This window comes from Prionailurus bengalensis, chromosome D3, assembly GCF_016509475.1.
Source record: "Prionailurus bengalensis isolate Pbe53 chromosome D3, Fcat_Pben_1.1_paternal_pri, whole genome shotgun sequence".
NCBI lineage: Eukaryota > Metazoa > Chordata > Mammalia > Carnivora > Felidae > Prionailurus > Prionailurus bengalensis.
Window position 1 is genome coordinate 46,469,110 of NC_057356.1, and position 576,716 is coordinate 47,045,825.

General features: G+C 40.2%; 6 protein-coding genes, 1 long non-coding RNA gene and 2 other non-coding genes across 30 annotated transcripts; 6 read left to right on the forward strand and 3 right to left on the reverse strand.

Moving 5' to 3' along the window:
* Window positions 1-49,765: 49,765 nt before the first annotated feature.
* On the forward strand, window positions 49,766-159,336 carry TTC39C (tetratricopeptide repeat domain 39C). Its single transcript, XM_043558472.1, has 14 exons — window positions 49,766-50,545; window positions 97,945-97,993; window positions 99,823-99,951; window positions 102,416-102,530; window positions 112,409-112,763; window positions 114,479-114,647; window positions 143,309-143,402; window positions 146,527-146,634; window positions 150,268-150,377; window positions 151,403-151,526; window positions 155,301-155,398; window positions 156,495-156,599; window positions 157,853-157,891; window positions 158,558-159,336. The coding sequence occupies exons 1-14, from the start codon at window positions 50,382-50,384 to the stop codon at window positions 158,645-158,647; spliced, it is 1,749 nt and encodes a 582-aa protein (XP_043414407.1). The 5' UTR covers window positions 49,766-50,381; the 3' UTR covers window positions 158,648-159,336.
* On the reverse strand, window positions 143,409-163,745 carry LOC122470651. The gene is made up of 3 exons (XR_006293966.1): window positions 163,670-163,745; window positions 157,933-157,999; window positions 143,409-143,774 (listed from the first exon to the last, which is right to left on the reverse strand). It is a non-coding gene; the product is annotated as an uncharacterized LOC122470651 (long non-coding RNA).
* On the forward strand, window positions 163,185-182,845 carry CABYR (calcium binding tyrosine phosphorylation regulated). 10 transcript variants are annotated; one of them, XM_043558477.1, is made up of 7 exons: window positions 163,185-163,208; window positions 166,566-166,738; window positions 166,838-166,891; window positions 177,327-177,677; window positions 178,530-178,598; window positions 180,775-181,378; window positions 182,489-182,692. In XM_043558477.1, the coding sequence occupies exons 2-7, from the start codon at window positions 166,591-166,593 to the stop codon at window positions 182,514-182,516; spliced, it is 1,254 nt and encodes a 417-aa protein (XP_043414412.1). In that variant the 5' UTR covers window positions 163,185-163,208; window positions 166,566-166,590; the 3' UTR covers window positions 182,517-182,692. The 10 variants fall into 10 exon arrangements, with proteins under 10 accessions (XP_043414412.1, XP_043414414.1, XP_043414415.1 ...); XM_043558479.1 differs by lacking the exons at window positions 163,185-163,208; window positions 182,489-182,692 and adding exons at window positions 163,799-163,908; window positions 182,759-182,845 and having other exon boundaries at window positions 180,775-181,382; XM_043558480.1 differs by lacking the exons at window positions 163,185-163,208; window positions 182,489-182,692 and adding exons at window positions 163,799-163,908; window positions 182,759-182,845.
* A 404-nt stretch (window positions 182,846-183,249) lies between these two features.
* Window positions 183,250-428,661, reverse strand: OSBPL1A (oxysterol binding protein like 1A). 6 transcript variants are annotated; one of them, XM_043558465.1, is made up of 28 exons: window positions 428,412-428,661; window positions 409,351-409,473; window positions 402,028-402,113; window positions 400,671-400,745; window positions 374,155-374,266; window positions 368,383-368,468; window positions 367,081-367,225; window positions 348,853-348,914; window positions 348,706-348,750; window positions 347,390-347,463; window positions 347,205-347,268; window positions 337,417-337,515; window positions 336,079-336,201; window positions 330,216-330,297; window positions 321,465-321,571; window positions 288,151-288,313; window positions 265,778-265,934; window positions 222,369-222,444; window positions 204,302-204,436; window positions 203,228-203,325; window positions 202,092-202,274; window positions 194,340-194,447; window positions 193,357-193,446; window positions 192,994-193,120; window positions 190,285-190,401; window positions 189,566-189,689; window positions 187,949-188,039; window positions 183,250-184,436 (listed from the first exon to the last, which is right to left on the reverse strand). In XM_043558465.1, exons 2-28 carry the CDS (start codon window positions 409,469-409,471, stop codon window positions 184,334-184,336), a joined length of 2,853 nt encoding a protein of 950 aa, XP_043414400.1. In that variant the 5' UTR covers window positions 409,472-409,473; window positions 428,412-428,661; the 3' UTR covers window positions 183,250-184,333. The 6 variants fall into 6 exon arrangements, with proteins under 6 accessions (XP_043414400.1, XP_043414401.1, XP_043414404.1 ...); XM_043558466.1 differs by lacking the exons at window positions 321,465-321,571; window positions 330,216-330,297 and having other exon boundaries at window positions 428,412-428,640; XM_043558469.1 differs by lacking the exons at window positions 321,465-321,571; window positions 330,216-330,297; window positions 336,079-336,201; ... (10 more) ...; window positions 409,351-409,473; window positions 428,412-428,661 and adding an exon at window positions 314,595-314,695.
* On the forward strand, window positions 314,523-352,321 carry LOC122470650 (E3 ubiquitin-protein ligase MARCHF11-like). 3 transcript variants are annotated; one of them, XR_006293965.1, is made up of 3 exons: window positions 314,523-315,133; window positions 316,627-316,857; window positions 352,020-352,321. XR_006293965.1 is itself a non-coding variant. In XM_043558485.1 (2 exons), the coding sequence occupies exons 1-2, from the start codon at window positions 314,523-314,525 to the stop codon at window positions 352,048-352,050; spliced, it is 642 nt and encodes a 213-aa protein (XP_043414420.1). In that variant the 3' UTR covers window positions 352,051-352,321. The 3 variants fall into 3 exon arrangements, 2 of the variants coding, with proteins under 2 accessions (XP_043414420.1, XP_043414421.1); XM_043558485.1 differs by lacking the exon at window positions 316,627-316,857; XM_043558486.1 differs by lacking the exon at window positions 352,020-352,321 and having other exon boundaries at window positions 316,627-320,340.
* TRNAN-AUU lies at window positions 372,876-372,948 on the forward strand. The gene has a single exon. It is a non-coding gene; the product is annotated as a tRNA-Asn (tRNA).
* A 24,527-nt stretch (window positions 428,662-453,188) lies between the features above and the next one.
* On the forward strand, window positions 453,189-482,667 carry IMPACT (impact RWD domain protein). Of its 6 annotated transcripts, none has more exons than XM_043558489.1 (12): window positions 453,193-453,336; window positions 454,412-454,540; window positions 455,513-455,565; window positions 457,387-457,449; window positions 466,637-466,722; window positions 469,824-469,946; window positions 471,828-471,880; window positions 473,991-474,064; window positions 477,392-477,482; window positions 478,256-478,273; window positions 479,038-479,172; window positions 480,127-482,667. In XM_043558489.1, exons 1-12 carry the CDS (start codon window positions 453,301-453,303, stop codon window positions 480,193-480,195), a joined length of 930 nt encoding a protein of 309 aa, XP_043414424.1. In that variant the 5' UTR covers window positions 453,193-453,300; the 3' UTR covers window positions 480,196-482,667. The 6 variants fall into 6 exon arrangements, with proteins under 6 accessions (XP_043414423.1, XP_043414424.1, XP_043414422.1 ...); XM_043558487.1 differs by having other exon boundaries at window positions 453,195-453,336; window positions 471,783-471,880; XM_043558490.1 differs by lacking the exon at window positions 453,193-453,336 and adding an exon at window positions 453,373-453,857 and having other exon boundaries at window positions 471,783-471,880.
* A 14,076-nt stretch (window positions 482,668-496,743) lies between these two features.
* HRH4 (histamine receptor H4) lies at window positions 496,744-510,532 on the forward strand. The gene is made up of 3 exons (XM_043558494.1): window positions 496,744-497,007; window positions 503,216-503,379; window positions 508,835-510,532. The coding sequence occupies exons 1-3, from the start codon at window positions 496,782-496,784 to the stop codon at window positions 509,666-509,668; spliced, it is 1,224 nt and encodes a 407-aa protein (XP_043414429.1). The 5' UTR covers window positions 496,744-496,781; the 3' UTR covers window positions 509,669-510,532.
* A 53,756-nt stretch (window positions 510,533-564,288) lies between these two features.
* Window positions 564,289-564,392, reverse strand: LOC122471115. The gene has a single exon (XR_006294123.1). It is a non-coding gene; the product is annotated as a U6 spliceosomal RNA (small nuclear RNA).
* Between the last annotated feature and the right edge of the window lie 12,324 nt (window positions 564,393-576,716).

Sequence of the window (576,716 nt, forward strand, 5' to 3'; positions counted from 1 at the left end):
CAGAAAAGCATAAAAATCACCCATAGCTCATCACTCAGAAACCTGTAGGTCTTTAGTTACATGTCTATATTCTTTTTATTTTTTAAAAATTTTTTTCAGTTTGTTTAGCTCTGAGAGAGAGGAAGACAGAGAGAGAGAGAGAGAGAGAGAGAGAGAGAGAGAGAAGAGCAATGACTCCATGCTGTCAGTACAGAGCCCAGCTAGGGACCCCATCTCACGAACTGGGACATCATGACCTGAGCTGAAATTAAGAGTTGGATGCTCAACCCTCTGAGCCAGCCAGGCACCCTGTATTCATTTTAAATGCACATGTATTTCTTTACAAAATTACAATTATGCTGTATGTATTTTTATGTGGTCTTAAAAACTATATGGTGAATTTTCCCAGGTCTTTGTAGACCATTCCATCAAATAAATTTATCATAATGTATTTAACCAACCTCCAACCACTTACACAGCTGGGTTGTTTCAACTGTTTGTAATCATAAGCAACACTAAAATGAATCTGGCAGGGAATATATACTTATTTATTTTCTTATACTTAGAAGTAAAACTACCCGGTCAAAGGATATGAACATTTTCATGTTTATGGTGAGCTATTGCCACATTTTTCCCCCCTAAGAGGTTAAATATCCACTTGCATTCACATCTTTTTTAACTGGGCTTGGGTCTGATGCCGCTAAATATAAAGTCACCAGCATCTGCCCCTGGTCTTCAAGACAGGGAGCAGCTGCTGGAGCAAGCCAGCCCATAGACAGCCACCATGCTCTGAGCTCATCTGAGCCCAAATCACATGCCTGGAATCACAGCATGGCCAGCTGATAGGGCTCTGGGTGACTGTGCACAACACCTTAAGACTTAAAACATGGGCAGCTTTATCACTTGTCCCTAAGAACCCATGCTAAGCCCCAGACAGCCAGATTTACAGAGCATGCCGCTCTCAGAACTCTCCAAACCAGTGCCAAGCCTTGGACATGCTTCCAGAAGGGAACAAGGCACTCCTCCGAGCGCCTGAAGAATGCACTGTGCTCTCTGGGCAGCCAGGGGCTTCCTCCTCCATTTTATAGGTTTGATTTCTTTGTGATTGAAACTTAAACAAGGATTCACTGAGGCAAAATTTCCAGGGCTTACACAGATAGAAACTTGAGCCGCTATCCCCCTCATCGCCCTGCCCAACCCTCCCCCCATGGGAAAAATCCAAAACGGACACTTTTTTTTCTTTTCATGAGTGATAATGGTCATGATAGCACTGGTGGCAGGTGACAGATACGTCATGTTTCCACTTTCTTGATTTGCCAAACAATATAACTTAATTCCTCGCCATTGAAATTCTAGCAGAATGTCTGTAGCCTGAGTGTAGAAAGTAGAGACAAAATTGGAATATCTCCTTTAATCGTCCTCAGGGTGAGGAGTAATTAGTTTCCCAGAGGGCAGAGTCCTGAGATGATGGATACTATTTACTGAAAATGTTTCTTTTCTCCTTTGTTCATAAAGACTTCTGTGACCTCAGAATGTGAAGTGTACCTTTCCACTGCCAGAAGGTTTTATTCCCCATAAATTTTGAATGTGTGGTTTATTTTACTCTACATTGAGTCCTTGATAAGATGAGAACTGAGAGTTTCAGAGAGGGAAGGACCGGAACTTTCTGCAGCACTTCAGTCTTTGTGAATGCACACAGATAGCACAGCACACACTGATTAAACCATCCCTTGCTCAAAAGGCTTTTGCTAATTAATCGCTAACCTTTCCATCATTTGATACTCAGGGAGCATGCATTCCTGGACAGTTAGAATGGAGCTGGGTATCTGGTGATGTAGCCTGGCGTGTTGTCTGTTCAGAAGGCAACTATCAGGGTTCACCTGGGTGGCTCAGTCAGTTGGGCATCCGACTTCGGCTCAGGTCATGACCTCACTGCTCGTGGGTTCAAGCCCCGTGTCAGGCTCTGTGCTGACAGCTCGGAGCCTGGAGCCCGCTTTGGATTCTGTGCCTCCCTCTCTCTCTGCCCCACCCCACTGCTCAGGCTCTGTCTGTCTCTGTCTCTCTGTTGCAAACATAAATATTTTTAAAAAATTCTTTTTTTAAGGCAAATATCAGTACTTAACTATTCCTGCAGGAAATACACTTCCTCAGAAATAGCCTGTGCTCTGGAAAATAAGTGAGCATATCGAGCATTCAACTACAGTACTGTCAACAGAGAATAAGATCCTTAATGTCATGTTTCTGCAGTGTCTTTGGTGAGGGGAGGCCCCTCATGGGCTGAAGTGCCGTGGGACTTCTGACTTGCTTCCTGCACCAAAACTACCCAGCTGCTGCTGTGACAGCTCCTGACAAGCCCAGATCCCAGTGGGGTTTGTCTCCTGCTCTACTGTTCCCCGTAATCTGTCTCTTCCCACTTCCTCACAATTAGAGGGAAGTCCCTTGGGAAAGCCACCATCCCCCTCCCCCCACCTTCAGGAAACACTTCAGCTCTTGGAAATCCTTTGAATCTGAGCCACTCCTTGCTGTCCTGGGCCTATAGTTTGAGTTGAGTTTCAAGCATGCAAGGTTTCCGTCGTATGGCTTAGAATCTTCTAGAAGTTTGAGGGACAAAAACATTCCATCCCATACTTCACAAGTCTTCTCTGAGAGTTCAGTGAGATGATGATGTAGATGGTGTTACTACTATTAACACTCTCAAACACCAGATTCTTCCTTATGGGTTTAGTTTTTTCCAGGAAAGGAATTCAAATGTCCAGAAGTATGAAAGCCAGAAACCTAATGGGGAAGTTTTCTGTTCTACTTGGAACTTCTGTTTATCACTCTCCCTGATTTGCCTTTCTAGGGAAACCCGTGGAGGAAGTCAGCTTTCCCCCTGTGTTTATAGCACTGCTGCGTGCACAAGCAGGATCTGTTTCAGGTGAAGAAAAAACCTTTGTGGTAACCGCTGCCTGTTGCCAGTTCCTCTCCCCTTCGTTCTCACCCCCTCAGGGTTGGCCGCCCTTGCTTCCAAATGCCAGCACCCACGTGTCTTTGAGGCCTTTCTTTGGTTGCCGAAGTCAGCTGTGCACTCGTGCCATAGGTCAGCCAGCTGTTCGGGGATTGATGCCCCAGGCGTGTCCCTTACCAGTGTCTCTTGGGAATTAGTGTCTTTTTTTTCCACCCTTGTTGGAAGTGTGTATTCTATGCTGGTTCCCCGGGTCTGTCCTGCAGGCCTCCTCTGCAGTCACCCACAGTGGGAACTGGCTCAGAGAGCTCACGTCATTGGCTGCCTTTCCTTCCATGTCTTCTCTTTCCCTTTCCCCCCTCATTATTGGTGTTTCTGTCACCTCCCAAATAAACTACTTGCACTCAAATCTTTGCTCAGGCTCTGCTTCAGGGGACCCCAAATTTTAGACACCCTCTGAAGAGTAGATCTTGTCCTGGGTTTTGACCATGCTATATATGTTTTCTGGCTGTGCTCTCTGTGACTGTAAAGACCCCAGGAAACCAGATGCCCTGAAACTCAAACCATAGTTGTTACAATACCATGACAGCACTGAGATGGGAAAAGGTTGTTGGGGGGCATCTGGGTGGCTCAGTCGGTTAAGTGCCTGACTTTGGCTCAGGTCACGATCTCATGGCTTGTGGGTTTGAGCCCCACATCGGGCTCTCTGCTGTTACCACAGAGCCCACTTTGGATCCTCTGTCCTCTCTCTCTTTCTGCCCCTCCTCTGCTCTCTCTCGCTCTCTCTCTCTCAAAAAAAAAAAAAAAAAAAAAAGACAGAGGCATCTAGGCTAAGTTGTGTGTAATTCAGAGACAAACACTGTAGGAACAAACATTACAGGCAGAGGGAAAAGCGTGCAAAGGCACAGAGAAGAGAGTAAGCGTGACTTAGGGGAATCTAAGAGAATCCTGGGTATTGTGACCACTGGAGGCAGATTCACGTAAATGGGGCGGGGGGGGGGGTGGGGGGGGCTGAGTGGCGGCTATTGGCCAGGAGCCAGATCCTGGGGGCATGGCGATACCTTGCTAGCTGCTGTGAGGCATTGGAGAAGCAAGTTAGAGGCAGTGGGTATCTCTGGTGAGGGGAATTTCAGTGGAGGGACAGGGCTGGAAGCTGGAGTCCGGTAGACCCTAGAAGGGCGAATGGGAGGTGAGGAAGTATTGGCAGTTCGTGGGAATTCCTCTTTTCAGGTAGTTCGATTATGATCGAACGGAGAAAGAACCTGGGGGACAGATGATTGAGGTGGATTGCTTTGTTAGTTTTGATTTCAGAAGGCAGAATAGAGTGTTTTGTATGTTGGCAAAGAGTTTATAGGGAGAGATTCAAGGTGAAGGACAGAGGGGGGGTGTTTGATGGTCAGGGGCATGGAATGAACTTGAAGGGAGTAGACTTGATAAAAGAGAAGGGAGTGCTTTTCTCTTGCGCCTGAAGAAGAGGAGGTGAATGTGGGGAACTTAGAGAGTTTCTCTTTTCCCAGAGAATTAGGAGATCAGGTGGTCTCAGAAGGAGGCTTGAGAACAGGATAGAAAACGTGAATGAACATTGTGGACAATGATCAACTGCCAGGTGCATGCACAATGGTTACTGGGGAGAATTTGGGGCTTCTCGTAGGACACGTGTTTAGGTAGATTTTTGGTGGCACTGACTCACCTAACATTTCAATGGGTAGAGAAATGAAGAATAAGTCTTTTGGATTCTTTTTTTGACTTTTTCAGCCTTTGGCTTATCTCATCCAGTGGTTCCCAATCTGCAGTGCAACAGAAGCATCTGGGCAGTTCTTTCCAATGCAGATATCCCCCAGACATCCCCAGAGATCTGATCTTGCACGAGGCAAGACATTAAGTCATTTTCAAAGCAGCCCAAGTGATTCTAACGTACAGCTGGGATCCGGATCCCCTGACGTTAGTCATGCTTCAGGGGAGAGTCCTTTCCAATGGCTTGGCGTGCAACAACTGGAATTTTATGAGGTGGCCACTGAAACTCTTTTGAACTTTGTTTTATACATGCTTCCTTAACTGTGGCTTTCATTTCATTACAGCTTAATATAGCTTTCATTTTACAGTGTCCTTTTCAACAAAAGCTTTGAATCTCTACAAAGTCTTGAGGTTGAATGACTCCCTTAAATAGTGTTTTAGGTTGAAGGGAAGGGGTGGATGGGCACATAGAGCACAGCAATACATCGATACCTGGACGACCACATCTGACTATTACAGTTATGAGTCTCTCTCAGCAAGAGAGCATCCCATGAGGGATGGGAGGTACTTGACTGAAATGTGGGTGCTGCTCATTATACTCGCAGGGCCCCTCCTGGAAAGAGAGTAGGAAAAGGCACCAGGAACAAGGCAGATTTTCCTGGCTCCCATGTAGTTGGTAGTGGGTCCTAAGGGTTACTTTCTCTCTCTCTGTCTCTCTCAACTGGCAACAAAGAATGGGTGTTCCAGATAAGGTGGCAGGGAAATGGAAACAGGCAGTGTGTGACAGGTCTCACCAGTGTAGAGTGTGCCGAACGCGCCCTCGGCAGTGACGTTTCGGTCGTGGGAAGAGGAGGACCGCTAAACTGTCCCGTTGCCTCAGGCCAGGGATGCAGCCCAGGAACTCCACAGCTCTCTGAATAAAATCAGCTGCTTTGGACCATGTATCTGTCCCGTCCACTGGGGGCTGCCTAGCACAGGATGTGGTTGAAAACTCTCAGATAACAACTCCTAGGGGCTCCCTAACGTGGTCCCGTTTACCACCCCCTTTCACGTCTCTTCTCCCCTCTGAGGCTCTTCACAGGCTGACCCTGACTCTGGGTCAGGGAAGGGGAAGCGGACTCCTTGCCTTCCTCTGAACTTGACCATGCTTTGCTGCCTGCTGCAGGCATTCTTTGAAAAGTATTTGCCCAGTTGCTACAAGCTATCGCACAGCCAAGGCTCAGCGTTTGCCTCCGGGACACAGAGCTTGTACGAGCTGCCATCCTGGGAACTGGCACAATTGATGCTGGGTGTGGGATGAGGACAGCGGGGGGCAGGGGGCTGAGCCAGCCAACTTGCCAGGTTTCTCATGGCTGAGCCTGCCGCCCAGCATGTGGTAATAGGAGGCGCTCTGCTGGCATCTTTAAGCCATGTCTCCACCAGTTCCGTCCTTTTTTTTTTATTATTATTTACAAAAAAAATGTTTACATTTTATTTATTTTTGAGGGAGAGAGAGACAGAGCACAAGTGTGGGAAAGGCAGAGACAGAGAGGGAGATGCAGAATCCAAAACAGTTCCAAGCACTGAGCTGTCAGCACAGAGCCCTACACGGGGCTCGAACCCACGAACCGTGAGATCAGGAGCTGAGCTGAAGTCGAACACTCAACCGACTGAGCCACCCAGGAGCCCCTCCACTGGCTCCATCCTGATTTCACCCAGGAGTCACACAGCAAGCAAGCTGCACACTGGATGCTGCCTGTCGGTCCCCACCTGTCACTCTTTGCCACAAGAGTGGCAAAATCTTTTGTGAGGAGCCACAGAGCAGAGTTATGTGGGTATCATAATAACTGAGGATCCAACAAGTTCAGGCAGCAGATGGGGGAGGCAGGGGAACCACCTGCTATGATGACCTACACTGAAGGGCACAGAAGCCCGAGAGCCCGAGAGCACTTTCTCCAGTGTGAGCTGGAGCATGTTTGTTTTGTTGTCGCTACTGTTTGTTTTGTTGTTGAGCTCTCACTAATCTCTCAGCCACTAAAGTGGGTCCCTTTCGTGCCCTCGGTATAAAACGGAGATGTAGAGGGAAGAGTGTGGGTTTTGGGCTTGGCAGATGGGCTGGAGACCTGGCCCTGATACAGGTTGGTGCTGTAGTCTTGGGCAGGTTTTCTAAGCCGGCAAAAAGAAGAAGAAGAAGAGGAAGAAGAAGAAGAAGAAGAAGAAGAAGAAGAAGAAGAAGAAGAGGAGGAGGAAGAGGAGGAAGAGGAGGAAGAGGAAGAAGAGGAAGAAGAAGAAGAAGAAGAAGAAGAAGAAGAAGAAGAAGAAGAAAAAGCTGGCTCCCCCAACCCTAAGATAAAAAGGATAAAAGATTCCTTGAGACGCATGTGGGGGCACGTCTGGGTGGTTCAGTTGGTTGAGTGTCCAACTTCTGCTCAGGTCATGATCTCGCAGTTCATGAGTTCCAGCTCCACTGGGGCCTGTGCTGACAGCTCAGAGCCTGGAGCCTGTTCAGATTCTGTGTCTCCCTCTCTCTGCCCCTCCCCCGCACATGTTCTGTCTCTGTCTTTCTGTCTCTCTCAAAATAAATAAACGTTAAACAAGTAAAAAAAAAAAAAAAAGGTTTCACACGGTACCCAGCCTACGTTAGCAGCTTTGAGTCAAAGCTCTGCCTGGTACAGAAGAGGGTGCATTTGCCCGGTAAATCCTTTGTGCTCTATACACCAAGGGAAGCCACCGCAGCCCCAGAAGATGTTCTGCAAAAGTCAGGGGCAGCAGTGTGATCTCTTTCAGAAACACATCTGACTGTGGGTGCCATTGGCCCCATCTTACAGACCAGCAAGCTCAGGCTCAGCAAGCTTCAGCAATTTGCCCAAGTTCAAAGCCAGGTGCTCGGATTCAGAGCACAGGCATTTCCCCCTACTCCGTGCTGGCACTGGGTCCCAGCCCAGGACAAAAACTGCAAAGACCAAGCTGCGGGATATATGAAGAGAAGCAGCAGGGACTAGGTTTGGAAAGATCGTGGCCTTTTCTAGAGAACGTGTGGTCCTAACCTGCTTCTGATCTTTGACCAGGACGAGCTGGGGCTGCAGGGAAAGATGAAAGCCGAGGGGGTTGGCTGATGAGTGGCTATTTCAAGTCCTATTATCCACGTTATTTTGTGTTGCCAGTTGTTGCGCAAATCCAAGAGCTAACATCATTTGGTCTGAAGACACAGCAGAGTAATTACAAGCTGAGTAAAGCCCTCACGTCAAAGGAAAGGGAAATTTAAAGCAGAGGCAGCCATTCCCTGCCCTCAGACTTCATTTGCCTCATTTACTAATTTCATTTACACACTCACAAAAATGGAGAGAAATCTAAAATAAAAGCAAACACTGGTGACACAGCAAGAAAATGTGATGCACTCGAGCTTCCTTTGTCCTGCTTCCTCCCATTAAATTCTTTTATGTAAATTGCTTCCTCCCTGTGCCTCGGGCATAATAAATATTCATTGAAGGAAGGAAAGAAAGAAGTGGCACGTGTGGGAGATGAAATAAAATGTAAAGGATCCCAAACCTCGCTCTCAATAGCATCATGTATTTTATTACTAAAGGTTAATGAGAAATTGATCCATTAACCAATCAATAGAAGACTTTCAGAAAAGGCTTGGTTATTCAACTATTTGGCAAACACTAAGGGAATCACTCTCCTGGGTCCAAAGTTTCCCCCAGGTGAGTGGATTCGGGTCAACCTATGAATTTATCGAAGAGACCCCATCACCTGTATGCAAAGCAACTCTTGAGCATTTAAAATAATTGAAAACAGAAAAGAAAGCCCTGGGTCCTGATGAGAACTGCTTTCTAGCTAAGAAAATGAGATGTTTCTAGAGCATAGCTGCCCTGCCACGCTCAGTACCTATGAAACAATCCAAAATCTCCTCTAACTAAAACAATTCAGACTGCTGTAACCAGGGCTTATGATTTGGCCACTAATTAAAAACAAAACAAAACAAAAACAAAAACGCGTGTACCATTTATTGGGCACCAGGCAGGTGCCAGGCACTGTGCTAACCTCTTGACTAAACAATCTCATTTAATCTCAACAATTATCCTTAAGAGTCAGGTATTAGTACTCTGTTTAGCAGAGGAGGAAACTGAGTGAGTAAGTACCAAGGTTACATGTGCAGTCCTCGAGGAACTGTGACTCACACTGTGTTAACCGTGTGCTTGGGATGCTCTGACCTGGGGGCGAGAAGACTTGCTGTTCCTGCGGGGACTGGATCTCCCAGGGTCAGCTCGAGACAGGGAAGGAATCACCTGCGAGCATGTGCCCTTCAGATGCTAACTCCCCAATCTAGACCCCACATCCCACCACCTTTTCTGTGGCTCTCACCCTCAGGGCCATTATCCCCCTGTCCCAATCACCCAGGGCCGGTTCTGGAGAGCTCGGGAGAGGCTCTAGCCACTGAGTCCATTGAAATTATTCAACCCAGACACTCCCAACTCTGCTTACCCTGCCACACCTGTTTCTTCCACAGAAAGCACAGTGAAGGCTCTTGCCCCCATCTGTCCCCTCTCCTGCTGCCTCCCAACTGACCCTGATGTCTCCACCTCCCATGGTGTGGTGTGTCCCCTTCTATTGGGATCCATGAGAATAACAAGCTATGTTTTCAATGACAATTGTCTCCTCATCTGCTGATCTCACCATACCTAAAAAATAATAGGACCTACATTTTATTTTTTTAAGTTTATTTATTTTGAGAGAAAGAGAAAGCACAGGGGAAGGGAAGAGAGAGAGAGAGAGAGGGAGAGAGGGAGAGAGTGAGAATCCCAAGCAGGCTCTGCACCGTCAGCATGGAGCCCTACGCAGGGCTCCAACTCACGAACCATGAGATCGTGACCTGAGCCGAAATCAAGAGTTGGGCACTCAACCTACTGAGCCAGGTGCCCCAAGGCCTATATGTTAATACACACACCCAGGGTCACCCCTGAGTCATGAAAGCAGACACACGAGAGGGAAACATCACGTCTTATTTATGGTAGCATTGGTGTGTTCAAAAACAAAAGAAGGTCTTTAAGAGAATATTCCAAAAGCATGAGTAACCACTAGTCTAACCTACTAATCTTCAACCCCCTAGGGATTTTCCATTTCCCACTGTGTTTCAATGGCATTGCGGTGATGGGGAAGGGAAGTGTCACTATCTGCGCGGACTTGATTTACGCATCCATCCAAAGTGAGTTAGAAAAGGCTGTGAACTGAGGACTAAAACAAAGTCCTACTTCCCCTCTGGTGAGTGAGCATTCTTACTTCCTCCAGAACATGTTCTTCCATTCTAGATGGAAGCTTAACTTAGCTCTTAATGTTTAACTTAGGGGTAAACTTAGCTACCTAAGGACAGCTGGTCAAATTAGCATACTTGTAACAGATCATTAAGCCAAAGACTTGGGTTGAAAATGCTAATTAATCACCAAAATAACTTTCTTCAGCGTGTCCCCTCCCCCCTCAATGTTCTGGGCTGACAGACACAGGACTGTCCACTTCCTGGAGCTGATTTCAGCCCAGTCCCAGGTTTATGAAAAGCAGCTAGCACCCTAGTGAGCTGACCGCTTCAACACAGCCTCCCTCCTGTAGGCTCCTCCTCTCTTGAAGTGACTTCTGCACACGAATAGAAAAATCCGCATAGCACTCCAACATCCGAGCACTAAAACATCACCCAAACGCCACATCTGCTTTCAAAGGCATGCTTTTCAAAGGACTTTGAGTCACCCAAGATAGAGCAAGCTTTCAACAATCTGAGTCACACAGTTAATAGGGCTTTGCTGTCCGCAGTTGACCCTGGGTAGTCACTGCCAGCATGAGCTTCCATTATGTGTACCTGAGTAATTAATGGAGGGTCTTTTGGAAACGATAGAGCACCAGAGTCTACAGTAGGATACACCTGAACCAGATTTCGCATTTGCAAGGCTTCCAAGAAAGGAGAGAGTATATTTCTGCCCAGGAAAATTGGTTGACGTTATTCTTTCTGGTTATAAATTACTCCCTTAATGGGGGTGGTGTTACTTTCGTAAATATTGGACTGCCCCTGGAGCCCCACCTGAGATCCCTTCCCTGTGCACACACTTTCTTCTTCTCCTTCTTCTTCTTCTAAGTCTTCTTCTCCTTCCTCTTCTTCTTCTCCTTCTCCTTCTCCTGAGAGAACAAGAGGGGAAGGACAGAGAGAGAGAGAGAGAGAGAGAGAGAGAGAAAGAGAGAGAGAGAGGGAGAATCTTAAGCAGGCTCCATGCACCAATGTGGAGCCCAACACGGGACTCACGACTGTGAGATCATGACCTGAGCCAAAATCAAGGATCGGACACTTAACCAACTGAGCCACCCAGGCGCCCCACACGTATTTTCTTCAGTGTGAAACTCCAGACGTATGTACATCCTACTGGCTTCTTTGTAGCTCCGCTTGGACACCAACTGGCACCTTGAGCTGAAATACACCTGAATCTAAACTCCTTATTCACCCAGAACTTTTCATCTCCCCAGTGTCCCAATTTCAGTAAATAGCATCACTGTCTATCTCGGTGCTCAAGCCAAAATCCCATGACTCGTCTTTGGTGTTTTCAGCATGCCATTTCAATTTCACTTCCTACTACCTCAAATCTATCCTCATGTTTGGGTCCTCACTGTGCCCCCAAATCAGGCTGTCAGTCCTTCTCCTACGCTGCTGACGGAGCCTCCTCCCTGGGCATCCTATATCAGTTGTGCCTCCTTATAAATTATTCTGCTCATTGTGGCCAGAGTGATTTTTGGTAACACGTCAGACAGATACATTTGTCAAGAGAGTTCTCTATTAAGAAATGAACGTTAGAGATACTTACCTATTACAACGAATGTGTTGAAGTCATTTATTTCAATCAGTCCTGAAGGGAGAAAGCTGAAGCATTGATACTTTCTTACAAAAAAAAAAAAAAAAAAAAAAAAAAAGATAAAAGGAAGAATTCATTTCCCTTCGGAATTATAAACAGTGGGCTGAGTGCAATTTTCTATGCCAATCAATTAAATATGTTGCTTTAGGATTGATGGTTTCATGCTAAAGGAGATAGTATTACACTTTTAAAGTGCTGCTGTCTCCAAAATAATTCTTAGGGACTGGCCAGGACATTTTCATGATGCCAAGTACAAAACAAGTCCATCTGACACCATGGGTCCTTTACCCCAACATGGGTTAGGACTCTATTCTAAAGATTTCAAGTCAAATATCCTATTAATACTGCTAGCCTTTCTCCTTAACAATTAATTAGTTGTAAAAGGCTTTCTAGCTCAGGGCTTTGTCTTCCCAAGACAACTAGTCCTCAGTCTCTTGCCTTCACAGGGTTCTTTGCTAACAAGTTCTTATTAGAAGCCTGCAGTTTCTGGCTTCAGTATAATCTTTAATAACTCTATTTTTATAGCCCTATCAAAATTATAAGTCTCATATTTTTTTCTGTTTCTGCGTTAAAGGATGTGGAATTTACAAGTCCCTGTGACCAGTTGTCATTCCCGTGCTTAGAAACATCATATACCTTTATGTTGTCCCTGAAACTCCTCCTCTTTGTGAAGTCAAGGCCCTGGAGGGTGCCCTCTGGCCACCTCACTAGACTCCTATCCCCCCATCTCGGTGCCCCTCCGGCCACCCACCTCTCCATCACACACTTCACTTCTTCCCTGGCTCCCCCCATGTTTCTCTATTATTGAGAGACAGAGAGAGACAAAGCATGAGCATGGGAAGGGCAGAGAGAGGAGGAGACACAGAATCTGAAGCAGGCTCCGGGCTCTGAGCTGTTAGCACAGACCCTGACGTGGGACTCGAACTCACAAACCGTGAGATCATGACCTGAGCTGAAGTTGAACGCTTAACTGACTGAGCCACCCAGGCACCCCATTCCCTGGCTCTTTCCATCGCTGACCCTTCAGGCCTCCAATTAAAACCACCTCTGGAATACCTGCGTTGGCTAAGAGCGTGCCCGGCTGCAAGCAATAGAAAACCAGAGAAGCTGGAGCATTAAAAAAAAAGAAAGAGAGAGAGAGAAAGAGATTTCCTTTTCCTGCGTGAGCCATCTTGAGAAGTAGTTACTGGCTTTGCTCCAGCAGCTTCACAACATCATCAAGGACTCAGCCCGCAGAGCTGCTCTGTCAGATTTTTATCTCCATGCTTTTGCTGTTTCTATGATCTGAAGAAGCTGTTGCCGGTCCAGATGGCTCACTCACTTTGTTTGAAGCAGGAAGAACGGCGAGAAGGCAAAAGGCTTTCACCTCACCAGGCAGGGGCAGGGGCTTCACTTACCCCTACCCCCTGCAGCCCCTTGAATCTCACTGGGTCTAGTGTCTGCTTTTATGCCAGTCTCTCGCCAAGGGGAATGGGATGACCATACCTGATCCAGAACAGCCATGATTCACCCCCGAGACTGGTGTAGGGGCTCTGCTCTCACAGTCAAGGAACCCCCACGTGCTGCCTGAATGTGCTAGGTTCTGTGAGAACAGAAAGGTGGAGGGGGGAGGGGCGGGAGGGGGAGCGACCCTGGGCAGTTTCTGCCACATCCCAGCCCCTTTCTGTGGCGTCACCCTATTCGTGTCCTTTACTGCAGCAACTGTGATCCGCAAGGCCTTGACATTTATATACTTGTTTATTGCCTATCTCTCCCACTGGAAGAGAAGCTCCATGAGGGCAGGGACCTTGCCCGTCTCGTTCAAAGATACAGACCCAGTGCCTGGAAACCAATATATGCTTCTTTGGGCAGATCAGTAAAAATTCCTGCTGCCATTTGTATGACCGGTCACTACACATTAGTGGCCCTGCATGTGTTAGGGCAGTTAATACCTGTTACTGCTCCGTGTGGTCCTTAGTGGTCTCCCTCTAACGATGGGAAAAATTGAGGCTTAGGGAGGGGTTAACACCTGTGAAGCCTTCGCAGTGCGTGATGGGGCTTGGTTTGAGATCCATCCACGTTCTAGACCTAAGTGATGCATAGGCCACCAAGTGCCATCATTCCCTGGATGTAGCAGTTGCCCACCACCCAAATGACACCCTCTTGGCCACCTCTGTTTTCAGAGCAGCTGTGGGAGATCCTGCCCGGTCAGCTCTTGTCAGTTTGTGTTGACAGGGTCTGGGATCTCTGTGCCCCGACACACCAGAGCCCACCGGCCCCATCCAGGAGCAACTGGAGGTGTGGTGAGTTATCTTCAGGAGGAGGCCTCGGCTAGTGGGGCCTGGGAGCTGGTGGGTAAATTCTCCAACCTCTTTCCTTCAGGTGGACGGTTCTGGCATTCTGTATGCTCCTCAGAGTACCAGTGGAAGAGAGCCCTCCCCCCACTGTCTAGTGCCCGTTGCCCCCTCTTGGAGGCAGCACAACGTCCCCGAAGATGTCCATGCTCTAACTCCAGAACCTGTGAATGTTGCCTTTCCTGGCAAAAGAGACTTTGCAGATGGGATTAAGCGAAGGACCTTGAGTTGAGGCGAATATCCTGATGGACCCAGTCTCATCACATGGGTCCCTAAAAGCAGAGAATTTTTCCCAGCTATGCTCAGAAAAGCCTTGATGACAGAAAAAGGGTCAGGGAGATGTGATGCTGCCAGCTTTGAAGATGGGGGAAAGGGACACAAACCAAGGAATGTCAGCAGCCTCTAGAAATGAAAAGGAAGGGAAAAGAGTCGTCCGCTGTAGCCACCAGGAAGGAACGCAGCCTCGCCAAGACCTTGATTTTAGCCCACTGAGACCTGAGTTGGACGTAAGCTCTCTACAGAACGGTAAGATAATGCATTTAAACTGTGCAGCTAAGCCATGGTGTGGTATGCCACTTCGTTTGCCCTAACTTATAACCACAAACTACAATTGATAACAAATATACTCCATCCCCTTAGTAATATGCACTTATACTGGGTTTTCCTTCTTCCCTTTCTCTGCTCCCTAAGTCCTACTTCCCAGGGTAGTAATTCCAAGTAGCCCAGCCCTTGTCTCAGGCATTACTTATGGGACACCCAAACTCAGACAAGCGGTATACTTTTTACTGACCTGCGTATTTCTCCTATTCCCCACCCCACTGTACCCATATACCTAGTCTTCAATGATTCTGGAATTGATTCAAAGGGCAACTAAGATTCTTGAAACCCCAGACTTCTAGGCAAATTTGTAGGTTGTAATAAGCCTATACTTTTATCAAATGAATAATTAACATGCTCTTGGCTTCTGGTAATTTAGGATTGTGTGATCATTTCTTAATTATGTATTTTATTGATTATTTTGAAATGTTGCCACTATGATTTATGTTATTTGGAAGGAATTTAATGCCTTAAACCTTATTACAATAAGATGGTGCCCAGCTATTTTAATGAGCTAAGATCTTTAGAAAATGTATTAGCCTGATGATGGAATTGATACCTCTAAGGAAATAATATTACCTGTATTATCATTATTACCTACTATTACTACATTTATTAGAATTACTAATAGTAATTAGTGTTAGTATCACTATCTTTACTAAACTGACACTGGTAAAGAAATAACATTACCTATGTCACCACCGGTATTGTCATCTGCATTATAAAAAATGCTATCGTAGGGACGCCTGGGTGGCTCAGTCGGTTAAGCGTCCGACTTCAGCTCAGGTCACGATCTTGCGGTCCGTGAGTTCGAGCCCCGCGTCAGGCTCTGGGCTGATGGCCCAGAGCCTGGAGCCTGCTTCCGATTCTGTGTCTCCCTCTCTCTCTGCCCCTCCCCCGTTCATGCTCTGTCTCTCTCTGTCTCAAAAATAAATAAATGTTAAAAAAAATAATAAAAAAAAATGCTATCGTAGGGGCGCCTGGGTGGCTCAGTCGGTTAAGCATCCGACTTCAGCTCAGGTCACGATCTCGCGGTCCCTGAGTTCAAGCCCCACGTCGGGCTCTGGGCTGATGGCTCAGAGCCTGGAGCCTGCTTCCGATTCTGTGTCTCCCTCTCTCTCTGTCCCTCCCCCATTCATGCTCTGTCTCTCTCTGTCTGAAAAATAAATGAACGTTAGAAAAAATTCTTTTTAATAAAAATAAAAAATACTATCACCAAAATTTCCCCACAGGGAGCTTTGCTGCTACTACTAAGTAAAGTCTATGCCATACAAAATTGTCCAATTATTCACCTTCCTTCCACTTTCAAATCCTCAAGGCTGTGTAAGTGCATCTTTAAAGGTCTTCTAACCCCTATGAGGGAGTTGTCCAACAATTCGCAAGGCAGCATGAATTCTGAGAGATTGTGGTGGACCTGGTGGTGGAGAGCTCGCAAGAGCTTGGCTGGAGGACTGAGCCTCTGGCCCCTTTCTGTGTCTTTTCTAATAACTACTCGTTGCCCTGCTCAGGTCTGAAAACGTGCAGGTTACAGTCTTCAGAAGGATTCATAACAAGGGCTATCAGAAGCCGTAAGTGACAGGAAACCTACTTCCAGCTCAGAAATCCTCTTGGGTGCATATATCTGCTGTACCAGAGGGATTTCTATAAATAGCAGCCCAGGCAGCAGCTAGCAGGGCTCAGCTCTAATGCTTCTGTGACCTGGGACTTTTGCAGTTGATTCCCCGGGCAGGCAGTGGGTGGGCAGCTGTCTGCAGGGCTCGCTCTGGCAGACAGCTGCACGGCAGGCATTAGTGATGGAAAAAGACTCCGCGGGGGAGCCCTCAACATGGCCAAGGCCGCCTCACGGCAGCACCCAACACTTCCCCTCACGACTCCATACAGTGAATCTGTGGAAAGCATGGGCTCTAAAACAAAGATGCCCAAGGGAGACTTAGGCCCTGCATGGAATTGGATAATAAGGAAGTACGCATAGAAATAGCCCCCTCCTGGCACCACCCATCCATGGTCACCAGGCGCGCTCCAGGCAGCTAGCTTGCACACCTGCCTATCAGCTTCAGGTAACTGAAGGCCTCAAGCTGAATCAATTATTCAAGGGCGAGGCAAGAAGCAGGGAAATCCTGAGCCTTTATAATGCTCTGCACCAAGACCCTGCACAGACGAGTGATGAGACAGCGCCATGAGTAGGGTTAGGACTTACATAATTTTGTGTCCCTAAGGGAAAGACAGGGAGGGAGAAGTGGAGGGGGGAGACTCTGCTCCTGAATCTGGAAAAACTTTGAAATACTTGCAGGTTCTCTTCATTGCTTTTCCGTCTCTCCACTGTGTGTTGGAGCCCTCCCCGGGTTCATAACCGTGACAACCTTATTGCAGTCACGTTGGGTCCCACTTGCAACCTTTTCTCCTGATCCAAATCAGCCTGTCTTACATCCCAGGATCTGGTCTCCGGGCCCTGATGTCTGCCTGCCAACCCCAGAGCAGTGATGGACGGATGAAGAATTAGTTGCAACCAGCTGAGACGGTACCTGTCTTAGCGAAGGCAGTTTCTCTCTCCGGGCAAAGCTGCGCAAGCCGGCCTTACTCTGATCCTGTTCCCCGCGGTTGGTGCAGCCACACCAAGTGTGGGTCCACTTCCAGGGTGGCCTGACCCAGCCCTCTCCTCTCACATCTTGGCAATGGCTTTGCTCTCTTACCTCATGCAGGGCTCTGCTTTAGTGGTCTACCTCAGAAAGTACTCTCCTGTCTACACCACCTAAAACTGCACCCTGTCTATCTGTCCCTTACCCTTTATTTATAAGGGCATTATTTATTATAATATATATTAAGATGCTTTTTTTCCTTCTACTTAGTAACTACCTAACTTTATGTCAAATACTCCTATGCTATAAAGGTCCGTTTGTAGCCCCTCTAGAATATATACAAAATATAAGCTCCGTAAAATAGCCCATAGAGCCCATAGACTCTCTTTGTACCGGAGAGAAAATCATCTTTCCCATGCTTTCTTCTAAGAGAGAGATCACACGCATTATGTAGGCAGATGACTCCCTATGCCGGTGTCCCTCTCATCAGAGGCTAACAATATTCCTGGCAGCCTAAGTCCCCAACCCATGGGCAGCTTGGAATTAAAGACAAATGGTTTCTTGAGTAACTTCTGTCTTTTTGCGGTCAGAACTCTGGGGGGAAAAAAAAGACCTCTGATTTCTTTTTTTTTTTTTAATGTTTATTTATTTTTGAGAAGAGGGAGACAGAGCATGAGTGGGGGAGGAGAGAGAAAGAGGGAGACACAGAATCCGAAACAGGCTCCAGGTTCTGAGCTGTCAGCACAGAGCGTGACGTGGGGCTCAAACTCACGGAGCGTGAGATCATGGCCTGAGCTGAAGTCAGACACTCAACCGACTGAGCCACGCAGGCGCCCCTAAAAGATCTGTGGATATGATCATCTCTTTGAAATCAGAGAACAAACTACTTTTAAACAAACACATACAGATTTAAAAGAGTGGGTTTCTCCATCAGGAACTGGGATTTTGACTAAGAATAAAGAGCAAGGAGGGGCACCTGGGTGGCTCAGTTGGTTGAGCATCTGAATTCAGCTCAGGTCGTGGTCTCACGGTTCCTGAGTTCGAGCCCCTATCGGGCTCTCTGCTGTTAGCAGCAGAGCCTGCTTTGGAGCCTATGTCCGCCTCTGTCTGCCCCTCCCCGGCTTGTGCACACTCTCTCTCTAAAAAAGAAATGAACATTACAAAAATAAAAAGAATAAAGAGCAAGGAATGTAGTGACTCTGGAGCTCCAGCCATTCTCAGGGCAGGTGAGCCTGTGTCCAGCATCGGGCCCGTGGAGGACAGGCTGGAGAAGGGGTTAGAAATGAGAAATTGAGAAGCAGAAGTCTCAGAAGTTTCTCCCTCTCCTCCTCCATCCAGTGGGACCCTTCTCCCTGCCCCCAGGTGCCAAAGCCATTAATATTCCTTTCTCATCCAGTGCTCACTTGCTCTCTCTACCCTCTGCTCACCAGCAAAGAATTCATCCAAACAGTTGTAAAATGACAGATCCAGCTTAAAACATTAAGTCTCCCAGGAGTTATATTTTTATTTTTTCTCTATTTTTTTAATGTTTATTTTATTTTTGGGGGGGGGGGGACAGAGCACAAGGGGAGGGGAGGGGCAGAGAGAGAGGGAGATACAGAATTCGAAGCAGGCTCCAGGCTCTAAGCTGTCAGCACAGAGCCCAACATGGGGCTCGAACCCACGAACCATGAGATCATGACCTGAGCCGAAGTCGGAGGCTCAACCGACTGAGCCACCCGGGGGCCCCATGGAGTTACATTTTTAAATGGGAGATGTAAAATCTATCCTTAGAAATGGAGCTCAAATATCACCTTCTTTAGCAAAGCTCTCCCTACTCCAAGTGACTGTCAATGGCTTCCCAGTCGGGTCTCCCATAACACTCCATAATTTCTCCATCTTGCATGTGCTGCATTTTATAATAGATGGTGTGCTTGTGAGTTCCACAGGGACAAGGGATACACCAAGCCCCAAGATAATATAGTTGTCAATGTAGAGCAGGTACTTAATAAACATCGAATAAAGGAAGGAACAAATGAATGATTGCATATGTTATGCCTACTGTACCAGTACCCCTCAAGGGCAGAGTTGGTGTCTTACTACCTTTCAAACTGAAAGGTTAATATAGCCTAGTCCAGGCAGGACTTTGCAGCCAGACTGCCTGAGTAATCCACTTAGCAGCTAACTGTGCCTCAGTTTCCACTTCTATAAAATGGAGACAATAACAGTACCTACCTCGGGGCACCTGTGTGGCTCAGTCAGTTAAGCATCTGACTCTGGGCCCGCATCGGGCCCTGTGCTGGCAGCACAGAGGCTGGTTGGGATTCTGTCTCCCTCTCTCTCTGCCCCTCCCCCCGCTTGCTCTCTATCTTTCTCTCAAAATAAAAATAAAAATAAAAATAATTTTTTAAAATAAATTATAGTACTTCATAGGTGTAATGATAATTAAAAGGGTCAACATTTGTAAATTACTTAAACTGGTACCTATCGTGTACCATGTGAGTATTAGCTCTTAGTATTCTTGTTATGACTTGAATTCTTAGTACCTATGTAGCAGAGACTCAGTAAATGGGCATGTTGGGCATCAGTCACAGATGGGCAAGGGACAAAGTTACACATCCTCCTCCGCCCCCCCCCCCCGCAGTCACACCACAGATGCCCACTCATGCCATGGGTGCAGACAGCAGGTCTGGGGCATGGAGGGAGAGAGAGGGGGGGTGAGTACCAAAGACCAATTCCATCAACCACCAACTTCACTTCAGTGTTTCCTCTGTGCAGTAGTGAAGACTTTGTTTTTTATGTCATTTTCTGAAATAGTACAGGTATCAGTGGAATTTGTACCACATTTGTTTAGATGGCTACCTCAATTGCTGATTCCTTTAACCAAGAAGTCTTAGTCTTCAAGTAGATGAAGCAGGTGGTTAAACACATTCATGTTGATAACCCTTTCATTAGTCTTGACCTTAATCTTCAAGAAGGAAACATCCTCACAGTAAATATCTGGCCACCCTCCACTGAATTGCTACTTGAAAATTACTATTCAGGTGACCCGTCGGATCCAGGCAAGAGTATCCTGGAGATAAAGTGATCTGTGGGCAATTTTTCTTCAATTACATATTTGTAAAGCAAATACTGAGTTTCAGGCTGATTGTGGAAACTTAGCAAAAACAGTCTATAAAATGTTTACACCAAAACATGTCAAGGTAAATAGGGATATAGAGATAAATGTTAAGGAAAACCAACATTACCAAAACATTACCAAAAGCAAGTTTCTCCATTTTCTTGTTTGGATGACCTAAGCTAGATCTGGGATCAAAAGTCCTAATTCATTTATGCCTGTTTGTTGCCATGAAAGAACTATGGGCTTTTATGCAGATGCTATACATACTGAATTATGTTTTGTTCTTTGTTTTTCATACTTTTCATCTTGCCTACTATACTTTAATTACTTATAGTCTACATGCCCTCCTCTCTCTCTCTCTCTCTCCCTCTCTCTCTCTCTCTCTCTCACACACACACACACACACACACACAAACACAAGAATGTAAGCCCGATATGGAAATCATTTATTTTTATTTTGTGCACTTCCCTATTGGCACCTGGCACATAGTAGGCACTTATTGAAAAATTGTCGCATGAATAATGAAATTACAAGTCTTTTGAAACAAATTGCACTCTCCAAGTGAAATTCAAACACTTAATAAAATCCCGGAGGTTTGCAAAGTCCCCATTCTCTAAAACTTGTCATTTTCTAGAGCAGAGCCAAGGTACTGAAGGGAAAATTCTGAGGGGGAGCAGAAGCCGGTGATTATTCTAATAAGATAGCTAGAGAAAAATCGGAGGACTAACCACTCAGTGAAAGTAAAGGGTGACCTTTGCTTTAACACAGAGAAAAGGAAACTGGAATAAAAACAGAAACATCTATGAGAATTTATCCTTTGCCAGAAAATGTTCTAGGAAGAAAAAGATTGTGGACTAACTTTTCAGGTATAGATTATTTGGTTTGCGCCCTACATAGTATGCGGCCAAGTCTTCAAAAGGAATGGTCTAGTGCTGGTGAATATGCTACTAGCTACCATAAAAAGAGATATGGTCACTGAATGTGGGGTCAAAGTATGGGTTTAAATGAGTTCTCCCTTCAACAAGAGCAATGAGTATGGCCTTGGGCTTGTTAACTGCTCTGTCTCAGTTTCCTTATCTATAAAAAGGGGATAATAACAATGCTTACCCCTCATGGAGTTGTTTTTCTTTTTCTTTTTTTAAATTTTTTTAATGTTTATTATTTTTAAAAGACAGAGAGGCAGATCATGAGCAGGGGAGGGTCAGAGAGAGACACACAGAATCCAAAGCAGGCTCCAGGCTCTAAGCTGTCAGCACAGAGCCCGACATGGGGCTCGAACCCACAAACCTTGAAATCATGACCAGGGCCGAAGTCGACGCTTAACCGACTAAGCTACCCAGGCGCCCCTGTTTTTCCGATTTGATAAGAAAACAGGTAAAGCAGTGACTGACATTGTATAATGGTACAAGACGTATTAGCTGTTGTTATCATCACCATCAAATCCTATCTCCATGGGGCTCACACTATTTGGGGATGTTGTTTCGCAAGAGTATCGTTCTCTCCTAAACTGTGAACTATGAAGGACCAGTCGCTCTTTTCCAAGGGTGCTGTGCTCTCTCAGCACGGGGCCCTTGCACTTGCTGATAGCTCTGCTGGTGTATCCAGCTGCTGCCTAATTAAAACATCGGCTCCTTGTAGGCAGGGGTGATGTTCATTCATTACTGTAACTTCAGGTTGGCAGAATGCCTAGCTTATAGTAGAGGCTCAAGAAATACTAAAAGGATGACTGTTTAATAACAGTGTTGACATTTTGCTAGTATCTGAAATAATTATTTTACTGATTAACATGACTGTTGCCTAACTCTGTTTTGAACGACAACATCCATAATAAATGCCCTAACAGTAACCTGAACTGTACTACGAAATAGAAACAAAAAGTTCAAATATCATGTCACATGGTGAGGTTAGGACAATAGCACTTGAAAGGCCAAGACCAATGTAAGCCCCCATTTAGGCTTAAAATTCAGAGATTCGAAAAATTTCAAGACTGACCAAAATGGAGCCACAAGGACTGGATTCACAGTCACCGAGACACACAAAACATGTGGATCAAGGTGGGAAGCAACTAGACCTCGGGCAACAAAGACTTACGATCTCTGAGAGACAGGAAACAAAGGTGAGCCTAGCATTGCCTCGAGAGTGTTTGCAGACCACAGTGCAGTGAGGGGGTAGACACCAGCAGATTCTGTGAGTTGAGGAGGTGAAGCCGAGGTGACAGCAAGGTGGCCAGAGTTCACAGGACAGAGTCCAGGAGAGGAGAGCTCGGAGAGAAAACCTCCGATGATCTGAAGAGGAGCCCCCTCAAGTAGTCAGCTAAGTACTTACTGCTTAGGGCGTGCAAGCGAGATAATTAGTTGAAGCTGGGGAAAAACTACTCTTTTAGGGAATGAGAAGTAACAGTGCTCCATTCTCAAACAGGTCCAGGAATAGCCTCCGTTCCCATAGCCAGACAGAAAACCTCATGATTCTCAGGCCATTGGTAAAGTGCAAATGACTTTGGCTGAGTACTGAGGAACAATTATTAACCCTAGACTGAGCATTCCTCCAGACCCACCTAACACATCTTAAAAGCAAGACCTGAAAGGATCAATTTATTTTTAAGTAACTTCTTTGCATTCCAGAACAATATTTATAGAAATACAAAAATATCTTGCACCCAAGAAGATAAAATCCACAATGTCTGGAATCCAAAAAATAAAAATAAAAAATAAATTATCAGGGATGAAAAGCAGAAAAATGGGACTCATGATAAGGAGAAAACCAATCCATTAGACGAACTCAGAAGTGGCATCAATGTCAGAATTAGAAGACAAGGACATTAAAATAGCTATAACACTATTCCATATGTTCAAAAAATTGAAGTAGATGCATGGAAGTTATTTAAAAAAAAGATCCAAATCAAACATCTAGAGATGAAAACTACAATATGTGAGATGTTAAGTATAATTAATTGTACCCATGGGTGTAGGAGAGCTGACAATACTCACTATTCTTAGCCCTTCATCTTGTTCATGTCTGTGCCCTAATTTCCCTCAGGGACTCCATGTTCTAGGCCCCTCAGAGGTTAATGTATGCCCTGACCAGAATGCCAGAAGCTTCGTTCCGATCCTCCCTCTGGGGTACAGATGGCACTACTTTAGATAACTACCCTTTGCTCCATGAAATCTGTGGGTCAAGGTCTGGACTTTGTGGAGAAGAACTTCCATGACACCAGAATTATTGTCCGCCAGATCCCCCCTGTCAGTAAGTTAACCTGAGTATAGCTCTGTATAAATGATATCCAGCGGCTTGCATCATTTTTTGGTCTCAAAGTGCTTTCTCAGTCTGGAGGATACTTTACTGTCCCTCCTCCACTTTCTAATGGCAAAGTAGAGAATCCAGATGGAAAGATTAGTGACTCAAAGACATACAAATAGAAGCTATCCAAATTGAAATAAAAAAAGGGAACATTTTGATAACAAACAGAGTATCTGTGAAGTGTGAGACCATTTCAACTGGGCTAATACTTGTGTAATTGGAGTCCTTGAAAGAGGACAAAGATAGAAGTGTAGAAAAATGTTTGAAGAAATAATGGCTGAAAAGTTTCCAAATTTGGTAGAATTATAAATCCACAAATCCAATAAGCTCAGTGAACTCCAAATGCAAGAAACCTAAATAAGACAATGTCAGGGCACATCATAATTAAATTGCTTCAAAACGGTGTTAAAAAGAAAAATGTTAGGTGGAGGATTAAGAGGTACAACCTTCCAGTCACAAAATAAATAAGACATGAGGCTGTAATGTACAGCATCGGGAATATAGCCAACAATATTATAACAACTTTTTATGGGGACAGGTGGTGACCGTTTCATAATGTATATAAATATCAAATCACTGTTGTTTAGCTGAAACTAATATAATGTCGTATGTCAATTATTCTTCAATTTAAAATGTTTGATAGGGGCGCCTGGGTGGCTCAGTGGGTTAAGCATCTGACTCTTGATTTGAGCCCAAGTCATGATCTTCTGGTTCTTGAGATCAAGCCCTGCATTGAGCTGTGTGCTGGGCATGGAGCCTGCTTAAGACTCTCTCTTTCCTTCTCCCTCTGCCCCTCCCCTGCTCACTCACATGCTCTCTCTCTCTCTCTCTCTCTCAAAGTTTGATAGTAACAAAAAATATTTTAAGTTGGATAATAAAAAAGAGAGAAAGGGAAATCTTAAAAGTAGTCAGATGGGAAATACACACATACAGAGAAACAAACATAAGAATGACAGCAGATTTTTTTGATAGATTTTTTTTTCTGGAAACAATGCAATTGAGAAGACAATGCAACAGTATCTCTAAATGTACTGAAAGATCATTTGATGAGGCAACTATTACCCTGATACCAAAACCTAACATAGAGATTACAAGAAAATTACATCAATATTGCTCATAAAGTTGGCTCTGTTTATTCAGACAATATGATTATGTGGTCAATGTGAGGAATCTACAAAGATACTAGAACTAATAAATGAGTTTAGCAAGGTCATGGATATAAGATAAATACACAGAATCAACTGTATTTCTACATATTAGCAATGAACAATTGGAAATTAAAATTTTTAAAACAATACCATGTACAGCATATCAAACATATGAAATACTTAGAGATATATCTGACACAAGATGTAAAAATTTATTCACACTGAAAAATACAAAACATTGTTGACAAGAATTATATAAGACCTAAATAAATGAAGAGATATAGCATGTTTCTGAGTCAGAAGAATCAGTATCATTAAGATTTTCATTTTTTTTAAGTTGATCTATAGATTCAACTCACTGTCAATCAAAATACCAGAAGGCTATGTTTTTTTGTAGAAATTGACAAGCTGATTCTAAAATGCAAGGGATTTAGAATAGTCTAAAAATTCTGCAAAAAAGAGGAAGGTTGAAGGAATAATGTGACCTGATTGCAAGACTTTTTATAAAGCTACACAAGGGGTGCCTGGGTGGTGCAGTTGGTTAAGCGTCCGACTTCAGCCAGGTCACGATCTTGCGGTCCGTGAGTTCGAGCCCCGCATCAGGCTCTGGGCTGATGGCTCAGAGCCTGGAGCCTGTTTCCGATTCTGTGTCTCCCTCTCTCTCTGCCCCTCCCCCGTTCATGCTCTGTCTCTCTCTGTCCCAAAAATAAATAAACGTTGAAAAAAAAAATTCTATAAAGCTACACTAGTCAGTGTAGGTGGTATTGGTGTAAAGATAGACAAATAGTGAAATGGAAGAAAAGAGAGAGTTCAGAAGTAGACCTACAAAAATCTGGGCAACAGACTTTTGCAAAAGTGCAAAGGCAGTGCAGTGGAGAAAGGTTAGTCTCTACAACAAATGGTGCCCGAACAATTGGATATCCATATGAAAAAAAAAAAGGACTTTGATTCATATCTGTACAAAATATACACAAATTATAAACAATTTTTTTTCAACGTTTATTTATTTTTGGGACAGAGAGAGACCACGAACAGGGGAGGGGCAGAGAGAGAGGGAGACACAGAATCGGAAACTGGCTCCAGGCTCTGAGCCATCAGCCCAGAGCCTGACGCAGGGCTCGAACTCCCGGACTGCGAGATCGTGACCTGGCTGAAGTCGGACGCTTAACCGACTGCGCCACCCAGGCGCCCCAAAATATACACAAATTAATACAAAACGGGTCATAGATCTAAATGTGAAAGTTAAAATAATACAACTTCTGTGAGAAAAACTTCTGACATTGGGGCAGACAAAAATTTCATAGATACAGCACTAAAATACAGCCCCCAAATAACAAATTGATGAGCTGGATTTCATCAAAATTAAAAACTGCTGCTCTTCCAAAAAAACAAAAAGGCAGGCCACAGCCTGGGTAAAAATATTTGTAAATCATATATCTGATGAATAAATTGTACGCGGAATATATGAAGAACTCTTGAAACTATATTATAAGAAAATGAACAACTCAATAGAAACTTTGGGCAAAAGATTGGAACGGACACTTCACCAAAGAAGATAGACCAATAACAAGTATGTGAAAAGAGGCTCAACATCATTATCCATTAGGGAAATACAAATTAAAACCATAGTGAGAAACCACTACACCCCCATTAGAATGGCTAAAATTAAAAAATTAACCCTACTGACTGTAGGTGAGGATGTGGAAGAACTGGACCTCTCCTACATTGCCGTTGGGAATGGAAAATGATACGTAAATACATAAACACTTAAAATAAGAAAACCCCTGTGCATGCACATGAATGCATTCCCTCTCAAAATAAATAATACTTTAAAAAAAATAAGAATACAGACACTTTAGAAGACAACTGACAGACTCTTTAAAACTTAAACATACACCTACCATATCATCCAGCCATTTGTTTCTAGACATTTAACCAAGAGGAAAGGAAATATACGTTGATAAACAAATCAAAGCAGCTTTTATTTGTATGAGAGAGACTGGAAAGAATCCAAATTTCTATCCATAGATAAATTAACCATACTACATCTGTGCTATGGAATACTAGTCAGCAACAAAAAGGAATGAGCTATTAATATGTGCTCCAACTTGGATGAATCTCAATGTGATTACACTGAGTGAAAGAAGACAGACAAAAAATACATACTGTAAGTTTCCATCTATATGAAATTCTAGAAATGGCAAACTAATTTATAATGACAGAAAACAGATAGATGGTTGCATAACGATAGGTTGGGGCATGGAGGGGTTGAGGGCAGGGATGACAAAGAGGCAAGAGGAAACTTTTTGGGGTGATGGATGTGTTCACTACCTGCATTTGTGCTGATGGTTTCACTGGTTTGTGTGTATGTCAAAACTCATCAAATAGTATATTTTTAACGTGCAGTATTTTTTATGTCAGTTATGTCTAAGTCAACATAAAAAAAAAAAGCTAAAAATTATCTACAAATAATGCTCCTACCTTTTAGCTCTTGACCTCGGCCAAGATGACTTCTCATAATTCTCTGCAGAGGAAGCGACATCACTTTCACTTCTGGTGGTTAGCCAAGTGGTGAGCAAAAGCTTTAATGGTAATAATAGCTGTAGTTCTAGTCCTTGACTCAATAATACTTCATGCCTAGTAACAATAATACTTCATGCCTAGTAGTTGTATGGGTCTAAAAATTTTGTAACCAGAGAACTGTAAAAATGTGATTTTCCAATAAGTTAATATTTAAGAGATGATATCTATGAGGCACTGCACATAGCAAGAGCATGTATTTCTTTCAAATACATAGAAGAATACTGAGGAACAATTTAGTTAGCCCTACCGTGTAAGGGGTCCTGGGAACAATGATCCAGCCAGTGACTCAGAATCTGACTTATATCTTGGACCATCTACCTTGAAGTGCTGAGCAAGACAAAATCCAAGTGGCTAGGAAAACGCTTGCCTCTGGTAGAAAAGCCAAATGTAAACTGGTAGTTGAAAAAGCAATTTAACTAATGCAGATATAACTGAACTAAAACCATAGATTAAAGAGAATGGCTATAGGGGCACCTGGGTGGCTCAGTCGGTTATCAGTCGGTTAAGTGCCCAATTTTGGCTCAGGTCATGATCTCATGGTTTGTGAGTTTTGAGCCCTGCCTTGGGTTCTGTGCTGACAGCTAGGAGCCTGGAGCCTGCTTCAGATTCTGTGTCTCCCTCTCTCTGCCTTCCCTCCCTTGCTCATGCTCTCTCTCTCTCTCTCTCTCTCTCTCTCTGTGTGTGTCTCAAAAAATAATTAAACATTAAAAACAAATTTACAGAGAATGGCTAGAACTCACACCAAGTATTTAATAGTTACATTTTCATTTTTACTGCTGAGTTCAATTCACAAAACAACAATAAACAACAATAATATTTATTTAACATCTGTTACGTGTCAACACTGTGGTGTTATCTTTAAGACTATTAAGGATTAGAAGAAATTACAAGAGGCAATGAAATTTTTCTAAGAAGCTTTTATCATTTGGATACAGAATGTGGATATATAAAATGATATAAATGCAGATCTTTCAAGAGGCAAAGGAATGGAAAAGATTATCAACTAATGAACCTCCTTGTCTATGACTTTTTATGTGCAAGCTTTCATGGCCATCACACTTTACATAAAACATTAATAGGCCACCGTGGCAACCCTCCATGTGTGGTCCAATAATTCAACATGAACAATTTAGAGGTTATATTGAGTGCCTCCAAACATAAGGTCACAATGAATGTGGAGAGATGTATCTGGAAATTCTTTCTCACAAATGAAATACTATGGTCATTTTTCATGAAACAGTTACTGAGTTCCCACATTGTCCTGGGTGTGTACAATGGCAGACAAAACGGACACGTGGTCTCTGCCTTCATGAAGCTATGGGGAGAACATGGATCAAAAAATAAATATGTAGTTATACACTGTAATTACACATCAAAAAGATGTGTGTATACCAGGTGACAAAGAAAGCTTACGATATTGCCCGGCTGTGATTTTGGTTCTCTCCAGAAACAGGAGAGGCAGTGCTCCGCTGCCCCCTGAATGGTAGCAGCTTTTTTGTGTTTTCAAATTAGCGGTAATTATGTGCACTTGACATTTCTGCACTCCGAGTGCGGCAACCTGTTTGACACGCAGGACCTGCTTCTTCCTCAGCGTAACCATTGAGTAATTGACAGGCCGGCCAGACCAGCGTGCGCGCGGCCAACAGAAACCAACCAGCAACCAACCACTTCCCACAGAAAGGCTGTGCTCCTGGGTGTTCAGGACAGAAAAGGCTGGCTGCGTCAGTCTTCTGAATGCCACCTACGCGTTACAGGTGAGCCACAATCACGGAAGCAGGTTCTGAGCAAAGCTGAGGGAGAAAAAAGAGTTTTGTTACAACAGTGGCAGGATTTGGAATTTATTTTCAAATTCCTTTCTTGTCCCTCCTGAACACCTAGTGCCTCCTGCGGCTACATTCAGTGTCACTGGGGAGAACAACCGTGCCATTAGCTCAGGAAAGCTTCCCTGTCTTGCTCCTAAGATATCCCAAGTTTCTTTTGTGGTAAGTGGCTTAATGAGACTGCACGAGTGGTAAGGGGACTCACGTGTATCATTTTACATTTTTATCATGCATCTCATTGCATTGGTTAAGTTCAGCTTTGATGTTACAATACTGCACTTGAGGACGCGATAAAAGGACTTTCGCTATGAAATAGACGAGTAGATGGAAAAAAATGAGTCCGGAATGGATTTCATAAAGTGTGACAAGACTTTCCCAAGTGCCATTCTTAAAAATCTCTGCTAATGTTTGAACAGATTCCAGATGTTAAAGTATTTCCATGGTCTCCCACGGAGGGTTAGGTGAAAAGACATGTGTTAATGTCGGGTTAGCGGAAAATGTCTACTGTAATGTCTACACAGTTGTGTAATAGATCAATAAATGCCCACTGAATACGTAATGACCATTATAAAGTTAGCAGCTCCTTTTTTTTTTAAGTGTTTTTTATTTCTTTTTGAGAGTGAGAGAATGCGAGCAGGGGGAGGGGCAGACAGAGGGAGACAAAGGATCCCTGGTGAGCTCAGTGCTGAGAATAGAGAACACGACATGGGGCTCAAACTCACAAACTGTAAGATCATGACATGAACCAGAGTCGGATGCTTAGCCATTTGAGCCACCCAGGCACCCTCCTTTTTGACATCAAGTAATTTAGTAGATCCCCACTTACAGTTCTTACACTTTTACTTGGTTAAGAATATGTAAAAGTGACCCAAAAAGTCACTGTGAATATCAGTTAAAGCTTGTATAAAGAGCAAAATGCAGCCCTCTGGCTGTGAGTTTGAACTCTTGTCTTATACTGTCTTTGAGCTACTGTGAGTGAAATAGCAGATCAAAGTTCTCTTTTCATAAATATTTCAATAATGTCACAATTAGCAATACCATTCTGGGTAATTATTCAAAGACCCTGCCCATATTATAAACCAAATATCCATTTAAAATAAATGATACAGCAGTTTAATTGTATTGAGAAATACAGTGGGAAAGCATATGGGTTTGGCATTAGAGGGCTTGGGAGTTCATAAGACACCACCAACAATCAACCAGAAAGCTTCATATTAGTCTTAAGTGAACTGTTACAGTTAACAAAGCTTCCATATCTGAGATGTGGCTGGAGAAACTCATTTTGGAAAGCATTGGAACCATCAGACACAGGAGGCTCTGAAACAATATGAAACTATAGCAATAAAATAGCAAGATATAAGTGAAGGCTAAAAACAGGGATGAACAGTCAGTGCCAAAGGTATTCTATTATTTTTATGATCAGCCCTTAGATATTTCGACCAAAGATACAAAATATATATATATATATATATATATATGCCTTCCCTCAAGAACTACTGCTTTATTTTGTGCAATGTCTTTTGCTTGTTTATTTATTTTTATTTTTTTTTAACGTTTATTTATTTTTGAGACAGAGAGAGACAGAGCATGAGTGGGGAGGGTCAGAGAGAGGAAGACACAGAATCTGAAACAGGCTCCAGGCTCTGAGCTGTCAGCACAGAGCCCGACGCAGGGCTTGAACTCACGGACCACGAGATCATGACCTGAGCCGAAGTCGGACGCTTAACCGACTGAGCCACCCAGGCGCCCCGTCTTTTACTTGTTTAAATAAGATGATAGAGAAGACAATTATGGAGATGTCATTGATTGTAGTCAGCAGAGGAAACCATTCTGTATCTCTAACATCTTTGTGCAAGAGCCTGTCAGTTTGGACGGCAGATGTTTTACAAACCCTTAGGGAATCTGTTATGAACTTCAAAGGGAAATGCAAGAGAGCATTTTGTATTTGTCCAGAAATCTGGAGGAACAAAGAGAAATGAAGCTCAGGGCCTTCCTTAGCCTAGGTTTACACCATGGGCCCCATCCCTGTACTCTTCATTGCTGGGGCTCCTCCCCACACACTGATTCCTCAGAAAATATGATCAGCCAGATCAGTTTCAAGGCTGTAAAAAAGCCTCATCACTATGCAACCAATGTTGGCATTCACTGCCCTGATGTGTGTTGCATGGCCGTTTCCCCATCGAGTCTGAGGTACAGCAGAAGGAAAGCTAGTGGGAGCAGTAGCTGTGGCATGCCAATTACAGTAGACCTCTACTTTTGCTACACTTAGCCGTCACCTGAAACATGCTGATCCCTGGACTGTTCCCCACCCCAAGATTCTTATTTCATTGGTCTGGGGAGCAGCCTGGGCACCAGGACTATTTTTTTCTTTTTCTTTGTACACTATTATAGATTCACAGGAGGTTGCAAAGTTTGCCCTAATGATTACATGGTACATAAATGTAGTTTACAATATTAAAAGCAGGATATGGGCATTGTTAGGATTCAGAATTTAGTTTAAAAAATGTCCCATCACCACAAAGATCACCCCTTTATAGTATTGCCTACCCCCTTCTCCCTACCATGCCAACAGACACTAAACTGTTCTCCATCTCTATAATTGCATCATTTCAGGAAGGTTCTATTAATGGAATTATAGAGATTATTACATAAACCTTTTGAGATCGGCTTTTTCACTCAGCATAATGTACTTGAGATCCATCCAAGTCACGTGTGTCTCAATGGTTCATTCCTTTTTATTGCTAAGTAGTATTCCATGATGTGGATGTACCACAGTTTGTTTAATAATCACCTACTGTAGGACATTTTGATTGTTTACAGTTTGAGGCTATTATAAATAAAGCTGTCAGACAAGGGAAACAAAAGCAAAAATAAACTATTGGCACTAGCTCAAAATAAAAAGCTTCTGCACAGCTCAGGAAACCATCAAGAAAACAAAAAGGCAACCTACTGAATGGAAGAAAATATTTACAAATGATATATCCAATAGGGGCTAATATACAAAATATGTAAGGAACTTATACAACTCAACACCAAAAAACCAAACTGATTAAAAAATGGGCAGGGGACCCAAATAGATATTTTCCCAGAGAAGAATACAGATGGTCAACAAACACACTAATGGTAGTCAACATCACTCATCATCAGGGGAATACAAATCAAAACCACAATGAGATACTACCTCACACCTGAGGGAATGACTAAAATTTTTAAAAAGATAAGAAATAACAGGTGCTGAGAATGATGTAGAGAAAATGGAACCTTCGTGCACTGCTGGTGGGAGTGCTAACTGGTGCTGCCACTGTGGAAAGCAGTATGGAGTTTCTGCAAAAACTTAGAACTAGAACTACCACATGACCCACCTATTCTCCTACTGGGAATTTATGCAAAGAAAATGAAAACATTAATTGGAAAAGATATATGCACCCCTGTGTTTATTGAAGCATTGTTTACAATAGCTAAAATATGGAAGCAACCTAAATGTCCATCAATAGATGAATGGATAAGGAAGATGTGAAGTGTGTGTGTGTGTGTGTGTGTGTGTGTGTGTGTGTATTATTACTTAGCCACAAAAAAGGATGAGATTATGCCACTTGTGAAAACATGGATGGACCTAGAGGATATTATGCTAAGTGAAACAATTCAGAGTGAGAAAGACAAATACCATATGATTTTACTCACATGTGGAATCTTAAAAAAAATTAATACATAAACAGAAAGCAGAATCAGACCTATAAATGCGAAGAACAAACTGGTGGTTGTCAGAGGAGACAGGGATAGGAGGACAATGGGCAAAATGAGTGAAGGGGAGAGGGAGATACAGACTTCCAGTCATGGAACGAATAAGTCATGGAAATAAAAGGCACAACATAGGGAATATAGTCAATGTTATTGTAACAGCGCTGTATGGTGACAGATGATAGCTGCACTTGTGGTGAGCACAGCATAATATGTAGAGTTGTCCCATCAGGATGTTCATCTGAAACTAACGTAACATTGCGTGTCAACTATACTCAAATAAAAGTAAAGCTACCACGAACATTTGTATAAAATGTTTTTGTGTGAAAGTAAGTTTTCGTTTCGGTAATTGCTAGGTCATATGTTAAGTGGATGTTAAGTGGGTTTTTTTTTTTAATTTATTTTGAGACAGAGAGAGAGAGAGTCTGTGCACACACACGTGTGTGCATGAGTTAGGGAGGGACAGAGAGAGAGGGAGAGAGAATCCCAATCAGTTTCCACTCTCAGCACATCGCGGGGCTCGATCTTACAAACCGTGAGATCATGACCTGAGCTGAAACCAAGAGTTGGATGCTTAACTGACCGAGCCACTCAGGCGCCCTGTATGTTTAGTTTTTTTTAAGAAATTACCAAACTGTTTTCCAAAGTAGCCATACCATTTCACATTCCCACCAGTAACGTATAAGAGATCCAGTTTCTCTACATTCTTCCCAGCATTTGGTATTATCACTATGCTTTATTTTAGCCATTCTGCTGGGTGTATGGCGATATCTCATCATGGTTTAATTTTCCTTCCCTTCATGGCTAGTGATGCTGAATATCTTTTCACATGCTTTTTTACCATCTGTATATCCTCCTCAGTGAAATGTCTCTTTATGTCTTTTGCTCATTTTCTAATTAGATTTGGACATGAGGGGGGTGGCATTTAAAAGTTTCCCCAGTTGTTACTCAGATGCAGCTAAGTTTGGGAAGAAGCACTGCCTGGTAATAACGTATCTATGTAGGTATACTTTAAAGTTAAACTGTTGTGCCAGTGCTAACATTGAAATAGGTCTGTGTGGGCAGGACTGGCTAATTAAACATGCCCATAACCCAAGAGAAGTGAATTGGAAGTGTTTTCTGGGAGCTCAGGTTGTTTGTATATACTCACCACAGGGCTAGAAGAGTGTCTGAGAACTCCAGAGGATAATTCTGGAAACGTGGACCACATTCTTTCTACCTCACTATCATGTGTGCATACACACACACACACACACACACACACATTTGTGCAAATGGTAATTCCCAGGTCCCTAACCTCAGGACTACTGAATCAGAAGTTTTGAGAATGGGGCCTAGAAATATGTATCCACATATCAAGTGGTTCCTATGCTCTCAAAAATGTGAGACCTATCAACTCAAGGGAGATCAGCGATCCCACTCTCTACTGCTGGAGTTTATCTTCAAGGCATGGGTGGGTGCCCTCCTACTATGAAATTCATTTCAAGAGGAATGTCCATGAGTCCCTTTGGGGCATAGAGATGTGTGTTCGTGTTCGGAAAGTAGAGAACAGAGAGAGCAAGGGTAGTGTGCTTGCCTCCTTCCAAACTGGTCTTCCAGAAGTAGATCTCACATATTATCACACCCTTATGTTGAGAAGTAATTATGCGTGGTAACCAATAATGGTAATAATAACTAATATTTATGGAGCACTAATTATGTGCTAGGCTTCTCCCACACCCTAGCTCCCTCAATTCTTATAAAAACACAAAATGGGGTTATTGTAGTCTCTGTTTTGTGGAAGAGGAAACTGAAATTCAGAGAGGTCTTGTTATTTGCCCAAGGTCATAAAGCTAGTAGATGGTAGAACTATTTTTTCCTTCTGGAATTTCCCTTTATTTTTGTCCTTGGTTGACCCAAACTCCAGTTTTTTTGTTCATTTGTTTTGGAAGACCTATTTGAAACTTCATTTAATAAAAAGAAACTAAAATAATATATAAATATATTTATATGGCCCTGAATCGCCTAACAGTCACCATTGGGGCAAATGGAACCAAAGCCACACTGAAGCTGTATTTCTTTTCTTTTCTTTTTTTTTTTTTTTAGTGTTTTTATTTATTTTTGAGAGAGACAGAGCATGAGTGGGGGAGGGGCAGAGAGGGAGAGAGACACGGAATCCGAAGCAGGCTCCAGGCTCTGAGCTGTCAGCACAGAGTCCAATGCGGGGCTCGAACCCATGAACCTTGAGATCATGACCTGAGCTGAAGTCAGACGCATAACCAACTGAGCCATCCAGGTGTCCCCTGAAGCTATATTTCTAATTGTCTGGAATGGTACTGTGACAGGAATTGAAAACATCAAGCTGGTTCTAAATAGAGAGTGAAGCTCTTTGGGGCACCGAAGTGATTATCTACTGTACAGTGTTAAAATGATTTCCATCCTGCTCTTCAAGAGCCTGTTATCATCAAGGGCAAAGAAACCACACCCTTTAAATACACACTGGGGGTCCTGGCCTCCATTTACACAGCCACCTTTACATGGCTGGTCCAAGTGAAAGCTCTTTTGTCCTCCAGCTGATGTTCTGAATCATCTTCAATGATTGCCTCAGTTCTCTGAGCAGCTTTGACATAAATGATGTTTTCATAATACGCCTGGTCTCATGGTTCGTAATCCCTGGTTACCTGCCACTTCATGTCTTCGAGCCTCAGGTAAGCTGACATATGGACACATGGGCGTGATGAACTGGTTTCCTCTTTTCCCTTCCCAGCTCTAAACCAAAGGCTTCCTTCAAGGCTCCTGGCCTTTGGAGATCAAAAGAGGTTCCATAGAAAACAGAGCCTGAGGCAAAGCTTAGGGTGTGAGGCTTTATGGGGGAGCAGAGGAGTGAGGGAAAAGGGAAGGCTGTCTAGGAGAGAGTCAGGGAGCAAATGCGGGGTGATGAGTGACAATGCTGGCCACATGCCACAAAAACCACACGCAGCGCTGAGCCAGCAGTACTCTGTGAGTAGGCCAAACGGAACAACCACATATTGGAATCGTCAGTCACCAGGGAGGCAGGGAGAAGAGCTCATCTGCCCATTCCCTCCATCTCCTGACTCTCATTGTTTTTTCAGAGCTGGGCTCAAAGGGATTCAGCCATCCCCCAGTTCTGGGCTGTCACCTGGCCCCGCCAAGCAGCGGTGGGGCAGCCATCTTGCATGGCCCCCAGCAAAGTGGCAAGGTGCTTCATGCGAGCAGTGGGAAGAGCCAGTGCCTCCGCAGGTCTCCTCAGGGAAGGCCTGCACTGCCAAGCTGCTGTGGCTTCTGTGCGGTGGCCCAGCCCTCACAGTGGGAAGGCTGCGTCTGCAGATGGTGGCAGAGATAAGGCCACAGCGGGAAGCTTCCAGGGCCCAGGAGGCAGACAGTGCCAAGCAGCTCTGGAGAGGCACAAAACTCCAGTCAAATTCAAGTATCCTTTCCAATTCCAGTGTAATATTGGAGTATCACTTTGTGTTTTTGGCTGCAAGCCACGGGAACATAGTCTGGCTTTCTTAAGCCAGAAAGGAATATATTGGGTGTATGCGTAAGAGCTTTCAGGGACTGAAGAGCAGGTCTTATGGAACAAGCAGCGAGAGCTACAATAAGCACTAGGTAGCGGAAACTGTGGCCCTACATCCCTGTCATGGTGAAATAACCCTCCTTCTACCACAGCCTAACATCACTGCCTCCCCATGAGGCCACACACCAACAGGCATGCCCTCAAATAGGAAAAGGGGGTTGATGCTTGTTGTGACTTGAATGGTGTCCTCCCTCCTGAATTCATATGTTGAAGTTTTAACCTCCAGTGCCTCAAAAGGTGATCTTATTTGGAGGTAGGGTCTTTGCAGAGGTAATGAAGTTAAAACAAGATCATTAAGGTGGGCCCTAGTCGAATATGACTCATGTCCTTGTAAAAAGGGAAAGTTTGGACATTGAGACATGCATAGAGGGAAGACAATGTGAAGAGACATAGAAGATGGCCATCTACAAGCCAGGGAGAAAGGCCTGGAATAGGTCCTTCCCTCACTACCCTCGGGAGGAGCCAGCCCTACAGACACTTGATTTTGGATTCTGGCTTCCAGAACTGTGAGACAATACATTTCAGTTGTGTAAGCCACCAGTTTGTGGTTCTTTTTTTAATGGCAACCCTAGAAAACTAATATAATGCTGGAGAGCCAAGGGAAGACAAAACCCCTCAGGAGTTTGTTGAACTCTTTTTAGATTGCTAAACGCTTTGATGTGCATCATCCTACCGGGCAGGGCTGACTTCATGCCAGGAGACCTGTACAGTCATGCAGCGCTCTGTTCTCAGAAGCACCTGGCACTCAGTTTAATGGCCAGCTGTTGCCATCTTAAAATTCTTAATAGTTTTCTTTTTTTTTAAACAAGGAGCCGCACGTTTGCATTTTGCACAGGCAAATGAAATGACAATCCTGTCAGGTAAACAGGGGATTTCTCATTATCCTCATTGAAGAAGACACTGCAGCGGAAAGAGGGTTAACAGCTTGATCAAGGTCAACAGAACTACCCAGAGTTTGATCAGGAACTGAGGTTTCTAATGCAAAGACCTTTTTGTTCCATCCAATTCTGAGATTCTGCAACTCTAGACCTTATCTAAAAACAGAAAATTTGGAGCTAAAACATTTACACAATTGCTTTGTCTTCACTCCATTACCTTGAGTAATGTTGAACACGTGAAACCAGGCTCACTATCTTCTCTATGGCCCTTGATGTCCCTGGCCTCCTACTTAAGAAGTGCCTCTACCAGCCTCAACTGATGGTATCATAGTTTTTGCTGGTCCTTTCTAGTCTACTTTTACTTATTTGTCTATTAGACACCATATCTCTGAAGAAGCAGAGTTCTTGCTGGCCTCCTGGCTGGGGTTAGACAGAAACTGCTGACCTCAGGCCACTGAATCTGTGCCCTTAGTCAAGGACCTAGAGAAAAACCTTCAAGAATCAACTGATGACCATCTTCCGTGGTTCTAGATATCAGCTCTTGGCTTTCCTGAGATAACCAATCCCTCTAATCTGTGTAGATGGGAGTTTCATCATCTCTCCTGGTCTATCTTCTCTCTTTCCTCTCTCTGTCCTTACTTGACTCGTGGTTTTCCATCAGGCCAATGAACTTTGTCCCTTGATGCTCCTTTGATTTTCCTACCCTTTCTCCCAGCCCTGTTCTACTACAGTTTTCTAATACATACCCTGGAGATTTTCAAGTCAGTTGTATAATGAATGTCCTAAAGAAACATTTAATAAAGTTGCACTTCATTTACTCTTAGATTCCATGCAAATCGATCATTTTCCAAATCCACCAACATTTTTGGAAGAGGTACAAGGAGGTTTGGATTTTTTTTTTAGTTTTCTTTACCACAGAATGAAACATTATTAGGGTGAGGTGCCCTGTAATTATATTTCGTTATTGTTTACTAATTCTCTGTGGTAGACATGAGTTTTAAAAAAATTTTTTAATGTGTATTTATTTTTGAGAGAGAGAGACAGAGCAAGCAGGGGAGGGGTAGAGAGAGAGGGAGACACAGAATCTGAAGCAGGCTGCAGGCTCTGAGCTGTCAGCACACAGCCCTATGCAGGACTCGAACCCAAGAACTGCAAGATCATGACCTGAGCCGAAGTCGGATGCTCAACTGACTGAGCCACCCGGGGGCCCCTATGGTAGACGTAAGTTTTGTGCTGACATTCCTTTCTTTGGAAAGAAATTCTCCATTCTGTGTGGGTCCAGTGGGGCTGTTAGCCAGGGTGCTCTACCCTCCTTGCTTTCTCCCCATATGGCCTACACTGGCCAATCAGAGTAGTCTATCTTCTAGTGATTGTGTCAGGAATTGCCATGTGACTCAAGCAGTGCCCGTCAGAATCATCCTTGACAATGGGTATATAGAACGTGAAGAGAGAAGGTCTCTTTTCCTGTAGGAGTGAGCAAACCTAGAGACCAATGTTCACAGAAAAAAAACTGCAAGTGGGGAGTAGGATCTAGATTCAGAGACTTATCACTTGAGAAGATCTTTCATGTTGGTTACTAGCTCATAGAGTCACAGAAATCGAGTTTACCAGCAGTCATTTAGAGTTATAAGGGCTGATAATGTTAGAGAAAACGAAATCTGGCAGACGAGAGCCTTCATTGCTCATACCCTAGAGTGATGGCTCAAGATAAAGAATAGTACCAATCTCAGGAATTTTTCCTTCCTTCCTTTTTTAATATATGAGGATTTGTGGGTCATTACAATGTCTGGGAAATGCTTTAGGCATTGGGAAGCAGGAATTCTAGACTCTCGCATTGTATAGATGGTCCTGTTACCTGCTCTCTCACTGAAAGTCAGAAAAAGGCCAACCTGTCAAGAGAAGAAGAGTCCTGGTGTCAATGAGTGAACGCATCTATCAAGCCCCACAAATGCCAGAGATCCAACTTCAGGCTGCACCTTTTCCATTTAAACCCAATTGATAGAAAGAGAATTTGCAATTTCACCCACTAGAGAGTAACACATGATCTGGTTCTCTGCAATTGGCTCTCAGAAGTCTCTAGTCTTCTTCACATTAAATTAGCCCTTCATATTAAATCAGGTGAGCCTTCCATCTACCCACAAGTATGACCATGTCATTCCCATGCCTAAATTCCCTACCAGCTCCTCATTGCCTGTGCACTCCCTAGCAAGGCATAGAAAGTCCTTGTCCCCTGACTCTAGCACAACTGTGGTGTTTGCAGATTTCATCTGTTTTGTATGTCCATGCCATTGCTCATACTGGTCCCTTTACTAGGGGTACATTTCCTGCCTCTTTTCCAGACTCAGCTCATTATCGTAATCCTCACAGGAAGCTATCCAGGAATCCCCAGGTGGACCACTTCCCCCCCCGCCGCCCCCACCTGCCATGGTCCCATAGCACACAGCATACACCTCTATCTTATGGCCATTTAATATTAGAGTTTCTGTTGGTATGTCTCTCTTCAGCAATTAGACCAGAAGATTCTCAGATTCGGGGGTTGTACCTTCTACAACTTCATCTTCCATAGCACTCAGCATACAATGGCTGGCACATAGTAGGTCCTTGAAAAACATGCCATTGAACTGAAGTAGACCTTGTTATAAATAAAATATGACAGTCTTTCTGACTAGCCAGTAATTAACTCCTCCTAAATAACTGGGATAACCTGTAATTTGTATGATATGTCATTCCTGCAGTGAACCACTAGCTATGACTATTTGTATTGTTACTGGACCCCCAAGACCAGGTTCTTCAGTCTCAGTGTTATAGAAATGAACACTGAACTTGAGATAAAAGAAGCAGGTGGAGTTTATTAGAGATAGCTTGTGTACAAAGGAGCCATCAAGAAAAAGGAATGTCGGGGGCGCCTGGGTGGCGCAGTCGGTTAAGCGTCCAACTTCAGCCAGGTCACGATCTCGCGGTCCGTGAGTTCGAGCCCCGCGTCGGGCTCTGGGCTGATGGCTCAGAGCCTGGAGCCTGTTTCCGATTCTGTGTCTCCCTCTCTCTCTGCCCCTCCCCCGTTCATGCTCTGTCTCTCTCTGTCCCAAAAATAAATAAACGTTGAAAAAAAGAAAAAGGAATGTCGATCTCTGAAGGGGTAGTGTGCGAGGCTTATAAAGGCACTTTTCAAAGGGTCGGGGCTGGGAGTGGGACAGCATCCTTCAGTCCCGTGGTCCTTATCTTGTGGTTCTTACTTTTCAGTGGACACAATACAATTACAGGATGTCTTTCTCCACGGTCGACATACTTTTAAGGCTTCTGGAAAATAAAAACACTGGTGCAAGCCGGCTTTAAATTGTTACTTCTAATTTTGCCCAGACAACCATTACTCCCTAACGGCTCTTATCTCTCATTTGATCGCTTTCTCAGAAGAAGGGATTTGTCTCTAAGTGTATGGAAACTTTTAACCCCTGCCTCAGACCAGTGGCTTTACAGGAGTTAAGTCTCTCTTGTTTACCCTATATTGTCTCAGTATGACATTTGTATGAAAAAGAGTTCTATTCAGGCAAATCGTTCTCAATTTGCTTGCATTACTTAATTGAACAAAGGAAAACAATAGAACCGCTATCTTAAGTCTGGAGGAATGAAAGCATTTTTTTTTTAAATTTATACAAGGCAGTTTTAGCTTCCCAGGCAAGTATGGTGGGGTGCAGAGATAGTAACATTGCTTGGAGGCAGAAGTGAGGGTCTGTCTATCAGCGCTCGTTACCTTTTCAGAAAAGTAAGGGAACCAAGGGCGTTCCTGGACCCAGAAAGCTGATGTTCTTTGGTCTGGTTTTGGAAATGAAGGAACCCGTCCCTATGGTATCTGGGCATCCAGTTCCCCATCTGCGGATATAGTCTGTGTTCTCCTTTTCCCTTTTCCGTCTCCCAGATCTCCTTGTTTTCTCTGTTTTTGTCTCTGAGAAGATGGCAGGGTGAAGAGGGTGAAGAGAAGTGAAAAAAATGTGTATTTTTAGCCATGACACAGCTGAATGTTCTGAGTCTTCTTTTACAACCACATTTAAAAATAAATGTCAAGAGTTAGGCTTTCAGTGATTTCTCAGTGTCCACATCCTCTTCCCTCCTTAATGGGGGCCTGTCTTCTTCTGACTGGTTACCCTCTGGATAATGTTGCTTTCAACTCCGGATATATAAATCACTAGCTGATGGGATGCATACAGTTTAAGATGTTCTATAAAATGCCTTTCATTTAAAGGTCCAGGTACACACACCCCTATCCTCAGTTTAATAATACAACTGTTCAGGGGTGCCTGGGTGGCTCAGTTGGTGAAGCATCTGACTACGGCTCAGGTCATGATCTCACGGTTCATGAGTTCGAGCCCCGCATCAGGCTCTGTGCTCGCAGCTTAGAGCCTGAAGCCTGCTTTGGATTCTGTCTCTCTCTCTCTCTCTCTCTCTGCTCCTCCCCTGCTTGCACTCTGTCTCTCTCTCAAAAATAAATAAACATTAAAAAAAACTTAAAAAAATAATACACTGTTCATATACAACGATATCAAAATGATTTACCATCAAAATTACATGTTAGATTATGCTTTCAACTCATTTACTGATGAAATATTTCTGCAACATACACAGAGAGTAGGAAATCAGGCCCACATACACAAACATGAGCAATGGGAGATATGCTTTCCAGGAATTTCCACCTGGGCAACTCCTCTTCATAGGGGTGTGTGAGGTTTGCTGACATTAGACCTGCCTGGGGTTCCAGTAAAATGCAGATGCCTGGGCCCCACCTGGGGTTTGGTAAATCAGATCATATAGCTGCCTGTCTTCAAAATACCTTTTAAATGTAAGTGATATTCTTTCTTGCTTTTGGGAAGAGATGACGATGATCAAAATTTATTAGGGTGTGTGTGCACCTTCTCAGCCAGGGCTCCAGAAAATACTAGGTTTTACTGTAACAACTAGGACTTATCCACTATGTGCAACGAGACATATGGTTAAACCTTACTTCAACCCTCACTGGCTGCATGGCATTGGGAAAATTATCCAACCTCTTCATATTTATTTTCACATCTGTAAACTTGGGATAAAGCTCACCTTACGGGGTTACTTTAAGAATTAAGTAGAACAACGTATGTAAAGTCTTAATGTAGCACCAGACATGTAGTGATGGCAGCCAGCAGCCATTTCTGATTTTTAGGGACGCTTCAAGATGAGGATTTGTGTTTTCATAACAAACTATGTTTTATTCTGCCCCAGATATGTGAAATCAAAGAAGCACACCATGAACTCCCTTCCCCCACTATCTTGAACCCTGCAGTTTAGAATGTCTTTTTAAATTCTTTTTAATGTTGATTTATTTTTGACAGGGGGGGGGAGAGAGAGAGAGAGAGAGAGAGAGAGAGAGAGAGGGAGGGGCAGAGAGAGAGGGAGACACAGAATCCGAAGCAGGCTCCGGGCTCCCAGCTGTCAGCACAGAGCCCAACTTGGGGCTCGAATTCATGGACCGCGAGACAATGACCTGAGCCAAAGTCAGACACTCAAACGACTGAGCCACCCAGGTGCCCCTAGAGTGATTTTAAAAATTTTAAACAGCTTTATTATGATTTACATAGTGAAAAATTCACTACTTACAGCATATGATCCAATGGTTTTTACAAAGTTGTGCAATCATCACCACTATATAATTTTAGAACATTTCAAGATGAGTTTTTCGTGTATGTGTGTGTGTGTGTGTGTGTGTGTGTGTGTTAGGGAAGCAGCTTGTTTAATAGAATCTTTTAAAAGAAGTATACAGTATTATATACTAGAATAGATATATCTTCTTTTACCTACCTTGGGAGACTACAAAAACTTTTTTTCTTAAGATACTATTTTTTTTTTATCTTTCAAATTCGTTTCTTTTGGAATTTTCTTCAAATTTTTATTCCCATTGTTTTAACTATCTCCAGTTGTGATGGATCTTCTTTTGAATATAGATGTGAAAATGATCAACAATAGTGATTGGCTGGGGCACATGCATGTCTCAGTCAGTTGGGTGACCCACTTTGGTTCATGTCATGATGTCACGGTTCGTGAGTTCGAGCCCTGCTCTGTTGGGCTCTGTGCTGACAGCTCGGAGCCTGGAGCTTGCTTCGGGTTCTGTGTCTCCCTTTCTCTCTGTTCCTCCCCTGCTCGGGCTCTGTCTCTGTCTCTGTCTCTCTCTCTCTCTCTGTCTTTCAAAAATAAAGATTAAAAATGTTTTAAATAGTGATTGGCTCCCCTTGATGCCTAATGGGGGAACTGAAACTGGTTAATATTATTTGGGACTCAAAAATCAAGAACTGGCTATTAATTAGTGAGACAACTGTTCTGGTGTGGCCTGCAGACTAATTCTAAAGACGTAAAGAATCGACAAATTAGTAGAAAATCAGCATCTATCAGTGTATAAAATATGTTTTTTTGTACTCATTTAAGGAGGAAATCCAGGAATTAAATGGATCCTGACAAACTCTGTACCAAGGTCTACTATGGTACTTAAAATATTATATTATCGATGTGTATCTGGCTACATGTCTCATCTGCAGGGATGAGGGGGCTTGCAATATTTGTCTAAATATTGCTGGCACTTATCCCTCTTCTGACATGGTGGGAATACTCAATAAGTGCCCAATGAAAAAAACAGAGATTCAGGACACTCAGCTCCAGGATGTCCGTACATTTGCACAGGTAATACTTGTGTGGATTACCTACATTGATAGAAAATTTTTTCTTCAGCTAGTTTCTTAAGTTACTGTGGGGAAGCCAGTGGCATTATGGGTTGGAACACCTGGATTGCTAATTTAGCCCCAGAGCAAAACACAAGTGACTTATAAGTAAGGCATTATTTTATATTAGCAACTCATCTTTCCTTGCAAAGATAAGAGCTGACTGCAAAACGTGTTATACACGTAGGACATAAAAGATGCATTTTTACAATCTTCATGCCAAGTGCTTGTTGATTTCCTTGTCTAGCCCTTCAGGTAGTGTCAAAACATACCAATGATAATTAAAGCAGAGATAATTCAGATCCAGATGAAGAACTCTGAAGCCTGGATATTATTCCTTTATGTTTTTTGTACATTCAGAAGAAAATCTGCACTGCTTCCTTGGGCTGCATAAATAATGGCAAAAATATACTGTTTATAGTAGAGACAGTTTAAATTAATCATCTCCATCTGATGCATCTGGTTATTCAACTGTACAGACTTTTTTGTAGCTGGATGTTTCAAGATACTACCGTTGACAAGTAAATATATGGACAGAAGGATCAACTGACTCTAATTTATATTAGAAAACTAATTGCATGCATTAGATAATATCTTGCCATTATAGTTTACAAAACACATGCCCATTCTTTCATTTACTTGCCTTGAAGGCACTGATTGTCTTCATGTTATAAATGGGAAAACGAAGGCTAAAAGAGGTGAAGTAAAATTGCCCTTGGTCGCATAGTTAATGCCCTGCAGCACCAGAATCATAATCTATGATTTAGACTCCTGGCACAATCCCCTTTCCCCCGTATTTCCAACTCACCCCCTTGGTAGCTCAACCTTACCATACAACTTACGTACAGGGGTTGAGTGCCTATTACATGCTCTAGACAGTCTAGGGAATCTGACTACACTTTAAGATTTGGAAACAAATCCACTCTGAGAAGCAAATGTCAGTGCTGCTGCTTCCACCCAAAATAGATTCACATATGTGGTTAGGTGAACAGAAAGGTATCTCTTCCTTTCTCCTTCAGTCAGGGAAAACTGGGATATGCTATTTGTTATCAGTTAATGTAGGAAAGGGTTCATAACATCTTAGCCTAATAAGGCCAGGATGGTCAGTAAGAAGTAAGGTAAAGTTCCATGGGCAGAAGGAAAATCACTTTCTTTTTGAGACAAAGATGGAAATTCCAGATTGAAATTAATCATAGTGGCAAGATAAGTTTGGTTTGAGATGCTCCAGGAGAAAACCCACCAGTGCACCGAATGGAGCCTCCTGTACCTTTTGACACCTTTCCCTGCCCTCATCAATAGATGCTCATTTGCCTCATATCCCAGGGACTCAGCTGACCCAGACCTTGAAATCAGAGACAGCCTCTTTACAGAGCGACAATTAGTGGACAAAGAAGTCATAGACATTCACCATGGGCTGCAAAATGCACAAATCCTGAGAAGGTACCAAGGGAGAGGGAGGCTTGATTATTTCTGTAAGGACCAGGGAGGGTGGCAGATCTGGGGAACAGCCAATATCAGCAAAAAGCAAGGAGGCAGGTTAAATGCAAGGGATGCAGAAGGAAATGCAAAGGAATGGGAAGGAAGAAAGAGAGGGAAAGAGAGAAAACCCCTGTGAGGACCAAGAGAGGAGTGGCACTCCCCACTCAAACACATCCCAATCCAGGATTCGAGTGGGAGGCCTTGCTGTTTGTGCTGCCCAGGGGAGGTAAGCAACTGGGGGAAGGACATGATGCCTCCTTCCCCAGTTGTGTCCCTGAATCTATACAGCAGCAGAGCAATGATCTCACCTCCTGCAAACACCTGCTTAAACCCATAGTATGTCCATCAGGTATATAGTTTGGATAAAAGCAGATGAAGAGGTGCCCAGTCTGAAGGGGATGGCTTCTTGCTGTGTGGTCACCACTGTGGTCTCCAGGGTGGCCTGAGTATCTTGTCAGAGGCATCCACCCACCCTGCTGGAAAAACGGCCAGGTGGATCCCCTTGGGTCTACCACGTGCTCCTCTCCTTAGAAGCCAGCCAGTGACTCCCCCTGTGGGCAGAAAAGGAAGGAATCGGCTGTATAGTTTTACATGCTGACCCTTGACCTAGTTTGCTTTCTAATGAAAAGCAGTTAACTAAATCTTGCCCCACCTTCTGTAGAGTAAAAGGGGTGAGTTTGATAGCAAAGCTAGCATAACAAGAAAACGCAGTGACATTAATTTCCCAGCTCTCCTCCATTTTAGAATTCCACACATTCTGGGAACCTGTATTTATTTCAACTGATAGTGTAGGTTTACAAAAAGATACATTAAGGTATGGTTATTAGCACTACTAAAAAATGTTAATATAATCGAAGCGAACACAACAAAATTTTCTTAAAATATATAGCCTCTTTAAAATTAAAAAAAAAAAAGCGGGGGCGGCTGGGTGGCGCTGTCGGTTAAGCGTCCGACTTCAGCCAGGTCACGATCTCGCGGTCTGTGAGTTCGAGCCCCGCGTCAGGCTCTGGGCTGATGGCTCAGAGCCTGGAGCCTGTTTCCTATTCTGTGTCTCCCTCTCTCTCTGCCCCTCGCCCGTTCATGCTCTGTCTCTCTCTGTCCCAAAAATGAATAAAAACGTTGAAAAAAAATTTTTAAATATATAGCCTCTAGATGTATTTAAAATGTAATTCCAAAAACTCAAAACATGTTTAGAAAGACAAGAGTAAGGAGTGTTATTAGTTGTCCCTCTGACACCCGTTTCCTACCTTCCTTTTCCTCATAGACCTAGAATTTCCCAACCATGGAGTTTGGGTGGAATGGGTCTACCTCCAAATCCCTGGAGGGGGCTCTCATTGATTTATGATCTTGTCTCAATGAACCACTTCCTCCTAACCACATTGATTGGTTCAAGAATGAGCATGTGAAAAAGCACCTGGCCAATGAAATTCAATTAAGGGATTTGGAGTTAAGCATTGAAAAAGGAAGCAGGTAGACCTAGAAAGCTTCCAGCTGTTTGGGGACCAGGAGAGAAGGGCCTAAGTAAGAGCAGGCCCACCAAGTACCAATGTGGCAAAGTGGAGGGGTGGAAAGGTGAAGAAACTGGGTCCAAGTGACAGTTTTGCAGCCCTGGTACAACCTCATTTTGGGGAATCCTTTTCATGAACCAATACATTTACTTTTCTGGGCCATTTGGATCAGATTTTTCTGTTACTTGCAACCAAGGTAATTTACAAAACATCTACCATGTGAAAAGTAAGACATCTAAAACTGCTCACTAATCCTTTGGACTTGGGAGTTTTCATTTTCCCAATGAAATCTCATGAACCACAAACTCATAGGACAATACCCACAGGAGGTGTGTAGAAAGGAAATCAGCTTTCCTCCATCTGAGAGCTTTTCATTTCCTCTCCCTTTCCCTTAGTCTCCTTTTCTCCTCTCTCCTTCGAAAAGGAACACTGGGTAAATCCTATTAGGCTGAAGCCAAATGCACTGCAGACTGCCTTAGTCCTACAAAAGGGTGCAGTGAATCTTAGAATTTCAAGTATAGGGTGCCCTAACATCTTGGTGATCTAGATTTTTCCTTCCTTTTGTAGGTAATACACACCATGACCTCTTAAGTATCCATCATTATCTGCCGTTGCTATATAGTGAAGAAAACACAATCAACCTTAATTACCTGCCTGCCAGCTAAACCTTGGGCAGGTGTCAGTACCAACTACAGCTACCACAGGTATAATTACTGGTTCACGTATTGCCTCTCTTCAGGGTGGTGAGGCCCATTTTGAATCCTCTTTGTATCCCTCATTGTCAAGCAAATATTTGAAAATGTCCGTTTATGATGCAGCTGCTAATCTAATTATGGTATTTGGTTGGATCCAATTTGGCACACATCTGGTGTATATTACAAGGTACAGTTATCCTCTATCCATATCACCTTTTATGGGGTACGGAGCAGTTGCACTGGATCTTGCCCCAATCATTCAACAGCTAAATTTCCTAAGTCTGTGTAACCATTGGTGCTAGGTTTCTGAGACAGATTGCTTTAAATTTGCTCATCCCTTCCCCCACCACATTCTCAGCTGCAGGGCCCCAGATACAACTTGTTAATGCCCACAGGATCATCAATTCCTTGATTTCCCCCTTCAGAAATAGGGACACAGAGAACCTTGCTTGGTTGAACTTGGCTGCCTTTTCCAGTTGGGGGAGGTGGGTACCGGCTATCTGCTAGGTTTGGTATTGCCCTCTTGGCTGCTCTCCCTTGTTGACTAGATTGTTTCAGGGTTAGAGAGGGTAGATGGTTCCACAGATCCAAAGTACAGGAAGCTTATAAGCACTGGGCACGTTGTCAGCTCTGGTTACCACTGGCAATGTGTGACCAGGGAACAGTCTCTGGCAAGAGCCCCATGGCCATTACAGTACCTAGGACTTGCGTTAGATGTCCCTGCCCAGTAAAACACACACACACACACACACACACACACACACACACACACATTAAAGAACACATGGGCAGCTCTGTCAGGATCTGGCACCCAGTGCTGGTTCCATGGAACATAACTCTTAGCATCCATTCTCATGATTAATATTGTTCAAACCTCAAAGAAATGTTACTTGTCTCTTGCTCAATGTCCTAAAAACAAAGGTTACAGGCTATGAATGCCATGTAGAATTGTGGCACTGCTGATATTTGAGACTAACACTATTTTAAATCCAAGAGTACTTGGATTTTTTTTTTTGGATTAAAAAAGCCTGGCAGATTTGTCAAGTCCTTCTCAGATCACATGAATGCAGTGATTCCTGTATTACAAAGTATTGTTCCCCAGAGGTGAGAATCAGCCATTTTCTTCCTTCTTTTGATATTCCAATTTGTGACTCCAGATGTACTCAAGAATTAGCATGGTGTTCTAAGAATTACACATGACAGCTAAGGAATGACAGCAATTCACATTACTCTTAAATGTGTATATATAAATGTGGGAAATACTATATTGGTTTAGATACATACTCTTGTAAGGGATGGCATGCATCACAGAATAAGCGATAGCAACTTGTATGATGAAATAAAATTGTTTTGGTAATATCTTCTGTGGTAATTTATCATATCATGTGACCTCATTATAATGCTGGATGTGATATGTTCCTGAGTTATCTCTAAACCTGAATATCGCTTTACTTTTTAAAAACAATTTCAGTTTTATGCTTCAGCAGAGCAGTTTCTCCAAATTGAAATTAATAAACCACACTCTAAGAACTAGTGATTTAAGAAAGGTGGTCTGACTTGACATTAAGAACATAAATTGATTGCCATAACATATATAGTGACTTTGCTAAAATAAAAGTGAAGAAGACAAATCTATGGAAAAACAAAAATTACTTGTGAATTGTTTGTCTTTATAATATTACCCACGCACACATTATTACCAGCCCACCGTCAGAACAGTCAGACATATGCAATAATGACTAAGTTCTGTCATCTTTGACATTTTACTGATACTCGGTCATATAGTAAACCCTAGCATTATACTTATTTTTCTGTTTCATTGGTTTGAAAGTATAATTGCCAGGGTTATAATAAAAAACACCTGAAGAGCTTAATTGATAAGCTTTAAATATTTAGGTGTACGCCACTTTGGCCTCCATTCGTCCTCTTGCCCCATCTCGCAGATATTGGTGGCAGCCGGAGAAGGTGCGAACCAGGATCCGGGATCCTCTCCGCTCCCGCTCAGCGCTGGGCTCCCGGCTGAAGTCCGGCAGGTGCCCTGGGGCCCCGCCCCCGCCGCCCACCTCCTCGGGGATTGGCTACCTTGGGCTAGGGGGCGGGCCCAAGATCCGTTTAAAGTTGGGGGTCGTGGGCGCCAGCAGTGCTGGGTTTCCTGCGCTGGGGTCAGAGGTGTGAGTGCCGGGTGTGTCCAGGTAGTCTCCAGCCGCGCGCTCTCGCTGCGTCCAAGGCGGAGTTCTTAGTTCCCTTTGCAACCCGTCTGCTTCCGCGCGACCCCCGGCTCGGCTCTTTTGCAAGAAAGAGTCAAAGTCCGGGCCTCGGTGCCTCGCGAGTGTCCGAGCAGGCTGGGCGCGCTGGACCAGGGCGGCTGGGCACGCGTGCGGGCGGGGTGGGGACCCGGGTCGAGAGGGACCCCGGCGGCGTGCGGGGGCTGCAGGAAGCAGGGGCGGCGGCCGCGCGGGCCCCGGCTCGGCGGGGTGAGAGACACCCGGAAACGGATTCCTCTTGGGTGCCCGCGCGAGGCGGGCGTCTCGCAGGGAGCGGGAGGAGCAGGCGGGCGGGCGGCTGCTGAGTAATCCCCGCGGCGGCGGCGGCGGCCTGGGCGCTCACGTCCCCCGCCGCGCTGCAGCCGGCCCGGCTCCTCCCTCCTCCCCCGGCCCGCCCCGCCCCACGCCGCCCCTCCCCCGCCCCGCTCGGCTGCGCGGCGCTCCCGGCAGGTAGAGCCGGGCTCCGGGCGCGCGGGGGCCGCAGCAGCTGCCGCCCCACCTCTCCTCGGCCCTGCGCACAGCCTCGCGCGCCCATGGCCGGCTCGGAGCAGCAGCGGCCGCGGCGGCAGGACGACAGAGACTCGGCCGCGGCGGCGGCGGCGGCGCCCCTGCAGGACGCGGAGCTGGCCCTGGCCGGCATAAACATGCTGCTCAACAACGGCTTCAGGGAGTCGGACCAGCTTTTCAAACAATACAGGTGACCGACGCGCCCAGCTCCCCCGCCCCGGCCACGCGCCCCTCGGGGCCGGCTCGCGCGCTGCAATCCGCCGCGGGCCCCAGAAGCCTCCTCCCCCTCCCGTCGGTCACTAATCCTCCCCGGCCCCGGTGCCCGGGTCGCCTCCCTCGGCCTGCGCTGCAGCCGGCGCTTCTGCGCCTTTGTCACATCGCCCCTTTCCACCCCCGCCCCGTTGTCCTTTCCTTGCGCGGGACCCGCCACCCGTCCCCCCTCGCTCCTGCGGTCTCTCCTCACTTTCTCGCTCCCCGCCCCCCCAGAGGGGCACCCAGTGCTTGTCCGCTTCTCTCTCGCGGGTCGCCTTCCCGCCGCCGGGTCCGGAGCCCGTTGGCTTGGGACCTGGGACCGGATGCGATTGGAGGCAGCTGGGAGCCTCAAACTCGAAGTGTTGTGCCCGAGCAGCCTTTGTGACACGGAGCACACCAGCTGCCTCGTGCCGGGTTCTGGTGCCTCGCGTTACTTTGCATCATCGTGCATCTTAGACGCTTCTCTTGTTTGAAAACAGATACGCGTAACTGCCTGGCAGTGCAGGAATTAAAAAGAAAACTCGGCCGAACTCGGCTTGCGCCCCTCTCTCTGCCTGTCTTCTAGAACTCATTCCTCAAAATGAGTTGCTAATGCCTTTCAAGCGAGCGTGTTTATGATGGACTTGTCTAACTTGAAAAATGGAGGGATTGCAAATATACGTAAGCGTGGAAGGAAGAACACGTGTGCTCAGTTAATTGCTTTCTTAAAATCCGCCTTCTAAAAAATGAAAGAACTGAAACCTGGTTGTCTCCTGCGAGTGGGAGGAGCCTTCAGTTTCATTGGGGACCCAAAGCATCTGCTTTCTGGTTCAGGAAACAAGTTTGTGATTTGCCCAGTCTCAAGGATGTTGATTAGCAGCTTCCCTGTAGGTGTTTAGGAGCCATATGCTTCACACTTCTTAAGACCTGAGTGGCTTGGTAGGAATAAGGGACCGATGTGTGTCCGTGGTTAAGAGCCACAGTCTGTGAGAGGAAGGATACAGTCAGGTATCTGACGTCAGGCACCTGATGTTTTCACACTTCACGGACTGGTTGTTCTATGGTTGGGCTTTCACTTCTTAATGGCAAAGCAGATATCTCACAACAATAAACTTTATGCTAAAGATAGTTTACCGTTAGATCACTTTTTAAATAAAAAATCTGAAAGTGGAAACATCTTCTTGGCTTTACTCAGGACCCTTTGTTTTTAAAACGTACCAGTCTGATTTCAGTCTGAGAATGTACATTTTTTAAAAAAATGTATGATTGACATAGTGCTCTGATTTTTTTTTTTTTTTTTTTTTTTTTTTTTTTTTTAAGGACTACCAGTTTGTGGTGTAGGAGAGGGCTGGGGAAAGCCTGAGTCAAGTTTACTCCTTAGCTGCTGCTGATCAAGATACAGTGCTTGCATATTTCAATACTTATTGCTTTGAAATGTTCTGTTACTGGTTTTAGTCATCTTTTTTTCCCCCAAACGTTTTTAGTGTACTTAAATAGTACTTGTAGGTTCTGGTATATTGAAAGCATTAAATAAGGCAAAAATACTGTTACCCAGACAATTTTATGTGTTCCTAGCAGAGGGCAGATTCTGAGTGATAGGAAATTTATTTTTTTCACAGAAACAGATATGCACCTAGAAAACAGTTCCTCTGTGGGTGAGTGTGTTGGGGGTGGAGGAGGGGGAAGGTGTCCAGGGAAGATTTACAGTATATAGACAGGAGCTGTCTACTCGGGTTTTGAAATAGGAATTGAAAATGAAAACAGAAACTATTGTAGTCTTTTTCTTGCCAGGCATGGTGCTGGGCTCATTCCTTTATATTCTTACTATTCTAGAGACAACAAAAAGGTGAGCTGGATTTTTATCATGCTAATTTTATTACGAGGGGCTTGAGTCTCTGTTTAGCAAGGACCAGGACACAAGCACAGTGGTTCTAAATCAGGGCTCTTTTCCTTATCTCATTTGGCCTGTCTCACTAAAATTATTATACAGTTGACTGTTGAATAACAGGGGTTTGAACTGCATGGGTCTACTTCTATGTGGATTTTTTTAATACTGTAAGTATATTTTCACTTCTTGTGATTTTTCTTAACATTTTTCCCCCTCTAGCTTACTTTGCTACAAGAATACAGTACGTAACACATAGAATATGCAAAATATTGGCTATCAGTAAGGCTTCTGGTCAGTGGTTTTGCTACTAGCAGTTAAGCTTTCAGGGAGTCAGAAGTTACATATGGATTTTTGACTGCACAGGGGTTTGATGCCCCTGACCCCCAACATCGTTCAAGGGTCAACTGTATTTTGATTTGCCCTCTGACCTTATTTTCCAGAAATTTAAGCTTTTGAAGGGCTGGACAGTGGTAGCATTCTCCCATCAGCTTTCCCTTGAATCATCCATTTTGTGATGTGGGAAAGCCTTGCACGCTTGCCACTTCCCACATGTGCTGCTGATCCAGATTTTAGAGAACACAATTGTGTACAGGTGTGGTTGTGGACCAGCGTCCTGCAACCAAGGTGGTAACTGTAGTTTTGCCACTTTTCTAGGTGCTGACTCAAAATTTGCTTCCTATAAAATGGGAGTAGCGCACATCATAATGTGGTCGTTAGTATTAAAAATAATCCATGGTAGCTGGCATGGTGTAAGCTCTCAGTAAACACGAGCTAGCTTTATACTTGATGCCTTCTCCACAACTGTGTCTTCTTTTCTTTTTTCTTTTTTTATGCTTTTTTATTTTTGAGAGAGAGAAAGAGAGTGTGAGCAGGAGAGGGGCAGAGACAGAGGGAGACACAGAATCTGAAGCAGGCTCCAGGCTCTGAACTGTCAGCACAGAGCCTGGTGCGGGGCTCGAACCCATAAACCTTGAGATCGTGACCTGAACCAAAGTATGACGCTTAACCGACCAAGCCACCCAGCCACCCTGTGCTTCCTTCTTGATGACATAGTTTGAGTAGAGGGAAAAATGTCCTGTATGCAGATAACTTTTATATTTAAGGTTAGCCTCACATAGTGCATATGAGAGATTTAGATCCTACTATGTTAGTGGAAAACTGCTGTTCCAAAGTTGAATGGCCTGCTGGAAAACTCAGCAGTGACTTTATTGTAAGTATTCCAGGAGTACCTCCAGCTGCTCTTTCCAGAGCAATTTGGTTTTCTCCTTTGTTAGGATTATGTTGTCACAGAAGACCATCCTTTCCCTACAAGTAAACCTTCCAAGATCCTACCATGGTTTAACAAGACCATTTTGTATCTGGTGTAACAATGTTCTTAAGGTCGTTTTCTCATGCTACGTTACTGGGATGATAAAAGTTTCAGCAACAGCTATGGAATGAGAAATGGTTACTTCATAGAAAACGATTATCATGAAGGCCATTCTGAATTAGTCGAAAGTCTGGATTGTGTCATTTAGATATCACAGATCCAGGAATTAGAAATAAATGCACAGTAGAGCCTGTCTTTTGAGCTGTAAGAGGCTCCTAGTTGGTTTTCAAAGTGTAACTGTTACTTCCATTGTAACGCTAGTAATAATGTAACAAGGTGCCCTGTTGTTGGTGCTGAGACCCCATCTGTGCACGCAGGAGATGTGTTCCCAGAGGTGGAGGCAGATGGATGCTGCCGTGGGCCCTTTCTGCTTTGAGCCTAAAGACATAACTTTGTACCTTCGTGATACTGACCACCTGAAATCAAATTCCTGTTGTTCATCTTTGGGCTTGGTGATCTCGTGCAGCAGTGCTCACTAGCCACCCTCCCCACACACCACTCTTTTTTTTTTTTTTTTTTTTAACGTTTATTTATTTTTGAGACAGACAGAGCATGGACGGGAGAGGGGCAGAGAGAGAGGGAGACACAGAATCGGAAACAGGCTCCAGGCTCTGAGCCATCAGCCCAGAGCCTGATGCGGGGCTCGAACTCACGGACCGCGAGATCGTGACCTGGCTGAAGTCGGATGCTTAACCGACTGCGCCACCCAGGCGCCCCCACACCACTCTTAACTGATGTTCACATGTGTGACACACACTGAAACCTGTAGGTATTGAGACACGATAGGTTAGGTGATCCTTACATGAACAAGAACAGGCACTAGATATCAGGTGTTGCGGGGTAGGTACAATGGTGTGGAGGCTAGGGGGCGTAGCCATGGCCTGCTTCTCTGACCTGTAGGTGTGAAGGACAGCAACTTGTAATCCAGCTGGAAGGACACTTTTGTAAGGGAACTGCTGTCTGAGCATGATGATGGGGGAGGAGGAGTTCAGGGGGGAGGGAAATGTGACAGGAGGTGGGGTGGAAAGGGAAGCCTAGGAAATAGTGAAAAGCCCACATGGGAATGTGAAATGGGTGAGCCCTGCGAGCTAGCTGATCAATATTAGGTCATCCTGTTTGATGGCTTATTCTGTATTTGTTATTTTTTCAGATCACTGGTTAGTCCGTGTTTCCTGTGAGTCGGCGCTCACAGGTTACTTTGCTGCTAGTGGTCTGGGCAACTCCCATTTTATAATGACCGTGTTCCTCATTGCGGCCCTCACGTCCATGATAAACTCTTGACATCCTTTTCTGCTTTTGGCTTGCAGTGTTACTTTTTTACTGTCAGGAGAGGTGAAGCATATTGAGATAGGAGGAAGACAGGAGACATCTGGGGCTCCTGGCCAAAATGAAATTTGTAGCTTTCATTTCACAGGTGGGACATTTCCCCCCCCTCCTCCCCTTGGTACCATCATCTCCTGCTTTAACTTCTGGTGTTATTTCTGACTTTAAAACACCTGTGTTCTTAGCCTGCCAACACTACCACTAATTCCTGGCTGTAGGTGTTATTAGAAAGTATTATTAAAAAATCATTGTCCGTTAAAACAAGCATATAGTGTTTATAAGGAATGTTCATTGAGCATAAATATGCATACATTTGGATTTGTTATAGAATTTGTAAATGGTTGTATTATGGAGTACATTTTTGTTTTTTAAATTATAAAAATGGCAAAAATTTACTAAAAAGGCAAGAAAAATTCGTGGTAAGGTAATATGTTTACGTTTAAAATGAAAGTATGGATCCTAAATTGTCTAACATCTTTTACGGCACCCATGACAAAGCCATATGACCTGTGTCTTATTTGTGAGCATGTTGATTAAAGTCGGTCTTGCTATAGAGATGTATCCATATAATACAGAGGTTGCCAAGTATGGCCCGTGGGCCAGATCTGGCCAGCTGTTTTTGTAAATAAAGTTTGATTGGGACACAACCACTCTCACTTGATTATGTATTTTCTGTGGCTGCTTGTGCAGTACAGCAGCAGTAATGAATAGCTGTGACCATATGGCCTAGAAAGCCTAAAATATTTATGGTCTGGTCCTTTATAGAAAAAACAAAACAAAAACAAAACCATGACTGACCCCTGGTACAAACCAGAGTTCTGTCTGGAAAAACTCAAAAGCCTCTGTAAGAAACCTGGGCCGGCAGGGACCTGAGCCTGAGCCCAAAACTGGGGTAGGTACATTAGAGGACAGGAAGAGCTTGTAGGCCACCTGTGTTTTCTGCATGATCTGGCTGTTCTCAGACAACAGCATGTTCGTACCTTGCTGCTAGAGTTTATGGAGAATCCATAGTTGTAGAAATTAAGAAAAGGAGAAGCAATGAAAAGCAGAAATGGGGTAAGGGAACTGGCAGGAAAGACAGGAAACTCCTCTGTTGCGTTTTTTCCATCCTCAACTTAGGGCTGTGTTTTGTTTTGTTTTTCAAACACTCATTCACCCCCGCCCCCCCCCCCCCCCCAATTATTGTACTTTCTAGAAAGGTTCCAATTAAATATTCATTTTAATTGGGATTCTTTTAAAAATGTAACTGTAGACTAATGGGAGAACCTATATGTAGGAAATCACCAGAAAAAGTGAATATTCTGTGAGTATAATATAGGTATATATATATGTGTATATATACACACACACACATTTATATCCACAAAGTTAAAGATATAAACCTTAAAAGAATCTGTGTTCGGAGTCCTGCATACTGCATTAATAAGTAGTTTGGGGAGATTGCCTGCTCCTAGTTGGGGGACTTACACTCACTGAAATTAAGTTTTGTGTTTTTCTTTATTTGAGAGAGAAAGCGAGGAGGAGAGGGAGAGAGAGAATACCAAGTAGGCTCCACATTGTCAACGCAGAGCCTGATGCAGGGCTTGAACCCAAGAACTGTGAGCTTGTGGCTTGAGCCCAAATCAAGAATTGGACATTGAACCAGCTGAGCCACCCAGGTCCTCTGAGAGAGAAAGAATATTGAAGCATAGAACACTTTCTGTTCTAGTTACATGAAACCACTTGTAGATCCCCAAACATACCATATTTAAGACGTCCAGATCTTTTTGCTCAGGTTGTTGTAGCTCCATTTTTCATACCCTAGTCTCCTTTGCCAGGATCCCTCTCCTTACCCAGCAACAGCAGTGGAACTTTGAAGAGGCTAATACTGAGAAGAGCTTTAGAGGAGAATATAAAGGATGTACAGAAAGTAGATGGCTGGGCAGCAGAGAATTCCCCTCTTATGTCAAAACTTTGCCTAGTGCCACATCTACCCTGGGAGAGGGGCTGGGGTTGGGTGGGGGGCTCTGCCCTTGGTCTCATACCTTTTCCACCACTTACTCTGTTCCCTGAATTCTTAATATACTGTTCATCCAGGACATAGGTCCAATTTGGAATTGAATTGCCTTTGTGGGCAAACATGGGAATACAGTCACCACTTGAAGCCTTTTTATGTTGGGAGGGGGGATGCATTCCAGTTTTTGAATAAGGGACTTTGTTGCATTTTTTAAAATTGAGGTATAATTGACATGTTAATTTCAGGTATACAACATAAATGACATTTGTACCTATTATGAAATGATCACTACAATAAGTATGCTTGACATGCCTCACCATACATAATTACAAAAAAATACCTTTGTGTAGAACTAGCCACAAATTTGGTGTGTCAGAGGAGAAAGTCAAAACTGCCCAGCAGCTGATTTGGAGATTGAAATAAGGGCTTTTCTTTGTGTGTAAAGGTGGTTGATGGTTTGCCATTTCAGTGCTTTTCCCTAGCTAAGATTGCTTTCTGCATCTCTTCCTCCTTGCTCAAGAATTTCAGAACACAAGAAATACACATATACAACAGGTAGTTACTCCTGTCTTACAGGAAGATGATCCGTTATTACAGAGTAAACCCCTACTCTGTCTACTGTTTGTGGGACAGCGAAGGTGAGAAGCTGGTCCTTTGAGGAGGTATTGCTTTACTTAATATCTTTCAGTCTGCCTCAGAAATGGTCCCTTTAATACTTTGTCTTGTCCACAGCTGTGATGTCTGTGAAATCACTGGTTTAGGTGGCTTACTTTCACCTAGTGGTTAATAGTAGATGGTGCGGACTGTATGCCAGGCCACACATCAGTCCTGGAATGTTCTTCTTTATTTGATCCTCCTGCAGCGCTGTGAGGGTGCTCTTGTTATCTCCTTCTCACAGGGGCTGCAGGGGGGGAAGCACAGTTACTCTGGATGACCTGCCCAAGCTTCCACAGTTGAGTGGGAGAGCTGGGTGCAAACCCAGGCCAGCAGGTGCCAGAGTCTGTGTATTTGACTGCTACACTATACTACCACTCTTCTTAACCTTTACAGTATGAAATGCTCACCTGTGTGCTCTAAGGTCATTTTGGGGCGACATCCCAGCAATATGCGAACCACCCTAACATGACAGGCTGCCAGGGGGCAAGGAGTCTCCCGAAGCTATCGACACTTTGTGGCTCCCAGTCTTCTATAGGATAAAGGTCCCAGCTGGGCATAGATGTCCTCTCATCTGGCCTGTCCGCTTCACTGACTCTTCCCTCATTCCCCTCCCCACTTGTGCTGGGGTATTTTGTATCCTCTAACTTGTTCTGACTTCCCCAAGATACAGCTCGGATGTCTGTGAAGAGATGGTTTGAGGCCTCAGCGCCCCCATAGGCTCCTTCCATCCCTTTCTTCACTGGTGATGGCTGGACACTGTTTGCACAGCTACCTCTCTGGTATGAGCGAACTAAGTAGAGAGAGGTGGACTCCCTGGTCAGGGATTCCTGGCCTTCCTAAAGTCGCTGGAGTAACGTGAAGTCCAAGAGGTCTTCTGGGCATATCCGCATCCCTTTATTTGCCAGTCAGCAAGTGTAGCCCAGGGGTCATGCTCTTTAGGAGCTCTGGAAGCTCGATTACTCAGCCCCCTCCCCATGCTGATGTATGCCGGGCACGTATCCTGACTCAGTGCAGGTGCTCTAGAGCAATACCGGTGCCCCCGGAATTGACACACTGCTTCTCAGAACCAGAGAACAGAACTCCTGTCTGGCCTGTCAGCCTCTTTCCTTTGGTGCATTCAGGCTGCCCGGTGCTTCGTGTAGGGCAATAGGGAGCAAAGCTGCCACTGAGCACACGCTGGCCTTGACAGGTGCAGTCAGAAGGAAGGAGGAGTGCTCTGATGAAGTGGCCCTGGGGGGCGGGGGGCGTGGCAGCTCTGGGGATTGCCGTCCTCTGACTGAGCTGTCCTCTGCTCAGTGTTGTGTGTGGCTAAGAGGCAGCCTATGCTAAGCGGCCAGTCCTTTGTTGTCTTTTATCAGTCACCTCCAAGGCTCTGGGATACCCTTGGTGGGGGGGAGGGGTGGCATGACATGTTCCAGTGATACTTGCCTCTTAGGCAGGAGAAGGCAGGAATCTAGCTTCCCTAATCCCAAATCCCTGTCCTGAATTTCAGGAAGAACTGGTCTTGGGAAGAACTTGGTGGCTGGGAGCAGAGGCTCTCAACTGTATCAGATCTGATGCCCTCTTTTTGTAATATATTGTAATTCCCCTCCTGTGATCCTAAAATAAAATTGGCAGATGACATGACCTGTTCACAGTGTCTAAAGGTCCATAGAATGCCCAAATGCTATTCTAAAGGAGAAGAAAAAATTCATAATATAAAAATTGCATGTATTTTAAAATATAAATGGTCACTACTCTTTCATCAGATGAAGTTAGGTGCTCGCGCCTGTGTGTGAGGACTACCTTTGGATTTAAGAAAAGATCAGAAGTCATTCCATAGAAAAATGAGAGAGAGCTGGTGCACTTTGAAATAAAAGAGGTGGGGAAATACCTTCACTGAAGTAGGGATAATATGTCCACTCCAAAAACACTGTTGAAGTTGAGCAAGCAAGGAAGTGCGACATTTTCGCAATGAGCTAGGCTGCCTGTGTCAGGGTAGCATCAAAATCATTGGTTTCCTGCGCTGGGACATGGGATGTGTGCTGACAGCGTGTCTCAGAAAATAGGTCTCCTGTCTTTAAATCCGTCGCCAAGCCAAGTGCTTTGGAAACCAAACCTGTAACAGCGGTCTAGGATGAGAGGATGAATTAAAAAGGCTTATAGGGAAGTTGAGGCGAGAATAAGGGGGTGAGGACAGTATGAGAGTAAGAATAAAACCCCAAATAATTTCTCTATTCACTTTTTGTGATGAAACTCCATATGGTACAAATTTCGAATATAGGATGGCAAAAATGAAATCTATTAGTGAAAATAATTGGTATCCAGTATTTCGTGGCTCTTTAAAAATTTGTTTGGCTTTAAACGTATTTAAAGGAGCTTTCAAAATCCCTGCTCCATTTGGCATGAGGTGGCCACACATGCTGGCTGGTGTCGCTGGTGTGTCCCGTGCCACAAGCCGTGTTGCTGTTGGTGACATACTTCTCTAAAATTGTGAGTAAATCTTGATCAACGGTATATTTAAACAGTGCCCGCATGACTTTGTACTTCATTGCCAATGGAAGTAGGGTTCAAAAGTTGTTGAGAAGTTGTGCAGGACATGGGACAAGGTCCAGGACTCTCCCACGTTGCAGGGTGTCTTACATCCATGGCCCATTCCACTGTTGTCACTGTGTTGCCCCCAAATGTCCCTGTGGATTTCCGAAACCCCTCTATTGAGAGGCACTGAGCTTGGGGGCATGAGGCTCAAGACAAGGTTTGGTCTCTGCAGCTGGAATCTTGAGGCTGCAGGGAGCAGCACAAGGGTGAGGTCTTTCTGGTGACAGGAGGAGAAGGGCTGCCCAGGCTGCTGTTGCTGCTGCTGAAGGAGTGTGGTGAATAAGGCGGGTCCTCCATTGCATCTGTGACAGAGCTCCGGGTGGGGTGCGTCCAGTGCTGGGCCCCACGCATTACTACTCCTATACACCGGCTTTTCCAGATCTCTCTCTTCCTCTCCCTCCTGCCCCACGCCTGCTTCTAGGGCCCAGAGAGCTCCAGGAAGGGCTCTTAGAACTGGTTCTTCTGTCTCCCGCCATGTGGGTGGAGAACCCCTTCTCTTCTTGTCACTGTGGGGCTAGCTTGCAGGACCCGTGTCTTTGCATCCTTAGGTGACTTTTTTTCAGAGCCCTAGTCTGTCTTCCCTGTCCCCACTCAAGTCTTCTTAATTTTTAATCTCCGGGTATAAACTGGCGCATGGGTCCACATCCTTCTCATGGAGTGAGCAAGCTTTTTGCTAAGTAGGTTACACACACACACACACACAGGCCAAATCCCCAGGAATCAGGACACAGTTACCCCAAAGTTACACAGCCAAGGAGATGACAAAGTGATTCTTCTCAATTGGGAGGAAATAGGGCAGAATGCTTCATGATGATTTTCTGTTCCATTGTGCTTAGAAGCAGCAAGCAGAAAACACCCACATATAGCATTTCATCTCTGATAGGGTGCCTCCATACACAGATGTAGAACTTCTCCCGTCCCACCCTCAACTGTGATGTCAGCTGCATCCCGTAATACATGTTTACATGTTAGTTCAACCTGTTCTTCAGTTCTTGATGGCACCATCCTGTTCCTTGCTGGGTGGGGCTCCAGGAAACTTGAGTCTGGGCATGATGTGTCTGTCTCTGAGTTCCTACAGTTCACGACCATGATTTGCTGCCTTTCCCACGTCAGCCTTCTTGCCATCTAGATAGAGGCCTTTTGCTTTGTAATAGTGCTTTCTTGCCTCCTGTAGCAGCCCTCCAAGTTTTACTTCAAGTAGATCACTCCTCCAAAAGTAACCATCACCAGATAAAGAGATTTTTAAATGTTTGTATCATTTTATCTTTATCACAAGTAAAAGTTTTGGTGCTATTCTAACAGGACAGAGAATGAGGGAAAATGATGTTTTGTATCTGAATCCAAGTTGAATTTGCTAAATGACAGAGATTCAGGTTTTGAGAAACAGTTGGATTAAACTAAAATCCATGCTGCTTGACCTCTTTAGGATTTCTCCTGGTATAATGAGTCACTCTCAAGGCTTCAAGTGTTTCTTCCCCCTCCCCATTCTGAACAGTGAATTGCAGAACCTCAGGTTGTGTATTGTCAGCTGATCTCTGGAGCAAGAAAGGACTTTATCTTTGCTTCTGGTAAATCATGCTCACCTTCTTTATTTATGTCTCAAAGAAGCAGGTTGAATTCAGCTGCATGCTTGTGACTCTGGAACTATCCAAGGTGAGGATGAGGCTGCTTTTTTGTAGGCCTGCAGTTGTTGGAGTAATTGGGTTTCTCCCTTTCCTTTGCGTTATAGCAAAGTGTGCACCAGTTTTATTGCCCAGGAAAGAGTTTTGTTGATATCTAGAATGTCATTTGCTTCAGCTGTTGACCACAAAGATCCAAATGTTTTTTGGTTATTTATTGACTGATTGATGAGACACTCATTACTCTGAATTATCAAAATCACACATTGAGCAAGAAATGATTTCTTTTCACGTAGTGCAGAAAAAGGGAGAAGGGCCATGAGAGAGGGGCCATGGCTGTCTAAAGTCTTAGCCAAGGGACCTGTCATGTTGGAATTCTTAAGAAGTTCTTGTTCTGGTGAAATTGCTAATGTAAAAATGGCAAGAAATGAAAGAATGGTTTGGGTGTTTTTCTGTAGCCCCTGTGTGGCATCTCAGATCTGGGCTTAAGCTGATAAGAGAGTTGTCTCTAACTTGAAATTGTGAGTTTTTCTCTCGATAGAAGAATGTTGGATTTTATTTTAGAGTGAAATAAAACCAGGCCTCATCAGAGCTTTCTGTGTAAGCCTACATTTATAGTTAAGGAAGCTTATGAATAATGAAGGAAACACAAATGAAATTTTCTTGGCCTGTGTTCTTCTAAAAACTAAAGGAAAAATATAGGTTCCCTGGTGAGAGACCCACAATTCCATATGAAGTTCAGTGTTGTTTACTAAGACCTATTTTACTAAAAGTTTATTATGAAGAATATGCCTCTAGTTTCACTTTGAAGTCTTTGAGTAATAGAGAAATCTGAAATTTCGAATTGATCATATAAAATAGTATTTGAATTGCTTGTATAAACAGCTGTGTTTAATCTTCAATTAAAGTATTCATGCAGTGTGTGGATTATTGACACACATAATAACAGGGACCCTATTATAATTCAAAGATGAGAAAATAAAACATGTTGAGCAATTATGTTATTTTAAAGATAACCCCTGTTGGAGGATTGGTTGGAAAGGCTTCTTAGGTAATCGATAAAAATTTTTTGGGTGATCTCTTTGGAAGTTGCTAATGATGCTGGTCAGCCTGATACTGGTATAGAATGGAGATGATTGAGTTATCTATTTGTGTGATTTATGATGGAGAAGGAGCTAATGCTAATGAGTTAGGAAGATATTTGATACACATTAATGACAAAATTAGGAAAACTAAAAAAAGTTGACTTTATTTAGCCCGAAGAGTTATTTTCAGAATAGATCAGTAACTCTAAATGAGCATCAGGCCTTAGCAATAAATGAATACGAATTAGCAAAGCTAGAGAGGAATCGGAATAAAGTTAAAAGTATTACAGTCTTGTAATCATACAACAGTCTTGGTTTTTGCTTGCGTTACTGTGCAGGCAAATGGTAATCAAGTGGTAATCAAGTGGGTAATCAATGCTTACTGTTAATGCGCACTGTGTCACGTGCATTTCACCCTTAATCCTAATTCTCTGCACAGCCTTGAGGATAAATAGTAGTGTTATCACTTTGCATGCGACAACGGGAAGGCTAACAGAACACAAGTTAAAAAGATGGTGAGTGGAAGATCTGAGCCCATCCCCAGAGTGTATGCTATTCCCCTGCTTTCTCCGAAAGAGTCCTCTTGTTATTGTTTAGCATTACCCAGCAGTATTGCAGTCCCCTTGTTTAGCTTGGTGGTCTCCTGCACGTTTGGTCTTCTCGTGCTCCACTTGAAACAAGGTTATACATACCAGAAGTCTAGAAGGCTCTCTTGGCACCTCCTCTGTCTTATCCTCTGTGTTTCTCTTGCCATTCACTTCTCTTCTTTTCCACCACCAGCACCTAGTTAGTGCAAGCCTCCTCTGACTTAGATCATTGCAGTAACCCAGCTGTCTTCCTCATAACCCCTGTTCCTTCTGCACCTCTCACCATAGTGATCTTTTCAGTGTGTGAGTCTAATTATGTTGCCTCTGTGCTAGGCTGAAATTGGTTCTCCAAAACAGTATCTGTGTCTTAATCCCTGGAATGTCAGAGTATTACCTTATATAGCACCCCCCCCCAAAGGAAAAGTCTTTGAAAAGATATGATGAAGTTAAAGATTTAAGATGGCAGGATCACCCAGCTGTATCTCTAATCCATCCAGATTAGATCGATGCGCTCATATCCTTATAAGAGAGCAGCAGGGGGAGATTTTACACACAGGAGAAGCTGATAGGAAAACAGAGCAGAGAGAAAATTTGAAGATGCTTATGGCTACCATAAGCCCAGGAATGCAGTGGTCACCAGTACCACACCACACTACTGCTGCAGTAGCTGGGGAATGGATTCTCCCCTAATGCTTCCAGAGGGAGTGCAGACCTGCCACCAGCTTACCTCAGCCCGAGGAAACTGATTTCAGGCTTCTGGCCTCCAGAATTGGGAGAGAGAAATTTCTGTTGTTGTAAGCCACCAGGTTGGTGGTAAGTTGTTACAGCAGCCCCAGGAAACGAATACAGCCTACCACAGGAACTCTGTGGCGTGGCTTGGCCCTGCTCGGTTGGTCCCTTGACCATCTACTGCCTAATCTTTTTTTTTTCTTCTATTTTCAATATTGTCCTTGTGTTCCTTGTAGGTTGTAGCTGTACAAAGCCCAGTGAGCTCATCCTGTGAAATAGACTCATAGCTCTGTTTTTCATCTGACGCTTTATCTAAAAATGAAAAGTAAAATTGCTTTAAATTGACAGTGATTTCGGTCTTAACAAGCTGTAGAATCTATATTAACCTTTATTTAAAATATCAATACTTTGCCAAGTTTTATCCTTCTATAGCCTCTTCTTGCATTGCTGTGCTGTTGCTCTACTCTTTGACCTCTAACCACCATGGTCTTCAGATTCGTGAAGCTTCTCTACAAATCCTGTTCCTTTCCTCTGGTCGTCTTATCTCAGTTTGTAATTATACAGAGATAGCACTTGCTTTGCTTGGTTCTGATCTGTATGGGTTTCAGTTACCAGAGTTTAGTTAAGTAAGACCAGATAACAGGGCTCAGATTTCAGTTACCCCATGTTTGAACTGTGAGTAACGGTATACACAAGCTGCTGGCTCTTCAGCCTGCAAGTCCTCGCATGTATAACAGATACACGTCATGGTCAGTGACCATGCCACTTCTGTCAGAGTCTGCCTGTGTTGTTGGTCACTGTGCATCTACCTGTTCATTTCCCACACAGACCGCAAAGTGTGTCCTTGTGTGCCTCCTTGCCTCTTAGGGATAAACCCATATGACATTTCACAAAAATGGATAACTGAAAGAGGGAATTGGCCAACAAAAATGAAAGTTCAGCAAGAAGTGATAGTATTGGAGTTGAGATATGAATCAAACATAAATGGAGTTATGGAAGGAAAAGCTAATGTGAGAATGTCCCTGCCACCTTTTGAGAGATGACACATGTGGCCATGGGTGCCTGGTGAAGGCATTCTTATTGACACAGAGGGGGAAAGTGATGTAAGGAAAAATTTGTAGATGTCCCAGAGTTGGTGATGCAGGCAAAAAATTTCATGTTATAGACTCTGGATGGGGCATCTGGGTGGCTCAGTTGGTTGAGCTTCTGACTTTGGCTCAGGTCATGATCTCACAGTTTGTGAGTTCAAGCCCCACATGGGGCTCTCCACTGTCAGTGCAGAACCCACTTCAGATCCTCTGTCCCCCTCTCTCTTCCCATCCCCTGCTTGCTCTCTCTGTCTCTCTCTCTCTCAAAAATAAACATTTAGAAAAAAAAAAATAAAGTCTCCGGTATTTCACAACAAAGACTAAAATTCATACTTAGTAAGAAGTACAACAATTCACGCAGACTTAGCAAAAATGCTCACTGTGCATCGTTAAATTACGTGACAAGAAGGCAAGTGGGCTGTTCAGATATTCTTAATAGGTTTCTACAAAGAAGCAAAGTACATTAATGGCAATGCCTAAAAAATTAATTTATAGCTCACTAAATTCCTGTATATTTTTCATGTCCCTGTATATTTATAAGTTTTTAATGTTTTAAAATTCTTTAATTATAAAACATTCATAGGAAAAAGTTTACCATTTTAGCCATCTCAGTGTGCAGCTCAGTGGTATGAAGTACAGTTGTACAACTGCATTACCGTCCGTCTCCAGAACTTTTCTCATCTTCAAATGGAAACTCTATCTGTGAAATACTAAATCCCTATTCCTTTCTTCCCTCATCCCTGGCAACCACCATTCTACTTATCTCCCTGAATTTGACTGCTCTAGGTACCTCGTGCAAGTGGAATTATACAGTATTAGTCCTTTTGAGACTGGTTTATTTCATTTAGCATAATGTCCTCAAGGGTCATCCATGTTGTAGTGTGCATCAAAATTTCCTTTTTAAGGCTGAATGATATTCCATTGTATGTATATACTACGTTCTGTATATATGTATGTTGTATGTATACACCACATTTTATCTGTTCATCCATTGATGGACACTTGGGTTGCTTCTACCTTTTGATTATTGTGAGTGATGCTGCTAAAATATGGACATTCAAACATCTGTTTGAAGTCCTGATTTGTTCGTTTGGATATATACCCAGAAATAGAATTTCTGGATCATGTGATAATTCTGTTTCTAGGAACTGCCATGGTGTTTTTCATAGTGGCTGCACCATTTTACATCCCCGCTAACAGTGCACGAGGTTTCTAATTCCTCTTCATCTTTTCTAAAACTTGTTCTTTGTTTTTTTGATAGTCATGTTCATGGGTATAAGGTGATATCTCACTGTAGCTTTGATTTGCATTTCCCTAATGATTACTGGTGTTGAGTTGTATTTTGTGTGCTTGTTGGTCACTTGTATATCTTTTTTTGGAGAAATACCTATTCAAGTGCTTTGCCCATTTTTTAATCAAGCTGTTTTTTGTTTGTTTTGTTGAGTTGTAGGATTTCTTTATATATTCTGGATATTAACCCTTATCAGATATGATATGCAAATATTTTCTATTCAGGGATTGCAGTTGCCTTTTCACTCTGTTGATAGTGGCCTTTGAGGGATGGTTTTAATTTTGACATAGTCCAATTTATTTTTTCTTTAGTCACCTGTGACTTTGCTGTCACACCCAAGAAATGCTTGCCAAACCTAATGGCATGAAGCTTTCCCCCAATGTTTTCTTCTAAGAGTTTTTTAGTTTTAGCTCTTAAGCTTATGTCCATTTTGAGTTAATTTTTGTATATGGTATAAGGTAAGCATTCGACATGCTTTTTTTTCTTTTTTTCACATATGGGTATCCAGTTTTTCCCAGTACTGATTTTTGAAAACACTCTTCTGATTGAATGGTCTTGTCACCTGTGTTGAAAATCATTTGACCATATATGGGAGGATTTATTTCTTGGCTGTTTTATTCTGTTGGTCTATATGTGTGTCATTGTGCCAGTAGCACACTGTTCTGATTACTGTAGTTTTGTAGTACAGTCAGTATGAGACCTCCAACTTTGTTCTTTTTCAAGATCATTTTAGCTAGTCAGGATCCACTGATTTTCCTTATGAGTTTTGGGATGAATTTTTCTATTTCTTCAAAAAACATCATTGGCATTTTAATAGAGATTGCATTGAGTCCGTAGATAGCTTTGGGTAGTATTGACATTTTAGCAATATAATCCATGACACAGGATGCCTTTCCATTAATTAGTGTCTTTGATTTCTTTCAGAAATGTTTTGTAGGTTTTAGTATGCAAGTATTTATCTCCTTGGTTAAGTTTATTCCTAAATATTTTATCTTTTTTGATGCCATTAAAAGTGGAATTATTTTTTTTAATTTCCTTTTCAGATTGTTCATTACTAGTGTATAGAAATGCAACTGACTTTTGGGTGTTGATTTGATATCCTGATATTTTGCAGAATTTATTTTAACATTTTTGTGGTATTTTTTAGGATTTTCTACATAAATGATCATGTCACGTGCGAATAGAGATAATTTTACATACTCCTTTCTATTTTTGGATGCCTTCTGGTACTACATTGAATGGATTGTTCAGTCTTTAACCATTAAGTATAATATTTATGGTGGGTTTAATGTTTTGATAAAAAAATTTTTAAAGGTCACACACAGCACGATTGTAGTTTTTCCCCTTCATTATTAAGATAATTTTGCATGGTTTCAGTTTGCATGGTCCTTTTTGGGATCCTGCATGACTCTGTAAAGCAAGCATTTGGAATGCCTGCATTTCCTAGCCTAATACTCCCCTCCATTAGACTGTGTTCCTTGAGATGAAACACTTTGTGATTTCCTCACTATTTTATCCCCAGCGCATAGCCTAATGTCTGGCAAGTAGTACGTGCTTAGTCCCTAAATGATGTGTGAGTGGTCCTTGTTTTCAAACATGGGTTTTACTGGGGTCCCACTATATGTGCCATGCATCCCCCACCCTTCAAATGTGTGGCTTCTTTGTGGTAGGGGATTGGTCTGGGGGATTAGAAGGTAGCATTGCAGGGTCTCAAATGAACTCTCTCAGTAGGAGAATTAGATAACACTCTGAATGGATTTCTCTCACTTTTTGTAAGGCTTGCCTACATCAGACATTCTGTGTAGGGTTCACTTGGTATTCTGCATTTAGCGCTCTGACACTGTATATGATCCCTTTTGAAATACAAAATTTGGTACAAATGTATGATGGTAGTAGTAAAGTGTGGATGGTGGCAAGATTGCTTTGTGTACTCCTAGTGGTCATAAAGGGATAACAGCATTTTGTGCTGCTGTGCAGCTGTGGAAGGCAGGTACCATGGGTCAGGTTAAGAGAGAGACCTTCAACTTCTTTCATTCTTCAGGCTACATACAGAGACTTCCCTGCAGGTGGGGCCTCACTTGGGGTCAGTAAAATACAACAAAGTGACATTTGCCATACAGCACATCCACATACTCTGAATAGTCCAAAGCAAGTCTAGTGAGGACATTTAGCTCTTATAATTCAACATCAGGTTCTGTATAAAGGTAATGTTTGCATAAAACCAAATCCTCATTATGTTCATTAATAGATTATACATTTTGGGGGGCATCTGGGTGACTCCGTCAGTGAAGCGTCTGACTTTGGCTCAGGTCATGATCTCACAGCCTGTGAGTTTGAGCCCCATGTCAGGCTCTGTGCTGACAGCCTGCTTCAGATTCTCTCTCTCTCTCTCTCTCTCTCTCTCTCTCTCTCTGCCCCTCCCCCACTCATGCTCTGTGTCTCTGTCTCTCAAAAATAATTAAGCATTAAAAGAAAATTTTTAAAAATTTATACATTTATTGAACATCTACTGTTTTCAAATCACCACGGCAGCTGCTAGGAGGAGACAGAGGTGTATAGTATCCATCCTCTGTCCTGAAAGAGGTACCAGTGTGGTGAGGAAACTCCTCACAGCAGTTCATTTAAATGAAATCCCATCATGACACTAGAAACCAGAAGCAGCGTGTTAGTGTGTGCGGGCTGCCGTACCATGGAGTGGTGGCATTAATAACAGAAATGTAATTTCTGACTATTGTGGAGGCTGGATGTCTAGCATCAGGGTGCATGGTCAGGTAGTGGCTAGAATTCTCTGGTTGGCCTGCAGATGGACCACCTTCTCACTCTGTCCTGGCCTGTTCTCAGAGTACGTGTGGAGAGCGAGAGGTCTCATTTTCTCTAATAAAGTCACCAGTTTTACAAGATTAGGGCCCTACACTCATGACCTCATTTAGCCTTAATTACCTCCTAAAAGCCCTGTCTCTGAATACAGTCACATTTGGGTTAGGACTTTAACAAACAGATTTGGGGGGTGGGTGCGGGTATGTAATGGAGTCCATAGTAACAGGGATGCCAGACCTTATTGAGGACTTAGAGTGAGCCAGGCACTATGCTGTGTGTCCTTATTCAGTCATCCCTGCAGCCCTGTAAGATCGACATTGCCATTTCCCCCTATTTTACAAATAAGGAAATGGAGGCTCAGAAGATTGTTTTTTCAGGCCTGCTCAGCAGAGTCAGAATTTGAACCCAGGACCCTGGAATTAGGGGAGTGCCAGAGGTGGTGGCCTGAGGATAAGTAGGGAAGTAGCCTGGGGGTCTCCGGTGAGGAGCGGCCTCTGACTCTGCACACTTTGCATTAGGGGCATGCTGCTCCCTAGCTGCACGTAGAGAAGTGTATTAAAAGCAGTGATGGCGGTCCATGCCAGTAAAGTAGGTCTTGGGGGTGGGGGTCCATGTTGTATACAGAACCACGGAATTTTAGCCTTGTCTCTTGGGCAGTAGGGAGTCATTGATGGCATTTGAGCAAAAGAGTGATGGGATTTTGTTTTAGAAAGTTAATTCGGGGGGTAGCATACACAGTAAATCTGGAGCTCAGAAAACACGGTAGCAGTTGTTTTAGACCATGTGGGCCCTGCTAGGGTAGGGAACAATATACGTGAAAGCTTTTAGGAAGTATAATCAATGGGACTGTCTGGCTTTGATTTAACTTTTGTTTGTTGGAGGAGGAGTGGAGAATGTTGGGGGTCATTAGCTAGATTGTGCTGCTACTGAGAGAAGGAATACAGAACGAGGAACACATTGGAAGGATTAAGTAATATAACAGTTTCTTTACCAATTTGGCATAAATTGAGAAATGTTGCACCAAGTGTTTTAACTCTCTTGGGAAAGAAACATGTGGTATTGAATATTGAAAAAGGACTTAAAGTAGCTAGTTGAGTATATTGGAGGCCTCTTATCCACTGTGATTGGACCACTATTGATTATTTAATTTGAGATTGTAAAAATGGAAGAACATTGAGTAAACATTTGTTCTGACTTGCGCTGTATGACCAGGACTATTCCTTTGGGAATTTGCTGTGGATTTTCAAGTTGGCTTTCTTGCCTAAACCACACCTCTGATGCATTCCTGTGATTTTCAAGATCCTGGGCTTTATTTATTTTTAATTTTTATTTTAGTGAAAGAACGTGCGAGTAGGGGAGAGGAGCAGAGGGGGGGTGGAGAGAGAGAATCCCAAGCAGGCTCCACACTCAGTGTAGAGTCCGATGCAGGGTTCAATCCCACGACCCTGGGATCATGACCTGAGCTGAAACCAAGTTTCAGCTCAGTTCAACCTACCGAGCCACCCAGGCATCCCTCAATATCGGGGGCTGTAAAGTGGAGCCAGATGTTGAAGCCAAAGCAATCGGGTGGAAGCTCCTTGGCTTTAAAAGTATGTTGTCCCCTCACCCTCACTAAGCCAAGAGAGACTTTTAAAGTCCTGTGCCTTCATTAGATTTTTCAAAGCATTTAATTATTTTTCACCTATGTAGTACTTTTTTCATACCCTAATTTCATCTATCTACATAATAAAAAATGAATCCTATCATTTCAGTCATAAAATCAGTAGGCACAAACACATTTGGGAATAATCACCAGTGAGTCTCCGTTGGCACAGGAGCAGAGCCCACTGGCTTGAGTGTTCAGTAGGTGAAGGGCATCTATTTTTCTCCCTCTAATGTTGGTTCATCTGGAGATTTAGGTGAGCGAAAATTGGTGGTTGAGTTTCTACTATGGTGTGTATTTTGTGTGCGTGTATGCATATAAAATAAGGACAATTGTAGACCTCCATTTGAAATGGTAGTACCATAGTTTTCTGAGCTACATTCTAAATTTCTGATTATGTTTAGAGCAGTTACCAACAGGAAATGTAGGTTGTAGGAAGCATTATGTGATGCTAGTTTAAAATGAAACTGGTGTTCATGGAGTTCTCATGAGATAGAGTAGTGAAATGAAATGAATCGAGTTCGAGAAAAAATGTGTGGGAAATGAGGGACTGTTGAGTTTACCAGAGAGAGGCGCAGAAGTAGTTGTTTTAGAAAAGGAGATTTTGATTTATATGTCATTTCATAATTTATGACTTCTTAGATTCCTAATGCCATCAGTTAAAATGATCACTGCTGCAAAATCAGCCCACCTACTTTCTAGCAAGGCTAAAAGCACAGCTAATTGTAGCCTCTAAAACAGCCTGCACATGTGGTCCATTATAGCAGAAACTCGGTTATTTCCCTTGATGACAGGATTAGCATTGATTAGCTAGCACAGGAAGAGAACCACTGTTGGCTTTTGAGAACACTAGTCTCTACTTTGCAGAGAGCCCATGTTTGACGGGGCTCTGATAAATGGCTGGGCAGTGCAGAAAGCACCCAGCCAGGGCCTCAGCAGTGTGGTAACTGTGCAGGAGAGGGCGCAGGAGTGCTTCTGCCCCCTCAGAGGAGGTAGGTGCAACACGTTCTGACTCTGGTCCAGCAGGAGGATTGGCCTTTGTAACTAGGTTAGGAATCGCTAGTTAATTGTGAACTTTCTTAGTGACCTCTTCCCTCTCCTTTTTCCCTGGTTTGCTTGCCTGCTTGCTTTGTTTGTTGGTTTGTTTGTTTGTTTATGAGAGATAGGGCACATAGGGAGAGGGGCAGAGAGGGTGAGAGACTCTCACCTATACACTCAGTGCAGAGCCTGATGCAGGGCTAGATGTCACCACCTAGGGTTCACGACCTGAGCCAAAATTAAGAGTAGGCGGCTCAACCAACTGAGCCACCCAGGTGCCCCTGTTTTAGTTATTTTAACAAGGAGAGAAATTGAAGCTTTTAATAATTTTTAAATTTCTTAATGTTTATTTTTGAGAGATAGAAAGAGAGTGTGGTGGGGGATAGGCAGAGAGGGAGATACAGAATTCAAAGCAGGTTCCAGGCTCCAAACTGACAGCACAGAGCCCAACTTGGGGCTCGAACCATGAATTGTGAGATCATGACCTGAGCCAAAGTTGGGTGCTTAACCAACTGAGCCAACCAGGTGCCCCGAAGCTTCTAATAATTAAAAAAAAATTTTTTTTAACGTTTATTCAGTTTTGAGAGTGAGTGTGAACCGGGGGAAGGGCAGAGAGAGAGAGGGAGACACAGAATCCGAAGCAGAATCCAGGCTCTGGGCTGTCAACACAGAGCCCAACGCGGGGCTTGAACTCACAAACCGTGAGATCATGACCTGAGCAGAAGCTGGACCCTTAACCAACTGAGCCACCCAGGCGCCCCAGCTTTTAGTAATTTTAAATAGTAGTGTGATACTGCTTTTTCTCTTTAAATCACTCCGGGTTTTAAACCTACTTAAAAAAGTGTAGCATATTATAAAAATATGGATGCCCTTCATAGAGGTAACACATACTAATATTTGCCATATTTAGATTTTTTTAGAGAAATACATTGCAGATATACTTAGGATCTGCTCTGTGTTCCAGCACAATTGCAGTTTCCTTCTCTTCCTCCCCAGAGGCAGCCCTGCTATCCTCGTGTTGGTGTGGGTCTTTGCTGTCCACATTTATACCTTTATTGCAGGTCTTGCTCCATAAACAATATATAGGTTTGTGTTTTTAAGTGTCCATAATGAGTATCTTTTGCACTTTGCATTTTTCACCCATTTAAAAATTTTTTGAAGTCTCCCTGGGTTTGTTTATATATATGTGTGTGTGTGTGTGTGTATACACATATACATACACACGCATACATATACTCATGTGTATATATATGTATACATATGTGTGTATGTATCTATGTATATGTATATGAGTATATGTATATATATAAATAAAGTATATAAATTAAGTATAATCATTTTAACTGTTCAACGTAGCATTTTGTTGTATATACAGATGATGTAGTTGTTACCAATAACTATTTGGGTGAGTTCCATTTCTAAGGTCCCTAACAGTGTTTTAGCGAACATCTTGGTGCATGTCTTATACATGCAAAACATGTATCTGGATATATATCTAGATGTGGAATTGTTTGGTAGAAGGATCAGTGTTGTATATTGCCAGATTTCTCCTGGGAACTTTACAGGGGCTTATAGATTTGTCTTCAACTGTCTCTCCTTTCTTAAATAGAATATAATTTTGATTTTAAGACCTAAAAAGACTTTAAAAAAGAGCAAAAGTACCTTGTTTGTACTGATGCAGCGTAAATGAGTAGTGTCCCTAATGCTATTTAGGGTCTCAGGGATTTTTCATTTAGCCAGTCAGGTATTGAAAATCCCCTGTGTGCTGAAGCATGGTGGGAGCCTCCGTGAGTAATCTGTGAGCAGGTACCGTGCCTCTCAAAGATTCCTGTGTGCGGAGCCTGAAGTGATAAGCTAGTCTCTGGCCTCAAGAAACTTAATCTAGCTGGGGTTATACAACATACACATGTGAAAGATACACATTTATGAAACAAACTAAGAGTAGCAGGAAATACAACTTACAGAGCTAGCTGGAAAATTGAAGCAGTGTGTGTTGAAAAAGTGAAATCAAAAACTACTGGGTGACGTCATTCCTTACTTCCTACCCACTCCTCCCTACCTTAGACCTGAATACTTAGAGAAACAAGTGATTATTAGAGCACTTAGCACACTGAAAAATAAGAGGATGGAGAAACATCAGAGCCTCTGAGCACGTACTGAGCCTGCGATACTGGGACCAAGTGCCGGGTGGGAGGCCAGGGACTCTGGAGGCCTCCTGGACAGCTGCCAGTCCGCCGCTTGGGACTGTGGCTGCTCAACCATCTCATAGTCCGAGCTTATGGAGCTGCGGTCCAGTGCTGTCACTCACTCTCAGACCCATAGAAGTCCCTGAGTGGGGGTGCACGGAGGGATGCGGGGGGAGGGGGGGAGGCCCCGGGGCGGCTCTCAGATTGGGAGAGACATTGGAAATGTTGAGCTTTAATGTGAGCACAGCAGGCTCAGCGTCAGAGGGACAGTTTTGCATCTGCACGGCGTTTGCCGGAATTCCTGCCACGCGTGTTACCGCAGCCTCTACCATTAGCGCATCTTAGGTCAGGACAGCATGCATTCTTGCCAAGTCTTTTACCGCCAGCTGGTGGCTTTTTTTTTTTTTTTTTTTAACCTATGGGAATGAAACTTCTGTAACGGAAGTTGACAGGATAGTTTAGTGTGTGGGGGAGTCTAATAACCCATCTTGCCAATTGCATGGTATGAACTCAAGAATTTGGTTTCCGTCTTGGGCACAGCATGGGTACACCTCACAGAGCGGCTTCCTGGAAAAAGTTGGATTTTTTTCAGGAATTGAATGGGGTGTGAAGAGGAGTGGGGAGAACGTGCAGAGTCTTGAGAGGGTATCAGCAGTGTCGGGTGGTTAAGGGCTTGAAGATTTGCAGAGCTGGAGCAGAGAAGAAGTGAGAAGTAAAGCCAGGGAGGGTCAGGTTGGCGGGGCTTGGGGGGCGGGGGATGTGAACGTCCAGCAGTGGTGGTAGTTTGTTCTCCTGTGCGGTGGAAAGAGGCAGGCACTGGTCAAGGGCAGATGGCATGTGGAGAAGTATCCACAGGGAACACTGCTTTTCTGGCGGTTTGGTGTGGACTGAAGTCTGGGGGAGTTCAGTCATGAGAGGTGAGGCCCGAGGTGGAGACTGGTGTGAGGGAAATATGGAAGAAAAGGAAAAGGTGGGACCCTCTGCTCCCAAAAGCCTCTGAGAGGACACGGAGGTAGTGATCGTAACAGGAAGACTGAGAGATACTTCGGGGAATGGGATCTTAAATTGGTGCAACAAAGCAGACCTTAGTCAATAGAAGAATTTTTTATTTCAGGTAGAGAAGTATTAGCAGTGCCTTCAGATTTTCTTTTCCAAAAGGTTTACATGAGAATATAGGGTACATCAGTTAGCAAAACTGTCTGCCAGCATTACCAACTTAGCGCTTTTTAGAAACAAAAATCCTAACCATGCCTCTAAAACTTTGTTCCTCTAAGTGTGGTTATGGGCCCAGCAGCATCGGTATCATTCAGGGGTCTGTTACCAGTAGAAAGCAGCTCAGGCCTCACCCCAGACCACCCGAATGAGATTCTGCATTTTAACAAGGGGAGATTTGAATGCATAGTGAAAACACTGCTCCCACACACTGTCTTCTTGTGACTTTTAAGAAAAAAAAAATTGTAACTTAAATTTTTATGATGTATTGTTTTTTTCTGCAAGTATGTAATAAATGCCAAGAACACCATTTTAAAAGTGCTTGTAGGGTCAGTTCTAGAACTGATGATTTAGTGATAAATATGTATTTGCTCTCTGTCTTCCCACTGTGGAACATCAGCTCCATGCATAGCGGTCTTCTTTCAGTGCCTGAACAGTGCTTGGCACATATGGGCGCTCAAAAGATATTTGTAATGTTTTGAAAATGTAAATGGATGAAGATTTAAAATACCAATACTTAGTAGTTAATTACTTTTACATGCATATTTTAAAACCATGACTTACGTTGATTAAATTAAAAGGCTTTTTACATCGCAGAGGAGATTCATGCTTCTTTGTTGATAATGTAGACAAAGACAAGTAGAAAGAAGAAAAGTCACTCTTTAGTCCCATTACTCATAGAGAACATTGTAGGATATTTCCATTGTGAAGGTTTCTCCATAGTTTGTCATACTTCACATGCTACTTGGAATTCTGCTCTTTCACCTATCATGGCGGGGTATCTGGTTTATTGCATGATTGCTATGTGCCAAGTTTCAGACTAGGCTTTTAAAATACTTATTTACTTATTATACCCATTTAAGTCATTATAATTGTATCAGAATTTTAAATGAAGAAACTCCAGCTAAGGGTTTGCAGTATATCCTGCTCCAGGTCACACACACCTGCTCCGGGTCATACATTGCAGTATATCCTGCTCCAGGAGCAGTATATCCTGCTCCAGTCCATGGTCAAGTGGAGGTATTTTAACTCTGGGCCATTTTCTGAAGCCCGTGCTTTCCCATACACACTGGAACAAACATTCTTTGGTTACTACTTTTGGCGGGGGGTGTAAAGTAATATTTTGCTTAAGTGAATATATGGTTTAACCGTCTCTATTCACCAACATTTTAGTCGTCTTCTCTCTGATACTATTACCAGACCAAGGTGGGTCCACTCCTTGGCGAGTTACAAAGACTATACCAGGTGGGGTTCCCTTGGAAAGTCATCTTTATTGGTAGAAATAAGGAGATCATGTGGAATAATTCCAAAACGGTAACTCCCGAACCTGAACCCCCGAGGTAAGCAGGCTTATTTTATTGGGGCTTGGAACGAATAGTCAGAGGGTGATTTTTTAACATTATATTGAAGCTAAAGTAACATGTCCGGAGCTTCCTGTCCTCAAATATTTATTTTCCTACCCAGCAATTTGTTAGTTTCTAAAAGATGAAATGGACAGTTTGGTTGAAGCTTCTCAGTTTCCCAAGTTGAGGAGAGCAGTCCTGAATTCAGGGGGTCATTCGTGAGTTCAGGGTTCAGTGGGTCTTGCTGGGGATAATACTATATATAGTACTACAAACATCTTTGTGTAAAAATACTTTTCTGCATTTCATTTTTCATAGGGTAGATTCTCAGATACATTTTTAATTTTCTTGAAAGATAGAACTTTCCAAAAGGTTTATACCAGTTTTTATTCCCATCAGTCACTATAAATGTGTATTTTCAACGCATATGAACAAAGTAATAAGTCCACCATGCTTCTTCACAAAAAATCCACTTGAATGTATTTTCTTTTAGTTTTAAATAATTTGGCTTTTTTTTTTTTAAAGATTATTTTTGTGAGAGTGAGTGAGCATGAGCGGGGGAGAGGCAGAGAACAAGGGGGACGGATCCCAAGCTGGCTCTGCACTGTCAGCAAAGAGCCTGGTGTGGGGCTCCACCCCACAAACCATGAGATCATGACCTGAGCTGAAACCAAGAGTCAGACACTTAAGGGCGCCCCTAAATAATTTGACTTTTGTGTCACAATATTTAATGGATAATTGGTACTGAAATATTTGGCTGTCTCAATATTGGCTTCTATATTATATAGAATTTTAGCATAACACTCATACTGCCCTGCTCAAAACCCTAGCTTAATAAAGTCTGCAGTTTAAAAAGACGTGTTAAGCTCATAATTCCTTTTGTAAATTGTGAATTTTTTAGTTATACAACTTCCTCAACTTTAATATGTATTTAACACCATTTTTTTCCTCAAAAATCATGGCATCTATATATCATTCTTAGACTTAGGGTATTTTTCCCCCTTATCTCCCTCCCTCTCTTCCTCCCACCTTCCCTCTCTTCCTTCTTTATTTCTTTTTGCAGCAGCAAGACAGATGGTGCACAGAGAGGAAAGCCTGTGTTATCACAACAACAGCAAAACCAAACAAACTTATCTGTAGCTTTATTTGATACTTTTTTTTGGTAGTAAGACACATTTTAATGGAGAAGCAAATGACCAATATTTTATACACTGCATTTCTTCAGAAAGTCCCCAGCAAGAGATCACTTCCTATTTCTATAATAGTTCAACACTGGACGTACAGGAGATATTTGATACTTTCTAGTAAAACTGTTGAAGAAAATCTCTCCTGGTGTTAATATTTGGAACCATGACAGATCATTGTAAAATATAATAGCTCTATATTGGAGACAGGACCACTAAAGGAAGTTAAGGAGACGATATGAAGGTGGAACACTGGCTTATTCATTTAGCCATGTTTAGTTGAAACAGTGCCTGTTTGTTTTTATCTGCACCATAGAGCTTTCCCAGATATCAACACAGCGACTTTAACCTGGTCAAAAAAGAAAAAAAAAAAAATTCCATTGAACAGAATCTCTTGTAGGGAGGCTTTATCTGTCACTCCTGTGTATAATTTTGTGGTCTGATAATGCCTCTACTAGAATAGAAATAAAAAATATAGCATTGTAGTTTAATAATTTTTTTGAGACTAATAAGCCAGTGAGTTTGATATGTGTACTTTCCCAAATATGTTATATAGTGTTGTGATTTTGAAATACTTGATAAACTGGAAGACACTGATAATTGCCTAAGCATTTAAGGACTTGAGTGTGAATTGATTTGTTAAATTCAGTTGAGTACCCTATTTCTAACTACTTTAAACAAATGTGTTTTTACTTGCTGCCCTTTTTCATTTATGCAAGGCTGCACATAGCCTGAAGGCAGTCATACTTCATACTGCTATGAGTGGGAAATTTAAGGCTTTTACCATTCTGATTTGAATTACTTGTTACTTTAAAAAGAGTGATGTGATAAACATTTGAATTAAATGTAAAGTTTTCATTAAAACAGGTAACTTTTTTCCTACCTCTCTTCTTCCCGGATAGCAGTTAATTTTTGTGTAACTTTGAGTAGATACTGCTTTCTTTTGGTTTATTGTAATCCAGTTTATTAAAAAATCATAACAGTATCTCTTCAGATACCAATTTCATGGGAAGTATCGAGGATTGCCATTTGAATTTGTTTTTATTTTCATAAGTGGACTTTCAAATCACCTGTCCTAAAGGTGAACAATTCAAGAAATATACTTGTAGAATGATTTTTTTTAAGGAGAATTAATAATAAAAGCAAATCACTTTAAACATTTTGTGTACTTGAAAGACTCTGCAAGTATTAATCCTGTTTTTAGGAGTAGCTTCTTAGGCATGGAAAAGATCTTTTCTGTATTTAGATGAATTCACTATTTGTTAACTTTGTGTGGTAAATACTTGTATTTTACCTGCTGCATACCAGGCACTATTTAATTTCTTCACTCAGTAAAATAGCTTTACAACATAAAAAAATAATTTCAGGGGTGCCTGGGTGGCACAGTCGGTTAAGCGTCCGACTTCAGCCAGGTCACGATCTCGGGGTCCGTGAGTTCGAGCCCCGCGTCGCTCTGGGCTGATGGCTCAGAGCCTGGAGCCTGTTTCCGATTCTGTGTCTCCCTCCCTCTCTCTGCCCCTCCCCCGTTCATGCTCTGTCTCTCTCTGTCCCAAAAATAAACGTTGGAAAAAAAAATTGTTTAAGTAATTTCACCTATCACATGGCCCCCTTTAATAACCTAGATATCACTTTCCCTACTACCTTCTTCTAGTTACTCGTTTGTCCTGCCACTCATTCATTCATTCATTCATTCATTCACTCTTGAATTCTTTCGAGTACCCCTCAAGGGCCTTCCAGATGCCACACCCAGGGCTAGGCACCGTTCAGGTGGGAAAAGCAATAATAGGTGAGTAGGACTCTGAAGGCCAAGGAGCAGTGTGAGCCCAGAGGAAGGCTCCAGACTGATGTGAGAGACCAGGAAGGGCAATCTGGAACCAGCACTCTTTGGACTGAGGCCTGGAGGACGAGCGTAGGAACTGGTGAGGAAAGAGGTGTGGAAGGAGGTCAGCGGCTCACGCAGTGGAACCCTGGATGCCAAAGCCCATGGCAAGAAAACATGATACTCCCTTCTCATTGTTTTTATTTTGACCTGGAAATTTGACAGGATAAAGTAATAATGGAAAAGGATGTTAAATGGAGACCTTTTATGTTTTCCCTGCCTTGTCTCAAGACAAACTTAATATTTTTATAGAAATATATTGACATACGATATTATATTCTTTGCAGGTATGCAAACAGTGATTCAGCAATTCTGTACATTATGAGGTACTCATCACGATAAATGTAGTTACCGCCTATCACTAAAGTTATTAAAATCATTGGCTATATTTATAATATTACAATATCACTGACTGTATTTCATACACTGTACTTTTTATTCCTGTGGCTTGTTTTATAACTGTTAGATTGTTCCTCTTAATCCCCTTTACTTATCCCCCCACTCGCCTTCCCTCTGGCAACCACCAGTCCTCTGTATTTGAGTCTATTTCTATTTTGTTTATTCATTTGTATTTTAGATTCCATATTTAAGTGAAAACATACGGTATTTTTTCAGTCTGATGTCAGCGTAATGCTCTCTGGGTTCATTGTTGTTCTTATGGCTGACTAATACTCCACCGTGTATATATACCACATCTTCTTTATCTGCTTATCTGTCGATGGATGCTTAGGTTGCTTCCATATCTTGGCTATTGTAAATAATGCTGCACTAAACATACAAGTGCATATACCTTTTTGAATTAGTGTTTTTGTTTCCTTTGAGTAAATACCAAGAAGTAGTAATACTGGGTTGTATGGTATTTCTATTTTTAATTTTTTGAGGAACCTCCATACTGTTTTCCACATTGGCTGCACCAGTTTGCATTCTCACCAACAGTGCACGAGGGTTCCCACTTCTCTACATTCTCACCAACGCTTGTTTTTTTGTTGTTGTTATTTTGTTTTGTTTTTGATACTAGCCATTCTGACTGATGTGCCGTGATATCTCATTATGGTTTTGATTTACATTTCCCTGATGATTAGTGGTGTTGAACATCTTTTCTTGGGTCTCTGTTGGCCATCTGTTTGTGTTCTTGGGAAAAATGTCTGTTCAGGTCCCCTCCCCATTTTTTATTTGTATTATTATTTTTCTGGTATCAAGTTGTAGGAGTTCTTTATATATTTTGGTTATTAACCTCTTATTGGATATAGCCTTTGCAAGTATCTTCTCCCATTCAGTAGGTTGCCTTTTCATTTGGTTGATGGTTTTCTTTGCTGTGCAAAAGCTTTTTATTTTGGTGTAGTCTCAGTTGTTTGTTTTTGCTTTTGTTTCCTTTCCCTGAGGAGACAAAGCCAGAAAAATATTGCTGTAGCCAAGAGATTACTGCCTATATTTTCTTCTAGGAGTTTTATGGCCTCAGGTCTTACATTTAGCTTCTTAGTCTATTTTGAGTTTCTTTTTGTGTATGGTGTAAGAAAGTGGTCCAGTTTCATTCTTTTGCATGTAGCAAGACAAACTTTATTTGTAAATATCAGCTTATTAAATAGTCTGTCACATTAATTCTAATTCAAGAAATCATTTGGAAGTTAAAAGATGGGGACTGAGGGCCAAACTAGTTTCTCTGGCTTTTATTTGACTTTTGTTTCCCTTTCGCAGGCTTTCCTCCTCTCCGTCCTCACAGGCCTTTCTGGCTAGGTGCCGGGCCACCATTTGGGGCTCTGTGAGAGGTGGCACTCAGCAATCCAGTTTTTGGCTTTCTGGCCTCCGACCCAGCCAGACCCTCCATGTCCTCTGCCCTGCTCACCATTTCTCTTTTGTAGTTGTTCCCCAAAGCTCCCTCCATCCCAAGTTCTGAGGTGTACCCCTGAATCTGTGGGATACCAGAGACAAGCCTAAGAAGTGAAATTTGTTTTTGCCATATACTTATAGAAGCTGTTTGCATTTTAAAAGACCACAGTGGTAGGGGTGCCTGGGTGGCGCAGTCGGTTAAGCGGCCGACTTCAGCCAGGTCACGATCTCGCGGTCCGGGAGTTCGAGCCCCGCATCGGGCTCTGGGCTGATGGCTCAGAGCCTGGAGCCTGTTTCCAATTCTGTGTCTCCCTCTCTCTCTGCCCCTCCCCTGTTCATGCTCTGTCTCTCTCTGTCCCAAAAATAAATAAAAAACGTTTGAAAAAAAAAATTTTAAAAAAAAATAAAAGACCACAGTGGCTCTGAGGAGCATCTCGCCATATGCAAAAGGTGCATTCTTAATGTCCATATGTCTAAGAATGGGAGAAGATGCTTGCAAATGATGCATCGGATAAAGGGTTAGTGTCCAAAATCTATAAAGAACTTACCAAACTCAACACCAAAAAACAAATCATCCAGTGAAGAAATGGGCAGAAGACATGAGTAGACACTTCTCCAAAGAAGACATCCAGATGGCTAACAGACACATGAAAAGATGCTCAACAACACTCATCATCAGGGAAATACAAATCAAAACCACAATGAGATACCACCTCACGCTGGTCAGAATGGCTAACATTAACAACTCAGGCTGGTAAGGATGCAGAGAAAGGGGAACCCTTTTGCACTGCTGGTGGGAATTCAAGCTCGTGCAGCCACCTTGGAAAATAGTATGGAGGTTGTCAAAAAATTAAAAATAGAATACCTTACAGCCCAGCAATTGCATTACTAGGAATTTATCCAAAGGATACAAAAAAGCTAATTTGAAGGGGCATGTGGAACCTGGTGTTAATAGCGCCATTGACAACAGCCAAATTATGGAAAGAGCCTAAATGTCCATCAACTGATGAGTGAATTAAGAAGATATGGTGTGTGTGTGTGTGTGTGTGTGTATGTGTATGTGTGTATATAGAATGGAATACAACTCAGTGATCAAGTTTGAAATCTTGCCATTTGCAACAGTGTGGATGGAATTGGATGGTATTATGCTAAGCAAAATAAGTCAGTCAAAGAAAGACAGATATCATATGATTTCACGCATGGGACTTGAGAAACTCAACAGATGAACATAGGGGAAAGGAAGAAAAAATAAGATACAGAGAAGGAGGCAAATCATAAGACTTTTTTTTAATGTTTATTTTTGAGAGAGAGAGAGAGTGTGAACAGGGGGAGGGGCAGGGAGAGGGGGACACACAGAATCTGAAGCAGGCTCCAGGCTCTGAGCTGTCAGCACAGAGCCTGACGCGGGGCTCGAACTCATGAACTGTGAGATCATGACCTGAGTTGAAGTCAGACACTCAGCCAACTGAGCCACCCAGGCGCCCCATCCGTAAGAGACTCTTAAATGCAGAGAACAAACTGAGGGTTGCTGGAGGGGCGTGTGTGGGGAGGGGAGTGGGTTAAATGGGCCATGGGCATTAAAGAGGGCGCTTTTGGGGATGAGTGCTGGGTTTCATATGTAAGACATGAATCACTGGGTTCTACTCCTGAAGCCAAGACTACACTGTATGTTAACTAACTTGAAAATTTTTTTTAAAAATGTACATATGTCTAGAAATGCACCCATCAGAACAGTTGTCCATAGGACCTAAGGATCTGGGGTCTAGTTACTTTTTTCAGAGTGCCAGGTAGAGTGGCTTGTTAATTATCTGCTAGTAGATAATTACTATGCTAAGGTGTAGGAATAGACCAAGGCCCCTGCTTGTTTTGCCCCTAAGTGGAGTTGGTGACCCAGAGTCTCAGCCTACCATCAGCAAGTCCTCTCGTGCCTGCCACAAACTGATGGCTGCACTGCTTACAGCAGAGTCTTTCATGGCTCCTTAGTGCCAGCTGGCGAGTTACAAAGGTTTCCCAGTAAGAGGAAGGCTGCTTCACAGGCAGTTAATGTAACAAAAGTAAATGGTAAGACAACTGCAGCGGCTGTGAGTGCAGAACATTGCAGCACACGCAGGAGTGGTCGCTCCCTGGGGACTGGCATCCCCTGGCCTGCAGATGTCTGTGATCGGAAGTGGAGTGTCCCTGGGGCCAGCTGGTGGTGTGCTTAAGGCTCCCATATCCCCAAGAAGGGTAGGTATATCATAAACACAAGTCTGAACAGAAGGCTGCACCTGTTCCCAACACTCGTCTGTCACAAGCCATGTGACTGTGATCAGCATTGTGACAGACATGCTGTCATGTCCTTTAGATGAAAAGTTTCCCAAGGACCATGCTTTGAACTGTGTCTGAAAAGTAAGAATACAGCCTTCCCGTGAAATTCCCCCACTGCTCCTTTCTGATAAAAGAAGCAAGCACTTTTATTGTTAGTGAAAGCAGTTTTTATGGGCTCAGGTTGAGGACAGTCTTCTATCTGGTAATTTTTTGGAACCTGTGGAGGAAGGTCCATTAGATGAAATGTCGTAAAGAGTGGATTTGGTAGGAGCTGGTTGGTTTGTGAAACAGCTCTATGCTGGGATCCTGTTTATATGCCACATTCTGTGCTGCGTGGTCAGGACAGCAGCACGTGGCCGAGATGGTATTCCCACTCTCATGGTTTACGTTTATGCAAACAAATAACGGGGCAGATGTCAAATATCAAATATTTATCTGCAGAGAATTAAAATACAGAGCTGTGGAAGAGAGTGGAGGTTTATTAATATGTCCTTTTTCAAAAGAACACTGGAGAAGAAGAAATCAAAGGTGTCAAGTAAGGGTACGTGGGTGGCTTAGTTGCTTAAGCGTCCCACTTTGGCTCAGGACATGATCTTGCGGTTTGTGAGTTCGAGCCCCACACTGCGCTGTTGGCTGTCAGCATCAGCCCTTCCCCTGCTTGTGTGTGTGCGTGCACTCTCTTGCTCGCTCTCTTTCTCTCTCTCTCTCTCTCTCAAAAATAAACAAACTTAAAAAGATGGCAAGTAGCTTTTTTTAGACTTCATAAAATATGGTGTTGGAGAGAGCCTCATTCATCCACGAAAAATAGGATGACAGAGAATGACTGTGTAAAGGTAGCAACCAGCTGCCCACTTTCCAGCACATTTATTGTTACTGGAATGTCTCCAGCAGCCAAAGTGGACTTATTAGTTTCCTTGAAGAGCACGCATGTTCTTGTTCATCTTTGTTTCTTCACCGTATAGCACAGTGCCTGTTGTATACTTGGTATGCAGTGAATATATTTTCAGTGGGTGAATGAAACAAAAGTAGGTTTATTAGAATTTTTCTTCCAGCACCATGTATAGAAGACCTCACTTTTCATTTATTTTCTTTTAAACTGCAGAACATTATTGGTTAAGAGTTGGGTACGTGATTTTAAAATTAAATACCCTGCTTTTTAAAAACCTACCTTTGTTTTTTTAAGTAAAATTTGTAGTTTTCTCATAAATCTATTATGAAGAATGGAAGGAGCAATGTAGAAAAGCCATCTATTTCTTTGACTTTGATGGTGAATTGTATTGTTTGTGATTGGGCCCACTTTCCTAATTACTCTCATAAGTGTGTGGCTTGAATAGGGTTGACAGTTTAACCAGTGAACAGGCTCTAAATCAACTCTATGCTACGGGAAGCTGCTTTGAAAATGGAAATTGGGCAGCTGGGTGGCTCAGCCAGTTGAGCGTCCAAGTCTTGATTTTGGCTTGGTCATGGTCTTGTGGTTTGTGGGATCAAGCCCCAGGTTGGGCTTCATGCTGTCAGTGCTTGGGATTCTCTCTCCCTCTTTCTTTGTCCCCACTTTCTTTTTTTTTTTTTTTCTTTAAATTTTTTTTTTCAATGTTTATTTTTATTTTTGGGACAGAGAGAGACAGAGCATGAACGGGGGAGGGGCAGAGAGAGAGGGAGACACAGAATCGGAAACAGGCTCCAGGCTCTGAGCCATCAGCCCAGAGCCCGATGCGGGGCTCGAACTCACGGACCGCGAGATCGTGACCTGGCTGAAGTCGGACGCTTAACCGACTGCGCCACCCAGGCGCCCCTGTCCCCACTTTCTAAATAAGCATTAAAAAAAATAAAATTGGAAATTTATTCCGGAGACTTAGAAGCTGTGGGGCAGCAGGGTGCATGGACCTGGAGGATGAAACTTAGTGAATGGGATAGATCCATTGCTATTCCTGTGGAAGTGACTTAATTTTCAAAAAAATGACAGATAATGAATTTTATATTATAACCTGATTTGTAACAAGCTTCGAAGTTTTTTTTCCCCAATGTTTATTTTTGAGATAGAGTATGAGCAGGGGAGGGGCAGAGAGAGAGGGAAACACAGAATCTGAAGCAGGCTCTAGGCTCTGAGCTGTCAGCAGAGAGCCCGACATGGGGCTCAAACCCACGAACCATGAGATCATGACCGGAGCCAAAGTCGGACACTCAACTGACTGAGCCACCCAGATGCCCTTGTAACAAGCTTCAGAAGGGAACTTTGTACCAATGATCTCCATTCGTATATGAGACCTCTATGGATGCTTTGTGTTATACATGAAGGAAACCTTTGTAGGACTTTCTTAACTAAGATGCTTTGAGAATAAATTAGATTTTTTCCTTTTTGAAGAATGTTAACTATTACAAATCATGTCAAGAGAAACATTTTAAGTGAACTTTTTCACGTTTCATTTTCCTCGACTGCCATCTGAGAGAAGAGGGTACTTTTCTTCTTAGACTTGTGGGTCTGAGCTTTTTCCTCATCACTATGGAGGCCCCTTTTCTTTTTCTGCACAGGAAGGCGACTCTCATTCACGCATGTTTATTGAACAAATGCAAGAGCAAGAAGGGGCTGGAAATGTTGCTGTTCTTTGTCGTTGTCACAGTAGGAGTAGAGATGAATCTTTCAGTCTCTTTCGTTGGCGAGTGATAAAAACTGGCATGTTCTCTGGCCCTGGCAGTCTAGATGTTCCGCTCTGTGTTGTTGCTGCAGCATCTTCAGATCAAGATTGAGCTTTTCAGCTAGCTCACCATAAAGGTGTTGCCCATTTCTGAGTGGTGTAGAAAAGTAAGGCCAGTCTATTTGGAAAATTCTTCATTGCAGAAGAGTCAGACTAATCTCATCTATTGATTGTTAACACGGTGTACTCAAAGAGGGCTTGGAATATAGGACAGTGAAATTGACATAATAGCCCAGGAAGTACAAGTGCAAGTTATGAGGTCTACAGTCAGGTGGCCTGTGTCCTGTGAAATTTAGACTGTTCAAGGCTTTGTCTATTTAGTACTGGCTTCAGCATATTTTAGTTTTTACCACAGCTTTCCTCAAAAGGCCTTGGAATAAAGAGTTTAGTTTTTTTCTTGTCAGGGTGGGAATAGTCATCTTGATAGAGGGAAGATTTCATTTTAAAAATAAAAAAAAAATAAGATAATTAGTTCAAAAAGCAAGAAATCCTGTGATTTTATTTGATGGCCTACTGCCTTTAATATAGAAGGAAATCTCCAAATCCTATGCATTCATTTTTGGAAAACAGAGACTGTTTGAGGGAGCAACCTCCTGTATGTATCTCTCCCTTCATTTGCGACTGTTTGTCTGCTAGCCCTGTGCTAACAGTACCCTGGGCCACAGTGAGGCACCTCCAGACCTCAGCTTGCCGCTCAGTGAATACCTCACTCCCACGGAAGCAGGCTTTGTCTATTGCTCTTGAATTGCTCCATTATTCTGTTTGGTTAGCTGGATGGTATATTCTGTTGACAAATTGTATCAAAGCAACAACTGAATCACGGAGTACTTAGAGCAAGTAAATTGACTTAAATGATGCATTTTTCTCTGTAAAAGGTGTCTGAATGTAGGGAGAGTGTCCACAATGACGTTATTGAAACAGATGATTAGTGCAGTTGTTGTCGTGAGTGTTTATCCTCCCACACACATACACTTAATCATTGGATAAAATCACCGTGAATCCTATTGCCCACCCACCCCCCCACCCCCCCCCCCCCGGCAAGTATTTTCATTGTTTTATTGTCTATACATATTGGAACACTGTGTACATGGAACCTTTGTACATTACATTCTGTCACAGGCATTTTTCTAGGTTGTAAGATTCTATGTGGTTATTTCATGAGGCATTGATTGTATTACAGACATGCTGTACATTTTCAAACAATTTTTTTGATTGTCATAAAATATACATGACATTTACCATCTGAACCGCTTTTAAGTGTGCCCTTTAGTTAAACACATTAGCATTATGGTTTGACCCATCTCCAGAAGTCTTTATCTCGCAAAACTGAAACTTTGCACCCATGAAACAACTCAACATTCTTCCCTGCCCCCAGCCCCTGGCAACCACCACTCTGCTTCCTATCTCTCTGAATCTGATGATTGCAGGTACCTTCTGTAAGTGGAATCACACAGTACTCTTTTTGTGACTGCCTTATTTCACGTAGCATAACATGGTCAAGACTCGTCTATGTTCCAGCACGAGTCAGAGTTTCTTTCCTTTTTAAGGCTGAATAATATTCCATTGTATGTATATACAACATTTTTATACATTCGTCTGCCTTTGTGATTTCCACATTTTGGTTAACTGTGAATAATGCTGCTAGAACAGGGCATACAGATATCTATTTGAGTTCCTGATTTCAGTTCTTTTGGGGATATACGCAGAGTTGGAATTGCTGGGCTATACAATAATTTCATTTCTAATGTTTTAAGGAACTGCCTATTTTCCATCATGGCTGCATGATTTTACACCCCCACCAACCGTGTACAAGGGTTACTGTTTTTCCACATCCTTATTAACACTTGCATTTTCTTTCTTTCATTATAGCCATCATAATGGGTGTAAGGTGGTATTTCATTATGGTTTTGATTTGCATGTCCTTAATGATCAGTGACGAGCATCTTTTGTGCACTTACTGGCTGTTGATATATATTCTTTGGAGAAATGTCTTTTCAAGTCTTTGCCCACTTTTTTTTTTAAGTTTATCTTGAAGGAGAAAGAATCTCAAGCAGGCTCTACACTGTGAGCGCAAACTCACAAACCGTGAGATCATGATTTGAGCCGAAGTCAAGAGTCAGATGCTTAAACAACTGAGCCACCCAGACACCCGTTTTGCCCATTTCTTGATTGGTTTGGTGGTGGTGGTGGTTGTTGAGTTGTAGGAGTTACTTGTATAGTCTGGATGTTAACCCCTTACCAGATAATTTGAAAATATTTTCTCCTGGTCTGTGGGCTGCTGTTGCCTTTTCACTGTTGATTATGTCCTTTGTACAATTTTTATTTAGATATAGTCCAATTTATTTTTCACTTTTGTTACCTGTGCTTTTCAAGAAATCATTTCCAAATCCATGTCATGAAGCTTTTCCCTTATGCAGACAGCTTTTTAAACTTAGGTTTTTCCTATCGTGGATGATGTTGCAATGAATGGCTTCATGCACTTAGCTTTTTCTTTTGTTGGCACTATTTACTTTCAGAAAGAAAGATGAAGTACTGAACCAGTTTTGTCCCACTCTAGTGCCCATGGAAACACCACCACACAGAGCAGAGGATATCACCTGTTACCAAAGGTTTTGTTTTTGTTTCTGAAGGCAAGGAGGCATCTACAAAAGCGGTCAATACCTTGATTGCTCCTATTGTCCTCTGGAACTGTGATTTTTAAAACATGAGCAACCTGGGTCACAGAAAAGGCACAGCACCCTTAAGAGCAGTGGGGAGTGAATTTATGTGATTCTTTCTTTGACCCTCAAATCTGGGATCTCAGGGCTGCAGTGAAAGGTGAGGATGGTTGCCATGGCTGATTAGCTTCCGGTGGCCCTGGGTAGTTTCCAATCTCCCTGCACATTTGAATGGAGAAAAGTCATTTTGGAGAATTCTTCTAAGAACTCAACATTGTGTAAATATAGAACATTTTCAAAAATCAAAAGTTTAAAAACTTCAAGCCATTTGCCATTGTGTTAGGAGGTAAAATCTTTGAGAAAAGCATGTTCAGTTAGGGACTGACATATAGTAATTATGCCCATTTATTTAATGGAAAAAATATTCCTTTGAGAATCAGATGCATACATTTTCTTCCTCTGTATTTTAGGAGATAAAATTTTCATCAGTCTAGGTTTTAATATCCTAGAGAAACATTTCTTCAAACTTTGGCAGTGTTGATGAATTGAGGAAAAGATGATCAATTGCTCCTTTGTATTTGTAATAGGTTTTCTGCCTTTTTATACAGAGAAAAATCTGGAGCCATTTTATTACTCCTGATGATTCATTTTCAAAAGGCAAACGGTGGTAATGACCGTAAGAAGCCTTCTCATTGAAGAGGATTCCAAAAGGCCTCTTTGCAGAGGATTTTTATTTGTGTTTGCTTTTTAATTTTTTATTTTGAAAATAACCTACATCTTCTTAAGTACATAAAATAGTTTAATCAATCCCCATGTTGTGGTCAGCCAACCTCAGTAATTAAGTGATGGCCAATCTTGTTTTATCTATACTTATCACTTTTAATCCTCTTACCTCAATTATATATATATATGTATATGTATATATATGTGTGTGTATATATATATATATATATTTAATGTTTATTTTTGACAGAGAAACTATGCAAGCGGGGGAGGGGCAGTAGGAGAGGGAGACACAGAATCCAAAGCAGGCTCCAGGCTCTGAGCTGTCAGCACAGAGCCCAATGCAGGGCTTGAACTCACAACCGTGAGTTCATGACTTAAGCCAAAGTCGGACACTCAACTGACTGAGCCACCCAGGTGCCCCTCAATATATTTTTGAAACAAATCCCAGTCATCATTTATCTGTAAATACTTTTCTTTTTCTTTTTTTAAATGTTTTATTTATTTTTGAGACAGAGCATGAGCAGGGGAGAGGCAGAGAGAGAGAGGGAGACACAAAATCCAAAGCAGGCTCCATGCTCTGAGCTGTCAGTACAGAGCCCGACGTGGGGCTCAAACTCACAAACTGCAAGATCATGACCTGAGCCGAAGTCGGACGCCCAACCGACTGAGCCACCCAGGTGCCCCTGTAAATACTTTTCTAATACGCCTCTAAAAAATAGTTTTTAAAATGTAGCCATACCGGGGCGCCTGGGTGGCTCAGTCGGTTAAGCATCCGACTTCAGCCAGGTCACGATCTCGCGGTCCGTGAGTTCGAGCCCTGTGTCAGGCTCTGGGCTGATGGCTCGGAGCCTGGAGCCTGTTTCCGATTCTGTGTCTCCCTCTCTCTCTGCCCCTACCCCGTTCATGCTCTGTCTCTCTCTGTCCCAAAAATAAATAAAAACGTTGAAAAAAAAATAATTAAAAAATAAAATGTAGCCGTACCTAAAAAAAAAAAAAAAAAAAAATGAGGATTCACTGATATCATCAAATGCCTGCAGTAATCATTTATCAGATTTTTCTTTTTAATTTTTTCTTTTTCATAAGGAAAAGTTTACATATAGTGAGGAATGTATACATGTGTAAACATCACAGTGTTACTACTTAAACCCAGATAATGTTATAGGATATTTCCAGCATTCCAGCATCTTCCCTTGAGCTCCTTCTTAGTCGATAATCTCCCCAAAGATACCACTGTTCTGACCTCTGTTGTCAGAGGTCAGAAGGTATTTTGTTTTTTTCCTCTTGTAAAGTAGGCTACATGCCTCAGGTGGAGCTCAGTGCAGAGCCCAATGCAGGCCTGAGATCAAGACCGGAGCTGAGATCAAGAGTCAGACACTTAACCGACTGAGCCACCTAGGTACCCCAAACAGTGGTTTTCAACTTCCTATCAGTGGACTCATATACTCTTGTGCCTGGATTTTTTTACTCAAGATTATGTGTGAAATTTATTCATGTTATTATACTTAGCAGTAGTTTGTTTTCATAGCTGTGAACTATTCCATTTCATTGAATGCATCAAATAATTTCAGTATATTCATTCTGTTTCTAGTTTGAGGCTATTATGAATAGTACTATTAACATGACATACATATCTTTTGAGGGCATAATAATTCTGTGTATACATATGCATACTGAGGAATGAAGTTACAGGATCATGGGACAGGCATATGTTTACTTTTAGTAGGTATTACTAAGCAATGTATGAGAATTCCCCTTGCTCCACATTCTCATTAACACTTGGTGATGTTAGTCCTCGTGAGTATGGCCAATCTGATGAGAGTGTGGTGGTATTTCATTGCAATTTTGATTGATATTTTCCATTGTTTTTCAGCACTGCTTAATATGCTTATTGACTTTCAGATATCCACAAAAGTGAAGTGCCTATTCAAGACTTTTGCCCGTTTTTTACTGGGTTGTCATTTTTTACTGATTCTGGGAAATTCATATATTCTGAGGATCAGCTTTTTTGAATAAGTGGATTGCAACTATCTGTGATTGTCTTTTCCAATCTCTTATGAGTGAATAGAAATTCTTGATTAAGTTTTGATGTCAGGTGTCCAGCTTTGTTGTTGTTCTTCAAATTTGATTTGGCCATTGTAAGTATTTGTCCTTTCCATGTAGATTTTTTTTTTAAAGATTTTATTTTTAAGTAATCTCTATATCCAATGTGGGGCTCAAACCTACAACCCAGAGATCAAGAGTTGCAGGCTCCACCAATTGAGCCAGCCAGGTCCCCCTCCATGTAGATTTTAGAATCAACTTTTCAATACCACCTCCCTCCATACACACCCCAGGGATTTTGCTCTGGATTGCATTGAAGCTGTAAATCAGTTTAGAGAAATTAACATTGTAACAATATTGAATTCTAATTCATAAAAATTATATATCTCTATATTAGTGGTTCACAACCAAGGTCAATTTGCTCCCAGAGGACATTTGGTGATATTAGGAGACATTTTTGTTGTCACATCTGTGGTTGGGAGGGTGGCTGTGTGCTACTGGCATCTTGTAGATAGGGGATAAGGATGCCGCTCAACATGCTACAGCTCATAGGACAGCCCCCAAAACGAAAAGTTATCTGACTCAAATGTTAAGAAATCCTGATTTAGGTCTTTAGTGTTTTTTTTTTTTTTTAATTTTTTTTTCAACGTTTATTTATTTTTGGGACAGAGAGAGACAGAGCATGAACGGGGGAGGGGCAGAGAGAGAGGGAGACACAGAATCGGAAACAGGCTCCAGGCTCTGAGCCATCAGCTCAGAGCCTGACGCGGGGCTCGAACTCACGGACCGCGAGATCGTGACCTGGCTGAAATCGGACGCTTAACCGACTGCGCCACCCAGGCGCCCCTTTAGTGTTTTTTTTTAGTAATGTTTTGAGTTTTCAGTGTGGCAGTATTGCATGTCTTTGTTAGAGTTATCCTTACAGATAATTAGTAATTTTGTGCTATTGTGATTTTTGTTTCATATTCTCATTGTTATGGGTATGTATGAGTGTGTGTGTGTGTGTGTGTATATACACATATACATACATATATGTGTATATATATACATACACACATACATACATACACACATATGTCTCTCATATGTGTTTTATGTGTCTGTTGTATTTTAAACCTTTTATTTTAGAGATTCCCTTCCAGTTTCTTTCCCTCTACTTACATATTTTTTTCTTGTCATTGAGGAAACTAGGATCTTTGTCCTATAGAGTTTCCTGCAGCTTGGATATTGCTGATTGTATCAGCATGGTGGTGTTTAATATGTTCCCCTGTCTCTCATACCCATTATTTCATGAGGAGATCCATAATGAGATACTGATTCTATCATTTGCTTTTCATTTATTATCCCAGGAAATTTTTGTGAAGGAACTGCCCTCCTACCCAACTAATTCGTTACTCTGAGTCCATAGAGAAAAGACGGGATAAATGCTTACTCTCTTCTTAATGAGTTTTCAAAATAATGCGTTGGTTCCTTAAGATCCTCCATAGGCAACGAGAGCAGTGTTGGTGGTGGTGGTAGTCTTGTTGTTAATTAAAATATCATTTTGGATTTATGGTTTAACTTTATATGATGTTTCAAACTATTGCTGTTTTTACTCTCATTAGGGATTATTGTTCCATGTTTGCATAGTGGGAACCTCTTCAAAACCCTAATATAGCTTTTAAACTTCCTAGCTTTCTGCTCTAATAAGATAACTCCAGGCTGTTCTTGAACATTTTTTACCCCTGACCCAGAATCAACCATTTCTTCAAAGACCCACAATCTGTTTTACTTAATGTATTTAGAGAGGGTGCTAGACCTGCTCAGGGCTGCTGGTGGTGCTACTTCTAGGCTTTTTCAGTAGACAAAATTTTTATTTTTTAAAAGATAAAACCAAGACTTTATATCCTAAGCTATAGGATTTTTAATTAACTACATTCTTCTTCCTATGCACAAAGTCCTGAGTCCCAACAAACAGCAACATACCTACCCATCGCTTTGTCACAAACTACATCCCCAGCAGCCTTAGAATGGCAATACCAACTTGACTGGAGAGAATGTGATTACTGAAAAAAAATATTTTTGCCATCTTTTGGGGTCTATTTTTAAGAATATTTCATAATGAAAATGCACTGTCAGGTTATTGTGTTCTAAAGTCCCTTGGAATAGTTCTGTGTGGTTATTTTACCAACTGGATTCGCCTTTAGGTACATTAATTTTGCTGTTTAGCGATATTTACATGATCCCAAAGTCTAATCTACAAAACAAAGCGTCTACAAAGAAGCTTTGATTCTATCCTTGTTTCTTCTTCCCTATTTCCTTCTCTTACCTTGTATGTATCTATTTTTTTTAATTGTAAGTTATTCCATCTGTTTTTTTTTCAATATTAGCAAATGTATATATATCCTTACATAATCCCTTCTTTAAATAAGGGAGGTTTTCACCATATGGTCGGCTTCACTTGTCCCCACCTCTGTTGTTTTATCTACTTTCTGGTATTTAAGAAGGTTTGTATTTTGGTTCTAATGCTTACCTTTATACTTGGTCTTTACATGATATCCTTACTCCCCTTGTGTTTGGATCATTGTTTATTGGTTCCTAATATGAGCATATTGAGGTGAGCCATGAGCCTCTTTCTTCTTCCTTAGATTCAGTTTTAAAGTAATGATACTTCTACCCTTTGGGAACATTTCCAAATCCCCCAAATGAGTAAGTTTTATGTAGAAACACATCTGTTGGCCAAAATTGATCAAGATAAGGTAAATTAACATAGGGTTAAAAAGTCAAGTGACCCTTGTTAAATTCATTTTTTTTAAGTTTTCTTTTAATGTTTATTTATTTTTTTATTTATTTTTTTAAAATTTTTTTTTTCAACGTTTATTTATTTTTGGGACAGAGAGAGACAGAGCATGAACGGGGGAGGGGCAGAGAGAGAGGGAGACACAGAATCGAAACAGGCTCCAGGCTCTGAGCCATCGGCCCAGAGCCCGACGCGGGGCTCGAACTCACGGAGCGCGAGATCATGACCTGGCTGAAGTTGGACGCTTAACCGACTGCGCCACCCAGGCGCCCCTTTTAATGTTTATTTTTGAGCGAGAGTGGGGCAGGGGCAGAGAGACAGAGAAGGAGAGAAACAGACCATCTGAAGCAAGCTCCCCTCTGACAGCAGAGAGCCTAATGTGGGGCTCGAACTCACGAACCGTGAAATCATGACCTGAGCCAAAGTTGACGCTTAAGCGACTGAGTCACCCAGGCACCCCAAACCTTGTTAAATTCTTAAAACAACAGGTCTTGTGTAGCATATGAGAGGTTGCACGTTTCTCGATCAGTTCATTGTACTGGGTACACCGTCTAACATGCCAGATGCTGTGGGGTTGGCAGAGACTGTACTTCAAAGAGAGAAGAGCATTTCCATTGGGCTGGTTTTTCACCTAAGCCAGTATGGGAAGTACTGAGGGCCAGTCTAGAGTACCATGAATAATTAATAGCTTTGGCTCTCAGAAACCTAATTTTGGTCAAGAACAAGAAGCATATCCCTAGCTTCAGCTTCTTTCGTTTTTCACATGGCAAAGTGGTTAACATGTAAGCAAGGAAAGGGGAAAGCCACGCTAATCCGCACTTGATTGAAATGAGTTTGTTCCTGAAAAGCAGGGTTCTACATCTTTCATTCCTTCACTGGTTCATATTTGTTGAATGCCTGTTGTGTGTAAGACAGGATGATAAGGGGTACGGGCAGAAAATAACATTCTAGAGGGGATACTCACATGCAAACCACATTTGGGTAGGAGCCTATATGTCCGTGTGTCCGTGCAGAGCTGTGGATGGGAAAATCTCCATCTGTGTTGCCACATCGCGCAGGAACGGAGGGACAGCAGACTTCATCGTGTGCTGTACACGTGCCGCTAGACCTTGGTTTATGGGTATGAATGCTAGTGGGGGTTCTTCACTAGTGCACTGATCTTCCTACTTCTCTTCTTGTTGGCTTAGTATCCTATTAGATGGGGGTAAACAAGTTATTTATTGTAGAATTTGAGTAAGTACTAAGTAGATGGGAAAAAATGTAGCAGAAGGTTGATATTCCAAATAAATCCGGTTCATTATCGCCCCACCTCTTTCCCCTCCCTTCAGGACTTCCCCGCCCTCCCCCCTTACTTTCTCTCTCTTCCCCTGACCCTAGAGGAAAATGGATGTGCATACTGTTTGACTCGGTAATGCTATCTCTAGCAGTTTATCCCAAGAATATATTGGACTTGCCTGAAAAGATACAGGTACAAAGATGTCCATCGGATATATTCATTGGATATATCTGTGTGTGTGTGTGTGTGTGTGTGTATACATACATACATATATACATACACACACACACACACACACATATACAAATGTGCATGTCCACCCCTCCCCAGACACACTTTGCACACAAAGTAAACTTCCTATAGGGGATTGACTAAATGTATTATTTCCTTTTTTTAGAATGACCATATGCTATCTACATAATTTAAAAAATCAATAAAATTATTAAAAAAAATTTTTTTTAACGTTTATTTTTGAGACAGAGAGAGACAGAGCATGAACAGGGGAGGGGCAGAGAGAGAGGGAGACACAGAATCCGAAACAGGCTCCAGGCTCTGAGCTGTCAGCACAGAGCCCGACGCAGGGCTCGAACTCACGGACTGCGAGATCATGACCTGAGCCGAAGTCGGCGGCTCAACCGACCGAGCCACCCAGGCGCCCCAATAAAATTATTTTTAAGAAGGCAGTTACTACTTGTTTTCTCTTTTAGTTCAACTTAAGGAAATTTAGATTTTGTAACAGTTATGAATTTTGAAAGTTTATATTCCTATATTTTTTGAATTGGTATTCGTTTGATTTGGTTTCTGTTTGGTTTATGTACGTAATTGGATAATGACTATATTACAGTGGGGGAGTGTCTGACTCTTGGGAGGCATTCTTCAAGTTTTGTGGGTTTTTTTGTGTTTTTTTTTGCTGGAATGAGGGAGTTTTCAAGGTTGGCTCAGTGGTAAAACCCTTTGATCTACTTTAAAAATTATGGTTACTTTATGTGTGTAAAGTTTTGAACATGTTTTGCATTTTTAAGATGAATATTGATCATCTTCCTTTGGCCATGTGTTTGTAGATGTCATGTTTGTTACTAAAGCAGCCTCTTATAATTTGACTTATGTGTCTTGCTTTGAAAAATCAAGGGCAGATTCTATTCTGTCAGGTAGACTGAACTTTCTTGCCTCGAACTTTTTTCTTAGGGTAATTTAATCAGCTTTGAGACCTTACAGTGTCCCCAATTCTTAGAAATATCTATGGGGCGCCTGGGTGGCGCAGTCGGTTAAGCGTCTGACTTCAGCTAGGTCACGATCTCGCAGTCCGTGAGTTCGAGCCCCGCGTCAGGCTCTGGGCTGATGGCTCAGAGCCTGGAGCCTGTTTCCGATTCTGTGTCTCCCTCTCTCTCTGCCCCTCCCCCGTTCATGCTCTGTCTCTCTCTGTCCCCAAAAAAATAAATAAACGTTGAAAAAAAAATTAAAAAAAAAAAGAAATATATAGTGATCCTAATATATTAAATGTTTATGAAAGTATACATTAAACGTAATTTTGTTTCCTTAACAGAAATCATAGCCCATTGATGAGTTTTGGAGCCAGCTTCGTCAGTTTTTTGGTAAGTTGGTATGGGGAGAGGTGTTGGTGTGAAGGAAACAAGTATATAAAGTATGTCTTAGAGTGACTAGCTGTGTAGATGGAGATCTTTTAGCATTTAAAAGTGGAATCAAGTTTTGCCTATTAACCAAAACCTGTAAGATATACTCTTCCTTAATTTTAAAAATAAAATGCTTATACCTTCCAGAGTATTCTGTTTTTCTCAATCAAAAAAAAAATTTTTTTATATATAATTGGAAAGACCTTTCCAAAAAAACCAAATTGCAGTAGAGATTTAAAAAAAAATCAGGCTTTGGATACTAAAGGTGTGCTTGAAAATCATTGACTAAATGTGGACTGGAAGGCAAGTTAAATTAGCATAGCTGAAATTTGTTAGTTATTATTACATTTTTAAATATTAGTATTTAGGAATTGAAGGGAATAGGTTGCAGTTGGGTTTTTAAAGAAAATTCAGCCATGTAGAAAATTGGATGCTTTTTTCCAGAAATACGTATAACATCCCACAAACCACTTTGCAACACAAAATTAAAAATAGCTATCTTAGAATGGTATAATAGCAAGCGTGTGTGTGTGTGTGTGTGTGTGTGTGTAATCAATATCATGTGTAGAGATCAAGTAAAGTAAAATAGAGAAAGCATTTAGATTTCAAATCTAGAAAGATATCTGCAAATTTATGTGTCCTACACAGGCTGTCAGTGCCCAACTGCAGATGCCAGACCAGCTTCTGGTGACCTAGGTTTTCATTCAAGCTATTTATTTCCTCTTACTGCTGGGGAATATGACAAAAGTTTTTAAGGCTTGCTGTTTTTAGGAAAACATAGCCTCCAATTTTAAGGAAAATGGTACTCTGTGGGAAGCACTACATGAATACCCACTTAACTGCAGAGGCAGTGAGGGAGACCCAGCCAAAGGGTGGGGCAGGGAGGTGGGAAGGGAGGCTATGGCAGAGCTGGGTCTGCTTGGAAAGAAAGTGTGGTTGGGGGACTTGACCAAAGATGGCTGTTGTCTGGTTTGGCTACAAGGGGAGAGTATATTAGAGTCCTACCAAGGAGGCCTAGAATGGATAGGGCTCCATTCCAAGGGGAGGGCTTGATGAATGGATAGAGAATGGAGAGCCAACTGTGAGTTCATTAGGTCCTTCCAAGAATCAGGTGTCATGTCTGCCCCTAGAGCCCATCCATACCCTCAGAAACCTTACTCTCACTGGTGAAAGTTGCAGGTTTTCAGCAGAAAAGGGGATTGCCCCTACCCAGTCAAATGTGGTCTGGAAAAATCTACCAGATCAGGTGTCTGGAAACAGGCTGTCAGTGGAATTTTTCACTGTGGACAATGTAAAATGATTTCCAAATAAGGGAACCCCTTGGAATTGCCATCCCTGAAAAGACTGATGTTTTTCAAGGAGCACCTGCTACCTGATGTTTCAGTAGGCTTTTGTGCAGTATGTGATGGAGCCCAGGAGTCCATGTGTGGGTAGAATGGACTTTTCAGTGAGACATTGGTATAAAAACTGAGCGAAGTGGACTAATCAGAAATTATACAGGGCTTTTGTTACTGTGTTCAATAACAACATAAAAGGTTGTAGAACAGTAGTTGCAAGAATATTTATTACCATATACTTTTTCATGTAGGTGTAGTAGAGGTATATTCTTATTTCATATTGAGATTATAGTTCTTGGAAATGATTAGGGTATGCTGTAACATTCTGATTCCTTTACTTGCAACAAATAATTTGGTTTTTTTTCCCTCGTTTGGGATTTTGTTGTAATAAATTGCCTAAATTTTCAGACATTTCCTGGTTCATTCACTTCTTCCTTATTTTTTTCTTGGAAGAATGCCATGATGACATTTGAAGAAGAAAAAATGCAGTTGGCATGTGATGACTTAAAAACTACAGAAAAGCTGTGTGAAAGTGAAGAGGCTGGAGTAATTGAAACCATCAAGAATAAAATTAAGAAGAATGTAAGTACTATGTCTTTAGGTTATGAACTGGGTGCTGCTTACTTAGGACAGTGCTCATTTACTTGGTTTTTGATATTTAGGATTTCACTGAATGCACTACATGTTTCTTACGGCTTTTGAGTATGTAAAATGTATTTTTTAAAACCAGAGAATCCCGCATAACCCCATCAGTCATTAGAACCATTAAGTACATTAATTCTTTTGCTATTTTAGGATTCTCTTCTTCCATAATGGGCTTTGTGGTAAGAGCTTATGTAATGAGGCTTTCATATCTGTAATTCAAATATGTTGCATTTGGGCATAATTGAGGAATTCAACTATTTACCTAATTTTCTCAGGCCTTACCAGCCTTTGGTTACAAATAAAGTCACAATAGCACTGCAATTCACTTCTCCTGATTTTGTTTTCACCTTTCAGTGCCAAAGTCTAGTATTTGGAGAGGCATCCTCCTACCCTGATATTTTTGGAGTGCCCAGGGGTCTGCTATGTGTTACATGTTGAGTTGACAAACCAGTCTTTTGGTTATGGTCCCCAAAAGCCACCCGTCTTTTCTTTGGCTCCTTCGTATCCAGGTTGCTTTACCTCTGCCCTTGATGATGGTGTCCACTATGATGAAGCCACTGATGGGCCAAGAATATAGTCTCCTGATGCTGCGGAAGGGCCAGAGGTTTCCTTGATTGCTCTTTCTCCAAATCCTGCATGTAATAAATGACTGAGTCCTGTTGCCTCTTTCTAAAATACCTCCTGAGTTCATCCACTTCTCTCCCCACTCCTGCCATTTCTTTAGGTCAGTCACCATCCCCATTTGCCTACGGTAACTCTCACTGTTCTTGAATTGGTTCTCCCGAATATAGTCTCTGAAATGCAAATAATATGTTGCTGGCTTCATCTTCAGTGTCCCTGCCCCCTGCTTCCCCCCCCCCCCCATTGCCATTCATAAGGTCCAAACTCCTTACAGTGGCTGATGGAGCACTTTTCCTCTGCCTAAAACATCCTCCTCCCTTTTGACCTGGTTCCTATTCTGTCTTGAGTTCTTCCTAGATCGTGTTCTCCAAGGACTCTTGCCTGAGCCCTGAAGCCCTGTTGAGTAGGTTTCCTACTTGTGCCCATGGTACCCTGTACTTTATCCTTCAGAGCACTTGCTACATTACATGGTAACGAAGGCAGTGTTCCCTCATTAGACTATAAGCTTACTTACATGTCTGTCCTCTGTATCTAATGCCATGCCTAACACCTATGTTAGTAATTAACATTTGTAAAGGATTTTTGCAATTTAAAAAACATTTTCACGTGTAGTGCCTCATTAGCCCTTCTAACAACCCTACACAGTCGAAGTTATTACAAAGAAACAGAAGCGTCAATAGACTGACATTTGCCTAGGCAAAGTAATGAGTTCTGGGACTACATTTGCAACTATAGTGACCATAATAGATTATGCTAACCTAGAAAAAAGGGAAACAGTTCACTCTTTTTTGTCTACTAGTTATGCTATTGTCGTATTTGCGAAGATCCCATCATTTCTTTTATCACTGATACAGCCTACGAAAGCTAATTTAGCTTATCTCGTTCAAGTTCACTTTGTATTAAGAATGCATTATTCTATTTCAGGGTGATTTTTCTTCACTTAAAAACATTCTTCACAATAAGGACCAACATTTTATAACAAGTGGGGTTTTTGGTTTTACTTTTTGCTTCTTTTATTGGGGTAGTCACCTTAGAGGTATGGCTTGCATTTTGAGTTCAGTTTGTGGTTCATTCAAAGCCATTTTCTCCTTAACTAAAATGTAATCCATAAGGAATGAATCCTAATGTTCCTCCTACATAATGACGGTAGATGGCTGCATAGTGGCTTTTGGGGTTAGCTATTTGGGGGAACGTGTTCTACCTTTGGTGGTTTTTATTTTGGATATGTAAGAACTTCAGTTTTAAAAAAAAAAAGTCAAACTCAACTTCTGTGTTTTCTTCATGGTTTCCCAGGAGCTTCATTGTTAATCCCTTAGGATGTTTGTCTTTGAGTTATAATGTTCTTTTAAATGGTTTTTTTCTTAATTTTTAATGTTTATTTATTTTTGAGAGACAGAAAGGCAGAGTGCAAGCACGGGAGGGACAGATAGAGATGGAGACACAGAATCCAAAGCAGGCTCCAGGTTCCCAGCTGTCAGCACAGAGCCTGACGCGGGGCTCGAACTCACAGACTATGAGATCATGACCTGAGCTGAAGTGGGATGTTTAACTGACTGAGCCACCCAGGTGCCCCTTTGAGTTATGAGTTATAGTGTTCTTTATCATCGTATTGTTAACAGAGCTAGATTTCATGGGAATATAGTATAAATCTGGTCTTGGCTTTCAGCTCCGTGTTTCATCGTTCCTGTGTGAAATTATTTTGCACAGTCAAGTAATAGCTGTTTGGAGTCTTTTTGTGTGTGTGTGATTTATCAGTGTGTCCTTTCTTTCCACCAAACAGGTCGATGTCCGAAAATCCGCCCCCTCCATGGTTGATCGGCTTCAGAGGCAGATAATCATAGCTGACTGTCAGGTTTACCTGGCTGTGCTCTCATTTGTAAAACAAGAATTGTCAGGTATGCTGAAGCATTATTTTTAATGGCTTTCAAAATTCAATGGACACAATCAGTAATGCCTCGCCCTTTATTTATTATTATTTTTTACAGTGCCTCATATTTCAGGCCTTGAAAATCCGTGGCGCTTCTTTGGGGCTTGATACTGATTTTTACTTAGGAAATTGAAACCACAAGTACTTAATGTGTGTTTAGAGGTGTAGTTTTAGACTTGAAGTCAATGTTTCATCCTCTTGTCTCAAGATCATTCTGTCATAGAGAAATTACCAGTGCCAGTTTGATTGATAGATCATACTTTGTGAGAATCAAATTGTAATAACCTTTAAAGTGAAATATACCTGGTTTAAATTACATTTTTTAGGAAATTGTTATTGAAGGCCTGAATATGTACCAAATATGTCCAAGGAATATAAACTAATTTCTTAGTTTGTCCAAAACAGTTTTCCAGGATTCTGTAGCTCTGATATCTTGAGTGCTATAGACTCAAAATGAGTCTTTAACAGCTTCTGTAAGACTATGTCTAATACAGATACCAATTCTTTTGTTTATGTGGTTATTGGTGTAATACTTCCAGGAGAAATTTGCTTCTTTGGTAGATAGGATTTACTTGGAAAAAAATGAAAATTCAAAAAGGAAATTAACTAAAACTCACAATCAGAAAAGTATTTCCTTCCAAACCTTAAATGAAGAAGGGTCTGTTGCTGATAAGTTATAACATACACTGTTCTTTCTAGACTGCCAGAATCAGTCTTTCTCTCCCTTCTCTCCCCCACTCCTTCCCTCCCTCCCTCCCTCCCCCCCCTCTCCCCCCCCTCCCCCTCTCCCTCTCCCTCCCTCCCTCCCTCCCTCCTTCCATCTCATCCTTGAGGATGCTTTGTTTCCATTTGGCTCAAGTCAGAAGTGGAATTTAACTTTTATTTCGATCTCCAAAATTTGGACTTACTAGACTTTATCCTTCTTTTAAAATATGTTCTATGCTTGTACTTTGGCCTTTTGCTTTGGCTCAACTATCCTCTGTTTTTCTCTCTAATCTTCCTCTCAGGACTTGCATAATACTTGTATGTTTGAGGGCTCAAAGCTCATGTGAAATACCTCTGAGACATCAATGTACACTCCCCTCTCTGAAGCTCTACATTAATATATATATTAAGAGCAGCAGAATGGTCCAACTTCTTGGGTCAAGATAGGCGCTCTGGCATTTTCTGTGATCTTGTACTCTTTTTTTCTGACACTCAAGGACTTCTTAAGGGAGCTTATTTTAGCCATTAGCCACTGAGAAAATATCTTTTGAGAGAGAAGGAGAAATCAAATGTAGTACAGTGTTTGAGGAGTCAGGGTAGGGGGCATCTGGGAATTCTTTGTTCTTACAACTCTTTGTCTGAAAGTATATATAAATATATATATAATATATATAAGTAACATATGTAATATATATAAATAATAAATATAAATATATATATAATTTTAAAAGTAAGTGTATCTATCCTCATTTGCTCATTCATTGGTCTAGTCAGTAAGTAATTACTGAACATGTATGATGTGCTGAGCACTGTTACGTGAGTAGCACAAGCTATGCTTCCTGCCCTCTTGAAACTTAGAATCACCAAGTAGTGCTGTTTGCTTCTACAATTATCATTCTGGTTAAAAATTACTAGGGGTGCCTGGGTGGCTCAGTCGGTTAAGTGTCCCAACTCTTGATCTCAGCTCAGGTCTTGATCTCACAGTTTGTGGGTTTGAGCCCCGTGTCAGGCTCTGTGCTGGCAGTTCAGAGCCTGTTTGGGATTCTCCCTCTCCCTCTCTCTGCCCCTCCCCATTCATGCGTGCATGCTGTCTCTTTCTCTCTCCCAAAAATAAATAAACAAAATAATTACTAAACATGTTATAGAAAATTCAGAGAGTACAGAAGGGGAAAGAAGAAAGCAAGTCACTACATACCTTACCACTGGGAGAAATCACACTTTACTGCTAATGTTCTATGTTTTATATCTCTTTTACAAAATGAAAGCTATAGTGCTTTATATCCTACTTTTCCTTATTAGATTGTATTTTACGTATTTTCCCTGTAACTCAGTTTCAAAATATTATATTAAATAATAACAGTTTTTCATATGAATGTGCCATGATTTATTTAACCCATTCCTTTTGGACATTCAGGTGTTCTCTGCTTTGCCTTTTTTATTAGGTCAAACCTATTCTTATATTTTATTTTTTTATTAAAATTTCTTTTTACATTTATTTTTGAGAGAGTGAGATAGAGTGTGAGTGGGGGAGAGGCAGAGATAGAAGGAGACACAGCATCTGAAGCAGCCTCCAGGCTCTGAGCAAGCGGTCAGCACAGAGCCTGATGTGGGGCTTGAACCCATGAACCGTGAACTCATGACCTGAGCTGGAGTCAGACGCGCAACTGACTGAACCACCCAGGCGCCCCTATATTTTATTAATAAACTATTTCTTTCACAAATTACCTTGTTAGCCTTTACCCATTCTCCTGATAAGTTGGTTTTAATCAATTAATATTTAATCCTATTTATCATAGATTTTTAACAGTGCTCTTGGTTTTTCCATATAATTTATTGAACAGATGCTGATATTGAAATAAAATTGATAGACATAAATGTGTATAGTGGTCTTTTGCTTTATGAATATCTTAGTATTTGTCAAGCAAACAACCAAAAATGCTCTTCCTTAGCCTTTCCTGAAACACACTGGGTTATTAAACTACAAAAAACCTACTTTGTTGGAATACATTTCTTAGAAAACATTTTTAATTTTTTTTTAATGTTTATTTAAAAAATTTTTTTTTCAACGTTTATTTTTGGGACAGAGAGAGACAGAGCATGAAAGGGGCAGAGAGAGAGGGAGACACAGAATCGGAAACAGGCTCCAGGCTCTGAGCCATCAGCCCAGAGCCTGACGCGGGGCTCAAACTCACGGACCGCGAGATTGTGACCTGGCTGAAGTCGGACGCTTAACCAACTGCACCACCCAGGCGCCCCGTAATGTTTATTTATTTTTGAGACAGCATGAACAGGGGAGGGTCAGAGAGAGGGAGACACAGAATCTGAAGCAGGCTCCAGGCTCTGAGCTGTCAGCAGAGAGCCAGATGCGGGGCTCGAACCCACGGACTGTGAAATCATGACCTGAGCTGAAGTTGGATGCTTAACCGACTGAGCCACCCAGGTGCCCCTTAGAAAACATTTTTGATGGATGATTTTCTTGGGGAAAAGCCGTCTTTTTGGAGATGATAAGTGCTCCTCCCCCACCCCAAGTGGGTGGCGCAGAACTGGGTGGGGGGGCTGCACTCACTCACCTGAGCTCCAGGTAGGGATGAGTCTGTGAATGTTTTGAGTTTGTGAATTTTTTTTTTTAATTTTTTTTTAACGTTTATTTATTTTTGAGACAGAGACAGAGCATGAACGGGGGAGGGGCAGAGAGAGAGGGAGACACAGAATCGGAAGCAGGCCCCAGGCTCTGGGCCATCAGCCCAGAGCCCGACGCGGGGCTCGAACTCATGGACCGCGAGATCATGACCTGAGCCGAAGTCAGACGCTTAACCGACTGAGCTACCCAGGTGCCCCTATTCTTTTTCTTTTTTTAATTTTTTTTGAGTTTGTGAATTTTTCAATGCTTCATACTTTTAAAAGAACTCTTGGAGTGCCTGGGTGGCTTAGTTAAGCGTCTGACTCTTGTTTTCCCCTCAGGTCAAGATCTTGTGGGTTCTTTCTTCTCTCTCTGCCCCTCCCCTCCTCGCACCATCTCTCTCTCTCAAAATCAATTAAAAAAAACTTTAAAAAAATTTTTAAAAAAGAGCTCTTGTGCCTTCTCTCATTTGAACTTCTTTATAATGAACTGCCCCCATCATCTCTCTTCATTTTATATACTATTTTTTAAATATCTTTTTCATTAACTCTTATCCAGGGCTGCTTGTTTGCTAGCTTCCCCTCACCCCATATGCTTATGTTAACTACTTTCATAACAAAAAGAAGCTATATTTAAAATATGGTATTTGCCATCTTGTTTCGTTTACTTCCTTTTGGACTTGAGGGTAGGTCCTATGTCATACTCATTGTTGTATTCTTGGCATATCGTATGCCCAATAAATTTTCCTCAAATGAGGGTTCTGCCTTTACTTCACAGGTGAGGTGGTAGAGGCTGATGATTTGGAGAAGGTTGAACAGTTGACACAGCTTTTTAGTGACAACAGGGCCAGGGCCTGAGCCAGTTGTTGCTTGTTTCATACCTGAATTCCTAGTCTTCTCACCATTTTGCCATCACCTTAGTTTGGTGACTTGTGCCTCGAGAGGCACAGAAATTTGGGTTTCTCATGGCCTTCTCCTCTATGCCCATGCTCCCTCACTCTTACACCCTGAGGTGCTAGCTCCTGGAGTCATGTGACAGTCTGCTGTTAACTGACATGCTTCTCCAGGCCACGTTCTCTGTGCTGCCATTGTAGCCATCCGTCTAAAATTTGTTACACCTGTGCTTTAAACACTCAGCCATTCTGCATCACCTGTGAAGTAAAATCCAAATTGCTTCTTAAGGAGGTACTTATAAACCTACGTCCTTCCCAGCCTCCTTGCCTTCCCAGCCTCCTTGCCTTCCCAGCCTCCTTGCCTTCCCAGCCTCCTTGCCTTCCCAGCCTCCTTGCCTTCCCAGCCTCCTTGCCTTCCCAGCCTCCTTGCCTTCCCAGCCTCCTTGCCTTCCCAGCCTCCTTGCCTTCCCAGCCTCCTTGCCTTCCCAGCCTCCTTGCCTTCCCAGCCTCCTTGCCTTCCCAGCACCGCGTGCCGCTAAGCAGGGCTTTGTGTGCTTCCCTCAATGCCTTTTGCTGCCTCTTGCCTTCCTGTATACCACCCTCAGTTCAGATGCTCGCAGCCCCTTTTTTTCTCTTGCCTATCCAGGTACGTTCCAGGTCAGCCTCCTTCATGTTCTCCTTCCTCAGGGACTCCATCTGCCCTTTGTTGTTCCACATGTATCCCGTGCATAGTCAGAGTGTTCATCATATGGCAGTACAAATTTTTATTTACATGCCTGCCCACGTATTTGACTGTAATCTCCTTGAGGGCAGCAACTATGTCTACCTGCTCTTCCCCCTCCCCCTTACCAACTATGAGTACCTACTATGCATTCCACACTGTGGGGTGGTAAGTGCTAGGGCTCTAGAGATGAGTAGGAAGTAGCTCTTGCCCTGAGGGAGCTGGATGGTTTAGTAGGGGAGAAAGAGGAGGTTATAATTCATTCAGGATGATACTTTACTTGCTAGACATGTAAGTTAGTCACAGATTGGGTGAACAGGGTGTGAACAGCTCAGAAACTCTTCCTTGGAAGATCAATGGAAGTTTGTTTTCTTCTCTCTGTCCTTGGCACCTGACGTGGCACTGTTGCCTAGCAAATGGTGGGTGTATAATAATGTGAATTAAAGGAAGGGATGGAGGAGGGGTGATGCCATTCAGGAAAGAGGTGCAGGATATGGAGTCCCAAGAAGAGTTGAGATTGGAAAAGTGTGTCCTTTAGAAGTGAAAACAAAACCGTTGTTCTTCCAAAGTGTGTTATGTGGGTCACAAAAAAGGGTCAGCCTGAAGTGACCTTTCATTATAGGGTTGACCAGCCTCATCTGGGGCAAGTGAACAAACAGAATGCTATGGTAGGAGATCCCATCGGATACAGTTCCTGCTGAAAAATCTGTAAAACTTATCCCAACATCAATTAGTATAACTTCATATTTTCACTCTCCAGAAGACGCTAGCCCTTTCCTGGGAAGGCGTCCCATTTCTCGCACCGCCCCCCCCCCCCCCCACACCTGGATAGAGTTAAGGCTTTCCATTAACGGGAACAGAGTTTCCTCTCTCCCCTGCATCTCCCAGCTGATTGAGGCTGGCCTTCAAGGGGGAGGGCAAATGGTCTGTGGTTTTCTTGCTCTCTTTGCCTTCCGTCAAAAGCATAGATAGCGATGGCTGAATGATTTATATTTGACCTTTCAAGGAGCCATATGGAAGGCTGTGTAGGGTATGGGGCTCATGAATACTGTTTCTCTGCCTGCTGGGAAAACGTGTGCTCATGAGCTGCCTTGCTACACCATCAAGGCAACTGAGGGTGCTTCCTGCAGGAGCTGCATGGAACACAGGGCCGGCTCTGCCTGATCCTCACTCAGCCTTTGTTCTGTGGTTGACGGCATCAGGCTGTGCTCAGACGTTTTGGTCACAGCACTTGGGACAGGGAAGTAGGGTGAGAGTCCTGGGGAACCTGTTTCCCTGCCACATTGAGCTTAGAAAGTAGCAAAAACCGTATCTTTCTGTGTGCATATGAACTTTGTTTTGCACAAATTATAGCCTTTGACTTAGTAAAAACTTTGGGTTCTATTTACTTGGCTCAAATTAGAAGCTTTAAAGCTTGTTACTACAGATTTTAACATGTGCTTTTAAACATTGGCACCTAAACTCCTCTCTTAGGTAAGAGATTAAAGACCTGTGGAATTACATTATTATTTTATAAAAATAGGGTTTTTACCCTTGTCAGTTTTTAACTGAGTCTGTGCAGTTGGCATTGATGGGTTTTGCCATTTGTTTCCATTGCTACCCCTCCTTTGCTATGATTCTTCACCTGAGATCTGGATTGCTACAATGTGTTTCCTAACACTGGTAGTCCCCTCAACCCCAATCTTAGAAATTGCCTGCTTCTCCTGGTGCAGGTGACTATTCCTCAGCTGGACGTCAGGGGACCCCGCCCCGCCAAGCTGAGCACACCCTCCCTGCTTCCCCCGTTTCACTCTGCCTCTGAACAGCCTGTCCACCTGCTCTGTCATATTCACACTCCTGTAGCTGTTTCCTGGAATGCTGGTGTTCCCTGGATGGAAGCTGTGCTTCCTGAATGAAGCTCCAGCAGCCTGGAAATACAGGATAAAATGGGATGAAACTTGGTCCATAAAATTTCCAGTTAGGCCCAGAGGTAGGAGGCAGTAAAGTTTTCTACTGGAATCCCGCAATACTTATTCCGCACTAACTCGTTTATATATTTGCTGCATAGAAAACTTTGGTGACAAAAAGGAAATAAAAAAGAATAATTCACCCATCAACTCAACATTATTTTCATTTTTCTATGTATAGCCCAGTGGAGTGTATATACAAACATATATGTAGAGAGATAGTCTTAATGTTATACACTTATTTTTTTTTCATTTATTTTTCAGTTTTATAATGGACAGTTGGAGAGCTGAGATTATGGCTTATGGTTCTTTTGTATCCTTCCGTTGCCAAGCACAGTCTTAGGCATGTAATGGGAACTTAATAGCTAGTTAATATTTTTAGGGTTTTGCAAGTTTTCTTTTTTTCATTTTTTAAAATGTTTATATTTTGAGAGAGCACAAGCAGAGAAGGGGCAGAGAGAGGGAACTAGAGGATCCCAAGCGGGCTCTGTGCTGACAGCAGCGAGCCTGATACAGGGCTCAGTCTCACAAACCATGAGATCATGAACTGAGAGCCAAAGCCGTATGCTCAACTGACTGAGTCCCTCAGGTGCCCCTCTTTTTTCATTCTTTAAATCTGTAGCCAATATTTATTCTATTCCAATTGGCTTTTGTGTTCTTAAGAATATATGTTTCCTTCTTTTTCATTTTTCTGTTCAACCTTTGGCATTTTGGATCATAACTGAGTGTCATATTGTTTGTGGGTGTGTTACCCTAGAAGTTTAAGGGTTTTCTCAGACCTTTTGTTTTCCTGCAGTACTTCCATTCACAGAAAAGTCAGTGTGCCTCCTCTTAAAGGTGCCATCTGTATCTTCTTTCTCTTTGGTTGTCCTAGAACTGTGCCTGAAATGTAATATTTGCTCAGTAAATGTTTTTGTTCATTCGAACTAAATGAAAGTTGTTTCAAACATGTATTACTTTTATAAAGTTATAAAAATCGTTCTCTTTAAAAAAAAAAAAACCTTTTGTTTTGCTTGTTCATCCTATCTTAACGATATTCTTTTCAGTGGACTTAGTCTACAAGACATTAACAAATCCAGAACTTGGAACTTGTCCTATGGTTGTGTTTTCAATTGTGATCCCTTAGGAGATATGGTCATCATTTATCAGAAACTTGATACATTTAAGTAAAATACTAGTTTGATTAAATATCAGCTTGATTACATGAATTGGGGGTCCGTAAGACCATCAGGTGCAGTGATTTGCCAGGACTCAGTATGTGATCATGCTCATGGCTATGATTTGTTACAGCAAAGGATACAAAGCAAAAGAGCAAAGGGGAAAGATGGATGGGATGGAATCCAGGAAAAATTGGGCTAAAGTGACCAAAATTTTCTCCCAGTGGAGTTGCATGCTTAAATCTCTGGGCAATGAGGTTAGAGACACAGCACCCAGAGTTTTTGTTGGGGGCTCACCATGTATAGATACAATCTGCCTTGCACATAGCCAAATTCCAGACTCCCAGGGGAAAGCAGGTGTTCAGCATGAAACATACTCTTTGTATAAGCAGGGTAGGCACAGTGAGCCACTCTTACCAGTTCTAGGAATGCTGGGAACTCTCCCAAGTCAATATCATAGACCCTAGCCAAAGGCCAGTCTTGTAAACAGGCCTCTCAAAGGATAGCAGTAGGCCTGCTCCCATAACTCTTTTCTGTATGTACCATATGTTCTTCGATCACTTTCAATGCAGGGATTAGACTTTGTAAATCAGCTTTTATGTTCTGTATTTTTTGTAATTTAAAAATGTTGACAAACTTCTTTTTCTGCTATTCTAAAGGGCCTGAAAGCCTGGGGCAGTTCATGTTGTCTTCCATTTGTGCATTGGGGTCAGATTATCAGTGCCATATTGGTAACAGTGCTGAGTGATTAAACTCTTTTCTGGAGAAAATTCCTTACAGAAGACCTTTCCCCCCAAATATGGTGATGATACACTCAGATAAGCACTGAGAAGTTGACTGCTCCTTCCTTTCCCCATCAGAAGGAGAGGGTGAGGCAGGACCTGTGGGCTTGTCTGAGAGGGGTCAGCTGGGCATGGAACTGGGTAGCGACTGTGAGAACTATGTTAAAAATTGGCCCAACAAGAAATAATGAAAATGCCTTTAAAAATAACATCTTTTCACCTCCTCTATGAAGTAGCTTCTTTTTTGCCACCTTCCTTCACTGGATTGGTCTAGATCTAGGCTGGGCAGTGGGTGGAGGGTCTTAGTCCTAGACCAAATAATGCCCTCCTAGTGAGGAGTGAGTGGTTAAGGCCCACACAGCAGGCATTAGGTAGAGATGAATGGGGGATTCTTTGCATTTCTGCATTGAACACTGATGACTTACACATTAATGAACTGGCCGTTTGTTCACCCAGTAAGTATAAATTAATCCTTTTTGTTTGCTTGTTTTAGTTTTGGCGAGTTGCCATGCTTGGTGTACTTTTAGCAGTGAATTCAACTTAAAACTTGCTCTTTAGGAGGAAAGAAGCACAGGGTAGACAAACGTAGGCGTTTTAAGAGAGGTTTATCAGCAAAGTGCATGGTAGTTCAGAAACATGTGGAGATTCATGTTTCACAGAACATACAGAACAAAAGTCAGATTCAAGTGACGCTTGCATGCTGGCGTTAATGCATTTATTCTTTGATTCAGTGTGCATAATATACCATGTCCCAGCTCGTGCGAGAGAGGGGCCTGATAGGACGGTGAACAAAAAAAATACATGGTTCTTGCTAGTGGTCATCCAGTGTAGTAAGGGAAATCAGACAAATAAGGAATTGAAGCCCTGTGAAGAGAACAAGGTGCAATGAGAGATGATCATTTTTATTGTTTTTTAAATTTTTGCTTGAATTTCAGGTCCTTCTTCAATCTCCTTTATTAATAAAGGAAAATTATTTTGAATGCTTATTTACTTCTTTTAATGCTTTTCTCCCCTTCTCTATAGCCTATATAAAAGGTGGGTGGATCCTTAGGAAAGCCTGGAAGATTTACAATAAATGCTATCTGGACATCAATGCCCTCCAGGAGCTGTATCAGAAGAAGCTAACTGAAGAGCCCTTGACTTCTGATGCTGCAAATGATAATCACATTGTGGCTGAAGGGGTGTCTGAGGAGTCTCTAAACAGACTGAAAGGTGCTGTTAGCTTTGGATATGGCCTTTTTCACCTTTGCATATCCATGGTGCCCCCCAACCTGCTCAAAATCATCAACCTGCTGGGTTTTCCTGGAGACCGCCTGCAAGGGCTTTCTTCACTGATGTATGCAAGCGAAAGTAAGGACATGAAGGCCCCTTTAGCTACGTGAGTAGCTGTATTGCAATGCTTTGGTAGATAATATAGTGTTGAAAGTAAGTAAACGACAATCAAAGCCTTTAAAGGAAACTTCAGGTAAATTGGTTGGTTGACACGATGCCACGCCTTATGCCTTTTAACACAATGCCGAGAACTGTGTCTTTGGTGGTGTTTATAAGCTGACTTTCTAGAGAGAGGACACTGTTCTTGACTCTCATGAATCCTGTATTTTAAACAGGTAAAGCAACCACATTTTTCAACCGCAGATGATTTTATAAGCAGTTTCTGTGACCTTGACCAGAGTTACTGAGATTCATGACCCTGATTTTTGAATTTTTAAGGAATACGAATTTGATAACTTTCCTGTGATTCTGAAATTTTTATTATTACCTAGAGAATCCTGATATTGGGTCATTTTCTTTGATGATTCTGGTTGGTCCAGTGGTCTCTCTCATGTGGCTTGGATATTTTGTGCTAGTCAACTAAATCGAGTCCTGTTAATCTGAGTCCTGTTAGTCGAAACTGAAATGACAGTTACTGAAACAGGAGAGTGTGGAGAGAAGCTGATAAAACTATCCAGAGCGAGGATTCACCCATTCCTCCATCAGTTAAAAAACAATGTGGTTTTTTTTCTCAGTCTGGTAAATATTCACCATTTGCAATTTGAGTAATTTTACCAGACACTAGATGCCCTTTGACATTTTTCAAAAAATGTTAATATCACAGAGACCGAGCTCTGTTTCTACTATCGATATTGAGGAATTTGGATATTCAGTCTTAATCAATTGGTAGCTGTTAAAAATATCATTAAATTTTCATTTCAAAAATATATTTGTTCCTCCCCAAAGTCATTAAATTACATAAACTGTGGTATTTTATTAATTTGATGTAATAGTTTTGTAACTTGTGATAATTTGTCTATATCTTAATATTTTCTGGAAAGAAATGAATTAGTAATGTAAATTCATCTGATCTCCAGAAGAGAACTGATTTTATAAACATGCTAGAAGCACACATTTACATAAAAATATTTGATGTGTTAGTGAAACATTTTTGTCTGTTCACTAAAGATCCTAACGAATCTATTTTATTTACCTAGTTTATTTAATGTGTTATTTTTCTTGAAAGGAGGAGTATGAAATAAGGGAATTTTAAATGATTATTTATTCTTCAAATTGAGCCTTCTCAAAGGCCAGAGAAAGAGCTCTTTTTCTGGTTCTCTCACTTATTTTAATACATTTTAGTAAAATTTGTGTCTGTGGTTCCCATATTTAAATTTGGATTCTGAGGCTTACACTCTAACTTTGTGAACACAGGAGAAAACTACATTTTTCTTTTGCAAAAAAGTAATGCCTTTATTATGAGGGGACAGTAAATTCATGGTAACCAGTTCGTCTTTCTAATTTGTGTGCTGATGAGTGAAGTGTAGAAATCAGAGCTTTATCTCAGTCCATACCTTCAGAGAGCCATCTGGAAGCCTCAACAGAGCTAAATGCTTTTATCCTATTATTCTCCTCTCACCTGATGGGCATATGCTGATGTATAAGCTGCGCCAAAGTTAGTTTTCCAAATATTGGTAAGATTAAATGGGGGAAAATACTCTGATTTACTTATTCAAAGACTTTTGGAAGGAGTGTGTATTAGAAGAGCACATACTGAGTTTTGACAAAGTAGAAACGCTGTAAGAAAAGCCTTGCTCAATCTTTCTCTCCCTCTTCCTTTAGATTAGCTCTGCTCTGGTATCATACTGTGGTCCGCCCATTTTTTGCCTTGGATGGCAGTGATAACAAAGCAGGCCTGGATGAAGCGAAGGAAATTCTTCTCAAAAAAGAAGCTGCTTATCCAAATTCTTCCCTCTTCATGTTTTTCAAGGGACGTATACAACGATTAGAGGTACTGTGCCTTCCTCATATTTTTAAATAAAGCCTTCTGTGGATCAAATCTGTAATTCTCACTCCGTGCTAGTATCAAAGGGAGGCAAATGCCATTGGGCGAAGGAACGTTTTGTTCTTGTGCTTTTCAGTTGCATCGTTGCTACAAAAGCCTCTTCCAGGAACCCAGGATGTTAGTAACCTTCTGTTTCAGGAGGTGGGAGAGGCAGGGGTGACGAGATTGGTGTACTCTAAGCCAGAGGCATAGGAACATTAGCAAATGTCTCAGTTGAAGAACATAATATACGATTATTTTTTTTCCTTTTCTGGAGTTACTAATAATCTGTTTCTAAATTTTCATCTTGGTTAACAATTGATTTATACACGTTATTGCCTGAAATGTCAAGGACACCATCAGCTTTGAAACAGTAGTAGCTTTTATTACTTTTTCATGGGCTTCATTTGGCCAAGCCCTGTGCCAGGCGCTTTATACAGGATACCCGTTTAATCCTGAGTAACCCCATGACATAGACACAAAGTCACCTCTTTTTTTTTTTAAGTTTATTTATTTATTTTTGAGAGAGAGAGAGCAAGCGAGCGCATGAGTGGGGAGTGGGGCAGAGAGAGAATCCCTAGCTGTCAGCACGGAGCCTGCTGTGGGGCTTAAACTCACTAACCATGAGATCATAACCTGAGCCAAAACCAAGAGTCAGATGCTTAACCAACTGAGCCACCCAGGTGCCTCTGCACCTCTCTCCCCTCCCCCCTCCCCAATCTGCTTGCTTGCGGACATGAAGATTTGAAGAAAAAGAAAAGTATAAGAAAAAAATCATATGAAAGAAGGTGGCTGTTATGCCAGGTGCACCAACAGCTAATAGAGAATATTGCGAGATTCTAACAACCTCCATCTTCCAGTTAACCGGGTGCCCGGCAGCAACACAGTTAATTCTAGTCGTCAGCCTCCTGCAAACCCGCTGTGAGTGCTTTTGAAGATTTTTGCTCACGAAGAAGGCTTTTGTGAGGCTCTTGTGAGCGCAGGGATGATTTGTTTACTGATATTTTTTGTTGGCAACTGAGTGTATATTGTTTCGTTTCCCTCGTGAGGTGCCTCCTTAAATCTGAGGACTCCTCATCTTTACATATGGAAGTTGTATTTTAGAGATAGTACTGATAATTTATAATTGGAAACTAGTACATACAGAAAGCACAGCAGGATCTGAATTATTTAAACCTGTGTCTGAATTGTTTTTTTCTCATTATCTTACAACTGTTTTTCTTTGCATTCAGGCTCATAAGCGTTCAGTTATGTTTCTCCTTTTTCTTGCTGTCTTAGCAACATAGTTGTGATCAGTTTCTTATGCAGTCTGCTCTTTTGGTTAGCGTTCTTTTAAGCTCAGCGTTATGGTCTTACGTGTAGGGAAGGATGTTCAGTTTATTAAAGTTTCTGTGCTCCCTTGGGTTTGTGCAAGAGGAAATAACCTATATAAGGGAATTTTAAATCGACGAAGCCTTCTCACCGCAGTGACCATTTCTGAAATGAGAGTTGCGTTACAAGGTCAGTGCTTCCTTAAATGTCCAATTCTTAAAGGGCAGGCATTACTCATTTTGAATAACTGAACATGTTGATACTAGGTTCAATGTTGAACAGATTTGCTGCCTGGGACGAGAGCCTGAATTTATAATTATGTGCAACACAGCATAAGGCACCTTAGCATTGGGCATTTATTAGAATTCTCTCTTTACTCCCCACGTTAAATGAATGCTCTAAATTGGGTCTTAAAGGTGTCAAATAGAAATGTAAAACAAGGGTTTGTATCTTAAGCTTGCCATTTTAGTCAATTTTTTATTTCAAACAAAAATGCCTAACTTTTAGCTAAACTGGTAACTTCCCCCCCCCCCCCCAATACTTAATTTGGCATGGTTTTAGTTTGTGCCATAATTCATTCCTATTAGGGACTGAGTGGATGCTAAAAGCAAGTGGTTATTCACTACTGTTGGGATGATTCTAGCAATGAGGAGGCCATAGGGTCGTCAGAGGACCCTTCTGAATACAGTATGGGGAGGTACACAGTTGGCATTATGGTTCTTAGCAGGCATTCAGGCACTTTCGGGGGCGGGGGGGGTGGAGAATTGTCATCTGGTGTGGGTGGTGGATATTAGGACTACTTCACCGTGAGGCAGCTTGCTTACCGGACTGATCCTTGGTTTTCAGAAAAAAGACTAAAAGATGTATTTCTGCCTCTGATTAGTGAGCTGTAGCATCAGGGCCAAGGGGATGTGCCGGTTTTTCTGTTCGGCCCTTCCCAAGGGCCCAGAAGGAAGGATTTGGGGGATTCTGAGGTAACTTGGACTATTAATGGTATTCTCCCAGTGCCCAGACACAAGCATTTCATTCACCTTCCCAAGTGACCGTGAGGAAGCTGGTTGGGGTAGGGTTGGGGGCACGGACTCCTTTGTTTGCAGATGTGGGACTGCCCAGAGGGGCTGTTACAGCTCCTGTCAGAGGCTTTTGTAAGGCCTCTAAGGCCTCAAACCGGTTTATGGAAACATGGGGCCCTGCTGACAAATGTGCTTGCAAAGAACATGTTGGGGTTTTGTTTTTTGTTTTTTGTTTTTTTTTTTAATTTTTAGTAAGCATTTAGGTTAGAGATAGGACCCCTGAGATCTTTTTGTCAACAAACAGAGAACATGGTGTGCGAGCTTTAACCTCGCAGATGCAGCATATGACACTCAGTTTCTTCAGTGAGTCAGTCTACATAATTGGAACAGCTGCTTTTGTGTCAGCTTGCTGTCCTACAGGGTGACTAGCTCAGTATGTGCTGGTTAGTTTATTTTCTGTACACATTCTTTTCAAATCCTGTGCCCTTGCCCACTTTCTGTTTAATTTCATGAACAACTTTTTACATCCTCTGGGACAATTTGGAATCCGTCTGGGAGGATGTTTTTTGACAAAGCCACCCCATCCTGTCACTTGATAACCCTTGCCATGGTGGTTTTGTTATTTCCTGTTGTTAGGGCCCAACTTGACCTAGCAGGTGGTCAAGTGAGGTGGTTATGTGAGGTGCATTTGCACCCCAGGATGGAGCATACCCTGTGCTAAAGGTACTGCTGTTAAAGCACAAATCTCTGCAGAGAGAATTTTGTCTCTTTACTGCCTTGGCTTCTCCCCACTGTGTGTCTGTATACTCCCACCTCCTACCTTTCCACCCTCTTGTGTTCTCATTACCTGTCCAGTTCCTGTTGACCTCTCCCGTGTGACTTGTCATGTTGCTGGGAGGCATAACTGGGTTCCTGTGGTACTTAGCATGGGATAAACAATATATAACTCGTGTGTGATGGGTTTTATTCTTACTGAGGCTTAAGCCTGGGAAGTAGGGTTATCAAACTTCTTACTTTTTTTTTCTTTTTAGGAGAAAAAAAAATGTTTTGGTGTCGGTAAAAGCCAACCCATGATTGGCAAAGTGGGTGGCATGTAGCTAGAGGGGCGACAGGTCCTACACAATACCTATATATTTACCTATATTTCCCCGATTCTCCATACTGCAAGCAGCTGTTAGGGAAATGGTCCCAGATGTTGTATAGGAATCTCAATTTTAAAATGTGAATTTATATAGTTTTGAATTTTTGTACTTCCATGAGTTTTTACCCAGGTAAACCAGGTATGGTACTGATAAGTCCATTAAGCATACAAGTGATTAATGAGTTTTTTTTTTTTTTTTTGGTTGTTTAAAAAGTTATCAGGGACAAGCCTACATTTTAATCACTTATTTTTATTTCTCTCTGGTCCTCTTTTTTTCCCCGTAAATAATACAGATTTCCTCCCCTTCAGTTTTAACTATCTACTTAGTATGTAATATATACATGTATTTGGTTTTACATGCATACTCTTTCATTACACACTTTATATCATGTGACTGTTTAGTGATCAAACTCAGTTGTAATACCTAAACTAATGAAAGTTGATAAACATTCTAATGAGGTTGTTACTGTGCACGCATTTTGAGAACTCTTATTTTGAAACTGTTTTCTAAGCTGAGACTCCTACTTTTTGAATAGATGAGTCCATTGATCAATGAGACTGATGTCTTGTCTTTGTTAAGAAAAAGCTGGTTATCAAAGACTGCCTGCTTCTCTTGTGTGGCACGTAAGCCTATTTCTGAAACCATTTCTGAAAAAGGAGATGCAAAATGTCTTCACGATTAGAGTAAGAGGTTATCCTCCTAAGGAGGGTGCAGAATCAGATATTTAAATTCTGATGTGCTGGTTGGAGAAGTACAGCTCTAAAGAAATGAATTGAATAAATGAGGTAAAATGCAGCTGGATTGAAATGATGTCTCTGTGGGGCACCTGGGTGGCTCAGTTGGTTAAGCGTCCGACTTCAGCTCGGTCATGATGTTGCGGTTTGTGGGTCTGGGCCCCGCGTCAGGCTCTGTGCTGACAGTTAGAGCTTGGAGCCTGCTTCATAATCTGTCTCCCTCTCTCTCTGCCCCTCCTGGCTCATTCTCTTCCTCTCTCTCTCAAAAATAAATAAGAACATTAAATTTTTTAAAAAAGAAATGAAGTCCCTGCAAACCACAAAAGACTCTTAAATAAAGAGAACAAACTGAGGGTTGACGCAAGGGTGTTGGGTGGGTGAGATGGGCTATATAGGTGATGGGCATTAAGGAGGGCACTTGTTGGGATGAGCACTGGGTGTTCTGTGTAAGTGATGAATCACTAAATTCTATTCCTGAAATCATTATTCTATATGTTAACCAACTTGGATTTAAATTAAAAAAAATATATTGTAGCCCTGGAGAAAAAAAAAAGAAATTAAGTCTCTGCTTATGGCAGGGGGTACCCAGATCAACAGGCATGAGCCCCTGTGCTCTTCAGGCTCAACCTGGGCCCCACTTGACTGTAGGTGCCACTCAGACAATTAGCCATTACAGTACTGCTTCACGAGGACAAAGGGAAGGAAGTTTGTGCAAGGTCTGGAGACCACACTGAAAAAGTTACAATGAACTTTACCTTTCATATGTGTGCGAATGTCCCCTGATCATCTCCTCTTTCTCTGACTTGAAGCTGCCTTGTTTGTTCTGGCAAACGCCGCCCCCTCACTACGGTCTGCTCCCCTGTTTAGTACTTCCCCTCCCGCCCCTCCTCTCCCTTCTGAGAATAATAGGATGTGGTTTCTTTACCCTGAACGGTGTCTGTAGGGACTTGCTTTGACGGTTGACCTTCGCTTCACCATGTTCATGTCACCCCCCCGTCCCATCTCCTTCTCAGGCAGTCAGGGTTTTCTTATCCTTATTTTCTACTAGCTGTGAAGTTCTGGGTGAAAGGCTTGGACACATCTACACCAGCGTGTGTTCTGTCTGGGGACTTGCTTTCTGCTCATTATTTTAGGTGACTTCAGTTGTCTGAGGTACCTTTTAAAAATTGTAGTGCTTCTGTCTGTATTTTTATTAAGATGAAAGGACATTTTTCACTGGTGCTCCCCGGAATAAGTGGAAGGGCTGTGTTGCTTTTTAGCCTACCAGTTCATGATTGGGACAGGGACAGAAAAGTGGAGGTCGGTCCCTTTGGTGGTGAATTTATCAGCTAGAGAAAAGAGACGGGAGGCCTGCAGGGGTCACGGAGAGCAGAGGCCAGGTGGAAGTGGCAAACACCACAGAGGGTCTTTGCCTGAGCTCTCTTCTCTCGGGCATGTTGACATTAGTGGAGCTGTTTGGTAGCAGTGTTCTTTGCATCTGTCAAAGAGCAAGCCTGCCTCTTGTATTTGAACAGCATGCCTTGCCGGCATGATGTAATGTTGTTATTTATAGCATCAGGAAAAAGGCAATGCAGGAAGGGAAATAATTCCCTGAAGTTCTGTTCATTGTAGTCTTCTCTTCATCCTACAAGGTTCTATCACTTCAGGCGCCAAAAAAATAGGGTTGCCATTTATTCTTAGAAGAACACAAAATGAGAGGTTGGTTCCAGCTGGTGTGGGAGAGAGGGGGGATATATTTGTCTCCACTTTCCAGTGAGATAAACATGTATCATGTGGTTTAATAACTCTGTGCACTTTAAAATAAGAGGGTAGTAACCCAAATTGCTAATAGGTTAAATACATTTGCTCTTCTTTCAGCTCCATCATTACAGGCTGTTGGACTGACAAGCAAGTAGAAGGTTAATGATTTTTATCCCTAAGCTCACTAAGTGTGCATAAGAGGATGAGCTTTCCCTTGCCTGCATTAGCCCTGGTCCTAGGGGTAGGAGTTCAGTGCACAGTCTGTTGTTAGGTGTCCTTGATAACAGAATTGCTAAACCGATTCGGCTACTCAGCAGTATTAATGCTGAATCACAGATAATAAGTGGGTTGTCACTCATGTCCTCTTGTGTGCTAAAGGTGACAAGATCTCTCCTTTAAAAACATATACATAATAGTTTAAGATGTTAGGGCACTTGGGTGTCTCAGTCGGGTAAGGCTCAAGTCATGATCTCCTGGTCCATGGGTTGGAGCCCTGCATCAGGCTCTGTGCTGACAGCTTGGAGCCTGGAGCCTGCTTTGGATTCTCTGCTCCTACCCCGCTCCTGTTCTGTCTCTAAAAATAAATAAAGGTTAAAAAAAAAAAGATGTTAGGCAACTCCGTAAAAATAACCCAGTGATACTTACATTTTAAGCTGTTTTGCTTCCAGTTATTTTGTGATCTTTAGTACACACGTGAGACTTGATGCAGTTTTGTTTACAAATCTTCCATATTTTAACATGTTTTTATAAGTAATTGGCATGCAGAATATTTAGATTTCCATTTTGTTAATAATTTGACATTTCCTTTCGTTGGGAAACTGCTGGGATATTTGATTATTGTTGTTTCTCTATTTACCAGTATCTCACTCTGATAGTGCTGCAGTAAATAGCATATTCTTCCTTTTTTTTTTTTTTTTTTTGAGTTATTTCTTTGGATTATAGCTCCAGTGGTGTCATTATTAGAATCAGAGTATGAATAGTTCCGTAGCTCCTGCTAGATGAGAGATTATACTCAAATAGTGGGCCAGAGTATGATCATTCATTATTTTGTGCATGGTATCAGCAGCATGTTCCATTGCATAGTTTTCTTTTTATTTCCATAATGATGCAGTTTAAAGATCGTAAAATATTACTGACAAGACTTCTCATGTTCATGTGTCAGAAGACAATAGTGTTAAGGTGGCAGTACTGCCTTAATTGAGCTACCAGATTTCAGTATAATCCCTCAAAAAAATCACAGCCTGCTTTTTTGTAGAAATCGACAAAGTGATACTAAACTTAAGGAACCCAGAGGCAGTCTTGAAAAGGAAAACAAAATTGGAAGATAACATACTTCCTAATCTCAAAATCTACAAAGTAATCAAGTGAGTGGTACTGGCATAAGAATAGACCTGTAGAGATCAATGAAAGTCAAGAAATCTGTACATTTATGGATCAATTGACTTTTGACAAGGGTAAATCAGTAGGCAAAGAATAGTCTTTTCAGCAAATGGAGTGACGACAACTGAATATCCACATGCAAGTAAATGAAGTTGGACTCCTACTGTATACTGTATGGAAGAATGAATGCAAATGGATCGTAGACCTAAATGTAAGAGCTAAAACCATAAAACTCTTGGGTTAGACAGGACATCAAAAGCACAACAACAAAAGGAAAACAGCTAAATTGAACTACATCAAAATTAAAGCCTTTTGTGCTGCAAAGAGTATTGTCAAAGTAAACAGGGGTGCCTGAGTGGCTAAATCAGTTGAGTGTCCCCACTCTTGATTTCAGCTCAGGTCATAATCCCGGGGTCGTGGGACTGAGCCCCATATTGGGCTTTGTGCTGAACACGGAGCCTACTTAAGATTTTTTCTCTCTCCCTCTCCCTCTCTCTCCTGCTTGTACTCTCTCTCTCTCAAAACAAAAAATAAATTTAAAAAAAGGTGGGGGGGCCCTTAACTGACTAAGCCAACCAGGGTTAGGGTTAGGGTGCATCCAACTTTGGATCTCAAATCTCATTCTCAGGGTTGTGAGTTCAAGCCCCCTGTGTTGGACTCCATGCTGGACATGGAGCCTACTTAAGAAAAAAAGCTGCAGAATGGGAGAAAATATTCGCAACTTGTAGATAGGACAAGGGACTTATATCCAGGATATGTAAAGAACTCTAACAACTCAATTAAGAGACAAATAAGCCACATTTTAAAATAGGCATAGGATCTGAAGAGACCTTTCTCCCAAGAAAATCTGCAAATGACCAATAAGCACATGAAAAGATGCACAACATCATAAGTAATTATGAAGAAATGCAAATTAAAACCAAGTGAGATGCTATTTCACACCTACCAGGCTACCTGTAATGAAGACAGCCAATCACAAGTGCTGGCCAACATATGGAGAAACCAGAAACCTAATTCATTGTTGATGGGGATGTAAAATAGTGCGGCCGCTTTGGAAAAGTTTGGCACTTCCTCAAAATGTTAAACACAGATTTACGATATGACCCAGAAGTCCCTTTCCTGGCAGTATACCCAAGAGAAATGAAAACATATGTCCATATTGTTATTTATAGAGCAAAGAGTGGAAGCCACTCAGATGTCCATCAGTTGATGAACAAAATGTGCATCCATACAATGGAATAATTATATTCAACAACAAAAAGGAATGAAGTACTGATACGTGCTACAGTGTGGGTGAACCTAGAAAGTATGTTAAGTGAAGAGAGTCAATCACCAAAGAGCATATATTGTAGGATTCCATTTCTGTGCAATCTCCAGAAGGCAAATCTATCAGAATTAATTTAGTTATCAGAATTAAACGATATCTATATCTCACACATGCAAATAGGTATGAGAATGCAATAGTTCTTTGAACATCAGTGTACAATCTAGAAGAAAACAGGATTATCTATGTGTCCCAGTTGGGGCAGAAGATAAATATGTGAAGAAATGAAGTCTGTCATAACAAAAATGTATACATGTTCAAATTTTCACAATAAAATGTAATAATTTTCAAATGAAAGTATTAGAAGATATATGTGATAAGGATTCCTTATGATTACATTATACATTATAATATGGGCAGATACATAAGGAGAATATTTATTTTGAGAGAGATTATTGCTTACTTGGGGGTGGGGATGAACGAGGGAGAGAGGAATAACTCTTAGCGGGTACAGGGTTTCTTGTTGGGGTGATGAAAATATTCTAAACTTAGATTCTGCTAATGTTTGTGCAGCTCAGTGAATGTACTAAAAATCATAGAATTGTATACTTCAAGTGGGCAAACCTTTTGATATTTGAGTTATATCTCAAAGATGTTTCAAGAAAGTTATGGAGGATATTTTCCGTATGAATATATACAGTCTCTTTTTCTTTGGATGTAAATTATTGGTGCAACAGAATGACTCCTGAGTAAAAAGTAATTTCCTGGGGCATCTGGGGTTCAATCAGTTAAGTGATTAGGTCATGATCCCACAATTCCTGAGATTCAGCCCTGTGTCAGGCTCTGTGCTAACAGTGCAGAGCCTGCTTGGAATTCTCCCTTTCCTCTCTACCTCTCTCTGTTTCTGTCTCTAAATAAATAAATAACCCTCTCCTACTCTCTGTGGGTCGGTGTCTCTCTCTCTCTCTCTCTCTCTCTTACTCTCAAATAAACTTAAAATATTTTTCTTACATATTTTCCAAAATTCTAATGTATAATGTAATCATAAGGAATCTTCATCATGTATACCTTCTAATACTTTCATTTGAAAGCTATTAAGTTTTGTTGTGAAAATTTGAACATTCAAACATGTACACATTTTTGTTATAACAGACTTCATTTCTTCACATATTTATCTTCTGCCCCAACTGGGACACATAGATAATCCTGTTTTCTTCTAGATTGTACACTGATGTTCTAAAAAGTATTACATTCTCATACCTATTTGCACGTGTGAGATACGGATATCGTTTCTTTTTTTTTTTTTTCAATGAAAACCATTTTATTTTATTTTTTTAATTTAATTTTTTTAATTTACATCCAAATTAGTGTATAGTGCAACAATGATTTCAGGAGTAGATTCCTTGTGCCCCTTACCCATTTAGCCCATCCCCCCCCCAAAACCCCTCCAGTAACCCTCTGTTTGTTCTCCATATTAATGAGTCTCTTATGTTTTGTCCCCCTCCCTGTTTTTATATTTTTTGTTTCTCTTCCCTTATGTTCATCTGTTTTGTCTCTTAAAGTCCTCATATGAGTGAAGTCATGATATTTGTCTTTCTCTAATTTCACTAAGTGTAATACCCTCCAGTTCTGTCCACGTAGTTGCAAATGGCAAGATTTCATTCTTTTTGATTGCCGAGTAATACTCCATTGTATATATATACCACATCTTCTTTATCCATTCATCCATCGATGGACATTTGGGCTCTTTCCATACTTTGGCTATTGTTGATAGTGCTGCTATAAACATTGGGGTGCATGTACCCCTTCGAAACAGCATCCCTTGGATAAATACCTAGTAGTGCAATTGCTGGGTCGTAGGGTAGTTCTATTTTTAGTTTTTTGAGGAAGCTGCATACTGTTTTCCAGAGTGGCTGCACCAGCTTGCATTCCCAAGATATCGTTTAATTCTGATACCCCCTGTATCAGGAATATTGACACTTTTGTTTTTCCTCCTGTTATTGAGTTAAACCCTTTTAAGATAGATGGAATCTGTTTTTTTTCTTGTTAAATTGTTTGTTGTTAAACTTTGCTATCTCCAGGGGCGCCTGGGTGGCTCAGTTGGTTAAGCGTGTGACTTCGGCTCAGGTCATGATCTCGTGGTTTGTGGGTTCGAGCCCCATGTCGGACTCTGTGCTGACAGCTCAGAGCCTGGAGCCTGCTTCTGATTCTGTCTCCTTCTCTCTCTGCCCCTCCCCCACTTGTGCTCTGTCTCTCAAAAATAAATAAATGTAAAAATTTTTTTTTAATTTTGCTTTCTCCATCAATTTCTTTTCATCATGATAAGTGCACTCTTTAATCCCCATCCCCTATTTCACCCATCCCCCCCCCACATCCCCACTGGGTTCTCTATAGTTAAGAGTTCACTTTGTTCTCTATAGTTAAGAGTCTGTTTCTTGGTTTGTCTCTTTCTTTGGTGTTCATTTGTTTCTTTAATCCCACATATGAGTGAAATCATATGGGTTTGTCTTTGACTTCAGTTAGCATAATACTTTCTAGCTCTATCATGTCATTGCAAATAGCAAAATTTCATTCTTTTTTATAATGGGATATTCCATTGCATATATATACCACATCTTCTTTATCCATTCCTCAGTTGATGAACATTTGGGCTGCTTCTGTAATTTGGCTATTGTAAATAATGCTGCATGTATCCCTTTAAATTAGTGTTTTGTATTTGGGGGGGGGGGGAGGTAAGTACTGAGTAGTGCTTTTCCTGGATGGTAGAGTAGTTCTGTTTTACTTTTTTTGAGGGACCTCCATACTGTTCCACAGTGGTTGCATCCATTTTCATTTCCACCAACAGTGCACATGCATTCTCTCCACATTCTCGCCAACACTTGGCTCATGTCTTGATTTTAGCCATTCTGATAGGTGTGAGGTGATATCTCCTTGTACTTCTGATTTGCATTTCCCTGATGATGAGTGATGTTGAGCATTCTTTCATATGTCTGTTGACCACCTGGATGTCGTCTTTGGAGAAATGTCTGTTCGTGTCTTCTGCCCATTTTAATTGGAGTGTGTGTGTGTGTGTGTGTGTGTGTGTGTGTGTGTGTGTGTGAGTTGTATCACTTTTTTATATATTTTGGATACGAACCCTTTATCTGATAGGTCATTTGCAAATATCTTCTCTTATTCCATAGGTTGTCTTTTAGTTTTGTTAATTATTCCCTTTGCTGTGCAGAAACTACTAATGTTTCAGTAGTTTTATTTCCCTGGTCTCAGGAGACATATCTAGAAAAATGGTGCTTATGCTAGTGTCCAAGAAATTACTGACTGTGCTTTCTTCAAGGATTTTTGTGGTTTCAGGTCTCAAATTCAGGTCTCTAATTCATTTTGAGTTTATTTTTGTGTATGGTGAAGGAAAATGGTCTGGTTCTATTCTTTTGGATATGGCTGTCCAGTTTTCCTGACATCATTCATTGAATAACCTTTTTCCATCATATATTCATTTCTCCTTTGTCAAAGATTGGCCATGTAATTGTGGGTCTATTTCTGGATTTTCTGTTTTATGCCATTGATCTGTATATCTGTTTCTATGATGGTACTATACTGTTTTAGTTAGTACTGCTTTATAATATGACCTGAGATCTGGAATTGTGATATCTCCAGTTTTCTTTTTCAAGATTGCTTTGGCTGTTTGAGGACTTTTGTGGTTCCATACAAATTTTAGGATTGTTGGTTCTGGTGCTGTGAAAAATGCTGTTGGTATTTTGATAGGGATTGCATTAAATGTGCAGAATGCTTTGGGTATTTTAACAATATTTATTCTTACAACCTGCAAGCATGGAATGTCTTTCCACTTCTTTGTGTTGTCTTGAATTTCTTTCATCAGTGTTTTAAACTTTCAGAGTACAGGTCTTTCACCTCTTTGGCTGAGTTTATTCCTATTTTATTGTTTTTGGTGTAATTGTAAATGGGATTGTTTTCTTAAATTCACCTTGTGCTGCTCCATTATTATATAGGAATGGAACAGATTTCTGTACATTGATTTTTGTATCCTGTGGCTTTACCAGATTCATTTATTAGTTCTAGTAGTTTTTTGCTAGAGTCTTTAGGGTTTTCTATGTATAGTATCATGACATCTGCAAATAGTGAAAGTTTTACTTCTTCCTGACCAATTTGGATGTCTTTTGTTTATTTTTGTTGTCTGATTGCTGTGGCCACGACTTCAGTACTGTGTTGAATGAAAGTGGTAAGAGTGGACATCCTTGTCTTGTTCCTGACCGTAGGAAAAGTGCTCCCAGTTTTCCACCATGGAGTCTGAAGTTGGCTGTGGGTTTTTCATATATGGACTTTATTATGTTGAGATATGTTCCCTCTAGACCTACTTTGCAGCAGGTTTTTATCACGAATGGATATTGTACTTTGTCCAATGCCTTTCCTGCATTTGTAGAAATGGTCCTATGGTTGTTCTCCTTTCTGTTATTGATGTGATGTGTCATGTTGATTGTTTTTGCAAATAGTGAACCACACTTGCATCCTGTGAATAAATCCCACTTGGTCATGGTGTATTTTTTAATGTATTGCTGGATTCGGTTTGCTAATATTTTGTTGAGGGTTTTGGCATCTATATTCATGAGAGATATTGGCCTGTAGTTCTTTTTTTGTAGTGTCTTCATCTGGTTTTGGTATTAGGGTAATATTGGCCCCATAGAATGAATTGAAAAGTTTTCCTTCCTCTTGTATTTTTTGGAATAGTTGGAGAAAAATCGGTTAACTCTTCTTTTGGGGCATCTGGGTGGCTCAGTCCGTTAAGCGTCTGACTCTTGATTTCGGCTCAGGTCATGATCTCATGGTTTGTGGGATCAAGCCCCATGTCAGGCTCCATGCTGTCAGCATGGGATTCTCTCTCTCCCTCTCTGCCTGTCCCCTCACTCACTCTTGTGCACATGTGCCCTCTCTCTGTTTCTTGCTCTCAAAATAAATAACACTCCCTCCCCCCACCCTCCCCCCAAAAACGTCTTCTTTAAATGTTTGGTAGAATTCACTTGTGAAGCCATCTGGTCCTGGACTTTAGGGTTTGGGGTGTTTCTTGATTATTAATTCAGTTCCATTGCTGGTAATTGGTCTGTTCGATTTTCTGTTTCTTCCTGCTTTCATTTTGGTAGGTTATATGTTTCTAGGAACTTACCCATTTTTTTTCCAAGTTGTCCAGTTTGTTGGCATATAATTTTTCATAATAATCTCTTGCTGTTGTTTGTATTTCTGTGGTGTAGGTTGTTATTTCTCTTCTTTCATTAGTGATTTTGTTTATTTGGGTCCTCTCTCTACTTTGGTAGTCTGACTAGAAGTTTATCCATATTATTGATCTTAAAAAAAAAAAATCAGCTCCTGGTTTCATTGATCTGTTGTGTTTTTTGAAGTTTCTATCCTTTATTTCTGCTCTAATCTTTATTTCCTTTTGTTGGGCTTGGGTTCTTTTTTTCTAGTTCCTTTTGGTGCAAGGTTGGGTTGTTGGAGGTTTTTCTTGCTTCTTGAGTTGGGCCTGTATTACTATAAACTACCCTCTTAAGAACCGCTTTTGTGCATCTAAGACTTTGGATCGTTGTGTTTTCATTTGCATTTGTTTCCATGTAACTTTTTATTCTTTGATTTCTTGGTTGACATATTCATTGTTTAGTAGCATGTTATTTAACCTCCATGTATTTGTGCACTTTCCAAACTTTTTCTTGTGGTTGATTTCTCATTTCATAGTGCTATGGTCAGAAAAGATGCAGATGGAGTCTATTTTTGAGACGTTTTTATATTTTTAAATGACTGTTATTTAGCCTTGATAATTGTGATTTTATAATGTTTTGAATATAACATAGATCAACTATTGCCATGAAAAGTACCTATTTAGTGGGGCGCCTGGGTGGCTTAGTCAGTTAAGTGTCTGACTTCAGCTCAGGTCATAATCTCACGGTTTGTGGGTTCAAGCCCTGTGTCGGTCTCTGTACTGACAGCTCGGAGTCTGGAGCCTGCTTCATACTCTGTTTCTCAATCCTTCTCTCTTTCTCTCTTTCTCCCTTCTCTCTCTCTCTCTCTCTCTCTCTCTCTCAAAACTAAATAAACATGAAAAAAGTATTTAGTATTTTATCTACTTGTTTTCTCATATATATCCTTAACTATTAGTTTGTCAGTTTCTGTATATTACAGGGAGATTTTAATTGAGATTTAGAATATTTCATTAATTTCTGAGGATGTCTGTTAATTTAGGGATCCCCCTTTATTTCTTTCATTACACTTTATAATGTTTGTGTGTGTACATTTGTCCTGTTCTGAGTAAACAGGGGTCCAAATAACATAAGTATGTGTAAGTGTACCTAGTTATTTTGGGATTAAGGAGGCACTAGAAGTCAGGCCTTCTTTCTCAATCCAGTGTTACTTTGCTTTTATTTGTTAATAAATGATACACACACATATTATGTATATAATATTTTATATGTTGGCAAATGTTTTATATGTAACTTCTAAGTAAATCACATATATTTCAATGTGAAAATATTCAAGGAGGTTTATTCTTAGCTTTAAATTTGATATTTTATAAAAATGAGTTGGTTAGTAGACTATCTTTTTTACAGTTTGAAGAAGCAGGTCACTTAAAGTAATGAAACCATTATTAAACATTTGAATGTTTTTCTGTTATTCGGGTACCCATTTGAAATCAATTCCTTAGTAACATTTCTTCAGTAATGTTTTAAAACATCTTACTGTTCTATGCATTTTAGTTTTATATTGTAGTTTTTCTATTTCCACTTACTATTTAAAAATATGCCAGTATTATTAATAGATATGTAAAAATGTGGTGTCACTTTCTATTTGTGGTATTTTTGTGCTGTTTGCGGTATTTTATAAATTTGTGTCTATGATTGGGCTTTTGGATACATTGGCTTTAAATGTGATTTTTTACCAATTCATTTTTTATTTCCATTTTCTGTCTAGTTTTCCTTAATTTAGCTTGTCTTCTAATCCATTTTTTTAAAACTTTGTATTTCTCTTAATAGGTATCTGTGCTCTCATTTAGGGATTGTACTGTGTGCTTTGAAGTTCTGCTTGCATTTTGTTTTCTTGAGAGGGCTTGGGAGCTGTAATATTGCTACAGTGAGAGATGTATTTGGTCTTTGTCCCAAGTTCCTGGCACAGAACTCTAAAACCCGGCAATTTCCTCGTTGAGAGGTGATAGAAGAGTATGTTGCTACTCATACCAAGCCCCTTTCAGCCTTACCCTGAGTTACGGTAATGGGTTGACTGTGACTCCTAGGTAGCTGCAGGAGGAGGGCTGGTTGGTAGGATGGGAGGGTTGGAACTTTGAGTAGCACTTCCTACTGCCAACCTCCTGGAATGAATTGGGGCTGGAGATTGAGTTAGTCATCCAGACCAATGATTTATTCAATCAAGCCTAACTAATGGATCCTCCATTAAAATCCTAAATGATGGGGTTCAGAGAGCTTCCGGGTAGGTGAATGCATCCATGTGCTGGGAGTGTGGCACACCCCGAACTCCAAGGGACAGAAGTTTCTGTGCTCAGGACCCTGTTGGACCTTGTGCTATGGGCCTCTTCCTCTGGCTGTTCGTTTTTATTCTTTATGATGTCAGAAGTGTTGTGAGTAGAAGAGACTGGTTTCCTTCAAGCTTCCTAAAGGTTTAGTGCTATTAAATGTTCTTGCCAAGTGTTTTGTGTTGTTATGATTTATTACACTTATTATATAAATTGTGTGATGAGGCCTGCTCTGTCTGGTAGGTTTGTTTGGGTCTCTGTGTGGCCCTCATCCTCTGCCTGGCAGTAGCCTGGGGCTGAGGGAACCTAGGGCATAGTTTTGCTGTTCAGATTCAGCGAGGTGGTGATCTGGGAGGCCTGTGCTGCTCTTGGAGCTGTGAGTGAGTGCTAGTCCTCGTTGGCTGTAATGATGACAGAGCTGGTGTCAAGGCTGCAGCAGCATGGGGACAGCGAGGGAGCACATGCCCTGGAGAGAGCAGGACTGTATGGCAGGCAGGCAGTAAGCAGCTGGAGGTGTGGCCAGGCTTCAAGCAGCATAAACACAGGCCTACTGGAAGGTAAAGCTTGGTGTGGCTCACCATTGTGCTGCCCTCACAGCTGGGGAAGGCAACACAGAAGTGGGGGGATTGGGGCAGGCTGTTTCGAGTGTGGGAGTTTAAAGGTAGAGGTAAGAGTGTGGGGGATTAGCCTGCATTCAAGCCCAGAGCCAAGAAGCCACCAGATAGTGGGAGATCCAATCTCAGTGGGGCTGGAACATTTGGTGGGAGAGAGGCAGGTGGAATGGGGGTGACTAGGGAAACAACATATCATTTGATTTTTGTCTCTCAGTCCAAATCTCCTTTCTCATAGAAGAGTTCCTTGTTCATATTTAATTGTATGTTACATGCACATTGTTTTCCTTTGCCCTTCAGGATTGTGTTTGTTTATTCACTTTTCTTTTAATGCTTACCTGTTTTTGAGTAGATTTTTCTTTAGTATTAGATTAAAAAAAATGATTTTGATGTTTGACTTGTCTGTCTTCTATTTGAAACATGGGTTCACATATCCATACAGTGTTCCAGTCCTTTGTTCCTCACTCTTCTGATGCGAATGAGCATACTGTAAACTCCTTGAGAGGTGACAGAGTCAGGTTTCAGGAAATAGCATTTCTCACTTTTACCCTACCCCTTGTCTAAAGCTCTTGGAGGAAATTTTATATTTTCTCACAGCGTCGTGTTCAGCTTTCCTGATTTTCTTTATGACTGTGGACTCTTAACATTTGGGCAGCTGAGTTCTTGAAGCTGTGTGTTGCTTTGTTTGGGGTAATAGTATTCTTTTCTCCGGGCTGTCTGACAGAGGGCTTGTTAGTTCTGGCAATCTTGTCCCGTTGCTTCAGGTTTTGATCTATGTAGCTTTGGAGAAAGAGCTCTGGGCTAAGTCTAAGGATCTGGTTTGGCTCTGTCATAAACCATACAGGCACTGTCTCCTTCCCACTGGTTGCTCACAGACCAGACAACTTGAAAGAGCTGTAAGACCTCAGTCAATCCAGTCAGCCTTCTCTGGCGCTCTTTCTTCACCTGGAAAATTAGGGTTTTTCTGAAGCGTCTGCCCTGGAGCCCTGATTTAATTGACTAGTTGGGATATGTTCCATGAAAAGAGGTTCTGTGTCAGGCAAATCAGGATATGCTGGGACTGCTCAGAGACTTTAGTTTTGCACTGTGAGGGAGCTAGAGTATACAGGTACGCCGTCTGTGTTTACCCAACTTATTTGACCAGGAAAATTCTTTTTTATACAATAGCCTGTGAGAACCGAAAGGTTCAGTAGAATACACTTTAAGAAAAACACTAGGCTACATCATTTTTAAGGGTTTTTTTTGCCCCCAGCTTTAAATTTTATAGTTCTGTGGATATACTGAAGCCACTTAATTGCATATTTTAAAAGGGTAAGTTTTCTGGTGTGTGAAATATATCTCAACAAAGCTGTCATAAAAATTTTTTGTGGTTCTTTAATCTTCAGAATTAACTACATGGGATTGCTTCTGATTTTTTCAACTTGCCTTTAATTCTCTTTGAGGAAAAAAAAACATAGGAACTTGCCCATTTGACATCCTTTGTAGAGAATGCCATTCAGTTGTAGGAAAACTTCTTAAAGTTGCTTTACTGATTATGGCTTCTATTTCTCTCGTGTAAATCTCCATGCATATTGGATCTTCTCCATCTGTTTTCTTCTAGGTGTGTTTGTTTATCTTGAATTGCTGCCTTTTGTGTAGTGTGATTTTCTGTAGATTATTGTATCTGTTTTTCAGAGTTAATTCTTTGCATTATCTTCTTCACTGTTAATTTTAGTTTTTTGGTAGTGTCTTAAAAAAAATTTTTTTAACATTTACTCATTTTTGAGAGACAGAGTGTGAGTGGGGAAGGGGCGGAGAGAGAGGGAGAATCTGAAGCAGGCTCCAGGCTCTGAGCTGTCAGCACAGAGCCCAGCGTGGGACTTGAACTCACAGACTGCAAGATCATGACTTGAGCTGAAGTCGGACGCTTAACCGACTGAGCCACCCAGGTGCCTCAATAGTATCTTTAATATATGCACATTTCTTTTAAATTCATTGCTGTTTTTCATATAAATTCCATGTCATTTTAAAAGGCAGCGTGGTACGGCTGAAAAAGCATCTGACTCAGCTCAAAACAGGCTCTTTTACTTCCTGACTGGCTGAGCATTCTGAGTCTGTGTCCTTATGCATAGAAAGAGGACAGTGCCTCTCCCATGCTAGCCCTAAATAATGTAATGTGGATATGGTAAAGCACTCAGCACACGGTACTTGGACAGGGCTTTTCCTATTTAGACAGAATTGCATCTGGATTGTAAATCCAATATAAAGCACTTTCTGTGACACTCTTTGTCAACATCCTATGTGTAACCGTTGAGAGACCAAGGAAATGTAACTGGTGCGTTAATCACTTTGACCACTCCTTAGTGCTGGATTTGGTCACACAACGCTTTTTCAAGGGGGTTGCTATCCATGTGAAGGTGCTGAAAATAAAACTACCGTATTCCATTATTTGTACGTAATCAAATTTGTTGCCTGTGATATAAAAGGCCTTTGGGGGGGATGCCAAGAGAAATAGAGAAAAAGTCCCTGCCCCAGAAGTCATTCATAATCTAACTATGAATAGCAATGTTGAATGCATGAAAAGGTAATGGCTCAAGGCAATGAAAGTGCCAAATGAATGGGTGGTCACTGTTGGTGGGGATGACTGGGGAAGAGGGGGTGGAGGAGGTGGAACTTGAGGGATGGGAGAGCCACTTTCGGTCACCTTCTCAGGGAAACCTTCCATGACTGTGGTATTGGATGTGTTGGCCTCACTCCTGCCACTGGTCTGTCTCCTTTACCAACCCTCCTCATTTCTGCCCAGAGACTCCTGTTCACTGCACACTCAAGGTGAAGTCTCTTTCTTCTTTGCTCATGGTCTGGCTCTCCCCCTTAGAATGAGAAAGCAATCTCCACGAAGCAGGGACTCTTTCTGTCACTGGGTATCTCAAATGCCTTGACCAGTGCCCAGCTCCAGACACCAGGGCTTCAAGAGTGAGTGAGTGAGTGTGAGAGGGCACACGTGTTTGTGCACCTTGAATGAATACTCCGGCCCCTTGCCTTTTGCCTTTATTCATTGTGCTGTGATGATAGTTCTATTTTTATAGCTCCTGGGTTTTTCTCAGAATGGGAGCAGCCATATTTATGGCATTTTGGAAAGTCCCCTCAATTACACATAATTTGTAGATGCCATGTGTGTAGTGGTATTAAAGGCTCCATCCTCCCCAATCAAGGACTGTGTAAAACCAAAACATTAGGTGTGCCTGGATGGCTCAGTTGGTTGAGCTTCTGGCTCTTAGTTGAGGCTCAGGTCATGATCTCACAGTTCATGGGATCAAGCCCCACGTCGGTGTCTGAGTTCACAGTGCAAAGCCTGCTTGGGATTCTCTCTCTGTCCCTCTCTCTCTGCCTCTCCCCCTTTCATTTTCCCTCTTTCTCAAAAATAAATCATTCTTTGGTTAAAAAAAATTTTTTTTACACTTATTTACTTTTGAGAGACAGAGACAGAGCACAAGTCAGGGAGGAGCAGAGAGAGAGGGAGACACAGAATCCGAAGCAGGCTCCAGGCTCTGAGCTGTCAGCACAGAGCCCGACGTGAGGGTCGAACCCACGAACCGTGAGATCGTGACCTCAGCTGAAGTCGGACGCTCAACCAGTTGAGCCACCCAGGCTCCCCAATAATGCTTTGGTTTTAAAGTTTGTTTAAGAAAAAGAGTGATAGAATTGGTAGTACATGGATCAAAATACTGGTAGAACTGACCTATAAATGAACTCCTATATTATAATGTAAACAGTTTTTTTAAAAAATGAGGAATAAAGCTAAAATTAGTGTCCTTAACATAGAAAGAACTCTTAGAAACATAGAACATAGTAGAAGGATAAACAGACAAAAAGAAAAATAGACAAAATACCTGAACAGACAATCCATAAAATAAGATGCACAAATGGTAACCTTTTACCTTTTACCCCCATGATAGAATCAATGAGCCGCAAATTAAAACAAGGGAAAAAATGATTGGCAAATGCTGAAAAACATTCTCTGTTGGGAAAGGTTTAGGGAAATGGTCTCTTATAAACTGTTGGTACATATGTAAATTCATAAAACCTTTGGGACATGTAGTCTTGTATTTTTACAAATTAATCCACAATCTGTATAGGGAATAACTTAGATGTACCATATATGCACTCTCACACATGAGAGACCTACACATACACATACATGCACACAGAGACCGAACCTGCCCCCGTTCATCACCTGTAAGAAAAATTCCAGGAGTGGATTCTGAGGGGGAGGGAGGAGCAGGTGGTCTGATCTGCTATCTTAGGTCAGGTACTCACACCCTTCCTAAGACCAGAAAGCTTTTCCAGACAAGCAGGACCCTTCTGATTCCCATCATGTACGGGAATGGCTCCCCAGAGAAAGGAGACCTCTGACAGTTGATGTATTCGTTTCCTCAGGTTGCCATGACAAGGAACCACAGAAAGGGGACAGAAATTAGTTGTCTTGTAGTCCTGAGGTTGGAAGTCTGCAGGGTTGATTTTCTTCGGAGCCTCCTCTCCTTGGCTTGTAGAGAGCAGTCTCCTCCCTGTGTCTTCATGTGTTCTTTCCTGTGTGTATGCACACGTGCCTGGGTCCTCATCTCCTTCCTTCTTATGAGGCTTCCGGTTATATTGGATTAGGGCCTGCCCTAAAGACCTCATTCTAATGTAGTTACCTCTTTAGAGACCTTATCTCCAAATACAGTCACATTCTGAGATGGTAAGGATTAGGATTTCAACATATGAATTTTGGGGGGATGCAGTTCCACACATCACAGCTATCAGTGCCAATTAGTGTCTCCTCACAGGCGCTTAGGGTTTTCCTTTCTTTTCACAGGCACCTCAGATACCCTGGTAGCCTCTGAGTACAGTGCCCTGCACATTCTCTCAATGTGCCAAAATTCTCTCAGGGGTCAAAATGGAAAGAGTCACACGCCAATTTAAAGTAGACATGAACCACATGGTTTATCAAATCAGTGTCAAAACAGCAAGAAGCAACTGAAAAGGATAGCCTCGGTTAATGCTCTGAGGATGGAGTGCAGGCGTGGGGGGAAAGGCCATGCTACCTGAGGCCCAGCATACACGCATATAACGTCTTGCATCGCTCTGTACATCACTGGCCACAGTAAAGCAGTGGACCCTCGGGTTTTATTAGTGTTTCTTGGGTAGAGGACACACGGTGCCAGCATGGGTGTCACCAATGGATGGTCAGATTAAGGCCACCTGAATATTAATGTCTTAGGAATATTTAGTATTCTGAATATTTGGTGCTTTTTATATATTTATTTATATATATTTCATGTATATTTAGTACCCAGAATTTAGATACTTTGTGACCCTTTTTGTTCTCTTTTTTCAAATATATTTTTTAAAGTTTATTTATTTTGAGGGGGTGGGGAGAGGCAGAGAGAGAATCCCAAACAGGCTCCAGGCTGTCAGTGCAGAGCCCGACATGGGACTTGAACTCACCAACTGTGAAATCATGACCCAAGGTGAAATCAGGAGTCAGACACTTAATCGCCACCCAGGCGCCCTAAACCCTTTCGTCGTCTAACACACACACAGGCTCTTACTTGCGGAGTACGTACTGTGTTCTTGACATTCTGGACACATCTCAGGAATTCTGCCTGTGCCTGACAAACTCTGCTTCCTGGTTACTTAAAACCTCTTGAAAGAATGTGCCTGTATCTTACAAACTTCCATATCTAACAGCTGAAAATGCTCAACTGCGTGCTAGAGTGGTCCACATGGGAACACCCTCTCCTAGCGGCTGGGTCCACAGGAACTAGCATGTTCTTGGCTTTGCCACCACAAACAGCGATCTCCTCTCGTGTTTAACACCACAGAATTAAGTGGTACTAACATTATTTGAATGCCAGTGGACTGGCTCTGAGCTGAGACCTTTTTGTCGGCAATTGAATGCTATCATTTGATGTTAAACACAATTTGGTGGTGGCACAAAAGGAAAATGTTCGCTGGGGAAGTGGAATCTTGCCTTACGGATTCAGGGAAGTCTGGAACTTGATGTCCTTTTGGCACCAGAGTCTGGGTCAGGTCTCCAAAAGGACTTGGCCTTGTTTCCATTAACACCTTCCCCCCCCCCCCCCCCCCCCCACGACTCTACAAAGGAAACCTTTTGCTTGCTATCTGAATTTAATGTATCTTCTCAGCTTGGTATTGCTAGTGGGAATCTTTGAGTAGAATAGAATGTAACATTAGTAACTGCAAGTTTACTGTGCTGACTCTGAAAATTATTCGGACTCTTTTTGTGTTTTCATATTTGTACTTTGAGATCTTTTTTTAAAAAGTTGATTTATTTTGAAAGAGAGCAAGAGTGCATACGAGCCGGCGGGGGTGGGGGGGGGGGGCGGTGTGCAAAGAGAGAGAGGGAAGGAGAGAGCATCCCAAGCAGGCTCCATGCTGTCAGCGTGGAGCCTGATGAGGGGTCCAGTCTTAGGAACCATGAGATAACCTGAACCAAAATCAAGAGTTGGCTGCTTAACTGACTGAGCCACCCAGGTGCCCTGAAATCTTTACTTTCTAAAGGGCTTTAAATACATATTGATGTGGAAATAGCTGACATTTTTAAACTTGGAAAATGGGATTTGTGGCCACTTACATGTTTCCTTTTTCCTTCGTCCCTTGTCTCTCCAGGTATGTCTGTGTTTGGGTTAGGCAAGGATACAGATTTATATGTTTGTGGTAGAATCTTAAATGGCTCTTAATTATGTCTACAGGAAAGAATCTAGAATTTCTCCCAGTAGTCTAAAACAAATTGTGAGAAGCTTAATTACCATTTATTGCAAATCCTCTTTCTAAATGTTGGAAAACAATATTGTGATTTCCCAGCACTACTAACAGGTAACATACACCTATTTTTATTTTTTTTAATTTTAATTTTTTAAAGTTTATTTATTATTTTTGAGAGAGAGTGCATGAGCAGGGGAAGGGCAGAGAGCGAGGGAGACACAGAATCCAAAGCAGGCTCCAGGCTCTGAGCTGTTAGCACAGAGCCCGATGTGGGGCTCAAACTCACAAACCGTGAGATCATGACCTGAGCTGAAGTCGGCTGCTAAACCGACTGAGCCATCCAAGTGCCCCATTACATACACCTGTTTTTAAAGGCAATGTACCCTTCCCCAAGAGCATTGTGTGTGCGTTAATTCATTTATTTCAAGATCTCCTGAAAATTATAATTTTTTTCGCAAGGCCCAAAACTGTGTTGTTTGTGAAGTTGGCGCTGAAATCTGGTACTATTGACTAAATTTTAATATTCTCTGTTATGTCGTGTCTCCATTAAAGGAAAAAAAATCAAGTTATGGTATTTTAAACATTTTAAATGAATTATTCAATTGAAAGGCGTGGTTTGTAGTGAACTAGTTATTTATAGTTCCAGAGCATAGAAAATAATGAAAATATTTTCTACAAGTCTGCTAGTTCTGGTATGATCCTGATACCAAAACTCCTAGAGGAGAGCACTGAACAAAAACCTATAGGTCAACTTCATTCTGAACATAGAAGCTCTGAATAAATATTAGTAAGTTAGATCCAACAATGTATTTTTGATATGCTGAATTATGACCTTAGTAGGGCTTATTTCAGAAAGGCCAGCGTCGTTCAGCCTCAGGAAATGTGTTCCTGTTATGACCTGCATTAAGAAGGTAATTGTCCCATCAGTAGAGGCCCATCAGTAGAGGCCCAAATAGCATTTAATGAAATCCACTTAAAAAAAACAAACAAAAACAAAAACCAAGAAACTATTAGAAAATTAGTAATAGGCCTTTTCTTTATTTGGTAAAGATGGCATCTACTAAAAACGTGCCTCAAGCTATATTTAATGTTGCAACGTTAGAACATCCTCATTAAAGACGGGAATAAAGCGATGCGTGCTGTGCTTGCTAATAGCATCTTAACTGGTGGTTCTCTCCAATTAAGTCTCTTGTAGAGGAAGAGACAACACTGTCATTATTTGCAAATGATTTGAATATCTCCCCAGATCCAAGAGAAAAAGCTAAAACAATCATGAGGATCCATGAGTATAATAATGTGACATATGCAAAATCATCCTGCAAACATCCAGAGTTTTCCTCCATACCGGCAGCATTCACTCGCAGAATATGATGGAGGAACAAAGCCCTTTGACAGTCGCCGCAAGTATCATAAACTGCCTAGGAGTACAGCCATCCAGAAAGAAGTCCTGAATGGCTGGAAGAACGCGCTGTGTCTCTGTAGTAACAAAGCAGTACTTACACATTGTGCTGAATTTAGTTTGGCAGCAAGTATGCTCCATTTAATTTGGCAAAGACTCATGCTTTTGCAGATAATGCTTGCCAACATTATTTCCTCATTTTACCAGTGAAGAAATGGAGACTTTCAGGCAGTTTTTGTGATACAGTGTCCGTGTGTAATTCACCAGACAAAAGCCTAGGTGGTACTTGACCTCCGATTCTGGGCTTCACGGCTATTTCACGCTAGCCCGTTTTCTGTATTCTCTTGAGCCCAGCGTATGTGTATTTCCTCAAAAAATTAGGCTGTGAATGAAGTATCAAATTGAGGATAATTCTCCTTTCTCTGCTCCGTTGTGAATATTAGAATTTATAATCCTGAAAACCCCTATTGGATTATTTTTATTTTAAATTGGTGAAAAAGGGGAAATCTGTTTTCACCATTTTAATGTCTGTTCATTGCAATTCCTTAATGAGTACTCAGGCCGGAACTAGAATTAATTTTGTAGTTATGCTTATTCTTGGAATAGTATCGCTAAGCTCCATAGTGGTCTCGTGTTCTGTCAGAGCGCTTCTAACAAACGGAAGGATCAGTGGTACTTTCTTCACAGTTTAATTTTGAAAGCAAGACCCTGTACTCACTTTCTAAGGCCATGTAACAAGCTTGGTGGCTTAAAACAGACATTTTATTCTCACGCAGCTCTGGAGGTCCAAAGTCCAGACTCTGTTTCACTGGCTGAAATCAAAGTGATCGGGGCTGCCCTCCCTCTGGAGGCCCAGGAGACCGTCCATTTCTTGCCTTTTGTGGGCTCTGATGGTTCTTGGGCTTGTGGCTGTGCCTCCAGTCTGTGCCTTTGTGATGATGTGATTACATCGCCTCCTCCCCTCTGCTTCCCTCACTTGTGATTGCATTTAGGCCCCCCCTGATAATCCAGGATAATCTCCCCATCTCAAGGCCTTTAATGTAACGGGGCCTGGATGTGCCCTGCCTGAGGAAAGCTCGCTCTGGAGGCAGGCACAGCAGAGCGAATACTAGTCTGCTGCTAGCTTGTTGACCTTGATCGAACTACTCCACCTCTTGGAACCTTCATTTCTCCATCTGAAAATGGAACCGAATACATGGCGATCTCAGATTTTTGAAAGGGTTAAGAGAAACAATGTTCATTCAGATGGGTTTTTTTTTTCTTTTTGTCTCCCCTACACTTGCATTTAAAGCTTTGCTGTGATTTGTACCTCAAGCCAGTACCATCCTAGGCACTTAGTAGTTGCCCGGTAATTAGTGTTCACAAGTAGTTTTTGGTCTTCTGAAGGGCAGTGTGGCATTGCATTGTCATGCAGCTGGAGACAGCTTGGTGGCAGTGGCTCATCCAGAAGTATTTTGTGTGGGACCATTGAGGGTCAGGAATTTAGCAAACTGAGGAGATGCCTGCAAAGCAGAATTGCTAGCACTGCGGTTTTGTGCAAACGGGCTAAATTGAGTGTGTGTGTGATGCGTGGAAAGAAGTGTTGATCCAGAAAGGGGAAAGGGGCGGTGTGATGAGTGTCCTGTGCACGCACACACATGCACACTGCATACAAGATTTAAAAAATTTTTGGAAATAATAATTATTATTATTATTTTGCCTCTTTGGGACCTTGGTGGCTATGTGCTTACATCCAGTGTGAATGTCTGACAGGGTTGGGCCTGTCTCACATTCCTAAGAGGTTACCTCCAACTAGATGTTAACCTCCTCGAGAACAGGAGTCACTGGCACGGGGATGTGTGTCCTCTCTTCGCCTCCGTAGATGGTGCTAAGGGATTTGAACACCGCAGTCTGAACCGTCCTGGCCCAGTGAAGTGTTACTGTGGGACGCGAATAGTTATTGATTCAGCCAAGGCCTTGGTTCATGAGTCATTTGGCTTACGATGTTCCTGAGTCACTGGCTGTCCTGAGGATCTCCCTGACTCATCTGTGTGGCATGCGGGTGTCCAAGAGGCCTCCCGCAGTGACCGTGCATCACTAAAGGAGCCGAGATATGCGAAATGCCGCAGCCTCTCATTTGTGATCCTCCCTGCCCCTGCCTGGCTGTCTGTGGGGAGAAGAGGCAGTAGGGACCCCGAAAAGTTGGTGGCCAGGGATCAGCAGAACGGGCACAAAGGGGACCCCAGGGAGGGCTGAGTGTGGGGCAGCGGGCATGGAATGACACCTGCAGGGGCAGGGAAGGCCCCTGAGAGCAGGGCTGTGCCAAATTTGTAGGGCATTTAGGATTTGTATTTGTTAACACCTGTCTTTGCTGTATTTAGGATTGACTTGAACTCTTTTATGCTGTTGATGCTTTTTAGGTGCTTTTATCAGGTGCTCTGGTATGAGGTTGGCAGACTTTGAAAGGGCTCTTTATGGAAAGAAACACTAAATGTATTTAATCAGGAGTGAGAACAGTCCTGGGAGAGTCTGCTGGACTCTGGACAGTACTAGATGAATGCAAAAGTCAGAAGTGAGTGTTGGTAGAGGAGAGATGATGACCGGGAGCAATCAGACAGCATTTTAGGTACAGAATTGACCTAGGACTGTATGGCAGGCGGAGTGGGTCACAGAAGGGAGAGCGAGCTGAGGGCAGGATTAAAGGAGGCTTCACGCAGTCACTCAATACCGATGGGGGTCTTTCTGGCCTGGGGCGGGGCCAGACACACTCCCTTTTGGTGTCCTTTATTGCGCTTTGCAGATCTGGGGTTTTTTGCGAATTGAAGGTTTGTGGCAACCCTCCGTGAAGTCTGTTGGCGCCATTTTTCCAGCAACATCTGCTCACTTCATGTCTCTGTCACATTTGGGTAATCCTGGCAATATTTTGGAGTTTTTTGTTATTGTTAATGGTGATCTGTGATTACAGCTTGCCGAAAGCTCAGGTGATAGCCAGCGTTTTTTAGCAATAAAGTATTTTTTAATTAAGATATGTGCACTGTTTTTTGGGCATCATGCTATTGCACACTTAAACAACAGTATAGTAGGAGCGTGACTTTTGTATGCACTGGGAAACCGGAAAATTCCTCTGACCCGCATTGTTGCAGTATTTGCAGTACTGGGGGCGTGAAACCAAACCTGTAGTTATCTCTAACATATGCCTGTTGTATACACAGGAGGGTGAAATCTAGACCCTGTCCTTGCAGAACCCCTCTGGTAACCAGGGGTTGGATTAGCAGTTACAGTAGAGCAAGTCCTTTGTATGGTCTGAAAAGTATGCTGTAGGAGAAGGCGTGAGCAAGCCCTCAGTGGGGGCATCTCCCGCCAGAGCAAAAGAAGGGTTTTGTGCCTAGCCAGGTTCATCTCACAACTGAGACAAATTGGAATGTTCCAGAAATCTTAAATTTTTTTTTTTAATGTTTGTTTTTGAGGGGGGGTGGGGGGAGGAAGGAGAGAATGAGTAGGGAGAGGCAGAGAGAGAGGGAGACAGAATCTGAAGCAGGCTCCAGGCTCCAAGCTGTCAGCACAGAGAGGCCGATGCGGGACTCGAACCCTCCAACTGTGAGATCAGGACCAGAGCCGAAGTTGGATGCTTAACCGACGGAGTCACCCAGGCGCCCCCAGAAATCTCTAAATTGTTGTTTAATCTGTTTAAAATGACTGTTAAGGAAGAAGACGTATTGAAATGAAAAGGATTGTAATGTTCATAGCAGATCTTAGCCAGTAACTCTGTTTTCATTCTTTCCTCAGTGTCAAATCAACAGTGCCTTGACTTCTTTCCATACTGCTTTGGAACTTGCGATAGATCAGAGAGAGATCCAGCATGTCTGTCTGTATGAAATCGGTAAATATGAAATGTCTGTCCAGCTTCTTGTCACGACCTGGCATTCATGCATTCCGCTTGTGTCCGGCTGGATGTCTAGCTTCCTGTCACAAGTCTTCATTCTTGTGCATGTTTGCATTATTAATGCTGTTCAGTTTGTATCTTCTGTAAAATGCTTGCTGCCATTTATGGTAAGACTTTGTCATCAGAGCACAAGGGGTGATAACTTATCTCCGTGATTGTCATTACTGTGTTAGTTTACTCTTTAGAACATTTGATTTTAGGATAATAGGTCCTGTGAAAAGAATTGACCAGAACTCATTTGTAAATAACCTTACCGGACTGTACATTGGAATCCAAAACTAAGTTTTCCTCCCTCACAGCGGTGTTTACCTGAAAAGAAGAATACAGCGTGGGAGAGAGTTGGGCACATTGACCCAATCCCAGCCCTTCTGCCGACTAGCTCAAAGACCTGGGACAAACGGTTTAAGCCTCATGATTGTCATGAGTGTTCAGGTGCCTGCCCTCAGCGGTTGTGAGATTTAGATGCAGTAGGAAGGAGTGTCAGGTGGGGCCCCTGGTCCTCAGAACACCCTCCACATGTGTTAGCTTCCTTCCTTCTGCTCGCCTCCCTCCTGCAGACACATTTATAAACAGACATGGAAATACTTACTTGCTTACAGCTTTCTCCCTCTTCCCCAAAGCTGTTACTCAGTTTTTTGCTGACTGCACTAAATTCTGCCCTGTTTACCCTAGTAATTCCACAGTCCTTTTTTGTAGCAGGTGCTCTGTCATGTGGAGGAGAATCCATACAAGTTTGGGTTTGAAACAATGACACGCTGTAATAAGGGCTTCATATTTGTTAGGGTTTCAGCCCAGTAGGGCAAGGTCACATCATACAGCACCTAGAAAGGGAATGAGGGGGCCAGGGTGAGGAGAAATGATGAGGTAGTGATGGAATCAACAGGAAGACTGGAACTCTAAGGCCCCCTGCAGAGAGGAAAGGACAAATGGGGGGTGCACAGGAGGCATTTGACACCTGTCAGGTTGGGACCCTGGGATGCTTGCCACTTGCTGATACGCTGTGGACATAGTTGTCTTCCTGAATAACTTTAAATCTTTAAAAAAAATTTTTTTAATGTTTATTTTTGAGAGAGAGAGAGACAGAGACAGAACACAAGTGGGGGAGGGGCAGAGAGAGGGGGAGACACAGAATCTGAAGCAGGCTCCAGGCTCTGGGCTATCAGCACAGAGCCTGACGTGGGGCTCGAACCCATGAGCTGTGAGATCATGACATGAGCTGAAGTCAGACGCTCAACTGTCTGAGCCACCCAGGTGCCTCTAAATCTTTTTATTTTTTTTTTTTAAAAAAATTTTTTTTTCAATATTTATTTATTTTTGGGAAAGAGAGAGAGCATGAACGGGTGAGGGGCAGAGAGAGAGGGAGACACAGAATCGGAAACAGGCTCCAGGTTCCGAGCCATCAGCCCAGAGCCCAACGCGGGGCACAAACCCACGGACCGCGAGATTGTGACCTGGCCGAAGTCGGACGCTCAACTGACTGCACCACCCAGGCGCCCCTCTAAATCTTTTTAAAGAGAAGTACAAACTAAAAGACTGGGCACTTCCTAGTAAAACAATATTGTGTTTTAAATACCTGTTATGGGTTAGGGAAAAGAGATGAGGTATAATCCAGTGGGAAAAAATATTTGTATATGATATAAACCCTGCTGGAGCTCTGGATAGTAGCCATAATGTAGGATGGAATGTATTTCAAAGAACTTGAATTAAGGCCTAAATTTGGTGGCCTTTTTTTTCGTTCTTAAGATACTGCTGTCTTTTTTTTTCTTCCACTTTTACTGAGATATAATCGACATATACTGTATTAGTTCAAGTTGGATGGCCTAACGATTTGATATGTGCATGTATTGCACAATGATTATGATGGCCTCTTTTTTTGGTGCGGCATTTTCAGGTCTGTGGCAGTGTGGAGGGTTAGAGCTGAAGGAAGCTTGGAAATCATCACAGCCTAACCCTGAGGCCTATTAGCAAGGTTAACCCAAGAAAAAGAAGCCCAGTTGTAACTCAGCTTCTGATTCAGATTCATTGGCACCTCTACATATTTTGCACTTAATTCCCATCTTACAGGATGGACATTGTCAGCCCCGGTTTTTACTGTCCTGTGTCTATTTCTCCTATCCCATAGAATTGACACTGGATTTTCTGGAAGTGTGGGTCTCTCTCATCCCTGTACTAAAAAGACAGGTCCAAGATGGCACAAGTACTTCACGAGGAAGCAGATACAGCAGGAGGTAGATAGCAGAGAGCAGTGGCCTTGAGTCCTCGGCAGTTCCCTCTAATAAGCTCTGTGGCCTTGAGCAAGTCCCACCCACCTCTCTGTGCCTTAGATTTTTCTCCTTGGTAAAATGAGAACACCGTCTGCCACCTTAGCAAGCCCCTAGTAGAATCAGAAGTACGCCAGGTGCCCAGGCATACAGGGGGACGTGGCAATGGCAGGTACTGTTGTAAAAAATGAGGGTAGAATTCCCTGCATTTTTGTGGCTGCCACTTCTTCCCAGAATGCCTGTCTCCTGGTGCTTTGATCTCGGAGAGAGGGGGTTCTTTCTCAGCTCTGCTGCCAACCTGCAGAGGGAGGGGGGGTAAGTACTTAATCTCTAACTGGCTTGTTGTCTCTACTTCTCACAAGGGTTCGAGAATTAATAATCATTAAGGAGCACCCGGGTGCTTGAAGACTTTTTGAGATCCTCACTATGTGTATAATCTAACAGTATTCCTTCTTTTTCTGTGTCTGTGCCTACTCTTGGAGAAGTACTCCTGTGCTTAGATTAATCTCACCACCCAAATTGGAGGGTAGGATACAAGTTAGAGTGTTTTCATGGAAATCTTTATGTCATTCTGTGTACTGCTTCCATACTGCTTAATGGGTTGTGAAACCAGAAATGCTGTCTTGCCTTATGCAAAATGTCACATTGAAAATACTTAAGAGAAAAAAAAGTCTTCAGGTTTTCAGGTAGTGTGCATGTGGCACTGAGACAAAGATGGTCAGCTGTATCAGATTCCTAGCTTAAAGACAGGATATGAATCATGACTTTAGGGTCCCATACTAAAAATATTTCTTTCATAGGTTGGTGCAGCATGATAGAGCTGAATTTCAAGGATGCATTTGATTCCTTTGAGAGGCTGAAAAATGAGTCCAGGTGGTCCCAGTGCTATTACGCCTATTTAACTGCAGGTGAGTAGCTTATTTCTGGTGAGTTCACCACACACATTGGCGGATGGGAGGGAGACGTCAAGAAGATGTGGGGTTCTCCTTCCTCTCCTTCCTTTTCCGTAGCATGTTAATGTTCTGTGCTACCTAGTCACCCAGCGGTAACTGACTCAGTCCTGCACACCAGCTCCCCCTCTCGGCTGGTTTGGTCATAGGCTCTGTTTTGAAAACGCTTATTGTGAGGGTTTCTGTGTATTTTGCCCTAAGCAGCCTCAGCCTACCCTTAACTCTTATCCTTTACTTTCTACAATATGGTTTTTAGTTTTTAAGAATTTAAATATTTTTTAAGGAATTTAACATGTCTTTTAAATTGTGTTAATATTTTTGTTTGGATCATTAGTGCCCTGGTTACAAAGTTGCATTTGAGTAGTCTGCTCCAACCTTGTTTTACTTATTAAAACCTTCTTAAATTTACAGTGTGATTTTGTAGAACATGAGGTATTTGAACACTGCATATCATTTAGCAGAGACCCCTTGTCATTGCTGATATGAGTAAGAGTGCATGTTTTGGCCTCCTCTCAGGAGATAAAGATATGCTGCCACCTGGTGGAGAAAGGGATGTCTGTGCCCTGAGATGCATAAAGTGCCGTCATGCCATCATGATGTACACTTGCAGAGGTGGAAATTAAAGAAAAGTACCAAGTGGCTGTACATTTTCTGCTTGTGATAAACTCTCCTTACACGGCCATATAAGTGATTCTTTAAAATTCAAACATAATTTTAAATCTCTCCTTATTTCCCTGAATATTTGCGTTTAATGAAGCATTTCCTGTCATTTCAGTCCCCTAACTGATCTATTTAAGAGAATTAACAGTGGCAAGTGTGCATATCCCGGATGTTCTAAAACTGCGGTTCATTGGGGCACCTGGGTGGCGCAGTCGGTTAAGCGTCCGACTTCAGCCAGGTCACGATCTCGCGGTCCGTGAGTTCGAGCCCCACATCAGGCTCTGGGCTGATGGCTCAGAGCCTGGAGCCTGTTTCCGATTCTGTGTCTCCCTCTCTCTCTGCCCCTCCCCCGTTCATGCGCTGTCTCTCTCTGTCCCAAAAATAAATAAACGTTGGAAAAAAAAAATTAAAAAAAAAATAAAATAAAACTGCGGTTCATTATGAGTCAACATGAAAGCTCTTTATACCTACACTCTTGACTACAGTCCCCCTAGGGCATCCATTTTTGTATGGCTCTGTAGCTTATGTTTGAATAGGATTATTTTCAGTATAGTGGTGAATATATTTTGTCTCATGCCTTAAGAGTTGTTTTACAGGGGCGCCTCGGTGGCTCAGTCAGTTGAGCATCCGACTTCAGCTCAGGTCATGATCTCGCGGTCTGTGGGTTCAAGCCCCGCGTCAGGCTCTGTGCTGACAGTTCAGAGCCTGGAGCCTGCTTCAGATTCTGTGTCTCCCTCTCTCTCTCTCTCTCTCTCTCTCTCTCTCTCTCTCTCTGCCCATCCCCCGCTCATGCTCTGTCTTTCTCTCTGTCAAAACTAAAATAAACATTAAAAAAAAAAGTTGTTTTATAGAACCCACAGGCATCTCCGATGAAAGTGCCAGCTATTTCCTGAGTAGCCTCTGTGTGTCCAGCGTGTTGAATGCATGAACTGAAAAGCAGAGGTCTTCACGACAGCACAGCCATCAGTCGTTAACATGTTATTGAGTCACATAGTCACTCGTGGGCAGCTGTTTCTTTTTTAATCTTTGTTGATCATGGAACACAAATAAATGTGCAACGCGACTATATAGAGGAGTATTTTTTCTCCAAATACTGGAAATCCCAGGACTATACCAGTTTGTGGGAGCTGATAAAGCATGAAAGACTAGTCTCTGCCTTTGCAAGGGGATTTTGTGCAGATGGTAAGAGGTGTCAGGAGCTCCACTACAAAGCATACACAGGAAGGGGACGATCACTTCTGTCAAGCTATCTGCCATCTCGCAGGAGCTGCCATTCGAATTGGCCCTGAAGGACAGGTACATGTCGACAGGCAGAGCTAGAGAGGATGCGTGTTCAGGGACCAGAAACACTGCCACCAGGGACTGAGTTTTCTGTACTGTTCAATTGTCATAAAATCCACATGATGTAAAATCTACCATTTTCACCATTTTTGAGTTCAGTGGCATAGCGTACATGTACACTGTTATGCAGCCATCACCACCATCTGTCCCTTTTTTAAACTATGTGATTAAGAAAGTTACAGATTGTCGGAAAAGGATGTCAGACTAGATGCAGCAGACATTACTCTTTTTCTTTTGCTTACTGGGTGACCTTAGGCAAGTCTTTTAACTTTCTTGGACCTTTACATTCTCTGATCTATAGCCTGATGGGGTTGGTATACAAAACAATCACTGCATTTCCTTCTGTTTTTGAGATGCCAAAGCTGCAGGAGATGAGGTCATTTTGGATGAATTCAGACCCTGTCCTTTTGACCAGGGCCGCTTTCCTAACGGAATGTGGTTGTCCCTCCCTTGAACATTCAGCTTAATCTCTCATACTCCCAGCAGAAAATCTTCTGCTTCTCCCATCACCTTGACATCCACAGCCTTCTCTGAGTCTTGGTGCCTTTGCTTCTTCGGCCCTGCTGACAGGTGTCATCCTGTGACATGCCATGGCCCGGTGCTCTGCTTGACCACACCCCAAAATGTGAATAGAGGACCACCTAGTTTTAGGAGCGCTTGAATAAAGGAGGAATTAGGAAATCAATGGACATTCCAGCTGGGGATTGAAAAATATGTGCCAAAGACAACATCTAAGAAAAAAAATTGATATAAACGAATTCAGTGCCGTTGTAGTTGAGAAGAGTGGTTGCTAAAGTTGGTAAAGTTTCACCTTCAGAGATACAAAGCGAAGCAAGTATGATTAAGTCTTTGCCTGGGGTTTGGGGTAGGATGGAGATTGTGTGCAGGCTACCAAAATCTTACCACCCTCCAAGGCTCTCAGACTGACTCCTTTCTGATCACTCCAGAAAGAAATGTTTCCTTTCTCTTCGTAAGGCTTTCCAAAAGCACTTTGGTTTTCCTACCCTCAAGGCTCTTATCAACATATACATTATAGCTGTGGGACTATGTGTGTATCTTCTTTCTCCAGCTGAAATTTACATTTCTTTAGGGTTAAAGCATGTGTTTTCTTCCATGTTCTTGCTGGTGGCTTGTAGGTGGTAGGTGGCCCACGAACATGTGTAAGATTAATTTCATGACTTTCTTTCCAGGCACAGAGAGGTACCCTCCATCCACCATGAAGCTTCATGATCTTCTTGGCTCCTTATCATTCTTTCCTAGATTCCTTTTTATTCCACTTTCTGAGCATGTGGGCCTCAGCTAGACCACACTGTGTCAATAGCTGGGAATTTTGTCACGTCCAAGACTAGCGCCCAACGAGAGGACCAGGACCACGGTTTTCCTGTACGTCCCCACAAACCTCTGGGAACCCAAGGAAGTAGTTGTTGAGTCAGTGGTGTGACAATCAACAGGATGTTGTAGGCCTCTATGTAACACTTGCTCCCTCCCGTGTTTTTCTTTGGTAACGTTTTCCAAGTACCATCAGCCTGAGTGTCTTTCCGTGGCATTTTCCCCCTGATACTTAGGGAGTACAACAATGGTTTCTTGCAGTTTGTCAGGGAGCCACCGGTGACGTGGATGGGGCGCAGATAGTGTTTAAAGAAGTTCAGAAGCTCTTCAAAAGGAAAAACAATCAGATTGAACAATTCTCAGTGAAAAAGGTATGTTGGAGCCTATTGATCTGGTGTGTGTTTGTGACGGGCATTTGTAACCGACACCATCTTGGACAAGTTTTAGGAAATCCTAATCCAAGCCAGTGACTTACTTGCCAGTGCACTTTACCACCATGGAGAAAATTTACCCCCATGGGCATACTTCTCTTTTGAATGGAAAGTGCTGGTTTTGCTGCACATGATTAAAACAGCTGTTATTTCTTTGAGTGGGTAGACACATTACAGACCCTGTAGAGCTAATGAGCACATCTGGAAAGGGAAAGCACCTGTCTAAGGAGTTGGGTGGTTTCAGAAGCATCGAAATTGGCAGAATCTAGGCAAGAGATACAGACTATTGAGTCTCAATAATTTAGTGAACACATCACATTTGGACCTTCTAAAAAATAAAAACATGAATCAAATGTACCAGTAGAAAGGCCCAGTACTGCAGGGACAAAGACCCTAATTTATTCTACACTTTTTAGGAAAAAAAGTTAGTGGAATCACTGTGGGTTACATGACAACTTGTCATATCCTGCATTTTCCATGATTTTAGTTTGTTACTAATGAATGAACACTGAGTGACTTAGCTTGAGTATAAACTGGATTATAATGTGGAATACCACTGAGGCCACTAGGACTAAGTAAAAAATTAAAAAGTCAATAAAGCCGTAACTAAAATGCATCTAGTATTAATTACATCTTCCACGTAAACCCATTCATTATTACTGGTCACCCAGCTTTTATAAATTCCTTGGATTTAAACCGAAATGAATCCACTTTCATTCTGTTTTCTGAATGCACCCTGGATCTTAACAGTAGATGGAGTTGAATAATGAATGAAAGGCATATCTATCATACGTTAAAGGTTAGAAAGCCATAAATTTTTATATAGAGAGAAGTTCTCATTGTTAGCTTTGTTGGAGGGTGTTGTTGATGTCAGAGATGAACTGTGCATTTTTTAATGTCTCGAGTATATGTTTTTATTTGATTTCGTTTTCCCAAACCCAGCGTGATCATTCTCACACTTGCAGGCAGAGAGGTTTCGGAAAGTAGCTCCCACCAGAGCGTTGTGTGTACTGGCCTCCATCGAAGTGTTATACCTGTGGAAAGCCCTCCCCAACTGCTCCTTCCCCAACCTGCAGAGGATGAGTCAAGGTAATAAAAAAACTCTACTCATCACCCGGTTTCTTTGGTTTCCCGTTAGCGTTATCTGATTCAGAGAGTACAGATCTGCCATTCTTGGATTAGATGGTGGAGTGGTGAAGAACGCTCTGTTGCATATAGGTGACAGGTGTAGGCAGCACGAGAATGTGTGGACATGCTCGCATCGTTAGCGGTGTGTGCTGAGGCGCACTGACTGCAAAGTGTTGCCGACTCTTATTGCCCTGGGGATTGCTGGATGCATACATTTTTTCCCTCAGCAAAAGCCCTTTGTTTTATATAAGTTTGATTCACGTCTATTAAAATGAACAGGTAGTATCTGCTTCATTGAGTTTTGACAAATATATGCATGCTGGCATCCACCACCACAATGAAGATCTAGAACATTTCTAACCACCCCTATAATTTCCCTTGGGCACCTTCTCGGTCAGTCCCCACCCCAAGGCAACCGCTGTTCTGATTTCTCTCTCCACAGATTACTTTCGCCTGTCCTTGAACTTCATAGAAGTTCAGACCATGTGTACTTTTCATTGCTTGGCTTGGCTTCCTTTGTTCAGCATAGCACCTGTGGGAGTGATCCATGTTGTAGCCCGTATCAGTAGTTCGTTCCTTACACCTGCTGAGCGACACTCCACTGTGGGGCTAAATCTGTACCATGGTGTGTTTATCCTTTCTCCTGTTAACGGACGTGGGACGTTTGATTTGTTCCTGGTTTTTTTTTAGCCATCATGAGTAAAGCTGCTACAAACATAAGTATACATCATAAGTATACTTGTCTTTTGTGTGGACATCATATACTCATTTCTCTTGAGTAAATACCTAGGAGTGTAATTAGAAGCCTAGATTTTTGATTCATGTATTTAAAAAAAAAAACATAGGGGGGTGCGTGTGTGGCTCAGTTGGTCGAGTGTCCCACTACGGTTCAGGTCATGATCTCACAGTCCATGAGTTCGAGCCCTGCACCGGGCTCTGTATTCACAGCTCAGAACCTGGAACCTGCTTCAGATTCTGTGTCTCCCTCTCTCTCTGCCCCTCCCCTGCTTGCTCGCTCTCACTCTCTCTCTCTCAAAAATAAATAAATACTAAAAAAAAAAACAAAAACAAAAAACAAAAAAAACCCAGGACCATAGGTTATGGTAATATAGCCTTCATAAAGTCATTTTTATTATAGCTATGGGAAAAGTTCACGGAGAATAAACAATCCCTGGTTGTTGATGCAAGTCTAGAATGTCTAGCAATGTCTAACTCTAAGGAACAATACAGAATTTTATTCTTTGTAATACACAAATGCGAGACTGTAGAGAGAATTCAGACACAAATGCACATATAAAATAGGCTGTAATTGACAGGCATAGAAATGATTATCACTTAATGTGACTAAATATTCTCTGAATCCCTTTCCAGGTATCAAAATAAATAGCAATGATGTGGTCATGGAGAAAGGGAGGCTCTTGAGTAAACATGATATAATTCTTTAATATCTTTGTTAAATATTAGTGCAGTTTTGAGATCGATTAATTAGTTTCTATCATTCCCCAGTGTTAAGCAGTAATGATCCAAATCTATTCAGCCATGTAGAGTATAGAGAAGATCTCTGTAGAGTAATAGTTCCAGAAAAAAAACTGGTAATGGATGAAAGCAATCAAATGCATTAATTAAATGCTGACCCAGCTTTGTGTATTCAGCTTCTCAGACCCCCCATCTGTAACTTCCTTCATCAGCAGATGTACTTGGATTCTTACAATGCTCATCTTGTGGTTTCATTTATAGCCCTTCCCCCACCCTGTGCACTGCATTCTTCCTCAGCATTTTATTTATTTATCCATTTATTTTTAAACATTTAAATATTTATTTTTGAGGGGGAGCTAGGGGGAGCGAGAGAGAGGGAATGAGCACACAAGCAGGGGAGGAGCAGAGAGACAAAGAGAGCACAGGCAGGAGAGGGAGACAGAGTCCGAGGCAGGCTTCTAGGCTGTGAGCTGTAAACACAGAGCCCAGTGCAGGGCTCGAACACGAGCTGTGAGATCATGACCTGAGCCAAAGTTGGGCACTTAACCAACTAGCCGCCCAGGTGCCCCTCTTCCTCTGCATTTTAAAAATATTTCTGTAGGGGCGCCTGGGTGGCGCAGTCGGTTAAGTGTCCGACTTCAGCCAGGTCACGATCTTGCGGTCTGTGAGTTCGAGCCCCGCGTCAGGCTCTGGGCTGATGGCTCAGAGCCTGGAGCCTGTTTCCGATTCTGTGTCTCCCTCTCTCTCTGCCCCTCCCCTGTTCATGCTCTGTCTCTCTCTGTCCCAAAAATAAATAAAAATTGAAAAAAAAAAAATTTAAAAAAAAAATATTTCTGTATATCCTCAACATAGTGCCCAGAGTGATCCTGTTAAATGAAGTCATGTTATTTTGGGACTCAGAACCCTCTGTGGTTTCATATCATTTAAAGTAAATGCCCAAGTCCATTCAGTGGCCTACAGGGCTCTGTGATCTGTCCACGACTCTCCCCCCTCGTCCACCCCATTGCCTCTCACTGCTCCTCCTGCTTGCTCACCAGGCTCCAGCCACACTCACTTCACTGTTCTTGAACACACCAGACACACGCCGGCTTCAGTGCCTTTGCACTTTCTCTTCTTTCTGTCTGCAAATGTGCTTCTGAACATCCATGTGGCTCTTTCACTCATTTCCTTCAGGTCTTTACTCAAATATCACCTTTTTATTGAGGCTTAAACCAGCCACAAACAAAGGTGTATATGTGTGTACATATGTATGTGTGTCTATTTATAAAATCTTACCAAATCTCAGTATCTATGTTGGTCCATAGAAACCGTTAATTTCCTTTCCTCCTCTGTTAGCTCCACTGTGTTTCCAATTTTCCACCCTTTTCATTTCCTTGGAAAAACTCCTGTAACATCCTCCAACATGTGGGCCCATCCTGCGTGGTAGATGGCAAGCTTCTTGAAGTGGAGGGGTCACGGCGGATGCCCCCTCAGTGATGAGTGCAGTGCATCAGTACAAACGTGGAAAGGTGCCCGCCATATGGCTTATGAAGTTAATATGATAGAATTTTTTAGAAGTATTTTTATAGAGTAGTTTTAGGTTCTTAGCAAAATTAAACAAAGTACTGGTTTCCACATACCACACCCCTCACTTCCCCATACACATAGCCTCCCCATCAACATTGCCACCCCTCCCACCCCCCTACTCACACCCCCTCCTCACCCAGATGGATACATTTGTTACAGCCAGTAAACCAATGCTGACACATCATTAGGGTTTAGTCATACATTAGAGTTCATTCTTTGTTTCATACATTCTGTGTGATTTGACAAATATGTACTGACATGTAGCCACACTTAGAGGTAGTATCCTGCAGAATATTTCACTGCCCTAAAAATCCCCTGTCTTCCAGCTGTTCCTCCCTTCCTCTCCCTCCCCCAGACTTCTGGGAACTACCGCCTCCAGAGTTTTGCCTTTTCCAGAATGTCATATAGTTAGAATCCTGCACGCAGTATGTAGCCTGTGCAGATTGGTTTCTTGTTCCTACTAACAATATGATATAATTCCGAGTCCTCTGGATGCCCAGATGTTTGATATCTTTGCCTTTCTTTGAATAAGGGTATTCACTAATGGATGAGGAAAAGGAGCCTTCTGAGTTTCAGGGGGCAGGATTGTGAACTGAATATTCAGGTCAATGAACTCATGATACTTAACTCATGATGATGTTTAAGAAATTAAGTGAATTACTATCCTTGCTGCTGTTTTCACTTCTCCTTAAGCTTGCCATGAAGTGGATGATTCATCTGTTGTTGGATTAAAGTATTTGCTTCTTGGTGCCATACACAAATGTCTGGGAAACTCAGAAGATGCTGTTCAGGTAAACTGTTAATGCTGTGGCCAAGGAACATAGACTGTGAAAGCCTGTATGTGTGCTTAGGAATAAGGACAATGGAAAAAGCACTCAACAAAACCAGACCTTTCGCCGCAGGGTGAGCTTAACCCTCTTACCGATCCGTGTCCTCTCCTCTCAGATGCTGGAAGGTGCTGGTGGAGAATACTAGTTAGTAACGTGTAACTTCAGATTCTTACATTGCTTCTTTATACACAGGCTTTTCTTCTGGCAGGAGTTACTTATCAGAGATGACAGTCTCAGTTGGAGAAGGAGGAAATAAGGGTGCAGACAGTTTTAAAGGAGCAAAATGAAGCCTCATAGTTAGATAAATCCCCAAGATGATCAGATATGTTAGTGTGCGTTCACTTTTCCTGTCTGTAACCGCAGATTACCAAAGCAACCCTGGAGGTAAAGTCTAGAAAAGTGTTAGCTTAAGATATTCTGTGTACCTACTATATGGAAGAGAACCATTCGTTATTTTCAAATATAGTTGGGGGAATTTTTCTAAAGTTTTTGTGTCGTTGGATGTTTTGAAGTATAGCCCAGTGTAATTTTGATTACTCTTTAAAAGAGTTCATGTACAGTAGTAGGGGACTTTGACTTTTAAATCCTAGAGTGTTGACATACTTTTATTTTATAATTTTTAATTACTTTTTCAGCACAGGGTCATGATAGTTATTACACAGCTCTGAGTAGCCTGCTTTAGATCACATACTTAAGTATCCACAAGATACAGTCAAGATACGTGTCAGGAGCTGATTCTTGGCTTGTGTGCTTCCTGTTTTAAATATTGGTATGTTACTTTGAGATGCAGATCATGATGTTTTCCGCATTAAGATCAGTAGAAGCTAGGTTGTCAACTGGAAATAGAAGAAGCACAAATTGAGCTGACCGATGGGTAGCATAGCCTGGAGGCAAGCATGCAGCGGGCTTGTAGATATGGATGAGGATGGGAAGAAATAAGGGTGCCAAAACAAACATCTAGAATACAGAGATAAGTCCCCCCTTCTGCCTCCTGAAGATGCGATGAACCTTAGGTGGGAAAATGAGTTAATTGTACTAACTTTTGTATTACTTTCAGTTCTTTCAGCGCGCTGTTAAAGATGAGTTGTGTCGTCAGAATAACTTATACGTCCAGCCATATGCTTGCTATGAACTTGGCTGTCTTCTGTTAGACAAACCGGAGGTAAGGCCTCATATAGTTTAACGTTCATCAGCAAAAATGCACAGGTGAGCAGGCACAAAGCATCTTCGTTTAAAGTCAGTGAATTGAACATGGTGGGTTTTTGGTTTTGTTTTCCTTGATTTCATGCAGGAAAAATGCAAGAAGTGAGTCATCCTCTTTTACTATGTTTACTGAGGCAGTTTCTTCTCTGGAATGAGCAGTATAAATGTACCTTTTTGGACAAAAACTCGAGGGGAAAATCATTGCCTTTTTTAGAATGGTAGGATATGAAGTAGTACGGCTTATTCAGAAGAACACGGATTTGCATTCGGATTCTAACTCTGCCTTCACCTTAGTGTAGGAGGCTGGTTATGTTCCTGAACCATGTATCTTCCTCCTAATATGTAAAACAGGATAAAAAATACCTGCCTTGCCAAGTGAATGGAGATTATGGTGAGAATAAATGAGGATGATGTGGTGATTGCTTTAAAAATTTCAGAATGCCATATAAATTTGACAGTTACGTATTTAAGTATACTGGGGAAGTTTTGTTTTTAAACGAGTGGATTTGCTTGCTACCTTCTTTTAGAAACTCACTTACATAATACTAGCTTTATGAGATTCTAATTTTTAGTAAGTTCATTATACTTTCAAATAAATAGGCTTTCTAAAATTAGAGCCAAATCAACAGAAATATGATTCAAGACTGACCCTTAAATATGTAGCCCATCTCGCCAAATATAGGCTTGTAATTGGTAAGTCATTCGAAATTCTAAATTTACCAAAGTAGAAAAGGCAAGTTTTGTCATTTTTTGTAGAAAACCCTAACACCATATTCTTTAGGAAAAGTTTTACTCTTAATATGGCCTTAAAATGTGTACTTAAAATATAACAAGCCTGGTCCATTTCTGGAAACGTGAAGCTGATGTTCTCAACCAGTAATGCATTCCAAAGGTCTAACTTATGTCAAGTAAACTTTGTAATGATCATCAGTTTTAGGTTGCTCCCTAAGATCTTAAGCCATAATAACTCTTCCAAGTTGTTAATCTCTTGTTGTATAATGAGGGTTATGCACAATTATTTAGTAATGCCTTAGTGTGAACTTAACAAGCATCATTAAAGAAAAATTGAGTGACTAAACTAGAATGAGCAGTTGACTCACCTCTGTGTCTACTGTGAATTGTTTTAATTAATCTATCCTGTTATAACATTTTCTGCTAGAGTGTCTCCAAATATAGATATTAAAAGATATTATGTTTTTCTTACATTCATAGACTGTAGCAAGAGGCAGAACTCTACTTCTTCAAGCAAAGGTAAAAATACTGTATCTACCTTTTTCCGGGGCCCTTCTTACCCTCTGTTGTGTCCACTCGAGTCTGAATTCACGAAGTTTTGTGAGATGATTGTTCTGATTGATATTTCTGGAAAGGAAAAGTAATAACTAATTGATTTGGTGAGCCCTTGATGCTTAAGTGAAACTACTAATATAAGAAACTCAATGAAATCGCCCATCCTGCTTTAAAAACACACTTCAGGGGAGGGGCACAGGGAGAGGGAGACATAGAATCTGAAGCAGGCTCCAGGCTCTGAGCTGTCAGCACAGAGCCTGACGCAGGGCTCAAACTCACGAACTGTGAGATCATGACCTGAGCCAAAGTCAACTTAACCGACTGAGCCACCCAGGCGCCCCCATAACTATAGTCTTGAATGAAGAATTTCTAATAGCAGGTTAGATTGAGCACAGTTCAAGACTACTATTTCAGGAATAACATGAAGACAATTTTCCAAAGACAGCATTGACATCCTTCTGGACATTTTAGAAATGAACCCGAAGTTTGAGGTTTGGGAAATAAAATTGAGTGGATGGGAAGCAGTGTGAGAGATTTTACTTCAGGAAGCACAAAATCATGTGGCTTATGTTGCAGTGTTTCAGAAGGCTCAGTTCATAGAGTTCATAAATCTCCTCTTTGGTCTTACAGGAGGATTTCTCTGGCTACGACTTTGAAAACAGATTGCATGTCCGCATCCATGCTGCTCTGGCCTCCCTGAGGGAACTGGTTCCTCAGTGATAGACTCGGACTTCCTGTTCTGTCCCTCCCTACCAGGTTCTGCACTTTAAAATGAAAGCAGAGGACACAGCTCTTCTGGAAGCCCGAAGACCGGCTTTTCTTCTGAAAACCACCTGTGCCAGGGACACATTTTCCCAGTTAGGCTGACATATTAAAGATCTCCTCTTTTAAACATATAGCTAAAAAGTAATAATAATGAGGATACTAGTAATTATAACTAACCACCTGGGGAGAGGGTTAAGTGACCTTGTTCAAACATTTTAGTTTTGTGATTTATTATTTTTAAAATAAAAGCAAACTAAATATTCCACCTGTGATCTTCTAGGAACGCCTACCTTAAGCACACATCCGACTGCATATAACACTAGGAGGCACCTGTAAAATTATCAACAGTATTATGACATAGCATTTATATTGTGTTTTGAAAAAAAATAAAAGTGCTTTCTAGTGTTTTATTTTATCCTCTAACTTGTGAATAACATAGCACAGATATTCTTATTCCCATTGTCTAGACAAACTCAGGCACAAAAAGGCTAATTGATCCCAATCAATTATTCCTGTTATCAGTGGAGCAGTGAATAGAACACAGATCTCTTGGCCACAGACAGAATATTCTTGTAAAACAAAATGTGTTAATAACCCAGAATTTCATGTTTTCCTTATTAAAACACAAATGCGCTTCAGCTGAAGTTGTGTCATCAAAAATACTTATCTCCAGATCGTCTACAGAATGTTTCAAAGTAATGAACACTTTTTTCCTTTGAAAGCCAACCAAGTAGAAGCAAATAGATAGTTTTACAATCAAAAGTAGAACTGTTTTGCTAATTTATTAGAAACCTGGTCTATTGGCTAGATAAATAATACCTATATTTTAGGAGTTTCCTTACCTTTGTGATAAATTATCTCGTTACCAACTTTTGGAGGTCTTTTAACAAATTACTTGACAAAGTTATTCTTAAATGAACATAGGTGATTTTTTTTTCTTCAGAATATTTGCTGGTGAAGGATTTGCTGGGCTGTCTGTTGCCAGGATTTAATCATTGTCTCCTTAGCTCAGGTTATTCTATAAAAGGAGTTCAAAGTTAATTTTTAATCCTTCATTGCTAATTTTTGTTGTCATCTAATTCACCTCTTAGCCCAGTGCTGTATACCTTTGTTTTTGAAGAGTCTAAATACCTCAGTCACTTGAGAATGTCTGCCATAATTGTGTGCCTAACTTGGCTCAGGCTTAAGGTTAGATTTTTTAAAATTTATACTGTGCTAAAGAGAGTATCCCCTTGGGGTGTCATTTATTTACATATCCTTGTAGCTGAAGCATGATCTCATATGATATTAATACTTTAATATTTCTTTCAAAATAAAACCTAGGAGGAGCAGCTAGGATGTTGACAGCTTTAACCTACTTCATCTGATTCTGAGGGAATAATTTCTCTGAAAGAAATAATTATTCCTCACTGACTTTGACTAAATTATATTCATGATTCCTCACTTCCAAAGTGTTTTATTCACATGGACTCTTTCTGGTGTGAATCCTGCCTGGATTTTGGACACTAGCCAGAGAGAAAAGATTGCTATCTTACATTCAGTGAATGAGCAGATGCAGAAGCCAAGTAGATGCTTTCTGAAGAAAACATTTGGTGTTTAAAAATATTGGAAGCCTTATTGAGGCTTAAGGGAAGAATATTATGAATTTGTGAAATCTGGCCCTAGCCATTTTGTCCTTGGCTATAGCATATAAGCCAGACTTCCCAGTTAGGGTTGTGGAGCATTCTGAACCCAAAGTTCTTGGTTCAGGTCATACTCACTTGAATTTTCAGTTCAAATATTGTTTGAACTATTATTCAGTATTCAAAGGTTACAGGAAGCCCTGTACTTTAGGATTAAACAAAAACTATTCCTGCACTCACTGCTTTAAAAATTTATTTGTATCTCTCCAGAGAGATTTCAGGATTCAAATAAGTTTGTATTCAGTTCACTGACCACTTTAATAGTCAAAGAGTAGGTCTGTTTATAACTCTTCCTATGTTTGGTGCCGGATAGCCCCTGTGGTTTGTGTGTGTTAACAGGGCCAAAGAGTATGGAGAGTACCTACCTACCTACCTAATGGGGTAGGTAATGATTCTAAAGTCTCTAACAAAAACCACAGTGCAGGTATAGTACTATTAGACTGAAATCTGAGAACATTTTTGAGTTGAGTAATTCATAGCATTTTCTGGTCTGCGTGCCATGACTTAACCAGCCTGTGAACTGTGATCTGCCTAGAAACTTAGCTTGGTGTGACTTGCTCTTTACCCCCTCGTGGATGAAGAAAATAATCCTATAACCAGAACAATTTGGATCTACGTGTGCTTTTTTATGTTGGCATCACTCCTTCCTCATTCCTATTTTGGAGGCTCTTAAATGGATCTTCTAATTTATGAGCGTCAAATGTATTTTTGTATTAGATTTGGCCTATGATGAGAGAAATCTCTATATGTACTCTGAACACATTTATAATTTGTCACAGCTTGGAGGTATGGTCTAATAATGTGACATGTACCTTTCTGGTGTTAAAATATTTAAGATTTTTTTATTAGGTTAGGGTCTGATTTTAGCACATGATAGCTAAGTATTTGAGCAAGTGAAGTATTTCAGATGTCACAGATAACAAGGAATTGTTGAATATTGTGCAAGTCAATGATTATAGAGTTTGTACTCTTATGCTTCTGCCAACTAAAAGGACAGTGCATATTTGATTTTTAAAAGACACACATGTGCGTGTGTGTGGCTATTCCTTTGCTGTATAACTTTCCTAGTTGATTGCTTCCTTAAGCAAATTGTGGTGGCAAGTATACACCTACAGATCTGAATCGATGCAGATACACATTGACAGTCATGTACTGTTTGGTGTTTCTTACATATTTTTGAATTCTGTTGGTGGTATATCTTGTAGAAAAAAAATGGTTAAGCTTGTATCCTCCCCAAGAGATACATAGTAGAGGGAGGAGACTTGGAAGCTAGGAAAGAGAAAAGGACAGCAAGGGTTTGGGAACAGGAGACGGGAAAGTTGATCGATAAAAGATGTGTCTCTTCTTCACTAGAGTATAATTTGCCCAGTGCACATTATAATTGGCTTTCTTGTGAAAACCAGAAAGACTGAGCTCTAGCTCCCAGTTGACCTGGGTGAACTCTGGGTTACGCTTTGTCCAGCCACAGGCCAGTGGCTTGCAAATTTTAGTTGTACAAATTAGCCCTCCTTTGAGAATCTGACTCAGTAGCTATGAGGTAGGGTTTAGGAAGGCATTTTTAACAAGCTCCTAAAAATGATTCCAGTGCAGGTGGTCTAAATTAGAGCAACACTACCCTAGGTTATCATCTTTTGGTAAGTATTTAGTAAATCTGAGAGAAGAGCCAAACACAAACCAAACATATAGCAAGGTTATGCTCAGAGAGTGTATTATCATGGGGCCACTGAGGAAATGCTTCTAACCCATTGGCTTCCTAAAGTAGGAGATCCCTGAGTTTTAAAGGATGTAGTCAGGTGAAAATGATGACTAGAAGAACATCTCAGGCCTTGGTCTTGATGAGCAAAGGCACAGAGGTGACAAACAGTATGTGTGTTCAGGCCAGTTTCGAGTCAGGTGGGAACGAAATAACATTTGAATTTTGCAGAGGTCACGCCAAGAACCTTGAACTTCCATGAAGTAAGGATGGGGAGCATTGAAATGCAAAGCAGAGTATCATTTTGCATTTAGATCCCTAGTGACTGAAAGGACAAGAAGAATATAAAACCACCTGAAATCATTAAGAGTTCTAGAAATCAAAGCAGTGAATAGTGGTTTGAAAATTTTTGGTTAAATGTTTTCACTGTAACAATTTGCCTCTCAGGGACTTGGACAAAAGAGTCATTGATGAAATGTGGAAAGAGGACATGCATTGCAGATACTCTGCACAGTACCTAAGACCTGTGTGTCCAAGGTGGCCTGCCAAGATTAGGCTACAGAAGCATAAATCCCAAAGATGCCATAAATGGGGTTTGTACTTGGGGGTTTTAGAAGGTTTCATTCTATCTTTGATAGTTAAATATATTATGAACGAAACCACCAAAAATCATGACAGCTTCATTTAACTTTTATCCACCAAAATGGGGCCTGGGGCAGTGGCCAAGGACAAGTACCATCTGCAGACCTATCATCACAATCTAAAATTAGCATTTCTGCTTTCAAAGTGCAATCTTCAGGAGAAGAGGGAGCCTGTGACATAATGAGCACTCAGTAACTATTATTTGGAAGATTTAGTATGTGTAGAAAGTGCTCTGTACAGCATAGATGGAGACTGGTGCCCTAAGCATTGCCTCTTAAGAGCTCTGGAAGCCTTAACTGTTTTCTGAATTTTTTTAAAGTGTTTTTTTTTTTAAATCATATCTATGCCTTGAAGATACTGTTTGGTTGATTTACAATGATTCTTGTTTAAATATTTGAAAACGAATTACGTTGAAGCCCGTTTGGAGTTTGGTCATCATGATTATGGCGGCAGTTAATGCCCAGCTCAAGAATGTGAGTTTGAATGGGTGAAGGAGCAGGTATTTGAAACGAGTCTATGTGCCTTTCTTTACTTTGGTCTGAATTGCAACCGGTTTCTGGTAGTAGGATTTGGGGAGGGTGGGTTGTGTCTGTATTGCCAGATCCGAGTTACAGAAAGTGGAAGCCTCAAGATTATTGCCAAATTCTCTTCCCACCGGTGATTTTCTCAAAAGGGAAAGTACTGTGTTGCATAAAATTATTCGTTCTCTTCAACATTTTAGCATTATGTATACCGTGACAGACTATTCTTCTAAAAGCTGGCTGAAAAGAGAAACATTGTGGAGGAAGGGGTAGTGCGAAGAGGCGAGGCGGCGACTGCAAGAAATGCCATAAATCTATTTGTTTCCTTCTACACCAGCTCTTATTTTATGATGAGCGATGAAGTGGAAAGGCCGTAGCCTTGAGCGACTTCTGGCGGTTTGGAAACGGCAGTTTGTATTCTAGAAAAGGCAAAGCCCACCTGCGTGTCTGGCCCGCGGAGTTGGAGCCTTTGTCCTTTGCGGCTCCCCATTGGCTGAGGATGCTGAGGCTCCGCCTCCTTTCCTGACCGCGAGCTCCCAGCAGGAGGGAGGAGCTTTGTGACGCACTCCCTGACGTCCACAGGGCTATAAATACCCAGCTCAGCGCCCCTACTCCTTCAGGAGCCGCCGGCAAGGGGGCAACGAGGAAGCTTTTTATAGCGTAGGCGGAAAGGAAAAGGTGGGGGAGTCTGGAGAAAAGACCCCCCCCGCCTTGCGGCCCAGGAGGCGGTCACGCCCTCAGGGCGCCTCTCGCGGTGGGCTCGGTGGATGGTTGTTCCAGTGCTGGGGAAGACGGAGGGCCCCCGGAGTGGGAGGCCCGTGGGGAAGGGCAGGCTCACAACCGTGGGTGTGGCGGAGCTCCGGGAGTCCCGGCGGTGGGTCTGCCACCTGCGCCTCCTGAACTAGACGCGGAACCGGGACGCCCGCTCTCCGTTTCGCTGCCCTTCCCACCAAACCCAACGGCAAACCAAGCACAGACCCCAACGTAGGTCTTGAGGGAGCGGTGTGTATTGTTGACGTTTCCTAAGGCTCTGAAGCCCGCACTCCCGCATTCTCAGCCTACAGCACCGTTGTCCCGCTCAGGTGTTAGCCCTGGGGGAGTGGGTAAAAACGCAAGCTCACAGTTCAGCACCAGGGGTCGGGGTAGTAAAAGAAGTTTTGGACAAGTAACCTCTAAAGGAGAGATTTGGGTAGAATTAAGAGGTCGGTTTTAAGCTCTGTGTGTGTGTGTGTGTGTGTGTGTGTGTGTGTGTGTGTGTGTGTGTGTGTCTGACTACCCGTCGATGTAGTCCTGCTTGGTGTCGCAGTATTTCTCAACTTGCTCAGGACAATTTTTCTCATGGGACTGTGTTGTAGGACGTACAGCATCCCAGGTCTTGGGGCACTGAAAGGCCTCGCACACTTCCAGAGTGTGGAGTGGTTGGGGGCGCGGCATACCGCCTGCGCGGAGAACCAATAGGATCACTGTACGGCCGTTCTGTCCACGGTTGGTGGCAGCAACTGCCAACTGCCTACAGAAAGGGTGTTTGGGTAGCTCCATCATGGCTGCCGGTAAGCCGCTTTTCCAAACGTGACTTATCGACTCACACTGGGGTGCAAAATGTGTACTTGAAAAAAAATTATATACACATGCACACAAAAATAGCCTATCTGTGGATCATGCATACAATTAATGCCTACATCCCTTAACGTTTAGCTTGTAGCCTGCCAAAGCTGCACTAGTGGTGTGGGGTTGTTTTGGTTGTTTTTTTGTTTTTGTTTGTTTTTTGCGCACTAGTGGTTTTTTAAAGATAGTTTAATTCAGTAAAGGTCAAGTTGACTTAAACTTTGAGAGTAGATTTTCATTAAAGGATTCAATACACTTAATTATATCCTCAAAAGATTTGCTTTGACCAACAGAGATTCATTTTTTTTCCCTGACCTTTGGGAAGATGAAACGTGCTTTTAAATATTCAGCATTTTGTTATGACACACAACTTTTTATTAGAGGTTGGCTCCTTATATAATTGCTGTAACTAAACCCTGCAACTTAGCTCTATGAAACTCGTTACTCGACTGTAGGGATGTTGTTGACATGATTCATTATATCCCACTATTCCCCTCTTTATGAGGACCTGGGGGAGAAATTTCTCCTGGGACTCGGTGTTCAGAATGCCTCTTGAGTCTCCCGGGCAACTGATTTTTTATCTCAGAAACATGAATCATTTAACCAACTTTTTCCTATTTTGTGATGGCTGCCTGGTAGCTCAGGGGCTGATTTGACACGCCATCTCCATCAAAGTGTAGGATGTATGGTTTGCATGGGGATACTAACCTTACCTGTGGCTTCATCATATTTTTCCTACCATGATTTTTCCCTTACCATTGAACTCCTTTCCTTAAATAGTTACTTCTGTTCTTTACATGTATTTATAAACCTCCTGAAATCATTTGTACAGTGAAACAGAACACACACACACACACACACACAGTTTAGGATGGCAATCTTTGCAACTCTTGAGCATTACAGGTTGGACTATGCAATACCCTTGTTACCACTTAAAATCAGAAAGGCGGCAGAAAGGGGAGAGAGGGGAAGACTAGGGCAGAGGTTAAGGGAGGATAGGAGAAAAGAGAGACATGCATAGGGTAGTGGGTGGTGTGATACCACAAGTAAATTATACCTATTCTGATTGTTAAAGCAAAGGCTAAAAATTGTATACTGAAAGACGGTCAACGTGTCCAGGGATACATTTAGAAAAATGAGGAAAAAGATGTTTTCTTATACCTATTCTGATTGTTAAAGCAAAGGCTAAAAATTGTATACTGAAAGACGATCAACGTGTCCAGGGATACATTTAGAAAAATGAGGAAAAAGATGTTTTCTTGTAGAAACTCTATTCTACAATTCTATCTGATGAAGGTACAGAGAAAAAGCCAGTGCCCATGTAATTTCAAAGGATGTTTAGACACCGATACATGAGTTTAATTTATCTTTCTTGAAATTCTGCACAAAATATTTACTAAATTTTACAGAAACAAGTTTTGTTTGGTTGGTTCTTTGTTTTTACTATTATCCTAGAGTTCTCACCAGGGCTTTCCCCAGGGGGTTTAATAGTACTACTATATTGCTCATCTGCACATAATGAGCTATTGTGTGTGTGTGTGTGTGTGTGCGTGCGCGCGCGCGCGCGCGCGCACTCACACCTGTGTGTTAACTACCATTAAGAATTAGCCCACTTTGCTAGAACAAATGCCTAGAAATTAGAACTAAAGGTAATAATTTCTATAGGAGACAGATTTGTTGTCAGAAGCTATCATATACTATTTATAAGACCTTGTTTTTCTTCATTATAGTTGATATTACAGACATCCTGCCCAAATGATTTCTTCAAAGCCCAGACTTGTCGTACCTTATGGCCTCAAGACTCTGCTCGAGGGACTTAGCAGAGCCGTTCTCAAAACCAACCCACCAAACATCACCCAGTTTGCAGCAGTTTATTTTAAAGAACTCATTGTGTTTAGAGAAGGTTTGTTATTCCTTGAGATTATATATTTGTTGCTTTGAAAAGGAAGGCATTTTAAGTTGGGAATTTGATGTATCTAATTTCCTGCATTTATTCCTTCAGGGAATACTTCTCTGGATATAAAAGATCTCGTTAAACAATTTCATCTGATTGAAGGTAAGTATCACAAGTAGTAACAGTTTAATAATACTAGTTATAAATCATTGCATCATTACTAGCATACATTCAAGCTTCAGAATCATGCCCATAAATATTTTGTTTAATTATACTGATGTTTGTTTAATCACAGTTTAATTTTTATTATTGGATCTTTTTTTTGAAGATTGGAAACTGACATTTTGGAGGATTTTAAATCTTTAAAATACAAACATAGGAAACACTCATCTTCAAACCATTTGGTAAAATGAGACCTAGAACAGTATGTATAAACTATGACTCAGACCCTTCCTAATGTCCTCTATCTTTAAGGAAGTACAGTGAACTTTGAAGAAAACTGGATGTTGTAGTAATAGATGCACTACTTAGGAAAGTTGTATAAACACTCTTCTTGGAAGATATTTTTATTAAGAAAAAAAACATCTTTTTTTCTTTTTTCCTCCTGCAGTTCTGTTGGAGGGCAAGAGATCAATTGTCACTGACCATCTTTTCTATCCCAAGTTTTTCATAGAAAGTGGTCTTCTCCAGCCCATCTCTCTGACATAGGGCTGTACAGGGCTTTGAAAAATTGTGTTTTATGTATATGTGTAAATGTCTAGGTGGACGTGACCGCATGAAACTGCATTGACAGAGGAGCACCGAGAAAAGTCAGATGGGGAGTAAGAGAAAAGCATAGTTACATGGTGACAATTTGGGTGGCTCACCAAAAGCAAAAGGGTGATCCCAAGGACAGGCATGCATATCTAAAAGAATGGTAAGAAGAAGCTTTTGGCAAAATTTTGTGGAGAAAATGGGAGACTCCCGGGCAGGGAGAGAAATAACGAAGTATTTTTGCTGCTTTAGCTGGCCAACATTTTGGAATGACTGTGGAGAAAGAAAAGGTAGGATCAGTGAGTTTAAGCCACTTTTACACTCTACCAGTTTGGTGATGCCAATAGATAACATAGTCAAGATAGGGAGAAGTCAGGAGTAGGATCTAGGAAAATGTAAAAATCATGAGGGATTTGGGTCTATGGCGAAAGACCCAAAACAGAAAATGAGATTAAGGCTAGCAAGAGCCAGCATTTGAAGGGGCAGGAGAGTCCATTGCTGTGGTTCAGGAATATTTTACTATCTAGCCTGGCTTCTTCCCTGCAGGGTCCTGAGGACATTCCCAGCTTACCATGAGACACAGGTCTGGGATTTGCTTACTACCAGCAGGACATACAGACAAGTGCAAGAACCCCGACAACTCTCCCCTTCCCTGTGAAGCTTTCTCTTTGTACTCGTGCTGTCTATACCAGGAGCTATGTTTGAGAGGATTGGGATTGTGCAGGCTTACTATGTTTGAGAGTGGTGATAAAGTCGGTGAATCTTTATGGTGGGAGGTAACTAACTGGTAGCTCTAAAAAAAAATTTTTTTTTTTTAATGTTTCTTATTTTTGAGAGAGAGAGTGCAAGCAGAAAGGGGCAGAGGGGGGGTGGGGGGACACAGAATCCGAAGTGGGCTCTAGGCTCTGAGTTGTCTGCACAGATCCCGACGTGGGGCTCGAACTCCTGAACCATGAGATCATAACCTGAGCTGAAGTCAGATGCCCAATTGTCTGAGCCACCCAGGCTCTTCTAACTGGTAGCTTTTGAGACTAATTTGTTTACTGAAGAACTTACCCACCATTCAGCTTAACAAGTGGACTAAATTAATGTGCATTACTTTAATTAACAGACTGAATGGCTATAGACCTAGACTGCTCTTTGGCAGTAGGGTAGAAATGAACATTGCTTATTCTAGTTTACTGGGGAGATGGGAAGGTAACATGAAGATATGACCAGAAAATATATTGATTTCATTGTTAACTAATAGCAGTTTGGCTCATTTGTCTGCCTTTTATTGTTGTATCAACTGGTTTATTAATGGAAAACAGTGTCCATTAACTTGGGTCCTATCGTAGAGACTGCATGAGTCTGTGTGTATCCAGGAAAGCATCACTCTGGGCTAAAGAGGGACTATCTAGGGATATAGAGGCAGTTTCCATTTGGTAGGGCATTTCCTCCCCTGAATGACATCCTCCTATCTTCTAACTGGCTTAATTCCCCAAACGCAATTCCTGTGGGAGTGCCAAGTACATTTGGCTGCATGGTTGTTGGGTTCTCTACAATAAAAATGTAGGTAGAACAAGTGGCACCTTCTCCTTTAGACAGACTTCCCTTCTGTGGATCCCGCTGTTGTATATGGTGGCACCTATAGTACCCTACATGCTCTCTTGGTCCCAAGGATTGTGGCTCTCCCAAGATTTCAGCGATGTGCAATATGGAAAAGTGGACCATTCTTTGAGGACCATGTGAACTGACCCTTACTTTGGTCTTTCAGTCTCTTCAGCATGAGGCTAGGTCAACCTAAAGGCAGTAGAAGGTATTAGCGCTTGCTGATGTGGGGCAAAGGCTAACTCCCATCCCTAATGCATTGGTCCCACTCACCTCCCAACTATCAGATGTGACTGTGAAAGACATTGGTTTTTGTCTACAGTACATCCTTGCGCATACCCTTTTATTTGAACACTTCATCCTGGATTTTTCTTGGAAGGAGGCCCATTTTTGGTAGCTTCTTTATAGGACAAACAGGGTTCACCCATCTCCCAGTGCCTTTAAAAATTCATACAAACTCAGGTGATGGAAGAGGTGGGGAGGAAAAGTACCAGATACGAAGCAAACTTTTCTCACTTCTCTGTTGTGTCTCATCATTTCCTCATTTTCCAGAGCCTAGGACCTATGGGATAGTCCCTGACTGTCCAGGCCTCCACTGTGGCATTTCACCCATATATGCCTATTTCCAAAGCAGTTCATGCTGTGAAACTTTCTTGGACTCCCTTCCTGTTTTTTTTTTGTTTTTTTGGTTTTTTTTTTGCAATTTGATTAAATAGATCTCACTACCACATGAATCCATGAAAAGTGCCGCAATTTTTCAGTCTTCTCAGGAGTTTCTTTGTTAATAGAGATGAATCATTAATTGGGGGGATTTTAGAAACTCAGCTGTATTTTAAAGCAAAAGAGTTGTCTTTTAAGTTCTACCACTTAGTATATGGTAGGAAAAGAAAGGAAAAAGGAATGGAATCATTGAGTACAGGCTTGCCTTGGAGATATTGTGGGTTTAGTTCCAGACCACCACAATAAAGCAAATACTGCAAAAAAAGCCAGTCAAATGAACTTTTTTCATTTCCCAGTGCATATAAAAATTACGTTTTATACTATACTGTAGTCTATTAAGTGTGCAATAGTATTATGTCTAAAAAAAGTGTACATACCTTAATTTAAAAAACTTTACTGCTAAAAAAATAAAATAAAATGAATTAAAAGGTAACTACCATCTGAGCTTCCAGAGAGCTTGATGGTTGCTCTTGATGTTGATGGCTGCTGACTGATCAGGGTGGTGGTCCCTGAAAGTTGGGGTATCTGTAGCAATTTCTTAAAATAAGACAACAATAAAGTTTGCCACATCGATTGACTCTTCACAAATGATTTCTCTATGGCATGTGATGCTATTTGATAGCATTTTACCCACAGTAGAACTTCTTTCGAACCCCAGTCAGTCTTCTCAAACCCTGCTGCTACTTGAGCAACTAAGTTTATGGAATATTCTAAATTCTTTCAACAGTCTTCACCAGGATTGTAGACCATCTCAAGAAACCACTTTCTTTGCTCATCCATAAGGAGCAACTCTTCCTCTGTTCAAGTTTTATCCTAGACTGCAGCAATTCAGTCACTTCTTCTGGCTCCACTCCTAATTCTGGCTATCTTGCTGTTTTCACCCCATCTGCAGTGACTTCCCCCAGTGAAGTCATGAACCCCTCAAAATCATCCATGACTTTGGAATTAACTTCTTCTAGATGCCTATTAATGTTGATATTTTGACCTCTTCCCATGAGTCACAAATATTCTTAATGGCATCTAGAATGGTGACTCCTTTCCAAAGGTTTTCAACTGACTTTGTCCAGATCCATCAGAGGAATCATTATCTTTTGCAACTAGAGCCTTAAAAAATGTATTTCTTAAATAATGAGATTTGAAAGTTGAAATTATTTCTTGATTCATGGACTGCAGTATCGGTGTATTAGCAGGTATGAAAACCACATTCACCTCATTGTACGTCTCCATCAGAGCTCTTGGATGACCAGGTACATTGTCCCTGAGCAGTAATATTTTGAAAGGAATTTTTTTCTCTAAGTGGCAGGTCTCAACCCAGAGTTTAGGGGGTTTAAACTCTAAACCCTCAGTTTATTCAGTTAACCGGGGCGCCCGGGTGGCTCAGTCAGTTAAGCATCTGACTTTGGCTCAGATCATGATTTCGCAGTCCATGAGTTCGGGCTTCATGTTGGGCTCTGTGCTGACAGCTCAGAATCTGGAGCCTGCTTCAGCTTCTGTGTCTCCCTCTCTCTCTCTCTGCCCCTCCCCTGCTCATGTTCTGTCTGTCTCTCTCAAAAATAAACATTAAAAAAAATTAATAAAAGTAAGTAAATAAAATATTCAGTAAGCCATCGTGTAAATGGACATGCTGTTACCAGGCTTTGTTGTCCCATTTATAGAGCCCATGCAGAGTAGATTTAGCATAATTCTTAAGACCCCCAGGATTTTCAGAATGGGAAAAGAGCATTGGCTTCAACTCAAAGTCACCAGCTGCAGTAGCCCCTAACAAGACAGTCAGATTGTCCTTCGGAGCTTTGAAGGCAGGCATTGACTTCTCTCTAGCTATGAAAGTCCTAGACAGCATCTTCTAATGTAAGAATGTCTCACCTACATTGAAAATCTGTTGTTTAGTGTAGCCACCCTCAGTAATGATCTAGCTAGATCTCCTGGATAATTGCGGCGGCTTCTACATCAGCACTTGCTGCTTCCCCTTGCACGTTGATGTTATGGAGACGGTGTTTTTCCTTAAACCTCATGAACCACCTCTGCTCGCTTCAGACGTTTCTTCTGCAGCTTCCTCCTCTCTCAGACTTGACAGAATTGACGAGAGTTAGGACCTTGCTCTGGATTAGGCTTTTGGTCTAAGGGAATGTTGTGGCTGGTTGGAGCTTCTATCCAAAACACTAAAACATTCTCCCTATCAGCAATAAGGCTGTTTCGCTTTCTTATCATTCATGTGTTCACTGGTTTAGCACTTTCAATTTCATTTAAGAACTTTTCTTTGCATTCACAACTTGGCTAACTGGTTGGCATAAGAGTTCAGCCTATCTCAGCTTTCACCATGCCTTCCTCACTAAGCTTAATCATTTTCTAGCTTTTGATTTAAAGTAAGAGACATGAGACTCTTTCTTTCACTTGAGCACTTAGAGGCCATTGTAGGGTTATCGGTCGGCCTAATTTCAATATTGTTGTGTCTCAGGGAATGGGGAGGTCCCAGCAGAGGGAGAAAGATGGGGGGAACAGCCAGTCAGTGGCCTTGCTTAACAGGGTTGCCACAAACCTTCAGTTTGTAAAAAAATGCAATACTTGCAAAGTAAAATAAAGTGCGATAAAATGAGGTACCTGTACCTGTTTTGTCCTAGGTACTTACAATATATTTTGTCAATTAAGACACCTTTATAAGTAGGTAACATCATTGCAATTTTACGTGAGAAATCTGATGCTTGGGTGTGATTACATAACTTGTAAGCTTCTAAATATTAAGTAATTGGTAGAGTTGGGATCTAAACTGAGATCTTCCTAGAAGCATAACTCATGCTCTTTCTACAGTAAATAGCATTCTAGGATCCCTCTGGAAAAACTTGAAATTCTTCACCTAAAAGAGTGAAGGGAGAGGAATTTCAGCTCCCTTTCCCCACAGTATCTCCTCCTCTTTCACTTCTTCCTCCATCATGTTGTGCAGACCCTGAAGCCAGATTGTGCTAGTTGTCATTTTTTCAGCACTCAGTGAGGAGGGTGGGAAGCACTTTCCCGTTCAGAGCGGTAAATGTAATCTCAACACCACTATCACCTTACATCCCCCTAAGCTTCATTCAGTCCGGTTTCTAGTATCAGCCTTGTCCTGCTTCCGACAAAGGCAGGAAATAACAAACTCTTCTGAAGAACCAAGGAGGCCTAGCCCACCCTGAGTTAACCTGTTAGCTTTTCGTAGTCATCTTGGACATTCTTGGCTTGGCCATAGAACAGTAATTACCGTCATGCACTGTTGTTGATCTTTGGGTTCAATTTCTATGCAGCACCACAGCAGTTATGTGTATCATTACATGTTGTCTTGAGCTACTTAATCATAGCAAACATTTATGAAGTTTTTAGTTTAATTCTTAGTTTTAAAACCTTTTTTAAGTTTGTTTTTGACAGAGACAGAGCTTGAGCAGGGGAGGGGCAGAGAGAGAGAGGGAGAGAGAATCCCAAAGAGGCTCCACGCTGTCAGCACAGAGCCCGATGTGGGGCTCGAACTCACGAAACGGTGAGATCATGACCTGAGCTGAAGTCAAGCATTGGAAGCTTAACCAAGTGTGCCACCTGGGTGCCCCAATTTTTAGTTTAATTCTTGTACCAAATCCTATTCTCATGCATTATTTTCATGGTTGGTTACATATACTTGTAGCTATTCTCTCTCATTAAGTAAATGAGAAATGTATCAATTTCAGGACAGCCTATACTAAATTTTGTGAAGCCCTGGTGCTTACTCTGCACTTTCTGGGCATTTTTTTTTTTTTCAAGTAAGGAAATCAAGCTACACTGATGCCCTAAGCAGGGATGGGTGATGTGCCAAAATGATCTTTTTATCTCTCCAAGTCTTGTATTTGTCTAGACAGGGTGGTAAAATTTGTACCAAGGTAAGAATTACATTAAGTTGAAAAGGGTTCAAATGATTCTGTGGTGGTGATGTAGGGAAGGGGGCTTGGGTCTTTTATGCTTTTACACTGTGTTAACATGAATCAGTTGGGGAAATAGTCCATACTAAAGACGGCAAACAAATCATTGAGCCAATGATATAGTCAAGAGTTGGGGTCAGACTAGGGGCAGAAACAGAGCTAATTAGGATTGAGAGAGGAAGCAGATATGGCAAACCAGAAAATTAGGACAAGGAGGTCAGGGACAGCAGGACCCAAGAGTCAGTACATGAAGGGAGAACATCTTTGAGAAATGTATCGCTCTGCTAGTCAGGAGCCTTGATAGCTCCCTATTGTTCACAAAATCCAAACTCTTTGGTGTTGTAGGGATACTTTTGCAAAAATATTAAACTCTACTATACATGATTTCAGATAGCCTCTGATTGTTCCTGTTCACTCCGTTCATGTCTACGCATTGACGTATTCACTTACTTTAGGAGAAAAGGCGAAAATAGCTAGAGCAAGGAAGTCGTTACTCCGTACTGAGTCTCCCAAGTTCATAGCAAGAAAGCTAACACTTAGGAGTTTTGCAGGAACCTGTTTTTGTTGAGAGAAGATCTTGGACTTTCCAGAGTGGAATTTTAATTTACAAGCCAAAGATTCTGGTAGAGTCAAGTTTATATTTAAAATTTTTTAAAAAATTTTGTTTTTGAGAGAGAGAGAAAGAGAGAGAGAGGGCGGGAGAGGCAGAGGGAGAAGGAGACACAGAAATGGAAGGGGGCTCCAGGCTCTGAGCTGTCAGCACAGAGAGGATGCAGGGCTTGAACCCATGGACGGTGAGAGCTTGACCTGAGTCGAAATTGGTTGCTTAACCGACTGAGCCACCCAGGCACCTTACAAGGTTTTATTTTATATATGCCAGGGAGGAGGGGGGTGGGTGGGTAAAGTTAGGATATAAGCTCATCTCCTGCTGCAAAGGGAGGGGAAATGAGAAGTCCTTCCTGGCAATGGGGCTGTGGTACTAGGGCGTGCATAACAATTGCCAGCTGAGATCCAGAGCAGTTATAAGGAAGGTAAAATCTCTGATTGGAATTCCCTAAAACGTGAACAAAACGCTTGCTCTTTGTTTTCCTGGGTGCCTCTCAGAGAAGCAGTGTCATTAGCACCGTTTAACATAACCTATGCTACATTCAGCACCTCCACCATAATTGTAATTGTGATCAGACATTCAGTAAGTATTTGTTGAATAAAAAATTCTATTTGAAGCAGTAGATTAGAAATAATGGAGAATCTTTCTCAGATGGGCCTGAGATAAGATTTCTGATGCCCCAGGATCTGCATGTGGCTTTTAGTTGGTGCAGATGTGTTTCGATTGTCCCAGAGTGCTGAAATCGCAGGGCGTCGGGCTGAGAAAAGTGCAGTTACTCAACCTGCCAGCTGGGACTGAATCAAAATTGGCAGCTAGGCCTCAGAGGCTAAAGAGGAACAAATCAGGAAGGGCTCTCCCAGTCCTTGAGTGAAGTAACAGGCCACATTTTTCACAGGGTGGAAATACTTCAGGAAATACAGCAAAGTCAGAGACAACGCCCAGAGCACAGGCAATAGGTGCTGTGCCTCCACCAGAGGTCACAGACAGGTGGCAGGAAAGGGCTACATGGGTCAGAACCAGAGCTAACTCTCACATTCACATTCCCTCTTTAGAAGCGGGAGAACCTTCGATAAAAGAGTGATACCCCAAAAGGGTGAATAATTAACCAATTAACCAAAGGAGACTTTTAAACTAGAAGGGATAAATACTTTAAACCTAGATCAACTAAATTTTGCCATGTAGAAATGAGCATTTTAATGCAGAGAAAGTAATGCTTTGTGACAAGTCTGTCATAGTGTGTGAATTTTCATCCCTTTACAGGCCCCTGAATGCAAACGCAGCTTCCTGCAATCTGCATCTATCCTGCCTTTGCAATCCTCGCTCCCATTAAGTACAAGACAGTTTGTTGTCTTCTGAGTTTTGCTTTATGCTGCTCCCCTCTCCAGGAGTTCCTTTCCACCTTTCAAGTGCTACATATCCTTAAAGCCCAATTCATTATTTCATTTAACAAATATGTACATTCCTACCCACTGCCAGATGTTGTGCTAGGTGAGATTCAGTGGGGGAAGGAGAGAGTTCACTTTCAGCTCTGATGGAGGGGCTGGTATCACACCTAGCCTATCAACAGCCATAATGCTGAAGAAATTGTACAAAACAAAGTCCAGTGCCTGGATACTTGGGAGAAGAGATTCACAGAAAGTGAGCCCCTCATTCACCCTCGCAGCATTTTTCAAACTCTTGCACAGGGAAAGCGAGGCCAAGCAGAGAGAGCGGAAGTGTCCCTGGGAAGAGGAAATGCAGAAGCAGAGTTAGGGGCTACTAATATGGCTAGGATTCAAGCAACAAAGTATCTGAGGGAGTGTTTGCAGAGAAGAATCCCACCCCCCCACCCCCATAAAAAAACGCAAAGCCCTTTTCATTGGGGTTGCTGGCCAACCCCGAGCCGCTTGCCTGTGGAGTACGGCTTGGGGCTTAGCCGGGAAGAGCTGGGGGGAGACAGGCAGCTGAGTGGGGGGGTTTGAGAAGTAGTGTGCTGTTGGTGTGGGGGAGGTTGGGCCCAGCCGAGGTGAAGAGACTTGTGAAACTCTGGCCATGCAGTTGAGACTCCAGGAAGGTCAAAGCCAAGGAATAATAAATCTTGTGGGAGGAGTAACAACAAAACTGAAACACACTTTGTGCTTTTCCTGCAGATAGCATTCTGGTATTAGGGAAACATTTCCCCAAGAGAGAATCCTCAGTGCGGCAAGCAGATGTGACCGCGTGCGACAAGGAAGGGCCGGGGGGGCAGGCAGATGCGGAGATGAGGAAAGGGGCTCACAGCAGTTTTCCAGTCCTAGGAGTTTCTGCACGTCGCCAGCCCTCTCGCCATCCCCAGCCATGGGAACTTCTTCCTGCCCGAGGACTCACCGAGTCCACACGTACACATGGGTCCAGAGTTCTCTCTCGGCCCCTCTTGTCTGGGTCAGTACGGCTTGGCCTGCATTATCACATCTTGCCAGCAAGATCACTACCATTTTTAGGCTAGACTAGACGGGGCTTCCTAACATAGAAGTGTCCTGTAGTCAAGTTTTCCGATTCATCGTTAAATTTTATATATGCATTTTCTTAAATTGAGGAATGCCTTTATTAACATGACAGCATTTGTTTCATTAATAAGCTATTCCATCAGCTGAAGATGAGGTCACTTACTGCTCGGGTTGAAGTCTTGCCCTCTGCCCTCTGGTTTTGTGTAGTAGTTTAGATCAGAAGCTTTTTCCATGGAGGTTTTCAACTCAATTCTAGGCAGTTATGGTCTTTTCCCTGACGCTGACCAGCTGAAGTGGTATCTGATTATGCGTTTTGTCACCGTGCTACTCAGGGTCACTTAGTTCTGAGGAGATGAACTGAGGGATCTTTTGAGTGGATCAGGACAGGGAAGTTTCATTACCCACACGAAATCACTGATGTTGGGAAATAAAGCAAACTCTTTTGTACTCGTGTATGTACTGCCATCTGTTCTACATGTTACTGCTTTAAAATTTGGTGGCAGGTGGAGGGGGACACACGCTTATTAACCCATCTGGCTGTTTGTTAGTAGAGAGATGGTCAGAAGGAACGACACGAGAGAAGAAACCAGAATGTGTAAAAGAACCGGTAGGAACATCCATAGTTTCCCACGAACGTACACGGATGGAAAAATCTACAGACACAGAGGAGGACAATATAGCTGGACCACTATTCATCAGCAAAACCACTCAGTTCCCATCAGTTCATGCTGAGCTGCTCCCAGAGCCCGAGGAGACGTCCGAAGGCGCTCGAGGCTCCAGTTCAAAGCCAACTACCTCTAAGGCTATGAGCCCACCGTCGTCACCGTCTCCGGCAGCTGGCTCCCCAGAGTTTGCTTATGTCCCAGCCGACCCAGCTCAGTTTGCTGCTCAGACGTTAGGTAACGTTGCATCTATTCATTCTGATCAGTCTGACGTGTTAATGGTGGATGTGGCAACAAGTTTGCCTGTGTTTTCCAAGGAGGTGCTCAGCTCAGAGGCTGCCGAAGATGCCGCGGCGGCCACTCCTGCTGTGTATTCTGCAGAGGTGGTGGCCCTGCAGGTTCTGAGCCAAACATCTGTCCGTGTAGATTTGGGTTCTGAATCTAAAGACGATGACGCTGAGCCATCAACGGCTTCCTCATTCCCCTTGCAGGATGAACAAGACCCTCCTGCTTACCATCAAGCTCCTGAGGTCCCTTTGCAGGCTGATATTGAGGTCACATCATTCGTTCATATATCCTCTATCTATAACCATGAGCCTGTGACTGAAGGAGTCACTTATGTCGAGCAAATACCAGAGCACATAGTTATCCCTTTCAATGATGACGTTGCTACTCTTAAAGAAAATCATCAGTCATCACCCTCTGGTCCCATTCCTGTAGCACTCATGAGGGGCTCAGGCAAAGCCGTAGGTTCTGGAAAACGTGCACAGTCGGAGGAAGACGCAGAATATTCCTCGGTGCAAATGGAGGCAGAAGCAGTTCTGTACTCCAACACCTCCCTGCAAGGTCCGCCTGCACAACTCCAGGATGCAGAGGGCTCTACCAATGCAGTAGGCTCTGAAAAATCTTTGCACCTTGAAATGCAGTTTACTGCTCTAGTCCCTGGCAATCCTGGGCAGGAGGAATCCGGGGAAAACTCTGCCACCCAGGAGATGGAGGCCACACTTGCGCTCTCTGGGGAAGCTGCCAAAGCAGGGAGCTTGGGTGCATCTGTAAGGTCATCTGGTGGTCCCCCCATTCCTGTTCCAGAAGGTCTTACTGAGCCAGAAATCGAACCAGAGTGGGAAGCAGCACCCGAACAAGGTTTGATGGAGCCAGGTAAGAAAATTAGATGCTGACAAAATTAAAGATTACATTTCAGGTGCCATCTAGATTTCAGGTAACCCCTAGGTAGGCTCCCTACAGATGGGTTGAAAGACTTTTAAATAGTTCTTAAAACGGCAAACCTACGTAAAGGCTTTGTTGAACTTGAGATTTTACTCTTACAAGATGAGTGATTTTAAAGTGACATCACCAAAGCTTGGCCTCAGAGTTTGCTCCACCTGGCACTTTTGGACACGGCACAGGTAGTGAAGAACCCTAAGAGCCAACTGTCAGGCCCAAGATACGTGAGGTGGCCGCGGTGGTGTTGGTTTGCAATTCCTCGCTTGTGAACGTAAACTCCAACCGCACAACGCCTTCCGGAGGCTGCGGCCTGTGGCGCGTCAGGGAAATGGTGGTGTGTTGCCCTTGCTTTCGCGCTGCGGCAGGAGAGCTCTGCAAACGGGTGTGGGGAGCTGGCCTGGCCCCGGCCTACTGGCCCAACGGGGGGGCTTCACGCCTGGATGGCGAGGACAGGTCAGGCCCAAGTTCTGTCACACGGGAGAGCACGGAGGACCACCGGGCACTGGCACTGCCGAAACGACTGGTCTCCTGCCAGCTCCCTTGACGGGTGCTAACACCCTGCTGCTTTCGGGGCTGCTGGATCTTTCGGGGGCTTTCCCGTGACACAGACACGATTTGACCTCTCTCTCCATCTAACTGTGGCGTTTGGTCCGCCCCGCCCCCGGCCTCCTGTCTTTTCCCTTTTAGGGACGGATGGGTCATACAGGAGCCAACCTCCCCCATTCCTTTTGCAGAAACACTCTCAGCTGCGGCTCTTCCCAGAGACAGAATGGTCAAGTGTTACCAAAGCAGGTGTTCGGGGATCAAATTCTGTCTGGCAGTGTGACAGGGTCCTGCACAGCTGAGAAGGCAGAGGGCAGTGTTGGGAGCTGGCATGCAGGACGGGCACTACACTTGTGGCTTATGCAGCACTGGCATCCCGAGTGACTGTTTTCAGGGCCTCGCCCTTTCTAAAGCACTACGAGGATATTTCAAATGGAAGACTGGGCTTGTCCATGTTTTTAATTGGCTTTGCAGAAGGATCAATTGACAGTATCTGAAGCTACTGAAAACTTACCAGTTTAATCATGTGCATAGTGTTATTTTCTGGGGAAGAAGAAAAGCTACACTGGGGATACAAGGCCCAGGGCTCACAAGGTAAACTTAGCACACTCTGGGCAAACTCCATCAGGAAGGAGTTTCGCCCCCGTTCAATCTTCTGCGACTCAGCTCTCCACGACAGTACGGTCTTCACTAGGCAAGTCAAACTTGACATCATAGATTCCTGGGGGTTAGATGGATGGCACTCCCTAGACCTTTTTTTTTTTTTAATGTTTATTTATGTTTGAGACAGAGACAGAGTGTGAGTGAGGGAGGGGCAGAGAGAGGGGGAGACAGAGAATCTGAAATAGTCTCTAGGCTCCAGAACCCTACGTGGGGCTCGAACTCACCAACCGTGAGATCATGACCTGAGCCCAAGTTGGATGCTTAACCGACTGAGCCACCCAGGCGCCCCTAGACCTCTTTTTTCTTAACCCCTCTGAGACCAACAGGCCTCATACTGTCACCTAGGACCTTTGACCTCAAGCCTCGCCTAAAAGGGGTGCTCTCTGGGGTTCTGAGTCCTAGATCATGAGATGATTGTACGTGGGGACAAATTAATGGGAGATGATGGTGCCTGTGAAGGGCCAGAGATAACTGATAATGTAATCAAAAGATGCCCCATGCAGACTTTAGTAAAGAAAAAGTCACTCTGCAGCTGCCTTAACACTTTTTCAGTGGCTTCACACGCCCTTCAGTTGATTGTTTTGGTAAAGTCCTCTCTGAGGATGCTGTGACAGCCACATCTAATGGGGCTGTCCCTGGAAGCGGCACTTAGCATGAGATTGCTTCTTTAGCCACGACTCTAGTGCCCCTGCCGCTTGCTGTCCCAACACTGTTCTCGTTTTCCAACTGGACAGAACCGCTCTTTCACATTACCAAACACTATTTAGCCCTCTCTCTAGCATGCTTTATGGCACATATTTACTGCTCCAGCTGTTTATATGTAAACTTATAAAGACATTTCTGTGCATAGCGCCTGGTACAGAGACCAAACCTTTAATGCCTGCAAATTTTTTTTTTTTTATAGCCATAGCAGCAAGCGAAGCAGGACAACCACCACCATATTCTAACATGTGGACCCTTTATTGTCTAACTGATATGAATCAACAAAGTCGCCCATCACCGCCACCTGCACCTGTGCCTTTCCCCCAAGCAACCCTCTATTTATCTAATCCTAAGGATCCACAGTTTCTGCAGCAGCCACCGAAAGTTACTTCTCCAACTTACGTGATGCTGGACGACAGCAAGAAGACCAGTGCCCCACCTTTTATTTTAGTAGGCTCGAATGTTCAGGAAGCTCAGGATTGGAAACCTCTTCCTGGACATGCTGTTGTTTCTCAGTCAGATGCCTTGAAGAGATACACTGCAGTCCAAGTACCCATCGCTGTTCCTGCAGATCAGAAATTCCAGAAACATACCCCAAACCCCCAGAATGGTAGTCCTCCGCCAAGTGGACAAGATGTCCCCAGGCCACAAAGCCCAGTTTTTCTCTCTGTCGCATTCCCAGTAGAAGATGTAGCCAAAAAAGGTTCAGGATCTGGTGACAAACGTACCCCCTGTGGAAGTTATGGTATTGCTGGAGAGATAACCGTGACCACCGCCCATGTCCGCAGAGCAGAAACTGGGAACTGGTAGGTGCGTTTTCCTACCATAATGTGTGGGCCTTGGCTTGCTCCTAGTGTTTGATTTGCTGATCTGGAGGTTGAGGTGTTTATGAAAATTGCATTGAGATATGCAAGGAGTTGGTGTATACTCAAATTTGATGAGGTTACTATCTCCAAGTTCATTGCCCCCAATTGCTAATAAATGCACAGTGTGTGTACTGCACCGTGAGGACTCGGTGCCTAATACATGAACCAATCCACTCGATCACCTTGGGAATATGGGTTCTTCATCTAGCCCCTGGAAGATACTAGAAAAGGGGTAGATTTATAAGAAGACATTCCGTAGGAACTGTATAATCCAACTGGTGTGTTAAGGGGTGGGTCAGAGCAGAGACAAGACATGAGCACTGGGGACAACTGGAGGGAGATAAGAGATTGTGTGTAGAGCAGTATGTTTGTTCCCTCTTAGAGTGAAGATTTATAGATTTACACAGTAGGAGTCTGGAAATGCCCTGAAGAGCCCAAACTGGAATGAACTGTGGATAAGACAGTTTTATCACTCACAGATCATCTTTAAATTCTTTACCCAGTACTTAATGCCACGTCCTGTGCTCGTCCCTCCTTCCTGAGGTGGGTAGGCAGGGCAAACCAGGGACCTTCCCACTTAGTGGGGGAAAGCACCAGAGTTAATTACACCATGTGAAGTAGGGTGAACCAAACAAGATGCTGACAGGGGTTCAGGCCCAGATGCAAACTGGCCACTGAGTGAGTGCAAGGAGCCAGCCTTGTAGAGACCCCACAGACCAGGCCTAGGGCTTGAAAGAGCAGGAGTCTGAGACACCCCAAGGAGGCCAAAATGAGAGCGGCTGGGAAGAGCCGGGACAGCACCTAAGAGGACGCTGGAGCTGTGAAGAGAGGACCCTGTGAGTCAGGGCCCCTGTGTCCCTAGGAGAGAGACTGGGGTTAAAAGCTCAGTAGGAAGCCAGAGCTGGAGGTCACTAGAGGGAGCAGAGACACGAGTTAAGGAGGTATAATGCAACTGTTAAACCCACACCCCCACGAGTTCTGCTCCTTAAAACAATTTGTGGGAATTTCAAGCTGAACATCTGATGGGCAAAAGCTACATTTCCTTCACAGGCAGGTTCGAATACTACATCGCATTTAAGGAGACAACTCGGTTATCAAATCTTAGGCCTATGTGCCCTTATTCATCACCCCCTTTGTAGACTTTTAGCAGAATTGTCAAAATGGCTTTCTCAGCATGAAATGCTGGGATATTTCGCTGCAAATACAGGTAAATGAGTAGATAAGAATTTAATGACAGGAATGCAGACCTCGTATTTCTGATCTGCCGTTCTTTTTGTTCATTTTCATGATTAAACAATTCACTGTTTGCATTCCTAACAGATGCCAGTAGTGACGCCATTTGAGTCAACGTTCAAGGTGGAGTCTGCCACCCCGTGTAATTTGTCAATAAACTTCATGCAAGCATAAGGCCTTGTGTTCTCATTTTGTAATTCAGGACAACCGATTACAGAAGGCCATAAATCTTTGCAGACTTGCAGAGCCTTTTCCAACTCTGTATATACACCGTAGAAGAAAAAACTCCCACTCTATTAACACATCTCCTCACACATTTCCTAGGTGGCATTCCCACTTGGGAAGTCCATGTTTGGTGTGCACACCAGGGGAATACAGGGGGCACCTCAGTGTAATACTGTATTGACCCAGATAACACTCCCCAGTGCTGACTGCCTCCTGAGTCTGTGCTGGTTAGCTCTGTGGCCCCGCGGACGGCAGGACCACGAGGGCTCTGTGCACGGGCACTCGATAATTTAGGATCCTACCAATTGCCAACATCAGTATATTTGAAAGTTTAAGAAACCACACTTTTGGGGAACATTCTAAAGCCTTTATTTAGCATCAGGTAGATTATTTCATTGTAACACTTGTTGTTAACTTCAAGACAGCAATTAAAATAATTTACTGGCAGCTACCTAAAGCCCCTTGGAGCAAGATCTCAGTCCGGGGTTGGGTGGATAAATACCATTAGATTAATGTACCCCAATGAAAGGGGCAAAGCTACTGTATAGTAGGTCTCCATACAGATTTTAAGTACACGGGGGCCTTACGTACTCGCAATGCACAAGACCCCCTATTGTATAGTTTGGTACTTATAATACATGAGTGCAACTTCACGTCTCAGGTGGCCTTTGCCACAAAAGTTGAAGCATTTATAAAGGTTTGTCATTATGTAATGATGGTGATTAGAATCTATTTCTAGGGCATTTTTGTGAACTAGATTTTATATGAATTTTCAATTCAAACACCTTTTAATTCTAAGGACCATGATTACAGAAAATTGTAAAAGTAAATTCAGAGCACTAAAATACCTTTTCCAGTTTAATTTTTTAGAATTTTCAAATCAGGAACAAGTTTTTCTTTTTGGAAGTGGGAAGAGGTAAAATTGAGAGGATTAGTACGAAGAAAAGCCATCTTTTTAACGTAGTCTTTACACAATGACATAACCTTCTCTACATTTGAGCACATTAACATTGTATAGAAGAGTTCTAAACATTTCAAAGTCACATCTAAAACATTCAAGCATGACAGCATAAAAATATTGAAAATAACTTGATTTGGGACTACTATATAATTCCATAAAGCTAAAGTTACAGTTGGGTATAAACTTTCAGTAGATATGGCAACAGCAACCATAAAAAGCATTTTCTCCACACAGTTTCTCTTACCTCTCTAAAACAGTGTTCCAAAGAAGTAAGTTTGGATAGCAAAATTACCCATTTTTCCTGACTTTCCTCACCAATATCACCTCATGCCCTACTTTTGTTGAGTGAAATGCAAGTTATCTCAGAGCAGGTTTTTTCTTTTTTTAAAAGATGAGTAGAAACCAAGGAAAAAATTTAAAAACATAGGTTTAAGACTTATTTATAGATTAGCCAAACACCCTGACTTGTGTGCATTTTAATAAATGTCAGGCAAATTGAAGTAGTTTCTGTCCCAGTAGCTGCCCGAGTAAAGCCAGTCCTGTGCTCCATTGTAGGGATTAGGACCTTGATGGAACCACCTGTTTAAAAAGAAAGCACAAGATTGATGGGGGAAGCTGAAATCACAAGGTACCTGCCACTTCGCCCTGAGTTACGGATTTCCAAAGAGACTTTTAAAGAAGTCCTATTGTTTTTAGAGACCGCCTATATACTATAGAGAGTAGGAGTCCAAAAGATATGATACCACACAAAAAGTTCGTGAGTCTTTTCACAGCATTCAGCAAGAGTACTCAACAGAAGGAGGATCTTCTGTCTGGTAGGATAAGAACAATACTATTTGTCTAATTGTTCACTCTCTAGCCACATTATCTTCCACCAGGAGACTTTTTTTTTAAGGTTTAAGGAATTAGGACAAGGAAACGAACTTTTATGAACTTTGGCAACATACCAGAATAACAGGTAAGCTACTGGCTTCAGAGTTGATGCCCCGTAAACTCAAAGCAGAAGTGGAATGTCAGAGAAGTCTGATTTTAAAGACCATGATCTTTCCAATCTACTGTGCCACACCTAATCTGCTGAGACTAGCATCACCTTCCTAGGTCTCCATTTTCTCCAGGCTAATACGAATTCTTAGGTTGCATCTAGCGGTTAACATCCGTATCTGTCTTTTCTAGTTCTGCACAGAGATGCCCTAATCATTTTCTTACCCTTTAAAAAACATCACATCACTGTTTCCGATAGCCCCAGCGTTCTTCAGGTACTTGCTATGCTCAAAAGGTTCACAAATTTGTGTCACATTAAAAAAATTTTTTTTAACAAAATGAAGTTACATGTGTTGGGTAAGTCTCAAACGTCCCTATTATCCCTACAGTAGCACAAAATACTCTAAGAGAAAAGACTGCTTCAGATTAGGCAGATTCCTTGGAGGACCACAAAGTAAATGTGCATTAGACCACATTTTCTAGAATATTAATATCTAAATTCTCTATTCAGTTTTTGGGACTTTTTCCTACTTAGAAAATTTGAGTCTACTTTAAATGATCAAGATAGATCTGATTTGGTTAAGTTAAGCAGACTGGAAATATAATTTAAAAACCTGTTATTTGATCAAAGTCACAAAATTCTAACAGTATGAAGTATATAGTTACACACCTTTTGGTCTCAAAAGTCCAAGCAGTAAAAGCACTTTTGCAGTTAGGCTTAGCAAAGTCAAGCACTTCAGAAAAGCAGGAAAATCCAAATCAAGTAAAAAATAATTTAAAAACTAATCCAAGCCTCAGGCCACAGTGCCATGGGGTAAGCCCAGTTCTCTGAAGACCAGGACTGCAAGCTCCCCTTAGAGCCTGCCTGCTCTTGGACGGGGTCCGAACGCCACACTGGAGATGAGCACACCTCAGAGTCGACGGTCTAATGCATGGGATTAGAGTCTCCCCCTCAACCGCTAGCTCTAATTTTGAGCACTTGTGTCTGGAAACCTCTGCTCACACACAGAGACCACAAAGTCCAGTTAATTTGTCCTAAACTCACACATTTTAGGCACAGGTCACATGGGAAGAGGAAGGTAAGATTTCTATGCTTTTAGTATTTTGGAGTCTGCAGGTCTGAATCAGGAACATAGCATTCTATAAAATGTGAATTCTGCATGATGCTCAGATGATCAGGGAGACAGCCTCATCAATTTTTTTGGCCTCATCACCCGCCTCCCTCCTCTTAAAAATCCTCTCTCACGGGTCCCTCTACCTCCTCCCTGTACCACACTGATTTCCTCTAGGAAAATAGGTCACGATTATAAGCAGGCCTTTTCAAAAGCAGGGGCCATAGCTGACAGCCAAAAATTTGGGAGCCTATCCTCTCTTCGAGTGAAACCAGTATTAGCAGGAATGCCAGCTTTTAGTGCGGAGGGATTTGAGACGGATTTTAATAAGTTTCCGGGTTTGATAAGTCTGAAGGCTAGTTAGCTCTAACCCAGCAGAGAATGTTCCTTTATAAACTGTTCTGCCCCATCCTACCCTAGTCAAACTGAACCACGCCTTTCCAAGACACATCGTCAATCCTGAGAAGAGTCAAGTCCGTGAGTGTGCACTCTTCCCACCTCCACTAAAAAAGAGCTCAAAGCACATATTCTTTGGACAAAGGGTCGGTAGGATCATTTTAAAGAGGTACATTCATATAAGTACTACTGATGCTAAGAGACAGTGTGGTAGAAAGGCGTCAAATTGTAGCCCACAAACGCGGCCCCTCGTTTTATTTTCAGGCGACTACAGAGCTATTTAAAGCTCATTACTTTCTGAATGCTACGACTTTGACAGTAAAAATTCTTAGTGGACTTTTCGCTTACATTGTACACCTGAAAACACGACCAGAAAAATAAAGGAGTTAATAATGAGAAATATAGTACAAAAGTGGGGTTTTCTGCAAAAAGAGACTAGAACTTATGATAAAATGAGTCAAGTCTTTTCAAAAGGGATCACAGGAAAGCAATGTAACTTTTCCTTAAGGATTAATGAAGGTGGAGGGTTCTAATCACAGGCCTGCGGCTCACTAGCGGTGTGCCGTGAGCAAGTCCCCTAAATGAAATACACCAGCATTTGTTTTCCTCTGAACAACAAAGGGATTTCTGGGCCACTTTCCAAACTGTATTCCACAGAGTTTTAGGGAGCTGGGGAACGTACAGGGTGGGAGAAGGTGAGGGGTGGCCAAGGTCCTGCCCCTACTCCTCACCTGACCACCGCAGTTCTGGTTCCACACATTCTGTATTTGGAGATTCTTTATGCATTCATTGGCAAAAAAGCTTTTTATGCTAACCACGTCCAAAAACACTTAGACTGGATGAAATCTAAGGTCATTTCTAGTTCTAATAATTATCTATTTCTCAGATGCAAAAGGGCTACCAATGTCTACTGAAATGCTTGCAAAAGTACTCCCATATTTGCTCTGCAACTCATTTAATAACTTTGAGTTATGGGACAATGGTTTCTATCATGTGATACATACGTAGAAAATGTTTTTATTCTATTCCTGTTTCCAAGTGATTCCATTACTCAACACAGGGACTCTGAAAACTCCTCTTTAAAAAAAAAAAGTTCAAAACTTAGAAATTTTATGGCCACTTTCTATTTCTGAATGGAATCCAAGGTTACTTTATACATATTGTATTTCTGGTACATGTCTAATCCCTTGTGTCTGGAAGAATAAAGGCACTGTCTAAATATCTTGGACACATGATAAACATATAAGCAAACGGCCCTGTACGTTTACTCACGTGTACTATAAGAAAATAGCTCCAAACCTACTTTCATGCCAAAATCTGTTAATTCCAGATTTTACCTTCCCTCTTACAATAATGAAAAGGGCAGGACGTGGCCAGACAAGGAAGGCAGACGGTTGGCTTAAACGACTCACCTCCAGTTAACTGTGTGGCAATATTGTAACCTTAATTTCCAGATAGTCCCTTTCCTGTGTCACACATGCAAGTCTTGCCGCTTTTCTCTCACACCTGGGAACACTGGCAGGGCTTGTGTCAGGCCTCGCTTAGCAGATCTGCATCTGAGTGCCCCGCCCCCCACAACAGCCTGGGGTGCCCCACACGCACCTCGTCTTCCAGTCCTCCTCCGACTTGGACCTGTTTTTGCGGGCTGCTCTTTGTTTTTCCTCAAGTCGTTTTTTTTCTTCACTAGCTTGATCTAAGGTATGAACATTAATGGAAAACCGTTATTCTCCAGGTAGAGCCTGCCGGGCACAGTACTAAGCACAGTGACGTTTTGGACAAGCACCATCTACATGTATTCGCACGATCTCTGTCTTATTAGAAAACAAACATTGCGTTAAAATTTTCACACACACCCAAGGTAGTGAGAGGCAGAGGGGTCACTCAAGGCCCAGTCATCTCTTTCTATAGTCTAGTCCTGAACAGCTTCTTCATTTACCAAAAGAACCTGCTAATCTTGGGGCATCCAGGTGGCTCAGTCGGTTGAGTGTCCGACTTCGGCTCAGGCCATGATCTCACCATCTGTGAGTTCAAGCCCCACGTCAGGCTCTGTGCTGACAGGTCAGAGCCTGGAGCCTGCTTTGGATTCTGTGTCTCCCTCTCTCTCTGTCCTTCCCCCGCTCGCACTCTGTCTCTCTCTCAAATATAAATAAACATAAAAAAAAAAAAAGAACCTGCTTATTCTTTTTAAAAACATTTTTTTTAACATTTATTTATTTTTGAGACAGAGAGAGAGAGAGAGAAAGAGCATGAACAGGGGAGGGTCAGAGAAAGAGGGAGGCACAGAATCTGAAACAGGCTCCAGGCTCTGAGCTGTCAGCACAGAGCCCGATGCGGGGCTCGAACCCACGGACCGTGAGATCATGACCTGAGCCGAAGTCGGATGCCCAACCGAGCCACCCAGGCGCCCCAAGAACCTGCTTATTCTTAAGGCCAAAATAATTATGTTCAAAAGCTTCAATGGAAAATTGGGTGGAAAAACTAATCAATGTGAAATTTTCTTAATCCTTGGTGAGACCTCACAGAGCTTCAGATTCTATCATAAGAAATTCAAACAATTTTCAAAAATCCTGTCTCACTGATCATTCAAGGACAGCATTAGGGCATGTGGTTAGAACAGGGCTTCTGAACCCTAGTGTCCCCGACACATCATCACACTGCCAGGGTGCTTGTGGGGCGTCCTGTGAGCTGCAGGACCTCTGGCAGCATCCCCAGCTTCTAGCCACTAGATGCCAGCAGCAGTTCCCCAGATGTGACAAACTCTCCGGACACTGCCGCACGACCTCCAGGTGGGGGGGGGGGGGGGATGCTGAGAGAACCACTGATTTAGAACAGATTTAACATCAGGTAAAAATGTTGTAATTAACTGAGGCCACGCTCTTCTTTGAGGCTCACGAGGTATTATTTGGGTTTTTAAACATACAGTGAAATAATTAGAATATAGTTTAAAGTTGATAATGATGCTATTATTTTCTCAAATTCCCCTCTGACATTTAAGACATGCCTCTGGCCATATGTAGAATATTAAACCATTAGGGAGGATCAGAAATAATGAATCTAAGCTACTAAAGTCTACCTCAGATTTCCAAATTTTAAATGAAAGCTACTGAATTTATATTGAATTCAGACTAAAAATGCTCATACCATCACAATGATGCTACTGATCACACGACCCCCTCCCCCACATCCATCTACACCATTTCACCACCAGACACTCGTTACCTATTTCTCCATTCTCCATGGCTCTGATGTCAGGCCGTAACCTGCAGTCTGTCTTAGGAATCACGCTCTCCATTTCCTTGTCTACTTCATTCAAAACCATTGCAAAGCTAGTAAAGTTATACATCTGAAAAGCAGCAAAAATGTTCAAATTAACATGCAGCAACGAAAGCCCCTGAAGACAGAATGACTTGAGAGTGACTCCCTGAGTCTGCGGTAATGATGGCCCGCCTTCTTGACCACTTGTCTTCAGCATTTTCACTCAAGTCTGCCCCACCTGGGGTGTCTGTCCCAGAGAGATCCCCACGTCCCCACGCAGGCTGCACACGATGAATATCCTCCATCACTGTCAACTTGAACTATAAGCCACATTGATGTTCTTTTTACTTCATTAAAATCATAACTCGCTGGATCTGGGGGCTTACTACTGAAGTATTTGTACCACCCTGTATTTGACGAGAGCCAGTCTTACTCCTGAGTTATCGTTAAAGAAGCTCCCAAGAGTTCCACCCCGACATCTTCCCAGCCAGACCCCAGAAGGGACGGACGGCATGAACGCAGAGTCTCAGCTGACAAGGGAAACTGGCAGACAGAAGCCAGCAGAGGGACGGCTGAGGAGCACTGGGGCGACAGGCCGCACCCTTCTGTGGTCTGGCTGGGCTGGCCCTGCACGTGCCTGGAAGGTGCGCTCTCGGCACCGAACAGAAGCAGCCCCGTCTCACCTGGGCAGAGTTTGGAGGCCGTGGGGCTATTCGCCACAGGAGAACACTTCCAGGGATCACAAACACACTTTCAGAATCTGGCATTGGCATCTCGTCCGACTCCTCAGAAGTGCTCATCTAGAAGAGCCAACCGATGGACAAAATTAAAACGTTTTACAACAGTACACTTACAAATTGTAAAATAACCACGGTTTCCCGCATAGAGTGAGCGGTGCGGGGGGTGGGGGGACAGGGGAGCCGGGACTCTCTCCAGCGGTGCAGGGAGTCCACAAACACTTGCTGACCAGGGGCTAGGAGGCCCTGAGCTTTGTGTGTGCTGTGCCAGTTAGTGTCATGTGCGCTAAGGTAGCACTACTCTCATCAGCACTCTTTACTATAGTGTCTTATTCTTCCTAAAGCTTTTTTAATTTTTTTTTTTTTTTTTAAAGAAAAGTAACTTGCTGGAATATTTACTGGAGCATTATGAGAATAAGAAAAGGTTAAATTCTTGGGGCAGTTAACTAAAATGGATCAAAGACACAAAACCAGTAGGGATCCTAAAAGCATTCAATAAAAAGAGAATTTAAACAGATGTTAGGCTAATGAGGAAACGAACGATTCCTCTGGCTATCCCGCACGGGCAGACCATGCCAGAAGCTCTCGAGGTGCTGATCCTTCCATAATAAACCTATAAGGACACAGGAGCTCCGCAGCTCTGTAGGTACACGGACTTCACGCCTTTGGAAGGTTAGGTAATACCCTGAGTGTCACACAGTCACCGAGATACTTCAGCGAACATACGGCTTACAAAACAGCAGCAGGGAGGCGACAGCACCGATGACGACAAACTTGCCCTGGCACCTGAATGTGCTCAGGTACATGGGCCTGCAGCAGCTCCGTGCACACAGGAAGGGGAAGTGGACAAGGCACGAGTGGGTGAGAGTAATCTCTCTCTCCAAGGGCACTGATCTACAAAGACTGGCAGGATTCACGGGACATGAGGGACATCTTCTGGGATGCTGCCAATGTCCGTGGTCCTCTGCCCCAACTCCGTAAAGGAGGGTGGATGCCACGTACGTTGGCAAGTGCGTGTCTTTGCCAAGTGGCTTCGTACTGGCCCGAGTGGCCGCCAGGGCTCCCGGTGTCCTGGAGCATTTCCTTCTCTGGCCCCCTCGGTCCTGTAACAGCTGCGGAGAAGCGTCAGCACATCTCCCAGAAGGAAGGAAAGGCAGGCGGGACGGACGTGGGGTGTGAGGAGGAGAGCAGAACAGTGCCCGGAGATGCAGGGAGGTAGAAAGAGAAGAGTCAAAGCCACAGCAGAGCGGCATGCCGGGACATTTTAATAAAACTCCTTCTGCCTCAGGACCATGGTTAACTCAATTACAAAGAAACTCACTAAAAACTACACTTATTTTTGAGGAGGATTGGGGCTTCTTAACTTTCACAAGCACGAGGTTCCCGCGAGGGGAGCCAGGGAGCCTGCCTGCTTGCTGGTGCTCGGCCCCTGGCACGCCCATGTGCTCTGAGCAGAGGGACCTTGGTATTTAGTGGTCTTGACTATGGGCGGGTATTACTCCGAGCCCTTTCCAGCAGTCGTCAACTCACCTGACAAAGCAGGTACCAGTAGTATCCCCGTTTCACAAATGAAGGCCAGGGAGAAGGCACAAAACCTGACTCTACCCACTCCTCGGTGCTGGGGAGGGTTTCTACCCAGAGCTTGTGCTCTTAACTACCCTGCCGGCTCCCGGAAAGCAACCAGTCCTCAAATATCTCCTGTCGGAACACGTGCACTCTTTCTTTAGCCCTCTGCTCCTCTGCCTGAAGGAAAGGAACAGGAGCGCGCCGAACACAAGAGCCTCCTTGGGCCCTCCATGTGGGAAATGAACAGTCTCATGAGGAAGAAAGGTGAGTGGGGAATGACTCCCTTAACTGCACTGGTCTTAACTTCAGTGGTTTAGACGAGAGACAGAGAGAGAGAGAGAGAGAGAGAGAGAGAGACAGAGAGAGAGACAGAGAGAGAGACAGAGAGAGAGAGAGAGAGAGCGCGCGCGCACATGCAAGAGCGAGAGCAACAAAACTGCTAACAGGCAGGAAAACGTAGGAAATAATTTTGGAGGAAATTTTAAACATTCAAGTGACCTCAACTTCCTTCTTAGAAAAAATTTTTATGTTTATTTTTTGACAGAGTGAGAGAGCAAGTGCACTCAAGCAACGGAGGGGCAAGGAGCCGTGCAACCAGCACAGAGCCCAACGCAGGGCTCAAACACACAGACTGTGAGCTCATGACCTGAGCCGAAACCAAGAGTCGACGCTTGACCGACTGAGCCACCCAGGCGCCCCTGATCTCAACTTCTAACGCACATAAACAGAAAGAAGGAAAGGAACATCCGTCCCAAGATGAACTCCCACTTTCCAAAGCTATGTGAATTCGAGTAATCAACGCCTCACGCATAACCTCACACAGCCACAAGAGTAGCACACGGCCGTACTCCATGAAGCTTATGCCGCACAGTTGCTACTGGGGCAGGTTATCTGTTCATTCAAAAGATGCAAGGATGTCTGTCAACTCTACCTCAATTAAACAAAGAAGATCCGAGGAGAAAAATTACACGTGTTAGCAACCAGAAAAAAAAGAGCACACTGTGACCCAATAACGGGCCGCCTCCAGAACGATTAGTACAAATTCAAAAGCCCAGGGATTCCTCCGGTACCACCTTACAGCATGTTCACCTGTTTGCTGTTTTTCTTCTCTTCAGTATTTTTCTTGTCGTTTTTTTTGTAAGCATCAAAAGTGGCGGGGTCCACACTGTACAAACACTCGGTCCACTTCCCATAGAGGGCACAGAGCCTCTTCTTGCTGTCGAGAGACATTCATATTCAGCCAACAATTAAAGCCGTGTTTTGCTGTAACTGAATCTTATCATGAAAATGATTATGAATCAGATTCTTTAAAGAAACAGACCTTTCCTTGTAGAAGAAAAAATTTTCAACTCACTGAAATGTTTGTTTCCTAGGTTATGGCAGATTTTAATACTGACGTTTTATTTAGCAAATGACATCTATACTACCCAACACCTAAAATGGACACTTTACCTTTTATCTTGAATGTAGCCTTCGACTTTATGTAATTCCTTACCAAAAAGGCCGCATGGCTTAAAATTCAACACACATTTGTCCCCAGTCCTGTGAAGAAGATATTAAGCTCAGATGACCATTTACCACAGAAGCAGCAGTAGAGAATAATGAGGAAGGTGACCTTTCTAAAGCAGTTGCTGTTTACTGATTTTCTAACACATGTCAGGCTCCACACAGTGGTTGTTACGACTAATCCTCAATTAGTACTGGACCCACCATTAAGAAAGGTGAGCAGGGTTAATAAAGAACAAGAGATGTGCTGCTATGGAGTCAATGTCTGTGTCTCCCCAAATTCACATGTCAAAGCCCTAACTCCCAAAGTGACGGTCTCTGGAGGTAATTCAGTCATGAGGGTGGAGTCCTCACAAATGAAATTAGTGCCCTTTTAAAAGACACGAGACATGAGCTGTGTCCACTATGTCAGGATACGAGGAGATGGCCCCTGCGAACCAGGGAGAAAGCCTGCACCAGACATCAAAGCTGTCAGCATCCTGATCTTGGACTTCTTAGCCTCCAGAACTGTGAGAAATAAATTTCTACTGTTTAAGCCAGCTGGTTTGCGTGGCAGTCTGTTAGAGCAGCCTGAGCTGAGTAAGATACTTGCCTAAGGTCACAAAGTAGGCTTTGAACCCAGCTCTTTTTAACTTTCCTGTTCCCCTCACACCACCTCCTCTGCAAATAATACAAACTAAGCACTATAAGCAAAATGAACTGAGGATGAAATTACAATTTCATCTGTAAAAGCTCAGAGTTCGCCCAGTCGTCCCTGGTCAGAAACTTGCAATCATTAAATGGATGGGCTTCTATTTACCCAAGGGTCGAACTGCCTGGTTCTTAAATTATCATCAGACTCTACTAGAGCTTTTGAAAAAAACAAAGACCCCCACCGGAACGGGGTGATGACAGTTGAAGGGATACATAAGCCCCCTAAAGCGTCTTACTTGTGGTTTGTGATTTCCACATTGCCGTACTGCTCAATCCAGAGTTTACCCACGATGATGTTATGTACACAGCAGGTAGGATTTGTCCATGTGTATGCTTCACTGTGTCTAAAAAACAAAAAAACCCAAAGCCCAGAAAAATAAATGAGAAGTGTTACTTTGTTTAAAAAGTCTCAAAAGTGTGACTCAGGATAACAAATCAGACAGCTGGAGATAACTAAGCTCTAAGACTTTGAAACCTCTATTGATGTAAACTCACAATAAAATGGGTTATTGTCTAACTACTCTTGTTGTTTCTTAAAAGGATATAGAAGCTTAAGAGAAAAACCTAAACTTTCACCGAACTCCAAATAAACTATGTATATACCAGTGTATCTTGTTTTATTGTACTTGGCAGATACTGCGGCTTTTTTTTTTTTTTTCTTCTTCAAATTGAAGGTTTGTGGCACCGGGCATTGAGTAAGTCTATTGGCATAATTTTTACAATAGCATTTGCTCACTTCATGTCTCTGGGTCACATTTTGGCAATTCTTACGGTATTTCAAAGTTTTTCATTTATTGCTATATATGTTATGGTGATCTGTGATTATGACTCACTGAAAGCTCAAACAGCTAGCATTTTTAGCAGTAAGATATTAAGATGTATTTGGATTTTTTTTTTTTTTTTAGATATAATGCTACTGTGCACTTAATAAGACTATAATATAGACCTCACATAAGTTCCAAATGCACTGGGAAACCAGAAAATTCATCCGACTTGCTTTACTGTAGTAGTCTGGAATCAGGCCTTCAATACCTCCTATGTATGCCTGTCCTCATCTTAGGCATTCAAAAGTTTGGTGAGAACATTAAAAAAAAAAAAATTGGAGTTGGGAAATAAAAATGAAGGTCTATTTACGACTAACCAGAAGACTACCTTCCAGCTCACCAAAGAGAAAAACTTATGTCAATAAGCACCAATTTTACACATCCTTTCCTTTTGAAAACATTTGTTTCACATCTTCATACGTTTGTGTTTTTTAGATGTATTTTTCATTTACAAACAGCAAAATTCACTTTTGCTGGCATATTATTCTAGGAGCTTTAATGCATGGATAGACCTTTGTAACCACCACAATCGGAACATAGATCAGTCACAGCCTCCCAAATTCACTCATGTCCCTCGTATCGTCAAGGTCTCCCCTCTACCTAATTCCTGAATCCCTAATTCATCCCTCATCCTTATACAGTGCATCTGTTCTCCACCGTCTTTCCCCAAATGCCATATACAGGACATGATATATTATGCAACTTCTTGGGATTCATTTGTTATGATGCATTTGAAATCCCATGTATCAATAATTTGTTATTTCTGAGTAGTATTCCACTGTATGGATGTGCCACATTTAACCATTCACTCACTGAAAGATTTTGGGTTGCTTTTAGTTTTGATCAATTATTATTATTTTTTAAATTTATTTTAAAAAGTTTAATTCCAGTGTGGTTAACATGCAGTGTTATGTTAGTTTCAGGTGTACAGTATAGTGATTCAACACTTCCATATATTCCTCAGTGCTCATCATAAGTGTACTCTTAATCCCCTTCCCCTGTTTCCCCCATGCTCCCACCCCCCGCCCCCCACCCCTCTGGTAACCATCAGTTTGTACTCTATGGTTAAGAGTCTGATTGTTTGGTTTCTTTTCTTCCTTTGTTTTTTAAATTCCATATATGAGTAAAATAATATGGTAGCTGTCTTCCTCTGACTGGCTTATTTTGCTTAGTATTATACTCTCCAGATGCATCCATGTCGTTGCAATTGGCAAAATTTCATTCTTTTTTTATGGCTGCATAACATTAATTTGGACACATCTCTTCATCTATTCGTCTGATGGACACTTGAGCTGCTTCCATAATCTGGCTATTGTGCAGAATGCTACAATAAACACGGGGTACATATACCCCTTTCAATTCGTGTGCTTGTATTCTGGTAAATATCCAGTGGTGCAATTACTGGATGGTATGGTAGTTGTATTTTTAATTTTTTGAGGAACGTCCAGTTTTTCATGGTTATTAATACTGTTGTTATAAACATTTGTGCGCAGGTTTTTGTGACAACATAAATTTTCATCCTCTAGATAAATACATAGGAGGGGACTGCTGAGTTGCACGGTAAACCTATCGTTAACTTTATAAGAAACTGCCACACTGCTCTCCAGGGTGACTACTGCTTTATATTCCCACCAACAATACTTCGTTATACTAAATCCTTGTTAGGAGCTGGTATTATCTGTTTAAAAAATTTTTATTTTAGCCATTCTAATAGATGTATAGTGGTATCTCGCTGTGATTATAACTTTGCATTTCTCTAATGACTAAGGCAATTGAGATATTCTCATGTGTTTGCCACTTATGTATACTTTTGGTGAGGTATCTGTTCGTGTTGTTTGCCCAATTTCTTACGGAGTTGCTCTATTGTCTTAGTGCTGAATTTTGAGAATTCTTTATATATCCTGGATACAGGTCCTTTGTTGGATATATGATTTGCAAATGTTTACCCATCTACAGCTTCTCTTCTTCATTTTCTGAAGTGTGTCTTTCACAAAGCAAAAGTTTTTCATTTTGATAAAAATCTAATTTATCAATTTTGCCTTTTCTAGATTGTGCTTTGGTATGTGTCTGTAAGAGGTCAGTGCCTAATCCAAAGCCATAAAGATTTTCTGTTTTCTTCCAAAAGCTTTACAGTTGTACATTTTAATCTATGATTTTGAGTTCATTTTTGGATAAGGTGGGAGATAGGAATTGAGATTCATTTTTTTTTAAATGTTTATTTTTGAGAGAGAGAGAGAGAGAGACAGAGCATGAGTGGGGGAGGGGCAGAGAGAGGGAAACACAGAATCTGAAGCAGGCTCCAAGCTCTGAGCTGTCAGCACAGAGCCGGACGTGGGGCTCGAACTCACAGACCGCGAGATCATGACCTGAGCCGAAGTCGGACGCTCAACCGACTGAGCCACCCAGGCGCCCCGAGATTCATTTTTTAAATACGCATGTCAAATTGTTTCTACACTATTTGTAGAAAGGACTACCCTTCACTGAACTGTGTTTGCACCTTTGTTACAAATCAACTGACCATACTTCTATAAGTCAATTTCTCAACTGACCTGTTCCAATGATGTACATCTCTACCCTCTTGCCAATACCACGGTTTCTTGATCTCTTGATTTTTAGAGTTAAGTCTTAAAATTGGGAAATGGGAGGCCATCGATTGTTCTTCCTTTTCAAAATTGTTTTGACTATTCTTTTTTTATTTGCCTTTCCATACAAATTTTGGTCAACTTCTCTATACCAAAAAAATCATCCTGGGACTTATTATTTGGATTGTTAATATTGTTAATTGGTCAATTAGGGGAGAATGGACATCTTAACTATATCAAGGCTTCCAAATATATTGAAATATTCTATCTTCCGTTACCCAAATATCCTTTGTTTTCATCAATACTGTGTAGTGTTCATACAGACCCTGGACATACTTTATCAGCTTCATTCCATTCAGCCTATCTCAGTTTTTGTATTTGTCACTAAACTTTCAGTATTAAAATTTCCAGACATACTTCTATTTCTTTGCTAAAATGTCTTCCTATTCATTTTAAGCATGTTCATGTTTATCTCATGGGGTACAGTTATGAAAGCTGCTCTAAAATATTTGATACGAATTTCAATACCTGACTCATCTTGGGGCTAGAGCCTATTGTTTGTCTTTTCCATCATGAGTTACTGAGATTTTCCTGTTTCCTTGTAGGTTGAATGATTTTGGAATTGTATTCTAGACATTTTAATAATAGGCGATTCTGGGCACCCTTAAAATGTTCCAGAGAATACTGATTTTTGTTTGTACTGTTAACATAATTTCAGGTCACAAGTCCCAACCCAGTTTCTGTTGCCTTTGATTGTGGTGTCAGTTTAATTTTGTAGCCTTTGTAGTGCTATTCAGATCTATTATTTCCCCTCAATAGCCAGTTGGGGACCTGGGCACTGATCCACACAGCAGTTCAGATCTAAAGGCCTTTGGTGTGCCACTTCGGGTCACTGCAATGCCTAAGTGTTAAGGATGAGCCTGGAACTCATACACTGCTTAATGGGATCCCTTTCTTGATCTCCCTCCTCCCTCCATACTTGTAGATACCAGAGGAGTCTTTCCTCTGGCCTTTGCCTAGCAAGCTGGGGTTTTAAAGCGTTCCTGCTCTGTCTTGCATTTCCCACAAGTGAGTCTTCCTCTGGGGCAAAGAGAAAAGAAAGAGAAAAAGTAACAGGGATTCTCCTCGCTCTGTTTGGCCTTTATCCAGTTCCTCTGGCCAAGGAGGACCTTTCCCGAGATTTAGGTACTTCTGTGGCTGCTGCTGCCACTCCAGGAATGTAGCTGTGGGACCTGGAGCTTGCTCTGGGGCAAGGCTGGGAGAGAAAACTAAAAAGGATTTTCCCACCTTTCTACATCCTGCAAAGGCCTCTTTTTAGCTGTTCTAACCAGAAACAGATGGCTTCTTCTGAAACTGTTTCTGTCTGCCTCCACTGTCTGGTTCTAAGGTCTGAGCTGCTCTGACTGTAAGCCAGGCGACAGTGGTTGGGTAGAGTGAATAAAACCAGGAACCTGCCATATTGGTCTTCAGGTTCTTATTTCTCTCCCCAGTTTGTGATTCTTTACTCTTCAGAGTCCTCAGATAGTTGCTTTATGTCTTCTGACCAGTTAAAATCAGTAGAAAAGATAGACTATAGGGTGCTCATTCCATTTTAACTAAAAGAAGAACCACCTTTGAATTTAAATCTAACTTTTTTCTTTTAAAAATTTATTCAATTTATTTAAGTGAAAAACAAAAACAGTTCACCCATTTCTTTCATCTCCTACTTTGTACCATTGGTAGCCACCAATTTGCTTTCTGTATGTATGAGCTTGTTTTTTTTTAACGTTTATTTATTATTTTTGAGAGAGAGAGACGGAGGGAGGGAGAGGGAGAATGCAAGCATTTTCTGGGGAGAGGCAGAGAGAATCCCAAGCAGACTCTGTGAAGTCAGCACAGAGTGTGACTCAGGGCTTGATCTCACACGCTGTGAGATCATGACCCGAGCCAAAATCAAGAGTCAGACACTCAACTGACTGAGCTACCCAGGTACCCCAGAGCTTTTTTTTTTGTTATTGTAAATTTTTATTTATTTACTTACTTATTTCCACATGTAACAGAGCTCATATAGTATTTGTCTTTGACTTATTTCACTTAGCATAATGCCCTCAAAGTCCATCCATGTTGTGCAAATGGCAAGATTTCATTTATTTTTATGGCTGATACTCCATTGTGTTGTATATGGTGTATATACACACATATACACCCCACATTTTATTAATCCATGGATGGACACTCCAATATAGGCACTTCATTTTCTTCGGTAAATATCCAGAAGTAGAATTGCTGGATAATGTGGTAGTTCTGTTTTTAATTTGAGGAATCGCCATACTATTTTCCAGAATGGCTGTACAAGTTTGTATTCACACCAACAGTGTACAAGGGTTCCCCTTTCCCCACATCTTCACCAACACTTGTTATTTTAGTCTTTTTGACACTAGTCATTCTAATAGGTGTGGAACAGTATCTCACTATGGTTTTGATTTGCATTTCCCTAATGATTAGTGGTGCAGAGCATTTTTTCATGTACCTTTTGGCCAACTCTGTGTGTTCTTTGGAAAAATATCTACTCAGGTCCGCTCTGCCCATTTTTAAATCAAATTGTTTGTTTTGCCATTGAGTTGTAGGAGTTCTTTATATATTTTGGATGTTAACCCCTTATCAGATATATATGATTTGCTAATACTTTCTTCCATTCTGTAGGTTGCTTTTTCATTTTGTTGATGGTTTCCTTTGCTGTGCAGAAGTTTTTTGTGTGATGTAGTCCCACTTTTTTTTTTTTTTTTTTTTTTTTTGCTTTTTCTTTTGATGTTAGATTGAAAAAGTCTTCAGCAAGACCAATGTCAAGGACCTCATCACTTATGTTTTCTTCTAGGGAGTTTATAGACTTATATTCAAGTCTTTGATCCATTTTGAGTTAACTTGTGTAAGAAACTGTCCAGTTTCATTCTTCTGCATGTGGCTGTCCAGCTTTCCCAACATCATTTACTGAAGACACTGTCCTTTCCTCATTGTATATTCTTGCTTCCTTTTTCATAAACTGGCCATATATATAGGCATAGATTTATTTCTGGGCTGTTCTGTTCCATCCGTCTTATCTTTATGTTTTTATGCCAATACTACACTGTTTTAATTACCATAGCTTTGTAAAATAGTTTGAAATCAAGAAGTGTGATTACTCCAGCTTTGTTCTTCTTTCTCAAGACTGCTTTGGCTCTTCTGGATCTTTTATGGTTCCATACCAATTCTAAAACTGTTTGTTCTAGGGGTGTCTGGGTGGCTCAGTTGGTTGAGAGTCCAACTTCAGCTCAGTTCATGATATCACGGTTTGTGGGTTCAAGCCCTGCATTGGGCTCTGTGCTGACAGCCTGGTGTCTAGAGCCTGCTTCAGATTCTGCATCTCCCTCTCTCTCTCTGCCCCTCCCCAGCTTGTGATCTCTTTCTCTCAAAAATAAATAAATATACACTTAGAAAAATTGTTCTGTTTCTGTGAAAAATGTCACTGGAATTTTGATAGGATTTACATGGAATCTGTGGATTGCTTTGTGTAGTATGGATATATTAACAGTATTAATTCTTATAAAATGTGAGCACGGAATTAAGAAAATAATCCCATTTATAACTAAATCAAAAAGAATAAAAGACCTAGGAATAAATTTAGCCAAGAAGTGAAAAACCTGTACATTGAAAACTACAAAACATTAATGAAAGAAATGGGAAGACACAAATAAATGGAAAGATACTCCACGCTAATCTTTTTTTTTTCTATTGCAAAAGAAGAGAACTTTCAAATTTACCTAATGTCTAAGATGGGCCACACAATTATTATTTCCGTATTTCTCAAAGTGAATTTTTTTTTTTGAACACTGATTTTTTTTTTTAATTTGAATTCAAGTTAGTTAACATACACTGTAGTCTTGGTTTCAGGAGTAGAACACAGTGATGCATCTCTTACACATGACACCCAGTGCTCATCCCAACAGGTGCCCTCCTTTATGCCTGTCACCCATTTAACCCATCCCCCCACCCACCTCCCCTTCAGTAACCCTCAGTTTGTTCTCTGTATTTAAGAGTCTCTTATGGTTTGCCTCCCTCTGTGTTTTTATTGTATTTTTCCTTCCTTTCCCCTGTTTATCTGTTTTGTTTCTTAAATTCCACATATGATTGAAATCATATGACACCTGTCTTTGACTTACTTCGCTTAGCATAATACAGTCTAGTTCCATCCACGTTGTTGCAAATGGCAACAACGCTGAGTAGTATTCCGTTGTATATATATTCCACATTTTCTTTATTCATTTTGAAAGATGGATAAAGAAAACATCACCATGATGTACAGAAAGCATCTTCCTTAAGAACTACCATGGAATAATTGATTCCATTCTATCTTAAAATAGATCCAAACATTAACTTAAAATTTTTGTATATACCTATATTGAAAAACAACGGCTATTGCCCTGTTTCTCAATTCTTTTACAGAAAGTGGATAATTTACACTGTTTATAAGCTGTTTCTTTTTCTCCAACTTTAGAACAACACTGTCAGGTCTGTGGGTAAGTGTAGACAGACATGAAAAGAGTTTAATGGCTTGATTCCAACTCACTCAAGGAGCTCCAAAGTGATGGTTCCTTTGGGTTCTGCTTCTACACTCTTGCCCCAGAACTTCAGTTTGGGGTAGATCGAGCCATGAAAGATGAAATCGTTGTTTAATCCTTCAGCATGAAATGCACTAATGGGTGGGTGATGGCTGACCTGCTCCGAGATGAGTCTGAAACCAAGGTCATCTCTTGAGATTTAAAAAGAAAAAAAAAGCAACACTGTAATTAACTCTTATCATGTAATGTGTACATCACTGTCGTTTCAGTCAAAAGGCAATGTAAAAGTATTAAAGCAGCAGATTCTAGCTACTTGAAAATATTAAAAGAACACACACATGAATTTGGGTGACCTGCATGAATTGCCAATATGAGCCATGTAAATTTAAACTTCTTCCACTGATACTAGGATAGAGGAATCTAATGTGTCCCCACCCTTCCAAACGTTTAGAAAATAAATGCTATTGGGGTGCCTGGGTGGCTCAGTTAGTTGAGCGTCCAATTTCAGCTCGGGGCATGATCATGTGGTTTGTGGATTCGAGCCCCACGTCGGGCTCTGTGCTGACAGCTCAGAGCCTGGTGCCCACTTCAGATCTGTGTCTCCCTCTCTCTCTGCCCCTCCCCCGGCTCAATCCTCTCTCTCAAAAACCAATGAACATTAAAAAGAAATTAAATTTAAAAAAATAATAAATGGTATCCAAACTTGTACAAAAAGGGAAGATTCAGAAAAACTGAAGCCAAATGAATTCCTTAATTGTGGATCAAGAAACAGGCAAACAGAAGTACATCTATAGATGTGTCACTGCCTGTATGCCAACAGTACACATTTATGTTACTATATTTGATATGGGTATTAAAAAAATTCCAATCACATGATCTATGTAAGGAGAAAAGAATAATTAATCCCACATGATCAGTAATATTGAAATCGCTTAATTACTTTTTATAATGGTGCATTTTATGCATGTTTCCACATTTCTGACAGAGTCTCTAAAAGAGAAACAAACATCAAAATTGTTAACTTGCCCCATGCAAATGTTGGTAATGTTAAAAAAATATATGTTTTTTTCCTCTTCACCTAAAAAGCTACATGTATCACACAAAGTCAACTACCCATCTCAAAGAGTGAAGGAAAGATCTTTACCGAACTAATTCGTAAGTCTCTCCCAGAAGCGGGTTGAAAGGCTTTCCAGTGCGTTCCCACTGAGAAGCAACAGCAGATACAGCAAATGCAGCTACACACTGTGGAACACAGCATTAGAAGTTAAAGATAGCCTCACTTGCTCCCCATTCTTTAAGGAACTGAAATCTTGAAGATAATAATTACAAAATTATTTTGAGGAGTTTAATTACTTTGGATTTTTAACATATCTCTAGCAACTTAATATGCAAGTGTGTGTATTCAAAATGAAAAATACTGAGTCTCCTGCTATAGTCATTCTGAGCTATGGTTTTTCTAACACCCTGAGTGCTACAAATTCACTCAAGAACTTTTAAAAAACTCTCAAACCCCAAATTACTTTTAATTCCCTTAAAATTTCTAAAAGTACAATTTGAGGATAGGGAAAAAGAGATAAAACTAAACAAATTGGTATTAAGTCCCAGGAGGTTGGGAAAAGCTGATTTATATAAATGAAAGAACAGAAAGATTCCGTTCAGAATGCTATTGCTTTGTCTGGAGAACAATGTGTCTATTCTGCTCTGCCTGTAACTAATCCATCTGTACACATCATGTAAGCATCTTCTATCCAAAACAAAATTACAAAGTGCAATTCCTTGTTATCTTTTGTTTTAATCTACAATAGTGTGTAAGTTAATTACACACATAAGCATAAATATACATATTTGTGTATGTATGTGTGTGTTCACTCCTTCTCAGAAATACTCTAAGAAAGTGTGAAAGAAGAAAAGTTGAGCTGTTTCTCCCAACACATTACTTTCTAAAATGAAGACTCAGAAACAGCTCACCAACATCCGATTTGGTTATGGACCACCTTCTGCTTCTCTTCCAATTGTCACTCGTCTTCCCACTGTGGTGGCACTCTGGCCAGAGGACAGCAGGGGAAGGAACACAGAGGACACTCCAAATATTCTAAGTTTTAATAACATTTCCCAATCTCACGCTGGATTGAACATGAATTTTGTGTATGTTTTGGGGGTGGAGGTGGCAGAGAAGTCTCTGAGATTTAAACCCTTTCAGTGCTTGTTTGACACGTACCTGCATCCTTTCCACAGAATCAGAAAATGAACTGGCCTTGTGGATGAGGTATGTATGTTCCATATATTCAGTGAGTCGTTGTAGGAAGCTCAAAGGCTCATTAAATATAACTGGCATGGTGATCTTGGATAGTTCCTATTTAACAAGAAAATGGAAATGGTGATGTCAATACACATGACAATATATATGACAAACTTACCTGCTGGTATCTTTACCTCACATGTCTCCTGGGAAGGAAGTAACGGAAAATTGCAGCCCATGAAACTGAATTAGCATCAGTTCACTTTCACAAATCTTTCCCAGAGGGCAATATGGAGTATATTGTTCTAGGCCTCGAAGGAAATATAAACACTCCCCACACATTCTCCTTCTCTTCAAGGAGCTCATGATCTGGTGAGCATTAGATAACAACTATTAATAAACCTGCCTTAGATGAGAATTAGGAAATGGGGGGCGTCTGGGCGGCTCAGTCTGTTAAGCATCTGACCCTTGATTTTGGCTCAGGTCATGATCTCACAGGGAGACTGAGCCCTGCATTAGGCTCTGCGCTGAGAGCACAGAGCCTGCTTGGGATTCTCTCTCCCTGCACCCCACCCCTGCTCATGTTCTCTCCCTCTCTCTCTCAAAATAAATAAACGTAAAAAAAATTAGGAAATGGGATACAAAGATGATGGGGCCCCCAAAACCAAAAATCTTCATAGTGAGCTAATGATCAAAGCTGAAAGAAATTTCAGGCTGTTTTTGAACAACATTGAGGTTTCCTGAGCGTGCAAATCTACTCTACTTTGTGGACTAGGTACTAGAAGGCTATTGTACACATTACAGAATAGGCTTTAAATTCTGTCTGCTAGAATGACACAATCACAGTAGACTTCCAAAAATAATGTAATGATTGGGCGGGGGGGGGGGGGGGGAGGGGGCTGGTCTCTGACTTGAAGTTTCAACCCTGTATACCCTATCCTGCCAGCAAACAACAGCATCGTTAGGTCTTTAAAAAATTCATTACGTAACATACTTATCTTGGTATTCTCTAGGATATTCGGATGATCTTCCCAACCCTTCACCTACCATTAGTTATGTTTCCTTTGGAAATCAGGTCTTTCATAAATTTTACTGACTAAAGCTACAGGCCAGGTGAACATTCCCAAGGTGCCATCCAAGTTGAATGCCACCTGCCTTAGCTGACTTTCTCCTCCTCAATATATCCACATTCTTACTAATCCATACAATTAAAAGTAATATAACTTTCACAAGACTACAACTAGAGTGCATTAGAAACATTAAGCTCATTCATTACCACAAAGTATTGCAGAACAGACATGTAACAGCTCAACCTAATTAACAGAAGTGGTAAGTCTATTGCTGTCTCACTGGGGAGACAAGGGAGAATACGAACACAGAAAGAGATAAAGAAAAGAAGACTGCACTATATACACTTGGAGATCTCAGTAAGTCCAGAAATTCACTGATGGGGCCCACGTCAGAAAACTGGGACTACCAATGTTTATCTCCAATGAGATGTCTCAAGCTCTCTTCCTTCTATTTAAAAATACCTTTCTGGGGCGCCTGGGTGGCTCAGTCGGTTAAGCGGCCGACTTCAGCTCAGGTCACGATCTTGCGGTCCGTGAGTTCGAGCCCCGCGTCGGGCTCTGTGCTGACAGCTCAGGGCCTGGAGCCTGTTTCAGATTCTGTGTCTTCCTCTCTCTAACCCTCCCCCGTTCATGCTCTGTCTCTCTCGGTCTCAAAAATAAATAAACGTTAAAAAAAAAAAAACCAAAAACCTTCCTTGGGGCGCCTGTTAAGCGGCTGACTTCGGCTCAGGTCATGGTCCGTGAGTTTGAGCCCCACGCCGGGCTCTGTGCTGACAGCTCAGAGCCTGGAGCCTGTTTCAGATTCTGTGTCTCCCTCTCTCTGACCCTCCCCCATTCATGCTTTGTCTCTGTCTCAAAAATAAATAAACGTTAAAAAAAAAAATTTAAAAATACCTTGTTTTCTTTCTTTAAAGAAACAAAACAAAACAAAACAAAACAAAACAAAACAAAACACAAGGGTGCCTGGGTGGCTCAGTCAGTTGAGTGTCTGACTTCGGCTCGGGTCATGATCTCATGGCTCATGAGTTCAAGCCCCATGTTGGGCTCTGTGCTGACAGCTCAGAGCCTGGAGTCTGCTTTGGATTCTATGTCTCCCTCTCTCTGCCCCTTCCCCACTTGCACGCTCTCTCTCTAAGTAAGTAAACATTAAAAAAAAATCATAGAGGAATACATAACTCTTGAAGTAAAAATGAAAATGCTCCTTTATCCAGAAACGAAGCACCATCAACTATTTGGGATATACTGCTATGTAATTACACAGCAATACGTTAGATGTAGGGGATTTCAATACTCTACGTCCAACGGACAGATCACCTAGACAGATGATCAAAAAAGAAACAATGGACTTAAATGACATGTTAGGCCAGACAGACCCCACAGACATCTACAGAACATTCCACTGAACAGCAGCAAAATACATACTCTTCTCAAATGCCCACAAAACATTCTCCAGGACAGATTATACATTAGGCACAAACCAGTCTTCATAAATTTAATAAGATTCAATTGATATCAAGCAACTTTTTGAGCCAAAAGAGTATGAAATTAGATGAATTACAAGAGGGGTGCCTGGCCGGCTCAGTTGGAAGAGCATGCACTTCAATCTAGGGGTCAAGGGTTTGAGCCCCACTTGGGCTGTAGAGACTACTTAAACAAGTAAAACTTTAAGAAGAAGAAAAAAATTAATTGTAACAAAAAAACCACATAAATTCACAACTATGTGAGATTTAAAACATACTACTGAATAACCAATCAAAGAACCAAATTCAAAGGGAAAATCAAGAAATATCTTGAGACAAATGAAAATGGAAATACAACATGCCAAAGCTGATGGGATGCAGCAAAACCAATTCTAGGAGGGAGGTTTACAGCAATAGAGGACTACCTCAAGCAGCAAGAAAAATCTCAAATAAACAATCTAACCTTACACCTAAAGGAGATAGAAAAAGAACAAACTAAGGCCAAAGGCACTAGAAAAAAGGATGTAACAAAGATCAGAAGGGAAATAAATGAAATAGTGACTAAAAAGCCAACAGAAAAAAGAATTCAAATAAAATAATAAATAAAAGGAAAGACATAATTGATACCATAAAAATACAGGGGATCATATGGGCAAAATGGGTAACGGAGAGTGGGAGACAGAGGCTTCCAGTTATGAAATAAGTAAGTCATGGGGAAAAAGGTACAGCACAGGGAAGGTAAGCAATGTAACATATGTAATGTGTGGTGAGAGGTGGTAGCTACACTTGTGAGCACAGCATAATGTGTAGACTCGTTGAATCACCACGCTGTACACCTGAAACCAGTGTAACATTGTATATCAACTACAGTTCAATTAAAAAAAATACATGGAAAAAATGCAAAGGCTCATAAACTACTACGAGCAATTGCATACTAACAAATTGGAAATCTTAGAAGAAATGGATGAATTCCTAGAAATACATACCCTACAGAGTGAAATCATGAAAAAGGAGAAAATCTGGACAAATTATCAATAAGGAGACTGAAACAGTAATCAAGTCTGCCAACAAACAAAAGTCCAGGATCACATGGCTTCACTGGTAAATTCTGCCAGAATGTACTTCAAAAAATAGTAGAGGGAACACTTCCAAATACATTTTGTGAAGTTAGCATTAACCTGATCCTGAAACCAGGCAAGGACACTACAATGAATGTGCATCTGATGAGCACGGATGCAATGTACCTCAAACAAAGTATTAGCAGATCAAATTCAAAAGTACCTTAAAAGGATCATATACACCATGATCAAGTGTATACACTTGATCAAGTGGATACACTCTAAGGATACAGGATGGTTCAACACCACAAATCAATAAATGTGATATACCACATTAACAAAATGAATGATTAAAATCATGTGATCACCTCACTAGATGCAAAAAAAAATACATGTGACAAAATTCACCATCCTTCCATGATAAAGCTCTTAACAAAGTGGGTAAAGTGGGAACATACCTCAACCTAATAAAGTCCATATATGACAACCCCACAGCTAACATCACGCTTCCTGATTTCAAACAGTATCACAAAGCTATAGTAATTGACACAGTATGGTACTGGCACAAACCTGGCCACACAGGTAAATGGAACAAAGAGCCCAGAAATAAACCCACACATATCTGGTTAATTTCTGACAAAGGAGCCAAGAATATACAATGGGGGGAAAGGACAGTTTCCTCAATAGATGTTGCTAGGAAAACTGGACAGCCATATGCAAAAGAATGATGCTAGACCATTATCTTACACCATTCACAATAATCAACTCAATACAGATTAAAGATTTAAATGTAAGAACTGTAACCATATAACCCCTAGATGAAAACACAAGGGGTAAGATCGTCATAGGTCTTGTAATGATTTTTTTTTTTAATCTGACATCAAAAGCAAAAGTAACAGGCAAAAACAAACATCTGGGACCATATCAAACGGAAAACCTTCTGCACAACAAAGAAAACCATCAACAAAATGAAAACAGCAACCTATAAGATGGGAGAAAATATTTGCAAATCACGTATCTGATAAGAGGGTAAGATCCAAGATACATATTAAAAAAACTCTTACAACTTAATAGAAACAAAAAAGATTTAAAAATGGGCACAGGAAATGAGTAGACGTTTTTTCAAAGACGACATCCAAATGGCCAATAGGTAAAGGTGCCCAATACCACTAATCATCAGGGAAATGCCAATCAAAACTACAATGAGATTATCACCTCCCACCTGTTAGGATGGCTTTTATATGAAAGAGATGAATGGCTGGCAATAATGTGGAGAAAAGGGAGCTCTTATACACCACTGGGGGGATGTAAAGTGGTACAGACACTGTGCAAAGCACAATGGACATTTCTTAAGAAATTAAAAACAGACCTGCCCTATGATTCAGCAGTTCCACTTCTGGATATTTACCCAAAGAAATGAAAAGACTTTTTTTTTTATGAAATTTATTGTCAAATTGGTTTCCATACAACACCCAGTGCTCATCCCAACAGGTGCCCTCCTCAATGCCCATCACCCACTTTCCCCTCCCCTCCACTACCCATCAACCCTCAGTTTGTTCTCAGTATTTAAGAGTCTCTTATGGTTTGCCTCCTTCCCTCTCTGTAACTTTTTATCCCCCCTTCTCCTCCCCCCCGGTCTTCTGTTGAGTTTCTCAGGATCCACATATGAGTGAAAACATATGATATCTGTCTTTCTCTGCCTGACTTATTTCACTTAGCATAACACTCTCCAGTTCCAACCACGTTGCTACAAATGGCCAGATTTCATTTTTTTCATTGCCTAGTAGTATTCCATTGTATATATAAACCACATCTTCTTTCGTCAGTTGATGGACATTTAGGCTCTTCCCATAATTTCTATAGCTATTGTTGAAAGTGCTGCTATAAACATTGGGGTACAAGTGCCCCTATGCATCAGCACTCCTGTATCCCTTGGGTAAATTCCTAGCAGTGCTATTGCTGGGTCATAGGGTAGATCTATTTTTAATTTTTTGAGGAACCTCCACACTGTTTTCCAGAGTGGCTGCACCAGTTTGCATTCCCATCAACAGTGCAAGAGGGTTTCTGTTTCTCCACATCCTCTCCAGCATCTATAGTCTCCTGATTTATTCATTTTAGCCACTCTGACTGGCGTGAGGCGGTATCTCAGTGTGGTTTTGATTTGTATTTCCCTGATGAGGAGTGATGTTGAGCATCTTTTCATGCGCCTGTTGGCCATCTGGATGTCTTCTTTAGAGAAGTGTCTATTCATGTTTTCTGCCCATTTCTTCACTGGCTTATTTTGAAAACACTAACTTGAAAAAACATGTGCACACCATGTTCATTAGAGCATTATTTAGAATAGTCAGTATGGAAACAACCTAAGTGTCCATCAACAGATAAATGAATCAAGAAAATGTGATCACTGGGTCAAGAAAATGACATACACACCCAGGAGTATTATTCAGCCATACAAAAGAAGAAAATCCTGCCATTTGTGACAACACGGATGAAACTGGAGGGCCTTATGCTAAGTGAAATAAGCCGGACAGAGAAAGACAAGTATTCCATAGTATCACCTACATGTGGAAACAATCAACAACAACAACACAATAAAGAACAAACTCATAGAAACATAGTAGGGAGGTGGTTGCCAGAGGCTGCAGGTGGTGAATATGGGAGAGACTGTTAAAAGAGTACAAAATTTTAGTTGTAAGACGAGTAATATAGAAAGATCTAATGTATAACATGGTGACTATAGTTGATAACACTGTTTTCCATAAGTGAAATTTGCTAAGGGAGTAGAATTTAAATGTTCTCATACACAATGTAAGATGAGATGTGTGTATGTGAGGTGACTGATGTGTTAAATAACTCAAGGGGAATTCTTTCACAGTGCACAACATATGCAGTCATCTTATATATACTTTAAATGTCTTATAATGTTGTGAACTATATATCAAAAAACCCCATCCCTTCTACAGCCAATGTGCAGTATAGAATATACATTAGAAATAATTTTTCAAAATATCTTCTGAAAAAAATTAATTTACCATCTACTAGGTGCCAGGCACTATTTTAGGCACTGAGTTAAAAGACTTGGTAGGGCCAGTCCTGACCAAGGATGCCCTGCTCTCTTCCCTTACCTCTTACAGATCCTACCCATATTTGAAGGGTCAGCTCAAGTCTCTCCTTCTCAGCTGTTCTAGTTCTCATTGATTTCTCACTTCCTCCCGGCATACCAGAATCTATATCTCACAATTTAGCTCTTGGTCGTGTATTGGATTGCATACTGTTATGTCAGCTCATCTCGCTAACTCTACAGTAATACGGTTCTTGAAGGGAGGGATAAAATCTTATACTCTGCCTGTGTCCTCATCACCCCAGAGAGAGAAGAGTACACTGCAGGTGCCCCTACCCTCCATGCTCCTCTGCAGTCCCAATGCCTGCGGACTTTATGCCTACACAGGCATTTATCACAATACGCTAGACTTTGCTGACCCTTCTACTGGAATACAAGCTTCTTGACGTCAAACCCTCTTTTTTTTTTTTTTAATTTTTTTAACGTTTTATTTATTTTTGAGACAGAGAGAGACAGAGCATGAACGGGGGAGGGGCAGAGAGAGAGGGAGACACAGAATCGGAAGCAGGCTCCAGGCTCTGAGCCATCAGCCCAGAGCCCGACACGGGGCTCGAACTCACAGACCGCGAGATCGTGACCTGAGCTGAAGTCGGACGCTCAACCAACTGAGCCACCCAGGGGCCCCTCAAACCCTCTTTTTAATGATACACAATAGTTTATGTGGCAAAACGTTGTTAGGTTACAAAGCCACATGTTTAAAGAGATGTTTTATAGACATAGCAACAAATACTAGGAGGTCATAGCACCAAAAAATTAACAGCTGTTGTCTCTAGGAGTTGGTAGTGCAGGTAATCTTGACGACCTTATTTATGCTTTTCCATATTTTCTGTTTCCTAACGTGAACATGTATTGCTCTTTTAATCAGGAGTAAAACAAGAGATTTATCTTAAAATCTAATACTTTCAAGCCTGGCCAAAGGAAGCTAACAACCTTGCACCACAGACACTGGATCGCCTTAGAACACACGCATGGACATTATGCTAATCATAAAATGTACGAGAGAAAAGCGAAGTCTAAGCATAAGGGAAAAAGAACAGCGACAGAACGTGCTCAGGTTGGTCCAGGCCAAAGCTCCAGGGACAGTGAGGTGGCTAAGAGAGTGAGTTCTGAACAGAAAGCAGCATGGTAGCTAGCTGGGACAGGGGCCTGGGAGTTACTGTTTAATGGGTACAGAGTCAGTTCTGCAGGACGAAGAGGCTGGGTGGACGGTGGTGATGGCTGTACATGGTGAATGTACTGATGCCACCGAACTGCATGCTTACAAATCGTGAAGATGGTACAGTTTATGCGGTGAATTCTACCACAATTAGAAAAACAAAAAGGAATGGGGTCTGAGATTGAAGGCCCCTTGCTACCTAATACTTGCGTCACCACAAGTAAGTCCCTCACCTCTCCTCAGATGGGGATTTCATTGCATACGTCACAGGGCTTGTAAAGATCAGGTTAATTCATCTATGGCACTTAGAAGAGCACCAGGCAGACATGAAGTGAGCAATAAATGTGAGCTATTACCATTAAGAATGCATGCAAGAGTGCCAAGTCCTCCCAGATGCAGAGAGGCAAGAGAGCCTCAGAGGTTGGGATCCTTCACCTGGTCGCCTGGGCTGTAGAAAAGCTATTAAGAAAGCAGCATGGCTTCCGCGCTCTGACTTTAAAGGGTGAGGGACTGAAGGAAAGGACCCCTGCTCCCCCTGGAGCCCCAGCCAGGACGGGATGGCTGCAGTCCCCCTGGTAAGGTTCTCTCTGCTGGCCGGCTGGCTGCTCCATCCAATCACCAAGACAGGAATTCACGGAGGGGACGACTTGAGTCATGTCCTTGACTAGTATGTGACCCACACCGTGCCATTCTTCATCTCTACATTTCACTTCGTTGTGTACAACATCAGGATGAGATGTACTCATTACAGCAATGAAGAACTTTACCTCAAAGCTTGATTCTGGATTTTTCCCCCCAAAGAGTACTAAAAGGACTACAAAATATTCCCTGAGGGAATAGGATATGTGCTAGAGGTGAGGGCATTTTAGCTTGTCCCTAATTACAGAGGATCAGATGAGAATTGTGTCCTAGGGGCTTAATCTTTCATCTCTAAAGCAATGCTGGGTATGCTGCACCTCTTCACATATAGCCCCCCCCCCCCAGGGAAAATATACAGGCAAGGACAGGACCATCCAGGGTCTACTAGCCACTGGCCTCTCACACTGGTTGGCTAGACTTTATAGGAGTTAGTGAGTCAGTGAAAGTGGGCGTAGTGTAAACTCTGAGACCACTGCACAAAGGACATGGTTTTATCATGAATTCAATGGGTAGATTATTTCCAATCATTTGAAAAGCTCCTAATCTAAATAAGCTTCTTTAAATCCACTGTTGTAATCTAGAATAATTTAAACTCTTTCTTACTTCTTTTAGTTAGCCCAGAACATAAGCATTCAGAGAAATGAAAAGGCACACATCTGGGCCAAATATCAGAGAGGGAATACAAAGGAAAGAAAAGATCCCGGAGAACATATATACATAAATCCAGTCCACCATAACAACAGCCTCACCCTGAGAATGAGAAGAGTAGGAGTATTTATACTCTTAAAATACAGCAATAGGGGCGCCTGGGTGGTGCAGTCGGTTAAGCGTCCGACTTCAGCCAGGTCACGATCTCGCAGTCCGTGAGTTCGAGCCCCGCGTCAGGCTCTGGGCTGATGGCTCAGAGCCTGGAGCCCGTTTCCGATTCTGTGTCTCCCTCTCTCTCTGCCCCTCCCCTGTTCATGCTCTGTCTCTCTCTGTCCCAAAAATAAATAAACATTGAAAAACAAAATTAAAAAAAAAATACAGCAATAGACTTAATTTTATTGCCTCTATTAGTGAAATTATTTTAAAATAGTATTACAGTAATTTTTAATTGTTAAAATCTACAGTTCCCTAGGTATGTAATGAAAACTCAAGTGACAGAAACCCTATTTCATTCCGTTTTGGAATTTTACAGTGACCTCACTTTTACTTCCCATATAATAAAGTTTGGTAGTGGACTCTCTAGATACCGTATACTAATTAGTACTGTGCAGATTCCAATAATAGGAGAAGAAACAACACACATTATGAGGGTCAAGTTTCAGGAAGAAACATGAACTAGGCTACTCTGATCACCGGGAGCATCAGTCGGCTGAAAAATTAAATATTTATGCCAGGCAGTTCCACCCTGTGACCCAGCTAAAAACACAGTTTAAATTTATCCATGCAAATTAATAGCAACCAATGATGAAACTGAAGAAACTCTTAATTGCAATTTCTCATCTGCTGACAAACTGAGAAAGGGAAAAAGAGAGAGAGAGAGAGAGAGAGAGAAAAGGCTGTTTGCTTCATCTTTTGAGCACTATATAAACAACCTGAAGGCAAGGCCAAGTTTGATCCCAGCTAAAATGGAAAATATTTTATAGCTGTAAACTCTAACACACTGTAATACCCAATTGTGCAAATATTTAAGACCTGGGTTACAGAGAGAAACTCAACTTAGGTCTCTGGCTAAATTCGTCTGCTCGTTTGCCCAGGCAGCCAGTGTGCAGGCAGAGTCCTCACCCAGGAGTGGGACCCAAGCACCAAATGGGTTTCCAGGCTCCTCAGTGTTGGGCAAGTGCTAGAAGCAGCCTTGGTTCTGCTTGTTGGATGTCCCTTCTGCAAGATGAAGTTGGCACTGGCTCCTTCCTCACCACCCCCCCCCCCCACCGCCCCACCTCCCACAGCTACCAAGGATGTAAACATTCATCCCGCTTACATTTAAGGGCTTTGGAGGGTCAAAGGTCTCTTTCACATCTTCAGCTACTCAGCCCCCTCCCTCCATAAGATGTCTACCATCTATCTACTAGTTTATCTTGCATGAGAGGTTCTTGCTATCCGAATACCACTGATTGTGCCCAAAGCAGCCGCACGAAGAACTCAAAAGACTCCTGGGACCATCTGGATGAGCAGTTTTAAAAAAGGCCTCCCGCCCTTATGCCTTCTGCTGTTGGTCACACCACTGTTCCTCAGCTCTCACAGACCTGCCCAAGGGGAACACAACAGGGGAATGAGTGGGAGATAACACACTTGGAAATGAAGGAACTGTGGAGCAGGAAAGGGGTATGTGTTTGTGTGTGAACTGAACCACACTGTGCTCAGCTTGGTGCAAACCAACGGTAAAAAACAGAAAGAAAAACAGAAGACAAGCTACAAGGAAAAAGATGAACAAAAAGATATTCTTTTCCTATTCTTCCTGTCTAGTAGTGGAGTATTTTCAGAGTTGGGAGGCATTTAACCGAAGTCTGGACAACCATGACAGGAACGTGGAAGGACAACAGATGTACTGGTTGACGCCTGGATGGATCTCAGTCTTCACCCTGTATTCACTCAAGGTGCACAAAGACTGGCTAGTAGCTACGTGGGCGGGGCTGCTTTAAGGGAACCAATTTCCAGAGGCTCAGCCTCCACAGGCACTCTTACCTAATTATGGGAAGGTCTGAGCAGACACCTGCATTGGAGGTCATGCTTTCTCTTCTCCCACTTGCCCTCAACTACTCTTCTGTGACGGGGGTGGGGTGGGGGGACACCTCACACCATCCTCAATCACTGTATTCTCGCTCTGAAATGTAAAACTCGTTAGGGTACCAAACGAAGGGAGGTATAGAAGTACAGTACTGGTCTCAGTGAGGCTCCTTTAACTGAGGCGCCATAACCTGCATGAGGGCCCCATGACTTTCCCTGTTTTAGTTAAGGGAAAGACCTGACATCAGAAAAGGGCTCTTCTGGCCATTTCTCCCATACCAGGGTATTCTGATTTCAGAAGACTGGAAAGGAAGGTGGTAAAGATGCTAGGTTTTGTTTAACTACTTTGCTGTTTCTGTTGCCCGTCTCTCAAGTTAGTATTTATCATGTACCAGCTTTGGCAAAGCTCCAAATCTTACCTCAGTCTGTATCAATCTTAGATTTAGAATTCAAGAATGGGACAGATGTCACAGTGACATATACTAACATGTTTATCTGAACCCCAAAATACCATCACTCCTGGCAGGACATCCAGTTGACCTGGGATGTGTCCGAGTATGGACCGGCTCTACGGCTGTGTGCAGGCACCCTGCATCAAGTGAATGAGCTAGATCTGTGGTTTTGAGGGAAAAACTGTAAAGCTCACGGTAAGATAAAAGCATTTTATCAAAAATTACTATACTGATACAGGTGTGTTTCAGCGAAAAATATTTCAATTTTCTCATCCCCGTCTCACTACTGCAATGTACATGTGAGTAAGAGGACAGAGCTACGTGTGCACCAAGAGTTGAGAGCCCTGGCAAAGCTTCTCTGGCTACATTTCCCAGAGACCAAGGCACCTATGACTCCAATGGAGGCTCAGAAGACCTTCTACGAGTTAGACTTCTCCAAATTTGTTCACAGTAACACTGAAGAAAGTCCTAATTGAGCTGTCAACTTATGGATCATAAAAAAAATTTTTTTTCAATATATGAAGTTTATTGTCAAATTGGTTTCCATACAACACCCAGTGTTCATCCCAAAAGGTGACCTCCTCAATACCCATCACCCACCCTCCCCTCCCTCCCACCCCCACCAACCTTCAGTTTGTTCTCAGTTTTTAAGAGTCTCTTATGCTTTGGCTGTCTCCCACTCTAACCTCCTTTTTAAAAATGTTTTTGATAATACATTGTTATCTGAACTTGTGGCACACAGTTGGCAAAGGGTTGAAGAACTGAATGGTATTGCGAGATTCAAAAACCCCACCAAATCCCTACTCCCATCTGTCTACTAATATGAGCAAGGTTTTTTAATCCCAGAATCTATTAAAAAATTACATAACTGTTATTGAAAAGTCCATCACATTCTAGCAATAGATAGGTGACATTCTCAGATCTCTAAACCCAGCAGAAAAAATCCATTTTATGAGCATTTCACCCTTTATGTTAATATTTTCATAAATTTTGTAATGCTTGTTATTTTGATAACTCACGTATTAATACTTGTAAGAATAACAAGACGCAAAGAAACTTAAAGTCTTAAGGTCACAGGATATACACTGTCTGATTTTCATTTTTATAAGTATTTTTGTGATAGCAAAGTGTGATAATCAGTAAAAGACCTTAAAAGATAAAAAGTGTAGGAAATATGGAGAAGAAGAATGAATCAAAGGAGCAAATGGAACTGTAAACTTTTCAACTCTTAAAGTAACAGCTTGCTCTTGTATTGAAATCTCTATGGTATTTGGTTCCACTGGACATCATTAACAGTAATATCACATTTTCATTTTAAAAGGTCATATATATTTATAATATATCAGACCTTTCTCATTTCTGATAATAATCCAACACTAATATTCTATGACTCCAAGATATTTAGTGAACACAGGGTTGGCACCTGCAAAGCCCTGGGCACAGTTGCCTACTCAAATTCTGGGCCTCACCCCAGTGCTGGCCCTGGTTTTGAAAGTCACTAGGCATGAACACCCAGGACCTAACCTCTGGGTGAGTCCCACTGAGAAACGCTGAAGGGATGAGAGAGGAGAGAAGAGGAGAAAGAAAAACGGGAAGTGTACGACAATGGGATTATGAGATCAGAGCCCTTCAACAAAAGGACAATGGGAGTAAGGAAATAAGGAAGAAAGGTTTCAATCACTAACCAGTATCAGTATTAGTTCTGAGCTGGGAATCTGTTTTGTAAAAGCTTCAATCACAGGAGAGTTTTAGAGTTGAATATCAGTTATGTAAAGTATTCATTTCATGTAGTATAATCCAACATTTAGTAACATAATCCTGTCCAAAACAGATTGGAAGGACAAAGGAAGATGTCATTAGTTTTGGAAATCTAAGTCTCCATATTCTTTTTATTTTTTTAATATAATTTACTGTCAAGTTGACTAACATACAGTGTATACAGTGTGCTCTTGGTTTTGGGGGTAGATTCCCATGGTTCATCGCTTACATACGACACCCAGTGCTCATCCTGACAAGTGCCCTCCTATTGAGGGCCCATCACCCATTTTCCCCTCTTCCCCCACCCCCCTTCAGTTTGTTCTCTGTATTTCAGAGTCTCTTATGGTTTGCCTCCCTCCCTTTCTATTCCTATTTTTTCCCCTTCCCTTCCCCCATGGTCTTCTGTTAAGTTTCTCAAGTTCCACATATGAATGAAAAAACATAGGATATCTGTCTTTCTCTGACTTATTTCACTTAGCATAATATCCTCCAGTTCCATCCACACTCTTTTAGAAGCAGCAAAGCAAAATGCATACATATGTGGAAATGGAAGACAGGGTCAAAGTGAGCCGGCTGGAGACGGCACTGCAGGGCACTGAGGTCCAGTATGGCCAATGTCAGGAGAAGATCTCGGACTTTCCTTCCTAATCAAGACAAATTATACCTAGACCACACCTGGCAGATAAGCATCCGCCATGAGTTCATAAGAGCTATGTATTTATGTTTTGGGTTTTTTTTTTCATTTTTTAGTAATCTCTATACCCAGTATGGGGTTCAAACTCACACCCCAAGATCATGAGTCTCATGCTCTACCAACTGAGCCAGCGAGTTGCCCCAAAGCCATGTATTTTGAACAATGACACTATACAATAAAACCAAATCATCACAAGGGGCACGTAGTTTTTAAAAAGTTGGGACTGGACCCCAGTTCAGTGTAGACTCGTGAGGTTTTCACCTGCAGGACACTCACACTCTCCACTCTGCTCTGGCATGCTCTCAAGTCAATGGAGACATCATAAAAAGCTATGGTTCCATACCAAATATCCTCCGCTACTTTTAAGACTTATTATAGAGTTGAGAAACTGGGAATGTGGAGTTACGGGGAAGAGCTGGCTGAAAGAAATGTATATGGCTTTTGCAATGGAGATTTGCCCACATCGAAAGGAAGTGAAGTGTTTGAGTATTTTCTTTAGATTTTATTTTTTTAAGTAATCTCTACACTCAACATCATGAGTTCATAAAAGTCATGTACTTATTTTTTCTTTAAAGATTTTATTTTTAAGTAATCTTTGTACCCAACATGGAGCTTGAGCTCATAACCCCGAGGTCAAGAGTTGCACGTTCCACTGACCCAACCAGCCAGGTGCCCCTCAAGTGTTTGTTCAGTGTAACAGAATCATAGAAATGTAGGGTGCGCCTGGGTGGCTCAGTCCATTAAGCGTCCAACTTTTGATTTCGGCTCAGGTCATGATCTTATGGTTTGTGGGTTTAAGCCTAGTATTGGCTCTGCACTGACTGCTCTCTGCTCTGCACTGACAGTGAGGAGCCTGCTTGGGATTCTCTCTCCCCCACCTCTCTCTCTCTGCCCCTCTCTTGCTCACATGCGCTCTCAAAAATAAACTTTTAAAAATCTGAAAAAGAAAAAAATAATCACAGAAACGCACTGCAGGATTTTTAAAAATGACTTTGTTTTGAACTTCAGTACAAAAAAAAATTATGGATATTACATTTTCTAAGTTTTGAACTATTTTCTTTTGGAGGGTGGAAGGAGGCAGATATTGGAGGGGTCAATAACAAAAATTACTTTTAAAAACTTACTCTAATGATGATATTTGTTTCTCTCAAGATACACTGCACTTGGGGCACCTGGGTAGCTCAGTCGGTTAGATGTCCAACTCTTGATTTTGGCTCAGGTCATGATATCAATGGGCACCATGCTCCTAGCATGAAGCCTGCTTGGCATTCTCTCTCTCTCTCTCTCTCTCTCTCTCTCTCTCTCTCTCTCTCTCTCTCTTTCTCTCTCTCTCTCTCTTTCTCTCTCTCTCTCTCTCTCTCACCTGATCTCTCTGCCCCTCCCCAGCTTGTAGTTTCTCAAAATAAATAAATAAGCTGTTTAAAAAAAGATTCACTGTACTCTATTTTTACGATATACTGTACTTTAAATGTCTATTGTTGGCCAACTGTTACACCTTTTGATTGTTTCTATCATCTATGAGAGGGGATCCTATGACAGTGCTTACAAGATTTCCAAATGCTAGATAATTCCTTCAATCCACATTAGTAAATGTCCCTCTAGGAATGTTAGCCTCTTATAAATTTAGTAGAGAACGTTTATTTATACAAATAGTTCTGCCATAAAAAGTAAAAGTGAAAACATTCTTCTAGAGAAATAAGAGTTTATCTTTCAAAGTATGACAGGTATGATCCAACATAACATTATGTCCTATCTTTTAAAAGAATATTCTCCATTTAGACAGAATGGTTGCTTTAGACATAAACTAGACCTCTAGCCTAAACAAATTCATGACACCGCCACTAAATCTGATACTTGTGAGACAGAAGATGGTAGCAGACAGATTCAAGCAAGAGAACAGAAAACTGTAGTTTCCATGGTGTCCCAAAATGCTCAACCACAGCTGAAGTTTGCATACAAATTCTGTTGACCACATAGTCTTTGACAGATGTGGTATTAATTCTACAGTGAGGGTTTCATTCATCAGAGATTATGTAATGCATTTAATAAGTTGGAATCAGCATTAATTTAACATAAATGGAAGTATCATTTATTGTAAGGATGAATATTCCTTTTGTGAAACTGGTTTAATTTTACTATTTTTCTTTTGAGAGAGAGAGAGACTGCATGTGTGCACACAAGCAGGGGAGGGGCAGAGAGAGAGAAAGAGAGTCTCAAGCAGGCTCCACACCCAGTGTGCAGCCTGACACAGGGCTCCATCCCAGGACCATGAGATCCTCATCTGAGCTGAAATCAAGAGTTGGACGCTTAACCAATTGAGCCACCGAAGGCGCCCCTGGTTTTAATTTTAAACACACAAATATACCTATTTGCATACTAAGTCATGGTGGTAAATATGTTTACTAAGGGTTTGAAAAATATTGCCTCTGTAGAATACAAATATTAATTCTTTCCCTGAAAATTTCAGATCCAAAGACAGTAACATGTATAATTAATGTCTTCAGAAAATATACATTTGGTTTGTCCTGATGAGTCTTAATTAGAGGCAGGTGCTCTGATTCTTTAGTGTAATTAACTGGTGCTAATAATAAAATTGAGCATTATGCTAAACCAGGGACTTCTTAGACAATTTACAGAAATTATGTTATTTCTCTCTCAATACACCTCTAAGGTACAAATTATTCTAACTTTACCCAGTAGAAAACCCCTTCCAGGAGGTATAACAGGTTCCCCAGGGTCTCACAGATAGGAAGCAGAAAAGTTGGGATAAATCCCATTACCCAGCTGTAGACCTTAGTTGAGTTACTCTCCACACAGAATTGGAAAATATTTGTTTAAAATGACTATTTCTGGGATTAGCTCATTGGTCCCATTTGGAAAGTCTCAGATAAGGCAACCCCATGCAGAGAACACAGACATTAGAGAATGCCGAAGTGGGCATGTCATGAGTTTCACGGATGGCAAGCAGCGGAAAGTGACTATACTTCTTGGTGCAGGAAGTTCCCGGAGCATGTTCAATTGTCACATTACAAAAAGTAATGTCCAGGCAGATTTCTTTAGCAGCTCAGGACTCACATGTTTTACGTTGTTCATCATTCTAGTTGGTCAAAGTTCCTGCTAGCAGAATGAAGAGAACTTTACTCAGAATTCTAGCCTGATATCTGGTTGGAGCTGTGGACCATTGTTTAAAAAAATTTTTTTTAGGTTTATTTATTTTTGAAAGACAGAGACACAGCACAAGCAGGAGTGGGGCAGAGAGAGAGCGGGACACAGAATCCGAAGCAGGCTCCAGGCTCTGAGCTGTCAGCACAGAGCTCGAAGTGGGGCTCGAACTCACGAACGGTGAGATCATGACCTGAGCCAAAGCCGGACACTCAACCGACTCAGCCACCCAGGCGCCCCAGTATGTGGACCATTGTTTTAAAAAGAACTTAAGTCTTCATGGAATTTAGCAAATTTTGCCAGGTGCTGCCCTTCCCCCCAAATCAGATCTACCTACACAGCCAAGCAGAGACACATTCCAAATATCTAATATACCACACTTAAAATTCAAAGCTCAAAACAAGTAGCTCGTATGAAGAAGTGCACATGAAATTATATCCTACACTTTGGTGAGTCTGCTTTCTGAGAGAATTTCTGGGTAATTTTATGGGGAAACACAAATGTGGTATGACAACAGGAAAAGAGCACTTTCTTTTCCTATTTTCTCAACAGTGAAAAGTCACACTGAAATCCTATTAAAATGGCACAAAGAGTGGTTCAAATTCTGTCTGGCAAACCTAAGACCTTTCCTAATTTCCGAATCTCGAGTTTCCATAAATTTTGTTGTACATTACTTTTATGCCAACATTAAGATTCCCTCCCAAAGAATATGTAAGGAAACATGGCTGCTTAATGTTATATTAGAAAATTGATAGGTAATTTACCATTCCAATACATTTTCTTAGGATGCTCCAGATACTGAAGTCATTTCTGGAAAACATAGGGGAGGGCAGGCTTGTTCTGAAAGAAGAAAAGAAAAATAAACACTTAATTTTAATGCCATTGTCACTAGGAGGGAAAAGCTCTTGCCATTAATATGAACACCACAGGCATGCATGTATGGACACCTTAAAAATGTGTACAACAGGGTCTGCCAGAAGCTATACCCCAATCACTGCTATGCTGGCCCCTGAGAAGTGTCACAACAGACCCGCTGGCCCTGTGCCTTTGCTGTCATTCTGATCCTAGGATGCTAGCTCTCCCTGCTGGTGTCCAGCTTTCTGCACCACCTCACAGGTACACCTTCCTTTCATGTGCTAGCACAGCAGACTCTGTCGTTTGGTCCTAGACATACCTACCACTTCTGGATACTTCATACGTGATTTTACTCTAGCTGCTAAATAATGTAAACAAAACGCCATCACAGGGCCTAAAGGTTTTTAAGAAGCTAAATGGAAAAATGCAAATGAATATAAAGCCAAAGTAAAATTTAGGCCTGGCTTCATATGTTAGCACCAAAGACACTGATGTGAACAAAATTTAGCCCCTCTGGATAAGACAGGAAACCCCTTGCAAATTAAGCTCTACAGAAGGAGCACTTTCAAAGCCTCTGCAGGGGTTTCAAGGTAGCCAGAAGGCTGGTGGATGTCAGTGGCAGAGTGGCCTGGGTAAGCCACATGTCAGGGCTCAGGCATCCAGACCTGGCTGGTCAGAAGCTGACCCCACTTCCAAAAATCACAGTGGCAGCACTACTGGGGGCAGCGGGCAGAGATGCCAGGCCAACTTCCTAAAACCGTTAATACATTTTTTTTCAGTTATCTTAGGTTATGGCAAGGGATGCGGGTTTAGCAATTGCTGCTTAGAATATGCCTACGTAACTGCAACATTAAAATAGTAAACAAAACAATTTATCTTCTAAAGAACTTTTATTCTACAAACTAATTTGAATTACAGAAGTTAACATAAAGTTTTAAAATGAATAATATTTTTAAATCCTCCACGGTGAAATTCTTCTGACTTCTTTTTCTTTTTTAGAAACACACACTGCTCATTTGGCAGATTTCTCATCTAACCAATCTGCTGGATAAGTAGCCACAGATGGTATTTAAATCACATTCTCCACCATCCAGGACCATGAATCTCTGTAACATGAACAATGGAACCTAGGGACAGAATCCCAGCCATCATCTACCATTTGCACATTCACAGTGCAGTTTTAGAGATGTGTACAGTTGACCCCTGAACATTGGTTTGAGCTGCATGGGTCCACTTACATGTGGGTTTTTTTTTTTTAATACAGTACCATAAATGTATTTTCTCTTATGATTTTCTAAAATCTCACTTTATTGTAACATATAGTATATAATACATATGACATACAAAATGAGTGTTAATTGGCTGTTTATGTTATTGGTAAGGCCTCCAGTCAACAGTAGGCTATTAGCAGTTAAGTTTTTGAGGGTTCAAAAATTATATATGGATTTTCGACTGCCCAGGAGGTGAACTGTCCAAGGGTCAACTATATAAACTAACGTTTCTATCTTTTGTCTGTGAAAAAGTCAGCCATAAATGGAACAGATGCTAGGAAGTTTCAGCCTGAAATACACTTTGTGAAGACTGAATGAGGGGCTGTAATTCCTCCCAACCAATGCCTACACTGAGAGCACAGGTATGTATCACTATTCTGATTAAAAGCAAGAAAAGCAAGAAATACTCTGGAAACAAGATGATAACAGACATCCAAAGGTTTTTTTTTTTTTTTTAATTTTCGATTTAGAAATTACAGGACTGCCAGCCAAGAATCCCACCTGAGAATATCCCACATTCATTTTTATGCACTTATCTCATTATGTTGTTTTAGGAAAATGTAGTAGTTATTCATTCATCAGGAGGCCAGATTATCTGCAACATTATCTATTCTAGAACCCAACCAGAAAGCAGAGCTAAAATGGACTGTGAAAGGCAACAGGCCATCATAAAGTCCATGCTGTTTTCTTGTGTAAGACTGCAAAAGCAAACTCCCTTAGATCATACTGTGTGCAGTAAGTTGATCAAAAACATCAAGAGAAACACTGGCCTCCAAGACAAGTACACAACGTGGAAGCTGTAGCACAGTAAAAGACCTCAGGGTTGTTGACCGTAATTTGAGTCAAGAGCATGATGCTCCTGCCAAAGAGGCAGGTGCAATCTCAGATTGCCAAAAGGAGAACAGCAGCTAGAACATTCCCAAAGGGCAACTCTGCGATGATCAGACCAGAGCCAGAATTCAGATCCATGTGCCACGAACCTGAACACCTGAGTTCAGGAAGACTTACCAGAGGCTAAGCAAATGTGTCTGGAAAACATTTCTTATAAGAAATGGATGAAAGAAATGTGCAGTCCAGAACAAACAAAAGAAACTGGAGGTCTGGGGAACAGTAGGCATGACAGAGGTCTTGGAGCAGTAGGGGACGGGGCCAGGAGCAACAGCATCCCCATAACCACACCCTGCCCCACTCAACAAGAGCACTCCCTACACACCTTTGCTTGCTTCGGTATTCTCCACAGCACTGACCAACACACAACATACTACTGTAGGCTCTCAAGTATTAACCACTTCCCCCCAAATGGTCTAAGAGCTTCTGGAGAGCTCACGTTTCATCTACTGCTGTATCCCTGTTGCCCATGACAGTGCCTAACACAAAGGAGGAGTTGAAGTATTTGATGAATCAACTTTAGAATGTATAAGGCCTTTTACCATGCATTAACTCTTTCATAAACAATTTGGTTTATTCTGTGCTACTCAAGTGACTAGGACTAGGACCACTGGGAGAAGTTACAGGATCCTGATAGAAAGGTCTTATAATTCATTCCAAATACGAGAAACAAGAGATTCTTATTAGTAAAGGTTTCAAACAGAGGCTGAATGAGCCCTTTCTGTCATGGCCTGAAAGGCATTCCTGCACTGGGTGGGAAACTGATCTAGAACAGCTAGGCCAGGGATGTCACTCAACACCCAATAAAGAACATTATGGGCCCTCACACAAAGAACTACCCAGCCCCAAATGTTAGTGATGCCAAAGCTGAGAAACCTCCCACAGAAATATGAAAGCTTCATATAGGAATTTAAATTTTGCAGTGGCTATATTAAAAAGAGAGCAAGATAAATTCATTTCAATAATATATTTTATTTGGAAATGATGTCAGCATCATGGTGCCATGAGTCATTCGTCTTCTCTCCCCTCTGATTTACCACTAATTGGACATACGTATCCTGGGAGAGAAAAAAAAAACCCACAGCGCCTCTGCGCACCATAGCAAGATGCCCGAGAAATCCGCCTGTGTACCCTAGAGGGGGTGGACTGGCCCGTGGAAGAGGCGGCAGACCTGGCAGCAGCCGACAGCAACGGCAGAGAAGGCAGCAGCTGGTCCTGTGGTGAGCCAGCACACAACCTTTCTGTCAGAGAAAGTGAAGTGGAGGGAGGGTTATGGCGGGGCGGCGGGGGGGGGGGGGGGGGGGGGGTTGGTCTGCCTGCAAAGAGGTGAGCTGGAGGGACCAGGCCCCCTGAGGAGAGACCCCTGAAGGAAAGCATCTGCTGTCTGCCCCATGAGGCAAGAGACTGACCCAAAAACCTCTGGAATCCTCTCCCACTTGAAGTTCCCTTGACCCAGCCAGCCATGGGTACACCCAAAGCCCCAAGTGCTAAGTACACACCTCCCTCCGCTTTTTTTCATGCTCCCCACCCTTAGCAGGGAAGTCAGCTCTGGTAACAAAAACCAAAAGGTTGTGCTATAGCCCCATCTTCTGGAAAACAAAAGGATAACCCTTGTTCAACCTGTTGATCTGTTAGAATTAAAGCAAAGGAAACCTTGGCTAAATAAGAAAGGTGTTCACTACTTCAAATGTGGAGGCAGGGGCACTTCTTATCAAATACCGTGAAAAATCACATAATATAAAAATCTATAATGACAAATTTCCACCAATGGAACCCAAAGACATGGAACACTGCAATCTAACTGATAATTTAAAATAGCAGTTATGACGAAATTCAATGAGCTACAAGAAAACCCCAAATGGCAATATAATGATCTCGGAAAAAAATTAACGAATAGAAGTGTTTTACCAGAGAGATTGAAATTCTAAAAAAAAGAAATAAACAGAAATTCTGTAACTGAAGGACTCAGTAAATGAGATGAAGAACGCACTGGGAACAGAGCAGATCTTACAGAAGAGAGAATTAGCAAGCTTGAGGAGAGAAATACAGAAATGATTCAGGTGGAAGGAGAGAATGAAGAGTTCTAAAAGTGAAAGCACCGTATGAGAACTATCTACTGCCATTAAAATGCCAATGGAAGAATAACAGGTATGTTGGAAGGAGAAGAGAGGGAAAAGGGAACAGAGAACCTACTTAAAGAAATAAATAGCTGAGAACTTCCCAAACCTGAGGAAGCAACTGAATACGTAAGTCCACAAAGCTAACAGAACACCTTATTACCTCAAGGCATAAAGACCTTCTCTAAGACACATTATATTACAACTGTAAAAGTCAATAATAATGAATGAATTTGAAAGGCATGGGGGGTGGGGGATGGGGGAGACAGTAACCTACAAAGGTACTCCCAGTAGGCTATTAGCAGATTTCTCAGGGGAAACTCTACAGGCCATGAGAGAGTAGAATGACATATTCAAAAACTGCCAGCCAAGAATACTCCACCTGGCAAAGCTATCATTCAGATATGAAGGAGAAGTAAAGGCTTTCCCAAACAAACAAAAGCTAAAGGAGTTCACCACTAGACCTGCCTTAAGAAGAAATGTTGAAAGAGACACTTCAAACATAAACGAAAAGATGAAAGTACACAAAATTCAATCTGATTAACCAGGCAAGTAATAATACAGTAACTCTTTTTTTTTTTTTTTGGAAATACCATATTAAACTTAATGATAGCATACAAGAAAAGAGCATTAAGAGTAACTAAAGCTACTACAACTTGGTAACAAAATCATAGCATGCAAAGAGAGTAATCTGTAACAATAAATTAGGATAAAACTTTTGTAGATGAATGAAGATAGACTGCTATCAACAGAAAAAGGACTATTTTATCTATGAGATGTTTCATGCAAACGTCACGGTTAACACAAAGCAAAAATCTAGAGCAAAGACACAAAATGTAAGAAAGGGGGAGACTCAGCAAATTACCATGGAAAACCACCAATTTACAAAGGTAGACAGAAATAGAAAGAAAAAGAAACAAAGCAGAGACAAAATAACCAGAAGGCAAAAGGTAAAATGGCCGTAGTAAGTCTTACATAACAGTAATCACCCTAAATGTAAATGAATTGAACTCACCAATCAAAACGCAGAGTAGCTGGGTAGATTAAAAAACAAGAGCCAACTATGTGCTACCTGATTGCAGTTTCATTTCAGCTCTAAAGACCACACAGGCTCAATGTGAAAGAATGGAAGGTGATATTCCAAGCAAAAAGAAAAGAAAAGGTTAGTGTAACCATACTTATATCAGGCAACATAGATATCAAGCCAAAAAAGGGTAACAAAAAGCAAAGAAGGTCATTATAAAATGATAAGGGGAGGGAGTCAATATATTAAGCAGAGAGAACAGTCATAAATATATACAGTACCAACACCTGAGCACTGAATATATATATATATATATATATATATATATATATATATATATATGCAATATTTAAGCAATTAATAATAGATCTTAAAGAAGAAATAGAGAACAATACAATAACTACAGAGGAATTCAGTACCCCAGTTTCAGCAAGGGACAGATCATCCAAAGGACACTAAAAGCAAACCACATTTTAGAATAGATGGACTTCTACAGAACATTCTATCCAAAAGCAGAATACATATTCTTCTTAAAGTGCACATGGAATATTCTCCAGGACAGATCATATGATAGGCCACAAATCTTAGCAAATTCAAAAGACTGAAGTCATACCAACTATCTTCTCTGATCACAATGCATGAAATTAGTAATCAAGAGGAAAGGGAAATCTTCAAATACGTGGAAATTAAACAATACTCTTCTAAACAACCAATGGGTCAAAAAAGAAACCAAACAGGAAAGAAAAAATTATCCTGAAACTAATGAAAATGAAAGCACAACATACCAAGTATTGTGGGATGCAACAAAGCAGTTCTGAGAGGAAAATTTATGCAATAAATGTATATGTTAAGAAATTAGATCTCAAACAACCTAACTTTACATCTCAAGGAACTAGAAAAAGAACAGACTAAGCCCAAAGTTAGCAGAAAGAAGGAAATAATAAGGATCAGAGTACAAATAAGTAAAATAGAGCAGAAAAACAATAGAAAGGATCAATGAAACTAAGATGTAAGACCTGGTTCTTCAAAAATACAAACAAAATTGACAAACCTTTAGTTAGACTAAGAAAAAAAAGAAAACTCAAAATTAGAAATTATAGGGGTGCCTGGGTCACTCAGTCAGTTAGGCATCCACCTTGAGCTCAGGTCATGATCTCATGGTTCATGGGTTCAAGCCCTGCATCAGGTTCTATGCTGACAGCTCAGAGCCTGGAGTCTGCTTTGGATTCTGTGTCTCCCTTTCTCTCTGCCCCTTCCCTGCTCCCACTCATCCTCTCAAAAATAAATAAACATTAAAGAAAAAAAAAAAGAAATTACAACTGATACTATAGAAACACACAGAATTATAAGACTATCATGAACAATTAATTATATGCCAACAAATTATAGAACCTAGAATACATTTAAGTTACATTTCTAGGCTACGTTACAAATCTAGGATACATTTCTCGAACACATAACCTACCAACACTGAATTAAGAATAGAAAAATCTGAACAGATCAATAATGAGTAAAGAGACTGAACCAGTGATTAAAAAAAACAAAACAAACAAAAACTCCCAATGCAGAAAATATGCAGACCAAACAGGTTCACTGAAGAATCTATCAAACATTTAAATTTAAAGGAGAATTAGCACCAACCCCCCTCAAACTCTTATGAAATACCAAGGAGAAAGAATACTTCCAAACTCATACTGTGAAGCTAGCATTACTTTGATACTAAAACCAGATAAAGATACCATAAGAAAACTATAAACCAATATCCCTGATGAGTACCAATGCAAAAATTCTCGACAAAATATTAGCAAACCAAATTCAAGAACACGTTAAAAGATTATACATCAGGACCAAGTGGAATTTATCCCTGGGACGTGAGTATGGTTCAACATACACAGATTAATGAATGTAAAACATTAAAACAATGAATGAAAGATAATAATCACAGGATCATCTCAATAGATGAAGAAAAAGCCCTTGACAAAATACATCCTTTCGTGATTAAAAACCCTTAACAGACTGAGTATGGAAGGAACATACGTCAACATAAGAAAGTCCACATGTGACAAACTCACAGCTAACACTATATGCGTATACTGGAGAGAAATGGAAAGCATTTCCTCTAAGATCAGGAACAAGGCAAGGATGCCTACTCCCACCTCTTGTATTCAATATAACACTGGAAGTCCTAGCTGGAGAGACGTAGGCAAGACAAAGAAATAAAAGGCTTCCATTACTATGGTGTGAAAGTCATATGCATTGAATTTTTATCTTTTCCTGGGCTATACATACTGTACTCTCTCATGATGCCAGGTGATGGCAGCTACAGCCCCAATCAACCACAAGTTCACAAGGGTAAACAACCAATACACTTATAACCATCCTGTACCCATATAACCATTCTGCTTTTCACTAGCAGTACAGTATTCAATAAATTACACGAGATGTTCAACACTTTATTATAAAATAGGCTTTGTGTTAGATGGTTTTGCCCAACTGGAGGCTAATATAAGTATTCTGAGTATGGTTTTTCCTAGGCTAAGCTATGATGTTGGGTAGGTTAGCTGTACTGAATGCATTTTCAACTTATGATATTTTCAACCTCTGATGGGTTTATTGGGATATAACCGCATTGTAAATTGAGAAAATGGAGTAGAGAAACCCCCAAAGAATTAGTAAAAACAAAAACCAAACACACACAAAACTGTTGGAATTAATCAATAATTTCAGTAAAGTAGCAGAATACAAAATCAACATATGGAAATCAATTACATTCCTTTATATTAATGATGATGCAACTGAAAAAAATTTAAAAGACCCACCGCATTTCCAGTAGCATCAAAAACAATAAAATAGGAATAAACTTAACCAAGGACATGAAAAATCCATACAATGAAAACTACAAAATCTTGCTGAAAGAAATTAAAGACGCAAACAAATGGCAAGACATCCATGTTCACAGACAGAAGAATTAATACTGCTAATATGGCCACACTAGCCAGAGCAATCTAGAGATTCAATGGAATCCCTGTCAAAATATCAAAGACATTCTTCACAGAAATAGAAATAATCTTAAAATTTCTGTGGGACCACAAAAGATCCCAGATAGCCAAAGCAATACTGAGAAAAAAGAACAAAGCTGAAGGTATCACACTTCTGGATTTCAAACTACACTATAAAACCAAGTAATAAAAAACCAATATAGTATTGGCACAAAAATAAACACATCAACCAATGGAACAGAACATAAAGTCCAGAATTAAACCCCAGCACATCTGGTCAACTAATATTCAACAAGAAAGCCAAGAATACCCAGTGGAGAAAGGATGGTCTCTTCAACAAATGGTGCTAAGAAAAGCTAGAGACACAATAATGAAACTGGACCCCAATCTCCTGCCACTCACAAAAATTAACTAGAAATGGATCAAAGACTTAAACATAAGACCTGATACACCTTAAAACTCCTAGAAGAAAATAGGGGGAGGAAGGTCATCAATATTGGTCTTGGCAATTCTGGGGGCAGGATTCAAAAGCACAAACAACAAAAGAAAAAAAAAAACCCAACAAAACAAACGGGACTACATGAAACTCAAGCTCTGCATAGCAAAAGCAACAACAAATTGAAAAGACAACCTACAAAAGAAAAATTCTGTAAACATATATTAGATAAGGAATTAATGTCTAAAATACATAAATAACTCAGTCAACTTGGGGCACCTGGGTGGCTCAGTCGGTTGAGCGTCCAACTTTGGCTCAGGTCATGATCTCACAGTTCGTGAATTCGAGCCCCATGTCAGGCTTGCTGCTGTCAGGAGTCAGTGCAGAGCCCTCTTCAGATCCTCTGTCCCCTTTTCTTTCTGTCCCTCCCTGACTTACACACATACTCTCTCTCAAAAAAACAAAAAACAAAAAACACCAAAAAAAATTTAATAAAAAAACAAGAACTCAGTCAACTTAGTAGCAGAGCTAAATAGACATTTTTCCAAATCAAAATGGCCAACTGACACATGAAAATATGTTCAACATCACTAATCATCAGGAAAATGCAAATCAAAGCCATAATGAAATATCACCTCACACCTGTCAGAATGGCGATCAAGAAAACAGAAGACAACAGGTGATGGTGAGGATGTGGTAAAAAGGGAAGCCTCCATACACTTTTGATGGGAATCTAAATTGGTCCAACCACTATGTAAAACAACCTGATAGTTCCTCAAAAAATAAAAATTTAGATCTATCATACAATCCAGCAATTCCACTCCTGGGTATATACCCAAAGGAAATAAAAACAGGATTTTGACAAGACAGACACACTCCCATGTTTACTGCAGCATTATTTACAAGAGCCAAGATACGGAAGCAACCGAAATGTCCATCGATGGATGAATGGGTAAAAAAGAGGTGGTACGTACACACAACGGAGGATTCCTCAGTCACAAGAAAGGAACATATCCTTCAATTTGTGACAACACGATGACTTTGAGTACACTACACTAAGTGAGAGAAGTCAGAGCAAAAGACAAGTCCTATATGGTATTCCTTATATGCCCAATCTAAAAAAGCTAAGCCTGTAACAAGGAGAGTGAAATGGTGGTTCCTAGGGGTTGGGCAGATAAAAGTGATGGTGTTTAAGAGTACAAACCTGCAAGGGGGAGTAAATAAGTCACAGAGATCTAATGGACAAAATGAACACAGGCAATATGGTACTATTAAAAATATACTGTATTTCACACAATATGTCCAAAACATTTGCATGTCGACATGTAAGCAACACAAAAAAATTGAGGTACTTTACATTTTTTCCCATCTTAAGACTTCAAATTCCAATGTGTATTTTATACTTAGAGCACACATCTCCATTTAGCTCAATTTTCAACAACTAAAGTGAAGTCTAACCTTATCAAAACAATAAAATGGCAATTTAATACAAAAATATTTTAGTTTCATTTTTACAATTAAAACTTGTATTATATTAACTTAGATTAAGGCTAAAAATTGTGTTTCTCCATCACACTACCCACATTTCAAGTGCTCAAAAACCACAGTGGCTAACGGCTACTACTGGACATGTCCGATTTCTGTGATCGCTTCTGGAAAACACAAGGACAGTACTGCTGTGAGCCTGTGGGGGAAGAACCAAAAATCACTGAAATATAGGAGTCTAAAGTCAATGAGAGACAGAAGAATTTATAACCTAATGATTAAGAAAATGCTAAATCTTCTGTAGTATTCTTGAAGGCAGAGGAAATAAAAATTTTTAATAATTAGGTATCAGATTTAAAACTTTTAAAAGGATTTCTACTGAAAAGGAGATATTTCTATATGTAAAAATTTTACGCTCCGACCAGGACAAAAAAAAAAAAAAAAAAAAAAAAAAAAAAAGTCCCTACTGATACTGAATGAAGGAGAATTACTCCGTGCAGAAGTAAGAACAGAAGAGAGAAGCGATTAGAATTTTCAGGCTGAAACCATAGATCAGTTATTCTCTTTCCTTGGAGTTTATCTGTGAGTCATTATATCCTGAATTCTATGCTTCCTTTTTTTCTTCACACAGAGAGAAAACACCCTGTACCAGGGACTGAGAGTGATGTGTCCTGGTTCTATTTTCAAGCACACAGATGACACTACGACTATCCACACAACAACACAATAACTGGTTTTGAGTGAAAAGCCTCACCACGGTTGTTTTATGTGCGTGAAGCGAACGGCTCAGTGCGTTATCCCATTATTCCCACCTACCCGATGTTGTGGACGGACCCCCGACTGAACCAAATCAGCGTGACCTAGAATCCCCCTTCTTCTGAAGAAAGGTTGTTCAAGTTCAAGAGATCACTCTCCCCTAAATCTTCAAGGTACTTTTAGTGGCAGAGACTGTATGTGAGGCTCAGCCTGACAGAGCCTCTCAAATTCACGTGAGCTGCACAGGTCCTCCTGATCTGCCTGCTGGACACCAGGACCACTGGCTTCTGGCCCTTGCCCCATGGATTACTCTGGTAAACACAGAATTCTGTTTGCTCATGGAGGCTCTTTTAAAAAGAGTAGAAAAAGATTACAAAACAAAGGCAGGCAAAAGTAAGCTTTTGTTTCATGATTTTCAGGTCTGCTTCTTTCATGAGGCCACACGAATCACACAGGTCTTGTGTTGGGGAGTGTGTGTACGCGACTGAAACAACGCTACCCTTGGGTGTGGGGTCTTTTTCACAGAGAAATGTAAAGATCATGGGATGCCAACCAGGGCCACAGCTGACCTGCCCGGCCCGGGGCAAACCTCCAAGCCCGATCCACAGCTGTACACTCACCTTATCTGGCAGCTAGATCTGTATGAGATGAAGTGATGCCCGGGACAATTAGAGTCTCATGGCGACCAGGTTTCAATTTCTTACCTGCACATCAATCTTAAAGAATTTTAAAAATTCCGAAATTTAAAAATTTTTAAAAAAACTTAAAAATTCTTTGTTATTTTTATAAAGTACATACATATTAAGATAAAAACATCAGATATTGGTGATATCATGTCCCCACCAAATTAGCTTCTCAATTTGTATGAGCTCTCTGTGTATTATAAATATTCTACCACCTGCATTGCAGAGAACTCTTTCCAAGTCTATCACTGGTCTTCTGATTCTGTTTACAGTATCAGAGTAATCTGCCAAACCAAATCTGGGGAGGCTATCCATGTTACATCATAATCTATATGTGAAACTTAAATAGCTATCTTTCAATATTTTCTCTACGGACAAGCTAAAAAACATTTCATCATTCTATTAATAATCACTGCAGAAAAAAAGGGAAATTTCTTTTTAACTTTATTTATTTATTTTGAGAGAGACAGAGACAGCGTGAGTGAGGAAGGGACAGAGAGAAAGAGAGGCAGAGAGAGAATCCTAAGCAGGCTCCACTCTATCAGCACAGAGCCCGACACAGGGCTTGAGCCCACAAAACCATGAGATCATGACCTGAGCCAAAACCAAATGTTGGACACTTAACCAACTGAGCTACCCAGGCACCCCAGAAAGGTAAATTTCTTAATTCATCAAGTTTTGTAATCTTGTTCTTAAATTTTCAGAAGTTCACCTTCTGTATCAAAACCAGCACAGCCTATGACAACGAAGATAATCTCAAGCATTTACATACCTAGAAAAAAGTTACATGGTTCATTTTTCAAATATGTTATTTTAAATATAAAATATGTTATTATGTACCAACTGAAACAACGCATGGAGGAACAAACCCATCATCTATCTATCCCCATCTCCAATACCAATGTAACAGCATGGAGGGCTCCCCTCCATACTTTTCTCTTTGCACAAACATGCATATACAAGTATATATTCTTTTACTGAAATATTATCCCACAGATCACATTTCTCCCACTGAATAATGTACCAAAAACACTCCTCCTAGTTGACAGATAAGTGTGTCTTTCTTTCTGATATCTTTATGCACAGGTACACAAGCAGATATGTGTAACTTTGTATCAGTAGCAAATCATGCATGCTCATTGTATTTTTAATGCAGTCTTTCCCCCTTTCGTTCTTTTTTGCTTGCCCCACTTCCCTGTCTCAGCCACCACTGAATACCCTGTAACTCCAGTTTGAAGCCTGGTAAGTATTTTTCTATACTTTTGTACATTTTATCAAATAGGGCACGTGTGCACACAAAGGGGACTTCTGACTGGAAGATTCCAAACCAGAATACTATTTATACATGCTTCTAGATGGTTTGCTTTCCCCATTCAGTATTTCGTGAAAATTTATTCAACTCAAACGGTAAACTCATTCTTTCAAAGAGTGAATCATAATCCATGACAAGAATCCTGCACACGAAAATACATTCTGCTGCTCCCCATGAAAGGCATTCACTGTTTTCATTCTTTTGCTCTGACAACGCAGCAAAAACATCTTAATACATCACATTCCTTTTTAAATCTGATGCTTTCATTTCTATGGGACAGAGTACTAGGGGTAGGACTGCTGGGTCAAAGAAGTGTATTTATTTTCTATCTCCCCAGATGTTACCAGACTCCTTCCTGAAAAGATTTTGGCAATTTCGTATTTTACCAACAATCTAGGAGGGCACTTTCTCCCATATCCCCACCAGCAGCAATCAGGGTCAGTAAGGTATTCTCATCCAAGTTTTGTCAGTCGGTTAGAAAGTCCTACTGCATTGCTTTCCTTTGGCTAGTATGGAGTCAGAACATCTTTTCCTGTTTAATGACTGTCTCAATTTACGCATCCGTAAACTGCCTACTTTTATCATGTGTACCACTGGGATTCTTGGTCAATTTTTAGGAATTTGTTGTATAGACACTAATCTGTCACACTGAGTGCAAACAGAATCACTTGCAGGTTAAAGAGAAAAAATGCACAAATATGTCTTCTACGGGGTTTTTTAAAAATAGCTTTTAGCTTGTGTGTCTTGGCTGAAGGAGGCTTCCCCCACTTCAGATTTTTAACGATGTTTTAATTCTTCAAGTGACCAAAAAATATATGTGTATCTCCAGCTCCTTTCTTTACATAAAAATAGCTATGGATCTTTAGGGCAAGTCCTTGGTTGTGCACTGCTGACCACTTGTGATGTAACATCTGAGTGCTCTGTGCCCCCTTCCTTTTCCAACAGTGGCTGTGAAGTCATCTGGGTCCCTCTTACAACACACAAGCTCTGTCTCCGACCTTTCTCTTACTATACTTCGAGGAATCTTAATAGTTTGCATTTTTATTTAGCTTCATGCTAGCTTTTCTCGTTTAGTAAGACCTCTGATCACTGACCTGTATGCATCAGGGAGGATGGGAAAAGTTCATGAGTTTCTTTAAAAGCAACATTTGGGGCACCTGGGTGGCTCAGTTGGTTAAGCGGCTGACTTCAGCTCAGGTCATGATCTCACAGTATGTGGGTTTGAGCCCCGCGTCGGGCTCTGTGCTGACAGCTCAGAGCCTGGAGCCTGTTTTGGATTCTGTGTCTCCTTCTCTCTCTGCCCCTCCCCCACTCACACTCTGTGCCTCTCTCAAAAATAAACATTAAAAAAATGTTTAAAGCAACATTTCACAAATGCTCTGACATCACACTATTACTAAGCTAACTCTAGTTCTACCAAGACAGAGTGTTTGAGTACTACATTTAGTGTTTACTGCACCTTAGATCCTGTGTTAACCACTTAACATGCATCACTTCGCTTAGTCCTTAAGATAATGCTATAAGTTAAGCACTCCCTAAATAACTTGTCCATGGTCAGAAATCTAATGAGTGGCAGGACTCTCTAACTCCAAATCCTCAGGTCTGGGTTTCAGAGCCCTGGCTGCCACTTTCTCTGTGCAAACTTCAACAGGTAACTACCTAACTATCCAAGCCTCAGTGTTTCTATTAAGAAATATACATGTAAATCTACATACATAAAAATATTTCATATTGTCATGGTGAGGTTCCAATGAGACAAATGGTTATGATGGGGTCCCAATGACACCAGGCTTATACAGTAAGTGTCTTTCAAATTTTCAGTCTAATTCATTGGTGGTTTGTAAACTCAAGATGATGTTCCATATAATCAGCATTTTTAAAAAATGAAAATGTTCCAATAACACACATATGTGCATTTGTACATGTATACTACATGGCCAAAATTTTTAATATATATAAAACATTTTTTTAATGTTGTTTTGAGAGAGACAGAGAGAAAGAGAGCACGAGCAGGGGAGGGGCAGAGAGAGAGAGGGAGACACAGAATCGGAAGCAGGCTCCAGGCTCCAAGCTGTCAGCACAGAGCACGATGCGGGGCTCGAACTCACGAGCCACGAGATCATGACCTAAGCTGAAGTCAGACAGTTAACTGACTGAGCTGCCCAGGCGCCCCGAAAAAAATTTTTTTTTTACTATGAGACTTTGCCAGTGATGCAGAACATTCATCCCAGTGCCTGGCAAACAGAAACTCAACATAAAGTGGATACTGATGTTATTATTAATTATTTCAGAGAAAAAGCATCTCATTTTCCTGTCTGAATCATTAAAGATTTAAAACTGTTACTTTCTGGATGAATACCTCACTCTTACTATTAGTTTCAAAAGATGATTTAAAAAATGTCTGTTTATTGAACAATATTCACAACTATATAAGGGTTTGCACAGAGAAACAAACAGGTAAGGAGTGTTTGCCACCCTAGAGAAAAGCAAATCATGAAATGGTTCTGACATGTGTGCTATTTCCCCCTAGGAAGGCTTTACAAGCACAGGATGATGGCTGGTTTAGCCAGTGGTCTCACTTGCCATAGGATACCAGGTGCCTGAGGACATTGTTTTTCAACTATATCCCTGGGGGGGGGGGGGGGGGGGGGAGGTTTTAAGCATGGCTCCTCCATTCAGGTTTCTCCTTAGTACCAGCTTGGGGAATGATCTAGAACTCAAACATGCTGTTTGTCAGCAACGCGATTTTGAAAGCAGCTCTAACATTCAAACTTAAAACGCCCAGGTAGGCCGGTGTTCCACGCTCTGCTTAAATTTCACAATTCTTAACTTTCCCTGTCTTCATTTCCCCCCTTTTTTGTGTGCACTACCCACTGAAGTGTCATCTCCCCAAGATTAGGGATTATGTCTTATCCTCCTCTGAGTCCCTCACAGTACAGAGCACTTTAACTGTACCACGTGCTCAGTGTTTTAAAATAAATGGCTTTCCCTAACATCTCAAGGGAAAATGGGCAAAGAAAGAAAAACAGTGGAAAAAAAGAGAGATACAGAGAAGTAGCAAGTGAGGTACAAACACAATCAAATTTTGTCTCTAAGTCACTTCTTAAGAACACATTTTCAAAACCAAATTTGCTGAACACATATTTTCACTTGTACTTAACAAATATTTGCTCATGTTAAATATTCTGAAGGAATCAAAAATTTAAGTAGAATATTCACTTGGATATTTAGAAAAGCAAAAACAATCCAATTCTTACCTTTGATTCAAGATCAAATCAGTGAACTAAATATGCAATAATTTCATAGATTCTAATACATCTAACACATCTTTAACACTGAAAATTCTTATGTGCATATATATTATATATTTTGAACTTACATGTGTGTATCTACCTGCAAAATGTACTTACCACATCTCTTCTCAACTACCAGAATTCATCTCCCCCCACCCAAATCCTTTCTTCCACAAGTACCAATTTAAATACAGTTGACCTTTGAACACCACAGGGGTTAGGGATGCTGACCCCACACGCAATTAAGGGTCTGTGCATAACTTGTGACTCCCCGAAACTCAACTGCTAATAATGGTCCACTAATGATCAGAAGCCTTATGGATAACATAGTTTTTAAAATTCTGTTTGTCACCTATATTATATACTATATTCTTACAATAAAGTAAGCTAGAGAAAAAATGTTATTATAAGTATCATAAGGAAGAGGAAATACATTTACTGTAATGATTTTAAAAATCCACATATAAGTAGACCCACTCAGTTTAAACCCATGTTGTTCAAGGGTCAATTATATAATTGTAATGAACAAAGCCTGTGTTTCAATCTAATCATCTTTAATTTCTATCACACTACTGTCTACTAATCACTCAAAGTGAAATAGCTTTCCAAAGTAGGAAGCCTTTGGAAATAAACTAGATTTTAAAACAATGTTACAAGACTTAGTTATGGCTGTAATAAAAAGCCATTTCATTTTCATAAATTATGGATAATCTTATTTGAAACCATCTTTACATAGTTCATCTGGAATATAGTTCAAAAATCCACTCTTTAAAAAGGGTGAAAAGGGGGGCGCCTGGGTGGCTTAGTCCGTTAGGCATCTGACTTCAGCTCAGGTCATGATCTCGCAGTCTGTGAGTTCGAGCCTGCGTCAGGTTCTGTGCTAACAGCTCGGAGCCCGGAGCCTGCTTCAGATTCTCTCTCTCTCTCTCTCTCTCTCTCTCTCTCTCTCTGACCCTCTCCCACTAACTCTGCCCCTGTCTCTCTCAAACATTAAAAAAATTTTTTTTAAAAAGAGTGAAAAGGAAGCAATGTGCAAAGAAGCCTCATCACATGGCTAAATGTATTGGTATCACTGGGTGAACATATTCTTACTTATAAGTCATGTGGAAAGAAAGTATCAAGTTTCATTTTTAGAAATGTACTACCCTCTCTACCACTTCTTCCTTCTGATTAGGACAAACAACTGTAAGAGATGCAAGTCATTCTCTACAACTTACAGGGTAAGTTTCTATGCCCACTCGTATCCATCCCTCCACTTACTTCATGAACACACGCAAGGCTACTGTTGAAATTTACTTGAATTGTTACTAATATTAAACTCTAAGCTCTGTTGAACCTGCAATTAGAACACAGCAAGTACTCAGTCAATGTTGCTGAGATAAACTTTATGCCAGTTGTTTTTCTATTAACTAGGAATCTAGGTTGAATAAATTGTCCCACAGTGCATTTTTAATATAAAATAATTCTTCCATAGTAACAACGATTTTAAAAGGCTGTTTGTTTACTTGGGGAAACTGAAGAAGTTAGCCTGAACAGCACACATCTTCAATGACACTAGAGAGAGCCAAAGGTAGTAGTTCAAAGTTTGGGATAGACACAGATTCCTAGAGAGACCCAAAAATCCTTAAGGTAAAAGAGAAAATTACAAAGTGGACTTTATCAAAATTAAAAACTTCTGTGCAAATATTAAAAACATCTGTGCATTATTAAACAAATGCAAAGGCAAGTTTTAGACTAAAAGAAAATATTCATATGTATATTTGATAAAGGATTATATCCGGAAGAGAAATATAATTCCTACAAGTCAGTAATAAAAAAGACACACAACTCAATTTAAAACAGGCAAACGCTCTGCTACTTCACAAAAGATATACAAACGGCTAATAAATACATGAACAACCAAGCAAAATCATCTAGGAAATGTTAAATTAAAACCACATGTCACACTCATTAAAACATCAAATGTTAGTAAGTCCATGGGCATCTGAAAGTCTCACATAGTGCTGATAAATGATACAATGACTTTGGAAAACATTACAGTTACATTTTATAAAGTCAAACATACACCTGCCTTAGGACCCCCAAAACAAAGAGAATGAAAACATGTCCATAAAAAGATATATGTAAGACGACTTAAAGCAGCTTTAAAGACGTCTTAAAGTAGCTTTATTCATAAGAACTCCAAACTGGAAACACCCCAGATGTCTGTCAACAAGGGTATAGATAAGCAAATTGTGGCATATTTAACCATGCAATAATAAGAAGCAGTGAACGCTGATATACACAATAGGGATGAATCTCAAAAGCATTATGCTGAGTGATTAAAGCCAGACTCAAAAGAAATATGTACTGTAATTGCTCCATTTATAATGCATTTCTAGAACAGACAAGACTGGGGCGCCTGGGTTGGTTAAGCATCCGACTCTTGATTTCGGGTCAGGTCATGATCTCACAGTTCGTGAGTTCGAGCCCTGTGTCAGGCCCTGAGCTGATGGCACGGAGCCTGCTTGGGATTCTGTCTCCCTCTCTCTCTGTCCTTCCCCTGCTTGCTCTCTATCTCTCCCAAAATAAATAAGAGCAAACTTAAAAACAAAAAACAAAAAAACAAGAATAGACAAGACTGACCTACAGTGACAGAAATCAAAACAGTGATGGTCTACGGAAGGTGGGGATTGACTGGAAGGCAGAGGGAAATTTCTAGAGTGATGGAAAGGTTCTAGATCTTGACTGGGTATTAGTTACATAGGTAGATGCATTTGCCAAAATTTATCAAATTATATATTTAAGATCTGTGAATTTCACTGTATATATATATTTGGTTCCAACAAAGAAACAAAAAGAAGTTACAATGTAATTTATTGGTATAGATGAGCATTTCTCAACTTGTTTGTTCTGAAGATGAATTTAACTCTTCAAAATTACTGAGAACCCAGAGTTAGTTTTCTTTAACTGTGGGTCATAACTACCACTATCTATGATATTAGAAAAAAAACCAAAACACTAATTTTTTACTTACTAATTCATTTAATAACAGTATGACCAATGTTAAAATGACCTTTTTTATGAATAAATAACCATATTTTCCAAAATAAAAATAACTGAGCAGGAAGAGTGGCATCATGACAGATCATCCAGACCAAAAAAAAAAAGAAAAAAGAAAAAAATCAAATAGAAAACAGTGGCCTAATGACACATTAGATCAAATGGACTTAACAGATATGTATAGAATATTCCATCCCCAAACAGCAGAACACACATTCTTCTCAAGTCCACATGGAACTTTCTCCCACAGTAGAGCATGTTAGGCCACAAAACAACAGATTTAGGACTGCAATCATACCAAGTATCTTTTGTGACTATCACAGGAGGAAACAAGAAATCAACAAGGAAAAAAACCTGGAGAAAACACAAACGCATGGAGGGTAAACACCAGACTATTAAACAACCACAGGTCAACAAAGAAATCAAACAGGAAATCAAAAGCTGCTTTGAGGAAAATAAAAAGGGAAATAAAACACTCCAAAATCTAGGACTCTAGCATAAGAGGGAAGTTTATAGTGATATAGGCCTACCTCAAAAGAAATATCTCAATCTAACCTTGCACTTAAAGGAACTATAGGAAAAACAAATCCCAAAGTTAGTAGAAGCAAAACAATAATAAAGATCAGAGTGGAAATAAATGAAATAGAAACCGGGAAAATAATAGGAAAGATCAATGAAACTAAGAGATGGTTCTTTGCAAAGATAAACAAAAATTAACCCTTAGCAAGACTCATCAAGAAAAAAAATGAATGCTCCCCAAAATCAAATCAGAAGTGAAAGAGGAAAAATTACAACCAACACTATAGAAATACAAAGGGCTGTAAGACACTACTATGAACAATTTTCTGCCAACAAATTGGATAATCTAGAAGAAATAAATTGCTAGAAACATACAATCTTCTAAGACTAACTCAAACAGAAAATCTGAACGGATTACTAGTAATAAAATTGAATTAGTAATCAAAGTCCCAACAAAACTCCAGAACCAGATGAATTCACAGATAAATTCTACAAAACATTTAAAAAAGACTTAATATTCATTTTTCTCAAATATTAGAAGAGGAAGGAATATTTCCAAGTTTGTTCTTGGAACAAATTCTGAGGCCAGAATTACCCTGATACCAAAACCAGGCAAAGACACTACAAAAAAAGAAAAATGCAGGCCAATATCCCCAATGAACATACATGGAAAAATCCTCAACAAAGTATTAGCAAGCCAAATTCAACAATACATTAAAAGGATTATACACCATGATCAAGTGGGACTTATTACAGGGATGCAAAATGGTTCAATATCCATAAATCAATGTGATACACCGCATTAACAAAATGAAGAGTAACAATCATATGATCATCTCAATAGATGCAGAAAAAGCATTTGACAAAATTCAAGATCCATGTATGATAAAAAGTCTCAACAAAGTGGTATACAGGAATCATACCTCAACATGATAAAGGCCATGTATGATAAACCCAGCTAACACCATACTCCATGGTGAAAAGCTGAATAAGATCAGGAACAAGCCAGGGGCACATGGATGGCTCAATCAGTAAAGCATCAGACTTCAGCTCAGGTCATGATCTCATGGTTGATAAGTTGTAGCCCCACATCGGGCTGTGTGCTGACAGCTTAGCTTGGAGCCTGGAGCCTGCTTCAGATTCTGTCTCCTTCTCTCTCTGCCCCTCCCCCACTCGTGCTCGCTCGCGCTCTCTCTCTCTCTCTCTCTCTCTCTCTCTCTCTCCCCCCCCCCTCTGTAAATAAATAAATAAAAACATTTTAAAAAATAAAAAAAAAATCAGGAACAAGACAAGGATGCCTACTCTCACCACTTTGACTCAACACAGTATTGAAAGTCCTAGCCATAGCAATCACACAAGAAAGAAAAGGTCCTCTAATTGGATAATGAAGAAGTAAAACTATTACTATCTGCAAATGACCTGATATTATATACAGAAAACCCTAAAGACTCTACCTAAAAAATGTGAGAATTGATAAAATTGCAGGATACAGAATATACAGAAATCTGTCCTATTTCTATATACTAATAATGAAGTAGCAGAAAGAGAAATTAACACTCTCATTTATAATTATATCAAAAAGAATAAAATCCCTAGGAATAAATTTAACCAATTTGGTGAAAGACTTGTGCTGTAAGATAACTGATGAAGGAAACTGACAGTGACACAAATAAATGGCAATATACTCCATGTACATAGACTGAAAGAATATTGTCAAAATGTCTACAACACCCAAAGCAATCTACAGATTCAATGCAATCTCTATCAAAATACCAATGGCATGGCTCACCGAACTAGAATAATCCTAAAATTCACTTGGAACACAAAAGAACCCAAATAGCCAAAGCAATACTGAGGAAAAGAATAAAGCTAGAGGTATCATGCTCCCTGATCTCAAAATATACCACAAAACTACAGTTATCAAAACAGTATGGTAGCAGCACAAAAAGACACAAATCAATGGAATAGGATAGAGTGCCCAGGAATAAACCCATGCCAATATGGTCAATTAATCTACCATGAAGGAGGTAAGAAAATACAATGGGGAAAAACAGTCTCTTCAACAAATGGTGCTGGGAAAACTGAACAGCTACATGCAAAAGAATAAAATCAACCACTTTCTTACACCACATACAAAATTAAACTCAAACTGGATTAAAGGCTTAACTGTAAGACTGGAAACCATAAAATTCCTAGAAAAAAACACAGGCAGTAGACTCTTGGACTTAGTCTTAGCAATATTTTTTTGGATACGTCTCCTCAGGCAAGGGCAACAAATGCAAAAATAAACCATTGGGACTAAATCAAAATTAAAAGCTTTTGCATAGCAAAGGAAATCATCAACAAAAATGAAAAGGCAACCTACTGAATGGAAAAGATGTCTGCAAATGATATATCTGTTAAGAGGTTATCCAAATAACCAAATAATTTGGATAATATCCAAAATATATAAAGAACTTCTATAACTCAACACTAAAAAAAAAAGAAAAAAAAATCCAAGTAAAAGTGGGCAGAAGACCTGAATATTTTTCCAAAGAAGACATACAGACACATGAAAAGATACTCAACATCAGTAATCATCATAAAAATGCAAATCAAAGCCATAATGTGTTATCACCTCACACTTGTCAGAATGGCTATCATCAAAAAGACTAGAAATGACACGTGTCGGCGAGGATGTGGAGAAAAGGGAACCCTCACGCACTGTTGGTGGGAATTTAAATTGGTGTAGCTACTATGAAGAACATACAATTAAAAAAACTAAAAATAGAACTCAAAAAATTAAAACTAGAACTACCATGTGAGCCAGCAATCCAATTCCGGGTATTGTTCTAAAGAAACCAAAGGGCTAATTCAAAGACAGACACACTCCTATGTTCACTGTAGCATTATTACCATAGCCAAGATATGGAAGCAACCTAAGTGCCTACTCACAGAAGAATGGATAAAGATGTGGTATATAGGGGTGTCTGGGTGGCTCAGTCAGTTAAGTGTCCAACTCTTGATTTTTGACTCAGGTCACGATCTCATGGTTTGTGAGATCCAGCCCCGTGATGGTCTTCACACTGCTTGGTGTGTGCCCCTCCCCCTGCTCACACACATTCTCTCTCAAATAAATAAACTTAAAAAATGTGGTATATATACACAATGGAGTATTACTCAGCCATAAAAAAAGGAGATCTCGCTGTTTGTGACAATATGCATGGACCTAGAATGTATCATGCTAAGTGAAATAACAGAGAAACACAAATACTATGTGATTTCACTTATAACAAACAAAATAGAAACACAGAGTCATAAATGTAGAGAATTGCCAAAGAGGAAAGTGCAGGCTGGGCAAAATGGGGGAAAATGATTAAGAGGTACACACTTCCAGTTATAAAATAATCCACAGAGATGAAAAGTACAGCATAGGGAATACAGTCAATAATACTGTAATGATGTCATATAGTGATGGTAACTACACTTGTGGTGAGCACTGTAATGTACAGAATTGCCAAATCATTATTGTCCACCTAAGACCAATATAACACTGTATGTCAACTATACTTCAATAAAAATTAAAAAATTATCATGTGAAAATAAAAAAAAACTCTACAATTATTTCACAAATATTCATTGAATTTCTTTATTTTTTAAATGTTTGAGAGCACCCAGGTGCAAGAACGTGATCGGGGAAGGGGCAGAGAGAGGGAGGGAGAGAGAGAGAATACCAAGCAGTCTCCACACTGTCAGTGCAGAGCCCAATGCAGGGCTTGATCTCAAGAACCCTGAGATTATGACCTGAGCTGACATGTAGAGTCTGACACTTAACTGACTGAGACACCCAGGCACCCCTCAAAAATTAATTGAATTTCAACTACTCTGCCTGGTTTTGAGGATAACAGGAGGCAAGATCAATAAAATATTCAAGAATGTTTATAGTTGAAGGGTGCCGGACTGGCTCAGTCAGTTAAGCGTCCAATTTCGGCTCAGGTCATGATCTCACAGCTTGTGAGTTTGGGCCCCATGTCACTTTCTGTGCTGACAGCTGGGAGCCTGGAGCCTGCTTCAGATTCTGTGTCTCCATCTCTCTCTGCCTTCCTCTGCTCACGCTTTGTCTCTCAAAAATAAACAAACATTAAAAAAAATTAAACAAAATAATGTTTATAGTTGAGATACTTGTTTCAAAACGTCATTTTCTGGATTCTGCTTTAAAACCCGGCACTTCTTCAGCTGAACAGTTTTAAAGAGATATGAAATCATTAAGATATTTGAAACCAATATTAAATCTTATTTCATTAAGATAAAACTAAAAATTTCCAACCATAATTCGCCTATAGTAGTTTACCTGACTGCCTAAAAAATGGATATGGCTCTTCATACTATCTTAACGTTTAAATCTGTGAGTAAAATTAGTTAGCCATTCAACTCAAAGAATTTCAGCTTAAATTGCTTCAATCTGATTTTGTCATTATGAAAATTATACTCTCATACAATTAGGAAAAATGCCCTCCAAAGTTGATAAGATTTATTTCCATAGTTTTAAGAATATGTACTGTTATTCCTCAGTCATGTAATATTAATTCAAACTGTAGTTGTAATTCATGTGGAGATTTAAGATCTTTGGGGGGAAAAACATCTTGAAAGTCATCTTATATACGAAATATTTTATAAACTTAATATACTGACATCAACATAATTAAAATACCTAAAATTTACCTATATGGGGCAGTTCAATCCCCAAATCTACCGGTCTTCATTTTAATAAAAGTGAGCTTTGATTAAGTCTTTAAAAAAAAAAAAAAAACCATATCGGGGCACCTGGATGGCTCAGTCAGTTAAGCATCTGACTTCGGCTCAGATCATGATCTCGAGGTTCGGGAGTTTGAGCCCCACGCTGGTCTCTGTGCTGACAGCAAGGAGCCTGGAGCCTGCTTCGGATTCTGTGTTTCCCTCTCTCTCTACCCCTCCCCCATTCTCTCTCTCTCTCTCTCTCTCTCTCAAAAACAAACATTACCAAAAAAAAAAAAAAAGACCCTATCACTTACAGCTCTTTTCTCGCATGACTGACATTGTAATGTACCTTCTACCAACTTCCAGGTTTGAATTCAGACAGTACAGGAACTGCAAATTCTCTCTGCCTAACTAGAATGCCATTCTGAAGTCTATTATCAGCCAGCACCATGACTTAGGGCTTAGTCAGACGTGAAGGTGATGGGGTTAGCTGACAGATGGCTATTTAACCTGCTCCGAGACATCTTCAACTAAAATTAGCTTAGAGTCTTGGAAGCAAGTTGGTACAAGTCTAAGATGAGAGCTTTAAGACTAGCCACATGCCTTCTTAGTTATAACACATCTTTTAAAAAATCTAACAACTTGGTTTCCTATTTTAGGCTAAGATAATTTTATGTAATTATTGAATTTTACTACTTGATTTTGCTTTATATAACTTGAGATTTTTCACTTTTGAGCTTTTAAATTATAAAATATCAATGATTATCACTTAATAAATCTGGCTCTGCCTAACAAAGAAGTGATTATATTTGTTTTACAAGAGATTTTACCTGTTTTGATTTTAAGAAGTCAAAATTTCAAACTGACTTTCATCCCGATTTTCTAAAATTTAGGATTCACTGACCAATTCAGTAACGTATTAAATTTACTTCCTTCTCTTGTTAGTTTATCACCATTACTGGATTAACCGGAAAAGCCTATAAAATCATCACATTTCCAAGCTAAAGCAGACTGATGAGAACATACGATAGTCCCCCCCCTTATCCACGGTTTTTCTTTCTGTGGTTTGCCTTCTGATTTACTGTCACAAAGTCAATAGCAGCCTAACGCTACGTCACATGCATACATCATTCACCTCACTTCACCTTATCATGTAGGCATTTTATCATCTCACAGTATCACAAGAAGGTAGAGTACAGTATAGTAAGATATCTTGACACAGGGAAAGAATACATTCACATAACTTTTATTGCAGTATATTGTTATGCTTTTCTATTTTATTATTGTTAATCTTTTACCGTGCCTAATTTATAAATTTAACTTTATCGTAGGCATGCATGTATAGGAAGAAACATTATACCTTAGGTTTGGTGCCATCTGTGGTTTCAGGCATCCCCTGGGGCGTCTTAGAAGCTCTCCCCTGTAGATGAGGGGGACTACTGCACCAGTGAACTAGTCTTTCGGTTTAGAAGGAAGATGTCCTTTTGGGCAGATGGACCCCTCACTTGAGGCCTACTTCATGGTGTTCAGCATTAGTTAAGAGGAAGGGAGGACAAAGAAAAACAGACTTTCACCTAGGGACAAGGTGCTCACCCTTATCTCTAAGAGTAACCAGATTTCATGCAATGGGTACTAGAACAGATGTGAAATAACTGAGATGAAGCAAAGTGAGTAGATTGTGGTAAGGCCGTTTTGACCCAAAGGAAGTGGTTTTAATGACAGAGAACACTGAGGAAATGTAGGGTGTGTACAGCACAGATCAGAGCCAATGATCATCCTTCCTGTCTCACACAAAGGCTTACCTAAGCCTCTTAGAGTGTGGACAGCTAAGGAGCAGAGGGGCATCAAGATGGCGAGCAGAATCTTCTGCTAATACCTCCCCACATTCCAGAAAGGATCTGAGGCTGTTTTATTGCTAGCAATTTTGTTGGCAAGGGAGGGGAAAGAAATCTCATGGCTTTATTCAAATTTTCTTTAAAAAAAAAAGAGAGAAAAGGGAAGAAAAACACCAGTATTTTCTTAGACATTATACTAAGAAATATCTTGTCTTGGAACCTGAATACGCTCCAGGTGGATTAGGCAGTGCAAGGTATGGGGAGACCCTAGAGGAGATCTGAGGATCTGAGTGCTTGATGGCCATAGCTGATCCTTGAAGGCAATTCTGGAACAAAACTGTGTTTCACAGGCTGGATGTTACCTGAACACTGCAGACAAGGGGTTTGGATCCACAAAACAAGAGTTTGGGGACTATGCAAAATACAGTTAACAAGGGAAGGCACAAATAGAGGCCGAGATGGACTGAATGATAGGCATGCAAATACCACTCTGCCTCTTGCCTTGGCTCTGAACATTTTAGGCTTTTTTTTTTTTAAATTTTAAATGCTTATTCATTTTTTGAGAGAGAGAGAGAGAGAGAGAGACAGAGCATGAGTGGGGGAGGGGCAGAGAGGGAGACACGGAATCTGAAGCAGGCTCCATGCCCTGTCAGTGCAGACCCTGATGTGGGGCTCGAACTCATGAACTGTGAGATCAGGACCTGAGCCAAAGTGAGGCGCACTTGACTAACCTGAGCTACCCAGGCACCCGTAGGCTTATTTCCCTTTAAACCACACCTACTTTTTCAGAATGAATCTAACAATTTGTTTGTGATCTGCTTTAGCCAGTTCAACAGCCTGATTTAACTTCCTTTTTAAATGATCTGAGGTGCTTCTTACTGCTTACCATCAAGAGGGATGGAATTTCTAGGGAGAGGTGAATTTCTAGTACTTCCCTGCTCTATGACACATAATACCTCCATGGTGTTATCCAACATGTTAGTTTCCCTTTGGTTTCCTTTCTGATTGCTTTGGACACAGTGAAAGACCTGTACTGCAAAGGACAGCATTCTTCCTCTTTCCTATGAAGGTTTCTTCTGCTAAGAAAGACTACACAGTGTCCTAAAACACACAATCAGATCCAAGTACCTGGCCTTCTGAGATTTTCTTGTTCTTTCTGCTAAGACATATTATATCAATCATATAATGAGGAAAAAATAGCCCCAAAGCTTGGTTTTCACTAATAAGAGAACACATAATTACTGAAGAAAAACAATTTCCATGAAAACAGTACACCTGTAATTATTCCTGCATCCTTTGGAGTATTCTACTTGGTAGGAAATTGGTGGATAATGGAGATTTTAAGAAAAGAAAATGATGTTTTTCCTTTAGGATTGTTTAATAACAGATCCCAGGTCTGTTTGAAATCGGCAGAATTTTCAAGGCACCTGGGTGGCTCAGTTGGTTGAACGTCTGACTCAATTTCAGCTCAGGTTATGATCCCAGGGTCATGGGATCGAGCTCACATCCAGCTCTGCACTGAGCACGGAGTCTGCTTAAGATTCGCTCTCTCTCCTTCTGTCCCTCTCCCCTGCTCATACTCATTCTCTCTAAATAATAATAATAATAATAATAATAATAATAATAAATGAAATTGGCAGAACTTTCAGTGGGTTCATGTACTCTTTTGTATGCTCATGTTAATACAAGTGGGAACTTATAAAGGCCCAGAGAACCAGCTCCATGTCTGCTTTAATGTGTGATAGTGCCCATCAGGGAGCCAACAGCAGATGCATGCTTAATAAATGCTTTGGAACTATGTTGTTAATTTTCAGTAAATTATTATATAAAAGAAACAAGCAACTGAATTAAAATCTGGGACAAATTATCTTAAATTTCAGAATATGAAGCCTCTATCTAGAAATATAAATCTTTGTTAATTCTAAGTATCTATGGGGCGCCTGGGTGGCTCAGCTGAAGTTGAGCGTCCGACTTCAGCTCAGGTCACAATCTCGCGATCTCGCGGTCCATGAGTTCGAGCCCCGCGTCGGGCTCTGGGCTGATGGCTCAGAGCCTGGAGCCTGCTTCTGATTCTGTGTCTCCCTCTCTCTCTGCTCCTCCCCCGTTCATGCTCTGTCTCTCTGTCTCAAAAATAAATAAACGTTAAAAAAAAATTTAAAAAAAAATAAATATCTATAAAGAGTCTAAATTTTCCGTAATTTGGCTATTGTTGAAAGTGCTGCTATAAACATTGGGGTACAAGTGCCCCTATGCACCAGTACTCCTGTATCCCTTGGGTAAATTCCTAGCAGTGCTATTGCTGGGTCGTAGGGTAGATCCATTTAACAATAGCCAAATTATGGAAAGAGCCTAATTGTCCATCAACTGATGAATGGATAAAGAAGTTGTGGTTTATATACACAATGGAGTACTACTTGGCAATGAGAAAGAATGAAATCTGGCCTTTTGTAGCAACGTGGATGGAACTGGAGAGTGTTATGCTAAGTGAAATAAGTCATACAGAGAAAGACAGATACCATATGTTTTCACTCTAATGTGGATCCTGAGAAACTTTACAGAAGACCAGGGGGGAGGGGAAGGGAAAAAAAAAAAAAAAGGAGGGAGGGAGCCAAACCATAAGAGACTCTTAAAAACTGAGAATAAACTGAGGGTTGATGGAGGGGGGGGGGGGTGGGAAGGAGGGGAAAGTGGGTAATGGGCACTGAGGAGGGCACCTGCTGGGATGAGCACTGGGTGTGCTATGGAAACCAATTTGACAATAAATTTCATATTAAAAAAAAAGTCTAAATCTTAAGAAAAGCATTAGAGGCTCTGAAATCAGAAAACCTGGTTTGAATGCAGGCCCTCCCAATTATCAGCTAAGGGATTTTGTTAATTAAACTTTCTGTGCTTCAATTTCTTCATTTGTATAACTGAGGATATAAGAATACCTGCCCCAAGTAGGGGCACGTGGGTGGCTCAGTCGGTTAAGCCGCCAGACCTCGGCTCAGGTTATGATCTCGCGGTTCGTGCCATACATCGGGCTCTGTGCTGACAGCTCTGAGCCTGGAGTCTGCTTGTGGTTCTGTCCCTCTCTCTCTGCCTCTCCCCGACTCGTGCTCGCATGCTCTCTCGCTCTCTCTCAAAAATAAACATTAAAAATTTTTTTTAAAAAGAATACCTGCCTTAACCATAATTGAGAGGTATTCTGAGAATCAAGAACAATGGAGTTTGGGGGCGTCTGGGTGGCTCAGTTGGTTAAGCCTCTGACTTCGGCTCAGGTCATGATCTCAGTTTGTGGGTTTGAACCCCATGCCTGGCTCTGTGTTGACAGCAGGGAGCCAGAGACTGCTTCGGATTCTGTGTCTCCCTCTCTCTGCCCCTCCTCTGCTCACACTCTCTCAAAAATAAATAAATGTTAAAAAATTTTTTTTTAAACTACGGAGTTTGTAAAAGTGCTTTATATACAATAATTTATAATCTAAATGTAACTTGCAGCCATTAATATCATGCACAATACTGTAAAGAACACTGGGTTTGTAGCTGACATAATCCATTTGGCAGCTAGCAGCTTCAGAAACTGACAGGCCTACGATCTAGGCATCTTGCCTCTGGACTGTACTTTCATAGGGCACTGCCCATCTTGGAGATGAAGCAGCTGGTGTGTAGACGGATTAAATGCTTACCAAAGCCATATAGCTGTACTAAGTCACAGAGCCCGAACCACACCCAGAAGAAAAAACACATTAAGCTGATGGTTCTCAGTCATCTTAGGATCCTGGTGCACCTTTAACCTGGTAGAATTTGTGGCAATATACTTAAGGTATTAAAAAACTCAAAATGCCAAAGCACAAAAGCAAAACAACACCCTGAAGAATCTATGGTTATTAATGATCTACAGAAGCCTGTTTTGCTGAGACTGGTTAGAGGTCTCTAACGTGCTCTCCTATAGTCCAGCAAGCACACTATTTTACTTCAGCATTGGTATGATACTGTGCTCTCTCTCTCACCTCTTCTGAGAGCTGGCTGTACCCTGCTGTACCACATATTCCTTTATCTGCTTAGACTATCATTCCATCCTACATCATAACAGTATGCTTTCCTGGTTATAGTTATTTATATTTTCCACATTTGCCAGATGCAGTGACAATGCTTCCTGGTTAAGAACCAGGATGTGTAATTAATGGGAGTCACTGCTGTATTAACAAGGAATTGGCTTTGAGAATACTTTCAACGGCAACATGGAATTTCATCTTAAAGTGTCAAATCCTGGCTCAATGTGGTATTATAGCAACATGACTCAACAGCAGGTTATACTCCGCGATTAGGATAGATTACATTTTATGCAGTCAAAAGGTTTTGAAAAAGTTGTATAAAAACCAAATTTTTCTAAAGATTTAAAGGCACAAAGCAACAAACAAACTGTTAAACTGTTTTTAAACAATCACTTCCTGATTTCATTTAACTTACAAATCCTTATTATATATAGTGTTTTCTGAAAGAGGAAAATTCCTCCTACACTAACAAGCAAAGCAAACAATACTGAAGAACAGTATGTCCCCTGAGGCAGTTTTCTCCTTTAGGCAAAATTTAAATTAGCACAGCTCCAATGGGAAAGAGATACTTGAGTGTATTCTTAAAGACCAAATCCCCTATGCCATCAGAAGTCAAGATGCCTAATCAGTGAATTACTGTAATTAAGAAATGGACTGAAGGGCTCCTGGGTGACTCTAGGTTTTGGCTCAGGTCATGATCTCATGGTTTTGTGAGTTCAAGCCCCAAGTCGGGCAATGTGCTGACAGCATGGAGCCTGCTTGAGATTCTCTCTTTCTCTCTCTCTCCCCCTCTTTCCCTTCCCCCTCCCTGACTTGAGCTGTCTCTAAATAAAGAAAATTTAAAAAATTTAAAAAAGCAGGGCACTGGGTTGCTCAGTGGCCTCAGTCAAGGTCTGACTCTTGATCTCAGCTGAGGTCATGATCTCATGGTTTGTGGGTTCAAGCCCCACATTGGGCTCTATGCTGACAGTGTGGCCGGCTTGGTATTGTCTCTCCCCCTCTCTCTCTCTCTCAAATAAACTTGAAAAAAAAAAAAAAGAAAGAAATGGACAGAGTAAACAGAAAAAGGTAGAGCCTAAATTACGCTGAAAGATATTTCCCAGACATTTAAAACCTTATGTTCATGTGGAGGGTGTATCTTTAAATAGAGCAAGATGCCAAGCAAGAATGTCCATTTTATTAAATATTTAACTTCTTCCTTTTGATATTCTGAGGATTATAAGTGTATATAAAACAAACTTCAAATAGAAATTGGATATTTACCTATGAGATTCAAAAAGCCTAGGGATCAAAAGGAGAAGTAATGGGGCCTGTGTAAGGGAAAAGTAATCTCAAGGGACCAAGGAATGAATAACAGAGCTTTAAGCCTCCAGTCACCACTTGTTTACCCTTCTGACAACTGAAGTTTACAACCAGCTCTGTGGAGGCCAGGCACACCTTTGTACTGGCAAAAGAAAGAAAAACCATGTTTCAATTTAACCGTACTATGAAATATCCTTATAAAATACAATGGAAATCAACCACAGGAGATGTTAAATGTGGGGACAATTTTCCTTACTTCACATTTACCAAGGGTAACAATGTCATTCCAAGAGCAACACTCTCAGCTACCTCTTTCCCCAGTTTCAGTTTCAAAGGACAATTTACACTTCTTAAGCTCGGCCAAAGACCTTTTAGGTTAAAAGAAAGGAAGAAAATAATTCCATTTACCCGTTTTTACCCAGGATTTATCAGTTTTCTACTTGCAAGAGTACCTGACTTTTAATTAGCCAAAATCACTATGAGTGTTTTGCATAGATTATGTCTTTAATTAATAAGCCAATAAGGTAGGCTCTATTATTATATCCATTTTACAGATGAAGAAGTATCAAAAACATTATTACTTGCTTAGGTCAGAAAAGTGGTAGATACGGGATTCAAACCCAGGTAGCTCTTACTACACTGTTCTAATTCACTTACGTGTTTTTTTTAAAGAGCAAAAATACATATGTGTGCAAAGTCCAGAAACAAAAACAGGATTAATAGTGCCATTTATGAAAGCATTTTAATAAATTTCTTTTCCACTATATGTTAAGAATTAAAAATTCTTTCTAAGAATTATCTTTCCCTTTAGCAAACCTGGAAAAACATATTTTGATCCCATGTTGCATTTAAAAGCTGGTTTCTCGAATGACACTTTTATAAAGCCCTGAAAACTGGTGAGTTTAACATTCCTACAGAAAAATGGGTAAAGGATATGAGCAATTCACAGAAAAGAGAGATACAAATCAATCTTAAACACAAAAAAGATTCTAACCCTCCCTCAGTTCAGAATGGGACACTCCATAGGAATAAGGACTTTGTTCATTATTGTAACCTAGGCATCATGAATAGAATAGGGGCTCAAAATATATTTGCTGCATAATTATATGTATGTGTGTATATGTGTGTGTGTGTGTGTGTGTGTGTGTGTGTGTGTGTGTGTGTATACATATACACATATATTTAAAAGCAGGGCCAGGGGCACCTGGGTGGCTTAGTCGGTTAAGCATCGACTTCAGCTCAGGTCATGATCTTGCAGTCCGTGAGTTCGAGCCGAGCCCCGCGTCAGGCTCTGTGCTGACAGCTCAGAGCTTGGAGACTGTTTTGGATTCTGTGTCTCCCTCTCTCTCTGACCTTTCCCCCATTCACACTGTCTCTGTCTCAAAAATAAATAAACGTTAAAAAAAAATAAAAATAAATAAAAAAATAAAAGCAGGGCAAAAACTGTATATATGCATTTTCTATCATTTGTACGAGAAAACATTATATGTAATAATAATGATTGCAATTGAGGGAAAGGAAGAGGCATGGCTAGCTTAAAAAGAGTTAAAATTTATATAATATACCCTATTTCTGAACTTTAAAGCACATAAATGTATCACAAATTAAAAATTCTAAAGAGAATCATCTCTAAATATGTATGTGCAGGCACATACATATATGCATTTCTTAAGTGTTATAGAAAAAATAACCCAACTACCTAATATCAAGGAGCATAAGACCAAAAGAATTGGAATTAGCACATGCTGAGTGAAAAAAAAAAAAAAAAGGAAAGTTACTAAGTATCTTTTATAATTTAAAAAGGAGTATCAATATATCTTTACACTGCTTATATTAAAAACAAAATCATCAGGGGCTCCTGGGTGGGTCAGTCGGTAAAGCATCCAACTTCAGCTCAGGTCACGATCTTGTGGTTTTTGAGTTCGAGCCCCGCGTCGGGCTCTGTGCTAACAGCTCAGAGCCTGGAGCCTGCTTCAAATTCTGTGTCTCCCTCTCTCTCTGCCCATCCCATGCTCATGCTCTGTCTCTGTCTCTCAATAATAAATAATTGTTAAAAAAATAAAATCATCAGAGCATTTTAAGAATGATTACACTTAAGAGCAGGAGGGAAACTGCTGAGGGAAAAGAATGGAAACTAGATCTTTCTAGTTTTGTATTTTTGACTTAAAAACCAAGTCAAAAGGGAGTCTCTAAAACCTAAAAGCAAACGAAACAAATGAGCCTATCTGTGCAACAAATTAGTAATTTAACCATAAAGTGACCTTCAAACACAACACTGACTCTACATCCCAGATGGAATATACTAAAAGGAACTAAAAAGAAATCTGAAATTCTTTTCAGCAACCATATTGTTAGTAACAGTGTTTGTGAGTGTATGCATGTGCAAAACCAACATGTTAGAATAAAGCTAACAGGTAATTCTATTAATGCCATTAGAAACCATGAAATACAAGTAAAACCAAAGGAATTCAGAGGAAAATCATATAATCCAAAATTTTAACTGGAAATATATTGGTATGAACTCATGAAGTACTTTTCCTTAAAAGGTGGGGGGAGGGGGAGGGGGAGGGGGAGGAGTTCACCTCTCTCCAATAAAAGGGACTGAAAACTGCCAAGAGAGCAGTAATGAATATTCTTATCACTGAGATTGTTACATCTAAACATTACTTCCCAAAAAATGAAATGTGGCTCCTTAGAGAAAAAGCTGACTCTAGGTCTGGGGCCGAAAATATAGCAGATAAGCCTGAAACATCTCTGTATCAGAAAGCAAGGCAGCTATCAAAGAGAATTAGATTATATTAAAATTATACCTAAAAACAAAACAAAAAACAAAACAAAGCAAAAACCTGTCAAAAGGACACAGAAAGAAGGGCTCCGTCTGATCAAAGATGGTAAAAGTGGTGCCTGAGTGGCTCAGTTAGTTGGGCTTCCAACTTCGGCTCAGTCATGATGTTGCGGTTCGTTGAGTTCAAGCCCTGCATCACTGTCAGTGCACAGCCTGCTTGGGATTCTCCCTCTCTCTCTGCCCCTCCCGTGCACTGTTTCTCTCAAAATAAATAAATAAAAACTTTATAAAAATTTTTTAAAAGATGGGAAAAATAACCACAATAGAGTTAAGCAATCCAATCCGTATTTTCATTCATTACCTCTGGAGGATGTTAGGGAACCAACATATTCTAAAAAGAGGTAATGGGAAGTTTTTTCTTTACAAAGGGTTCTAAGAAGGAGGAATGATAGAAAAGTCATAGGACCATTTTTGCAGCCCCTAATGAAACAAGGATGGAGATACTGATCAACATCACCTGCTAAAATCATTAGGTTCAAGGCTGTTGGACAACTTTATGATGGATGTGTCAGGCTGAGAACGCCTGACACCCCAGGAATCAATCTCAACGTTATAAAAAGTAGGAAAACCAGACAGCATGTGCTCCCAATGGATGTAACAGGAGGTACACCTATGATATGTGTACCTATGAAGTATTTTGTGCCAAATAATTCAATCCTAAATCTGGCTGAGCAATTCAGGAGTAAAAGAATATGTTAAATGACACCATGGGAATGCAAACAGCAATATCCAGACTGTGGATTATTCTACAGGACAAATGGCCAGATTTCTTCCGTAAATAACTGACAAAAAAATGGGAAAGAGAAGAAACCTAGAGATTAAAATGTATTTAGGAGACCTGTAAACCAAATGCAGTTATGTGGACCTTCCAAATTTTTATTATTCAATGACATTTTAGATCTAATTACTAAGTGGCATTTATGAGACAATCAAGAAAAACTGAGTACCACTAAATATTTGATAATTAAAGATACTATATTTTAGGTGTCATAATGGTACTGCGGATTTAGAAAATAATGGTCCCAATGTTTTAAAGGGTTATAATAAATTCATGATGAAACTGTATCTTTGATTTAATTTTTAAAATAATTTTTTAGGGGCACTTGGCTGGCTCAGTCAGTAGAACATGTGACTCTTGATCTCAGGGTCGTGAGTTTAAGCCCCATGTTGGGCGTGGAGCCTACATAAAATAAAGGTTAAAAAAAATGAAAATAGCAATAATCTTTTAAATTATCAGAGGTGGGAGGTCTCTAGATGAAACAAGGTGAGGCACATGATAAATGTTGAAGATGAATGATGGGTATGAATGGCTCATCATATGATACTGTTTGTATGTTTGAAAACTTCCATAATAAAGTTCCTAAAATGGGATTATATGCCTGAAAACATACTCTTTACTTCTGTTCGTCTCCAAGGCAAACAACACAAATCGTTAGCTCTTTGTTATTTTGTTCACTCGAGCACAGCTTTGCAGATTACGGCTGCCCTAGAAAACTGTTCTCATCAGCCCACAAAAATCACTGATCTAGAATAAATTCGAATGAGCCCTCAGAGTCAGGTAAAAGTGTATGTCACCACTGTTTGCTTATAGAATGCTACCACTGGAAAGATTCTGTGTTTTTCTAACAGCGTTTTAAAATGTCCCAAGCCCAAAAAAGGTGTTTCAGGGGTCTGGGTGAGCTAAGGAGGTGAACCTGTGGGCCTCTGAACCTCAGCCCCTGCTTTAAAAAGAGCAGCCCTCATGCTGATTCATAGGGGCACATGTACCCCAATGTTTATAGCAGCACTATCAACAATAGACAAATTATGGAAATTATGGAAAGAGCCCAAATGTCCATCAACTGATGAATGGATAAAGAAGGTATGGTGTGCGTGTATGCACATGTGCGCGCGCGCGCGCGCACACACACACACACACACACACACACACACACACACACAATGGAATACTACTTGGCAACGAGAAAGAATGAAATCCTGCCATTTGCAACAACATGGATGGAACTGGAGGGTATTATGCTAAGTGAAACAAGTCAGAGAAAGACAGATATCATGTTCTCAACTCATGTGGATCTTGAGAAACTTAACAGAAGACCATGGGTGAAGGGAAGGGGGGAAAATAGTTACAGAGAGGGAGTCAAACCATAAGAGACCCTTAAATACAGAGAACAAACTGAGGGTTGATGGAGGGTGCTGGGGGCAGGGGAGGGAGAAATGGGTGATGGGCACTGAGGAGGGTGCTTATTGGGATGAGCACTGGGTCTTGGGTATAAGTGATGAATCATGGGAATCTACTCCTGAAACCAAGAGCACACTATATACTCTGTATGTTAGCCAACTTGACAATAAATTATATTTAAAAAAAAGAAAAAAAAGAGCAACTCCTCTATCTGCTTTTTAAACCAGGGTGGGAAGAGGTGAATTCTGTGAAAAGAGGTCTCAGGTTTTCTAGAGTAAGTTCTGGGAATAACTTTGGCAAGTCAACCTGGTTTTGTGAAGGTAATTATCACGAGTCTAGACTCCTGTCTGCGCCTTTTCCTTTCTAATATACTACTGTGGCCCAACAGCTTGTTAGTCCTAGATGAGCTTTTTGCATTTGAACACTTTTTGTTGGGTGCTCAGCCCTCACCTGCCAAGCTCCTACTGGTCCAGAAATCTCCAATCATGTTTTTTGTGGGAGAGGTGGGTGTCACATGTAATCAGAGTGGCCTGCTGGCATCCAACCTGCCAATCTGTCCCAGGTGTCCGATCTCCACTGCCCCCCGATGGGGGGTTTCAGGACCGCCAGCTGTCTACCTCCTTTGCACTCTGCGGCACCCTGGCCCCAACCTCTGCATCTCCTGGAGTGTCAAGCATCCTCTTTCTCTGCTGCTTCTCCTGGAGCTTCTCACTGTTCTCCATCTCTAGCACTCTTCTCTCTCAGGTTTCTGAGACAGCCATGTGTCCAACTGGTTAAAAAGGTAGGCCCCACAGTAGAGCTGTGCGTTTTAGTAATACTATTTTTAAATTTTTCTTAAAAAAAACCAAAAAACAACATTAAAGCCCTCTACTTTCCAGAGCAAATAAGTATTCTGGGGCAAAGAGAAGGCTGAGATTCACGGTGTCCTTAAAACCACTGGTCCCTCCGGCCCTACCACAAATCTTGGGAATTCCGGCCAGGCTCTTGTTCTTCTCCCAGGACTCTTGGGTCTTTAAAATTCAGACATGTATCTGGACTCCTGCTAACGTGACCCTGGTCACGACATGACAACAGGGAATTACCCCAAACATTTTCTGACAGACAAGAGTATTTTTTTTTCTGCCCAGGGCAACAGAGGACATCTGGGAGGGGGAACTGGTTAGCAACTCTGCCCGGACCTGATCAAGTCTGAAACCAGATCATTTGTCCCATATCTGCAGTGAGATTTCAAAACCAAGGTGGTTTTGTTCTAGTGATTAGATGTATTCAAAGTCGAATAATTTTCATGACTAACATTTTCTCACTATAATCTTACTTCTTGAAAGTTATTGTCTTACCCTGTATCCTTAATTTCTTCAACTTGACAACATATTCTTTGTATGACTTCTTCACGAACAGAAGACTGCTGTTATTTGGCTAGTAATAATTCAATTCTAAAGAAGTCACGAAGGATAAATAAAGGGTAAACTAGGCCATCATCAGGAGTCCTAATCTGCCATTTCAGCAAAATAAACCTTTGAGACTCTTAGCCACATTTACTGGAGAATAGAAGGCTTTATTCAAGTAAATACATCAGTATAAATACAAGTACATTAACTAGAATCAGATATAAACTTAGTCCCTATCACATTTCTGTTGTAAGAAATTCTTCCCTATTTTAAAACTGTTAGATACTTTATATTTCCTTCTAAAAGTCTTTAAGTTTTTCTCTTTCACAAGTGTTTGGTTCATCTAGAATTTATACTTGTGTATATGAAATAAGGATCCATTTCCTTTTTGTTTTGGAGGACCCACATTAAATGACTAACTCAGTACCATTTACCTAACAACCCATTCTTCCCCTCACTGATCTGCTAGGCTAGCTCTGCTGTATATACCAGGTTTCCTAGATCTGTGGGTCTTGGGACCTTCTAAATTTTTTTTTTTTAATGTTTGTTTATTTTTGACAGAGAGAGACAGAGCATGAGCAGGAGAGGGGCAGAGAGAGAGAGAGAGAGAGAGAGGGAGACACAGAATCCGAAGCAGGCTCCAGGCTCTGAGCTGTCAGCACAAAGCCTGACACGGGGCTCGAACTCACAGACTGCAAGATCATGACCTGAGCCAAAGTCGGACACTCAACCGACTGAGCCACCCAGGCGCCCCAGGTCTTGCGACCTTCTAGTTCCATTCTCCAGGTCTGCCTCCATGAAACTTCTGCACTAAAGACTTATAATCAGTCTTCACATTTGATAAAGAAAATGCTTTCCTTTCCCTCAACCTGGTTCTTGAGCAGTATCTTGTCTCTTCAAAGCCCTATGGGCTTAAATACATATTTCAGAATTCGTGTTTCAACTTCCAAGGAAAAGGGCATTGAGATTTTAATTAAAACTACACTGAATCTTGCAGATCAATTTGGCAAAAATGTCTCTCTGACAATGTATTTGCCATCTCAATAAGTTTTAGGTCTTTCAGTAAGTTTAATATTACATTTTTTGCTAAGATTTATTCCTAGGTATGTAACTTTATAATAGGTACTCTCAGTATGCCCCCTTCCCCAGTTAAGCTAGTGTGTTGATGGTGCACAGAAATGTAAACAGTTGATTGTGTATAAAAGCAACCCTGCCAAACTTCTTTACCAACTTGAACAATTTGCCGGTAGATACTTATGGTTTTTTAAAATTTTTTTTTAGTTTTTATTCTATTTTTGAGAGTGTGAGCAAGGGAGGGGTAGAGAGAGAGGGAGACACAGAATCTAAAGCAGGCTCCAGGCTCTAAGCTGTCAGCACAGAGCCCGACGTGGGGCTTGAACTCATGAACCACGAGATCATGACCTGATCTCGCTTAACCAACTGAGCCACCTAGGCACCCTGGTTTTATTTCTAAATTTCATGGCTATGGTATTATCTCTGAGTATGGCCTCCAAATAATGCTGAATAGCAAAGATGACAGCAGGCATCCCTATATTATTCCTGATATTCTAAGTACTGTCTTTACTATCTCATTAAGTAATTTGTTTCTTGTGAATTTTAACAAGATTAAAGAAGTTCTCTCTTATATTTGTGATTTGCTAAGATATTTATTAATCAGGAATGACTGATTTTATTGAACGTTTTTTTCTTTATTAGAATGATCGTATGTTTTTCTCCTTTTATCATTTAATGCTATTAATGAAGTAAATAACATTTACAAATAGAATTTACAGAATTGTAACATGGATCCTATGTTTCACATTCTAACTAATCTGTTCTACATTAAGTATCTTTTATACCATATCCAGTGATGTAATGAAATAAATATCAGCATCTTTATCAAATATAACAACTTGGTGCAAACCACTAACAAGTTAAAAGATCAGAGCTCTGAATAAATTTCATAAATTAGGTCCGAGAGAGCTGCTCCTGTGAAACACAGCCAAGATGTCAAGAAGCCCTATCAATATAAATCGAACTACAGCATGGTGTAGCCTAATTGTCCACAAAGCAACTCAGTATATTTTCCGGAGAAAAAAATAAAATGCCATTGAAATGGAGCATTTGTTTTGTATACTCACTAACTCTGCAATATTTATGGTTCTAGGTCATAAGTAAAACCCTAATTTTGTTGACATTTCTCTAGAACTAACCTGAAAGCCCAACAGCATGCACAGCACTGGAGCCTGGAGCCTGCTTTGGATTCTGTGTCTCCCTCTCCCTTTGCCCTTCCCCCCTGCTCACACTCTTTCTCAAAAATAAATAAACATTAAAAATTTTTTTTTAAATATTTTGTTGGCAATTATCACATGGGACAGATTAAACATCCACAGTATCTACACTTTTATTATCATAGAAATTAGTTTAGCACACCTTATTTTATAGTTAATTAATATGACATATGCCCTATACCTGGAAATTTTCAAACTGTGCCCCACAATGTCACCCTACGATGACTGGGTGGAAAAGGAAAACGAGTGGGTAGAGGTTGAGGGCAAAGTAAATCACAGTTTTTGAGGAAAAATGGAATGAACAGAGTTAAAGCAGGTCATTTGCACTGAGTGCTTCCCACGTAGCAAACACCCTCCAAGGCCCCTATGTATGTAATAAACAGGAACAGAAACAGTTTGTAATGGTTTATAACACGTACTACAGAAAATAGAGCTTAAATATTTTTGTTGGATAAGGACATGAAGTAGATGTGGTGTCTCCCACTGAAGCTAGAGACGGGGGAGAAGAGCGGAGAGGACCCCTCTGAGGGGAGACCCAACAATCTCTGAAGGTGGTTGAGATTTTAAGTTTCCACACTAAATATCTGTTATACAAGTGGTTCCATGGCTAAATAGTTGAAAACCCCTGTTCTAGTTTATCAGCAAATCAGTTAGGCCATGATTTAATACTTTCCATGTGAATTACTGTAAGGCTTATCTTTTGCCATTTAAAAATATTAATTTCTCACCTTAAAAATTTTTACAATCTATATTCTTCCCATGTCCTCCTTCCTAAATTTAAGTGTGTATATCCTAGAAGGTAAATGGTGGTATGGAGGGAAGAGGAAATATATATGACAAGGTCAAATACTAATTTCCCGTGACTTTTAAAAATAAAATAGAAGACTGCAGATAAATTCCAGGGTCACTTTGGGCTGATCCTCCAACAGCACCTACTTCTGCTTTTCTAAAAACATCACCAAAATTACTACTAATTCAAATTATTCTTCCTATTACCACAATAATTGCCCATTATAAACACAGATTACTTACAATGCAATTGAAGGCACAGGCAAGAGGGACTTGGTAACACTGAATACTACATTTACTTTCTTAATCTGAAATGAAAGTTTTAAGTTATTGGTGGCATAGGTTCTCTTTATTTGATTAGAGAGGAACTTCAAGACAAAAGGCTAAAAAACAAAACAAAAAACTCCTAACAATTACTTTTTAAAACAGAAACTGTTATGTTTTCCCTACATACCTGATTGCTGACAATTTCCTAAACTGTCCTCTTTTCTCCTAAATACTAAAGAATATTTTATTACACTTACAGGCTTAGTAAGTTGCAGCTCATTTATCAGTTTAACTTTTCCAGTGAGGTCACTACCTAGCTGCATTCCTTTGAAGTTTTTCTTAGTGACCTGCCCTGATTTCATTTTTGAACAATTTCACCTTAACTTTCTCACTTTACCATTCTGGGTTTGACTAAGATATAACACAGAATATATAAATACAGTATAATAAATTTCTGTCAAGTGCAAAATAACTACTGTTATGATTACAGCACACATACTAAAGGGCTACTGGCACTCTGAAAGGCAGCAGAGAAATGCCTCCAGCCCTAGGATATGAGAGTATTTAAGCACAAAGTGACCCTGGAATTTATCTGCAACCTTCTATTTTATTCTGATGGATATTTGAACAACTGTATCAGCTATTCGTAAGAGTTCACCTGTGTTCTCACCAGACTGTCATAATGTATGTCTGGTAAGCCTGCCAAGTGTCCTGTTAGGTATTTCGTGTCCTATACAGAACTTTTTTAGCCCCGGACTCCCAAAGGAGTTGACAGCAACTACTGAAGGCAATCAGGAAAGCACTGCTGGCCACATAATTTTCAATAGTAAATTGCATCAGTGAGTATGTTTAGAGGATACTCCCTAACCAAACAAAAGAAAATCCTGGTTTCAATTAGTTTATTACCTAAAATTCACTGGACGTTTTCAAAAGGAGTATAAACTATTTTTGTTAGCCAGGGGCAAATACACATAAATCAGAAGGGATATGTACATTCCCCCCCCGCCCAGTAGAATAATTGAGACCAATCAGGACCAGAATCATGGCGCAGAAATGGAGTCAGAGTTACACAACTTGCACATATTAAACAAACGAAACTATCTTGTAGAAATTAACCGTTAATAACTTCTTACCCCCCCACCCCCGTGTGCATTTCACAATGACACCAGGATACAGCCTTAACCCATAATTTGATAAAATATTTTATGAATACCGGCAGGCACATGTGCCACTGTGTCTGCCCACTTGTGCCGAAACCTGAGAGCTCCAGTGCCTGCTGCCTCTCATTACTTTGGGGCAATCTCTAGGAAGAGATCATCAAGGGAATAAAAAGATACTAATGTTATTAGGCAGTGTAAAATGGATATGTTCAACAAACCCTGGGTCTTAATAAAAGGCTTTGTTTAAATGTAACTGAATTGTATCAACAGGCAGGCAATATTACCATCCACTCTCACTAAAACCAACAAGAAGATCAAATGGCGAGAAACTAAAATAGCACGGGGAGGCAGAGTCATCAAAGATGTATGAGGAAAAAGGAGCCCAGCATCAATTGCAATAGACAATTCTGAAGAGCCTATCTGAATTTTCAACTAAAGGATTTATGTTCCCCGAAACCATGGTTGCCAAAACCACGTTTTATGCTTTGTTCCTACAATTACAGATGATGTTCTTCTCTCAAATGAGCAAAAGTACTTAAGCTAAATCCTTTCTCTGAGGTGATAACGGCAATATAAGTGTCCAACACAGACAGGGAAAAAACAAAGAGAAGGTATGCTTTTCTTTATGAACCCATAAGTATTTTATAAGAAAAAGCCAGCAATAGTGACTGTTAAAGACTGTCCTACCTGTGTTTTTTGATGCCATTGGAGAGAGCATCTCCACCACCACAATCGTTTCCCTCTGACATTCTGGGTTTTCTACTGCCCAGGTGCTCTCCTTCCTCTTCAGAGGAGCGTGCCGTCACTGCCTCCAGTCTGCTCAAGGACCGCTCGGACTCGGACTCTGTGGCAGAGCAGGTTCGCAGTCAATGAACTGAACTTGGGTGCGAGGTGGCAGTAACAATGGATATCTCCCTCAATGCATTAGGCTTTGAAACTTAAGCAGCCTACTTTGTCCTTTAACAATCCATCCATTAACCACCTCCTCAGGGATTTCAGGGAACCTGCACCCAATAAGGCTAAAGTGGATTTATGAAACAGATACAGGCTACTATAAACTTACAATTAAACAGATTTTAGACATTACAAGAGATTTCCAAAGACTATCCAATTCTTTAAGAAATCATATTCAGGAAGGCCCCCTCCCCCAAAATTTCTATCTTCCCTCTCAAAGCATCAAAGCAAAAAAAATTCAGTTTTTAGAATTCACGTATAAGGAAAAAGTTATAGTGGTGTACTCAGGGAAAGTTTAAATTACCTTTGATACTGTAGACACAGAAGAAAAGGTAATCTTAAAATACCTCAAAAAATACTTCTTTTGGTATGATATTATTTTAATCCTCAAGAGCTAAAGCTCAAAGTGTCCATATACAATCCAATTATCAGGCAGGCATTTTTAGGATAGAAATACCATGTTCCTAATTGGCTATGTATTCAGGGTAGAGCCATCTGCCTGTTTGAGAATACGAAGACAACTTATTTTTATACAACACATTATAGTTTTCAGGCATGATCACATTATTCATCTCCTTTTAGCATTTCCAGGGTGCCTTGGTGACAGTAAAGCAGGACTATGGGGTTATTAACACGTGTGCTGATGGTCTCATGGCTTTTGAGTTAGGTGAACCAGCATTTGAACTTAAGTCCTCCGACTCATTTATTGCTCTATATACTTCAGCTGAAAGTAGCAATCTACAAAAAACTTTAAATTGTGCCTGTGTTTCTACTGAAATACAAATTCAAGGTAACTTTCTAAATTCCCTTCCTAAGCAGATGACTATACATACACTCAACTGTCCTCAGCTCTAGGGCAGAACTCTTACACACATTCAAGCAAACTTCCTTAAACTTCCTTAAATTTACTGACCATCTGCTTAGTTTGTGTTACAGCTAAACTGTTCAGGAAATCAAATTTTTTAGCACTTTCTTTTCCCTCTGCTGCATTCTATAACTTAGCCAACATCAAGGAACCTTATTTTTATCACATTCGGTTGATTATAGATCTTCTTTGACTTACAATGGGGTTACGTCCCAATAAACTCATCAAGTTCAAAATATTAGGTCAGGGCACCTGGGTGGTTCAGTCAGTTAGGGGTCCAACTTTGGGTCAGGTCATGATCTCACAATTGAAGGGAGTTCGAGCCCCAGGTCGGGTTCTGTGCTGACAGCTCTGAGCCTGGAGACTACTTCAGATTCTCTATCTCCCCCGTCTCTCCAACCCGCACTGCTTGTGCACATACTGTCTCTCTCTCAAAATAAATAAATAAATGTTAAAATAATTAATTAATTTATGGGGCACCTGGGTGGCTCAGTTGGTTGAGTGTCTGACTCTTGATTTCAGCTCAGGTCATGATCGCAGGATCCTGTGATCGAGCCCTGCATTGGGCTTCACTGAGCATGGAGCCTGCTTAAGATCCTCTCTTTCTCTCTCTCCCCCTCTGCCCCTCTCCCACCTGGTGCTCCCTAAAATAAACAAATAATAAATAAAATATTAAGTTAAAAATGCATGTAATACACCTAACCTCCTCAACATCACAGCTTAGCCTAGCCTACCTTAAATATGCTCGGTCACTTACATTATTTGGGCAAAATCATCTGACACAAAGCCTATTTTATAATAAAGTGTTGAACATCTCATATAATCTATTGAATGTTATACTGAAAAACAAAATGGTTGTCTGGATGCAGAATGCTTGTCTTACTGGCCTACCGGGAGCCAAGGCTCACTGCCACTGCCCAGCACTAGTCCCAGAAATGATCCAAATTCAAACCCTGAAGTATGGTTTCTACTGAATGCATATCACTTTCACACCATCATAAAGCTGGAAAATCGTAAGTTGGAACCATTACAAGCCAGGAAACACCATAGTAACAAATGTTGGACAAGTACAATTGCAGGTTGGACAACACATCTTGAACTCTGAACCCTGGCCCCTCTGAATGGTGTTAAGTTACTTGGAGAATGTCTTTCAATGTCAGCAATTTTTATTTTCTGTAAATACAATTTTACTGGAATTTCTGAAAATATACTTTGTTCAAGTCATAGACGTTATAACAAAGAAACAGATATTTTAATAATAAATTCAAAGAGACATATTTTTCACTGTCAATTTTGTCAGGCAGTCACACAACCTTGTATTCAAAAAAATTAAAGACAACCTGAATAGCCAGTAACAAAGAAAGGACAGCCGCCATCAGATGAAATTAGTTGTTAAAATCACATTTACACATACAACTTAATAAAACAGAAAAATGCTTTTAACAAAATACAAAAGACAAAAATAATCAAGGTATCGTTCTGCAACTCTAAAATAGAGAGCAAAAAAATAACTTTACTCCTTCCTAAGGAGAGGCCAGTCTGGTTCAGATGTACATACAGACCAGAGCAGTAAAATAACAGAAGTCTGTCTAGGGCACAGTGAGGTAAGGGAATCAATTTTCTCGGCTAGGTTGATGGGTATCAGGAAAGACGACGTAGGAGAGGTGGTGCCTCAGGTAAATCTTTAAAAAAAGAAAACGGCACTCAGGTAGAGGTAAGAGTGTTGGTGAGAGGAAGCTGTCTGAACAAATCCTGAATCAGAGATGATGACAGTGGTGTCAGGTGGTGAAACAGGAGTGGTTTTTTCACACCTACATTTTCAAATTTGTTTCATATGAAAAAAATTAAGATTCTGAAGAGTCAGACAAAATAGTTTTATCTGAATTGGTTAGTATTATTTAAGATGCATTAGTACTTTATAATTTAGATGTCATGAAAACCAAAAAGCACTGAAGCAAAAAAACCTCAGGCATTTATTAAATGGCACTATGAACAGCACAATGTATTTGCTGTTTAAGGGCTACAAATCATAAGACAGGGACTTGTCCACCTAAAAAGAAAATTCCTAACAAAAAGCACACATGTGCAGTAAACACCAAAGAGGTAACGCAGTTAAGAGCTCCTCTGAGGCAAAGAAACTTTTTCTAAAACAAGACTTCAACTTGGTGAATATAAGCTGAAGACCTACTCCCTTCATCCATACTACGGGGCCACCGGGGTTACCTCCCAGGGATATACCACCAAATGACAGAGAGTACAGACCCTTGTCCTCTGTGGCAAGAGGTACAACCTCATGCCCTCTTTGCCCCCTCCCAGCCTGCCTTTCTACTCCTTTCTCCTGGTTCTTCTACCTCTCCCCTCCCCCAGCCCTTCTTCCCAGCCTCCCTCCCTAATACAACCAGGCTATCCCCACCTTTCCCCTGGAGGGCTCTGACAAAGGTCACCAATTACCTCAATACTGTTTAGTCCAATGGTCATTTTTCAATTCTTACAGAATTACTGGCTCATTCATGGTATATGACACTGGTTAATTCATTCCCCCTCTCCCCTTACCAAGTGCAGGCAGCGTGGAGTCAAAGAACAGTATGATCTGGTCCCTGCCCAGGGTCTAGTAGAGGTGGACTATTTTGTGAACATCTGAATTTGGTAAAGTTTTCTAGGTACCATAACAGAAGTCTGAATGGGAACAGCAGGCCAAAAGGACAGGGTGTCTAGAAAGGACTGTGACTGCTGATGGAGCTCAAAGTTGACAAAAGTAAGGGTGGGGGTGGGGGGAGAGTTATAAGAGAGGACTTTACCAAGGAGAGGGAAGAGCAGGACCCAATACAGATAGGAATGAGGCATTCAGTAGGATGGGAGTGCAAGGCACCAGGAAGGTGTGGCAGTAGGGAGTGACCACAGGCACTGAGAAGAAGGTGAATCTCGAGTCCCCAGGGCAGCTGACCAATTTAAGATAAAGAAAAAGCAAGGGAGGCAGGAGGGCAAGGAGGATGTAAAATGAAGAAGGAAATGAGGCAGCGTCCCCATGCATGCCATGAGGGTCTGTACACCTGGCCAGGGGTTGATCACAAACTTCTCTCTGAGCATTTTAGCTTCAAAGGGAGAGAAGGAAACATGATCAACAACATGATTTACAGTGCCCCTGTGGTAAAAACTAACTAGCTGCTTAATTAAGAACAAAAGCTCATTACTTCGAATACTATGAACAGAGACATGTCTAATATACATAGTATGAAATGATTACCTAATTGGCAAAAGGGAGTCTTTTTTTTTTTTTTTAAGTTTATTTACTTTTTTTTGAGAGAGAGAGAGAGAGCATGTGTATGCATGTGAGCGGGGGAAGGGCAGAGAGAGGGAGAGAGAATCCCAAGCAGGCTCTGTGCTGACGGCCCAGGAGCCTGAGGAGGGGGCTCACTTCCAGGAACCATGAGATCATGACCTGAGCCAAAACCAAGAGTCAGACACGCAAATGACTGAGCCACCCAGTTGCCTCTAAATAGGGAGTTAGTCTTAATAGACTGCATTCATAGCATTAGTCACACCAATCTGTCTCTAGGATAGCATCATTTCATATGTAGACCCATAGTTATAGATATATTTAAATTCAAACATGTTGGGGCACTTGGGTGGCTCAATCGGTTAGGTATCCTACTCTTGGTTTCAGCTCAGGTCGTGATCTCACAATTCATGAGTTTGAGCCCCACATAGGACTCTGAGCTGACAGTGCAGAGCCTGCTTGGGATTTCTCTCTCCCTCTCTCTGCCCCTCTCCAGCTTGCTCTCTCTCTCAAAAAATAAACAAACATTAAAAAAAACAAAAATTCAAACATGGTTAGCTAAATACCTAAAAACACCAAAGCCACTGTGGAGGTTTACCGATCAAGGTAAAGCCTGCCCATAGAAGTAATTTTCAAATCTCCCAGTAGTAATATATCAGTGGTAGATCTTAGCACTTCTGAGATCTTAAATCTCAATCTTAAAACTTCAGGTTTTCAATTTTGCCCATACATATAAATATCAAATAAACCAGACCTTATCTGTCATCCAATGTTAATGGGCAACATAGTAATGTCTTAATGGAAAGCATAAAGCACTTGGAGACAGTGCTTAATGCTTGCACTGTGGTGGTTACTGAGATATCTTATAATAGCATAAGGCAATGATCCTCATGCTTTAAAAAAAAAAAATACACAGGGGCGCCTGGGTGGCTCAGTCGGTTGAGCAACCGACTTTGGCTCAGGTCATGATCTCACGGTTTGTGAGTTTGAGCCCCACATCAGGCTCTGTGCTGACAGCTCAGAGCCGGAACCCTGTTTCAGATTCTGTGTCTCCCTCTCTCTCTGCCCCTCCCCCTCTCATGCTCTGTCTCTTTGTCTCAGAAATAAATAAACATTTAAAAAAAACAACAACACACACACACACAAGGAGGGAGATAGGGAGTTAGTCTTTCATGGGTAGAGTTGGGAGTTTCAGTTTCGGTTTGGAAGGATGAATTCGGGCGGGGGAGGGTGGGTAATGGCTGTGCAACAGTGTGACTGTGCTCCACGTGCTCAAGGCCGCCGAACTGTGTACTGAAAAATGGTAAAAATGGCAAATTTTATATTACACATACTTTACCACAACAAAAATAAAACAAAGCCCAAACAAATAAGCACACAAAACCTGTTAAGCCAAAGATCTATCATGCTGGATGTATGAACTATATTCTGGTCCTGCTCTCTCACTTCAATGCCACTGGAAAACAAAACAACGCAGAAGCTAAACTAGTTGATTTTTCTACAGACATATTTCCAAATGAAGCAAAAGACATTTATTTTAACAACATACACAAACTAGATTCTAGACAAAGTTAGCCTTTCACCATCTTTTTAATTTCCCACTGTGTTTTCCCCCTACAAACACAAGTGTTTCTGTATTGTAAGTAAAGCCACCCTAAATTTTCAGGATACTTCATCAACCTCTGAAAATCAGGGTAAGGGAATTTATGAAATAGCCTTATGTTATTTACTGAACTTCTGATGGGTAACTAGGAAAATCCGTATCATCGAATAATGAGAAAAGGAATATTTGTGCCTTTGTTTATTCCCACCTAGTTACAAAAGGACTCTGGTGGCTTACTTGAGAATTACATTTTATTGAGAAATTATGAGAATAACACTTTGAAAAAAAGACTATTTTACAAGATAAATTCTTTAGCCTACAGATAAGCATTTAAAGTAGAAACTCTGCCTGATTATTTTCTCAATGAAAACAGCATATTAATAGCATGTTTTAATGTGATCTCCACAGGCCTAGATCTTTAAAGCTCTGTTCACATTAGGACACAATCTCCTTTCACTTCACAATCCTAATCTCTCTCTCTCTCATCCAAATAGCATGGCAGCCAATGGCTGTGACTGGGTTAACGTGACTTTACAACATTTCTATCAAGTTTCATACTTTAAATATGTACAGTTCTTTGTATGCCAATCATACCTTAATAAAGTAGTCTTCAAAAATTCAGAATTAAGAGGCTCGTTAATTCCACCCTACTTTTTGAATTTTACCCCTATTAAAAGGTTAAAAGAAGAGGTCATAAAGTTAACAATGTAAACATGCCAACAATTCTTAACGCTATCCTGATCAACTTATTTTTATATGACCTTTGAAAACGAGCTTGTGAACAAATAGTACAAAGGAGCAAAATGTGGAAGAACTGTGGAGAAGGTCCAAGTAACCTTTCCCCTGTTACTTACGGTAACAGGAAATGATGAGGAGATACACACACTCAATTTAATACTTTTATTGTTGGTTTCCCGCATACTAGGCATATTCTAAAAATGTCCAAAGTAACCCAAGGTAACCCAAGCTCAAAATATCAGTGCCAAATTTTAATTTTGCCTTAAGGTACTGTTGTGTAAACTTAAAAATTACCCAGTAAATATAAAGAACACAAACAAAATAAATAAAAACCTACCACATTGAAAATAAATTGTAAGCTGAAAGTCAGAATGAGTCCAGAGAGGCTGCCAAGAGGCTACTATAATAACTTACTAAGGAAGTGACAAAAGCTTGAAACAGAACCCTGGGAGCAAGCATCAAGAGTGAGAGACATTCTAGACAGACATATCTTCACTGAATGATGTCCAAGGTCAAAATCAGCCAAATGGTATAGTGTTGCTTAAGACAGAGTTTCTTAAAAGTACTGGCTTGTCCCCAAGCAACTAAATCTACTCCTGTTTTCCACAACTTGCAAAATCTGCACATGTAATTGAAGATGAAGAATTCCACACTGTGTGGACTACTGGGAATCTTATGTGTATCTATTCTGGACGATTAAATCCACAGCTTCCTAGATTGCTGACATCCTTAAAATTTTTTTCAGGAAGGCCACATATACGTTCACTCTGCAGAACTAAGACCAGTTACAGAATAATCCACAGTTATTTAAAAAAACCACTTTTCTTGTGACTTCAACTTAATAAATCAACATTTACCAAGTAACTACCACACACCAGGTAAAGAGCTAGTTGCTGAAACAGTGTAGGAAGATTAAAGAGACAAGGCTGGTGCTCTCCAAGTATTCAAAGTCCAATATATAAGATACATAAGTAGACATAGGTAAACATAAGACATGTAAGTAAACAATGTTTATACAAAGCATTTGTGGGGACAGTTGAAGAAGTCATTCATAAGGGACCCAGAGTACATTTCCAAGCAGAGATGACATCTGAGCTGCAATGATGAAAACTAGTTTAAGGCAGAAAAAGAGTATGAGGGGTATGAGGGGAACCACAAAGAGACCCAAAGCCTGAAAGAACAAACGTGTGCCCAGAATATCTAGTTCAGCTAGAGACAAGGGTGGCTGAAGGAAAAAGATGTGGTCAGCAGAGCTGAAGCTTTAAAGTGAAATAGATCAGAGTTTGGACTCAACTGTAGTAATGGGGATGTTTTCCCAGGGAGTGATGAGGTCAGTTTTAGACTTTACAGACAGCTCTGATCTATCAGTGTCCTATGGCCACCGTAACAATTACCACAAACATGGTGGCTTAAAACAACAAAAATTTAGTCCTTTATAATTTTGGAGGCCAGAAATCAAAAATCACCTTCTCTGGACCAAAGGCACAGTGTTGGCAGGACCACCATCCCTCCGGGGGCACTAAAAGGAGAATACATTCCTAATGTTTTCCAGGTCTGGAGGCTGCCTGCACTCCCCGGCCTGTGGCCACATCACTTGGCCTTCGGATCACCTCAGCCTCTGTCTCCTCTCTCTCCATCTATCTGTTACAGGATACTTGTGAAGGCATTTGGGCCCCACCCACATAATCCGTGTTTATCTCATCTTGAAATCCTTAATCACATCTGCCAAGGTCTTTTTTCCCATAAATACATACATACATACATACATACATACATACATACATACATACATACAGTTACAGGTTCCCAGGATTGGAAGGCAAACCTATCCGTCGGGGACTGCTTTTCAGACTCTCACATCTGACAACATGCCAGGTGAAAAATGGCTGGCAGAGACAAAGACCAGAAGCAGTAAAACTGGTTAGAAAAGCACCCTCCACATCTCTGGGGTCAAAGGAAGGGGAGGTGAACTAAGGCCCCCTCAGCGTGTACTGGGGGAAGTGTGAGGGAAGGGGTAAAGGTGACTTCCACATGTGTAGTTTTCCCAGTGGGAAGATGTTGATGCTGTTAACCAAGACAAGGAATGTAGAAGGGGGCCGAATATGGTGCCAAAATAGATGGGAACCCTAAATATATCATTATCCTCCACATCAACTAGTGTTCAAGCTCAGTCATTTTTGTCTTAAAAATGTATCCCAAAATTTCATTTGCTCCAATATGCGAACTCCTAATGGGTGCCAGAATCTATGCCAGTTGCCAGGGTTGCAGAATTTCTCATGGAATGAATGTACTATCCAGTTGATGGGCAGGGCTGACAGAAACCAATAATTATACAGAATTTCAACTCTGGGAAAATGGTGCACAGAGCATGAAAGTGGAGATCTGATCAAGTCAAGAAAGTCAACCAGGCTTCCTCGAGAAAGCCTCTGACCCTTCAGCAATGGTCAGAAGGACATGCGTTCACTAAAGCAACACAAAAAGAGAACTGCAACTTTCCATTCTCAATGATTGCTTTCATTCAAACTCTTGTCATCTCTCGTCTAGGACACGAGGACCCTGAATCAATCTTTACTCCTACAGCACACTCTACCAGAGTACGAACTCCTGAGTAGAGATCAGGTCTTATTTTCTTCAAAGTCCTGTCTCAGTATAATGGAATTACAAGAATTCCATTCTTGTTTACCTTAAAATGTTTACCTTAAAAAATACATGAATCTTGATAAAACAGTAATATGATGTCACTCTAATAATTATGTCTGTTGGCTCCCCATCACCAATATGCTAAAATTCAAATTCTTCAGCACAATCTTATCACAAGACTCATTACCAGCTGGTCCTAAATTACTTTCTTGGCTTCATCTTGTCACCTCTCCCCAGCACTCTCAACATTCACCCTTGCCTCAGCCACACCACAGTTCATGACATTTTTGAAAACTATTTTTCTTTACCTCCGAATGTGTTGTCCTCTCCCACAAAGCATTTTCTACCCCTGCCATATCTGTCTGGAGAACCTTTCCTGACTCTTCCAAACATTACTCAATTGTGGTGCTTTGTCCAAGTTTCTCAAGTGGTCAGCAGCCTCTCCTCCGAATTTCTGTAACCTTCGTGACATACCACTGGGTAGTGCTCATTCATTAACTCGTTGAACAAATATTTATTGAGCACCTCTTTCTTTGTCTAGCACTGTTCCAGGGGCTGGGAATACATGAATGAACCGAAAAAAATCCTGCCCTCATGGAGGAGGCTACATTCTAGTTGTGGGAGATCACCAAACAAATGAATATTATGTGAAAGGTGGTTTGTTGTTTTTTTTTTTTTAAAGGGCAAAAAGGGGAGGGAATAAAAATTGATATAGTGAAAGTCTTTCTGAGCAAAAGAAAGTCTTTCTGAGTGAGGGAGCAAGCACTGTAGATATCTGGGAGAAGAGAGTTCCCGGCAGAGGAAATAATGAAAAGCAAAGGCCTAAGGGAGAACATGCTTGGCAAGTTCAAGAACTAGCACTGAGGTCAGGGTGACTGAAGTGAGGAGGACAGAGGCAGACTTCAGAACGGTGGCAGAGGGCCAGATCGTGTAGGACTTTGGCTTTTATTCCAACAAAGAAGCAAAGCCATTGGAGGGTTTTGTGCAGAGAACTGATGTGAAGGGATTCATGTTTCAGAATGATCACTGTGAACGTTGTGATTAGCACAATGCTGGAGAGAAGGGTGAAAGCAGGGAGAATAGTGAGAAAACTGCTGTGACAATCCAGGTGAGAGGTGGTGGGGGCATGGGTCTCAGTGCTAAGAGTGCAGATATGACAAGTGGTCAGAGTCTGATATGTTTTGAAGGTACATGTAACGGGATTTGTTGAGGGACTGAATATGGATGTGACACACAAAAATGAGACTGTCTGACAGATAGTGTGAAGGTTCCCAGCCTTGGCCAAAGCACCTGGGAAGACAGATCTTCCACCTACCAAAACACAGAAGACTGCAGAAGGACCCGGCTTTGAACAGAAAGCAAGAGTTCTCTTCGGGACATTGTAATATATGTAGGAGATATCGTTAGACATTTAAGTGAATATGTCAAGTGGATAGTTAGACAATGAGTCTGAAATCCGGGGGGAAGCCAGAGGCTGGAGACACAAAATAATGGAGTTATCAGAATACAGATAATATTTAGCGGCATGAGACTAGATGAGGCCATGTAAGGCAACAGGGATCAAGCTTTAATGTCTGTATGCATCACCTACAGATTTGGAAAAAACCCCACAGATTCTTATTCACTAGGTCTGAGCTGAGACCTTAGGTTGTGAATTTCCAACAAGCTCCCAGGGGATACTGATCCTAATCCTCAGACCACACTTTGAGTACAAAGGACCTAGAGACAAGTATGGACAGAAAAGAGGTTCCCTGCCTACCCCCAGAGACACTCTAATATCATAAGCTAGAAGAATGCCAAAGGACTGGCACAGGAAACTGAAATAAAATCAAACGAGAGTGATGTTCTGCAAGCCAAGTAAAGAAAATGTTCTATGAAGGAGGGTGTAATCAACAACTTTCAGTGCCAGTGAGAGGTCAAGAAAGAGGAGAACTGAGAAAGAACCACTCAACCAGGCAACTGAGTGTAGTCCAGTGGTGACCTGATCAAGAGCACTGAGTGCAACAGGGAGAATAAACCTATAAACAGAGGGTGTTCAAGACAACATGGTAAGGAAGGAGAGTAATGTGGGATCAGAGGTACTTTAAGATTTAGCATTTTAGGGGCGCCTGGGTGGCGCAGTCGGTTAAGCGTCCGACTTCAGCCAGGTCACGATCTCGCGGTCCGTGAGTTTGAGCCCCGCGTCGGGCTCTGGGCTGATGGCTCAGAGCCTGGAGCCTGTTTCCGATTCTGTGTCTCCCTCTCTCTCTGCCCCTCCCCCGTTCATGCTCAGTCTCTCTCTGTCCCAAAAATAAATAAACGTTGAAAAAAAAAATTAAAAAAAAAAGATTTAGCATTTTAAAGGTAAGACAGGTGATGGGAACAAGGAACAAGCGATTACCTGGGAGAGGGGAGGAACCGCATAGATGTCCTCCTGTAGGTCAGAGGGGGTGGGGCCCCAGGCACAAACAGGGAGGTTGCAGCCTCAACAATGCAAAGCAGAGAAGGCACAACATGTACACTTATGTACACATCCAAGGGTGTGGCAGCTTTGATACTGGAAACACGAGGAGTGTGTCAGTGACATAAACAATGTCCCCAGCTGGCGCAGGATGGAGGAGGAGGTATGACAAGTTTTAGGTGAGATACGCATGAAAGCAGCACGTGAAAGCAACGGACCACAGAAATGGAGTAGGACCGCTGGGCAGCAAAAGGGACCAACCACAAGTCAGCGGCTGTGAACTTAAAGCCATAGCCACTGCTGTGGCCCTGGATGTGTCTCCAGTCTCACCTAGTCCCTTGAGGACTGGGGTTGAAGGGGGAGAGGGATGGTCTGGCGTTCTGCCAGCTGGGTACAGCGCAGGGAGAGAAAGGCAGGGGACTGATCACATGATGCTCCACACAATCTAGGCCTCACATATGGAAAGCACATGTGGAGTGAGGGATGGTGTAAAGATGGAGATGATGTGGTGTAGTCAAAACAATGCTGGAATCAAGGCTTTTGAGAGAGTGGGTCGAATGATGGGAGACAGCCATCAGACATGTACATGATCTCATGGTTTCTGAGTCTGAGCCCCAGGTCCTGCTTAGGATTCTCCCTCCCCTACCCCTGCTCACACACATACTCTCTCTCTCTCTCTCAAAACAAAAATAAACAGCAACAACAACAAACAAACCTGTGAGTCACACAAAATGGAGATAGATAATGGCACCAACATGGTTCCTGAGAAAGGCAAACGCTAAGCTCCGATCTCCACAATGAGAATGAGCAGCTGCGGTGGACTGGCGGGCCAGATCCCTTCTACACTACACTCAAACTGTCTTTCCAGGTATTCATCTCTTCCCCTAGCCTGACCGCAAACCCCCCAGACTGGGGGACTGGGTCTTACCTAGCTTGGTATTGCTGTGTCTAACAAAGCACCTGGCACTCAACAGTCACATCTGGTTCATGAAATCCTCCCAATGCTGAGGACAGTACTAAATGCACGTGGTTTACAGTATTTAATGGAGCCAATAATTTAGTAAATTTAATAAAAAACATTTTAGAAAATGAAGATGAACCCAGAAGGTCAACCCAAAACCTTAAGGATAGATTGCATTCAGCAGTGTTTACCTGCAACACATATACAAGATAAGTGAGATGCTGGATAATTTTTTAATGCTACAAACTGAAAATGAGACCGAGAGCTCCTGCCACTAATCAGATTTTCTCCAGAATGTTTTACCATGTTACATATGGAAGGTGCTAAGTAACAGCCATGCTCTGTGGCACTCATTTTGCTGTCTATCATGTCAACTAATTAATGTTTTGTACGGGGCAGTAGACAAAACACAGAAGTTAGTACAAGATTTCTGCAGTTAAGGGAAATGTAGTGTTGCTATAAGGAAGGCATACACCAAAAGTTATATCACAAGAAAAAGGACAAGAACAAGGCAGTATACCTCATTCTCAAAAAAAAAAAAAAAGTGGAGGGGGGAACAAGAGACAGTAAGTGCTAGGAATACAGTGGTGGTTGACAGGGCCAAATCCTAGGCAGGTGCGGACTACAGTTAAAGGACACACAGAAAAGGGCCAGATAAGAAATGAATAGTTATTTCGAAAATAAACTGTAGAAGGAGAGGCGCCCGGATGGCTCAGTTGGTTAAGCATCCGACTTCGACCCAGGTCATGATCTTACAGTTTGTGGGTTAGAGCCCCACATCGGGCTCTGTGCTGACAACTCAGAGCTTGGAGCCTGCTTCAGATTCTGTGTCTCTCTCTCTGCCCCTCCACCTCTCGCACTTTGTCTCTCTCAAAAATAAGTAAATAAACATTTAAAAATAAAGTAAACTGTAGAAGGAAAGAACACCGGACCTGGGAACGTAAAGAACAGTGTACACAGAACTACCTCCTTCTCAATAACGCTGACCACCTTGCTCAGATCCTGTGTCTTCTATACATAAAATGTCAATACAGATGGGATCACTTGTTCTCCACTATTACCTGTACTACTTACTGGATTAAACTTTATTTGACATAGGTCCTAACTGTTCCTGTGTTCCTCTCCTCCCAACAAAACCAAAATTGTTTCCATTTTGAAAGTTTTGACTTAAAAAGACATAAGCACCCACCCTTGCAACTGCTGAGAAATGCTAAAACTGGGTTCAATTTCATGACATAACTGTCTATTGGTTTTGCCAGTCTACACTATTGGACCGTATGCATTATTCATGCACATTTCGACCAAAATAGCATTAAGAGGAAAACCTAGCAAGAAAGCCTTTCTTGAGCAACTGATCTCAACATGTTTTCTAAAAAAGGAAAATGAACAGACAGTAAGAAAACCAATATATTTTGAAGTTATAATACCCAAAAGGCAGGAATTTCGGTGAAACTTCTCAGACCAGTTCTAAAGAATAGCAGCCACAAATGTTTCAAGAGTAATTCCTTAGCATATTACAGATTCACAAAGTCAGGCACCCCGAACTGTCTCCCTTTCTTAGCAACTTTTTCATCCCCCGCTACCCCCCACTGCCATGAGCAGGTCTCATAGCTCCAACCAGAGTGTAAATTCCTCAAGACCAAATTGTATCTCTTACTACCACTTCACCCAGGCTCACTCCCGGGGATGGTCTGCCATCCCTCCTCTGCTACGCAGAACCTAAAGTGGAACATGCAGCAGGCATTACTGATCCTCTCGTGCTTGTATTGAATACCAATATATTTTTAGGGAGGACAGAAATATCAGTGGCATTTGTTCAAAACTTGTACTCAACATTTAGAAAGGAACTCAGGGATTTAAGTAGACAGGGCAACCATGATCATACAGAGACCAGCACAGTACAATGAAAGGGGCTATAAAGGAGTGTCAACAAGGGAGCACAAAAGAAGAGAGGATTAATTCTGCCAGGGGGAGTCAGGAAAGACTACTGGGCGGGGAAGTACTTGAGAGGTATTTGAGAGCTCTGGTAGGAGAACAGGGTAGCAATAAAGTAAAAGTGAAACAGAAAGGGTAGGAATATGAAAGAGGAACCACTCTCTTCTTCCTTAAAGTGGTTCTTTCTATGTATTTCTGTACTTTATTTGCTCACAGAATGGACTATGTTCTACAGAATCAGCTATCTGTTAGTTTCTTCTTCCATTTTTTTGCTTCAGTATGCACGAACGTTTAGCCGTATGCCAGGAGGTGGTCACTGACAGTAAGAGCAGCAATCTCACTCAATATAAACATTTCTTTTCTTACACACACACACACACACACACACACACACACACACACACACAAAGATGTAGCTCCTTTCAGATCACGTTACATAATAGAATTCAAATTGTGAAAAAGAAATCTGTTTGCTTTATGGAATTTTATGAAACCTTTAGTCACTGAGAATACTGAAAAAACAATTTTTATATGATCAAGAGATCCCATGGGGCTGGAAAAATTAGGCTATACTGTATGCTTGCATCAAGGTTTATCTCACCCACTGTACTCGATTTTCATTGATCCAGCTTATTGGCAAAAACCTAAAGGGACATAAGGGAAAAGTAGCGAAGGGAAAACAGGAAGTCACATGGATTTCATGTCTAAACAAAATTATCCTATTATTTTAAAGGAAGTAACACAAGTTGTAAGCAAGCAACTTTTAAAAAGATCAAACATTTAGTCAAAGTAATTTACAAATATTTTAAGAGAAGAATTTTTAAAAATCTTTTCACATCTTTTAAATATTAGCTTGATTTAATCTTTTACTGTTGAGACCCCTATTAAAAAAAGCTTGTTTTTTTTTTAAATTTTTTCTTTTAATATTATTTTTGAGAGACAGAGAGAGTGCGAGCTTGTGAGCAGGGGAGGGGAAGAGAGAGAGGGAGACACAGGATCTGAAGCAGGCTCCAGGCTCTTCGGCTTAGCTCACGATCTCACAGTTGTGAGATCCAGCCCCAGGTTGGGCTCCACACTGGGTGTGGGGCCTGCTTAAGTATCTCTCCCTCTCTGCCACTCCCTACTCACTCTCAGACTCTCTCTCAAAAACACAGAAAACAAAAATAAATAAATAAAAATAAGCTTTAAGTGTAATACAGGTTTGCATACTTTCTCTTGGTCTTATTTCATGCCACATCCAATAGCCTGCTGCCACTACTATGTTTGAGGCCTGGACGAAGTCCGTAAGGCTAGTGAGGGGAAGGGAACAAGAAGACAAGCCTGACTTGACAACACAGGCAGGATCTGGATCATGTCAAGAGCCTTGAAGGCCGGTTAAGGAGTCTGATTTTTATTCTCGGTGCAATGAGAAGCCACCACAGGATTCCAGGCAGGGGAATGCAATGACGTGACGTCTACAAAGTGCCACCGTGGGTGTGTGCACAGAGTGAACTCCAGGAAGGCAACGCTGGAAGCATGGTAGGTAAGAGGCTAGACAAAATTGGGCATAGCGCAGGTAATGATAACGAGAGCTCAGAGTGCCAGACACTGTTTTAAGTATTTATCATTATCTTATAACCCATCTGCAGATAAAGAAATGAGGCACAGAAAAGTGAAGTAACTTTCCAAAGGGCACAGGAATCGGTAGAGTGACCATTTATCAACAGCCTCTCGTCCCAGCACCTACCTTTTAACCTTACACGATAATAACAGAACATACATGGCTTTGAGGTATGATTTGAAGGTAGAATGGACAAGCTTTGGGCTGGGTTTCATGGATGTGTTACATGAATGTCACAAATCACTCCTAGGTTTCTGGCTTTGAGAGGAGAGAAGTGCTATGCACTAAAATGAGGCAAACCCCAGGAAGAGGATCTGGGAGAAAGATCAAAAATTCATTTTTTATTTATCCAGCTGACAGCTGAGTCTGAGTTAGAGATATAAATGTGGCAGTCAGAATAATGGTCCCCCAAACATGTCCATGTCCTAACCTGTGGCACCTGTGGATAGATTACCTGGTATGGTAAGAGGACTCTGCAGATGTGATTAAGGACCTTGAGATAGGTAGGTTACCCTGGATTATCTGGGCGGGCCCACTGTAATTCCTAAAGTCCTTTAATTTTTTTTTTTTTTTTTAACGTTTATTTATTTTTGAGACAGAGAGAGACAGAGCATGAACAGGGGAGGGGCAGAGAGAGAGGGAGACACAGAATCGGAAGCAGGCTCCAGGCTCTGAGCCATCAGTCCAGAGCCCGACGCGGGGCTCGAACTCACGGACCGCGAGATCGTGACCTGAGCTGAAGTCGGACGCTTAACCGACTGAGCCACCCAGGCGCCCCACCTAAAGTCCTTTAAAAAGTGAGGGAGAAAAGTCTGAGTCAGTGAGAGAGCTTGGAAGATGTCACACTGCTGGCTTTGAAGATAGAGGATGGGGTCTCAAGTCAAGGAATGCAGGTGGTCTCCAGAAACTAAAGAAGTCAGGGAAACAGATTCTTTCCCAGAGCCTCCAGAAGAAACACAGCCCTGTCAAGACCTCAACTTTGGAACTTCTGACATCCAGGACCATAAGAAAATAAATCTGCATTGTTCAAAGACATTTGTGGTAATCTGTCATAGCAGCGACAGGAAACTACTACAGAATGCTAAGTTAGTATTTAAAATGATGTGATATTGGGGGTGCCTGGGTGGCTCAGTCGGTTAAGTATCCAACCTTCGGTTTTGGCTCAGGTCATGATCTCATGGTTTGTGAGATCGAGCCCCACATTGGGCACTGTGGTGATAGTGCAGAACATGCTTGGGATTCTTTCCCACTCTCTCTGTCCCTCCCCTGCTTGTGCTCTCTCTTAAAAAATAAATAAAATTGGGGTGCCTGGGTGGCTCAATCGGTTGGGCGGGCGACTTCAGCTCAGGTCATGATCTCTCTGTCTGTGGGTTCGAGCCCCATCAGGCTCTGTGCTGGCAGCTCAGAGTCTGAAGCCTGCTTCGGATTCTGTGTCTCCCTCTCTCTCTGCCCCTCCCCTGCTTGCTCTCTGTCTCTCTCTCTCTCTCAAATAATAAACATTAAAAAGTAATAAATAAATACATACATAAATAAAATGATGTGATATAAAAATAACGGCAGAAGAAACAACAAAAGTTCTTGAGAAGGTACAAGGAGATGGGTACATGAATATATGATATAAGGAAGGGACAGCTTCAATTGAGGAGGAACATTTCTTCTCTTTAAAGAAAATTTTTTTTAATGTTCATTCATTTTTTTGAGAGACAGAGATGGAACGTGAGTGGGGGAGGGGCAGAGAGAGAGAGAGAGGGAGACACAGAATCTGAAGCAGGCTCCAGGCTCTGAGCGGTCAGCACAGAGCCTGACATGAGGATTGAACCCATGAATCATGACCTGAGCTGAAGTAGGAAGCCCAACTGACTGAGCCACCCAGGCGCCCCTCTTCTTTTTTTAACAGAAAGGAAGAATGAAGTGGGAGTGAAGGGTGAAGTGTGAAGACTATAGTGAGAAGATGAAGTCATTCCCAAAGGACAGCTTTTATACCTCAATGAATTATTTGGCGAGGTCATCAGCAACTCAAGACTTGAAGCTGGGGCTTCTGATTCTTAATTTTAATGCAGTTCTACACTGCAAATGATTTGCAAGATTTCTAGCAGGAAACAGTAAGAGTGGCCACAGAAAGGCTACTGTTGAGGCAAGGGTAACAAAACTCAGGTGAGTCCTTTAGGGCAGGAAGGACCAAAGGCATGGCACCTGCCCTCTCCTTCATTTCTACAGCCCTGGTGCCACATGCTGACTGACCAAGGCACCTGCACTCAGCCTCAGGGTCCTTCTCAACACAGCCAACCTTAAAGCAGCAGGTACTGCAAACCAATCTGAATTGGTACTCGAGATGCGATGTACTTGCCAATCCTCACCTAGGGACTACAGTTCTTTTTATCTCCTCGTCCCAGAGAAGACTGATTTTGGAGAGTGTTTTGAGTGTTAAAATATGTCTGAGAAGCAGAAAGATGACAGTAGCTGCTAAATGTCTATCAAGTAGAGAATAATCAAGAAAACAGTGGTGGATCATATCACGGACTTTTATACAACCTTTAAAAAGAATGAGCTAGAGTTGTACTACTGATGGGAAAAATTTCCAAGTTATGTCATTACATGACAACACAGATCCAGGGGCATGTGGGTGGCTCAGTTAAGCGTCTGACTCCTGATTTCAGCTCAGGTCATGATCTCAGGGTTCATGAGATCCAGCCCTGATTCAGGCTCCAACCTATCAGCAGATTCCAAGCTATCAGATTCTTTGGATTCCTCTCTCTCCCTGCCCCTCCCCAACTTGTGCACGCTCTCTCCCTCCCTCCCTCTCAAAATAAACATTAAAAAAAAGAATAAAAATGCAACTCCAGAACAATGATACAGCTACTTCCATTCCTGATTAAAAACAAAACAAAACAAAACAAAACAAAGCTGTATGTAAACATACGCATACACATGGGAATGCTTTAAAAAGGCCTGGAAGAGAATATATCAGGCTATAAGAACTTCCAAGGAAGACTGTACATTAGGATAAGGGACGAAGGGAAAATTTCACTGAGTAACGCACACACTTTCATATTGAATTATTACAATTTTTTTCATGAACATTAAATTTTTTCTCTCTTAAAAAAAACATAAAAGATGAGCAGCTGTGGCACAAAAACAGACACTGGAACAGAACAGAGAACCCAGAAATGGACGCACAAACGTATGGCCAATTCGTCTTTGACAAAGCAGGAAAAAATATCCAATGGAATAAAGACAGTCTCTTAAGCAAGTGGCGCTGGGAAAACTGGAAACATGTAGAAGAACGAACCTGTACCACTTTCTTACACCATACAGAAAAATAAACTCAAAATGGATGAAAGACCTAAATATAAGACAGGAAGCCATCAAAATCCACGAGGAGAAAAGCAGGCAAAAACCTCTTTGATCTTGGCTGTAGCAACATCTTACTCAACACATTTCCGGAGGCAAGGGAAACAAAACCAAGAATTAACTATTGGGACCTCATCAGAATAAAAAGCTTCTACACAGCGAAGGAAAAACCAGCAAAACTAAAAGGCAACTGACAGAATAGAAGACGATATTTGCAAACGACTTATCAGATAAAGGGTTAGTATCCAAAATCTATGAAGAGCTTATCAAACTCAACACCCAAAAAACAAATAATCCAATGAAGAAATGGGCAAAAGACATGAATAGACACTTCTCCAAAGAAGACATCCAGATGGCCAACTGACACATGAAAAAATGCTCAACATCACTCATCATCAGGGAAATACAAATCAAAACCACAATGAGATACCACCTTTCACCTGTCAGAATGGCTAACATTAACAACTCAGGCAACAACAGATGTTGGCGAGGATGAGGAGAAAGAGGATCTTTTTTGCACTGCTGGTGGGAATGCAAGCTGGTGCAGCCACTCTGGACAATAGTATGGAGGTTACTCAAAAAATTAAAATAGAACTACCCTCTGACCCAGAAATTACACTGCTAGGTATTTAGCCAAGGGATACAGGTATGCTGTTTTGAAGGGACACGTGCACCCCAATGTTTACAGCAGCATTATCAACAATAGCCAAAGTATGGAAAGAGCCCGAATGTCCATCACTGGATGGTGGATAAAAAAGATGTGGTATATACATATACAATGAAGTATTACTAGGCAATCAAAAAGAATGAAATCTTGCCATTTGCAACTACATGGATGGAACTAGAGGGTATTATGCTAAGTGAAATTAGTCAGAGAAAGACAAATTTCATATGACTTCACTCATAGGAGGACTTTAAGATACAAAACACATGAACATAAGGGAAGGGAAACAAAGATATAAAAACAGGGAGGGTGACAAAACATAAGAGACTCTTAAATATGGAGAACAAACAGAGGGTTACTGGAGGGGGTGTGGGAGGGGGGATGGGCTAAATGGATAAGGGGCATTAAGGAATCTACTCCTGAAATCACTGTTGCACCATATGCTAACTAACTTGGATGTAAATTAAAAAAAAGAAAAAGAAAAAAAAAAGAAATAATGATAGCCTGGGGGAGGCGGGGTGGGGGAAAGATGAGCAGCTCAAGTGTCTGGGCTCTTTTATATTCAGATCTTTTTGCACTTAATCCTATGATCCCTCTAGTGACTTTCTCTTTTGGATGTCCCCAAGCGGAAGGAATATAGGAGATAACACTATTGGACTTGGCCCAGGGTAGGTGTGAAAAAATCCTGGCAGGCTCCGATGTCATTCCCGCCCCCCACCCCCCACTTCCCTCAGTTGTGTTAAATACTTCCTTTGCCTCATCACTTATCTCACTGCCTTCAAATCCTAGCTTCACTTTCTCTTCCCAGTGAGTCACTCCTTTCACAAATGCCTTATCCAAATGACAACATCATCATCAGTATCATCTTTTCTACTCCATAATCTGGCTATTAAAATTACTTTTCCCATTCTTTTGATTATATCACACTTCCCACAATAACGAATCTGTTTACCTTACATAACGAATCTCTTCTCTGTAAGCCTAGCAACAACCATTTTCCCTGTCCTATATGATCACACTGTTGTCTTTCATCTCCTCAACCCAATCTTCTTTCATTCCCATTTCTCTTACTTCTCACTGCACTTCCTTTAATCTCCTACTGTGAATGTGACCCTTTCACTCCCTGCTCTCGGAGGTCTCCCGCTTCCACGGTCAAGTTCTACGAGACCAGTAATTGTGTATGTCCACCTATTCTGTAATAACTTGATTTCCTCAAATAAGAGTTAGTTTCAGCCTCACTCGTCTGCAGCCACTCCTCCAAGCACCCCACCTCAAAAATTCTAAAGCAAATTCCTCAAAGGTCCTAACTACTTAGTGGGACATCCCCTCCCAAGTCAGTCCCACCTCCCCACACGTCTCCTTTTTTGGAGCACCTTGGACATGACAGGCATGGTCCTAAACCCAGTTTACACACAGGAACTCATTTAATCCTGACTCAGCCTGATGAAATGGATACTGTAATTATCCCCATTTTAAATATGTGTGAACAGAGAACTAGAGGCCACAGAACTTGCCCAAGGTCACACAGCCAGCTGGTGTAAGAAGCAGGATTCCAATTTAGGCTGTGGGGTCCCTGCTCATTTTGGCATGTATTTCTGAGGCACAACTAAGCACTTCTTTTCTCTGCTCCAGCCACACTGCCGTTTCCCCTCTTTGGCACTCAGCATCCTGGACCGCAACCACCATACTCATCTCTGTCCTTTAAGGATTCAGAGTACTCTCTGATGACAGAAACTGTCCCTTGCTCTACCCTTAAACATACAATAGCACCCTGAAGTAGGAGGTATTTAATGGTCACTGAACAAATTTTTGAGTTTTCACAGCACTCCCTCTCCATCCACGTTGGTGGACTCAGTCCCAACTCGCAGCCTCCTGCCTCAGTACCCCCACACCAAAGAGAAACTGTGTGGGGAGCTGTGGTGCTACATGTCCTCTGCTCTCTCCAGGACACTGCAGGTGACATCTCTAAGATGACGTTCAGGTGGTGGGCTTCAAACCACCCACAACACAGGTGGCAGGATTCTAGACTTACCTGATAGTGCATCATAGAACTCGTCTTCGCTGAGGATGCTGTGGGGTGGCGAGCCTTCAACCAGAGATCGCTCTAATTCATGGTGTTCAGTGGCCAGAGTCTCCAGTGCTTCTGACAAAATTTTGTTTTTTTCTTGCTCCTGTTCCAATTTAAAATTCCTCACCTGCAAGAAAACAGATACACAAAAAAAGACTTCAGTGACAGGAGACATACGTTTATTCAAAGGGATGTAAAATTTATTTGCTTTTGATCCAGTTCCATCACAACATCAGAAATGAAAACAGTTGTGTTATATGCATGCACGGATGAATGAGCACAATTACTAAGCTAATTCTGTTCTTCCTGTGGGGCCTTTTCTCACAACAGCTCTAGCTAATGAAAATAGATTAAGACTAGCAAATTTGGCTCAAATGATCAAGATTCTAGTATAAGAACGTGAGCCAATTTAGAAGTCAGATAAAATTTAAAAAAGACAGTATCTCTCTCTGACATTAATCATGAAATTAAGCCCATTTTGACTAAAATAATTAAAACCATTCTAAATATTAAAATGTATACCACATCAAAGTATAAGATACAATCCTCGAGTTTACTTCTGAAAGAGCTGGAGTATCAAATGAAAGGAAATGAGTGGCCACATAATGACATTTTAACTTCCATTTTTCAATTCCATATTTTGGTTATGGTTCTCTATTTTACCTTGAATTTAGTACACTAACAACAACAAAAAGATTATAAAAAAAGGTAATGCCTGGTTTCATTTTTCATCTTTTAATGAGATCATCCATTCTTCCTAATTCAAGAGCATCTCAACCTTTGCAGTTAACTAATACTCTCTGAAATTTAAGTAAGCTGATCCTCCTGCAAAATAGCAGGTGCTAGATTTGGTGTGGACAGTTTCACCTGTCTTGATATTGGAACTCTAGAAATCACAACTATTCCGCAATCTCCCCCACCTTCTATTCCAAAGGGTCTACCATTACCCACTGTGCAATCGCAGAAGTCTCGTGTTCTTTAACTGCCTTGCCTGAAAATTAGATTATTAGACAACAGTGGAACCTTCTATCAGTAGTCTCCAAACTTGCGTGTGTGTGTGTTTTAACTTGGGCAGAGCAGAACCCATCTCAGAAATAACCCCAACACAGGAAATAGAGGTTTTTCAAAGCTGCACTGGGTGACACTGGTACACTCAGGAGCGCTATGGCTTTCTTTGGCTTCCATCCAAAGTGGGGGCTGTTCCAACAGTTTGAAAAGCACCGGATGGGGGTACTCTACAACCTCCTCCAGGTCCGAAGTTCTGGCTCTGGGTCTTGGGAGCCACAGAACCCTCTCCACTGCTCTCTGAACTACTCTCTGCTGAATCTCACCCTTTCACCTCCTGACACCCACTTGCATGCTCCCTTACCTTTGGTTCTGACTCCAGAGTCCTTTGTAGCCCTGAGTCCCTGACAGCCACATAATCAGGTTCAACAAGCGGAGAGTGACAGAACTTAAAAACACAGCTTTACTGAAATGCTAAGTTCATAACCGAAATGGAGTAAAGCTTTCATTATCTTGGGAACAGTTCCAGTCTTCAGGCACCTAAGTGTTTATCATTACGGTAATGAGATTATTATTATTATTATAGCTGTGATCATGAAATAAAAATAGCAATAAATGATAAATGTGCAAAGATGTGAAAAACTGAAAAAAATACTTATATAATTTTCAAGAAATTGCAAAATACTTGTAAATATCCCTATAATCTGGATTTTACCTCCAGAGGAAATACTATTATGGCTGGAGTCAACTTAAAAATGAAACGGGAGCTCCTGCGTGGCTCAGTCAGTTAAGCATCTGACTCTTGATCTGGCTCAGGTCATGATCTTGAGGTTCTGAGATCAAGCCCCGTGTTGGGCTCTGTGCTGGGCTTGAAGCCTGCTTAAGATTCTCTCCCCCTCTGCCCCTCCCCTATGCGCACTCTCTCTCCCTCAAAATAAACCTAAAACAAAAAAACCCAACCATTTCTTGGGTTAGACAATTCATTTATCTGTAAACAAGGACTACAAAATTGAGCATAATGTCCAAAATGATCCTCTCTTCAAATGGAAAAGATCTTTCAGCACTGTTGTATGTGTAGATTCCAAAAATACCTCTGAAGAGGAATCAAGCTCCTTCACCCCTGCCCATCCATTCCCTTTAGCTTTACCTTTCTTTTTGGCTTTTCAAACATCAAAATGCAAATACGCTGTTGACACTCAACCTTTCAACATATGAATCAACTAAACTTAGTAACTCAACTAACCCTTCTAGTTACAAATATGTTAGTTTTATACCTACATTCATCTAGATTTTAGAATAGTGGCAAAATAAATGATCGAGGCCCCCAAATATAGTGTTCCCTCAACAGAATCTTATTCAAACTCCAATTTATCCTTAACCATCTGAAATATGCACCCCTTCATTTCTGCTATTTGGACACATGCTTTCAGTTGCTCTTACCAGCAGGGAAAGGGGTGGGAAGCACAAGCAGGAGAAGAGGCCCGCACCATTACTCCTGCTCTTACCTTGATGACCTGGCTGCACGTGTACCTGCTTCAAGAGTAACAGGATCTTCCACACTGAAGGAAGAAACCTCACTCTAAAATTGCACACAAGACGGCAAGTTCTTTCATCATGTACACTGACCGCACCTGAGAGCAGATCTACACCAGTGAAGAGCTCTTTATTGCTTTAGAGAGGCATCTAAGAATATACTTCACGGCCATCCATACCTTTCAGCCTATTAGAAAGATGACTGGAATGATGTAATTCCAATCTCGGGCCTTCAGAAACACCAGGGGACCACTCAGCATTTAAAAAATTAGTGCAAAACTATTGATAAAGGTATGCAGAGTGGAAGTTCATGATCAGTGAAGTCCAGCGTATAGGTTTATAATCACATTAGAACATTTCTAGAATATGGTGATTTTTTCAAATTAAATATAAAAGTGAAATACAAAATTTATACCCTCAGCCCTATAACTTTCCCATAACAAAAATTAACACATCACAATGTGAACATAAAGATCAGACTTTATTAGGAATAATTTAAGGACTGAACTATCACACACTTAATAAGAAACATATATATGCTCCACGTCCGTATCACTTTAGACTAACGCAAATACAAGCCTTTCCACTAGTCTTCTCAAACCACAGCAACACAATCTATTGTCTTACTCTCTTTCATGCTGGCATGTGAAATTTCACAATGAACACTTCCAAAGTGTTCTTCACACCAACAGTGAACAGATGCCGGCTAAAGAATCAAGAGTTTTAAAAAGTTACGTGCTACCCAGTGCACGCACATTTTATCTACTCTCATTCTACAAAGTGCCTTGTTACTCACCCACGTTCCACAGAGGTTAAGTCAGGCAGAGACAATAATCAAATCTGGCAAAGGCATACTAAGTGGGGAGTAAGTGATGAGTATTCACAGAATACTGTGTCCAATTATCCAATTACAGGTTAGGTGAAATTCTGGCCTCGATCAATCTGGTAAGCTACCTTCAACTGGCCACACTCCCATCAGCTAAACATCATTAGCCTTATTTCTTATTATTGGATGTGTGGCTACAACACAGAATGTATTAGCTTAACTCTGAAGCCCTAGATCTTCGATTTTAAAACATCTAATTTTATCTCTCAGATAAAGAATTACATTGACCTTTATTTTGTGGTTATAGAACCAACACTATACTAATTTCAAGGCTTTTTTAAAGCTACATACTTTAGGCAACTCCCCACAATGGCCACATAGCTGTTAAAGTGAGTCTGCTCCTTTACAGCTGGTAAGGGCTCTTCTCCTCCAAGTCTACCGAGTTGTTTTGGTAGAAGAGGATGGAGCTCTTTCACGTGAATGACCCTCAGCATTACTTCTGAATCCACAGCCAGGCCGAATCACACCCTCACCTCCAGGGTACAAGAAAATTCAGGTTTGATCCCACATCTAAAGCGCAATCAAGTGTAAAAATATATCCTCATGACCATATAGTACATACTTTGTTTTATAGATTTACAAAGAACCTTTACACACACATTTAATTTTTTTTTAAAGTTTTTTTTAAACGTTTATTATTGAGAGACAGAGACAGAGCATGGGCACGGGAGGGGTAGAGACAGGGGGAGTCACAGAATCTGAAGCAGGCTCTAGGCTCCTCACTGGCAGCACAGAGCACGACACGGGGCTCGAACCCACAAACCGCGAGATGGTGATCTGAGCCGAAGTCGGACGCTTAACCGACTGAGCCAGCCAGGCGCCCCCTTTACACACACATTTTCAAGTTTTCATGGACTCTAATGCCCTTCTTCCATGCCATTCCATCACTGCTTCTCAAGGGTAATGCACTTCCTTATGTTCCTGAAGACCTTGTTTTTCGGTCTTTCCTACCACTAAAAAAAAGACACTTATTTAAAAACAAACGTGCCTTAGTGACCAAAGGAGACCTGACAGGAGAACAGGGAGACAGGCGGGTTCTGCAAGGCAGTTGTGGTGGGGGAGGAGAGATGGCTTAAAGCTTGCAGATGGCTGGGAGAACTCTGGCTTTGATGCTGAGATGGGAAGCTTTTGGAGAGTTCTGAGCAGAGGAGTAACATCCTCTGATTTCCATTTGCATACAGTGTCTCTGGCCAACAAGGAGTCAGGGGGAGGTCAAGAGTCCAATCAGAAAGATCCCTTAAAGGGCTGCTGCAACAGTCAGGGTAAGATGAGGTGGGCAAGAGCAATGAAGAGAGCAGAGATGTAGTCATAGCCTGAATACACTTTGTAGGAAGGCCTAAATGACTTGCTGATAGACTGCCTATGGGATATGAAAGAAAAGAGAAATCAAAACTCCACAGTTTGGGCCTAAGCTAAAGACAGAGCTATCATTACCTAAACCAGGGAAGACTGCAGAGGAAGCAGAGACCATCAGGAACTCTGTTTCGTACATGGTTAAGTCTGAGATGCTGTCAGATAGCCAAGTGCAGGGGTCAAGTAGACAATTCGGTATCAAATCTGGTGTTCAGGGAAGAGGTCCAGGCTGGAGAGAGAATTCTGAGAGTCATTTGCAAATAGATTGTATTTTAAGGTATAAGAGTAGAAACAATCACTAAAGGAGAAAGTGAGGTATAAATAGGAAGACATCCAAGGACTTTTCTTCTGATAGGATATGAGAAAGAACCGGCACAGAAAACAACAACAGGAAAAAAAAAAAAAAAAAAAAAAAAAAGAGAATGAGAGAGAGAGAGAGAGAGAGAGGAAGAGAGACAGAAGGAAAAGTAGGAGTGTGTGGTGTCCTGTAAGCTTCGGAGAAGTACTTCAAAGAGGAGTTAAGTGATAAACTATGTCAAACACCAATGCTAAATAACATGGGAACTAGGAAAAGACCTCTGTATTTGGTGAGGAGATCAATGGTGAATTTGTCACGGGCATTTGCAGTGGAGCACTGAGAGAGTACTAAAGCAAAGATCTGAGTGGAGTGGGTCATGAAAAATGAGAGAAGGAAACAGTACAGCCCAAAATTTTGCCAAAAAGGGAAGGAGACAACTAGGGCAATTGCTGGAAGGGGCTATAAGAGTCAATAATGCTTTACTACGGAAAACACATTTTGAGAGAGCACATGTGCACATGCAAGTGGGGGGAGGGCATAGTAAGAGATGGAGAGAGAGAATCCCAAGCAGGCTCACACTGTCAGCACAGAGCCCAATGTGGGGCTTGAACCCATGAACTCTGAGATCATGACCTGAGCTGAAACCAAGAGTCAGATGCTTAACCGATGAGCCACCCAGGTGCCCCCAGCATGTTTCTAGATTGATGGTAAAGATTCACTAGAGAGGGGGAAATTAATGTGAGAGTGAGAGGAGAGAATTGCTGGAATGATGTTCTTGAGGTTGCTAAAAAGGAGACTGACTTTGGCTCAGGTCATGATCTCACGGTTTGTGAGTTCAAGCCCCGCATCAGGCTCTGTGCTGACAGCTCAGAGCCTGGAGCCTGCTTCAGATTCTGTGTCTCCCCTCTGTCTCTGTCCAGCCCAATCCCCCCCTCCCCCACCACTTGCAGTCTGTCTGTCTCTCTTAAAAATAAACCTTTAAACAAACAAAAAAGGAGGAAATCTAATCCACAAGTATACAGTTGGCCTTTGTTGGGGCACAGAAAGTCCACCCTTAGTTGCAGGAGGAAAGGCAGTAGAAATGGGCACAGATTTAGCTGTGTAGGTATGGGTAATAAACTTTTCTCCTAACTGCTTTTGTCTCAATGCATATGCGAGATGCAGAGAAAAAGAAATGAAGAGGTCATTGACTTACAGATCCCAGCATGTTATGTAGTAAGAAGCCTCTAGTCTCTTAACACTATACACAAGAGAATCTGCCCTGAAAAATGAGATCATTTCCAAGGCTGTCCAAAGCCTCAGTCACACTAACCTTGTCAACTCCAAACAGGGCAGCTGTTGCTCTTCCTGTCATTTACAGTCAATGCTCACTGGCTCTTGGCACCATTAAAAAATGTCCCTTTCTTACTGGCATTGCCATCTTCCTCAACCTGGCTCGAGACAAGAGGAAAAGAAATCCCAATGGGAATTTCCTCTGTGCCTCTCTGTTCTTAGGTTCCGCCTCAAGAAATAAGATGAGGGCCTATATATGGTTGTTGACTTACTGACATATTTTAAGTAAAATGACCTCAATGGAGCTTGTTAAGCTGTTAATAATCTGTTAAAGTCAATTACTTCCAACTGTATCTTCATTTAAATTAAGGAGGAATTTGAGGGGATAACTGGCTATGCCTACATGTAGGACAGAGCCCAGTAAATAGGCACTAAAAAAATATTTGGTAAAAGAAAATGGGGGGCTTTAATAGCAAGGTGGTAACACTTAGAAGAATATGAACTCAGAATATTTCATAATTATTCTGTCAGGCTGATTTTAAAACAACGTCCCAAAGAAATAAAATCAATGAGAGATTAGTAGTATATACCAACGATACAACAATGTGGAACAATTCACTTCTACAATGTACTACCAATAGTAGATTCAATACATATTTATTCCACTGCCTTCTTCAATGGTTTTGGCATTTAAAATAATTTGGTACAAGTGATCTCATAAATACTTTTCACTTCAATTGCAAAGTTGAATCACTTGACAATGACTCTAAGATATATCTACATTAAATTAAAATTTCCACAAGCATGTATATTTTATATTCTAAAAGTAGCACTTACAGGATTATATTCCTATAAGTACTATACATACTTCAATGCATAGTTTCTAATATATAATATTTTGCATTATAATGCATTAAAAGTTTCAAAAGATTTTTATGTATCATGCACAGAAGAGAATGCTAAATTGCCACGTTAATGGTATACATTAAACACACTTCAAACAACTTTCAATGTAATGTAATAAATCAGTGTAGGTTATATACAAATGGCAAAATTCTAAATCAGCCTATTTAATAAAGATTCTGTAAAGTATTTATTTTAAAGTAGTTTTTTAATCATGCATGGCTTTTTAACTCTCTATCAAATATCTGTTCATAATTGTATTCCCTACTGACCAGAATGATTCCTGGAACATGCTTAAAAATAAGTATCGCAACAATATTTTTAAATGAATAAACACCAAGGTGTATAGTAACAGGAGAGGTAGAGGAGGCACTGAAGCAATGCAAAATAAATTTTTTGGAAAAGATCTCTTCAACTAGTATTTATGATATTTCAATGTTTACCAAGAAAGTAATAACTGAGCAAAAATGTCCCTAAAAATCTCATTATTCTTAACTTCAGTATGAGTTTATCTAGCAAAAAAAAAAAAAAAAAAAAAGACAATTTCATAAGCATTTGTATACATAGGGCTAATTTTACATCCACTACCCATAAAGTATATGTATAGCATTTTACAGTTTCAAAGTCACTTTTACATACTATTAGTTCATTAAATCCTAACAACTCTATGAGGAATATGAATGTGTGTGTGTGTGTGTGTGTGTGTGTGTTGCATAAAGTAAAAACCATAAGGTTTAAGTTCCTTGCCAAAGGTTAGCAAAGGAAGAACTGGAACCAAGATCTTTTAACTCCAAATCCCACAAGCTTTCCAATCCATGATGTGGCCCAGTAACACTGTTGACGGAAATACATAATCATGGTCTCACTTTAGGGAAATGGGTGAGGGGGAGGTGACCAGGAAGGTAAAGGTAACCAGTTTGGTGGACCAAGAAAATGGGGACAGGGTGTGCACACAGACTACAGCAAAACAGTTGTTAAAACTATTCCTTGGACCCCCCAACAGGGATTAGATCCCTGTAAAATGGCATTTTACGTTAGAAATCTGGCTGACTCCATACCCTCCAGAAGAAAGATTTCTCATTCCAAGAATTAGTAGATCTGTTCTCTTCAAAACCTGGCTTAGAGCCAAGGTTCTCCGTCATGAAGAGTAGATCTGGTTCAGCTATAGGATCTGTTTGGTTTTCCCTTTTTTTAAATTAGAAGGCCCAGTTTTAGCCTAGCCCTGTTGAATCAAGACTTCCAGGAATGAACGAGGCCTGTGTATTGTTACAGAAATTGATAATTTCTCCCACTATCTGTGGGAGAATCCCAATTTGTTAGCTGGCTATACTGCCCTCCAGCTAAAAGATTATTTCTCATTCTGTCAGCTAGGGCAATATGACTAAATTCTGCCCACAAAGAAGTATTATGAAGAATTCACCAGACCTCCTTAAAGGGAAGGGCATACTCCTATTTTTGCCCTTTGTTCCTTCCTGCTGACCATAAAATCAGATATATGGAATAGCCCATAACATCTGAAACTGCTATACCAGGCCCAGACTGCCCACCTCCTGTCTCCTTTAAGGTGGAAAAAAGAATCTCTAACTTATTTAAGCTAATGTTACGAGGTTTAGAGTTTTCTTGAATGCTAACACTAACATTAATAGATGTAATTTTTTTTTCAAAGCACTACAGATTATTCTGATGTGGCTCCTGGATAAGAATTACTAATTTAGGAGAATTTCCTTTCAGTTAAAAAATTTTATTGAACGCCTACTACTCTTTCAAAGTAAATGCTAGGAATACAAAGTAAAGTAAGAGATTGATTAATCCATGGAGACATTATGGTCTAGTGTGAGAAAAAGACACTTCATACCCAGCTGTTATATTAAAAATGCATATCCTGGGGCGCCTGGGTGGCGCAGTCGGTTAAGCGTCCGACTTCAGCCAGGTCACGATCTCGCGGTCCGGGAGTTCGAGCCCCGCATCAGGCTCTGGGCTGATGGCTCAGAGCCTGGAGCCTGTTTCCAATTCTGTGTCTCCCTCTCTCTCTGCCCCTCCCCCGTTCATGCTCTGTCTCTCTCTGTCCCAAAAATAAACGTTGAAAAAAAAAAAAAATGCATATCCAGGGGTGCCTGGGTGGCTCCGTCGGTTGAACGTCCAACTTCGGCTCAGGTCATGATCTTGACGTTCATGACTTCGGGTCCTGCCCCATGTTGGGCTCTATGCCAAGAGCTCAGAGCCTAGAGCCTGCTTCAGATTCTGTGTCTCCCCCTCTCTCTGCCCCTTCCCTGCTCATGCGTGGTCTCTCTCAAAAATAAATAAAAACATTAAAAAAAAATTAAAAATGCAAATCCAGCATTACTTCTTCCTTAAAGCTTTTCAGTAGCTCCTTATTGCCTTTGGATAATCTCCAAAGGTATGTGTACCCACGAAATAGAAAATCTTCCACATTTGTCAAAAACATTAAACAAAATATTACATACACCGATATATATAGAGATACAGACTGACAACAGTGAGCTCACATGGTCCATGTGCCACATGGTCAAGGCTAAAGTGCAGGCCACCCAGTAACGTTCAGGGAAGAGTAGCAAGTACCACTCAGAGACTGACAGAAGCACTCGCCTTCAGGACACTGTGCTGTACTACAGACTAAGAGTTGGTTAGGAAGATTCACGGACAGTATTGATCCACAAAATACACCCATTTTAATAAAGGCTTCTGCAAAGGAACTTCAAAGTAAAGATAATGCTAATTATGGAAAGTGAGCCAGCAGAAAATGGCACAGGCTTCTACCACCAGTGCGTTGTTTGCTACACCTGGTGAAAACCTATTGTGCATAATCAGATGACAATAAGCCAGTTTTCCAGAAGATGTATACAACACAGCTACCTATTATTTACGTGTTATTATGCCCTGAGATATAAACTAATGAGCATGTGAAGCCAAGACATTTGACTTAACATTTTACACCCGAGCTTCCACAGGGTGAAGACAAACCTCCTGCAGTCTTTTCAGTGATATTTAAAGTCATGTGACTTTCAGTCCAGAGCTTTATTCTTTACATTTCTTCACTAAATGTAATAAAATCTTTAGAAACTCCTTTAAGGTGTTTCAGAAAAGACAAAAAAAAAAAACAAAAACCCTACAAATCACTTGGGGAAACACTACTCTCAAACTACAAAAAAGTCTAAAATAGAAAACAGTATGATGAAAAAAGATATATTCCTTTGTCAGAAAATATTGCTATAAGGTACACAGACAAAAAGACTGGATGAAGATATAAAAAAACAATTTAGTGTGAGATATTTGCCCTATGGAAAACTACAGATGCTTTGAACATGTTTTGGCTAAATGATGTTTGAATAATGAACCACAAGAACTACGTTTTGTTATGAACCTCTAAAGGGTAAATGTACCAAAGATATATTCTCAATGGTAAATAATGAATTTAAAATGTCTTATGGAAAAACTATGTATAAGTGTAATACAATGATGGAGTTATTTTGACCATAAATTTTAATAGATTCTGATAAATTTGATATCACAATGTGAATAGGAAAATTAAAAAAAATACAGACTAATTAGCAAAATAGATTAAAAAATTATAAGCAAAATATTAGTATGTAAATTACGCATAAAGAGGAAATACATCCCAACTAAGGTGGGTATTTTTTCCTGGGTTTTAAGGTGAGCTCAATTTTTAGAATCTATCAAAACAATCTTAAATGATTATATTAACATATTTCTACGTTTGTAATTAACATACAAGCATATTACATATATATATATATATATACACACACACACAGAAAATGATTCAATAAAAGTAAACCAACTAAAAAACTAAGTTTTAAGAAAATTACAATTATGTGTGTATGCCTGTACATACATATACACACACACATAAATATATATAAATATGAGAAGGAAACTTCAATATAAAAAAAAAACCCTGAAAAAGTCTACCAAAAAAACTTAGAGCAAACATCTTATTCCATGTTATAATATTAAAAGCATTCCTCTTAAAATAAGGAATAAGAATGCCCATCACAAGTTCTTTTCAACGTTTGTGAAGCCCTAGTAACACATTTAGCCAAAAAACTGAAGATAGAACTGAGAAAAAATGTTTTCAAAAGATACGGATGTCTGAATAGAAATGTCAGAGAATCTAGAATTATTTAGATATAAGAAGTGAGGTTGCTGGATATAAGATTGATACACAAAAGTCAACATCAACCACAAAGCAAAATGTAATCCTTTCCTCCACTGAATTGCCTTGACACCTTTATCAAGACTTAGTTAATCAGATATGTGTGGAGATCATTTCTGGAATCTCTGATCTGTTGCATTCATCTGTGTGCCTACTCTTTCATCAATATCATATTCTCTCAATTATTATAACTTTATAGTAAGTGTTCAAATCAGGTAGTCTTAATCTTATAATTTTGTTCTCTTTCAAAATTGGTTTAGCTATACTAGGTCCTTTACATTTCTACATAAATTTTAGAATCAGTTTGTCAATTTCTAACAAAAAACAAAAGTAAACAAAAAACCCTACTGGAATTCTTCCTGGGATTATTTTGACTCTATAAATCAATTTGGGGAGACCAGACATCTTAACAACAAGGATATCTGTATTTAGGAGTCTAGTTTCTCTCCATGTATCAAAATGAGAACAAAAACAAAATCTAACTCTTAATGGATTATAGATCCAAATGTAAAGTTAAAACTCGGACACTTTTGGAAGAAAACACAGGAGAAAATCTTAGCAACCATGGGCTTGGCAAAGATTTTTTTATATAGGTCATACAAAGATACACACACACATATTATATATTCTTATATATATATAAGAAGCTTGGATAGCATCAATATCAAAACTTTTGCTTTTCAAAACATAATGTTAAGAAAATGAAAGGCAAGTAAGAGACTGGGAGAAACCACTTATCCAGTAAAGGACCTGTATCTAGACTGTATAAGGAACTCATCTAACTCAGCAACAGAATGACAACCCAATTTAAAAATGGGCACAGGGGGCGTGCCTGGGTGGCTCAGTTGATTAAGCGTCTGACTCTTGATTTTGTCTCAAGTCATCATCTCACGTTTGTGGGTTCAAGCCCTGCACTGGGCTCTGCGCTGACAGTGTGGAGATTCTCTCTCTCTCTCTATGCCCCTCCATTGCTCAACTCTCTCTCAAATAAATAAACTTAAAAAAAATAATACAAAAGGGCAAAGGACTTGGACATTTCTCTAAACATACAAATGGCCAACAAGTATATGAAAAGATGTTCAACCCCTTCAGTCATTAGAGGAATGCAAATTATTACCAGGAGGTATCACTTTAAGTAATTAATTTTTAAGTAGGCTCCCTGCTCAACCTGGGGCTTGAACTAACAACCCTGAGATCAAGAGTCACATGCTCTACTGAGACAGGTGCCCTGAGATAACACTTTATACTTACTAGGGTGGCTATAGTTTTTGTTTTGTTTTGTTTTGTTTTTAAAGAAAATAACAAGTGTTGACAAGGATGTGGAGAAAATGAAACGTGCACTCCTGTGGAGATGTAAAATGGTACAGGTGCTGTGGAAAAGTTTGGTGGCACCTCAAAACGCTCAACAGACTATTGCCATATGACCCAGGATATTCAGTCTTAGGTATATACCCAAAAGAACTGAAACATTTTCAAACAAATACCTGTACAAAAATGTTAAAAGCAGCACTATTCACAATAGTCAAAAGCTGGAAGCAACCCAAATGTCCACAAACAAATGGATGAATACATAAAATGTGTTACATACATACAATGGAAAACTATTCAGCCATAAAAAGAACAAAGCACTGATACATGCTACAGTGTGCATGAAAATTGAAAACAGTGTTATAAGTGAAAAGCTAGACACCAAAAGTTCAAATATTGTATAATTCATTTATGTGAAATGTTCAAAACAAGCAAATCCATACGGACAAAACACAGATTAATCATTTTCAGAGGATGCAGAGTGACTGCCTAGTAAGTACAAGGTTCTCTTTTGAAGTGATGAAAATATTTTGAAAGTAGACAGAGTGATGGTTGCACAACACTGTGACTTGCTAAATGCCACTGAATTACACACTCAAAATAGATATTTTTATGTTATATAAATTCTACCTCAGTTTTTTTTTAATCAAAAAATAAGTCCCACAAACATTAATTTCCCATATGACCTGGCTATTCTACTTATTTCCAGGTATTTACCTAAATGAAATGAAACATTATGTCCACACAAAGACTTATACACAAATGCTAACAACTTTATTTACAATAGCCAAAAACTAGAAACAATCCATATGTCTGGCAACAGGTGAAAAAAAAAATCCTGGTACATGGTGAAATGCAATACTACTCAGCAATAAAAAGTAACAAACTATTGATACATGCAACAACATAGATGAATCTCAAAATAATTAGGCTGAGTTAAAGAAGCCAACCTCCTACACCTCCAAAAAAGTACAAACTGTATGATTCCATTTATGTAAAATTCTAGAAAATGCCTACTGATCTGTAGTGGTAGAAAGCTAATCAATAGTCTCTTGTACTGGGGTAGGTGGGAAAGTGGGAGGTATTACAAAAGGCAGGAAGAAACTTCTGGAAGTAAGCATTCTTTATCTTGATTGGCATGATGGTTTCACTACTGTAAACATCCATTAAACTGAGTTACACTTTAAATATGCGTAGTACTGTGTAGAAGTTATACCTCAATAAAACTGTAAAAAATGATCATATTTAGCAAGAGTAAGGGCCTAGTAAAAAGACCACTCAATACTGATAAAGGGACTTAAAATAATACATTTCTTATGTGAACATACTTTCAAAGAGTATGTCTGTAAAAGAAAAATATTCACTGATGCTACTGAAAACAACGTCAGTATTAAATAGTCATGTATACTGCATTTGTGTGTTTGCCAATACCCCTAAACTAAGACCCACCAAAACCCCACCAGTGGTTGCTGGGTTCTGGTTTTTATATTTCTCTCCATCGTCAACAGAAGATAGCTTTCTGTACACTACTGCATATCTTCCATATCTCTCCATAACTTCACAATTAGAAAAATACCTTTAGATATGTCTACTCAAGAACTGATGTTTGCATCAAATTTGCAAACACTGGCTTTGCATTAAACACAGAATGTTTGCAAGGTACTCTCAAACAGTGCAGAACACAGGGCTTCTGGAGGCATCCAGAATGAAAACCCCAACTGAGACTCTGTTAAGCACATTCTTGTCTCATTATGGTTGCAAAGCTTCTACCTAAAAATAGCTTACTCTTATATAACCACTCACCACAGATTTATATATTTTATGTATCCTTGAAATAAATTTCTTTTTTCAAGATGTGCCACCAGAGGTATAAACAATCATTTTTAAAAGCAGGGAAGTTTTATGGTAATATAAACAAATCTGATTTTCAAAAGTTATTCAAAGATTCTGTAGTTGGTAGTTCTGATGAAAATAACTACAAAAAGTTATACATAGCAGAAGTAACACCTACCAAATCTCATTTTTCAAATGAATTTTTAAAATTTGCATACAATAAAGTCCATTTTAAGAGTATAGTTCAATGAATGTTCACAAATCTATACCCCATGTCACCAGCACCATTACAAAGATACAGAATATTTCTATTCCCACCCTCTGCCCCAAATTCTCCTGTGCTCCTTTACTGTCACTCTCCTGCTGTTCTCCCCACCCCCCCACCCCACCCCCCAGCAACCACCATAACCATGCTTTCTTTAGGTTTGTCTGTTCTTGATTTCAAATAAATGGAGTCATGTACGACACACTCTTTTGTGTCTGGCTTCTTTCACTAAGTACAATGTTTTTCAGAATCACTCATGTTGTTGCAAGCGTAAGCAGCTTTTTTTCTGTTCCTGATGCCCATTCCACTAGACAGCTATACCCTGATTTCCAACTCTTACTTTTCTAATGCCTTTAGTTCGGTCTATGTGGGAACAGTGTTAAGTCCAGAAAGACAGTAACTTTAACTTTGTTATTACAGGATTTTGATATTTCATTGTTTTAACAAGTGTTTTGCAGTTCTTAACCTGGGGGGGGGGGGGACTAAAATATGCCAGGATCACAATTCAGTAGGTTCTAATTCCATCTGAAGAAACCATTTTAATTAAAGCAGTGCTTCCCAAGTTTTGCAAGTCATGGCACAAACAGAATACAATCTTTGTATGGCAAACAGAAGAGATCAGCCACCTGGTTTGGGGGTCTGCCCATTCTAAGTGGAAAGGATTATTCATCTGAAGCTCACTACTTGGAGAGCTCTGTTAAGCTATAGTTAAAGAGGGGCATCTGGGTGGCTCAGTCGGTTAAGCGTCCAACTCTTGGTCTTGGCTCAGGTCATGATCTCACTGTTTGTGAGCTGAAGCCCTGTGTCAGGTTCTGCGCTGAGAGCCTGCTTGGGATTCTGTCTCTCCCTCTCTCTCTCTGCCCCTCCCCTGCGTGCAGTCTCTCTCAAAATAAGTAAATAAACTTAAAAAAAAAAAAAGATACAGTTAAAGGACAAGTATTCTTATTTTAAAAACCTATATTGGATTTTATAGAAAAAATCTTCTGCACACATAAAACCGTATGTAAAATAAAATATTGATTAAACAACCAAAGTAATGTGAAAATCCTTAGAGTCTTAAAACAGTGAATGTGGCTTATTTTCCCTTCTTTGAGTGCAGCACTTAAATTATTTTTGTCTTCAAAATTTTTAAAAATTGACCCATGACTGAACTGGTGCCCACATGGCCCTTCCAAGCCCAGTACAACTTCTTTTTTATTAAATTTAGATTCAAATGAATTAACATATAGTGTAGTGTTGGTGTCAGGAGTAGAACCCAGTGATTCATCACTTACCTACAACAGCCAGTGCTCATCCCCACAAGGGCCCTCCTTAATGGCCGTCACCCATTATGATACAACTACTAATCAAAGGGGAGTCATTATGCTTCTCATGCAATAAATACTCATCACCACCTACACCATGCCAGGCATGCCAAGCTTCAGAGGATCAGCAATGAACAATATAGACCAAACTCCCTGCACTCAGAGAACTTATAGTCTACTGGGAGGAAGCAGCTAGAAATGTCTGTTAGATGGTGGAAAACATTGAAAGCAAAAATAAAGCTGGGAAGGGGGAAGCCAGTCCTGGGAGACACAATGGCCAGAGAACTCAGTGATCAGGTGCCACTGAGTTAAAGGCTGTCAAAGCTGAGGGAGAGAACCAGGCAAGGACCTGGGAGAAGTGTGTTCCAGGAAAGGGAAGAGTGAACGTTCTGAGGGGGAAAAGGCTCCCAGTCTGTGGGACAGAAGGAGGCCACTGTCCTCAGAACAAAGCTGGGGTTGTGGAGTGAAGCACATGAGAGGCCATGACGTAGGGGAGCAGGGCCCTTCCCATGGGACTTTGCGGGACACCGTAGCAATCAAGACTCTTCCTCCAGCAGAATGGAAAGCCAATGCGAAGTGCCATGCTCTGCACTCAAACTTCATGTGGAACACTGGCTTCACTTCTGGAGGACGCATTTTTAGAAAAAACCTGAGAGAGATCATTGCAGAGTAAGAAAACGATCTGGAAAGCCCGACATTGTAGTAACAGTTGAAGGAACCTGTGGATGTTTGTAGAATTTACTAGTTGCTCCAAATAGCTGAGGTATTGTCCCAGGAGAGGAAACATTAAGTTTTTGTGATGTTGCAGGGCACAGATGTGAATTAAAAGAAAAATGGAAAAAGCTTCACCTTAATGTAAGGTTGAACCTTCTTTTACTTTTAGCTTTACCACAGGGGAACGGGTGGTCGTAAGGAAAAAACTCCCGTATAATAGTAGTATCAGCAGGAAGAGGAGGAGCCAACATCTAGGTATGTTTACCATATGTCAGGTGTTATGATAAATACCTGGCATACTATTTCATATAATCCTCCCACAATCCTGTGAGGTAGGTATTATTAATGATGAAGAAACTCAAGCTTATTGAGATTACATGACCTACCTGAGATCAGCCAACTATTAAGTGACAGAGCTGCTATTCAAACCCAGGTCTGTGGGACTCGGGCTCCAAGCCTGGAAGTATTGGAGTACACTGCCTGTATATCCACTGATGGCAGTTTCACAAGCACATACAATGACTATCTAGCTAAAGAGAGGATTCTTGCAAATGGAGGAAAATTCAAGGACCTCTAAGATCCTTTTCATGGCTTTGTGGTTACATTTTCCCCAATTTTCTCCCTAGTTTTTAAAATTTTACTTTGACTTCAAGATTTACAGAAAGTTTGTGCTCCTAAATATGGCTAAAGATCAAATAATTTCATTACAGAATATGTTAAATTCCCTGTTCAATTCTAATGCCCAGGTTAATTACTTTCTAGCTTTGATATTTTATTAGTTCCCATGTACAAATGAAGATAGGCTTGACTTTTCTCAAGTATATCAATTTCCTGGTTTCATATTTTATATCTGTGGTGATTCAAATGTATCTTTCCATCTTCCTATGCTAACTCGGTAGACAAGATAAAATTCTTCTCAATTAAGCAATGACCCTTCAAAATACAACAGCAAGGCAACATCTGGTATCTAGAATACAGAAAGATAATGAAAATAAAGGTAGAATATGGATATTTAGACCTACACCTAGTCTTAAATCCAAGGAAACCCTGAGAATTAACCATGCTTTGTGCAGCTGCATTTTTACTAACGAGGGAAAGGAGGGAAAAGAGCAAACCAGGGAGACTTGGGGCTATGTGCCCTCCACTACACTTCAACAGGGCAACTTCTGGTTTTGAAAATAAAGGAAAATCATGGCCTTGCACGGCTAGTATGGGGCAATGTAAGAAGAGACCGTCTGTCAACCCTGAGGTTGACATTTGGATAAAAAAGTGATTAACTCTACTTACTAAAAAATGTTCTTCAACATTTCACACCCATTAGGATGGCTACCATAACAAAACAATGGCAAGAGAAAATAACAAGTGCTGGATAGGATATAGAAAAATTAATATACTTATGCACTGCTGGTAGGAATGTTAAATGGGGTAGCCACTATGAAAAACACTATGGCAAGTCCTCAAAAAAAAGGGAACTAGCATAGGGTCCAGGAATTCCTCTTCTGAGTACATAACCAAAAGCATTGAAAGTAGACACAGAAAAAGATATTTGTACACTCATGTTCACAGCAGCACTGTTCGTTCACACAGACAAAAGGTGGAATCAACACAAATGTAACATCGATGGATGAACGACTAAGGAAAATGTGTGTATGCTTACAATGGAATACTATTCAGCCTTAAAGAGGAAGAAATTTCTGACACCTGCTACAACATGGATGAACCCTGAAGGCATTATGCTGAGTGAGATAAACCAGGCACAAAAGGACAGATACTGAGTGATTCTACTTATAGGAGGTTCCTAAAGTCGTCAAATTCAGGGAGACAGCAGGTAGAATGGCAGCTGCCAAGGGCTGGGGGAAGAAGGGAATGGGAAATGGTTTAACGGGTTTAGAGTTTCAGTTTAGATGAAACTAAGAGATGCAAAGAGTTCTGGAGATGGATGGTGGTAATGGCTGCACAACACTGTGAATGTACCTAATGTGACTGAACTATGCACTTATAAATGGTAAAGAGAATAAACTCTATGCTTGTTGTATTTTACCACAAATAAAAATCATAAGAAAAGGCTCCAATTGTAACATTTGCCATATATTTTAACTTGGGTACTTGAAATTATCTATTACCAAGTCAACACCCAAGTGCATATATTGTTGACATAAAATAAAACCATAGTATAAAGTACAAATCTATTTCTAACATTGTAACAACTATTTACTTAGTATTTACTGCTTGCAGAAAAAAACCTAAAATACAATCATCATACATGAATGCACTCTGAGGCATAACCACATTCAACCACATTCATAATTCACAAGAGAACGTTGTAATCCAGGGATTTCCAACCTGGGAGGGAGGCTATGAAAATACCGAATTTCTGACGGTATTAGGAGTGATGGAGCCCACAGGGCTCCAGACTAGGTGGCTCAGTCGGTTAAGCAACCAACTTTGGCTCAGGTCACGATCTCACAGTTCGTGAGTTTGAGCCCAGCATCAGGCTCTGTGCTGACTCAGCTCAGAGCCTGGAACCTGCTTTAGATTCGGTGTCTCCCTCTCTCTCTGCTCCTCCCCTGCTCACGTCCTGTCTCTCTCTCTCTCTCTCTCTCTCTCTCTCTCTCTCTCTCTCTCTCAAAAATAAACATTAAAAAATTAAAAAGAAAAAAAAAAGAGTGATGGAGCCCACCAAGATACTGTGGACAAGCCACAAATCTGGCTCTGAATTCTCTTAAGGCCAAAACAGAAAGAGAAATACAATTATGCCCTTTTAATTGTCCACAAGGAAAAAATACATATCAATTCTTTAGGGAAAACAAACTCCCTCTTTGCCCTTAGCTCTAATTTCTTTTTCAGGGTAATGTATAGGGGAATGAGAGTATTCAAGGGCAGAATAATAATTTCATTAAAGCTAATCTTTTTTTTCAGGGGCGCCTGGGTGGCTCAGTCGGTTCAGTGTCCAACTTCGGCTCATGTCATAATCTGATGGTTTGTGAGTCTGAGCCCTCCGTATGGCTCTATGCTAACAGCTCAGAGCCGGGAGCTTACTTCCGATCCTCTGTCTCCCTCTCTCTCTCTGCTCCTACCCCACTCATGCTCTGCGTCTCCCATAAATGGACAAACATTTAAAAAAAATTTTTTTTCTTTTGAAATGCCCCTCAACAGAAATTGAGGATATAATTCTAACTTACAGCTTAGCAAGGGCTATTTTTCAGAAAATCAAGAAAATATGTCCCAGGATGCAGTATTCTGATATATTTATCCTAAAATTAGACTATCTAGAGAAAGGGATGAATTCTGTTATCTTCTAAAAATGTGACCTCTATCAAGCAATATTTTCACAAAAAGAGGGACAGCATTTTCTGTGGAGAGCCTGGAATACAGGTATTCTGTGCAAACTCCGAAGACACTGCAATATTCTTGGCCATTTGTTTGTTTCTAAAGTTGGTATCCTTTTGTCAAACTAAGAAATTAGCTAACAGATGGCCGCATAAGCTTTGAAACAAGATAGACTATCTTCTCTAATGGGTAAATTTTCTAACTGAAGCTGAGTGTGATACAGTGGGGTTGTTCTTTCAGCACTAAATTTGGAGGCTGAATACTGGGTTTAGCTCTGAACGTGGCCCCCACCTCTCTACATAGACTTGGGAAAGTGGCTGTTCCTCTCTGCAGGCCTTCCTTTCCTCATCTGTCAAAGGTTAACAGATCATTGTATCAACCATTTGGAACTGTGTTTTGTGAAGGTGCCTTAGCGGACAGAAAGGTGGTTGCATTCGCCCTATGCCCCAGGGAAATCTTTTGAGGATCACCAGACTAGATGCTTTACAGTCTAAGAGTGATTCTACGACCTTGGGATTTTAAGCAACTAATCCAGAACACAAACTAACATAACAAAAATAAATGAGGAAAATATTCACAATTAAGTCCTTTCTATCACAAGTAAGAAATTTTACTAAGGAGAACTATGTTCACAAACTTAATTTTTAATTCAGTTGTTTAGAATGTGAAACAACAAAATCTCCCTCATATAAACACTGTAAGTAAAGGTTGATTTCTCAAGTAAACTCAAAAAGGCAGTATCCTAAGTGTAGCAAATAATAAATAGGTAATGATGCAGCTACAGAATAGTTTCCAGCTACCAGGTGTAACGACATGTCCATGTCTCTAGTTCCCATGTACCAGAGGACAGATGCCCCTCCCCTGAATCTCAACCACTGAGCACAACTTCCTTGCTTCCTGTCATTCCCATGACACCTACGGCTTCCCATCAGGGTTTCTTTGATCCAACACCCCAAGCCACAAACCACTTCTCTGTTCCTGAATTGAGCATGAAATCCTTTCAAGGCATTTTTCTGAAAATAAAGCATGGGAAGACTGTCTCTTGTAAAACCGTTGGGTTTAGCCTTTCATCATTTGAGTCTCACAGCAACTCCTGAAGTGGAGAGAAGGCGTCTGTTTTAATAATTCTGTGTTACATGAGAGGAATAGGAGACCTAAGAATGAGCCGCCCAGAGTCACATGGCAAGACCACGGTCACTAATACTGGAGCCTGCAGTTCAGAACTCCAAATAAGAGCAAGTCCATATTGTCCCATCTGTGCTTTCTTCTTGGGCCTTGCCCAAAGTCTCCCTGACTTTGTTGTCATCAGTTGGATGGACTGAATGAGCAGTAACAAAGATTGTGCAGTAAATAAGGGTGAACCTGTGAGCATCCAAAGAAAATTAGACACAGGTTTTCTGCTTTTTCCTCTTTGGTGCTGGAGCCAAGTTTCTGCAGAGAAGGAAAGAACAAGATGGCATATGTAGAACAGACAATGGAAAAATCCTCCAAGGATGGGGGTGGGGGGAGGAGCAGGTAGAAAATTGGAAAGACAGTGAGAAACAGGTGAAGACGAGGGAATGATGATCATTCCTCCACCATGCAGACTGTCAAGAGGTAGAAAAGAAGTTGTCAGGGTGAAGGAAAGAGGAAGAAGACGAGAAGCAAGTCGGTAAAGGAAACAGAAATACCAACCAATGACAACAAGAGTGAGGTAAGAGAAAAAAAAATTGGAAGTAGTTAAAACCTTTGCAAAAGTATTATGTGTTTTAAGTATTAGAAGGGCAGCACTCTACACATATTAGCAGTTCTTAGTCTAGAAAGATGAAGTCTCAGGAAATACATGATTAAGTCTATAAAATAATGGATAAAAACCAGCAGGAATATATTAAGTTACAAAATACTACAATTATGAAACCTACAACTTGAAATCTGGAAAAGAACAAATTTTGAACAAATTATGTCCTTCCAAGAGACAGAGGATAACAAATGTATAGAGCCTAGGAAAATAAACTCAAAAAAAAGTGATGGAGATAACTAAAAAAATTAATTTTAAACAAAAAAGATGGCAACAAATAACAAGCTAAAGAGAGTTCTTTGAAAAATAATCAAATAAACAAAGCCTTAATGAGACTGATATTAAAGAGATATTAATTGGAAATATCCAAATGAATATTAGGAAAAAAATGGAAAACATTAGGAAAAAATATTTAATTACAGATTCAAAATAAGTTAAATAGTAAGACTATTATGAAAAACCTTATAACAATAAATTTCAACACTTAAATGGAAAGGATAAATTCCTAGAAATAGACAACTTGTCAAAATTGACCCCAAAAGAAACAGAAAACTAAAATAGTCCTATAGCCATTAAATATGTCTAATTACTAGTTTAAAAATCCCACAAAAATAGCTTTATAAGAAGGAACAGACCACTTCAATTACATATAAGCTCTTTCAGGGAACAGCAAAAGAGAGAATATTCCCAAACTCATTTTATGAAGCCAGTATAATAACCTGGATACCAAGCCCTGATGAGGACAGAACCAACCAAAAAAAAAAAAAAAAAAAAAAAAAAAAAAAAAAAGAAAGAAAGAAAGAAAAAAAAATTACCAACCAACCTCATTCATAAATAGATACTAAAATCCAAAAGAAACCAAATCGAGGAGAATGTTAAAGATAATACATAATGACCAAATTAGGTTTATTCCAATTACACAAAGGTGGCATATCATCAGAAAAAGTCTAAAAACATTAATTTGAAAAAATATAATTTGCCACCTTAATAAATTAAAGAAAAACCTTATGATGCTCTTATTAAATGCAGAAAGAATCTGATAAAATCCAATACCCTTTCGTGTTTAAAAAACCTCAACAAGAATTAAAAAGAACTTCAATAATCTGAAAAATGGTATTTATTAAATATCACTCTTAATAGTGAATTATTAGAAATATGCCCCTTTTTAAAAATCAGGGATGAACACCGTTTCCCACCATCTCAGCTTCCATCCAGTATTGTCCTGAAGGCCCTCTCCAGTACATTAGGAACATGAAAAATAAATGAGATTTAAGAATTGAAAGAAAGGAACAAAACTGTATAATTATTCTACAATTATGATTGTCTACAGAAAATCAGTCTGTCTTCATTATTTCTACTTTCTTGCTTCCCATTTACTCTGCAGCTCATTGTAATACACCTTCTTCCTATGCCATGCTTCTAGAACTTTCCCCATCAGTTGTTACCTCAACTCGTTGACCCAACTGTCCCATTGGCCTCCCTTGTATTGGGCTTTACCTGCCTCTCTGGCTGATTTTGCTCAGTGTTCTCCACTGGCTCCTTTTTTCCCTTTCTGTTTTTTAATATAAGTATTCAATCCTTTGATTTCAAACTCTTTCAAGCTGGATGTCTCCGAGGTGACATTATTTACTCCTTCAGCCTCAAGCTCCATGTTTATTCAGGTGACTTCCAATACTAACGATTCACAAATTTTTATTGAATGAGTAAGGATGCCCTTTCTTGGACGTCACCATGTCCAAAGGTGAACTCACCCTCCACCTGCTCCCTTTAGTCCCTCCTTCAGTAATTTATTCGCCATAAGCCTGCGAACTGTCTAGGATTCCATCTTCTCCTCCATTCCGCATATTCAACTATTATTGGCTCCTATTAGGTTATTTTTGAGTCTCTCTTGGCTTTGTACCTTGCTTTCCTTTTCAGTAGTCACCAACTTAGTTCAGACTCTGATTATCTCTCTCTTGAATTCCTGCACCTGGTCACCCTGTTTTCAGGCCTTCCTCTAATCCTTTCTGTAAGGAGCAAATCTGATTAAATCTCTCCCCTCTTCAAAATCTTTCAGTGATTCTAATTCCCAAGATAATGTTCAAACTCTTTAGGCATATTTAATAAAACCTTTCAAGAAGACCCTGCTTCTATTCATCTAGCTTTGACTGGTTTAGCAAGTTATCTGACAAGGTAAACACTGTGTAAATACTTACTGAATTAAGGACAAAAAATTACATAAAGTAATAGATATCAAATCAATGGTGGACCATTATAAAAATGTATGGGGGTTATATCCTTACTACTCTTAAGTTAAAATGAGAGGAAAATTGTATCTGCCTGTAACTCATTCAAAATTCATTAGACAGAATATAATCTGGTACTGCACTCTCTAGCAGGAATTCAAGACAAATACAATTGCATGCAGGTTACAGACTTGGTATCCTTGTGATACAAAAACTTACCAGGAAAAGATCCTGGGTCATACCAAGCATGACAAGGCTAATCACACATATACACTCTCCCTGCGCCCCACCCCCCCGCCCCCAGCCTCATACTGCCTAATTAAAACCTTATGTATTTTTGTTCAAATACTTTACAAATTATCAAAATGAAAACCTGCTTCATTTTACATAAACTTCCTATTTATTTAACTTCTGTCCTAGTTGCTTCCAAAATTAATTTGAAATCTATTTCCTGATTATACACAGAAGCTAAAATTTTAGGAATAATGCTGAATAATGTGGACCAAGTAAAAAATCTAAATTTCTGCTTGGAATTAAAAATTCTTATAATCCTCACAGAGCTGATAAACACAATTATATGTTTGAATACTAAGATACTAATAAGTTTCTAAAAGCTTCTTAGAATATAAATGGTAAATGTCATAAACTGTACATAAAGCTTAAGACAAGGTATTACATAACTATTTTTATCAATTATTTTACATACAGTATTCTAAATGTGCTTGACTGTATTTATATACTACCCTGTAGTATGTGCATCTGCTGTTAAATATGGAAAATCTAACACCTTTTTTCATTTCCCTCATTCTGCAAGGTGTACAACTGAGGGTAGAGAGATTATGTGGGTCACTTTCGGCCTCAATGAAATTCCCTAAAATGAGCCTTTAAAGAGGTTCTAAAGAGGGGAGACTAGAGTCTGGCAATCATAGTCACAGTGACACAAATTCTTTTAAGTTCCCAGTCTAGTAAAAGTAGTACTGGGACAAAGGCTGAAATAGCTCTCTGGTCATCATGCTCAGATTAAATATCTACTCAATCAAAATTGAGCTAATTTACCAAAGTCATCAACTTCACTGCTGAAATCAAACATGATTTGGACCAGAGATGAACTTCGGTGTGTCCTCAAACAGAAAAAAAAAATTTTTTTTATACTTAGATCCCCATATTCTAGCCTACACATTCCTCCACCAACACACATTTCAAGCATTTTTCTCTTTGAAAAAGATTCCTAAGTTACCCTATGTCTCTAAAACAAAATGCCTTCAGTCTGTCTTTGAATCTAATTAAAATTAAGAAACTTTTAATGCCTTTAATAACTCTCAAAAGCTGGACTAAGCTCTTCCCTGGTATCTTCCCTTTCTTACTAGCCTCCCTCCAAATCCAGAAAAAACCAGCACAACAGAAAACACAAAACAACTAGCCACATGCTCTGAATGCTGGGGAACGTGATTCTCCACTGGTTTAGGCTACAAAGAAAGCCTATGAGTAATCAAAAATCCTTAATCAAAACAAAGTTAAAAGCTACCTCCCTTCCCGCTCCCCAGCCCCAGTATAATTTCTCCTTTTCTCTTTAATCCACTCAAGTGTTTCCTTGGAATTTTAGCGGCCTCCAAACAGCGGATGGTAAGTTCATCTCAATGTCAGCCAGGGCAGAGACATGCAAAAAATCACTAACTTGGAAGGTTATTTAGGACAATAATGTCTTTCACTGCCTTACTCCTCCCACTCGGGCCCCACTTGACCTACTACCAATATTTAGCTGGGAGAAAAAAAAAAATCTGTCCACAGGCTTTCTCCCCAGCGGCTCTTCCTGTGGGAACCCGACGCACACCCGGAGCCGGCAGGAAGACCCTGGCCAGGCAGGGACATCAGGGTCTCCCGGCTTCGCGCACCCCTCCCCACTCGCCCGCTGCTGCACTCTGCTCCCCGCACAGGCGTCCAACTATTCTTGGATCTACTCACATCCCTAGATCTCGTCTGGCCGCCCTCCCCCCTTCCTCCCCTGGTGTCCTCTGTCACCCCGAGGCTGACCTAGCAAAGCCCCCGGCGGGCGCACACACTCACCCACCTGGGCCGGATCTGGGGATCCCCGGCAGCGCGCTCCACCCTTCACTCCTCCGCCAGCTCCAGCACAAATGCGCCGGCCTGTCCCTCCGCCTCCCCTCCAGCCCAGCCCAGGGCGGCACCGCAAGGTCTCTCTAAGTCACCTTTGCTCGGCCCGCCCCCGGCTCCAGCGAGGTCAAGCAGAGGCGCGGCCCGCCCGCCAGCGGCCCAGGACTCCGGTGCCGGGCCGCCAGAGGTCCGTGCAGCGCCCTTCGGCCGCAGAGCCAGAGCCGCCCTCCCCTCCAGGGCTCGCCGGGGAGAGTGCGAGCAGCGCGGGGAACGGCCTGCGGCAGGCAGCTCCGCGCTGCCGCTGTCGCCGTCCAGTCCCTCCTCCCGAGGCCCCCCTCCCGCGTGGCCCGCTCCGCGGAGGCGCAGGTAGGGACGTGCCCCGGACGGGGGGAGCCCGCACACAGCCCTTGCGAGCGAGCAGGCGGACTGAGCGCCCCGCAATTCTCAGGGAAGGAAGTAAGGAAACTGCTACTCGTGCTCTGCGTGCATCCCGCGGAGGCTCCTGCGAGGTCCTAGAGCGGGCTGTGTGCTCAAGCCCTCTCCTGGCGACGCCTGCCCTGACAACTTCTAAATGGCCAGCCCGCCCCTGGGGAAAAGCAGAGAGGAATCCTCTTTGGACTCTTGCACCTCAAAGGTAACTGACTCTTACTCTGGCTTACACTTTAGCGCGAGGGTTTCTGATTCCAAAACAAACACTAGTCCTCTTGTCCTTTATTTTTTTAATGCACGTTCTAGGCTACCATTTGGGCAATGAGGAAAACAATGGTGTTAATTCTACTAATGTGAAACCTAGATGGTTTCTTATTCCGGCTAGGCTTGAAGGGTAGACCAAGACGCCCAAGGACAGTAAAACCACGTAAATAATACACTCAAGTGGGGTGTTCAAGCTAAGGAAATTTCTGTGAGGCTCGGGTGGGGGGTGGGATACACATAACTTTCAGTTCCAACAGTTTTAAACAATATAAATCTGTCCTCAAACTTTAGGGAGCAGAGTAATAACTGAACCAAACTGAGTATTTCTTTAACAAGATCACGGGGACTTTAAGTTCGCTGTCCCAACAGTGGTGGCTGTAACTGTGCTACAGATATAAAATGCGTAAAAGATGATGCAACAGTACACTAGAAAATTTGGAATTTATGTCAATGAGGTTTCATAGTGTCTTTGAAAATTCCGTTTGTTTTTTTCTTTTTCCCTCATTCTAAACTAAATGGTATTGTGAAATGTCACATTAGGCACTAAAAGCGGCTGCTACACAATCTTCCTCCCTGGACTCTAAAAATCAGAGAATTCAGTTTACAAAAGTGGTACTAGGCAGCAAAGACAACAAAATGTTTTAGAGGGCAATTTACAGAGCACCTAAACTGTGTCAGGCACTGTACTGAGGAGCTTCACATAAAGTAATTCATTTGTATTCTCATTTTCAGATTTGGAAATGGAATTTCCAAACATATCTTAATTTGCTCAAGGTCAAGATATAGATCCCAATTGGTCTGCTCTTTGTACTCTTGCCTTTGTACATTTCATTATGCATTCATTCACATATTTATTAACTGTCTACTACATGCCAAGTACTTATGCTAGACACAGATGCTACAAAAATACCTAAGATACAGTTGCTTCCTTAAGGGGCTCTTTAGTAAATACAGAATCAGACAAGTAAATATATAATGATACAATGTGATAAGTGCTCCAACAGCAAGGACTCCCAGAACAGGAGGGATATCTAAGCCAGTTTTGAAGGGTGGAACCTGGGATGAGGCAATGGTCACAGTCATCTGACAGCACAATCCTTAGAACTCTATCCCCACAGAGTGGCAACAGGGAATCTGTTGGGTGGGGGGAGAAGGGGTACAGGGAGACAGGCAACTGAGAGATAGGAAGGAAAAACAACCGACTTTAAGGGGTGAGAGGAGGAGGAGGAAGAAGGATGAACACAGGACAGCTTCCATGATTGTGGCTTGGGGTCCTGAATAGGTGTAATTCTGCTTTAGACACACTGGTGTGAAATGCCTGTGATAGAATCATATGTAAATGTTTAAAAGTCAGCTGGATATACTGGTTCATAGCTCAGCTTAGGAGAGATCTACTATGGAGATATCGGAGTCATCATGGATTTCTGTTTGAAGGAATGGCTAAGATCATCCACGGAGAATGCCAAGTGACAAGACCACTGAAAGAAACCAGGGGACAATAACATTCAAGGCACAGGCAGACGAAAAGATGCTTCAGAAGAAAACTGAGGAGAAGCTGCTCTAAAGGAAAGAGAAGACAGAAGAGGTAGGCACTACAGCAATCACTGAGAAGAATCCCCAAAACAAGTAGCAGTCAAACACCAGATCCATCACAGGACAAGCAAGGTAATTTAAGGGTATCCTCTGACTTAGCAGTAAGGAGATGGCAAGAATGGTTTCAGTGGGCTAGCTGAAGAATAAAGAAGTAGAAACAAAGTATCACATTTTCTAAAATAGAATTGGAAAGGCGTGTAGGGAGACCAGCTATAAGGGAGTAGAGAATGCAAAAGAAGAGAGGAGCTGTTTTTGAAGCAGGATGGAAGGAGACAGATGCCAAGGAAAGGAAAGAAAAAAGAGACTGGGGGAGGGAGTGGCAGGGAACTGACAGCATAGACAGCCGCTGCCTCATGTTTAACAAAGAATTTTGCTCAGAGCAGAGGGAGAGGAGGAAAGTGAAGACATGACAGAGAGGTGAAAGCCTGAAAAGTACAAACATTAAGAAATGATTGAAGGACTTTGAGCAGTCCAGGAAACTAATGAAGAGGAGACCTCGACTTTATAAAGCTCTAAGCCCACAGGAGGGCATGGTTTCTCTCCAAAGATTATCAGCATCTCATCCAAAGTAGCAATACCTTCCAGTTGGTTCCAATAGAAGGTCCAAATCTCTCCATTACACCACAAACTGAGTATCACTATCCTAATCATACATCTGGATTCTAGCTCTTTAGCAGTCAACTCAGGAGACTTACCATGGGACCACAGAATATTTTATAAGTGAGCTTATGCTAGTTTTAAATAGGCAAGTTCCTACCTTGGAAAACCTGGTTTGACTAATATCAAAGGGAGCTCCATAATACACAGAACAAGAAGGAGACCAACGACAGCACTGTGTGACATTTTAGCCACTTGTGATACCACTCTCTGGGTAAGGAAAACTATAGAAACAATAACTCATGAAGCCAATTTCTAGCCTTTTGATTTTTTTTTTCCCCCCACATAGGATCCACATTTAACATGTGGCTTGACCTCATGGCCCTGAGATTAACAGTTGCATGTTCTACCAACTGAGCCAGCCAGGTGCCCTTTTAAATAGAACTCTCAAACAAGGCTAAAGACAGTTGTGGCATTCACATTCTCCAATGTCTCCCCCAAGAATATCACCCCAAGAACACCTAATAAATTTCCTTTTAGTAAATCAAACTTTACAGCTTACTTTATATATTGCAGTTTTTTCCAAAAACACAAGTTGTGTTATTTACAAGTAAAATATGCGTATATAATGTACCTCATTTAATGTAGAGGTCGTATGGAAACCTTGAATATCTGGGTCATATCAGAGCATCCCCAAATAAGCAAAGAACACTCACATACCACAGAAATAGAAAGACCCAAATCCAGGCATTAAGGACTGTTCTCATTATAAACCCCTCAATTTCTCATACAGAGCCAGCTTGTTCTTACTGTGAACATAATTTTACCGAGTTTGGTCATCTGGTTTTCTTTTTAATAAACAGAACATTAGAAAGAGTAAGGCAGAAGGGATCAGTATTCTGTTACAGACAGGCACACAGGTGATCTAAAACTCAAGACAAAAAAATTTTTAAACCCATAAAGAGCAAAACTAAATTCAAGAGCATTAGCAGGACTGGGCCATTTTGTCAAATTACAGAGTCCTATAAACATTATCCCCTGAAGGCATCTCTGCATTAAGATACAGAGTAATTATGAACATACAAAAGGACAGCCCAGAAAATATAAAATTAAGTGCTAAAAATTTAGCATAAGATGTAAATGGGTAATATTTAGAATAACTGTCATCAAAGAGAGTAGAATAAAAACAAGTTTTGCTGCTGCGGAGGCTGGGATCACTTCAATCGATTGGATCCCCATTATGTGCCAGGTACTGTACAAGGGGTTTTGCCAATATGATTACATTTACCTTTCAAAACATTCTTTTGTGATTGGTCACCACTTTAAAAAGGAAATTGTATATGAAAACTGAGGCAGACAGATTAAATAGCGGAGCATGATTAGACCCAGGTCTCTGTGAGTTCAAAGCTTTTTAATAAAATTTCCAGATACAGAAACGTAACTTACAATTCCAGATAAATAAGGCATTACTATACCTAATTATTCTGCTCTGACCTCCATTATACTATTAAATTCTTATATTAGTTCTTAGCCATTTGAAAAGCTAACTTTGATGATGTCATTTATCTTTTAATTATTTGGGGGGCCTTTTCATGGTCTATAATCATATTTCTCACAAGGAAATCCATAAATACTACTGAGAACCTCAGAGTTGATATCTCATAGCATTAATTAAAAAGAAACTTAAAGATGTCTTAAAAGTTTGAAGCAATAAGTGCCACTTCCTAAATGAGTCCTATGTGTCACACAGTGTGTTAATATGCTGTATATACATATTATTCATCTATATACATTTGATACCCATACCTGATACTGAGGTGTTCACATATTTTCATTGTACAGAAACTAGCCTACAGTTGGTTAGGAAAAAGACAGATTTTTAAAAGGCCCATAAGACTTTCAGACCAGTGCTGTTAATAGTGACTTACTATATGGTCTCCCTTATTGTAAGATGAAAATATCAAGGTTCAAAGAACTTAAGTAGCTCTTTGTCACTTGAATAATAAGGATAGAAAGAACACAATCATTCCACAAATACTCAAATTTTCTTTAGACAATACCGCCTTCTCCCCAAATGAGTTAAATCCAAAGTTAAAGACACAAAAGCTCCAAAATGCCATCAGAGAAAAGGGGTCACGAGTGTTAGATAGCATCCTACAATAATAACTGCTGATTTGTACTCAGGGCTTACTATGTCAGGAACTATGCTCAGCATTTTGCTTACATTATGTTATTTTATCCTCATGACAAATTTAAAAGTCTAATTAAACTTTAGGCTAATCTACTCTTGCACATCCAGATTTTCACAGAGAAGTAATCATGAGGCTGTATTTTTAAGCAGTTTAAAAATTAGCATAGGTTGGCTTCTCCAGAAATTAAATTATTTCTAATTTAGCATTTACCTTAAAACTAGACATCTCTAAAACAAAGACGTTATTGACACATCCAGCAGGTGCCACAGAAGAGATGTTAATGAGATTTGGTTTTACGATGTGTTAAGTATTACCTGAATCCCTAGACACCATAATTTGTTCATTTTAAAAATATTCTACAATGCTATTCAGATTTATTTAGATCACTACATCATGCCTCATTTAAATAAGCTAGAATATGACATCACCAAAAGTAGAAATGCTGAAGGGATGTTTTCAAATAGTATTGGAAGAATCAACCATTTAAAATGCTTAATGAACAGGGGCCGCTGGATGGCTCAGTCTGTTAAGCATTCAACTCTTCATTTCAGCCCAGATCATGATCTCATGGCTCATGGGTTTGATCCTACAAACCCATGAATGCCTGCTTGAGATTCTCGCTCTCATTCTCCCTCTCTCTCTGCCCCTCCCCCGCTCATGCTCTCTCACACACGTGCTCACTTTCAAAATAAACAAACTTAAAAAAGTTCAATGAACAATTATGTTTTCCTGTGATAGTTAATAAAATTCTATTGGCTTTCTGGAAGTTTGTTTTAAATGAATTTCAGATCATTTACATATTTTTTTCTCCAAATAAAATACAAAATTTGTGGTGTACATAACAAAATTGGCATTAAAAATTTTTAACATGAATTCACAAGTCTTTTGTTATTATTTTTTTAATGTTTATTTTTGAAAGAGAGAGAGCGTGCGCTTGCGCATGAGTGGGGGAGGGGCAGAGAGAGAGAGAGAGAGAGAGAGAGAGAGAGAGAGAGAGAGAGAAAGAGAGACACAGAATACAAAACAGGCTCCAGGCCCTGAGCTATTGGCACAGAGCCGGATGAAGGCTCGAATTCACAAACCGTGAGATCATGACCTGAGTCGAAGTCAGATGCTTAACCAACTGAGCTACCCAGGTGCCCCCACAAGGCTTCTGTTCTAATCACAAGAAAATAAAATGTTACATCTTTACATATACATATCTCATATATATGAGAGAAATATACAAAACCATTTTCATCTGCCTTGTTTTATCAAAATGTAGTTTCTAACTAAAAGGTACAAAAAATTGTAACAAGAATAAGAAATGTAGTGTCTTAAACTAAAACGTTGAAGACTGAACATATATGTAGAAATTAACAGAATGGAAAAGAAGGCCTATGGCTGCTTGGCTTGCATTCAGAAAAAGAATTACTAATGGATAAACATATCACTCTTACCAATATTTGGGAAAATGGCAAATTTTGAATGGGAGAAAGCAGGGGGAAAAGAATACAAGTTATTTCACCCATTGAGCTCAGTTCACACAGATTAGTATGACAGCACTCTATTTTCTAAATAAAAATACTGTGTATTTTTCTTATAAAACCTCTGGTTTCCACAATATTTTTGCAACCCTCTTGTTGAAATGCCACAAGAACTCTGAGTAGAACTTTAAAACATAGTTGATAAATATAGCTATATAATTAGATATGAACCTAAGTTACTTCAGAATCATCTTGCTTAATCAAGAATAAATGAGTTTTAAATTTTAGCGAAAAACAAAGCTTTCACTTTCTTTGTTAAGACTATTTTCTCCTACCTTTGGACAATTTGAAAGCAATGACTTATTGGATGATTGAGTATGTGACACCCAGACAGTTACTGAAAAATTCAATTCCAACTACCTACCCCTTCTTGTTTAGTGAAGAGATTAAGGCAATCACTCAAAGCTACACAAGTTTCTCTGGAAGCTTCAGAGACAACTTCAACCTTCTGAAGAAATGATGGAAGCATGTCTATAAATAAAAATAAATAAAATTAGTGTGATTTTTAAGACCACAAAAATTTTATATTATTTTTTAAAAGTAATCTCTATGCCCAATGTGGGGTTCAAACTCACAACCCTGAGATTAAGAGTTCCAAGTTCTACCAACTGAGCCAGGAAAGACCACAAACATTTTTATATGGACTAACTTTATCTTTCCTTCTAGCTGCCTTAAACAAAGGATATAGTATATTCCTTGAGCATCATTAAGTACCTACTGTATGCAGGGCACATAAATTGGTACGGTAAAAGAAAAGATGAACGCTTGTCCTAAGAAGGACTATATCCTGAAGAGTCAGGACTAAAACAAAACAAAACAAAGTTTATAGGAATAAGTAATATATTGTTTAAGAAAAGCAGCTAACATTTCCTTTCATGATATTCTATGCTAGATAAGTAGTTTTATTCAAAAGCCAAGTGCTAGAAAGAGATAAAAATACTGTAGTTGACATGATGGCTAACATATCTAAAGGCAGCATTAACTCAACTTCCTCTAGTGCTTATTGGATAAATGTTTGGCATGGATAGGTCTTTGCACTCTCACAAATGTGTCCCTCTGGGGGCCCAGTATCTTTTGGATATAAGTTGGGAACAAAAAAAATGGTAATGTTACAATCATCCCAGGTTCCCTAAGGAAAATCTTAATCCATTTACCTATTACAAACAACAACAACAAAACAGAAAACAAAAGGCTGGCAAGAGAAAGCTGCAAAATGCACACACATCACTTAAAAAATAAAACGTCATTTTCTGTTCAGATTAATGCTGGAGAAATGTACTTAATTGAAATAGTTTTGGACTTTGTGTTAATTATATATTAAGATCTTCTAAGCGTATCCCTTCTAGCAAATAACATTAAGAAAGCTTGTCATCTAAAAATAAAAGGAGGAAGACAAATCTATACCACCCTTTGTATTTTAAATAATCTTGATTAATTTAACACAGGGTTCTTAAAACAGGGTAACCAAGGTCAATAAGCAAAAGCAATCAAATCCAACAGCTGACAACCTATAATTTTCAGGCCATAAAGTGGGTCTCATCGAAAAACAAATATTTTCAAATGAGTGGAAAGGAAAATAAATTCTACCAAGAACATATAACAAATTATTTACAGTCATTATTTCTAGGTGATAAAATTCTATTATTCTTCATTCTTTAATTTTCCAAGATTTCTGTAGGAATGTGACTTATTTTAGCAAAGAAAAGTCCTTTTCTTAGAAAAATTATTTCTCAAAACCCATAAGGCAAAAGTGGGCAACAAGAGTTAAATGTTAGGGGGGTCTGGGTGGCTCAGTCTGTTGAGTGTCAGACTCTTCATTTCAGCTCAGGTCACGATCTCATGGTTCTTGAGATCAACTCCTGCGCTGATGGTGTGGATCCTGCTCTCTCCCTGCCCATTCCCTGCTCTCTCTCCCCACCCCCCCTCAAAATAAATAAATATTAAAAAAAAAAAAAAAGGAAAAGGTCAGAGTAAATGAAGGTATGAACAAGCTTTCATTAATATCTGGATATAAATACCAAATGACATTTTATCATATTTTTCATACTATGGAATACAGTTTCCTAGTGTTAGCTATTCTTAATAACACCCAAACAATTGAAAACTACTATATCCTAAAATAAATTTGATTTCACATGCTTTATTTTTCATTGTGAATCTTTGATACACATTGTGAAGATTTTTTCTTTACTTAGTTGCTAAATAGCAAAAAAGAATACCATATGCCAGATGCTGTATGACTTAAATAGTACCTCAACAGATGTCTCACAGAGCTGTGGATTGAATACCGTGAGGGGATGTACAAAAAAATCAGGCACAGCCTCTGCCTTCCATAAATGCACTGGGTAATCTAGTAATTTTCCACTTGCATGGCAAAAATGGTAAGAGAATGGAAGCGCAGTCATTCATGGATGTATTTCTTTTTATTAAATACCATGACATACTTAATCATCTATAATTCTGTGTTTTAGACACTTAATACTTTATATACTTGTTGATTAATATAAAACGTTACATGTCAAAATAAATTTTTTGAATTTCAAGATTTAAAACAAAACTGATTCTGTAACTTTTTAAAGGATACTCCAAGAAATATATATTGACTTTTAAGAATCCATTGTTGAGAATGTGTTTGATTCTTTTGTCCCAAACAGAGTCATAAGGTATCTCCATTTCTATGACAGTCTGGTGTTCAAGCAAGATTTTGATATTAACATTAACTTGCACAGTAGCTCTGTGTAAGAACGGATACTTTAGCACCAGGGCAGTGTGTCAGAGGCCTGTTGGTTCACAGTGGCATGCTTCACATATGATATGTTTGCATATTGTTATATAAAAAGAAAGAAAACTGCTAAGCTTCTAGTAAAATTACCAACTGTGAATCACTATAAATCTGTTTTAGCCAATTAATATTTAGAAACTTAGTCATAATGAACATATGTAAAAAGGTCAGTATGTAACCATATTTGGCCTATTATAAGAATTGGACACTTAATTTTGAGGAATAATGTCAATTTTTTGTACTAAAAGGATTTTTGAACTCAGGAAAGATGCTAGAAGACCTCATGTGAAAAGCTTTAGAGACATGTATAAAAAGCTCACAATCTGTCATTTTCATAACACTGTACAATTTTTAATTGGGTAAGTTTTAAAACTATTGGGGAAATACTGGTTTCTTATTATGCTAGCAAACTAAACCTAATACAGATGACCTCCATCATTCTCCTAACATAAAAGAAGTCCACACTCTTTAGCCGACACTTAAGATACTCTATAAGTTGAATCAGTTGCAGCTATACTATTTTTCTCAAAGTATTTGTTTTCCTAGAAATATTCTTCTCCTTTACGGCCTCTAAACCTTTCTTCAAGATGTTTCTTCTTCCCCGAAAATTGGAAATAATAATTATTCATATTCAGAAGTTTCTCCACTTAAACCTTTTTTGTTCAAGGCCAAGTTCAAGTGCCATCCTTCTCATGAAGACTTACATATTTTTTTATGATGAAGAAAAAACAGCAATGCATCTATGTACGTTGAGAGACATGATCTAACCTACATGCAAAGAGGCATTTTAAAAACGGACTTTCACTCCTAATTGGAATTATATAAATGGCTCAAAATCTGTATGCTCTCCTCAAAAAAGGAGAAAAAGATATCTGCATATAAAAATCAACTATGTTCTAAAAATGTTTACATAAAACTAACTTGAAAAAACTGAGAGGTCACACTGAGAATATAAATGTATTTTTTTGTTGTTCAAATTAAGATTACTAGCATGAACACAATCACTTACTAAACAAGTACTACTAATCATTCTGTCTGTATATAATCTGTATTAGCTGCAATGGAGACTACACATAGTTTAAAACATCATGTGTTAGATGAGTTACAGCATGAATTAAATGAGAATAAAAAGATATGAGGGATGTTATAAGATAGGTAGCAAACAAATTATGCGTAGATTTTAAAAAAGGTTAAATATTCAGAGGAAGGAATAACCATTATGGGATGGAGTGATCGAGTGGAGTCTGATAAGAGGTGAGACTTGAGTTGGATCTTGAAGAACAACTAGTAGTTTTCTTGTTAAATATAATGCCCAATAAAGCAAGCATATCTAAAATATCTATAATTATTATTTTCTGATGGTATAGACAACACTAGTCCTAAAAGAAGATCCTATCAGAATTGTGATCCAGGGGAACTTGAGACAGCCAAGAGGCATCCACTGCTGACTCAGAGGCCACGATGTGGCAGTTCAGGGCTGACTTGTACAATCTATATACTAACTTGACAAAACAAATTTGGTTCTTGTTTCTGAGTCCAAAAGAAGTTATCAATGTATAAGCCAGGTAAGTAGGTGATTCATTTCATCCACTCAAAACATGTACAGCTGACCCTTGAGCAACATGGGAGCTGGGGCATCGACCCCCTCACAGTTGAAAATCCATTTATTATCTCTGACTCCCCCGAAACTTAATTACTAATAGCCTACTATTGACCAGAAGCCTTACCAATAACATAAACATTCAGTTAACACACATATCATACACTGTATTATATACCGTATTCTTAAAATGATGTAAGCTAAAGAAAATATTAAGAAAATCATAAGGAATAGAAATTTTATTTACAGTACTATGCTATATATATGTATATATTTTAAAGCCATATATAAATGGACTCATGCAGTTCAAACCCATATTACTCAAGAATCAACTGTATAGTGCCCATGTGCCATGCACTAAATTGCTGTAGATTATCAGCAAATAAAAGACAAAAAATCCCTGCCTTCATAGAGTTTATATTCTAATAGGAAAGGCAGACAATCAACTACAATGCATATACAGCAAGCTTGATAAGTGACAAAGAGAAAAAACAAAGCAAGGTAGGGGAATATCAAGTGTTTGAGGGCAGGTGAAAGTTTAGACAGGATGAGGTCTCAGAGTCCTGGCAGGAGAGACCTGGCAAACTCAAAGGGCACCTGTAAACTCTTTTAAAAAAAAGATTACACACAAAGGGAGCGAACTAACAGACTGCCAGGCAGGACAGTTGCCACCCTGGAATGGAGAAGCAAAAGGATGGGCCAGTGTCCCTAAGCCCAGCAGGAGCTGGAGTCAGAGGGGGGACCTTCAGCCAAGTCAGGAACAGAGCAGTGCTATTACACCACAGCCTGGCTGGAGGGAGCGAGGAAAACGCCTGACTTCTCTGGTCCCCTCCACCAATCTCCTGACAGGGTCTCCTTTTTGCTGAGTCCAATCAGAAGCCTGAGGGTGAGAAGACTCCAGTAACGCAGTCTGTAGTGATCAATAGCCCCTGGCACCAAGCAGGGCAGAGAATGGACATGGGGGAGCAAACCAAGGCAGGCAGCAAGAGAAAGCCAAAGAGATGCACAAAGACCTGGGCATGTAAGGATATGTGTGAGTATCCTAGAGAAAAGCCTTAGAGGGCCAGCACAGCCCAGGCCGGAGGCAGGAGTATGCCCAGCCTCTCTGAGGGATGGCCAGAAGGCCAGTGAGGCTGGAAGATGAGCAAGCAGGGGTAACCAGGAGAGGACAGAGAGGTCAAAAAGAACTGAAAAGGTTTGTGGTACTAGGACATGAGGACAGAGAGGTCAAAAAGGACTGAAGAGGTTTGTGAGTCATCAGAAGGAACTGGTCTTTCATTCTTAGTGAGATGACCTGGAATCTACTACATGTTTTGAGCAAAGAACATTGTACACTCCTGTTTTAGAAGGGTCCCTGGGGCAGGGACTAGAGGGGAAGAGTGGAATCAGAGGGCCAGTTAGAAGGATGTTTCAATACTCTGTGGGAAAGACAATGATGGCTTGGGCCACGGTGGCAACAGTGAAGGAGGCAGGAAGTGTGTTTACTCAAAGCCTGGTTGTAAGTGGGTTGAACAAAAGTGCTTTTTCTTTAAGAACTTTTTTCTTTTAAATAACTGAAATCATTCTAATTTCTTTAACCAAGGATTCACTATATGCATGTAGTAACATGCAATAAAATATATGTGTTAAAGTTGGCACATAAAATACATCTTTTAGAAAGTCATTAGCAATATATCAATCATCTCACAAACATTAATATGCTCTCACCCACTAATCTCACTTCCAAGAATCCTAAGGTAATAAAGTGATTCTGTATTTTGGTACAGAATATCCTCTTTGAAACACTACTTTATTTCCTTAGACCTAATTTCTGTTTGGATGCATGCCAAAATTTAGGTATCTAGCATTGGCAACATATCCTTCAAGGTTCAGTGAATGCAGTATTGAAACCTCTATTTTATCATTACCAAAAACCTGATTGCAAAAACAAAGAAAATCCCCTAAAGCAATAAAACTTTTGGAAGATTCCCTGAGGCTGGTCAGTCTGTTCTTCCCTAAAGCCCTAAATTTACCCTTAAGTAGTAGTAGCCAGTTGTTGACTATGATAAATAATGTTGTGTTGTACACTTAAATTTGATCACACCACATTACCATCACTTTATTACCACCTTATTTTGGTACAGAATGTCCAACTTACAATGGTTTGACTTACCATTATTTGACTTGATGGTATGAACACAAAACATACTCAGTAGAAACCATACTTCGAATTATGAATTTCAGTGTTTTCCTGGGTTAGCAATATGTGGTATGATAATCTCTCGTGATGCAGGACAGTGGCAGTGGGCTTTAGTGACCAGTCAGCCACGGCACTGATACACTTACAACCACCCTGTATCCAGATAGCCATTGCTTTTACTTTTGGTACAGCAGTTGAGATATTCTGTGGTATTTAACACTTTAGTATAAAATAGGCTTTGTATCAGATGATTTTGCCCAGCCACTGGGTAATGTAAATATTCTGAGCACATTTAAGGTAGGCTAGGCTAAGCTATGATGTTTAGTAGGTCAGGTATATTAAATGCACTCTTAACGAGATTTTCAGTTTACAAGGGGCTTATCAGGACATAACCCCATCAGAAGTTGAGGAGGATCTGTAATCATAAGTAAAACTGAAAAATAAGTTTGTGATTGGGCTATGAAAGTCCTTAAATGCTAGGATAAAGAGTTTGTATTTTATTCTACAGTTTTTCAATCAAACAGTTTTTCAATGGGAAAAAATCTATGATCAAAAAAAGTACCATTCTAAAATTAATCTGGCAGCAATAATGCAGTATTTCAGAGATCTGAGTTGGAAGAGCTCTTAAAAGCCTCTGGTTTCCCTTTAAGGATGGAATGCAGGGGGGTGTCAGAAGGCAGGGAGACCACAGGGGAGCCTGCTGCAGGGACATGCCTTTGAGGGGCCACAGAGCCAAACTAGCATGGCAGAAGTTGGAATAAGAAGTAAGGGAGGGGGTCTTAACGATCACATAATTTTGTACTAAAATGTAAGACAACAGTCACAAATACAAGGCCTTGATTCTGTACACAAACGTTTTAGTTTTTCATCCTGAGAAGGTATTGGCAAACTATGTAGACAGTTTGAAATAGATAGTAGTTTGACAGAACATGTCCTATCAGCAATAAAATACATGGTTTAAGATTATTCTATATATCCCTTGGCATTAAGGTAACTCAGTTACCTTCAACTCTTTAATTCCATTCATGAAATCATCTTAACCCTATTTACTATTTATAAAATATGCAGATTTATTATCTCTCTATACCCATGGCTCAAAAAATGTTTACAATTGTTTGTGTATGAACTTAATTGTAGATACATAAAATAACATTGTCAGATCATAGTCAGCCACCTCAAAATTTCCCAGATAGCACATATCTTCTATAACTGAATACCATTCATGTCTTTAAAACACAAAAGACTCACACCATTCTTACAAGTGATATGTCAGACACATAACATGAACCAAGACATTTGACTTGAGGTTTGAAAAAATCCCAAAACTTAATTTGGTTGTAGTTCTGATGTAATTTCTTTCTTTGGTCTATGTTAAAGGAATTGCTCTTTATATTTCAACTAACTCTAGACATTTTCTACATCTTTTAAATGTTGTTGGTATCTCTTCTTACTTTTGATGGTTCTTGAAGATGGTGTTTTTAAAGCTCATTGATGGTCACAGTTGCATTACTATAAATATACTAAAAACCACTGAAGGGAACACTTCACACAGGTGGAGTGTAGACTGTGAATTCTATCTAATGAAGCTGCCCTTATTTAAAAAGTCCTGACGATGAAGAGTGCTAACTAATATAATATTCAGCCCGCAATAATCAAAATGATTTAACTTCTGTCCTTCTCAAAGCTATCATCGCTGATACAAATACATGTTTGTGGAATTGACATAAAGGGATGCCTGAGGTTCATTTAGACAGATATAAAATACCTGAGCATGATTAAAAATGATAAACTCAGAGACAACTAAATCAATTATATTTTAGTGAAGTTATTTATAAAGCCATCATAGCTAAAATCTAGAATAGTTAGGAATCTAAAGTCTAAAAAACACAGCTTTTAATTTACAAAGTAATAATTGTTTCTGAATATGTAATTTTCATATTGGATTTTTGACTTTATATTTTATTTTGACTTTTGGAGTATTTACAGTCAACTCTTGATAATTTGTAACTAATGGAGACTGAAGGCATAAAAAATTACTACTGAAAGGTAGATTAACATTAGAAAGATAAGTTCACATATGCATTCATAGAATCATAAAAGGCCAAGACCTGGAAACAACCAACACCTTCATTTGGGAAACAGAGACTCAGAGAAGTTAAACATACTATTCAAATTAACAACTGGTTAAGTGGCAGAGAGCAAGGATTCAAACTTAAGACAGTTTGATTCTAAAGTCCAAGTCTTCTGGGATTCATAAGAATTCTCATTATGTAGCCAAAATGAATTTATAGCCCCCAAATGTTACCTTTTTCTTTTCTTAAAAAATTAATCTACAGACCAGGCCTCCCCCATGAGTAGAAATTTTAAATAACCGTCTTAAATTTTCAAAATAGTCTTATCAAACATAATTCTGAATTCAATACTGAAAATTATCTAACATGAAGGATCAACATCTATGACAATGGGTTGAGTTAAAGAGTGGGTCTTATTTGTAGTTTGTTCCCCGTTTTTTTTTTTGTTTTTTTTTTGTTGTTGTTGTTCTTTTTTTTTTTACCTTTAGCCATGTCACAATCCTTAATCATTTTCAGAAAGTTGAAAATTTCCCTATCTAGTTTCTGTTGGCATTTTTGTGCTTTCTGGGAAAACAAAAACAAAAATAAAACTTATTAATACAGGATTTTTACAGTACATATGCTTTTAATATTTTTATCAAAACTTTTAGTTCATATGTTGATATACCACAATTGAGATATTTTCATAAAGAGAAAAAGATGAGAGAAAATTTCCTTAGAAATTGAATAGTGCATTTAATCACATACAGATTAGTCTTTCTAAATTTTAAATACATTCAACATTTGTCATGTAGACAATATACAATTGCATTAATCACGTCTAAGAACTCATTATACCATATACATCCGAGTTAGATTTCTGATTAATTCTTTTTGTGTACTTGATTAAGTTCATCCAGGAATTATAAAATGTATTACGAATATATTTTAAAGATTGTTTTTATTAAAAAAAAATCTAGATGGTACTAACACTTAGAAATCACAAGCTGGGGCACCTGGGTGGCTCAGTCAGTTAAGTGGTAGACTCTTGACTTCAGCTCAGGTCATGATCTCACCGTTCATGGGTTCAAGCCCCGCAGGGAGCCTACTTGGGATTCTCTCTCTGTCCCTCTCCCACACTCATTCTCACTCTCTCTCTCAAATAAATAAAGTTAAAAAAAAAAAAAAAACCCAACAACCCACTAGCTGATTTTTGCTCAGCAATCTAAGTGCTCACAGCCTTCACATAAGCAGACCAATAAGGACATTTTCTTAGCAAGTCAAAGCTTATAAAAATAAGTTAAAGTCAATTATAGAAAGCATCCTTCTTGCAATCTGAATTTTCTACATTTTTAGATCCTTAAAAGTAAAACATAAATATAGAATTTTATGACGTAAGTTCCATCCCATCTTAGTAAAGATTTGGAAGTCCAAACTGAAAAATCAGATAAGTAAATTTGTTATATTAACAATGTAATTTTGAAGTGAGTTTTTTTATAGTTTCCCTTTAAAGAGGAAGAATAAGAAAATTATTGTCAAGTCACTTGGTTATGACAGTGAAAAATATTTATTGAGAACCTTGAGGTTCTTAATACTAGAATCACATTGTTATAGGTAGAGTAATACATTTAACCTTATGAATCTTCCCCTTTTTGTACTCCTAATCCCAAATGGCTCATCACTAAACATTTTTACTCCCCCCAAATCAGTCCTTCATGACAAAGTGACATAGATAAGCAGCCTTTTCTCCTTATAAAATTTTTAGTGCTTATGAAGCTCGCCTCACCCACAGCAGAATTATTCATGGTACCACATCAGTGACAGTGTTCTCACACACTGTGTGACCACAATGTTCTCTTTAAAATCTACATTACTCTGTTTTGAGAGCTCTAACATCAAAATATATTTTTTTTTTTGGAAGAGGGAAAATACCTACACTATGCAATTTAAAACACCATAGAAAGGGAAATGGTATGCTGGATTGTTTTTTCAGACATAGTCTATAAACACAAGTGGAAGGTTCAGGCATTGAAATATGCACTGCAACCAAATGTATCACTCATAATTTATTAACAGAAAGTTGTCATTTTTACTCTCTGCATATTTAATACCCCTGCCCACGTGCAAGTCAATGCTACGGTTTTCACCTTTCCTTTCTATGGTCAAGGTCAGCTGGATGGATGCCTGAAAGTGATAGTTCCTCAGGTAATAAAGACAAGAATGGTCTCCATACCATCATCCTCTAATACTTGAGTCACGAATGTTCATCTTAACATATCTACCTGACAGTTACTAAAAAGAGCTTCGCTGATCAAGGATTTACTTGTTTTAAAAGGTACAGAATAGGTTAGCTGGAGAAGATCAGATCTACATATTCCGTTTTATAGTTATGAATAACATGTCTTCTGTTCTCAACAATTGGTGTGGTTTTAGTCGATACTAAAAGGAACAGGAGAATATCAATACAATAAAATGTACAGACATTCTCTAGTTTGCTGTAATTTCCCCTTAGCAGCTATGAGTTATGTTATGAAAATCTAAAAATCTATTTATGAAGATTAATGTATATGAGTTCTTTGCAGAGCCCAGCATGGTGTCCCATTGTTAACTTCTAGGACATTCACCTTATGTCATGCACTCTTTTTAGGTTTTAATTTTTCCTTTTAATTCTACATAAACAGGATCCCACTATGAGCAGTGACCTAGTACCTGAAGTATGACAGTATTTTGAACCCAAGTTACCTGGGCACAGAACTCAAGAACAGGATTGTATCCACAGCCACAGAGCCCAGGGCACAGGAGGCACCCACATGAGCAGCTGGGCACATTCGCAACACAGGCCTCCTGCTCCTACTTCTGCCCACCCAGATCCTGGCTGCTGGTTTTGTGTAAATTGATGCTAAACCACTTTATTATCCCTGGCTTAGAAAAACAGCTCAAAAATGTATATCAAGGGCTAGGGAGGACTGAATAGGATAGGGGAGAGGTCATTAATTCCAGTCTATTTGCTAGAGAGGATCCACATTTCGTTAAGAACAGAAGCAGACCACCTCTACTCAAGGAATTAAAAGGGACAAACTACTGATATACACAACATAGCTGAGTGAAAGGACAGGTACCTGTGAGCACAGACTGTGTGATTCCAATTGCATGAAATTCTAGAACAGGCAAAACTGATACCACCTAAAATGACAGAAAGATCAGTGGTTGCCTGAGATGCAGATGAAGGGCACTGCCTGGGAAGGGGCCCCAAGGAACTTCCCGAGGTGATAAAAATGTCCTCTCTCCCCCTCCCTCCCTCCCCCGTCTCTTGGTGGTTACAAAAGGTATATACATTTGTCAAAACATGTATATACGTGTCTTCACACTGAAGACATAAAATGAATTTTATTATATGAAAATTATACCTTGATAATATTAAACTTTTTAAGTAGTATATTGTAGAACCTCAATGACATTCCTCTTTGCAGAAAACAGCCAGGAATGTGAGTCGTGTGCCCCAGTGCTCATCTCCGCTCATCTCGGAGGCTTCCTACCTCCAGCCCAATCCATCTCCCCTCTACGTAAGTCCATCCAGAGCACATTCATTCTTTGTACCTGCTCCGTCATCTGCTTAGTGTTATTTCACAACAGATATTTACACAAAATTTAAAAAATTAAATCAAAAGATATAGAGAAAAAGGCAATTCTCTCTCACATACCTATCAGTCTATAGTCCCTGTTTTCCCCCTTTACCAGCCTCAAAGCAACCATCACTATTAATTTCTCAACTTGCCAGGGATGACCTAAGTCTACACAAATGTGTATATCCCTTTTTTTTCTCCCAATGTATAAAAGATACATCTTTTTATACCTTGCCCAGTCTTTATCAGCTCTGTGTTGATGCACATTCATCTTCCTGCATATTCACTTTAATTAGGCATCATTTATTCTTAAATCAGCAAAGTGTATCACTTTCTCACTTGATTAAATTTTAGCCTCCTCTGCTCGTTACTCCTTGTAACACTGAGTTATCTTACATCCTCAGATCCTACGGAACTGAGATATCATCAACATAGGAGACCCCTGCTTTGCTTGTGCCACCCCAAATCTGAGAGCCTATCCCTGTTCTGTCCCACAGAACTTTCTACAATGATGGAAACATTCTATACTGTCCAAAGTGGTAGCCACATGTGACTACTGAGCACTTGAATTGGGTGGAGTTAAAATGAGGAGTTGAAATTTTAAAGTATGAAGAGCCACATGTGTCTCGTAGCTATCGTACTGCACAGTACATTTCTACACCAATACGGTGTTTGAATCTGTCTTCCCATTGTCAGATTTGAAATATTTTCAAAGTTTTCATTAAGGCAACAACCATGAAGCCTGTATTTCTGTGATTTATCTTCTACTTTTCTCCCTGGAGACCTAACCTCAAGGCAGTGATGGAGAGAGAAAAGAAACTGTTTTCAATTTTTGGAGGCCCTCATTTTGGGTGGAGATAAACTGAGACCAAAAGAACATGTAACATGGTCACTTTTTCAAGGTGGACATTTTTCCCCATAACTTCTTGTCCAAAACCATGTTGAGGAAATAAGGTTAGTTTTATGTCAATTCAGATAGTTTTAGAGTATTCTAGTCCTACAGTTCCTAGTTTTCTTTAGAAGTTTATAAACATCTAGAATAGATCTCATTTCACAAATAGGTCCCATAATATCCTTACAACTTAAGAATCCAATGATCAAAGGCATTCTGGAGCCAGTCTTACAATTCAACATACTTCACAGCTCATTTCAGATTTTAACCTATTTTTGGACCAAATTTCAGCAGTTGAGACAGAGTTAAGTCAAGATTCACAGAATTAGCATTCAAATTCCATTGGACAGAGATATGTTTATAACCTGCACAACCTCAAAGTGCTTACCACTTGCTGTAACTCTCACAAACTTTGGGTACTATAAAATCTAGAAGGCAAAAACTTCATGGTTTTAAAGTTAACATAAGAGCACGATATTCTAGTGAGTAAAAAATAGTTGAAGTTGTAACATGAAAATTTGAAAACTATGCCAAAGAAGAAACACTTTTTCAAGGAAAAATTTTTTTAATGATATGCAAGTTAGTATGCTTTTATTTACCTGTAGCTTCCATTAAAAAGGTCTTAAAATTACCATAATCCTAGGAAAGATACTGGTATGCTTTGTAAGTCCTTCTGGGTTTTATCATTTACCTTATATTGAGGATAAATAGGAAAGGATTTCTTTTCACTTAGGGAATAAGGACTAAAATTTAAAATATTTAGCACAGTTTTTCATTTGTTTGACACAATTCTGGCCATAGATATTTAAACCTTCTTTCTTTACTCAAACAGTCTTAATGTTATTTAGATGCTCTGGTAGATGTTATTTTTGCAAAGTTCATGGATCTGAAAATTATGTTTATGGTTGCCACACTATACATTAGGCTTTAAAAAACCGAAGTAGCACTGGTAAAGCAAATGTCAATAAATTCTGGGGAATGTCTTCAACAGAACATGGAAGAGCTCAAACTTCTTAATGTTCCATCATAAAATTAGAAATTGAAAAAGCCCAAATCTGTTTCCTAAGTTTATAGGTCCTTAAGTCAATAAAACTCCTTAGGTACGAGCAAACTTCATTAAAGTTGTTGATTTAGAAACATTCAAATCCTGCAACGATTTTTTTTTTTTTAAAGATTAAAGTTAGTAAGCAAACTGCTATGTTCTGACATAATGACTTGGATTGAAACTCCATCATCCTTTCATAGTATAATTCTTCCAAACCCAATTCCCATTTAAAAGGCACAGCCAGAAAACTGATGCCCAGAAAAAAAAAAAATAGTTATTTCATTTCAATTACATATGCTGTTATTTCTCTATGGATAATACATTGACGTCACCTCACACGAAGGCCTCTCCATTCATTACTGATGTTTTACCTTACTTTTCATCATTGAAGTTACAGATTACAAGTGGGTTTAAATCCAACTACCAGTCAGGAAAAGTATCACTATGGTTGCATTATTTAAACTCTGAAATATGCAGTGAAATCATAAAGGGCAGCAAGTCAAGCATGCTCCCCCTACTGGCAGCAGTTTTCAAATAAACCGACAATCTGATTACAGCAATGTGAAAATTTTAATAAAAAAAAGATAACATAGAAGCACAGGCCTCTATATTTAGAGTATTATCTACAGAGACATTTGATAGTACCATCATAACAGACAACATAAATGGCAATAAAATGTTACCTGACAAACAGCAGTGCTATCTCCATTGTCCTCAGATAGCTTAATTTCAAAACTTCACATTTGACAAGAAAGTTCTTGGTGACAGAGTTAGCTCTAAAAGTCAGGTTAGGTTTTTCTATATACCTCTAAAGATTCCTTCAAGTCTACAGCGGAAGTTGCATCTTCCTCCTCATCATCAGTCAGTTGGTCCTGGGAACAGTAGTGAGTGCTGTACGCAGAATGATCTTCTATTGCTTCCAGCCAGTCCTGAAATAATCCAAGAATTGAAATAAAAGTGAAATGCATTTTTACTCAAAAGAGATAATATGACAATGATATAGAAAGCCTAAATTTACATGGAGAAAACAGCCTAAAACACACACACACACACACACACACACACACACACACACACAAAACCAACAACAAAATGATGATACCAGTCTCTTGTCCATGGCATTTCTAGATAAAAGTTTTTCTTAACAGTTTAAAAAATATCATCTATAAGTTTATATATTCAATGACATTAATACATTATAAAAGCTGAATAATGGGTGGACATTTTTTCACTTAAAAATTACAGATTCTCAACACTGTTGGATATGTTATTATATTACAAACTAATATATCCAGAAATAAAATTTTACTAACTTGCAGTTGAGTTATAAGCACAAGAAACTCAGATCACTGTAAGAGCCAACAACTGCCTGGATGCTTTAACTTTTAAATGTTTTTTTAAAAATCAGTGATTTCACAAAAAGAATATTTGCCCTAAAAATACCTTTGTTACTTCCTTGTTTCTCATAGCATTACTCAGGGTCATATTTTACCATTTTATGATATGTTGGGACAGTCAGGCTTTAGGTTGCTTAGGGTTCTTTGCAGGCACAGGTTAACCACTTTGGAAATGGGCTCTTTTAACCCCTTATGTAGTTTACAAAAAAACACAACAGGTCTACGAATACTCCTTTGATCTGAAGGAATATGGAATCTCTATTAAGTAACTGCACTATGAATTTCTGTCACATCAATCCCAATTTTCTTGCTTGCTGCTGCTGTTCAATTTACCACAAAGGAAGGCCGAGCCTACACGGTAATAAATCAGAACGCCTAAGCTGAAGCCAGGTTTTGTCATTTGTAAGCTCTGTGACCTTGGGAAATGACTTCAATCTATGGTCTTCAGTTTTCGCACCTATAAATTAAGGAGCAGACTACATCATTTAGGGTCTTTTTCCAAAACCAGTAAGGGTCCCTTACATTCGCAAAATCCAAACAATAAAGGAAATTATGAACAGAAGATACCTGCAGGGACATGTTGATAAAGAAATTAATTCATAACCCAAATTTCAAGATTCATCTTAATTGCCCCCATTAAAAAGGTACAGTCAAAAAGATTTTAGATGTTAATAGTGAACCTGTCTTATATTCTTTATGCTTTTAAATGCTAAGTTTTATGAAATATAAGTGAATCCATAAAATTACCTCTCTTGACTGTTGAAGGCTATTCTTAGGAACCCTGAAGCCATGAATAGTGTCATCAAAGCATTTAATAAAGAAGAGGCAGCTATCAGTGGATTTTACCTTGGATATAAAGAAGTAAGACAACATCATTCATGAACATAAAATAGAACCTTAAAATTATCTAAATTATCTATCATCTATCTATATGTAACAGTATTAAAATGACTTAATTATACGCCACTGAAAATTTAAAATACCAACTGGAAAAACTGGGTAAAAAATGAATACATTGGGAATATCACACACATTGTAGCTTAGCTTGTCTGAAAATATCTGGCTTTCATATTCTTACTCAAAGTAAATACTAATAGTCTATTAGGTATGTAGTTTTTTAGTTCTATCCTTTGTATTTAATAACTTAGCATGCACTTGGGCTGTAAAATCCTCTAAATACCACAGCTCCAATTTCTTACTCATATCACTCTCCTGAACCTTTTGCCTGAGCTGAGTGTAGAAAATGTTTGAACTGTGTGTAAAAGACCTAGTACACATAAGATTTAAAGAAGGAAGAAAGGGAGAGAGGATAAAAAATAATTATGTCTTTAAGAATGGAAAAAGACAGACTTCTGCTACAAGACCCTATAAGAGGACCACACTCGTGGCAGGAAACAAATATAAAAGGCAACTGCCTAAAGGAACTGGAGAGTGGACAAAAGTTGACAGACTCTGATAGGGCATGCACATGCTCTCGGAGGAAAGGAAATAAGTAACTATGCAAGTAAGTTCCCATCCCCAAGATTTTTCAACTGGGACATAAAGTCCATAAGGTGGCACAAAACTACCATGGGCACAGGTGGAAAAACCCACAGCCTTCCTGTCTTTGAGAATTAATAAAGGAAACCAGGGAGCCAGAAATACTAAAGAGAGTGAGGGAATCCTCAAAGGGAAAAAGAGAAGGCATCCCCAAACTCTGTCTTTTCACACATCTAATTGATGCTGAGAAAAGATTCAAAGCAGTCACTTAAATCCAACCTCTGTGAATGCAGACCAGAGCTGCCAGCCAAGAAACAAGAGTTCACAATCTAAACCCAGCCAAGAAAATGACCTGCTAAAACAATAGAAATAACATTTAACAGAGGAAAATAACAGAAGCCAGAATCCCCAGAACTTAACATTCATAGTATTAAGGATACAACACAAAATTACCTGATATGTGAAGAAGAAAGTGGAACACATTCTCAAAAGAAGTCTAATTAAAAGGCAAAATTTTCAGAATGGTTAACAGCGACCCACATATATACTATATATACAAGATAGAAAATAAAGATCTATAGGTTATAAGGAAATGGATAGAAAAAGAGATACTGTGCAAACAGTCAGCATAAGAAGGCCTGAGTGGTTATATTAATATTGGGCAAAAGTAAATATATCCCAGGAGATAAAGAAGACCACCATGTAATAATAAAAGGATCAATTAGTCAAGAAGACAACATGTATGCCACGTGAGCAATAACTGAGAAATGAACAGTTCCACAAGCACAGCTGGAGATTCTGGTATCCCTCCTCTCATCAATTGATACAATTAGCCAAAAATCAACAAAAACATAGATCTGAAAAACACCATCAACTACCATGACTGAATATTTATGACTCTACACCCAACCATAGCAAAACAGACATCATTTTCAAGTACATTTACTCAGATAATCCATACATAGAGCCATCAAACAAGTCTCAATTACGTTTGATAAGACAGAAATCACAGAAGATACATTCACTGAGCAAAATGGAATTATAAATCAGAAACAAAAAAAAAATCATAAAAACCCCAATTACTTGGCAATCAAATAATACACTTCTAACATTCATTGGTTCAAAGAAAACAGAAATTAGAAAATATTTTGAACTAGATTATAATGAAAATATACCAAAATTAGCAGCAGGAAAGTAAAACAGTTGCAAAGGTGAGGGGATAGCTTTAAATGGCTGTATTAACAAAGAAGATAAGCCTTAATCAATAATCTAAGCTTTGACCTTGAGAAACTATTTAAAAAAGCAAATTAAACCCAAAGCACAGAGAAAACTTTTAAAAATAAAAAGCAATAGAAAACAGAAGAACAATGGGAAAATTCAAGAAAATCAAGGACTAGTTCTCTGAAAAAAATCAATAAAATTGATAAACTGCTAGCCAAATTAATCCAGGGAGGAAAAAAAAGACATAAATTACTAATATAAAAAAACAAAGGAGGGCACAACACTACCTATCATACAAACATTAAAAACACAATAAGGGAATATCACTAACAAGTTTGATAACCTAAGAAAATAAACACAATTTTTTAAAGGCAGAAATTACAAACACCAACCCAAGAAGAAATGGAAAATTTGAAACAGCCCTTTAGCAACTGAAGAAATCTGAAATTACAATCCTTCCCATTAAAAAACAAAAACAAACAAAAATACAACCAAAAAAACCCCTTCTAGCCCATGAATTGTATCAATATCTAGGAAAGAAATAAACCTAATCCTACAAAAATTCTTCCAAAAAACTGAAAAGGAATATTTTCTAATTCATTATATGAGACCTATTATTTCTCATATTAGACCTGTATTTCTGATTCCAACACCACACAAAAATAGCACAAGAAAATATAAATCAAAATCTACCAGGAACACAGAAGCAAAAATCTTTAACAAAATATTAGCAAATAATTTATGAAAATGATTATATATCATGACCAACTGAAATTTATCCCAGCAATAGAAGACTGGTTTATTAAATATGAAAAGCATTTAATAAAATTCAACAGATTCTCATGATAAGGACTTTCAGTAAACCAGGAAATGAAAATAACTTCCTAAAGCAGATTAAGGGCATCTATGAAATTTACAGCTAATAACTCCATAATGAAAGGCTCAAAGCTTTGTACCTAATAAAATAAACAAGAATGCTGGCTCTCATCAATTCTATTTAAAATTGTAACAGAGGTCCTATCCAGTACAATAAAGGATAAGAAAGGGCATACAGATTGTCAAGAAATGTAACCATCCTTATTTGCAGATGACATGACTGTGCATGTAGGAGACCCTGAGGAATGTGCAAAAAAGCTACCAAAACTATTAAAACAAATTTATATATAATAGCAAAAAATAGAAAATGAAAATTTGAAGTCTATCATAATAGCTTCAATAAACACTTAAGAATAAATTTAATAAACAATTATAAAACATTGTAAAAGGAAACCAAATCAGATTTCAATAGAGAACAGATGCAATGTTCATAGCTTGGAGGTCTTGATATTGCTTAATAGTCCTCTCCAAGAAAATCTGTAGCAATCCCAATCAAAACGACCATTCCCCAATACTGAAAATTGATTAAAGACCTACAACTTACTGAAAAGCATTTATTCAAGAAAAATCTACTGAATCTCTCAGTAAGAACAGTGAATGGTGATGGAGTTTTAGCCTGAATATGCTCCATTCCCCCTTGCTCCTAACTCTATGGTAAAACTGAACCATGATGGGGCAAGCTTTAAACACTGGGGCTGACTTTACTTAGAGGGCCTTGAAAATCCCAAGCCTAGGGATTTGTCAAAAACAACAGCAATCTTGGTGGCAAACAATCAGGAAAAGCCAACATCACAGTACATGAGGTCTAAATATATTGGGCCAAGCAACAAACTGGCAATGAGCCAGATACTTAAAAAGCTCTCAGAAAAATGTTCAAAAACTAAATTGTATTTAAAGAATTAAAAGAAAGTATAATGACAATAACTCCTCAAATAGAAAATATCAATAAAAAGATGCAAGTTATGGAAAGCAACCAAATGGAAATTCTGGAATTGAAAATCACAAGAACTGAAATGAAAAATTCCCTCAACAGATAATCTGAGATGTAAGGGGGACAAAAAAAAAAAAAAAAAAAAAATCACTGTAGGGCATTATCACACGTACCAATAGACAATTAGAGTCACAGAAGGAGAAAAAAGCTGAAAAAAGTATTTGAAAAAATAATGGTTGAAAATTTCCCAAATTCAATGAAAACATTATACATTCAAGAAACTCAATAAACTCCAGTAGGATAAATCCAGAGAGATCTATCCTTAGACACATCTTAGTCAAACTGTCAACAGCTCAAACCAGAAAACACTAAAGTACTCAGAGAAGAGACTCATCAAATACAGGGGGAAGCACAGTAAAATTAACAGCTGACTTTGCATCAAAAACAATGGAGGACAGGGACACCTGGGTGGTTAAGCATCCAACTTTGGCTCAGGTCATGATCTTATGGGTTCGGTTCATGGATTTGAGCCCCACACTGGGCTCTGTGCTGACAGCTCAGAGCATGGAGAGCCTGCTTCAGATTCTCTCCTTCCCTCTCTCTCTTCCCCTCCCCCGCTTGCACTCTATGTCTCTCTCTCTCACACACAAAAATAAATAAACATAAAAAAAAAAACAACCTGGGGCATCTGGGTGGCTCAGTCAGTTAAGCATCCAATTTCGACTCAGGTCATGATCTCTCAATGGTTTGTTAGTTTGAGCTCCACATCGGGCTCTGTGCTGACAGCTCAAAGCCTGGAGAGCCTGCTTCAGATTCTGTGTCTCTGTCTTTCTCTCTCTGCCCCTCCCCTGCTCATGCTCTGTCTTTGTCTCTCAAAAATAAACATTGAAAAAAAATTAAAACAAAAACCAATGGAGGACAGAGGTAAGGGGATGACATATTCAAAGTGCTGAAAGAAAATTTCTCTGTCTTGTGTAACTACTGTTCTAAAATGAAGGCAAAAAAACCTGAGACAATTCATTAGGTATACCTAACAAAAAAGAATAAAAACAAAAAAAGTTACTTAGGCTGAAAGAGACACCAAATAAGAAAAAAGAAAAAAAAAAAAAACCTGGTGAAATTGCATAGGTAATTCTAAAATAGAGTATTTAGTTTCTCTTTTCTCATATAATTTAAAGCAATTTACACAATTGTAAAATTGAATGGTTGGGCTTGTAACATACTAATGTATGATATATGACACTAATAGCACAGAGGATAAAGGAAGGAATGGAGCTACAGTGGAGCAAGGAAATGACTTCTAAAAATAACCCATACATCCACTGAAAAAAATAAACACAACTAGAAGTGATAAAAATATGAGTTAGGGTAAGACTCTATAAATATATTTTTTCTCCTCTCTTTTAAAAAACACCAGAGATTAACATAAATCCCCACAAAAACTGATACACTAATGCTCACAGCACCATTATTCTTAAGACCCAAAAAGTGAAAACAATCCAGATGTTCCTTAATTGATGAATGGATAAATATGGTCTATCCATACAATGGAATATTATTTGGCCACAAAAGGACTGCAGTAATGATACATGCTATAATATGTATGAACCTTGAAAACATTACACTAAGCAAAAGAATCCAGAAACAAAAGACCACATATTCTATGATCCCATTTATATGAAATGACTAGAATAGGCTATAGAGACAGGTATTAATGGCTACCTAGGGAACTCGGAGGAGGTGGTACTGACAGGCACTCAGATATGATTATTAATGGATATGAAGTGGTTTTTTTTGTGGAATTAGGGAAATGTTCTAAACCTGACTGGTTAGGGATGCACAAGTCTATGACCATACAAAACATTACTGAACCATTTTAAGTAGGTGAACCTTATACAATGTGAATTATAGTGCAATAAAAATATTTTAAAACAAAGAAACAGACATAAAATTGTATAAAGCAATAGATGTAACACTATATTGAGTTTTTAAACATACAGTCATGATATATATAACAATAACACAAAGGAAGGGGGAAGTGCAACCATATTAAAGTTCTCAGATTTTATGAAATAAAGTATGAATTGTGATAGATTAAGATGTATATTATAATAGCTAGAGCAACCACTAAGAAATAACTTTAAAATACAGTAAAATATAAACAAAAGGAAATGATACATGAGAAGCATCTCCCTTATGTAGAAGAGGAAAAACAAAGAATGACAAAATGGCAGCAGAAATCCAACCATGTCAACAACATTAAGTATAAATTAAACATTTTTTTTAAAGATTTTATTAAGTAATCACTACACCTAATGTGGGGCTTGAACTTACAACCCTGAGATCAAGAGTCATACACTCAGGGTGCCTGGGTGGCTCAGTTGGTTAAGCATTGAACTCTTGGTTTTGGCTCAGGTCATGATTTCATGGTTGTGGGATTGAGCCCCAAGTCGGGATCTGTGCTGGCAGTATGGAGCCTGCTTGGGATTCTCTCTCTCTCCCTCTCTTTCTCTGCCTCTCCCTCACTCATGCTCGCTCGTGCTCTCTCCCCCTCTCTCAATAAGTAACTAAAAGAAAAAAAAAAAGTCATACGCTCAACCAACTGAGCCAGTCAGGTGTCTGTCCTTCATTAAACATTCCTATCACAAGGCAGAGTTTGTCAAATTGGATAAAAATACCCGATACAACTCTATGTTCTCTATAAGTAAGTTTCAAACACATAGATAAGCTGAAAATAAAAAGATGGAAAAAGATCTACCATGCAAATGGTATTCGAAAGCTGGAGTAACCACACTGATTGTCATGGACTGAACTGTGTCCTCCCCAAATTCATATGAAGATCCCACCCTCAATATGATTATATTTGTAGATAGGGCTTTAAAGAGGAAATTAAGATTAAATGAGGTCAGGGGCGCCTGAGTGGCTCAGTTGGTTGAGTGTCCTACTTCGGCTCAGGTCATGATCTCGCAGTTCATGAATTCGAGCCCCATGTGGGGCTCTGTGCTGACAGCTCGGAACCTGGAGCCTGCTTCCCTCTCTCTGCCCCTTTCCCGCTCATGCTCTGTCTCTCAAAAATGAATAAACGTTAAAAAAATTCTTTTTAATAGAAAAAAAAAAGATTAAATGAGGTCACAAGAGTGGGGCCCTAATTCGGTAAGACTGGATTCCTTAATAAGAGGAAGAGAAACCAGGGAGACCTGCACACAAAGAAAAAGCCATGGCAGGATTGTCAGGCAGCTGGCTGCAATCAAGGGGAAAGGCCTCAGGAGAAAACTATCCCTAAACATCAGAGCTAAAACTATAAAACTCTTAAGAAAACATAGGAGTAAAGCTTCATGGCACTGGACTTGGCAATGATTCCTTGAACATGATACCCACAAGCACAAGTGACAAAAAGAAAAAAAAATAAATTTGACTACATCAAAATTAAAAACTTCTATGCATCAAAGGACATTATCAAGAGAGTGTAAAGGCAATCCATAGAATGGGAGAAAATATCTACAATCATATACTAGTAAGGGGTTAATACCTAGACTATGCCAAGAACCCTTACAACTCAACACCAACAAAAAAACCAAACAGCCCAATTAAAAAATGAGCCAAGGACTTAGATAGACATTTCTCCAAAGACAATAACCAATGCCCACTAAGCACATGAAAAGATGCTCAACATCACTAGTCATCAGAGAAATGCAAATCAAACTGCAATTAGATACCACCTCACACTCATTAGGATGGCTCACATTAAAAAAAAAAAAAAAAAAAAAAGGAAAATAAGTGCTGGTGAGGATGTGGAAAAAGTGAAATTGGAGCCGCCCCCCCCCCCCCCATTACTGCTGATGTGACTATACAACGGGGCAGCTGCTTTGGAAAACAGCATGAAAATCCCTCAAAAAATCAAAAATAGAACTACCACATCATTGAACAATTCCACTATTAGGTCTATATCCAAAAGAACTGAAAGCAGTATCTTGAAGAGATATTTGCATATCCGTGTTCATTGCAGCATTATTCACAAAAGCCAAGAGGTGAAAGCAATCCAAATGTAAACTGAGGAATAAACGCATAAAGAAATGTGGCATATACATAAAAGGGAACATTATTCAGCCTTCAAAAAAAATTCCGGACACATGCTACAGCATGGATGAATCTTGGGGATATCAGACAAAATGACATAAGGCAAATACTCTAAGATTCCACTTAGAGGTATCTAAAGTGGTCACACTCATAGAGACAAAAAGTACAAGAGTGGTTGCCAGGGGCTAGGGGTAGAGGAAATAGGCAGTTGCTTAATGGGTATAGCTGCAGTTTTGCAAGATGAAAAAATTCTAGAGATCTGTTGCACAACAAAGTGACTACAGTTCAAGCTAATGCACACTTAAAAATGGTTAAAATAGTAAATTTTATGTGTTTTTACTATAATTAAAATTTTTCAAAAAGGAAAAAAATTCTGACACATACTGTAACATGAATGAATCTTGAGGACATTATGCTAAGTGAAATAAGCCAGTCACGAAAGGACAAATATTGTCTGATTCTACTTAACTTAGCTGAGGTACCTGGCAAGGTCAAATTCATAGAGACAGAAAGTAGAATGGTGGCTGGCAGGGGCTGGGAATAGAAAGGAAAGGAATAAGTGATTAATGGGTACAGAGTTTTAGTATGGGAAGATAAAGAGAGTTCTGGAGATAGATGGTGCTGATGGCTGCAATATAATACAGATGTATTTAATGGCCCTGAACTGCACACTGAAGAAAAATTAAGAAACTGATAGTTGCAAACACTTATATTAGAAAAAAGATCTCAAATCAATACTCTAAGCTTCTACCTTAAGAAACTATAAAGTAGGGTGCCTAGGTAGCTCAGTTGGTCAAGCATCTGACTCTTGATTTTGGTTCAGGTCATGACCTCACAGTTCTTGAGCTCGAGCCCTGCACCAGGCTCCGTGCTGACAGTGTGAAGCCTGCTTGGGATTCTCTCTCCCCCTCTCTCTCTGCCCCTTTCCCGCTCATGTGCGTGCATACTTGCTCTCTCGCTCCCTCTCAAACTTAAGAAAAAAAACTACAAAGCAAACAGAGTCTGCTTTATAGCAGTCACACAGTGAATGCTCATTAGCTTGTGTTGATATGGGCCTCATAAAGATAAGCTTTAAGCAGACATTTACAGAAGAAACAAAAGTTCTACAACAAGGAGAGGCATAACACAGCAAGAGCTAATGGATTCCACAGAAGTTAAAGAGCAAGAAATTTTAAAAGGGCAGGGGGAGCACTTATTTGTGAGATAAAAGGCTAAACTAAGGAAAAAGCTTGGTAGTAAGTAGGTGAGTCTATAGGGGGAACAGAAGACAATGGCCAGGATTGCACTGAAAGAAAAAACAAAAAGATTACACACACCAGATTAGAGAGAGGTTCCCTGGCCCTCTGGTCTAATGTGAAGGGAGGAAGGGGTGTGAGGACAATTAAGGGTTGGCTGTGTAATCAGGCTGTACTGCTGGGGAATGTGACAAGTGATTGCCACAACATATTGACAACCCTCAAGGATTTCAAGTAGGAAAGAAGAAAGCATGTCTAGGCTCAAGTCTTAGACTAATACCTAAGAAGAGAAACTCACTTTTTCTCCTGGTTGGTAAAGTATAACTGTGAACACAGAGGACCTAAGAATCCCAATTTTGACACAGGCTTAAATTTTAACACCAGAAAAACTTCCATTATCTCGATTTGCCCATGTATAAGTACATATATACATGTACACACACATGCATATATGTGTGTGAATATACACACATACACACACACAAAACATGACAGGCTCTTTATGTTTTCAGACCACTGCTATCTCATCCCACAATATGTGAAATAAACAAGGGTTCATTATTTTTTTTTTAAAGAGATTCCACAATTTTACTTGTTCTCAAATAAAAATACACACAAGCCCCCCCTACCCCAATATTTGACAAGGCAGCTTTATAAAAATAACACTTGCAGCACTGACTTCATGGTGTCGGCAAAAGATGCATGTGTCATCCTACCGTGCATACTGCTTGAGTTAAGTGTTTGCATCCCTGGCGATAAATATTATGGACTGCATCAGGCCTTCAAAATAAATATTACAATTATTAGAACTATAAATAAATATTAAAGAGATAAGTGAAAACTTTTAATCTTTCAAAATTTAGAGAATAAATTTACTAAGTATCAGGATCATAATACTTACTGTTTCCTATACCACGAAAGGACTCCATGTTCTAATACCACCCAGAATAATCTCCAGCCAAAAAATCTTGAACTCTAAGGGAAAAAATTGCAAGGATTTTCCAAGCTGATAGATCCAGATTCAAATACCTGACTGATAGAAATTAAGTTATGATAATTCTTATTGTAGTCTTTCATGTAGATAGTACTGATGAATATTAAAAAATAATCAAACATGGGGGCACCTGGGTCGGCTCAGTTGGTTAAGTGTCCGACTTCAGCTCAGGTCAGGATCTCACAGCTCATGGGTTCAGGCTCTGCATCGGGCTCTGTGCTGAGAGCTCAGAGCCAGAGCCTGCTTCGGATTCTGTGTCTCCCTCTCTCTCCTCCTCCCACACTTGCACTCTGTCTCCCTCTCTCAAAAATAAACATTATAAAAAAAAATGATCAAACATGAACTAAGGTAACTAGGTGCAGTAATGAAAACATACCACTACAGGGGGACAAGAAGAGAAGAAATGGCATACTGATAAGATCAATAATGAACACAGTTTATAGTTCTGACAGTATTGTCCAAGGATAATTACAGGACAATTTTCAATTGTGGACTTTAAAGTCTAAGAATTAATTCTAATTTTATACAACATAAACATACTTGTGCATAAATACGTAAAGGGAGTGCTTGCAAATGCAAAAGAAAACACATGCTCTACGACAGTTAATTCTAGAAAATAAATGAACTCCAAAATGCAAAAAATTTTTAGAACCAGAAAGATTTTGTATGTGTGTTCTGTGACAACTCAAACATTAAATTCCTATTAAGTCCTCCCTGTTTCAACATTCATAACAAAAACACTGCAATTCTATGATTAAACACTGTTCTGCATAAACTTGGTCACTTAAAAGTGTTCTTAGACCATCAATAAAAAGAGCAGCAATTGCTATAACAAGTGGAACCCTAATGAAAGCCAATACCACACACCCACACCCACACCCACAAAATGGTTTACATTGCAAGATCCAAGAATGCTTAAATCATTTTTTCTTCTGAAATAATTTTTGGGCACCTGGGTGGCTCAGTTGGTTAAGGGTCCTACTCTTGATTTTAGCTCAGGTCATGATCTTACGATTTGTGAAATAAAGCCCCTCGTCAGGCTGTGGGCTAACAGCATGAAGCCTGCTTGGGATTCTCTCTCCCCACATCTCTCTCCAGCCCCCACCCCCACGCAAGCATGGGCTCCCCACTCTCTCTAACATTAAAAAAATTTTTTTTATTAAATAAAAATGGGGCACCTGAGAATTCTTTCCAGTTCTAGAAATAAGATCATCTCAGCCTACCTTCCAAAGAGGGCCTTCATATCGTTTCAGTGCTTTGTAGATGACCTATTGAAAATATGTTTTCATTAAAAATGCCATCTATGTATTTCAGGAATTCAAAATCTTTTTCTAAAAATGATCATATGCATGTAGTCTATTACTACGTACCTTATTACCAATAAGAATGTGTTTCATTTCAGCACCCTGGGCAAGGTCAAGGGGTTTCTGATCTGTGTAAAATACAAGGAAACAAACCATCAAGAGCTTAATTGTATATAACATGGATACTGCCATTACAGCATGAATATTCTTTCACTATACCAACAACCACACTTGTCTCTTCTCCCCCCACATTACCCACCTGAAGTTGCCATCTCAACTCTTTCTGGCTTCCATTTTGGTAGCTAACTACTAAGCCAGCAAGATTAACCTCAGAACACTCTGTACAGGTTCTGTGATCCTTCAAGCCTTCTTATACTTTAAATCACTGAATTGGTTTCTCGTGGCTACTAAAACAAAGTACCAAAAACTTAATTGCTTCAAATAATACAGATTAATTGTTTTATAGTTTGGGAGATCAGAAATCCAAAATCAGTCTCACTAGGCCAAAATCAAGGTGTAGACAGGACTGCATTCCTTCTGGAGGCTCTAGGGGAGAATCCATTGCCTTGCCCCTTTTCTGGTTTCTAAATTTTGTGTTTGTTTATTTTTGAGAGACAGAGAGACAGAGAGAGAGGGAGGGAGAGAGGGAGGTGTGGGGGGGGGGGGGGGGACAAGAGAGAGAGAGACAAAGAATCTGAAGCAGGCTCTAGGCTCTGAGCTGTCAGCACAGAGACTGATGCGGGGCTCCAACTCAAACCGTGAGATCATGACCTGAGCTGAAGTCACTTAACCAACTGAGCCACCCAGGCACCCCTTTTCTGGTTTCTAGAAGCCACCTATATCCCTTGACTTGTGGTCCTCCCATCTTAATTAAAATAATTATTTATTTATTTATTTTTGAGAGAGACAGAGCATGAGCAGGGAAGGGGCAAAAAGAGAGGACTACACAGAATCCAAAGGCTGAGCTGTCAGCACAGAGCCCAACACAGGGCTCAAACTGTGGTCCTCCCATCCAACCTCTGATTCCATCTTTATGTTTTCTTTCTCAATGTTCAGATTTTCCTTCCCCCTGCCTGTAAGGACAACTGTGATTACACAGCCCCCCATGATAATTCAGGATTATCTACCTCAAGATACTTAACTAATTGCATCTTTAGGGGGCTGTCATTCAGCCTACCACTGCCACTCTTAAGCTGCTTCACCAGAGAACAGGAAGCAGAGAGAGATCATAAGCAAAGAGTGTGATGGTCCACAGTTGAGGACAAAAGAAAAAGTGATAATGGAGAATGAAACCAGCAAGGCATGATAGTAACTTTTGCAACCTTATTCATGCAAGCACCCTATGTTTTGCCAAACAACAAAAACAGAAGTTGTTAAAAGTTACTTATTGAGCTTTGAAGTGAACAGGATGCTGTATGAAATAAGGTCGCTTAAAAAAAAAAAACAACCCAAAAACCAGTCACCTTATAACTTGGGAGTAGAAAATGGCCCTTTCAAAGTAACATACCTGACCAGAACTCTGTTTATGCAGTGAGATAATATATTCTATCAAATAACCTTTTTATAAGTACCAAACACCTGGCATGTGTTGGGCAGTTTTTTGTATGAATTTCTCCTAATAAGGGTCTATTATGCACCAATTAATATTTTAGGCACTGGGGATTCAGCAGTGAACATGACAGAAAACATGGGAGGGGGGCAGGGAAGGCACAGAAAAAGGGAAATAGTAAATTAACAACAATTACATGCCAGATAACAAACTATGCTATGCTGATACTTTATAAGTGAATGGTGTGATGGAGAATGACTAGGATACCACTTTAGACTGGAGACTGGGCAACTGATCAGGGTAGGCCTTTGTGAGGAAAAGGTATTTAAATTGAAAGGAATGATCAAGGCTTGGGAAAATATAGGGAAAGGCATTCCAGTAGATGGAACAGCTAATGCAAAGGCCCTGAGGTAGAAACAATTTAGTGGGCAAGAGAGGTAGAAAGTCAGAGAGGCAAAGAAGCATATTACGCCAGGGCTTTGTAGGTCAGACCTTTCTGAGTCAGTACAAGGGGTATGGGTTATTATAAATATGATGAAAAGTCACTGAAGGGTTTTAAGAAAAATAGTACACTATCCAACTTATGTTTAAAACTCTATCAAAGTGTTAAATATTTAAAAGTGTAACTGGGGAAATGCAAACTTTGGCTCCTTGATGTTTTTTTAACAACTATGTTGAGATATAATTTACATACCATATAATTCACCCATTTCAAGTGTACAATTCAGTGGTTTTCAGTATATTCAGAGCTGTGCAACCATCATGTGGTTACAGGGTTTTTTTTTAAAGAAGCCCTTATCTTTTTTTTAATTTTTTTTTTCCAACGTTTATTTATTTTTGGGACAGAGCGAGACAGAGCATGAACGGGGGAGGAGCAGAGAGAGAGGGAGACACAGAATCGGAAACAGGCTCCAGGCTCTGAGCCATCAGCCCAGAGCCTGACACGGGGCTCGAACTCACGGACCGCGAGATCGTGACCTGGCTGAAGTCGGACGCTTAACCGACTGTGCCACCCAGGCGCCCCAAGAAGCCCTTATCTTTTATAAATATACTGAAAAAATTTTTTAAGATTTTATTTTTAAGTAATCTTTATACCCAACGTGGAGCTCAGACTCAAAACCCTGAGACCAAGTGTCACATACGCTACTGATTGAGCCAGCTAGGAGCCCATACACTGAAATATTTATACACAAAAATAACATAACTGGACAGTGGCCATTATTGAGAACTCCTGGAGACAGAGAGACAGAGGGGGAGGGAGGGAGACATCAATTAATTCTATTATTCTATTTTTTAAGGCTTGATAATTTCCATAATAAAAACATTGTTTTTAAAGATCACCATGGCTACAGTGTGGAAAATGCCTTGTGAACGTGGGCAAGAGAAAAGTAGGGATAATATGTACAAAGCAATATCAATAGTCCAGGTGAAAGATAATGGTGGTTTGGACTGCAGAGTTAGTAGCGGAAAATGTGGAGAAAAATTCACAGGTTTCAGCTTCTAGAGGTAGATTTATAGGACTAATGCGTAAAACTTGGACTGATTATATATTATTGCCTTAGTGGGGAAAAAACTTTTTAAAGTGTTAACTGAGAAATTAATAACCAGTTTAGGTTTTCTAGCTAGCATATAGGAAGAGGTCTTAAAAAAGGTCTGCCAACTGTTATTTTTATTCTATCTACAGGGCACTTTTGAGAAATTATTCCTTTAGGTGAAGAGGAGGAGAACAATGTGATTTCTTTCATGGAATTCTGCCCTAACACCAAAAATAAATTCTGAACTCCTGCCAACTAACTGAAATCCCAGCACCAAGCCTTCATTTCTAGATTCAGTGCCTAAAGTGCCTGGCAGACAGTAAGAATCAAATAAAATGCTTTCTGAACTGAATGAAATAGCCTCCCTACCTGGAGAAGCATCATAACCAGACACTTCAAAATCTCTTATCAAGCACAACAAAATAAAGTAAAAAACAGAAATGATCCAATATTTACATTTGTACATGATATACATTTGTCCCTTAATGAAAACACTAAGTGTCAACATTCCTCAAAGGAATTTACACAGAATGTAATTTCAATAACATACCAATGGTATTTTTACTAGGAACCTAAAAAAATTATTTTGAATGCCATCTGGGAGAATAAACAGATACGAACGTCAAAGAAAATCCTCAAAAGAAAAGGGAAACCTTATCAGATATTAAAACATTACAAAAACCATCATTAAAAATGAGTTACTTGTGGGGCGGCTAGGTTGGTTAATCATCCAACTCTTGATTTTGGCTCAGGTAATGATCTCATGGTTCATGGGTCTGAGCCTCATGTCAGGCTCTGAGCTGGCAGCTCTGAGCCTGCTTGGGATGTTCTGTCTCCCTCTCTCTCTGCTCCCTCCTGCTCGCACTCTCACAGAAATAAACATTAAAAACTATTGGAAAAGGAGATACTTGCAAAAAAAGAGGCAGATTAAGCAATGAAAGAAAACAGCAAACAAATTCTTAAAATGTAGGAGAAAGGTATAAAAAACGGAAAGGGAAGATTGCTTGATGAAGGATGTAAATAAAGGTAAGTGGTCAGCAATTTGACAGCCTCACATCCTAACACTCTCACATGGCATTTCCTATTCAAAACCCAGCAGGCACACCAACAAATGGGGCTGGGCCTCTGGCTACTTTCCTGACCTTTCCCCTCTCCCCAACTTGCCCTGCTCTAGGCACCCGGAAAGCTTTTTTCTTCAAATATGCAAAGCACTCTCCTCTCCAATCCCAGAGCTTTTACAGTTGCTTCCTTTGGTTTTCAATACTCTTCTACCAGATTTCCTCAGGGCTCTCCTGACTCACTGCAGCTCTGTGCTCAGGGAGCTCTTCCCTTACACCCTTTCCAAAACAGCCCCCTACCCCATGCCATCACTCTCTATCCCCTTCATCCTGTTTATTTTTCTGCACCTCACTGCCTGACATTATATGTGTATTTACACCTTATCTGTCTCCTCCCACTAGGATATAAGCTCCCAAAGTGTGGAAACTATCAGGTGTTGTTCACTGTTGGATCTCCAACATCTACAAATAGTTCTTGGCACAGAGTAGAGGCTCAGCATTTTTGCTTAATGAATGAATGTGATTACAGATTAGCTAGCAGAAAACAGACTCAACTATTTACTAAATCTCTAAGGCTAGAAGTGTTCAAAGAAACCAAAAAAGAGGATCAATAAATTTGAATAAAAATGGAAAACATCTTAAAAAAAAACTGGGAAAATTTAGTCTTAGAAAATATAGAGATAGATAATCATCCATATTGCGGAGTTTTGGGTGGTAAGCTGTCTGAGCACTGCCCCTTCCACACCCCAAGGAGAAGGCCCTAGCAGCCATGTTTGTACCATAATGCCCCGCCCCCAGAGTTCCAGCTGACTGTATCAGAGGCAGATGTCTAACACAGCGGGTGCCATCAAATTATCTCTCACTGGAATTTAAAGCTGAGCTTAGGAGATCCTTGTCTACCGAATAGAGTTCAGCACTGCCATCTTCTAGCATGCATGCTGGAAAATGGATCTGCTAAGAGGCAGAAATGAGACCAAGCAATGAGAAGGATACACACACAATGAGTGGCAATCTTCTTGGTTCCTGACAGCTTCCTTGTTCCTGATTCCATCCCTTCTGATGCCTGCTTTTCAATACCATGAGACACTTCTGTATTTACACTGATATTAATAATGTATGAACTTTCTTTTATTTACACTCGAGTTGGTATTAAACTTTATTTTTATTTTTTTAAATCTTTGAGAGTGAGCATGTGTGAGTGGGGGAAGGACAGAAAGAGAGACAGAAAGAATCCCAAGAAGGCTCTGAATTGTCAGCACAGAGTCCAGATGTAGGGCTCAATCCCATGAGACATGAGATTAGGACCTGAGCCAAAATCAAGAGCTGGATGCTAAACCAACTGAGCCACCCAGGTGCCACTATTTTAAACTAAAAAAAAAAAAAAAAAAAGCCTAGTCTGCCAGAGAATAACAGCTAAAAGGTAAATCTTTGTGGATTTTGGGTCATAGGTGATTACACTTTGTTGGTGCCTTCATCTTCCTCATTTCGAACATAATCATTAGTTTTGCAGTTAAAAAAACCTGTTCTAATGTAGGTACTGAAAATAAATTAGAAAGTTATATAATATGCCAAAGAAACAGAGGTTGTATTTTAGTCATTTATGTTTTTCCTATTTTTAAAACTTTCTATAATGCAGACAATATCACCCTTATGACTTAAATACTTTTTCAGAAGGCTCCATCTTGACTTTTATCAAGGACACTTTAACACTTGGCTACTAATAAAACAACAGGATAAAAGTATATTTAAACACCAACAATTAAATTTTTCATGTTTACAGGGATATTTCCTCAGTTTAGACTGATACTTGCATGGGACTGTTAATTCTAGTTACATTGGAATGCTTTTTGAATCTAAATTTTGAAGGAAGAATCATTATAAACCACCACATAGAAAAACTATTCAAGTCTTTGGGAAGTTGGTAGAGACAGTAGGAATGGTACCGTTAATATCAATGTTTGTTTTTTTCTTATTCTTTTAGCACTTTTTAGAATTATTCTGCTTAATTCCCAGCTAGGAAAATAACTTTGGTTTGTAACTAGTAATTAGCAGATAAAATTTAAAATCTGTACTGTAGTTATTCCCATTGCTCTGTAGTTCATAGAGCCTATTAGGGAAGTCCTTTCCATATATCTGTACCTACCGTCCATTACTTTTAAAAGCTGATCTTTCGGGGCGCCTGGGTGGCGCAGTCGGTTAAGCGTCCGACTTCAGCCAGGTCATGATCTCGCGGTTCGTGAGTTCGAGCCCCGCGTCAGGCTCTGGGCTGATGGCTCAGAGCCTGGAGCCTGTTTCCGATTCTGTGTCTCCCTCTCTCTCTGCCCCTCCCACGTTCATGCTCTGTCTCTCTCTGTCCCAAAAATAAATAAACATTGAAAAAAAAAATTTAAAAGCTGATCTTTCAGAAAAAGCCTGAAAAGACCACAAATACATGGAGGTTAAACAACATGCTACTAAACAATGAATGGGTAAAACAGGAAATCAAAGCAATTTAAAAATACTTGGAAAAAAATGAAAATGAAAACACAATGGTCCAAAACCTTGGGGATGAAGCAAAAGTGGTCCTAAGAGGGAAGTATATAACAATACAGGCCTACCTCAAATAGACAACCTAACCTTACACCTAAAGGAGAAAAAGAACAAATTAAGCCAAAGTCAGCAGAAGGAAGGAAATAATACAGATTAGAGCTGAAATAAATGAGAGATTTTAAAAAAAATTTTAATGTTTTATTTTTTGAGAGACAGAGTGTGTGAGCAGAGGAGGGACAGAGAGAGGGAGACACAGAATCCAAAGCAGGCTCTGGGCTCTGAGCTGTCATCACAAAGCCTGAAGTGGGGCTTGAACCCACAAATGCAAGATCATGACCTGAACCAAAGTCGGACGCTCAACCGACTGAGCCACACAGGCACCCCTAGGAATTAAAAAAAAAAAAAAAAGAAAGAAAAGAAAAAAAAAAAGAAATTAAAAAAAAAAAAAAAAGAAAAAAATGAATGAAATCAGAGCCAGTTCTCTGAAAAGAAATTAATAAAATAAACATCTAGCCAGACTTATCAAAAAGAGAAAGGACCCAAATAAATAAACACAAATGAAAGAGGAGAAATACACAGAAATACAAACAGTTACAACAGAATATTCTGAAGAACTATAGGCCAACAAATGGAACAACCTAGAAGAAATGGATAAATGCCTAAAAATATATAAATTACCAAAACTGAAACAGTAAGATACAGAAAACTTGAACAGACTGATTACCAGCAAAGAAATTCAATCAGTAATCAAAAACCTCCCAAGAAACAAAAGTCCAGGACCAAACCCTTAAAGAGGAGTTACTATTTATTCTTCTCAAACTATTCCAAAAAGTAGAAAAGAAAGGAAAATTTCCAAATTCATTCTACAAGGCCAGCATTACCCTGATACCACAACCAGATAAAGACACCACTAAAAGAGAACTATGAGCCAATATCCCTGATGGACATAGATGCAAAAATGCTCAGTAAAATACTTGCAAAGCAAATCCAATAATACTTTAAAAAAAAATCATTCATGGGGCACCTGGGTGGCTCAGTTGGTTAAGTGTCTGACTCCAACTCAGGTCATGAACTCACAGTTTGTGAGTTCAAGCCCCACGCTAGGCTCTATTCTGACAACTCAGAGCCTGGAGCCTGCTTCCAATTCTGTGTCTCCCTCTCTCTCTGCCCCTCTCCTGATTGCACTCTGTCTCTGTCTCTCTCTCAAAAATAAACATTAAGGGGCGCCTGGGTGGCGCAGTCGGTTAAGTGTCCGACTTCAACCAGGTCACGATCTCGCGGTCCATGAGTTCGAGCCCCGCGTCAGGCTCTGGGCTGATGGCTCGGAGCCTGGATCCTGTTTCCGATTCTGTGTCTCCCTCTCTCTCTGCCCCTCCCCCATTCATGCTCTGTCTCTCTCTGTCCCAAAAATAAATAAACGTTGAAAAAAAAAATTAAAAAAAAAATAAATAAGCATTAAAAAAATAATTTTAAAAAATGATTCACCATCAAGTGAGATTTACTCCCAGGATGCAAGGGTGGTTCAATATTCACAAATCAATCAACATGATAAATCACATTAATAATACATGTAAAGAACCATATGATCCTCTCAATGACGCAAAAAGAGCATTTGACAAAGTACAGCATCCATTCATGATAAAAACCTTCAACAAAGGAGGTTTAGAGGGAACATACCTCAACATAAGAAAGGCTGTATATGAAAACCCACAGCTCACATCATCCTAAATGGGGAAAAACTGAGAGGTTCCCCGCTAAGGTCAGGAACAAGACAAGGATATCTATCCACTCTCATCACTTTTATTCACATAGTCCAGAGAGTCCCAGTCACAGTATTTAGACAACAAAAGGAAATAAGAGGCATCCAAATCAGGAAGGAAGAAGTAAAACTTTCACTATTTGCAGATGACATGATACTATATATAGAAAACCCTAAAGACTCTACCAAAAAACTATCAGAACTGATACACAAATTCAGTAAAGTCACAGGATACAAAATAAATGTACAGAAATTTGATACACTTCTGTACACCAATAATGGAGCAGCAGAAAGAGAAATTAAGCAATCAATCCCATTTACAATTTCACCAAAAGCAGTAAATACCTAGCAATAAACCTAACTAAAGAGGTGAAAGACCTGTACTCTAAAAACTACAAAATGCTGATGAAAGAAACTGAAGAAGACACCAAGAAACCAGAAAATATTCCATGCTCATGGATTGGAAGAACAAGTATCATTAAAATGTCTATACTACCCAAAGCAATCTATATATTTAACACAATCCTTATCAAAATACCAACAGCATTTTTCACAAAGCTAGACCAAGTAATCCTAAAATCTGATGGAACCACAAAAGACCTCATATGGCCAAAGTGACCTTGAAAATGAAAAGGCTGGAAGCATCACAATTCTGGACTTCAAGTTACAAAGCTGTAGTGATCAAAACTGTAGAGTATTGCACAAAACAACAGACACACAGATCAAGAGAACAGAACAGAAAACCCAGAAACGAAGCCACAATTATATGGTTAATTAATCTTTGACAAAGGAGGAAAGGATATACAATGGGAAAAAGAATGTCTCTTCAACAAATGGTGTTGGGAAAACTGGAGAGCAACCTACAAAATAATGAAACTAGACTACTTTCATACACCATACACAAAAATAAACTCAAAATGGATTAAAGACCTAAAGACCTGAAATCATAAAAACTCTAGAACACAGGCAGTAACTTATTTGACATTGGCCATAGCAATTCCTTTTTAGATAGGTCTCCTGAGACAAGGGAGACAGAAGCAAAAATAAGCTATTAGGACTATCATCAAAGTAAGAGGCTTCTGAACAGCAAAGGAAATAATCAACAAAACTAAAAGGCAGGGCACTTGGGTGATGCAGTTGGTTAAGCATCCAACTCTTGATTTTGGCTCCGGTCATGATCTCACGGTTCATGAGTTTGAGCTTCACAATGGGCTCTGCGCTGGCAGCATGGGGCCTGCTTCGGATTCTTTCTCTGCCCCTCCCCTGTTTGCATGCTTGCTCTCCCTCCCTCTCCCTGTCCCTCTCAAATAAACATTTAAAAAAAAAAAAACCCAAAAGACAATCTACAGAATGGGAAAAGATATCTGCAAACGACATACCTGATAAAGATTTAGTAAATATATAAGCAGCCAAAAAACAAGTAATCCAATTTAAAAATGGTCAGAAGATGTGAACAGACATATCTCCAAAAAAGACATCCAGATGGCCAACAGACACATGAAAAGATGCTCAACATCACTCATCATCAGGGAAATGAAAATCAAAACTAACATGAGGTATCACCTTACACTTGTCAGAATGGCTAACATCAACAACACAAGAAACAGGCATTGGCGAGGATGTGGAGAAAGGGGGAACCCTCTTTCACTGCTAGTGGGAATGCAAACTGGTACAGCCACACTGGAAAAAACTGTATGGAGTTGCTCAAGAAGTTAAAAATAGAACTACCCTATGATCTAGCAATTGCACAAGTATTTACTCAAAGAATAATAATAAAATACTAATTCAAAAGGATACATGCACCCCAATGTTTATAGCAGCATTATCTACACTAGCCAAATTATGGAAACAGCCCAAGTATCCCTTGATTGATGAACGAATTAAGCAGACATGGTATGTGTGTGTATACACATACACACTCAATGGGATATTACTCAGCCATAAAAAAGAATGAAACCTTTCCATTTGCGACAACATAGATGGAGCTAGAGAATATTATGCTCAGCAAAATAAATCAGAGAAAGACAAATACCATATGATTTCACTCATAATGTGGAACTTAAGAAACAAAACAAACACCCAAAGGGGAAAAAAGAGAGAGAGAGAGAGAGAGAGAGGGGCAAACCAGAAAACAGACTCTTAACTATAAAGAACAAACCGATGGTTACCAGAGGGGGGGGATAGGTGAGGGGGTAGGGATTAAAGAGGGCACTTGTGATGAGCACTGGGTGTTATAGGTGTTGAATCACTAAACTGTATACCCGAAACTAATATTACACTATGTTAACTAGAATTTAAATAAAAGTTAACAAAAATTAGGCTTCAATGTTAAATCGCTAATGGCTACTAACTTTAAAAGGGAATTATAGGGGCACCTGGGTGGCTTAGTCAGTTGAGCGTCCGACTTCGGCTCAGGTCATGATCTCACACTCCATGAGTTCGAGCCCCACGTCAGGCTCTGTGCTGACAGCTCAGAGCCTGGAGCCTGCTACAGATTCTGTGTCTCCCTCTCTTTCTCTGCCTCTCCCCTGCTCATGCTCTCTCTCTCAAAAATAAATAAAAACATTAAAAAAATTGTTTTTAAATAAAAGGGAATTATAATTCTTTTTCCAGCTTTATTGTTTTTCATCATTATTCAATGGGTATTATCGTTCTCATGCATATCTTTCTACTTTCATTATATAGCAATGTATTCATAAAGTACTTTTAAATGTTAAATATGGTATTAATGTTAAAATAAGGGTATACTGTATCATTCTGCAACTTCCTTTAACACTGTTTTCCTTTATTCACTTGACACATGTAGCTCCTATTTTTTCTATTTTAGGATTGCTGCAAGTATTAAGTCAAATCAGTTTATTTAAGTGCATAGGGTTTATCTCCACTTTTTCACTATTTTAAGGAGAATGAAATAAACCTCATAGTACATATCCCCTTGTAGTTATGTGAATGTTTTTTCATGGGAATGCATTTTAATTTAGGTTTATACCTCTACATGAAGCCTTTAGTCAGGTACTTTTCCACCATTCACAGATCTTTGGAGTGTCTGAACCTTTTTAAACTTGAATTATCTTCCCATTGAGTTATAAGGGTTCTGTATATACTCCAGAAACAAGTCTGTTGTTATATATGTTTTCCCAATATTTTCTCCCATACAATGGCTTGCATTTTCATTTTCCTAACAATGCCTTTTGAGGAGCAAAATTTTATGACTTTGATAATGTCCAACTTATCTGTATTCTATATTCATACTTGTTACATACTTAAGAAATCTTTGCAAAACCCAAGTTAACTCAAAACCATAAAAATCTAGAAGGAAATAAATCTTAACTCTTATATTATTTTCTGTGATTTTGGAGATTGTTATCCAACTCTTCTAATATCATGTTAAAAATTTATCCTTTCCCCACTGATGGCCTTGACACTTTAGTCAAGGCAAATCAATTCTCTGTATTTGTAGGTTGCTGTCTGGACTCCCTCCTGTTCCATAGATCAATTGATTGATCGATCGATCTGTTTTCACACGGTCCTGAAATTAGGTTATATGATGGTTCATTTTATGGGTCAACTTAAACAGGCTAAAAAAATGCCCAGATAGCTGGTAAAATATTTCTAAGTGTGCCTGCGAGGGGGTTTCTGGATGAGATTAGCTTTTGAACCAGTGGACGAGTAAAGAAGATCTGCCTCACCAATGTGTGTGAGCATCATCCAATCTACTGAGGGCCTAAATAGAACAAAAAGGCAAAGGAAGGATGAATTCTGTCATTTCTTGAGCTGAGACTCCTTCTCTTTCTGCCTTCTGACATTGGAGGTCCTGGTTCTCTGGCTTTTGGATTCAAAGACTTGCTCCAGTAGCCTCTCTGGTCTCAGGCTTCAGACTGAATATCACCACCAGCTTTCTTGGTTTGCCAGTTTGCAGACAGCATATCGTGGCAGATCTCTGCCTCCAAAATCATATATAAGTTTATATGTAACTAACTGTTTTTCTCTTGGAAAACCCTGACAACAAAGTAGCCGAGGACCTCTAATTCTGTTCTTTTTCAAGTTGTTTTGGGTACACTAGGTCCTTCCAATTTCCAAATAAAATTTATAATCAATTTGTCAATTTCTACGAAAAAGCCTGAGTTTTGGACTCGTATTGCACTAAACTGCTAGATCCATTTGGTGAAGACACATCTTATCAACGTCGAGACTTTTTTTTTTTTTACGTTTTTATTTAAATTCCGGTTAGTTAACATACAGTGTTACTAGTTTCAGGTGTTACACTAACTTAACACTTCCAGACAACACCGGGTGCTCATCACAAGCTCCCTTGCCTGAGGAGACACCTTCAGAAAAATGTTGTGAAGGTCAATGTCAAGGAAAGTACTGCCTATGTATTCTAGGAATTTTGTGGTTTCAGAGCTCACATTTAGGTCTTTAACCCCATTTTATTTTTGTGTATGGTATTAGAAAGTGGTCCAGTTTCATTCTTTTCCATGTAGCTGTCCAGTTTTCCCAACACCATTTATTGAAAAGACAACCTTTTCCCCATTTTGTGCCTCCCCTGTCATAGATAACCATGTGAGTGTGGGTTTATTTCTGGGCTCTCTATTCTGTTCCTCTAATCCATGTGTCTGTTTTTGTGCCAGTATCATGCTGCCTTGATTATGACAGTTTTGTAGTATATCTTGAAATCTGGAATTGTGTTACCTCCAGAGCTTTTCTTCTTTCTCCAGATTGCTTTGGCTTTTTAGGATTTTTTGTGGCTCCATAGGATTATTCTAGTTCTGTGGGAAAGGTTGGTATTTTGACAGGGATTACATTAAATCTGTAGATTGCTTCAGGTAATTAATATATTTAAATATTTCAAGCCCTAGTCCAGGAGCATGGAATATCTTTCCATTTGTTTGTATCATCTTCAATTTTTTTTTAATCAGTGTTTTACTTTAAGTATAGGTCTTTCACCTCCTTGGTTAAGTTTATTCCTAGACATTTTATTCTTTTTGGTGCAATCGTAAAGGGGATTATTTTAATTTCTCTGCTACTTCATTATACAAATGTGATAGATTTATGTGTATTCATTTGGTATCCTGCACCTTTACTGAATCATTTGTCAGTTTAGGTAGTTTTCTGATGGAGTGTTTAGAGTTTATATATATTCTTTCATGTCATCTGCAAATAGTGAAAGTTTTACTTCTTCCTTACCAATCTGGATGTCTTTTCTTCTTGTCTTGTGGCTAGAACTTCCAGTACTATGTTGAATAAAAGTGGTCAGAATGGACATCCTTGTCTTGTTCCTGACCTTAGAAGAAAAGTGCTCAGTTTTTCACCATTGAGATGTTAGTTACGGGTTTTCCATATAAGGCCTTTATTATGTGGAGGTATATTCCCTTGAGATTTCTTAAAAATTTTTATGTGAATGATCAGATTACCTATAAATAAAGAGTTCTGTTTCTTCTTTTTCAGTCTGAATACTTTTTTTCTTTTTATTTATTTTTTTGCTTTATTGCATTAGCTAAGACTTCCAATACAGTGTTATTAGGAACAGAGAGGGGAAGGTAAATCTAGTCCCTGTAACTGTATTATGGCCAAAAACAGAAACCTCTCCTGATGCTTTAAAGTTTATATTGCACTTTTAGGTTTAAACCAGCTGGAATTTAGTATCCAATATGCAACAGGTGTCTAAAATGACCTATTACTATGTGGCTCGCTATTTGCCCCAGGATTGTTTACTCAGTTCTTTCCTCATCCACTTATCACGCCACCTTTGTCATCTGTCAAGTTCTCAAATGTACATGTTTTAACTTCCAAACTATCTGGTCTGTTCACCTTCATCTACCCTGAACCAATAGCTCACTCAGTGATCCTATCCATTCTATTATTTTAAATAATTTTACATCCTGAAAATTCCCAAATTTATCTCCACCCAGACCTCTCTTCTAAACACAAACTTCTATACCCGACTGTCTCACTTGAATTGTAGAATAGGATTTCAAATTTTTTATACCTTAAAAACCAAACTCCTAATTCTTAGCCACTGCTAGCCTACCCTTTCCTGCAGTCTCACCCTTCGTAGTAACTGGAAATTCCATTTTTTCAGGTCCTCGACTCAAACACTGTAGAGTCACCCTCAATTCTGGTCTTTCTCTCACACCTCATGTATCTAAGTCATCAGAAAATCCTGACCACTCTGCCTTCAAATTATGTTTAAAAAAATCTAACCATTAACAACCATTTTTACTGCTATTATCCTGATCCAAGCCAATTTCCTCTCACCTGAATAGCCTAACTGATTCCCTCCTAGGATCTATTTTCACAACAATCAGCGATCACTTTTCAGGACCTACATCTGACCATATCACTGCTGCATCCTAAACCCTCCTATACCTTCCCATCTTACACAGAGTAAAAGCCACAATTCTTACAATAACCCACAAAGCCTTTCTTCATCCATGTCCCTCGGCCTCTTTAACCTCCTCCAACTGCCCTCCCCCTCTCACTCTACTCTGGACATACTGGTTGGCTTTTCATGACACACATCATATACACTTTCTGCCTCCTCTGCTTGGGACCATCCTCACTGCCCAGATACTGACACTGCTTGTTCCTTCACTTAAGAGTCGTAATTACCATTCTAACAGAGATTCTCCTGCCATCTTTCACAAAGCAGCAATGATCTATACACCCAACACACTCTCAATTCTCCTCCCTTGCCTCCCCCCCGCCCCCCAGCACCAATCTCATCTGACATATTTTTTTTTTTTATTGGCCCTCTCCTATTAGAACGTAAGCTCCATGAAAGCAGGGATTTTTTTCTTCACCGCTCTAGATCCCTAGCCCCTGGAATAGTAACTAGCATATAAACACTTTGTTGAATAAATGTTTTACATCCCATAGGTTCATTAGTCTTTTTATCCAGCAGGACAACTCCCCCTGCTTCTCTTCCATTTTAAAATTCACTACACTGGACTTTTCTATATAAATGAGAGTTAGCTAGTCAAGACCTACGAAAACCCTTTGAAGGTTCTGGCTGGGATTGCTCTGAATTAACTTGGAGAGAACTGTTAGCTTTTTGATGTTGAGTTCCCCTTCCCCCAAACATGGCCGGTCTCTCCATTTTTAGGTCTTCTTTTAGGTCTTCAGTTGTGTTGGTAATTGCTGCCATAAAAAACCAAGCATCCTTTATCAAATATGTTCCCTTTTTTGCTGTTACCAAAGCATTGCTTTTTTGAAAAAATTACATTTTCTGTCACAATTAAATCTTCAAGCTCCTTTTCTATTGCCTTAGTCCTCCTTAACTTTACAAACATGCTTAAATCTCTCTGCCTAAAACATCTTCCTCTTGGCCACAGAACCATTCCTTCTGTTCTTAAATACTGCAGAGAAGCAGTGCTGCCTCAGCTTCCTCATCTCCTACTCCATCCTTAACCACGCATCCAGCTGTTGCTCAACCACCAGCGGAAACCACCCTTTCAGAAAGGACCCCTGGGCACTGAGTCACTGAATTCCACAGCCTTGCCTCAGTGTTTATATCTTCTTCAGTCTAAGTTGCACATGACAACGAATACACCCCACCCCTTCACTCCACATTTTATGTCTTCTGTTGGCTCCATGGAACTTGTATTTCCCTCACAGCTCCTGAGTGCTCCCCCTTCACTATTCCCCGGTTTCTCTTATTCCAGGAAGAACTTATATCTATCCTAGAGATACAGGGAAAGCCTCTCTGGCGAAAACAGTTTGACCTAACTCTTAGAGTGAGACTAGGGCTTACCACATGGACAAGTAGGAAAAGGACATTTCCAGCAGAGAAAAAAGCATACGCAGGTTGGGGACAGCATGGTTAACCAGAGACTCAACACTTTGTTATGTCTAGAGCTTTTATATCCAATACAATAGACACTAATCACATGTGGTTATTCAGTACTTGAAATGTGGCTCCTTCAAACTGAGATGTTAAGTGTAAAACACATGCCAGATTTCAAAGACTTAATATCAAAAAGGCGATGTAAAATCTCAGTATTTTCATTGATTACATGTTAACATATTTTGAATAAATTGCTTTAAATAAAATACATTATTAAAATTTCATCAGTTTCTTTTTACTTTTTAAATGTGGCTACTAGAAAACTTAAAATTATATACATGGCTCTCATTATCCATCTATTGGATAGTGCCGGTCTACAGCATATGGGCCAAAAGAAGGGAAGAGAGCAGAAAATTCTATCATTAATTTTCTTTTTCCTTTCTATTCCCACTGATGTCAATAAAAATTCAGGCCCCAATTAAAGCACCTCCTCTCTCCACTGCTCACCTATTTATCATGATCCCCTGAACTTCCAAATTAAGGGGTAAAATAGTCTGCCATATTAAGGTTTTCCACTATGCAAGCCTAATCTGCATTTATAGGATTATCTGGTACTGCCCCCCTTCATGTGTATGGATATGCCAAACTGAGGATGTCACCTAAAACTTTACTTGAATTTTTTATCTTAATGCCTTTGCTCATAATCTCTCTGCTTAGAATGTCCTTTCCAAAATTTAATGATATTCTTTATATTTAAAAAGAAAAAAAATACAGTGGGACCTTTTGTTAGAGATACAAGTATTTAGAGGAATTAAAAATCCTAGTAGGACTTCAGAGTCTATATTAAATATCTATTCCTTCACGAAGCCATCTCTAACTACTCAAATCTTCAACAAACACGCAACATGTAGAAGGTGTGTGCTACACATTACTCTAGGTCCTAGGAAAACTAGACAGGAGAGTATCAGCCCCGCCTTTAGGAATTCAGTCTCATGAGATACAGCTATATAAATCAACAACTACCATGGAGTGTGATTTAGGAAACAATGAAGGTGAGCACAGGGTCCTGGTGGACTACTAACAAGTCAAGTCCTAATCCAGGTTGATGGTAGGCAGAGGGAAGCATCCTAAATAGTGATAATGGCCCTAATGCGATGTTCCCCCTTTGAATACCCACACCTTTTGTAGCTTCTCTTGGGGTTATCTGATCCCATCTCTGATACTGTTATGCATAGAGTCAACACTCATTACCTGTACATTTGACATTTGCAGATTTGCCTATTGCTAAAATTTATCTGTAACCTCAAAATCAATACTTATCGCAATTTCTCAGTCATTCACAGGCACATCAAAAGTGGTGAAAAATTTGAGTCTTCTCAGGCGCATATTCCCAGCTGAGTTAGAAAAAGGTGATGCTCTGCCTGTTTCAGCTCTCATAGGTAAACAAATGTCCACATCATAGTCTATCCAGGGCCACATTTTCACATTTTGTTTGCTTTTTGTTGGTGACTTCACTATTGAAACTGGCTGCCAAACATAGTACTGAATTATTATATAGTGTTGTTCCTAAGTGCAAGAGGGCTGTGATATGCTTTATGGAGAATATATGTGTAGCACACAAGCTCTATTGAGGCATGAATGACAGTGCTGTTGGCAGTAAGCTTTGTTAATGGATTAACAATATATATTAAAGGTGTTTTTAAATAGAAATACACACATAAACAAGGGTATGTATTAATCAGTATAAAAATGTTGTGACCAGAACCTCTCAAGAACCTAACTCTTTTTCCCCCAGGAGTTAAATAACACGAATCAACTGTACTCTCTTTCCTCGAGGGAGTAACTCTATCTTAATCACAACTTCCTCCTAAGGAATAGGTATTATTATACAGTTAACTCTTAACTAGGAAGGAAATTAGTAAGTTTTTTTCTTTTGTGTGAATGCCTGGACTTCAAAATTAAGTAGGGGCCATATAGTTTAACAAAGGCTGGATCGTAACACAAAACAATTTTATATGGCATTAACTTATTTTTATAGTTCCAAAATGACCAACAATGGCTTTTACCAACATGCTTACCATTTTTGTTCTTCAAATTTGGGTCTGCTCCACTTTTTAGAAGCTTTAAGGCACATTGCTTATGAGCCCGGTAAGCTGCACAGTGCAAGGGTGTATTTCCTAACTGATCCGAACAATTAACATCAGGAGGATTGGGCCTGTTGAGCTAACAAATGAAAAATGCAATGCAGAATTATATATCAAAGATGGATTTTCTCCCTTAAAACACAGGAAGGTGTAACCGATGTTCAGGTGGACCCTCCAACTATAGAACCAGGTGAACACCAGAGCTCTAGGATGCTAGACAGTCAGTGGCTTCTTGTTCCCTAAAACCAGCAAATCTATATCACTTGCCATGCTCGTCCTCAAGGTGCCATGAAATCTTGGGTCCCACATTCCCTTGACAACAGACACCACACACTACACCAGTGCCACCCCACCCACTCCTGGACATTAAGATTCCACTAAGATTGGCTCACTTATACCCATTTTGTGATTCATACTTGTGACAGCAAAAATATACACCAGTCTACCACAGACAGTCATTCAGAAGAGTTAAAACCATAAAGGTTAAATGTGTTAAAGTTCTACTGAATTTGTTGTTCCCAACTGACTATTTTAAAAACTTCTTTATACAGTCTCCATTTCACAAAGATTAAAAAATGTTTTAGGTACTTTACTTGGAAACCAAAGAGGTCTTTTCAAATGAAAAGGCTGAAATAACTTTAAAGCAAATGGCAAGGCTTCATTCTTCAATTTAGAAGAAATTTAGTTCCATGTTTAATGAGACTACGTGGGAAATAGAAACTGGAAAGTAGGTCTCCAAAAGGAAAAAAAAAATGGGTAAAGCTTTCAATCTGTTCTGACATGATATGAATATTCCCAAGTATTATCACATATTTGTACGTTACTTTCTAAAAGTGTAGCATACCCTTCAGAAATGATTGCTTATCAGAATTAGAGAAACTTGTTCCTTTATAGGATCTTACATATTATGTTTCAATTTAAATTGGCTTAATTTGAAAAAAAAAAAAACAAAAACAATTGTCTTACATAATGTATTCGCCTTGAAAAATCAGATTCTTAATTTATCAGATTTTCCCAGTAGGGAGTGGGGACATAAATCACAAATTCATAGAAAACAATCCTTAAAATGTATCTTGCTTAAACTATTATATGCCAAGTGCTTTCAGATATTTAAGGACTTTTGTACTACTATTATAATCTCAAGTATTTTAGCCCCGCAATTTGACTACATTATGAAGTATTAACGTAAAGTTACAATTTTCCTGAAGGGTAAAGAACTAAGACATGTTGTTTTACCAGAGCTAGGAGTTCTGCTGTTCTGCCTTCTCTTGCTGCTGCTAAAAGTTCTTCTTCAAGCTTTCTTTGTTGAGTCCTTTCTACAGCTGCAAAAGGAAAGTATATGTTACTCTACTTCTAGTCAGAATCCTATTAGCAACATCATTAACAGGATGTATGAATAAAGTGACTGTGGGGAAAAAGTCACAATATTTTGAATTATAATTCAAATATAGTTAAAGACTTATTGTTATTCTCACTGCCTTGAATTTCAGATAAGGGAGTTCAACTCCTTTTAGGTTCATATGAATTTATGTTTTCAATTCAGAAGCCTAAGTATCTTACTATAACACCCATCACAGATAATTATGAATTACTTTTGCATGCTGAAATACTATTACACATCTGCCTTAATAAATTGGAGAGTAGCACTCACACCTTCTAGAACCTTAGAATCCGTTAAAAATAACAAGAAACAGCACTGGTAGAAGATGTACAAACCATGTAAGTAGATCTATACATACGTATATACTTCCACCTAATAGAAGACTTACTTTAACAAATTCTATAGCACCTAGTATATGCCAAGTACTATTCAAAGCACTTTAAAAATAACTTCCAGTTATAAAATAAATAAGTCCCAGAGATGGACAAAATACAGCATACAGGATAAGGCCAGTATTTTAGTAATACTGCATGCTGACAGGTAACTACACTTACCACGGTGAACACTGCATAAAACATAAAAATCAAATCACTTTGTTACATACCTGAAACTAACAAAACACAGTAGGTCATCTATACTTCAATATTAAATTTTGAAAAGAATATATTAGCTCATTAAATCCTCATAACTATGCTATGAAGTAGGTGTTACTATTATTCTGATTGTACAGATGAAGAGACTGAGGCACTAAGAGGTTACGGAATTAAACTAAGGTCACACAGCTAGGAAATGGAGGAGCTGGGATCTGAACTTGTGCAGGCTGGTTCCAGAGACCATGCTCTTACCACTATTCTATCCTGCTTCTTAAATCACACTTGCACAGAAAGAGAACAGGCAATTTGATTTAAGAAACTGCAATATGCAATAAGGTCTCTTTTTGCTAGATTTGAATTCTGTTCTGGCTTAAAAAAACCAATTTCACAGGAAGGCTCAGTAACCTCACTTAAAACACGTGCATAATATCCTTTGCAAAGGCTGCAAGGGAGAAACTATAAAAGGTTTCTCAGGTCTTCCTGGCTGAAGTAGGTCATGGACTAAAAAGCAGGTTGGGGAGCCAAGTGACTGGGGAAACACTATGAATGCGATCGTGGATACAGCTATAGCTAGAACTGGTTTAGCTTTAAGAAAAGATTGACAGTCCTAACATACCATCATCTTCTATTCTTACATTTCTATTTCCACACCCAGACTCCCTCCCCACCTCAAAGGAAGGCACCCAAGCCTCTGCATAAGCTCTCAATGGCTTCTTCTTTTGCTGCGATTCACACTCTTCAGTGTTTCCTCTTACTGGTCCTGGGGCTACTGCACCATGAGCTCTGAGAACAGTCACATTCCTATCCCTCTTGTATGTACTTCTACTCCTGCATGTGTTACCCAGAGCTGTAAGTTATCGCTAGCAGTCAGGTACTGTTCTTACTCTTCTGTGTATCCTAGCCATTTATGACAGTGTCTGGCATGACGTGTATTTGGTCAATAAATATTTACTAAATAATCAAACAATGCTTAATCATGTTGGTTCTAGACTTCATGAAAAAGAGGTAAAGGGTACCCTAATGTTTCTTTTTAGATTGCCTAGATTCATAAATGAAGGAAAATGGGGTTTTGGAGTTGCAAACACTGCATATATTCCTGTCCTCTGTTCATTAAAGACACTGAAAGATTTTTTTTTTTTAATTTTTTTTTTTTCAACGTTTATTTATTTTTGGGACAGAGAGAGACAGAGCATGAACGGGGGAGGGGCAGAGAGAGAGGGAGACACAGAATCGGAAACAGGCTCCAGGCTCTGAGCCATCAGCTCAGAGCCCGAGGCGGGGCTCGAACTCACGGACCGCGAGATCGTGACCTGGCTGAAGTCGGACGCTTAACCGACTGCGCCACCCAGGCGCCCCAAAGACACTGAAAGATTATTGATGCAGCCAATGAAAAGGAAAAATTCCAGCTGGGGAGATGAGGCTTCCAGAGTGCTGGTAACATTCTGTTCTTTGATCTGTTGCTTACGTTGATGTGTTCTGTTTGTGAAAATAGTGAGCTGTACATTAATTATGTATGCTTTTATCCATATATTTTATACCTCAATAAATGTTTTCAAAGGAAATATTTCATTCAAAAAATTCATTTGTCCTATAAATTTTAATTCAATTTTATTTTTTAAGTAAGTTTATTTTTGAGAGAGAGCGAGCAAGCACATGTGCAAGCAAGGGAGGGGCAGAGACAGGGAGAGAGAGAATCCCAAGCAGGCTCTGTGCTCTCCACATAGAGCTCAACGCAGGGCTCAATCTCACTAACCATGAGATCATGATCCGAGCAGAAACCAAGAGTCGGATGCTTAACTGCCTGAGTCACCCAGGCATCCCTAAATTTTAATTTTAATATGACAAACTAATTATCTATCTTTCGTTTGAATCTGCATCCCGAGCTAATAGGGAGTGCAGAGATCATGAAGTTTAACTCCCTCCTAACAACACTCTTATGTATATGCACAGGGCAGGTTAAATAGCAATACACTTGAGGGCGCCTGGGTGGTGCAGTCGGTTAAGCATCCGACTTCAGCCAGGTCACGATCTCGCGGTCCGTGGGTTCGAGCCCCGCGTTGGGCTCTGGGCTGATGGCTCGGAGCCTGGAGCCTGTTTCCGATTCTGTGTCTCCCTCTCTCTCTGCCCCTCCCCCGTTCATGCTCTGTCTCTCTGTCCCAAAAATAAATAAACGTTGAAAAAAAAAAATTAAAAAAATAAAATAAAATAAATAGCAATACACTTGAAATGGAGGTAAGAACCTGGCAAATGTCCTTCACTGACAACAGAAAAATCACCATTTTGCAATCTCCATAGTAAGAAGTGATTCAGGACGAGAATCATTAATGCTGAAATCAGTTATTAAAAGATTAATGGTAAACAGGAAATTTGAATTTTTCTCCCCATAGATTAGTACTTACAAAGGGAGGGGGTATCTCTACAGTGGAGCACTGGGTTATCAGAGATAACATTACCAGTAATAGAACAAAATAAACAATGTTTCTTCCTAATGTGTGATGCACTGGTAAAGGATACAACCTCACCATTCCTGCCAAAAAGCAGATCCTGAATCTAAAATATATGAAAAGATTAAAAAAAAAAAAAAAAACCCAAACTGAGACATTCTACAAATAATTCTATAATTTCCTTCCTCTTCAAAAAGGTCAAGATCATGACAAACAAAGGCTAAGGACTTATTCCAGATAAAGGAGACTAAAGCAATCTGTCAACACAATGAGAGATTCTGGATTGGATTCTGAATTGGGGGGAAAATTCTACAAAGGACATTATTTGGGCAATTGACAAAATCTGAATATAAACTATATTATATTAGTGATAAATTTTCAGAAATTGGTGGTTACATTGTGATTATGTAAGAAGATATCCTTGTTCTTAAGGGATACATACTGAAATATTTAGAAGTACCGCTTTCTAGAAGTTACTCCCAAATGGTTCTACAAAAAATATTAAGGAACATTAATATATAAAAGGATACACCAGATGTGGCAAAATGTTAATGACTACTGAACCTAAGTGAAGGACATACAAGTTTTCATTGCACTATAATTGAAACTTCCCTGTAGGTTAGAAATTTCTCAAAATAAAATGAAAGACAAATGGTATGTAGAAGAAGGTATTCCTTTCTAGTGCCTGACCCATAGTAGTCTAACCTCTTTCCAGGTAACTCCAATCATGTGAACTCCCTACACCTTAAAGTGCAACCCAAGCCATTATTACAATACACAGGACCCAAAGATGAACCCCTGGCACTCCATCAACTGGACCAACAACTGGCTCTGTTCTAGCACAAATAAGATTACAATATAATACTTCTTTAGATGCTTGAGTAAAATTTTGTTGTGACCACTGAGATCTGTGCTTCTGGGGTGAAACTCTTCCTGTCTCTAGTGCCCTACCCCATGATGTGGTTTCTGTTCTACCTATAGTCTTGGGGGGCTACTAGATGCACTCCCTGAAGTCTGAGCCACTTAAGGCGCTATCCACAAATTATATCTGGCTAAGGTGATCTCATCAGAGCAGAGTCAAATAACTTTCTCCTTCCATTTCCCAGGATAGCACCTTATTAGCTGACAAACTATACGTCAATGGAGCCCTTGTCCTTAGTGCATTTGAGTTTTGGGGAGGTAGTAGAACATGTCTTCATGATTGGCCCCACTAAATGTCAACTTGTCAGGCTAAACTAACAATCCACTCTGTCAGGTGAGCCTCAGTTCCAGGTTCTCATTTTGTTAAAATTAAAATAACAGAACAAGGGCACCTGGCTGGCTCAGTTGGTAGAGCATTTGACTATTGATCTCAGGGTCATGAGTTTGAGCCCCATGTTGGGTGTACAGATTACTTTAAAAATAAATTAAAAAACGGATAGGATATGGTCAAGGACAGGACACCTCAGCCTCCCAGTTAGATCACAATATATTAAAGGGCAGGGATCACATCTAATATGTGCAATCTCCCAAAAAAATCACATAAGACAGAGCTTTAGAGAAGATGTTTAGTTGATATGCCTGTTCATTTTAAATCAAAGGGTTTTATTTTTAAGGCAAGAGTTAAGACAGTGACCTAAGGATGTCTGACAAAACTTAAAACTTAAGCAGATTTGTCAAATTTGCCATAATATTGTATGATCAAATCTTCAAAAAAATTAAAGGTAGAAAAGTAGTAGACATGAGAAGGAGTATGGTTGATAGGCTGACATTTTCTAACTAGACAATAAGAGAAAATTTTAGTTTTCAAGGACAACTGGAAAATAGAAAAAAGATACTGGTTTTTACATAGCTAAACATACTAATAATTAAGAAATGCCCTTTAAATACTGAATTATCTTACCTTTCCCTGAATTGCAAAACAAAGAAACACAGGATATGTGCTTTCTACTACAGAGTAGAAATTAAGAAATCTTCTCTTCTCTAGCATAGAAATACTACCAAAAAATAATTATAGTAAAGCCCTGGCCACTCAGAGGATAATCTTAATGCATGAGAGTTTCCCAATGTAAGAATCAAAATATGTTTGTTTTATTCTATTTTAGAGAAATTGCTTTGAGTTATTGCAGACTCGTATCTTCTTTAACATAATTTAATATCTGGAGTTTCTAACGACGATGCTGATCCTTCAGGAAATTACTGTCAGCCGTTGTGCTACAATGCAGTCCTCAGGACAACGGAGCAGGCCAGCATCAAATGACTCCCACCAGCTGCACCTCTCACAGCTTCACTGTCCTCCACTTCTGTATCCTTTGTTATGATGTTTCTGCAGCCTACCAGCCACATTCTTCATGCCTCTCACTTTCTACTTTCCATTCTGTTGCAGATTTGATCATACAACATTATGGCAAGTTTTACCAACCTGTTTAAGTTTTAAAGCTGTGAGGAAAACTCAAATAATTTTGTGTCTAATCAGGGACTCCAAGATTGCATTCTCTTTAGAGCATAAGCGCAGTGTAGTCTATTCTGGCATCCCAGAAGCTTTTTCTATTTATAGTCTGAACCTTGGCTATCATTAAAGTCATTACTGTTTAAGATCCATAATATTTACCTTCAAGCATGTTCCTGATTTCTTTGTCATAAGTGACTTCTTTTGCAGTCTGTCCACTCCCATTAACAACAGTAGTATCTGCATTATATTCTAAAAGAAGCATTACCAGCTCCTAAAAAAGCAGAAAAAATGTTTTTAGTTATTACACTAAGACTTTATTATAACCCTTTTCCAAATTAGTAATTACTACCAAGTTTCTATAATAGAAACAAGAACCATAGGAATCTGTGTCTTACATCAGTTGTATCTACAATAAGTGAATACTAAGTACAGTAAGTTGAATAGAGCCAACTCTTGAATGACACAGGTTTGAACAGGGCAGGTCCACTTACATGCAGATTTAAAAAATAAATACAGCACATTACTGTAAATATATTTTCTCTTCCTTACATTTTCTTAGTAGTATTTTTTCTCTAGCTTACTTTTTTCTAAGAATAGAGTCTATAGTACATATAACATACAAAATATGTGTTGATTAATGTTTATGTTATTGGTAGGGCTTCCAGTCAGCAGTGCGCTATTAGAAGTTTTGGGGGAGTCAAAGGTACATGTAAATTTTCAGTTGTGCAGGGCTCAGTGCCCCATCCTGTGTTGTTCAAAAGGTCAACCGTACAATTTAGCTAACTGTAATAACCGATGATTACCCAGACAATTGCCAATCCACAATTAACACAAACTTCTATAATTGATTTTTAAGTAAATTATCGGATTGCTTTACCAAACTGATTCACGTGATTAAACCAAATGTATAAGTTAGCAAAGCCATTACTGAAATTGCAGCGGATAAAACATTCATTTAACGTTATTCCTACAACACCTGTTGAAAAAAAAAATTTCCCCAACAGACCTAGATTTAAAGAAAAAATGTGGGATGTATAATACATAGACCCTCATCTTCTAAAGTGATACAGACTAGGGGCACCTGGCTGTAGGCAGTAGGTAGGGGCACCTAACACTAGGTAGAACATGTGACTCAAAGTGATACAGACTGATAGGATACACTGCCAAAGGCATGGTTTGTAATGAAGCAAACACTCTCCTAAAATAAATATTCAACAATGAATAATTAACTATATCATTCATATTTACTCTAAGCAGTTAACTGCTCTGACAAATTTCGGACTAACCAGCAATGTATAGAAGTCCAGCATCACTGGTTCAGTTCAGTTATACAACTTAACAGGGCAGCAGAAATGAAGAATGCAGATTTGCAGGAGAATGCTAGAGATCTGATGTTCAATGTTAGTACCCAGGGGTACTGGTGGATGTGGTAACACTAGGGCAGGATGAAATACAATGCTATTCTAACTGCCAGGTTGATTGCATGCACAGATACATATAAAAGAATATTTGTGTCATCACGTGTTATGTTTTCCCATGAGTTACATTTTTCCTTTGGACCAAAAAATTTCCCATGTACTTTCCAAAAAAAAACTTTTTTTTTTTCTATTTACTAAGAAATGCTTAAATACAACCTAAAAAACACAGTAAGTAGAAAACAAAATACTCATTGTCCTAGTCTATGACCACTATAAACATTCTGGTGTATTTCTTTCTAATCCTTTTTTCTATGCATGAGTCAGTTTTTTTTTTTTAAACACAACTTTTATATTAAAGTTGCTTATGTTATAACTCCTTTCACCTAATATATCATGTATTTTCCAGGATATTACATAGTATCTATATAATGATCTAAAAGACTTTTCACAGCTGAATATTATTCTAGAAAATATATTATGACATTTAAAATAGAAAAATGGTTAATATTTTAATAAAGTGAATTCCAAAAAAATCTTAGAATTTTCTGTCACCTTAAAGGCAGCATTTTGGGAGAAGTGTTTTCATATGACTAAAGAAAGTAAAACAACCCACAGAATGACAGAAAATATTTACAAGTCATGCATCAGCTAAGAGACTTATATCCAGAATAAAGAACTTTAACTCAATAAAAAGATAAATAACTTACTTTAAAAATGGGCAAAGACAAAATGAACAATCAGAAAACAAAACTAAGCAAAACTTTTTAATTCCATTTACAATAGCATCAAAGGAAATAAAATACTTAGCAATAAACTCAATCACGGAGGCAAAAGACTTGTACAGTAAAACTTTAAAACATGGCTGAAAGAAATTAAAAATGACAAAAAGGGAAGACATCTAATGTTCACAGTTAGGCTTAAGACTTAATAATAAGATGTGAATACCACCCAAAGCAATTTATAGATTCACTGGAATACCTTTCAAATCCCAAGGATGCTTTTCCCAAAAATAGAAAATCCCACCCTACAAATCATATGGAATCTCAATGGACCCTGAACAAATAGTACTGGGGAAAAAAAGTAAGAGATCTCATACTGCCTGATTTCAAAATTTACCTTAAAGCTACAGTAATCAAAACTGTGGTAACGGCATAAAGACAGACCTATAGACCAATGGAAGAGGATAGAGAGTCCAGAAATAAACTTTCACATATATGCTCAAATGATCTCCAACAAGGGTGCCAAAACCATTCTAAGGGGAAAATTCCAACAAACAGTGGGAAAACTGGATACCCACATGGAGAACAAAACAAACAAAACAGAGTTGGATCTGTACCCTACACCATACACAAAAATTAAATCAAAATGGATCAAAGACCTAAGTGTGAGATCTAAAACAATAAAGATCTTAGAAGGAAACATAGCAGAAAAACTCCAAGACACTGGATATAGCAATGAATTTTGGCTATGACACACAAAGCACAGGCAAAAAGGAAACTGGACCACATCAAAATTTAAAACTTTGAACGTCAAAGGGCATATCAAGAGAGTGAAAAGGCAACCCAGAGAATAGGAGAAAATACTTGCAAATCATGAGTCTGATAAAGTTATATCCAGAATATGTAAGTAACTCCTAAAACTCAACAAAAACCCCCAAACAATCCAACTTAAAAATGGGCAAAAAATCTGAAAAAGCTACAGGCTATATGATTCCAACTACACACCACTCTGGAAAAAGCAAAACTATGGAGACAGTAAAATTATCAGTAGTTGCCCAGGGCTGGAGTAGGGAAAGGAATAAATAGGCAGAGCGCAGAGACAGTGAAAATACTCTGTATGATGCTATAATGGTAGATACATATTATTATACCTTTGTCCTAATCCAAAGAACATAGAAGATTGAACCCTAAGATAAACTATGGACTGGGGGGGGGTTCTGATAGGTCAATACAGGTTCAGCAATTGTAATAAATGGACCACTCTGGTGGAAAATGATAATGGGGGAGGCTATGCATGAATGGAGACAGGGCACATGTAAGAAATCCCTATCTTACTCCATGAATTTTGCTGTGAACCTGAAGGTGCTCAAATTTAAGACCTCAAAATAAAAAAATATATATTTTAAATAAACGGGCACAGGACTACAACCGACTGTTCTCCAAAGAATGGCTGAGAAGTACACAAATAGATGCTGAACATTTGCATTACAGACATGGAAATTAAAAACAAATGAGGTAATATTTGACAACCATTATAATGCCTAAAACTAAGAAGAATGACAAGTGTTGGCGAGGATGTGGAGAAACTGGAACCTTCATACAATGCTAGTGGGAATGTAAAATGGTGCAGATGCAGGCGCCTGGGTGGCGCAGTCGGTTAAGCGTCCGACTTCAGCCAGGTCACGATCTCACGGTGAGTTCGAGCCCCGCGTCGGGCTCTGGGCTGATGGCTCAGAGCCTGGAGCCTGTTTCCGATTCTGTGTCTCCCTCTCTCTCTGCCCCTCCCCCGTTCATGCTCTGTCTCTCTCTGTCCCAAAAATAAATAAACGTTGAAAAAAAAAATTTTTTTAAAAATGGTGCAGATGCTTTGGTAAACAGTTTGACAGCTCTGCAAAATACTAAACGGAAAGATGCTATAGGATGCAGCAATTCCACTTCTTAGGTATACACCCAAGAGAAATGAACTGAATGATAAAATCTTACACATAAATGTTCAAAGCAGCATTATTCATAACACCTGAAAAGTGAAAACCCAAATGCCCATCAGTTGATAAATGGATAAATAAAATGTCCACACAATGGAACATTATTTGTCAAGAAAAAAGAATGAAGTACTAACATATGCCATGTCATGGATGAACCATGAAAATATTAAACTAAAAGAAGCCAGTCACAGAAGACCACGTATTACATGATTCCATTTATATTAGATTCCAGAACAGGCAAATCCATAGAGATAGATGAGTAATTGACTGGGGAGGAGGGGAAGAGGAAACAGGGAGTTAGAGGAGTATGTGGCTTCTTTTTGGAGTGATGAAAATGTTCTAAAACTGTGTTGACGGTCTGTTAACATAGTTGAGTCACTGAATTGTGTACTTTAGATGGCTGAATTGTTCAGTGTATGAAACAGATCGCAAAATTGCTTAAAAAATGATTAGAGTTATTTAAGCCTGGTACCACATTGGCACACTTGAGTTAAGGAATGTTATTTCTCAACCTATTTAATAGCTCACCTAATTGCCTTATACCATTTTTGCAACTGCACAGAGTTCAAGTGATTAGCCTGATACGATCTTTAGGAAGGCTATAACAATTAATGTGGAACTTGAATGATCTAAATCCCCAAAGGGACAGACTATGGAGAATGGGCAGAGGAAATGGGATGAGCAAAGGTACAGAGAAATACCTCTGTTAAGAGAAAAGAATGTGCTTCAATAATGAGGAAAAGGGCATAGGGAGCAAATAGGGCAATGTGGAGTGTGGAGTTGCTATATGCAATTATAGGGAGCTCAGGTTGTCTGAAAGGTAAAGGGATACGTGTGGAAGGTTTCAGAAGAATATCAGATTACAAGTTGGAAAAATCAGTGGACCGCTGTGTGAAAAAGATTTAGAGCAAAAGTTCCCTGAATTTGCTTCCACAGCAGGATCAGTGTCCCCCATGAAATCTACAGAAATGCAAGTTCTCAGGCCCCATCTCAGACCCAATGAATCAGAAATGATGGGCCTGGGGCCCCCAGCAACCTGTCTTTTAAGAAGCCCTCCAGGTGAGGAATATAAGCGCTTAGGCAGGAGCAGTATCAGAAAAGGTTGTTGTTCGCTGAATCATAATTTGAAAAAAGAAGGCACCTTAAGAGACTAGTGGTTGGACTTCTAATCCAGGGACATGAATTAGACTACCTACCCGACAGGTAGGTCAGTGCCTATTTTTAATGCCTCAGTGAGTAGAAGAGGTTTTAATTTTCTTTAAGAGTCTGTTGCAGATCATTGTTCCTATGTTCAGAATAAAGTAAGCCTAACTGTGTTTCTCTATGCCAAAATTAAAGACCATCCTGCCTTCTTAACCATTTTGCCCAGACACCAAACAATGAGTCATTATCTTCCTCTTCACCTCCCAGGACCTGGAATTCCTAATCTAGTCCTGAGTAGTCAGTGGTGCTTTACAAAAGTCCCCAACTCCATCCACTTCTCCCTCACAGTCACTTGTCACCAGCTGAATATGTGGCTCTCCATTCTTGTTATTCACTTCACACGCGTAAGCTTTCAACATTATGCAAGACTCTCCACGGATCAAACAAACTTAGATAATGAATAACAAAGGGATCCCAAAATCAGAGCTGACATTAGCATACTGACCGGGCATCCCCCGCACAGGGTGGAATTAAGAGATTTCAAAATTAGAAAAGTAATTGGGGAGACAGAGCAGTCCAGGTAAAGAGCAAGGAGTTTGTTCTCAAGTGGAGACAGTAAGAAGGAGGATTTAAAGTAAAACATATTTCAACAACCAACTCAAATACTGCAAAAGGAGCAGATGTAGAGGAGGAGGAGTCCCACTTTAGAAGCATGAAGTTTCAAGATTCCTGAGGGCAGGTAAGGACGTCCAACATGCAGCCCAACAGAGGGCCTGTATGCCTGGAGAGAAGCAGGAGGTCCAAACACGTATTTCTAAATAATCCCCCAGGAAAAATAATGAAGCCATAAGAGGACGTGGCTTTCATTATGGGGAAAGTTTCAAGGGAAAAGTGAAGAGTGGTTAAAAAAAAAAAATCAGAGAAGCACCTATAATAAAGGGTAAAGAAAAAAACAACAGGAACCATCAAAGCAACCAGATATGCCACAAGAAGAGTCTCTCCTCCCAGAAGTGATCAGCTTTGTTAGGTATAGAAACATAGGTACAGAAAAATGTGATAACAGAAAATCTTAAAAACAGCAAACCACTGACACTGATGACCTTGAAGAAAACATTCAGTGCATGGGTAGAGCCAGGATCTCTACTACAAAGAGCCAAAATAACCAGGTGCTAAGGAAGCTGAAGAAGAGTAGACACATTTAAATATTTTTTAAAATTCAGAAAACCTGCATCTTGCTCAAAGGTTTCCTTCCCACCCAATCTCAAGTAGCATGTGCCCACCCCCTAACTCCTTTCCCTTTGCCCAGTTTGAATTATTTTCATAGCGTGTTAACTTCCTGTACCTACTGTCTGTTCTCCCCTATGAAGTTTGTCCGCTTTGTTCATTGTTATATCCCCTCCATGCAAAACGGCTACTCATTTAATATTTATTCCTAAATAAATATATTTTGCTTAAAATATTCCTGGTCAAGATAGCATTTTGACCAATTTGTCAAACAACTAACTACCAAGAAGGCGGAGTAAAGTATTAACTTTGAGCCTGATACCTTTTTTTTTTTTTTTAATGGGTGCCACATAGTACATTCGGCCTAGTAGTAAACAAAGATTACAGCAAAACAAAATTAACACAACTGTAAATCGTGCCCCTAAACTGCCCTAATCCACTCTGCTTAGTAAATTGTCATTCCCTCACTGTACCATTACTCTGCTACCATAATAGAATTCATCTCAGATAAAACACTTAGAGAAAAATGCCCATACCCAGATTGTTTTTTAATAATAGCTTTAGGACATAAGTCGCATACCATAAATTTCACCCTTTTAAAGCACAGTTCTGTGGCTTTTAGTATATTCACAGAGTTGTGCACAACCGGCACTATTTAATTTCAGAACATTTCATTACCTCAAAAAGAAATCTTACCCATTAACCACTCCCCAATCCTCCTTCCCCTACACCCCTGGCAACCACTAATCTACCTTCTGTCTATGGATTTGCCTATTCTGAATATTTCTATAAATGGAATTATCCAATATGCAGTGGCTTTTTGTGTATGGCTTCTTTCACTCAGCACGTATCCAAGGTTTCTTTGTGTTTCAGCATATGTCAGTACTTCATTCCTTGGTATAGCTGCCTAACATTCCAACAGTATGGATGCACCACATTTTGTTTATCTATTCATTAGTTAATGAGCATCTGGGTTGCATCCACCTTTGGGTTATTATGATGTTATGACCTTTCCCATGTTGATTTTTTTTAAAAATTAATCTACTTTTAGCAGAAATTCCACATGAAAATTTTACTGTCTTTTTTTTAATATTTATTTTTGAGAAAGAGAGAGCGCGCGCGCACGAGCAGGGGAGGAGCAGAGAGAGAGAGAGAGGGAGGCACAGAATCTGAAACAGGCTCCAGGCTCTGAACTGTCAGCACAGAGCCCGACGCGGGGCTCGAACTCACAAACCGTGAGATCATGACGTGAGCCGAAGTCGGATGCTCAACCGACTAAGCCACCCAAGTACCCGTGAAAATTTTACTTCTTGTAAAGCAATCTCTTAATGCAGTCTTCAGGTTTTAAAGTTAGAAAAAAGAAATAATTTCTACAAATTATGATCACTGAACTCTTAGAATTTAGGAGAGGTTCAAGAAAACTACTTCAACAATGAGTTGTAACTTCAATACAATTCTAAGGGAAATATCAGAATACTTTGCGGGGGGCTCACTATGTTGACACATTGTATTAGAGAAAGCAGGGAAATGTGTTAAAACATTTAAAATATAGCTATAAAAAACATACCATGCATATATGGCCAATTAATTTACAACAAAGGAGCCAAGAACATACAATGGGGAAAGGACAGTCTCTTCAACAAATGGTGCTGGAAAAATTGGACAGTCTCATGCAAAAGAATGAAATTGGACCACTGTCTGACACCATACACAAAAAGTAACTCTAGGGGCGCCTGGGTGGCGCAGTCGGTTAAGCGTCCGACTTCAGCCAGGTCACCAACTCGCGGTCCGGGAGTTCGAGCCCCGCGTCAGGCTCTGGGCTGATGGCTCAGAGCCTGGAGCCTGTTTCCGATTCTGTGTCTCCCTCTCTCTCTGCCCCTCCCCCGTTCATGCTCTGTCTCTCTCTGTCCCCAAAATAAATAAACGTTGAAAAAAAAATTAAAAAAAAAAAAAGTAACTCTACATGGATTAAAGATTTGAACCCAAGACCAGGAAACCATAAAACTCCTAGAAGGAAATGTAGGCAGTACACACCTTAACATGTGTCTTGGTGATGACTAAAGGTAACAAAACCAAAAAATTAAAAAATGAAAGTAAAAAGTAAGTGGGACTATATCAAACTAAAAGACTTCTGCAGAGCAAAAGAAACGATCGGCAAAATGAAAAGGCAACCAACTGAGGCATCTGGGTGGCCTCTCAGTCGGTTAGGCATCCAACTTCAGCTCAGGTCATGATCTCAGGGTTCCTGAGTCTCAGCCCCACTTCAGGCTCTCTGCTGTCAGCACAGAGCCCACTTCAGATTCTCTGTCCCCCTCTCTCTCTGCCCTTGCTCACTTTCTCTCTAAAATAAATAAACATTAAAAAATCTTACAGAAAAAAAAAGGCAACCAACTGAACGGGAGAAAATATTTGCAAATTGTATGTCTAATAAGGGGTTAATATCCAAAATACACAAAGAATTCCTTCAACTGAACAGCAGAAAAACAATCCAATTAAAAGATGAGCAGAGGATCCACATGGACATTTTTTGGAAGAAGGCATACAGATGGCTGACACATATGAAAAGATGCTATACATCACTAATCATCAGGGAACACAAATCAAAACCACAATGAGTTACCACCTCATACCTGTGAGAATGGTGGTTATCAAAACAGGTGTTGGTGAGGATGTGGAAAGAAAAAAAAAAAAAAAAAAAGGATTCCCACCCCTGTGCACTGTTAGTGGGAATGTGAATGGGTGCAACTATGGAAAACAGTATGAAGGTTCCTCAAAAAATTAAAAATAGAATATACGACTGGGCAATCTCACTTCTAGGTATTTATCTACAGAAAACAAAAATACTAACCCAAAAAGATACCAGCACACCTATGTTCGCTTCAGTATTATTCACTATAGCCAAGATACGGAAACAACCTCAACGTCCATCAATGGATGAATGGAATAAAGAAATGGCTGTATACATATACAATGGAGTATTATTCAGCCATAAAAAGGAGGAATATGTTGCCATTTGCAACAACATCGATGGACTGCAAGGACATTGTGCTAAGTGAATAAGTCATAGAGAAAAACAAATACTATATGATTTTCCTTACAGGAATCTAAAATAAAAACCAAACTCAAAGATAGAACAGACTGATGGCTGCCAGATGCAGGGGGTGGAGGGGTAGACAAAATGAGTAAAGCACATCAAAAGGTACAAACTTCCAGTTATAAAGGAAATAAATCATGAGGATATAATGCACAGCACAGGGACTATAGTTAATACTGTACTACATATTCAAAAGTTGTTAAGAGTAGATCTGAAAAGTTCTCACAAGAAAAATCTATTTACAGTGATGGATGTTAACTATACTTACCGTGATCATTTTGCAACATATACAAATATTGAATCCTTATGTTATATACCTGAAATTAATGTTACAAATTAATTATACCTCAATTTTTTTTTTTAAAGATTATGGGGCTTGAACTCACAACCCCAAGATCAAGAGTTGCATGCTCCACCAACTGAGCCAGCGAGATGCCCCAATTATACCTCAACTGTTTTAAAAGGTTATATTTTTTAAAAGCTAGTGACTTAAAATAGTAAGCTTTAATTATCCAATAGCCATACATGTGGAAATACAATTCCCCAAACTTAGGCAAATAAAGTATTCCTCCAAATATAAATTTTTATTGAAAAATAGCAGCAGCTGTGCATCTGAAAAATGATGCATGATTTCCTAAGATAATAAATCAAGAGCAAATTTAAGGCTAGATTTGATATTAAAAAAGTTTTTTTTTTTAATTTTTTTTTTTCAAAGTTTATTTATTTTTGGGACAGAGAGAGACAGAGCATGAACGGGGGAGGGGCAGAGAGAGAGGGAGACACAGAATCGGAAGCAGGCTCCAGGCTCTGAGCCATCAGCCCAGAGCCCGACGCGGGGCTCGAACTCACGCACTGCGAGATCGTGACCTGGTTGAAGTCAGACGCTTAACCGACTGCGCCACCCAGGCGCCCCTAAAAAAGTTATTTCTAAAAAAATTACATACCAATACCTAATATTTAATTAACATTTACAACGTATCAGACACTGTTCCAAGAGTTTCATTAACTCATTTAAATTTTCACAAAAATCCTGTGTGCCAGGTAATATTATAACCCCTCTTTTTAAAAATGGGAAAGCTGAGGCACTGAGGTCAGTATGTGTTATATACACTCATATGAAAACACACCACAGTCTACTATACAAATTCAACAAAGTTCACACTACAACGAAAGTCAGCAAGTCCTACTCATGCTTACTGACCTCTACAAGTTTTGAGAAACATCACTCTTAAATGTGAATAGCCAATTACAACCAAGATTTGAGATCTGACTGGCACAAAGGACAAAGATCAAGAGAGGTAAGGAAAAAAAACTTCAAAAGTGAAGAAAAACCTAAAAAGAACACATCCTCAGAAAAATTAGATATTTCTTTATTAAACAAGAAATGAAGATTACAAAAAAGGGAACATTTAGAGAAAAATAAAGGACTCTTAAAAAATAATAGCAAATTAAATATTCAATAGAAAAATTGGAAGATCTCTCCCATGAAAATAGGGGAGGGGAAGATACCTAAGAGGGAGTGAGTACAGGTGAAAAAAAGATAAAAGAATTAGAGAATCAATTATGGAGACCTTTTATCTGGTCACCTAGAATTCCAAAAAGATAAAACTGAATATAGAAATACACATGCATAGCCACATGTAGTTTTTTAAAGAAGCAATTCACAGCATCTTAAGACATGCTAAATATTAACTGATCCACATAAGGCACAGACACATGACCAACTTAACTAAACATTTAAGTATTAGCACAGTCTCTGAAGTTACAAGAAAAGCCTATTTCATAAGTTAACTAGGACTTGCAGATTTCACCTGGGATTTAAAAAGCTGGAAGGTGCATGATACCCCCTCTAACAAAAACAAAAATAAACAAAAAAAAAGCAGAGGGGTGCCTGGTGGCTCAGTCCGTTCAGTATCCAACTCTTGATTACAGATCATGTTCACACAGTTCAGGGATCGAGCCCTGCATCTGGCTCTGCACTAACAGTGTGAAGCCTGCTTGGGATTCTCTCTCCCCCTTTCTCTGCCTCTACCCTGCTTGCATGTTCTCTCTCAAAAATAAAGAAACTTGGGGCGCCTGGGTGGCGCAGTCGGTTAAGCATCCGACTTCAGCCAGGTCACGATCTCGCGGTCTGTGAGTTCGAGCCCCGCGTCAGGCTCTGGGCTGATGGCTCAGAGCCTGGAGCCTGTTTCCGATTCTGTGTCTCCCTCTCTCTCTACCCCTCCCCCGTTCATGCTCTGTCTCTCTCTGTCCCAAAAATCAATAAAAACGTTGGAAAAAAATTTAAAAAAAAATAAAAAATAAAAAATAAAGAAACAAACTATTTTGGGGGGGCACCTGGATGGCTTGGTTGGTTGAGCGTCCGACTTCAGCTCAGGTCATGATCTTACCCGTCTTTGAGTTTGAATCCCGCATTGGGCTCTGTGCTGACAGCTCAGAGCCTGGATCCTGCTTCGGATTTTGTGTCTCCCTCTCTCTCTGCCCCTCCCCCACTCATGCTCTGTCTCTCTCTGTCAAAAATAAACATTAAAAAAAACTTTTTTTTTTTTTATATTTTTTTCGGGATGCCTGGGTGGCTCAGTTGGTTAAGTGTCTGACTTCAGCTCAAGTCGTGATCTCATAGTTCGTGAGTTTGAGCCCTGCAGCAGGCTCTGTGCTGACAGCTTAGAGCCTGGAGCCTGCTTCAGATTCTGTGTCTCCCTCTCTCTGCCCCTCCCCTACTCATGCTCTCCCTCTCTCTCAAGAATAAATGTTAAAAATTGTTTTTAATATTTTTTTCGAAAAAGGGGAAAAAACAGATAATCTATAAAACTACTGTGCTGAACCCAGAGAAACAAGGTGGTATGGTGACCGACTATACGCCCCTCTCATTTTATTGTACTTTGCAGAGTTTTTGTTTTGTTTTGTTTTTTACACCAACTGAAGCTTTGTGGCAACCTTGCATTGAACAAGTCCATCAGAACCATTTTCCAACAGTATCTGCTTACTTAGTATTTTTGTGTCACATTTTGTTAATTCTTGCATTATTTCAAACATTTTCATTATCATTACATTTGTTATAATGATCTGTGATCACTGATCTTTAAAGTTACTATTATAATTGCTTCGGAGCACCATGGACCGTGCCCATAGCAAACAGGAAACTTATCAATAATTGTGTGTGTTCTGACTGCTCCAGTGACCAGCCATTCCCCCAATTCCCTCTCCTCAGGCCTCCCTGGTCTGGGAGACACAATGTTGAAATTAGGCCAGTTAGTAACTCTATGAAGACCTCTAAATGTTTATTCAAATGAAAAGTCACAGGTCTCTCACTTTAAATCAAAAGTCAGAAATGGTTAAACTTAGTGAGGAAGGCATGTCCACAGCTGCGTCAGGCTGAAGGCTAGGCTCTCAGGCCAAATAGCCAAGTTGTGAGTACAAAGGAAAAGTTATTGAAGTAAATTAGAAGTGCTACTCCAGTGAACACGTGAATGATTTAAAGAAAAAAAGCGAAACAGCTTTATTGCTGAAATGGAGAAAGTTTGAGTGGTCTGGATACAACATCAAACCAGCCACAACATTTCCTCAAGCCAAAGCCTAGTCCAGAGCAAGGCCCTAACTCTCTTCAGTTCTATGAAGGCTGAGAGGAGGAAGCTGCAAAAGAAACGTCTGAAGCTAGCAGAGGTTGGTTCATGAGGTTTAAGGAAAGACACGATCTCTGTAACACCAACGTGCAAGGGGAAGCAGCAAGTGCTGATGTAGAAGCCGCCGCAATTATCCAGGAGATCCAGCTAGACCATTACTGAGGGTGGCTACACTAAACAACAGATTTCTAATCTAGATGAAATAGCCTTATTTTGGAGGAAGATGCCATCTAGGACTTTTACAGTGAGAGAGAGGTCAATGCCTGGCTTCAAAGCTTCAAAGGACAGTCTGACTCTCTTGTTAGGGACTATTGCAGCTGGTGACTTTAAGTCGAAGCCAATGTTCAAATAGCATTCCAAAAACCCTAGAGTCCTTAGGAATGGTGCTAAATCTACTCTGCCTAGGCTCTAGGAATGGAACAACAAAGCTAGATGATACCGTATCTGTTTATAAATGGTTGACCAAATATTTTAAGGCCACTGTTGAGGTCTACTGCTCAGAAAAAAAAGAATCCTTTCAAAATATTACTGCCCATTGACAATGCACCTGGTTACCCCAGAGCTTTGATGCAGATGTAGAGTGGGATTAATGTTGTTTTCATGCCGGTTTACACAACATCCATTCTGCAGCCCATGGATCAAGGAGTAATTTCAACTTTTAAATCTCCTGACTTAAAAAATACATTTCATAAGGCCGTAGCTGCCATAGTGATCCTTCTCATGGATTTGAGCAAAGTAAATTGAAAAACTTCTGGAAAGGATTCACCATTCTAAATGCTGTTAAGAACATTTATGATTCAAAAGAAGAAGTCAAAATACTATCAACATTTGTGGAGTTTGGAAGAAGTTGATTCCAATCCTCATGGATGACTTTGAGGGGTTCCAGACTTCTGTGGAGGAAGTCACTGCAGATGTGGGGGAAACAGCAAGAGAACTAGAATTAGAAGTAGAGTCTGAGAACGTGACTGAATTGCAATCTCATGATAAAACTTTAACAGATGAGGAGTTGCTCCTTCTGGATGAGCAAAGAAAGTGGTTTTTTGAGATGGAATCTACTCCCTGTGAAAATGCTGTGAAGACTATTGAAATAACAAAAGTCAGAATATTACATAAATTAAGTTGATGGCAGGGTTTGAGAAGATTGACTCTAATTTTGAAAGAAGTTCTACTGTGGGTAAAATGCTATCCAACAGCCACACATGCTACAGAGAAACAGTTCGTGAAAGGAAGAGCTGATCCACGTGGCAAACTGCATTGTTGTCTTATTTTAAGAAATTGCCACAGCCACCCCAACCTTCGGCAACCACCATCGACATGGAGGCAAGACCCTCCACCAGCGAGATTACAACTTGCTAAAAGCTTGGATTATGCTTAGCATTTTTTAATCCATAAAGTATTTTTGAAGTATATACATTGTTTTGTTAGACATAATATTGCACACTTAACAGACTATAGTGTAAACATAAATTTTATATGCGCAAGGATACCAAAATATTCATTTGACTTACTTAGTTGTAATATTTGCTTTATTGCAGTTGTCTGGAAACAAACCCGCAATATCTCTGAGCTATGCCTGTAGTCTGGAATCTAAGGAAACTGCCCCAAAGTAAGCTCTGGCTCACTGTGGTAGGTATGGGAGTAAGACAGGGACTGGCCAACAAGCAGATAACATAATTCAGCTGAAATTTTTAACGAACTGCTACAGGATGAAAGGCTAGCATGAGAACCTCTGCGAGCCACAGGTATGGGGGGAAGCTCCTACCCACCTGCAGGATCTTCCCCACGGACCTCCACTTGGTGCTTAAAAAAGTGTAAAAAAAAAAAAAAAAAAGATGGAGGTTCAGGCAGGTGACCAGAAAAAGCCTTTCCCTCAGTGGTGCAAGGCCTGGAGGAGGGGGACTGCCACTGCAGCAGAGAAAGCATAAAGCCCCAGGCAAGCCTCTCTACCTCAGGTTATTCCTTAAGGAACAACACTGCTGTGAGAAGGTCGGCAAATTTTTCACCCACAGGGCACGGTGAGGATCCTCTCAGCCAAGGAAAGGGACAGCAAACAATCAAGGATCCATACCACCAAAGGTCCCCTACCGTTATGGGAGGAGCAGGGTCACTGATTGACCACCATCTAAGAAATCCCTGTCCCAGACCTACGATGGAGTTTGGACCAGGACCACAGAACTTACTCCATCCCCTCCTCTCACCACCCCCCCTCCCCAAGGCTAATAAGTACTGAAAACAAGCAAGAATAGTCAGTTCATGGGGGAAAAGCAACAGCATGGACAGAAACGCACTCTGAGGCACAAGACACACTAGGCAGGCCTAAAGCTTAGAGTAAAGCAGGAACATTATACACACACACACACGCACACACACACGCACACACACACACACAGCAAAACAACCCTCCAGAAAAATCAGCCTGCACCTTATGCAGAGGTAATACTGAATTTGGAAATAGAAATTTGAAGCCAGTGGTACACAGAAGGTAGCTATGGCAACAAGAAAACCCAAGCTCAGACCAACTCCAGACTAGACTGGCTGGGACCTCCCACACTAAGAAGAGGTATGCTCATTTCCAGGCCCAATACTATGTACCTCTGTCTCTACTAGCTTACACACACTGTTTAACATCCCATAAAAAGTTACCAGACACACAAACAGCAGGAAAAAGCAATCCACTGTCAAGAGACAAGGTCATCAACAGAATGACACAGAAATGACCAAGATGTTGAAACAGAATTAAAAATAACTAGGATTACATTAAAAGGTCTAGTGGAAAAGGTGGACTACATACATAGTAAGAGTTTCAACTGATAAGTGCAAACTATAAGTTAAAGGAAAATGCTAGAAATAAAAATCATAGTAACAGAAATAAGGAATGCCTTCTTCGATGGTATCAGGAGACATCAGAACAATGGTCAAGATATATCAGTAAACCTGAAGATAGTGATTTCTATTGACCCATGACAAAAAAGGGAAGAGAAAGAGAGGGATGGGAGAGAAAATGAAGAAACAGAACTGAGCACCTAGTGGATGATCAGTCTAACAAATGTGTAGTAAGTTACTGAAGAATTTGTATGAGGCAGTAGTTTCTCCATCTAGTAAAAATGGGTAAAAAAGTAAAAAAAAAAAAAAAAAAAAAAAAAAAAAAAGACAAAAGCATTATCTGCTATGCCCATATAATTTGTCTTCAGGAATGCCATGTTGTTAGCCTTTTCCAGAACTTCTGCAGGCCAGTCCTCCTGACCTTGCCCCTCTGAACTCACTGCTCATTACCATAATTACATCCACCTGACTTCTGATGTTTAAGTGCCACCTCCTCTACTGTCTCAGGGGACTAGGACACAGCCCCCACCCTGCACACCCCACTATCAGTGAACCAGGTCTACAATGCCATTTCCTAATGGCAGCCCTAGACTTGAGAGGATAGCTCTTAATAAGTTTCCCGGTGATGCTGGTGCTTTTTCCACCAGTCATTTCTTCCTGTTTTGGCAAATGATGTATCCTCTAAGGCCTTCCAGGCACAAAATGACCTGGTATAATCTTACATACTATGTCCAATCTAGCAAGCCTTCTTATTTAGAGCCTTCTACTGTCTGCAATGGCATTTCTGGCATTTTGACATCTATAGGGGGCCACTGCTTTTTGTCCATGCTGCTAAGGAAGCATCCAAGTAAAAATTTGTACCATCAAAAAAAGTCAATGATGAATGGTCAGAAGCTGAAGTCAGTCGCTGAAGAAGTCATGATACCTTGTCCAGTTTTCTGGACTTGAATCAGTTTTGGACTGAAAACTATTAAAGGAGAGACCTAATTCCAGAAGGAAAGATTTTGCAACACCAAACCAAACCTACACAGCTACGAATTTCCTAGACTATTCCCAAGGGGACAAATGACCTTTTATTCAAGTAACTACACTGGGGAAAAGGGAATATCCACACATCTCAGGAATTGTTAGGTATAAGGTCCAAGCTGACACTGATGCCAAGAGACCCAAAGTGTCATCTGTCTCCTTAGTAAGGGGGCATATACGAGAGCGAGATGATAAATGAAACCCTGGCCCAGGTCTGGCTCGCTGCATACACTGGGTCCACAATGACATCTAATAGTCACTCCCCGAGTCTGTGAACACATAATTGGAACACACACACTCAGTTGTTGGCAAAGTGTCACATGGCTCCCTTGGTCTATAGTGTAAGAGCCAATGGAAGGCTCTAAAATTGCCCTCCCCCATCTCTTGGCCAAGATAAATCAAAACGAATATCCCATATGGGGAGAAATGGGAGAAATTAGTGCCACCCTCAAAAACCTCAAAAGGCAGGGGTGACAGTCGCTACCATATTTCCATTTAATTCACCAGTCTAACACTGCAAAAACCAGAGGAATGTGGAGGATTGCAGAGGACTTGCATAAACTCAAATAGCCCCGATCGTAGCCACTCTGCCAGACATACTGTGTTTGCTAGATCAAGTTAATACTACTTAAGGGCATGGTACGCAGCAACTAATCTGACAAATGTAGTCTTTTCTTTCCCCATTAGGAAAAAGATCAAAACCGGTTTGCATACCCATAGACAACAGGATACACGTACAGTTTTGCCCCAGAGCCATTTGGTCATCCCGCATAACATCACACTGGGTCCACTTTATCAACGATATGTTAATAGAACCAAATGAACAAGAGGTTAGAATGTTGAAAGCCTTGGTAAGACATGATGCTCTAGGGAGTGGGAAATAAATCTTGGGGAGAATTCAGGGACTTTGTGATGTAAGTTTTTAGGCGTTCAGTGAATGCCAGGACACTGTCTCCTAAGTAAAGAACAAATTATTCCATCTTGCACTTCTCAAAATGGAGAAGTACAATGTCTGATTGGTTTCTTCCAGTTCTGGGCAGCACAGTCCATACCTGAGGATAATGCTCTGATCCAAGGCCAAGAGATCAGAGAGGCTGCCTGAACAAGTGGCTCCTCTATCAAAGGCCCAGAGGTAAGAAGAGTTAGAGGTAAAGATGAACTCGAATGTCAGAAGAAAAGGAGGACTGTACACAGTGGGGAAATAGAGGAGTATGTCTGGCATGCAGATGATACACACAAGTGTCTCTTGGTATTCCCTAGTCCAGTTTTGATAGTAAATGAATGAGTGTAGCAACCACAAGCTTAGGAAGGGCATGACCTTTGCAGACCTCCAGTGATGAGGGCCTGAGTCACAGTACTGGGTAACCCACGAAGAGCAGACGCGCAAGCTAAGGGGAGGCTGTATCTAGAATGGACAGCACAGGAGGGAGAAAATGATTCAGTTGTGGCCCAAAGGCCAACTACAGCAACAAGGGCCATAGTCTGCCCCACTATCATCCTTCCTCCTGCCCACTGGGACCCTGAAGAGGCTGCTCCCCAAAGCGTATGAAGAAGTGAATCTGAGCAAAATAAAAGGTGAGCTGTGGTCCAAGCGTGCTGCACCACCCAGACTCACCCTGAGGAATAAGGGACTTACTTCCCTAGATGCTAGGAGTGACCAAGACACAGCTGTTACCTTTAGTCATTTCAGGGACCGTCTCAGCTGAAGAGGGTTGCCTTGTACAAGCTCATGTCCCTTCCCAGGGCAGCCTGTATCCACTGACTGACCACCACTGGTGTTGTGTTCCCTCACCTCCAAGTGGGACAGTTCTGATGGGTCATCTCTTCTGCAGAGCTCCCCATCATTGGCTGAGGTGTCCCTTAAGAGTACATCACAGATTGACTTGAGCCTCTGCCCACTCCTGCTTCCTTCCTTCCCTGCTACAGTGTGATCCCACAGCACTCCCATTGACCTGCTGCAGCTCAGGAGGCTTTCCGGGAAGCCCAACCTGTAAGAAATAGCAATGTTTATGCCTATAGTTCAGAGTTGTCATTCTCTATTAAATGAGACGATACATATCAAGTCATCTGTGCAATGCCTGATATACAGTAGGCATTTAATACATACTCGTGAGAGATGGGATCTTGAACAAGACAGATAAGTTTATATAAACCCCAGGATTATATGTATCTTCTAAATGCCAGGTGGTGACAGATATACAGTTCCTGAGACACAGAACATAGGAAGCACATATTTTTAAAAAATCTTTTTTTGGTATTTATTTTTGAGAAAGAGAGAGACAGAGAGAGATGGAGACACAAAATCTGAAGCCAACTCCAGGCTCTGAGCTGTCAGCACGGAGCCCAACACAGAGTTTGAATTCACGAGCCTCAAGATCATGACCTGAGCCGAAGTCAGACGCTTAACCCACAGAATCACCCATGCGCCCCAGGAAGCATGTATATTAAATTTATTCTCAGATCTGCTGGAAAATAGTAGCCAACACAAAATTCAGTACCACAATCCCATTATTTACTATATTGATTGTATCGTTATTTTGTACTGATCATAAAGATATAAAAATTTCAGAATTCTAACTGCATTTAAAAAAAAAGGAATACTAAATACATCTTAAAATTCTGGTATGTTAATTTTTATTATAAAACACCAGCAGGGGGCGCCTGGGTGGCTCAGTTGGTTAAGCGGCTGACTTCAGCTCAGAGCATGATCTCACAGATCCTGGAGTGAGTTCCAGCCCCACGTGGAGCTCTGTGCTGACAGCTCAGAGCCTGGAGCCTGCTTCAGGTTCTGTGTCTCCCTCTCTCTCTGCCCCTCCCCTGCTCACACTCTCTTTCACTCTCTCAAAAATAAACATTAAAAAAAATTAAACAAAACAAAACAAAAACACCGGAGTTCACTAATTACCAAGAAAGCCTGAAGGTCCCTCATAAAATTTTGGGAGATTTTATATATTCAAACAGACAAGAATGTAAAGTACTTTAATAACAAATGAAATCCCTTTTCAACTCTTTGTATTTATTAAATCACAGAATCTATCATATTTTAAATTATATTCATGGCAAAGGATCACATCAAAACAAGATAATTGGATTCCTTTCATGAGCACATGAAAGTTTAATTAAAAAATTAAACTTTTTGCAAAATTCAATCATACTCAAATATTAAGCACATACATTTTAAAGTTTCCTATGTGATGTACCCACTTAGCATCAGCTAAATTTTCTAATATAAGAGATGATATATGTGCTAATATTTGAATCAACGGCCCAACTTAGCACAATGTCATGTTCGAAGTTCAATACAGTAGAAATGGACAAATATGTAAAGAAGAACCAAGTACAGATAAATGAACTGATCTTATGTGGTAAGATGGACAGAAAGACATGTGCTGTGCTTATCAACGGTACAAAAATTGATATGTGTTAACTCCTTGAAAGCAAGATTAATGCAATCTAGTAATAAAAACATACACAGCAGTAACTACCAAGTAGAAGATAAAAGAAGGTGATGTAAATATTTAGGAAATCTGGAAAAAGCATAGCTTTCTTCCAGCTGCAGTAAGTCAGGAAAGAATTTATGCAGACAGCACCTGACTGCACTTTCAAGAATGGGTAGGCTTGGGCCATGGGAATCAGATAACAAACAACATTCTTACACAGAAGAAACAAGTGGTGCAGGGCTATCAAGAGCAACAAGTTCACGTATGGATCAGGCAAATTAAACTATTTGCAGCTCATTTTTGAAATCCCATAGAGTATAGCAATTTACCCACTACCTTTATTTTTTTACTGTAAACGTTACATTTTTCTCAGCTTTTGCAAGACTCCATACCTGGTTCACAAGGATCAACATTTGTCATGAACAAATAGACTGTAATGGTGTAAAATGTACTAATTAAAACATGCTTATTAATCACATACTTACAGGGCTCATTCATGGTAATTTATGCAAAAATTAAAGCTAGTCATTAGATTTATGTCGTTTCACACATAGAAAATGTGAAACAAATAATAAACTCATTAACTTGTGATACATAAATCCTCCTAGTATAGGATTTTAAAATAACCTTTAGGGATATTAAACTATGGTCAGTAATCAAATAAGCCTGCTACCATAGTTAATTTACCAGATCATTCAAATAATCAAAAAAAAAAAATCAGGATAAAGGGGAAAGCAATTTTTGGCTATGGAAATATGAAAAGATCAGAGAACGGTCATCCTGAAAAATGAGTATAAAAATGAACAAAACGAAATCATTTCATGGTGCTGAATATTCAGTTAAGACAACAAACTGAGAGGCAACTCAACAGGAACTAGAACGCCAGGCAAGATCATCAGGCATCATTAGCTTTGAAGCCACAGGCCATTCCTATCCCACACCCACCTCCATATCTCCTAATACCACCACATTGTGGGGACAGGATTTCAACATATGAATTTTAGGGGGACACATTCAGTCCCAAACAGAAACAATGCTAAAACATTAAAACATTTTTTTAAAAAAGAGCAGAGATATCAGGCCAGGCATATTCCAGATTTCACAAATGAAGACCAGACAAGTTAATAAAAAAAAAAAAAAGAACCTGAGGGGAGACAAGTCAGAATTCAGAGCTGCTAAAACACATTATAAAAAATGTCCAATTTGGGGGGCACCTGGGTGGCTCAGTCAGTTAAGCATCTGACTCTTGGTTTCAGCTCAGGTCATGATCTCATGGTTCATGTACTCAAGCCCTGGTCAGACTCCACACTGACAATGCAGAGCCTGCTTGGGATTCTCTTTCTCTCCCTCTCTCTCTCTTTGCCCCTCCCCTGCTCGCTCTGTCTCTCTCAAACTTAAAAACAAAAAAAACAAAAAACACCAAACTTTTAAAAACTGCCCAATTTTCAATAAAAACTTGTGAGACAAAGGATCAACTTACCTTTAATGAGAAAAATGCTGATTATAGAAACTGACTTTCAGTTGGCTATGTTAAATTTAGCAGATAAAGAGTGTGAAGCTATTTAAATATGTTCAAAAAGTTAATATCCAGAGAAATTAAAATTTTACACTAAATACCTGTGTAACACAAAAGGCAGTAAAGGAAGAACAAAAGAACAAAAACCTGAGACATAGAAAACAAATAAAATATTGAAGATGGAAATCCAAAACTGTTATTAATTAAATGTGAATAGACCGAACACTAAATCAAAAGGCAGAAATTGCCAGACTGGATAAAAACACACAACTGAACAGGTGGCCAACAGACACATAAAAAGATGCTCAATTGGGGCGCCTGGGTGGCTCAGTCGGTTAAGCGGCCGACTTCGGCTCAGGTCATGATCTCATGGTCCATGAGTTCAAGCCCCGCGTCGGGCTCTGTGCTGACAGCTCAGAGCCTGGAGCCCGCTTCGGATTCTGTGTCTCCCTCTCTCTCTGCCCCTCCCCCGTTCATGCTCTGTCTCTCTCTGTCTCAAAAATAAATAAACGTTAAAAAAAAAAAAATTTAAAAAAAGATGCTCAATCACTCATCAGGGAAATGCAAATCAAAACCACAATGAGATAATCACCTCATACCTGTCAGATTGGCTAAAATAAAAAAGACAAGAAACAAGAGTTGACAAAGATGTGGAAAAAAGGAACCTCCATGCACTGTTGGTGGAAACGTAAATTGGTATAGCCACTGTGGAAAAACACTATGGAGATTTCTCAAAAAATTAAAAATGGCAATACCATATGATCCAATAATTCCACTATTAGGTATTTACCCAGGGAAAATGAAAACACTAACTTGAAAAGATGCACCCTTGTGTTTACTGCAGCATTATTTACAACAGTCAAGACATGGAAGCAGCCTAAGTGCCCATCAATAGAAGAATGGATAAGGAAGATGTAACACACACACACATACACACACACAAAGTACACAGCCATAAAAAGGATGTGATCATGCCATCCGAGACAACATCGTTGGAGCTGGAGGGTATTATGCTAAGTGAAATAAATCAGACTGAGAAAGACAAATACTCATAAATGGAGTCTTGAAAAAATGAATGAACAAAAATCAGCATCAGAATTATAAATACAGAGAACTGATGGCTGCCAGAGGGGAGGAGGGAAGGGGGTGGGTAAAATGGATGAAAGGGAGAGGGAGATACAGGCCTCCAGTTATGGAATGAGTAAGTCATTGAAATAAAAAGCAGAGGATAAGGAATATGGTCAATGATATTGTAATAGTGATGTAATGGGACAGATGGTGGCTACACTTGCAGTGAACGGAGCAAAATATACAATAAGCCTGTCGAATCGCTAAGTTGTACACCTGAAACTAATGTAACAGTGTGTCTACTAAAGAAACATTCACACAGTTGTATGCTGTCTACAAGAAACATTATATTCAAAGATACAGAGAAGTAGAAAATGAAAGGAGTGGAAAAGATATACAATGCAACCAGTAACCATGAGATAGCTAGCATAGCTGTATTAACATAAAACAAAATAAACTTTAGGACAGGAAATACTACTGAAGGCAAAGGCATTTTTTAATGATAAAGTCAATATGTGAGGAAGATACATGCCATATATTCCATATAACCCCATTTTGGATATGGACCTAACAGAGTCCCAAGTCATGAAGCAAAAACTGACAGAACTATAGCTAGACTTCAATACCACACTCTCAATACTTGATAAACACACAAAATCAGTTAAGGGTAAAAATTTGAACAACCTTACTAACTAACCCAATGGATATTTATTGAATACTCCACCCCCAAAACAACACAGTATACATTCTTTTCAAGCACTGAAGGAACATTCTCCAGGACAGATGTTGTATCACAGATTAATTCCTGATACATTTTAAAAGAATGTTATATTCTTCAATAAATAATTCAAAGTATGTTATATGATTATAAGAGAAATTAAATTAGAAATCAGTGATGGGGAGAAATCTGGAAAATTACAAATATGTGGCAGACATAGTTCTAAATCTATGGGCAAAGAAGAAATCACAAAAAAAAATATAAAGTATCTTAAAATAAATGAAAACAAAAAACACAACATGTCAAAATGTATTGTATCAGCTAAAATGAAAATTTATAGCTTTAAGTGCTGTACTAGAAAAGAACAAAGTGGGACACCTCAGTGGCTCAGTCGGTTGAGCATCTGACTTCGGCTCAGGTCATGATCTCACAGCTCATGGGTTTGAGCCCCGCGTCAGGCTCTGTGCTGACAGCTCAGAACCTGGAGCCTGCTTCAGATTCTGTGTCTCCCTTTCTCTCTACCCACCTCTGCTCATGCTCTGTCTCACTCTCTCAAAAATAAATATTTAAAAAAAAATTTTTTTTTAAAAAGATCAACAAAATTGACAAATCTTTAGCCAAATTAACCAGTGGAAAAATACACAAATTAGCAAACACAAATGAAATAAAGGCTACCATTACCAATCCAACAGATATGAAAACAATGGGAGATTATTATTAACAACTTTATGCCAGCTAATTAGACAATTTAGGTGAAATGGAAAAATACCCAGAAAGACAAAATAACGAAAACGGATTCAGTAAGAAAAAGAAAATTGGAACAGATCTACATGAAGTAATTAAGTTGTTTCAATAATTTAAAATCTTCCCACACAAAGTCCAAGCACAGATGGCTTACCTGGTGAATTCTATCAAATATTTAAATAAGTAGTAAAGCCAATCCTTCACAAACTATTTCAGAAAACAGGAGAAAAGAACATGTTCCATTTCCCTTCTATAAGGCCAGTATTACCCTGTTACCAAAGCCAAATAAACACATTTCAAGAAAACAGTACTATAGAGCAGGATCTGTCATGAATACAGACCCAAAAAAATCCTGAAAGTATTAGCAAACAGAATCCAGTAACACACAAGAACAATTATTGTCCAATATGAAGATTTACACAGGAATGTTTAATATCCCCAAATCAATTAATGTAATATGCCACATTAATAGACTAATGAAAAAAAGTCACATGATCTCAAAAGACAGACGAATAGCATTTGACATATATTCATGATAAAAACTTTCAAGAACCAGGAATAGAGTAACACTTCCTCAACCTAATAGCTAGGAAAAACTTACAAACACTATACTTACTGGTAAAAGACTAGATGCTATTCCCCTAGGATCAAAAAACAAGGATTTCTGCTCTCAACATATTTATTCAATAGTATACTAGGATCTAGCAAAGTAAAGGGTAGAGGTTGTGGTGGGGGAAAGTATCCAGCTGGAAAGGAAGAAGTACATTTGTCTTTATTTGCAGGTAAGATCCAGTGTAGACAATGCTTTGGTATTTATAAAAAATCTAGAATAAATGAGCTCAGCAAGTACACAGGACACAGATCAACAACAAAAAATCAACTTGTCTTTCTATATAGTTGCAACAAGGAATCAGAAAAGAAAATTAAAAGAAAAATTCCATTGAAAATAGCATCAAAAAGAATATAATGCCTAGAAAACAATTTAACAGGAGAATAAGATCTGTACATTGAAAATTTCAAAACACTGCCAAGAGAAATTAAGGATCTAAATAAAGGGACAGGCATTTCACATTCATGGATTGAAAGACTCAATATTGTTAAAGTGGCCATCCTTCCCAAATGGGCCTAAGATTGTAGACAAGACAACCTCAAATTTCCAACAGGTGTTTTCATAGAATATGATCCTAAAATTTATATGGAAAGACAAACTTTTGACTGAAAATAGCCAAAATAATGTAAGTCACTGTTGGAAAACTCAGACTACCAAATATCAAAATTTAATTATAAGGCTACTGCAATAAAGGTGGTGTAGTATTGATGTAATGAAAGACATAGATCAAAGAAACAGAATAGAAAGTCTAGAAATAAACCTCACATTTATGATCATTTCCACAAGGGTGCCAAGGCAATACAATAGGAAGAGTCCTGTCAGTAAACAGTTAAAAGATTAAAGAATGTGGCATAGCCATAAAATGGTATGTTCTTCTGCCATAAAAAGGAAGAAATTACTGATACATGAATGCTACAGCATTGGTAAACTTCAGTAATATCATGCTAAATTAAAGAAGTCAGACACAAAGCTTGTATGATTTCATCTATAAGAAATTTCTAGAAAAGAAATTTCTAGAAAAGACCAACATCCTAGAGATAGAAAGCCAATCGGCAGTAGCCTGAGGCATGGGAGAGCAGCAGGGAATGAACACAAACAGGCATGAGGAAACTTTCTGAGCTGAGGGAAATGTTCTAAAACTGGACTGTGGGGATGGCTGGACAACTGTGTAAAGGTACCAAGAATCACTGAAATGCGCGCTTACAGTAGGTGAGTTTCATGCAACATAAAATTATACCTCAATGAAGCGTTTTTTTTTTTTTTTTTTTTTTTAAAAGGAACAATCAGGAGTTCCCCATCCCAAAGGACACGAGTGGGGACAGAAGGAGTCCCTGTCAGGAGGCCAGAGTGGAAGTAACCTGACCTCACTTTTCATTCTAAGAGCTTGTGACCTTGTGACCCAAAGTGCTGGTTTATGTATTTGTTGTGGCTTTTCTCAGTTGCTATTCTCAGAGCCATAAAAAACACAGGCGACTGCCCCTCCAAATATTCCACTTGCAAACACTGAACATGGAATCTTCTCACCTTTCGTCCTGTAAAGGCAGCTCGATGAAGTGGCGTGTCTCCCATGTCATTCAATACATTCACTTCTGCACCAGCCTGAACAAACATGAAAATGTTAGTCTTCTTCCACATGTCAAGAAATATTAAATATTTCTTTTTCAAAGATTTTTAAGTAATCTCTACACCCAACGTGGACAAACTTATAAACTTGAGATCAAGAGTTGCATGCTGAGCCAGCCAGTAGCCCCAAAAATATATTAAATACTTCAAAATTAAAATAATTGTTAATATTGATTGGTTGTCACCACTAAAATTCAATTTAATTCACAGTAAAACAATAAAGCTTCCTGAAAGGTAAAAGTCTACATGATAGGTAGAAGAGTAAAAAGTTTACTTTTCTTTAAAAATCTATAGACTTTCACTGTACTTTAGAAACCCAAATATTAAAAAAGAACTGTCTGAATGAAACGCAACATTTTGGGGGCACCTGGGTGGCTCAGTGGGTTAGGCATCTGTCTCTTGATTTCGGCTCATGTCGTGATCTCACATTTATGAGATCGAGCCCCTCGTCAGGCTCCGTGCATGGAGCCAGCTTGGGATCCTCTCTCTCCCTCTCTCTTCCCCTCTCCTGCTCATGCATGCATGCTCTCTCAAAATAAATAAATATTAAAGAAAATACCACATTTTCTCCACCAATTTAGTAAGTTCTCAGGAAGAAAAAGATACCACTATTTAAATGTACAGTTTACTAATTAAATTTGAAGACAAAATTTCAGAAATACCAATGTGAAAAAAATCAGAATTGAAAATTGCGAGGTCTTAAATCATATGGTGCTCATTAAGAGATTCTGACATTTTTTTAATCATTTAAGCTGTGCTTTGGTTATTTTTTAACTGTTACATTAAAAAACAATAGTGTCTTCAAATTCGTACAACCATTTTTGCAATTTTAAAAAGTCAGTAACAGAAAAATCAAATGACTAAGAAAACAGAATTTTAATCATCAGGCTAACCTAATTCATGTACTTAGCAAAGAACAATTAAGTGTGTTAGTGATGAGCTATTGTTTTAAATAAGCCACCATGGTTAGTTGGCTTTTCTAAGACTTTCATAATTTCTGTAACAGCAATATTTATTTTATTCATTTAAAAATTAGAGCCATAGGGGCACCTGGGTGGCTAAGTTGGTTAAGTGTCCGACTCTCAATTTCAGCTCAGGTCATGATCTCAGATTGTGGGATGGAGCCGTGCATCAGGCTCTGCAGTGAGCACGAAGCCTGCTTAGGATTCTCTCTCCCCCTCTTCCTCTGCTCTTCCCCCACTTGTGCATGTGCTCACTCTCAAAAAAAAAAAAAAAAAAATTAGAGCCATATACATACCTTTAACAGATCCTGGACCACTTGTCTATGTCCAAAATAGCATGCCAGATGAAGAGGTGTCCACCCCAAATTAGACTTACTTCTTCCTAAAAGTGGAAAAATATAAGGCATTTTTAGATGTTATTTAGGTAATTTTATACTAAAATTTCTCTTTACCAAGGTACTTCCATACATTGGCCAATCTCCCCTTCATATTGCACTGCTGATAAACGAGAGACGTTTAGAAGAGACAGGACGTAGTCAGAAGCATAATAAGTGTAATAGATTAGAACCCACAAGCCCCAGATTCTGGTGCCACCTTCCTAACTCACTAACTCAATGTCCTCATTCTTAAAAGGGTGGGGAGAGACACGATGGGGGTGACATTCAAAGTAGATAATCTGTAGTTGGCTCCAAGGTTCTGAGTCTCTAACCATCTTACCATCATTTAACAAAGATGTGGTTCTCTTGGCACAGCATTTCATGAAAAGCACCTCTCTTTGAAAACCTGTGCCATGTCAGGAGGGTGAATGGAAATACGGAATTGATAAAGAATCTTTTCTGTAGTATTTGGAAAATGGTTAGCTCTGCAGATAGTGACATAAAATGGAGTCCTGACTCCAGATAAAAATCTCAAGTAATGAGGATATGGGTTACCAGAGTGGTAGAGTTCTACTAGATAACAAGAACCAAAATTAAGAGCAATGAAATGTCGGATCCCTGCTGAGGAGAGGTACAGAAGAAGGGAGTGCGACAAAAACAATACAATTCAATTCAGGAAGAAAAGGCGGGGGGGCACTATAGCTTAGAGCAGCAATAGCTCCAAAAGGTTACCAAAATTTCCACTCAGGCTTAAGGGAATATAGCCTATCAAATTCCAAAGCCCAGCACTCGGGAGGGTCTACCAAAGCCCAGGAGTATTTTGTTGCCTGTGGGGCACTCCTCTGGAGGAGCTGAAGGTTTAATGGCTGCCCTTGCTTCCTGGATTTCAGGTTTTGAGCCAATAGAAACCCCAGGCACCAGCCTCAGTGTACCCGGAACAAGCCTCGGACAGCTCCCTGAGGGACTGCTGCCACCAACAGTGTCCTGTGTTTGTGTGCCACTTACCCAAACTCCTACAATGATGTCCCCTAAAACGTGTACCCTCTGGAACCTGTAATTTCGGTCAATGAATCCTACAGCCATGGATTGTTTTGTGGAATGTTTACCTTGTGTCCTTAAGTGAAACCTGATATCCTTTTCCTGATGACAAGGACTCTCCTTTACCCCTCAGGTGGAGTCTCCCCTCCCCCAATTCCCACACACTCACTGGTCCTCCCACGACAGAAGCCAACACTGTCTGTAGTCAAGGACTCCACTCATGTTACAACTCCTCTTGTGAGACTTCTATCATTAAGCCTGAAAACCTTCTCTGCTGTCATCTACCAGCCTCCCACTGGCTCGCCCCTCACCAAGTAACTCTGGGGGACAGTCTTTCTCCCCATGCAAACCCTGCCACTGCCCTAGGGGTGTCTACTAGTTGTTCAGTATGCTAGCTCCTCTGTTTCTCAGCTCCCTCATTTCCCCACAAACTTTGCCTCTGCTTGATGTTAACCCCCAGGGTCAGGGTCAGAGCCTGGGTATCATTGTCATTTCTGAGCTAATCAACTCCCACTTTCCAGCTTATTCCCACAGGTGTACTCCCAGACTTGTTCAGCTGAATCAGCCCTTCATCCTGTGATCACTTCTCATGTATGTAAACACCTCCATCTTTACTTCCTTTAACAAATCCAGCATTTTGATCCCTTACTTTAACTTCTTTGCCAGTCCCCTCAATAATCCTGTCGCAGTAGCCTACAAAAACCCCAAAGCCTGATCAGTACACTGGCTTGATTTTCCTAGAATCACACCAGGTTGCTAAACAGTGGGAGAACAAAACTAACAGAACCCTGTAGATTCCCAGCACCTTAAACTCCGGATCTCCCACTTCCGCGAGCCTCTAGACACTGCCTGGAAATCCTTTTCAGAATACCCTCTTCAAGGGGCTCTCCTACAGTCCACAGCAGTGACTTCAAGTCACAACTCTTCTCAAGCCTCTTCCCCAAATACCTCCCCTTAGCAAAGGGCCTCCGTCTCTTAGCTTCACAATGAGGGGTAAAGTTTTCATGGAATTCCCTGGGCTTCCTGGAGCCAAATGTACTACCGTACCCCCATCTACAGGCGTTCTTCCATCCTTCCCTCCGTAGGCCTAGACTAACCCAGACCTTGTGCCCTGGACTCCACCCCTTTCTGCTTCTGAGGCACTTTTCTCCTTTATATTCTGCCTCTCCCTCCTCACTTATGAGTAAGGAGGAAGTAAACACTTGGGTCTCTTCTTACAATCAAGAGCAACAAAAGCCCTCTGATGGCATCCTCCCTACCAGCTACCATGCTCCTCACTCTTCCTTCCCTGCTCTGCCTTCACTTACTTTTTCCACCCCATTTACTCCTGTCAGCCCCCACTACCCTTGGCAGACTAGGGTCATCTCCCACCTTGTCATTCAAATGGTCCTCCAGTTTTGATCCACAAATGCTATCACCAAGTCACAGGGACACTTTTTAGCTATCACAACACTGGGTCACTGCATATAGCATTGGATAGTATGGCCCACAGGCCTTCCTGGCTGACACAGCACTGCACTCTGTAGGGTTTCTCGTTGCCCCAACACTTCTTTAAGGATCCTTTGGAAGCTCCACTGTCCAATTAGTCCTTCATTATTGGTATCTCCAATAATGGCATCTCCTGGCCCTCTTCCACTGCTTTCATTTTTTCTGTGGTATGGACTTCAAAATCCATATTCCATCTCTTTACGAGACACCTCCATTTGGATGATGCAAAATACTTTGTGCTCAAAAGGCACAAAACTGAGGGGTGCCTGGGTGGCTCAGTCGGTTAAGCATCCAACTTTAGCTCAGTCATGATCTCGCACTTCATTGGTTCAAACCCCACATCGGGCTCTATGCTGACAGCTTGGAGCCTAGAGCCTGCTTCGGATTCTACGTCCCTTTCCCTCTGCCCCTCTCCCACTCATGCTCTGTGTGTCTTTCTCAAAAATAAACATTTAAAGAAATTTAAAAAAAAAAAAGCACAAAGCTGAACTTACCCTGTTATATGTACACAGTTGACCCTTGACAACACTGGCTTTGAACTGTGTGGGTCCACGCACATATGGAGTTTAGTTGACGAAACACTTTAAATGTATTTTCCTCATGATTTTAACATTTTTTATCCAGCTTACTTTTTTATAAAAATATAGCACATCATACACACAACATATGTGTAAACCGAGTTACCAGCAGGGCTTCTTCCTGGTCAACAGCAGGCTATTAGCAGTTAAAATAGGGGGGGGGGGGTGGAAGTCAAAAGTTCTACATGGATTTTTTTTTTTTTTTTTTTTTTTTACTGTGCAGGGGGTCGGTGCCCTTTCACCCTGCATTCTTCAAGAGTCGACTTTACACAGTCACTGAAACTATCTCTACCCCTTCCCACGTGTCTTTTCACAATGAATTGCCATTATTCACCTTGTTTCTCAGGTCATAAACAAGCAACACTCTTGCCCCCTTTCTCCTTTTCACACCCACATTCAGGGTGCCCTACCGATTCCATCCCCTAGATGTTAATTATATCTGTGTGTTGCCATTCACATTGCTTTCACCCCCAGCGAACCCCTAACAGCTAACATGAACTGAACTGGTCTCCTCACATCTGAGGTTTCCAAGAAATCAGAATTTCCAAAATCCTACATGATTCTTAAAATAATTCATTCTTTATTAGTAAAAAGTAGTAAAGAATAGTAGTAAAGTTAGCAGTAAAGAATTTTTTTTTTTTTTTAATCTTCATTTTTGAGAGAGAGAGAGAGAGACACAGACTGCAAGCAGGAAAAGAGAGAGGGAGACACAGAATCCGAAGCAGGCTCCAGAACCAACGCAGGGCTCGAACCCACGAACCGTGAGATCATGACCTGAGCTGATGTTGGAGGTTTAACCGACTGAGCCATCTAGGTGTCCCAAGAGTATCTTTTTACTACTTACCACGGATATCCAAAAAATTTTGTTCAACAAATAAGAAATGTCAAATTGAGGAGTATTTACAAAGGACTGTACCCTACATAGAATACTGAAACACTGGGAAACACCAGCAGATACTATGGTAACATTCACATAACTTCACATTCAGAATTTCCAGCAAAGCAACAGGACACCACTACAGAAACACGTGTAGACATGGACAACACATGTTTTTATTTCGAAAGACCCTGTTTTGACCTCATTTTGCACTTAACTGATTACGTTCTTCTCATCAGCTTATCTTGTAACTCAGGCAGAAGACCCAGCAGGCAAAGCATCCTGGAATGGGTACCAAAACCAGCCCCTCGAGCAAGGGGGACTGCCCAGACATGCCCATGCAATGCAGGACTGATCCCAAGACAATCCCACCTGACCTTTATTCTTTACTGCCCACCTGCACGCACCCACCACCCTTTGTTCCACGTTTTCCTCATTCAAACCTAGAAGTGTTTTCAGCACTTTGGAGATAGCCTTTGGGACACTAGCCTGTCTCCTGGTGTTGGCCTCCTGGAAACAAATCCCTTTCTTGTTTTACCACCACTCGTCTCCCTCTTTGGATTTTGTCAGAAGTGAGCGCCTGAACCCCCCCGAACCACGGGCTCTGGCACCCTTGGGCCTCGGTTACAACTTTGCTTCCAGAACTTATTTCTTAGAACATTGTTAGAGTAGGCAGTTAGCTAGGTTCTAACAGGATACCTGCAGGCCAGCTGAGAGAAGTCATGGGCCGCTATCAGGAAAGTCAGAGGCCTGTTCTGGCAGCACTCCACAAGACGCTGGGTCAAACCACACAGAACCAAGGAGGCAGGAGCCCTGACCAGAAACCTAAGACCAAATACGGAAGAAAAGGCGCAAAACTCTGCTTAGTAGAATCCTCGCCTGAGTACTGAATGTTCCACCTCCTAGTTAACAACTGTCAATGACAGATAGAAACCCAGCCCCCAGGGCAGGCACCTCCCTCCCGGCCCTCCCACCCTCTAGTTCACCGCTCTCACATCTCCAGACTATCTTTTTTGCTTTAATAAACTTTCCCGCTTTTGTAGCTCATCTGCTGTGTTACATATCTGTCCTTGAATTCCGTGACACCTTTTGGGATGGGCTGTGTTGAGATCCCAGAGCCAGGGGCTCCCCAGTTCACCCAGCAATACACCACTCAGAATTTACATAAAGTATACTGTGCATATAAACATTAATTTTTGCAAGAAAGTCTCACCATTAGCAATAGACAGGACTGTAAACACACAACAGCTATAAGGAAAACAGATTAGATCCTTTGTCCCCCTACCCTAGAAATATTGGCCTTAACCTTCAACTGCAGGCCATTGTTTCCTTCTGTCACTTTCAACTTGACATCGGTAATTCCTTCCAACCAATAACATCTCTATGTTGATTGTTAAGCTTTAACTCTTAAAGAATTATAGTACATTTTACCATTTTCTCAATGTCTCAGGGTTTGGAAAAACAAATCGGATAGCAAAGAAATCCTAGAAATGCCTGGTGGAAGGCTATCCCCACGGGGAAACACTACTCACATCCAGTCCCCAGGCCCCCATTCACTTCTACTGGTGAACTGCACATCACCTGGTAGGTCATCTTCTACATAAATCCTTTAAACTGCCCTTAAGACAAAGTCTGACTGACAGGAATAATGATGAAATTTTGAAGAAGCATTCACATCTATTTCACAGTTTTACATTTCCCATTAGATGACTTTCCACCAAGTAGCCTGGATATATAGGTAAGGATGGAAAGGGTAGATAAAGGGTCATTAGGATTATCAAATGCCAGGAATGTTTCTGGCATTCAAAATAGAATCCCAAGATAAAGATTAAGAACTAGTCTTTGCTGAAGGACCAGGAGGATTTTTACAATTCCTTCAGCATACCAAAAACAACTATTTTCTGGACAACTCAGATCATAGTTTTCTCTCCACTGCAAATATAATAATCCTTCCCCAACATGGGTGAAGACATAAGGTTTGTTGCTCTAGGACAGAAGAATGTGACCCAGCAGAATAAAATATGCATCGGGGACACAGGACTGTGAGAAAGGCACAAATGAAGAGATATGGTGCTCCTGTTCATGAGCCCAGAAAGCGAGATAAATCAAGGATACACCAAGAACAGGCAAGTGGCATCTGGGATGACATAGAAAGATATCCTAGCAACCACCTATCCCAGCACCCACCTGCAAGGTGGCCACAAAGTAACAGTCATGGAGCACCACTTGTATGACACACAGAGAGACACGAGTTTGAGTTTGTCCCAAGGGTCAGCTACAAATGCTTCAGGAGCACTGGGAAGACAAGGGTCACTGAGGAATCAAAGGCTATAGACACACACAACAAGGCTCATCTTTATTTTTAAACACCAGCTTGGGGGAGACAGGGCAAAGAGTTGAGAGGTTCTGGAAGACCAACCATTTATCAAAAAGCTACAAGATCGAGAAACCAAAAGATTAATATTTATTTAGTCCTCCATACTCCAAGAAGGAGAAGGTGCTTGTTGAAATATCAGAGCCATTTTAGAAGATAAATTTTCTCTGCACACCTGAGCATAATACATACAACCTTGCCACAGGTGCATTAGGATTTGGCTGCTATTTACCTTCCCTCACCCTTCCTGCCTGCAGGCCCTTGCCACCTGGACTGCCTCTCACCTCAGGACCTTGGCACATGCTGTATCTTCTCCCTTGAACACTTTTCTTCTCTATTTTCACCTGGTTAAGTTCTACACACTCTTTATAGATTACCTTAGAATCATTTCCTCTAAGAAGCTAATCCTTCTAGGTCCAGTTACAGGTCTCTCCTATGGGATCCCATGACACCCTGGGGTTCCATATTCTGGTACATATTTTGAAGTGTAGACTAGTCTATTAATCCTCTACACTAGTCTCAATGAGGCCAGGGATCCTGCCTAACACCACCTGCAAGGTACTTCACAGGACTCTGGGCATACACTGAACACTCAAACCGGTTGATTTAACCATAACACCCTATCATAGTGTGCATCTTGTAGGCTCAGGGTCACTCTTGTAGCTGATTAAATTGTCAGAGACCCTAAACCTTAAGACTAGATCTCAATGTCTCGGACTTAGAACTACGAGGTACTACTAGGTAAAACTACTCTTTTACCTACTCTTATGAAGACTCTTTCTAGAAAAAGATCTGGGAATTTATTTCTAGCAAGACCAAAAAGATTAGTGCTAAATAAATGACAGAGTTGTGCATACTCAAGCTAAAAAAACTCACTCAAAGCTTACCTTTGCAATTAATGTCAGCAATTACTTGATTTCTTTCCATGGTTTCTAATAACTGTCGAACTTCTTTAGCATTACCATTTCTGGCATGATGGAGAAGCTCCTGTTCTGCTTCAGTATTCATTTCTAGATTTAAAAATAATAATATTACTATTGAGTGATAGAATTACCTTTCGTATACTATCTGCTAATACAAAAAAAAATCACTTTACAAGTAATAAGAATGATGTAAGAACTAAGTGAATCAGTTGCAGGGCCAGAACTTGACCTTCAGACTCCTTATCCTTTTTATTATTATTGAAAAAGTGCACTAAACATTTGGGCAAGTTTATTAATCTCTCAAAGCCTCAGTTTCCTTATCTGCAAAATAACCAACCTCATGAGCTGTTATATCATATTTGACAGAATGCTCTTAAAGGTAGGAAATATTTTGCAAATGGTTAACGCAAACATTATATAACTAGATATAAAATTAAAATGTGGTCATTACAATAAAAATATCATAAGGCTGAAACATTAACACATTTAAAACTTGTGCAAAACATCCTGAATAGGAAAAAATCAAATTACAGATAAAAATCCTGGAGTGACCATACTTACAATTCCTTTGTTTCCTCTTTCATATTTTACTCAGCTTCAAAATATAGAGCACTACAACCAAATTTAAGCCATTTGTCAAAATAAGTAGCAATTCACAAAATATAAATTTCTTTCTTACTAATAAATGCAAATAAAACAATTTTTTGCCTACAAGATTAAATAAAAAAGATTATACACCTGAAACTAATGCAACATTGCATGTCAACTATAATTCAGTTAAAAAAAAAAAAAGATGAAACATGCCTAATACTGTCATGGACAGGATATAAGCACCACTTGTCAATATCAAGTAAATTTCAAAATACACATACACTTGGGGGAAGATTCTACTAAAATGACTAGAGTATGGAAACACCAGCAACCTGTCTGTCTCCCCACCTAGATAACAATTGTACTGGCAGAATCTGCGTGATGTAACGGTTTTGGAACACTAGGATCTTCAGAAGGCTTACAACCACCAGGGAAAGCTTGGAAGGGAACTGTGGTTAATTTATGTCAATTTAAGCTCTTAGCAAGGCAGCAGCTACCCATCTCCACCCCGAAATTCCCCCAGTGCATGCATTCCTGGAATGGCTTACAGGAACCAGGGTGAACAAAAAGATCCCTGTAGTCCAAATATTGGAGAGCTGAGCTCTGATCACTGCTGCTTCTGATCAGAGATGCAGACAAGGAAGCAAGCAGACACACTTGTTGCATGCACCATCTCTCACTGCTTTAAGCCCCTCCAGCAGACTGAACTTCCAGGAGATTTAAAGGACCAGCATTCATTTTTGTCATCCCCCACCCCCCCGCCCCGCACCCGCCTTCATTTCTCCATTCTTCCCCCCACTCCCCCCGCCCCCACGTAAGAGCCAGACACTAAAGACTAGGACACTGAAAAACAACAGCATTTATGGAGAAAATTAAAACATGACTGCTCACGACCACCAAAAGAAGACCTGAGAAGACCTTAAGTTTACAGCTAAGGCTGACCTCAGCACAGCCTACAATAATCCAAGAAAAATAACAACATATTAGAAAACTCGAGGAAGGAGAATTTGCTATCTAGAGTTAGTACGTTAGATTCAAATGTCCAGTTTTCAATAATTAAAAAAGTTACAGGACAAAGAAACAGAAAAGTAGAGCCCAAAGGGAAAAACAAATCAATAGAAACGGTCCCTGAAGATCTGATGACAAATATACTAGACAAAGGCATCAAAAAGATATTCAAAGACCTAAAGGAAGAGATGGTGGAAGACAAAATGCATAAACGAAATGAAAATATGAATAAAGACCAAAAAAACCCTAAAAAGACGAAATTCTTGAGAAGTACAATAACAAAAAATTCACTTGAGAGATTCAAAAGCTGATTTGTATAGGCAGAACACTCAGAAAACTTGAAAGATAGGACACAGAAATTACTGAGTCTGGGGAACAGAAAGAAAAAAGACTGAAAACCAAACATAGCTTAAGAGACCTGTAGGACACCAACAGATCAACATGCATCATGAAAGTCTTAGAAGTGGGAGAATGAGGGTTGAGCAATTGGAGAAATAATAGCTGAATACTTCCCAAATTTGAGGAAAAAACATGAATATAAACATCCAAGAAGGTCAATGAACTCTAAGGGGAACTCAAAGAGATATGCTACATAATCCAACTTTCAAAACAGAAAATCTTGATAGCAGGAAAGAAGCTAAATCATCACATACAAGGGATCCAGGGTAGGAAGACTGGCAGATTTCCCATCAGAAACTTTGGAGGACAGAGAGCAGTATGCAAATATATTCAAAGTGCTGAAAGAAAAACTATCCTGTATCTGGCAAAACTGCCTTTCAAAAGTAAGAGAGAAATTAAGACATCCCAGAAAAATAAAAGCCGAGGCAGTTCATTACCACTAGACCTGCCTTTCAAGAAATGCTCAACAGAGTCTTACAAGGTAAAATAAAAGCACCCTAGACAGTAACTCAAAGCTATGTGGAGAAATAAACATCTTGATAAAGGCAAACACATGCACAATTACAAAAGCTAGTGTTATTTTAACAATGGTTTATAGCTGTACTTCTTGTTTTCTACATGATTTAAGAGTAACGCATTTAAAGAAAAGAATATTGGATTAAAAATATAATTTTGTCTTCTAACTCCAAATCTTATTTTCTACATAATTTAAGGGACTAACACATTTAAAAGAATTATTTTTGTTTTGGGTACAGAGTGTACAAAGATGTAATTCTGTGACATCAGTAGCCAAAAGGGGTGGGAACAGAGCATAAAGGAGCAAGATGTGTGTGTGTGTGTGTGTGTGTGTGTGTGTGTGTGTGTGTGTTATTTAAGTTAAACTAGTATAAACTCAAATTAGTGTTATAACTTTAGGATGATAAATGTAATCTCCATGGTAACCCTAACCCCCCAAAAATAACTACAGGATCTACAGAAAGGAGAATACTTTAAATATTTCAGTATTTAAAAAAATGAAATTTCAAGGAATTCTAAATAGCCAAAACAATCTTCAAAAAGGAGGCAATGCTGGAGGACTTACGCTTCTGGATTTCAAAACTTATAACAAAGCTAACATCATCAAACACTGTGGTACTAGCATAAAGACAGACATACAGAACAACGGAATAGAACAGGGAAGCCAAATAAACCCTTGTGTATATGGTCAATGATTCTTTACAAGACTGACGACATGATTCAACAGTCTTGTCAACAAATGGTGCTGGGAAAACTGAAAATCCACATGGAAAAGAACAAAGTTGAACTTTTACCTAACATCATATTTAAAAACTAATTCAAATTGGATCAAAGATCTAAATGCAAAACATAAAACAATGAAAGTCTTAGAAAACACAGGGCAAATGCTTCATGACATTGGTTTTGGCAATGATTTCTTGGATAGAACGAAGGCATGGGTAACAAAAGAAAAAATAGACAAAGTGGACATTATAAGAATTTTTAAATTCTGTGCATCAAAAGCCACTAGCAGAGTTAAAACACAAACCACAAGATCAGAGAAAATATTTGCAAATCATATCTGATAAGGGATTAATAACCAAAATACACAGAGAACTCCTAAAACTCAAACAAAACCCAGTTCAAAAACAAAGTACTTGAATAGACATTTCTACAAATATACACATGGCCAATAAGGACATGAAAAGTTGCTTCCCATTACTGATCATTAGGAAAAGGCAAATCAAAACTACAATGAGCTACCATCTCACACCCAATAAGAAGACTACTATGGGGAAAAAAAAAACAAACAAACAGAAAACAAGTGTTGTCAAGGATGTGGAGAAATTAGAATCCTGTGCACTGTTGGCAGGAATGTAAAATGGTACAGCCACTGTGTAAAACAGATTAGCAATTCCTCAAAAAATTAAAATCAGAACTACCCTATAATCTGGCAATTCCACTTCTGGGTATACACCCAAAAGAACTGAAAGTGGGGGTCTCAAAGAGGTATTTGTACATCTGTGTTCAGAGCTGCATTACTCATAATAGCTAAAACATGGAAGCTATACAAGTGTCCACCAGGAGATGAACAGTTAAGCAAAATGTGGTATATAGGTACAATGGAGTATTTTTCAATCTTTAAAAAGAAAGACGTTTTTGCAATATGCTACATGAATGAACCATGAGGACATTATGCTAAGGGAAATAAGCCAGTCACAGAAAGACAAATACTGTATGATTCCACTTTTATGAAGTACTTTGAGCACAGTAGTCAAAAGAGAAAGAAAACGGAATGGTAGTGGCCAAGGGCTTGGGGAGAGGAGAATGGAGATTTATTGGGTACAGAGTTTCAGTTTTATAAGTTCTCACGATGGATGATGGTGATGGTAGCACATATTATTTATGTATTTAATACCACAAACATTTTTAAGATGGTAAGTTATATCTTATGCATATTTTACAATTTAAAAAATATTTTTAAAAATACACATACACCATCTCCTTTCCCAGGGCAATTCTACTTCTAGGAATCTATGCTATAGAAATACAGAAGATTATTTCATAAGCACCTTCATAAGGATTGCTTTATTTACAGTAGTGAAAAAGGTATTAAGAAGTCCATGTCCATCAATAGGCAACTGGTTAAATAAATCCTCTAAGGCTAAAAGAAATGCTCTACAGACAAGAGGATGGAAGACCGTCGGAGGACGGTTTCAAAAAGTAGCAGCCTATGTACAGTGAACAGCATGACTTCCAGCTCTTTCTTAATCAGCATTCCTAATGCTGACAAGCCAGGCTCCACCCATTGGGAGGAGACTAAGCTGGTGACAGTCCCTAAAGGATAACACATTCCAAGAGGACACCAGCAGCTCCCAACAAGAAGCTAAGCCAGATGAATCTTAGTAAAAATGGCAGTTAACAAGGCTCCCCTACTTTCTCAATTTCCAGTCAGCTTTCAAGTTCCTCATTCTTAAATGCCAATAGCTAAGGGCGACAAGACATCTGAGTAAAACCTCTAAAACATGAAAGAGTCTAAAAACCAAAGAGGGGGTAAAAAAAAAAGCAACTTGAAAAAAAAGTTCAGAGAGTAAGTTAAATAAAACCTAATCTTTGGAGAATAACATTGTATTCTGAAACAAAACCAAGATACTATATTAAAATACAAAACTGCAGAAAAAATATATTTGAGTATTAAGAATAATAGCAAAAAATATCAAAGAAACCAGGAGCTAGTCCTTTTAAAAGATCAATCTTGGGGCACCTGGGTGGCTCAGTCAGTTAAGCGTCTGACTTCAGCTCAGGTCATGATCCCATGGTTGGTGGATTCAAGCCCCACATCAGGCTCTGTGCTGACAGCTCAGAGCCTGGAGCCTGCTTTGGATTCTGTGTCTCCCCCTCTCTCTCTGCCCCTTCCCCCACTTATGCTTTGTCTCTCTCAAAAACAAACATTAAAAAAAAATTAAGGATCAATCTTTAGCAAGACTCAAAAAAAAAAAAAAGATAACTCAAAATCAGAAAGAGGAGAAATAACATCACAAAATTACAAAGGATTGTAAGAAATTATTGTGAAAAATTAGTGCTAACATACTGGACAGAAAAAATGGATAAATTCCTAGAAACATGTAACCTCCCAAAACTGAATCAAGAAGAAACAAAAAATTTGAACAGACCAATGATCAGCAAGAAAATTGAATCAGTAATCAAAAAATTTCCCAAAGCAAAAGTCCAGGACCAGATGGCTTCATAGAATGAATTCTACCAAACATTTCAAGAAATGATAATCCCTATTCCCAAACTATTCCAAAAAATAAAAAAGGAAAGCTTCCAAGTTCATTCTATGAGGTCAGCATTACCCCAATACCAAAACCAGATAAAGACACTACAAAAAAAAAAAAAAAAAAAGAGAGAGAGAGAGAGAGAGAGAGAGAACACAATAGGCCAATCTCTCTGGTGAACACAGATGCAAAAATCCTCAATGAAGTATTAGCAAACCAAATCCAACAATACATCAAAAAAAACAAACAAAAAACACACATCACAATCAAATGGGATTTACTCCTGGGATGCAAGGGTAGTTCAATATTCAGAAATCAGTCAACATGATACACCAACAAGAGAAGTGACCATACGGTTTTTATTCTTTCACTATATGTAGAAAAAACATTTAACAAAGTATGACCCCCTTTCTTGACAAAAGTCCTCAACAAAGTAGGTTTAGAGCGAATACCCCTCAACATAATAAAGGCCATATATGAAAAACCCACAGCCAACATCATAGTGGTGAAAAACAGAGCTTTTCTTCTCAGATCAGGAACAAGACAAGGATATCAACTCTTACCACTTTTATTCAACATAGTAGTGGAAGTCCTAGCAACAGCAATCAGACGATAAAAAGAAATAAGAGGCATCCAAATTTGTAAGGAAGTAAAACTTTCACTATTTGCAGATGATGTGATACTATATATAGAAAACCCTAAAGACTCCACCAAAAAACTACCAGAACTTATAAATGAATTCAGCAAAATTGCAGGATACAAATATACAGAAATTCATTGAAATTCTATACACTAATAATGAAGTAGCAGAAAGTGAAATTAACAATCTCATTTACAATTTCAACAAGAATTTAAAAGTATCTAGGAATGCACTTAACCAAGAACATGAAAGAGCTATAGTCTGAAAACTATAAAACACCGATGAAAGAAATTGAATATAACAAAACCAAATGGAAAGATATTTCATGATCATGGGTTGGGATAATACAGTTTTTTGTTGTTTTTTGTTTTTACTTAGAATCCTAAGCAGGCTCCAGACTCAGTGCAGAGTCCAACATAGGGCTCAATCCCGTGACCCCAGGATCATGACCTGTGCTGCCATCAAGAGTCAGATGCTCAACTGACTAAGCCACCCAGGCGCCCCAGGAGAGCAATGTTGTTAAAATGACTACACTACCCAAAGCAGTCTACACATTTAATGCAACCCCTGTCAAAATACCAACAGCATTTTTCACAGAACTAAAACAAACAATCCTAAGATTTGTATCGAACCACAAAAGACTTCAACTAGCCAAAGCAATCTTGATAAACAAAACCGGAGGTATCACAATCCTAAATTCAACACATACTACCAAGCTGTAGTAATAAAAACAGTATGGTACAGGCAAAAAAACAGACACATAGATCAACAGAACACAATAGAGAGCCCAGACATAAACCGACAGTTATGGTAAATTCATCTTCAACAAAGGAGACAGTAATAGGCAATGGGAAAAATACAGTCTCTAATAAATGTTGGGAAAACTGGACAGCTACATGCAAAAGAATGAAACTAGATCACTGTCTCATACCATACATAAAAATAAACTTGAAATGGATTAAAGATCTAAATGTGAGGCATGAAACCATAGAAACCATAGAAATCATAGAAGAGAGCACAGGCAGTCATTTCTCAGACACTGGCCATGGAAACATTTTTCTAGGTGTGTCTCCTGAGGCAAGGAAAAAAAAAAAAAAAAAAAGCAAAAACACACTATGGGACAATAACAAAATAAAAAGCTTCTGCACAGCAAAGGAAACAATCAACCAACAAAACTAAAAGGCAACCTACTGAATGGGAGAAGATATTTACAAGTGACACATCCAATAAAAGGTTAGTATCCAAAATATATAAAAAAAACTTAGAGACTCCTGGCTGGCTCATTTGGAGGACACTGTAACTCTTGATCTTGCAGTCATGAGTTCGAGCCCCACAATGGGTGTAAAGATTATTAAGATATATGTTATATATTATACATATTATAAAAAACTTATATAACACCAAAAAAATAACCCAATTAAAAAATGGGCAGAAGATATGAACAGACATTTCTCCAAAGACATACAGATGGCCAATGGACAAATGAAAAGATGCTCAACATAATCCATCATCAGGGAAATGAAAATCAAAACTACAATGAGATACCACCTCACACCTGTCAGAACAGTGAAAATCAATAACACAAGAAACAGCAAGTGTTGGCGAGGATGTGGGGAAAGAGGAACCTTTTACATTGTTGGTGGAAATGCAAACTGGCACAGCCACTGTGGAAAACAGTATGGAGGTTCCTCAAACTAAAAATAGAACCACCCTAGGGGTGCCTGGGTGGCTCAGTCAGTTAAGCATCCGACTTCATTTCAGGTCATGATCTCACAGTTCATGGATTCAAGCCCCACATCAGGCTCTGTGCTGACAACTCAGAGCCTGGAGCTTACTTCAGATTCTGTGTCTCCCTCTCTGTCTGTCCCTCCCCTGCTTGTGCTCAGTCTCTGTCTCTCAAAAATGAATAAACATTTTTCAAAAAATAGAACTACCCTACATTCCAGAAATAGCACTACTGGGTATTCACCCCAAAACACTAATTCAAAGGGATACATGTACCCCTATGTTTACTACAACATTATTTACAACAGCCAAACTTTGGAAGCAGCTCAAAGGTCCCTTAATAGATGAATGGATAAAGAAGATGTGCATATACACTACCCAGCCACATGATGGAATATTATTCCGCCATAAAAAATGAAATCTTGCCATTTGCAACAACACAGATGGAGCTAGAGGATGATACTAAAAATAAGTCAGAGAAGGACAAATACCATATAACTCATGTGGAATTTAAGAAACAAAACAAATGAGCAAAGGGGGGAAAACGAGAGACACAAAGAAACAGTGTTCTGCCTATAAAGAACAAATTGATGGTTACCAGAGGGAAGGTGCATAAGGGAAAGGGGGAAATCAGGGATGGAGATTAAAAAATACGCTTATCATGACGAACAAAATAAAATGATAAAAATAAAAATAAACCTTACCCACTTAAACAGTCCACAGTAATATATTAACCACAACAGTTGCTCATAAATGCTGGGACTGGGATTAAAATGTACCTAACAAATGTTTATTAATACCTACCAAAGAGGGGCTGCCTGCAGGAGGCACTGGAGGTACAGTGATGGCTACACAGTCTCTGCCTCTCAGAAACAGGCCAACCACCAGACCAACATGTGCCACGAACAGTAACGTGTTCAAGGGACAGGCCAACCACCAGACCAACATGTGCCACGAACAGTAACGTGTTCAAGGGACAGGCCAACCACCAGACCAACATGTGCCACGAACAGTAACGTGTTCAAGGGACAGGCCAACCACCAGACCAACATGTGCCACGAACAGTAACGTGTTCAAGGGACAGGCCAACCACCAGACCAACATGTGCCACGAACAGTAACGTGTTCAAGGGACAGGCCAACCACCAGACCAACATGTGCCACGAACAGTAACGTGTTCAAGGGACAGGCCAACCACCAGAACAACATGTGCCACGAACAGTAACGTGTTCAAGGGACAGGCCAACCACCAGACCAACAAGTGCCACGAACAGTAACGTGTTCAAGGGACAGGCCAACCACCAGACCAACATGTGCCACGAACAGTAACGTGTTCAAGGGACAGGCCAACCACCAGACCAACATGTGCCACGAACAGTAACGTGTTCAAGGGACAGGCCAACCACCAGACCAACATGTGCCACGAACAGTAACGTGTTCAAGGGACAGGCCAACCACCAGAACAACATGTGCCACGAACAGTAACGTGTTCAAGGGACAGGCCAACCACCAGAACATGTGCCACGAACAGTAACGTGTGCAAGGGACAGGCCAACCACCAGACCAACATGTGCCACGAACAGTAACGTGTTCAAGGGACAGGCCAACCACCAGACCAACATGTGCCACAAATAATAACGTGTGCAAGGGACAGGCCAACCACCAGACCAACATGTGCCACGAATAGTAACATGTCCAAGGGACAGCAGCTGTTCAGAAGAAAGCATGGTGCGTTCTTCGTCTGCATCAGTTATAGAAGGAATCACAGAGAAGGTGACGTTTAAGCTGGAGCCTGAAGAATGACGAGTTCTTTGGGGCGCCTGGGTGGCTCAGTCAGTTAAGCGACTGACTTCAGCTCAGGTCATGATCTCACGGTTCATGAGTGCGAGCCCTGCATCGGGCTCTGTGCTGACAGCTCAGGGCCTGAAGGCTGCTTCAGATTCTGTGTCTCCCCCTCTCTCTCCTCATGCTCTGTCTCTGCCTGTCAGTAATAATAAATAAACATTAAAAAAAAAAAAAAAAAGAATGACAAGTTCTCTAAGACCAGCAGCGTGAAGAAAGTTGCTAATGTGGACAACCCTGGGTGAAGTTGTGTGAGTCCATGCTGGCCATGAGGAGTCTGAGATTCCTGTGGGAACTGGAGAAGGATATGTCCAGAGAGCAGCATGAGGAGAAGCATGCAGTTGTAGGCTAGAATTCACACAGCAGGACTTTCAGCCAAGCAGTGGTCATTAAAGTCACAGGAGTAAATGAGATCCCTCACCTAGAGGAGACCAACATTTAAGGGGAAGGAGGCCTGTGACTAAAATCTAGCAGAGAAGGCCTAAGGTTGGAAAAGGGGACAGAAAAGGGTGACAGCATCGAAACCAAGAGAAGACCGAGTTTCAAAGGGGCCAGATGGGTATGAAATGGTAAAGGAAACACAGGACCAGGTGTGAAATCACTGGTTGGTCTGGTGAATCGGAGGTCACTGATGAGCTCAAGGGTACATCCAGTGGAAATGACACAGGCAAAAGCAGATGTAGGTACACTGAGGACTGAATGAGGGATGCTAAGGAGAGAGGACACCAGACTCCTTTAGAGGAACTTTGTTCTGAGGAGCTAGTGTTAGCTCCAGAGTTAGGATAGCTGGGCACGTGTTTACAGGCTGTGAGGCAAGGGCCAGAAACAGGAAAAGCTTGACGTATAAGAGAAAGGAGGGGTGCCGGACTGAAAAGATCCTAGAGGTGCCTGAAGTAAGTGGATGAACAGCCTAAGAGAAGGGAGCATGGCACTGAGGCCAGGGACAGGGGGATGGTACTTGAGGGGCCAGTGGGCAAAGCTAGGCAGCCCAGGAAGATCTCCTGTCCTATGGCCACCAATTTCCTCAAAACAGAAACAGATTCTTAACAGGGGAAAGAACTCTTGCTAGAAGACAGGATGGGTGGGTGGGGAGGTGTAATAGAGGTAAATAAAATACAGATTATTTTGAAGGGAACCAGGCCAGTTAAATCTCACCAAAACCAGGAGAAAAAAAAAAATCTCTTGTTGCTCTCTGCTTAACTCCCATAGATTTTAATGCAGGTGCCTGTTTGATTAAAAAACATTCTTAAAGCAATTTGGACATTGTCATTTACAAAGCAATTTTAACACCACATCTATCAAAACGAATTAGCCTATCAGCAGGCCAAGCCAATTCCAAAGCTTCGCAGACTGTAACATTTAGGACTTAAGTAGTATCCTTAATGATAAATCCAAAATGCATTTTCCTTACATTGCTCTTGTAAACTTCTATTACCCTAGAAAGGAGTAGCAGGGGTAGGAAGGGGATTGACACTTTCTCCTATAGAAACAAGTCTATAAAATCACATAAACATTTAAATATACATGTTTTTTAAGGTTTATTTTGAGAAAGAGCACAAGCAGGGGAGGGGCGGAGAGAGAGAATCCCAAGCAGGCCCCACACTGTCAGCAGAGAGCCTGATGCAGGGCTCAAACCCATGAAGCTGTGAGATCATGACCTGAGCCGAAACTAAGAGTCAGAGACTTAGAGCCACCCAACCATCCCCGAATCACATATACATTTGAAACTTACATCCGTGAACAAATCATTGCGTGTTAGGAGCAGAAAACAGTAAGAATATATTTTAGCAAGATAATTTCTCAGTGGCTCTAACACAAAAGTTAGCACAACTCCAAAAATGTCTGTAATTTAAAAACTCAGTAAACTTCCTAAAATGCTAGCAGTGTGGCCACCATATTAATCTCTATGTTCCTTCCAACTAAGCTACAAAGAAACTGTTCCAAACCAAGGCATAAAACCATTCACGGCAACTTCTTTCTCCATTCAAAAATCACAACTCAGAGTCCACTGCTGAGGATGAAGACCTGAACTTTAGAACATCCACCAGGATCTTAAACCATGTGCCTTCAGCGGGCATCCAGGTAGTCAGCACGGGCTGGGAAGGTGTCCAGCGTGACATGCTGAAGAAGCTGTGGCTCCCCTACCAGCACCAGGACCACCCTCACCTTCCCTAGCACTTGTGTCCCACAAGGAGATGAAGCAGCAAACGTTTCATTGAGGGCCGACAACATTCCAGGAATACTTGTCCTGAGCTTTGCTGGCTCATTAATGAGTAAAACCGGGCCTTATACTAGGGGGAACTTATAAATACTGTAGGGACAAGTATACAAATTACTATCCACCGCTCCCAAGAAGTCTGACTTGCCCTCTTCATTCCCAACCTCAACTAGATCCCTCACCATGTTTAGCACACACCAGTCTGCAAGTACTCATGAGGTCATTTCTTTGGCTCTCCTTACACTGCACTCCCTGTAAACTTGAATGGGACAAGGGTCTCATGTCTATTACGTTCCCCATCATATTCCTAGGACCTAACAATGTGCCTAGAACACAGCAGGTAATCAAACGTTAAATAGATAGATGGGCAGATGAATGGATGTGGATTCAGTTCTCTGAGAACAAAGCAATCATGCCTCCCTATAGGAAGGCCTAAAGGCAATGCCTTTAAGTGGGACACCTTTATCTAATAGCAATTAATGAAGGTTCTTTTTAATTTTTTTAATCTTTATTTTTGAGAGTGAGTGAGTGGGGTAGGAACAGAGAGAGAGGGGGACACAGAATCCGAAGCAGGCTCCAAGTTCTAAGCCATTAGCACAGAGCCCAATGCAGGCTCGAACCTATGAACTGCGAGATCATGACCTGAGCCAAAGTCAGACACTTAACTGACTGAGCCACCCAGGTGCCCCTAAGGAAGACTTTTTCTTATAGATCACAGAAAGAGAGACCTTTAAAAAAATCTACTCTAGGATTATTGAGGATTACTATTATTTAACTTGATGCATCTCTAATTTATAAATAAGCTGATATCTATGATTAATAGTTGACTTTAGAAGAAAAAATAAAAGAATCCAAATTCACGTGAACAGATTTTTAAAACAAACATTCTTTGGAATCATAAGCTTATTTCAGAAATAAGCTGAAATAAGCTTCATCCCTGATGTGTAAGAGAAAGAAAAAGACAAGCAATCCCTTAATGCAGCTGATCAGAATGGATCTGAGCCACAGCCTATCAGTATTGTATTTTTCATCATCACTCTGTGGATATTTTCAACTGCTCTTTCCACATTCATGCAATTCCAAGCTTTCTTTTTAAGATTAATGAGATTTTTAATGACCAAGAGAATGTTTTCAAGGCACTAACTAGATAACAGTTTGAGCTTCAAAAGCTGGGAGGCTACAGACTATTTTGCCTTGTTTCCTCACCTCCCAGGTCCACTGAGGAAGCTAGGCTTCTAAATTATTTTGTTGTTTTATAAACACTGTAAATCACCTAATTAGACTGGTCCCCATACTTCATAGTCTGTGCCACTAAATGCCCACTCAGTACAGCAAATAAATTCTGTAGCCCTTTCAACTCTGAGATCCTGGCAAAGACCCTAAAACTTGGAGCCTAAAGGACAGTCATAACTTGCTAAATCTGGCTGGAGATCAAGTTGAATTGCTACTTTTCCTTAGTATTTAAGTTTAAGGTCTATAGAATCAATGTAGAAAATTCCTGGAGAAATCAAAGATAATGAAGTTTGAGGTGCCTGACTGGCTCAGCTGATTAGGCTTCCAAATCTTGATTTCGGCTCAGGTCATGGTCTCACAGTTCATGAGTTCAAGCCCCACATCACACTCCATGCTGACCGTGTGGAGCCTGCTTGGGATTATCTCTCTCCCTCTCCCTCTCTCTCTCACTGCCCCTCCCCTGCTTGCTCTCTCTCAAAATAAACAAAAAAAAATTAAAAAATAAAAACAAAGATAATCAAGTTCAACAATCAGAGCTTATTCACCTGAGTATCATAAACTCAAAATATTGTCTTCGAGTTCTTAATGGTATTTGAAAAGTTAATATTCAAAGACATCCATGCTAACTTTATTCAATAATACACATAATATTTAACTGGGTATTATAAAATGTCAGGAAAGTATAGCAGTTTCTCAAAAATTAAGAGTTACCATAGGACCCACAATATACCCAAAAGCGTTAGAGCAGGGACTCAAACAGATAATTGCTCACCCATGTTCACAGCATCATTCTTCACAATAGCCAAGAGGTGGAAGCAATCTAAGTGTCCAGTGACAGGTGAATAGAAAAAATGTGGCATATACATACAATGGATTATTAGTCAGCCTTGAAAATGAAGCAAATTCTGACACATGCTACATGGATGAAACTTGCACACATTATGCTAAGTGAAACTAGACACAAAAGGACAAATGTTATATGATTCCATTTATATGAGGTACCTAGAATAGACAAATTCAGAGAGAGAAAACAGGATAGTGATTACTAGGAGCTGGAGGAGGGAGTGGGTAGTATTTAATGGTTACACAGTTTCTGTTTGAAATGTTGAAATAATCCTAAAGATGGGCAGTGGCAATGGTTGCACAATGATGTAAGTTACTTAATGCCTCTGAATAGTATACTTAAAAATGGTTAAAAGGGTAATTTTGTTACGCATATTTTACATTAAGAGAAATTCAGGAAGCATCTGAAATATGGTTCTTATAATTGTCAAATAGCTTTTGTACTATTAAAGTCAAAAGGAACCTAATTATTCAAAATTGACTACATATTGTGATTATTTAAAAAATTCTCAGGGGTGCCTGGGTGGCTCAGTCAGTTGAGCATCTGACTTCGGCTCAGGTCATGATCCCACAATTTGTGGGTTCAAGCCCTGTGTCGGGTTCTGTGCCGACAGCTCAGAACCTGAAGCCTGTTTCAGATTCTGTGTCTCCCTCTCTGCCCCTCCCCTGATCGTGCTCTCAAAAATAAACATTTAAAAAAAAAATTAAAAATTCTCAGATACTGCTTTTATGCTTGGTATTATTACAACAGTATTTGAAACACACTGTATGCTAGGAATTTGAATAATGAGAAACATTAAATGTAATTATGAACATATTTTACAAAATCTAACATAAAAATCCGTAGTGCACTTAGCACTGCTTTCCAATGTAGCTAGCTGCTTAGTGGGATGAGTTATTTTTTCCATTTTTTAAAAAAATTTTATCTTATTATTTTTTTTAACGTTTATTTATTTTTGAGACAGAGAGAGACAGAGCATGAACGGGGGAGGGTCAGAGAGAGGGAGACACAGAATCTGAAGAGGCTCCAGGCTCTGAGCTGTCAGCACAGAGCCCGACGCGGGGCTCGAACTCACAGACTGTGAGATCATGACCTGAGCCGAAGTCGGACGCTTAACCGACCGAGCCACCCAGGCGCCCCCCCATTATTATTCTTTTAATGTGAGGGAAATATTAAAAATTGAACTATGTAAAAAACATGGCAATAGCAAGAAAATAAATTTTGTCCTCATTCTAACTCCTAGCAGTGATTTCTCTAATACGATCATATTCCTACATGTACGTATGTACATATATACACATATAAATGTATGTATACAACTATAAATTTGGGATAACAATTACACAAATACATTGTTTTAGAAACTCAACAGTGGTATATTCATATTTAACCTAATGCTGATTTTAGAAATGAAAAAAAAAAAAACAAAAAAAACGGAAAGTACAGAGGTAAAGTTATTTGCCAATAAAGCCAAAACCAGAATCTAGAACTTCTAATCAAGGCACATTGTTATTAAAGCTATACATTTCATAAAACTCAATTCGGCCTCTAAAACTAAAGGCCATTGATTCTAGTTATTGTTCCTGTGTGAACATTAAGAAAGTTAAATCTGATTTATGCCTTAATCCTCTCATTTTTAGAAGCCTTATTCACTAACTAAAAGGAGGTAGCCAAAACATGGCAATTTAAGGAAAACAAATTATCAAGTCTATTTTAGGAGGCACTCACTTCTTTCTTTCAAAAAGGTAAAGTTCAATTAAAAGTCACTTAATTTTTAATTCAATGAAACTTTATAAATTCCTTCCAATAAGACTTTGTGCACTGATAAACAGCCTTGTGTCCTTGGGAGGAGAAATGATAGAGAAGTAGCTAAGATTGTAGTAACACTACAGTTTGTAAACTGTAGTGAGATTTGACATATTTATACCACCTTCTCTATTCATACTTGTTATACACCCACATGGACTTAGATGCTATTCCACCATAGAAGAACAATCCCACTTCCTGTGTATTTATTTTACCTTTATTTGGTTGAAAGTGTTAATCAAAATTTGTGAAAATTATGTAACCTTCTCGGCCTTGCTTTATGAAATCGTTTAAGCTAACCTTAGGTTGCTACACATTTTATGTGCTTCAATAACCAAGACCCCTTAGATGCAACCCTGATTTGCATTTGAACTGGATAGATTCTTAGAACTGTTAACTACTGTTTCAAACAGTTTGGATCTGTAGAAGCAAAGGGCAGACAAGTCCACACATTAGACAAATCCAGTTTTGGATAGTAAAAATACTCTAACAATGAGCTTAATTGTTACCTTTTAATGATAAAATTCCTTAAATTTTAGATAAAATGTATTTAAATGTTTTCCACTTTTATTATTTCACATTTGAAAATCATCTTCCAAACTTAAATTATGTATATATAATACTGACCTGTTATCTACCATATAGTCAGAAGTTTCTCTTTAAAGAAAAACTTTAAATAACAAAGTGAAAACATGTGGCTACTTTCCACTGTCACATGATAGGAAAATGGACAAAGACTGTTTTCACTACATAGGAATTTCCTATTTGCTGGCTGACATGTACAAGAACTCACAGCCAGTGACCTAGTAGTTCCTCTTACTAAAAGCGTAAAAATTGTATGCTGACAGATGGTAACTACACTTATTGTGGTAAGCATAGCTTAATATACAGAATTGTGCAATAACTACATTGTACACCTGAAACTAATCATTATATGTCAACTATACTTCAAGGAAAAAGCTTTAAAACTACTTCTAATACTTGTCCACCTTATTAGTGGTTAAGATCAGATAAGTGAGGGAAAATCCAACATTTCTAGGGATCAAGAGCATCCTAAAAGATACTTCTATGGCATCGTGATCATCAATATAAACTGCACAGACTGCATCTTTTCTATCACTTCATTAATGAATTCTGGCAAGACTGGTATAAGCTGGTGACTACACTGCTAACACCTGCCCTCTTTCTGGGAACTGGAAAGAACTTACTAGTCATCAATAAAGTTCTGATTACCACTAGACTTGGCTTGAAAGAACTGACAAGGTTCCTAACCCCTTCAAATTTCTCATGTGCACTTGCTACCTCATTCTTTCCTTTCCTTAAGCTGATTTCTACCTTCTACTACTTTTCTCAGTGAATACATGGAATGTACAAAACCTCAGCTTTTTAGTGAGGTCAAGAGGTAAGAAAGGGCCACAGAGTTCCAACCTGAAAAGATGATTAAATATACAGATGTTTCTGTAAGTTAAAGCCACAAGAAGAAAAGTTTTAATTTATCTAACAGACACTGTGCCATGTTATCCCTCAAAACCAGCTGTATTCTCCTACCTACTTGTTGATTCTAAACATGTATTCCCCTTTGTCCTAAGGGCAGAGTGGGGGGAGCGGTGCTTTTGTAGAAACATCCAGCTGCTCTGAATTACAGGTGTTAAGTACGCTTGAATAATACCGCCAAGACCGAAGAGCCTCCAGAGACCAGGATTAGCCACCCGCCATAAATTTCCACTGACAAGATTCTGCTGAGATATTTAGCAAGTGTCATCTGACAAACTGACCTTGGCAGAAGACGGCACAGAATTACAGCAACTGATTCAGATAAATCTACTCAACTTGCGGCAGTTAACTCCTGTTTTGAATATCAAATTTCAGTGCTGCCAGGGAGAAAATAAAAAGGTGATAAAATTTAAAACTGTTACTGACACTTTTCTTGTCTCCTGTAGATTGTAGATAGAGCCCCTAGTTTAGAACTAGGGGATGCAGACAAGGTGGATTTTGTAACCATTCTGTAATTATCACAGATCTTTAAAATTTTCAGCTGCGGGATGCAGAAATTATACCTACAATACTGGCTGCATAAAATTTGTTGTTCTCAGGGTTAGAACGCAAACATTGCTAGCCCTCAAAATAAATCCACAAAATTATTTTCCAAATGCTTAGTAAAGAGGTGAGGATATTCCGAACTCTATCAAGAATGCAACAACTAAATACTAAGGCTTCAGGGAAAACGCATCACTGATTTTAGGCATTACCAACAACTATCCACAAGAGCCTAGTAACTAAATGTGCTAAATTCGAGCAGTCTCCACTTAATATCACATTGCCAGCAATTCAACTTCACAATATAGTCTGCATAAAGCAACGACTTTGACAACGAAAAACTAATATTAACTAAATCAGAATAACCCCTTTAACGCCTTTTGCCAATCAATAGGGCCACCAGGCAAATGAATCATTGTTTCTACTGTGCAGCTGCAATCTTTCATACTGTCTATCCCTTTGATAGTCTTCCATGCTGGTCGAAGTGACCACGAGGTACACGGAGAGAATGGTCACATGGACAGCTCGTGACTTCCACTGAGAATCAATCCTCTCCTCATGGTAGTAGGAAACTAAAAGTTATGATGCACACATCAGAGTACCGAGAAAGCACACGGCCGATGACTTGGTAGGGAATGCATGTAGCACTAGCACAAGTCGTTGCACCCCGAGGGGGAGTGCAACAAACGCCAGCATCTCGCTCCTTTTAACAACTAAGTTCGTTGCAGCATTGGAGAGCCGGCGGCCACACAGTAGCCGAGCCGGGGGTGGGAGCCCAGCATCGCCACGACTCAGTCCTCGGAGACGCGCGCGCAAGGCCCGCGCACCCCCCACCAGGGGAGGACAGATCTTCCCCGCGCACCAGGCAGGGGGGAACGCGCTCGCACAGGAACCAGGCACGGAAACTGACCTACGCGGTCACCCGGGCTCCCAGAGTTCCCGGGGTGGGGGCCACGACCGCAGGCTTCCCCACGTCGATGAAGCGGCCGTCACCAACTCTGGCTGGCACTACCGGAGGACTCGCGGCCCCGCGGAAAGACTGTCTCCCGAGTCCCGGAGCCCGGAACGGGGCGGAACGCGAGACAGTCAAGCGCCACTCTGCGAGGTGACGCCGCCCCTCCCCGCCGCCCGCGTCAGGAGCGCGCGCGCGCGCCGGGTTTATTTGCGCGGGGCCCGTGCAGCACGTGACCGGCGCGCTGGCCTCTAAGCGTGCGGGTAGCACGCCGAGGCCCCGCCCCTGCAGGCCCCGGGCCCAGGCTTTGCCAAGGGCTGCCGGGAGTTGCAGAGGCTCGTGCTTTTCTCCCCAAACCCCTGACTTAAAAGAAAGGGTGGGCCTGATACTTACGAGCTGTGGCGGGGAGAGAAATGGCCCCCTCCCCGGCCGAAGTGAATATAAATACTGGGTTCAGGCTCTGGAAATTTGTCAGTAAACAAATACATCACACAGCTGCCCACGTTTTTTCTTTCCTTGACTTTACCCGAAGGAACTTAATTGGCTTTGTGAATTGGCTACACCTCTTTTTCTTTTCACGTGTCAAAGGATGGGCTTAAAATGCCATACAGGTGTAACTGTTACAAGATAAATACCAGCGAAGGATGCTTAAAGAGATGAGGATTTACAAAGTTTCCCTCATCTCCTCCCACCACCCCGCCCCCGCATCAAAAAATCTTTCATGAAGAGTCAACCTGTTCAGACTCCATTCTAACATGTCTAGCCAGAAGCCTTAATTACTCCGTCTTCAACATGAAAGTTCAAACTCTAGTATAATTACAACTTTTAAAAAATTATGCTTGGGGCGCCTGGGTGCCTCAGTCGGTTAAGCAGCCGACTTCAGCTCAGGTCATGATCTTACGGTGGGTGAGTTCGAGCCCCGCGTCGGGCTCTGCGCTGACAGCTCGGAGCCTGGAGCCCGGTTCAGATTCTGTGTCTCCCTCTCTCTCTGACCCTCCCCTGCTCATGCTCTGTCTCTCTCTGTCTCAAAAATAAATGTTAAAAAAAATTATGCTTACCCAAAACAAAGGGAATTATGAGCATGTGAAAAATCTTCCAACTTTTTTGTATTTTCCAATATATTTTATGAACCTTTTTGTAATGAAAAATTAGTAAGTAGGTATTATTTTTTAAGGGGCTGTAGTTTTCCTGTCAATTCCATTTTGAAAACATGTATTGAGAACCTATTATAGGCCGGTTGGTCATTGCGCTACATGTGATACATCTTTTGGCAGATTTCTTAGAATGTTTTTAGAGAACACCAGTAGCCTTGCTTGTATTTCCCAGGCTAGTATCATCTCTTATTAACAAAAAAGGCACTTGAGTAGCACAATACTTCAACTGCAAAATGTGTGGTAACTGAGGCAGTCATATTTTCCTCACAAAGAACATCAGGATTTATTTTCTAAGGATACTGAATTATCTTCCCAGCCAAAATAAAAACTGACCACTGAAATAATTTTCCACAAAATTATATGAAAGGCTGCATTCTCACTATGATATTTGAATGCCTAAATTTACTACTCTCGTTTTTTTTTTTTCCAATTCACTGTACTCTCTTGAGTTAGTAAATGAAAACAGATCCTAGCCAAATAGGAGAATGAAGGTAATAGAAGGTAATCATCATGTTTACTAATAAAAGAAATTCCAATCTTGGTAATATCACTAATTTTTCTGTATATTTACAGGAGTCTCTTTGGTATTTATATAAAGAATCTTTAGGAAAAGATATCTCTTTGGCATTTTTATTGCCGACTAGTAAGATGAAAACACAACAAAGGTGTTAACAATTCTTACTGTAGAACACTGCTGTCCAATGGAATCTTCTGCATGGAAATGTTGAAAATGATGGAAATGTTCTATAATTCTATCTTGTCCAATATAGTAGTCACATGAGCCTGCTGAACTCTTGGAATTTAGCTAGTGTGACTAAAGATCTGAATTTTAAATTTTATTAAATTTTAATTAATTTTAAGCCACATGTGGCTAGCCACTACCATACCGGTGAGTGCTGTTCTAGAACAACAAAGAAATCACTAAATTTCCCCAACCATGGTATCCTCTTTCTTGAGAAAACGTTTGGCAGATACAGAACCTCTGGAAGCAATAATTTCTCCAAACTCTTTTCTGAGCTTTTGAGAAAGTAAGTATTTTAATTTTACAGACAGAGCACATTAAAGTGACTGTATCATGCTTAGCTACAATGCGTGTAAACAGAAATAGAACTGGAAGCTCTAGATGTATGGCAGGGGCTTTGGGAGTAACTAAGCCTTTGCCCTGCCATTCCCATGCCTGCCTGACCCAAATGAAAAATTAAAAAAAAAAAAAAAGAAAAGAAAAAGAAAAGGTAGCTATTGTTTAGGCCGTGATATGCTTCAGAATTGCCCACTGCCTGGTTCACACGAGATCTACCTGGTACTCTTTCGTTTGCTTGATTCAATAAACTTAAGAGCCCACGGCTTTCTACCCCTGTTCTCCTCCCCACATCCCAACTATTCCCTCCAGACTACAGTACCTGACGTTTGTATCCCTGCAGTTTTGTCTTAAGCCTGAAACACCCCAGAATGCACTTGGTGCATTCCATGTTTTAAAAACACTCTCCTGGTGCTGGTGTGACTTTGAAGTGCTGCAGGAGCACACTAAAGGCTTGTTAAATCTTATTAAAAGGAGGATTTTATAGACCGAGGCTTTGGAGAGGACTTTGGGTAATTACTGCCTGGAATGCTGAAAAAGTAGGTCAGATGTCATCAGGCAAATCCAGATCAATTGTTGAGTTGGGGGAAATTAACCATCCTCTACACCTACATATTAAGTACTTTGTAGTTATTATGAACTCCAGACCATAAATGCTATGAGGTCATTGGAGGTTTTTCTCTCTTTGTGATTTGTACCATTACAGTTTATTTAACAGCTAAAATAAGGGGGGTGGTATATTTTCAGATATTAAATTACTTTTATCTAAGACTTCATTCTGCACTTGACCCTCTGTTCCTAGGGGTGACAAGTTACAGATGGCTACATAACTCAACTTCCACAAATGATTGATTTTGCTGGGTCTCCACACAAGAAGCTTAGAAAGGTCCCCTATACCTAGAGTTTATTGGTTGCAAGCAATGAGCCCTGACCCTGGCTACCTGAAACAAATAGGGAATGTACTAGAGTATCAAAGAAAGCTGAAAATCTGGCCTGGCAAGGGCAGGACTGGGGCACTTGCAGGGATTACAGCAGGAGGAGCTAGTCTATAGCTTTTCCAGGAAATAAGAGTAAGTTCTGATTATTTTTGTTTTCCTATCCTATCTTCAGAAGAGGGAAATTTAAGAAAGAGAGGGAGAGATGGACTTTGGGCTCCTTGGCTGACAATCTCACAAGATTACCTTCCATAGGAGAAGTAGCTCCTCACCTACACACACACACACACACACACAGAGAGAGAGAGAGAGAGAGCGAGAGAGAGAGAGAGAGGGAGTGTCCTGGTGCAGTCCTATAACCAGAAGAAGGGCCAATGGTTAATGGGCAGCCACCATCACAGAAAAACCCTTTATAGCCTCTTTTTTTTTTTTTTTTTTTAATCAAGCCCTTCTCTTTCATAGCTTGTGACAGAAGTTCCTTGGGCAATATTTCCAGCTGCACCTTTAGCCCTTAGCTCTATTCATCATGAGTAAACCCTGTTTTTCCATCCAGTGTACCTGATAATTAAATACTACCCCTTCTTAGAAGTCACAGAGTTTGGGGACACCTGGATGGCTCAGTCAGTTAAGTGTCCAACTTTGGGTCAGGGCATGATTTCGCAGTTCATGAGTTTGAGCTCTGCTTTGGGCTCTGTACTGACAGCTCAGAGCCTGAAGACTGCTTCGGATTTTGTGTCTCCCTCTCTCTCAAAAATAAAAAAAAACATTAAAAAAAAAAAAGAGGAGTGGCCAGGTGGCTTGGTTAGTTAAGCATCCGACTTCGGCTCAGGTCATGATCTCACAGTCCATGAGTTCAAGCCCCACGTCAGGCTCTGTGCTGATAGCTCAGAACCCGGAGCCTGTTTCAGATTCTGTGTCTCCCTCTCTCTCTGCCCTTCCCTCGCTCATGCTCTCTCTCTGTCTCAAAAATAAATAAAAACATTAAAATGAAATAAATAAATAATTAAAAAAAAAAAGTCACAGAGTCTGCCCCACCCAAAGCCCTGTTTTGAGAACTTGCTTATGCAACCTACTATCCTTGGCTCAACAGAAGGTGCAGGGTCAGGGGCTAACTGAATGGTACCTTTCTATTAGGTTTAACAAAGATCTGGTAGATACTCTCTGCCCAGCAGAAAAGGTCTTTACTGAGTAGCATTAAACTATCTAGATTCCCTCTGGGAGTATTTGACCATGAAAGTATACAAGTACATTCTTTAGCCAGGGTACATGCATAAAGGCATAGAGGTAAGTGAAGGCAGAGAATAAACAGAAACCATAGGATGGCAAGAAGGAGAGTAGAAAAAGTTGATCAGAAATAGAAGAAAAAGTGGAGAGAGAATCAGAGACCCCAGAGTGCGGCAACACTAGTGTTGCCTTGCTTGAGAGGGCGCCACCTGCTGGCACAGTTGTATCTTCAACAACCTTTCAGAGCAGCAGAGGTATTTTTGCTTTCAACAAATCCTGCTCTTTACCGGAGGAAACCTGAGTGCCGCTCTATTCCTTGAACCCAGAAAGAGCCTAATATATCACTCCTACCCCCTTCCCTGCATTCAGCTCTTGTTCTTCATCTCTAGCAAACAGCCCTGTCAATACCGCCTTTCTTTTCAAGAGCCACCTCTTCCTTCAGGGTCTCTAGTCCTCCTTGCTCTTCTGAGCCTTGTAAAACACATCTATCTCTTAGGGCACCTGGGTTAAGTGTACGACCTCAGCTGAGGTTGTGATATCACAGTCCTTGAGTTCAAGCCCCGCATCAGGCTCTGTGCTGACAGCTCAGAGCCTGGAGCCTCCTTTGGATTCTGTGTCTCCCTTTCTCTCTGACCCTCTCCTGCTCATGCTCTCATAGAAATAAACGTTAAAACACACACACACACATCTCTCTTCCAGATCCTCACTAACCTCCACTATCTGTTCTGAGTCACCTTTCGATACCTGATACAGCCAGGTCCAAGGCCCTACTCTCGATGAGTTGCCATAGCATGAAATACAGTTCATTTACTGAAATCATGAAGCTCTCAGCACGGGGATTTGACGGACCAACCTTTGGGCCTGAATTGTAAGTATAGATCAAATCACAGACTCTTGGATCTTAGATTTGGAAGAGCCATCAGAAATCAGCTAGTCTAACCACAAACCTAAGCCACGTTGTCCTCAGCCACATTCTAAAGAAATATTTCCCCCAGCCACAGGCTGGGGAATTCATGAACAGGCAGGTCACTGTTTCACAGTGCAGCTCAATTCCCCACCCCCCCTTCCATATTACTGTTCGAAGTTCCTCCTGCTGAGGCAAATGCTGGCTCCACACAGCCCTCACCTGTTGGTCCTCAAGATAAAGCCGAACCTTTTAATTCCCTTTTCCCAAGCCATTCTTCTAAAAAGCTTAAAGATACGTGGGGATCAAAGAAGATGATAGGTAGGGTAGTTTTTTCTGAACTTTAAAATACACTACAGATGTACAGTATTATTCTCTCCACTACTGTAAACACTTTTCACTCTCCTTCATACCCAAAGAAGGAAGATTCCTAGACTTCACGGTGCAGCTTGAGGGGGAGCAGACCATAGCACCCAGAATGTGCCACTTTGGCATGTGGATATTTTCAAGTTGAAGACAATGGGGATCCAGAAGATTCAAGAAGATATTTTTACTTCCCTCTTTAAAAAAAATTTTTTTTTTAATATTTATGGGGGGGGGGTAGGGAAGAGACAAAGGGAGACACAGAATCAGAAGCAGGCTCCAGGCTCTGAGTTGTCAGCACAGAGCCTGACGCAGGGCTTGAACTCACAAACCGTGAGATCATGACCTGAGCCAAAGTCAGATGCTAACCAAATGAGTCACCCAGGTGCCCCTACTTCCCTCTTAACTGCCTAAAATAATTTAGATCAGGAGCATGTACCAGGAAAGAGAGCTGTTACTACAGAGAACGTTTTATATCAGAACAGACTTATCTGCATGGTATGGAAAACATTTGTTTACCAAACATTTACCCTTTCCATCTTATGAACTCTCTTCCTCCCCTTTGAAGCCCCAGACCCCTACCCACTTCTCCTTGGCTCAGGATGCTAGATAAGCCTCAATCACCTGACTGCAGGGGAGTCTCATATTTTTATGGGGCTCCAGTAAGTACAAAATTTGTTTTTCTCCTATTAATCTGTTTTATGTCAACTGAATTATTAGACCAGCCAGAGAACCTAGAAGGGAAGAAGGGAAAAGCTTTCCACCCCTACAAGCTCAAACCACTCCCCCTGCCCCCACCCCAACATGCTTGCTGTTGCAAGTTCTTCTTGAAGAAAATGCTGTCTCCACACTGCCCTCACCTGTTAGGATTAATGATCCTTTCACATTTAAAGACAACTAGCATGAGCTGCCTTGATTTTTTCTAGGCTTACATTCCCAGATGCTCCAGCCCGTCCTCGTGTTCCAACTGGTCATGGCTTTGTGATACAGTTTGTACTTTGCTCTCTTAAAATTCAGTGCCTAGAATTAAGCAAATCACATCTGTTTCTAGGAAGCTAAAGAGTATCTTAACTAATAGTTAAGTCCTATTAGATCAACTTTGCTATAAACCTAAGGCCTTTTTCCCATCCCTAAGTCTCCCTGACCTCTCTACTGCTCTCTGGTGGTAGCTAGTTTTTTCTCAACTAAGAGAATTGGAGAGAAAAGAGATTGGAGAAAGGCGCAAAGAACAGCAAAAATGTGATACATTTATATACAAATTCTTGGCCTCCTGAAGTTTACAATATAATGTTGGAGGCAAAGTATACAATGGAAACCCAACAAAAAAGACAAGCCACAGTAACACCCCCAAGGATTTGGGAAGACCAGATCAGTGAGGACTAGAATAGAGAAGACATTTAGAAGTGGTGGCATTGACACTCAGCCTCAACTTTAGAAACCCCAAGAAGCGGGAAATGAGTGCCTCCCACATAATAAATCTGAAAGATGCAGCAAGAAACAAAATGTGGAAGTTTCTTCTGGTTAAGAGCTTACTCTAGGAGCCGACTTATGAATCACCCTCAAATATCTGTGATAGGATTACCAGTGGAAAGAAGATTGGGATAATGACATGTAAAGACTTACCAGAGCACAGAATGTGTCATTCATTGTGGATTAACTCGTTTATTCATTAGTCAGTAGATACACATTAACTTCATAAATGACATGATTTTGTGAGGGAATACATGCTCTCCACTAGGACAGAAAAGATGCCTTTGACAATAGCCTTGCCTTCAGGAATTTAACAACCTACTAATGCAGATGAGACAATATAAGACTTGTAAGCAGGTGTACCACATACGAGAATGAGGAGTCATAAGAAAAGTTTAGATAAAGGACAAAGAAAAGGAAAGTTTTGTTTTCCAGCTGGGGCTATTAGTGAATGCTTTACAAAGAAGATGTCTTTTGAAGTCAAGTCATTAAGAGGGACAGGATTTGAAGCTGTGGAAATAGTTGGGGAAAGGGCATGTTAAAGCTGATGAAACCGTCTGAGCAAAGCCGGGGGGTGGCATACAAGATAGCATAGGGCCTCACACGGAGTAGGCCATGCTGCAAGTGGGTGAGGCTAAAACGTGGAGAATTCTCAGCTCTGCCTACCAGTCTCCTCTCCTCCCCTGGACGCTCTGAGCTGGAGCTGGAGGGGCAGAGTGGGGAAGGAGACTTTGAGATGCTCAAGGGTAGGTGACAGGTAAATGGTTGAAAGCTCGGAGGTGAGGCCTGGACTAAAGATATCAACCTGCCAGTGTCTGTGCAGAGGCAACTTGAAGCCACGAGGCTTGCAGGGGAACGCCTAGGGAGCAAGAAGAACAGAGTGGAATAAAAGGGGCAAGGGCTGAGCTTTGTCTCCTGCCCTACCTCACATCCCTTACCCCACCCGTACCCCTGCGCTCTCAATAGATGACTTCACCTCCGACTCTACCAAGGAAACAAAAGCCATTAGATGAGAACCCCCTGGAATTCTTAACCTCCGGGCCAACAAGCTTACCTGCACCCACACTCTTTCTTACGTTTCCTTTCTGTTAACGTGTCAAGGCCAAGGGCCTGCACCTGTGTTCGTGGCCCCTCCTTCTCCCCTCCTCAGCACCCTCATCCCATCAACTCCCTTTCTCCTGGATCTTCAAGTGCTCTCACAGTGTCCCTGCCGCACAGGACGTCTCTAACCTGTGCCATCCTTTGCAAACCTACCTGCCAGAGAGTAGTATCCTTTCTCTCTCTCTTCCTTCACAGTTAAAATTAAACTCCTTGACAGAGTGGTCTATAAGGACTCTCTCCATTTCCTCTCTCTCCCTACTCTCTGCACTGCCACTTCTGTTCCCGCTACTCCACTCAACAGGCTCCCACTGAAGACCCCGAAGTCCTCCTGGTTGCAAAACCCAATGGACCGTTACTACTCCTGACTTTACTTGATCTTTGGCAGCATCTGACACCAGTGGCCCTTTCCCACCTCCTGGGAACGCTCTCTTCCCTTAGTTTCCCTGAGCTCCTCATCCTTGCCCCTTTCCTTAAATGTTACAAGTTCTGCCCTAAACGCTACCTCTCCTCGTACCCTTCCTGGGTTAGGTCATGTGTTCCCTCTGGATGCTCATGTCTCAAACCTATAACTGGGTCCCAACATTACACCTGAACTTCTGACTCACACACCAATTCATCAAACTCAGCATAACTAAAAGGGCAATTTGTCCTTCCCCACCCCCCTACCCTCCAGGCTGCTCCCCTCATATTCATTCTCTTTCTCAAGTGGCAAATATTTTTGTCTCCCTCCATTTTCCCCAAACTACCTTTTCCTCTCTCCACCCCCCCATACCCAACCCTAATCCATTTTGTAGTCAAAGTATGTTTCCAAATTTTAAATCTGATCAAATAATGCTCTTAGAATTCTACTCTGCCTTTTAATTGCTTTGGGATGTAGTCCAAACTCCTTAGCACCACAAAACCCCGCAACGTCCTGATTCATGTCTCATTATCACCGTAGCGTTTTACACTTCAGCAATCATGAACAACTTTCAGTTCCCTGTATTGACACAGTCTCTGATGCTTTCAAACCTTTGCCCATGTTTTCTTGTGCCTTGAACTCTCCTCCCCAGCTGCCTCCTCCTGCTGAGGCTTATGTTTCACACAATCTGAGTTTAGAAATCACTTCTAACTCCCTTTGCTGACTCGTTATGACTGGATTATGTGCCCCTCTTATAGGCTTTCTGATTTACTGTGTACTTACACCCATGACGATATTTACTACACTGTGCTACAAAGGCCTCTTTATTTATCTATGTCTTTCATCAAATTAGAAGTATGCTAAAGGCAGGGAGTGTCTTGTTTACTAGTTTCCTCCCTTTATCTAACACAGTGGATAGCACACATTAGGAAATCAATAAATACTTGTTGAATCAATGAATGAACTGGGACTTTATGTCTAAGATATTTTATCCAAGGTGGGAGGCAGTGTAATGAAATGGAATATACACAAAATTAAGCATCAGAAAATCGGGATTGAATCCCAGTCCTCTGCCACGTAACCAGGTGTCTACATGAACAATTCACGTAACTTCTCTGAACAGAGAGCCGACCAGAGGCAGGGCACTGTACTAGCTGCCGACAATGCAAGGATTAAGAAAAACATAGTAACGGCCAAGTCCCAAACTGCCAAGAAAGCCAAGCCCCAAACAGTGTATGGTAGGAGGGAGGGGGAAGGAAAGAGCATTCCAAGTAGAGGGGCTAACAGGTGATAGGACAGCAGATAAGCAATCATGTGCCTCATTGTGGGAAGTGACAGTGGTCCAGTTAGGCTACGTCTAAGGTGCAGGCCAGACAGCTGGAGAGTTGGGATGAGGAGAGGAGACTGGAGAAATCCATGGGAATTACATCATGAAGGGTCCTTTACAATGTGTCATAGAGTTTGTGATTCGTCCTCAAAACCAAGGAGTTAAAACCTAATAGTTTCAACACTGGATGTCTATCACAAAGAGAAAAGCCTGGTGGCAACACGGAGAAAGGGTTGAATGGCAGTGATGTGTGAGGCAAGAATACCAGTCACAAGACTGTTGCTGTAGTCCAGTCAAGAGATCACAGTGGCCTGAACTTTGGCAAGAACTATGAGGATGTAGAAAAGAAGTTAACTGATTGTTGGAAGATTCAGGTGACAGAACAGAAAGAGCATGGTGATCGACTGCACAAGGAAGAGTAAAGATGGCACATTTCTGGTGCAGACAGTTGGCCTACAGGGCGTCCTCACTGACACAGGTGATACAGAAGATGGGAAGGCTTTGGGACAGAGGACTGACACGACCCAAGTGATGCTTTAAGGGAAGGGTCCTGTCAGCAGGGAGGAGGATGGGTAGAAGGGTCTGGAGTCAGGAAGATGAGCTGAGAGGTGCCTGCCATAGTCTGAAGTGAGATGAGAGAGCCTGAACTAAGATAAGCAGTGACAGTAGAAGGGGACAGGGCATCACAATAGACAGGGCTTGGCAATTACAGTGACAGCCCTGCAGCACCTCACCCCCAGCAGAGTAGAGAAGGGCATGGAAAGGACTGAGGTCAAGAATGCACAGTCCAGAGCAATCAGTCAGGGATTTGGAGCCAAGGAAAGAACAAAAACAGGTGGGTAGAGTGGTATAAACTGCATGAAGGGGACTGATCTGACTGTCTCTGAAAACCAAGCAGAATTGAGCCTTCATTCAGTAGGAAAAGACAAAACTTTAAAATATTCCAGGGCATGTGGGTGGCTCAGTCAGTTGAGTGTCTGACTCTTGATTTTGGCTCAGGTCATGATCCCAGGGTTGTGGGATTGGGCCCCATGTGGGGCTCCACAGTGAGCATGGAATCTGCTTAACATTCTCTCTTTCCCTCTGCCCCCTCCCCTGCTTGCACAGATACAATCTATCTAAAGATAAAAAAAGAAAATAACTTTAAATTCTTGAACAAAGCAGCATTTAAGGAATAACACCAGATCTAGAATGCGGAAAGGTGGAAACAGGACTTGAGTGAGGACAGAAAAGATAGAAGCAGCAAGGAGACTGCAGTGATCATTTAAATAAAATATAACCCTCCGAGAAAGTGGTTATGACTGAGGAAAGACTTAAGATATTTGACTCCTTTACCATGAGGCGTAAAGGAGAGGAAGCAACTGACATACAGCCATGGCACATAACACGTTTTGTTTATGTGTTTACCTCCATCAGACTCTGGGCTTCCTGAAATCAGAAAGCATGTCTTATTTATCTTTGTATCTTTATATAGTGCATTTTATGGCTCAAGACCCAGGCTTGCAAATATTCCAAAATGACCAACTCAATGAATAAATAATTGGAATGGCAGGGTAAAGTAGTCCCCCTTGTCTGTGGATGCCTGAAACTACAGACAGTACCCAACCCTGTATGTATTACGTTTTTTCCAGTACATACATACCTATGATAAAGTTTAATTTGTAAAGTAGGCACAATAGGAGATGAACAACAATAACTAATAATAAAATAATTATAATATACTATATAGAAGTTATATGAACGTGGCCTCTCAAAACACCTTACTGCGCTGTACTCACCCTTCTTCTTGTGATGATGTAAGAAGACAAAATGGCTGCGTGATGAGGTAAAGTGAGGTGACTGATGCAGGTAACTGTGACATAGCACTAGGCCACTAAAGTATTGACCTTCTGATGATATGTCAAAAGGAGGACCATCTGCTGACCGCAGGTAACTGAAACCATGGAGAGTAAAGCTGCGGACTAAGGGGAGATTACTGTATACATGAAAACAAGATCGTTCGCGGAAGGTTTTGAGTTTGGCTGTGAAATTTTGAGTTTAAGATGACACCCGGGGGGCCTGGGTGGCTCAGTCGACTTCGGCTCAGGTCATGATCTTGCGGTCTGTGAGTTCGAGCCCCATGTCAGGCTCTGTGCTGACAGCTCGGAGCCTGGAGCCTGCTTTGGATTCTGTCTCCCTCTCTCTCTGCCCCTCTCCTGCTCATGCTCTGTCTCTCTCTCAAAAATAAATAAACATTAAAAAAAGGTTAAGATGACATCTAAAATATCCAATTACATGAATTATAAATAATATAAATGCCTTACAGGTACTTAAAGAGGAAGTGCTCAGAAGCTCAACAGAGAGAACAAACCTGAAGGGAGGCACATTAGGGAGTCATCAGTGTTAATTGTTCCCCTCGGCCCCCTACAACCATCTGACATCTGAAACAAATAACCACTGAAACCTCAGGGGCTTCATATTATAGTGCAATGTGGTCACGATAGAGCCCTGCTCTGAGCACTCATTCAGAGATCCACGTTTCTTCTATTGTGAACATCACCACTGTCAATGCACAGACTCCAGAGTCACTGAAAGCAAAAAGGGGCATAGAGGATGGTATGGGAGGTTTTATGGATGGGGCCGACAGTGGTCTGCCCACCTGGTTTTTGTTCTCTCCCTGGCTCCAAACCCCAAATTATGTTTTATTTATTTTTATTTTTAATGTTTATTTCTGAGAGAGAGAGAGAGAGAGAGAGAGAGAGTCAGAATGCAAGCGGGGGAGGGGCAGAGAGAGGGGGAGACACAGAATCTGAAGCAGGCTCTAGACTGAGTTCTTGGCACAGAGCCTGACATGGGGCTCGAACCCATGAACCGCGAGATCATGACCTGAGCTGAAGTAGGACTTTTACCTGACTGAGCCACCAAGATGCCCCTACCAAATTCTTTTTCAAATGTTGATTTATTTTTAACAGAGAGAGAGAGAGACAGAGGCAGACAGAGGGGGACAGAGGATCCCAAGTAGGCTCTGTGCTCACAACAGAGAGCCCAATGAGGGGCTCAAACTCACAAACCATGAGATCATGACCTGAGCCAAAGTTGGACTCTTGACTGAGTCACCCAGGCACCCCTCCAAACCCCAGACTGATGGTTGTTCTGGCCTGTCTATTTGCCTCTCAATGCATTCTCTGCCCTTCTCTACTCTGCTCTGTGTACTAGGATAGCAGTAGTGGGAAGGAGAGAGAATGGGTATACAAAGGAGTAGTTGGCAGAGAAATCTGCTTGGCATTGTACAAAGATCATGCTTACTGGCCCTACACAGGTGTGACATGAATTATTTTAGATAACCAATTGTAGGTCACAGAAGGTAAGAGAGAAGAAAAATTGGTTTCAATACATTAAGAAAAAGTATGTAAGAGGCCTAGAGTTTTGTTCTAACCACACAGCAGAGTTTTGCTGAGTTTTTAGATGGGAATGCCTCAATGGTAAGAACTGAGTCTTACTAATACTCATATCTCCAGCAACCATAATGAACTTTCCACATAGCAAGCAGCAAAAAATACTAAGGTGGAGAATGAAACTTCATACTGTTTTCTGTATGAAACATTGTGGAGATGTTTACTGTAAATGTTTATTACACAGCTCTTTACACTCTGTAATAATGTTATAATGATATAACAACATATTATAACATAACCTAAAATAAACATATTTATTAAATGTTTACTATGTGCCAGGCAATATCCTAAGCTCTTTACATAGATGAGATCATTTTGTAAATTCTTTTTTTATTTACTTATATTTATTTTTTTAATTTTTTTTAATGTTTATTTATTTTTGAGACAGAGAGAGACAGAGTGTAAGTGGGGGAGGGGCAGAGAGAGAGGGAGACACAGAATCTGAAACAGGCTCCAGGCTCTGAGCTGTCAGCACAGAGCCCGACGCGGGGCTCGAACCCATGGACCGCGAGATCACGACCTGAGCCGAAGTCGGATGCTTAACCGACTGAGCCACCCAGGCGCCCCTTTATTTACTTATTTTGAGAGAAAGAGAGAACACTGTACTGTCAGCGTGGAGCCCAATGCAGGGCTCAAACTCACAAACCATGAGATCATGACCTGAGCCAAAATCAAGAGTCGGGCACTTAACTGACTGAGCCACCCAGGTGCCCCCATAGATTAGATCATTTAATTTTCATAATACTCCTATAAAATAGATACTATCATCATCATCCTCATTTATGGACAAGGAAACTGAGGCAAAGAGCAGTTAAGTCACACAGCTTACACACACGTGTGTGTGCCCACACACACATGGGCAAAGTTGGTATTTGTATCTAAGCACTCTGGCTCTGGAGCCCTTACAAAGTACATGAAGAAACTATATACCTATTGCAGCTTAAATGTATATCACATCAACTTCACAAGATATGCTAAACATGGCCTGGCTATTGCTAATAACTTTGAATCTCTTCAGCACAAATTAGAATAATTCAGTGTGCTACACATAGTTGAAAAAAACACAGTTACATGGTTTCCTTTATTCTTTCTTAAACTTCTTGGAAATGAATTCACAGTGCTTTGTATCCAGCACAAAACAGGGCTTTAATCTTTATTTAATTCAACCAAGCTAGTAAGTTTTCATTAGCTTTGTAGGAAAACGCATCAGAAGGCATTAAAAACAAATAAGCAAACAGTGGTAGTAAAATACACAAACAGTCAATATAAACATAAATGATCATTATTGCCTCCTAGATACAAATTTTGGCTAGCTTTGGGAAAATGATTCAACGAATATTTTCAAGACTACAATTTAAAATGGTTACTAACTGCAGTAAAGCATGTATTTACCTGGAATGCTTTCTTTGAAAGCTTCAGAGTGATTTCCAAATATACCATAGTATTTTTTTTACATTTATTTATTTATTTTGAGAGAGACAGAGGCAGTGTGAGTGGGGGAGGGGCAGAGGGAGAAAGAGGCAGAGACAGAATCCTAAGCAGGTTCCATGCCCCCAGCCGGGGAGCCTGATGCGGGGCTCAAACCCACAAACCATGAGATCATGAGCTGAGCCAAAATCAGGAGCTGGATGCTTAACTGACCAGAAGCCATCCAGGAGCCCCAGTATTTTAATGAGCATAAAAGATCTATAGTCAATGATATTCTTTTCATATGTACAGGAAGCTTGGGCCTGGACACTAAAACAAAAGTTCTGAGAAGATACCTTATGATAGCCATTGTAGGAAGATGATTGAGAGACCTTGTTTTTTCAGGTTCTGTTTCTTGAAGGTAATAATCAAAATTGGCAAGAACTAGAATATCTTCTGTACATAACTGGCCAGATAAAATCAGATTTGACCATTTCACAGTCTCACAGGATTCTTTAGTCAGAATTCAAAAAGCCATTCATTCTAGAGATAGTAGTTTCCCAGCCTCCCAGATCAGGTACCCTATCAGAGGATGGTCTGGCAACCCCCAAGGTGACTTGAAATGGCTGTGCCATCGGGCATATGCTTTGGAACTACCTCACTGCCCTTTCTGAACCTCTATCACCACCTCTATTTGAGTCCTTTCCTAAGCACCTAACTTATGCATCCTTTCAACTAGTATTTATTGAAGATATACAATATGATGGGGCTGCTTTTGACGTTGGAGACAAGCAATAAATGAGAACTTGATACCATGCCCTCACAGAGCTTATATACATATACATATACATATACATATACATACATACATACATACATACATACGTACATACATAAAGACAGGTCACACACACGTTAAAAATGTTAAGTTGTATAATTGTTGGATGCTGATTCATACTGTGAAGAACATTACACAGGACGATGGGGTAAAGTGAGAAAGGAAAAAAATCACCCGTTTTCTGGGAGCTGGTCTGGAACTTAGAGCTCGATGGTGGTGTTCTCCCGTTGAACGGAACAATTTTGTGGCACATCGACATGAGATAAGACCACTCTGGGATTGCGATGGAGACAATGACAACAAAAAGACAACAAAAAGTCATGTCTAAGCAGAGACAAAACCAACTACACTGAAGAGCCCTCTCCCAGCTACCACAAGTGAATGCTGTTTCTTTACTGACTGCAGCTTCAGCCCCACTCTGCTCCTCCTGCCTCTAAGACAGAATTCGCTAAGACATGCAATCACAGAATGACTCCCCTTTCTTAACAGCCCCCAATCCAGAGTAAATCCCAGTTCCTTGATATAAGCCCAAACCCTTAACACGCCCCACTGTAGACTTTCTTCGAGACATCCCGTTTTGCCAAGATGTGCATTCTCGCTTGGTGGCAGGGGCATCTATAAGCCCAACTTTGTTGGATTACAATGCGTTCCCGGTGGTCTTTGATTAATGGGCATCAACAGGAGGGAGAGGGAACAATTCTTTAGTTAGGATGGTCAGGGAAGTCTTTGATGAAGTGTTGTTCTGCTAAGAACTGAAAAGTAAAGGGGCAGTCATCTGAATATTGGGAGAACATTCCCATCAGAGGAAAAAACAGCTTGTATTTTTAAACAATATTTTTATTAAAAAAATTTTGTTGAACATGTATTCATTTTTGAGAGCCAGAGCGTCGGTGGGGGAGGGGCAGAGAGAGAGAGAGAGGGAGACACAGAATCTGAAGCAGGCTCCAGGCTCTGAGCTGTCAGGACAGAGCCTGATCCGGGGCTTGAACTCACTGACCTTGAGATCATGACCTGAGCCGAAGTCTAACGCTTTTAACCGACTGAGCCACCCAGGCACCCCTAAACAACATTTTTAAATTTCAAGTACATCATCTCCTTTGAACACTGATTTTGGGGTGGGGGGAGCTAATCCTATTCTCATATTCTACTTCTAACCAAGAAAAGCTTTTGGGGGCACCTGGGTGACTCAGTTGATTAAGCGTCTGACTGGCTCAGGTCATGATCTCGCCGTTTGTGAGTTCGAGCCCCATGTTGGGCTCTGTGTTGACAGCTCAAAGCCTGGGGCCTGCTTTGAATTCCGTCTCCCTCTCTCTCTCTGCCCCTCCCTTGCTCGCACTGTATCTCTCTCTCTCTCTCAAAAATAAATAAACATTAAAAAAAAAAGAAAGAAAAAAAAGAAAAGCTTTTGGAGAAAAAGAAATATGAGGTGTCATGTAAAGAGGTAAGGAGGTAGAATGTGGAGGCAGTGTGGGTTAAGGCAGCGTCAGTGTGCATAATGCTGAGGAAGGCTTAGCCATGGTTTTATTCCTATTCCAACTTGGGACCCTGTTCTCTGTGGGCTGTCTCCTTCCAAGGTTTTAAGAAGCAATTAACAATAGAACTGGTAGCCATCCCTCCTAGAAATATATTCATTAAGAAGAGGCTTCTTCATCAAAATCCTTGAGGAGAAAGCAGCAAAAACCTCTTTGATCTTGGCCAAGCAACTTCTTACTCAACACGTCTCCAGAGGCAAGGGAAACAAAAGCAAAAATGAACTACTGGGACCTCATCAAAATAAAAAGCTTCTGCACAGCAAAGGAAATAATCAGCAAACTAAAAGGCAACCCACAGAATGGGAGAAGATATTTGCAAATGGCATATTAAAGGGTTAGTATCCAAAATCTGTAAAGAACTTACCAGACTCAACACCCAAAAAACAAATCATCCAGCGAAGAAATGGGCAAAAGACGTAAGTAGACACTTCTCCAAAGAAGACATCCAGATGGCCAACAGACACATGAAAAAATGCTCAACATCACTCATCACCAGGGAAATACAAATGAAAACCACAATGAGATACCACCTTACACCTGTCAGAATGGCTAACATTAACAACTCAGGCAATAACAGGTGTTGACGAGGATGAGGAGAAAGAGGATCTCTTTTGCGTTGTTGGTGGGAATGCAAGCTGGTGCAGCCACTCTGGAAAACAGTATGGAGGTTCCTCAAAAAATTAAAAATAGAACTACCCTACAACCTAGCAATTGCACTACTAGGCATTTATCCATGGGATACAGGTGTGCTGTTTCGAAGGGACACATGCACCCCCATGTTTATAGCAGCACTATCAACAATAGCCAAAGTATGGAAAGAGCCCAAATGTCCATCAATGGATGAATGGATAAAGAAGATGTGGTATATATATACAATGGGGTATTACTTGGCAATCAAAAAGAATGAAATCTTGCCATTTGCAACTACGTGGATGGCATTGGAGAGTATTATGCTAAGTGAAATCAGTCAGAGAAAGACAAAAATCACAGGACTTCACTCATATGAGGATTTAAGAGACAAAACAGATGAACATAAGGGAAGGGAAACAAAAATAATATAAAAACAGTGAGATGGACAAAACGGAAGAGACTCATAAATACGGAGAACAAACTGAGGGTTACTAGAGGGGTTGTGGGAAGGGTGATGGACTAAATGGGTAAGGGGCACTAAGGCATCTACTCCTGAAATCATTGTTGCACTATATACTAACTAATTCGGATGTAAATTTTAAAAAATAAAAAATAAAATTAAAAAAAAATAAGAAGATGCTTCTTGAAAATAATCAAAATGTCAGAGTTAATATTTTTGCCACATAAGGTCCTTCTTAATACTGGGCCAGCAACAGATATAAATGTGACCCTGAACTATCATTGCCAGGAGGATATGAGATATAGTGATGCTTAATGGAGGTAGTACTTATCAAAGAGCAGTCTAATAATGCTACTGTTCCAAGATTTTAGGGAGTTGGGAAGGAAAGTTAGGGATTCCTTAGTGAAATTCCCTGTGAAAAGCTGAAACTATTATCCACTCTTAGAGATTTATATTGCACATTAGAATATGAAGGGCTGTGAAAAATCTACCATAAAATTATCAGATGAAGTGTGTTTAGCGCAGCAATGATAAACTTGATTGACCACACACCACCTTCCCCCCTTGACCGCTTGAGGGATTAATTTCTGTGGCCTACACATTTATACATGCTGTTACTGGGAAATCAACCACTGCCCTAGAGGTTAATTGAAGTGGTTGCACACCTCGTCCAAAGATGGGGGTTCCTATTTCTGCAATGGGATTGCTGACTTGGATTGGTGTTGACAGGATCTGCACAGCTCCACTGTGCACATTACATGCCACCTTTCCATTCCCTTCAAATCTCCTGAAGTCAGCAAATGCCTGGCACCATTAGTTTCTGGTGACTGCCAGCTAATCTTGCCATGCTGCGTATTACTTATGGTGACATTACAATATTCAAGGATTTCTTTCCTTCCTCTATTGTTTGCTAATCGTGACTCCATTTCCTTGACTATTTCTTTGACAAAGCTTCTACTGAAGACTTGTATTTTAATATCCGGCATGTTAATCTTCCTTTGTATCTTTATCACTTTTCTTGGTCATATTTGGTCAAACTGTTGGCAGAACACAAATAAATGGCACAAGCAGAACCTATAACCTTAGCATTTGTTGGCTTATAGCCTGCCACATTGGCTTTCATTGACAGGGAGTGTAAGATAAGCACAGAGAAATAAGGGAGAGACTTATTATTAATAGTATGCCAAGATGGCTTGTATTTTGTTTCTTAAATATTTTAAGGACATATTTTCTTAAGAAAAAAATTTCAGAATGAGATATTACTGTAAGTCAATACTACATGGACAGACTTCACCTGAGTTACAGTGTACCCTAAAGCACCTTGTGCTGGTCTGGGTCCTGGAGAGGCAGACCCCAAAATGAGATTAAATGTGCAAGAAATTTATTGGGAGAAATACCTGTGCGAGAAAATAGGAAGGGAACATGAAGAGGCTCAGAGAGCCAACAAACTGATACAAATCTGACCCTGAGTGAGTGGGGAAATGGAAGGAGGGACAGAGGAAAGTTGTAAGGCACTAATTTTAAGAAAAGTTCAGCAAGGCCTTCAGGGGAACCCTGGAGCCCAAGTACCCCATCAGAGGGGTCTTGTCTCCTAAGAACGGGCCAGTTTGCGTAACTCTGCTTTGTTGAGAACAGCCCATGGGAAGCATAGCCTCAGTGCAAATGGAATAATGGGTCCCAGAGCACAGGAGCTGGGGTCTTCTTTAATATCTAAGAGGCACTTCCCCATGGTTGTCACACAAGATTCTCAAAATATGACATACATACAAATCACCCAAGAATCTTATTAAAATGCAGATTCAATAGGTCTGGGTGGGACCCAAATTTCTGTATTTCTAACAGGTTCTCAGATAATATGATGCTGTTGGTCCACACACCTCACGTTGAGTAGCATGGTCCTAGAGAATGTTTGGAAGAGCCCTATTTAAACTATCTATGTTTATGGAGAATGCTTCACAGGATTAACTCCTCACCTGATGTAACAGTCATCTCTGTCATAGTCAGATGTATACCCTTCCAGGTTAGGGTTGTTGTTTTTTCCCCCATTCACATAACTCATTCTTGCCTCTAATATCACAGCTGTCAATCTCATCTTGCCACACTGCTTGCAAAACCTGCTAATGGTCATCTCTATATCTATACGCATTCATTTTTGCTATGAAGGGAGGGCTTTGACCCTTTGTGATCTCCATAACATCCCTTCTCTCCTCCAATTATTTGATTCAGAAAGTTTATGTTTCTTAATCTTTTTTTTTTTTCCTAAGTAGGCTCCATGCCCAATGTGGAGCTTGAACTCAGGACACTGAGATCGAGAGTTGCATGCTGTACCAACTGAACCAGCCAGGCACCCGTTTCTTAATCTTAAGCAAAAAATTGCAAGCATCTCCTATCAACCATATTGCACTCTCAAGTCTATCTGACATAGAAGCTCTGGTGCAGCCAGTCACCCCATCTTTCTTGCTGAGAAGTCCATGGAATCTGGCCACCTGTGTCTCCACTAGGTCACCTGAAGCCTTCTGCAGTTATCACACTAACAGCAAGCAGCCAGACACATATTGTTAAACACATCTGCTCTCTTTCTTCACTCTGGTCCCTGGCCTCTTTGTATATCTTAATTCTATACAGTGTTTACTGTGTTAGAGAGCAGTTTTCATACTTTTTTTTTTAAAGCCATGTAATTCTTTCATCAAAGGAAGCTTAAATAAGTTAGTTTGGTCTCACTAGAAAAGTGGGACATAGAGAGGTCACCATGAACATTCCTTGTGTGTTAAGGTGCTGAAGCATCATCACAAAAGCTATGGGCAGCAAGTGAAGGATTTCAAGGAAGAAAAAAGACATGATCAGACTCTAACATTGTGAATGATTACTCTGGCAGATGTGAGGAGGATAACTTGAAGAGCGTCCAGATGGAATCCAAAAGAAAAGGGAGGAGGATATGAGGAACATAAGGGATACAGGAATCCAAATCATCAAACTTGATGTTTGGGTGTGAAAGCAGTGAAAGACAGGGGTGCAGCATGTCTCCCAGGGCTCATGCTTGGGCAATTAATTATCGACCCAGAAGTGCAGCGGTTGCCAATTCCTGAACTGGGGAAGACAGGAGGATGACAAGAGGTTTAGGGAGAAAGATAACTGAGTTTGGTTTTGAACATACTGAGTTTGAAGAAGACATCCAGTAACCAACATTTTGGGTAAACTGATATGGAAATCAGAAGAATCTGGCTTAGAGACCCCTCTTGGATCCAAATCTATGTTACTGTCTGCAAACCATTCTCAGCCTCTGCTTAGGCAACTGCTCAAAGTTCATGTTAGGTAAAATCTTTTCAACTAAGTTGTCAATAAAGTTTTGCTTTTTTTCCCAAGGTGTTTTACAAAACAGGTTGGTTGTTTGCTACACTTGTTACTTCAGTAACTATTTCTTTCCTTCTCTTCCAAAGTGCTCTTTGCATGTCTAAGTTTGGGGTTCTCTGTATCTGACACATCAGCATTCAGTGCATTAGAGAGGGTTTTGTTTTGTTCCTTTTAGCAAAGAATCATTTCTGTTCAGAATCTGAGCTCAAAAGAAAAATTAAAGGCTCTAGCTAAGAAGAAATAGGAATTACAGCTGACCTTAAACAACGTGGGGGTTAGGGATGCCGAACCCCTGTGCAGTAAAAAATCCACATGTAACTTGACTTCCCAAAAACTTAACTCCTAATAGCCTACTGTTGACAGGAAGTCTTACCGATAACATAAACAGTCAATAACATATTTCATAAATGCATTACATACTGTAGTCTTACAGTGAAATAAGCTACAGAAAATATTAAGAAAATCATGAAAAAAACATTTACAGTATTGTATTGTATTTGTCCAAAAAAGTCCACATGTAAGTGGACCCCTGCAGTTCAAACCTATGTTGTGCAAGTGTCAACTGTAATAGAAAATCATGGGTGTAATCTGTAGAAGGTAAAATAAACTGGGCTTCTGTGATATATGGTAAGAAAAGAGGTATTATGAAAAATAAACTGCATATAGTGTGCTTTGTTTAGACTGTTAAGTTGTGCTGCGCATTGTTTTGTTATATTTTAACACGGTAGTTTTCAAATGTGGGCTTAAAGTCTTTGAGGGGCCTCTGTGGGGGGGGGAGGGAAGGTTGTTGGTAATTTGGACTTCAGGCCCATCACCACTATTTCAGCCAGAACGATCTAATCTGTTTTACATAAGCTTTCATTGAAGGAAGGATTCTATGTTTTGTTTTGTTTTTTTAATTTATTTATTTTGAGAGAGAGAACACGAGAAGGGGAGAGCAGTAGAGAGAGAATCCCAAGCAGGCTCTGTTATCAGCATGGAGCCTGATGTGGAGCTCAAACTCACAAACTGTGAGATCATGACCTAAGTCAAAATCAACAGCCAGATGCTTGACTTACCAACTGAGCCACCCAGCACCCCCCCCATGGCTTTTTTTTTTTTTAACTGTGAAAATCACTATTTTATGCAATAGAAGCTGTAAGAAATGTGAAGAGATCAATGAAGGAAGAGTTCAGAGTGAAGGAAGAAAGCTGTTTAACAATAGATGGACATCTAGGTAGTATTAGGATGCTAACTGCAGAAAGTTTCAAGCAACCTGGAGATGCATGGTGGCCAAACCCCATAGCACTTCAGGCAAATTCCTTGCCTAGTAGAGAAATACCATGATAAACTGGCAGTACCATGGACTTTGGGGCCCAACTTGGTTGGAAGGAGCTAGAAACTGTTTTAGCTCAAGATGAAGAAAAACACACTGTCCAAACCAAATAGAGGGAGGAAATGTGATCGACATTACTGAGGGCTAAAGCCCTCCAAGCACTCTCTTGGAACCAAAATGAATGCACAGCTGCAAACTTATGGAGACAATCAGAAAGCCACATGCAAGCCATGTGACAAGAGGAGGTTAACAGCTATGATGTCAGAGGCAATGAACTGCATGAAATTTCTTACACAGGCCACAATTTTTCTGCCAGTATTTTTCTCACCATCTGAAACAACTACCCTCCCCTTCTTCAATTAGCTAACCTCTACCTGTTCTTCTATAAGTCAGTGCAAGCATTCTCTGGAACAAGAAGCCCAGTAAAATTTGGATGGGCGGGGATATCTGGGTGACTCAGCTGGTTAAGTCTCCCACTTTGACTCAGGTCATGGTCTCGCAGTTTGTGGGTTCCAGCCCTGGGTTGGGCTCTGTGCTGACAGCTCAGAGTCTGAAGCCTGCCTGGGATTCTGTGTCTCCCACTCTCTCTCTGACTCCCGACAACCCCCCCCCCCCCCCATACTTGAGCTCTGTCTCTCTCTTAAAAAACACATTGGTTGGACGGCCTTTTTTGGTGCTACTAACACAACAGGACACAATTCTAGTCCATTTTAATCTTAATTACTTTTGTTGCTCCCCCTCTTTAGTTCCTTAAAGGCAATGCATTATGTCTGAAAATGCATCTGTAAAGCTTAGCACAAGAGCCTAATAAATATCTGAATTAATAAATCCACAAGGCTCAGTAAGATCCTCTCAAAGTAATTTAAGCAGACTTCTTTACAAGTACTTAAGTGGTGCACTCTTAGATAAGTTTTATGGGGTAATTAAAACACGCCCATAATTAAGACAAAAGAGAGGAAGGATGTCATATTTTGAGGTTTTGTCTGTGCGTGTGAAGAAAGTGAAGAGGGGACAAAATCCCAGTTGAATAAGATATTATGTGCCTTGATTACGATAGCCATATAATTCACAACCAATGTATTGCAAAGTAGGTGTTGGAGGGGTGGGGTGGAGTGGAGACTAACTGAAGCAAATTGATGCAAATGTTTTGGGTAATGAAACAATGACCATTACATTGGCTGGCATAACTAGTGTCTTGTACAAAAGGAGCTTTTAGGCAAAATGTCCAAGAACGCCAAAACAACCAACCAACCAACCAACCAACCAACCAACCAACCAACCAACCAACAAAACCTCAAAAAGCTATCACAATACAACAGTTGGGTGGTAAGTTTTCCTGCACGCCTTCGAAATGCCGCCTGCTCTCTCCTCGCTTGTTTTTGGAAAATCAAACACATCCTTGCCCAGATTAAACAAAATACCTTAAAACACGTTTTTAAAAATCCACAAAACAAAACAAAACAAAACAACCCCTGCCTGGAAATGCAAAGACGAGTCTGGGCTGTAGACTGCGGTCGAATTCCTCCCTGGGCCGTGGCGGTAAGCCCGACGCCCCAACGTTTCCCGGGGACTCCGGGGTATACCGCGGCCGCAGTGGGCGACCTGAAGCCCCCAGCCCCGGCGTTTCCAGGACACGGAGCCCAGAAGCCCTCCAGCCGTCTCTCTAGCGAGACGGCTTCCCCGGGCGCCGCTAAGGGGCAGAAAGAAGGCGGGCACAGAGCCAGGGAGAGGAACCTCGGGTGCGGAGAGCCCCTCACATCACCTGGCCCACAACCCGGAAGCAGATGCGGGCTGCGCGGCGCGCCCCGGGTTGCGGTTCCGGGTCGGCCTCGCTGCAGCCGGTCCTTCGCTCGCCGCCGCAGCGCCCCGCCCCCGCACTCCGGACCTGGGCCGGCGGCGGCCGCCTAGCTGCTCCCGGGGCCACATGGCTGAGGGGGACGCAGGGAGCGACCAGAGGCAGGTGAGGGCCCGCCGGGGCGCCGACCTCCAGGCTCGGCTCGACCTCGCCTCGCCGTCCCGGGCCTCCTCCGCCGAGAGGCCCTCTGCCCGGGGCCGCCCCCATTCCCGCCGGCACCGTCCGGGCCTCCAGGCGCGCCGTTTGCTGCACCGCGTTCCATTCTCTTGGCGCCCGTTCTCCGCCGATCGCCCTCCGGCCAGCCGCTCCCGGGCGTCGGCGGGCTCGGCCTGCCTCCGACGGTGTCGTCGTCAACCATCAGCACGCGACGGAGCAGCTCCGGGCCGGCGACAGAAATCCGGGTTCTGCTTTCTTCCCTGTCGCCGCCGGGTCACCTTGGACAAGCCACTTATCTCCAGTTTCTGCCTTTGCAAAATGGGCAATAATAACACAAACCCTGGAGTTCCTTGAGGGCCCGCTGGATCTTACTCCTCTTGATAGTGAGCTTTCCCTAGTGCGTGGCTCACGTGGGTACTCTTAAAAGCTTTTCCATCTGGGCTGTGAGGCCAAAATGAGATGCATACAAGGTTGCATACTTTGCTTCCCCTTTTCACCTTTAGATCCTGTTATTTTTCTTTTTTAACCCCAAACCAAAGAATAATTTCCGAAATGTTTTTAGGATACGATTACCAAAAAAACCAATGAAACAACCACCCATACCTGTGCCTAAATCCAAAAGAAACAATGGAGATATTAAGTAGGAATATATGGCTAGTATATAGCAAGGATTCTGGGGAGTGGGAGTGAGGATTACGTGGTACCTAAGAAAAGGTGAAGCAGAGGATGTGTGTTCATCTTCCCACTGGTAAATCATGCTGTAGGGTATTGTATATATCTTGGCTCACTAGTGGCCAAAAACCCAGTGATGTTGCAGCAAGGCTGGTCCTAGTCCTTGTCTGGCAACCACTTACAGAGTCGAACATGGTGACCTGCTGCTAAGACCTTTTGGCAGTGTTCCTTCAGGGATCCTTTATAAAGGCTAGTAATGTTAAATAAAAATACTTTATAAGAGGAAGGAAAATTCAGGCTTTTAGGGCATGTACATTCGTTGACTTTTTTTCCTCCCATCAACTTCTTACAGAATGAGGAAATTGAAGCAATGGCAGCTATCTATGGCGAGGAATGGTGTGTCATTGATGACTGTGCCAAAATATTTTGTATTAGAATTAGCGACGATATAGATGACCCCAAGTGGACACTTTGCTTGCAGGTATTTTTCCCTCCTTCTCTATAGCCATTTTCCAGTTACAACAGTGACTGTATGATTGACTAATACTGTATTCCTCTAAATGACTGCTGTGTGACTTCTGAATTGTCTGTTTTCTTGTTAGCTTTTGTTAACAATTGAGTATCTAAGCACCAGGGTAATGAAATCTCTGATCACTCAAGACATGCTTTAACTGATAGTCTCAATCTTTCCTATTCCAGTTATTTTAATTAGATATTCTTAATATACCTTTGACAGACTTGAGTTTCACTTCCTTTCATTGTTCTGTCCATTTAATAGGAGAGGGTTTAAACCTGGAAGGATGGCTAACCTTTAAGAGGAAGAATAGGTTAGTAATTTAAAAGGCTTTATAAAACAGATACTTGTTTCTTTATTAACTGAGAATCAGTGTGGTTAAGATAAAAAAATGACAAGATCAGTATAGCTTTCTGTATTAATGCTTATTCTTTGGTGACTGCCTGTATTTTCAACATAAAGGTTTTTGTCAGTGTTTGTTTTTATAACAATACTGATCTGGGAACAAAGGTGTATGGGTCTCTGTCAAGGGTTAGTTATTTAATGTGTTTACCAGTATTTAATAGGACTTTTTAAAAATATTTCTTCAGAAAAATACCTGGAACATGCTATAGTGCCACCCTTTTCACTTGAGGTTAGGGTTTAATGCCCCTATTTCAGTTTTCCTTTCATCTTTGTCTTCCCCACTCTTATTTCCTAACTTTCATTGCTTGTATACCTTCTCTGTAAATAATGTGCTCCTTAAAAATTGGCATTATCATTAACAGCATACTTTAAGTATAAATATGAGGAGGCATTTCTCTCCTGAGATTGAACAAAATAACTGTTTTGATTTTAGTTTGGCAAGTAGGAAATTTTTCCAGTGACTAGCTTTATAAATATTGTTAATTTTGAGCCATGATGAAGTATAAACAGATTTATTTTTAAACTGCTTTACAGGTGATGCTACCAAATGAATACCCAGGTACAGCTCCACCTATTTATCAACTGAAGTAAGCTATATTTCTATGTTTATATTCTTACAAAAAGATTATACTTTTTAAAGATTATTTCTCTATGTTGTGCTTTGTGTTTATATAAAATACCTTTCTTAGGAAAATACATTTGGAAGTTAAGAACACCTTTTGGGGGCACCTGGGTGGTTCAGTTGGTTAAGCTTCTGACTCTTGATTTCGGCTCTGGTCATGATCCCACAGTTCGTGGGCTCAAGCCTCATGTTGGGCTCTGTGCTGTCAGCACAGAGCCTGCTTATGAGTCTCTCTCTCCCTCTCTCCCTCTCCCACTCCCCCTGCTCATGGTTGCATGCTCTCTCTCTCACAATAAAGAAACTTTCTTTTTGGTAATGTTTATTCATTTTTGAGAGAGAGAGACAGAGTGTGAGCAAGGGAGGGGCAGAGAGAAAGGGAGACCTAGAATCTGAAGCAGGCTCCTGGCCGTGAGCTGTCAACACAGAGCCGGATGTGGGGCTCAAACCCACAAGCCTTGAGATTCTGACCTGAGCCAAAGTCTGTTGCTTAACCAACAGAGCCATCCAGGCACCCCTGTTTTAAAATTTTATTTATTTGGGGGTGTCTGGGTGGCTCAGTTGGTTAAGCGTCCGACTTTGGCTCAGGTGATGATCTCATGGTTCGTGGGTTTGAGCGCCGTGTCAGGCTCTGTGCTAACAGCTCAGATTCTGTATGTGTGCCTTTCTCTCTCTTTCTCTGCCCCTCCCCTGCTCACACTGTCTCTCTCTCAAAAATAAAAATACATAAACACTTTTAAAAAAATAAAAAAGTACTAAAAGAACACCTTTTGGACTTTGTATAGAGCATTTAAATAAAAAAATTTAAATTATATAAAAAACACATTGCAGAATGTATTTAGTATAAAAGAGAATCACAGCGTTCATAGGGATAAAATAGCTACTGAATTGTATTTAGAGAGAGAGAGAAATCTTTCTCTTTAGACAAACTGGTGGTTTAGTTTCTCCTAATCTGGTTCTGCTGACCTAGCCATAGTTCCTTGGCATGCCTCTGCCTAAGACTGCTTGCCCTCTGGGAATTACCCATGCTTGGTGCTTCTGGTGCTTCTCCCTGCCCCTTGTTGTGGAGGAACCATCTTCTTAGCAGCCTAAGCTTAATCTTAGTCATGACCTGTTGATTGCAAATGATCTTTGATCAGCTTTGTCCACTTGACCTCCTAAGATGTATAAACTTGTGTGAAGAGAATTCCATTAAATTGTCATTATTAAAATTTTTACCTACCAGTGGGATAATTTTTTGTATGTGTTTTAAAACAAATAAAATTTGATAATAATAATGGTTCTGTTAATTTTTATTTATTGAATATGAGAGATATAATTTTAGAATGCCTATAAACATAAATGCCCTTTTCAGGAAAAGTTGATATATATTTTTGCAGTCACGTGGCAACCACTCTATTTGTTAAAGTTGTTTTTGAGACACTAGAAAAAAAAAATTGGCAATTCCTAACAGTGTCGCAGATACTGTGAATCTGGAAATTTGGATTCTCGAACTTGTTCTGCCATTTACGTAAACCCGGACAGGTTCATGATATCCTATGAACTCACCTCTGTTTTTTAAACCATATTTTAATTGAATAATATTGGGATTGCCTTCATCAAGGTTTCCTGGGAGGACACAATAAGTTAATGCCAATGAAAACATTTTGGAGCTGTATAGATTTGTACAATATAACATTTTAATGAAAGTAGGTAATTTTTAAAAGTTATCAAATAATTTGTAATTTCTGTTTGAAATATAAACACAATCCTTGAATAGTCTTCTTCATTGTGTTTTATTTAATCTTAGTGCTCCTTGGCTTAAAGGACAAGAACGTGCAGATTTATCAAATAGCCTTGAGGAAATATATATGTAAGTAGCAAATGATTAAAAAAAAAATTCTACTTGTGATTTTATTGTGGGCTTTTGTTACAACTGATATGTTAAGGCATTTTCTAAAGTTTTTGTTAAGCTGCCTTTCCCTTAACATAAAGGATGCATTTGAAGAGTCTTTGAAAGACTGGTTATATAATTTTATATATACACTTGATATGATTTCTACTTAGATAAAACAAAAACAAAAAACAGTAACGATTCAGAGCTAATAGCTGTAAAAATACCAGATTGTGAAAATAAACCCAAAGATACAGTTCTTGTTTTAATACTTTCACAGGCTATGTTGAATGAAACTGGTTACAGCAGAATCTTGTATTAGGTCATAAAACTGAGAGTCTATTGACACTGTATTCTTCACTGTTTCATTCATTCAAGAAATACTACAAGATAGGCACTGTACTAGGTCATAGGTACACATAGTAAAAACAAAAATGATCTCTGTTTTCATGGCATTTAGAACTTACTGATAAAGCTATCACTCATGACATTGTAAAATGAAGGTAAAACTGCAGCTCTGATAAGTTCTGTAAAAGAAAGATATTAATGTGCAGTACTAAATGAATTTGAAACAAGATATAACCTAGTCAAGGATGGCTTGACTTCAGAGCTGAATTACTGAAGTGAAGATAACTAGCAAATGGCACAACGTGTGCAAAGGCTCTGTGTCAAGGAGCTTGTCAAGACATAAAGTTGGTGGTATGAAGGGGGAAGAGAGGGGAGGGGAGAGGAGGGAGGATGCTGGGACAGTGACCTGGTGAGGTAGGCAGGGGAGGTCATGCACAGTCTTGGAGGCCATGTGAAGGATTGTTGTCTTTGTTGTTAAGACCCGTGGAAAGCAGAGGTTTTCAAGTGGTGTGATGTCGTTGATAAGATTCTGACTTTGAAAACACCAATCTGTTTCTGTGTGGAGAGCTGATTGGAAGGGAGCAAGAATAGATACGTTAGGAGGCTAATGCAGTAGTCCAGGGAAGATGACTGTGATTTGGATTAATTTTAGTAAGATGTTAATTTAGTAAAATAAACAATGTTTTAGAATCAGTTTTACTGTAATCCAGAAACTGGTAAGGATTGTCTTATATGTTCTAGGTGGCCACCCTTTTTGGTACAGTGTATCCCTGGGATCTCGGCCAGGTTCCTTTTCCTCCTAAAATATTTAATTAAAATGTGGTAAGTCTTTATGGAATTGCTTCTGTTCATTCCTTCCTGGAGAAGTATGGTTTTCCTTGAGTCCCAGGTTTACACTTGACCCTGGAAGTAACCAAGAACTGGACGTATCAATAAAGGATGACCCCATTTAGATATTCCTCAGCATATAAGTATTATTTATTTCCTCAATTAAATGTTTTCTGATAACTTTCTCTAACCTTACTGGTCATTCCAACTTTACGCCCCCAAGAAACTTGTTTCTGTAATCCTTTATTTATGTTTATTTACCATTTTATCTTCTCCCTTAGAGTAGAATAAATATACTGCAAATTTGTTCACCAGTGATGTTGTAATTATACATCTTGTGGTCATTTTTTTAGTTCTTATCTTATGTGACATCTGTAACTTATGCTGGTGTTGAAGTAACTTATGCTGGTCTTTCTTGAAAACCTTCCCATATTTGGATTCTATCATACTAATGTTCATAAGTTAGATTTTTCTCCTACCTATCCACAATGTCATGTACTCAGAAATGACTTCCCATCTGCCTTTTTTCTATCCAAAAGCCCCTCTTTTACTAAGAGATAGATCCCTTCCCATAGGACACAATTTGGTGTTCTCCCTAACTGGTTCAGTTGAGCTATTTGGGAATTAGGAAAGGTCAGAGATTATAAAGCAGTTTGTTCTAAAGGTAGAATTGTGGTTTATACTGTCTTGCTTATTAAAAAGGGCTTGAATAATCCTAGTCCAATGGTATTGTTTTCACACAGGTGGTGTGAGTAAAAATAAACACTCTTTTAAAAAGAGCACCCTTGGGGCGCCTGGGTGGCTCAGTCGGTTGAGCAGCCGACTTCGGCTCAGGTCATGATCTCGCGGTTCGTGTGTTCGAGCCCCACGTCAGGCTCTGTGCTGACGGCTCAGAGCCTGGCGCCTGTTTCAGATTCTGTGTCTCCCTCTCTCTGACCCTCCCCCGTTCATGCTCTGTCTCTCTCTGTCTCAAAAATAAATAAACGTTAAAAAATTTTTTTTTTAAAAAGAGCACTCTTTAAAACACTCTTAAAAAGTTTTGTGACAGCCTTTAATATTTTTCCATAAATCCAGCAGGGGGCAGCAAATTGAAAAATATTATTAGTTTTGAAAATTAGTAAATGTATGAATATAGTTTTAATATTTATAGTTTCATTATATTCTAAATATTACATCACTATGAAGATTTTTACATTAACATCATTTTGTATGTAAAATGTGATTTTTGCCTAGACAAGAGGATGAGCCATGGTTTGTTTCCTCTTAGGTAGGAAAGCAGAAGTCAGAAAACAGTTTTTCCCGTAAGAATTTATTGAGTATCTCCTATATGCTGGTACTTTGTTAGGAGTTTGGAATTTAAAAATGAAGATAAATGTGTACCAGTATGATATAATGACGTAATTACTGAGAGGTTTGGACCAAGTGCTGTACTAGCATTTTTTTAAGAGGTTCTAGCAACAGACTATCTCTGGGCATGTGGATAGAGTTGTAAAGAAGGGTTCCATTGTGAAGGAGACCTTGGAGCATGGTGTTTGCCAGGTAATCAAGTGGGGAGAGGTTTTCTGGTAGAAGGGACTGCATGAGCAAAATCATGCAGGTGTGAAGCAACCTGGCATCTTCAGAATTTAGCAAATAGTTTCAGATGCCAGGTATATAAATTAGGTAAGGATAAGAATAAAGAAGTCGTAAGTTGGGAAAGAAGTGTGGGCATTATGTTGTAGGCTCTAAGTGTTCTACACAGAGTAGTGATGTAATCAGATTTGTATTGCAGTGTGAGAGATGGGCTGTGAAGAGTTTGAGGAGGAGGGAGATGGTGGAAGCCTTTTTAGGAAGGCAACAAGAATGGATGGAGAAGAATGATCAGTTAAAGAAATACTTAAGAATATAGACTGGGGCACCTGGATGGCTCAGTCGGTTAAGCATCCAACCCTTGGTTTTGGTTCAGGTTGTTATGTCACAGTTCAAAAGTTTGGGCCCCATGTTGGGCTCTGTACTGGCAGCATGGAGGCTACTTGGGATACTGTCTCTCTCTCCCCCTCCCCCTCTCTCCCTCCCTTCTTCTCTCCCTCCTTCCCTCTCTCTCTCCCCCATCTCCCTCCCTCCCTCTCCCTTTCAAAATAAATAAATAAACTCTTTAAAAAAAAGAATATTGACTAGGATTTGGTGATTAGTTACTTGTAGATTAATTTGCTCATCATACCTTATTTTTGATGAAATATTTTGTTTGCGTATGAGTATTTTAAATCTGTGAAAATAATTATTTTAATCAAGCAAAAGGTGAATGATGGATTTAAAAATACCCGGAACATAATAATAAATGTTGTTTAAGAGTAATCCCTTAAGGAAAGGGATTAACTTTTTTTTTTTTTTTTTGTAGTACAGGTTTTTCCCCACCATCTAAAAGTGGAGCATTCCTATTAAACCTCTCAAAATGGCATAAAGAAAGAATATCCCCAACATTCTGAATGTTCAAGTTACACTGCTTCACTTTATGAAAGACCTACATTTGGTACAGTATTGGCAGTTCTTGTAAAAGTGAAAATCCTCTTTAGGTTTCTTTTGGTTAGTGAAAACAGCTAATGTAGATCTTTTGTAAAAGTGCAGTGGCATAACACAAACTTTTGGAAAATGGGGGAATATCTGTATTTAAATTTACAATGGTTCATTTTAACAATATTTAATTTAAAATCCAAGATGATTTTAATTTCCCACAGCCCCTCACATTTTGATTTATCATGGAGTCTTAGATTTGAAAGTTGGGAGGAGAGGCTTATCAGATGAGATCAGGTGCGTTCAGGGTGGTATGGCCGTAGACAAGGCCAGGCTTATCAAAGCACAAATTGCCACAAAGCTAAAAGAGTGAGGAAAACATTGTTCAAGACTATTGCAGTAGGGGAGAGAGGCCAGAGCTCAGTCTGACCTCAACTTCCAGAAACAAAAGGCAGAATTTTTTGTGTTTTTAATTCCAATGAGTTAACATACAGTGTTATTAGTTTCATGTATATAAGATACCATAATTCCATACATTGCTGGTGCTCATCATGACAAGTGCCCTCCTTAATCCCCATCACCTATTTCACCCATCTCCCTACCCACCTCCCCTCTGGTAATCATCTGCTTATTCTCTATAGTTAAGAGTCTCTTTCTTGATTTCTCTCTCTTTCTCTTTTTTTTTTTTTTTGTCTCCTTTGCTTTTTGTTTTGTTTAAATTCCACATATGAGTGAAATCATATGGTATTTGTCTTTCTCTGACTTATTTCACTTAGCATAATACTTCAATCCTTTTTCTATGGCTGTGTAATATTCCATTATACATATTTATATTTATACATGTCACATCTTCTTTATCCATTCATCAGTGGATGGACACTTGGGTTTCTTCCATATCCTGGCTATGGTAAATAATGCTGCTATAAACATAGGGGTGCATATATTGCTTTGAATTAGTGTTTTTGTACTTTTTGGGTAAATATCTAGTAATTCGATTGCTGGATTATAGGATAGTTCTATTTTTAACTTTTTGAGGAACCTCCATACTGTTTTCCACAGTGGCTGTACCAGTTTGCATTCCCACCAGCAGTGCACAAGGGTTGTTTTTTTCTCCACATCCTCCCTAACACCTATTGTTTCTCATGTTGATTTTAGCCATTCTGACAGGTGTGAGGTAATATCTGATTGTACTTTTGATTTGCATTTCCCTGATGGTAAGAGATGAAGAGCATCTTTACCTGTGTCTATTTGCCATCTGGGTGTCTACTCTGGAGGAATATCTATGTGTTTTGCCCATTTTTAAATTGGATTATTTGTTTTTTGGGTGTTGAGTTTTATAAGTTCTTTACATATTTTGGATACTAACCCTTTATTGTATGTGTCATTTGCAAATATCTTCTCCCATTCCATAGATTACCTTTTAATTTTATTGATTTGTTTCTTTTGATGCGTAGAAGTCTTTTGTTTTTATGTAGTCCCAGTAGTTTATTTTTGCTTTTGATTTTCTTGCCAGGAGAATTTTTAAAATTTTCATTCCAGTGTAGTTAACATGCAATGTTATATTAGTTTCAGATGTACAATATAGTGATTCAGCAGTTCCATATATTACTCAGTGCTCATCAAGATAAGTCTGTTCTTAATCCCCTTCACTTAATTTACCCCATCCCACACCCCCCCCCCACCTCCCCTATGGTAACCATCTGTTTGTTCTCTAAAGTTAAGTCTTTTTTTTTTTATTTCTCTTCCTTTGTTTGTTTCTTTAATTCCACATGAGTAGAATCATATGGTATTTGTCTCTCTCTGCTCTGACTTATTTTGCTTAGCATTATGTTACCTAGATCCATCCGTTTGTTGCAGATGGCAAGTTTTCATCCTTTTCTATGGCTGAATAACATTCCACATACATACACACCATATTTCCTTTATCCCTTCATCTATTGATGGACACTTGTGTTGCTTTCTTAGTTTGGCTGTTGTAAATAATTCTGCAGTAAACATAGGGGTGCATGTATCCTTTCAAATTAGTGTTTTTGTATTCTTTGAGTAAATGCACAGTAGTGTGATTCCTGGATTGTAGGGTAGTTCTACTTTTAATTTTTTGAGGAACCTGCCTACTGTTTTTCACAGTGGGTACACTAGTTTGCATTCCTATCAACAGAATTTGTAAGGGCTGGGATAAGGATTTGAGGGAAGGTTAATCAGTGAGCTGTGTAAGCTCAGTAAGTTATTTCCTGAGTTTGCAAATGTGTTTCTCATGATTAGGCCATCTGTGTTTGCTAATTGTTGCTCATCAGAAGTTAGGCTCCTCCCCTCCCATAAAGATGGGAGAAGGGATGCTGTCTTCCTTAATGATTACAGTTCAAAATGATGGCTGCCAGGTCCTTGAGAAAGACACTCTTAGGCTATAAAACTGACAGGATTCTCCCTAAATCCTTTGGGATACTCCCAAAGGAGTAGAGAAAGAATTTATATGTCAAGTTTTCTAACAAAAATGCACTAAGAAAAGGGAGGTCAGGGCCTATAGTTAGGAAGTTCTGCCAGTCTCAAGTTTAGCTAAGCTGGCATTAAGGCTGTCTTGGCCAGGCTTCTAGAATCAGTTTTGGAAATAATGTGGCCTCTTTGAATCTGTTTTCTCATCTGTAAAATAAGGATAATAGAATAGTACTGTTGTGAGGATTAAATGACATAATCTGCATAATGTGCTTTAGAAGCATATGATAGCCACCCTTAATTTTATTGTTATTAAAAGAATCATCTCATCCAATTTTGTCATTTTGAAAATGGGATAATAGAAACTCAGATTGAGTGATTTGTCTGAGGTCACACAACTTAGTAGTGTATTTTAGCAGGTGGCTTTGTCCATAAATCAACAAATATAAATATTAGAAAATTAAAGATACAACAGAGCCACAAGTAACATGACTTTGTTTTGATCATTCTGGATTGGCTAATAGTCATTTAAGTATAGCTATTCACAAAATCCAGCTTTTAGTCCAAGTTTGTCTTTTATTCAATTTGAAACAAATATTGTTCTAGACATTTTCTATTTAGCTACTTTACCATAATTTAATTTAATAAATAAAAGCTTAGCATCTCACCCTATAATAAGTAGTTTTTTAAAATTTTGTATCAGAGTCCTTAGGATTCCGTAGACTTCCTCCAGGACCAGTTGTGGGTGGCGTGCAAGGCAGATAGACACAGGAAGGAGGACTCTCAGCTTTTGTCTGTTTATTTGTTTCTGATTCTGTGAGAGATTTCGTTATAGCAATGCAAAAGTTTGAAAACCACCAAATCCTAGTGGATAGTTAAAATCTTGGACCAAGGAGAAAACACAGTTTCTTCTTACAAGAGAAAACACAAATGCAGCAATAACGACAACAACAAAAACAAACAAACAAAACACCATTAGTGATAGAACAAGGGAAAGAGTAATTGTCATTTTCCTTAGGAAATTGTAAACACCTACTACAACTTCCATACGTTGGATTTCAGTAGGTTTTGTTAAATACAAGGGAAAAAGGAAGCATTCGGTAACTGATGTTGGGCAGAAGTGCTGTTGTATGTTTTTCTGCAAGAAGCCATGGGCCGGAGGAGAGGAGATTTGGAGTTAAGGTTTAATTTTGTCTTTATTATTTGGAAAAATTATTTATTAATCGTGAAAATTCTTCCAAGGTGTTTTCACAACACTCCAACAACAAATCTGAATGTGAATGTATGATTCATACACAGGATGATTTTCCTGCCTCGAAGGTGGCTTAAAGATTTAGTGAAGTAACAAAGTGTTTTCTACATGTCTTCTGTATAGTAGGTGTTCATTAAACACTAGATACTGGTATTACTATTTTTGGTGATGTGAAGAATTCAATAGAATGAGATTAGGAGATGGAGAGAATTATATACAAAAACATAAATTTGTAAGGATCACAAACACTGATATAAGGGACCCAGTTTTCTCATTGACTACCATCCCCCCAGGCCAGCATGTAGACATGGTGTAGTTATGTTGAGTGAATTAAGATAGGTTCACTTGAAGAGAAACTGCTTCTATAAAGTAAGATAACATGCTCTAAGTCTCTGTTTTATAGATGAAGAAACAGACTCAGAGTTCAAGTGGCTTACTTGCCTAGGATCATAGCTGCTTGATAGGAGAGCAAAATGCAGTGAGCAAGCTGAGTTTTGGAGTCAGTCTGCATTCACATTCTGTCTCTGGGCTTCTTCACTGCTTCTAAGACTGTTTTAGACAAGTCTGTTTTCTCTAGGTCTGTTTTCTCATTTGTACAATGGGGAAATAATACTTCATTAAATAATTGTGAGCATTTAATGTGTTGACACATATAATGAACTTTGGGCTTTGTATATACTCAATCCATCGTACCTTTCTGCGTCTATACCTCTGAATCATTTATTGAGAAGAGAGGATAGAAGTGGGAATTGTTTAAAAGAAATTCAAACCACATTCCCCAAATTTTAAAGCCTTTCCAGTTGACTTTTCCTCTCTCTTAGAATCTTAGACACCAGTTACCGGAGCACAGGGAGGAATGTTTAGTGCTAAGGAGTTATGGGTAAGATGGGGAAGATTTGAGGGTACAGAATTATTTGAAAACAATATTTTCTTCTCTCTGCTTGTTTTGAAAGTTTCCTTTGGTGGGTACTGATGAGTAGTGATGAAGAGAGATAGTGGTTTCAAGGGGGACTTTCAGAGGAAGGAGGTAAGGTGTTGTTATCAAGTAATACGGGGATTACTTTAAGTACACGTAACGGACATTTATCTAAAGTTGGTGTCATTCCCTAAAGAGTAGACACCGGGACCTTTATTTTATTGCTGTTGTCATCATTTGACATAACTCTATGGACATGAACCATGCCATGTTCTTTTTCTCAGTGACCTTTGAGTTGGATTTAATTTATCTGAATCAGTCAGACATTATTTGGAACCAAAATGAGTCAATTTGGGCAACAGAATATTTTGTCAAAAACAAAATGCGATTGTAAAGTTGTTACCTGAATTGTCTTTTAAGTCTTTTAAATTTGGTCTCTGAGGGAGTTCCTCTGATGCTTTGCATTCTTCTTTGCTGAAATAATTATACCAAACAAGTGTGCCAAATAAGCGGTTTGAAATTGTTCAAAAAGCTTAAAAAAAAAGCAAGCTGTGACATCAGTACTGAAACTATATCTGCTAACAGGAACTGAATCCCCTTTACATGTATCTACTTCATCTAGTTCAAGTTCAGAAGTTTTCTTTACCCTCTTTGGTTGCAGCTTTTCTCTTATTTTAAGTAAGCAATGTTAATTTGGAGCCTGTTGAAATTGTTAATACTGATATGAACATCTGTATTCAATACTTAGCTAACAGATGTTAGGAAATCTCATTATAAATTCTTTTGTAAAAGGCATAGCTAGATTGCATATAATTTCTTAGATTGTAAATATGTTTATATTTTCTTGAATTTGAGAAAGAATTTTTTTTTAATAACCAAGTTTTCTCTTCAATTTTGTTTAGACAGAATATTGGTGAAAGTATTCTTTACCTATGGGTAGAGAAAATAAGAGATGTTCTAATACAGAAATCTCAGATGACAGAACCAGGTAAATACCAGAAGAATATTATTAATATTATTAATGCTCTTTTAACTTAATCATAATTAAATTTCCATGTAAATATTCTAAATGAAATTTTTAATGAAAAATCTGTATCCTGTTTTATGGTTCATATGTGATAAAATACAAGTTTCTCTGGACAAGTTCATTTGCTCATGTAGTTATGGTTATTTCTATGTGATTTTAGCCTCTTTGGTTTCATATTATACTCTTACAGAACTTGGGTTAAAGAACGTGGGTCTAAAATTTCTGCTTTCTTTGACTATTAAGGTAATATGAACCATGTAACATTCCTCATGAATTACTGGAGTACACAAGTTAGACATTAGCTTCAAATGAGTAAAGTGTTTATAGAAAAAGAACTCTGGAAAACACACCAACTGATATTTAGGATATAAAAATTTACTTTGAAAATTGATTTTTAAATTGAGATGTAGTTCACATACCATAATTATTTATCCTCTAAAAATGTGTAATACAGTGGTTTTGATATATTCCAAAATTGTACACCTGTCGCTACTATCTAATTTCATATCAAAGACATGTATTGATTTGAAAATCAATATATGTCTTTATTATTCTTTGAACCATTCATGACAACGTGGGTGTTTCTAATATTTCATTGTTACCACTGATAGAATTGTTTTCAATCTGGTAAAGAGATTTTTAAAAAACCAGCAATAGTTTATTTACTAACTTTTTAGAAGATTATTTATAAGGAACCAATTATTTTGGACTCACTTAGCAAAATCATTATATATTTAAAATTGATAGTAGTGGTAACTTTTTCAGAGCATTTTACTATTTTTCTGTAGAAACTACAACGTTTTTACTGCTTCCATTAACATCTGATATAAATGGTATGAAGATATTCTCTCCATGTGGCAATCATTTTTGAATTATTTTCCTGACTTTTATAATTCATGTTCTGATTTTGTAGCATTTCAGGGCATTGATAGGAAAAGTAGTCTCAAAATAAAATTGATTTTTGCTGATCTACCATGTTAGAGTGTGGGATAATTGCAAAAAATGGAATGTATGCCAGTAAAAATTTAGGACTCCAAAAAATTTGGAATCACTCAATTCTCAGGAGATTTTTAAAAGTATAGATCTTAAAAATAAGATATTTTCCCTTTTTCATCTATATCCACATTACAGTTTAGCCACTCTTTAAATTGTAATGTTATTGATTTTTGTTTACAATTTGTAGTTATACTTTTTAGAAATTTTGTTTGGTATTTTTCTTACCAAAAATTGTTTTTGTAGACTTCATACTAAAATGGAAGGATTTGTAATTCTAAAGAACTAATAAGATTACAAGCTCGTGATCAAGATATCTCATGAGAATTTTCCATTCTACCCACTAACAAGTAACTTAGGTTGATTTTACTGTTAATCTTCAGTACAAATTTATCTCATAGGTTTTTTCTATTGCAGAAGTACTAAATTTTGAAGTAATTATATACACAAAAAATTTTTACAATTCTGTACTAATTTTAGACTTACAGAAAAATTGCAAAAATAGTACAATGAACTCTTTTATATTCCTCACTCTGTTTCCCCTAGTAACATCCTACTTAACCACAGTATAATTACCAAGAATAGGAAACTAACATTGGTATAATATTAACCAAACTAAAGATCCGAATTTCATGGATTTTTTCCACTAATGTCCTTTCTGCTGTTATAGGATGCTGTCCAAGATTCTACCTGTTATTTCTCTTTACTCTCTTTTAGTCTGTAAATAATTTCTCAGTCTTTCCTTGGCTTTTATGACCTCTTATGACCTGACACTTTTGAAGAGTACTGTATTTTGTAGAATGTCCCTCTGTTTGGGTCTGTCCATTGTTTTCTCATATTGGAGCAAGATTAGGCATTTTGGCAAGAATACCACAAAAATGATATTGTCTCCTTCACAGTGCATATATCAAGGAACTCATGGTATCAGTATGCTTTATTGTTATGTTTACCTTGATCCTTTGGTTACAGTGGTATCTGTCAGGTATCTCCACTGTAAAGTTATAGTATTAATCAAGCCTCTCCAGAGAACCAATTGGGTGTGAGAGTGTGTGTTTGTGTATGTGTATGTGTGTACGCGTGTGTATTTATAAAGACAAGGAGGGGGAAGAGAGGGATGGATGCAGAAGAAGGGAGGAAGAGGTGTGGAAGAGAAGGAGAGAGAGATTAATTTAAGGAATTGGCTCATGAGATTGTGGAGGCTGGCAGGTCCACACTCTGCAAGGTACTTTGGCAGGCTGGAGACCTAGGGAAGAATTAGTGTTGCAGCTCAAGTCTGAAGGCTGGCTGTCTGCTCGAAGAATTCCCTCTTCCTCTGGGGAGGCTAGTCCCTTTTCTATTAAGACCTTAACTAGATGTAGCTCTCTCACATTGTGGAGGACAGTCTGCTTTACTCAAAGTTAACTGATTTCAATGTGAATTCCATCTAAGAAATACCTTTACAGAAACATCTAGAATAGAGTTTGATCAAATAAATATCTGGATACTGTGGACTAAACTAGCCAAGTTGACATATAAACTTAACCTCACAGTTACTGTCTTTCCCTTTATAGTTGATAAGTACCTTGAGGGAGATATTTGGCTCTCTGCTAATATCCTGTTCCTCCTTAAACTTTAACTTTAATATCTATTAGTCTGTCTTGTCAACAGTATTTATTGCTGTGGTGTTTGCATAATAATGATTCTCATTTCCTTCTTTCCTTCTTCATGGAATTGGAATTCTTTTGTGAGGAAGAGATGTCTCTTCTCCTTGTTTGTTTTTTATTTATTTTTATCAGTATGAACTCATGTATATTATTTTACTCCATGGGTTAAAATTCTATATTATCATTATTTTGTTGCTCAAATTTTTCCAGCTTTGGCCTTCAGGTAGACTCTTGTATTCTTTTTTGTTAGCTCACCTGTCTTTTTTTTTTTTTTTTTTTTTTTTTTGACCATTTCTTTGCTCTCCGGAATCATAAGCTCTTCCAGGCTCATCTTTTATTTATTTTCCTAGACAAAGACCAACCAGTTATTAAGTGGAATTCCTTACTGTCCTCTAAGTTCATTCATAAGGTCTCATATCCACATAGGTCCTGACATCAAGAAGAAAACTGAAGAGGAAGATGTAGAATGTGAAGATGATCTCATTTTAGCATGTCAACCAGAAAATCCTGTTAAAGCATTGGATTTTGAGATTAGTGAAAATCAAACAGGTATATTACCATCTAGTTTCTTTTGAGGCGCCCGGGATGGCAGTTGTTACCAACTAGTTTCTTTTGAGGCATGTGGGATGTTTCTGAAATGGTATAGAACTGTAGTAAACTCTCATACATTAAGAAATAGTTAAGTTGCAGAGAATTGAGGGTTTTTTTTTCCTGCCTGCTGGCCATTTTGATGTTTGCTAGGTCTGTCAGAATGATGAGGAAAAAACAGAAATTTCTCCCTCCCCCCACTGTTTTTTTGTGTGTGTGTGACTTTCTAGAGTTTTGAATTAATGATAGGAGAAACTGAAACTAAGAAATACTCTGTTAATGTTTTCAGTTCACATCCTGTTTTTATATGTCTATTTTGAAATCCTCAGCTGTCTCCTGATGTTTCAGTTAACTTTAGTCTGTGTTCATAAATATAATAGCTGAACGTACAGCCACTGAACTCAAGCTAGTAAAATGCCTTTAAGATTTTAGTTTTTGCTTAAGTAGATTTGTTCCATAATCAGATAGTATTCAGCTTATGAATAGGTTGATGAGATAAATCAATCAGCTGTATGTTGCCATTGGAAAATATCTTCTATTTTAGTATCTTAAAATTTTGAACGGTAGCATCAGTTTTCTCAAGGCTTTTACAAAAACATGATAGGCCAGAGGGAACTATGCGTCATACAGTAGCTTTCAAACAATACTATGAAGCTTTAAAGTTCTTGTGTGGTGTTTCAGGACCAGGAAGGGAAATAAATAGGAAGAGAAAGAGTGGGAGAAAAGACCCAGGATTCCCACCCCTACCTCAGTGTCACATTTTATTCATTTATATATTTGTGGATTTGGCATAAGATTTCTTTCAGGAAACAGGATACACTATTAAAAGCAAGAGTAAAAATCATAGTCAACAATAAATAGTGTCCAGTTCATGTTGACCTTAGTGCTACCCTGGTACAGTGGTCACAGTTTGTTCAAGAAGAGGACACACTCAGGAGGAAGGCAAAACATCCTGCATAAACCTGGTTTCTTGACCTAGCCCCGCCACACACCAGTGCAGTAAGTTTTGACAAGTTGTTTAAAGCTGTAAAGAAATATTTTTACATGTGTTAGTTGAAGTAGTCCATTAATTGTAAGGCAAGCTGACCTGGGTAAGATTCAACAGATCAGTGAATAGAAATAGGAAACAATTTTAATTATTTTTCCTGAATAGCTTTAGATCCTAAATGAGGCAGATGTAGTAGCCAGGATAGTTGGTTAAGTTTCTCAACAGAGTTAAGGTCAAATTAGTGGTTCTTAAACTTGTTTAAGAGGCAGAATAACTGGAAATAATGATACTCTGTGGAATACCAATTTGGTGTATCATTGATATATTCAATCCTATGAAGAAGGAACAGTTTTATTAGCAGAAAACATTTCATCACAGCTACACAAAATAAAGTCATAGGTTTCACAACCCAGAAGTCCATCAACAGAATTGATAAATAAATTGTGGTATATTAGCAGCTGATAATCTTTTTGGTCTTAGGACCCTTTTATACTCTTAAAACTTAGTTATTATACCGATTTATACTACTATAACATCCCAGGATTTGAGGCCCAACCTACTGGGTGACCTTGACAGGTGAAAATCATTTATAAGTCAAGTAGTTTAATCTTACTTACATTTGAACACTTTTTACTTAAAATTATAATTTTAATAGATAGCTATTAAGGGTAATTTGGGTTGATTTGCTATATGATTTACATCTCTTTCCCAACTCCCTTCCCCACCCTCTGCTCACACCATTGTCAATTTTTCATTATTCAAATGTAAGAATTTTAAAAATAAAATAATGTAATTCTTTAAATTTATAGAAATAGAAGAATTACCTCCGATTGATCATGGCATTCCTATTACAGACCGAAGAAGTACTTTTCAGGCGCACTTGGCTCCCGTAGTTTGTCCTAAACAGGTAAAGTTTCTATGTCCAGTTCACTTTGATGTTGTTTTACCAAAGTAATTCAAGTAAATGGTTTTCCTCTTATGTTTGCTCTTATGTTTAATTTTCACATAAGATGAAAATTATTTGTTCATTTTCCTACCCCGGAATTACTGTGAATCATGGAAGATTTGTTTCGGTTTTAACAAATTAGGGCTTAACCCTCTAATGGATTTCCAAACAAGAAAAGCGCATTGTGTGGAAAATTATGATGCTTAATAGCTTGTTAAAAAAATTATTTGTCCTATTGTGTGGGAGTTCTGCAAAACCAAGTCGGCTCCATTGATGCCCAGGGAAGAGGACAGTGGACAGACTGGCTGAGCAGAGTCTTTCTGACCTGAATTCCTTTTCCTTTCTGCCTCTTGATCTTAGGTGACCTGATTCCCACTCAAGGACACCAAATGGGAGAATTTTCAATCACAAACTGTAACTACCTAGAAAGTTAAATTAACAACAGAAGTCTCATTAACTTAGCATAGGTTTGAATCCTTAGTCTCTTCTCTTTGGTCTCTATAGCTCCTCAACTGTAAGCCCTTCTGAAGCCCTGAACTACAGGGTACAGTTCTTTGTACCAGGCTGCACTTTCACTCTCCTCTGCATTGACTTGTGGTCAAGATAACAGCTTTTGGTTCAGGCTTCTGGCTCTTTCTGTCCGCAGTTTGTCCTTGGCTGTTGCCCATAATCTTGTTGCCAGGGTCCTCCTTAGACATTATGTTCTGAATCTGTTCATCCTGGATCCTCTTTCTTTTTCTGATTATAGTCTCTTGGACTTACAGGATCATAATTGTGAGAGCTCAAATAAATCTTAAAGATCAGTGTCTGCTTTATTTTGTTGATCAGGAACCTGAGAACCTGAAAGATTAAAAAGTAATAACCACAAGATAACATAGTTTCCGATTCAAATTGATCTCCCTGGCTGCAGCTCAGTCTTCCCTACCTCTATTATTTCTTCCATACTCTTTGCCAGAAAGTTACCTTTCTGAAAGATCTCGCTGTGTGTCACTGGCCCCACCCCCAATCTTTGCTTATATCCGTTGTGTACAAGGAGAAACCTAAACTCTTCTATGGGGCCCTTTGCAATATGACCCTAGCTTTATCATTCCTGATACATTGTCTTTCATCTCATTCATACTCTAAATAGTTTCTACATAAAACTATTGGTCGTTTCCAGAACCTTTCTCTTTTATGTCCCTGCTAAGGTTACCAGATAAAATATAAGATGCCTAGTTAAATTGGAATTTCAGATAAACACTATCGTATGGGACATACTACTAATAAAAAATTATTTGTTGTTTATCTGAAATTCCAACTTAACTGAGCATCCTTTATGTTTTATTTGCTAAATCTGATAGATTTGCACATGAAGTTTCCTCTGAATGGAATGACTTCTTCTTGCTTGCACCCCTTTCTTCCCCTCAATCCCCAAGAGATTGCTACTTATCTTTCAAAATTTGGCTCTTGTTACCTTGTCCGTAAACTTTATAGGACTCCAAGAGAGCTTTGGTCTTACAACATTTGGAACATAACCATGTTGTACCTGTCAATTTGGATACATAAGTGTGATAAATTTTCAGAGTTCATTTTAAAAAATGGTCATATTTACGTTTAAAATTCTTTACAGGGGGGACAATTTCATCTATAAGGACCTTAAACGTAGTTAGTGCTTAAATATTTGTTGCTATTTGGTATTCAAAAATACCAGGTCTGGAGGCCAGCCTGACCACTCTCTGTCAGCACTGTGCCCTGCTTCAGCTCAAACTATAAGGCCCAATAAAGCCTTACCTGTGCCTTTGAAGAAAAAAAATATATCAGGTCTGTAGTTTTTTATACCAATTGAGAGTATCTGTTTCTGCCTCTAAAACAAGGAAAAAACTTTGGAAATGACCTTTTCAGAGTGTAGTAGACTCTTTAAATGAGGAGAAAACTTTGGAAATCGCTTTTTCAGAGTATAGTAAATTCTTTAAATCACTATTTCAGTACAACAGTATTCATATCAATATGCTTTAAGATATTTTTCTAGCATTTATTTATGGAATAAATAAAAAGTATACATTGGTTTATTTATATTACTGCTGTTTTTAAGGTGAAGATGGTTCTTGCCAAATTGTATGAGAATAAGAAAATAGCTAGTGCCACCCACAACATCTATGCATACCGGTGAGTAAACCTAACTTTAGGAATGTTCAATTTGTAAAAAATGGGGGAAACTGATGCATGATTTTTAAAATAACAACTATTATGTGTGGTTTTTTTCATTATAAAAGTAATAATCACGTATAGAATATTTCGAATCTGCAGAAAAGAAAAGGAATTGGAGGGAAAATCAACCTTTTTCTGCCATTAAATGTAACTGATAATAGTTGGATACATTTTGATAATATATTGATACATTTTCCTTGTCTTCTATGCAACTTTTATTTTTTCAGTGCGTTGCCGTAGTATCTATGTTAACTAACTAGAATTTAAATAACTTGAAATAAACAATTTACCAAAAGCATTTTTCCATGTTGTTATAATTGCTTTATAGACATTATTGTAATGGCTGTGTACTATTTCTTTCGGGCTGTATACCGTAATTAGCTATTTTCTTTTTCTAGTTTTTCATATTTTTCATTATTATAAAAAATATTCTTGTGAACATCTTTGTATACATTCTAGATTATTTACTTGGAGTAGGTTCTGGTTACTTGAGATTATTTTTTGAAATGAAATGGGCGTGCAATTGAAGAAGAAAGAATATATTCCTAGAAGTAAAATCATCAAAGTATGAACATTTTTGAAACTCTTGATACATAGTGCCAAATTTTTTCCCAAGTTTTTCTTTTAAACCAGTGTATGCTTTCATTGGCAGGGAAGTAAGTGTGCTTCTTTTGCTGTATTCCTTCTAGTTTTGAATACTAAGGTTTTATACAAATGTTTGCTGAAGTGTTAGTAAACAGAGGAAGAATATATTTCTAAATACGTAAATTAGTATAGACTTAAAAGAACATATTTTGGGACTGAAATGAATCAGAATATAAACATAGAGATTTAGTGCAAATTTAAACTTTTTTTTTTTAATGTTTATTCATTTTTTGAGAGACAGAGACAGCATGAGCAGGGCAGAGAGGGAGGGAGACACAGAATCTGAAGCAGGCTCCAGGCTCCTAGCTGTCAGCACAGAGCCCGATGCGGGGCTTGAACTCACGAACCATGAGATCATGACCTGAGCCGAAGTCAGATGCTCAACCGACTGAACCACCCAGGTGCCCCAAGATTTAGTGCAAATTTAAAGTGTGATTGAGAATATTAGTAAAATCTAGGCTATCTGAAAATCAGAAAATTAAAAAAAAACAATCCATCACTTTGGATAGGTGAGTTTTTTTATATTACTAAGTCACATTTCTTTAAGTGCCAAAATTTCCAAAAACTATTTGTTATATGATTCCCTGCTTACTAGAGTATCCCTGGGCAGGATTTTGATGTTTTGAGTTAGGGTCATCAATATAAAAACAAGGGATTAGACTCTGCTTGCTCTCGGTGATTTGAATGTGCTTTAAAAGTATTAATTGCCATTCATTCATCCCATGTGTTTATTGAGTGCCTACGCTGTGCCAAATACTTTATGAAAGTTAATTTTGATTATTTCAGGAACTCTGCCCCTGCAAAAAGTTTAGCTTTTTCAAGATCACAAAGTTGTTAAGTGGAGTCTGATAAACTGATTTCTCTCTCTTTTATTCCGACATGGCTCTGTGGCGGCACCTTCAACAATCAGTCGCTGGATATAATTTTAATCTTAAGTTATCAAAAAGTTAAATAATATGCCAGATATTCTATTTCAGGCCCCAGATTTTTGTTTTTAAGTACCTGGAAGTATTTTTTTTAGTTTTGCAAGTTAGTAGGTGATCAGACCAGCTGTCAATTCTCACAGATATCAGCACGACTTACACGCTTACTCCACCTTGCTCCATTATGTTATAACTGACACTTGGGAATGAAAGAGCTTAGCTTGCCAGAATTGTGTGCCACCTAAGACTAAACCAGGTACAAAGTGGAGTCTTGCAGGATCCCACTGGAAGTAAAGTAAATAACCTTTATCTCGTATATGGACTTTGTGTTGTATATTTTGAATGCTTAGGATCCTTTTAAGGTTACTTCTTGGTTCTGGGGCTGTGTTCCTGCTTTGGAGTTACGAGGCACTCTTCAGGCTACTGGTATACACAGCTATGGGATACTGCATTATCGTCTTCCTGGCATGTGCCGAAAAAGTAAAAATGTCCTTGGTATTTTCATTTTTAAAAAACCTAACAGCACTGATTTATAACTCAAGTTTTCTTCATTTGTTCCATAAAATTATGGTGTTAGGTTATAATTACAGTCCTAATATACACCAACTGCTGACACCTTTTTGCCTTAAATTTGCCATATAAAATTTTGTCTAATAGCACGAACTTTGTTCTCTTGGAATGAGGTCAATTCTAAATAATAGTAGAGCCTGGTCATAGTAGGTGGGCAGTAAATATTGATTGAGTCAATGAATGGAAAGACAGATTGAAGGAGGAATGAGTGAATAAATGAATGAATATGATTGCTATAATACATATGAATATATAATAAATATGTGAATATGATTGCTATAATTGACTTAGGTATATAGATATGGTAGTATCTGGCTTTTTTATAGCCACAGCTGGAAAAGTATCTTTGCTGCGTTTGCCTAGTCCTAGATGGTGTCATCTGTAGGGACCTAAGAAATCCTGTAGACAGCATACCTTAACTGTCACTGTTTTCTTTTTATATCTCACCCTTACTTGCCGTGCTTATTCTGCTACAATGTAGCCCAAATTATTATTCCAAATGCAAACTTTCTAGATAATTTAAATAGGTAAAAATATCATGATTTATCTCAGATATTGATAATTAACCAGGGGAAAAATTATAGAGAAGGTAAACCTTATAATTCTTAGAATGGGGAGGATAGAGAAATGTTTGATGGCTAGAATAAGATGTGAGGAAAGTATAAAATGTTAATTTATGTTGATTCCATCACCTCCATCTTTTTTATATACTCTTTGTCTCTTCCACTAGCTCTAAGGCTCTTTGAAGACTGAAGTATGCCACTTATTTCTTTATATCATTTCATGGTGCCTACATACTTCTCTACAGTATATTCTCAATCAGTGGTTTTCAATGACTACTCTCTGTAACCTTATAGCTTCAAGATTAGATCAAGTGTCAGATGTATAAACTCACCTTTCCATAATTATAGCATTTATGCTTTAAGGGAGGTGCCTTGATTCCTAGCTTTCCCAAATATAAAAAAAAATGAAATGTACTGGATAACAAATCAGAGAAAATGTATCTAATATATAGTTCAAGAAGAATTTTTTTTTTGACAAATATGCAGATTTTGGAAGTAAATTGATTGCAACAAGTATGTAGGTGTAACTTTTAGGTGCAATATTTTGGAGTTTCAAAGTGTAATACTGTTATATGTATTTCTAGAATATATTGTGAGGATAAACAGACCTTCTTACAGGACTGTGAGGACGATGGGGAGACAGCAGCTGGCGGGCGTCTTCTCCATCTCATGGAGGTAAGTGTAAGTTAAACCCTGGTAATCCTGCTCTCTGAGCCATAAAATTTTTCAATGAAACAGAGCTCTATTTAGGAATAAGTAAATCAGTTAGGCTACATGACATGAGATATATTTGGGATAACTAGTAGTTAATTTTTAAACCTTGAGAGAAACGTTTAACCACTTGATGTGGGGCAGAAAGCCCAAGGTTAATAACAAGCGCTGTGCTTGGAAAGTCTGGCAGTCATAAATGATAGAAGATTGTCTTCAACTCTAAAAAAGCATCTCCTTTTTGTTTTTCAACAATGTCGTCCCTGTATTTTCTCTGTTCTGTCTTTGTGCATTTCTTGTTAGTTGGGTATTATTGGACCATCTGGATAGACCCAGAATATTGCTTTTTTCATTAACTTGTCCATCTCCTCACCTTATGTTCTAAGACATTTTCTTACCTGTCTTCCAAGATTTCTGTTGAATTAAAAATTTTTTTTAGCAATCATGTATTTAACAGTTCTTTCTTCTTGGGGCATCTGACTGGCTCAGTCAGAAAAGCATGTGACTCTTGACCTTGGGGTCATGAGGTTGAGCCATTTTTTATAATGTGTTATTTTGGCTTTATGAATGCAATTTCTCTGAGAATAGTAATTAGAGGATTTTTTTTAGATGTTCTCCCCTTTAAATTTTTCCTGGTCCATTTTAGTTTGTTTATCTTGTCCTTTCTCTTTCATGCTGCTGGATTTTCTTCATCTGTATGGTGATCATTGATCTTAATTGTCTATTAATTTTAAGAATAGATTGGTTTTTTTCCTAAGGTAGTTGCTATAGTTTCTTCTGTTACCGTATGTGGAGGTTTGTTTTCTAACCAGGCCGTTTCCATGATAGGAACTCTGTGTGGTCAGGCCTGTGGCCTGGTGGGCTTCATGTTAAGAACAGCATTTGACAGATACCCAACTGAGGAAGACCTTGCTGGTAGGCCCCAGCAGTTACCCATGCAGCCCGAGTTCTTTCCAGTGTTTTGTTCAGAAGCATGTTTTGGTTGTTGTTTGGCCTAGGGGCAAAAGGCTATTTAAACTGAGCTATTTTGGTTGAATTCATGAAGAACTGGAACACTACCTGCATGAGTTCCCCTTCATTCTTCCCAATTGCCCCACAATTTGGAATTCGAGGACACTGTGGAGCACAGTGTTTGATTTCTAAATTCTGTCACCTGAATTTTAGGAATCTCACTCTGCTCACTTGGGTGGTTCTGCCATTCAAGTCATAGGGAAATTTTATGTGCAGTTTATCAACGTTTTTTTTTTTTTTTTTTAATTTATTTTTGGGACAGAGAGAGACAGAGCATGAACGGGGGAGGGGCAGAGAGCGAGGGAGACACAGAATCGGAAACAGGCTCCAGGCTCCGAGCCATCAGCCCAGAGCCTGACGCGGGGCTCGAACTCATGGACCGCGAGATTGTGACCTGGCTGAAGTCGGACGCTTAACCGACTGCGCCACCCAGGCGCCCCATATGTGCAGTTTAGAACTCGAATTTGTACATGTCTATGTGTATATCTAATTATGCTTCTGAAAATAACAGATTTTGAATGTGAGAAATGTCATGGTGGTAGTATCACGCTGGTACGGAGGAATTCTACTAGGACCAGATCGCTTTAAACATATCAACAACTGTGCCAGAAACATACTGGTGGAGAGAAACTACACAAATTCACCGGTGAGTGCTTATTGATACTATATAGAGTTTCTCACCATTGCCTATGAAAGTAAAAAATAAACAAACCCAGACAGAAAATTAAGAATGAATCAGAGTGTTTGTGGTACACTGGGAAAACCTTTGGACTAGGAAATTGTAGACTTAGCTTCTAGTAAAAACAGTGTGGCCAGTTAGTTGTGTAACCTTGGGCAGATCACTCCATCCCTTTGAGCCTTAATTTCATAGATTCATACAGAATTTTATAAAAACTTTTAAGACCCAATTATTCTTCAGTCCCTAAATTGAGGCCAGGGGAGGTTGTGTAGCTAATGCTATGAACTAGCTGTTCTTTAAACGTATGTGAAATTCCGGGGCGCCTGGGTGGCTCAGTCTGTTAGGCGTCCGACTTTGGCTCAGGTCATGATCTCACGGTCCCCCGCATCAGGCTCTGTGCTGACAGCTCAGAGCCTAGAACCTCCTTCAGATTCTGTGTCTCCCTCTCTCTGTGTCCCTCCCCGCTTGTACTCTGTGTCTCAAAAATAAATAAACATTAACAAAAAAAATTAAACACATGTAAAATTCTGATATTCACTGTTAGTGTCAGAGTCCCTTCCCTCTCCCCTGGCATGCATTTGGATGTCTGCCCTTAAACTTTGAATTATTTTTGTTTCATATTTTATAAACATGTTTATTTTATTTAAAGTTTTCTACCTTAACTTTGAAAAGTGCACAATAGATTAAATAGATTCAAACATAAATCTGTTAGATGAGTGTTTTCCTTGACTATCCTTGATTATTTTGGAAATATTAAAATAGACTAGAAGTAAAAATGTCCCATAAAACAGAAAGATGATGTACATGGAAGTAATTATATTTTCACTGTTCTGTTTATTCTGTATGATTAGACTTAAGGTTCCTAAGCCAGTATCTTGATATAAACTGGGAGATACTACATTGATTTATATCTTTTTTTAGGAGGAATCATCTAAGGCTTTGGGAAAAAACAAAAAAGTAAAAAAAGACAAGAAGAGGAGTGAACATTAATACCTAAAATTATACAACAGGTTAATTTGCCTATAATTATACACAAATTCCACAGTCATCAAGGAATATTGTGCAGAGAGGATCCTGGACTGCTCAAGTCAGCCAATCCATTGTGGACACCAACGTTACCTTTTCTTCTTTGGTTTATCATCTGCCAAAAATAGAGAACTTGTGATATATTCATGTGTATTTCAGGCTGCTTCAGAAGAATTAATTTGAACTTAATTGCCACTTCATCTAATCTTAGGAAGGTAACAGTTGTCCAGGGCAGTACCTGAATTAACTGTCCATTTCAGTACATGTCAAGTGCCTTTGTTAGGTGGGGAAGAAATGTCTCGAGAGGAATATAAATACCTGATATCTTGTCATCGGATTTCTCATAACGTTAAATGAATATTGCCTTTTAATGCTCTTTATGGCTTATTGGAATAGGAGCTCATTGCAGATTGATCTTGGAGAGTTTCTTCTTGTGATTTTGGTTCATAGGAAGTCACCTTGCATTTTATAGTGTTCATCACTGAGTAATGATTAAGCAAAAATCCAGGCGTATCCATCTGCAGTTATGTGCTGAAGCGATAATTCATCTGACATATTTGTTAGCACAAGTGTTATGCTTTGATTTCTGTCGCAAATTGGTGATTGTGAAATTTCAAAATGTGGTTTTTTGGCTTTTACTTTTTTTGATTCTTGTAATGCAAACCAGTAGATATGGAGTGTCAGTAGTCTCTTGCCCCTGAAACGTGTTAGTGTAATATTCTAGTTTTGGGTCTTTTCATATCCTGGGAGTACCTTTCTTGTGATCTTCATTGAGGAATTAGGACTACTGTAGAAGCTCTTCTGCAGTTAACGGGGCCTTTCTAGAAGGGGATAGAGGTAGGAAAACAACGCTGGTATGGGGTGGAGTGCATCATCGCATAGTTATGTAGGTATGCTCCAGCTGTCTTTCTCAGCTCCTTGACTTTGGGGCGCAAAGGAGCAAACATTTTGGTTGGGAAAACAAAGAAAATCCCTCTTGTCCATTCTTACCAGATCTTCCTCAACATCAATGTTTTATGTTCCTTTCATCTGCAAGTTATTCTGTTTACCTCTAGACAATACATTTATCTTTGAGATCTAACAGTAAGTCATTAACTGTTCCCCTTCAGATATGATTGCAAACAATTATTGAGAGTCATTAATTGATTGCAGATTTGCCTGAGATTCTCTTCCAAAGGAAGGGGACAGAAATTAGGAGGCAACTTGGAATGGTGCTTGCATTATGGAAAGCATTGCAGAAAAGCAGACACAGATAGATAGCCTTTTCTGTTCTCTTGATGTCTTACCTTTAAAAGATCCAACAACCTTATTTGGTGTTTTTAATAAAAATTGAGTAAATAGCTTTCCACTAGGATGGATTCTGAGAAATAAAATCCAAGTCATATTTGTTGTAAATATGTCTGATGTTGCCAGTGATCAACAGTCATCGAAGGATGTGCTATATATATTTAGAACACCTAGGTCAGATTCCATGAAAAGTATATCCAGTGTTATTAACTGTTAACTAAAGAAGTTGACGACCATTAATTAACACTAAAATAATTTCACAATTTTAACACATTCTAACCTGTGAACAAAGATATAAAATAGGAAGAATTTGGTGCTGCAGAAAAATTGAATTAATTTTTCTGTAACACCAAATGTGAATTTCTTTCTTGCTGTTCATCTCAGTTGTTTAGGTCTTTATGGAAGACCTTTAATATCTGTGATCTCATTTTCCCTTATTTAAAAAAAAAATCTTATTTTTGCATCTTTCTATAAAATTATTAATCACATTTTCCTGACTAAAAAACCTAATCTCCTTTGCCTAAAGTCAGTTAGCTGGGAAGAAGAGATCCCAAAGTCTCTAATTCTGGAATCTGAGTTATTTACACCCAACCATTGTGGACCCCTAGCTAATGAGAGCATCTTTTTCTCTATTTAAAATTTCTCTCCAGTAGAGGATTTTCAGATTCTCCATACAATAATTTTCTATAGCCAGATCTATGCTGTGGCATATTTTGTAGTATATTGTGTTAGTTAAAAATATTCTCCATATGCCAGTTACGTAAGAGCAAGTAGCATCTACTTTTTACGTGGAAAAGCAGTATGGTTTGGAGGTACATATCATGAAGCAGTCTGTTTGAAAAGAGTTACATCAAGCTAATCACACCCAAGAAAGAATAGCATGAAGCAGATACTGTTTGGCGGGCAGGTGAAATTTACTGAGAAAATTGTATAATCACCTCTAATTGTACTATCTAGAGATAACCATTATTAACATTTACTATGTACATCCTTCTATTTTTTTCCTGTGCATGATTTTGTATATATGGCTATTTTTCTTTCCATAAAAATGGTATTAAACTGTATATACTGTTTTGTATCCTGCATATTTCATATAGAAGCATATTGTTAACATTTTCCCATGTCAATAAATATTCTTCTATGGCTTAATTTCTTATGACTACATTGTATTCTGTCTTCTGGGTGTATCATACTATACTAACTGTTCTCCCATGTTTCCAATGTTTAAGTTTTTTTCAATTTTATCGCTTAAATATTTATGAAAAACTAAATCATTGTGTGCAGATTTTTTGGTATTTGTCTCTGATTATTAGGAAAAATTCCTAGAAATAGAATTTCTTGGTCAAACATTTATACATTCTAATAGCTTGATTGGTTTAGCCAAATTGCTCTCTAGGAAAGGTTTATCGGTTAGACCTACATTAGCATTGTGTTAGAAGATACTTAGGATACCAAAGATGTGGGACAGTAGGGATTCTGGTAGAAAAAAATACCAGTATATTTTTAAATTGATCTTTTTTTGTTTTGAAATAATTATGGATTCACTAGAAGTTGAAAAATGCTCTCCCTACTAGTAACATCTTATATAGCTATAGTATATTTATCAAAACCAAGAAACATATTCTGGATACAAGTTCTTTGTCGGGCAATTTGCAAATAATCTCCCATTTTGTTGCTTGTCTTTTCATTCTCTTGACTGTTTTTCACAGAGTAAAAGTATTTAATTTTGATGAGACATAATTGACCTTTTGTTTTGTTTTTAATCAAGAGTTTGGTGTTAGGTCTAAAGACTTTGCCTAAACCCAGGTCATAAAGATTTTTTTCTGTTCTCTTTTTAAAGTTTTAGAGGTTTTTTGTTTGTTTTTCATTCAGATCTGTTATCCATTTTTTGTTAATTTTTGTATAAGAGATTTAATTTGCAGTTCATTTCCATATGGATATCCAATTATGAGGGTGACTATTAAAAAAAAAATTTTTTTTTTAACATTTATTCATTTTTGAGAGACAGAGAGAGACAGAGCACCAGCAGGGGAGGAGGAAAGAGAGGGAGACAACAGAATCCGAAGCAGGCTCCAGGCTCCGAGCTGTCAGCACAGAGCCTGAAACAGGGCTCAAACTCACAGAGTGCGAGATCGTGACCTGAGCTGAAGTCAGACGTTTAACCGACTGAGCCACCCAGGCGCCCCAGGAGTGACTAAGTTTTTAAATTGAACTTCTTAATGAGTTTTCATAAAATAAAGTTATATAACCAGCACTTAGGTTGGAAGGACACTACCAGCACTGCAGAATCCCCTTGCATCTCATCCCACATTAGCTGCTCTCCCCCTCTGCCACCTAACCATCTCCCTGACTTCTGACCCCAGAGGTTACTTTGGTCTGTTTCGACTTTAACATGAAGTGGAGTCACACAGTATGTATTCTTAACGTTTATTTATTTTTGAGAGCCAGAACGAGCAGGGGAGGAACAGAGAGAGAGGGAGACACAGAATCCGAAGCAGGCTCCAGGCTCTGAGCTGTCGGCACGGAGACCAACGCGGGGCTCAACCCACGAACTGTGAGATCATGACCTGAGCCGAAGTCAGTTGCTTAACCGACTGAGCCACCCAGCCTCCCCTACACAGTATGTACTCTTGTTTGGACTCCTTTTGTTCCAACATTTTTTGAAATTCATCTGATTCTTGTATGTAGCAGTTATTTTATTCTTACCACTGTATAATATTCCATTGAGTGAACATGGTAGTTTATCAATTCTGTTTATGAGTATTTGGGTCTCGAGTCTGAGGCTGTTACAATTAGTGCTGTTACGATTATTCTCGTGCATGGCTTGTAGTCAACACATATACACATTTCTGAAGCATATATACCTGGAAATGAATTTGCCAAGTCAGGATCCACGTATGTAGAGCTTTAGAGTATGCCGCCCCAAGGTGTGCTGGTAAATTTTTTAACTCTCTCTGGGGTGGTTGCTCATCAATAACATTTGCCAGTTCCTGTGTTGTATATACTCCCACACCGTTCAGTTCCAAGCTACCAATGTGAAATCAACCTGCGGCAAACTTCCTGAAAACCTAGCAATCGCTTCTTTGTGAGTTCCAGCACACATCACTCATGCTCCCAAGCAGTTTTCCAAAGCAGTTAAACCAATTTACACTCCTACCAGTAGTGAACAAAGTTCTAGTTGCTGCACATCCACATTTGGTATTACCTGACTTTTTGTGTGGTACATTGTGCTTTCAGTTTGTGGTCTTAATTTGCATTCCCCTGATGACTAATGAAATTGAATGCCTTTGGTTACTATAATTTATACCTGAAATGACTGAGTAATCTTAAATGACACATGTCCCCCCTGCCAGCAGTGGAAATATTGGGGCTTGTTACCAAGTTGGTTCAGATACAGAGAAATCAGTTTACAGTTTTGCGTACCTGTGACATATTCTGTAAATTTCAGTACTCCAACACTGTCCCACTGGTATGTTCTCTGTGAATTTATCAGGGAACTTCATCTTTTTTGCTCTTAGATTCCTAATTTATAAACATGTAGATTATGATTCTTCCCTGACTGGGATATTATGGAGATGGGATATTATGGATGTTAAATGGGATGCCTTCCGCGGTGCTTAGTATGTGATAAGCATAATATCACAACATGTAAAAACTATTCTTAGCTCAGGGGCCAGACTATGGTCTGTGAGCAATGGTTTGCCAACCCCCTGGTGTAGACCAGGTAAAAAAGAGAAAGAAAGGCAAGTCAAAAATTGTAATGTTTACAGATAGGATTTTGGTTTCTGAACCTAGGAAAGAGTTTTTTTGTTTCATTTTGTTTTCCCATTTAGCCCCACTTTTGAGTTACATACTGTTTAGGGTCATGATAAAGTTAATTCATATATCAGGACCCACCAAATGGGGACTGCCCCAGTAGCACAACCCATGTCATAGATCTAAACATAGGTCTGTCTGCACTTATGGGAAATGCCTCTCAAGGAAACTCAGCTTATGTCAATCATAGTCCTCCAACTCAGCTTTAGCTATCTTACCCTACTCTAAACAGTAGGACCTGCTGGCCTTATAAGGAATTGGACCTCCTAGCCATGTTTCTGTCTTACCTCTCCTAATATTCTATAAAACTCACTCTTGCCCAAAATTCCTTGCCAAGAATGCTTTACTGGTTGTCAGGCACTATACTCCCCTAATCTGTGGATTGTTCTTCTTTGAATAAAGGACATCAAACTCATTACCAGATTGTATTATTGTCATTCGACAGACAAGAGATAAATCACAACTATGTGTTTGTAATTAAGGAGAATTAGATTTGCAAGTCAGAGTTGGATTTAAATTTTGGTTCTGTTCCTTGGACATGGAAGCCATCTTGGACAACTTACTTAACTTCTTTGAGTTTTATTTTTCTCATCTGTAAAATGGGGCAAATAATCCTTCCTCAAGGACTTTTGGAGGGTTGAATGAAATAAGATCGTGTGTGTGTGAAATGCCACTAAAGTTTCACACAAAGGAGGAGCTTAATAGATGTTTCTTGTAAAAGAAATGAAATCAGATTGATCTGAAATCAGTAAGATATTGGTGCTGAAGTGTAGCTGAATATGCCACCTGAAATATGCCTCTTTGGCATAAGGATTAGTTTGAGCTAATTATTGCAGGAAACTGCAGACATAGCAGAAGTTCTGAAAACTAAGAAAAAGTTACCTTTTTGTAATGGAAATCTACATTTATAAAGGAAATTTACATTAGAAAGGGGGCCTGTTCCAGAAAGAGAGCTATTACCATATACAACTTTTCACCTGTCTTATCTGCATGTCTACCTTGCAAAGGGCAACCTTTGCTTACCAATCATTTCCTCCTCCCACCTTCCCGTAAATTACCTCCTCTCCCCTCTCCCCCCCAACATCTTTTTTGTCTTTAGATGAAGATGGCATTTAAGATAGTGGGTTGGATCGTCTCGGGAGTTTTATTTATTTTTCCTGGGTATCTCCCACACATATGTGAGGCGTACATGTTAATAAACTTCTGCTTGTTTTTCTTTTGTCAATCTGTTTTTTTATTACAGGAAGCAAAGTACTTGAACAGATATTTATCCAAAGAATATATACAAATGGCACATGAACGGATGCTCAATATCATTAATCATTAGGGAAATGCAAATCAAAATCATAATGAGACATCTCATCATACCCATTAAGATGGCTGCTATGAAACAAACAAACAAACACAAAGTAACAAGTGTTGGCAAAGGTGTGGAGATATTGGAACCCTTGTGCCCTGATGGTAGGAATGTAAAATGGTACAGCCACCAGGGATAACAATATAGTGATTCCTCAAAAAATTAAAACAGAATTACCATACAATACCCCAATTTCAATTCTGGGTATATACCTCAAGAAACTGAAAGCAGGGTCTTGAAGAAATACTTGTACATCTATGATCACAGCAGTATTATTTACAAAAGCCAAAAGGTAAAAGCAACCCAAATGTCCATCAACAGATAAATAGATACACAAAATGTGTTATATACATTCAGTGGTATATTATTCATCCTTAGAAAGGAAGGCAATTCTGACATGTGCTACAACATGGATAAAACTTGAGGATATTATGCTAAGTGAGTGAAATAATCCAGTCACAAAAGGACAAATACTGTATGATTCTACTTACATGAGGTACCTACAGTCATTGAATTCATAGAGACACAAAGTAGAATGGTGGTTGCCAGGGGCTGAGAAGAAGGGAAAATGGGAAATTGTTGGTAATGGGTGTAGAGTTTCAGTTTTGCATGACGAAGAGTTCTGGAGATTGGTTGGTACAACAGTATGAATATACTTAACACCACTGAATGGCACACTTAAAAATGGTTAACATAGCAAATCTTAAGTTATGTGTCTTTTGCCACAATTAAAAAAAAATAGTAATAGGACCCTATATAGTATAGGGTAGACTTCACTTTGTTGTAACTGTTGTAAGGTGATGTGGAAAGCAGGAAGAAAGCTGCAGTGGGAGTAGCTGATGGAAGTTGTCCGGAGGCATGCACAGGGCTGATTGATGTAAGAAAAAAATACCAACTGAAATAAACGTTCTGGGGAATTGCATTGGTGGGAGGACCTACCCTTTATAGTTCATTGTTTTACTATAAGTTTATTGAAAACGTTTGTTTAGAGGAAATGAAAGGTTGGTGTGTGGCTGGGGTGCAGGGGACTGGAGAAAGAATCTTACGAGATGAAACAGAAAAGGTAGGCAAAATGAGTCAGGTAGAATCTTGTAGACCTTGATAAGATCTTTTTTTTTTTCTTTTCTTTTCTTTTTTTTTTTTTAAACATGAAATTTATTGTCAAATTGGTTTCCATACAACACCCAGTGCTCATCCCAACAGGTGCCCTCCTCAATACCCATCACCCACTGTCCCCTCCCTCCCACCCCCCATCAACCCTCAGATTGTTCTCAGTTTTTAAGAGTCTCTTATGGTTTGGCTCTCTCCCTCTCTAACTTTTTTTTTTTTCCTTCCCTTCCCCCATGGTCTTCTGTTAAGTTTCTCAGGATCCACACAAGAGTGAAAACATGGTATCTGTCTTTCTTTGTATGACTTATTTCACTTAGCATAATACTCTCCAATTCCATCCATATTGCTACAAAAGGCCGTATTTCATTCTTTCTCATTGCCACGTAGTATTCTATTGTGTATATAAACCACAGTTTCTTCCCTGATAAGATCTTAAAAAGAGCAACAACGAAAGTGAAACAACGAAAGGATTTTAAGCAGAAGAGTGACTCAATCAGATTTGTCTTTCAAGAAGAGAACCTTAGTTGCTCTGGTAGAAAATGGATTGAAAATCAACAAGAGTGGATAGTGGAAAACATTTAAGATGTTATTGTAGTAATAAAGAGATAACGGTAGTTTGGATTAGGATAATGGCAATGGAGATGAAACTATGTAGATGATTTTGAAAAACATTTAGGAAGCAAACTTAGAATCTGCTGATGAATTGGGTAACAGAATGAGCCATTGGCATGGATCCATATTCTGATACTCTCATAAATATACCTCTTGAAATTTCTTTCTTTTTCTTTGGTATTCCTATTCCTAGGCTTTTGTGAGTTGCCTGTGATACACATGTTTGCCATCCCTCAACACAGGGATGAGAAACGTATGGCATTGTTTCCAAAATGGGAATATCACAGAATTTCATTGGCATATGACAATTTCTAAGAATTATTTTTAACTTTAATTCATGTTTCATTTGACTTATTAATTTGTAAATTAGTTATATATCCTAATCAGGATGAACAAATAACTGGAGAAAGTATGGGTTTTGTTTGTTTTGATTTTTAGAATTCGGATTTCCTTTGGCTGTTATTTTGAGGGACTGGAAAAACTAAATTTGGCTTTGCTAATATGATTGTATGGCACCTATCTACTGATAACAAAATCTATGTCTCTTTGAAACTACTGAGTGAAGTCATAAAACTGTTTACAATATACATTTACAGTTAATCCAACTCCGCTTTCAAATAACAGTCTACTATTTCATGTACCCCTGGGTAGTATGAGTATTCTATAATAACAAAATAATCCTAATTCCTCCAATCTGTCCCTAATGTCATTGCTGTCATTCATTTCATTTACAAATAAGCATATATAAGACTGGATGTGATATCTACATAAGCATACATAATCAAATATGTTATTGGTATTTTTTTTTAAACAAACTATTATCTGTTAGATCAATTAAGAATTAGAAATATATGAGGTGTCTGGGTGGCTCAGTCAGTTAATGTTCCACTCTTGATTTTGGCTCCGGACATGATCTCACAATTTGTGAGGTCAAGCCCTGCATTGGGCTCTGTGCTGTTAGCATGGAGCCTGCTTAGGATTCTCTCTCCCTCTCTCTCTCTCTCCCTGCCCCTCCTCTACTTGCTCTCTCTTTCTCTCTTGAAATAAATAAACATTTAAAAATGAATTAGAAAAATGTTTTGTTTTCTTTTTTTTACCTTCACTTATTCCTTCTTCGATGCTCTTCCTTAGCTTAGATAGGTCCAAGTTTCTGACCTCTTTCTTTCTCTCTAAAAAACTTTTTTTTTAATGTTTATTTATTTTGAGATTGAAAGAGAGAGAGAAAGCAAGCCGAGGGACAGAGAGAGAGAGAGATGGAGGGAGAGAATCCCAAGCAGGACCCATGCTGCCCACACAGAGCCCGACATGGGGCTCGAACCCACAAACCGTGAGACCATGACCCAAGCTGAAATCAAGAGTCAGACACTCAACTGACTGAGCCACCCAGGCGCCCCTAAAAAACTTTTAATATTTCTGCAAGGCAGGTCTACTGGCAACAAATTCCCTCAATTTTTGTTTATCTGAGAGAGTCTATTTCTCCTTCACTTTTGAAGGATAATTTTGTAGGGTACAGGATTCTAGGTTGGTGGGTTTTTCTCTCAACAGTAAATTATTTCACTCTCATCTTGCTGGCATGATTTCTGGGAAGTTGGATGTAATTCTTGTCTTTGTTCTTTTATAGGTAAGGTAGTTTTTTCCTCTGAAATTCTATCAGGATTTTTTCTTTACCTTTCATTTTCTGAAAGTTTGAAATAATATGCTTAGGTGTAGTCTTTTGAGTATTTATCCAGGTTGGTGTTCTCTAAGTTTCCTGGATCTATGGTTTAGTGTCTGACATTTGGGGAAATTGTCAGTCATTGATGTTTCAAATATTTCTTCTGTTCCTTTGTGTCTTCTTCTGGTATTCTCACTATGCATATGTTAATCATTTGTAGTCAGCCCACAGGCCTTGGATATTCTTTTCTTTATTTCAGTTGTTGTTCTTTTTGCTTTTGGTTTTCTAGGATTCTATTGACATAACCTTTAGCTCAGAGATTCTTTTTTCAGTCATAATCCAATTTACTAACTAGCCCAGTTTTCTACAGTGTTTTTTTATCTCTAGCATTTATTTTTGGTTCTTTCTTAGGATTTCCACTTCTCTGCTTATATTGCTCATTTGTTCTTTTCTTTCTTTCTCTCTTTTTAAAAACTGCAGTATAATCAACATATAACATTATGTTAGTTTTAGGTGTACAACATAATGATTTGAAATTTGTATATATTGCAAAACAATCACCACAGTAAGTCTGGTTAATATATATTACCATAAGTATTTTTTTCTTCTGATGATAACTTAAGATTTACTCTTTTAGCAAATTTCAAATATTATTAACTATAGTCACCATGCTGTACATTACATCTCCATGACTTACATAACTGCAATATTGTACCTTTTGACCTCCTTTACCCATTTTGGCCACCTCCTCCCAGTCCCCACCTCAGGAACCACCTATCTATCCTCTGTATCTATGAGCTTGGCTTTTGTCATTGTTATTTTGTTTTGTCTTTTTTTTTTTTTTTAGGTTCCACAAAGAAATGAAAGCATACAGTATTTGTCTTTATGTGTCTTATTTATTTCACTTGACATAATACCCTCAAGGTCCATCCATAGTGTCACAAATGTCAAGATTTCATTCTGAATGATATTCCATTGTATGTATGTTTATACACCACATTTTCTTTTTTAACGTTTATTTATTTTGAGAGACAGAGCATGAGTGAGGGAAGTGCAGACAGAGAGGGAGACAGAATTTGAAGCAGGCTCCAGGCTCTGAGCTGTCAGCAAAGAGCCTGACGTGGGGCTTGAGCTCACGGACCGTGAGATCATGACCTGAGTCAAAGTCAGACACTTAACCGACTGAGCCACCCAGGTGCCTCTACACCACATTTTCTTTTTGATTCATCCATCAGTGGACACATAGGTTGCTTCCATATCTTGGCTATTGTAAATAATGCTTCTATGAACATGGAGGTACATACATCTTTTCAAGTTAGTGTTTGCCCATTTGTTCTTGCATACTGCCTACATTGTCCATCAGAGCCCTTCTCATACTCATCGTAGTTGTTTTAAATTCCCAGTCTGATAATTCTAACATCGCTGCCATTTCTGGTTCTGATGCTCACTCATGTTATTCAAATTGTCTTTTTTGCCTTTTGGTATGTCTTGTAATTTTTTTTTCTTGATAGCCAGACATGATGCACTGAGTAAAAAGAACTGCTTTATATAGGCCTTTAGTGATGTGACAATGAGGTGTCAGGAGAGGGGAAACATTCTATAGTCCTATGATTACATCTCGGTCTTTTAGTGAGCCCATGCCTCTGGACTGTGAACTGTAAAGTATTTCTTACTCTCCTCCATTAGGTGGGACAAGATGGCTGGAGTGGGCTGGAGTTGGGTGTTTCCCTTCCCCAAGATCTGTTAGGCTCTGATCTAACCCCAACAGGTTGGGTTCTGGTTAACTAGTTTCCCCCCCCCCGAGGGCAGGCCTTGTTAAGAACAGAGTGCTCTGGCATATTTCAAAATGGTATCTTTTTCTCTCCCCCTGCTGGAAGTATAAGGGATTTTTCTGGTATTTACACTGGGAACTTGGTCAAACTCTTGGAAACAAATCTCGTAATATTGTGGGGTCCTCCCTGTGACTGGATCCCCCTGGAATTTTACACTCTGAGTTAACTTCCCTGATCCTCTAACAATTCATCAATTACAGTTCATGGTTTTGCACCCTGGCACCAGTTCATTAGTGTTTTCTGTTTTCAGACCTTCTGCTTTGATAACTCATAACTCTGTATATTTGCCCGGCTGTCTTTCCAATCTTGGCGACAGCAGTTTGCCCTGTGTCCCTCCCTCTCTTATGGATCCAAGAAGAGTTGCTTTTTCAGCCTGTTCAGCTTTTTCATCATTAGGATGGAGTGGTGAATTCCAAGTTCCTTACATGTGGAACCAGAAGTTCTAAGACCATGTTTGTATATGTTACCTAACTTATTTAAGTATAATCATAATGACCACATTTTAAATGAAGTTCTATGCTTAAGACTGAAAACTCATGCTGTTCAGTTTTGTCATCTGCCAGTTATGCTGTTGTGCTATTAATTTTTTTTTACAAGAGCTTAAACAAATGTATGTTGTTTGAATGCTAAAATGTCATTTCATATTGACCTTAAATGCTGGTGAGTTTTCTTTTTAATATTGGCTTCCTAGTGATTTTATGTCTTAAACCATAAAATTCTATTTCACAAGCTTGAAATATACTTTATTTGATGTTTGAGATACAAAGATATTGTTAAACTGAATAGAAAATAAAGAAGAGTATGGTACTGGCATAGGAATAGACATAAAGATCAATGGACTAGTATTGAGAATCAAGAAATAAACACATACATTTATGGTCAATTGATATTCTACAAGGATTGCAAGCAATTCAATGGGTTAAAAAGTAACTTTTCCAACAAATAACATCAAATTGATATTCACATGCAAAACAATGAAATTGCGTCCATACCTCACACCATATATGAAAGTTAGCTCAAATGTATCAAAGACCTAATTATAAAGCTAAAACTATAAAACTCACAGAAGAAAACATAATAGTAAATCTTCATAACCTTGGATTAGATAATGGTTTCTTAGCTGTGACACCATGAGTGTAAGCAATTAAAAAAATCAGTTGGAATTCATCAAAATTAAAAACTTCTGTGCTTCAAAAGATATTATTAAGAAAGTGAAAATAACACACAGAATGGGAGTAAATATTTGCAAATTATATCTGATAAGGATCTAGTAGCCAGAATATATAAAGAAGTCTTTTTTTTTAAATGTTTATTCTTGAGAGAGAGAGAGAGAGAGAGAGTGAGCAGGGAAAGGAGAGAGAGAGAGGGAGACACAGAATCTGAAGCAGGCTCCAAGCCTGATGTGGGGCTCGAACTCACAAACTGAGATCATGACCTAAGCCGAAGTCATACGCTTAACCCATCAAGCCACCCAGGCCCCCCCAATAAAGAAGTCTTAAAATTCAACAACAAATAATGCAATTGAAAATGCAAAATAGCCCGAGGAAGAAAAGAGTCTGGTCCTTCTACTTCCTCTTCATCCCTAAATGTAAACCTGCTGGTAAGCCTCTGCATGGTGATGATTTTAGTCTCCTGTTTGTTAAAGGAGATGGGCTGTGTTGGAGACTGGCAGAATTCTGCAGGGTAAGGTTAAGTCTCTTGTTGTGTCCCTCTTCACATTAGCAAGATGAATCTTTTTTTTTTTTTAGTTGATTTATTTATTTTTAGAGAAAGAGAGAGTGCACGCAGACTTGAGCACAGGGTGGGCAAAGGGAAAGGGAGAGAGAATTCCAAGCAGGATCCACACTGTCAGCACAGAGCCTGATGTGGGACTCTATCCCACGAACTGTAAGACCTGAGGTGAAATCAGAAGTTGGATGCTTAACGGACTGAGCCACCCAGGAGCCCCACAAGATGAATCTTTAACAGTCACTACATGAGGTAAGGCAATGTTTATTTCTATTCTTAGCTATATAAGCATAATTAGTGGCTTAAGTTAAAGGATCTAAATAATTCCAAAAGACCTTAGATCACTGGTCACAGTTCACTAAAAAAAGTTACTTAAATTCATTATTTAGTAGCAAATTGCTAACTGATATATGAAAATCTCTAGATGTTTAACAATCTTGATTAAAAGGGTTTAATCATGGGGCACCTTGGGTGGCTCAGTCAGTGGAGCATCCGACTTTGACTCAGGTCATGATCTCACAGCTTGTGATTTGAGCCCCACATCAGGATCTGTGCTGACAGGTCAGAGCCTGGAGTCTGCTTCAGATTCTGTCTCTGTCTCTCTGCCCCTCCCCCACTCACGCTCTGTCTCTCTTCCTCTCAAAAATAAACGTTAAAAAAAATTTTTTTTAAAGGGTTTAATCATGACTTTCTGAATGTTACAGTCCGTGATTATTAAACAGTCTCTGTGAATAGGTTCTTTTGAATGGTGAACTCACCTGTGAAGATTACTGATGATAGCTAGTAGGATTTATTTATATATATTTATTTTTATTTACAGAACTCGAATTTTTAAAGTATCATAAATACTTTAAAAAGAATCGTTGGACATACATCAGAAGGATAGAAAAGAAAGGGGCCTGCCACACAAGTTACAGCGACTTGACACCAGTAAATTTAAATAAATGTAAACAGAGTACCTAGAATGGAATTCTGAGCTATGCACCTAGTCAACTCTCTGTTCACACAAGGTAAGAAAGGATGAAATTTTGCCCAACATAATTTGTCATTATTCTTTTTCTTGTTACCTACCTGGCAGTCCACTTCCATGAAAGCAATTCCCTACAACCTCAGACCACAAGGCAAGCTCTCCAAAGTCTGTTGGATTGCTTTCTCTTCCTACATGAAATTACAAGAAAAAAAAAAAGGTCCAGGTTACCACACTTTGTCCATAAAATAAATCCTTGTTTACCTTATGAGCCAACCCACTCAGTGCCCCTTTACAATCTTCTCTATACTGCTTATAGTCATCTTGTTTACTTTTGTACCTTATCTTCTACTACAAAGTCAGCAGTGTATTTATCAACCTTTCTTTCCTTCCCCTTTCACACTGCTCTTTAATTTTTTTTTTTCAACGTTTATTTATTTTTGGGACAGAGAGAGACAGAGCATGAGCGGGGGAGGGCAGAGAGAGAGGGAGACACAGAATCGGAAACAGGCTCCAGGCTCTGAGCCATCAGCCCAGAGCCTGACTCGGGGCTTGAACTCACGGACCGCGAGATCGTGACCTGGCTGAAGTCGGACGCTTAACCGACTGCGCCACCCAGGCCCCCCAACACACTGCTCTTTAGAGTCTCCAATTTAGAGACTGGAATTAAGAAATTACATTAAACCGATTCTGCATTGCTTTTTTAATAGAAAGGCCTTGAACGTTGGCTAAACATAAAAACTGGCTAGTTTTGGGGCGCCTGGGGGGCTCAGTCAGTTAAGTGTCTGACTTTGGCTCAGGCCATGATCTTTTATGATTTTTATGAAAATCATTTATTTTCATAGTTTGTGAGTTCAAGCCCTGCATCTGGCTCTGTGCTGACAGCTCAGAGCCTGGAGCCTGTTTCAGATTCTGTGTCTCCCTCTCTCTCTGCCCCTCCCCTTGTTCATGCTGTGTCTCTCTCTCTCTGTCTCAAAAACAAATAAACATAAAAAAAAATTTTTTTTTAAAAGTCCTAATGCCTCTTGGTAGTGAATGAGTGAATGCAAAAAAGAATAAAGATTAAGGAGAGTGATGGGGAACATCATTCAGATTTTTTAAAAAGATCATTATCATTAATTTGCATGCCATGAATGAAAAACAATCAAATCAACCATATTTTAAGTCAAATCTCACTATGTAATGTGTATTTTATTTTTATCAGATACATTTTTTTTTAAATCACAAGCACCATCTTGTACACAAGACTTCCAGCTTATGTGCAGTTAAAATATATATATTGGGGTACCTAGGTGTCTCAGTCGGTTAAGCGTCCACCTTCGGCTCAGGTCATGATCTCACACTTCGTGAGTTTGAGTCCTACATCGGGCTTGCTTCTGTCAGCGTGGAACCCTCTGTCTGGGACAGATCCTCTGTCCCCCTCTCTCTCTGCCCCTCCCCTGCTCATTCTCTCTGCCTCTTTCTCTCTGTCTCTCTAAATAAATAAAAGCATATATTACAGAGCAGCGGTGCAACGGAGTCCTATCTGATACTCCTCAACTCTTATCTTCACCTCCCCATCTCAAAGAATCTTCTGGGGGCTCCTTCTGGATGTTCACTCCTTGCTCTGTGCTTGGAAAGTCTCAAAAGACAGTAAGCTGGGGCAACGGCTGAGCTCGCCTCATAAACCCCTTTTCTCAGGGATCATTGTTCTTCATTGCCTGATGTCCACAGTGCCTTGAAAACCATTGTTTCATATATTTTGCCCAGTTTTTTGGCTATGTCAGATAGGATGGTGAATTCAGCCCCTGTTTTTCCATCATGGTCAGAAGGGAATCTTTAACTAGTTCTATATTAGTTTAAAAAATGAATCTCACTGGAGCCCAATTTCTTACTTATATGATGAACCAATTATATTTCATATATATTACATAATATTGCTCTATTAAGTGAAGATGGTTAAGTCACATTCAAATGTTTGCAATAAAACATTTCACTGTCTTTTGGAAAAAAACTTGTTCAGTGTCAGTTAAAGGGAAACTGTTATCACAAGTTTGCTTTATCAAGAATCAGGAAGTACAGTGAGATCAGCATTAGATTTTGAGAAATATTGTTATGAGTAGGAGACTATATGTATTAGGTATCCGATTGGAAAACATACTTGTCAGAATCGTCTTGCTGGATTCGTTTGCTCTACTAACTAGCTAGATGATGAGGGCCTCTTCATCATTTGATGAGATGTCAGCTTCTACTAATAGCACAATTGCTTTACTACCAAGCACTCACATTTTTTTAGTATTTTTAATGTGCTTAGTAGCGTTTGCTATAATGCTAGGAAATGCTGTGGTTATTCTAGCTTTTGTGGTGGACCAAAAGCTTAGACATCGAAGTAATTACTTTTTCCTTAACTTGGCCATTGCTGACTTCTTTGTTGGTAAGTCACATATCTTTATTTCAGATAATCTTTTCCAATTATAATTTATTTCTATAACTTTAAAATAAAATTTTGTTATTTCAAGGGACTGTGTAGAATTAGGGATTTTAAAAACAAAAAGTTTAAGGATTAAAGTTCTGGGGAGGTTTTAGGGGAGTAGTATATATATATATACGTGTGTGTGTGTGTGTGTGGGGGGGGGGGGGGTTTGTAGGAGAATTTTCATTTGAAAATCATTTATTTTCTTTTTATAGAATAAAAATGAGTCCAGAATAGTTCTAAAATTGTTTTAGTCTAAGAGTTACTTGTTTCTAGAGGTACCTTCCTTCAATGTTTAGGTTTATAAGTATGTGTAGAAAAGTCAGCTGATGATATTGTTTTATAGGAACTTCTAGTATAACTTAACTTGTGGTTGTCTATAGCTACATAAACGCTTTTGCGTATCTTACAGTGAACCAAAACTCATAAAATATTTACTTTATTGCCTGGAACATAGGGTTGCTCAACAAATGTTAGTCCTCTTCTCTTTTGATTTCTCTGCAGATACGTGTCAATTCCACCCAAGGTCATGAATGTCAGTAGATTACCCATCCATGTGTAAGGACTGTCAGGTACTCAAGCTAATGAGGAGATCTATAGAAGACTAAGTCTCATTAGTGAGGTTTCATTGTAGGAGAGTGGATAAGAGATGTTCACCAGTGACTGTAACAGTATAGAGCATTGTGAGAACCACAGAGACCTACCAAGTGCTATGGGTGCTCAGAGGAGAGAGAGAGCACATTTGGTTTGTGCGTGGTAGCATCTGAAGTGAACTTCAAAAGACAGGTAGAATTTCCATAGGCAGAGATGGAGAGGGGAGGAGTATTCCAAGAATCAGCAAAGACATGCTGGTAGAAAATCATTGTGTATGTCTTCCTAAGTGTGGGCTGCAGGCTGGCTGGTGTAAAAATGGCTACATGGGATCAGTAGGGGATGAAGTTGGAGTAGTTGGGATCTATATAATGAAGGCTCTTGAATGCTAGTGTGTCTGGATTGGAGGCTATTCAACAGGCAGTGTGGAGATCTAGATTTTTAAAACAATTGAGTGACTGGATAGAGTGAGGCTTTACCTCAGAGACATTAGCAGAGATGTAGCAGGTGGGAGAAGCTGGAATGGGGAAGTTTGGTTTCAAAAACAACCCCACAGCTTGCTGAGAGCAACTAGGCACAGGCCAGAATCTCTGTTAATCTGCCACTCTCCTCCTTCACATTTCCCATGCCCCTTGCCAGCTTCATCCAGATGTCCACTTATTTAACAGCATCTGCCATGACGACGGAAGAATTAGAACAGTTTCTGAGAACTTTCTGTAACAAGGTTGGCGTTTTGTGTTAAGGCTGTTCTTTTCCTTTGCCATGCTCAGAAGTGGGCTTTTTGGCTCAGCCTGTAGGCTCGTGACAGTTGTGGTGAGCCAGGGCAGAACTCATGTAATTGTAAGGCAGCAGTTCTTAGGACTTGTGGTCAGGAGACCTTGAGCTCCAGAACCATGTGGCAATGGCTTGGAGTATCACATGTGCTAGACATTATGGGCTTTTGGTTGAATGCCCTTTTCTTACAGATTTTGAAAATGGCCTCCAGTCGAAAATCTAAATTCGTAGCACCTGAACAACTTCCCAGGCTGACTGTTGTGTTGGAAAGCAAAGATTTATTGAGGAAAAACTCCAGTACCAGCTACATTGATAGAAATATATCTCATCTGCACACTATTCCAGAAACAAAGTACCATCAATATATATAAATATAGGGAGACGTCTATAAAATTGGTATCACATTTGTGGGTACCGTCTTCACATCTGCACTTGTGGGCATTTATGGCCTACTTGACCATGTGACAGATAGCCCAGGCAGGATCTGCAAGGACAAAGGTGGTTGGGGCTGACAGGGTCTGAACCTCATTTTCAGGAGGGCACAGTTAATCTTTAGTCTCTTCATGCCTCAGTTCAGGACTCTTCTCTTTTCTCATGAGTTAGCTCTGGCTGCCACAACACAATACCCCAGTCGGGGTGACTTAAGCGCAATTGACGTTTTTAAGGTTCTGGAGGCTGGGAAGTACCAGACCAAGGTGCTGGCTGATTCGGTTCTTGGTGAACGCTCTTGTCCTGATTTGTAGATGGTTGCCTTCTCCATGTGCTCTCACGTGTTGTTTCCCCTGTGTGTGCATGGAGAGAGAGAGAGCAAGCAAGCTCTCCAGTGTTTCTTCTTCTTCTTTTAATGATTATTTATTTTTGAGAGAGAGAGAGAGAGAGCACACAACAGAGTAGGGGAGGGGCAGAGAGAGAGGGAAACAGAGGATCTGAAGCAGGCTCCACACTGACAGAAATGAGCCTGATGCGGGGCTCAAACTCACAAACTGTGAGATCATGACCTGAGCCAAAGTTGGACACCCAATTGACCGAGTCTCTGGTGTTTCTTCTTATAAGGACACTAATCCTGTCGGATTAGGGCTCCATTCTTATGACCTCATTTAACTTTATCTCCTTGTAGACCCTATCTCCAAATGCAGTGACCCTGGGGGATAGAGCTTCAACATATGAATTTGGGGGCAACCCAAACATTCAGTTCATAACACCCTCTAGGCACTCACTGTTATCCACACATTTCTCTTTCGGCCCAAAGAATTCACAGGGACTTTTAGGTCTCTCCCCAACCCACCCCCCCATTTTGACTGTCATTTTCTCATGGAAGATGTAGCGTCTTAGCTGGCTTTGGAAAGAAAGGACAATACCAGACTGGTGGCAATGTTCACACAAACTGGGCTTCCCCATTCTCATCTATTCATCCAATACTGGTTTATTTTGAAGCAGGCACTCTTTGAAGTGCTGGGCATGTGGCAGTGAAAATAGGGACAAAGTTCCCTGTCCTCGTGGTGCTTCTGTTTGTACTGGGGGAGGGACAGTGGGGGGGGATACATAATAAGTATAACTAAGTCAATAAAAGTGCGTAGTATTTTAGAAGGTGGTCATTGCTAGTGAGAACAGCAGCAGGGAAGAGGGAGAGAGGGTGCTAGAGATGGAGGTTGCCATTGAAATGTCAAGGGCAAGGCTCACTGGTCAGGACACTTCTGAGCAAATAGAAGGAGCTTCTGAGGGAAGAGCAGTTCGTGCTGAGGAAAGTGCAAGGGTCTGAGGGGTGTGTGTGCGGTGTTTCTGAGGCCCAAGAACTGGGATGGAGGGCGTAGCAGGAAGTGAGACAGGAAAGACGGGGCAGGCTGGGGTGAGCAAGTGGCCTGGGCTTTCCTCCCATCCTTCTTCTTTTTCCCTTCTCTCCTCCCCCTGTTCCTTCACCTCCTTGTTTTTATTTCTTCACCATCTTCTCTTAATACAGTTTTCTTTCCCTCAGCCCCCACGCCCTTAATGTGTTATGCCAAAGGCTTCTTGCTCCTTTCAAGAAACTGGCTCTTAGTTTTCCTTATCAAGTCCATTTGACCCAGAAATATGCTTCCAGAGTGGAAGTTACAGAAACACTTCAGAGTGGGTGTATCCTAGAAATATTTCCGATTCCACAGTGGTGGAATGAGCCACAAACATCTCCCCCACTCAACATGATAGAGGATCTGAGCATGACGTTTGTGCTAAAACATCATGTAGAACACAAGGGAACAGCGGGGTTTCACGAAAGCCAAAGGAATAGGCTACGGCCTTTTTTAAAATGCTATGTCAAGCAGCAACTAAAGTCTTGGACACACCCAAACACACCCTTCCTCTTTCATCTATTTCAGAAAATGTGTGGACAAGATTATTGAACTCACAGCCTTCCTTTAATGTGTAATGTTTATTTATTTTTGACAGGGAGAGAGAGAGAAAGAGAGAGAGAGAGCAGGGGAGGGGCAGAGAGGACCCCAAGCAGGTTCTGCACTGACAGCAGAACCCACGAACCGTGAGATCATGACCTGGGCAGAAGTTGGCACTTCACAGACTGAGCCACCCAGGAGTCTCCCTTCCTTTAACGTTTAAATAGACAGTGGTGTCTGTCAGGCAAAGAATTACTGGCGTTGTACTCTTTGCTGTCATTTCTGTGGAGGAAATGTGTGTGTGTGTGTGTGTGTGTGTGTGTGTGTGTGTGTGTGTGTGTAAAATATTCATGTTGGGAATATTAGAAGCCACAACTCTGGACCAAAATATATGTTTCTGTTTTGAAGATACTTTGACTTATCTCAGGTGACTTATCTCAGATACTTTGATTTATCTTATTTATTTACCTATTTTATACCACAGGCGTGTGTATGCATACGCATGCGTGCACACACCCATCTTTGAGATGGGAGACACCATAGGGAAGCTTAGTTATCATTAAAAATATAATTGAAACATGAAATAAGCAGGCAATTTGAACTACATATAAGAACTGACTGGGGCGCCTGGGTTTCAAAGCCAGTCTTCCATTACTAGGTGAGTTCAGTGGGTTAAGCATCCGACTTTGGCTCTTGGTTTGTGAGTTCGAGCCCTGCATCGGGCTCTGTGCTGACAGCTCAGAGCCTGGAGCCTGCTTCAGATTCTGTGTCTCCTCTTTCTGCCCCTCTCCCGCTCACACTCTGCCTCTCTCTCTCTCTAAAGTGAATAAACATTTAAAAAAAAACAACCACACAACTCTTCCATCTCCATGATGCCTCGTGTCTCATCTTTGTATGTGAACTTAGGTACAGAATGCTAAGTTCTGCATCCCCTTTCACTGGTGCTGAAACTACAGCATCATATCCTCACGTCATCTTGTTTTGGGAGAATGTAGGGTTGCCTTCCTCCTTCCCTTTCCTTCTCCTTTCTTTTTACCTTCACTATTGTTCTTCCTGATAGGCTTACTTGGTTCTCATATGAAAATGGGAAATCCTGCCAAGTGCCTGATGAAATATGAAGATACTCACTGAGCTTCCACTTAATAGATTATATTCTCAGTGAGTAGTGTCACCTGTCTGAAATGTCAATCCAGCGGAAAACTCCCAGCAAAACTTAAGGAAAGGGAACCCAGGGTAGTCATTTTTCTTAATTAGGCTATATTTGTTCATTCAGTGAAGTGTAGTGGTTAAAGTCAAGAGTTTTTTTTTTTTCCCTTAATGTTTATTTATTTTTGAGAGAGAGAGAAAGGGAGAGAGCGTGCATATGAGTGGGGGAGGAGCAGAGAGAAGGAGACAGAGCACGTGAAGTGGGCTCCATGCTGACAGCAGTGAGCCCAATGTGGGGCTCGAACTCATGAATTGTGAGAGTAAAACTTGAGCTGAAGTCGGATGCTTAACTGGCTGAGCCAGCCGGGTGTCCCGGTAGGGAGTCTTGAAATCACACTGCCTGGTTTCAAAGCCAATCTTCCATTACTAGCTGAGTAGACCTTGGCAATCATGTCTCCCTCTTGAGCTATAGGTTCTTTATCGTCTAACTCAGCATAGTTTCTGCCTTACACAGCTTCTATGAAAGTTTAATGAGGTGATATATACAGCAGACATAGCACAATGTCTGGCATATGGTAACTGCACAATATATATTGGCTGTTATTAACTTACCCAAGTTAAATGTGTGAGCCACTGGGCAACTCTAAGTGCTGTGAAAAATACAAAGATCAACTGACAACATGGTCCCAGGCCTCAGGAGAAGCTAGTTAAAAGATGACAGAGATACCAAGTAGCAAGTATTTCTACCTGAGAGAGGGAGTGAAGAGCAAAGTGCCAACATAGTCAGGGGACAGAGGGGTCCCTTCTGCCAAGGAAGTTCCAAAAGAGATGACAAGGAGAAAGTCATTTTTTTGAACTGCATGGAGAATGAGGAGGTAGACTTCTCAGTAGAAGAGAGGAGGATATTCTAGGAGGAAAGAATGCTGTTGGCAAAGGCAAAGGGGATATGAAACTATAGGCTGTCTTTGGGGGAAGGCTGGCCCATCCTGTCTGGGTTGCATCACGAACGTGAAGATGGTTTGTGTTGTATGTGGCTGGAAATGCCGTCCAGACCTGTGCTTCATTTGGAAAGCAATAAGGAAACACAGGATATTTATGACAGCCATTGTAAAAATGATATTTAAAGAACACATAGGAAATCAGTCCTGAGTTTGCTGATGAAACACTATGAATTTCTAAATTATCATCAAGCCATTTTTGGTCATGTCATATATGTCATTGTGTTGTGTACCTATGCCTCTGGGTAGTCATTGATATGTGCTTTTTTTTTTTAACCTTCTTTTTTCCTTGTACAGGTATGATCTCCATTCCTTTGTACATCCCTCACATGCTGTATGGTTGGAGCTCTGAAAGTAAACTCTGCGTGTTTTGGCTCATTGTTGACTATCTTTTGTGTACAACATCTGTGTATAACATTGTACTCATCAGCTACGATCGATACCAGTCAGTCTCAAATGCTGTAAGTCAAAACATTAATTTGCCTTCTTTTAACATTATGTGCTTATAAATTTTGGGTCCACAAGCAAAAATGTTTTAAGTGTAATTTTTTCGTTTAGTTGGCAAACCTTCAAGGAGCCTGATTATCCTTCAGTTAACTGGCACTGAGTTTTCATTGGCTCTTAGTGAACAATTTCTGTGTGTGATTTGGCTAAGTCGTTCCCCTATGTGCCACTGAAATGGGAAGACATCAAAGAAAATCTAAGGCGAGTTGTCAGAAGCGGTATGTACCGAGTCCATAGTAGATTGGATAGATGTGGGGGTCGCAGCATGTTTATCAGTTTCTTTTTTTCCTTTTTTTGTTTTTAATGTTTATTTATTTTTGAGAGAGAGAGAGAGCGAGTGCATGCGCACACACGCGAGTGGGGGAAGAGCAAAAAGAGAAGGTGACAGAGAATCTGAAGCAGGCTCCACATTGTCAGCCCAAAGCCCTATGTGGGGCTTGAACCCATGAACTGTGAGATCATGACCTGGATCAAAGTCTAACATTCAACCAACTGAGCCACGCAGGCATCCCTATCAGTTTCATTCCTTGCACAAACTAAGACCTGAATATTTTCCTCAGGTGGGATCTAGTGGGAAAGTAGAAAGACACCCACACTTTTGAATGTCATGAGAAATTCAATTTTGAATGGCCAAAGGAAAAAAGACAGTGTACAGGGAGGCTATAGCTTAGACAGTGAGCCCAACCTGAAAGAACAACTCCTAGTGCCAGGGTAGGACCCATGCCAAGAAAGTCTGAATTGACCCAGGATTTGGAATAGCCTCATTAAAAAGTTAGTGGCAGTTCATAAGCCAGCTAAATTGATCAGCAATAGAACAAGGGAGCAAACAAGGGCAGATGCAAGTAAAGACAGAGGGTGAAAGGGGTAGAGAAATAAGGGGCAGTAATCTGATGTCTAGGAAACCTAGATGGGAAACTTCCTTCATTCTTGAGTCCCAGGACCCAAATCTTTGGGGGATGCTGAGTGCTGGGAAATGAATTAGCAGAGTCTCTACTTTTTTTTTTTAAGTTTATTTATTTTGAGAGAGAAAGAGACACCATAAGTTGGGGATGGGCAGAGAGAGAGGGAGAGGAAGAGAATCCCAAGCAGGCTCCATGCTGCCAGTGCAGAGCCAGATGCAGGGCTCGAACCCATGAAGCCATGCCTGAGCCAAAACCAAGAGTCAGACGCTTAACCGCCAACCAGGCACCCGCAGAGTCTCCACTTTCGCGGAGCATAATAGTCTAATGTGGAGACAGATCCAGGAACAAATGGGTTCAGTACAGTGGACTAAGCATGGTGTTGGAGGTGTTGAGGGGACAGTGATAGTTCTGACTTGGGAGGTCTGCGCAGCTTGCAGTAGACAGGGTTGGGAAGGTATATTGCATAAGGCAAGGGTAAGCTGTGGGAACAAAGATGAGGCTAAAACAAGATAGAAATTGATTTTTCTGTCACAGAACAGTCCAGGAAAGGTGGGAACCTCTGTTCCAGAAACTCATCCAGGGACCTAGGCTAACAGGGTGGCTGTGTACCCTCTAGGGGAGGGGTCAGCAAACTTAACTAGAAAGGGACCTATGGTCTCTGTTGCAACTGCTCAAGTCTGCCATTATGGTACAAAAACAGCCATACATACTATGTTAAAAAAAAAAAAAGAATGATTCATTCATTGTGTTCCAGTAAAACTTTATTTATCCAAGCAGGTGGTGGGCCACATTTGTTTCATGGACAGTGGTTTGCTGACCCCTGCTCTAGGTCATTATTCTCCTCTGCATGGTCAAATTCAGGTTGTTGTCACTCCAGGTTCTAGAAAGGATGGGAAAAGAGCAGAAATCCAGGGCAAGGGATTTTGTCTTAACCATGTGGTTTAGAATCATACAATCATTTCCGCTCACATTTTACTGGTGACATTTACTAACACGCATCTGCTAGTAACATCTTGCAGTAACATCGCACTGCAAGAAAAGCTGGGAAACGTGGTCTCTAGCTAAGCTACCATATTGCCAGGAAGAAGGGGAGAATTAATGTGTTGGGACATCCAGACACTTGGCCTTGGGTACTTCATTGACCCAGGGTCCACTTCAGTTTGTACTGGACAAACTATGGAGAGAGTGCAGATCAGCTTGGGAGAACAATTTAGATGCCTATAAGCTCATGTTTTTCAAATTGCACGTTATGACCCGTTATTGAGTCATGAAGTCAGTTCAGTGGGTCGTGACCACTTTTCAAAAAAATGTTTAAATGTTTTTGAGAGAGAGAGAGAGAACATGAGCAGGGGAGGGGCATAGAGAGAGGGAGACAGAGAATTCCAAGTGGGCTCTGCACTGTCAGTGCAGAGCCCAACATGGGCCTTGAACCCACGAACCATGAGATCATGACCTGAGCCAAAATCAAGAGTCAGATGTTTAATCGACTGAGCCACCCAGGCACCCCCACTTTTTTTTAAATGGAAAAGTGCATAGAAGAACATACTAAAACAATTTTTAAAAATTAGAGTATAAAATATCAGAGTACTTTGTACATAATAAATGTGTTATTTTATGAATACCTCTGTCTATGGACTTAGTTATGATGTAAAATGTATTTCTTTTTTTTTACTAAAAATTTTTAAACATTTATTTATTTTTGAGAGAGAGGCAGAGGCAGAGAATCCAAAGCAGGCTCCAGGCTCTGGGCTGTCAGCACAGTGCCCAATGCAGGGCTCAAACTCACGAACCACAAGATCATGACCTGAGCTGAAGTTGGAGGCTTAACCAACTGAGCCACCTAAGCACCCCTAAAATGTATTTCTTATTTTAAGTCAGTCAACATGTTCAAAAAAGAGTGTTCTAATTCACAATCTTTCCCATTTGTACTTAAACATTTCCTTGTTTTCTGTGTTAATATTTCTTTTGTAGCCTTTCCTGGGTGTTCCCACTTAACATTCATTAGGACATCCTTTCACTGGATGTCTAAGCTCTAAGGTCTACCCCAGGTGCAGTTAGGAGAAGTGTGTAGAAGTTGCAGAGACAGGAGTGCCTGGGTGGCCTAGTCAGGTAAGTGTCCAACTTCAGCTTGGGTCATGATGTCGTGGTTCATGAGTTCGATCCCCACATTGGGTTCTGCGCTGACAGTATGGAGCCTGCTTGGGATTCTCTCTCCCCCTCTCTTTCTGTCCCTTCCCCATTTGTGCCCTCTCTCTCTCTCTCTCTCTCTCTCTCAAAATAAATAAATAAACTTTAAAAAAAAAGAAAAAAAGTCACAGAGACAGACGGAGTGATGTCCACAGAGAGAAAATGAGTAGGTTTGTTTTCTAGTCTTGCCCTGAGGAATTCCTCTGGCCACATAAGCCGTCCCTGTGGTGAGGGCTGGGCCAGCTGGATCCCAGGTCCTTAGCACCTAGCACAGAGTCAACTGTGTAACACCAGTGAATGGATGTTCACGAGGGGCGCTCAGGCAGCTCTTGCACCTCTGTTGGCTAATACTTTAAATACAGCTGTGTAAGCCAGGAAGCCCTCAAAGACCACTGAAACTTGTGGGAAGTAGTTGTGGGGAAGCTGAGCTCTTGCTGTAGTACGAAGTAGTGTGATAGGGCAGGGTCATGAGCTGAGCCTGAAAGATGGAAATCTGATAACAACTTGGGCAAGGAAGGCTCAATGCAGATGGCAGTGCATGATTACAGTGCTCAGACACATTTTCTGGAGAGTAGATTTCTGTATGGCTGAAGTAAGGGTGGGTGAGGGAAAGTAGAACAGTGTCATTGGAAGGAGTGGGAATTAACATGTATGCAGAGTTAAGATGGTAAGTGGAGAGTATACTGAAGATGGAGGAATCTTGACAGGAAAATCAAGACCATGAAAATATTGTTGCTGGTTTCCTAGGACTGTTGTAATAATAAAGTAGAACACATTGGGTGGCTTAAAACAACAGAACTGTTCTCTGGAATAAATTTGATATTTGGAGACTTGAAGTCCAAAATCCAAGTGTAGGCAGGGCAATGCTCTCTGAGGCTTCTAGGGCAGCCGGTTCCATGCCTTTCTCTTAACTTCTAGTATTACTGGCCATCCTTGGCTTTCCTGGCCTTCCTCTACTTGTTGATGCATCACTCTAGGCTCTGCCTCCATTGTCCCGTGGTATTCTCCCTGTGTGTCTGTGTGCCTCTTACAGGGAGGTTCACCCTAATGAGTATGACCTTATCTTAACTTGATTATATCTGCAAAGACCCTCATTGCAAATGAGGTCGTGCACGTGGACACTGGGTGTTAGGACTTCAGCGTATCTCTTTTGAGGACACAGCTCAACCTGCAACAGGCACTCAGAAGGGCTCTGCAATCCCGTCTCATTGTTACCACCAGTGTGTTCTGCAGGCTGCTCTGCCTCATAAAAGAAATCTGATTGATGGAACGTTTGGATATCTTATTGAGGTGGGGAAGGCATAAGAGGCAATATTCTGAATAATGAACGGATCCTGTCATGGGTGAGGACTGGGCCATTGATTGATGTCAGGAAGGCCATGCCAACTGGCTTGGGCCTGAATTCAAGCAATGCTTGAGCTACCTGTCAAAAATACTACCCAGAGATGAAGAGATGGGCATCATCTTCTCAATTCCCTTGGATGTCCATTATCCCATTTGACCTTATGCATAATAGAATAGAGATCACTTCCTAGCATATTGCATCACATCATTACAAAGGCTGAACAGAGCAATTAAAAAACTAAATGCAGTTTTATGACCATCTGGGTATTGTTACCATCTTCATAATCATTAGATTTAGTGCAAGAGATATATTAATTAGTGGCATGAGAAGCAGAAGGCAAAGAAGCGTATTTTATATGGGAACTTGTGGTCAGCACCATATGCATTTTAGCTTAGCCTAAGAAATACTAGTAATGTAGGGAAAAAAAACCCACTTCCCTGCAGTTTATAAAAATAACCTTTTTTTTTTTTTTTGAAGCCAGCTTCTTCTTACCTCCAGCCAATTGGTGAGCCCTTCCCAGCCTGCACAATCCATCAAAGAAAGACAGTGCTGGGCATTGTTGCACCTTTTTAATAAAAATGAGTAAACACTGTAGCACGAGACTTAGAAACTCAGAGAAAAATAGTACATGAACCATAGTGGAAAGGGAGGCATGTTCCAGTTTCATGGGGAAATAATTTCCTTTCCCTTGAGTGAGGAAATCAGAGAAATATGGAATATATGAGCTAGAAGGAACCTTACTGATCTAAAAGAAGCTTAGGGAGGTTGTCTGTTCCAGGTCCCCTCAAAAAACTCTTGGTTCATGTGTTTATCTCTCATAGAGGGTGGTTGACCTTTTAGATTACTTACCCAGTTACTCAAGGCCAGGTAACTTCCCTACCTCTTGCATATCCCTGAAACTCCTGAGGGTCTATGATATGCCTTATGCAACCAACATATGTTCATTATAATGAAAATAACTTATTTGCTCTCTTTTAGATATCTTACAGAACTCAACACATTGGGATCTTGAAGATCGTAGCTCTGATGGTGGCTGTCTGGGTTCTGGCCTTCTTAGTGCACGGGCCAATAATTCTAGTTTCAGAGTCTTGGAATAATTCCAGTGTCAGAGTCTCGGAGAAAAAGGACTGTGAACCTGGGTTCATTTCCAAATGGTACATCCTCGCCATCACTTCATTCTTGGAATTTGTGGTTCCAGTCTTGTCAGTGGCCTATTTCAACATATACATTTACTGGAGGCTGTGGAAGCGTGGTAATCTCAGTCGGTGGCAAAGCCAGCCTGGACTCACTTCTCCTACCCCTCCCAATAACTGTGGACCCTCACTCAGGGGTGGACTGTTTTCAAGAACATCTCTTCCTGAACTGAAGGAAACAGCAACATCTGTTCCTTCGAAGAGACACGGTAGAAAGAGGAGTCTCTTGTTTTCTCTAAGAGCCCAGACGAATACCAATATAATTGCTTCCAAAATGGCTTCCCTCTCCCATTGTGATTCCCTATGTCTTCACCAAAGGGAACACATTGAACTGCTCAGAGCCAGGAAATTAGCCAAGTCACTGGCCATTCTCTTAGGTGTTTTTGCCTTTTGCTGGGCTCCATATTCTCTGTTCACGATCATTCGTTCATTTCTTTCACCAGAACAGCGTCCTCAAACAATTTGGTATGAAATCACCTTTTGGCTTCAATGGTTAAATTCCCTTGTCAATCCTTTTCTGTATCCATTATGTCACAAACATTTCCAGAAGGCTTTCTTGAGAATAGTTCATGTGAAAAAGCAACCCATACTAACACAAAATCGGTCAATGTCCTCTTAAAGATGGTTTTATCATTTACAAAAATTTTAGTCTTAAGCTCACCTACATGAATTTGATCTGACATTCATTTTTCCCTTTCCACTAGGCAGGGCAAAATGAGAAAAGTCCATAATATTGTAACACTTGCAAACTTAAAAGAAAAATCAGAAACTGGAAGTCAAGGGAAAATAACCAGAAATAGACAACAATCTTTTTTGTAAACTCACAGCCACAAATGCACTGTACTTTTCTTACTCATTGCCTCTTCCTTGTCTTTTAGACCTTTATATAACATTGATTGCGAAAGTCAAGAGTTCTTGTTTTCTATGTTCAGTGTTTGCTATAGTGTTAAGTGAATTTCCCTTTTATTTTATAGTGATGAGAAATTGTCAAGTTGTAAAGTCATTTTTTCCTAAAGTATACAATAGAAGAGGGAGATATATTGTCCTCTTCGCTGGAAGTGGGAAGGCATGTTGGGGTTTGAGTTGTCAGGAGCAGGGAGCCAGGGTGTGCCCAGATGGAAAGGTAGAAGGCACGTGTACTTCCAGGCTCTATGCTACTGATTCCAGAAAAGAAGAAAGTGTGGGGAGGGAAGAGCAGGTAACTGCGGTTCTCAGAGTTCCTCAGAGGGCCTGGCAATCATAGGATAAGAGAGTAAGTGAGAGACAAGATCACCAACTGGTTGAAAGATGGCTTTCCTTTTGTCCTTCCTGCCCTCTTCTTCCAACTTCCACATCAGCTAAAACATCTGTGAGAAAATATGTAAGAGAAAGGCTACGAGATGGCAAAAGGACTCTATGATTAAACTTGATGTAGCTGTTTAACATTCTCAGAACTAATAGATGTCAATAATTATTAATAAAATATACTTCTGTATTTATTTGATGTCTTTAACGTGTGTGTAGTGCTAAGAGTGATTTCTTTATGTGCCATTAGTGTAAGTTATACCTTGCTGATGAGTCACATTTTCTTAGTCTGGTGATGTTTTATTTATTTATTTTTTGTTATTATTAATTCTTCTTCCTCCTCCTCCTCCACCTTTTCCTCTTCCTTCTTTGTAATAAAATTTTATTATGATTTCATTGTTAATTTCGTCTCTCCTATAAGGTTTTATTAGTGTTTCTTTGGTAACTTCTCAGAGTTCCTTAGTCATTTCCATATTTTTTAGATCTTTTAAACCTTGGTTAATTTCAAACACTAAAATATGAAAATCCTTTACATAAATGCTTAGATATGCCTATGATTTTTATATGCAATTGTGCCTTGCATTAAGTTCAAAAATAGGAGACACATGTTTAACATTCAATAGTATCACCTCATGCCAGTCACAGTGCCTAAAATGAACAAATCAGGAGACTATAGATGCTGGCAAGGATGTGGAGAAAGAGGAATCCTCTTGCACTGTTGGTGGGAATGCAAACTGGTGCAGCCACTCTGGAAAACAGTGTGGAGGTTTCTCAAAAAATTAAAAACAGATCTACCCTATGACCCAACAATAGCACTGCTAGGAATTTACCCAAGGGATACAGGAGTGCTAATGCATAGGGGCACTTGTACCCCAATGTTTATAGCAGCACTTTCAACAATAGCCAAATTATGGAAAGGGCCTAAATGTCCATCAACTGATGAATGGATAAAGAAATTGTGGTTTATATACACAATGGAATACTATGTGGCAATGAGAAAGAATGAAATCTGGCCTTTTGTAGCAACGTGGATGGAACTGGAGAGTGTGATGCTAAGTGAAATAAGTCATACAGAGAAAGACAGATACCATATGTTTTCACTCTTATATGGATCCTGAGAAACTTAACAGAAACCCATGGGTGAGGGGAAGGAAAAAAAAAAAAAAGAGGTTAGAGTGGGAGAGAGCCAAAGCATTGTTCTTAAAAACTGGGAACAAACTGAGGGTTGATGGGGGGTGGGAGGGAGGGGAGGGTGGGTGATGGGTATTGAGGAGGGCACCTTTTGGGATGAGCACTGGGTGTTGTACGGAAACCAATTTGACAATAAATTTCATATTAAAAAAAACATTCAATAGTAATGTTGAAAATTTGAGAAATGAACCCTTACAAATACACAACTTTTTATAAAGTTGTTACTTGTCAGCTATTGGCTTTGACATTTATGCATTAGTAGTTGGGATTTCATATGATTACTGTAGCCGTGAATGTTTATTGAATTGTGTGGCCCCATGAAAACTTTTTCTGGTTGAACCCTAGGGGAAACAAACATAAATATTCATAATGTATTTTCTAAACTATAGAAAATATGTCCTTCATTTAGTTACTTCCATTTACTGGTTGTTTCCTTCCACCATGGGAATTACAACTCCTGCTCTATATGTAGAAAGAAGAGTGATTCATGAAACTAGTGAGTACCCCAGAAAGTACAAATGTGGCCTTTTCTGTTTGAAATTTTATGTTCTGGGGCTCTTTCAGTTAGGATTCCTTAGGTTACAAGTGACAGAAATACCATTTGAACCACCTGGGCCAAAGTGAGTGTCTTGGTTTCTGTTGCCAAAGTGCAGAAAGACAATGGTATGAGATAGTCCAGGGACTCTGTGACAACTTTATTTTACATGTGGCTTCTCCATAAGGCTGGGATGATGAATGCTCATGTTCTTCTTGATCCGATGGGGACAGCACCTCTCCTAGTAATGATGAGAAAAAAAAAATCTTGGAAAATATCAATTGAGTGCCCAATGGTTATCTTGTGTTAATATCTCAGGACCAATCCCTGTGGGGGAGAGTAGATGCTAGTACTGCCCTCTTGGGTTAGTTCCTCCTTCAGACTAATCTCTGTGGCAGGGAAGTAGGGTCAGCCCATTCAAACTATGTGACCTGGAGAGGGAGAAACCGTTTCCTTAAATGAAGAGAGGTACTGTTACCAAAAGAAGAGGAAAGAGATAATAAAAATCTATTCCAGGGGATATTCAGACATTGGGGATATCATGAAGATCTGATTGTCTTCCTTATACATCGTGTGAGCCTGCCCAAATGGACACAATTCTCTATCCCTTCCTGTATCCCCACCCTTTGCAATGTGACTTTGCAGCTCTTTTCATCAAGAGGGATTTGCTGTGGCCAATAAACTGCTACTAATAGGCAGCAGAAGTGACAAGGCAGATAGGTCTCAAGTGGCCTGTGCATGTCTGTTCTCACTCTTAGAACCTTGCTCAGCTGTCAGGTGCACACACGCAGGTTGCGCGACTGGAGGATGCGAGACCATGTGGAGCAGAATCAAGTTGTAGTAGCTGAGCCCATCTTGGAGCAGCTGGACCCAGGCTGACTCAGCAGCCAATTGGAGATTCATGGACAAATGCAGGCTAACCAAGACCAGCTGAAGGGAGCCTAGTGTGGCCCAGACAAGAAGAATCACTCGGCTAAGCCAGAGACTCCTGAGCAATGGCAAGACACTGCATTTTGGGAGTGGTTTGTATTCAGCAATAGGTAGCTGACATGGCAAGCGCTTACCCTACCGTGTTGATTTCCAGAGAGATGTAGATATTTATATCACTCGTTCTTTTGTGGGAGCTGAGAAAAGAGACATACACATTCTTATGTAATGGGACAGACATTTTTTAAGGGCAGGCCTACTTCTCCACAGAAACATAGTCATTGCAAAATGACTTCATAGCAAGGGTAATTGATTTTGAACCATTAAACGAATAGGGTAGATGCACCCATGAGGGTAAAGTTGCGTTGTGGGGATGGAAGAGAAAGGGCATCACAAGTTTCAACAAGCTGTTCTTAGCTATGTACATCTCTCCCTTAATTGCCTCCTTCAGTTTCTTCAAGTTTCTACCTTAAGTCAGGTCCCGCAACCTAACTCCACCGCAACTGGTTGTGCGGTTTGTATTAAATAGTCTGTCTTTTTTGAATGCTTTTCTCCTTGCTCATGCCTGTAGTGATTTCTTTCTATGCCTGAACTTCTACTGAGAAGAAGAGGGGAAAGGAGAAGACTTTAAATAGAACCAGTCAGTCTGGTTAGTGATAAGTAGCTCTATGAAGGATTAGCGGAAGAAGCCGAACTTATCTTGTTCAGATTGCAATTCTGCCTTTCTCTGTTCTCTTACCACAGATCACAAGGAGTTGACCATAAAAGGAAACATCCTGCAGGAAAAGTTTAGGTAACTGTTGGTTAACCAGAGCAGGTTAGTTAACCTGCTGAGGTATTACAGAGCCTAACTGACCTTGGGGGAAGAAAGTACCCAATTCCAGCTGGCAGTAGGCATCCTGACCCATTTAACTGCAGAGAAAAAAAATCCAGAAAGTTTGTGGAATTCACAGTTCAGAGTCAAGGGCTCCCTAAAAGACCTAGACCTAATCACAGGACTAAAGAGCACTTCCCCTCCACTCCCCTCCCCATCACATTATAAAGGCCTATTGACAGCAGGTCCTTTTATTCAGTACATCCAGTCTGGCTAGCAGAAAAAATGACAAGGCATACCAAAAGGCAAAAAAACACAATCTGAATACATCGAGAGAGCATCAGAACCAGACATGGCAGAGATGTTGGAATGATCAGACTGGGAATTTAAAACAACTATGATGAATGGATAAGATCAACAGCATGTAAGAACAGATGGGCAACATCAGCAGAGCAATGGAAATCCTAAGAAAAGTTTAGAGAATTGTTGAAACCTTTTTCTGACGTTCAGCCTTTCCTGAAGCTTTTAATAGTCAAGGTAAAGACATAAAAGGTATACTTTTTCCTTGATAGAAAGGCTTTTATCCGGTCCTTCTAAGAACCTGGAAGACAAATGTTTTCAGAATGATTGCTCTATCCTTCCTGTGCTCTTGCCCCAATCTAGGCTGTCTGGGTAATGGCCAAGTTCGCAGTTAAGCAACTTGTTGGACGTTCTCTTTTCTGACTTCCTGTTTCTGGAAGACAACTGTTTTGAGTTCAACCTTTGTTTTTGGGTTTTGTTCCTCTAATTTCACTGGCTCAGGCTGGGCTGAAGTTCACAATTACTGACCTATGAATAGCTCTCAAGGGCCTGTGGTCCCCCTGGTATGGAGTTGGACACCCTGAGCTAGTCCTCAGTATTCCTTACTCTCTAGCATTCATGAGGACCCAGAAGAGGGTCGCCTGGAGTTCTAAAGCCCACATCCTTCTACATTGCTCTCCAGACTGAGGATAATGTATGCTGCTTTGAGAAAATAGCTCCAACAGTGTTCCCATCAGATAGTGGGCACTGGGTGGGGGGCAGGTTAGGTGGAGTCCATCCTTGCCTTTAAGGGTTACATGTCAGCTAGCTTGGAATCAACAGGGACTTGCACACAAATGTGCGCAGCCACGAAGTGACACAGCATGATGAATGGTTCGTTTATAGTGATGTTTGTAGGGAGGCAAGAGAGGGCAGTGCCCTACAGCTGTGCTGTTGCAGAATTACCCTGTCTGGCTCTGTCTCTCCAAGCAACCCAGTCCCTCCATGGCAAGACCATGTAGCTGTTCTCTCTGACCAGCATAGACAAGGCTTCCACTGGAAAAAGGTACAATAGGATTTGCATGGATAATGATAACGTGGAAACTTGTGTACGTGACAGACAGGATTAATTGCCTTATCCCTTAGAACACCTGTGTAAAACAGACACCATTGTTATTCTTCTGCCGTGGACAAGGAAACTAAAGAACAAAGAGAGTAGATGACTTGCCCCTGTGATATAATCAGCAGGTAACGTCACCAAACTTGTACTCAGGGAGTCTGACACTAGAGCCAGGATGCATAAGCCCCATCCCACACGGCCTCTCCACACTTAGCAAATCTCTGCTTACTCCTCCCACACAGGAACATTAGTGAATCAGAGCTTTTATGAGGAAGTGAGTGTAAATGAACTCAACAAAACCCCAAATCAAATCAAATAAACACAAAACAAATCCAAATCAAGGAAACCCAAACATAACGGTCCTTTCCCCCACTTTCACAATAGTTAGGCTCTATTTTCTCCACAAGATGGCAGTAACTCCACATAGTTTTTCTGCTTCGTGTTTCTGGGGGAGCGGCCGCTGAATAAATACATAGGCAATATGGTTTTGTGTTACAATTCAAAGAAATCTGATAACAGCCATCTCACTTGTCAATATTTTAAATTGAATTAAGCTCATAAAATCAGGGAAGGCTGTATAAACTCTGTGAAAACAAAACAACGACCCCCCCACCCCGGCCCCCACTAGAAGGTATGACTGAGCCAAGGCGCTCCCATAAGGGCACTAGTGTGCACACACATCCACAAACACACACGCATCCACCTTGTCTCATACATCTTCCCACATCCACCCACACACATCCACAAACACACACATATCCACACACCCACAGCAACCCATACACACATCTATACACCCACACAGATCTACTCCCTCCACAGCCACACAAAAACACAGACACACACACACATAGACACACACACACATACACAGACATGCATATTCCAAGAACAAGAATCTTTTCTCAAGGAATCTCTTAAAAACCCCTTAAGACTAAAAGGAAAGTATAAAAGTTTTTCGGTGCCTATTTCATTTGTTTCATCCGCTAATCTTTCCTTTGTGAAAACATGACAAACTATTGCTTTTTAAAAAAAACGACTGCAAAAAAAAAAATAAATAAAATCACTGCATTACAGGATCTCCAAAGCCTATGAAAAATTTTTCTTCCCCCCCTCAAAAAGCTTCTGCAAAAAGAAACTATCAACAAACTGAAAAGACAACCTATGGAATGGGAAAATACTTGCAAATCATGGGTCTCATAAGGGGTCAATACCCAGAACACATAAAGAACTCACATAACTCAATGGCAAAACCCCCAAATAACCCAATTAAATAATGGGCAAAGGACCTAAATAGACATTTTTCCAAAGAAGATACATGAAAGAAGATGTACTTGTTTACACAAAAAGATGTTCCACATCACCAATCGGTTAGGGAAATGCAAACTAAAACACAGTGTGATATCCCATCATGTCTGTTAGAATGGCCATCATCAAAAAGACAAGAGATAACAAATGCTCACGTGGATGTGGAGAGAAGCGAATCCTAGTGCACTGTTGGTGGGATTGAAAATTGGTACAGCCACTATGGAAAACAGTATGAAGGATGTTCAAAAATTTTAAAATAGAACTAACACATGATTTAGGATTTCCACTTCTGGGAGTATATCTAAAGGTAATAGAGGATCTCTGTGTCCCCATGTTCTCAGCAATTGTATTTACAATAGTCAAGACATGGAAACAACCCAAGTGTCCACTGATGGATGTATGGGTAAAGAAATTGTAGTATATGTATACAATGGGATATTACTCAGCCATGAAAAAACAAGGAAATCCTACCATTTGTGACAACATGGATGGTCCTTGAAGGCATTAGGCTAAGTGAAATAAGTCAGACAGAGAAAGACAAATACTGCGTTATTTTATTTATATATGGAATCTTAAAAAAACCCCAAAACAAAATAAAAGAACCCCAACAAACTCACAGATACAGAGACCAGATTGGTGACTGCCAGAGGTGGAGAGCAATGGTGGGGAATTGGAGGAAGGTGGTCAGAAAGTACGAGCTTCCAGTTATAAAAGAAATGAGTACCAAGATATAGTGTATAACATGATGACTATAGCTAATGCGGCTGTATGATATATAGGAAAGTCATTAAGAGAGCAAATCCTGAGAGTTCTTACCAAAAGGAGAAAAAATTTTTTCCTTTATTCTTTTCTTTTTATTGTATCTATATGAAAAGATGGATGTTAGCTGAGCCTATTGTGGCAATTTTTTCACCATGTGTATAAATCAAGCCATCATGCTGGACACCTTAAGCCTATACGGTGATATATGTCAATTATTTCTCAATAAAACTGGAAAAATCTTTCTTCTCCAAAATTCACTGAAAACAGTAATTCTCTTCTTATTCTTACACACACACAAAACTATGCACATCTTTCCTAAACTATTATTTTACTGGCATTTCTTTTTCATCTATTCTTTACATTTCTTGGTGACCCCCCAAAGTAGCTGTGTATTTATAAGATTGGTATGCCCAAATATCCAAAACTTTAATAGTCGGAGGCAGCTGTGAACTCATGATCCTCTAACTTCGATTATCTTCCTAAAAGCAGTTTTCAATATTGTTTTCTCCTTTTAAGACAGCACTATCTACTGGCTAATTCTGGTATTGCAGCTCAGGTCTAGTTAATGTCCAGCCCCCAAAGCAGCTTGTATTATTAGGAGGTAAAAGGAGAAATTATTTTAATTATGTAATCATTTATAATTTCTTGTTACACTGTGTTCCATGAGTCTAAGCCAAGTTTAGAATCTTTATCTTGCCCCCAATGTTCCATTCCATTTAGTTGGGGCGTTCCTCAGTGTTGGTAGGTTTTTTAGATTTACACAAAATTTTGACTAAGGAGAGTCCCAGATCCTGTTGATGCAGATTGTACTTTCATTCCATCTCTATCAGTCAATATACATTTCATTTATTAAAATTTTGTGAAGTTTTGTTTTGCAGTTTGGGAAAGAGAAATTTTATCTTCCTGGCTTATATTTGAACTTCTCTGGAGAGAGGAATGAGGACCACAAGTTGCTAGAATTATTTTACTTGAGGACTCTCTTCCAGGCAAAGGGTGATCCAGAAGTTGATAAAAATTCTCCAGAAAGACTTTGTGATTCTCTTGGCATAACAGAACTGCCTGGGTGACCAGATGTCAAAGTATGACACAGAGCTAGGAAGGATGCGTTTTCCTCCATGTTGCCAGGAGCCCAGCACTGTTCTGAGAACTCGGTCTCCACATTGTTTGGACTTCAGTATGACCACTGGATTCTCCTGCCGGGCACTGGCAGTACTGTGCCTTCCCCATGCAGGAGACTTCACGTGTGGTGGGCAAGGACAAAGGAGAGCTGGAGATGGAAAAAATGGTGGTTGCCTCATGCTGACTGCAGCTGACAGTTTGGCTTGTGGGCATGTGCAAGGGCATCTGTCAGAAACGACAGGATGGGTACAAAAAAGGCCAATGTCTGGGGATCAGACAGGTGTAGGCTTAGTCTATTATAATTTCTTTGAAAACTAAATGCTTCTTTTTCTGTCTACATTACAATAAAATTATGTATGTATGTGTATATACATATATATTCATGTTTAAAGTAATCACAGGCTAATGAAGTCTGGGATATTTGGGCAACATCCATAGGCACAAACAGCAGCTTCATAGTAACCTTTGTTACCCATGGTGCAATTCGAGCAGGTGTAATTTGGACACTTAGCACCTCTGGCGGAAGGGTGTGGGGCATAGAACCCACTCTGGCTTCTATATTCCCATGGCCTCCAAGATTGGGTGGGAAGGAGAAGGAGGGCAGCCTTGGGGAGAGAGGCTGAGAAGATAGTGTTTTCAAACTGGGGCCTGTAAGCTTAACTGTTTACTTCTATTAGTTACTTGGGCATTGATCAGGGTTAACTGGGAACTTGGCTCATTCCATCTGAAAAGCACACATTAGTTTTCACAATAGCACGTCAAATGTCTGAAGCCATAGAAGAACAGAGACAGGAAATGAAAGGTGATAAAACTGCAGACCCTGGCTGCCTCTATTCTCTCCACATCTGCGTGGCTTCTCCACACAGGCGGACTTCAATGGAGGCTCTGTGCCTGCAGAACTGCCCGGGGACCTGGCCTCCTCACCCCTCATCACATTCTGAGGTGGGCAACACCAGCTTTTGAATCAGGAAGCAATTTTAAAATCAGTCATGTTTTGATCCCGCAGGCCTGGTTTCATCTGATTAATAAGCTGTGCGTTCAAGGCCCGATCGGTTGACTTCCCCTGGGTAGCTCACCTCCCCAAGCCCACCCTCCAAGTGTCTGCAAACAGGACCCTCTTTTCCCCTGTGACCGAGCCCCGCAATCGGATTCAGCGCCGCCTTACCCAGAAGGACCAGCCCAGTGCCGGCCTGACCTTGCCAGGAGGAATTTCTCTCTCCAGCTTGAATTTCCTTCCCGTCTATCTCCAGGCCTTTACTGCTGGCCGCTCCCCTTTGACCACCCTGAATAAATCTTCCCTGCATCCCTGACAGCTGCTGATTTGGCTTCTTTCTTCTTCTTATTTTTTTTTTTTTAATTGAAAGTAAACCTTCAAAGTGGCCCAGCCACCTGAGAAGCTCCGCTCAGCACTGCAGCTGGGCTAGTGAACCTCAAACAGAAGAGCTGCGTTGTCTGGTGTCCCCCTCCTGCCCTGGGGGGAGAGGGGGATCACGGGGGCTTTGTGTGCTGCCTCGGCCACTCAGCTTTCAATTTAGCTTTTGCATTAGAAGAAGGGAATTTGGACGTGAGTAAAGTGGTTGTGGCGAGGTTTTGAAAGTGGCTGTGTAAACCTGAGGGAGGTGTCTAGAGGGGGTGGCAGAGAGAGAGAGACAGACAGACAGAAAGTAAGAAAGAGAAGGAGAGAGAGAGGGGGAGGAGGAAAGATATTTGCAGAGAGAGGTGTAGGTCTGCGGGCAGAATGCAAGTTCAATTTATTTTGAAAAGAAATCGGGGTGTCTTTGTGTCATCTGGTTAGACTATTGGGGGTACCTTGCAGAAGGAAATTGATATAAAAAAGCATGTTCATATTTAACAATCGGTTTGTGACACCGGGAAGAAACAACGTCCTGGAGGGCATAGAATTAGAAGTCAAGATTCCTAGATTTTGTCCTAGGGTCTTTGTTACTTTGTCATTTTCAGGTGGTCACTTCAGGTTTCTATATTCTCCCCCCACCCCACAAGTTTTTATTATAGAAATTTAAAAATATTCGGAAAAGTTGAAAAAAAAATGTAACAGACTCCTTTATACCCACTACCTCAATTCAACAGTGGTTAACATTTTTTCCATATTTGTTTTATCTTTGTCTCTGTGTGAATACATTCCACCCTCCTCCCACACAGGCATATTTGTTGAACCATTTGAAAGTAAATTACAGACATCATGACACTTCACCCCTAAATACTCCAGGGTACATTTCCTAGTAAGGACATTCTCCTACACAACCGCAATACAACGCTCACACCTAAGAAAATGTAAAATAATTCTCTGATAACATTTAACATTTGGTCCACATTACCACTTCTCCAGTTGACTCCCAATGATCTTTAATAACTGGTTTTCGTTTTGAACGGGGAGTTGGTCCCGACTCTGCCATAAGTTTGCTTGTTAAGGCTGTTAGTCTCTTGGTCTCTCTTCTCTCATTGATGTAGAACCCACCTACAAAATGCACAAATCTCAAGTGTGGACCTTGATTAATTTTTTAACAATTGATTTTAAAAAATTTTAATTTTATTTTTTAAATTTACATCCAAATTAGTTAGCATATAGTGCAACAATGATTTCAGTAGATTCCTTAATGCCCCTTCCCCATTTAGCCCATCACTCCATCCACAAACCCTCTTTTTGTTCTCCATATTTAAGAGTCTCTTATGTTTTGTTCCCCTCCCTGTTTTTATATTGTTTTTGCTTCCCTTTACTTATGTTCATCTGTTCTGTGTCTTAAAGTCCTCATATGAGTGAAGTCATATGATATCTGTCTTTCTCTGACTGACTAATTTCACTTAGCATAATACCCTCTAGTTCCATCCACGTAGTTGCAAATGGTATGATTTCATTCTTTTGGGTTGCTGAGTAATACTCCATTGTGTGTATGTGTATATATATATGTGTATATATATATATATATATATATATATATATGTATACATATATGTATATATGTATATACATATACACAACACATCTTCTTTATCCATTCATCCATCAATGGACATTTGGGCTTTTCCAAAAAAGCCATTGTTCACAAAAAAGCCATTGCTGGGTTGTAGGGTAGTTCTATTTTTAGTTTTTTGAGGAACCTCCATACTGTTTTCCAGAGTGGCTTCACCAGCTTGCATTCCCACCAGCAGTGCAAAAGAGATCCTCTTTCTCCGCATACTCGCCAACATCTGTTGTTGCCTGAGTTGTTAATGTCAGCCATTTTGGCAGGTGTAAGGTGGTATCTCATTGTGGTTTTGATTTGTATTTCCCTGATGATGGGTGATGTTGAGCATTTTTTCATGTGTTGGTTGGCCATCTGGATGTCTTCTCTGGAGAAGTGTCTATTCATCTCTTTTGCCCATTTCTTCCCTGGGTTATTTGTTTTTTGCATGTTGAGTTTGATAAGTTCTTTATAGATTTTGGATACTAACCCTTTATCTGATATGTCATTTGCAAATATCTTCTCCCATTCTGTCAGTTGCCTTTTAGTTTTGCTGATTATTTCCTTTGCTGTGCAGAAGCTTTTTATTTTGATGAGGTCCCAGTAGTTCATTTTTGCTTTTGTTTCCCTTGCCTCTGGAGATGCGTTGAGTAAGAAGTTGCTGCTGGCAAGATCAAAGAGGTTTTTGCCTGCTTTCTCCCTGAGGATTTTGATGGCTTCCTGTCTTACATTTAGGTCTTTCATCCATTTTGAGTTTATTTTTGTGTATGGTGTAAGAAGGTGGTCCAGGTTCATTCTTCTGCATGTTGCTGTCCAGTTTTCCCAGCACCACTTGCTGAAGAGACTGTCTTTATTCCATTGGATATTCTTTTCTGCTTTGTCAAAGATTAGTTGGCCATACATTTGTGGGTCCATTTCTGGGTTCTCTATTCTGTTCCATTGATCTGAGTGTCTGTTTTTGTGCTAGTATCATACTGTCTTGATGATTACAGCTTTGTAGTATAGCTTGAGGTCCAGGATTGTGATGCCTCCTGCTTTGGTTTTCTTTTTCAAGATTGCTTTGTCTATTCAGGGTATTTTCTGGTTCCATACAAATTTTAGTTCTAACAAATTATTTGTTCTAGCTCTGTGAAGAATGCTGGTGTTATTTTGATAGGGATTGCATTGACTATGTAGATTGTTTTGGGTAGTATCGACATTTTAACAATATTTGTTCTTCCTATCCAGGAGCATGGAATCTTTTTCCATTTTTTTTGTGTCTTCTTCAATTTCTTTCATAAGCTTTCTATAGTTTTCAGTGTATAGATTTTTCACCTCTTTGGTTATATTTATTCCTAGGTATTTTATGGTTTTTGGCGCAATTGTAAATGGGATAGATTCCTTGATTTCTCTTTCTATCACCTCATTGTTGGTGTATAGGAATGCAACTGATTTCTGTGCATTGATTTTATATCCTGCAACTTTGCTGAATTCATGAATCAGTTCTAGCATCTTTTTGGTGGAATCTTTTGGGTTTTCCATATAGAGTATCATGTCATCTGTGAAGAGTGAAAGTTTAACCTCCTCCTGGTTGATTTGGATGCCTTTTGTTTCTTTGTGTTGTCTGATTGCAGAGGCTAAGACTTCCAACACTATGTTGAATAACAGTGGAGAGAGTGGACAACCCTGTCTTGTTCCTGATCTTAGGGAAAAAGCTCTCAGTTTTTCCCCATTGAGGATGATATTAGTGTTGGGTCTTTCATATATGGCTTTTATGATCTCAAGACATGCTCCTTCTATCCCTGCTTTTCTGAGGGTTTTTATCAAGAAAGATGTTGTATTTTGTGAAATGCTTTCTCTGCATCTATTGAGAGGATCATATGGTTTTTGTCCTTTCTTTTATTGATGTGATGAATCACATTGATTGTTTGTGGATATTGAACCAGCCTTGCTTCCCAGGTATAAATCCCACTTGGTCGTGGTGAATAATTTTTTTAATGTATTGTTGGATCCAGTTGGCTAATATCTTGTTGAGGATGTGCATCCATGTTCATCAGGGAAATTGGTCTATAGTTCTCCTTTTCAGTGGGGTCTCTGGTTTTGGAATCAAGGTAATGCTGGATTCATAGAAAGAGTTTGGAAGTTTTCCTTCCATTTCTATTTTTTGGAACAGCTTCAAGAGAATAGGTGTTAACTCTTCCTTAAATGTTTGGTAGAATTCCCCTGGAAAGCCATCTGGCTCTGGACTCTTGTTTTTTGGGAGATTTTTGATTACTAATTGATTTCCTTACTGGTTATGGGTCTGTTCAAATTTTCTATTTCTTCCTGTTTCAGTTTTGGTAGAGTATATGTGTTTAGGAATTTGTCCATTTCTTCCAGATTACCCATTTTATTGGCATATAATTGCTCATAATATTCTCTTATTATTGTTTCTTTTTCTGCTGTGTTGGTTGTGATCTCTCCTCTTTCATTCTTGATTTTATTTATCTGGGTCCTTTCCTTTTTCTTTTTGATCAAACTGGCTAGTGGTTTATCAATTTTGTTAATTCTTTCAAAGAACCAGCTTCCGATCTGTTCTACTGTTCTGTTTTTTTGGTTTCAATAGCATTAATTTCTGCTCTAATCTTGATTATTTCCTGTCTTCTGCTGGTTTTGGGTTTTATTTGTGGTTCTTTTTCCAGCTCTTTAAGGTGTAAGGTTAGGTTGTGTATCTGAGATCTTTCTTCCTCCTTTAGGAAGGCCTGGATTGCTATATACTTTCCTCTTATGACTGCCTTTGCTGCATCCCAGAGGTTTTGGGTTGTGGTGTTATCATTTTCATTGGCTTCCATGAACTTTTTAATTTCCTCTTTAACTTCTTGGTTAGCCCATTCATTCCTTAGTAGGATGTTCTTTAGTCTCCGAGTATTTGTTACCTTTCCAAATTTCTTCTTGTGGTTGATTTTGAGTTTCATAGCATTGTGGTCTGAAAATATGCACGGTATGATCTTGATCTTTTTGTACTTGTTGAGGGCTGATTTGTGTCCCAGTATGTGGTCTATTCTGGAGAACGTTCCATGTACACTGGAGAAGAATATATATTCTGCTGCTTTAGGATGAAATGTTCTGAATATATCTGTTAAGTCCATCTGGTCCAGTGTGTCATTCAAAGCCATTGTTTCCTTGTTGATTTTCTGTTTAGATGATCTTTCCATTGTTGTAAGTGGGGTGTTGAAGTCCCCTACTATTATGGTATCATTATCAACAAGTTTCTTTATGTTTGTGATTAATTGATTTCTATATTTGGGTGCTCTCACATTTGGAGCATAAATGTTTATAATTGTTAGGTCTTCTTGGTGGATAGACCCCTTAATTATGATATAATGTCCTTCTTCATCTCTTGTTACAGTATTTAGGTCAAAGTCTAGATTGTCTGATATAAGTATGGCTACTCTGGCTTTCTTTTGTCAACAATTAGCATGATAGATGGTTCTCCATGTCCCTACTTTCAATCTGAAGGTATATTTATGTCTAAAGTGGTCTCTTGTATATAGCATATAGATGGATCTTGTTTTCTTATCCATTCTGTTACCCTATGTCTTTTGATTGGAGCATTAAGTCCATTGACATTTAGAATGCATACTGAAAGATATGAGTTTATTGCCATTATGTTGCTTATAGAGTTGGAGTTTCTGGTGGTGTTCTCTGGTCCTTTCTAGTCTTTGTTGTTTTTAGTCTTTCTTTGTTTGTTTGTTTATTCTTCTTTTCTCCCCTCAGAGAGTCCCCCTTAAAATTTCTTGCAGGGCTAGTTTAGTGGTCACGAAATCCTTTAATTTTTGTTTGTCTGGGAAACTTAATCTCTCCTTCTATTTTGAATGACAGCCTTGCTGGATAAAGAATTCTTGGCTGTATATTTTTCTGATTCAGCACCCTGAATGTATCCTGCCACTCCTTTCTGGCCTGCCAAGTTTCTGTGGATAGATCTGCTGTAAACCTGATCTGTCTTCCCTTGTAGGTTAAGGACTTTTTTTCCCCCTTGGTGCTTTCATGATTCTTTCCTTGACTGAGTATTTTGTGAATTTGACTATGATATGCCGTGTTGATGGTCAGTTTTTGTTGACTCTGGTGGAAGTCCTCTGTGCTTCCTGGATTTTGATGTCTGTGACTTTCCCCAGGTTAGGAAAGTTTTCTGCTATGATTTGCTCACATAACCCTTCTATCCCTATTACTCTCTCTTCCTCTTCTGGGACCCTTATGATACTGATGTTGTTCCTTTTTAATGAGTCACTGATTTCTCTAATTCTTAAATTGTGCTCTTTTGCCTTAAAATGTTCAGACATCTTGCTTGTATCTGTGTTGGTTAAGTCCCTGGATGTCGTTTCTTCCTGCTCTTTCTTTTGGGGTGAATTCCTTCATTTTGTCATTTTGAAGGAAGAAAAGGAATTAATGAGGTAAAAAAATTAAAATTAAAAAATTAAAAACAAACACACACACAAAAATCAAATAAATGATGTAAGATCTTAGGTGTGTTTTTGTCTGGGAGTTGAAAGGGGCTTGATACAATAGAGAAAAAAGGGGAAAGAAAAAAAGAAAAAAAAGGAAATCGTTTGAAAATTTGAAAAAATGAATACATTGAAGTAGACTAAAATGAAATGATGGAAGTAAAATAGAATATGAAAAAATTTACACCAAAGTAAAAAATATAGTAGAAAAAAATTAAAGAAAAATATATTTATTAATAGTTGAAAATAAAAATGAATTTTTTCTCTTTCTGTATTCAAGAAAAAGAAAAACAAAAATAGAAAAAAGAGAAAAGAAAAAAAAGAAAATTGAATAGATGGACTAGTGAACAGACTTAAGTATGACTGAAACTACTTCGTTTTCCCCTAGAAGTCAAACTATGAATCGCTTTATAGTCCATAATCTAAGCAGGGGGAAGGACTTGTGTTCCTGAAGAGTGAGGTTGGCCCAGTTGGGCGGGGCTTAGTGTAATGGCTCCGTTCTCCACTAGATGGCGCTGCTTAGCTTACCGGGTTGGATTCTTGTAGTGCTTGTAGATGCGTATGCACATGCGCTGGAGTGTGAAAATGGTGTCACCCAGGTATTCAGTCTCTAATATCAGAACTCTTTTCTCCCTGATCAGCAATTGCGCATCCGTTCTTTGTTTTCGGCTTCCATTCACTCCCCGCTTTTACACGGTCCGTGACCAAGTCCCAGGCAGCACCTCCCTCCCGAGTTTTGTCTCAGATGCGGCTGTTTTTCCGACCCCTTATTTCTGAGGGACTGCGGCTTTGACCTGATCTGCCCGTCTGCAGGAGGGTCTCACCGAGCAATGGCCGGTTGCCGGCCGCTCCCAGGAACGTTCTCGGGCTGTGCTGCTGCTGACGCCCAGAGACCGCGGCCAGGTGCCAGCCCGCCCCGGAAAAAGTTTGTGACACAGTGTAGCAGCAGCGCCTCAGGGATTATGGAAAATCATGACACGCATCTGGCACCCGGCTTCGCCCTTAATGACCTTGTTCCAGCGCCAGGGAATGTGGTTGTTCTCCCGGGTCCACTGGAGCCTTGCCTCTGGGGGCTCACACAGCCTCTACCAGGTGTCCCCCCAGCAGGGGAACCGCTTCTCCCCTGTGTCCTGAAGAATCCCGGACTCTACTCTGCTCCTGGGGATTCTCCCTTCTCACCAGAGCACCGCCAGGTATGGAGCTGCGGAGTTTCAGACCCTGCATTCCCCCTGTTTATAGTCTTAATGGAATTTAAACCCTCTCCTTTCTCTTTTCTCCCTTTTTAGTTCAGTCCCTGCGCTGATTCCACTTTTCCACTTTCTCTCCAGCTGCTTTTGGGGGGAGTGCTTTTCCCTATTCTCCACCCCACCCCCAACCCTGTCTCCGTCCTCTCTTGGCAGGCAAAAGCGGCTCCCTGCCTTCCGCACTTCTCTCTCCCCCAGTTCACCTCTCTGTGCCACGTACCTGCTGAATTCTGTGGTTCAGGTTGTGCAGATTGTTGTGTTAATCCTCACATCAGTTTTCTAGGTGTGCAAGATGGTTTAGTGTTGGTCTGGCTGTATTTCATGGACGTGAGACACACAAAAAACTTCCATGCTGTTCCGCCATCTTGGCTCCTCCCTCACAATTGATTTTTTAAGAACTGCTTTAGACCTTGACGAATTTTTATTAAATATATTCCTATGTAAGTACTAACAGATAAACAGAATATTTTCATTGCCCTGGAAGGTTTTCTCATAGCTTTTCCTGGTCAATATTTCTTCCTCCCCATCTCCCAGAAGGGGTGAGGATCTGGAACTCTCAGATCCTTTGGCTGGATGTATAAATTGGTTCAGCCACTTAGGAAAATTGTTCACCAGAATCTAAAAAATTTCAACCTATAATGACTCTATGATCTGGCAGTGCTGTTCCTCAGTGTATACTCGAGAGAAATGATTGAATGTGTCACTAAAAGGCATTTTGAGAATGCTCATAACAGCTTTCTTAATTTCTTCAAACTGGAAATATCCCAGATGTCCATCAACAATAAAATGGATAAATAAATTGTGAGTTATTTGTGCAAAGGAATACTACACAGCAATAAAAAACAGAGCAATACTGAATCATGCAATAGCTTGGGTGAATCTCAGATGTTATCTTTTTTTAAAGGTTTTTTAAAGTTTATTTATTTTGAGAGACACAGCAGAGGAGGGGTAGAGAGAGAAGGAGAGAGAGAATCCCAGACAGGCTCTGGGCCATCAGCAGGGAGCCTGATGCAAGGCTTGAACTCACAAACCGTGAGGTCATGACCCGAGCTGAAACCAATAGTCAGATGCCCAACCAGCTGAGCCACCCAGGCGCCCCAGACATTATCTTGAGGACACAAGCTTGATACAAAGAGGATATATTATATAGAAATCTTTGTAGATAAAGGTAAAAAATACACAAAAATCATCCCTTGTGAGAGGTCATTAGTCTCCTTTAATTAACAAATATCACTTTTTTGTGACATTTTCTTTTCGAAGAGACTAGGCAGATTGTTTTGTAGATTGTCTCATGTTCTGGATATGTTTGATTATTTCCTTGCTTCACCTGATTCTTTGCAACTGAAGATCCAGGAAAGAATTAAGCTGTAATGTCTGATGACACCCATCTTATGTCATGAATGAACTTCTATCCCAATGCAGATAGAATGGTACTCGTTATGGTTTGTTCTTGGGAAAATTGAAGAAATCATTACTCAACTCATTTTCTGTGTTCTAAGGTTCAGTGGAGGAACTTCCTTTGAGAAAGGTGTCCTGAAAGTCAGGTGTTGAGGCTGATGAGTGTCAACTTAAGACATTTTCTGCAGGGCTATTTTATAAGTGGTACTGTGTCCTTCCCCCTGTATCATGCTGAGAGGCATTTAATGGCAGATTGTTCCACTATTAGTGATGTGGATGTGGAGTTTGATCACTTGGTTAAGGTGGTGTCAGCCAGCTCTCTCCATTGTAAAAGATGTTTTCCCAAGTCTCCATGGCTTAACAACCTCATTTGTCAACATGAAGCCCTCATAGGTCAGTATCTCCCACTTGATGGAGTAGTTTATTTCCAGCAAATTTGGCTGCATGGTAGGATTGCTCAAAGCAAAATGGTTATTTCACCTACAGAGCTTCACCCTAAAATGGGAACTTCATATCGTGAAAATGACATCTTAACCATAATAGAACAGTTTTAATCTTTGAGATTTGTAGGTGATGTAAAATAAATTCCCTTGCTACTTGAGATAATTTGATAAGCATGACAGTTTTGATATTAAAATTGCTCAGATTTAGGACACATGATACTGCATTTGTATGCATTTTGGTGGTGATAAATATTATGTGAGGTCGTGTTTAAATCATTGGCAGACACCAAATTAAGGATTTCGTGGTATACCTAGAACTCAGACCTGAAAGAGATGTGTTTCAAAGCATTTTGTATTTTAAAGAGTAACTTAAAAAAATTTTTTTTAATGTAAATTTATTCTTGAGAGAGAGAGGGAGAGAGAGTGCATGTGAGCGGGGGAGGGGCAGAAAGAGAGGGAGACACAAAATTTGAAGCAGGCTCCAGACTCTGAGCTGTCAGCACAGAGCCCAACGTGGGTCTCAAACTCATGACTGAACTGACTGAGTCACCCGGGTGCCCCAAAAAAGTAACTTTTAAGAGTTTACTTCAGTACTCTCACTTGAAGGAGGAAAAGTGGTTTAAGCATGATTATTCACTGACTTCATGGGAAAGAAATAATCTCAAATGGCTTACATGGATTTTGGTGCAATAATCAGCATACTAATCCAGAATAGTTTGGTGGAGAAATCTGAATGGTTGAGTCTCACTTGCTACCTGAGTAACCATGGCCAACTCACTCTAAGCCTTGACATCTTTGTGGCAGAGTAAAGATGCTCACAAATTGGATTGTCGTTCCTTCCTTCAAGAGGTTATGTCCGTGTCTGCTCCTCTTGAATATTGGTGAACAATATGCCCACTTTGACCAATAGAATGTACCTCAAGTGATGATGTGCCAGGTTTGGAACCCAAGGCTTAAGAGACTGGGAGCTGCCATTTCCTATCTTTTGGGACGTCCACTTTTGAAACCTAACGATCATGCTCTGGGAAGCCCAAGCAGCCTTATGAAGAAGACCATGTGAAGAATAACCCTTAGCTGACATCCCTGACTCAGCTGCCAGCTGCCAGCCAGCACCAGCTTGCCAGCCATGTGAGAGAACTATTCTTGGAGGTGGACCCTCTAGTCCTCGGTGAGCCACTCAGAGTGATGGTGTGTGGAGCAGAGACAGCCAGCCCCACCAAGCGCTGTCCACAATTGCAGAGTGGTGAGTAACAAATGAGTGCACCTCTTAAGCCACTAGTTTGTTATTTAGCAAAGATAATGGCAACAATCTTCATTTGCAATATGGCAATAAACCCACTTGTCTTGTATACGCAAGGAAGGCCAAGTAGGATAGGGTTTTTGAGAGTGCTTTGCAAAGCAGAAAGCAATTCTATGCCAATATAAGGTGACGGTCTCTGAAGTAACCCGTCAAATGGAAGAATTCTGTAAATATTACCAATCTGAAGTTGGCATACTGCTTTAATTTCTATTGATCCCATATCCCGAAGTTAGAAAGAGTACGAGTTACTTATTTTTACTGTGACAAGATATACATCCCATAACATTTCACCATTTGAACAGTCTTTAGGTGTACAGCTCAGTTCATTCACATTGTTGTGTGGCCATCACTACCATGCATCCTCCTTCAAAACTCCAGTTGCTTTGATAACAGGAAATCTATGTTCTTAACAAGTGCATTTTTCTATTATAAACATGAAGTGAAGCTAAGTCATCTTAGCACTGTATATAATGATGCTAATTTCAGGAATGAGCCCACGTGCTGTAAAGACAGATAGGTTTCCGGAGAGACCGTAAAGAATGGCAGCCCACAATCTGCAATGGAGCCTCTCTTCCTTCCCAGAGCCTGTTCCATTGCTGTAGAACTTCAATTAGTCATTAGTCAGTGTGGGGATGGGGGAATATTTAGAGAGAATTGAGCACTTATTAAAAAGGGCCAAGAGAGCAAGTTTTCAAAGATAGAACACTCCAACGAAACCATTTTATATATAAGCAGGCCCTCCGGAGTTAGCACACATACTTGCACCTGGACCCCACCTGGACATAATTAGTTTCCCTGTGCTCAGAGCAGAACAAACACCAAAGAAAATGATGTCAAAAAACTGAGCAATCTGTCATGATCTGTGCTGCACAATTAAAGCGGCGTGCTTCCTGTAAGAATTATGTAACACAGATGACATGGTATTTAGATAGCCAGGACTGGAAAACCATCTGGTTATGTCTGACTTCACAACTATTATGTCTGTTTCCTGAATCGTTTTGTGCACTTTGGGGTGGAAGTCATACGAAGGAAGGATGAAATGCTCTTGGTTGATCTGTAAGAAATATTGTTTATCTGATTGCAAATTAAAATGTTCTGGGCAGGACTTTTAATTCTAAGCAAGTAGAATCCTCAGGGCTTGAGGACCAAAATATAAGGTAGACAAAGATGGGGTGGACCTTTAAGTCATAGCAGCACATTCGGGGCTGGAGAATAGTTAGCATATCTTGAAACAAATGGGAAAATGTATTCTGTAGCCTTATGTGAGCCATCCCCTGACTCTCTCCTTTTGGGACCTAAATGCCCAGGATAGTACCCCATCTCCTCTGCATTGCATCTGTTTTGTCAGACTGTACACCATCATCCTTTGGTATGAGCTGGGCTGTTGAAACTAGGCTGGAGTTTCTCTCACTAGATGATTTCGGTGGTAACTGAATCAGTGCTTACTGACCAACTACAGAGTGCCTAACAGTCCTAGTTTTTCTGGGGGTCACATAGGAATAACTAGAAATAATTCACGAGTGAGTCGACAGAGCTGTGTTCATGGGCAACAACATGGGTAGAACAATGAGTAGAGTTGCTAAGGTCAGGAAGAATGGACCACTGGTGTCTGAGATTGAGCTGCACTCACTGTGAAATTGTCCCTGCCTTTCCAGGAACATTACCTCACCCTCACTTCCACCAGAACATTCCCTGCAGTAATTTTTTATTGTCTGCCCCAGGGGTGGGGGGGAGGGAGTGTGGGGGGAGCTAATGGTCAGATTCCAGTGTTTAGTGGGTGCCTATTAGTTCCCAGAAAGCTGGCTAAATGCTGTCACAGGTCTTCCTTCACGACCCTGGGAGATAACTTCATCCCCATTTCAGAGATGAGGAGAACAGGTCCCTAAGACAACACATACTTGGTATAAGGCCAAATTATGAGCCAGGGCATCAGATGCATGTGATTTATTGAGGGTGTGCATTTTAGGAAGACCAAAGGGAAGGAGGGGAGCCAGGGAGGGATGGGAAAGAGTGAGCGAAGTGTGGTCTCAGGTCAGATCTAACCTGCAGTGGCTGGAGAGCTGGGGAGATGTCCTCTGGAGCCTGAATCTGACTGAAAAACCCATACTAATTGCTTTATTTTCTCAGCAAAGAGATAATTGGCCTTATTTGTTATGATATTGGGTTTGTATGTGGGTTGGGAGTTTGAAGAAAGTGCACATATTTGATTTTTACTGTCTTCAGTTTCAGAGGTTGATTTCCTCTCCCCTGCCCCAATATTTGTCTTCGACTTTTGGAGACTTCCTTATACATGGCATATAAAATATACTACTGTTATATATACTATGTCTATGCTTTATTGTCTTCTATGGGTGACTTATCAATTCACTTGATGTTGTCCCTTAATAGGAGCCAATTAGCATGTTTGCAAGTAGGAGGATTTGTGTGACCTTAGGGTCCCCCCTGCCCACCATCAATGTCACAGGACATAAGATGAGGCCACCAGAAAACATCTGGAATTAAAACTGACCTAGATTAAGTTCCTTAAAGTGTGGAGGTTTAGGTATATTTTCAAACCCCAGTTGGGCAGTCTCCTCCCTTCCCACTGCTGCTTGTGAAAATTGCTACCCCAGACTGTAAGGATGAAAAAGATGTTAGGCACACCTACTAGAATGGCTATAAAAACAAAAATGGGAAATAATCAGTGTTGGCGAGGAAGTGAAAAAATTAGGACCTAGTGCATTGCTGGTGGGAATGTAAAATGATGCGGCCATTATGTAAAACAGTTTGGTGATTCTTCAAAAAGCTAAATATAGAGTTACCGTATGACCCAGAAACTCCACTCCTATGTATATACCCAAAGGAATGGAAAGCATGGACTTGAACAGATAGTTTATATTCATGTTCATTGCAGCATTATTTACAAAAGCCAAAAGGTGGAAGCAATTCAAATGTCCATTAACAGGTGAATGGATCAAAAATGTAATATACATACACAATGGGGTATCACGTGTATTACTCAGCTATAGAAAGGAAGGCAATAGTGATACATGCTATCACTATTGATATGAATCTTGAACACATTATGCTAAGTAAAATAAGACAGTCACACAAAGGCAAATATTGTATAATTTCATTTATACGAGGTACTAAAATAGTCAAATTCATAGAGATAGAAAGTGGAATTGAGGTTACTAGGGGCCAGAGGGAGGATAATGGGTGTTATTTCTTAATGGTTTCAGAGTTTCTGTCGGAGTGATAAAACATTTTGGAAATAGTGGTGAAGGTTGTGTAACACTGTAAATGTAGTAATACCACTGAACTGTATACTTAAAAATGGTTAAAATGACAAGTTTTTACATGATATGTATTTTACCACAACTTAAAACAATTAATACTGTAATATACCAAAATCCATTTAATTCTACACTTAAAAATGGGTGAATTGCATGGTATGTAAATTATATCTTGACAAAGCCATTGGTTCTACTTTAGGGATACTCACTTTTCCTTCACTCTGCATTCAGGGCACAGGGACCATGAAAAGCTGAACTGGAAAAATAATATAGTGTGAATCATGAGGGAGAGAGATCTCTTCACAGCCTAAAGAGATTCAGATAATTAACTCAGTAACTTGCCTTGCTTAAGAGGCTGAAGGCCATGGGAAAGAGTGGGTGGTTCAGGATCCAATGTTGTATTGCGCTGTATTTTGTGTCGTGGTGGGTAGGGTTATTCTACCGAAAGGCAACTTTTACTGGCATAAAGCTCTTCAGAGAGAAATCACCGTGTGTAACAAATGCATAGATTCTGGTTTGCAGTTGAAGGATAGCCACCTTTTGAGTATCAACCTGAACTCTCACTGGCTTGAAAAACAACGATAGGAGTTTGAGTTGAGTCTGATGAGCCATTTCATTCTGCTCTTCTCTGTGATGTTATGTCTGCAATGGAGAGTGATCGATGTTTTTAAAATGTGCCTTTGGAGTTACAGGAGAGGCCATCCAGAGTGTCCACAATGTCACTGGAGGACACAAAACCATCCATCCATTCAACAGCAGCACAAAGCAGTCTACACCAAGAAAACAATACATCCCCAAACAGATCAAACAGCTGCTCATCAATCTGGTGCAAGCTGCAGGTTGCCTGACTAAATTACTGTCGGATAGGCAGACGAGCACAATTTGTCAGTCAGCATTGAGTTTAAATGAGCAGAGATGCACATAAAGCCAGCAATGCAATTGTAATTAAGAATTATAGGCATCAAGTTTCAACCAGTGCTTTCTTAAGGTAGCAGTGACTAAGCTCTAAGAAATATATGAAGGATCCAGGGTGGATTTAAACCCAGAGCATGGTCTACCTAGAGCCCTCTACAGTTTAAGCTGCATACCATGTGTAAACGTGATGTGTAGATGATGGGGAATACATGAGACCTCTATTTTTCCTGTATTCTTAAAAAACTGTATATCACACATGTTAAAAGAATTGTAATAATTCTTTACTAATATTATAAAATGATGCTCTTGATCCCACTACCCAGGTTAAGAACTAGAACATCTTGATTTGTTTTAATGGTGGTTGAAATCATTGTGACAATTGACAAATTTCTGGGTGCTGAGTTGAACGAGATTTAATACATGTTGAGTGCCAACAATGAGTTGGTGTTGAAGCACGTGAAGATGAATAAAGCAGGCTCGCTTCAGGGAGTTTACAGTCTGGAAGGAAGATGAAGGTGACAGCACAATTAGCCCCACACCCCATGAATCCACAGGAAAAGTAGAGGTGTCGTAGGAGAGGCACACAGCACTATAGAGGCTCAGAAGAAGTTGGATTGGGTAAGATGGGGGGTGCTGTGAGGGCAGGAGCTCAGGGAAACCTTTGTGAAGAAAAACCTTTGTGAAGAAAGTGGCATCTGAGCTGAACATCAATGGGAAGCAGGAGTTTTATAAGACATGAGAGGGTGGGAGGGAGGGCATTTTGGGTGGACAAACTTAACACAAGCAGAGATAAGAAAGTCTCAGGCCTATAAAAGATAGTAAATTAATTTGTCTAGAATAAGAGAATAGTGGAATATAAGATTGGATAACTGTCCTGATTTAATTTCTTATAAGATCCCTATGTCCTTAGGAAACATTCCATCCTTGAAGGGCTAACTTTCCTTGTCACCTGAAGACTAACACACCCAGAATCAATCCTACTTACGGAATATAGGAGGGAAAATTGTTGGTTTGGACATTCATCTCATTATCTATTCTTTCTTTCTTTTTTTTTTTGGTGAGTTTTTTTTTTAATATGAAATTTATTGTCAAATTGGTTTCCATACAACACCCAGTGCTCATCCCAACAGGTGCCCTCCTCAATGCCCATCACCTGATTTCCCCCCTCCCACTCCCTATCAACCCTCAGTTTATTCTCAGTTTTTAAGAGTCTCTTATGGTTGGGGCGCCTGGGTGGCGCAGTCGGTTAAGCGTCCGACTTCAGCCAGGTCACGATCTCGCAGTCCGTGAGTTCGAGCCCCACGTCGGGTTCTGGGCTGATGGCTCGGAGCCTGGAGCCTGTTTCCGATTCTGTGTCTCCCTCTCTCTCTGCCCCTCCCCCGTTCATGCTCTGTCTCTCTCTGTCCCAAAAATAAATAAACGTTGAAAAAAAAAAAGATTTAAAAAAAAAAAAAAGAGTCTCTTATGGTTTGGCTCCCTCCCTCTCTTTTTTTTTTTTTTCCTTCCCCTCCCCCATGGTCTTCTGTAAGTTTCTCAGATGCATAGACCAATGGAATAGAATAGAGACTCCAGAATTGGATCCACAAAAGTATGGCCAACTAATCTTTGACAAAGTAGGAAAGAATATCCAATGGACTAGAGACAGTCTGTGAGATCATGATCTGAGCTGAAGTCAAATGCTTAACTGACTGAGCCACCCAGGCGCCCCTAAGATTTTTTCTTCATAGTTTTCTTAAATCAAGAAATAAACAAGGTTATGGCATAGAAAAAGGATTCTTTATGCTGGAAACTGTTAGAAACAACCAACATATAAAGTCATGGGTTCAAATCCTGACTCCTCCATTAGCTATGCCCTCAGAGTCCATTTAACTCTTCAATTATCTCAGTAATACCTAATTTAGAAGTTGTTGGAAAGATTCTGTGAAATAGAAAATTATCAGTCTGTGGGAATAAAAGAGGTTACTTTGTGTGATGGTTATTTATGTGTGTATTTGATTGAGCCACAGAGTACCCAGAGATTTGGTCACATTCAGGTGTTTCTGAGAGGATATTTCTGGATGAGATTAACATTTGAAACAGTAGACTAAATAAGGCACCCTGATGTGGGTGGGCCGTGTCCAGTCAATTGAAGGCCTGGATAGAACAAAAAGGCTGCCCTTCCTCCCACTAAGAGAGAATTCTTTTTGTTTCAGGGCCTTCAAACTGGGATATTGTTTTTTTTCTTTTGTTGCCTTTGGACTCACACTGAAACACTGGTTCCTCCTGGGTCTTGAACTTGCCAACCTTTGGATTGGAACTACATCATTGACCTTCCTGTGTCTTGAGCTTCATGACTCACCCTGTAGATCTTGGGACTTGCTAGCCTCTATAATTGCATGAGCTAATTTCTTTTTTTTTTTTTTTTAATTTTTTTTTTCAACGTTTATTTATTTTTGGGACAGAGAGAGACAGAGCATGAACGGGGGAGGGGCAGAGAGAGAGGGAGACACAGAATTGGAAACAGGCTCCAGGCTCCGAGCCATCAGCCCAGAGCCTGACGCGGGGCTCGAACTCACGGACCGTGAGATCGTGACCTGGCTGAAGTCGGACGCTTAACCGACTGCGCCACCCAGGTGCCCCTGAGCTAATTTCTTAAAATAAATCTCCTTACACACACACACACACACACAAACACACACACACACACACACACTCATTCACTCACTTACTCACTCACTCACTCACTCACTCACTCACTTTCTGGTTCTGTTTCTCTGGAGAACCCTGACTATTCACTTTGTAAGAAAAGCCCACATTTCTATGGCCAGTGTCCCCCATTGCTTCAGGACATCATCCCTTCCATCTTTCCTCAATTTTCCTCCATTATTTCTGAGCTTCTGAGGGGATTATCTGATTTGGGCTTATGAAGACTCTTCTCAGACCTCTTCTTGTCTGACTTCTGTCTAGCAAACCAAGACTCCACTGTAAGTGCACTTGCTACACGAAAGGCACAGAATCCCAATGACTCCAAAGACTCACCACTTAAGTCTTATATCTCACAAAGTCTCTCAAGAAAATAGCCCCAGCCAGCTTCTGCCTCCAGCCTCTTAGTGTGGGGCTCAGACCTAGTCCTGAAGGTTGGGTTCCCAGCCAAACCTGTATCCATTCATATCAGCTGCTCCTCACTTCTGCTTGGCTACAGTCTCCATTCCACTGGACAAAAAGATCCTTGGGACTGCTTGTGGGCCAGCTAGACACTTATTCCTCATTTCAACTCAACTGTGACCTTGGCTCTAAGTCCCTCACATAGAGGGAGCTCATGTTGGAGCTCAACATGTATTAATCTTCTTTTTCCTATGTTTAGAGGTGGAGTGATTGCAACGTTAGAAGAGCCAATGTCAAGACAAGAATATAATCAGTCTTACTCCTGTTATGAGTATGTTTGGGACTAGATCTGGTTACACAATCTAGGGAATATTTTGTTTTATCATCATATTTTTGGGTAGAACCCTCTAACTCTCTGAACTTAATATAACTGCTTTTATACTCTTCTATTTTCACGAAAAAATTTTTTAAATGTTTATTTATTTTTGAGAGAGAGACAGAACACAAGCAGGGCAGGGGCAGAGAGAGAGAGGGAGACACAGGCTCTAGGCTCTGAGCTGTCCGCAGAGAGCCCGATGTGGCATTTGAACCCACAAACCGTGAGATCATGACCTGAGCTGAAGGCAGACATCCAACCAACTAAGCCACCCAGATGTCCCCATAGACCAGTCTTCATCCTTAGGACGATAGCAGTCTAAGCTTTTCTTGCACTTAAGATGTGAATGACTGATGGCTTTATTTAACATTCTGTAGTATCATTAGTGTCATTCACAAATAATCAAATTCTCTTCTCTTCTTGGGCATGTGTTTGGATCACCTCTCCAATTTTTCCATTTTAGATGTAGTCATATGCCTTGACTAAGCAAATAAAATGTGAGTGGAAAGGACACATCACTTCTAGGAAGAAGCTTTAAGAAGGGCACTATATGAAATACATCCTTTCAAAAGTGGGGGTGATTGCAAAAATGTGTGCTAAGATAATGCCTCTGTTGGCCTGGATTCCTAAGGTAATGCCTCTGTTCTGCCAGGAGCAGAACCCCATGCTAGCCTGTCACGCATGTCCCAGCCAATAAGGTCAATACAGAGGAGGAGATGGTCTGATCCACATGGTTACTCAGGACCCAAAGATCCTTGCATTGAGTGGTCTTCTGGAGCAGAGTTTGGAAAACTATGGCCTATTGGCCAAATCCAATGTGTTTTTGTAAATAAAGTTTTATTGGAGCACGGACACATTCATTCATTTACATATTGTTGATGGGTGCTTTCCTAATACAACAACAGAGTTGAGTAGTCACAACAGAGACTGTATAACCTCTAAAGCCTAAAATATTTACCCTCTGGCCCTTCATAGGAAACACCTTGCTGGCTTCCACTCTAAGGCTTTGAAAATTTCCCCTGAATTCTCAGAGTCTGGCTAGCAGAGGAAGAAAGAGAGATAATAGAATTGTATGAAAAGGTTTATAGCCCATGCTTGAAGGTGGAGTATACCACTATGATCCATATTCCAATGTCCAGAACTCAATCACCAGGCAACATCTCATCATAAGGGAGATTGGGATATGTAGTCTAGCTGTGTGTCTAGAGGGATAAGTCAAATAATTTGGTGGACAATCTCTGTCACATATGCCTACATGTGTGGTCAACTTGGCTGCTGTGCTGTCTCTAATTAACAGCCATTGGGGCAATAGCTTTTGAAAATCAGGAGTCATTCCTCTGCTCTTGCACTAAGCTTCCTTGCTCTGATCTGATATAGTAGTGGAGATTCACTCTTCAACTCTCACTCAGTGATTACCCACACATTCCAGTTCATAGTGAGCAGTGTTGGGTAGGGTCTTGATGAACCATAGACTTCACTCTGTTCTGAGGAATGCACCATTGTTAAAGCAAGTTCTGCATCACAGTGCAAGAAACTGAAGTCTGGTGCTGGAAATGTTTTGATCTCATACTTGAAATGCAGAACATAATGGTATCAATCTCTGAAAATCAAATGAAATCTTGTGGGAGTAGGTTAGGTCCAATGAATAAAATTATATAAAACAATTTCATACTTGACATTTACTGAGAGGGGCTTAACTTTCCCTACATATTTTAGTCTGTTCAGCTGGCATTATTTATTCATGTCTCTTTCCCCATTTGGTTCACAATTTATCTTTTGGGAGCCCAGAATTAAACTGTAAAAATGTATATATGCTAGACACTGTTTTATGTTCCATCAATGGAGAAGTCATCAAAATCTCTAACAGAATAAGATTCAGCCTATTACAGGGGTGATTTAGCTGAAATAAAATGTAATGTTTAACTCAGAGAAGCTGGAAAAAATGAGATTTAGGAATATGGAATTGAATAATCACTCAGTGAAATGACAGTGGTTTCTCTGTCAATCTCCCAGTTGAAAGAATATTAGGACATCAAGATTATGAATGGCCAGAGTCAAATGAGGATTCACGATAACCCAGCAGGACAAGATTGGCTTCTGATTCCAATGATAACACATTGTTCCCTAATGCTGACAGAGTTAAATAGAAGAAATTCAGTGTTCTGTGTCATAGCCCTTTGTTGCACTGGGGTATTTTGCGGTAGGGAAAGAATTAATGTATAACAAATTAAAAAAAAAAAACTCTAGAGAACAGGACAGTTTCTGATACAGACCACTGTGACTAAATATTTCATCAGGTATTTCATAAGATAAGGGAGAATTCATGCACCAGAACTTGAATGAGAGACATTGGGGAGGCAAGTTAGAGAAGGAAAACACATAAAGTGAAAAGCAAAGATCAGTGGATCAGTTTCCTGGGGCTGATATAACAAATTACCACAACCTGAGTGGCTTAAAACAACAGAAATTTATTCTCTCACAGGGGTCTATTCCTTCTGACAGCTCTAGAGGAGGATCCTTCCTTGCTTCTTTCTAGCTTCTGGTGGTTGCTCAAAATCCTTGGGTCTCTTTGGATTGTGGATATATCACTCCAATCTCTGCTTCCATTGTCACGTGTCATTCTCCTGTGTGCATATGTGTGTGTGTGTGTGCATGCATGCACACATGTCTTCTTTTCTTATAAGGACAGTGGTTGTGTTGGATTAGAGTATACCCTAATTCACTATGGCTTCATCTTAACTTGATTATATCTTCAAAGACCTCATTTCCAAATAAGGCCACATTTATGGTTTCTGGGGCCAAGGATTTCAACATATTTTGGGGAGGACATAATTTAATTCACAATCAGGAACTGAAGTTATCTGTGATAGTGTCATGAGATGGATGGAACAGTCCACAGTCCATCAGGAACAGCCACTTGGAACCATCACACAAAATGCAAAATGAGGGAACATGGATTTTCAGTTTGTGATAATTGCAATAGCAATGGATACTTCCTAGTGCTCTACACCAGCCATTCCAAGAACTTCACATGTCTTATTTAATTCTCCTAATGATCCTATGATGTAGGTGACTTAATTAGCCCATTTTACAGATAAGGAAATTGAAGCATAAAGATGCAAATGTGGTATTGAGGAAAAAAAGAAACACAACTAATCTAATGGGAAGGGAGAGTTTTGGGTGGCAGGAGATCTCAGGTGAGGCCTGAGAAATGCAACAAGAATAAAGATAGCTGCCCATCCAGAGCAATTTAAGGTACTAGCAAACGTTTTTTTGACTGGAGCATTTCCACACTTAGATTTTCCTACATACTTGAGGCTGTCTGACATTCCATAGTAGAAAATGTATTCATTGAACCAAAGGTGTAGATCCCAGTCTATTTTGAGGATACGTTGCATATTCTTCATAAACTATTTGAGTCTGTATTCAGGAATCTCAAAAGCTTGGCATATATTACTTAGACCACAGAGAATGACAGATGACCTGTCAATATATTTGCTCTTCCCTCCTGCTGAAATTGTGTTGAAAGAGGGATCTTTTGGATGATTACAGGTGTGTGTGTGTGTGTGTGTGTGTGTACATTCTAAGTCCAAAGACAATAGATTGTCAATAAATTGTTACTATTAAGATCTCACTTCTAGAACTGGATGGCCTACATTCAAATTCTAGCTTTGGCCTCTAAGCCTTGCGACCTGGATGAGTTATTAAAACTTCTCTGTGCCTTAGTTTCCTCATCTATAAAATGGGGATGATAATAACATTACCTCATAGAGTTGTTGGGGGGATTAAATATGCTAATATATGCTTTTAAAAAACAGTGTCTAGCATATAGTAAGTGTCTATAAGCACTCGCTTTTATTATTACATATGTGTTATAGATGAGATGAGTAACATATGAACACAGGGAGAAGGTTCTAGAAAACGCATGTTAGGGACAAAAGTTGAGAGGTCATTATTTTCATTTTATATGAGGGAACTGTTGTTAGATATGCCTTTAGTTTATCTGAAGCTCGATGTAATTTCTGGTGCCTAAAGGTATCTGCCAGCCCCTCAGGACAAACTCATCACTCTGTATTGCTGCTTTTTATCTTTGATCAACATATCACAAATTTTTATGCCGCCTAAGAAACAGAGTTCAAAATATTTTTCTCTTCTATGTCACCAGGCTTTCAGGCTGCATTTAACATTTCCCTTCCCTTGCAAAGACCAAAGTAGGCTAAGGATGGATGTCCCTGGTGCAGGCTTGATCTCCTCTGAGCTTATCAGCTGGTTATTGATTGATGACAGTACCATAAGAGGATGTGATTCCTTGACAAAAAATTTTTAGCTCTGTTTCTCTTAGATGAGTTTGCGTTTATTTTTTATTTTTATTATTATTTTTTAAGTTTATTTATTTATTTTGAGAGAGAGAGAGAGTGGGTGCGTGGGGGAGGGACTGAGAGAGAGAGAGAGAGAGACAGAGAGAGAGAGAGAGAGAGAGAGAGAGAGAGAGAGAATTCCAAGCAGGCTCTGCCCTGTCAGGGCAAAGCCCTATAGGGGGCTAGAACTCATGAACTGAGCCAAAATCAAGAGTCGGTTGCTTACCTGACTGAGATATCCAGGAGCCTGGATGAGTTCGTTTTTAAAAACTGATCATCTGTGGGGTCAGTCCTCAACCCCTTGCCACCCTGAAATGGGAAGCCTATCATTGCAGTGGGTGCTGAAGAGCTCCACATCACTGGCTGTCATTGAATGGTAAGTGACAGGGCACGGATGTCAATAACTGAGTCAATTAAATACCCATGCACTAATCTTTGAACATGGCACAAGTTAAGAGTCTATGGAATGAGTATGACACACAAATTATCGGCAACAACGAATAAAGAGATAAACTGGACTACATCAAAACAAGAAACTTTTGTGCATCAAAAGACGCTATCAACAGAGTGAAAAGGTATCCTGCAGAAAGTATTTGCAAATCATAGAACTGATAAGGGGTTAATATCCTGAATATATAGAGAACTCCTATGACTGAATAACAAGAAAACAATCTAATTCAAAAATGGGCAAAGGGTTTGAATAGTCTCCAATGTAAATACAGTAAATGCACATGAAAAGAAATTTAACATCACTCATCATTAGGAAAAGGCAAATCAAAACCACAATGAGATATCATCTCATACTCATCAGCAGGATGGCTATTATACACACACACACACACACACACACACACACAGAGAGAGAGAGAGAGAGAGAGAGAGAGAGGGAGAGAAAATAACAAGTGTTGATGAGGATGTGGAGAAAATGGAAACTTTGTACACTGTTGGTGGCCTTTCCTTCTTTCCTTCCTGCCTTCCTCCCTCCCTCCCATTAGTATGTAGTTTTGGAATTTTATTTTATTTCAAGGATATCATCCATTACTATTGTTATTTATTTTGACGCTCAGTGGGAGCACCTTCAAGTTGACTTCTGTGTTCCTTTGACGGGTCCTTATCGTTTTTTGAACATTTCCTTAGTTTCAGGCACAAAACAATATTCCAGGAGCATCTTTTCCTTTTCCTGCCTCAGTCCTGGAAACAAACTTTCTTTCAAATAGCCCTTGACTTCTTCAACGTTTATTTATTTTTGGGACAGAGAGAAACAGAGCATGAATGGGGGAGGGGCAGAGAGAGAGGGAGACACAGAATCGGAAACAGGCTCCAGGCTCCCAGCCATCAGCCCAGAGCCTGACGCGGGGCTCGAACTCCCGGACTGCGAGATCGTGACCTGGCTGAAGTCGGACGCTTAACGACTGTGCCACCCAGGCGCCCCAGCCCTTGACTTCTTTTAGTGGAGAACAGTGTTCAGAAATCAAGATATTAGTTCCAATCTTCTTTTTTTGAGTTTAGGTATGAAATTAATCTATTGTCTATGAGTAATCTGGAATTCTTGCTCTGTATAAAGAACTCTGACCATCACTCCAACCTTTCAGGAGTAAATGCAAATTCTCTGAAGGCTTCCTCTGACCTTCCCCTCCCCCAACTCATTCCCTGTTTCCTAAGACAGCCAGCCCCCCAGGGCATCAGCACTGAAACCTTTATAAAGTCCCTGAAGCTTCCTGCTAGTGTGGGTTTCAAAGGCAGCAGAGTCAGCGTGGAATTAATGCAGGGTGGGTGACAAAATCTCAAGCCATGTGACAGAACCTCAAACTGTTGGAGAAGAACAAAAGCAGATAAACTGATAAAGAATTGGCTGTTATTAAGAGAATTTATCGTCATGTTTTGAAGTCATGGTCTTGCATCAAAAAGCAAATTTCTCTTTTGAAAAATATTTAATATTTATTAAGGATTAGTTGTGTGCCAGGCACTTTTGTGCTATGCACCCTGCATGAACTATCTCATTTAATCTCCATGGCAACATTACATGGTGGATCTCTTGTATCCCCATGGAAGTACAGAGACATTAAGTAGAGAATGCTGGAATTGGGATGTTTATCCAAGCAATTTGACTTCAGAAACTGTCATCCCGCTGGATGCCCAGATGCCCAGTCTTATGCAGAGGGTGTGATGATAAAAAGGTGGGCACTGATCTCTTCAGCACCAAGTGCAGACATAAAATGAAATCACCACCTCTGGTAGGATCCTACTAGAAAGCAGAAAACAATGTTATATGCAGTTTAAAAGGAAGTCCCAGAGGGCATGGTTTTCTGAACCAGTCATTAGTAAGGAGACCAACAATTGTGAATAAAGGAACACAGATTTTAATTTTTACTCAACATTTTTTTCTTATTGCTATGGTAAAAATACATTCCCATTTTGGAAAAATTGGATACTATGAAAAATAAAAAGGAAAAATATGTGCTGTAATCCCATTTCTCAGAGATAATTATCATTAATATTTTAACATTTTTTTCTGTTTTTACTTAGTTGAGATCCCAGTGTATAAAAAAAAGTCTCTGGCTTGCTTTTCTCACCAAATCCTATCAGCACATTCCCATGTTGTTAAAAACTCTTCATAAACATCATTTTTAATGGATGCATAATATTCCCTTTTGTAAATGTAATAATATTTCCTTAAAAGTTTCCTTAACATTATCTATTTAGGTTGTTACTACTTCCTAATTATGAAAACAAAACAACAATACAACAAACAAACAAGCCTTTGTGACATATCTCTGTGCATGTGCTTTGGTCTGTTTCAGATTATTTTCTTAAAATAGAGCCTTAGAAATGATCTTACTTTGTTACAATACAGATATGTTATTTAAAAATAGTTTAATAATTTTTAAATTATTAAATTATTTTTCATAAGTAATACAAATATGTGTAAGATACAAATTCAAATGATACAAAAGGTCATGTAGTGAAATCAAGTCTCCTTTCCATTCTGTCTCCCAGCCACCTCATTTTCTCGCTTTTCCTTTCAGATAAATTATATTATGGGCACATATATCCTGGAGATTGTTTCATGTCATATATAAAGAGATGCATTTTTCTTTTTATTAGCTGTGTAATATTTGAGTATATGTCTCCTGTTGATGGATATTTACATGAATCCTAATCTGTTTCTACAATATACAATACCGTATTGACTATCACTGTGTAGACCTTCTTTTCTACCATATAAGATAGTAGGAGTTGGTTGGTTGAAAGTTACAAACATCTAACATTTCGATACAGTAGTCTCCCCTTATCTGGGGGGATAAATTTGAAGACCCCCAGTGGATGCCGATGGTAGTACCAAAATCTATGTACAGTGTTTTTTCCTATACATGCGAGTCTATGATAAAGTTTAATTTATAAGTTAGGCACAGTAAGAGATTAACAAAAATTAATAATACATAGAACAATTTTAACCATATGTTGTAATAAAAGTTATGTGAATGTGGTATCTTTCAAAATATCTTATTGTACTGTACTCACCCTGCTTCTTGTGAGGATGTGAGTTTATAAAATGCCTATGGGATGAGATGAAGTGAGGTGAATGACGTAGGCATTGTGATGGAGTGTTAGGCTACTATTGACTTGACCATATGTTAGCGGAGGATCATTTGATTCCAGACTGAGAGTAACTGAAACTGTTGAAGACAAAATCATGGATAAGGGGGCACTACTGTCTTACAAAATGTATTTCCATTGAGTTGTATCAATTTATGTTTCTACCAGTAATATGAGAAAAGAGTCTGTTTTTTTATTCTCCCCATCTACACAATATATTACAAAATGTTTTGATCTTTGCCAATTTAAGAGGCTAAATGTTATTTCCTTATAATTTTAATTTCTTTTATTTTGAATGAGGTTGAGCATTTTAAAATAGCCATTTATTATTTCTTTTTGGGGGGTGGGGTGTTTTGGGAGGTGCTTTCTTTTGGGTTAGTTTTTTCCTTGTTAATTTGAGTGCATTATTTTTATATTGATGAAATTATAGGTCTTTGGTTGTGATACCATTTGCAAGTACTTTTTGGTTAAGATTATCTTTTCAGTGTTTGTTATTTGTTTATTTGTTCTTGCTGTTCAGAAATGTTCTTTTTCCAGAAGGGTTTTATGTGTATGATTGTCTGTATTAATATTTTTTATTTTAAAGGTCTTGAGTTTTGTCATACACACTTAGAAAGCCTTTCTCTACTTGGAGATTTTAAATATACTATTCCATTGTCCTTTGGTACTTTTTTGAGTTGTATTTTACACAAATTTTTGCTGAATCTAGAATTTATTTTTGCGTTAAGTATAAGATAGAGATATAACTTAAAAAAAATAGCTAATCAATACCATTTGTTGTATGTTATGTTTTCCCTCATTATTTTAAAATGCCAGAATTATCATATATTAAATTCCTATATATATTTGGTTCTATTTCTCATTTCTCTATTCTGTTATATTGACCTAGTTTTTCATGAATTATACTTAAAAATTTTTATGATATATGCCAATACCTGGCATGGCTAGTGTCCCTTCTTTATTATTGTCGTTCAGATTTCTTTCTTTCTTTCTCTTTCTTTCTTTCTTTCTTTCTTTCAGTCTTGTCCATTTATATTTTCCATATAAACATTAGAATTGCTTTGCCTGCTTCCCCCCCCCCCTTAATCCGATAGTATTTTCAAATTCATTGATTAATTTGGGAAGAAATTACATCTATATAATTTGATATTCTCTATTTTAGAAAATGGTTGTTTTTCCATTTGTTTATTGTCCTTTTCCTCATTAGTAGCATTAAAGTTTAATATAAGTAGATTTTGCACATTTCTTGCTAAATTTATTCCTAGGTATTTTAGCATCTTTTTTTTTTTTTTTTGCTATTGCAAATGGAGTCTTTTCTTCCATTTCATAAGATAGCTGGTAGTTGCCTATTAAATATATAATGGCTATTAAATATATGTAATAATTTGGTCACTAGTCATACTATGACTTGTTTTTAGTTTTAATAATGGTTTTGTAATGGAGTCTATTGACCACTCTGATAAATTGTTAGACCACTTCAAATAATAATAATTTTACTTCCTCTTTTCTCATTTTTATGCTTCATTTCTTTTTCTTATTTTGTTGTCTTGGTTGATATCTTCAAAATAATGCTAAATAGAAGTTGATATAATGAACATCTTTATTTTATTTCTCATTTTACTAAGAATATGTATAGTTTTTCTCCATTAAGTATGATGGAGGTTTTTGGGTTGAGAGAGGCATATTGTATCATGCTGAGGAAGTATCCATTTTTCCTATTTTGTTAAGATTAAAAAAATAAAAAGCAGATAGTGAAGTTTTCAAATATCTTTTCGACACTTATGGAGATTGTGTGTGAGTTTTCACTTTTGATCCATTAAAGGATTTCTTGGTATTTTTGGAATAATCCCAGTGGTATAAATATCAAAGACTCTTGATCCCTACTGCTAATTAGCTAGGTAGAAAGACTGCATTAGATTATAATCCCACCATAGGTGTATCAGACCACCTAGCAAACGAGTGTTGGGAAGGTGATCTGTGGTCTTTGGTAGTGAAAATTTACCAGCAAAGAGATGAGGGGAATCATCCGGGTATAAGCACCCCACATCTTTGTAACACAGCAATAGCAACAGAAAAATTAAAAACCCACCCACATTGAACCATGATGCCTTGGGCTTATGAAAGAAATACAGTTTTCTGTACCTATAGGAATTATCAGGCTTATTATTCAAGTATTCAAAGAAGCAAAATCCAACTAATATGAGCACAAAAAGAGATGTATGGGCTCATATAACTTGGAAATCTAAGAGGATAGGTCTGACTTTAGGTACGGCTGGATCCAAGCATTCAACTATTATCGGTGAGACTGTTCTTCATGTTTTGGCCCTTGGCTACCTTTATTGACTTCATGTTTATAAAGAGGTTCTCCACATCATGGCAAGCATGGCCACCAGCTGTCCTAAGTTTTATCACCCTCTACTGTTCTTGAACTTAGCAGAGATACTCTTTTCCTCCTAGAATAAAAATAATTCTTGTAGAATAATTATGGCTATGCTATGTCATTGGTCAATGTAGTTTCCAATTATTTTGCCTAGGTTTTGATTCATTTACCTTTGCCTCTGCAGTGGGGAAACTGAGCAGTCACTAAGCAGTAGATGACCAATAAAGGGGTTGAAGCAAGAAATTCAAGGAGCCTCCTAGCATTAGATAAAACCTCCACTCTGGATCTTGAGAGAAGTAAATACTTCCTCTTCAAGTTATGCAGAAAGACACTATAATACTTTGAATGATCTGAATAACCTCTGAAATTTTAATATTCTTATCTTCTTTCAGCCATATCATGGGAGGCCAGCATCCTGCTTATAGATGTTCTTGAATGCTGTTGAAAAGCCTGTTAAATTAAATATATAGACCCTTGGCAACAAGGGATTGCTATGAATTTGACTGTTACCTGTAGTGTGTCAACAAATACTTTGTGATGTTTTCCTCAACAATTACAAAGAAAATAAATTGAAATTAATTATTTTTAGTTGACTAACTTTATGGCAATATGCATATACTTTGGAGCTTGTGGATGTTGGGAAAACAAGCCTTCATTGAAGAGGAAATTGCATGGGAAGACTTGAAAGAGGAGAACTCACAAACACAAGTGAGAGATGTTTTGACAGGAATGGGAATATCAAAGGCTGAATTGGCCCTTAAATTGCATTCATTAAGTGTTGTATGTTTTGTTTTTGTTTTTTTTTGTTTTTGTTTTTGTTTTTCATTTTGTTTTTTTTATGTTTATTAAGACCCTTGAGAAGAGACTAATACATTTCAACAAAGAGAAATAAAGATGCTCATTTAGGACTATAACATGTCTCCCCTGAGTTTTTTTTTTTTTTAATGTTATTTTTGACACATTTTCTGGCATTTTGACACTCTGCTGTTACAAATCCAGTTACAGCACAGTACTTCGATTAGACAAAAACAAAACAGCATTTTTTGCCCTCTGGGCAAAAGAGAGTTTGAATTGAGATATGAATTGACTTTCACAAACTCTTCAATGAGGGCAAAGAGTTGAGAAGATAAGATTAAGATGATATTCATATGAGGAGAGAAGGCTAGGTCCCTACCTTTTCCTCCAGGAACCCAATCCCTACCAGCTGAGTCACTGTATGGGATGAGATCCCACTAGCGGCCGATCCTTGACCTTGTCCTCAGGCATTTTGGAAAGCAGAACACTTCACACAGGTACTGTGCATTTGCCAGAAGATGGAAGGAGTTTGGCTTTTTGCCAGAGAAGAAGCTTTTGTGTGACATCTCAAGGTTGCCGTCCAGCCAATTTTGTAATCTAAAGTCTTTGACAATAATTTAGACAGACCTTGAGAAAACTTGGGATGCAGAGAAGCCATTTTCCCAGTGTTCTGGGGTGCCTAAGCTCTGATGCCAACTCTCACCTTACTCCTCAATCTCTTGTCTTCCTGCCTATCTCTTTCCCGTTGGTTTCCCCTTATCTGTATGAATAACAAAATATGAGGCACCGAGTTACATACACAAGACAGCATGTGTCTAGTCCTGGGGAAGGACAATCACAGGGGCCTTTGAGCCCACTTATGCCTCTCACATAATTAGACCAGGGGAAGTGTCCTGAACTTCCTTGAGCTCCCATGTCTCAATTTATAAAATGAGGATAATTACATTTACCTCATGGGGTCACCATGAGGCTTCATGCACTCACCACAATGTTTAGAATGAAGTAGGTGTTCTAAGAAAATGTTAGTTTTCTTTTCTCTCTTTCATTTATTTGGAGGAAATGACGTGTAAACATATGAGCAAGTGATTAGCATTCATGGAATATTTGCAGGCATAAAAATTCCAGTCTAGAGCCTATTCATCAAGACAAACTATAATCGTGGAAGAATAAAAAAATATTTTCTGTGGTGACGCATGTGCTAGTTTCCTCAGTAGTGTGGCAAGCAATAGTCCTTTGGAAATATAGACAGCTTGGTTAAGGAGAAAATATGAATTAGAATAGGTTGACTGAATTAAGTAAATAAGAATGGACTCATGGAGGAGTAGGGTGGCGGGGTTGTACATTTAGACCACCTGGGCTCAAATCCTGGCTTTGCTTCTTACTCCTTGGTGAGCTACTTAATAACCTCCTTCTGCTTAACCTGCCTCATTCTTCTCTTCTGTGTATGGGGATGATAACAGGGAATGACAAGATGAGGACTGACTGAAGTAATAAAGACTATAAAGCACGCAGACGGGGCTGGCATGATATAGGGACACTTAATGTGAGTAATCACTAACAATACAAAATGCAAGTGTGAGCAAGGTTGGCTGTTTGCATGTTTGTGAGGGAATGAGGACAGGGACACAGACTCTAACACAATTCAGGGTGTTTTTCTGTACAAAGATTGACTGTTCCAAAAGGTGTTAGGGCATTAGGGAAGTTGCTATTTGGAAGGGATTTGACCAATGGCTAACATCCCTCCTCCCCCCTGCCCCCCCCACCACCTCGTGCTGCAGATTGGTGCCAGCTCTGTGCATGAAGCATTACTCATACTGTCTCTTCACACAGCAGTTAACCTTACTTGTCACTGCTTCCGGTGGGAGATCAAGCGCATTGAAATTGTGGAGGTGGCACAATAAATCATGGTCACTTCTTGACATGGCCAGACAAAGCAGCTGGAAAGAGTCTCACCACAATGTCAGCTCAAAGTTGAAATGCAAAGTTTTAACATATCAATTTTCTCTCTTTTTTTAATTGTCATCCTGCATTTTCCCTTCTTCCCCCAAGACTCAAACGAATGAATTGGAGATTGATCTTGGCAGCTTGGTAGGTTAATTCACCATGCATGATTTTTCTTTCTTTCTTTTTTCTTTTTTTCTCCAAATGTGAACATTCTGACTTAAGAATGAAATAATTGAGCAAACTTAACAAGAGGTAGTGAAAAGAATTGTTTTCACCCATGAAATCTCAAGTTTCCATCTCTCACTTTCTAAAGACAAATTCCCTCAGGCTATAGTCCCAGGATTTAGCAGTGCCCCAGGGACATAACAGGCACTTATCAAATATTTGTGAAATGAATGGATGGCAGTTCTAGCTTTCCAGCTTTCTCTGACTTGCTTTTGTTTCTCCTGTTCTTTACCAAGATTTCCTCAACTGACCCCTCAAGTGTCTCCCAAGTATCTGAGGATAAACATTTCTGGAAGAGTTGCCTTCTGGGTTTAGTTCTTGTCCTACTCCACTTGGACCCCAAGACCACAGACTTTGACTAGACACTTGCCCTTACAAGGGCTTAAAATCCTGAGCCATCTCTGTTCAGCTGTTTTCTTGGCTCCTAACATTGGGCAATTAGATTTTAGGAAGCTATCAATCTCAACCTAGAAAAATACACAGATACACAAAGCACATAAGGTTTGCTGTATGATTTTTTGGGGCCTTTGGGGAGCACATTCATGGGTCTAAGATGAAGACTGTGCCTTTTGGGGGGGCGCCTGGGTGGCTCAGTCGGTCGAGCATCTTGCTTTGGCTCAGGTCATGATCTCGTGGTTCATGAGTTCAGGCCCCGCGTCAGGCTCTGTGTTGACAGCTCAGAGCCTGGAGCCTGTCTTTGGATTCTGTGTCTCCCTCTCTCTCTGCCCCTCCCCTGATCATGCTGTCTCTCTCTCTTTCTCTCAGAAATAAATAAAACATTAAAAAAAAAAAAAGACTGTGCCTTTGGTAATTGCCTGGTTAATTATGGATAACCACTGCTGTAAGGCTCTCCTCTCCTGGAGGGCAGAGAACAGGTCTTTCTCACCTCCTATTCATTTGTCATCTCACTGCAGTATGGCTTCTCACTACCAGCTTCTCAAAACTACTCTGCAAAAGGGCAGAGGTGCCCCAAAGGCTATCTATGTGCCAAACCTCATACCCAAACCTGGGCTGCTTGACAGCTTGGTACTGACTTTTCTTCTTCCAGCTCTTCTGTTCTTGGCTTTTGCAACACCATTCCCGGTTTCTTCCTTCTGCATCACTTTCTTGGCTTCTCTTTGCTCTACCCTTTGCTTGCATTTCTAAGGGCTCTCTTCCTAGCTCCCTTTTCTCACACCCTGGCTCCTCTTTCTGTGGAATCCCATATCCGTGCATGATTTCAACCACTACTGTACATTGTGACATCAAGATGCATGTCCCAGCCCTAGACTTCTCTCCTGAACCTTCTGCATCTCTTTCTCTGTATCTGTCAGTGAGATGGTCCACTGAGATCTTGGAAGCTTTTGCTCAACATATCCATTAAAGGAAGAACCCTTTTTCACTTCTGATGTTTTCTTCCATGGTCAGTCATACTCACTAGCACGATACTCAGTAGCCTCTGTCTACTCTCCACTTTGGAGAGGAAAAACCTCCCTGATTGGTGAGCTGCTCTCAGAGGACACACGTTCTTGATTGCTCTTGACCTGAAGCAAGCTTAGTGGCAAAGGTCTGGCATCTATCAGAGGAACCGAAGGGCACCCAGTCATCCCAGAGTAGAGAAGGAGGATCTAATTCAGAGATTAGATTACACATTACACAGTCCACTTGTCTGCAGGTGTATCTCTGTTTTATATTATAAACCTTATTTGGAATAGAGGGGGCAATATGATCTCCTATTTGCTTTATTCTTTTGTTCTATTTACTAATGGTTCAGAACTTCCAGAACTTTTTCTTGGAAAAGGCATATATTTGGCTAGAGTAAATGGGGTAAAGTAAGAATTTCAATTGCTAATATTATCCTAAACCCAATTAACCATGTTCTCATACTTTTTTCTCTGCAATTTGCCTCTCCTTTGGTTTCTTTTGTTTTTCTTAATGCTGGACCTATTTTTTTTTTTCCTCTCACTGGTCATTCTAGAACTTAGCTACCTACCAGAAAATTTTTCTGAAAACACTCTTAACCTGTGTTAAATGGAAAAACAGGGAGATTTCATTCAGATTGCCCATTACGTCTCAAGAGCACAAAGGGATGTAGGGATGTATGGATTCTTTTTAATGCTTATGGAGGGAGAGAAAAACAGACTCCTCAGTCATAACTGTGACCCATGATTAAGTGAAATTTCCCTAAGCACTGTGAGGATGTCCAAAGGAGTTACCAAACAGATCTTGCTGTCATGAAGTTTATCATTTAAATAGGAGGACCGAGTAAACAAAAGATATATAAAATCATTTAGAGTGCTAAAGTATGAAGGTATATAGGAGATCAGGAAGGATTTTAAATTGAAATGGGATTATTGGCATGATTGGATGGGTTGGGAAGACTGACCATGTGGTAGCTCCTAGCACCTGTTAACTACTATTAATATCATTCATGGAGGAGCTCAATGTGTTGTTGGAGTACGTCAGGATATCTGACTTACTCTTGCCTCTTAAGTCCAAATAAATTGCTTTGTACCCTGAGACCTCTTAGTTTGAGCTCTGCACTGCATCTGGTGCTGTTTTGGTTACCTTGGTTGGCTTACTGTATAGATAAGGACCTGGTTTCTCTGTTGTTTAATTCTTTCTCAGGCTTTATAGTATATATCTTGACCTAATTCCAGAAGGTATGAACTCAGTCCATAAACGACAAGAAATATCACATTCTATATTTGCTTTAAATGATATAAATCTGTCCCTGAGCCCCTATTCCACAGGACTGTCTGGAAATTCAATATTGGTCATTACTAAGCCTCTCTGTAGGCTCCCAGCCCTGAATTTTGCAAGGGATTTGGGACTTGGAGCCTAGACATCAGGGAAGACCATCTGGTCATTGGCCACCAGTCTCTTCCTCCAGAGAAACTCTTGGTGTCTTGATCTTCAGATTCAGAGGTTCTGTTCCTTGAGTGTGGTGCTTACAGCAGAGGAATTCTGAAAGAGGTTGAGGGATCTCTGGGTTTAAGTCTGTCCTTCCTAATTGTCCCACAGAGAGACTCCTTCTAAGTCTTATCACCTTACTGCCCACCAGACTCACACACCTCTCCCTCTAGAACTCAAAATATATATCTCTCTGTTTGAGCTGAGTAGAGTCCCCTTTAATTCCTATGTTGAAGTCCTAACCTGCAGTACTTAAGAATGTGACTGTATTTGGAGATCAGGCCTTTAAGGAGGTAATCAAGTTGAAATGAGGCCATTAGGGTGGGCTCTAATGCAATGCGACTGATGTCTTTATAAGAAGAGATTAGGACACACACACACACACACACACACACACAGAAGGAAGACCATGTGAAGGTGGAGGGAGGAGAAGACAGCCATCTACAAGCCAAGGAGAGGCTTTAGAAGAAACCAACCCTGCCTGTTGACACCTTAAATTTGAATTTCAAGCTCCTAGATCTGTGGGTCTGTTATTTAGGGTCCCCAGTCTGTGGTACTTTTTTATAGTAGTCCTAGCTGACTAATGCATTTTGTACCTTAAAAAAATTGCTTTTTTATTAGCTTGGGCTTCTTTGAAAGACAGAAGAGCCATTTGCTTTACATAGCTTCTGTTTTGTGTCATAAGTTTCTGTGGCAAGAAAATAGTAAGGACATTGCTACTTGAAGGGGGTGGTAGAGTAGAGGAGAGGAAAATGCACTGAGGCATTTTGGTGACTCAGTAAATTACCTTCCACAGTCTGCTTTCTGTTTCCCTGCTTTTGTTTTTTCATGCCTGTCTGCTTTTCTCTTTATGATGAAATAGGTTTCCCTGCCTTCTCTTCCTCTTCATCCCCTCTTCATCAGGCATCTGCTTGCCTGGTGCAAAGCTCTCGATGTATTATTCTCCTGGAACTGAAGCATACAGGGAGAACCGGAAGATTTGGGGACAATGATACCAGATGTTACAATGACTTCTGACCACACTCGTGTCCCAGGAGTCAAGTGGGGTTTTTGAGGACTTGTCCTCAATATGATTTGACAAAGGCTATTTCATAGAAACATGCTCAATAGTTATTGAGGTTCTGGCCAAGCTGTTAGCCAAGTGAGCCAATTCATTGTCGAGCCCAGTTTCCACATTCATATTAAAAGTCAACTGAAAGAGACAGGATTTCCAAGCAGTTTATAGCTCACTTTGTTTCCCTTGCTTTCTACCACCCTATGCTTTTGGTAGCTCTAATATTCTGATTGGGAAAATTGTTGTCTAATGATATTAAAATGTATGACCATTGATAAACTGTGACCAGTTCTTGGCTTTTTGCAAGACTGGGAATATTAAGATGTCATTAAATATTTTATCTCCCTTCCTTCATGCTATGACTTTAATGCTGTGTTCAAAGATCATTACTCAGTTACGCTGGCAAGCCTCCTCTCCTTTGAAGACATTCTGTACAAGAGCATGTAATATTCATTATCATTCTCTGCTGCCTGTTCTTTTCCATAATATTTTCTCTCCCCCCCACAAAAAGGTTTTACTGGGGGCAAATGATTTTAGGTAGCACATATATATTACAGAAAGTTATACACACACAATACAGATTTTCCACAGTTTTCCATGTAAGTTTGTAGGGCATATTTTAGAGTAAAATATGTTTTTAAAGCACCGTGGATTCTAATATGAAGGTTTATTGATTCTTGGGGCTGATGTGCCAAGGTTATATACACATACAATTTTCAGAAAGTCAGATTGTAGGGTGCTTATGTCTTCATCCATGTGAAAGGAGGGTTAGGGAGCTGGCTGTAGAAAGGAGACAAGAAGGCATGTAATATACCTGTAAGAAAGAAGGAGTAAGAAGTATTTGCAGAGCTGTGAGTCACTGGATGGTGTGTCCAAGTTTTCCTCCCTAGTGATTGTTTTTAACAATGAGAACCTTGGGGCGCCTGGGTGGCGCAGTCGGTTAAGCGTCCGACTTCAGCCAGGTCACGATCTCGCGGTCCGGGAGTTCGAGCCCCCGCGTCGGGCTCTGGGGTGACGTCGGGCTCTGGGGTGATGGCTCGGAGCCTGGAGCCTGTTTCCGATTCTGTGTCTCCCTCTCTCTCTGCCCCTCCCCCGTTCATGCTCTGTCTCTCTCTGTCCCAAAAATAAATAAAAAACGTTGAAAAAAATTTAAAAAAAAAACAATGAGAACCAACTATGTCCTCTTTGGGGAGGATTAGGTGTTGCCTTGAGAAGGGTTAAGAAGATGAAAAAAATGAATCCAGGTGCGGTTGAGGCCCCAGTCTGATAAGACTTCTTAGGAGGAGTCCTCAGAGTGATAACCTCAGGACTTGACTTCCAATAGAACTGTTATTGAACAGTTTGCTTGCGATCTCACAACTAGTCATCTTTCTGTCATTGATATGGTCACTAGGAAGTTTGAAGTCAAGCTCAGGGCTCACCTCTTGCAACCAGACAGGGTCCCATGCTGTGCATCTCTGCATTCTGATCTTACTTCTGGGCTTTATCAACTTCCTGTTCTCATTTACCTCTTCCTTGATTCCTTCACTTAGTTTATTCTTTTGTAATGTATATACTTTTGTAAGTTACCTGTAATTCTTTATGGCTTGAAGTGAGGGTAAGTATAGGCAAAAAAGAAAATGACTTCTGGACTTTCTATTGCCGCAGATGATTCTATGTGATGGGATGTTGGAAGTTTGGCCATGATGAGAGGGACTTGTCTTTCCAAAGGATTTTGTGTTTTGTGTTTATGAGACACGTGTAGCTATTTTTGGACACTCAAATTAGGCCCCTTGTTCTGAGGTAGGGTCAGACACAATGATAACAGGGTAGAATATTGCCATCGGCCTGCAAAAATAGAGGATAAATAGTCATAATATTTATAGATTAAATAATACATTGAGAGTAAAGCAGAAGGCAGGGAAGCAAGAGAAACAACATAAATTTCTACAATTGAAAAAGTTTGCTTTATTCGACCAGTGATAGATAAAATATTTAAAAATTTATAACATTAAACTGCTGCTCAGAATCTTTTTCTTTTTCTTTTTTTTCTTTTTTTGGCCAAGACTGAAATGTCTTTTGGATTGAAGGAATTGAATAATTTATATATACATAAAAATAAAGACTACAATATTTTCCTTCTTTTCCATGTCAATAAATAGTGCAATTTGAGATGTATTTTACTATCCTTAAACTATCAGGTCTGAAATTTGAAATCCCTTGTGACTGCTCATTTTCCTTTTAAGAATGACAAATGTGGTATCCCCTGGATGCAATCAATGAGATTTTAACTGGTACCAGGACAAAGAAGTGGGTTTTGACTAGCTGTTGGTGACTTGGCATTTCAGCTGTAATTCTGAATTTTATGGGCATTAGTGTTTCTGTTTTTATTTTTAACATAGAGCAGAGGTAGGGAAGCGTCTTTCACTGCTCTCCCATGCCCCCGGGAGACTCACTGCCACCAGCCTGCATTCCAGTGCTCAGTCTCACCGCCTCTCCTGAGGTTTCTGGAGTTAATGAAGTAAATCAAAATCTCTGAGCAAAATGATTCTAGTCTCTGGAGGTAACGTATCCCCCATGTGGGATGATGCCCAGATAAGAAACCATGATCACATGTCTCAACGGCAGAAATATTTGCTCAGGGTCTGAGCTAAAGCGGGTATGAAAACCTTAATCCCGAAATGTAAGAAGCTTTTGTATGTGCTTTGTTGAAATGCAGTTCTCGATCCTAAGTAACGTTTTAGGCAGCATATTGGCAACACAAAACATTTGAATAAAAGCAGTGATGGTATTAGTCACAATCCACCCCTGTCCTTGAATCTCTAAGGATGTGCGTGCCTGAAGCGCATGCTAAAATACACTTAATCTAATCACCTCCGGAGATTGAGAGGCGTGTGCTCATATAAATGTCAAGTTGGGACATAATTTAGCTGATCTCTGGGGTTTATTGCTATTGCCAGACTCCCTCTTTATTTGATCTGGTGAAACAAATGAAATGTGTCTTTTTGGTTTTAAACCAGGTAAGATCAGGAGATTAGAATCTGTGAGTTTCTTATTTGGATACAATAATCATGCAGCCAGCCCTGATTTAAGGAGGCTGCAAGGTCCACCGTGTGTGTGCACAGGAACAACAGACAGCAACCAAGGTCAAATTATCTTGGCGCAGCTGTTATCTGCTAGTTGGTGGTTGTCTCCTTGACAACATTACTAGATGTGTTAAAGGTGGTGAAGCAAAGGTGGTGTTTTGTTAAAAAACAAAAACAAAATTGTACTTAAATATTAGAGGAGGAAACTCTCCGGTATATAACTAACTGGCCCTGGTCATTTTTCTCACCCATGTGAGAGTGGAACCTCCAATTTACTGCATTTGAGAACTCTCCTTATCTAAGCAGAACTCATCCACAAACACAGTGGCTTCTGGTGAAAAAAAGATGGCTGTTGACTGCATAGCGGGAAAATCAGAGCTCAATTATGCCTGCCCATTGGGCTTGGAGAATGCATCATTGTCAATGGGGGCGACTTTGCTTCATAGCACACACTTGGCAACATCTGAAGACATTTTTGGTTGCCACATTTGGGAGGATGGGTATTACTGACATCTTGTAACTAGAGTCCAGGGATGCTGCTAAACACCTTGCGATGCGAAGGACAGCCCCCATCACATGAATTATCTGGTCTAAAATGTCAATAGTGCTGAGGTTGAGAAATCGGTCTAGTGGAACATTTACATTCCTTTCCCTTACGTATAGCATTTACTGAACTAAATGAATGAATAAAGAAGAAAAACAGAGGGACCTGCCTCATCTTTCTAAATAAATGAAGTTCTCTGATAACTGGGGTATTAGTATTCTAGATACACTGTGGAGACAAATTTTCAGCCATGCACTCTTTCCATTATATCACTAAGCAGCAAAGCAAAAACATTATCCTGAAATTGCAGAGCATACATATCTTTCTACTGGCATAAAAGAAATAGAAAACAAAGCTTTCAGAGGTCTTGTTCACCATATGAAATAGACACATTCAAAATTTCAATTCGCAGCATCCTTAATCCCACGCTCCTTAAAGTACGTTTTTAGATTTAGTAACAAATAGCTGTTCTAATCATGTCGATATTCATAAGAACATACTTCAACTTCCTCTATATGTGGACTCAGAAGAGAACATTTTAGCATGATGGGGTATTGCATAAAGCAGTTGATGCCTTGAAAATGGGTCATTTCATAAAGTGGTGCTGTAAATGTTTTGATTCAGTACACCAAGTTTCAGTTGGCAGGTCCCTATACTCTGCCTCTGCTGAGGCATGAACATTTCTTCTTCAGGCCCTGCCTCTGTGCAAGCATGTCTAGGTGGCATGGCAAAGACTTAAAATAACCACCAACACCTTCTAGCGATGGACAGAAATTAGTCCCTTCCACGTGTAACCACCTTGTATCACTGACTTCTAAAATGGAATGGCTTTTTTTCTTTTTCATTAATTTTGATCCTGTATTTTGGTTTCAAGAGAAATTATTTATGTTTTGCAATGACTGATCCATAGCACAAACCAGATGTGCATTTATCTGACTGTTGATGTTGTTTTTTGATCGGACAGTGTTGATACTTTTTAGCTATTTTTTTCCCCCATACGACTCTAGCACCTGGTGGCTTATTTTAATTCTAAAGGCAAGTTGATATGATGTCAACCTGGAAATCGCTGAGGTGACCAGCACTCCTTACTACCTTATGCATAACTTGCCTTTACCTTAATGGTGTCCAGTAGAGCTCTAATTCTCATGACACCTGGGACCAAGTAAATGACTCAGAGAGGCAACATAGCACAGTGATTAAAAGTACTGGTTTTGGAATTGTGGCTCCAACACACAGTAATTATGTGGATATTGAGCACAATTTCTCTGGCTCTCAAGTCTCTTCATTTGTAGAATGGAGATCATAATACCACATAGGTGTCATGAGAACTAACAAGGGCCTAATTAATGTAGCTTTGAGAAAATGAGAGACACAGATGCTATTCATTGGGGACCTCGCCTCCCTCACCTTCCTTCCGTACACTGATGAGAAATCTTGGTCAACGGTGAGAGCTAGGTACTGAGTCTTTCACAGTCTGGTTTTCCCTTCCTTAGATCCACTGAGGAATTGGCCAAATTACTTTTGTTCTACTCTGGCTCTACAAATTCTTATGGTTGCTCTCTGCCAAAGGGCAGAAGTCCTTAGCCCTTCCAGGTTTCTGAAGTGCTAAATTCTGGTCTTTCTTCACACCCCACATCCTGAACTGTTTCCTGGTGAGCTTAAATCAATCAACCACTGCCTTCTGCCCAGCCTTCTGGGTCCCCAGAAGGTTAGGTGTCTTCGCTTTCTCTGATCCTACCAGCGCCCTCCCAAGGCCTGATCATCTTTGTCATCATGGTCCCTTGAGTTCCACTCTGCACTTCTAAGGCCAGCTCTCTCTCCTATCTCTCCTATCTTCTCTGGGTAACCAGTCTAAGTTGGCCCACGTTTGGATGTAATTGGAACTTTGAAGCCGCTTCCCAAATTGGAAGTTTGGCTATCAGTATTACCCTATCCTGTCATTCAGGCTTATAACTCCTTCTTGGCAGTTAGAAAGGTGGTGTGAGTCTTATTTCCTTCCTAAGATTTAGAGAAACTCTGCAACATCCGATAGCAGTCTACCAGATTATGAGCTTCTTGGATAGGAACAATGTTTTGTTCAACATTTTATCCTGAGAGCCACCCATGCAGAAGGTGTGAAATAGATGCTTGCTAAATGAATATAGGGAGATGTCGATAAAGGAGTACCTTATGTGATTTTGTACTTGTTTGAGATGTTGAAAATTCTCTGGGGGAGGCATTGGGTAGGGAGGGGGCATGGTGTGGATGGCAGGAGGGAGGCATAGAGTGGTTAGGACACTAAGGTCTTATGTGCTATTTCAGGAAGTCAGAATGTATGGGGCAGGTGATGGGAAGCCACTGCACAGATCTTTAGCTGAGGGGGTGTCTAGTTATTAAAAAGTATCACTATATCTAATTCTTTAAAAAGTTGCCTTGAACCATATGATTTCAGCTGCCTTGAAATCCTCAAAAATTCTCAGAAAATGAATTTTTTTACTTTTAAAATATTTTAGTTTTTCTTTTAATATTTACATATTTAATACATATTTTGGTGTGTATTCAGTGAGGAAGACATCTAATTTTGTTTCCTACAGATAACTAATTGCATCAGCATCATTTGCTGAACAGTCCACCATTTTCCATTGACATATTATGCTATAAATTTCCATTTACATGTGGGTCCACTTCTGAGCCTTCTTTTCTGGTGCCACTCTTCTACTTTTTTATCTGTCTGATCCCACACTGTCTTAATCACTATAGCTTTATAAAAGTTCCAATACTGAGTAGGGCAAGTATTCATCCAAATTTATTTTACTGTTCTTGGCCTTTGACTCTTTCATATGAATTTTTATTTTTTTTCCTTTACTGTTTTAAAAAATTTTATTCTTAAGTTAGTTAACATACAGTATAGTCTTAGCTTCAGGAATAGATTCCAGTGATTCATCACTTACATACAACACCCAGTGCTCATCCCAACAAGCACCCTCCTTAATGCTCATCATTTATTTTCCTCACCCTCATCAACCATCAGTTTGTTTTCTGTATTTAAGAGTCTCTTATGGTTGGCCTCCCTTTCTATTTATATCTTTCCTTCCCTTATAATCATCTGTTATCTTTCTCAGATTCCACATATGAGTGAAATCATGAGATCTTTCTCTTATTGACTTATTTTGGTTAGCATAATATCCTCCAGTTCCATTCACATTATTGTAGATGCCAAGATTTCATTCTTTTTTCATCACTGAGTAGTACTCCATTGTGTATGTATGTGTGTGTATGTATATATATATATATATATATATATATATATACATACACACCCCACACATATACACCCCACATCTTCTTAATCTATTCATCAGTTGATGCACATTTGGGCTCTTTCCTTAATTTGGCTATTGTTTTTTTTTTTTTTTATTTAATTTTTTTTTTTCAACGTTTATTTATTTTTGGGACAGAGAGAGACAGAGCATGAATGGGGGAGGGGCAGAGAGAGAGGGAGACACAGAATCGGAAACAGGCTCCAGGCTCTGAGCCATCAGCCCAGAGCCTGACGCGGGGCTCGAACTCACGGACCGCGAGATCGTGACCTGGCTGAAGTCGGATGCTTAACCGACTGCGCCACCCAGGCGCCCCTGGCTATTGTTGATAGCACTGTTACAAACACTGGGGTGCATGTGTCCCTTTGAATCAGCTCTCCTGTATCCTTTGGATAAATTCCTAGTAGTGCAATTGCTGGGTCATAGGGTAGTTCTATTTTCAATTTTTTGAGGAACCTCCACACTGTTTTCCAGAGTGGATACACCAGTTTTCATTCCCACCAACAATGCAAGAAGGTTCCCCTTTCTCCATATCCTCGCCAACACCTGGTGTTTCCTGAGTTGTTAGTTTTAGTCACTCTGACCAGTGTGAGGTGGTATCTCATTGTGGTTTTGATTTGTATTTCCCTGATGATGAGTGATATTGAGCATCTTTTCATATGTCTGTTTGCCATATGGATGTCTTCTTTGAAAAAGTGTCAATTCGTGTCTTCTGCCTATTTCTTCACATCTGGATTGTTTGTTTTTCGGGTGCTGAGTTTGGTAAGTTCTTTACAGATTTTTGATACTAATCCTTTATCTTATATGTCATTTGCAAATGCCTTCTCCCATTCCGTTGGTTGCCTTTTAGTTTTGTTGACTGTATCCTTTGCTGTGCAGAAACTTTTAATCTTGATGAGGTCCCAATAGTTCATTTTTGCCTTCGGAGACATGTCAAGTAAGAAGTTGTTGTGGCTGAGGTCAAAGAGGTTGCTGGCTGTTTTCTCCTGTAGGATTCTGATGGTTTCCTATCTCACATTTAGGTCTTTCATCCATTTTGAATTTATTTTCGTGTGTCACATGAATTTTTAGATCAGCTTATCATGTGGCACAAATCACTTTATTGGGATTTAAAAAAAATGTTTTTTAATGTCTATTTATTTCTGAGAGAGAGAGACAACGTGAGCAGGGGAGGAGCAGAGAGAGAGGGAGACACAAAATCCGAAGCAGGCTCCAGGCTCCAAGCTGTCAGCACAGAGCCAGACGTGGGGCTTGAACTCAGGGACCACTAGATCATGACCTGAACCGAAGTCGGACACTTAGCCAACTGAGCCACCAGGCGCCTGGGGATTTTTATTGTAAACGCACCAAAACCGTGATTTAACTTAGGAAGAACTGACACCTTTCTCATATTCACAGACATGGTATAGTTCTTCATTTGTTCAAATCTTCTTTTATGCTTTCAAACAATAACTTGGAATTTCCTAGATAATGGTCTTAAACATATTTTGATTACATTTATTTCCAAATTTCTTATTTTATTGCCATCGTGAATGAGATCTTTTTTTCTATTAATTTCATAATCACTGGTATATCAAGAAGCTATTTATTGGTGTTAGTAATATCTAGTAACTCTGAATTCTCTTACTAATCCCAGTAGTTTACTCAGAGAGCTATACAGTCTATGTAAATAATCATACCATCAGCAAAAAAGGATCTTTTACTTTTTTCTAATCCTTATAGTTTCCTTTTCTTGTCTAGTAAGACATTGTCAAATGTGATGATAGCAGATATTCTTATCTTGTTCTCGACTTTAATGGGAGAATCTGACCATGAAACATGAATATCTTATTTTATTATTTTTTAAATATATTTTTTAAATGTTTAGGGGCGCCTGGGTGGCTTGGTCGGTTGAGCGTCGGACTTCAGCTCAGGTCATGATCTCACCGTCCGTGAGTTCGAGCCCCGCGTCGGGCTCTGTGATGACAGCTCAGAGCCTGGAGCCTGTTTCAGATTCTGTGTCTCCCTCTCTCTCTGCTCCTCCCCTGTTCATGCTCTGTCTTTCTCTGTCTCAAAAATAAATAAACGTTAAAAAAAAATTAAAAAAAAGTTTATTTATTTGAGAGAGTATGCACGTGTGCGTGAGGGAGAAGCAGAAAGAGAGGGAGAGAGAGAATCCCAAAAAGGCTCCACACTGTCAGCACAGAGCAAGACTTAGAGCTCAAATCATGAACCATGAGATCATGACCTAAGCCAAAATCAAGGGTCGGATGTCCAACCAACTGAGCCACCCAGACGCCTCAAACATGAATAAAAAATATGGAACTCTTCACAAATTTGCGTGTCATCCTTGCGCAGGGGCCATGCTAATCTCTGTATTGTTCCAATTTTAGTATATGTGCTGCTGAAGCAAGCACTCAGAAAATGAATTTAAGTGGACTTTCATTTGAAAACAGTTGTATTTCCGTATAGTGTCTTTTATGTATTACGTAATGAATTAAATGGAATCCAGTGACAAAGTATGGCTGGCGTCCATAACTACGGATGCAGAAGGCCCCTTTCTCTGGTCTCTGATAGGACTTTTCTCTTCTCTCTGACACTTGCGCTTTGGACCTTGAGAGTTGCATACTAAAGGTGCATACAAGGACTTTTACTTGTGCACACTGAGGGCTGAATAGGTTCCCAGGATGCCTTATATGCTCTTGGGAAGTTGTGGAATTACGTATTATGTTAGAAGGCGAATGACATTTTGCTGATGGGAGAACCCATAAGCAGGAAGACTGTGTTGTATTTGTAATGATTCATTTCCGCAATTCTTGAATCTCACAAATCTTTACTTTAATCTAGACTGCAGCCCATCTGCACAGAAGACGTAGTAAAATCGTTAAATGAATTCACATGCACACTCTTTAATTTATTATTGCTGGTAATGTTGATATTATCATATTTCATGTGGGGAGAAGAGTATAATAATTGTGCTAACAATTTATATACATGTGGCTTTTCACGAATTCACAATTTTCTAGTAATGGCCAAGAATGATCTTCTTAATACAAATGTGTTTTTGTTGTTCCAAGACTTTATGCTCTTTTATACTAATTACAGTTTTAGGAAGAAATTGCCTTGGACTTCTCTGTATTTTATTATAATTAGAATCTCAGACATACTACTGTTACCAAGAATATCATGTTTTATTACATTTTTTTGGTGAAGTTATAGGATGATGAATTATTACATGAATTGGAAATCATCACTTTTGGCCATTTTGTTTTTTTTACAGGCTATGCAAAAATGACATTCGCTGTAGTTTAAGACTCTTTTAACTCCCTCTCCACAAAGATGGATCCAGAGGAGAATGGTATAAGATGATTTGGACTATATTTTTGAAATTTTTGCTTTGTTTGCTAACACTATCAATGTGATCAACATATTTAGTCGTAAAATCTTCTAAACAATAAAGACATTTTTCTATGTAATTGGCCCCTAAAATGTTATTAAAGAAAATTGTATTGAATGCTATTTTCTTGTTACAACGATTTCACTTAAAATTAGATAAATAATCTAAAGCTACGGTTTATGCAAAACCATCTAGAGCATGTCTGCCCAAAAGGCTCTTTAGATTGGCCTCTGATTAAGTCTGGCTGTCAGGACCCAAGGGAATAAAGCAGGAACTGTCTGAACCTTGACCTTGGGGGCTGCTTATCACAGGTTCCTGTTTTGTTCTTCTGGGCCACTACTTACTAGTGAGTGGGTCAGCTGCTGAATACCTCTGTTAGTGAATCAGATAACTAAACACGTACATTTTCAGTATAAACCACACAGACATAGGATTTACAGACACCACTTTACTGTTCCAGCTTTTCACTCTCAGATCAGTAAGATCATTTTGAGTCTTCATCTTTCCTGCTGGTCTTCAGATACAGGGCAATGGGCAGATCAAAACTGGGCTGAGCAGACCTGCCTCATCTCTAACTGGCAGGTCCTTTAGGACAGAATGCTTGAAAACCCCTCAATTCATTCATTCATTTATTCATGGAGTAAAAGACCATCTGAGCACCTGCCATGTGCTGGATACCGTGCTAAGTGCTGGGGATACGGCAGCAAATAAGCCAAAGGCCTTACCCTCAATGCCGTTCTCTGCCTGAGAGACCATTAATCTGGCCGCATTCTTTCAGCTTTCCTTTCTTTGTTCTGTGTTTGACTTATGGAATACCTTCTCTCCTTTTTTCCTCCGGTGTGCATTTATGGCTGTCCTCACACACTGTGCTTCCCGTGGCAACTCATTGCTGGCTCCAATTTGGCAGGTAGTTTATTACCTGCTCCATTTTATAGATGAGGCTGTAGAGAGTTCTTTTTTTCCTACATTTGAGCAAATCCTGTCTGCAGACATTAAAGCTGCAGGCTGGGAGACAGAGTCTTTTCCTGAATTTGAGGACACATCAAGTCTTTCTTGAAGTTCAGAAGAGCCCCACATTGAGTGGCTCAAAAAATAATTTTCCCAGTATAATTATTTCTAGGTTGGGGACAAATTGCAAACCTCATCTGGGTATAATTTAATTGACCACTGGATGTCACTATTGTTCCATATACAGGAAATACTATGGCTAGCTGCTAGGCTCGAGGGTTTGGGAGGTTTCTAGGTCTGTGTCTGCATTTTTAATACTCTTGCTTTGTCCAATTTACATTACAGTCACCTCAGAGCTTCTTTGAGACAAGGCTGGATTATAAATAAGCAACACAACAAAGAAATAATATCTTATCAAGGAGTAACCGTTGTTAATGATCTGATTTAGGTGACAAAGAGATGGTTGGGCACTTGCAAATTGTCTTCAGAATAACCCGTTGGAAAGCCACCATTTCTCCTTTGTCTGAACACCTGGATTGTTGACAGTCTGTACCACACTCAGACTTAGCACTGTACTCATAGAACTGGAGAGTCACATCTTAGAGACCACCTCTTCCAACGTTCTGCCTAATGCAGGATCCCCACTAGGATCTGTCTGAATGGCCGCCCACCTCTGTTTGATCACCCCCAGAGACCTTGCTCACAGATTCACCACGTACTCCATCTACCACTAGAATGCTAGAATTGAGTTGGGAGGGATAGAGAGATCTTTCTTCGACTCACAGTTTTGCTGTTCTTTCACATATGCTGTATGATGTTGTATACTTGTTTGCAAAGGATGTTGTGGGAGAAGTTTGGAAGGAGGAGGTTGGCCCAGCCTATAGGCTGTGGAGAAGATCAATGGTGGAAGGCTCTGTTCCTGGAGCAGGCTAAGTAAGGCATGGGAGGGAGGCCATGGGCCTTTTGGCTTCCCTTGGATCATACACGTAGTAGATACTCACTCTGGCTGCTCGCAAACACCGCACTCTTTATGGAGATGCCCCTGGTAAGCATGGGAGGAGTTGGATGAACTCAACAGTGGTTAAATTTAATTAATATACTTCTCTCCCCCTAGAGCTATGTAAAGGTGAAATCCATAATTGAATCTTGCTTTTGTACTGGCTTCTGGTACAGAACTGCAGGACCACTGCTACAGACAGGCTGTGCATTTAAAGCCAGAAGAAAGCGTCACCTGCTTCTACCCACCCCCCCTGGCCCTTTCCCACAGTCATCTTCCAGTGGAGACGCAGATCACTACTCAGGGGAGCATCTCCCCTCCCACTTCTCTCTGTTAGTAACTCAAGCTCAAGGCCTCCACTGAGGGCACAGAAGATGGAAGAGATGAAGAACTCTTGGAATTTTTACAAGCCCCCAGGTCCTCAGAGACAAGATGCTTTTTATCCATTACTAATGGGCACTCAGCTTTTTCTTTGGCTCATTTCCAGTTCAGAATTTTAGTGAAATGCCTAAAATCACATGGAAGCTCTGGAATCCAACAGATAGAGACTTAACTCTTAGCTGATCTCTTTCTAGCTGTGTAACCTCAGGCAAAACACTTAACTTCTTCAAACTTCAGTGAAATCTTCTGAGAATGAATCCAACGATAATCCGAACATCAACCCTCCAGGCTGGTGTTAAAGATTGAATGAGAATGCATTTAGGGGTGCACAGCTCCTGAGTGTGACACATGCTCTAGCAATGCGAGCTGCGAGTATGAGGTTGGACAAGATGACTCAAGAAAGGACAGAGAGAACTTGAGGTTGACATCATAACTATAAATCTCAGAGAGGCCCCAAAGAGCAAATAATCAGATCATTGGCATTCACTCCTGTAATAAGCATTCCTGAAAGCCTTTTATTCGTCAGGCATGATACATAGAGGAGGATCCAGTCTCTGTGTTCAATGAGCTGACTCAGAGACTGGCTAAGACATACCAACAGACAATTATATTACACGTGGCGGGTGACTAGCAAATAAATGGCCAGAGGTTACACAAAACCAAGGTTAGAGATTCAAATTTCCATGGATGCAAATTTAATTGATAGGTACATCTGATTAATTATTTTTCTTTGTTGGATTCTGTTGTTGCAAAATGCAGGAGTTTGGACGGTTGATAAAGAGACAGTGTATGTTGCCTACAGTGCCATTCCAGGATGAGGAGCTGTTATATAAGCGACATACCTGAAAGTGCCTTTGAAAAAACCGAGACTTTTATGTTCTTTCGCCATATAAATGTTTATGTTCAGAGCAGTAAAATTAAGATTGCCAGAAAGACACTACAAGCACATTCATATTTTCAGATGACAATACCTTTCCCATCTGAATATACTTTCTGTCATACTTGCTGGGCTTTTACATAAATCACCTCAATGTTTAAACCAGTTTAAGCTTTATATGTGTACATAATGCATAGATTAAAAAAATATGCAGAATCAATTTCCTTTTACTCAACTAATTATTGTGGTGGTGCTATTTAAATTGCACCCTGGTAACATTGCCCCTCAGGCTACATCCTTCTTGACAAATGTTGAATGTGGAGCCATCATTTTTATCTTCCCCATCTAAAATGTTAATTGAAGCCAAGACTTCAGAATTTATTTACCAGCAGCATATTTTTACAACTATTCATTTAACCAGCATTATTGAGTACCTACAATGCACAAAATACATCAAACATGAAATTGCAAATGGAGTCCCTTTTTTCACTCAGCAAAGGCCAACATCATATTGTTTCAGTTAACCTGTTTGCTTAACATGATGTAGGCACCATCTGTAGAGAAGCAAGGACCTACGGTGTGTGTTTCTTAGAATAACTGTGGAAACTGATATGTATTGGCAGCAAAAAATCGTTGCAGTGACCCAGGTTCATGTACGGGGTGGGGGATTGAGGGGGTGGGGCATCCAAAAAAATAAAAATGGGGGAAAAATCTCAGAACTTCCAACAATCTTATACAATGAAGAAGAAATACAGCTATGTATAGCTCTCAGGACTTTGATTTTTATTTTTATGTATTTATTTTTGACAAATAAAAATTATTTATGTTTAAGATAGACAATGTGATATTTCGATATATGTATACGTTGTGAAATGACCACCACCATCAAACTACTTAACATATCCATCACCTCCCACAGTTACCATTTTTGTGTATGTGCGCTGAGAACACTTGAGATCTACTCTGTTAGCAAATTTCAAGTATACGATACAGTGTTAATAGCTATAGCCACCACACTGGGCATTAGGTCTCCGGAACTTGTATCTTATAACTGAAAATTTCTACCCTTTGATCAATATGTCTCCTTTTTTCCATCTCTCAGCCTTTGGTAACTTCCATTCTACTCTCTGTTGCTATAAGTTTGTCTTTTATTTGTTTGTTTGTTTGTTTATTTATTTATTTATTTATTTTTGAGAGAGACAGAGAGAGAGAGAGAGTGCAAGGGAGCATGGGGGAGGTGCAGAGGGAGAGAGAAAATCTTAAGCAGCCTCCATGCCCAGCGCAGAGCCTGACTTGGGGCTTGATTGACCATGAGCTCATGTCCTGAGCTGAAATCAAGAGTTGGTCACTTAACTGACTGAGCCACCCAGGAACCCCTATGAGTTTGACTTTGATCAAAAAATCCACATATAAGTGAGAATCTGTGATATTGTCTTTCTCTGGCTTATTTCACTTAGCATAATGTCCTTCATTGCATGATTTCCTTCTTTTTTAAGGCTGTATAACATTCCATTGTTTATACCACATTTCTTTTTCCATTTATCTGTTGACCAGCTCTTAGATTCTTTCCATATTCTGGCTACTGTGAATAGTACCTCAATGAACATGGGAATGTAGAGATTTCTTCAAGATGGTAATTTTATTTCTTTTAGGTATGTACTCAGAAGTGGGATTGCTGATCATATAGTAATTCTACTTTTAATTTATTGAGGAACCTCCATATGATCCATTCTGAAGAAGTCCCATGTGCACTGGGGAAGAATGTGTATTCTGCTGCTGTTGGATGGAATGTTCTTAACATGTGTGTTAGATCCTTTTAGTCTAAAGTGTTGTTCAGGTTCAATGTTTCTTTAGTGATTTTCTGTTTGGATGATCTACCTATTGTTGAAAGTGGGCTACTGAAATTCCCTACTATTATTATATCGCTATTTCTGTCTTCAGAGCTGTTAATATTTACTTTATTTTTTAATGTTTATTTATTTATTTTGAGAGAAAGAGCATGCATGTGAGTGGAGGAGTGGCAAAGAGACAGAGGGAGAGAACCCCAACCAGGCTCTGTACTGTTAGTGCAGAGACTGATTTGGGGCTCACTCTCACAAACTGTGAGATCATGATCTGAGATGAAATCAAGAGTTGGACATTCAACCCACTGAGCCACCCGGGTGCCCCTGTTAATATTTACTTTATATATATATATATATATATATATATATAATATTTACTTTATATATATATATTTATATATATTACTATATATATTTACTATATATATTTACTATATATATATATATATGCTCCAGTGTTTGATGCATATGTGTTTACTATTGTTATTTCCTCTTGATGAGTTTATTCTTTTATCCTTATATAAGGAACTTTGTCTCTTATAATGGCTTTTGACTTAAAGTCTATTTTGTAGGATATAAGCATAGCACCTACTATTCTCTTTTGGTTTCTGCTTGCATGGAATATCTTTTTCCATCCTTTTACTTTTAGCTTATGTGTGTTCTTGAAGCTGAAGTGAATCCCTTGTCAGCAACATATAGTTGGGTCTTTATTTATTTATTTTTCTTATTCATGAAGCTACTCTATGTCTTCTGATTAGAGAATTTAGTCCACTTATATTTAAAGTAATTATTGGTCAGTTCACAGGACTTTTTGAAGATGGTGGATTTCATGTTGTAAAAAACCCTTCTGTGAGCAACTAGGTATGTTTGATACATAAAGAAGGGCAAAAACCAATTTGGACATAGTTATTATAGACAGAGAGTTGAAGTTTTCCATATAACAGTGAGATTAAGAAAGGTGGTTTCTAAAACAAATCTGGGATGAAGGAACCATAGAGTGACAGAAAGAAGGGGAAAGTGGGGAGAGGAAACAGGGAGATGGCATTGTGCTTTGTAATACTGTGCCCTGAAAGGACAGGGGAAAATTCTGCATGAGACGAAGTCAAAGGCTTATGAAAATGAGCATGTCCAAAGCTTGATATAGTGTAAGCTAAAGACTCCTTCCTTCAGCTTTCAACCTTAATATAAATATCTTGCATAAGTAGTTTTTTTTACTTGTTTGCTTTTTTAAATGAAGGCAGAGTTTTATCACTAGAGCAGCATTAGCCTAGGACCAGGGTGACATAAGCAAGACTTGAGGGAGAACCATAAACTGAACTATTTAAGGAGAAACTCTGTATGATATATAAATAGGTTTAATAGTGTTACTGAATATCTGAGGTTGGCTTTGAGCATCTGTAATCCATAGAATGTAGGTTTGAATTACTCTGACCCAGAGTTTAGGGGCAATAGAGACTCACCCACCTAATATTTGGAGCATCCAAAAATAACAAAGTGAATCTTTCTTGATGACTAACCCATTTAGCCACACTGGATGATAGCAACTATTTATCACAACAGGACAGAGAATCACATGTTGGTGAAGGAATGACTGGTAAAACACTTCTGTTTACTAAATGGCTTCTACTTCTTTGGTAGCTTGGAAAAACAGAAGTCATTAAGTAAACATTCACAAAATGGGAAAGAATCAATTATCCATTATAAAACATTTCTTCAAATTTCTCTATTATAAATCTTATAAAAATCAAAACCTTAAAACATTAATAGAATTAGACTAATTTTAAAAGTCTTATTAAACTCTCATCTATAAAATATCTCATTAAGGGCCATATTTATGTCAAGGTTAAAGGTGGGAAATTGAAGCAAGGCATTATTACTGGAAAAAAAAATCAAAGACGAGCTTGTTGTTGTTGCTGTTGTTATTTTTTAATTGAAAATGGTCTATGGTATAATCTGATAACACTAAGATACCCAGTCAGGCTGACCTAATACCTACAGGTATTAGCTAGGGCCACTGCATTGGGGATTTTAAAATTCATTTCTGAATGGATAGAAAATTTAAAATAGAAAAAAGAATCCATATCAACATTACTAATAATATCTAATAAGTGAAGGGTAGCAGAATATGCCACCCTAAAATATGCCACTTTCACATACAGATTATTTTGAGCTGAAGGCAATTGAGAAGAAGTAGATGTAAGAAAAGCGCTCTGCCTTCTTCCTATTTGCTGAAAAGCAGAACACAAATTTGTGAAAGTGTCCTCTGTCTCCTCTCTGCCAGGAAGGAGAGAAGTTAATCACTGGAGACAACTAGGTCTTTATCAGCCCAGAGATAGCACCAGAGGAATCTACATAACAAACTTGACTAACTGGCTCTTACTTGCTATTAGTTTTCCTATAAACTTGCCTTTCCATAATTTGCTCCTCCTAGAAGCTCAAAGTTCTTTTCCTTTGTCTTGTCAGTTCCCTACAAAATTATTATTCTTTGCTAAGATACTATTAAGTTGAAGTTTTAATCGCCCCTTTGAGTTACTCATCTCTTAATACTTTTGTGTGTATGTGAGATGCACATGTTAATAACCTAAGGCTTGTTTTCCTCTTGTTAATCTGTCTCATGTCAGTCTAATCTGTAGAATTCCAGCTGAGGAGCCTAAACTGGGTAAGGGAAAAAAGAATTTTTTCCCTCTCTTATATAAGCATGTTGTTTAGGTTCTATTTTATATGAAAGGAAGTACATTTGATAAAAGTAACACTTTTTCTCTAAGAGTCTTGAAAAAGAAGCTAAATGTCTATGTAAATATTTTAAGAAATCTACATCTTTTAAGATGATTTTAAGAAATCTATCTTACCCTGGGTCTCGGGTAGTTGGCATCTCTGATGCATTAATTCAAACTATAATGTTAGTGATTTGTATGCTATATCTCCTGTCACGTTTGCATTTTAAAGTTTGTGTGTGTATATGTATGTACTCATGTAAGTAATCTCTATACCCAACATGGGGCTTGAACTCACGACCCTGAAATCAAGAGTTGCAAACTCCTCTTACTGAGCCAGTCAGGTAGGTGTCCCTCATATTTGCATTTTAAAAGAGACCCGAAGAAGAGGAAACTTCCTAATTTTAAATTCTGTTTTAGGCTTTAAGTCTCTTCCATGGTGGTGTTCCTGGTATTTTGGAACCCGGGGCACAGGAGACATTCTTAGGAGATTTCAGGGGCCCACTGCAGTCACTATATTAGGTACCTACCTGCCTATTTGCTTACGTGGAAAGGGGTTCATGAAGATGAAAATTCACATAGTGGAAAAGGAGCAAATTCTCCATGTTGCTTGAAGCAAACAGAGATAGTCTGATATATGGAGGCTATTGTATTGGAACAAAAGAGCCAGATAGCTTTGAGACCAAGAGAATTGTGAATACGCCAAGCAGGCTTTGAGGGGGCCTTCAATGGTGGATCATGTTATTTTTCATTAGCTAAGAATAAAGTGATTTTGGTTACAGTATTTTTAAGGCCAGAATTTTAATTAGTCATACCGTTAGTTCCTATTTTCTTTTGAGAACTTAATAATTAATTGTGCAACTGAATCTCCTGAAAACTGCATTATCAGAATGCTTTTGTATTTTGCCGTAAATCAGGCAGTGCAGAGGGGCACCTTTCTTTTCTTCCCTTTCCCTCCTAACACACACATCTGTAGACTTTAGAATTCATATGACTCATTACCTCATTTCCTGCCTAGGCCTTTCTTGCCCACTGCCTCGTTAAGTTTTCATAACTTTTTTTTGATGCCTGGGAGCCACTGTATATTTTCAGGGCTGTTTTTACCTCAGGATTTGAGACAGTACCTAGAGTCCAATTGTTTTAGTATTGCTCTGATTAACACCTTCCTCACAGGGCTTTTAATTCTGAAAAAGCTGTGGCAGTTTGGGAAATCAGGGTCCTGATGTTAACTAGCCATAGGAGAGACGAAATGATGTGCCCAGGCAGCATTATCTCCAGAAAATACCAAAGCTGCAAGAAACAAACATGTAAATTCAGTTGAAGGGGTTCAATGAGTTAATGAGGGGTTAAATGGGCAAAGATTTAAACTGGAGGGAGGGTTTGTTTGTCAGGGGAAAGGACAACACCATTTTTCAGGTTGGCAATTAAGGAGTTAAGCTTTTAGGAGTGCAAAGAACAACAGTTAAAACCATTGAGAGCCCCTACCAGCAGTTTTGACCTTTATCTCCAGGGTCCAAATCCAGACAAGGGTCTTAATTAGCTGCAGAGAAATCTAGAGCTTTGGCAACATACCAGCACACATTATAAAAAAACAAAAAAATAAAACCAACCAGTAAATAAAAGAGCCATTTTTTTTTTTTAAATCGGAGAAGTTAACCAGAACAACATTTATATAACCTTTTGGCGTTCCTGTTTTCCAATTTCTCACTATCTTTTTTTATTTTATTTTTTTCTGGTCTGATTCTTTTCCATGACCTTCATTTTATTCCCTCTTGTTTTTCTTATCTGTTTATAGTCCCTTGAGCCCTTTAGATGCTTTTTTTTTTGCATTTTCTACGTTTATTATTTTTTTATTATAAAAGGAACACATGCCTATTGTATAAACAATTTCCAATAATGCAAAATGCATAAAGTTATAAAGAGCCTCCCATGTGTTCAAGATTTTTTCTATGCATTTTATATAGATGTGTGTGTTTATGTGTGAGTTCAATCACATACACACTGGAAAAAAATTTTTTTAACAAAGAAAGGATTATATGTACAATTCTGCAACTTGCATTTTCTATTTATTCATATATATTGTTATATCCCTACATTGGATTTATGTAGGTCGTATGCTTTTCTATATAGATTTACAAAATTCCAGCATGGCTTTTAAATCCCTGATCAGAATATTTTAAGCTGTATGTCCAATCAGATGCATGTAGGTGCTTTGATTTATAAAATATGATTTTATTTGTAAGTATAGCTTGCATATTATATTAGCTTATTTCTTTGTCACTATTTTGGACATATAATCGATGTTTCTTTCTGCTCTTACCATTATTACAAATTTAACCTTTTGTTCATTTAAATAATTGTGTTTATTCTCCCATCTTTAAGTCTTTTTTGTGGTTAGCTTTGTTTTTTATCTTTCTCATTCCATTTGTCCCCCCTCTACTGGTTTGAAAGTTGTATACACCATCTCCATTCTTACAATGTTGATGGTGAAAATGTTATTATGCATGTATAACTTAACATAGTCTGCATTTATTTTCTTTGCTGTCTGGTCAGACACTCAAAACCCAAGATGACTAAATCTCGTTATCCCCTTCTGACTTACATACTACTACTGTTTGGTACTTTTGACTCCATCTTGACTGTGTTTTAACCCACAAATTAGACACATTATTGTTTTATGCAAAGATTATCTTCCCTCACTATTCTCTCTTGCCTTCTTGAATCCCAGACTCTACTCTGGTATAATTTTCATTCTTCCTGAAATATATCTTGTAGAATTGCATTTTGTGAGGATCAGTTGGTAGGAAATGCCTTAGTTATGTTTTTCTTTTGGAAAATTTGCTTTTATTCTTGATAGTCTTTAAACTTCTCGATGGAGAGCTATTTGGTCTCAATTTGTTGAAATACTCCATTGTCTTCTGACTGTCAATGTGGCCTGCCATGACTTTAATTATAGGTGAACTATCTTTTCTCTGTGGTTACTTTTACGATCTTTGTTTTTGGTATTCTTCTCTATGATGTGATTAGTGAATTTTTAAAAGTGTTTATTTTATTAAAAAATTTTTTTTACTGGTTATTTATTTTTGAGAGAGAGAGAGAGAGAGACAGGCAGAGAGAGAGAGAGAGAGAGAGAGAGAGAGAGAGCACAACTGTGGGAAGGTCAGAGAGAGAGGGAGACAGAATCCAAAGCAGGCTCCAGGCTCTGAACTGTCAGCACAGAGCCTGATGTGGGGCTCGAACTCACGAACCGTGAGATCATGACCTGAGCCGAAGTCAGATGCTTCACCAACTGAGCCACCCATGTGCCCCAAAAGTTTTTATTTTAATACCAGTGAGTTAACATACAGTGTTATATTCATTCCTGGTGTATGATATAGTGATTCAACAATTCCATATATCACCCAGTGCTCATCCTGACAAGTGTACTCTTTAATCCTCATCACCTATTTAACCCATTCCCCCACCTACCTTCTCTCTGGTAAACATAGTTAACAGTATGCTCTAAAGAGTCTGTTTCTTGGTTTGTCTCTCACTCTCCCTTATTTTCTCTTTGTTTTGTTTCTTAAATTCCACATATGAGTAA

Excerpts from the sequence above, each read along its gene's own strand:
- TTC39C (XM_043558472.1), top strand. The coding sequence starts at position 50,382 with ATGGCCGGCTCGGAGCAGCAGCGGCCGCGGCGGCAGGACGACAGAGAC. Across the intron at positions 97,994-99,822 it reads CCAGCTTCGTCAGTTTTTTG|AATGCCATGATGACATTTGA; the intron begins GTAAGTTGGTAT and ends TTTTCTTGGAAG. Across the intron at positions 156,600-157,852 it reads TTCTGTTAGACAAACCGGAG|ACTGTAGCAAGAGGCAGAAC; the intron begins GTAAGGCCTCAT and ends TTACATTCATAG.
- HRH4 (XM_043558494.1), top strand. The coding sequence starts at position 496,782 with ATGATGAGGGCCTCTTCATCATTTGATGAGATGTCAGCTTCTACTAAT. Across the intron at positions 497,008-503,215 it reads CATTGCTGACTTCTTTGTTG|GTATGATCTCCATTCCTTTG; the intron begins GTAAGTCACATA and ends TTCCTTGTACAG. Across the intron at positions 503,380-508,834 it reads ACCAGTCAGTCTCAAATGCT|ATATCTTACAGAACTCAACA; the intron begins GTAAGTCAAAAC and ends GCTCTCTTTTAG.
- IMPACT (XM_043558487.1), top strand. The coding sequence starts at position 453,301 with ATGGCTGAGGGGGACGCAGGGAGCGACCAGAGGCAG. Across the intron at positions 457,450-466,636 it reads AGCCTTGAGGAAATATATAT|ACAGAATATTGGTGAAAGTA; the intron begins GTAAGTAGCAAA and ends AATTTTGTTTAG. Across the intron at positions 479,173-480,126 it reads GAAACTACACAAATTCACCG|GAGGAATCATCTAAGGCTTT; the intron begins GTGAGTGCTTAT and ends ATCTTTTTTTAG.
- CABYR (XM_043558477.1), top strand. The coding sequence starts at position 166,591 with ATGATTTCTTCAAAGCCCAGACTTGTCGTACCTTATGGCCTCAAGACT. Across the intron at positions 166,892-177,326 it reads ACAATTTCATCTGATTGAAG|TAGAGAGATGGTCAGAAGGA; the intron begins GTAAGTATCACA and ends GCTGTTTGTTAG. Across the intron at positions 178,599-180,774 it reads ACAAGGTTTGATGGAGCCAG|CCATAGCAGCAAGCGAAGCA; the intron begins GTAAGAAAATTA and ends TTTTTTTTATAG.
- OSBPL1A (XM_043558465.1), bottom strand. The coding sequence starts at position 409,471 with ATGAATACTGAAGCAGAACAGGAGCTTCTCCATCATGCCAGAAATGGT. Across the intron at positions 194,448-202,091 it reads ATCACTTTGGAGCTCCTTGA|ACACAGTGAAGCATACACAT; the intron begins GTGAGTTGGAAT and ends TTTGTTTTTTAG. Across the intron at positions 188,040-189,565 it reads CATGGAGAATGGAGAAATAG|ATCAAGCTAGTGAAGAAAAA; the intron begins GTAACGAGTGTC and ends TTCATACCTTAG.
- LOC122470650 (XM_043558485.1), top strand. The coding sequence starts at position 314,523 with ATGCGCCGGCCTGTCCCTCCGCCTCCCCTCCAGCCCAGCCCAGGGCGG. Across the intron at positions 315,134-352,019 it reads TGGACTCTTGCACCTCAAAG|GGCACTTTTGAGAAATTATT; the intron begins GTAACTGACTCT and ends TTCTATCTACAG.